Source organism: Heptranchias perlo, chromosome 34 (assembly GCF_035084215.1).
Source record: "Heptranchias perlo isolate sHepPer1 chromosome 34, sHepPer1.hap1, whole genome shotgun sequence".
Taxonomy (NCBI): Eukaryota; Metazoa; Chordata; class Chondrichthyes; order Hexanchiformes; family Hexanchidae; genus Heptranchias; species Heptranchias perlo.
The window spans coordinates 5,989,170-6,565,885 of NC_090358.1; the positions used below are offsets into that span (position 1 = coordinate 5,989,170).

General features: G+C 45.1%; 8 protein-coding genes and 1 long non-coding RNA gene across 11 annotated transcripts; 4 read left to right on the plus strand and 5 right to left on the minus strand.

The window, feature by feature from the left end:
• Positions 1-5,157: 5,157 nt before the first annotated feature.
• Positions 5,158-15,491, minus strand: LOC137301597 (calmodulin-like protein 4). The gene is made up of 5 exons (XM_067971148.1): positions 15,372-15,491; positions 15,248-15,278; positions 10,708-10,848; positions 8,682-8,870; positions 5,158-6,715 (listed from the first exon to the last, which is right to left on the minus strand). Exons 1-5 carry the CDS (start codon positions 15,372-15,374, stop codon positions 6,618-6,620), a joined length of 462 nt encoding a protein of 153 aa, XP_067827249.1. The 5' UTR covers positions 15,375-15,491; the 3' UTR covers positions 5,158-6,617.
• Positions 15,492-26,494: 11,003 nt separating this feature from the next.
• Positions 26,495-41,785, minus strand: LOC137301737 (ceroid-lipofuscinosis neuronal protein 6 homolog). The gene is made up of 7 exons (XM_067971355.1): positions 41,580-41,785; positions 36,519-36,633; positions 35,605-35,703; positions 34,643-34,831; positions 33,505-33,560; positions 31,112-31,234; positions 26,495-30,089 (listed from the first exon to the last, which is right to left on the minus strand). The coding sequence occupies exons 1-7, from the start codon at positions 41,627-41,629 to the stop codon at positions 29,819-29,821; spliced, it is 903 nt and encodes a 300-aa protein (XP_067827456.1). The 5' UTR covers positions 41,630-41,785; the 3' UTR covers positions 26,495-29,818.
• Positions 41,786-44,206: 2,421 nt separating this feature from the next.
• fem1b (fem-1 homolog b) lies at positions 44,207-64,794 on the plus strand. Its single transcript, XM_067971356.1, has 3 exons — positions 44,207-44,908; positions 57,326-58,739; positions 63,232-64,794. The coding sequence occupies exons 1-2, from the start codon at positions 44,379-44,381 to the stop codon at positions 58,695-58,697; spliced, it is 1,902 nt and encodes a 633-aa protein (XP_067827457.1). The 5' UTR covers positions 44,207-44,378; the 3' UTR covers positions 58,698-58,739; positions 63,232-64,794.
• Positions 64,795-72,108: 7,314 nt separating this feature from the next.
• Positions 72,109-176,557, minus strand: LOC137301577 (integrin alpha-11-like). Its single transcript, XM_067971131.1, has 30 exons — positions 176,446-176,557; positions 175,328-175,439; positions 155,829-155,938; positions 155,147-155,238; positions 149,598-149,712; positions 149,282-149,409; positions 146,687-146,835; positions 142,049-142,199; positions 140,753-140,918; positions 139,442-139,515; positions 130,627-130,771; positions 128,803-128,951; positions 126,663-126,803; positions 121,540-121,743; positions 114,307-114,437; positions 112,010-112,176; positions 109,310-109,452; positions 108,308-108,418; positions 106,264-106,349; positions 105,354-105,495; positions 102,337-102,435; positions 97,565-97,641; positions 94,599-94,688; positions 93,401-93,491; positions 87,051-87,164; positions 85,238-85,342; positions 83,132-83,245; positions 80,719-80,814; positions 76,625-76,738; positions 72,109-75,806 (listed from the first exon to the last, which is right to left on the minus strand). The coding sequence occupies exons 1-30, from the start codon at positions 176,555-176,557 to the stop codon at positions 75,729-75,731; spliced, it is 3,606 nt and encodes a 1,201-aa protein (XP_067827232.1). The 3' UTR covers positions 72,109-75,728.
• Positions 176,558-179,180: 2,623 nt separating this feature from the next.
• On the minus strand, positions 179,181-273,031 carry LOC137301741 (uncharacterized). The gene is made up of 3 exons (XR_010958352.1): positions 272,774-273,031; positions 254,507-254,653; positions 179,181-180,268 (listed from the first exon to the last, which is right to left on the minus strand). It is a non-coding gene; the product is annotated as an uncharacterized lncRNA (long non-coding RNA).
• Positions 252,099-380,584, plus strand: coro2ba (coronin, actin binding protein, 2Ba). 2 transcript variants are annotated; one of them, XM_067971357.1, is made up of 12 exons: positions 252,099-252,566; positions 332,062-332,262; positions 344,220-344,336; positions 352,182-352,331; positions 354,339-354,503; positions 362,561-362,677; positions 363,921-364,025; positions 365,707-365,803; positions 367,731-367,843; positions 371,490-371,580; positions 374,487-374,623; positions 375,769-380,584. In XM_067971357.1, exons 1-12 carry the CDS (start codon positions 252,552-252,554, stop codon positions 375,898-375,900), a joined length of 1,440 nt encoding a protein of 479 aa, XP_067827458.1. In that variant the 5' UTR covers positions 252,099-252,551; the 3' UTR covers positions 375,901-380,584. The 2 variants fall into 2 exon arrangements, with proteins under 2 accessions (XP_067827458.1, XP_067827459.1); XM_067971358.1 differs by lacking the exon at positions 252,099-252,566 and adding an exon at positions 265,342-265,363.
• Positions 380,585-407,941: 27,357 nt separating this feature from the next.
• anp32a (acidic (leucine-rich) nuclear phosphoprotein 32 family, member A) lies at positions 407,942-438,883 on the minus strand. 2 transcript variants are annotated; one of them, XM_067971359.1, is made up of 7 exons: positions 438,719-438,883; positions 418,011-418,160; positions 417,013-417,135; positions 415,888-416,086; positions 412,170-412,312; positions 409,772-409,841; positions 407,942-409,112 (listed from the first exon to the last, which is right to left on the minus strand). In XM_067971359.1, the coding sequence occupies exons 1-7, from the start codon at positions 438,770-438,772 to the stop codon at positions 409,054-409,056; spliced, it is 798 nt and encodes a 265-aa protein (XP_067827460.1). In that variant the 5' UTR covers positions 438,773-438,883; the 3' UTR covers positions 407,942-409,053. The 2 variants fall into 2 exon arrangements, with proteins under 2 accessions (XP_067827460.1, XP_067827461.1); XM_067971360.1 differs by lacking the exon at positions 438,719-438,883 and adding an exon at positions 437,022-437,100.
• Positions 438,884-462,062: 23,179 nt separating this feature from the next.
• LOC137301598 (uncharacterized) lies at positions 462,063-499,918 on the plus strand. The gene is made up of 4 exons (XM_067971149.1): positions 462,063-462,471; positions 477,630-477,679; positions 490,585-490,657; positions 498,531-499,918. Exons 3-4 carry the CDS (start codon positions 490,594-490,596, stop codon positions 499,661-499,663), a joined length of 1,197 nt encoding a protein of 398 aa, XP_067827250.1. The 5' UTR covers positions 462,063-462,471; positions 477,630-477,679; positions 490,585-490,593; the 3' UTR covers positions 499,664-499,918.
• Positions 499,919-522,442: 22,524 nt separating this feature from the next.
• Positions 522,443-566,131, plus strand: nox5 (NADPH oxidase, EF-hand calcium binding domain 5). Its single transcript, XM_067971150.1, has 15 exons — positions 522,443-522,562; positions 523,470-523,620; positions 525,829-526,039; positions 531,374-531,611; positions 533,591-533,744; positions 535,201-535,376; positions 537,975-538,157; positions 541,606-541,738; positions 543,511-543,653; positions 547,714-547,758; positions 548,974-549,098; positions 550,299-550,383; positions 553,983-554,082; positions 556,915-557,081; positions 562,088-566,131. Exons 1-15 carry the CDS (start codon positions 522,443-522,445, stop codon positions 562,220-562,222), a joined length of 2,166 nt encoding a protein of 721 aa, XP_067827251.1. The 3' UTR covers positions 562,223-566,131.
• The last annotated feature ends 10,585 nt before the right edge of the window (positions 566,132-576,716 follow it).

Consider the following 576,716-nt stretch of genomic DNA (forward strand, 5'->3'; position numbering starts at 1 on the left):
AACCTGCAGCCTACTAGTGGCCGAGACTTGCACTTTGACGCTGTGCTTTTTCAGCTCACTTATCATTCGTGTCACTGTTTAAAGGGGCCCCGTCTGTTCCGTAAGGTCCTTTTTTAAAATTTGGATATCGTGATAGCGACTCAGACAAGTGATGCTTTTCGCTCAAATTTATGTCTTCATATCATGTGTAGGGGGCACGGGTTCAATCTAGCGAAAGGCAAATTTAGGACTGATAACGGAAACATAGGAATAGGAGAAGGCCGTTCAGCCCCTCAAGCCTGTTCCGCCATTCAATTAGATCATTGCTGATCTGTACCTCAAATCCATTTACCTGCCTTAGCTCCATATCCTCGATACCCTCACCCAACAAATATCCATCGATCTCCAACTTTTATAAGCTCCAATTGACCAGCAGCACCCACAGCCTTTTGGGGGCGAGAGTTCCAGATTTTTATTACCCTTTGTGTGAAAGAATGATTCCTGATTTCCCTCCTAAATGGACGAATTCTGATTTTAAGGTTATGCCCCTTGTCCTGGATTCCCTCACCAAAGAAAATAGCTTCTCTGTATCTACCCTATCAAATCCCCTAATCATTTTAAAGGCCTCGATTAGATCTCCCCTCAATACACGCCACATAAGGAAGTTGTTCTTCACACAAAGAATGATCAACACATGCAGTGAACGTCTGAGTAGAGGAAAGCCCTAATATCCTCGCCCTCATTTATAAATCCCTCTATGGTCTTACCCCACCTCTGTAACGTCCTCCAGACCTAGGTTCCTCCCAATGCCCTCAGTCTTCCAACTCTGGTCCCTGTACACCCCCCTCCCTCTAAAAGGATTAAATTATGAGGACAGATTCCATAGACTTGGCTTGTATTGCCTTGAATATAGAAGATTAAGGGGTGATTTAATTGAAGTGTTTAAGATGATTAAAGGATTCGATAGGGTAGATAGAGAGAAACTATTTCCTCTGGTGGGGGAGTCCAGAACAAGGGGGCATAACCTTAAAATTAGAGCCAGGCCGTTCAGGCGAGATGTCAGGAAGCACTTCTTCACACAAAGTGAAAATCCGCCCCAAAAAGCTGTTGAGGCTGGGGGTCAATTGAAAATTTCAACATTGCGATTGATGGATTTTTGTTAGGCGAGGGTATTAAGAGTTACAGAAACCAAGGCGGGTAGATGGAGTTAAGATACAGAGCAGCCATGATTTAATTGAATGGCAGAACAGGCTCGAGGGGTCGAATGGCCTCCTTCTGTTCCTGTGTATGTTCCTCCACTCCACTATGAGTGTTAGAGCTTTCAATTGCCTCAATCCGACATTCTGGAATTCCTCTCCCTCTCCTTGCTACTTCTACGCTGCCTTTAAAAGTCTCCTCAATCTCACCTGTTTTCGACTGTGCTTTTGGTCCTCTCCTCACTCTTTCACTGGTGTTCAAGGCCCGTTTCTCCTCTATAAAGCACTTTGGGACATTTACCACTTTAAGGCTGCTGTTGGTTACTGTTTGCTTTGTGATGGTGGGGGTGGATGGACGAACTAGGATGGGACAATCTTGTGAAATTGAGAGAAAAACAATTGAACAATACGAGTGGGTTTTGATAGAGTAAATAAGGAGAACCTGTTTCCATTGGCAGGAGGGTCATTAACCAGAGGACGCAGATTTAATGTAATTGGCATAAGAACCAGAGGGCAAGATGAGGAGAATTTTTTCACTCAGTGAGTTGTTATGATCTGGAATGCTTCAAAGGGCAGTGGAAGCAGATTCAATGATGACTTTCAAAAGGGAATTGGATAAATACTTGAAAAGAAAACATTTGCAGGGCTGTGGGGAAAGAGCGGGGGAGTTGGACTAATTGGATAGTTCTTTCAAAGAGCCGGCACTGGCACGATGGGCCGAATGGCCTCCTGCGCTGTATGATTCTATGAAAAAGGTTCACTTACCCTTCCTTCAAGACAGCAGTGCCCCTTTAATATTTCTCAGCATGGCTCTGACAAGGCCTTGTGCCTCAGCACTTGCGCCAGGCAGCACGTTGGACAAAGGTGGAGTAAGTGTGGCCTGAGAAACGTCACCTTTTGAACCAAATCGCTGAATCCTGGGAAAGCCCAAAGGTTAAACCTAGAACCCTGGGAAATTTAGACAACACGCTAAAGAGAACAAAGAGCTCTTGTTTCAGCGGAGCTTTGATGAGCAGACAGTCAGGGCCTCTGGATGAATGGCTGCTTTGTCCAGATAACATCTTATCTGGTCTGAATGTTCGAGGAAAGGAGGGAGTTGAGTAGCTTTCTCCGGCCTGACTTTTAGCAAGTAAATTGGAAGTTGTCAGACGGCAGTTTCTTGACCTGTTTCTGCCCAGGGTGAGTGACATTTAACCCATGAATCCTTAGGATAAATGTCCCATCTTGGTTGGTCATTTAGATGGAAAAAGGGGGTCTCACCTTTTGTGGTCAAAAGTATAAAAGATCGGACTTCTGATTCACAAACCGAATAAGAAAACCTTTTGGGAAAGAGGAAGGTTTTGAAAGGCTGCCAGGTTGTGAAGGTTTAAAGAAAGAAAAATAAAGACTTGCATTTATATAGCGCCTTTCATGACCTCAGGATGTCCTAAAGCGTTTTACAGCCAATGAAGTACTTTTTGAAGTGTAGTCACTGTTGTAGGAAATGCGGCAGTCAATTTACGCACAGCAAGATCCCACAAACAGCAATGTGATAATGACCAGATAATCTGTTTTAAGGAGGGATAAACGTTGGCCAGGACAGCCAGGAGAATTCCCCTGCTCTTCTTTGAAATAGTGCCGTGGGATTTTTTACATCTACTGAGAGGGCAGATGGGGCCTTGGTTTAATGTCTCATCCAAAAGACAGCCCCTCCAACAGTGCAGCACTCCCTCATTACTGCACTGGATTGTCAGCCTAGATTTTGTGCTCAAGGCTCTGGAATGGGGTTTGAACCCACAATTTGCTGACTCAGAGATGAGAGTGCTAGCCACAGCTGCCACCGAGTCTGATTGAATCAAGCAATTTAAGGCTATCACAATGTGAGTAACTATTCAAGTTTCTGAGGACAGAGAGACCGAAATTAGAAATGAATCACAGCCCTGGAATAACAGCAGGCGCAACTTTAGAAATGCCAGAAGCAGACGAGAACCCAAGAGAGGGGGGCAATACGGCGATGGGTGGAGGTTAACCTGCAGATCTTCTCAGGGGTGAACACAAGTGTTCCTGAGGGACGCAGAACATCCTGATTCTAACACAGTTTGGAAGGACAAGGCTGTATGAAGCCAGCAGCTGATCAGAAATAGATCTTAAATGTACCTGGACGTTCAAAGCTGTTAAACTGTCTGTTATACAAGGAATCTGACCTAAAAAATAGCCTTTCCAGCTTTGTTTTAATCTTGGACATTGACTTTATTCTGTATGAAGTGGAGCCCAGCTGATCCTGAGTTATTGCGATGCACTAAAACTACTTGAGCCTTTAACAATTGTCAATTAATTACATCATCTAAGTACTGAGAGCAGATTATTATTTCCAGATTATTATTTCTTTTAAACTGAATTCAAATTCTCAAACTGCCACGAGTAACATGGCCACTACATTACGTACCTCTTGTACGTGACTTCATCTTTGATGATTTTGACAAGAGAAGGTTAACTCATGAACTCAATGGATTACTGTGCTGGGTTTGGTTTGTGTTCCTGAAAATATACACTGACCTGGTGAGCCAAGGTTTGAGGTATGATGTAGAGGGTAAATTTTCAGCCAGTTCTCTGATGTGGATTTGAGCTGGAGGGAATTCTTCTGATGCCCTTTGGTTAATATTCCTACAGATTTACAAAGGGCTGGAGAATTGAGAACGGCCTGTGCTTTTAAAACAATAGCAGCATTTGTGACAGTCACGGTGACAGGAGGTGATGCGATTGAGGAATTCGGGAGAAACAAATAAGAAATTCAGGAGAAACAAGAAGGAATTCAGAAGAAACCAATAAGGAATTCAGGAGAAACCTCTTTATCCAGAGAGTGGTGAGAATGTGGAGCATTGCTACCACAAGGAGTGGTTGAGGCGAATATCATAGATGTATTTAAGGGGAAGCTTGATTAAACACATGAGGGAGAAAGGAATAGAAGATTATGCTGATAGGGTTAGATGAAGAAGGGTGGGAGGAGGCTCGTGTGGAGCATAAACACCGGCATAGACCAGTTGGGCCGAATGGCCTGTTTCTGTGCTGTTAACTCAGTGTGTTGGTAATCTCTATGCTGGCGATCTGTTACCCCAGTTTTCTCCTGAAGTTGTTGGCTCACACTGGGGTACGGTTCCATGAAAGTCAGCAGGAATACAACTATTCTTCAGTCCCCTAGCCTAGGCAGCAAATATCAGGCAGGGTGCTCGATCGCAGGTGGAGATGCTCAGCACCCATGGGTCACTGGATAGTAATCAGGACTGGTTACTTCCCACTCTCGAGCCCATTGATACTGAGGCCAATCACAGTCTCCCTGGTTGACTATTTACTGTCCTGGGATCAAACCTCAGACTCTCTTGGTTATTAGGACTCAGTACCCCATTGGTGCCAGTTACCAGCTGAGCCATCAAGAGGAGCAATTCCTCCTTATAGGCAGAAAAAGCTTCATTTCTGCTCCTTCCCCAGAAGGCCTTCACGCGCCCTGGGGATATGGTTTAGTGATTGCAGCAACATCAGCCCACTGATACCTTGTCCAGATGGCCAATGCTCATGTGTGGCTGTGGGCAGACTATCCGACTATAGGGGGAATCACATCCTTTCCTGGCATTGACACCAACCCAGCAGGATAGTGACGGGCACCAGGTTTTTTTGTTTTTCCTCGCCTTCATACTGATTGAAGCTTCTTGGAGGAGATCAGCTGAGTCAACACAGATCAGAGCGGGGGCCCTGGGATCTCGCCGATCGACGTGACTCAGCTCCGAGTGACTGAAGCTGCCGGGGAGCTGGGGGAACATTTACAAATAATGTGAACAAACTGAGGGATGTTGGATATTGAGAGTATTAAAATATCTCCCCCCACCTCACCAAGTAAATGCTCCTTTTAGCAAGGGCAGGGTGTGAGATCTTTCATACCCAGTCCTTAGGAGTCCAGAACAGATTACTGCCACTGAGTTCAGTTTTAATGATGAATGCACTTCAAACAAATTGCGTTTTTTTAATGGATTTTTTTAATTTTTAAGGTATTTTGGGTACAATGACACAGGACATAGTGAGCCTGTTTATATATAAAGTTTTGAACATGGAGTGCGTTGGTGTCAATGAGGCTATTGCAGAAAGTGGAATTGAAAGGTCGAACTTTCTCAGCCAATGTTAGTTTGAAGAATCCCATCCCCCATGGGTGGAATGTTTTACGTGTGATCATTTGTGATGTGGAATATTGTAAAAGGCTGAGACTCATCAGTGGGACCCCATGTTCACCCAGTCTCTGGGATTACCTTGTGCTTTAGATTCTGGTCCCCTGATTTTCTCCCCTCCTTTTCTCAATGAGCTGACTCATCCCGCGGAACCATTCTACAGGCTCACCGTGAATCCCCAAGCTCTGAGAATCAGCGGTGAGCTCTGGGACTCCGCGGTGAGCTCTGGGACTCCGCGGTGAGCTCTGGGACTCCGCGGTGAGCTCTGGGACTCCGCGGTGAGCTCTGGGAATCCGCGGTGAGCTCTGGGAATCCGCGGTGAGTTTTGGCTACAAAGATCACTGCCACAGATTTGGGTTGACAAACCATGTCGTTTCTCAATGGACACTGACAGCTGGCAGTCCAGACCATGTGCTCACTGACAGTAAATAGTCAACAAGACACCATAAGGATGAGATGAAATAAGTTGGGAGGAGGCTCATGTGGACAATGGCATAGACCAGTTGGGCCAAATGGCCTGTTTCTGAGCTCTAAAATTCTATGTGGCGGCCGTGCCGACAGCTGCCTGGGCCCTAAGCTCTGGAATTCCCACCCTAAACCTCTCCGTCTCTCTACCTCTCTCTCCTGCTTAAGATGCTCCTTAAAACCTACCTCTTTGACCGAGCATTAGGTCACCTGCCCTAATATCTCCTTATGTGGCTCGGTGTCAAATTTTGTTTTAACAATGATCCTGTGAAGGGCCTTGGGACGTATAACTACTATAAATGCAAGTTGTTGTTGTTTAAAAAGTTAAGCATCTCTGCTTTAATAGGAGGTGACTGAGAGGGGACTCTATAGAAGTATCGAAGATAATAGATGGTACAGTAAAGCAAAATCCCGAGACCACTACTTCATGGTAAACCATGTCAGGAGGACCAACACTTGCACAGATGCCAACTGGAGTCAGGCAAATTTAGGATTAATGTCAGGACATCCTCCTTCACACAAAAAATAACCAACACTTGAAATGGAAGAGTAGCAGAGAGGGAGAGAGCCTTGAAGTTATTTAAGAGACTGATGGGGAGGAGACCATAGTTCTTTCTAGGTGGATGAGCTAAGGGGCCAAATGACCTACATCAGCTGTATTTATCTTGACATCTTGTGATGGCAACTGGTAGCAGTTGGATCAATGAGTGAATAATTTAGGTGGATTGACGTCTGGAGGCTGAGCTGAGGTGTTAGGATACCCAACGCATTGTTCTGAGGAAGCTCAGTAATCTGTTGGAGGCAGAGTGATGATCTGGATGAAGTCTTCATATTTCACAATGCCGTTCGGGGAAATATTTGCTTCTCTTAGGAGGTCGTCAACTGTAAAATTGATTTGCACAATTTAGTTCAACATTTATATTTTCTAATTCTAATCTTTGTTTCTATCACTGTGTGAAATATAATCAATTCCACTTATCAAAATGCATATCTGTTTTGGTTGATTTATTGAGACCAATGTTTTCTCCCCCCCCCAGTTTTCTCCTCCTCTCCCGAAGGCATTGACTCCTGTTGGAATGTGGTGCCAAAGGCACTGGTCAAAAAAGTACAAGCCCATGGCATCCAAGGGAAAGTGGCAAATTGGATCCGAAATTGGCTCAATGGCAGGAAGCAAAGGGTGATGGTTGACAAGTGTTTTTCCCCTGTAAGGCTGTTTCCAGTGGGATTCCGCAAGGCTCAGAACTGGGCCCCTTGCTTTTTGTGGTATATATTGATGATTTGGACTTGAAAGTGGGGGGCTTGATCAAGAAGTTTGCAGATGATACAAAAATTGGCCGTGTGCTTGATAGTGAGGAGGAAAGCTGTAGCCTGCAGGAAGATATCAATGGACTGGTCAGGTGGGCAGAAAAGTGGCAAATGGAATTCAATCCAGAGAAGTGTGAGGTAATGCATTTGGGAGGTGCAAACAAAGTAAGGAAGTACAAAATAAATGGGAGGATACTGAGAGGTGTAGAGGAACAGAGGGACCTTGGAGTGCACGTCCACAGATCCCTGAAGGTAGCAGGACAGGTGGATAAGATGGTTAAAAAGGCATATGGGATACTTTCCTTTATTAGCTGAGGCATAGAATATAAGAGCAGGGAGGTTATGCTAGAACTGTATAAAACATTGGTTAGGCCACAGCTTGAGTACTATGTACAGTTCTGGTCACCACATTACAGGAAAGATGTGATTGTACTAGAGAGGATACAGAGGAGATTTACAAGGATGTTGCCAGGGCTGGAGAATTTAAGCTGTGAGAAAAGATTGGATAGGCTGAGGTTGTTTTCTTTGGAACAAAGGAGGCCGAGGGGAAATTTAATTGAGGTATAAAATTATGACGGGACTAGATAGAGTGGATAGGGAGGACCTATTTCGCTTAGCAGAGGGGTCAGTGACCAGGGGGCATAGATTTAAAGTAATTGGTAGAAGGATTTAGAGGGGAGCTGAGGAAAAATGTTTTCACCCTGAGGGTGGTAGGGGTCTGGAACTCACTGCCTGAAAGGGTGGTAGAGACAGAAACCCTCAACTCGTTTAAAGTGTACTTGGATGTGCACCTGAAGTACCGAGACCTACAGGGCTACGGACCAAGTGCTGGAAAGCGGGATTAAGCTGGATAGCTCTTTTTCAGCCGGCACGGACACGATGGGCCAAATCGCCTCCTTCTGTGCCGTAACTTTCTATGATTCTATGGATGGTCCATTGATGTCCTCTGTTTTCTTGCTCAAGTGGCCATTGTTTCAGGAATGTAGGAGAGGGGACAGGGACGAGGTAGCAGAAGACTCCTGGCCTCCGTGGAACCAGCTACTGGTGGCATTAGGAGTGGATAGGGTGTCAGTTATGGCTCAGCGGTTAGCACTCTTGCCTCTGAGTTGGAGGTTGTGGGTTCAAGTCCCACTCCAGTGACTTGAGCACATAATCCAGACCAACACTCCCAGTGCCATCTTAAGAGAGTGCTGTGCTGTTGGAGGTGCTGTCTTTTGGATGAGATGTTAAACCAAGGCCCCGACGGCCCTCTTGGGTAGATGTAAAAGGTCCAATGACACTTTGGAAGAAGAGCAGGGGAGGTTGTCCTGGCCAATATTTATCCCTCAACCAACATCACCAAGACAGATTGTCTGGTCATTTATCTCATTGCTGTTTGTGGGATCTTGCTGTGTGCAAATTGGCTGCCACGTTTCCTACATTACAACAGTCACTACACTTCCAAAAGTACTTTGTTCGCTGTGACATCCCGAGGTCGTGAAATATGCTATAGAAATACAAGTTCCTTCAAAAAGAAGAGGCAGTTTTTGTCATTGTTCCTCACCTTCCTTGTTGGTCAGTTTCTCCCCGAGTTGGGTTAATTTGGCCCTCAGCTCAGACGCCGTTATGAAGCCTCTTTTCTGCTTGTCGGTCATCAACATGGCTTCCAGGATCTCTTTCTGTGGATCCTCCTGCTGAGTTTGCTGGTGAATGATTGCAAGGAACGTCGAGAAATCCAATTCCCCACTTCTTTCTGGTGTGTAAAAAAAGAGACGTGAGATGGAATGTGAGCAGCTGCCTCTCACCCAGCTCTGTAACTACCTCACCTTCCCTTACAGCCTCTCCATCTTATTATGCTTGAAGTTATTTTCCCCTTCTCCCTACACGCACTGTCCAGCAGGCCTTGCTTTATGGGGATGAGCAGCAGAATTCCAACTCCTACCCCTGCTGAAATTGGCCCAGTTCAGCACCAAAGAGTCCACCTGGGACCTCCTGACCAGCTGTGGCTCAGTGGGTCGCACTCTTGCCGATTGAGTCAGAAATTTGTGGGTTCATAGTCCCACTCAAGAGACTTGAGCACAAAATCATGGCTGACAGTCCCAGTGCAGTAGGTGAGGGAGTGCTGCACTGTTGGAGGTGTCGTCTTTCAGATGAGACGTTAAACCAAGGCCCCGCCTGCCCTCTCAGGTAGACGTAAATGATCCCATGGCACTATTCAAAAGAAGAGCAGGGGAGTTCTCCCTGGTGTCCTGGCCAATATTTATCCCTCAACCAACATCAATCACCAAGACAGATTACCTGGTCATTATCTCATTGCTGTTTGTGGGATCTTGCTGTGCACAAATTGGCTGCCACATTTCCTGCACTACAACACTTCAAAAGTACTTCACTGGCTGTACATCTCTAACTCATCCTCGACCCATCATTGATTTATATCATATGTTCTGTATTTTTGTTCCCTCAGTCCCATCCCCCCCTCTGAAAATAGCGGCCTTTACCAGGGTCTAGCTCCCTGGCACTGGCAGCTTTTGGCTACCTCTTCCAAGTAGCTATTCGCCATCTGTGAGCCTACGTGGCAAGTGTCAATGGACTATTCTACAATGGAGGCATCACAGCCAAACCCAAAGTCGACACAACCGCAACTTTCCAGCAGGAATCAGGAGAGGGCACCCTGGCTGATTTTTCACCTCCTTACCCCCAGGGGGTGCTGAAGGCCTTTGCAGCCTCAATTGCTGAACTGGTTGAGATCGGCTAACTCACCCCAGACCAGGAATTAAACCTGGTACTTTCTGGCCTGTATGACTCAGTACCACAGGAGGCAGTGCCTTAACCTATTGAGCCACTGGGGGAGTTTCAAACATATGCTAATTTAAAAAATGTCTAGCAAACTTGAGGTGTCCCTGAAGTCTAATATTGTGCAGAATACATACATTTTACAAAGTTCAACAGTTACTGCTTTTGGTCCTATTTTCAGATTAAGGCCATAAAACCCCCCCCCAAAAAAAGCGCGGGTTAACTTCTAGAGGAATAGAATTATAAAGTAGAGAAGTTATATCACACTTATTCTGGTCTCCATATTACAGAAAGGATATGGAGGCACCAGAGAAGGTGCAAAAAAAGATTTACAAGGATGACACCAGAACTGAGAGGTTATAAACTACCAGAAAAGACTGAACAGGCTGGGACTCTTTTCTCTGGAAAAGAGAAGGCTGAGGAGTGACCTGATAGAGGTCTTTAAAATTATGAAGGGGTTTGATAGGGTAGACGTAGAGATGTTTCCACTTGTGGGGAATCTAAAACTAAGGGCCATAAATATAAGATAGTCACTAATAAATCCAATAAGGAATTCAGGAAAAACTTCTTTACCCAGAGGGTGGTCAGAATGTGGAACTCGTTACCACATGGAGTAGTCGAGGTGAATAGCTTACATGCATTTAAGGGGATGCGAGATAAACACATGAGGGAGAAAGGAATATGAAGTAAGGGAGGAGGCTCGTGTGGAGTATAAACACCAGCATGGACCAGGTGGGCCGAATAGCCTGTTTCTGTGCTGTACATTCTATGTAATTCTATGTAAAAGTTGCAGTTACCTATTTTATGATGCAGCAGGTGTCTCTCCACCTCTCCCGGTGTGGGTCTGGTGCCCAGGCATCGCATCACTGTGATCAGGTCTCCAGCGGATATCTTGCCTTTGCGAGTCTTGTCATACAGGGAGAAGCACTCCTTGAATTCTGAGGAAAGCAGATCGGGCATGTCATGACACATAGGGTCGCGTCAGTGTAAACTGCTCTGAGATGTCTCCCTGCACATGAGGAGTGTTACGGAAATGCAAGTCATTATCGTTATGCCATTTAAAAAAAAAATTCGTTCATGGGATGTGGGCGTCACTGGCGAGGCCGGCATTTATTGCCCATCCCTAATTGTCCTTGAGAAGGTGGTGGTGAGCCGCCTTCTTGAACCGCTGCAGTCCGTGTGGTGAAGGTTCTCCCACAGTGCTGTTAGGCAGGGAGTTCCAGGATTTCCACCCAGCGACGATGAAGGAACGGCGATATATTTCCAAGTCGGGATGGTGTGTGACTTGGAGGGGAACGTGCAGGTGGTGTTGTTCCCATGTGCCTGCTGCCCTTGTCCTTCTAAGTGGTAGAGGTCGGGGGTTTGGGAGGTGCTGTCGAAGAAGCCTTGGCGAGTTGCTGCAGTGCATCCTGTGGATGGTACATACTGCAGCCACAGTGCAACGGTGGTGAAGGGAGTGTAAAATAAGGTGTATTATTCTGCTGCTAAGGTAAAGTTGTGTTTAACTTTAAAGCTACAAAATCTGATTGCTGTAAATTCTAGGGTCATTTAGAGCTTAATTGCTGCAAGTGAGGGAATTTTTGCAGATTGGCAGATGCTTGTATATTTACAATTGCAGGTCAGATGAAGCCAGCATGAAATTACAAGCTTTCTTTTCCTTTTTTAATGTACCTTTAGACACTTTGAAGCGTGATGTCTGCAGTGTGCCAGATGTAGTACGCATATACTGGGGATTGAGATTAACGGTTTCTAAGGGTGGGTTTTCATGCTGGGGTAAGTCTTTACCTGTACGGAACTTCCCCTGCCCCTCTGGTTTTCTCCCCTCTCCTCCTGAAGTGTTGACTCCAGCTGATTGCATTAGAGTTGGGGCAAGAGATGAGAATCCTCCCATTCCCCTCCCCCAGGCTGGGGACACTGGCCGTTTATACTTCCCGCACCTTTTCCCTGGCTGAAATCAGCTGACTCTACACGGACCAGGATCAAACTGGGTGCCCTCCTGGATTCACATTTTTAAAAAATGAATCCTTTTGTGTATTTGGGTGATGAGAGGGCCTTTTACGAGTGTGAAAGATTATATTCTTACTTTAACCCTAACATCCCTCCACTTCTCAATTCTCAGCTGGCAGGGTGTATCGAGTGTCCTGTATTCAATAATAAATAACCTCTGACAGCCATCAAAGAGTGTGGAACAAAGGTTAGCCTGAGACAACCTGATATGGGACTGAGCTACAAAGCTGCCTCTGTTCAGCCTTATTAAATGTCTTTGGATTTAATTGTTTCTGTTGGCGTGTCTATAAGAAATATGATAAACGTATTGTCCTCTTTTCATTGTGTGTGTTTTTCCCCCAATTCTTCTCTCCTCTTCCTGTCCTGAAGGTGCTGACTCTCGCTGGGGCTCAGTTCCAAACAGCCCCTGGGACCCTTCCCCACTGACCAATTTTCATGTGGATCAAGGCTTTGGCATTTAGTGGTAGCATTCCTGCCTGTACAGAGTTCGAACCCTCGCTCCGGAAACTCCCGGCGAGTGGAGACCGGAGCACCGGCTTGGAATTCTGGGTTGAGATCCCGCGGAATACTCTGGTCCAGTGGCTATGGGTGCAGTCGCCCGCACCCACCCATCAACACCCCCCCACCCATCAACACCCCCCCACCCATCAACACCCCCCCACCCACCACCCCTTCCCCACCCACCACCCCCTCCCCCACCTCGTGTGGATTGTGGGAGCCCACAAAACCCTCCCGTCCAATGGGCTGGTGTAAAGTTGGTTACGGCCAACGGAAGGAGCATTCACACCGCAGCCTGTTGGACTGTAAATCAGCCTGCGAATCCTTCCCCCACTTCACACTGTTCTCTAAGGGAAGAATGCAGAGAAACGCTTTAAAAAAATTGTCGTGTGAAAGGTTGGAGCTGGCTACTTGATCAGAGCTGAGCCCAGTCCTATCTCAGGCTGATATCCGGCACACATGCACAGGGGTCACTGGTTGGAGTCAGCAATGGAACCCCAGCTGATTTATTTGGGGGAGTTGGGGGGCACTGTAGGCAATATTTCCCTGGGCCTGTGCCCGGATTTATCTGGGTGCTGCGATTATTGGGAAATTAATTTAAATGGAGGAAAATCAGGTGTGTTCACTGGGGTGTGTTCTGACCCATGCCATTTCCCAATATTCACCTTGCCCTGGTGATCCTCTGATCTTCGACACAGACCCAGGGACATTTCCCCTTTTGGACACTAAATAATGCCCTGGCTGACATCAGCTAACTCACTATAGACTTGGGATCTTCCTAGAACGTGTTTTTAAAAAATTGATTCTCTTGTATATTTAATTGCACCTGCACTTTACCGTGTCAATGTTTCTGAAACTGCTTCACGGAATGAGTTATTTTTTGATGTGTTCTTGAGTGTTGTTCTATTGGGCAAACAGCAGCCATTCTGTGACCCACCAACAGCAATGAGATGAATGACCAGTTAATCTGTCTCTATTGGAGTTGGTTGAGGGAAAAATGTGGACCAGGACCTCAGGAGAACTCCCTGCTCTTCAAAAATGCAGTGGGATCTTTAATCTCCTTGGTTTAATATCTCATTCTTACCCAGTCTGGATTATGTGCTCAAGTCCTGACGTGGGGCTCGAACCCATGACCATCTGACTCAGAAGCGCTACCAACTGAGCCAAGTGGACACTGTAAGCTGACTAGTTCAATATGAAAGGCCACCTCCTGTTTTAAGCTTGCACCTGGCAGAGTGTATCGAGTGTCCTGTGTTAAACAGTAAATATATCCTGACAGCCATCAAAGTATGCGAAACAAAGCTTTTTGACATGGGACCGAGCTACAAAGGTGCCATTACTCATCCTTGTTGTCTGTTACAGTTAATATCCGTTTGAGTCCCATTCACCCATCACTCCTGTGCTCACTGACCTACATTGGTTCCAGGTCCATCAATGCCTCAAATTTGAAATTCTCATCCTTGTGTTCAAATCCCTCCATGACCTCGCCCCTCCCTATCTCTGTAACCTCCTCCAGCCCCATAACCCTCCGAGGTCTCTGATTTCCTCCAATTCTGCCCTCTTGTGCATTCCCGATTTCAATCGACCCACCATTGACGGCTGTGCCTTCAGCTGCCTCGGCCCGAAGCTCTGGACTTCCCTCCCTAAACCTCTCCGCCTCTCTACCTCTCTCTCCTCCTTTAGGACGCTCCTTAAAACCTACCTCTTTGACCGAGCTTTTGGTCACCTAACCTAAAATCTCCTTCTTTGGATTGGTGTCAATTTTTATCTGATTGCACTGCTGTGATGCTTCTTGGGACATTTTACTATGTTAAGGGCACTATATAAATGCAAGTTATTGTTATGATTGTGTGTGTGTGTGTGTCCTACATTTGATACAAAATATTACAAAAACACTATTTCTTTTTCATGTGTTTTGTTTCAATGTTCCCATGCTCCTGGGATTCAGGGTTATTAGAAATGCACTAAGGGAATAACGATGGACCAACAGTCTTCTCCTGCCTGAAACTGGTACGATGCTCCTCTGCTGATTTGCGCTGGGATACCATTCTATATAAAATAGCTTCTCTTCAGTACCTCATCAGAGTGGCCAGTTGCCGTGAGCAAGGCTGGTCACTGATTATTGGCAGATACCCAAGCATAGAGGGCATCACTCGCCAAACCCATTCGCCCAATGTCCACACACTGTAAGGCGATTGGGAGTGACTTTTACCTTGCATGGACCAAGGGGCAGTGAAGCCAATTGTGGCATCATTATCAGGCGCACAACCCCCGCACCCCCCCCCCCAGCTCAGAGCAGCTAGCTCGACCCAGTCACCCTGCTGTCTGCATGGCTCCATATCACACCATGTGCCATCTGGAGAGGTTTAGGGTTCATTTGCATTAAGCTGTGGCAGCACGCTACATTCAGAACAAACGCATTGTATATTGAACCAAATGGGTTTCGAGACCCTCTATCCGACGACTTCCATTTACACGGCACCTTTCGGATAATGAAACGTTTCCCCCAAGGCATTTCGGAGTGATGCGTAGTGAGGAGGAAGTAGGGGAGAGGTTAGGGGGTGTGGCTGAGGGCGCAGTCAAAGAGGAAAGAGTTTTGACTCGGCTTCTGAAGGGGAGGGCGGAGGAGTTTGGAAGGAGAGTTCCAGAGTTGAGGAGCTGTGGGGGCTGAAGGCTGTGCCACCGATGGGGGAGTGGAGGGAGACGGGGACCCACTCAATAGACCGGGAGTGCAGAGGGTACATGGTGGGCCGTAGGACTGGTGGGGACTCCAAAAACCTTCGAGAAATAAGTAAACAACCACACTTACCATATATTAAGGGTTATACTCACCATGGATTTGATCTTGGGTGAGAAATTTGGCCTGTAAATTGGAGGAAGAGAAAATTATTGCATAGCCTTTCCACATTAGGAATTATCTCGAAAGCAGTGGGATTATCCTGGTGTTCCTTTTTACCATGTTCTTTTTTTGCTGTCTCCCTGTTTTCGTCTTTTTCTCTTTGACGATGTGTGTGTCTCTCTCTTCGTGAGTCAGAACTGCTCGACTTACCCTCCATCTATCTGATTATAGTCTAAAGTCCACCAATCCTCGATGAATAATGCTCAGTGGATGCAATAAATACCCTGGTCGCTATGGTTACAGGAATAGGCTTTCCACAGGGTCAGATTCCAACTATCAGCTGTTAATCCATCTGGCACATGCACGCACACATGCACAGATACACACATACACACACACATATACACACATATACACACATGCACACACAAATACAAACATACACACACAAATACACATGCACACACAAATACAAACATACACACAGATACACACACAAATACACACAGATACACATAGATACACACATACACACACATGCACAGATACACACACAGATATACACATGCACGCACGCACAGGTACACACAGATACACACATGCATGCACAGACACACACAGATACACACGTACGCACAGATACATACATAGATACACACAGATACACGCATGCACAAATACACACACAAATACAGGTACACACAGATAGACACACACAGATACACACAATTATACAGATACACACATATTCACACAGATACACACACGCATGCATGCACAGATATACACAGATACACGCGAATGCACGCAGATATACAAGCACAGATATATGCACGCATGCGGACACACACTGATGCACATGCACACACATGACATGCACACATATGGCACACACAGATACACACACACACACACACACACGTGTCAATTGTTTGTGTGCTCCTACAGCTTGACAGTGAGTGAGGTCAGAGCCACTCACCTTACATCAATCTTTCTCTTTGTGATGTTTAAATCCATTTTTTCCTCCAGTTTCTCCCCTCTTCTCCTGAACTCTGACCCTCGTTGATGCAGTCCCACATTTTACAGCAGCCCTCAGTCCCTCCTCTAAACGACCACTCCTCGTCTGCGAGCCCAGAAACTGAAGCCTGGATTTTCCGCTTGAGCTGAGCTTGCTTCGGGCGGATTGTAACGCTTTGTGAACGATAGAAATACGTTATACGGTTTTTGTTGTCTTTTGCGTAATAGCAGCAGGGGGGGGGGGAGCAAGGGAGGCCCGTTAATCCCTGACAATCAGCGTTGCTGCGGGCAGCGGAAGGCCCACTTAATTTCTAAGGGGCTGGAGAGCTGAAGAAATTAATCACAGGGCAATTGGTTTCACAGGCTAGGATTAAATTAAAACAATATTTCTAACTCCTTCAGGTGGCATGAGAAAGGAAAGAAAGAACTTGCATTTATATAGCGCCTTTCACAACCTCAGGATGTCCCAAAGCGTTTTACAGTCAATCAAGTACGTTTGAAGTGTAGTCACTGTTGTAATGTAGGAAACACAGCAGCCAATTTGCGCACAGCAAGATCCCACAAACAGCAATGAGATAATGACCAGATCATCTGTTTTAATGATGTTGGTTGGGGGAATAAATATTGACCCAGGTCACCGGGAGAACTCCCCTGCTCTTCTTCGAAATAGTGCCATGGGATCTTTTACGTCCACCTGCGAGGGCAGACAGGGCCTTGGTTTAATGACTCATCTGAAAGATCGCACCTCTGACAGTGCAGCACCCCCTCTGTACTGTACTGGAGTGTCAGGCTGGATTGTGTGCTTAGGGCTCTGAAGTGGGGCTTGAACCCACAACCTTCTGCTCCCTAGAGACTTCTGGCCAAGCTGTGCTGAGGTCAGACCCTCAGACCGGGCCCTCAGACCGGACCCTGAGACCGGGCCGTGAGGCCGGACCCTGAGGCCGAACCCTGAGGCCGGATCCTGAGACCAGGCCCTGAGACCAGGTCCTGAGACCGGACCCTGTGTCCAGACCCTGAAATCGGACCCTGAGGCCTGCTGCAGCTGATCTCCTCCCCTCTCCTCCAAGTGGGTACCCAGCAGAGACTGGGGAAGCCTACCTAAAAAAAAAAATGACCCGGACCTCAGAAAGTTGACCAGGGTTGGGTGTCACGTCCTTGCAGTGGGTGGAAATCCCACCTCATCCCGGAATTCTGCATCACAACCCAACCCAACCCAACCTCATCATGATACTGACTTTCTATCAGGGATCCCTTTGTAATAACTATGAGTTGGATCTTTTTTTTTATTCGTTCACGGGATGTGGGCGTCGCTGGCAAGGCCAGCATTTATTGCCCATCCCTAATTGCCCTCGAGAAGGTGGTGGTGAGCCGCCTTCTTGAACCGCTGCAGTCCGTGTGGTGACGGTTCTCCCACAGTGCTGTTAGGAAGGGAGTTCCAGGATTTTGACCCAGCGACAATGAAGGAACGGCGATATATTTCCAAGTCGGGATGGTGTGTGACTTGGAGGGGAACGTGCAGGTGGTGTTGTTCCCATGCGCCTGCTGCCCTTGTCCTTCTAGGTGGTAGAGGTCGCGGGTTTGGGAGGTGCTGTCGAAGAAGCCTTGGCGAGTTGCTGCAGTGCATCCTGTGGATGGTGCACACTGCAGCCACAGTGCGCCGGTGGTGAAGGGAGTGAATGTTTAGTGTGGTGGATGGGGTGCCAATCAAGCGGGCTGCTTTATCTTGGATGGTGTCGAGCTTCTTGAGTGTTGTTGGAGCTGCACTCATCCAGGCAAGTGGAGAGTATTCCATCACACTCCTGACTTGTGCCTTGTAGATGGTGGAAAGGCTTTGGGGAGTCAGGAGGTGAGTCACTCGCCGCAGAATACCCAGCCTCTGATCTGCTCTCGTAGCCACAGTATTTATATGGCTGGTCCAGTTAAGTTTCTGGTCAATGGTGACCCCCAGGATGTTGATGGTGGGGGATTCGGCGATGGTAATGCCGTTGAATATCAAGGGGAGGTGGTTAGACTCTCTCTTGTTGGAGATGGTCATTGCCTGGCACTTATCTGGCGCGAATGTTACTTGCCACTTATCAGCCCAAGCCTGGATGTTGTCCAGGTCTTGCTGCATGCGGGCTCGGACTGCTTCATTATCTGAGGGGTTGCGAATGGAACTGAACACTGTGCAGTCATCAGCGAACATCCCCATTTCTGACCTTATGATGGAGGGAAGGTCATTGATGAAGCAGCTGAAGATGGTTGGGCCTCGGACACTGCCCTGAGGAACTCCTGCAGCAATGTCCTGGGGCTGAGATGATTGGCCTCCAACAACCACTACCATCTTCCTTTGTGCTAGGTATGACTCCAGCCACTGGACAGTTTTCCCCCTGATTCCCATTGACTTCAATTTTACTGGGGCTCCTTGGTGCCACACTCGGTCAAATGCTGCCTTGATGTCAAGGGCAGTCACTCTCACCTCACCTCTGGAATTCAGCTCTTTTGTCCATGTTTGGACCAAGGCTGTAATGAGGTCTGGAGCCGAGTGGTCCTGGCGGAACCCAAACTGAGCATCGGTGAGCAGGTTATTGGTGAGTAAGTGCCGCTTGATAGCACTGTCGACGACACCTTCCATCACTTTGCTGATGATTGAGAGTAGACTGATGGGGCGGTAATTGGCCGGATTGGATTTGTCCTGCTTTTTGTGGACAGGACATACTTGGGCAATTTTCCACATTGTCGGGTGGATGCCAGTGTTGTAGCTGTACTGGAACAGCTTGGCTAGAGGCGCAGCTAGTTCTGGAGCACAAGTCTTCAGCACTACAGCTGGGATGTTGTCGGGGCCCATAGCCTTTGCTGTATCCAGTGCACTCAGCCGTTTCTTGATATCACGTGGAGTGAATCGAATTGGCCGAAGACTGGCTTCCGTGATGGTGGGGATATCGGGAGGAGGCTGAGATGGATTATCCACTCGGCACTTCTGGCTGAATTACCCTTCCCTTGTCCATGGTACTGAGGCCAATTGTGGTGCCTCTCCCCCCTACCTACCGGAGGGAAGACCTCTGTTACCCATCCTATGGAGTGACATAATGGAATCTACCCCATTTGCACCCAGTTTCAAGGCTGCTAAATAAATGACCGGGCAGTTACTTAACAGTCGGAAACATGGATTTTAATTTTTGACTGATGGACTCTCCTGAGGTTGAAGGGAACTGCCCACACAATGTCCGGAAGCAGCTTTTTGCGCTGCTGCTCTCACTATGTTGTCTCCGGGGGGCTCCAGCGTGCGTCTGCGTTGCTCCAGAGGTGGACTTGCCTCATCTTTAAAATAGTAGCAGGGTCGCAGGGTGTCAGGACCACTGCCCCTAGAAGCCCTGTAGGTAAAACCCCCACTCCACCCCTCTGTAAACCTCTGCTCACCGAAGCTCTGCTGCTCGTATGTTATTCCACACCAAGTCCCGTTCACCCATCACCCCCCGGGCTCGCTGACCTACATTGGCTCCCGGTCCGGCAACGCCTCCATTTTAAAATTCTCACCCTCGTGTTCAAATCCCTCCGTGGCCTCGCCCCTCCCTATCTCGGTAATCTCCTCCAGCCCTACAACCCCCTCCGCAAACTCTACATTCGCCAGACTGCGACCCCTTGTGCACCTCTCTCCCCTTGCCTCACTATTGGAGGCCATGTCTTTAGCCAACTAGATACCCAATCTCTGGAATTCCTTCCACAAACCAACCTCTTTGAACAAGTTTTTGGTCACCCCTCCTAATCTCTCCTTATTGGGCTTGGCGTTTGCTTCCTCCCCGCCCTCTCTCCTCTGTGAAGTGCCTTGAGATGTTTTCCTACATTAAAGGCACTATATTAAGTTGTTCTTCAATCTGAAACCGGGCTGGATAAATTCCTTCAGAGACTTTCTTGCCTTTGTACAGGGACAATAACGGTTAAAGCACTTTTTGCCTTGAAACTATGCTGTGCAATATTCATCTCAAGCCTGTTAACACATGTGTGAAATTCCTTTGGTATTTGAACAATGTGGTTAAAAAGGGAAACACTTTCATCGAAAGAGCGGACGTAAGAATTTCAGTCATTAGTAACATCTCAAGACATAAATTCAAGGCACTTGAATTGAGATTTTACCAGCACACGAGTCAGATTTATTTGTAGATTTACATCTGCGATTTAGAGAGAGTAATGTTGCAGATGTTATCCCTGACCAGCCTGTAATAAATTGAAGATTAATGAAAGTAGGTCACGTTTTGTTTTAATACAAAGGATGAGGCCTGAGGCAACTCAATATTTATTTCTCTCTTTTCCATAATCTATTTAAGAGTTTATTCTATATAAAAAAACAGCTTGACCTGCCAAGTAGCTTGTCTGAGCAATGCTGTAAATACTGAGATGTCTTCACAGTTTGAATGTTTTAGAGGGTAATTAAATCGGTTGTATTTTGTGATTTAAGTTTAAGTCAAACCTCTACTTTAATCCTCGCCCCTAAGGGTTTTAATCACCGTTTTTTCACCATCTCAGGGACATCTTGTGTTTTTTCTCTTTGAAGGTTTTTTTCTCCCAGTTTCCTCCTTCCTCCCCTGAAGTGGAGATGCTGGTGATGGACTGGGGTGGACAAATGTAAGGAATCTTACAACACCAGGTTATAGTCCAACAATTTTATTTTAAAATCACAAGCTTTCGGAGATTATCAGGTGACCTGACGAAGGGGATAATCTCCGAAAGCTTGTGATTTTAAAATAAAATTGTTGGACTATAACCTGGTGTTGTAAGATTCCTTACATTTGTCCTCCCCTGACGGCAGTGACTCGTGTTGGAGTCTAGTTCCACAGGCACTGTCTGCACCTCCCCCTCCCCTCCCAATACCTCACCCAAATGGGCATTCTTCATGTGTCGGTCTAGACTATTCAATCATGACGAGGGGGCAGTGTCACAGTCAAACCCGATCCTGTCTTCCGACATACAAACACATGCAGTTTCGAGCAGGGCTCACTGGATAGTGATCAGAAGCAGGAGCTAATTTTTTTATTCCCCTTCCTTGACCTAAGGGCACTGAGGTCAAAACATATTAGCCAACTGATTCCTTGGTTAACGTTAACACAGAACCAGGGACCTGCCCATATCCATGGCTTGGTACTGTCCAAGGAAGTGCCCATCTCCAACCTCCCTTTCCTCTCCAAAGTCCTTGAACCTCCCAAATCTGTGCCCATCTTTCCCGCAACTCCACATTTCAATCTCTCCAATCAGGTTTCCGCCCCTGCCACGGAACCGAGTCAGTCCTAATCAAAGTCACAAATGACGTCCTCTTTGACCAGGGTGCACTATCCCTCCTCATCCTTCTTGACCTCTCTGCAGCCTTTGACACTGTCGATAGCACCTTCATCTTCTGACACCTCTCCTTCGTCGTCCTGCTCAATGGGACTGCCCTCGATTTGTTCCACTCTTACCTATCCAATCGTAGCCAAAAAATATTTTGCAATGGCTTCTCTTCCCGCCCCATCACCGTTATCTCCGGAGATCCCCAAGGATCTGTCCTTGGCCCCCTCCTCTCTCTTATTTGCATGCTGCCCCTTGGTGACATCACCTTGGGTCAGGCTCCACATGTACGCTGACAACATCCAGCTCTACCTCTCCACCACCTCTCTCCACCCCTCCTGTTTGTCAGATTGATTCATAGAATCATCATGGAATCATAGAAGGTTACAGCACAGAAGGAGGCCGTTCGGCCCATTGTGTCCATGCCGGTCGAAAAGAGCTATTCAGCTTAATCCCACTTTCCGGCACTTGGTCCGTAGCCCTGGAGGTTACGGCACTTCAAGTACACATGCATATACGTTTTAAATGAGTTGAGGGTTTCTGCTTTGTCTGGTTGTCTGATATCCAGTCCTGGATGAGCCACAATTTCCTCCAGCTAAACATTGAGAAGACTGAAGCCATTGTCTTCAGCTGATACCACAAACTCTGTACCCTCACCACCGATTCCATCCCCCTACCAGGCCACTGCCTCAGGTTGAACCAGTCCATCACCGGCATCTCCACATCAGGTTGAACCAGACTGCTCGTTACCTTGGCATCATATTTGACCCTGAGCTGAACTTCTGACCCCATACCCTCTCCATCACAAAGACCGCCTACTTCTCCCTCCATAGCATCATTGCCTCCACACTGCATCAGCCTATCTGTCCCTGAAATCCTCACCCATGTCTTTGCCACCTCCAAACTTGGCTATTCCAATGCTCTCCTGGCCGGCCTCCTATTCTCTACCCTCCATAAACCTCCCCTCCCTTTGCCCCACCATTGGTGGCCATGCCTTCATCCAACTCGGCCCTACACTCTGATGTGGGACTAGACTCAATGGTGCGGGTGCTACTCATTAAGCTAAGCTGACACACAGTAATTGGAACAGGTACAGAACTCTTTCATTTCAATGTCATTTGAGCCAGCAGATGTGTTGATGACATCATCAACAAGTGACAAAAAAGCAACTCCAGTAGTGTGACATCATCATTGAGGGACAAAGTGCTGTTGGCCACCTCCTCACAGTGATCGATGGCTGCTGTCAGTAACACACCCACAATGGGATGTTCTGTTCACTACAAAGGAATGACAAGAATGACTTGAAGCTGGGAAACTGGATGTCAGAGGATTGTTCTGGAGATTTAATAGAAACTGTTCTGTGAAGCCTTGTGGGAGCTTCTCGACCATCAGGCAGCCTTAAAGATTAAGAGGTAATTTTATCCCAAGTGTGGCATGAAATTGAACAAACATAAGAAGCTCTCTGAGAAACCTGAACAGGGTGGAGAACCATTCAATGTTTGTGAAACTCAAGGAATTCAGGGGTAAACATGAGAGGAAACCTGTCTGAGTATGAACCTGGGAATATTTAATTAAGAACAAACTTGCATTTCTATAGCGCCTTTCACAACCTCAGGATGTCCCAAAACGCTTTACAGCCAATGAAGTACTTTTGAAGTGTAGTCGCTGTAGGGAAACACGACAGTCAATTTGCACAGAGCCAGGTCCCACAAACAGGGCTGTGATAATGACCAGATAATCTGTTTTTAGTGATATTGGTTGAGGGATAAATGTTGGCCAGGACACCGGGGAGAACTCCCCTGCTCTTCTTCAATATAGTCCCGTGGGATCTTCCTCACCCCATGATATGGTGCAATCTTTAACAGACACACAGCAGGCCTCACACCCAATTATATGGATTTCCTGTGCCCACCTTATCAGCCTCTTTATATCGTCACAGTCCCCTCGCACAGACATCCTCAAATCTTTATTTGATCATTTTCTCTTGTTTCAAATACTATTTCCACCCCCCCCCACCCTCCAATTTTCTCCTTTCCTGCCCTGGAGTTGCTGACTCTTTCTACACATTCTTCATAGTATGGTCTTCGAGCAGGACTCTGCTTCTGCTGGTAGCCCTCAACACACAGTGAGTGACACAACAGAGGAGCGCCACATGAATGAGAAATAAAGTGACACACCAAAGAATGGAAAGATACCCTGGTCCTTTTTATTTAATTACCGGTGATTAAAATTCATCTTTAAAATCAATAACCTTTTGACAAACCACCATTGCACCAATACTTTAATGTTAAGTTTTATTTTAAGGGACAATTGTTCAACCAAGATGGCCACCATGGTTGTTCATGGGACTTTGTTTCCACACGTATAAAATTCCATTACTGCATCAGTTGCATTTTTACAGAAATTCCTTGAGTCTTTAAAACACTAAAATGTAATTGAAAGTAGAACTTGCATTTATATATTGCCTTTCATGACCTCAGGACATCCCAAAGCACTTTACAACCAATGAAGTGCTTTTGAAGTGCAGACACTGTTGTAATGGAGGAAATTGGCCCGACAAAGCTGCTCAGACTGTGCACGAGCACCTCGATCAAGGGCTCCCCTCCCCCAACCCAAGATCTCTCGACTCTCCTAACTCCCCTTTGAATCAAACAGACCTGTTAAGTGTCTCTTTAACCCTTAGTCCCCTTTCTTAACAGGTATTGAACCGGAACCTTCTTGAAGGTATTAATTGACTCAGAATTAACGACTTTTTCTTGATAGTCTGTCATACGCATCTACTATCAATCCTTTTAATTACTAATCTCGCTGGAAGCTTGAGAATTCTGTAATTGTGTCTTTGAATTTTGTGCTGTGCAAACTAATTACCTTTCATTATTCTAAAAACGTGTATCACGTCCCCTCTCAGCCTTTCCTTCAGCAACAATAAGTTCTGTCGCCCAAGTCTTTCCTCATGACTCAGTCTCCCAAGGTCTTGGTAGATTTAAACTTTGACTGTTTAAAAGTACAATTCAGTGGGATTGAGTCCGAGGGAATTTCTGAGGTCGTCTGGTTCAGCGTTTGAAGAGAAGACGAAAGAGACGTCAAGAACAAGGGAATGTGACTGGGGAATAAAAAAGCAAATTACAAAAAGATTAATAAAAAAGGGACTTTGGCCAGATTAGATGGAAGGAGGAAAGGGCAATTGGAAGTGTAGATCAGCAATGGGAAATATTTAAACAGGAGATGGAAAGAGCACAGATTAAGTGTATCCCATTAAGGAAAAAAGTGTATCAAAGTTTGGGGTTCTGAAAATGAATAGAGGAATTAGATCAAATTTGAAACCAGAAAAGGGACTATTTAGTGCTTGCAGAGTGGATAATGAAAGGCAGGAAGTTACAAAAAGGGAGATTAGAAAAGTAAAGAGGGAGTCAGAGAGAAAAAGGCAATAAAAAGGTTCCAAAAGTACAATCCACATAGTGATAGGACCACTAATTGGGAAATGGATTTTAGGATTGTAAACCTCTCAAAGATGGTGTGGAACTGTTAGTGGAGGTTATTAATCAATTAGAGATGGGAACTGAAGAAATTACTCATACTTAAGATAAGGCAAATCACAGGGTCCTCAACGAAGCCAGGGAATAGCAGAGACCTGGCTACAATTTTCCAAAATTTTGTGGAGAGGAAAATTGTGCCAGAAGACTGGAAATTGGCAAATGTGACTCCTTTCTTCAAAGAAGGAGACAGGGATAAGCCAGGATATTATAGGTCAGTTATTCTTGCGTTAGCTGCTGGTAAACTATTACAGTCTGTAATACAGGATGGAATTGCTAAGCATGAATCAGCACGGAAATTGAAAGGGCAGGTCGTGCTTGAGCAACCTTATAGAATTCATTGAAGAAATAACCGAGAGACTAGATAAAGGAAATGCAGTGGATGTGGTTTGTGGATTTTCAACAAGCATTTGATAAGGCACCGCATAAGAGGATTACAGCAAAGATAATGGCACATGAATCATGAGAAGAATTAAAGGGAGGTTAGATAAACAATTGCTTTAGACAGAAGATGGTTGGAATGTGGAATTCTCTGCCACAAACTGTTGTTGAAGAAGAGTCTGGAAGTACTTTTTGGGAACTAGTGCCCTTTTAAAAGAGGAATGTTATAGGTTATGGGGAGATAGGAGGAGTGTGGGACTAGTCTGAATGGTTCATGCAGAGAAAAACACAAGCGCAAAACTTGATGGTCAAGTGGCTGGTTTCTGTGCTGCAACATTCTGTGGTGGATCATTGGACTAATGTACTCTGAAGTGTGCCGTGCAGATCTGAAAGATTGTCGCCAAGTTTGGTGGGGCCTCAGTGTCTCTCTATGTTAGCGAGGGGAGAAACGTTAGCCAGGCCTTCCTGCTCCGGATGAAAATCACATGCGTGGATATCGAGTGAGGGACAATATGGAATGGTACTTGTTACATTTCAGGTTTCTCCCAACACATAGCTGCCATTCATAGCAAAAATAACGTTTTGATAAGGAGACAAAGGGGGTGATTTTAAACCCCAAGAACAGGTGGGTTGGGGGTGGGTGGGAGTTGAAAATAGTTGTTTTTTTGGGTCGCAACCGCAAAATTTTCGGACTTTGCGTTCCCAGTGGGAAGCCTGTACTTTTCCGCACCGATGTTAAACCGGGAAATAAAGACGGGTTGTGGTTGCGACCCAAAAAATGACTATTTTGAACTCCCACCCGTCCCCAACCCACCCCTTCTTGGGGTGTTAAATCACCCCCAAAGTCTCCTATGAGCCAAGGCCTGTAGCACTCATATGTGGTGTGATTTGGACAGCATGTTATGGGACTAATAATTGCCCCTTGACTCCAGTATATTGCAGAAGAAAACACATGGGACGCCCACTGCGTTCTTGTATCTACTCAAAGGTGGTAATACCAGAACAGTTACATTCAGGCTAAAACTAATGGTCAGATTTATTTACAAATGAGATAATTACATAGAAGCACATAAGACACAGTAAGGAATTCAAGTTACAAATAATTAGAAAAAATAAAGATTGAGTCAGTCCACAAGGAGTTAAATATCCTCTTTAGAAGGAATTTCTTAAACAGTTTAATAATCTAAACAACATTTGGATGAAACAGTCCTTTGTAGACTTCCCGATATGAGGTTTGGATGCAGATGGTGCCCAACTACATGATTTCCGATGCATCACAATTCAAGTGAACTAAAGATTACAAGAAAATCTCTCCGATCTTATACAATTTCTGGGTCTCCAAAAGACAGGTTCCATCACCCAGGAATAAAATACAATACAAAGGACTATTGAATGACATGCTAGCGAGCGATTTGACACATCATCCGTTTCTCACACGACCAACGCCCATAAGAAAGCTACATTTTGAAATTCTCCTAGAACAAAATGCTCCTTATCTGCTTGATTACCAGATCAAACAATCTGACCAGTTTTCCACAGATAACCCCACTGCGTGCTCCATTTTGAAATTTAGTAAAGGAATACAGTTTCCCTTTTGACTCATTATTTTAAAACAGTACATCATAAAATACAGAAATATTCCATATTTGATGCAGGACAAAAACTCTGCTTCCATCAGTGTTTTGTTTAGGCGGAGGGTGAGCACCAGTGGGTGAGGATTGGACTAGAATGTCTCCTCCCTATGTGCCCTGGTCTCTGCTTGGCACCTCCCCCTGACCCCATGGTTGGGATTAGCGACTAACAGCACACAGACCTGTGCTCGACATTACATTTCAATTATATTCACAGATGATTAAAACCCAAGGTACTGATTTTGTTTTGCCAACTGTCATAGAGAAAACCGGGTTTTAATTCCAAATTCTACATTCTCAAGCAATCAATTTAAAAACAGCAGCACAAAGACCTCAAGAATAAATCCTGTCAACAGAGGAAGAGGCAGAAACAAATAGTGTCACATTTTAAACAAACTCAAAAAATGTAGAAATTACCATAGGTGACAATTGCGAATGAACACTCTGGGCAGCTCTTGACTCTGTGCGTTGGTGTGAAACGGGTGATCGCGCGTTAATGGAAATAAAAATCAGTGGAGATATAAAACGGGCTGTCGACTCCCGATCGGCCAATGTGCCAGTATGATATTTCTCTGTGCTCTGCTCTAATGGATGTGTTAACCCAATTTAAAGTAAATGAGCTGCTGCATCTGTCGAAACAGCAAACGGGAAAGTGCTGTGTGAACAGGTTAAGGACTAGATTCCTGATTAACAAGGGAGTCAAAGGTTATAGTAGGTAGACGGGAAAGTAGGGTTGAGGTCGCAATCAGATCAGCCATGGTCTTATCAAATGGCACAGCAGGCTCGAGGGGCCGAATGGCCTACTCTTGCTCTTAATTCGTATGTTTGTACGGACCACTAAAATCATCAGCAGTAATTTCCAGCCTAATGTTTTTAATTTCACAAGGAAAGTTCAGTCATAGAATCATACAGGGCAGAAGGAGGCCATTCAGCCCATTGTGTCTATGTCGGCTCTTTGAAAGAGCTATCCAATTAGTCCCACTCCCCTTCTCTTTCCCCATTGCCCTGCAAATTTTTCCTTTTCAACTATTTATCCAATTCCCTTTTAAAAGTTACTACTGAATCTGCTTGCACCACCCTTTCACTCAGTGCATTCCAGATCATAACAACTCGCTGCGTAAAAAAAATGTCGTCTCATTCCTCCTCTGGATTTTTTGCCAATTATCTTAAATCTGTCTCCTCTGGTTACTGACCCTCCTCCCAATGGAAACAGTTTCTCCCCATCGACTCTCTCAAAACCCCTCATAGAAGTAAACATTCAAAGAAGAATTTTGACCAATTTGATCTCATCTTCCTGGAACACCTTTAACAACCAGCTGATCAGACTAATGGGACCTTGGTTTAATGCCTCATCTGAAGGGTTTTACTTCTGACAGTGATGATCCCCCAGTACTGCAATGGAGTATTGGACAAGGTTACAGGTGCCAGCAGCACTCCGATACCTCATCCTTTCTTCACATGTAAACCCAGTGGATGTCAGAAGGCTATTCAACCATGGGGGGACCACAGCCAAGCCCAATTCTCCATCTCCCGACATCTACACACACACTTTCCTGCAGCCATTGTTGGATAAGGATCAGGAGCAGGAATCCTGGCTGATTTTTTTCCCTCCTAGCTCCCTAATCCAGAGGCTCACTGTGCAGGTCAGGGATCGAACCTGGGCCTTTCCTGGTCTGTGTGCCTCAATCGCCCACGGGGAGATAGATTTACCTGCCAAGCCAGCTTCAGAACTGTTATCCTGCTTTTCTGTTGTGTCTTTTGCGCTCAGAGATGTCAGTGTTGGGGAGTGGAACACTTTGCATTTCAGGAACCCAGAGTCAGTACACAGAGGAAAGCTCCCTCTGCCCTGCCTCACCTCACCTCAGAACAGCACCTCCTACTACACTAATGTGACGTTTTTTCCATTTCCCAAACCAGCCATCCTACTGGCCTCGATGAGTGAGGCCATTAATGCATCAGTAGGTACTGGATTAAGGCAGCCCAAACTCAATTCACACAGAGCCCTCACAGACAGGAGAAAGAGACTACTTTCATCCTGACCGTCTGGGCTACATCCGAACCAAGGCCCTAAAGTCAAAAGGCCAGTGTTTTAAACCACTGTGCCACTCATTCTTTTCATATCCATATATAGGATTGTAGTTATACTGCATCGGAGAGTGGTATCCACTGAATGCAATGTGTACTTGGCGTAGCTTTCTCTAATTGTGGACTGACCTGAATCTGAAACCGAATCGCAGCGACTCTGCAGCCTGGGCGAGTTTCGCTGAACTAGCAAAGCTGTGCCCCCACGGGACTTATTTTTACAGTCAGGACAGCAAGTGCAGGAGGCTGCTCTCTCTCGACATTAGGAAGATCCCAGAAGAAGTTGTACCAGTGTCCTGGGGAGGAGGAAAAGAGAGATCCAGTGGATCACCTGGAGCACTTTTGAAAATGCAGCTTTGCGCCAAACTGGAGTTATACTGCAGCCAGAGCAAACTCGAAGCAGCGAGAGGCCGCCTCCTGGCAGGAGGGGACGGGGGAAGGGGGCATGCTATGGGGGGCGTCTCACATTGCTTGGCACAATTCATACTGCCGTTTTTTGCATCAATGTTTACCTGGAAACAGGTGAAGTGAGAGTAAAACTGTTACCTAAGAAAACACTTGACTACTTGGGGGGAGTTGGAGAGCCCAGTAAAGCAGCTCAGAAACAGGACCTGACAGAAAGCTACGGAGTTTTCTTGATGTGCAAGGTGTAATACGCCCAGGGTTCGGGCACGTACATGACTCCGGGGTACTTTTTCCGGAGAATTTTGTCGTTCCACAGAAAGGCAACCCAAGCAGAGATTAGGACCAGCGTGATGCAGAAGGAGTAAAGCAGGAAGAGGCCGTTACTGTCCATCACCAGCCCTTTGCGTTTCTTGTGCATTACTGTCGCCACCATGGCAAACGTGGTGAAGATATAAAGAACGAAGATCTGACCTTCAGTCACCAGATACCTAGAGAGAAACAAAGGGGTGAAAGACTAAGCATGTGGACTGTGATCTTCATTTTGCACTCTGTTCTTCAGAGGTAACCTTACTGAGAACCTCCACTAAATCCCACTCCACTGACATTGTCCGTTCCGCTACCACAGCTGAGCACAAAATCCAGGCTGACACACTCCAAGTGAAGTCCTGAGGGAGTGCTGCACTGTCGGAGGCGCCATCTTTTGGATGAGTCGTTAAACCAAGGACCCGTCTGCCCTCTCGGGTGGGGGTAAAAGATCCCAAGACACTATTTTGAAGAAGAGCAGGGGAGTTCTCCCCGGTGTCCTGGCCAATATTTATCCCTCAACCAACATCACTAAAACAGATTATCTGGTCTTTATTACATTGCTGTTTGTGGGAGCTTGCTGTGCGCAAATTGGCTGCCACTTTTCCTACATTACAAAGGTGACTACACTTCAAAAGCACTTCATTGGTTGTAAAGTGATTCTGGATGTCCTCAGGTCGTGAAAGGCGCTATATAAATGCAAGTCTTTTTACTTTTTATACCTGGGATTTTTTTTTCATACTCGGGCGCAAGGCCGACATTCATTGCCCATCCCTAGTTGCCCTGAGAAGGTGGTGGTGGGCCTTCTCCTTGAACCACTGGGTCCTGGGCTGATACAACTGAGTGGCTTGCGAGGCCACTTATGGTGTGGGACTGGAGTCACATATAGGCCAGACCTGGTAAGGACGGCAGGTTTCCTGTCGAACTGAACCAGTTGGGTTTTTATGACAATCCAACTGCTTCATGGTCACTTTTTTTACAGTTTTTTTTTTAATTTCAAAATGTTTTAAACTGAATTCAAACGGCCTCGGTGGGATTTGAACTCACGTTCTCCGGATTTTTAGTCCAGGCCTCTGGTAACATAACTGCTACACTACCGCACCTGTACCCCAGCATGGATCAATGGCATCGAGGGGGAAGGGGAAAGAACGGAAAGAAAAAAAAAAAATCACAATTATTCTTTGCTGAATACTTGCTTATCCTTTACCAGTAGTAGAGACCACTAGGCCCGAGGAGGAGCCATGCTGATAGAGGCATCCTGCTGTCCTTGCTGCTGCGAGTGAAGCAGCCCGTGAAATACAGAAAGAAAATGATGAAAAACGGAACATACCTGCAGTAGAAAATCAACACAACAATTAGTCAAACAGCTTATCCTCATACTCCAGCAACCAAGGTAACAGCGTGAGCTGCATCCTCACAAATAGACCGCGTGCACTGGCAACAGTTAATCGGACGTCATGGTACAAGAAACGGTTCTTCGGAACATCAAGTTGCTTTTTCCACAGTGTCCTGGTTCACGGGGGGGGTCAGAAATCTCTTTGCTGGGAGTGTGTTTTCACGAACGACAGGCACAAATGGCCACTCTTCACGTGCAGGGTGAACAGTGATGGCAGGATATTTAACCATGGGGGGGTGGGGGTTGGGTGGGTGTATTATGGCTGTGCCCAATCCAATCCTTACCTGATACACACACACACACACACACACACACACAGATACGCACACACACACAGATTCACACTTGCATACATTAATACATACACACTCTCACAAACATACATACACTCTCATATATATGCATATACACACACATTTTATAATATATATACACAGATGCATGCACACACATTCACATACAGCCCTCACGTACATGTAAACACATGCACTCATACAAAGATGCACGCACAGACACATATACACTCACATACGTACACATATACACAGACACACATATACACTCACGTACATACACAGACGCATATATACACCCACATTCAAGCTATACAAGCACATGTACACAGACATGCTTTCCAGCAGGAATGACCTGACAGCAATTAGGAGTGAATACCGGGTGATTTTTGTCCACTCCTTAGTCCAGGAGCTTTGAGATCAATTTTAGTGCTTCAATGAGGTCAACTAACTCAGCACAGACTGGGATCAAATGTGAGCCCTTCCTGGTCTGTATGCCTCAGTTCTACAAGGGGCGCTGCAGTTTCCCATCTTACTATCCTCTGAACTGCAGCAGTGAAAACAATCCATTACGTTATTTGGGTGAGAGACGGAGTTTATTAAAACAAAGCAACAGGTAGAGCAAAACGGCACAGTAGTTTGTCCTTTACCCCCTGCCCCAGGGAAGGGCTCGAGTCAATGACAATGATGCTCTTTTTTACTATTCTACAAGAATGCAAATGTCTGCAAGGCTGTGTCCACAATTAACAAACAAGCCTTAAATAAATTAAAACAGTGAAAGTCAGACAGATAGTAAATTTCACGTAAAGTACCACTTGCATATAGACAATATATTCAACACCGTTTTGCACTCCTAGCTCTGTGGACATTCACCTCACAGAGCATCAGAACCTCTATATTACAGGACACGTCCTTTCAGTGCTACATAACCAGATTGGCCGATCGCTGCCCTGAGAGAGAAAGAAAGAAGAAACGTTTAGAAGGTGTAGCGAGGGAAAGGGAGGTGGAGAGAGCGAGTGGAAGATAAGGAGAGAAGGGAAGAGAGAGAGTGAGTCAGGGAACGAGAATGAGCTCAGCGAAGGGTGAAGAGAAGAGGGCTGAGAGCCAGCTCTTATGTTTAAATGAATGTTCCACTTGATAGTTAGCCTAAGTTTCAGACAGTCATCAAAAGTTAATGATTCCAAGTAAATACTGCTGTATTCAGGTTCCTGAAACAATGCTACATTGGAACAAGATCAGGGTCATTTCACTGATGCCTCACCTCTAATGGGAAGATTGGAGCTACAGAGTTGTAGTCTTTCAAATACCGCTCTGCTGGGAGTATAGGATTGGTGGATTCACCCAGTAGAGTACAGAGCAAAATAATAACATACAGATCTGGTTAGTAATCTGTAGCAGAGAGCCCGGACCTAATCTCACACATACGTGGATAGGTCACGGACTGGCTCGCCTGACCAGGAGCTGCTGGGTTTTTGTTGGTTGTCTTTTATTTTCTCCAGTTGTGAGCAGCTGATTCGGGCAGTCCTGAAGGTGCTGAACGCACTCCAGTATCTCGTGAGCAACCTTCAGGCGTGAGCCTAGACACCGAGTGGCCTGAGAGAAAGCAACTGAACTCTCCTCATCCAATACGCACACTTTTCAGCACGGGGGGGTAACCGGTGGATGAACCCCAGCCAGTTTCTCCTCCCTAACCCAGGGGAGCTGAAGCCAACTGCAATACTCCTACTGCTGGCCTGGCTGAGAACGAACAGCACAGCCTGGGAATCGAACCTGGGACCTTCCCGGTCAGTGTGGCCCAACAGCACGGTGGGTGGTGCATTCACCCACTGAGCCACCGGGGCAGTCTCTGGTTGTCTTTTTACGGCGACGGATGGAAACAGCAAGAATTATTTATTGTTTTAATTGACTTACCACATCAAGTGACCCAAGGATTCATCGTAGTAATACAGCAGCTCGAACGAGTCAATCTGTGGGTTTAATAAAAAAAAAATTATAACTTTGACCCCCTGGTTGTGTGTTTATTTAAAGACATAACCAAGTCAGTCTTTATCTTTTTGTGTGAATTTTGTGATCAGTACAGGTGGTCGGGTGATGGAGAGTGGAGCGTTTTCCCATTTCCCATTCAGAAGCAGCCTGGTTAGGTGCATTGTAAAGCTCCCTCTTCTCTGCCCCAGTACCAGTCTCAGGGGGAGTGACTCTGCTGCACCATGTTTCGTTTCCCACACCAGCCATCCAGAGACCTCCCTGAGTGACATTACCATCTTGATGCCAGTTAGGGACTGTTTTGTTCTGTAGGTCCATGTCCTTTAGAACTGCGCTGAGACTACCCAAACTATATTTCATTGCAAACCTCTTACAGCCACTGCCAAAAGAGATTTTCACTTTGGGCTGGATTTGAATAACAACAATAAACGTCTTTACCCAGAGAGTGGTGAGAATGTGGAACTCGCTACCACGAGGAGTAGTTGAGGCGAATAGCATTGATACATTTAAGGGGAAGCTAGATAAACACATGAGGGAGAAAGGAACAGAAGAATTTGCTGATGGGGTTAGATGAAGTAGGGAGGGAGGAGGCTTGTGTGGAGCATAAACACCAGCACAGACCAGTTGGGCCAAATGGCCTATTTCTATGCTGTAAATTCTATGTAACTCAATGTAACTTGCATTTATACAGCGCCTTTAACATAGTAAAACATCCTAAGGCGCTTCACAGGAGCGATTATCAAACAAAATTTGACACCGAGCCACATAAGGAGATATTAGGACAGGTGAGCAAAAAGCTTGGTCAAAGAGGTAGGTTTTTAGGAGTGTCTTAAAGGAGGAGAGAGAGGTCGCGAGGCGGAGAGGTTTAGGGAGGGAATTCCAGAGCTTAGGGCCGAGGCAGCTGAAGGCACGGCCGCCAATAGTGGAGTGAAGGAAATCGGGGATGCGCAAGAGGTGAAAGGGCAGTGTTGGACCTGCTTCATCACCCAATTCCCTAGCCCAGGTTGAGCATACATAGGTTTAATCTGATTGTAAGAGTTTTTCTGGCTGATATCTCGTTGCTTACCAATGTTTCTGGTTTCAGGTTTTTCATCATTGGGTTTTCTCGCACGGACAAGTGGAGCTGGTACCCGCTTAAAATCAGACGGTGATTCACTGAATCGCCAACAAGATGAATACTGGCTCCCATGACAAATGTTATTATACAGACGTACACTGCTGAGGTAGGAAGAGTTTTGGGAGAACGTTCGATAAGCTGCAACAAAGATGTTAAAGATTGACTAAATATTGACGTACTCCTGAGAATCATCCTTGAGAGAGCTCGTTGAGCTTTCATAACCACTACTGATCTTCAGAGGCGTGTGTCTATACATTCGTGTCCATTTCTACCTCTCTTTTCTCCTACACCCTTCCCTCCTTTCCTGAAGTTCTATTAAGAATGGCCACTAGTTTCCTGGATCGTAAGTGTTGGCAAGCTATCCATCTGTGTAAGGCATCACAGACAAGCCTGATCTTGACCTCACCCAACCTCGACACTCGTGCACTTTTGCAGAAGGAGTCACTGGAAAGGCAATCAGCACTGGCGGGGCAGGAGAGGGTGGGGGGGGGGGTACCATGGCTGTTTTATCCCCCTCCGTAGTGAACACTTGGCGAAGGCAGTTACAACCAGGGCCGGACCGGCTCTATGGGAAGTCGGGCGATATCCCATGAATGGTCCCACGATGCTGCATTATCGGCGGCACCCCCCCCCCCCCGCCACCTTCTTCCGTTAGAATCCTGCCCCTTTTCGAGGAAGCCAGTCTGCCCCTGGTTATAGCATCCCCACCGTGCGCCCCTGACGAGAATAACTAACTCAGTAAGGGTCGGGAATCGAACCTGGCACCTTCCTGCTCTGTATGGTTCAGGTCCACACTGAGCAGAGCATTTCTTCACTTAGCCATCAGGGAAGCTGCGAAGGATTTTTTCGAGGGACACTGACTGGACACTCTTATTTGCCCAATCACCACCTCCAACAGTCAAAGACCTTACCTTCAGTAGGAGGAACGGTGTGATGATGTTGTAGGCCATGTGAAAATAATCACCAACACTCGGCTTGTTCAGCGGAAACCACTCCAACGGAAGGATAATCTATAAAGGAGCACAGGTCAGACCCCGTCTGTTTCTTCTTGGAAAATGACAACTCTTGTCTAAATTGTAAATCCCTCCACCACCCCCACAACCCCCCCAACCCAAGAAAAAAATGAATGTTCTCCCCTCCTCTCCTGAAGGCATTGACCCATGTTGGGTTATCAAGGGCATCTCCAGTATCCGTGCCAAAATCAACATTTTTCATGTGTAAAAGCAGGCAGAGAGTATTTGACTGGAGCAGGGAGATGTCAGGAGATATCACAGCCAAACCCAATCCCGTTCTCACCCAATATCCACACAGGTGCATTTTCCAGCAGGATTACATAGAATTTACAGCTCAGAAACAGGCCATTCGGCCCAACTGATCCATGCTGGTGTTTACGCTCCACACTAAACCTCCTCCCACCCTACCTCATCTAATCCTATCAGCATATCCTTCTATTCCTTTCTCCCTCATGTGTTTATCTAGCTTCCCCTTACATGTATCCATGCTAGTCGCCTCAACTATTCCATGTGGTAACGAGTTCCACATTCCAACCACTCTCTGGGTAAAGAAGTTCCTTCTGAATTCCCTATTGGATTTATTAGTGACGATTGTATATTTATGGCCTCTAGTTCTGGTCTTCTCCGCAAGTGGAAACATCTTTTCTACATCTACCCTTCCATTATCTTAAAGACCTCTATCAGGTCACCCCTCAGTCTTTTCTTTTCTACAGTAAAGAGCCCAGCCTGGGGTCACTGGATAGTGATTGGGAGTGGGATTCTTGGCCCCTGGTTTCCATTCAGTTAAAACAATTTGCTGATTTATGTCTCACCATCGCAATCGGACGGCCAAAATCCAGGATCCAGTTTTGCACCGTGAAATAGAACCAAAGATCCAGATGAAACTGAGGTTTTTTATCCAGGTTTTCTGGCTCGTTTGCTGCATTCCTACAAAACACAAGACAGTGCAACTTACTCTGAGCTAAACACGTCCTTTAAACAGTCTCCCGCTTGCTCTATTTAAATCCGGTTGAGAGATGCTCTCCCCAAACCTTCCATCACTCAAGTTTAACTCTGCTAAAATGTCACATGTAGAAATGTGATGTGATACATTTTGGGAGGAGGAATAACGAGAGGACATAAAACCCTAAATAGTAAAACTTTAACTGGAGTAGAGGTGTCAGCCATGGCTCAATTTGTAGCACTCTCGCCTCTGAGCCGGAAGGTTGTGAGTTTAAGACCAACTCCAGAGACTTGAGCACAAAATATAGACTGATGCTCCAGCGCCAGTACTGAGGGAGTGCTGCACTGTCGGAGGTGCCGTCTTTTGGATGAGAAGTTAAATCGAAGCCCTGACTGCCCTCTCAGGTGGATGTAAAAGATCCCTCGGGACTATTTTGAAGGAGAGCAGGGGAGTTCTCCCCGGTGTCCTGGCTAATATTTATCCCTCAACCAACACCTAAAAACAGATCATTGCTGTTTGTGGGATCTTGCTGTGCTGCCATGTTTCCTACATTACAACAGTGACTACACTTCAAAAAAGTACTTCATTGGCTGTAAAGTGCTTTGGGATGTCCTGAGGCCATGAAAGGTGTGATAGAAATGCAAGTCTTTTCTTTTCTTTCTTTTTCAGAGAGACTTAGGGGCTCAGACACACAAATCTTTAAAGGTGAGAGGCCAAGTTAATAAATCTGTTTAAAAAAAAGTGTTTGGGATCCTAGGTTTTATAACCAGAGGCATACAGTACAAAAGCAAAGAAGTAATTCTAAACTATATAAATCATTGGTTGTTAGGCCATAGTTAGAATATTGTGTCCAGGTTTGATTGCATTACTTTAGGAAGGACAGCATGGCCATGGACAGGGTGCAGAACAGATTCACTGAGATGATACCGATGATGAGAGGCTTTAGTTATGAGGAGAGACTGAGAGAAACTGGGACTCTCTACATTAGAACAAAGAAGCTTAAGAGGAGAGCTGGTAATGGTGTTCAAAATTATGAGGGATTTTGATGGGATAAATCGGGTTGATGAACATAAGAACATAAGAAATAGGAGCAAGAGTAGGCCATACAGCCCCTCGAGCCTGAGTCGGTAACTAGAGGGCACATATTTAATATAATCACAAAAAGAATAAAGGGAGTGGTTAGGGGAAATCTATTTACACAGAGGGTTGTTCGGATGTGGAATGCCCTTTAAAAAATGATGATGGAAGCAGAATCCGTAATAGCTTTCAAAGGGGAAGTGGAAGAAAATTTTAAAATTGTTTGGGAAAAGGGCAAGAGAATGGGCTGGATTATAATAAATTCAAATTCTCCCAACTCTCGAGCCTTGGGCTGCGGTGAGTTTAAGAGATGTGGAGTTTGCAAACCTTTAGATGTCAAAACAGATGACAAATCTGTCCTAGATTTCAGAAGAATCCGATGCCCATTTGTACATGAACAATGAATGGATAATCCTTTAGTCTCGCTTAGTTTTGTTAACTTTGTCCTCAAGTACCGTGGCCTCTCAGCACGCTACGCATTGTTCTATCGCGAAGTCTGAGTTAACTCTCAGGTTTTGATACCTACATAAATCACCCAGTTGCTGATCCACACAGATTAGAGGTTCCCATTTAGATCCCTTGTCTGTGCCGGGTTAGCTGATCTCAGCCAGGACAGAACGATTAGGAACTAAAACTGGCCCCTGCTGGAAGTGTACGTGTGTGTGTGCAGGTTGGGTTGGAACAGGACTGGGCTCGACTCTAGTGTCTTGTGTGGCTGTGTAGTCTGCCAACACTCAGCGGGGTCAGTGGAGGTGGTTGGGGGGGAGAGGGGGAGAGGGGGGGGTCGAGGGGGAGAGGGGGGGTCATGAACTCCCACCCCCCACCCCATCATTTTGAGGTTAGCCAACCCGGCCTCCATTTTGCTCCCAGGAACCTCTTCGGTCCCCAATTCCGGCCTGCAATTCTGTGCGGTTCCCGGCTCAGCCGTCGGACTAAGTATTTTGGCATTCTCCAATTCCCAGCTCGTTCCTCTTCCTGCCAAGTCGGCCAAATCTTGAGCTCGACACCCCCATCCCCCACCAAATTGGCCAACCCTTGCTGCACCAATGCCGACATTCACTGTCGAGACTCACACGAAGATTGGCCGCATGGACAAAGCACTGCGAAGGACAGTAGAACGGTCATGGCCTTCAGGAGAGGAGGGGAGTACATTTGGGGATAATAATTGCCGTGTACCCTTGTCACAGCTATCTATTTTTCTCAGTAATAAACATTGAGGTAGGAATCTGTCTCCTCCATTTTTCAAGTCACATGACACTATCTCATTACCACTGCTGCTTACATCATAAAGGCCAACTCATTATTATTCCTGTCCGTCTACTGACCCCGGGGCACTCACTGTAAGTAAGTTTCATTTAAGTTTTGATCTATTAATAAGCTGTACATGAGTTATAAATACTAACAGTGAGCTTTACCCATTGGTGAAAGAGTGAGAGACAACCCTGGGATTTAGGTATCATTGGTTTCTAAACTCTTCCATTCCCCAAAAGGTGGTGTCGGTGGATTCTCGGTCAGTGCTGAGTTAGCTGATCTCAGTTGGGTCAGCAATGTGGGAGATACGGATGGCCTCAGCATTCCTGAGCTTGTGAGGGGGGAAAATCAGCTAAGGTTCTCACATCTATTTGCTATTCAGTGTCTCCTCCGCACCCCCCACCATCTTGTTGGGAGCATATTGTTATCAATACACTAATTGCACTTAAGTCAATATGTTTTAATATAATGTGATACTCTTAACTCATCACCTTAAATTGATCCCACTACTGTTGACAGTCTTTCAACTACAAGCATTTCACCGCAGTGTTAAATTGCTCAAAATACTCTCTCCAGATGCAAACCAAATTTGGAAGAACAAAGCTTATCATTTTCCTACTGAGCTTTTGAACTAGAACTAGTTTTCATTTATTCATTCTCGGGATACAGGTGTTGCTGCCAAGGCTAGCGTTACTGGTCATCTCTAATTGCCCCTTGAGAAGGTGGTGATGGGCCTTCTTCTTGATCCGCTGCAGTCCGTGTGGTGAAGGTTCTCTCACAGTGCTGTTAGGTAGGGAGTTCCAGGATTTTGACTCAGTAACGATGAAGGAACGGCGATTATATGCCCAAGTCGGGATGGTGTGTGACTTGGAGGGGAACGTGCAGGTGGTGTTGTTCCCATGTGCCTGCCGCCCTTGTCTTTCTAGGCGGTAGAGGTCGTGGGTTTGGGAGGTGCTGTCGAAGAAGCATTGGCGAGTTGCTGCTGTGAATCCTGTAGATGGTACACACTGCAGCCACAGTGCGCCGGTGGTGGAGGGGGTGGGTGTTTAGGGTGGTGGATGGGCTGTTGATCAAACCCACTAACCACCCCCCCCAACACTTGCCCAGCCAGCCAACCAGGACACTCCTAGACATAAATGACTCTGCATTCAATAAATATTAGCATATTAAATACCCTGTTGTTGACAGGAACGTGCCACAGGCATATCCAACTATAATGTATATCCAGTGACAAACCAGCGGGCAGTAACCATTTTTAACCCCGTATGTACTGTGACCAAGCCAGAGGAACAAAATAATACACCACAAACCAATTGAGCTTAATTTTTGTCACAGCAGTGCCAGTGAATTTGGCAGGACAAAATCACTGGTCTGCTTAATTTTCCTTCTATTTCCCACTGTCTAGAGAGGGATTAATGTCCTTGGCCGTTACCTGAGAAGTTAAGTGGCTGTTAAACCACTTGAGGGGCACGAAACGAGCATTGGTGTAGGTGAGTGGCAATTGGCCAAGTTTCTGCTGGAAAGGCAAATCAAATTATGGAGAGCAAACTTAAGTCAGCGGAAAACTGACGTAATTTGCACTTCTACAACAGCGGCCGTCTAAACAAACAAGAATTGACTCGGGGGGTGGTGGGAACACCCCGGTTTCTAAAAGCAGAAAAAGTTAATCATAGTGAAGACAAGAAATAAAATCAGAAAATGCTGGAAATACACTGCAGGTCTGTCACCATCTGAAAGAGAAAAAAAATAGGTTCATTCTCGTTTCTTTTCTCTTGAGCTGCTGATCGACCTTGTTGTGCATGTCCAGAATTTTTTTTTTGTTTTTATTTCAGAGTTCCAGCATTTGCTGTGACGACACCCCCAGTCGAATAGCCTGTGGACGCTGACTGTCCCGGCTCGGCTCCCACATAAATACGAGTGAGGCACTGAGAGAATTGAGTAAAGCAGAAAGGAGTGGGTGAAATTGGTCTTGGGCAAAAAAAGTGCTAAAGGGGCCACATGGAATCTGCTTCTCTTCCCAACTATGGACCCATTATCGCCTGTTTCGGGCTTCTGCCACAAGACCAATTTCACCTCCCCCCCCACTTCAGGGAGTGAACAAAAATCTGACTCCCCACATCAAACAGGGTTGAGGGTGGCAAGTGCAAACATTCTCAAAGACTTTCATCAGAGAATGGACCAGAAAAGCAGAATTAAGTCACATTTCTGAGCTGGGCTGGAGTGCTGTTGCTGCCGGCGTGAACTTTGAAAACAAAATAAGTTCCCCAGAGAGATGATTCTGGTCCCGGAAGCAGAGTCTGACCCTTACACCCAGGATTAAACTCTCTAATCCCAATCGAAGAAGGCAACTGTGCCATCTGTCCACATGCAGGAGAGAGACAGAGAGAGAGGGGGGACCAGTTACATTGCTCGCTGGAACATTGCGACCGACTCTTAAAAGAAAAATAAATAAATAAAAATGCAAAGACTTGGCGGGCCTGTAGGTGGGTTGGTCTGTTTTGTTTGGACGGCTGCTGATTTCTCAGCTCCACTCCTTCCCTTAATCCCCTTTTTTTTTAAAAAAAAGAAAAGCAACACAGAAGCATTAAAACTAGAGCCAAACCTGGGGAGGAAGAAGGGAGTTTGTAGAGTAGGCTGATGCCGCTTCCGCATACTGGGCTGCCTCTATCCTCCCAGTTCCCTTCTTCTGTGTGTGGTTTTTTTTTTGCACAGGGAGCCGGCTTCCTTGTATTAACACAGGTCTCGTTTTGCTCTGCTCTGCTCTCTCTCCTGCTGCAAGATCGGATTAAAAAATCCTGACCCCCCCCCCCGAGTAACCACATCTGCAGCACATGTGACCGAGGGACTGCAACTGACATGTAACTAACCAGCAAGCGACTTCTGTGCGTTACGTTGTATCCATATAGTGATACTAGCCCACTCCTTTCCTCTTTCCGGCTGAAATGAGTTTAGGAAGGGTTTAAAATGCATTTTAAAATTTTAAAAAACCCCTGTCGCTTGCTGCAGGGTGAATGTGAGGGCGTGGTGGATAGTGCGGTTTAACATTATTTAAGTTTTCCTTTTTGTGTTTGCTGAAGTTCTTTATTATTTGTGTTCCTCTAAAAAGGGGGGCACTTTTGTCAGGTTTTTCGTTTGTTGACATTGTGGCAATCTCTTTATCCAGTAGTTTAATTAAGATAAGGTTACAACGCGAACCCTCTCTGCTGCTGCACTTGATTTGATCCAAGCGCCCGAAATCCAAGCAGTTCTGAATCTGCCCTTTGCTAAAACAAAAAGAGAAAATGCTGGAGAAGCAAGTCAGGAGAAAGTGTGGAGAAAGAAGCAGAGTTAACGTTTCAGGTCCAAGACCCTTTCGTCAGAACTGGAAGATGTTAAAAGTTTTTAAGCAAGTACAGAGCCAGGGAAAGGAGGGGAGGAAAGAGGGAAAAAGGGAAGGTCCGTGATGGGGTAGAGGGCAGGAGTGATTAAATGACCAAAGGGATGATGGTGCAAGGCAAGGAAGGTGGTAATGGGATCAGTAAAGAAACAAAAGATTGATCAGGAGTTGCTGTAAATGGCAGCAGCAGAACCATTACCAGCACTTGCTGACCGAAAAAAAAATGGGAGCAGTGGTTATGATCTGAAGTTATTGAAATCAATGTTGAGTCTGGAAGATTGTAAAGCCCTTTACGGACGTGGACTCGTGTCCCCTTGTCCTGAAGTAATTGTTCCTCATTTACTTTTTCCATAATCGTCAATTGCCTGTCCTGAGCACTATTTCGTGACTTGTGTTGGTCATCAGGTGAGAGGACTGGATTCTCAGCAATGATGCCTGTTATGGTCGAATAGCTTGGTGACTCTTATTGGCATTTCTCACACACATTGGACAATACACTGGTGGAGGAATTGGCATTTGTCAAACTACCCCACAGCAAAGAGCTCACACCTTCAGGAAACGGGAGGAGTGTCACACCTGGCATTGAGTTGCTGGTTGCATATCGTTCCTGATACTTATTTTGGTGAGGCACTGGAAAGTGATTGGTGCCTATGCAGAAGAATATTGATCAGGGAGAGAGCTAGTGGTGAGGATGGGTAGGCAAGGAGGAGCAGAAGTAGCTGGAAGATGAGAGGGGCTCAGCAAAATATAACTCAGCACGAGTGAGAACATTCGAGGAAGGAGAAAACTGGAGAAAAAATGAGTGAGAAAAATAGTTAGTTCTTCCCAGAATTGATTGGTGTCTGATTTTGCAGTAGTTTTCAGTTTGCTTGCAGAGAAAGCATCACACTCATGGTCAAGATCTGTGGAGACCGAGTGGCGGGATGTTTCTAACTCCCCTGTAGTGGATTATAGGGTGAGAAAAAAATTGCAGGGGTATGGGGAAAGAGCAGGGAAGTGGGACTAATTGAACAGCTCTTTCAAGGAGCCAGCACAGGCATGGTGGGCTGAATGGCCTCTATCTGTCCTGTGTGAGTCTATGACTTTAACATTCAGCTGTTTTGCAGGCTCCTGTGTGAACACTGCAAACGGCACAAAAAGTGTACGGTTGTCAATCCATGTGAGTGGCACCTTTTTAACTGTACTCCAGTTGCCGGGGAATAAGGTTGCCAACCCTCCAGAATTGTCCAGGAATTAAAGATTAATCTCCTGGACACTGCTGCAAACAACACAGGAGAAAAATCATAGGGGGCATTAAAAAATGGTGTGTTTTTAACATTTTCTTTGAACATTTCTGTTTATTAGTTATAAAAAGAGAGGGGAAAAAAGGGCTCTTTGGTTGGAGTTGGGAGGTCATGTGATGAAACTTCCAGGAAAACCTCAAACCACAGATTTGGCAATCCTGCAGGGAAAAGGGTGAGAATTAGAAGGGAAAAGGGTTTGTTAAAAGCGTGAAGGGGGAATGAGAATGTTTGCTAAAAGCGTGAAGGGGGAATGAGAATGTTTGTTAAAAGCGTGAAGGGGGAATGAGAATGTTTGTTAAAAGCGTGAAGGGGGAATGAGAATGTTTGTTAAAAGCGTGAAGGGGGAATGAGAATGTTTGTTAAAAGCGTGAAGGGGGAATGAGAGGGTTTGTTAAAAGCGTGAAGGGGGAATGAGAATGTTTGTTAAAAGCGTGAAGGGGGAGTGAGAGGGTTTGTTAAAAGCGTGAAGGGGGAATGAGAGGGTTTGTTACAAGTTTGAAAAAAAAGCAAAACAAATCATAAAAATGTTTGTGCCGCCCGGAACGGATTGAATGTTACACACTCACCTTCCGGTCTGTGCCGGAAGTGCCCTGGGGAAGTTTAGAAGCAGCGCCCCGACCTGTGAGGAGGGAGGAAAAGGCCCAAAGTGTTAAAATCGGGCCCACGGCGGGAGGCCGCGGGATGGCCGGCGGCCCGAGGCAGCGAGCGGAGTCGGCAAGATGAGGAGAGCGGGCGGTGGCTCATGGAGTCGCTGGCGGCCTACGTGTACAAGGCGGCGAGCGAGGGCCGGGTGCTGACGCTGGCCGCGCTGCTGCTCAACCGCTCGGAGATCGAGAGCCGCCGGCTGCTGGCGCAGGTGAGCCCGGGGCCCGGCGCTGGGCCCGGCAGCGGGCAGAAGGCCACGCCGCTGATCGCCGCCGCCCGCAACGGCCACGGCAAAGTGGTGCGGCTGCTGCTCGAACACTACCGGGTGGAGACCGAGCAGACCGGCACCGTCCGCTTCGACGGCTACGTGATCGACGGCGCCACGGCGCTGTGGTGCGCGGCCGGCGCCGGTCACCTGGAGGTGGTCCGGCTGCTCGTCGGCCACGGGGCCAACGTCAACCACACCACGGCCACCAACTCCACGCCGCTCCGCGCCGCCTGCTTCGACGGCCGCCTCGACATCGTCCGCTACCTGGTGGAGAACCGCGCCGACATCCGCATCGCCAACAAGTACGACAACACCTGCCTGATGATCGCGGCCTACAAGGGGCACGCCGAGGTGGTCAGGTAATTAAATGCCCGCTCGGGCACCCGGGGGGGGGAGCGGGCAGTGGGGTCTGGAGCGGGCACGGGGGGCTGGGGGTGGGCTGGGGGTGTTGGGGGCAGGAGTGGGCCCTGGGGTGGGGGCATGGAGGAGGGGGGGAGCAGTCCTTGGGGTGGGGGCAGGAGTGACCCTGGGGTGGGGGCATGGAGGGGAGGGGGGAGCAGTCCTTGGGGTGTGGGCATGGTGGGGGGTGTGGGCATGGTGGGGGGTGGGGGTAGGAGTGGCCCTGGGGTGGGGGCATGGTGGGGGGTGGGGGCATGGTGGGGGGTGGGGGCAGGAGTGGCCCTGGGGTGGGGGCATGGAGGGGTGGGGGCATGGTGGGGGGTGGGGGTAGGAGTGGCCCTGGGGTGTGGGCATGGTGGGGGGTGGGGGTAGGGGTAGGAGTGGCCCTGGGGTGTGGGCATGGTGGGGGTAGGAGTGGCCCTGGGGTGGGGGCATGGTGGGGGGTGGGGGCAGGAGTGGCCCTGGGGTGGGGGCATGGAGGGGAGGGGGGGAGCAGTCCTTGGGGTGTGGGCATGGTGGGGGGGGGCAGGAGTTGGCCCTGGGGTGCGGGCACGGGGGTAGGGAGCAGGCACGGGGAGAGTGGGGGCTGGTGTGGGCCTGGGGTGAGGTCAGGGAGGCAGGAGTGGCCCTGGGGTGCGGGGGAGGGGGAAGTGGCAGGCCCTGGGGTGCGGTAAGGGATGCAGGAGCAGGCCCTGGGGTGCGGGCACGGGGAGTAGGGGCAGACCCTGGGGTGCGGGCAGTGGGGTCTGGTGCGGGAGGGGTGTGGGGGCAGGAGCAGCCCTGGGGGGCGGTCATGGGGGCAGGTGTGGGCAGGGGGGCCGGAACAGCTGTAATAAATGGTGTTAAAATGACGGTGATCAGGAATTCAAGCTTCTGTGTGGTATGTACAGATACCAAGGTCATAACGAAATAAAAACTTCACGTGCGCACATTCTGTAATCCTAGTGTCAGTGAATTACACACAAAATGTACCAAGGGCACAGTGCAGTTAAAAACTGTCCAAAGTCTATATGTAGAATCTAGAGGTGGTTTTTAGCAACTTGGTTCGGTCAGTGCACTTTTCTCTCCTATATGGATGGATATCAAATATATTCAATTTTTTTAGCAACTTGTGCTACTGTAGCAAATAAATAGTGTCTTTGAAAAATGATTTAGGTAAAGAGTAACGTGCATTTTATGCTCTATATCCTTCCAAGTGTAGATTATGACTGGAGAGAGCAGTTTGAACTGTGTAACAAGTGGGTGAAATATTGGTGCTGGTGACAATGGGAGCAAGTTGAAATGAATAAATCGTGTAGTGTGATTTTTCAAATCAGGTATTGGGATCAACACATTAAACAAGCCAGGTAACACAACAATGAATACTGCACTGGTGGCTGCCATGTTTTCATCACTTTGATCCCTCCCCCTGGATTTGTTAACAGAATCCAGAGCAAACTCATTGATTTCTTCTGGGACTGAAGGGGGAGGCACTGAGCTTGACAGGGTAGATGCTGAGAGTGCAGAACTAGGGGGCATAGTCCCAGGATAAGTGGTCGGCCATTTAAGACTGAGATGAGGAGGAATTTCTTCACCGAGGGTTGTGAATTTTTGGAATTCTCTACCCTAAAGGGCTGTGGATGCTCCGTTGTTGAGTATATTCAAGATGTGGAGATGCCGGTGATGGACTGGGGTTGACAATTGTAAACAATTTTACAACACCAAGTTATAGTCCAGCAATTTTATTTTAAATTCACAAGCTTTCGGAGGCTTCCTCCTTCCTCAGGTAAAATATATTCAAGGCTGAGATGGATAGATTTTTGGACTCCATGCGAATCAAAGGATATGGGGATCTGGCGGGAAAGTGGGGATCTGGCGGAGCAGGCTTGAGGGGCCGTATGGCCTACTCCTCCTATTTCTTATGTCCTCTGTCGTAGTTCTGAGACTACCACTTAGGGCGGTCAGGCGCTGGTATGCGTTTGCACCCAGGTTGTGACTTTCCTCCTTCAGACCCTGCAGAGATACCTGTACTTTGAGGATCCCCGATAGTGGTGTGCGCTGGTGATTGTTTTTCTTTGGGACGTCCTGAGGTAGTGAAAGGCGTGGAATTTCTTTCTTTGTTTTTCTTCCGCCAGTTTATCGGCCTGAATTACGAAGGGCAACTCTTTGATGTCAGATTGCATAGAATGGCTGCATCTTTACTAGAGCCACCTTTCTTCTACAGGGACATGCTACAGGTTTGGGACTTGGTTTCTCCCAATGGGGGCTCTCTCCTGACCGGCGGGGTGGCGATCCTGGTAAAGCCCCTCTTCCGCGAACCCACCACCTCCCCCATCTGCCCGTGTTTGTTTCAAGCAACGTGAGGCTGGCAGAGAGAAGTGCCCACGCTGACAAAGTAACCAGAGTCAGAGATATACTGGAGTGTAATGGATGTCATTAGCTACCCGGATGTCCTGGCGTTTATGCCCACCTTGTGGCCAGAGTCATCCAGGAATCAAAATCAACCCTGGCCTCTGATTTAGTGAAGTGTATTGAGGAGGCCCGGGCATTTGGAGGGGTTCTGTTTGATCTCTTTCCCCCTCCCCCCCCCCCCCCCCCTCAAATCCGAACGGAGCTGCTCGTGGTCCAAGGCCCCGAAACCTCCCTTGGGCACTTCTGCTTCACAACTTGAACTGTCTCTTGGAAATTCCCTGTTGTGCCGTTCCTTCCTGCTGAGAGGGAATTGCCGTGTATAGTTTGCTGTCCAGTTCCTCGCCCTGGTCTTCACCCAGCCACACCAAAGCAGCACATTCTGCCAACCAGTGAGGACAAATGTCCGAGTGGAAATTCCTGTATTCTGGGATCCTCCCCTGGCACCACTTTTGACCTGGGATGGAGAGTGTTGCACAGAGCTGTGGCTTTCAATATTTGAGCCATTTCACTAACACCCAGACCGCGTGTTTATTTCGTGGCCAAGACGAATCGTTTTTTCACGCGGGCGTGCAATGCCTGAGGTTGCATCTCTTGTTTTGCTTCTTGAAGGGACTGACTGCACAATGTTTGGCTGCAGTTTTCTCCCACGCTCGTTTACCTTTGGTCACCTAGGATGCAGAGGTGCGAGGATCTCCTGGTCGATCTGCCTTGGCCCCAGCAAAAAATTGCCATCCAGGATCGATGGGAGGGGATGTTCTGACTGCTTACTCCTCTTCCAAGGTCCTTATACGTGCCCGAGTGGCCTCGCAGTGTCCACTGTTTTGCTCGATGCCTTCCGCAGGACATATCATGTTATATTGACAATGCAAAACACATCCTATTTTAATTTTATGCTTGCATTTTTACTTTGGATGGGTCAGTTATATTAATGGTGTTTCCCTTGAAAGAAAAAAATGTATTACTTGCATTTTAGGTATCTGTTGGTATAAATTTCAGCCTTGACGTGGTTGAGAATTAGATTTTTATGGGTAAAAATCATAGAATGATACAGCACAGAAGGAGGTCATTCAGCTCATCATGCCTGTGCCAGCTCTTTGGAAGAGCTATCCAATTAGTCCCACTCCCACACTCTTTCCCCATAGCCCTGCAAATTTTCCCCCTTCAATTATTTATCCAAATCCCTTTTTGAAAGTTACCATTGAATCTGCTACCACCACCCTTTCAGGCAGTGCATTCCAGATCATATTTCATGCATAAAAAAATTATCCCCATCTCCCCTCTGCTTCTTTTGCCAGTTATCTTAAATCTTTGTCCTCTGGCTACCGACCCTCTTGCCAGTGGAAATAATTTCTCTCCCTATTTGCTCATAATTTTGAACACCTCTATTAAACCTCCCCTTAACCTTTTCTGCTCGAAGGAGAACAATCCCAGCTTCTCTAGTCTCTTCACCATTAAAATGGTCTGCTTTTAATTCAAAAGTCAGTTAAAATTGAATCAGTGGATATTTCAATTTTTGTTTTGCAATCGCAGAAAAGGTAAATGCTGTTTTAATTAAGTTGCTTACTTCAAATTTTTTTTTATTCGTTCATGGGATGTGGGCGTCACTGGCGAGGCCAGCATTTATTGCCCATCCCTAATTGCCCTTGAGAAGGTGGTGGTGAGCTGCCTTCTTGAACCGCTGCAGTCCGTGTGGTGAAGGTTCTCTCACAGTGCTGTTAGGAAGGGAGTTCCAGGATTTTGACCCAGCGACGATGAAGGAACGGCGATATATTTCCAAGTCGGGATAGTGTGTGACTTGGAGGGGAACATGCAGGTGGTGTTGTTCCCATGTGCCTGCTGCTCTTGTCCTCCTAGGTGGTAGAGGTCGCGGGTTTGGGAGGTGCTGTCGAAGAAGCCCTGGCGAGTTGCTGCAGTGCATCCTGTGGATGATAAATGACTGCATAATTCATTTTTTTGCATGCAAAAAAACAATTTTGAATTAACGAGCTAGACCCATACTCTGGGGAGCAGATGGATTTGGAAACAGTGCACCAAGTGTGGTGAGGTTGTTGCTTGTTAGCCAAATGTTGCGTGATTAATGTATTTCACAAATTATTTTCATATATTAAATCGCATTGCTTCCAAGTCAGCACTTCTGTTTAATCCTTGGGCTGCCAGTAGTTTCAGCAAAACTTAGCTTTCACCATGACACTGAAATAAACATTAATATTGCATTAATAAAGATACTCAAACATCAGGGGTAGTCTAGCTGTAAATTAATTAGACACCTAAAGCAATTGTATATAAACAAATTAAGCACTTTACCTGTATTTAACCTGTCCCCATTGCCCCTTTTTTCTTGGCACCCTGTCTTTGTTCTTATTATTCTTTTTTGATCTAATGTTAGCAGATCTCCAGGTCACGTCAAGGATGGCAACTTATTTTATGCAGGTTGTAGTTTTATACCACGTATTCTGCCGATGTGGAGATGCCCCTCTAAGGCAGCAAAGTCTTAATTATTAAGTAAATAGAAAATTAGTTCACTTGGAGTTTAATTGTTGTTTGACCAGGAAATTTCTCCTTTTGTTAAATGTCAGTTTATTTTCTAACACAGCATCAAGTAACAGTTTTTTTTCTCTCTTTATTGATTGTTTTGTGTTTGTGAAGTCTGCAGTGCTGCCATGCTATTTTTACACACCAGCCTTGGCTCCGTGGGTCGCATTCTTGCCTCTGAATCAGAAGGTTGTGAGTTCAAGCCCCATTCCAGGACTGTAGCACACAGTCTAGGCTGACACTTCAGTGCGGGACTGAGGGAGTGCTGCGTTGTTGGAGGCGCTATTTTTTTGGATGAGACATTAAAAGGCACTATTTAAAGAAGAGAGATACAAAAGGGTCCAGAGGGGCAATTTTTTCACTCAAAGGGTGGTGTGTCTGGAAGGAGCTGCCAGAGGCAGTAGTGGAGGCGGGTACAATTTTGTCTTTTAAAAAGCATTTGGACAGTTACATGGGTAAGATGGGTATAGAGGGATATGGGCCAAGTGCAGGCAATTGGGACTAGCTTAGTGGTATAAACTGGGCGACATGGACATGTTGGGCCGAAGGGCCTGTTTCCATGTTGTAAACTTCTATGATTCGAAGAGCTGGGGGAATTATCCTGGTGTCCTGGCCAACATTTATCCCTCACCAACACCACCAAAAAAATCTAGTTCAACTGATAATTCATCTCGTCGTTTGTGGGATCTTGCTATGTGCAAGTTGGCTGCTGGGCTTGCCTACAAAATATAGTGGCTACATTTCAAAAATAATTTTGGGATGTCCTGAGGGTGTGAGAAATGCTACATAAATGCGAGTTCTTCTTTATATACTATTGGGTACAGTAGCCTAGAGATTATGGTACTGGATTGGCAACCCAGAGGTTGTGAACTCAAACCCTACCATGGTACATTATAAATCGAATTAAATAAATCTGATAATTTGTGGGCCAGCACCAGAAAAAATGACCACGTAGACTGTCTGATTGTTGCAGGAAATGGAAGCTGTCACCCCTACCAGGTCTGGCCTTCACGTGACTCCCGTCCCACTATTCTAGGAATGAACAATAAACGCTACCTTGCCAGTGCCACCCACGTCCCAAATAAACAATAATAAAGATCAGGAGGTGAACAAAATGCAGTCCACCGGCCAGCTGTCCCTCAGCCCTCCAAACCCAGGTCACCCAGTACTTTTGCACTAACATTTCTTATTGGCTGCTTTGTCCTGTTTGAATCATATGGGTCTGGAGATTCAGAAAGAGCTGTTTTTAGCTCTCTTGCCTCAATTATCGATGGCCCACGTTTATGCAGACAGAAAGTTTGGACAATTCTGATCTAGATATTCTATTCTGCCTTAAGAGAATTTAACATTTGGTAAACAGTAGAATTTTACAGTTAAAATTGTTGCGCATAGTTGTGTCCTGAGCTGAGAAAAATATCCTGCAGATATTTTAAACGGCCTAATCTGATATCCGCAGTGTGCTACTATAACATTAGAAATACTGTGATCGTTATAGGCTGTGTTGTAAAGAGCACTTGTACTCTTGGACATGTGTTTTGAATTTGTTGTTCCCTTTGTGCAACTCATCATACTGCACTAAATCATAGTTTGAATAATTTTAAAGGAATATTTTACATGGGGGAGATGGAGTACTTTGTGTAATTACTCTTCCCTGAGGTGGTGTTTAATTGACCAGTTCTCTCCCTGCCACCCCTCCCCCCCACTTTTGTTCTGTGAAGCAAAATCATTTGTTTTCTTTACAGGCTGGCAGCATCCTAGAGCCCTGCAGTGATCGATCCATCGCTGCCGTTGTAGCAATGCAGACTGGCAGTCTACCTGGTCCCAGTTAGATGAGATGGTGGCTTCCCAAGGCATGTGTATAGTAGGGAGTTTGTATGGCAGCAAGCAAAGCTGAGGGCTGAGCTCGTTGTTAACACGGTAGCCCTCCCCCGATATATACATGTTACTCCATTTGCATGCTTGGCTTTTTTCTCTCCAAATTTGTTCCCGTCCTGAACGCACTGACTCTTGCAGAGTGTATGGTTCGGGCTCCGGCAGCCCTTCTGAGTTGTTGACAGTGAAAGACTTTATCAGTGAGCCCATCCCACACTTGCAGCAGAGGTCACTTATGGCAATTGTGAATGGCAACACTGCCCGATCTCCCATCCCGTGCCCTATTGAAATGAGCTTATTTTGTAGTACTGTATTGGATTTGTTGCTTGGCTGAGATCAGTTAACGCAGCATAGATCCAGGATCAGACCTGGTTTAAGATTCGCTTACCTGCTATAAGATTTTGCAAGCACACTTTCCGAATGAATAGAACATTGAGAAATGTGAAAAGGCCCTTTTAGTTCTGCTGACTCATCCCATGTATGAGCCTGTGCCCTGAATAAGTGTTCTCATTGGGCTTATTTAACATATCAGTACCAATAAACTTGCAATGTTACCAATGCATTTTGTTATGCCTCACTCTTGCTCCCACCACTGCCAAGAGCTATTACAAACCTGTAATCATCTGTGCTTCACCCTCACTTTCTGGATGAGTGGTATTTTTCCATCGTTCAAGTGGACATATTTATAAATACAAGAATGTTACAGACCCACCGATACACTTTACTGAAACCCTGATGACATTGTTTGTGACTAGTCAGTTGTCATTGCTGTACATTCTGCAAGGTTAAAGTCCTTGTGGGGCAGTGTTGCTCAATTTTAGTTCCTCCGTTAGCTCCATTACTCTTGGCACCTGTACAAATAGCATCAGTAGTGAGCAGTGTGTGTAAGCCTGTGATAATACAGATAAGAGACAGAAAACCAAATGCTAGGATCTGAAATGGAAACTGAAACTGCTAAAAACGCACAGTAGGTGTGTCAACATCGGAAAAGGGAGGGCTTCAGGTGTAGACCCTTCAGGAGAAACGGACAGAGGAACCAAACAGATGAACAGTTCTGATGAAGGATCTGCACCCAAAACATTAACCCGTCCTTTCTTTTTTTAGACGCTGATGGACCTCCTTGTGTGTTTCCATCATTCTCTCTATCGATCTATCTATCTATCGATCTATCCTGCTTACGCGCTGTCTTGCTTACTTGCTTTCGTGCTCGCTTTCAGTGATGCCTGACGCATTTGTGATTGAAATCAGGAAGCTTGTGTGGGGTACCCCCAGTTGCAGACCCAGGTCCCATCACAGCAGAACTTAAGAGTGGTCCTCTTAAAAAGAAATAAATACTTGCGTTTTTATAGCGCCTTTTCAGGACATCCCAAAGTACTTTTTGAAGTGTAGTCACTGTTGTAATGTAGGAAATCGAGTGATCAATTGTGACAGGGATACCCAATTTAAAAAGTTGGTGATTAACAATGGTGTGCAGTAAACTTGTGTTTTGTTCTATCTCTGACTTGCTGGGGTATGGTTCTGGATGGCAACAGCCCTTCATTACTTCGCCTAGTGGCCATTCTCAATATGTAAGTAACTAGGTTTTTTCTGATCATGGAGGGTATCATCAACTACTTGCATTTATATAGCGTCTTTAACATAGTAACACATCCCAAGGCATTTCACAGGAACGTTATCAGATAAAATTTGACACTGAACCACGTCAGGGGATATTAGGATAGGTGACCAAAAGCTTGGTCAAAGAGGCAGATTTTAAGGAGCGTCTTAGAGGAGAGAGAGAGATGGATGGATGGGGTGGGGGGTTTAGGGAGGGAATTCCAGAGCTTGGGGCCTAGACAGCTGAAGATACGGCCGCCAATAGTAGGGCGAAGGAAATCGAGGATGCAAAAGAGGCCAGAATTGGAGGAATGCAGAGTTCTCAGAGAGTTGTAGCACTAGGGGATCTGAGCCCGATCGCACCCTTATCTGACATCAACACACATACTTTCCAGGAGGCGTTACCTAATAATAATAATCAATAATGGATGCTGCCAGAGCCTGACCTGCCCTCGATAAAGCCAGCTAACTCAGTGCAGAGCAGGGATCGAACCTGGGACCTCCTGGTTTGTGTGGCTCTACCAAATAAGGCAGCTTAATTACCGACCAAACCTTTTTAAAAAAAAGTGGTGTTATCGTACAGCTGAACTGTGGAAGTTGATTGTGTCTTGCAATGGACAGAAGAGTATGAGTTGAATTATTTACCACTTGTGACATGGATCAGCGGGGAATTGAGCCTTGTCTGTAGTATATTGATCGATAACAGGTTCCGAAACTGCTCAGCTAGTTTCTGCTGCTGGAGGTGAATGATTGCCCCATATAAGCACCACCCTGTCTTAGTTGTCTAGTTGGTCCTTTATTCATTTGGTAACTTTACTCTGGGGTTGTCGCTAAGTTTCAAGGATTGATGTGTGAAAGTCTAGATCATAGAATCATACAGCACAAAAGGAGGACATTCGTCCAATCGTGCCTCTGGTGGCTCTTTGAAAGAGCTATCCAATTAGTCCCACTCCCCCTGCTCTTTCCCCATTGTCCTGCAAATTTTTCCTTTTTTATAATATATCCTAATTCCCTTTTGAAAATTACTATTGAATCTGCTTCCACCACACTTTCAGGCAGTGCCTGAAATATTGGACATTTTCTTCCTCAGCTAAGTCAGTAATACTTCCAACAAATTTTCCACTGCGGAGTGAGGTTGGCAAGCTGTCCCGTCTTTTCAGGCCTTGATTATGGGTTTCCTTTTTTCTCCCCCTTCACCCCAGTTTTCTTTGCCAGATTTCCTCCTCTTTAGAAGGCACTGACTCCTCTCTGGGGTATAGCTGTTTGTCACCTACCACCACTACCGTGCTCCATTTACTATTACTCATTCGTGAGCCTTGGCGGTGAGTGTCAGCAGATTCTGTGACCTTGGAGGAGGGTGTACCACAGCTGAGCCTGATCATATCCTTCCATGCGTTTCCAGTAGGGAGTTACATAGAATTACATAGAATATACAGCACAGAAACAGGCCATTCGACCCAATGGGTTCATGGCGGTGTTTATGCTCCACAGGAGCCTCCTCCCTCCCTACTTCACCTAACACTATCAGCATATCCTTCTATTCCTTTCTCCCTCATGTGTTTATCTAGCTTCCCTTTAAATGCATCTATGCTATTTGCCTCAACTACTCCTTGTGGTAGCGAGTTCCACATTCTAACCACTCTCTGGGTAAAGAAGTTTCTCCTGAATTCCTTATTGGATTTATTAGTGACTAATATTTATGACCCCTAGTTCTAGTCTCCCCCTCAAGTGGAAACATCTTCTCTACCTTTTTCATAATCTTAAAGACCCCCAATCTGGTCACCCCTCGGTCTTTTCTTGAGTCCCAGCCTGCTCAATCATTCCTGATAGGTATAACCTGTCAGTTCTGGTATCATCCTGGTAAATCTAGGATGGATAGAGATCAGGATTGGGAATCCTTGGTGACTTTTCTTGGTCGCTATCCTGGGAATGCCACGGCTAGATGCCACCCTGGTTGAGATCAACTAACTCAGCACAGATTGGGGAATCAACCTGCTTCTTTCCTGGTCTGTGTGGTTCAGGTTCACTTTGGATAAACTTGATGAACCATCGGGAGAGTCCTGGGATTTTTGTTTGAATCCAGGTGTCTCGTGTTATTCCCAGTCCATTTGTACACTTGGGAAGACTTTCATCCACCTTCCCGTGGTCACGTAGTCAGACTAAGTGACAGTAGAAATGGAGGTGGGCAGTGAATGGATTATGATGGTTTAAACCATCATAAGATCCTTGAGACAAAAGTTTAAAACAAAACTGTGGATGCTGGAAATCTGAAATAAAAACAGAAAATGCTGGAAAACACTCGGGTCAGTCAGCATCTGGAGAGAGGAACAGTTAACGTTTCAGGTTGATGGCCATTCATCAGAACTGGAAGATATTAGAGATTTACAGTTTTTAAGCAAATACAGAGCTGGGGAAAAGGGGGGCAGAAAAGAGTAAAAGGGAGAGGTCTGTGATAGGGTGAAGGGCAGGACTGATTTAAATGACAAAGGTGACGGTGGTGTAAGGCAAAAGGAGGTGATAATGAGTCAAGTAAAGAAACAAAAGATGGGTCCAGAGAAGGTGTTAATTGGTACAGCAGAATAGCAAAGGGGGTGGGAAACCTGGAAAATCTGGTAAAGAGAAGGCTTTTGTGGCCCGGGAATGTGATGGAAGGAAGGCAGGTGGACCCCAGGGTTGTAGACCACCCCACCAGCCGTGTCCCGATAGTGGATCCCCACCCCAAGCACCAGCTCACACCACCTCCACTTCCAGTGGCTCTGGTGCATCCTTGAGGGTGTGTGTGTTTTTGTGAATCAATTAGGGCTGTGTGGATTAGTAGTAAATGTGTAATCAGTTCAACTGGCTGTTAAAATGCCATTTATGTCAGTGTTGTCCAATACATTAGCCACATGTAACCAATTGGGAATCTAATTGCATTTCTGATTAGTAAATTAAAAAATGAGTAATAGGCACGAACATTGGGTGTGTAATCTCAATACTCACATTCGTGTGCATATGAACTTTAACCCATTTTGCACGTTTATTGGTAAACTGGTAAAACGAAAACCATAGTGCAAGAGTTTTTTGATCGTTGTGTTTTACTTCCTTGGTTACAAACTGGTGGTAGATGTTTAAGTAAATATACACGTGAAGTACATTTAGCTGTATTATGTGAGTATGTGTAAGGCGTTTTCTACAACAATGAATGTGTGAGGCTAAAACAGTGTCGCTGTAGTCACACCGGCTAGTCAGCAATTTATATTGGACAACGCTGATTTATGTATTATTGGATCATTCAAATACATTTTTAATTTTTTTGAAATTAAGGCAGTTAGATTAATCCCAGATATAGTATCCATAGTAAAGAAACAATGTGACACTGGTACAAGGTCGAGGGATAGAGATGAACAGTTAGGAATTGTTCAGTGCTATTATAGTATAAATTAAAACTATATCTTAAAGATAAACCTTATACGTTTTTCCCCTTTTTTCTTTTCTCTCCTGAAGATGCTGAATCTCACTGGGGTATAGTTCCATGGATGCAGCAGCCCTCTATTACCTTGCCCCGATTGCCACTCTTCATGTTTGAGGCCAGATAGTGAGTATTGGCATGCTATTTTACCATGGAGGGCAAATGACATGCACACATACACATTCCAGCAGGGATCACAGGATAGGAATCAGAAGGGAGAATACTGGCTGATTTTTAAATTTTTTTATTATTTATATATATTTCTCCTCCTTGGCCCCTTCTCCCCCCCCACCACCCCCCCCCCCCCCCAGCCCCGGGTACTGAGGCTAGTTGTAACATCCCTATTAATGCCCCAGCTGAGATCAGCTAACCGAGCCCAGGCTAGACTTAACCCGGAACCTTTAACCGTATGATGCAGCACTAAATCAATCGGTGCGTTTATCTACTAAGCAATTGGAGTCACATTGATGATGTGTGTAGGGATTTTTGTTTGTGAAGTGCGTGGTCCTAAGGACTTTGTTGTCTGTTTGCTCAGGTACCTGTTGGAGCAGCACGCTGATCCCAATGCCAAGGCACAGTGCGGGGCCACTGCACTGCACTTCGCTGCCGAAGCTGGCCACCTGGAGATCGTGAAGGAGCTGGTGAAGTGGAGAGCGACTATGGTGGTGAACGGCCACGGGATGACTCCCCTGAAGGTGGCGGCGGAAAGCTGCAAAGCAGATGTGGTGGAGCTGCTGCTGTCTCACGTGGACTGCGACCGAAAGAGCCGGATCGAGGCGCTGGAACTGCTGGGCGCCTCGTTCGCCAACGACCGGGAGAACTACGACATCGAGAAGACCTACCACTATCTGTACTTGGCCATGCTGGAGAGGCACCGCGACCCCAGTGACCTAATGGAGAAAGCAACCCTGCCTTCCGTCGAGGCTTACAGTGGCCGGACTGAATGTAGGACCCCGCAAGAGCTCGAGGCCATCCGACAGGACAGGGACGCCCTCCACATGGAAGGGCTGATAGTCCGCGAGCGGATACTGGGGTCTGACAACATCGACGTTTCGCATCCCATCATTTACAGGGGGGCTGTGTATGCGGACAACATGGAGTTCGAACAGTGCATAAAGCTGTGGCTCCATGCCTTGCATTTGAGACAGAAAGGCAGCAGAAACACCCACAAGGATCTCCTGCGGTTTGCTCAGGTCTTCTCTCAAATGATTCACTTGAACGAGCCAGTGAAGCCCAGGGACATTGAGAGCGTCCTGAAATGTAGCGTTCTAGAAATTGAAAGGGGCCTGTCACGGATAAAAAGCTCGGCGGAAATAGACATTCACGCGGCCATGGACAATTACGAGTCGAACGTTTTTACCTTTTTGTACCTCGTGTGCATATCCTCCAAAGCCCAGTGCGGAGAGGAGGAGCGGGCGCGAATCAACAAGCAGATCTACAACCTGATCCACCTGGACCCCCGGACCCGAGAGGGCTCCACCCTGCTGCACCTGGCCGTGAACTCTGGTACGCCGGTGGACGATTTCCACACCAACGATGTGTGCAGCTTCCCCAGCGCCCAGGTGACCAAGCTGCTGCTGGACTGTGGGGCCGACGTCAACGCAGTGGACAAGGACGGCAACGGCCCGCTGCACATCATCGTGCAGTACAACCGGCCCATTAGCGACTTCCTCACGCTGCACGCCATCATCATCAGCTTGGTGGAGGCCGGAGCCCACGCCGACATGACCAACAAGCAGAAGAAGACCCCGCTGGACAAGAGTACGACCGGCGTGTCCGAGATCCTCCTCAAGACTCAGATGAAGATGAGCCTGAAGTGCCTGGCTGCCCGAGCAGTGCGTGTTCACAACATCAGTTACAAAAGCCAGATTCCTCAAACGTTGGAAGAGTTTGTAGAATTTCATTGACTACTGAGATACTCAGATGATTCTTTACCAAACTCGTACTAGGTACGTCCGTAATATGTCATTTTATAGAACTGGCTTGGTCATTGTTTAGCTGTATTTTCTTTTCCTGCGCCCCCCCCCCCCCCCCCCATAACCATGCTGATTGTATACAGTGGTTCTATCATATGGGCTGATATGATGGAAGGTGTTTACTTGAAAACTTATATTAAGTTGCAAAAATTGATCAAAAACGATTCAAATATGAGATTTTTTTTGACATGTTGGATTGAGACCTTACCCTGTGTCTTCTGAAGACTTGGTAATGAATTGTGAGTTACTAAAACCATCTGTTTTTTTCAGGGGGTGGGGGTGGTGTAAAGGGACATAGGTCAAGAGCTCCCTCTCTAGCGTTGCCTGCTGATTGAGGATTCGGACGCTGTATCACTTATTGAACCAAATCGTGAGATGTTTGGACTTATCCTTAAAATGGCTCACGTTCCTTTCCCGATATTTATTCATTGTCTTGCTTGCATTGCGATGTGGACATTCTGCTGAGAGAATCCCAGCTCGTTCAGATTCATGGGTTGTGTTAACGAAAGATGACTTTCCACTGAAGTGGTTAAATGTATGGTAATGTTGGAATAATTCTGTATGACCGAATCTGAAAAATGAAATGCAATGTTAGTGCAGTATTCTGTTCCCATATTGGCTGGACCTGCGTTAAAGTACATCCCAGCCTAAGTCGTTGAGTATATTCAAGATTGAGATCGATAGATTTTTGGTCTCTAAGGGAATCAAGGGATCTGGGGATCGGGCGGGAAAGTGGAGTTGAGGCCGAAGATCAGCCATGATCTGATTGAATGGCAGAGCAGGCTCGAGGGGCCATCTGGCCTACTCCTGCTCCTCTTTCTTGTGTTGTGTTCTTAAGTTACTGGCAGTACACTTTCTACGTTTAGACAATGGATCCATTTTTAAACAAAGAACTTAAAAATCATAGATTGATTAATTTTATTGGCAAACTTTTATTACTTGGCTCCTCTGATGACACAGCTAGTTTATCCAGTGAATAGCTGAGCCATTCGGAGCAGGACAATCTCAGATTTGACCCTTGGCCTGTGCTGGGTTGTCATTAAGATTGAACATTTTATTGATCTAGTGATCGGTGCATATGACAGTTGGGAAGGTTAAGAACAGCAGAGTGTACAATCGGTACCGTACTTATGAAATAAATGATTGCTACCCTTAGAAGCTTGTAGAAAGCTCTTTAGATGCTCTTTGTAGTAGAAAGCAAGTTCTGCGGCACCACGGTTACTTTGACCTGGCAGTAAATCAGGCACTTTTTGTTCTTTGCATAAAGCACTCCCCAGTTGCACCTTCTGTTTCTGTGCCATATGTATATTTTACTGGCTAATAGCTTTGAACCAAAGGTCCTCTGCAGGCCTAGAACTCTGAAAAACACAAGTTCTAGACTCTAGGCTATCAGAATATCCGGTTGTTTATTTTCAGGGAGAACGCCTGTGATCTAACCACAAAGGGGTTTGCTGCACATTCTTTTCACTCTGCCACTTCCAAACATTTCTCATCCTTTTACTAAAAACCTTGGTGAATAATTGGATTGGAGTTGTTGTAACACCATCTCTAATTAGCAAAACTGGTACTGTGCAATAACCTAACTCTTCAAACACCTCTTCAGCTCAGTTTACAGTAATATTAATGTTGCACAGATTGAGTACAGTTGGGCTGTGGATCCTTTAAAACGAATGGAAACTCGGCATAGCCCTGCAGCTGATTCTGGGACCTCTGTATAGCTGACCTGAGATCAGTCAACACTCCCAGACTGTTCAGCAATCAGGAATGGGAGTGTACTTGCGTATAAGTCACGCAGGGATAAGATCTCGCTGGTCTGTGATGCCCTCCATTGTTGAATACCCTGCTGACACTCAGTCTAGGCTTGCATGCGAAGTATGACTAGTCTTGGGTGAGGAGTTACTGCATGGTATCATGGAATTATACCCTACCAAGAATCAGCATGTTCAGGAGAGGAGGGGGGAATAGACCTAATATCGATCTGCATTAATCTATAAAATGCCATTCTCAATTAGAATGTACTTAATCAGCACTTAACCATTGTTTCACCCTACGGTTTTTAAAGATGAGCTTAAAAGAAAATTCTTGGGGAGTGCTATTTAAGTCTCAACTCCTGAAATTACGCATAACACAATTACAGGTGGGGAATAAAAATCACTGGGCAGATGGTAACAATTAGAGTCATTTTTACTCCATTTAAAGTTTATTTTCAAGTGTGTGTGGCATTATTACACTGGCTGGTCGTTTAATTCGTGAGGGTTTGTTGAAGACTTTGCGATTTAACTCCCGTTTGCAAATAACTTAAAATTAAATGGTACAACATATCTTTGGTTGCAGATTGCAGTGCTATTTCTAGGAAGTCTGTCAACAGTGGGGCCCAAAGTTGTGTAAATCTCCCCTTCAGTTGGTTTCAGCCGTTATTAAGCTTCTCTTGCATGTCATGCTGCATTGACAGTAATTCAGGTAGTCGAGATGAACACCGAATGTCCACTGCTGGTGATAATATGTCAGTAACAGCCTCTGGACTCTGAAGAGTCTGTTTTTATTCACCTTTTTCAGCTAGACACATCCAGGGGTTAAAAGAAATTCTGTTTTTTTTTAAATTTCAGGACGGTGGTGTTTTTTTTAAGATTGATAGAGGTGTCCATTGTCACTTTGAGACTTAAATTGCTCAGAGTTTAGATTTCAAGCTCAGTTGCAATGCCATGCTGTGAAATGGAGGACTTTACTGTTGTAAGCACAATACTGACTGTACTGATAAAAGTCTTTAACTCAAGGACTCATGTTCCTGGTGTAGACCATCAAGACCACAAAGCACTAATTCTGAAGAATAGGGTTAGTGCTCTGGCCTATCTCCTCTTGTATGTTATAATGTAACTTTATATGAAATATTTTTTATATTTTATTCCAATGAAATCACACTGAAAATACCGGGACTACTTCATGTTCTAAAGATTGAAGAAAATGTTTTAAACCCGCATTATGCAACAGGAAAGTGGTTATGTCACTAACAGCCTGATTGGACCAGCCACATAAATGCTGTGGCTACAAGAGCAGGTCAGAGGCTGGGTATTCTGCGGCGAGTAACTCACCTCCTGACTCTCCAAAGCCTTTCCACCATCTACAAGGCATAAGTCAGGAGTGTGATGAAATACTCTCCACTTGCATGGATGAGTGCAGCTCCAACAACACTCAAGAAGCTCGACACCATCCAGGACAAAGCAGCCCCCTTGATTGGCACCCCATCCACCACCCTAAACATTCACTCCCTTCACCAGCGGCGTACTGTGGCTGCAGTGTGTACCATCCACAGGATGCACTGCAGCAACTCGCCACGGCTTCTTCGACAGCACCTTCCAAACCTCTACCACCTAGAAGGACAAGGACAAGGGCAACAGGCACATGGGAACAACACCACCTGCACGTTCCCCTCCAAGTCACACACCATCCCGACTTGGAAATATATCGCCGTTGCTTCATCGTCGCTGGGTCAAAATCCTGGAACTCCCTACCTGACAGCACTGTGGGAGAACCTTCACCACACAGACTGCCACCTTCTCAAGGGCAATTGGGAATGGGCAATAAATGCTGGCCTCGCCAGTGATGCCCACATCCCATGAACGAATTAAAAAAAGTGGTTAGCACCACTCCACAATGAAATGTAGTGCATCATTAAACCTCCTATATAATAGACTTGTCTTTCCTCATATTCATGTATTTGTCACTCTTGGGTTTTGGGTCAGCTCACTCGTGAAGTATAAATTATATCCCACTGTTCGTAGCGTATCTTCTAATTCTCCCCCACCCCCCCAATCTAAAAATGAAAACTTTAGGCTATATTTTTCATTATATGCAGGATTTGGCCTTTCATTATTCTGCTGTGGATAATTAGCTTCAACAATAAAGCTTAGCTATTGGTTTAAACAATTCATGAACTATTATTTTAGAAGAATTTATAAGTGCTTATATAGTGCTTCATTAACTTCCCCAATGGCTCAGTTGGTAAAGTAAGTGCGTAACTCAGACATACGTAGCAGAAGGCCTCAGATCTGATCCCTGCTTTGTGCAGAGTTAGCTGATCTCAGTTAGATGGCAGTAGGGGCTGTGAATTTGGCCTCCTAGCCCCTGGGGTAGTTAGGGGGAAATAGCCTGAGGCTCCTGTTACCAATTGCTATCCAGTGACCCTTACTAGAAGTGCCTGTATGGATGTCAGGCGCGCACAAGATTAGGCTTGACTGAATAGCCCGCCATTGAGCACTGTCCAGGCTTTGTGAAGAATGACCACTTAGGCCAGGTGTTGGAACCATACCCTGGTCTCAGGTGATGGGGGATAAAATTGGGAGGTGTGGCTCACAAGCTAGGGAATGACGACAAAATCTTGGGGACCTAAATCTCAGGTTAGCAGAATTTCACATTTAGAATGTCTGGAATATCTCACCATTGACTTTACATTCCTGTTACTTCACAGATGTGAAAGACCCATAACTCACGAAGGGATGTAGGGGCGAAAGAGGTTGTGAAAGTCTTTCACACAGAGCGGAGCAGCAATCGGAGCACATCAACATTCAGTGTAATATATGTATTTGATGGCTGTTGGCTTGAGGTTTAAGATTAGTTGCACACATTCTGCAGTCCATACTATGATTTCTTGGCCTGTGTTGCTGGCTTTAAATCATTGCAAAATGGAGAAAATACCCCTCCAAAAATGCCAACGGAATAAAATCAGGTCACGCCTCAATTATTGAAGTTCTGTTGCTGCTTTAGTTAAATCCCATTATCCCACATCCACATACAATGACCCTATTCTGGACTATTCTGCTCATTCTTGCCTTGAGGAGGAAAGACTGAAGTTGCTCGGCAGAAACGCAGATAAGCACACTTTGTATAGGTTCATGTTTCCAATAATTGATTTTATTGTTTAGATTTATCTGTTCATAAATCTTGTTACTTTTTTTATAGAAATATATATGAAAAAAAACAAACTCTAACTGTAGGTTGAATTTCGGCAAAAAAAAACATGGGGAGAATTGAGAGATCATTGTCAATTAAACATTGAAAGAATCTTGTGCTTTAATTTTTATTACTTGAATGATCCAAGTTTCCTGTTGGCTTAAATGTGGAACAGAGAAGGTGGTTGCAGGCATGGGACTCTACACATCCTGAACTGACCTTATGGCTAAAGAAAACGGCATAAATGACTGATCGCTTGGGAAAAAAATTTGGAAAAGCATTTATGTGAATTAACGGTAGAATTAGGTTATTGAAGGGGGTAGAGGGAGAGGGGGAGATATCAAGTGTCGTCCCCATCCCCCCCCCAACATTTAAATTACTTTGAAGGATCAAAGCAAAGACCAATTTTATTGCCTTCAAAGTTAACAGTGTTGATTTTAGAAAAGATTTGAAGATGTAAAATATTCTTTCCAATTTGGACTGTAACAGGCACACTTTGTTTTGACTTTGATTTGTGTTTTTTAAGCTTTCCTGCAAATAGTGAGGCAATCTTCCACTGGCCCCTTGTCCTAAAACTTCCAAAGAGACCCTAAGTGCTGCTGTTGTAGAAAATAGCTCATTATCAGTGGCAACGGAAAGTTGCACAGAATGCTGATCTGCCAGAATTACTAGGGCACTAGAATCATAGAATCATACAGCACAAAAAGAGGCCATTTGGCCCATCGAGCCCATGCCAGCTCTTTGAAAGGGCTTTCCAATTAGTCCCACTCCCCGACTCCTTCCCCATAGCCCTGCAAAATTTTCTACTAACATATACAGATTTTGCCATATGACTTTGAGGGTCCCCCACGGGGAGCCCCTCACGGACCTACAGGGGTCTGTGGTCAACAATTTGAAAACTGCTGGTTTCGAGATAGTTTTGATCCTAATATTTGTACATAAAGGGAGAGTTAAGATTCAATTTATATATAGGAGGGGCAAAGTAGAGTGGAATTGTCCTAAGTTTGTATGAAGGACAGTCTTGATTTTAAAAACAAAATTGTACTTGATGCCTAAATTATTAAAATAATACCTCACACAAGTGACTTTTTTGTATGTTTATCGCTGTCACAATCTAGTGAGTGAAAACCGTAATACAGTGCTGGTACTAGGCATATTTATGGATTTTCTACCAAATGCTATAGGCAAAATGATCCATGTTTTATTTTGATATAATTTACGTGATATTCTTAATTAATCCCCACAAACTTCTCCAACTGTCATCGCCATGAGTAATAGACATGTAATCGCCAGTACTTGTGTAACTGGAAGTACTCTTTCTAAGTACAACCTGAGCTTGAAAGAGAATTTTCTTTTCTTCCAGTTTTCTCCTCAAGGTGTTAACTCTTGCTGTGGTTTGGTTCCATTGGTGCCGACAGACCTTACTCTATTGGCTGTCCTTCATGTGAGAGCATAGATAGCCAGTAGGCTGTATGACCATGGCAGGCCTGGCGGTTGAGCCTGATCCTGTTCTCATCCAACGTCCCTCAACAGTATTCCGGAATGGAAACTCTGGCTGTATATTCCTCCAGCCTGGAACCCTCAACTGCTTCACCGATTCAGGTCAGCTTACTCGGCACAGACTGGGAATTGAATCGGAAACCTTCCTGCCTCTATGGCTCCGTACTATCTCAGGCAATGTCTCCACCTGCTAGGACGTGATGACTCTAGTGGGCATGGTATGCACACTCACTGTTGTGTTCACTGAAATCCTGGTGACAACACTAACCTAAGACAAGGATACCAGGCTGAGGTCTGAAATTTCAGGCTTGTTGTTTGTTAACTGCTAATGACTAATATGCCAACCTCAGTGCCCTTTTCCCTATCCAGTTCTGTTCCTGGAAAAGGAAAAGAAATGGTGCTGCATTTTCAAAGGATAAAATGTTAAGCTTTTTATGTTCAGCTAGTTTCTTAAATCTTTTACCCAAAGATCTGGCTCAGAGAATAAATGCACAGTATGCTGTGGTACTGAGCAGTTTGGACTAAGAAGGAACCAGGTTAGATCTATGATGCATTAGCTGACCTCACCTGGGCTATTATCATTCAGAAATGGCGAGGCTAATTATAAGAGTGGAAAAATGGGAAGGGGTTCCCACTTGTGGCAACTGTTATATGTCACCTGCTGGGAAATATGTCACCTGCTGGGAAATGCATGTGTAGCTTTTGGATGCGGGTAGGATTGGCTCGACTCCATGGTCGAATAGTGTACAGACACTGCCCACGCTCGCATATGGAGAACAGATACTTGGGCGAAATATTGGAGGACAGTTTATGTCTAAACATAAGGAGAGTGAACGGCGAAAAAAAAAACTCAACTTTTCAATACAAAATCAGAATATCAATATTACTAATTTTGCATTTTACCCTGTTTTAAATATATTTTAAAAATTCAGTTAACCCAATTAAACTGGCAACTAAAAGGGCACAGTCACGTGCAATACAGTACTTTAGAACAAATTGCAGCCATAAATGTGGGGCAGACATCGATCAATTGTAAAATGTGTGTTGATTTAAAATAAAAACTTTAAAGACTAAATACCAATTGTATATCTAAAAGGATCAGCCTACTTAAATGTCATTAGTTGCTAACTCCCGTGGCAATGTCACATGTGGAGGGAGCTTAGAATTAAAATATACCAGAGAACGTGCTGCTGTTTTTTTTTGTTAAATTTTATTTTTCACTGGCCCATTGCTAAGGCTAAACCCTTCAAACTAAGCAGTGTGTAGAATTGTACAGAGCAAACCTGAATGAATGCATTACCACCAAACGCCTTAACAAATAAAATGAAGGGAGGGGAGAAAAACTGTTATGCCATTCTGAAATTTTACATCTTTTGTTTTGGACTGGTCCTTCTGATTTTTTTTAAGAAAAACTTTTGATGTTCGATTTGTCTTCCGGCTACTGTTGTGCTTTTGCAGGGGAGAATCCTTATATTAAAAAAAAGTGTACACTGTATATCTGACCGATTTTGCAGCTTTCTGACTTCTGTGCTAAATCAAAAAAAATTAAAACACTTGTGCCCTTCCCTCAGTGTGGTCATTACGTGTCTGTCAGAGAACTGATTCTCAAATGTTTGGCAGTGTGAGTCAGCGACACGAGGTATTAATGAAAACGCAGGATGGAGCAGAATCTATCTGACTTGTATTGAGTTAAAATGCCATGGCACTTTGCACTATTACTCCTCAGGATGTACAACCTTACGTAACTTGTGTTTTCACCCACACTGCCCAAGATGGGGATTTATTTTTCCCTATAAATTTTAAAGTGCTCTGCTACTTTTTGGAAAATTAGGTTTATTACTGGATTTTTAAACTCCCCTTTTACCTGTCATTTTCCACTGAATTACATTGCTGTACTGTCTGTTTTTGTTGGAAAGGGGGAAAATGTGTAACACTTTTGAGTTCTTGTACCTTGTAAAATGTGACTCTTTTGTTTAAATAAACATAATGTATACACTGAAAACAAAAATCAGGACTTGCTGTCATTAAAAGTCAAGATAGTGACCGTGTAGTGTGTTATGTTCTGTGGCGGCTTTGTGAACCAGAAACTCGTGTATAATATATGAACAGGAGTAGGCCATTCAGCCCCTCTATACTGTTCAGTCGTTCGATTATACCATGGCTGATCTGTATCTTAACTCCAACTACCTGCCTTGGTTCCATAATCCTTAATAATCTTATCAATCTCAGTTTTAAAATTTTCAATTGACCCCCAGCCTCAACAGCTTTTTGGGAGAGAGTTCCAGATTTCCACTACCCTTTGTGTGAAGAAGTGTTTCATAACCTGACCCCTGAATGGCTTGGCTCTAATTTTAAGGTTATGCCCCCTTGTTCTGGACTCTCCTGCCAGAGGAAGTAGTTCCTATCTGCCCTATCAACTCCCTTAATCATCTTAAACACCTTAATTAGATCAGCTCTTAATCTTCTGTACTCAAGGGATATGAATTAGAATATTATGGTAATTAGTTTATCTCAAAGTTACGTGCAGTCAGGGTAAACTATGGGAATGAATTAGAAATTGGCTGAAAGATAAGAAGTGAGGAGTTGGGCGCCACTACTATTTTTAAGTTCATATAAATGTCTAGTCTGAAATGTGAGACAAAGTGGTCAAATTTGTAGTTGATGCCAAACTGGAAGGGGCAGTGGAATCTGAGGAAGCTGCTCTGAAATTACAGCATGAGTTGGATGAAATATGTAAGTGGGCAGAACAATGGCAGATAACATTTAAAGTGCTTCACGTTGGAAGGAAAAATAGGTGACATACGTACTCTGAATGGTGTTGAAATAGCTACAGCTGGAGGAAAAGAGACCTTTCAGCTTCATCGTTAGCAGATGTAGAACTAAACATGTCTAACCAATGCAGAGCAGCAATCAGCAAAGCCACTAGAATGTTGAACTACTTAACCAAAACAGTATAGTGTAAGTTAGACTAGTGATCAAACGGGACTCTGGTCAGACTGCGCTTTGAACACTGCATCCAGCTCTGGTTGCCAAGAAACAGGGGAGACACTCAAGTGGCAGTGCAGAGAAGAGCCCAGGGGGTGATCCCCAGTGTCAAGGGGCGGAGATGTGAAGAAAGGTTGGAGAAACTTGGGCTTTTTAGCAAAGCAAGGAGTCATCTTGAGAGGCGAGCTATTGGAGATAAACAATTGTTAAAGGAATGGAAAAGTAAACAGGAGTAGAAGGGGAACACAAGTTTAAATTAGTAAAAGGTAGATTTAGAACGGATATCAGGAAACTCTTCGCGAGTGATCAATATGTGGAATAGAGGAGTGGAGATGAGAATAATTGGATGCTACGATAGGGGTGGGGCTAGGGGTCAAGCTCGGGATGAAATAAGATGGGCCGACTGATCTTCCTCGTCCATAATTGTGATTTGCAAGGCAGTGCACAGGTGTGCAGTGAGCTGTGAGACCCACAGAGGGTACTCTTACAGGAAATGCCCAGATCAGTTTATATTCTCTTTCATTTGTAAGATTGGGAGGGAAAATAGCTGCCCCAGGATTAAGAGTGAAATGATGTATACTGCAATCTATGCACTACAAGGTAATTCATTGTATGCACAGAGATTTGGGAGATGTGATAAAACGCTATATAAATGCAGGTCTTTCAGTATTGCAATACAAGTGGACATCCCATGATGTTGCTCATGGGTAGTCTGTGACCTGGAACAGGGTTTTCTGATGTTGACTTGCCTTGCCCGCAGGTTCTGGATGGACACTTGCCTCCCCCCCCCACCCCCCGGTATTGCTGCCACCACCTGAATCTTGCATGTACCTTGTTACTGACGTCCACCCTGGTATCTGGCATTGTTGGTTTCTGTTTGTGCTTTTGAAATCTGATTGGACCCTCAGAAAGCAAAGAGGCCCTACAATCCCATTCTCCATATTCCTCAATCCCCTAACTTCCCAAGTAAGTATCTATCGCCCTTTAAAATAATTGATTCTGCATCTGTGATGTTCTAGGGCTGTTCATTCCACACTCTCATAACCATTTGCACAAGGACATTTTCTCGGTTCTGATGAAAGGTCATGACCTGAAACGTTAACCCTACCTTCCCCTCTCCACAGATGCTCCCTGACCTGCTGAGTGTTTCTGTTTTTATTTCAGATTTACAGCGCCTGCAATATTTTGCTATTGTTGACATTTTTCTGGATTTGCTTTCAACCAGGTTAGTTTAGATTTTAAGATTTATGTTTATTTGTTGTGGATTCTCCTACTAGATGAAAGAATCATTCTGAATTACTGTACCAGTTTCCCTCATTATTACCTGGTCTGACTACACTTGAAAAGTACTTAATTGGCTGTAAAGCGCTTCGGGATGTCCTGAGGTCGTGAAAGGCGCTATATAAATGCACGGTCAGTGTTTTTCTTTTTTTCTTTCTCTGGAGTTGATCTAGTTGTGCATTCTTTAGACTGTGCTCAGGATATAGCTGGACTAGCGCTGTCATTAGACTTATTTAGCCATTAGAAACATTTTACTTAAGCATTTTAGTGTTGTGGTGATCTGCTCCTTATGTGATGCTCTTTATTCATTACTGCAAATTGTTCCCATCACGACCATCACCAATCACAGGCATATAATCACCAGTACTTCACCCTGGTTCAAAATACTCTGGCCAGCCAAATTTGGAAGATCAGAATCTTTAATTGTGTTTTTTTTCTCTCAGTTCAAGTGGATATAAACAAAAAAAATACCACCCACCACTACTGAAATCCTAGTGACAGCACTGCATCAGCCTCCAGTTGAACTGTTTTCTCCAGTAACTATTCTTGTACTAATCAGGACCTTGTCCTTTCACTGCAACTGGTTGACACATAATCTCTTCCGTGAGGGTGAATGGTTTTACCTTTTTCCGTGCTGTATTGAATGGTTTGATGGCTGTAGGCGGTGCTGGTTTTTTTTGTACCTGTTGAGCTGGTGATCCATTGTCGCCAGTGGATTCATTGAGAATAGTCGTTACATCGCTGTTGGATTTCAAGCTGCTTTCAGACATTCCCTTTCACTGAGGGAATTTTTAGGCTTGAAGTAATGTTGTTTGAATTTACATTTTGCAGCAAACTTTGTAAATTCCGTACTCTCAAATTGCAGTCTGTGGCCAATTATGACATCACGAGGGACCATTCGGTCAGTAAGCTTGATTTTTTTTTGACCAAAATGCTCTTTGTTAATCTGGACGCTTTAATAATATGTTGTCTTCTATTATTGGTATCCAACCCAAAGGCCCATCAGTTTTCAGCTACCCTTTCAGGTTTGATATTCTGTGGGTGTTCCTTGCTATTGTATCAGATTAACTCCTCACTTATGGACTTGCTGTTTGAGAGATGCCACTCTGTGTAAAATGGCTGCCACATTTGCCAAATAACAGCAGTCATTGCAGTTCAAAGTCATTCATTGTGCGAAGCACTTAGATGTTTCCAAGAGGCATAATAAGATGCTATATAAAAGAAAGCATTTTCCTGTGTGTCCAAACTAAAACCTTTTTCACTCTGCTATTCCATTCTCAGATGACTGACATTAAAGGTCTATTTTTTCTTAAAGGCTGCTATCAGTTTAGCTTGCCTGAACTATAGCTCATTTTCTTCACAGATTTCTTCTCAATAACACCAAACGAGGTCTTAGTTGAGGAGCAACCTCTGCAATAAAGTGGGCAGTCACTTTGTGTCGCCTTTTGTGGTTCTGCAGTTTCTTACTAGAAATTGGTCATTGACAATCTCAATCTCCATTAGTGTTGCTCAGTCTTTCCAGGATTAACTTGGTCAGATTAATTACTATCCTCCTTGGCCTATGTTCACATTCTGCTATTGGATCCTGAAATACAACTTAACTTCTATTGACTTCTCGTCTAATCTCATGTCTGGTAGTCTAAAAATGAATTAAATAGTTGATTAGGCCACAGCTGGAGTACTGTGTGCCGTTTTGGACACTTCAATATTGAAAGGGTTTTGGAGCCATGGAAAAAGTGCAACTGAGATTCACTAGGATGATATGAGGAATGAGAGGGTATAGTTACAGTGAGAGACTTATAAAACAAAAGTTCTTTCTTTTATCCTTTTGTACGTACCATGTGGAAAACTGTACAGTCACGTCTTAAAGAAAATCAAAAGTCCGTTACAAAAACACCACTCCTGATGGCACAGACTGTCGCTTAAGTCTCTGTCTTTGATGCTTTAGTATCGTAGTATGATCCAGCAAAGAAGGAGGCCATTTGGCCCATCGTGCCTGTGCTGGCTCTTTGGTAGATCAGACACTGTGGAGTGTTGCAAGGAAATGCCTGGTCTATGTGTTGGGCTGCCTACGATTACACCACTGAGACTGATGACCCTCAGTGTGAGAACCTGCCAGGAAAAATTTGCAGGGTGAGGGCAGGGGAGTTGGACTAATTGGATAACTCTTTCGAAGAGCCGGCACAAGCATGATGGGCCAAATGGCCTCCTTCCATGCTGTGTCATTCTATGATTCTATGCCCGTACAGCACAATGCAACCATATTTCCCTTCTTGTTGCCTCCCCTCTCTCCGCATTCTTCTGCCGCCCACTCCCCAAGATGCTGACTGAGGCCCCGGCAGCTTATTCCCTCCCATCGCTGTGCTCTAATGGCTGTTCCTCAGGTGTGACCCAAGACAATGAATATCGGTGGGCTACTCGCCCATGGAGGGCCTCACAGTCGAGCTTAATGTGCACTTTCTAACAGAACTCACCGGATAGTGATCAGGAGCAGGTGCTCTGGCTGATTTATCCCTCCCTCCTTAATCGAGGAGGTGCAGAGGCTAATTACAGGGTCTAAATTGCCGCTCGCTGAAATCAGCGTCCCTTTTTAATAAAGAAATGTGAAAGGAAGTACGAGTAGCCTCAGTAACAGTGTAAAACCTAGTTTTCTTTTAAGAACACAGTCCATCTTATGTCACACGACTAACATTAGGACATTCAGGTAAATAGTCTTTGCTCATATAATTACAAATTTTCAACACTTAGAAATACAAAGGCAAATACTTTCCAAATATTTACATATACAAGAGTTGTTTTACATATAATACAGCATCTGTAAATGTCCAAAGCATAGAAATTTTACACAAGTTTAATTAGGTTATGTTGGATGAGAACGTACCGTAAAATCTCTTTCTATCAGTCGTACCTTTGTGCACAGTTTTTACAAGTTCTAGATATCTGGATGTGATTTATACACTTGTGTGTTATTGTTTTTTTTTCAAACTTGAAATGCTCACCATTACAATGCAACCTATTCACTGGTTGCAACGTATATACTAGAGCTTACGGTGTTCAACATCCTCTGAGTGTGGGGTTGAAAAGGGAAATTGTGAATGCTGGAAATCTGAAATACTAACAGAAAATGCTTGAAGTACAGAGCAGGTCAGTCAACAACTGGGAGAGTAAGATGGTGGGACCTCTCGTCAAAATGTGTCTTTTGGAGGAGACATTAAATTGAGGCCCCGTCTACCCTCACAGGTTGGACGTAAAAGATCCCATGCCACTATTTCGAAGAAGAGCAGGTGAGTTCGCCTCTGTGTCCTGGCCAATCAACGTCATTAAAACAGGTTATCTGGTCATTATCTCATTGCTGTTCGTGGAACCTTGCTGTGTGCAAATTGGCTGCTACAGCTAACCTACATTATATTAGCAAATATTAGTGATCACAATTTACACAAGGCCTGTGTATGAATGGGTAGGTTATTAGCACCAGAAAATAGCAATGAATGAGGAATTTATCAATTAATCCATTCATATTTATTGTATTTCATTTATATAATCTTCCCTCTGCCTCTATCCATTTTGCCTCTTCCATTTCATTTTAATTCTGTTGAAATGCTCTTTTATTTTCTTTGTAGGGCAGAAAACTAGAAGCAGTCTTTATGCTTTAACCCCTCCCCTAAATGATATTTGTGACAACCATGTTGATAATAGGTTCTCTGCGCTGCCCCGTGCCTCCCCAGTTTTCTCCTCTCCTCTCCTGAAGGCACTGCCTCCTGCTGGGGTACGTCTGGGTTCCACACACTCTGGTACCCCATGCAAGTGGCCATTGAGCGAGTTCTGTCCGACTTGTAATCCACGCAGCGCATTCGAGCCAAACCTAATCTTGACGTTCAGACACAAAGCACTTTCCAGCGGGAGTCACTGGATAGTGGTCAGGCGTGGGAACCCTGGGTGATTTGTTCCTCATCCTCGCCCAGGGCCGCTAAACCCAATATCCTGGCCAGGCTGAGATCAGCTGAGCTGGGACCTCAGTACTACACCAGATTGTGCCTTTACCTCACTAAACCATCGAGGGACTCTACTTTTCTCTAATAAGTCTACTTTGAAAGATCGATGTAGCTGGTGGCTTCTCTGTAACAATAAGACAAATCCTCAGTGCCATTCTATTAGATGTAAATGGAAAAAAAAGATGAGGCTTTGCTAATCTGTGGGATAAGTCAGTGCTTCTACCCAACTGACATCTCTAACCCAGCGTTCCAATTTACTAGATTGATTCCTGGGATGAGAGGGTTGTCCTATGAGGAGAGATTGAGTAGAATGGGCCTGTAGTCTCTGGAGTTTAGAAGAATGAGAGGTGATCTCATTGAAACGTATAAGATTCTGATATGGCTTGACAGGGTAGATGCTGAGAGGCTGTTTCCCCTGGCTGGAGAGGGGGCATAGTCTCAGGATAAGGGGTCGGACATTTAGGACTGAGATGAGGAGAAATTTGGGGTTGTGAATCTTCGGAATTCCCAACCCCAGAGGGCTGTGGATGCTCAGTCCTTGAATACATTCAAGGCTGAGATGGATAGATTTTTGGACTCTAAGGGAATCAAGGGATATGGGGATCGGGCGGGAAAGTGGAGGTGAGGTCGGAGATCAGCCATGATCTTATTGAATGGCGGAGCAGGCTCGAGGGGCCGGATGGCCTACTCCTGCTCCTATTTCTTACGTTCTTACAATTGACATCCAACCCACAGGAGTGAGAGTTCGATTGCTGGCTTTTTGTTGTTTCTTCCCCTCTTATCCTGAAAGTGTCGACTCTTGCTCCGGTCCGATTCCGTGCGTGCTAACCACTCTCCGCTACCTCACCCAAGTGGCTATTCTTCACCTGCGAGCCTTGGTAGCGAGCGTTACATAGAATTTACAGCACAGAAACAGCCCATTCGGCCCAACTGGTCTAGGCCGGTGTTTATGCTCCACATGAGCCTCCTGCCATCCTACTTCATCTCACCCTGTCAGCATATCCTTCTATTCCTTTCTCCCTCATGTACTTATCTAGCTTCCCTTTAAATGCATCTATGCTATTCGCCTCAATTACTCCACGTGGTAGCGAGTTCCACATTCTCACCACTCTCTGGGCAAAGACGTTTCTCCTGAATTCCTTATTGGATTTATTAGTGACTATCTTATATTTATGGCCCCTAGTTTTGGACTCCCCCACAAGTAGAAACATCTTCTCTACGTCTACCCTATCAAACACCTTCATAATTTTAAAGACCTCTAGTAGATCACGTTCGCAGGGTGAGATTGACCAGGTCACTATGGACCAGGATCAAATCTGGGACCTTCATGGTCTGTGTGACTCAGTTCCATAGCAGGTGATGCATTTACCAATGGAGCTGGGTATTGGTGGCTTGACTGTTGTCCAGTCGCCTTGGGCAAGTTTTAGCTGATGGATAAATCTGCAATTCTCCCTCTTGGTATGTGGGAGTTGGTTGGAGGGGCGGAGGGGACAAAATATCCAGACTGGGCCTTCCTCTCACAATTGAATCTTCCCATCGTGATGTGGTAGAACAGCCAAGGAGGAATACATGACTTAGTTGGGCTGCGCCTCCATCACACCTGAAAGATGGTTTGTGCTGGCGAGAGGTTCAGGAGGGCAATATAATCAAAAAAAGATTACATTCTGTAAATCCTATTAAAATCGCTGCTCATTTTCTTAAAAACATTTCTATTGGGCCCCTAAACAAAGATGGCGGATAGCATACTAAAAAATAGGTCAAGGTTTTGCAAATCATTAGGAATTTCTGTTGTTTTAAAAAGAAAATCACCTGTCTGGTTTGGGCCCTATTTGCCACTTAAAGGGGCAGGCATAATTCCTGACAGTTGTAAAAGGGGCACTGGCTCATCCACTGCAGTTTTACTTACATTGTGACTGTATTATTGCAGTTTGTTTAGCACAGCCATACTGCCAATCAAAATTCAAGTTTCCAAAACGTACAGAAATGTAATCTACATTGTGCCCCTGTTATGGGTTATGCTCTGGGAATTAAACCACATTGCACCTTAGAAGACCAATTAAAGTGTGTGGTGTCAACAAAAAAACAATAGAACAAGAAGGTGCATCTGGTGACTGGGCTGATCCAGGCATACAGTAATTGCCAATTAGTGCCCACCTCGTTGAGTCCAGTATTGCTTAATGAATTCGCACTTTCTCTTGTTCACCATTTGCTTTGACAGTAGTGGCTTTAGAGATTTGAAAGTTCTATGCTTTTTTTGTTAACTTTGTCCTATCGAGCCATTCCGGGCAGCCAAGGACTCCTTCCTCTTGCGATAAGCACTTTGGAAAAAGCCAAGCTGTGAGGCAGAGAAGTGACGGAAAAGGGTTAATGTTAATGGGGACCCATGACAATCCACAGATGTAATTCTCCAATGCCAACCCCCAACCCCACCTCCCCCCGTTACAAACTGAACTGCCTTTAGTATAATGGGCCCGTTGCCAGTGCCTGAGATGCATCTGATGGCAAAGTGCCAACAGCGGCAAAGCTAAACAGCTCCCGTTTGCCATGCCTGACATCTTGGTTATATGGTATTACCAGTCTAAATGGGGCTTCTTTTTGACATCAGCTAGAACGATACAATCTCGAGTCTGCACTAACTGTGATGGGGCAAAGCCTGGCGAATGCACAGCTAGTTTTAAAGCCACGTTCAAGACTCATGAGCAGCTGCACAGCTACAGATCTTGTGCCTGTCTCGTTGTTTCTGAATCTTTCCCCACATTATGGGGACTGGGCACAGTTAGAGAAGCACTTCCATCGAATAGGAGGAACCTGCTGAGTGCCAACTGCAGCCAGTGCTTGTATTAGACTGTAGGGCAAATGCTCTCATCTCTCACTGTATAGAGGACTTATGTCAATACATACATTTTATTATTTCTAGATTCAGTAATATAATACAGTAGTATGTGACCTGAGATGGTGTATTATTACAGACCATGTAACCCACTCAATCTTCCATGGGAGACAACCAACTGCAAATAAACCTTCACGAACAGATGAAATCAGGAGATCTACAGAATATGTGTGCTTATTGGTACAATCCCCCCCCCCCCCCCCCGAAGTACTGGCAGGTAAATGCTCGAAGGTTTACAAGTTGCAATGCAACACTGGCCTTACCTTCCATAAAGCGAGAGTGAGCAGTGCAAGCAGAAGAAGCCCTCCTAACAAACTTCCAATTAGAATCCAAAGTGGGACCTCAGACTCATACTGCTTGGTCATTGGAAGCGTAATCTGTAACAAGAGGTACAAGCTTATTATGATGGGTTCTGTTGACCCTTGTCCTTGGCATCTATACACTGGCTCCCTGTTTCCATCATGCATTGACTTCAATATTCTCATCCTTGCTTTTTCACAACCCTTCACGGTCTTGCCCCACTTTATCTGGATGATCTATGCTGTATGCCCCCTCTGACTCTGGGCTACCGCTCTTTCACATCCCCTCCACTTTACCAGAGAAGGCTGAGCCTTCAGTCACTGCACCCCTCGAATTTGGAACTTTCTACAAAACCCACCCTGCCTTGCTACCTCCCTTCCTTCCTTCAAACGTCTCTTAAAAAATGATCTCTTTGACCATGTCTTTAGCCTTCCCCATCTCCAGCTTTGTGCCTTCCTTCCCCAGTAAAGGGCTCTGAGATGTTTTTGTACGAGGGGCACTAAAGGAATTCAAGTTGTTGCTGGCCAGTATCACAAAACACATTTGTTTATTAGGGAGAAGGAGGCCCAATGAGAGAGCACTTTGAGCGTCAAGGACCGGTTCCGAGTTGTGATCCAAATAGTCAGCCTGTAGTTATATAATTATAGTTGGAAGGACCTTCCTTAGCATCTGGAAGGCATCTATTTTCTTCAGTAAGAGGTTAGCAGATGTGTTGCCTTGATGCCAGTCAAAGGGAAGCCAAAACACATTCATTACCTCGCATTAAGGAGAGTTGATAGTTTTCACAGTCCAATAATCTATCACACCTGTGGGAATGTTCTGAATGAACTAGTTTATAATGTCCACAGGTATCAACTTGGCTCAGTTGCATATGAATCAGAAAATCATGGGTTCAAGTCCCACTCCAGGACTTGAGCACATGAAACTAGACTGATATTCCAACACAGTACTGAGGGACTGCTGCACAAGGAGGGTAAAACGTCCTTCATATTGAAACTTTAAACCAAAGCCGATCTGTCCACTGAGGCAGACTTTGAAGGCTGCATACAGTGACACCACTATTCCTGGCTTGAGTGGAGATGATTGGGTAATTCCCCCATCAACCGCACTGCTATAAGTGACTGGGAATGATTTTACGCACTTAATTTGCCAGAGTCTCTGTTGACACCACCGTGTCAGCCAATGAGTTGGAGGCGGGGCAGGACATACAACAGTCTATTTTACAGCAAACCAAGTCTTTTTACTCAGCAAACAGAATCCATTTAAACAGCGCACTACAGCAAACAAGTCTAGAGTCTATTTATAAGGAAACAGACCTCATGACCGCAATTACAGCAACTTCTCCCGATAAATGCAGGGTGATTTCTCCGGCAAAATGCAGTGAGAGGAGGATAGTTACAGAATACAAATTATGTGCGTAAAATCAATCCCAGTCACTGATAGCAGTGCGGTCTCCAGGCGTGATTGACGGGGGAATTACCCAATCATCTCCACTCTAGCCAGGAATAGTGGTGTCACTGTATGCAGCCAAGTTCCTATGGCATTATTTGAAAAAGTGCAGCTAGTTCTCCCGGTGTCCTGGCCAATATTCTTACCTCAACCAACATCACCAAAATAGATTAACTGGACTTTCTTCTAATTGCTGTTTTGTGGGACATTAGTGAGTGTGAAGTGGATGCCTAATTCACCAAAATATCAAGAGTATTGTAATTCATTGCACGTGAAGGACTAGGGAATGCCCTGAGAAGTGTGATTACATAGAATTACATTGAATCTATAGCACAGAAATAGAACATTCAGCCCAATTGGTCTATGCCGGTGTTTATACTCCACACGCGCCTCCTCCCACTCTAATTACCTCTTCCCACCCTGTCCCCGTATCCCTCTATTCCCTTCTCCCTCATGTGTGCATCAAGCCTCCCCTTAAATGCATCAATTTTCTTTGCTTCGACCAGTCCATGTGGCAGCGATAAGTCACCATGGGGTTCAATTTCTGTTTCTAAGCTTTTGGCCATTAATTTTAGTAGTCAGAAAATCATGGGTTCGGGGGCACAGAATTCCATGATATAGAAATGGAATTTTATAGATTTGAGTCCTTTCATTCAGTAGAAATACCAGCCGGAGAAAGCTCTCCTTGCATTTGAATCCAATGTCACGACACATAGCAACTACAGGAAAGCACGTGCACTGATGTCCCACCAACAGATCACCCCAGTTCCATACCAGTGAAACCCTTCTTCAAGCAAAGAGTGATCAACATGGATTTTCGGGTTAGGGAAATGGAGGCAAAAACCCTGAAATCCCAGTCAACAAATAAAATGAAAGAATTTGCGTTTATACAGTGCCTTTACAGCCAATGAAGCATTTTTTGAAGTGCAGTCACTGTTGCATTGTAGGAAATGCAGCAGCAGCCGATATATAAATGCAGGGTCTTTTCTTTCCTGCAATGAGGTTGATTGAGAGATGCTAGCTAATGCAGGGAAATCCGCAGCCCACTAGAGGTCAGCACAACACCACCTGAAGCAGCTTGACTGAAGTGGAGCTGGAGGCTGCCAAGGCTCCCAATAATAGTTGAACTGGGGAGTGGGTGCAATATCATTACTTTGGGAATGCTATGAATTCCTAAGACTTAATTTCCTTACTTGGGGGTTGTTCTGAAAACAAATTGAGAAAAGGTAATTGTGTACCCTAAAAGCAGGATATTAAAAAAAAAGAATGAGACATGTTATTACAGAAAGATTTCCTTTTCGATTGGAAATTAAATGCTATAGATACTGCTGAGAGAGAGAGAAGGGGCAGGTCAACAGATGTGGTTCTCATTTTATTATATTCTAACTGGGTGCAGGTGCAAGTGAGGGGGGGAAGATTGAAGATGCCGGTGACACACTTGTTCTTGGTGTAATTGTGCTCCCTGCAGTAATATCTTGGATACGGGCGTTGCAAATTGCAAGCTGCCCTAAGATATAACTCATGGTCCAACCCATCGTCTGGTTCAATCTCCCTCCCTCTCCAACGACTTCTCCACACCTGCCCATTGTGCATCTCAAACCCAACCTCATGCCCCCTCCTGATGGTATCCTCGCCCCTCCCATCTGCTCACTTCGGCCTCAAATTCCCCCCCTCCTCCCAGCTGAACATTTCTCCCTTTCCCTTTGCCAGCAGTGTGTTCTCACTCCCCTTTACAGTGAGAATGAAGGATATGGGGATCGGCAGTGGCTAATGGAGGCAGTGGAGACCGACCGTGGAGGTAAGTGAACATTGTTCCTTGGACTGAGATCAGCTAACTCTGCACAGGACGGGGAACGAAGCTCAGACTCACTGCTGTGTATGTGTGGCACACTACCAGTGAGGCAAACTACACTGAAGCTTAACAAAATGGCCTCCTCTCTATCTCTTCACAGGTAACAATTAACTTATGTTTTTAAAAAAAATGAATTGAAGATTTTAATTCTTTTAATCTTCTCATCCTTCCCTGCGATTGACAGTCATCACTCCTCACCTGAGAGGCCAGGTCACTGACCCCCCCTCCCCAAGACCTCTGTAGTGGGGTTGCCAACTCTGGTTGGCTGTATTCCTGGAGATTTCATCACATGATTGTTTCCCTCCGATTGCCCCGCCCCCACGCTCCCCTCATTGGTCGTCCAACATGTCTATCCTCACATCGTCATGCCTTCCCCGGCCAATTGGAATGCGAACAGACTCTTTGTTGACTCCGATTGGACGGCTCTGGACTGTCAGTCAAACAGCAATTTTATAACCAATAAACAAAAGGTGTCGAAAGAAAACAGATTTTATTTTTCAAATGCCCCCTATGGTTTTTCTCCTGGGTTGACTTGGTGATTAATCTTCAATTCCTGGACATTCCTGGAGGGTTGGCAACTCTGCCCTGTAGCCATGACAGCAGCCTATGGCCTTTCCCCCCACCCCCCTCCCCTGCCGCTGAGAAGCGGCCTAATGTTCGGTCAATTACACACCCTGACAACCCAGGCCGAGACCGGGGACTCGCCACTCGTTTCCACGGGGCGTGCCTGCGTACAGCGAACGCTGATTCACTTACGTGCCGGCTCCTTCCCATCTCCTTTATAAACATGGTGCTGGGTTCCCGAATGTCAAGCGTTGCCGTGGTTACGAGTAACAGTGACCTAAACTTGAGCTGAGAAAAAAAACAAGGATAACACTCAATGTGGAAAAGACGATGGCCCGATTTTCATTCCCTCCCCCCCCAAAGCCGGGCCAATTGGCAGCTCCGGTGGCAGGTGAGATGCTACAATTGGCCTCAGTGCCTCTGGGATATGAAGGGTTAAAAGCCCACCGGCGTTACCAACTTCCAATCATTCTCCAGCGACCCCTGCTGAAAAGTGCCTGGGTGCGAAGGTCAGGTTTGGGCTGTGATACTCTCACCCCCACTGTCGAACAACTTGCTGACAAGTCATTGACTGGGCTGATGTGGCCACTCTGGTTTGTGACGGAGGAGTGCTGGCATTAGGAGTATGGTAATGCAGTGGTTATGTTACTGGATTAGTCGATCCAGAGAACAGTGAATTCGAATCCAACCCTGGCAATTTGAATTCGATTTTGAAAGAAAGAATCAGTAAAAATGACCATGAAGCTGTCGGATTGTTGTAAAAACCCAACTGGTTCACTAGTGTCCTTTAGGGAAGGAAACCTGCCGTCCTTACCCGGTCTGGGCCTAGATGTGACTCTAGTCCTACATCAATGTGGTTGACTCTTTACTGCCCTCTGAAGTGACCTAGCAAGACATTCGGTTGTATTAAACGGCTATCGGTAGTTCTTCAAGAAGAAGGCCCAACATCAGAGGTGGGCAATAAATGCCGGCCTTGCCAGCAACGCCCACATCCCGAGAATGAATTAAAAAAAAACTTGTGGAATTCTGTCACAGAACGGGTCACCACTTTCAGGAGAGGATAGAAAGGTAAATCATAGAATCATACAGCACAGGAGGTGGCCATTCGGCCCTTCGTGCCTGTGCCGGCTCTTTGCAAGAGCTGTCCAATTAGTCCCACTCTCCCCTGCTCTTTCCCCATAGCCCCGCAAATTTTTCCCCTTCAAGTATTTATCCAATTCCCTTTTGAGGTGTGAGGTGAGAAAGGATTGCTCGACTTTCACACTCAGGACAGCAGCAGGTCACAAGTGAGGCTCAGTCAATGTGCTTTTTCCTTTAAATAACCCGCCATGTGTGCTTGCAGGAACTACCAGCTTGCAAGCCAACAATTCCAGATGGCCTCTTAACATAATATTTGACATTTATCCCGTGAAAAGATATCGTTCTCAAGTCTCGTCTAGGGGGAGAAAGAAAAGCTCGTATTGAATCCATTGGATAAATTCCACTTATTCCAGCCTCAGTGTCACAGACACTGAACTCAAGTGGTTTCTTTATCAGTTTTAATGATGATTTCAGGGGACTGTGGCTTTTGTTATGAAGCCTGTTTCTCTTACAGAGCAACAATAATAGATGGGTTTTCAAAGAAAATTAATGTTTTCTCGTCTTATTTGGGATGAAGCAACGCTGAAGGAATTTGGAATGTAAATTAAAGCCAGACATCGTTAGCCCCTCTGAAGTTATCCTGATATTCGATTGACCCAAGGTACTGCGTGAAACCCCAATGATTTTTTTTAAATTTAGAAATCGAGGTGAAGGTTCAGGTCCCCAGTGTCTGCCGTGGCACAGTGTGGTAGCACTCTCACCTCTGAGTCAGAATATTGTGCGTTCGAGTCCCACGCCAGAGACTTGAGCGCAAAATCCAGGCCGACGCTCCTGAGGGAGTGTTGCACTGCCGGAGGTGTCGTCTTACGGATGAAACGTTAAACCGTGGCCCCGTCTGCCCGCTCAGGTGGTCGTAAAAGAAAGACTTGCATTTATATAGCGCCTTTCACCACCTCAGGACGTCCCAAAGCGCCAGTGAACTACAGTCACTGTTGAAATGTAGGGAAACGCAGCAGCCAATTTGCGCACAGCAAGGTCCCACAAACAGCAATGTGATAATGACCAGGTAATCTGTTTTAGTGACATTGGTTGAGGGATAAATACTGGCCAGGACACCGGGGGAAACTGCCCTGCCCTTCTTCGAATTAGTGCCGTGGGATCTTTTACATCCACTTGAGAGAGCAGACAGGGCCTGAGTTTAACATCTCACCTGAAAGACGGCACCTCCGACAGTGCAGCACTCCCTCAGTACGGACGTTAGCCTGGATTTTGTACTCAAGTCCCTAGGGTGGGACTTGAGCCCACCACCTTCTGACTCAGAGGCAAGAATGCTACCCACTGAGCCACATCAGACACAGCCCAGTGGGGAGGGGATTGCCTATTAGAGAACAAGATTTTTCTAGCCCAAGAGCATGAGAAAGATGATTGAAGAGTCTCTACAGATATAGGTGCAGCATTCAAGTTTTGGGCGGAGGAGGGACATAAGAGTTTACTTCATCGCTTACGGTGAAGTTTCTATACTTACTGACATCAGCGAATCAGTCAAGAGTCTTCCAAAGATTTGAATGGTGTATTCTTCATTGGTTTTAAAATTCTTCACTTCACAAATCAGGAGAGTGCACTTAGCATTACTGGCATCCTGTCAGATAATAAACATCCAAGGTTAAAACTGGCCACGGTAACACAGAATAAATGAAACGTCAAATGCAGGAACTGGAGGTGTAGTGGCAGTGCCTTTCAGACCCAGGCTTTGAAGATCACTTATTAACAGGAAATTGAGACTGCCCTAACTGATCACAGACTTCTGGTTACTGTTTATGATTCTGGCATGAGTTCATCATAAAAATATTTACAAGGAAAGAGAAATAACATTTTTTTTTGGTGAATGATCTTGTCTCATTCCAGTTTTTTTTGTTGCTTCCTCTCTTTCCCCCCCATTCCCACTCCCCATTTTTTTCCTATCTTCTCCTGCAGGCACTGACTCATGTCTGGGCACTGTTCCATAGACACCAGGAACCCCTGGTTACCATGCCCAACAAGTCATGCTGCATTTGTTAAGGCAGATGAGTGTTGACAGGTTGTGGAGGGCATCACAACCATGCTTAACTGAAGTTCACACAAACACACACTTTCCAAAACGAGTCATATAATTATAGAATATTACAGCTCTATTCGGCCCATCGTGCCTGTGCCGGCTCTTTGAAAGAGCTATCCAATTAGTCCCAATCCCCCTCCTCTTTCCCCATTGCCCTGCAATTTTATCCCCTTCAAAGTATTTATCCAATTCCCTTTTGAAAGTTACTATTGAATCTGCTTCCACCGCCCTTTCAGGCAGTGCGTTCCAAATCATAACAACTCGCTGCGTAAAAAAAAAAATTCTGCTCATCTCCCCTCTGGTTCTTTTGCTATATAGCAATGGAGCAGGAACACCGCTTGATTTTTTCCACTCAATAGTCTGGGGTGGGAGCTGAGGCCAATTGTAGCAACATGTTTGGAGGAGTTTTAGTTCATGACGTCGGCAAAAGAATTTAGTGGCCTACTCTCGAATGAATCACAATGATTACTCAGTGAATGGATGTCCCCTCCATTGTGGGGGTTGGTTTATATTGGGACACGGTTTATATTGGGGCACTGTATGCTCACTTGCAGACAGTTGCTTGTAACCAAAGCTTTCTGTCCCACTTTTAAAATGAGATGTCCTTTTTGGATTTGCTCACTAGAGTGAAGGGCCCATATATTAGTGGATAGACATTAGCACATAGGGAGGTCAAAAGACAGTCAGGTGGAACATTAACACTGAGGGTAACAGAGCTATGGAGTAAGTTACCAGTGAATATCACTGAAGCAGACAGTATCAGTGGATTCAAGTGACAATTAAATGTATTTCTGGTGGGCGAAGGGATGGGGGGAAACAGTGATATCAGGAAGGGATGCACTTGTTGTTAAGTCCTTTTCCTGAAAATTCTTATGGTGTTGAAATTATCCCATTGGATGATATTTTATCTGGATCAACGCCTCTGTCAGTGAAGTGGAGAGAGGAATTTCAGACACATGCACTGAGCAGTCCGACACTACAACAACAACTTGCATTTATACAGCGTCTTTAACCCAGTAAAGCTTCCCAAGGCGCTTCACAGGAGCGTAATCAGACAGAATATCTTACAACCTAATTTCAGGCCCTGAGCTCTTTTCTGTTGCCGTCTTCTAGTTCTTTGTTTATAATTAATCAGCTGTTTTCATTCAGGGCTTCAGTGGGGAGGTGCTCCAACTGACCTTAGCACCCAAGGGTGGAATATTGGTCAGCGTACCTGCTCCTGATCCCTCCCGGAGTGCGGGGTGTGTGTGGACGTGAGCAATGGCCAATTGGGCGATTCCTGGAGGGCAGTGGGATCGTATCCCAGTGAGAGTCCGCGCGCTCCAGGAGAGGTGGGGAGGAGATTATAGAGCGTGGGCTAAAATAACCTGAGCGAGGAAAATAAAACACGGAAGGATTAGAAAAGAAATATCGTGCAGGCTGTTCCTCTTTATAAACAGATGAAAGCCCTTGGCTCAGATCAAAGGTTCTGACATCAAACAGCTTCTTATGTTTGTGTTCAAGTTCCGATTTCACTAAACAACAAAGCCTCCTTACCAGCTTCTCGTAGCGCCTGAGATCTTCTGCGAAAACCTGTCCTTTGGGACGGTGCCACTGCTGCATTTCTGTGTGATTGGTCACACTGCACTGGATTCCATCTTCCTGCAACGCATTGAACACAGCAGAAAGGTAAATATATAAAAGGAACGTGCCGGCTGCTGCGGTTCAAGAAGGCGGCTCACCACCACCTTCTCAAGGGGCAATTAGGGATGGGCAATAAATGCCGGCCTCACCAGCGACGCCCACATCCCATGAACGAATATTTTTTTTTTAAAATCATCACCAGCAACAACACGCGCTGAGATAGTACCTTTACTGCAAGTCACGTGCCAAAGTGATTCATGTAGGAGAGACTGGAATGGGAAGAGTTAGAAGAGGTGAGTGAAGCATATTTGAGATACCAAGAAGGTTTTTAAAGGCAGGAAGAGAAGCAGTAAGATGGAGGAGATTAGGAAGAGAATTCCAGAGAGTGGGTCAAAGATGGCTGAACTTCCTGAACCTGATCGGTTGTCAGAAACAGAAGCAGGCCCATGTTCCTCTCAGAGGAGACACCCAGAAAGGTTCTGGGCAATTCTGTGCCATTGGCTATTGCCCAATGTCAATTGGGTTGAGAATGTCCTGTCCTGTTTCACTCATGGCCATTCCAGCTCACTATTCTGGGCAAGATTTGAACCAGAGACCTGGAGGTGAAAAGGCAGGACACGCTGCACTGCCCAGCTCCTGCAATAAAACAGTTTGCAAAATATTCAAACTCACAAAGTTCTTTCAAGGGCTGAGTGAGCTTATCCAGTGAGTAGCTGAGCTACACAGGCCAGGAAGGCCCCAGGTTGGGGAATGGGGGAATGTGGGACCCTCTGGATTGCTCTTCCAAAGAGCGGGCACGGGCTCGATGGGCCAAATGGCCTCCTTCTGTGCTGTAACGAGTCTATGATTCTAGGTTGGATCCCTGGTCTGTGCGGATTTCAGCGAGGCCAGCAGCAGCGGTGCTGCCATTGGCCTCAACTCTGCTGGTTTAGGGAGTGGATTGTCAGCCGAAGTTGCTCCTCCTGATCACTATCCAGTGACTCCGCTGGGAGTGCGGGTGTGTGGGTGTCAGGGGAGAGCAGGATTGGTTGACGGTGATGCCCCCGTGGTTGAATAGCCTGCTGACACTCATCGCCAAGGTTCAAATAATGGCCACTAAGGAAAGTACCAGAGAAAGTGTTTCTCACTTCAGGAAAAAGAAGGGGCAGGCTTGGCAAGAAAAAGAGAAAAAACTTCATAAAGTGAGGTTTTTAAATTATCAGCACATAAAAATGTTGAATTTTTATGCAGGGTACTTGCAGATAAAATGTAAAACTGCTATCACATTAAAGGAGGAATAGAAGAGAATATCGCCATCTGGAACCCTCTCATTGAAAGGGAGTGTCACATAAGAACATAAGAAATAGGAGCAGGAGTCGGCCATACGGCCCCTCGAGCCTGCTCTGCCATTCGATAAGATCATGGCTTATCTTCGACCTCAAATCCACTTTCCTGCCTGATCCCCATATCCCTTGATTCCCTTAGAGTCCAAAAATCTATCAATCTCAGTCTTGAATATATTCAACAACTGAACATCCACAGTCCTCTGGGGTAGAGAATTCCAAAGATTCACAACCCTTTGTATGAAGAAGTTTCTTCCCATTTCAGTCCTAACTGTCCGACCCCTTATCCTGAGACTATGCCCCCTAATTCTAGATTCTCCAGCCAGGGGACCATCAGGACCCTCTCATTGAAAGGGGGTGTCACCACCAGGACCCCTCTTTGGGCTCAGCATCTCTGTACTCACCGGACTAGTGGAGTTGTTGGTCAGGACCAGGAGGAGGTTGTTGCCTTTGGTCATTGTCGGAATGGTCACTTTCACCTGCAGGTGGCTAACAGTGAATCGCCCCAGATTCTGAAGCTGCAATAAAACCGAGATAAGGACATGAGAACTTTTAGGAACAGGAAGTGGCCAATTGGCCCAACAAGCCCATCCATTTTTGATAGATGAACCTCTTACCCACCTTCTCACTATTCTGAAATCCCTTCTGTTGCCAAAAAAACACATCCCATTGTCTCTTGAACCCACCAATACTGTCTGCTTCAATGTGTTGGCATCTCACTCAACTGTGGGGATGTGTATGGGGGCATCACAGTGTTCAGTTCCATTCACAACCCCATAGATAATGAAGCAGTCCGAGCCCGCATGCAGCAAGACCTGGACAACATCCAGGCTTGGGCTGATAAGTAGCAAGTAACATTCGCGTCAGACAAGTGCCAGGCAATGACCATCTCCAACAGGAGAGAGTCTAACCACCTCCCCATGACATTCAACGGCATTATCATCACCGAATCTCCCACCATCAAAATCCTGGGGGTCACCATTGACCAGAAACTTAACTGGACCAGCCACATAAATACTGTGGCTACAAGAGCAGGTCAGAGGCTGGGTAATCTGTGGCGAGTGACTCACCTCCTGATTCCCCAAAGCCTTTCCACCATCTACAAATCACGAGTGTGATGGAATACTTTCCACTTGCCTGGATGAGTGCAGCTCCAACAACACTCAAGAAGCTCGACACCATCCAAGACAAAGCAGCCCGCTTGATTGGCACCCCATCCACCACCTTAAACACATTTGTTGAGTGTATTCAGGAGGAATTTCTCATTCAGTATGTGGATGGCCCGACTAGAGAGGGGGCAAAACTTGACCTCCTCTTGGGAAATAAGGAAGGGCAGGTGACAGAAGTGTTAGTGAGGGATCACTTTGGGACCAGTGATCATAATTCCATTAGTTTTAAGATAGCTATGGAGAAGGATAGGTCTGGCCCAAAAGTTAAAATTCTAAATTGGGGAAAGGCCAATTTTGATGGTATTAGACAGGAACTTTCAGAAGTTGATTGGGAGAGTCTGTTGGCAGGCAAAGGGACGTCTGGTAAGTGGGAGGCTTTCAAAAGTGTGTTAACCAGGGTTCAGGGTAAGCACATTCCTTATAAAGTGAAGGGCAAGGCTGGTAGAAGTAGGGAACCTTGGATGACTCGGGAGATTGAGGCACTAGTCAAAAAGAAGAAGGAGGCATATGACATGCATAGGCAGCTGGGATCAAGTGGATCCCTTGAAGAGTATAGAGATTGCCGGAGTAGAGTTAAGAGAGAAATCAGGAGGGCAAAAAGGGGATATGAGATTGCTTTGGCAAATCAGGCAAAGGTGAATCCAAAGAGCTTCTACAAATACATAAAGGGCAAAAGGGTAACTAGGGAGAGAGTAGGGCCTCTTAAGGATCAACAAGGTCATCTATGTGCGGAACCACAAGAGATGGGTGAGATCCTGAATGAATATTTCACATCGGTATTTACGGTTGAGAAAGGCATGGATGTTAGGGAACTTGGAGAAATAAATAGTGATGTCTTGAGGAGTGTACATATTACAGAGAGGGAGGTGCTGGAAGTCTTAACGCGCATCAAGGTAGATAAATCTCCGGGACCTGATGAAATGTATCCCAGGACGTTATGGGAGGTTAGGGAGGAAATTGCGGGTCCCCTAGCAGAGATATTTGAATCATCCACCGCTACAGGTGAGGTGCCTGAAGATTGGAGGGTAGCAAATGTTGTGCCTTTGTTTAAGAAGGGCGGCAGGGAAAAGCCTGGGAACTACAGACCAGTGAGCCTGACATCTGTAGTGGGTAAGTTGTTAGAGGGTATTCTGAGGGACAGGATCTACAGGCATTTGGAGAGGCAGGGACTAATTAGGAACAGTCAGCATGGTTTTGTGAGAGGAAAATCATGTCTCACGAATTTGATTGAGTTTTTTGAAGGGGTAACCAAGAAGATAGATGAGGGCTGTGCAGTAGACGTGGTCTACATGGACTTCAGCAAAGCATTTGACAAGGTACCGCATGGTAGGTTGTTACATAAGGTTAAATCTCATGGGATCCAAGGTGAGGTAGCCAATTGGATACAAAATTGGCTTGACGACAGAAGACAGAGGGTGGTTGTAGAGGGTTGTTTTTCAAACTGGATGCCTGTGTCCAGCGGTGTGCCTCAGGGATCGGTGCTGGGTCTGCTGTTATTTGTTATTTATATTAATGATTTGGATGAGAATTTAGGAGGCATGGTTAGTAAGTTTGCAGATGACACCAAGATTGGTGGCATTGTGGACAGTGAAGAAGGTTATCTAGGATTGCAACGGGATCTTGATAAATTGGGCCAGTGGGCCGATGAATGGCAGATGGAGTTTAATTTAGATAAATGTGAGGTGATGCATTTTGGTAGATCGAATCGGGCCAGGACCTACTCCGTTAATGGTAGGGCGTTGGGGAGAGTTATAGAACAAAGAGATCTGGGAGTACAGATTCATAGCTCCTTGAAAGTGGAGTCACAGGTGGATAGGGTGGTGAAGAAGGCATTCAGCATGCTTGGTTTCATTGGTCAGAACATTGAATGCAGGAGTTGGGATGTCTTGTTGAAGTTGTACAGGGCATTGGTGAGGCCACACTTGGAGTACTGTGTACAGTTCTGGTCACCCTATTATAGAAAGGATATTATTAAACTAGAAAGAGTGCAGAAAAGATTTACTAGGATGCTACCGGGACTTGATGGTTTGACTTACAGGGAGAGGTTAGACAGACTGGGACTTTTTTCCCTGGAGAGTAGGAGGTTAAGGGGTGATCTTATAGAAGTCTATAAAATAATGAGGGGCATAGATAAGGTCGATAGTCAAAATCTTTTCCCAAAGGTAGGGGAGTCTATAACGAGGGGGCACAGATTTAAGGTGAGAGGGGAGAGATACAAAAGGATCCAGAGGGGCAATTTTTTCACTCAAAGGGTGGTGAGTGTCTGGAACGAGCTGCCAGAGGCAGTAGTAGAGGCGGGTACAATTTTGTCTTTTAAAAAGCATTTGGACAGTTACATGGGTAAGATGGGTATCGAGGGATATGGGCCAAGTGCAGGCAATTGGGACTAGCTTAGTGGTATAAACTGGGCGACATGGACATGTTGGGCCGAAGGGCCTGTTTCCATGTTGTAACTTCTATGACTCTATGATTCTATGATTCACTCCCTCCACCACCGGCACACTGTGGCTGCAGTGTGTACCATCCACAGGATGCACTGCAGCAACTCGCCAAGGCTTCTTCGACAGCACCTCCCAAACCCCGACCTCTACTACCTAGAAGGACAAGGGCAGCAGGTGCATGGGAACAACACCACCTGCACGTTCCCCTCCAAGTCACACACCATCCCGACTTGGAAATATATCGCTGTTCCTTCATCGTCGCTGGGTCAAAATCCTGGAACTCCCTACCTAACAACACTGTGGGAGAACCTTCACCACACGGACTGCAGCGGTTCAAGAAGGAGGCTCACCACCACCTCCTCAAGGGCAATTAGGGATGGGCAATAAATGCTGGCCTTGCCAGCGACGCCCTCACCTGACATCCGCACAAGGGCATTTTCCAGCAGGGATCATTGGATAATCATCAGAAGCAGGACCTCTGGCAGAATTTTCTCCTTCCTGGTCTGGGCCACTGGCACCAATTCGACCTCTTTCAGTGGCACCAAAGCAGAGATCCAGTATCCCAGCTCAGAACGAGGATTAAACCTGGGACACCCCTGGTCTGTATAGCCCAATATGACAGCACTTTGTGCATATACGCCAGCTTGGCTCAGTTGGTAACACTCTTGCCTCTGCGTCAGAAGGTGTTTGTGGGTTCAAGCCCCCCTCCGGCATGTGATCTAGGTTACCACTGCAGTGCAGTACTGAGGGAGTGCTGAACTGCTGGAGGTGCTGCCTTTCACCTGGTGGTGTAAAAGATCCCATGGCATTATTTGAAAAAGAGCAGGGACTAAAAGCAGAATAATGGCTCATTTGCTTTTAGTGGGATCTTGCTGTGTGCGAATATCTGCTGTGTTTCCCTGTGTAACAACAGTGACACCACTTCAAAAGTAACTAATTCAATATGAAATGCTTTTGGGACATCCTGAGGATGTGAAAAGGTTCTGTGTCCTTCTTTGCTATTTACCTGAGCACACAATCTAGGTTGGCACTCCGGTGCAGTACTGAGGGAGTGCTGCAGTGTCGGAGGTGCCGTCTTTCGGATGAGACATTAAACCGAGGCCCCATCTGTCCTCTCAGGTGGAAGTAAAAGATCCCATGGCACTATTTTTGGAGCAGAGCAGGGGATGTTCTCCCCAGTGTCCTGGCCAATATTTATCCCTCAACCAACATCACTAAAAATAGATCATGTGGTCATTTATTTCATTGCTGTTTGTGGGACATTGCTGTGCGCAAATTATTTCCTACATTACATTCTATGATTCTACAACAGTGACTGCCCTTCCAAAGTCCTTCATTGGCTGAAAAACGCTTTGGGACGTCCTGAGGTCGTGAAAGGCGCTATATAAATGCAAGACCTTTCTTTCTTTTACTAAGCCAGTGAGAGAGCCCCTGTATTCAGGACTTCAGTAGTTGCAAAGTCGAATGCCATTTCTTGAACTAGGGTTGCAGAACAAAGATTATGGGACAACAGGTCTGTGCTTAGCCCAGTTCAATCTCTCCAGGTCCTTAAGTTCAGGGACAGCACCATTAAATACAATTCATGTCCCAATTGATCCAGCTGCATTCTACTTATTGTTACTTAATCTATAAAGAAATCTGATTTTAAAAGCTTCAAATTCTTAAGAAAGACAAAGTTGATCTGAAGTTTAATGTATGTTAATCAATACAAGATGGAGTCTCCTGGATCCAGAATCCATTCAGGTCCCTGTGCGTCCCTTTTCAAAGCTTCCAACAAAGCACCAGTTAGCAGTTTGCCAGAATTTCCATGCAGGTTCCTTGGGATATACTGTGGAAATTCCATTCGAGTTTTTCAGGATAGGCTGCCAGAATTCCTCGATAGGGACACTATTGGAATTTCCATGCAGGTTCTTCAGCACACACTGTTTGTGTTTCGATACGGGTTGCTCGGGATACTGTGCTAGGATTCCCATACATAGGAAACTTGACTTGAATTTCCATATAAATTTCTCGGAATGACACTGCCACGGAGATGGATTAAGACGTCTTGGAGCCCTGGACGCCAATAACTTTAGGGGCTCCTCTCCACACACACCCCCCCCACCCACACCCCCATCGATCCATTAAAGCACCAACATAAACGGATGACCCGTAGAAAGTTTACGCACTGCATGAATAATAAAGCAAATTGTGTCACAAAACGCTAGGCTGATCCAGTGACTGAATGCAGTTTTTCTGCTCTGAGGTACGTATTACCAGGGGGGCCCCCCTGCACTGCCAGAAGCATCTGAGAGTGCAGCAACCAACCCTTATAGAAGCAGAGCCATGCAGATAGTAATCTGCTCCCCTGTGCAGCTCTAACCTTGTTGCATTTTGCAACAGTTGCCCTCCTCGCACACACAGCTCCCAGACACGTTAGTAGAGATGATTACGATGGTTACATCGAAGGATAAATTCACCAATCTCGTGTTCTGGGGGAACTGCTCTTGAAGCGGGCACAGGCCGTTGAATTGTTGTTACTGTGCTGTAGCCTTATCTCTATCCTGGGCAGCTCCCTATTGGCACGAAGGTGAAATGCCCAGTTTGCCCTGTTGTCTCCAACCTCTCTCCATCGCAACCTCTCTCCATCGCAACCTCTCCAGTAATATAACCACTATGCTACCACACCCATGGTCATAATTTCTTCCTATTGATGATTCTCCCTCAAAATGGTTTGCCTGTAAAAGTCTAGAAATAAATCCCCCGATTAATCGGTACGTGGACCATTCGGTGTGGAACTGAGCCAAACCAGGTCAGGTGGTCCCAGAACCAATCCCCAATTTGTGCTGAGTTAATGGGCCTCAGTGTCCTCGGTCTAAACTGATTTTTCTCTTCCCGGTTACTAACCAGTGATTCCTGTTGGAATTTGCACATGTATGGAGGTCAGGTAAGGACAAGATCTGACTCGAATGCGATGCCCTCTACAGTCAAATAGTTTGTTGACTATCGCTGTCTGGGCTCATGCATGAGATAGAGGGGGAGGGCTTCAGGCAGCAGTGGAACTGTACCCCAGCGAGAGTCAGTGCCTTGAGGAAAGCATGGGGGGGGGCAAGTGCGGAGAAAAACGGTCAGGCAGAAAGTGGAAATAAACGGAAACGACCGTACCTTAAACGTGAAGTTAAATGGAGGATCGAGATCCCCGTTTGCCTCCAGCTCATCCACTGATTTCAAGTCGTAGCGTTCGAGACTGGAATCCCTGTCACAACAAATATCAAATCATCAAATGTGCAAGCTGAAACCCTTCTCGGAACGGAGGAAGAATTGCAATGTACCCAGAAAAGTGTGAGAATCGAGAAGCGGGGTCAATTATTCAATAATTCGAAGAGGGATGAAGTGATTGAACATCGCAGAGGCGTCACCCTCAATATCAAATACAGCTCATTGGGCCCACTCCCTCCACCAATCAAAGACAGCTTTATTGGGCCCTTGTTCTTACCTGGACTTTTCTCAGTTGACTTTTTAACATCCAGTATTTTAAGGTTTCCACTAAAACATGAAATCCAGACTGAACTGAACCCGACTTTTCGATGAACCTCAGTGTCGATAGCAGGGAGCGGAATATCACTGAAATAAACGTGCCCCCACCCCATACAGGCTGAGTGTTGAGGCCACACAGTTGTTTCAGTAATTTGCTGCAATTTTTATATAATATTTTTGATTTTATATTATTATTTATAGTTAATTAGCAAAGCATACTGCAATCAGGGAAGTAGAGTTGATAGGGGTTTCTCTGCAGTACAGGCTGAGCTGCTGAGAGGTGCAATGCTGAGGTGTGACAGCATCACCACTGGCAGGAGAATGTAATTACACCGTGACAAGTTTACATAGGCAAATTCCATTAAAAATGTGGACATGGGAATTTACAATGGAAAAAGCTGACATAAAAGTGCAACAAAAACGTCACAACAGGAAATACATTTTGGAGTACAGAAAGTGTGCATAATCGTAAGATTTTAAAAATATTATAGACTTGCCTGAGTTTAGGACCACAACTTGCATTTATATAGTGCCTTTAACGTAGAGAAAATGTCCCAAGGTACTTCACAGAAACGTAATCAGACAAAAATCGATGCCAAGCCAAAGATTAGGAGGGGTGACTAAAAGGTTGGTTTTAAGGAAGGCCTTAAAGCAGGAGAGGGAAGTGGCGATGCAGAGAGGTTTAGGGAAACAATTCCGCAGCTTATGGCCTACAATGCTGACTGTAGCTAAGCAGCGAATTGAGGGTGATCTGTTAGACAGGTAGACCTGTCCTATTAGTATTCAGAGTGAAGATAAAGTACAGTAGGTGAAACCTGCGGTGTACCTTGTGAGGAGGAGATCTGCTTCATATCGCACGGGGACGTACAGACGATAGGTGTTGTCATAAAGAGTTTCCTCTGCTTCTTCACTGTCACTGAATGAGATAAATATGTACATTTGTGTCAGGCTCAGGTAAGACTTTCTCTGCCCTCCCCAGCTCCGGCAATGTGTTTTAACCTCAAAACTCAGAAGAGCATCCCTACTCCACCTGTGTGATATTGCAGCTTCCCATAGCAACCATCCTTGTGGCCTCTTTGAGCGCGTCTGTCAAGTTAGTGGCAATTAAAAAAAAAACTTGCATTTATATAGCGCCTTTCACAACCTCAGGACGTCCCAAAGCGCTTTACAGCCAATGAAGTGTTTTTGAAGTGTAGTCTCTGTTGTAATGTAGGAAATGCAGCAGCCAATTTGCGCACAGCAAGATCCCACAAACAGCAATGTGATAATGACCAAATAATCTGTTTTTTAATGTTATTGGTTGAGGGGTAAATATTGGCCAGGACACCGGGGAGAACTCCCCTGCTCGTAGTGTTGAATTGGAAACCAGTTGCTGGGTGTAGAGCCTCTGCCTGCTTGGAACTGAGTTATTTTACACAGGACTGTTATATCTAGAAATTACCGTTAGCGGATGAATCTTTAACGCTTTTGTAAGACATTCCTGTGTCTGCTATTTTATCACAGCTGTTAACCCATTTATTTTAAACAGATTAACGCCTCTGCTAAAATAACAGACAGATGAACGTCACACGAATGTGTTAAGGACTTATCCACCAGTATCACTAACAGTAATTTCCAGTCTACACGGCTGGAAGAGAGAAGGAGCTTCCATCAAGTTATTGTTGGGAGGAAGGGGGGAGATTCCCTGAGGTGAAAGGAGACTGGTCCACATTGCCATGGCTCACTGGGCAGAGGCACATGATTGGACACAGTGCAGATCTGACTGTCTAAAGCTGCTATGTACGGACATACGAGAAATGACAGACAGGAGAAGACCTACTGGTCCATCCAGCCTGTCCCATACAGTTGTGATGCCGTGTGCATCTCAATAGAGACACTCCCCACCCACGCCATGTGACCTCCTGGGAGGGGCAAGAAAAAAACAAATAAAAATCCAGGTCAATTAGAGGGCCAATCTGGAAAATTCCTCTCCGACCCTCTTAGGCGATCAAAACTAGTCAAGGAGATCTCCCTAGATCATATATCACAGAAGAAAGACTAGGTAGCTGGGAATGCCTGACACTAATACAAAGTGCTGTAAAAAATAGAAATTTAAAAAGTGTCCATTCCAAAATTAACAAGCAATAAGATCAAACTGTTGTATTTTTCAGCAATGTCTCCTCTCACTTCAAAAGGGCAGATTCCTGAGCGACTGACTGGGGAAAAGTACCAAGTACCAAGGCCTAGGGAAAGGTTCAGCCAGGGCCCCCACTCTTGATCAGTCTCCAATGGTCCATGTTGGAAAGGGGTGGGTGTGTAGATGTTGAGTGCACAGCTTGGCTGTGATGCCCCTCACCGTACCCCACCCCCAACACCCCCCCACCCACCTTCACCCCCCAACCCATCCCCACACACACCCCCACCCCCCACCTGCCCCCCAACCCCCAACACACACACATCCCCATCTCCCCAACCCCCCAACCACCCCCCACACCCCCCCAACACCCACCCCCACCCCCCACACCCAACCCCACACCCACCCCCCCCACACATCCCCCACACCCACCCCCCTACCCCTATCTCCCCCAAACCACCCTACCCTCCCCTCACCACCCACACCCAACCCCTCCACACCCATCTCCCCCACACACCCCCAAATCCCACACCCACCCCCCCATCACCCACACCCACCCCCATCACCCACACCCACCCCCCCATCACCCACACCCCACCCATCCCCCACACCCACCCCCCACCCCTACCCCCACCCATCCCCCACCCCCCCCACACCCACCCCCCACCCCTATCTCCCCCAAACCCCCCTACCCTCCCCCCACCACCCACACCCAAGCCCCCACACCCCACCAAATCCCTCACCTACCCCGACCACCCCCACCCCCCCATCACCCACCCCCACCCCCCATCACCCACCCACACACCCCCATCACCCACCCACACCCCCCCCATCACCCACCCCCACCCCCCCCATCACCCACACCCACCCCCATCACCCACCACCCACCCCCCCAACACCCAAACCCACCCCCACCCATCCCCCACACCCACCCCCCCACCCCTATCTCCCCCAAACCCCCCTACCCTCCCCCCACCACCCACACCCAAGCCCCCACACCCCACCAAATCCCTCACCTACCCCGACCACCCCCACCCCCCCATCACCCACCCCACCCCCCCCATCACCCACCCACACCCCCCCATCACCCACCCCCACCCCCCCATCACCCACCCCCACCCCCCCCATCACCCACACCCACCCCCATCACCCACCACCCACCCCCCAACACCCACACCCACCCCCATCACCCACCACCCACCCCCCCAACACCCAAACCCACCCCCCACCCATCCCCCACACCCACCCCCCACCCCTACCCCCACCCATCCCCCACACCCACCCCCCACCCCTATCTCCCCCAAACCCCCCTACCCTCCCCCCACCACCCACACCCAAGCCCCCACACCCCACCAAATCCCTCACCTACCCCGACCACCCCCACCCCCCCATCACCCACCCCCCCCCCCCCCATCACCCACCCCCACCCCCCCATCACCCACACCCACCCCCCATCACCCATCACCCACACCCACCCATCACCCACACCCACCCACCCCCCCCCCCCCCACCATTTGCTGTCAAGGATCACAAATAGAAAATGACCACTTGTGCGGGGAACGGAAGAGCTGGAAACAGTTGAGGAGCTATCTGAGGGAGGAGGGACATCAACTGCCAAAAGAATTAAATTGCCAAACAAATCGAGGGGAATAAGTGAAGAATGAGAGTGTATCAATCACCTGCTGGCAGTCAGGGCTATCTCCACATTGTCCAGGAAGATGGAACGGCTGAACTCAAACTCCAGTCGAAAAGCCACCTGAGGAGATCAGAAACACATCAGCACCTTGCCAAAAATAGAGCCAGCCGGTAGCAGTGATTCAATGAACCGGCCCATAAGGGAACAAAGAAAGAACACTGGCACATCAATCTGGTGTGAGCAGAAACAACACAGGGAAGACAAAGGGATCCAACTTTTCCACATTCTTTTCACTGGGTCATAAATCTTCCCTCGCCACAGATTCCAAAAAGTCACTTTTTTTTTCATTTTTTGGAACGATCGGGTTGAATCATTAACTTTAAAGCCCAGAAACAGTTCATGACAGCAGCACAGCTGAAGCCTATAACGGTGTAAGAGAAAGAACAGCCTCGTGTAACTAAGGTTTCCACTGCTGGTTTGACTAGGTTCTGGCACTCATTACAGTTCCCATTGCCACGCAGTTACATTCTTAGCCTCTGATCATTTGAAATTAAATCCAGAAAAAAAAAATGACAGGGATTTGTTCTTGCAGCTGACTTTGTCATTCCTGAGTAGGCCCAAACCAATATTAATGGAAAATTCTGGTAACTGCATATGTCTGCAAGACCCCAATCATCTCATGGAGATTGACATTACATATACACCCACTGTTAAATAAACTTATATATAAATCTATATCTGTCTTTTCCTTTTTGTATAATCCAATTTTGTTCCCTCTCTCGAAGGCATTGACCTTTACTACTCTTTCAGTCCGTGTTCAAGACTTCCACCTCAGTAATATCGCCCGTCTCTGTCCCTCATTCATGCCTTCGTCACCTCCGGATTCAACTTTTCCAAAAACCCCTTCTGCCCCCCGAACTCCATTCTACACAAACTCCAACTCAACCAGAACTCTGCCACCTGCTTCATATGCCACACGGGGTGTTCCTCACCCATCTCCCTGCTTCTTGCTGATCTTCCAAGACTCCCCGTCGCTCAGCTTCACTGAATTCAAAATCTTCGTTCTTGTCTACAAACCCTCGCTCCACTCCATCTCTGCAATCCTCTCTAGCCCTATGCCTCCGCTTTTGACCTCTGCTCTTCAGTCTCTGGTCTACCATCGATGGCCGAGCATTCAGCCATTATGGCCATATGCTCTGGAACTCTCCCCAAATCTCTCTGCCTTGCTACACCTCTCGCACCGCATAGACCAGGGATTGAACCTGGGGCCTCCCTGGTCTCTATGGCATATACATTTTCCTGTAGTGCATTTACCCACTAAAGCCATCACAGAGAGGGAGGAGGGAAAGAGCTGACTTTATATTGTATTTCATGGTGTTTTGTGAAATGCTTTGAGTCGTAGAATCAGAATTTTACAACACACAAGGAAGCTTCTTATGCTGTTTCTGATTGGGCATTCCATGTCTTAACAAGTCTGTGTAAAAAGAATTCTCCTAAGAAGTTTGCAGATGATACAAAAATTGGCCGTGTGGTTGATAGTGAGGAGGAAAGCTGTAGACTGCAGGAAGATATCAATGGACTGGTCAGGTGGGCAGAAAAGTGGCAAATGGAATTCAATCCGGAGAAGTGTGAGGTAATTCATTTGGGGAGGGCAAACAAGGCAAGGGGGTACACAATAAATGGGAGGATACTGAGAGGTGTAAAGGAAGTGAGGGACCTTGGAGTGCATGTCCACAGATCCCTGAAGGTAGCAGGACAGGTAGATAAGGTGATTAAGAAGGCATATGGAATACTTTCCTTTATTAGCTGAGGCATAAAATGTAAGAGCAGGGAGGTTATGCTGGAATTGTATAAAACATTGGTTAGGCCACAGCTTGAGTACTGTGTACAGTTCTGGTCACCACATTACAGGAAGGATGTGATTGCACTAGAGAGGGTACAGAGGAGATTTACGAGGATGTTGCCAGGACTGGAGAATTTTAGCTATGAGGAAAGATTGGGTAGGCTGGGGTTGTTCTCTTTGGAACAGAGGAGGCTGAGGGGTGATTTAATTGAGGTGTACAAAATTATGAGGGACCTAGATAGAGTGGATAGGAAGGACCTATTTCCCTTAGCAGAGAGGTCAATAACCAGGGGGAATAGATTTAAAGTAACTGGTAGAAGGATTAGAGGGGAGTTGAGGAAAGATTTTTTCACCCAGAGGGTGGTGGGGGTCTGGAACTCACTGCCTGAGAGGATGGTAGAGGCAGAAACCCTCAACTCATTTAAAAAGTACCTGGATGTGCACCTGAAGTACCGTGATCTACAGGGCTACGGATCAAGTCTGGAAAGTGGGATTAGGCTGGGTGGTTTATTTTCGGTCGGCGCGGACACAACGGGCCGAATGGCCTCCTACCCTGCCATAAATTTTCTATGATTCTATGATATGGTGATGATTTTAAATTGATGCTCTCTGGTTACCAACTCACCGACCAGTGGGAATAGTTTTTACCGATTTACCTTATCAAAACTTCTCATCATTTTCATTAACTCCATCAGATCTTCTCTCAACCTTCTTCATTGTAATGAAAAGAACCCCAGTTTCTCCTCATAACTAAAACCTCATTTCACTGGTATCATCTTAGCAAATCTCTATTTGAAAAATTTATACTCGGGATACGGGTGTCACTGACAAGGCCGGCATTTATTGCCCATCCCTAGTTGCCCTGAGAAGGTGGTGGTGGGCCTCCTTCTCAAACCGCTGATAGCGGTTTGATACAACTGTGTGGCTTGCTTGGCCACTTCAGAGGGCAGTTAAGAGTCAACCACCCTTTCCATGGCCTTGACATCCCTCCTAAAGTAAGGAGCCCAAAACTGGACACAATATTCTAACTGTGGCCTACCCACTGATTTGTATAGGTTTATCAGTACCTCTTTGCGTTTGTACTCTGTGCCTCTGTTTATAAAACCCGGGATCCCATATTCTTTGATTCCAGGTGTGGATTACAACTAACGGGAGGAGGAGGCTCTGTAAACATCCCCATCCTCAATGATGGCAGAGTCCAGCACGTGAGTGCAAAAGACAAGGCTGAAGCGTTTGCAACCATCTTCAGCCAGAAGTGCCGAGTGGATGATCCATCTCGGCCTCCTCCCGATATCCCCACCATCACAGAAGCCAGTCTTCAGCCAATTCGATTCACTCCACGTGATATCAAGAAATGGCTGAGTGCACTAGATATAGCAAAGGCTATGGGCCCCAACAACATCCCGGCTGTAGTGCTGAAGACTTGTGCTCCGGAACTAGCTGCGCCTCTAGCCAAGCTGTTCCAGCACAGCGACAACACTGGCATCTACCCGACAATGTGGAAAATTGCCCAGGTATGTCCTGTCCACAAAAAGCAGGACAAATCCAATCCGGCCAATTACCGCCCCATCAGTTTACTCTCAATCATCAGCAAAGTGATGGAAGGTGTCGTCGACAGTGCTATCAAGCGGCACTTACTCACCAATAACCTGCTCACCGATGCTCAGTTTGGGTTTCGCCAGAACCACTCGGCTCCAGATCTCATTACAGCCTTGGTCCAAACATGGACAAAGAGCTGAATTCCAGAGGTGAGGTGAGAGTAACTGCCCTTGACATCAAGGCAGCATTTGACCGAGTGTGGCACCAAGGAGCCCTAGTAAAATTGAAGTCAATGGGAATCAGGGGGAAAACTCCCCAGTGGCTGGAGTCATACCTAGCACAAAGGAAGATGATAGTGGTTGTTGGAGGCCAATCATCTCAGCCCCAGAACATTGCTGCAGGAGTTCCTCAGGGCAGTGTCCTAGGCCCAACCATCTTCAGCTGCTTAATCAATGACCTTCCCTCCATCATAAGGTCAGAAATGGGGATGTTTGCTGATGATTGCACAGTGTTCAGTTCCATTCACAACCCCTCAGATAATGAAGCAGTCCCTGCCCGCTTGCAGCAAGACCTGGACAACATCCAGGCTTGGGCTGATAAGTGGCAAGTAACATTCGCACCAGACAAGTGCCAGGCAATGACCATCTCCAACAAGAGAGAATCTAATCACCTCCCCTTGACGTTCAATGGCATTACCATCGCCGAATCCCCAATCATCAACATCCTGGGGGTCACCATTGACCAGAAACCTAACTGGACCAGCCTTATAAATACTGTGGCTACAAGGGCAGGTCAGAGGCTGGGTATTCTGCGGCGAGTGACTCACCTCCTGACTCCCCAAAGCCTTTCCACCATCTACAAGGCACAAGTCAGGAGTGTGATGGAATACTCTCCACTTGCCTGGATGAGTGCAGCTCCAACAACACTCAAGAAGCTCAACACCATCTAAGATAAAGCAGCCCGTTTGATTGGCACCCCATCCACCACCCTAAACATTCACTCCCTTCACCACCGGCGCACTATGGCTGCAGTGTGTACCATCCATAGGATGCACTGCAGCAACTCGCCAAGGCTTCTTCGACAGCACTTCCCATACCCACGACCTCTACCACCTAGAAGGACAAGGGCAGCAGGCACATGGGAACAACACCACCTGCATGTTCCCCTCCAAGTCACACACCATGCCGACTTGGAAATATATCGCCGTTCCTTCATCGTCGCTGGGTCAAAATCCTGGAACTTCCTTCCTAACAGCACTGTGGGAGAACCTTCACCACACGGACTGCAGCGGTTCAAGAAGGCGGCTCACCACCACCTCCACAAGGGCAATTAGGGATGGGCAATAAATGCTGGCCTCACCAGCGACACCCACATCCCATGAACGAATATAAAAAAAAAATTATTGCCCAGCTTTTGAAATAGGCTTTTCTTACCTTGTACTGGGACCTGAACACTGGATAAGCGACTGTGCACACTTTGCTGTTGCGCCATTTTTCCAAATTGTTGCAATCAATTTTCACATCGGTATCATCCTGTAACAAGAGAGGGACAATTAGGGACCGGCAAGGAATAGAGATGGGGGGTGGGTAATTAAAAATACCGTCCGCCCAGTGTGACTGTACCATACCGTGCTAGGACCTGAATCTGTGTCTGTGATGTACAATGCACCACATGGCCAACCTTCCACACACCAGCTGTGGTGTTACAGTGAGGAGAGAAAGAGACAAAAGGGAGCCACCTACACGCATGGAGGGGGTGCCAATCAAATCACCCAGTGCCTCATGTGTAGCCAGCTGAAGAGCAGCACTGGTAATGGGTGGTGAACAGGTCATTTGTCTGCCTGATGAGAGACGACTGAACAAAAATGGGACCCGAGAGAGAAAAAAAATGAACATAGAAATCACGGCAAGGTGACTAAAATAAATTAAATTATGACAAATGTTAATTTTAGAACGTTCTTTGTTCCAAAATAACTGCACCGTCAGGTCCTTACAGACCACAATGGCCCCAGGTTCAATCCCCAGTCTGTGCTGCTCCAGAAAAAGGAATGAACACCTTCATTTGTAAAATAGCTGCAGTGCCATCATTAACTTCATTTCACTATTACTTTGCGGCCTATTGTCCAACTCCAATATGATGCGGTGATTGGGTGAGATGGGGTAGGTTGGGAGGAGGCATGGACCAGTTGGGCCGAATGGCCTGTTTCCATGCTGCAAGTGCCATGTAATTCTATGACTCCGTCCTTTAAGACCTGAAGTCGGTCCACAACTGAATGTTGGCCACAACATCCTGGTCTTTCTGCCGAGTGCACCATCCCAGTGCAAACGATGCACGCCACAACCAGAGGGTGGTGCTTATGCACACACGTTGAAAACAACTGCTGCATCGAACAGTGCAACCGTCAACCACGCCCTCCAAATCCACCACCCCTATAAAACAATTCTGAGACCAATCCACAAGGCATGGGCTTGCATTACTCAGCACTTGGCAGGGGCATTATATTAGTTAGGATTCATTCCATGTGGTTAAGTTGTTTTCCTTCTCCCCGATTTTAAATGTTCATAAAATCGACCTATTTATAGGAGAACTTTCTTGTCAGGGAAGGGGAGGGCAGAGGGTAGGTGGGGGAGGGGGGAGTGGAAGGGGAGGGGGAGGGGAGGGAGGTGAGGGGGAGGGGAGGGAGGTGAGAGGGGGACCGTAGCATCTACAGTAGGGTACAGCCAACTATGAGTTACTGATCACTTTGGGTTAACATCCAGCAATGAACAATCAATGTGACTTATCAACATAAGACGTTGGGTCTGCATGAGGAGGTCCCCCTGTTGGGTGAAAGAGTTTTAAAAAAAATGTTGTATTGAAGACCAAAGAGGAGAGCTAAATATTTTTGTGGTGTAACTGCTCCCCGACAGTAGCCCCCTCGGTTAAAAAGCAAATCATTCCTTCAAGACCGAACTGACTTAGTTCAGGAATGAGTCACTAAGCCCGTGTGAGGTCTGTAAATTGCATCTGTGTTCAGATTTTTAGCTCCACTCTTTTTCTTTTTATTGCAATTGTTCTTTGATTGCAACACGCTAGCAAACATTACATGGTGTAAGCTACATGCTACATCTTGGTAGTAAGTGAGCTTTACTGAGCGGCTGGGGTTGTGGGCGATTCCCTGTAGTGAGGGGACGATGGTGTTTACTGCTGTATCAGGGCCTGATCTCGGAGGGCTTTGCTTGTTGCCACTAGGTCTATGACAGTCACCCTGTTCAGGTATGGTGGTGGAGTGTGTTCCAGGTGCTGGATGTGGGTGCCGCTGCAGCCAAGACAACCAACCACTGGCAGTAGGCCAGGAACAGGCACCAGATTTTGAAAACTTTCTCCTCAGGGAGTTTTGTTTTAATTTTAAGTTTTTTGTTCTATTCCCCCCTCCCTTCTCCTCCCCCCACTTCTCGCTTCTCTAACTCCCCTTGGTTCGAGTACTATACCCTAATCAACAGTAGCAAGCAGATGAACTACTCGTAGGCCTCTGCCGAAGCCTCTCCTGATTTGGTTGCTAGGCGATGCACAAGATTAAGCCAAAGAGAGAGATAATACAGTACAAAAATAAATAAAAATGGAGGTTAAAAGGGCTCAGCCTATCCTTTTATATGTTTCTGTACATGAAGGGTTTTATGGGTCTTTACAGTGTTGAACATTAATTCGAGAAATTACTGATGCTCCCACTTAGGTGATCTCAACTGGATTATAGAGAGAAAGCAATCTGCCGGGGTTCCTGTCTCTGACTACTGTGTAGTGACCCACGCTGGAGAGTGCGTGGAGATTGGGTGAGGAGAGGATTGGTCATGGTTCTGATGTCCTCCATAATTGAAAGTCTGTGATTGTTAAGGTGACAGCTGTGGCTCAGCGGGTAGCACTCTTACCTCTGAGTCAAGTCCCACTCCAGAGACTTGAGCACATAATTCTAGGCTGACGCTCCACTGTAGTACTGAAGGAGTGCTGCACTATTGGCACTGCCGTCTTTCGGATGAGATGTTAAACCGAGGCACCGTCTGCCCTCTCATGGTGGATGTAAAAGATCCTGTGGCACAATTCGAAGAAGAGCAGGAGAGTTCTCCCTGGTGTGCTGGCCAATATTTATCCCTCAACCAACATCACCAAAACAGATTATGTAGTCATTATCACATGTTTGTGGGACCTTGCTGTGTGCAAATTGGCTGCCGCGTTTCCTACATTACAACAGTGACTACACTTCAAAAGTACTTCATTGGCTGTAAAGTGCTTTGGGATGTCCTGAGGTTGTGAAAGGCGCTATATAAATACAAGTCTTTCTTTCTTCCTTTCTAACTCTCGCCACCCAGACTCAGGCCACTTGAACGAGGTACCTGGAGGATGGTGGGATGGGCAGAACTGCACAACCTAGAGCGAGGGAAGGAGGGAACTGGCAAATAAAATTCAGACTGCGTACCTTCTGTGTGAGAGTTGCAAACTGCAGGTTTCTGGAGAAGGTGACATTGAGGATGGTGCTGTACGCATTTTCCCGCTTATTCTCCAGCCAGGCGTCCACAGAGATTCTTCTCCTTGTGTTTTCAACAGTGAAGGGAAATTGGCTGAAAGAAAGCGAAGACATTGGTCGTTTGGCCAACAGATCACATCGCCGATGTTTTATGATATTCTCAGGTGAACTATTTCACACTGCAATACATTTCCGCCAACACTGGCCAATGCCTGACTTGTGCTGACAGCTTTCAGAATCCCAGATGTTAATAAAGCCTCATTCTTTGCTGACCTCCTCTATAATTGGCAGCCGAGGCAACAGTTCGGATCAGCTGGTTTCTCCACCGTTCCCCCAATTTAAAAGGAACAGCAGACACTACGGTAAAGTCTTATACAGAAGTGGCGGTGGCTCTCTGGGTGAATGCACCACCTGCTACTCTCCCAGGTGCAATCCCTGGTCTGTGTCAAGTTAGCTGATCACAGCCTGGGTGATGCCAGCGGGGCTAGAGTTAGCCTCCCTGTCCCTCGGCTCGGGAGGGAACAACATCAGCCAGGGTTCCCATTCCTGAACACTATTCAGTGACTTGTGCTATGCATACATGTAGGCATCAGGTGAGCACAGGATCAGCTGTGATGCTCCCCCACAGTTGAATAGCCTACTGATGCTCATTGTCTGGCCACTTGGCTGAAGTACCAGAGCCAACTGGACCGAGCAGAAGTCAACGCCTTTAGCAGGGGAGGGGAGGGGAGGGGCGAAAACTGAACCTACAAGGGCTCCCATGAGAGCTGCCATATTGGAAACTCATGATTTGGCCCATTATCTTATTAAAAGAAGTAGAACTCCTCCATCATCTCGATTAGACCTGTAACCAACTACTCACCTGGACCCATGAACATCGGTACGAGCTCGCAGCACCAGGTCGGGCACACAATGTTCGTCTTCTCCACAGTCGCTCCAGAAGCCAAGCTGCATTGGAACCAAAAAGAAACTGTAAAGCAGATGTTTCTCGATATATCCATGATGCGCTTACCTATTAGAGTGGAGCAGCTCACTCAGAACAAGTCCGCAGTGCTCAAGTACCTCCTGGCAATCAATGTCTAAAGGGCACTGATTCACCACGGAACGGTTCCATTGATAAGGCTATTCAATCATGAAGTGCCTCACAGTGAAGCCCCATCCTGCTCTCCGCTGATGTCCAACAGGAGTCACTGAACAGCAGCTGGGAGGTGGGAACATGGGGCTTGAGTTTTCCTTATCCCGGATGCAGTGAAGTTGATCGTAATTCCCTCACTGCTACCCATGGGAATTCCATTGGTGTCCCTGGCCAACGTTCCAATGTCAAAACACAAATTAACCAGTTCAACTCAGCACTGTTGCTGGGAAGTTGCAGCGGAAAACGGCTGCCAGGTGTGCGCATTTAACAAGAGCCGCTGTACACCACGTACAATGCGGAGCACTTTGAGACATTTCAGAGGTGTTGAAGTGCTATATAAATCCATATATTACGTACCAGCTAAGATCAGCTAACTCAGCGCAAACTGGGATCAGATCTGGGATTTTCCTAGTCTGCTGGCGCTGTGCCACACCACACACTGCTTATAAATACTGAGCTATCAGGGGAGTGATTAAAGAACACATAGACTGCAGAATTCATGGCAGACATAAATCAAAATGCGGGAAGTGGGGGAAAATGCAAAGCTGGATATCTGCCTCAGTGGATGAAATCAGCCCAAAGCCAAAATCTTTCAGCCTGAAACTCTTTGGACTCGAGAACCTGAACCCCTCGATCAGCCAATAGTCGGATTTCTGGGGTATTTTGGAGACTGCTCAAGCCCGGATGGGGGGGAACCACCCGCCTCAAGGCTGAGGCGATGGCTCTGAATAGCTTCCTGCGTTAAGAGACAATCCATCTTCTCTTCTGCAAGCGAGAGACAGAGACACGCGTTGCAATTTTGTGGTGGGATAAATGTTTAGGGTTAAACCATTAATGGAGACCAAGACTGATTTCCCTTACAGTGCGCATCACGCATACTAATGAGTTTTATGCTGAGCTGTAGTCCTGTATTACCAAGTCATGGCGACCGCCCTTTTAGACTTTATCGCTCACGACCTAAAGGTTTCTCAGCTCCGTGGCCCGTCTGAAGTCTGCGAGCTGCCAAAAGCAGAGCATCCGTGTTGAATTTATTGCATGCCATGAGGTTTAATTCATTCTGAGTGTCAGAGCTCGTGCGTGCATTAATTATGCAATAAAGTTTATTAGTCATTTAAAAAAAAAATTACTCTCAGGATGTGGGTGTCGCTGGCAAGGCCAGCATTTATTACCCATCCCCACTACAAACAAGTGGCTTGTGAGGCCACTTCAGAGGCCCACGTTAGTGTGGGACTGGAGCCACATATAGGCCCAGAGCAGGGTAAGGACGGCGAGTTTCCTTCCCTAAAGGACACGAGTGAACCAGTTGGGTTTTGATGTCATTCTGTCTGACACCAGCTTTTTATTTCCAGATTTCTTTTTAAAACTGAATTCAAATTCTCAAACTACCAGGGTGGGATTGTGAACTCACGTTTGCTGGGTTATTAATCCAGGCCCAGTGGATTAGTAGTCCACTAACATAACCACTACACCACCACACCCCAGTTTTAGAGTAAGGCGTCTATGTGCAGCAGCATGTATTTGTGGCAATCTCCTCTGTTTGGTACTTTTAGAGAAATAATAACATGTTCTGCCCCACATCTGACACTGGTGGTCCATGCTACAGAGCAGCGATTTGTGCCCGTGCCAGTGTGCTGGCGAAGAGAGTGCGTTCATGCTGACAACTAAAGCATAATTACAGTTTCCTTTTAGTGACTGTGTGACTGTAAAGTGCAGGCCTCACCCCTAAAAGTACAGAAACACAAGTATCATAAGTGGCCATTATATAACCTACCGTGGTTTTGGCTGAGGTTGGCCAATCATCATCCAGAACTGGGCCATATTCTGGGTCCATGAGGCCAAAGTCCAATATAAACCCAATGGGTCTCACGTAATCCATGGTATCCTGGAGGAAAAAAATAGTTGACAGGGAGATTTGGATATGCACAAGAAACACGAGAGATAGCAAAGGATAAGAAGGGCTGAGTTTAGCAGAGGCGGAGATAGAATGAAAGAAAGAACTTAGGGTTATATAATGATTGGTCACATCCTCAGGGCATCCCAAAGCACTTCATCACCAATTCATTATTTTCAATGAGCAGACACTGTAGTTATGTCCATTTTCATGAATGAGCAGTTACTCTGTTTATGGCGGTGTTGGTTGAGGGAAGAATGTTGGCCAGGACACCGGGAGAACTCCCTGCTCCTCTTCGGATAGTGCCAGAGGGATCTTTTACACCTACCTGAACAGCGAGTCAGGGCCTCAGTTTAACGTCTCATCTGAAAGCCGGCACCTCTAGCACTCACCCTGTACTGCACCGAAGTGTCAGCCTAGATCTGAGCAGGAGGCTGTGTTGCATATAATAATGTGACAATACAATGAATACTGTTCAGTACATTCCTCCATGCAAGCCCTGTGTATTTACTGACACCGTTGGGAGCTGTATCTCCACCTTCCTACAGTTCTGAATGGTCCAGTGGTGAGGCTGGGTCAAGGGTGGTATAAATGGCTGCTTTACTCATCTCCTATCATTGAGAAACCAAGGTAAAGGGACAAGGTCCATAGTGCGGAACACCACCAAGGTTGAAAAAAGGAAACCAGAAGACCCAGGTCAGTCAGGTTGAAGTGATTAAGGAGGTGAGGAATCTCATAGTTATTAGATCTTGAGAAAGAATGGGTTGAAGTAGGAGATAGCGTAACAAGTCTTGATTTCAACACAACGAGGATACAGGGAGAAGGAAGAAGGTGTAGGACAGTTGAGGAGGAACAACTGACAGGCCAATGCCTGGTACTTACTAGAACGTGGAAATTGAATTGATCGCATGTCTCTAATTCAGGTTCCACACTGATGTTACTGTGGACGTACTTCTCAAAGTTGTCGTCAAAGAGTGCTCTGGGAGTGTATCTGCGCTCGTCGATGGAGACGTTGTACCTTATGACTGAATAAAAATCAGAATAATTTCTCCAATTTCAAACGCAACCCGTTGACCACAGGTATTGTTTTGCTCAGCTTTCCGAGCGACATGCTGGGATCTAGATATACAGGATTGGGAAATCACAGGTGTCATTTTAACCGTTAATTACCCTTAAAGTGTAAACTGCAAGGAGAGGCTAAGAAAGTCAGTTGATTGTGGAGGAGTGGGGAGCAGGTGAGGAGGGGCAACTGGGTCATTCAGTGGGTCAGCATGTATACTTTCATCTCTGTGACACGGGTTCAAATCAGTTCAGACAAAGGCAGGAAACAAACTCTCTCAGTTTACTGTAAAAACTCTATATAGAATTAGTTTAGGTGATTACAATCCAATTCCTAGAAGACGTAGACCACAAGTCAAAACAGTGCCCATTTTGCCTATTACTTGGCACTAAGTTGGCAAGTTAACTCAGAGAAGTCCACAAGAGTGATTAGTGTGGAAAATGGAAAATGTCACTCTGGTACAATAGAGAGTTCTCTTCTGAAGTTAAAGTTAAGGCACATTGATAGGGAGAAAGGGGGAAAGAGAGGAAGAAAGAAAGAACGAACAAACTTGTATTTATACAATGCTTTTCATGACCCTCAGGATATCCTAAAGTGTTTCACAGCCAATGAAGTACTTTTGATGTGTGGTCACTGTTGTAATATATGGAAATGCAGCTTTTAATTTGCGCACAAGGTCCCACAAACAGCAATGACATAAATAATCTGGTTTTTTTTAAAAGTGATGTTGGTTGAAGTATAATTGTTGGCCAGAAGACCGGGGGAAGAGAACTCTTTGAAAAAAGAGCCATAGGATCCGTTACATCCACCTGAAAGGACAGACGGGGCCTCCGTTTAACATTTCATCCAAAAGACAGCACAGTGCTCCACTGGGAGTGTCCAGCGTAGGTTATCTGCTCAAGTCTCTGTAGTGGGGATTCAAACCCACAACCTTCTGACTCAGAAGTGAGAGTGCTACCACTGAGCCACAGCTGGTACCTAGTAAGATTTAATCTGCATCTAACTGTGCTGTATGTGATCTAGGAGTGCCTGAAATGAGAAAGTGTGTCATTCTCAGCCCTAACATCTTCACATGTCTTTTGAATTTTATCAAAAAAAAAGTTAGCTACCAGCCTACTTTGTTGTACTGTGGTGAAGTGGGAACCATCACAGAAACCGACGCAACAGGAAGTTCAGTTGTCGTGTTCAAAAAGGGAAATAAACAGATTTCCGATTCAGCAAAATCAGAGGTATAAAGGTTTATTGCCAAGCCAGGAGGGAGGTGAGTCAATGAGCCCCCTGTAGAATAACCCGAAAACCAGTGTGAGCTTAGTGGGATCAATGGTCTTTCCTCTTTGAACCATTTTGTACTGTTTTGACCACCACAACAAAGCTGGGAGGTGTGGTATGCTCTGTTATTGAGAATCCCATCTGAAGGGCCAAGACTCATAGTGTGGGACACCACCAAGATTCAAGAAGAGTAGAAAAGGCGGCGAGGTTAATTAACATAAGAAATAGGAGCAGGAGTAGGCCATCCGGCCCCTCGAGCCTGCTCCGCCATTCAATAAGATCATGGCTGATCTTCTACCTCAACTTTACTTTCCTGCCCTATCCCTCGATTTCCATAGTGTCCAAAAATCTATCGATCTCAGTCTTGAATATTCTCAATGACTGAGCATCCACAGCCCTCTGGGGTAGAGAATTCCAAAGATTCACAACCCTGAGTGAAGAAATTTTTCCTCATCTCGGTCCTAAATGGCCGACCCCTTACCTTGAGACTATGAATTAGAAGATGACAAGCTTTATTCGTCTGTAAATTTCAGGCGGGAAGGAAGACTGAGGGAGGTGAGGAGAGGCACCACCTCTGGGAAAGAATTTGATAGAGTAGGAGACAGTGAGATGAATCTTGATATGAACACAGTGAGGAAAGGCAAAGAAGGAAGATTGTTCAGGATGGCATATGTGGAGTGTAAGGACAGATCAAGAAATGAGAGGAGAGTTTAGATCATTAATGGTTCGGAGAATGTGCTGGCCTATGTCTCTCCCATCTGTCCTAATTTCTCATTTTGAAGAGCTATGAAATTTAATTTGATTGAGGTTATAAGATGATGAAGGGAATAGATTGTGTTCGAGTTTCAATTAAATAGGTTAGGGAGGACCAGTGGTCACAATTTTAAGGCCAGGTCCAGGTTAGATGTCAGGAGGTCTTTCGTTTCCCAGAGAATAGTGGACCTGTGGAACAGGCTGCCGGCTCGTGCAGTGGACACCGATTCGCTGAATACCTTCAAGCAAGAGCTGGACCGGTCTCTGGCTGGGGCAGAGATCACCTCATACAAAAGGAAGGCACTGCATAGAATTATCAGCGCCACGGTGATCTCCTGGAATAGCTTCGATCGCCTAAGGAGATCGGAGAGGAATTTCCAGGATATTTTTCCTCCAAATTGGCCTGGGGTTTTTAACCTGTTTTTTTGCCATTGTTCGTATGTTAGCAGATTTTGAAATGTGCATAAATGTATTGCTCTGCGATACAGTGCCACATTTACCCAAGCTGTCGTTCTGAAGTCCAGGCGATTTGGCCGTTACTGTGAAACAGACAAACACGGACATGCAGCTACACTCTTTGCCGTTTCTCTTGCAATTCTTGTTGAAAATGTTGATTTTCGGCGGTTCGAACCTCATGCTAGCATTCACCCGGATTATACTGCGAGACCTGAAGGGAAAGGATGACATCACATGGATTACCCGGCATCTCTGGAGCAACAAAATCCTTTACATTTGAATTGTACATCCAGCAGGAGTCAGGTTAGAAGACAAATGCTGCATTGTGGATATTATTGGATTGTCAATTACTCAGCATTTTCAGAGGAACTTACAGGCAGGGCTGGAGGTGGTCAGGATATATTACCTAGGGATGCTGCAATGGGCCAAGCACGTTGGAGCTTCATTGCACTGTACCTTTGGGTGGACCACGATTTGCAATAAGGCACCTTCCCAATCTCAGTTGTGCTGTCCTGGAGGAAGCTGGGAGTGGAAACCTTCTCCAGGGGAGAGAGAGATGCTCTAAGCTGAGGGAAGTAAGGGTGGAAATTGCGGAGGTACTGGTCATAATCTTCCAAACATCCTTAGATACGGGGGTGGTGCCAGAGGACTGGAGAATTGCAAATGTTACACCCTTGTTCAAAAAAGTGGGTAAGGATAAACCCAGCGACTACAGGCCAGTCAGTTTAACCTCAGTGGTGGTGAAACTTTTAGAAACGATAATCTGGGACAGAATTAACAGTTACTTGGACAATTGTGAGTTGATTAGGGAAAGCCAGCACGGATTTGTTAAAGGCAAATCGTGTTTAACTAACTTGATAGAGTTTTTTGATGAGGTAACAGAGAGGGTCGATGAGGGCAATGCAGTTGATGTGGTGTATATGGACTTTCAAAAGGCGTTTGATAAAGTACTACATAATAGGCTTGTCATCAAGATTGAAGCCCATGGAAGAAAAGGGGAAGTAGCAGCATGGATACAGAATTGGCTAAGTAACAGGAAACAGAGTAGTGGTGAATGGCTGTTTTTCAGACTGGAGGGAGGTGTACAGTGGTGTTCCCCAGGGGTCGGTACTAGGACCACTGCTTTTCTTGATATACATTAATGACTTGTACTTAGGTGTACAGGGCACAATTTCCAAATTTGCAGATGACACAAAACTTGGAAGTGTAGTGAACAGTGAGGAGGATAGTGATAGACTTCAAGAGGATATAGACAAGCTGGTGGCATGGGCAGACACGTGGCAGATGAAATTTAACGCAGAAAAATGCAAAGTGATACATTGTGGTGGGAAGAATGAGGAGAGGCAATATAAACTAAAGGGCACAATTCTAAAAGGGGTACAGGAACAGAGATCTGGGGGTATATGTACACAATTTGTTGAAGGTGGTAGGACAGATTGAGAAAGTGGTTAAAAAAGCATAAGGGATCCTGGGCTTTATAAATGGAGGCATGGAGTACAAAAGCAAGGAAGTCATGATGAACCTTTATAAAACACTGGTTCAGTCACAACTGGAGTGTTGTGTCCAGTTCTGGGCACCGCACTTTAGGAAAGATGTAAAGGCCTTAGAGAGGGTTCAGAAGAGATTACTAGAATGATTCCAGGGATGAGGAACTTTAGTTACGTGGATAGACTGGAGAAGCTGGGGTTGTTCTCCTTGGAACAGAGAAGGTTGCGAGGAGATTTGATAGAGGTATTCAAAATCATGAAGTGTCTAGACAGAGTAGATAGAGAGAAACTGTTCCCATTGGTGGAAGGGCCAAGACCTAGAGGACATAGATTTAAGGTGATTGGCAAAAAAACCAAAAGGTGACATGAGGAAAAACTTTTTCACATAGCGAGTGGTTAGGATCTGGAATGCACTGCCTGAGGGGGTGGTGGAGGCAGATTCAATCATGGCTTTCAAAAGGGAAGTGGATAAGTACTTGAAAGGAAAAAATTTGCAGGGCCACGGGGATGGGGACTAGCTGGATTACTCTTGCAAAGAGCCGGCACGGACTTGATGGGCCGAATGGCCTCCTTCCGTGTAGTAACCTTTCTATCATTCCAAGCAGCTCAGACTGAAAATCAGCTAACTTACCACAGACTAGGAAACGAACCCCGTGAAAACTTCCTGACCCGTAATGGGATCAGTACCACACTGAGCAGGGCATTTACCCACTGAGCCAACTGCAGGAATTGCATTTAAATGAAACGAGCTAATAGGAGAGACGGTTATGACAGGATACACCACGGATGGAACTGATAATTGTGAATGAACAAATCATTGGTGAAACGTTTAGTAAATATATAGATCAACAAACCATAACTGAACAGCACTACCGAGCGCCCCCACTGCCAGGTCCACCAGCCCGTCATCATTCATATCCAACTGTCCATGCACACTGCGGCCAAAATAGAGCAGCCCAGGACTGACCTCCGAGGCACCAATCCTCTGTAAAACACAAAATACAGAAAGAGGTGGGTTCGTTATATCGGCCAGGACTAAAGCGAGTGGCCACAGGCTGGATTCATTTTTTAAATGAAGAATCCAAGTGATAGGTCAAGGGAAATATTGCAGCACACCACCAAGGATAAGAAGAGAGAAGACAAGATAAATAAAGAGTAGTGAAACCACGCTTAGGTCTTTGACCTATGGTTCCCAAAGCTTTCCACCATTGGGGGTTTCTTCACTTCATGTCTGGGTCTGTTGTAGACTTATTGATTAAGATTGATTGCCATGATTAGTTAACAACTCATTGTATTATGCGATGGTAGAAGGTGAACCAGATGGACCTCGGTGTTTTTTCGTCTAGAAATGCCTATGTTCCTATGGCTGAAGAAGGTTATTCAGATAGAGTGACCTCCAAGACCTGCTCCAATACTATTTCAACATTTGTTGTATGGTGTGGCCTGAAAGCCCCACTTCTGAGTGGCCAGGACTACGTGTAACTTTGGCAATTTGCACACCACCAGCCATTGGAGCTTGTGACATCAAGACACAGGACATGGTCTCACTGAGGTGGAGGTGGGTCTTTAACATTCTCCACAAATATACTCAGAGAATACTGGAGACTGGTGCCCATTTAGTTATCCCAAAGAGGGCGGCATTTTAGTTTTATCTACTTCCAAGTATGTTGACAAGAAGAGCACAGATGAATGAAGGGAAACTGAAGAACGTGGAGATTGAAGGTGAGGAGATGAATGGTAGGTTGTGTGAACGTTTTGAATCTGCAAGCTGGGTGACACTCCAGATAAAAAACTGTCCAAACTAATTCCAGCTGCAGTCGTTAAGTTATGTAATGGATAACCCTGCAACTTAAACCCAGGACCACCTGGGTAGAATGTTGGTGCTGTAACCTCAAAACAACTCAGGCGGCTAAACCACTGGAATTGTGATTTGCAAGCCAACAACGCCTCCTAATGAATAAACTGTAGGGCACTTGCTGCCATGTGGACGGTGCACAGCCGATGCTGTCATTTAGTTCAGCAGTAGGCTTTTTATTGTCAGCCATGCATCTGACGCATTGAAACCAATCACCGTGTTTAAGAGTCTCCAAAACCAAGCAGCTGAGGAACCTACAGTTCCAGAGTTTCTGTTTGCTCAGAGAGTGCATGCTCTCTCCTCACAAGGATACAACCCACTAACTCATCATCCAGACTGCTTAGGTACAGATTGGCAGAGCTGGGGCTCCCACGTGTGCCCAGCAATGGGTACTGCCGGAGTTTAACCAGATAAAATCATGCAGCTTACTAAACATAGAGCATTTGGCTTTCCAGCTAGGGCATTGACGAGTAGGGTTATCTAGAGGCGAGTGAGGATAGTTCCAGCCCCCAGTGACAGGTCTACCCCTCCATGCTCCATCAGTGAGTCAGGCTGTCTGATCAGTTATCAAAAGCGCCCTAGTGTACTGCAGACCTGCCTGGTTCACTTAGAAAGAAAGACTTCCATTTATTTAGCACCTTTCATGACCTCAGGACGTCCCAAAGCACTTTACAGCCAATGAAGTACCTTCGAAGTGTAGTCACTGTTGCAATGTAGGAAACAGATATCTGGTTATCATATCACCACAGTGAGTTAACTTTGTTCTGAATTTCCATCAGCTGGTGGATTCATCTGGACTTTGGGGGAAGGAGGTGAAATAGAAGAGCGATGGGTCATATCAGTCACTGGGATGGGTCACGTGTCACCGGGATGGGTCACGTGTCACCGGGATGGGTCACGTGTCACCGGGATGGGTCACATGTCACCAGGATGTCACCTACAAACACAATGACATTTTCCTCACACGATGACTTGTTTTTCTACGTGAATTATGTTATTGGGTCATGGGTTACCTCATCGTACCAAGTGCGTGCTAAATATCACAAATAAAGTCTTACTTTTTACCCCTTTAACATAGTCATGATCCACTCTCTAAAAGGATGACAATGTACTGTTAACTCTTTAATTTCCTCTGCCACAGGTGGGAACTAGTGCCCTGTACTGCGCTGAGCCAAACAGACCAGGGACGTCCCAACAATAAATCCCTGCTCTATTTTCAGTCAGTCAATCTTAATCAAAGTAGCAGCTGGAGATGCTACAATCTCTCTGGATTAGGAAGAGCAAAATCAGCCAGGGCTCTCACTCCTGATCACTGTCCGGTGGCTCCGACTGACAACTGCGGTGAGTGGACATCAGCTGAGGGCGGGATGGAGATTAAGAATTCCCAGACATGACAGAATATCCTGGCCACATTCACTGTCTAAGCTCCTATGGACAATTGAGTGAGGCGCCAGACAGCTGCAGGATCCTGAGTTCTCAATGTTAGTCACCATTAACAGGGCAGCTGGGAAGAGGGAAACTATCTGAGTCGCATTTTTGGTTCCCATGAGTCATTTGAAGGAATCCCCAGTGTCAGCACTGAGCCATGACATCCTGCTGGCAGAGTGGGGATGTGAATCGCTCGAGGGTTTTTACAAACAAGTTTCTCCTGAGGACTCTAGAATCTCTGGTGCAAATTTTCCGAGTTACCAGAGCTTTGAATGACGGGAGCGCGTGACAGGAATTCTGGCGCTGAGGTCGGCACGTCCGATTCGCGGCCTGCACGATTCAGCAGTCATTAATTTCGACAAACAGAAAATCGCACGGGCCATGAAACGGACACCCATGCCCAGTATTCCCGATATGCACTCCCGCCATGCGAAGCTCCACACTGGGAGCATTAACCCGTAAAATGTACCCCTTTTAGTTAGCAGACAGCCGAGGGGAATAGGCACAATGGATTCTGTGCCGGAATTACCCCAACATGAGTCACCAGGACAACAACAACTACTTGCATTTATATAGTGCCTTTAACATAGGAAAACGTCCCAAGGCACTTCACAGACAAAAACTGACACCGAATCAAAGAAGGAGATAGTAGGACAGGTGACCAAACGCTTGGTCAAGGATGTAGGTTTTAAGCAGCATCTTAACGGAGGAGAGAGAGGTGGAGAGGTGGAGAGGTTTAGGGAGGGAATTCCAGAGCTTAGGGCCTAGATGGCTGATGGTACGGTCGCCAATGGTGGGGCGAAGGAAGCGGGGGATGCGCAAGAGGTCAAAATTGGAGGAACGTCGTGTTCTTGGTGGTGGTGGTGGAGGGGGGTTGTAGGGCCGGAGGAGGTTACAGAGGTAGGGAGGAGCGAGGCCATAGAGGTTTTCGAACATGAGAATGAGAATTTTAAAATTGAGGCAATTGTGGACCAGGAGCCAATGAAGGTCAGCGAGCATAGGGGCGATGGGTGACTACAGAAAGTGATTTGGTGTGGCAAACCATTCATTGACAAATCCTGCAAACTACTACAGTCACTGCGTGTAGTGCAATTTGCTGTCTGGCTACAAACAATTTTGGATTGAAGGTCCCAGATGCAGTGTACATTCTGGCTTCTGAGCAGATCTGAGCACTGCCAAATCGCCTGCCCTAAACACTGGAGGGGGAGAAAGGACAAAACACTGAGGAGACTCTGTATGAACCAAAAAAATAGCAATGGAGTTCTTTTGGCCGTACATTATTCTGTCTATTTAAGCTATTTAACACATTTGTTTCCACTCAACTAAGCACATAACCTCATAATTAGTGGCAGAAATGATTAAATACCAACAGACCCAGCAATATAACTCATTCACGGTGCAATTACACCTGTCACTGGCCCATTTTGTTCATTGAAAAACTCAATGGCACAAGATCCTGGGTACTGCGAAACTATTTTTGAGATCCTTTTATTTGTTACTAAGCTTATTTTTGAACAAGAAAAGAGAAAAATAAAGAAAGACTTGTTTTAACAAAAGCGCAATTTCACGATCTCAGGTTGTTCCAAAGCACTTCACAGCCAAAGAAGTACTTTTGAAGTGCAGTCAGTGGAGTAACGTAGGAAACCCAATTCGCACACAGCAAGATCCCACAAACAGCAATGAGATAACGACCAGATAATCTGTTCTTTAGTGACGTTGGTTGAGGGACTTGGAGGCCGGAACATTCAATTGACTGAACGGAATGAGCAGGTTATTCACTTGAGCTGATGAAGCGAAGGGGTGGGGACCCGACTTTGAAGGTGAAGGCCCACCTCCCTTGCTTTCTGAGGTGGGTCCTCAGGACTCTAGGTTCCTCAGACCAGTCTCCAGTGGGCCTGTTTTCTCAGGCGAGCGTCCCAACAACTTCAATTTCTCAGATGCAACGAGTCTCATTGTAGCGACACCACTGCCGCTGACCCCAGATCCCTCCGCACCCTGATTTTCACAGCCGGGACCCTAATACCGAGGGTGAAATCACAAGCATTGTTCAGGCAGATGCAATAAATAAGGACCAAAGAAAAAGCAGTAAAGAGTCAGGTCTCAACATGTGGGTGAGTTAAAGCACAGACAGAATCAATTATTAGTTTCCAGCAAATGGGCTGCATTACTGTAAAATTTCTTCCCTCTTAATCAGCTCCAGTAAGTCACATCGCAGCAAACTGCGGCTTCACATTGGGACGGACAAACATTCCCTTTTAATGCAGTGTACACGTTGCATCTAATCGAAAGTAGTTCCTTATATTATTAGCTCTGGAATTCCCTCCCCAAATCTCTTCACCTCTCTATCTTGCTCTGCTTTAAGATGCTGCTTAAAACCTACCTCTTTGACCAAGCTTTTGGTCACCTGTCCGAATGTCTCCTTCTTTGGCTCGGTGTCAATTTCTGCCTGATTACACACCTGTGGAGTGCTTTGGGACGTTTTACGACCTGAAAGGCGCTATATAAATGCAAGTTGTTGTTGTTTTTGGTTGTTGAATTAATTACAAATACACATCGCCAGCACCTGAATGGGAAAAGACAGGGCGGGGTATAAATTTGACTTGGGCAAAAGTGCAAAGCAGGCGATAGTGTATCGGCAGCCGGTTAAAATACCCTGCGACACTGAAACAAACATTACTATTATAACCTTCCCAATTCAACACTGAGTTCAACAACTTCAGATCATAACCACTGCTCTCATTTTTTCGGACAGCAGGTGCTGGTAATGGTTCTGCTGTCGCCATTCACACCTCCTCTGGACCCATCTTTTACTTGTCCCATTACCACCCCCTCTTTCGCCATGCATCCCTTTTGTCATTTAATCACTCCTGCCCTCCACCCCATTGCAGACCTTCCCTTGTGTTCTTTCCTCACCCCCTCACCTTTCCCTGGCTCTGCACTTGTTTAAAAACTGTTAAATCACTCACTTCTGATGAAAGGTCATCGACCTGAAACGTTAACTCTGTTTCTCTCTCCCCAGATGTTGCCTGACCTGCTGAGTATTTCCAGCATTTTCTTTTTTTAAATTATTAATATTACAGTAATGCCGTTACCTAAATATCAGGATTTGCTTCGCTCCTGTAATATTAGCATCAAATGACTAAAATAAGCACTCAAAAACACAATTGGAATAAAAATTAAAAATAACACTAATTCTGCTCACCCTGTTCATCCTTTCTCCCGTTCTCTTTCTTTTCTGTTTGCTCTCTGTCCCTTTTTTCCCGATCTAATTTAACCTAATCTATCTTTTCTACATCTAATTCTTTAAAAAAAATCTTTTGCAAGCCGTTTTTTCTTCTTCCTGGCTCCCATATTTTGGAGGCGGGAACATCCTTTTAAAAAAAAACCCTCCCTGAATTTTGATTGGCTGAAAACTGGCCTTAAAGGCAGTTCCCTCCAGCCAATAAAAAGGCACGAATGTAAAGATTGACATGGTTGCATTGTGGATGTGAATGGTCAATCTTTGGAACATGAAGGAAGTGTCAGTAATATCAGTGCTGCGATGATTGAATTTGTCTCCAGCACTGTAAAGGGGTAACTCTGGGAGGCTGTGCTCCTGCACTCCTGTATAAGTAGGAACAGACTGGATGTTAGACGGTTCTTCTTTTCCCAGAGAATTTTGAGCCTCTGGGATGTGTGGCTGACTGGTCTGGTGGGTGCTGACTCTCTGCCCTCAAGAGGGAGCTGGACCAGTTCCTGACTGGGGCAGAGATCACGTCATATAGAAGGTGAGTGTCTTTATAAATAACACTTAGTCCATGTTATCATTCAATCTCCTGCAAGCAGTTAGGAAGGCGAATGGTATGTTGGCCTTCATTGCAAGAGGATTTGAGTACAGCAGCAGGGATGTCTTACTGCAGTTATACAGGGCCTTGGTGAGACCACATCTGGAGTATTGTGTACAGTTTTGGTCTCCTTATCTGAGGAAGGATGTCCTTGCCATGGAGGGAGTGCAACGAAGGTTTACGAGACTAATTCCTGGGATGGCAGGATTGACGTATAAGGAGAGATTGGGTCGACTAGGCTTATATTCACTAGAGTTTAGAAGAATGAGAGGTGATCTCATCGAAACATATAAAATTCTAACAGGACTAGACGGACTAGATGCAGGGAGAATGTTCCCGATGGCTGGGGAGTCCAGAACCAGGGGTCACAGTCTCAGGATACGGGGTTTGCCATTTAGAACCGAGATGAGGAGAAATTTCTTCACTCAGAGGGTGGTGAGCCTGTAGAATTCTCTACCACAGAAGGCAGTTGAGGCCAAGTCATCAGATGTATTCAAGAAGGAGATAGATATATTTCTTAATGCTAAAGGGATCAAGGGATATGGGGAAAAAGTGGGAACAGGGTACTGAGTTAGACGATCAGCCATGATCATTTTGAATGGCGGAGCAGGCCCGAAGGGCCGAATGGCCTACTCTTGCTCCTATTTTCTATGTTTCTATGGAGCGGTTTTGACCACCTGAGGGGGTCGGAGAGTAATTTTCCAGAGTGGTGGGAGGGGGGAGGGGTAGGGGGTGGTAAGAAGTGTTTAATCGTCATCCTCCGGCTGGTCTTTTCCTGCTCATTAATTTTGTATGTTTGTATGGCCTGAAGCCTTGTTATACAGGAATGTGACTACAGAAATGGTCCCATCACGTTACAGCCCTGTCTCCGCTCCATGCTCCCGTCTGGCAAGGCTCTTAACTGGGGGGCAGAATCACCCAAAACGGGGGTCCCTAAGCATTGGAACGGAGGAGATGGTGCTGCTCACTGTATCTCTTACCTGTTTGTAGTCCTTGAGGATGTTTTTGTCGTATCCGTGAAAGACGTAGACCGCTCCCCGATGATCATCCTCCAATGGCGCTCCAACCACCACATCGTTGAAAAAGTCATGATTGAGGTCACGGACGGCGGCAATTGCGGATCCAAAGCGAGAGTTTTGGGATTTGTCAGAAATTTCCAGAAAGCTACTGAAAATGAAAACTCTCTGTAAAACAAACCAGTAGGTTCTAAATGTTACAGTAGAAGCTTGAATTAAAATTTGCACATAAAGTTATATATTATGCATGAATCTAAAAAGATACAAGGAATATATCCCACTGTGACAGTGCATTATAGCACTGTATATACTCAAGTACAAGACTGTGAGGGATTTAGGTCAGTGTTGGGAAGTTGACTGTAAGGGGTTGTCACTTTGTTCAATATTACTGTAGCCCCCAGTCTGGGGACTGAATTGACCAGCTCCTGGCCTGGTTACATTCTTCGATCCAAGTCCTGCTGTCCTGTCCATTCTGCGTACCCCAGCATTGCTCCCTTCTCTCAGCCTTTCAGTCTCCCGCTGCCTTTGCCCTCTCATTCCTCTTTCTCAGGCTCCCTCTTTCCTGCTCCCTATTCAGGGTTTCTGTCTCCCACCACTCTTCTCTTAGGCTTCCAGTCTCCTGCTCCCAGTCTCTTGTTCCGCTCTCTCCATCTTCCCTCTCTTAGGCTCCCCCTCTCCTGTTCCCTGTCTGTGTTCAATGATGGCAGTGTGTGGAACACTTGGGGTTAATTAAAATTGATCTTCCCACTCTCTGGGACGCCCTGGTGAAGAGGGGTGGAGGGAGGTAATTATATGTCTGGGTATGTCCTGTCCCACTGGCAGGACAGACCAACCAGAGGTGGCGGTACAGTGATTTACAGTCAGGAAGGAGTGGCCCTGGGAGTCCTCAACATTGACTCCGCACCACATGAAATCTCATGGCATCAGGTCAAACATGGGCAAGGAAACCTCCTGCTGATTACCACCTACCGTCCTCCCTCAGATGATGAATCAGTCCTCCTCCATGTTGAGCATCACTTGGAGGAAGCACTGAGGGTAGCAAGGGCACAGAATGTACTCTGGGTGGGGAACTTCAATGTCCATCACCAAGAGTGGCTCGGTAGCACCACTACTGACCGAGCTGGCTGAGTCCTGAAGGACATAGCTACCAAACTGGGCCTGCGGTAGGTGGTGAGCGAACCAACATGAGGGAAAAACCTACTTGACCTCGTCCTCACCAATCTACCTATCGCAGATGCATCTGTCCATGACAGTATTGGTTGGAGTGACCACCGCACAGTCCTCGTGGAGATGAAGTCCCGTCTTCGCACTGAGGACACCATGTGGCACTAACACCGTACTAAATGGGATAGATTCAGAACAGATCTAGAAGTTCAAACTGGGCATTCACGAGGCGCTGTGGGCCATCAGCAGCAGCAGAATTGTATTCCAGCACAATCTGTAACCTCATGGCCCGACAAATTCCTCACTCTACCACTACCAACAAGCCAGGGGATCAACCCTGGCATCAATGAGGAGTGTAGAAGAGCATGCCTGGAGCAGCACCAGGCACACCTCAAAATGAGGTGCCAACCTGGCGAAGCTACATCTCAGGACTATATGCATGCTAAACAGCGGAAGCAACATGCTGTAGACAGAGCTAAGCGATTCCACAACCAACGGATCAGATCAAAGCTCTGCAGTCCTGCCACATCCAGTCGTGAATGATGGTAGACAATTAAACAACTAACGGGAGGAGGAGGCTCTGTAAACATCCCCATCCTCAATGATGGCGGAGTGCAAAAGACAAGGCTGAAGCGTTTGCAGCCATCTTCAGCCAGATGTGCCGAGTGGATGATCCATCTCGGCCTCCTCCTGATATCCCCACTATCACAGAAGCCAGTCTTCAGCCAATTCAATTCACTCCACGTGATATCAAGAAATGGCTGAGTGCACTGGATACAGCAAAGGCTATGGGCCCCGACAACATCCCAGCTGTAGTGCTGAAGACTTGTGCTCCAGAACTAGCTGCGCCTCTAGCCAAACTGTTCCAGTACAGCTACAACACTGGCATCTACCCGACAATGTGGAAAATTGCCCAGGTATGTCCTGTCCACAAAAAGCAGGACAAATCCAATCCAGCCAATTACCGCCCCATCAGTCTACTCTCAATCATCAGCAAAGCGATGGAAGGTGTCGTCGACAGTGCTATCAAGCGGCACTTACTCACCAATAACCTGCTCACTGATGCTCAGTTTGGGTTTTGCCAGGATCACTCGGCTCCAGACCTCATTACAGCCTTGGTCCAAACATGGACAAAAGAGCTGAATTCCAGAGGTGAGATGAGAGTGACCGCTCTTGACATCAAGGCAGCATTTGACCGAGTGTGGCACCAAGGAGCCAGAGTAAAATTGAAGTCAGGGGAATCAGGGGTAAAACTCGCCAGTGGCTGGAGTCATCCGTAGCACGAAGAAAGATGGTAGTGGTTGTTGGAGGCCAATCATCTCAGCCCCAGGACATTGCTGCAGGAGTTCCTCAGGGCAGCGTCCTAGGCCCAACCATCTTCAGCTGCTTCATCAATGACCTTCCCTCCATCGTAAGGTCAGAAATGGGGATGTTTGCTGATGATTGCACAGTGTTCAGTTCCATTCACAACTCCTCAGATAATGAAGCAGTCCGAGCCCGCATGCAGCAAGACCTGGACAACATCCAGGCTTGGGCTGATAAGTGGCAATTAACATTCACGCCAGACAAGTGCCAGACAATGACCATCTCCAACAAGAGAGAGTCTAACCACCTCCCCTTGACATCCAACGGCATTACCATCGCCAAATCCCCCACCATCAACAGCCTGGGGGTCACCATTGACCAGAAACTTAACTGGACCAGCCACATAACTACTGTGGTTACAAGAGCAGGTCAGAGGCTGGGTATTCTGCGGCGAGTGACTCACCTCCTGACTCCCCAAAGCCTTTCCACCATCTACAAGGTACAAGTCAGGAGTGTGATGGAATACTCTCCACTTGCCTGGATGAGTGCAGCTCCAACAACACTCAAGAAGCTCAACACCATCCAGGACAAAGCAGCCCGCTTGATTGGCACCCCATCCACCACCCTAAACATTCACTCCCTTCACCACCGGCGCACTGTGGCTGCAGTGTGTACCATCCACAGGATGCACTGCAGCAACTCGCCAAGGCTTCTTCGACAGCACCTCCCAAACCCGCGACCTCTACCACCTAGAAGGACAAGGGCAGCAGGCGCAGGGGAACAACACCACCTGCACGTTCCCCTCCAAGTCACACACCATCCCGACTTGGAAATAAATCGCCGTTCCTTCATCGTCGCTGGGTCAAAATCCTGGAACTTCCTTCCTAACAGCACTGTGGGAGAACCTTCACCACACGGACTGCAGCGGTTCAAGAAGGCGGCTCACTACCACCTTCTCAAGGGCAATTAGGGATGGGCAATAAATGCCGGCCTCGCCAGCGACGCCCACATCCCATGAACGAATAAAAAAACATTTGTAGATTCTTTTTTGACTATTGGGCTGGAGATAGATGGGAGTTTGTTTTTACCCGAGCACATGTCGTAATTCTGTCATGAATTGAAAGGGCTAATGATGGTGGTTTATAAATTAAAATCAGAACTCCAATCACTGGTGTTTTTTCTAGCCTATTGTTTTTGACTAGAATGTTCTTTCACTCTCCACCAAGCCCTTTTCTTATTGGTTTGTCCCTTTAATTCCCCTTGGCTACACTGGCTCCCCCAACTGAGAGATCACATTGGCAGGTGACCTAAATATAGGCTCCCTTTAAACTAAGGGTTCGCTGCAGGGTACATGGCCCAGCATCATACTATTATAAAGAGCCTTCGTAAAATAATGGTTAATCACGCGAGGTCTTTCTAATAACTATCTCTGCCATTCTTCTATCCAATGTCCATAGTTGTACGATCCCAAGTTATAAACATGCAATTAAAAACACGGGCCACGAAATTTCTGGGATCCTGCTCTGTTTAGACAAGTGCGGGAGAGCCCATGCCTAAAGACGCAGGCCCTGTCCCAAACTGTGGGGGGTGCGCAGTTGGGAGGGCACATCGCGCCTGCAAAGGGCACCTCAGCGGTGCCCGCCCTGAATCGCCAGCTGGAATGTTGCAGCAGCAGTGGAGAGGAGGCCCTGAAAGGGGCCATCGAAAATCTTCTTCACATCTTCTGCTCCCAATGGAACAAGTGGGCGTTCCTGGATCAGTTAACCATCCCCAAGTAAAGGTTTGAGGCCTTTGTAAGGCCCTCAGGGAAACTCACGCCAGAGTTAGGTAGAATTTCTCGGGAGCCTGGGATCTCCCCGAGATATGCCCTTTGAGAAAGATCTGCTCACAGCCCCCCTCCCCCCACCCCAAAAACAGAAATCTTTTCCACCTTCCCCAAATTAAGGAATTTCAGGGCCTTCCATTACTATTTTCTTCCTTCCTCCCTTGATATACCGTTTCACAGATGTCGGCTATCCTCCCACACCTCGATCGAATTCCCATTTTTCACATGTTATGCTCAACCTTGAGTAGAAGGCTATTTGAACATAGAAGCAAGAATAAAAGTAACATTTGTTGGCCAGTGCCCAAAACTAAAGAACTGTCAGGAAATACTCTAAATCACTCGAGTGAAGGTCATGATTTTTAAAAATATTACCAACTTTAATATCAAGAAGCCAGTCGGGCCAAACCGGTATACACATGCACTTTCGAGCAGGAGTCATTGAATAATAATCCGAATGGAAACCATGGCTGATTTCCACCCCCCCCCCACTGTCTTACTAGCCCTGGGGCACTGAGACCAACTGTTGTGTCCTAGCTCAGGACACGTGGCGGTCAAACCCGAGACCTTCTGGCCTGCGTGGCTCGGTAATACACTGAGCAGCCTCTTTATACCCACTAGGCAATTGGGGAGCTCAAAACTCATAGGCCGGGAATTTCCTGGGGATCTGCTCCCGTTCGGTTGCTGTAAATTTGCTGGAAGCGCAGTGGAAAGGTGGAGTTACGGTGACGGAGTAGAAGCAGGAGCAGTTGCCAGGAAATTCCCAGCCATAGAAATAAAGCTTTCTAACAATTACCTTGTGGAGGGAATAGATGTAGACTTTACCCTTCTCTTTGCCATCACTGAAGTACATGGGGGCACCGACCAATAAGACATCCGTCACTCCATCAATATCCACATCCACTGGAGTTATTTCACTTCCAAAGTATGATCCAATCTGAAATAAAAGTGGCAGGAAAATTATTCTTCCATGATTTGCAATATCTATTATTAAATGTTTTGCCAATGTAAGCATAGCCATTGTTCTAGGAGCCTTTGTGATACTGAAGAAGGAGGTGAGGAGAAAATTGCACCAGGCATTGGTTAGACTCCAGATGCAGCAGTGTGTCCAGTTTTGGGTACAATTATGAGAATGGACAGTGCACATGGTCAGAGCACAGGCAGGACTGAGAATGGAGAGAGGGCAGGGGTCAGAGCACAGGCAGGACTGAGAATGGAGAGAGGGCAGGGGTCAGAGTTCAGGAAGGACTGAAAATTGAGAGGAGGCAAGGGTCAGAGTTCAGGGTGGACTGAAAATGGAGAGAGGGCAGGGGTCATAGCACAGGGAGGATTGAGAAAGATGAAAGGGCAGGGGTCAGAGTACAGGGTGGACTGTGAATGGAGAGAGGGCAGGGGTCAGAGTACAGATTGGACTGAGAATGGAGAGAGGGCAGGGGTCAGAGTATAAGGTGGACTGAGAATGGAGAGAGGGCAGGGGTCAGAGTATAAGGTGGACTGAGAATGGAGAGAGGGCAAGGGTCAGAGTATAAGGTGGACTGAGAATGGAGAGAGGGCAGGGGTCAGAGTATAAGGTGGACTGAGAATGGAGAGAAGGCAGGGGTAATGAAACTGATTTAGTCAAACATCTGAGCAGACCTTCGCCTGAGCTGTGCAGAGAACTGATGGGACGCTGAATGGTTTAAAAGATTAGAAAACAGGAGAAAAATCAAATCAAGAAGATACTGAGAGCGACTGAATTAATCTCCTCAAAAAAGATTCCTATGTGAAATTTCTTTTTTGAGATCATCTATTAAAAATGGGAGAGATTTCTAAAATAGCTACATTTTTCCAGACAGCCCACAAACAGTAACTCATCTCATCCTGTGGGTTCCTGGCAAGCTTCACCAGTCAGATACAAACTCGTTTTAAAATTAATTTTAAATTTAAGGTTCTCAACCCTTTCGAACAGAACTGGGAGAAATGCCCCGGTAATCTGGGAGCTGCATCATCTGCAATAGGAGAGGTTTAGGGTTTTTACTTTGATGACCCCATAACACTTGTCCTATAACAATAGCAACTGCACACAACAGATGTAGGAGTGTAATTGGGGATAGACTTGCACGCATGTGAACCACATCTGTCCTGCACATGTGCAGCAAGGCAATGCCTAAGTAATACATGGGATAGTTACATACCCTTGTTAGCAAAGGGTTAATCAAATTGAACTGGCATTGATTTCTCTTTATATTAATTTAACTATGTCTAGTGACTTTTCAATTGGAACAGTTTGATTATCCCTTTGATATGGACGGACCCTGTCACAAGACCTCGAGTGGTTGTAGATGTGAGTGGACATGTAGACGCAACGTTGCCTTGTAAGTTACTCGTCTTTCAACTTCACAGCAACACAAGAGAAGTGTGACAATTTCATGATGGTTAGGTGTCTGGGAAGTTGAGGGCGGTTTGTATTGATACATAAACGACTGCACGCAAAGGTCACCTTACAAGGCGACACTTGTCGAAAGGTTTACGGCCGAGGGTGAGGGGAAAGTAACCGGTGCACAGGAGTGTTCGAATGTCTGTGATAGTTCTGTAACTGACTTCTTCCTAAAGATTTGATTGACAGATCGATCAGGATGTATAAGTCATTGACAGGGGACATGAAAGGAACAGTAGGTAATACTAAAACATAACAGGATTGAGGAAAATATGATACAAAGCAGGCGTTGCTGGACGAGAGAATGAAAACTCGATGAGGTCTGATCAGCCGAGTATTTCACTGTTAACGTGTGGATTCTCCAGGTTAAAAACTTGTAAGTGCTGTTGTTAAGTGTATGTTTAATTATTGTCAATAATAGTTATCATCACATGTCTACCTGTAATGCTGTGAACCCTATTATAACTAAGAACATCCATCCTCTTAACACCCTAAGCACGGATTCAGTAGCCTCACTAACCTGCTGTCCCTTCAGAGACTGCTGAATGGTGACACTTCCATTATTCTTCATTGTGAATATAATGACTTTTCCGGTGTGATTAAATCTGGGAGCACCTGACACGTACCATCTTCTACCTGATTTCGGCATCACCGAAGTAATGGTATAACCTGAAAGACAAATGCAGCGTACTAGGATCTCACAGGTACTAAAGCTTCTGTCAGCCGTGGCTCAGTGGTACAACTCTCGCCTTCTGAGTCAGGCAGATTGTGGGTTCAAAGTCCTGCCCAGGAGACCTAAGCACAAAACCCAGGCTGACTCTCCGGTGCAGTACTGAGGGAGTGCTGCACTGTCGGAGGTACCGTCTTTCGGAGGAGACATTAAACCGAGGCCACGTCTGCCCTCTCAGGTGGGCGTAAAAGATCCCATGGCACTATTTCGAAGACGGGGAGGGGAGTTCTCCCCAGTGTCCTGGCCAATATTTATCCCTCAACCAACATCACTAAAACAGATTATCTGGTGATTATGTCATTGCTGTTTGTGGGACCTTGTTATGTGCAACTTGGCTGCCACGTTTCCTATGTTGCAACAGTGACTACACTTCAAAAGTACTTCATTGGCTGTAAAGCGCTTTGGGATGTCCTGAGGTCATGAAAATGTTCCATTTAACAGGTCTTTCTGCTGATATTTAAAACTAGTTTTATTTCTTTTTTACTCTTGCCCTTTAAATCAAATGTTTTGAATTAAAAGTATGGAACTATAAAGATTTTTGAAGATGCTCCAACTGAGCCAAATCACTGAGGTTTTGGAACATTGTTTCTCTATTAGACACTTAACAACACTCTGCTAATTAACAGGGAATGTTATGATAGAAACAAAATAAATCTTGAGTGAAAGAAACCACATTTAACAATTGTGGAGCAACAAAGTCATATTTGCAACTTCTTGGTGCCTGCTCCTCGTGGGCTAAGCAGCATTGCTCAGTTACGGGCCAGCAATGTGTGTAAAGGATCCAGATTTCAGCCAAGGAACCAATTCTCCCGATCGCACACTTTGAACTAACGAGGGAAACAAATGAGATGCCACAGCGAACTACTGAAAGACAGGGAGATAAAGAGAAATGAATTCATGAAGATTACAACCTGCAGCCAACACCAGATAAAGACGGTTCTGAGGAAGGGTTCTGGATCTGAAATGCTGACTTGTGCTCACTCGACAGATACAGCCTGACCCGCTGAATGTCTCCAGTATTTTTTAGTTTTTATTCCAGATAAAGATAGGCTGGTCACAGCACAGAATTCCAATGGACAAAACCATTTCCCATCCACTTCGTACAGGATTACGATGGATGAACTCATTTCCCATTCCCTCCCTTATATGGAATTCTAATGGGCCAAACCATTTCCCATTCCCTCCCTTATATGGAATTCTAATGGGCCAAACCATTTCCCATTCCCTCCCACGAATGGAAGCTCTGAGCTCAACTTCATCATTACATAGTGCGGCAACATTATATTAAAGCATGAGTGTAACTCTGACATAAACGGCTTAATTGCAGGCGACCTCATTGCATCTCGTGTGTAAAAACCAAGGTGCCAAAGGCTTAGCTCAGAACTAACTTTACAGGGGAGACATTGCCCCTTTACAACAGGGTCTATTTCTCCTGCAGCAGGCCAATGGCATTGATGGGTAATGACTTGCTCTGCTCTGGTATCGCTGGGTATTTTAATAACACTCCTTGCATTTATAGAGCACGTTATCGTAACAAACGGCCTCAGTGTTCTTCGCAGAACAAATTGCATCGGAAATGCAGCGACTGTTATGCAGGTGAATGACTTCTCTTACCAAAATAGGCCCCATGATTCTTTAGCTCCTCTGGAAATTCCTCCTTGTAGGCATCCTTGGGAGGGATCACACGGCCATGACTGGTTTGTTTTAAGACGGCACCAGTCCAATCATAGGCACCCACAGCTCCAAGAAGTATCCCGTCCTGCAAATTAGAGATGGGAACAATTGAGATTATAAGTAAAAGAGACAATAATATATAGAGAATATCCAGAGAGTAAGATTGAAGTTTACGATCATTCTAGCATTGTGTTTCGGATTTATCCCCCACTTATTTTTGTGCTCAGGAAGATTAATCATAGTATCATAGTGGGTGCAGCACAGGAGGAGGCCATTCGGCCCATTGTGCCTGTGCCAGGCACATGCTGGGCAATGGATCACTTTCCATTGACTCTTAAACATTCCCAGGTCAGGTATGGCATTGTTAAATGTGGAGTAAAGCTCCTTCTACATTACTTCAACAATGTGCATCAACCCCAATCTCAGAAGAACACCCCCTGCTGCACCAGTGTAACAGTCTTCCGCTTCCCACACCAACTGTCCTGAGTGCGATCGCTAATTAGCGACAAAATTGGAGGCAGCTTTGTGCTGTCGTCCCACGCTCACTACAAACTGGTCTGGGGCAGCCCGAAGCTGATTTCACATAGCAAGACAAGGAGAACTGGGATTAAGAAAAAGTCATGGGCAGTAAGGTGGACCAGGATCAGGACCGGGACCAGGATTAGAACCAGGACCAAGACCGGGACCAGGATCAGGACTGGGACCAGGATCAGAACCAGGACCAGGATCAGGACTAGGACCAGGCTGTGGGCAGTGGGAATTTAGACATTTCCAGGTGTGTGGGGGGGTGCTGATACCTGTTTTGTGGACTTTTTTCTCCCTCCCCCTAGAAAAGTTTGCTTTTTGCCAGATCATTTGGTGTCATTTTAGAGTAGACGTTTATTCATAAATATTTCAGTATGTTCGTACTACTTCATATGATTTGGGTTGCATCATCGTTTTTACTCTAACTATTCAAGCTACTAACAATCATAACCATCTTCATTTCTGCCCATCACTGTGGTATTCCATCTCCCATTATAAAAAGATATAAAACAGCCTTCTGTTCTGAAGCTACCTTCTGAAGCACAGACCAGTCACCAGAGAGTAGTGACCAAGAACAACAACTTGCATTTATATAGCGTAGTAAAACGCCCCAAGGTGCTTCACAGGAGCGATTATCAAACAAAATTTGACACTGAGCCACATAAGGAGATATTAGGACAGGAAGAGGTAGGTTTTAAGGAGCGTCTTAAAGGAGGAGAGAGAGGTAGAGAAGCAGTGAGGCTTAGGGAAGGAATTCCAGAGCTTAGGGCCTAGGCAGCTGAAGGCACGGCTGCCAATAGTGGAGTAAAATCAGCGAGGCAAGAATTGGAGGAGCGCCGAGATCCTGGAGGGTTGTAGAGCTGGAGGAGGTTACAGAGATAGGGAGGGGTGAGGCCATGGAGGGATTTGAAAACAAGGATGGGAATTTTAAAATCGAGGCATTCCCAGACCGGGAGCCAATGTAGGTCAGCGAGCACAGGGACGATGGGAGAATGGGACTTGGTGTGAGTTCGGATATGGGCAGCAGAGTTTTGGATGAGCTCAAGTTTATGGAGGGTGGGAGATCGGAGGCCAGCCAGGGGAACATTGGAACAGTCGAGTCTAGAGGTAACAAAGGCATGGATGAGGGTTTCAGCAGCAGGGGCGGAGACGGGCGATATTACGGAGGTGGAAGTAGGCGGTCTTGGTGATGGAGCGGATATGTGGTCGGAAGCTCACCTCAGGGTCAAATAGGACACCAAGGTTGCGAACAGTCTGGTTCAGCCTCAGACAGTGGCCAAGGAGAGGGGCAGCATGTAGATAAGAAATAGGAGGGGGCTAAGGGTAGATCCTTGGGGGACTCCAGAGGTAACGGTACAGGACCCGGGAAGAGGAGCCATTGCAGGTTATTCTCTGGCTACGACTGGATTGGTAAGAATGGAACCAGGTGAGTGCAGTCCCACCTAGCTGGACGACAGAGAAGAGTAGAGACCAGTCACCAAAGAGTGAGAATGGCAACTAGCCCAGAAATGTCTGAATGAGACCTGGGATAGTAATGCCAACAAACTGACAAAGAACCTTTATCCAAAGTCAATTGTTGAAGCCCAAGTTTAAAAAAATGCATCCAATTTCCCTTTGAAAACCTGCAGTTGCAAATTCAGAAAGAATGATATACTTTTCTTTTGCCGAGTTTGTTCCAAGAACACTATTAAATCAATAAATTTCTGATTCTGTGCATTTTTCCAGTTCTAGGCATCTGCTCCACAGAGAGCTGCATATAATATTTCTTTTAAAATAGCGACGCATATTTTAAAAGTTGAAAGAATCTTTTAGTGTTAGTTGGATTCAAAGGACATCCTGCATGTATGAGAAAAATGCCAAAGTCACAATTCTTCCCCCTCAACCTGCATGTTGAGGATATGAGTCCTGTTAAGTATTCTGATCAAAAGATTTTTTTTTCTCCTTGGGAAAGTGAGTTGTTCCTTTTTAACAGGGTTTCACTTTCCTGGTGTTTGAGCTGAGAAAAGAGGCCAAAAATACAGCCTGGTCACCACAAACTTTCAACAACTATGTCAAATGGTATAATACACTTTTTAAGCAAGATTTACTAAAACAGAAGGTGACCATTGTGAACTGGACAGAGGCAAGTGGAAACTTGTCTTTAAAAGCTGACTGGATTCAGGTTCCTGCTTGAATCCTTCAATTGTATCTGTACTCATCCTTGATTTCTTTATTTAAAAGGAGTGCTGTGCAGGGCCGCAGGAGTCTGTATCGGAGCAGGAATCACCGCATCCTGGAACTGAGGAGGTAAAGGAGAGTGGGGAGGGGAATAAAAGGGCTTGCAAAAGGAGCCATGCTACGTGCTACGTGTCAGGTTAGGAGAGGAGGAGGGAATGCACAGCAGGTCGGTCAGCATCTGAGAGAGAGAGACTGAACACCAGGACCACAGTATAAACCGGGCGCCACAAGGAGGGCTTAGGCATCCCCTGTCGCGGACTTCCCCCACCCCCCCCGCCTCCGTTACCGAGGGCGAGACGGCTCAGGAAGCTGATCCCACCACATACCGTGTGTGGACAGTTGGCCTTCGGGTCGTGCGATTTTCCACCGCTTCCCACCAACTTCTCACCCGTTCCAACTCGCCTCTCTGCCACTCCGCGCAAAACCCTCCCCAAGTTAAAATTGGGGCCCTACTCTTTTCTTCCCCCCGCCAAAATTAGCGAAAGAAGGAAAATATAGCCCATGACGTCCTTTCGAGTAAATGTCACCCTTTTCTCGTGTATTGGCCTCTTCCCACAATTCTCCCTCCTTCCAATGGGAGATTGGATCAGTCAGTATCTCTGTGATCTGGCAACTGGAGATGGGCTTCTGTGGGCCAGGGGGCTTTTGTTTTTAAATTGAGAAACCTAAATGAAGGGTCAAGGTTGTTGGTGCAGGATAAAAGCAAGGCTAAAATAGTAGAAGAGAAGATGAGGTGACCCAAGAAATAGGGATGACGCGATCTGCCAAGTCTTTGCCATCCATTAAGATGGTGCAACACACTAACTTGCTGCCATCTTATCTATGATGTGGAGATGCTGGTGATGGACTGGGGTGGACAATTGTAAGGAGTCTTACAACACCAGGTTATAGTCCAACAGCTATAACCTGGTGTTGTAAGACTCCTTACATACAGCCATCTTATCTAGCAGGGACCATGGACAACTGCCAGCAATTGGCCAAAGAGAATTTAAAAATCAGTCTAGGATTCAATAATAAAAACAGAAAATGCTAGAAACACTCAGCAGGTCAGGCAGCATCTGTGCAGAGAGAAACAGAGTTATCGATGGCCTCGATAACCCCCACCCCCCCCCCCCCCGCTACCCCATGACATGCAGGAGAGGGTCCTGCCTGTAGTGTATTCTCCCGCCTGCCAGCCAGGCTGTCCGTTTGGACGGTGGTTGAGCGGGAAGCGGCTCTACAAGATGTTAATGAGGTCCTACCATTAAGATGGGCAGGACCTCCGCGACCCCGGCCTTGCGGGTTCTTTGACCGCTTTCGGCCTCACCACCACCCTCCCCCGGAAATATCGGGGCCGTCGTTTCAGGTCGATGACCTTTCATCAGAACTCAAAGATGTTAGAGACGAACAGCTTTTAAGTAAGTGCAGGGCCAGGGAAAATGGAGTGGTGGGGGGGGGGGGGGGCAGGGGGTGGCGAGGGCAGGAAAGGGACAAAAGGGAAAAGTCTGTGATCAGGTGGACAGCAGGAGTGATAATGGTGCAAGGCAAAAGGAGGTGATAAGGAGACAAATATAGAAACAAAAGATGGGTCCAGAGGAGATGTAAATGGTTACAGCAGAATAACAGACTGGGAGAGAAGCCTGGAAACTCTGGCAAAGAAGAGAAGGCTCATCTAAGATTCAAGTACAATGGTCTACCAGTAGAACACTAGAAAAACCATAACATCTTTTAATTGTCAGAGAGGTTTGTTTTCCAAATATCTGTCTATCTGAGTTGATGAGGATGTATTGCTTTGGGCACCATCCATCAACAATGATTAAGCCAACAGCTTGAATATGAGTCAATACTTCTCTCCAGCCAACTCCAATGACTAAAGAACTAAAAGCAGAAAATGCCAGAAATACACAGTAGGTCAAGTCAGACTGATGATGAAATTTTGAGTGTGAATCCTTTATCAGGTGTCGGATGAACGGTACACACCACCTGAAATATCATGGGCCTAGAAATTGGTTTGTGCCGGCCTGCCATAGGGAATGATCACTGTGCCAAAACGGTAGGCCCGAGGCACACTCGATATTGGGCCTTGGGCCTCATTTAAATGAGACCGGCGTGATGCGGGCACCTGCTGTGCGTTCCCAGGGAGCGAAGAGGTTTTCCAATTTGGCCCTCTGCGTCAAATGCAGCAGATATGAAGTTAAAACAAATAATGCAAACAAAAACACAATGGGACAAGCAGTTGTGAGAAGAGAAGAACAGATCCACATCAAGGTTTTGATGAACAGGGGCACGCTCAGAGCATCAGAATTGGAGTGTCAGCCGTGGCTCAGTGGGTAGCACTCTTGCCTCTGATGTCAGAAGGTTGTGTGTTCAGATCCCACCTCAGATACAAAATCTAGGGTGTCACTCCAGTGTAGTACTGAGGGAGAGCTACACTGTCGGAGGTGTTGTCTTTCGGATGAGATATTAAACCCAGGCCCCATCCACCCTCTTGGGTGGATGTAAAAGATCCCATGGCACTATTTAAAAAACAGCAGGGGAGTTCTCCCCAGTTTCCTAGGCAGATATTTAACCCTCAACCAACATCACTAAAACAGATTATCTGGTCATTATCACATTGCTGTTTGTGGGACCTTGCTGTGTGCAAATTTGCTGCTGTGTTTCCAACATTTCAAAAGCACTTAATTGGCTGTAAAGCTCCTAGGGATGTCCTGAGGTTGTGAAAGTGGTTATATAAATGCAAGTTCTTTCTTTCTTTTAATCTGTCTTCTCTCCTCCCAGATGTTGAACTATCTACTGTCTCTTTCCAGTACTTTCTGTTTTTATTTCAGATTTCCAGCTATTGCAGTTTTACGTTTTTATTTTTCCAATGATTACTGTCTGGTTGTCCGCTAGAAAGCCAGAAAGTACGATTTAATACTGAATGCCCCATTGCTTCAGTCATGGTGAGATGGTTAAATGGTCTGAAGGGTAAGTAAGTAAGAATGCAGAGAACACGTGTATATTTTGGAGAAGATGATGAATGGCAGATGGATATCGCAAGGCAGCCAAACACTGGAGTGGAGCTAAGGTTTGGAGAACGGCCCTTTAGTTATTGGACGCCAGCTCTACTTGTCTCAACGTCTTGGCCCCAATTGACCTAACACATCGTCCAAACAGTTCTCTTCGACTATAAAATTAGCATGTTGTCTTCGGAACAGGAAAACAAAACACCTATTTTTCATTCTCTTTGAAGGCTGTGGCCTTCCCTCGTGACTCAGTTTAGATTATCAATGGTCTTTAAAGAACACTGTGGGATACTGGAGTACGAAGGCTTTAAGCTGCTTCTACGCTCTGATCCAATGATGTCATTTCAAGGTCATGGGGGTTATGGTGTTTTTGTGTCTTTTTGGCACAAGTGATTTAATTTGTACTGGTAACGTGCAATGCTTGTGCAAAAAGGATATAGATGGGCATGTGGGATTGGGACAATGGCTCGTGCAGAGGATAAACAACACAGATTGGTTAGGTTGAAAGAGCTATTTCTGTATTGTAATATCTATGTAAAAAAATTCTATTAAAAAAATATCAGCCGCTTAATCTATTTCTTCGGAACTGGGATAAAAGCACATCCCTAGTGAATTTTGTACTCATGAAGGTGAGGGATGCTGTAGTGGAATGGACCACTTTCCATTTTCAAGCAGCTAGCATAATCATCAGGCCGCCCTAGGTCAGATGTAGCAAAATTAGTCGCAGAGTTAAGGCACAACAGTGTGCATTAACCCACCTCTCAGAATAGCACCCCTTACTGCACCCATGTGACATGTTTCCATTTCCTACTCTAGTCATCTTTGAGCCTCACCGAGTAAGAGTCCCAATTTAATGCTAATTAGTGCTGAATTAGTGTCACCTCTGTGTTTACAGCCAGGAGACGTTTGTTCCGCCTGGACTTTTGACTGAGCCCAGGTCACGGAGGTGAAAGGCCTGTTTCTGACCCACCGTAACACCTCATGCCTCTTCCCTCACAGCAGTTTAACAGTATCTCCTCTAACAAATGGTAGCCTACAAATTGGATCAGGCAGCAGTTGTTTTTCAGGTGAAAACGGGAGCCGAAGGGTCCAATGTGGCACGGGCTCATTCTGTGCCGAATTGGTGAGGTCAGCCTGGAGCAGTGCCTGCAGTATTGTTGTGGAGCCAGAAACAGGACTACTGCTCCTACTGGCTCCGCGTAAATGTATGTATAAAAACATTAACTTACCTTTTCGCCAGTGGCCGCCGCTGGTTTAGGCCGCCATAGACCCGGAATATGCAGGGCAAGTTCCACCCAATTTAAGCAGAATTTGGAGAGGGATCCTAATGCGAGGGAGCGCTGCACTGTCGGAGGAACCGACTTTCGGATGAGACGTTAAACCGAGGCCCCGTCTGCCCTATCAGTCGGATGTAAAAGATCCCATGGCACTATTTCGAAGAAGAGCAGGGGAATTCTCCCCAGCTTCCTGGGCCAATATTTATCCCTCAACCAACATCCCCAAACAGATTATCTGGTCATCATCACATTGCTGTTTGTGGGATCTTGCTGTGCACAAATTGGCTGCCGCGTTTCCTACATTACAATGGTGACTACACTTCAAAAGCACTTCATTTGCTGCAAAGTGCTTTGGGACGTCCTGAGGTCGTGAAAGGCGCTATATTAATGCAAGTTCTTTCTCTTCTTCTAAAACATTTGCCGGGCCCCTGATTAACATATTCAAGGCGTCTAAAACCTGTTTCAGACAGGCACCCTGGACACTTGGACGTCTCCGACTCCAGTTTGGTGGCTAACACAACATGGGAGGAGATCGGGAGTGAGAGGTCGTGCCCCGAAATTTAGCCCCCACTTAATGGTAATTTTTCACCCAAAAATAAAGTGATACGGGGACCAATTTATCCTCCAAGGTTTCACCACAAAATTTACACAAATAAAAATGAGACTATTAATGTTTCTTTGTCTGATTTACAGCGAGTGATAAGATTTATTTTCAGCTTTAGCACAATGGTGCAGATATTTCTGTGATTCGAAGATTAGGCGGTTTTGGATGTCATGAGTTGAATATTTGTGCCTTAAGTCAAGAATCAAAAAGGCCAAAATAAATATCATCAAAACAGCTTGATTTCTCAACCACTTTATCACAGAAATTCTAAAGAGTGAGTCCCACGAATATGTAGAAAAATGACGGGAATGTGTGGGTCATTCATTGGCTGTGTTGTGAGTGCAATGTGCAGAGATTAGTCTTTATCACCACAAAAGATCTAACTAGTGAATTCAACATTTTTTGCATTTTAGCCTCCCCCTCTGCTGAAGTTGCTGTTTCATGATGACTATGGCTCCCTGGGCACAGGTACCCCACAGCTAAGAGGACAATCGGCCAATGCTTATCCCATGTAGTGAGCGTCAGAGGCCTTAGTGACCATGGGGTGGAGGAGGTATTACAGCCAAGACTCACTTGTCTTCCACACATGGATTTTAAAACAAGGAAATAGTGGATAGCAATCAGAAGTGGGAACCCTGCTTTTTTGCTGTTTGCATCTCATTGTTGCATCTCACCGTATCTCATTGCTGGGACCTTACTGTGTGCAAATTGGTTACCATGTTTCCTACATTACAACAGTGACTACATTTCAAAAATACTTCATTGTCTGTAAAGTGCTTTGGGACGTCCTGAGGTTGTGAAAGGCGCTATATAAATGCAAGTTCTTTCCTTTCTTTCCCTGGCTGGTCTCTGACCTCCTTAGTCAAGGAGTGTTGACATCAATTATACCCCAATTGCAGTCCTGACTCAGACATAAGAACATAAGAAAAAGGAGCAGGAGTAGGCCGTACGGCCCCTCGAGCCTGCTCCGCCATTCAATAAGATCATGGCTGATCTTCTACAGACCATCTAACTCAACTGAACCTGGGATCTTTTGGTCTGTGAGTGCACTGACCAACAGAGGGAGGTTGGGTGAGGACAGATTAAAATGTATATAATCTAAACCAAAGAGAAAAAAAACAAAATGAGCTGACTCTAACACTTCTTACCTCCACGAAATGTGTTGAAAATCCTGCTTGTGACATTTCCAGTTGAAAAGATGTTTCATTCTGAATATTGGTTCCTAACATTAAAAAAAGATGGAAATGTTCAGTAGTCCTAAAATGTCCAGTTACTATTCTCATTCGTTAAATTTATATTTTTTGTGCTGATCAAGGTGAAGGGTGTCAGAATGGGGAAGAGAAGGTGTTTCTATTCTTACCCAACAAGGTCAGGCACTCCCAGGTCAGGTAGAGCGCGAATCAAATGCAGAGTAAAGCTCCCTCTACACTGCCCCAACAATGTACCATAACCCTAACCTCAAGAGAGTGCCCCCTACTGCAGTGGTGTGACATTGTGGGCTGCATTTTCCTGAGCTGTAGGGTGGGACTTCCATCTGCTGCCCTGACTCCAGCTCAGTTTCCTGGCTCGGGGTGGGGGTGGATCCGGTGGGATCTCTGCCAGCCAGTGGGAATGCCAGTAGCTGACGGGAATTTCCAGATTGGTGCAGCAGCAGAAGTCCCGGGAGCCAATATAGAAGGCGCAAAATGAGTCCCGAAGACCTGAGTGCCTCTCCCGCTGAAAGACTCGGCCACTTGGGTGAGGTACTGGAGGACTTTTAGCACCAACAGGTCTGACCCCAGCATAAGTCAGTACTTTCAGGAGAGGAGGAGAAAAAAAAGTTACAAAAAGGAAAGACTAGTCCCGGCAAGACTTTACTGTCATTTTACTTTGCCATTGCAAAAACTGACTAAAGTGTGACATTTATTTTTGTCAGACATGTTCATCAAATATTCCTTGGTCTTCAGCCGTGGCTCAGTGGGTAGCACTCTTACCTCTCAGTCAGAAGATTGTGGGTTCAAGTCCCCCTCCAGAGATTTGAGCACAAAATCCAGACTGACACTCCCAGTGCAGTATTGAGGGAGTGCTGCACTGTCGGTGGTGCCTTCTTTTGGGTGAGACGTTAAACCGAGGTCCCTTATGCCCTTTTAGGTGGCCGTAAAAGATCCCACAGCACTATTTCAAAGAAGAGCAGGAGCGTTCTCCCCGGTGTCCTGGTTAATATTACCCCTCAGCCAACATCACTGAAATCAGATTATCTGGTCATTGTCACATTGCTGTTTGTGGGATCTTGATGTGCGCAAATTAGCTGCCGCGTTTCCTACATTACAACAGTGACTACACTTCAAAAGCACTTCATTGGCTGTGAAGCGCTTTGGGACGTCCTGAGATTGTGAAAGGCGCTATATAAATGCAAGCTCTTTCTTTTTAAAAAAAAAGTACAACAAAATCCCACAGAAATACCAAAGCAGAGTGTTTACCTTCCAAGCTGAAGATTCGTGCTCCGAGTGCGTCCACAATATCCTTCAGGGCCGACTCGTCAGAGACGTTGAAGAAATGCTTTTCATCTGGGTGGCTTGCTATAGATTTAATCTCCTTTAAGAAGTCACTTGGATTGATACCTCTCCTGTTGTAATATCCAAGCACCTACAGCACAGAATGAAGCTTTTACTAAAATAAATACATTTTCTCTTCTCTCCCTGAAGACGCTGACCGAGGAGGAACCTCCTCCAGGTGCCCATTCTTCCCGACAGGCAGTGAGTGTCGGCTGGCTATTCAACCATGGGGAGCATCATAGCAGAACCCAATCTTGTCTTCAGCTGATAGCCACACAAGTGCGCCTTGGGATGTTTTACTACGTTAAAGGCGCTATATAAGTGCAAGCTGCTGTAACAGGAAAGCAATCAGGAGCTGGAACCCTGGATGATTTTCCGCCTCTTTAAATCAAGGGTGTTGAAGCCCTGGGAGAGACAGGCCAACTCAGTATTTATATGGACCAGCCATATAAATACCGTGGCTACGAGAGCAGGTCAGAAGCTGGGTATTCTGCGGCGAGTGACTCACCTCCTGACTCCCCAAAGCCTTTCCACCATCTACAAGGCACAAATCAGGAGTGTGATGGAATACTCTCCACTTGCTTGGATAAGTGCAACTCCAACAACACTCAAGAAGCTCGACACCATCTAAGATAAAGCAGCCCGCTTGATTGGCACCCCATCCACCACCCTAAACATTCACTCCCTTCACCACTGGCGCACAGTAGCTGCAGTGTGTACCATCCACAGGATGCACTGCAGCAACTCGCCAAGGCTTCTTCAACAGCACCTCCCAAACCCGCGACCTCTACCCACCAAGAAGGACAAGAGCAGCAGGCTCATGGGAACACCACCATCTGCAGGTTCCTCTCCAAGTCACACACCATCCCGACTTGGAAATATATCGCCGTTCCTTCATCGTCGCTGGGTCAAAATCCTGGAACTCCCTTCCTAACAGCACTGTGGGAGAACCTTCACCACACGGACTGCAGCGGTTCAAGAAGGCAGCTCACCACCACCTTCTCAAAGGCAATTAGGGATGGGCAATAAATGCCGGCCTCGCCAGCGACGCCCACATCCCATGAACTAATAAAAAAAAAAGACCAGGATTAACCCTGGAACCTTTCTTCTCTGCTTGGCTCAGTCGCACACCGCATGACACACCGATAGCCACTAACACAGTGAGGGAGCTCTGCCACGACTATGTCTAAGAATGGATTCAGCGCTGTGTAGGCTGCTTACCGCAATGGCATATCTGGTAATGTTGTCTCGCTCGCTGTCCTCAATCACTTGCTTTAGGTGCGGGCTGTCGTGGGATTCACCGTCGGTGATGACAATCATCACTTTCTTGGCTTCTTGTCTTGCTCCTCTCCTGCTGCTGAATGCCTCGGAGCTGAAGCAGATAAAGAAAAACACTCTTCAAACTCGCCATCCTTCAGCCGAGATGTTAAACCAAGGCACTGCCTGCTCACATCAGTGTTCAGGTTCCCATGGCACAATTCGAAGAGGAGTTCTCCCAATCTCCTGGGCAACATTCCTCCCTCAACCATCACCATCAGAAAAAAAAACAGATAAACCGCTCGTTCATCTTGTTTGATGTTTATAAGATCTTGCTGTGCACAAAACTGACTGCTGCGTTTGACTGTATAACAGTGACTACACTTCAAAAGTAATTAATTGGTTGTGAAGTGTTTCAGGACGTCCCACGGACACGATTGTCTGCTATATAGCAAAAGCACCAGAGGGGAGATGAGGAGAATTTTTTTTACGCATCACTCCAAATGGGGAGTCGCGAATGAGGGGAGCACGGGTGGAGATGGGGCTACAATACTGATGGGACCCATGCGCCCGTCGAGTGCAGCCCTCTGTTGGGAGTGCGGGAGCACTGAATTTAGCTTCAAAACTCATCACAATTCCCGATTGTAACCTATTTTGTCCGAACAGCTCAACATTATGGAACTCAGTCCTCTCTCCCCAGTGCATTTTGCAGGTTTTTAAAACCCAAATTTGACTGCTAATCACTATCGATTTACATCTTCCCTCTTGCAGTTTTCAAACTTTGCTCCATGGCCCTTCACTTTACTTTCACCATTAAAAAAAAATTATAAACATAATACAATAACTGTTTGGACAGCAGGACTGGATCTCACTCAATGAACACAAAATAAACTGGAGAAGACGGAAATGGCGAAAAGATGCAAGAGTATTATTCATATCCTAAGATATTACATTAACTGTCATCCAACGATAACGGAAAAATAGGAAAATGAGAATCTCCAACCAGTTATTATGGGCAATAACTATGAGATCACCAAAAATCTGCAAGATTAGCACTAGTGAAAATGCTTGCAGTGTATTTCGGGTGAGTTTGGAATCCTGTGGTCAGGACGTGTGCAGTACAGTTAACCCAAAGCATCCAGTGTCACCACTGTGGAATTGCAAAGGAAAGCACAAGATCAGGCAGGTTTATTTTCCATCAAAGTATCTGGTTCTTTCCACCGGGGAACAATCCGGCCATTCACGAGCCAATCCGGAGTCGGACAGCTTCAACCTTAAACTTGAATATCGCAGGGCTCTCCTTAAGTTGGCTTGATCTCAGCTGAGAGTGGTACTTGGAACTCTCGAATTGGCCTCAGTTCCCCTGGGTTGGTGGGGGGGAGCGGGGGCAGGGGAGGGGAAGGAATCACCTGGGGTCCGGCTCCTGATTGCTACCTAACAAGCCCTGCTGGAAAGTGAACGGTCAGGCAAGAACAGGACTGGACTCAACTGGGATACCCTCCATGAAAAGAAAAGAAGGAAAGAATTGCATTCCTACACTGCATTTCATGTCCTCGGGACGTCCCAAAGCGTTTTACAGCTAATTAAGTACTTTTGAAGTAAAAACAGAAAATGCTGGAAATACTCAGCAAGTCAGGCAGCATCTGTGGAGAGAGAAACAGAGTTAACGTTTCAGGTCGATGACCCTTCGTCAGAAGTGATGAACAGTCTTCGACCTGAAACGTTAACTCTGTTTCTTTCTCCACAGATGCTGCCTGACTTGCTGAGTATTTCCAGCATTTTCTGTTTTTATTTTATATTTCCAGCATCCGCAGTATTTTGCTTTTGATTTAAGTATTTTTGAAGTGTAGTCACTGTTGTAATGTAGGAAACGTGGCAGCCAATTCATGCACAACAAGGTCCCACAAACAGCAATGTGATAATGCCCAGGTAATCTGTTTTAGTGATGTTGTTTGAGAGATAAATATTGGCAGGACACCAGGGAGAACTCCCCTGCTCTTCTTCAAAATAGCACCATGAGATCATTTACTTCCACATGAGAGGGCAGACAGGGCATCGGTTTAATGTTTCATCTGAAAGACGGCACCTCTGGCAGTGCAGCACTCCCTCAGTACTGCACTGTCAGCCTAGATTTTGCACTCACTTCTCTGGAGTGGGACTTGAACCCAGAAGCTTCCAGCTCAGAGGTGAGAGTGCTACTCACCAAGCCACAGCTGACTCCATCAGGAGCAGCACCTTCACCTCGATTTTGAAATTCCAAAAGAAAATCATTGGGGTTTCACACAGAGTCTTGAGCCAATCAATAGGATAATTCGAGGCCTCAGTGGTGTGTGGCACAGTGGTGGAGGTGTGGGAACTGGAAAGGAGGAGCTGAACAGAAGCATGGGATTGGGGAGCAGATCGGAGGCCTGAGGGTGAAAGAATGGAGAGGGACAGAGGAAGGTCATGAACTACAATGGTAAAACCTTTCAGCAACTCCACATGTTCAAATGACCCAATGTCCAGCCAATGGATTCAGAATCTCCCCCCCCCACCACCCCAGCTCCCGAGTGTAAATGGGAATACAGGCAGACACGGTACTGCAGAACCGTCTCCAATGCAAGCAGGTCAGTTATGTAAATATGTACAAAAGTGCATTAATCTGTAAAATGCAGCAGAGTAATTAATTTATTTCACGTGAGCAAACATTATTAAGTAACTGACAGTTAGGCAGCTCATTAGGAAAATTATGCAGCCAAAATGACATGTGTTGTTGAAGCGAACTGGCACATGACTTGTTCCCTTGTATAAACATATAGCCTTGGGGCAGATTCTCAGGTTTGGTTTATGTGATTGTGGGTTGTTAATGAGGGATTAATGGAGTGAACCGCAGTACATGCGAAGGAACATAAATCAAGGAGGGTTTGGGGGATGGGGAGAAATCCAGCTGGGAGAAGGCGGCGCTGCGATGAACTGGTTCAATTTAGGGTTGCCAACCCTCCAGGATTGTCCTGGAATCTCCAGGAACTAAAGATTAATCTCCTGGACACTGCTGCGAGCAACTCAGGGGAAACATCATAGGGACAGTAAAAGTAATTGTTTTTAAAAAAAAATTTCTTTGAAAAGTTTTGTTTATTAGTTTTAAAATTATTGGAAATGATGAAAAGTGCTGTTTGACTTGGCTGGGAGGGGATTGTAAGTGGAAGGTCACATGATGAAACCTCCAGGAATACGTCCAACCAGAGTTGGCAACACTTGGTTCAATAAGACTCATTGGGCAAAAGTTTGTACTTGGATTACCTGCCCCTGAACAGGAGATTTCTTCAGGGCTTGCCTCGCAAATGGAAATGGGCTGGCACCATTTTACTGGGTGAGCTGCAGTCGTGGGGTGGTTCCAGTGTGCCAGTGTAGCTGTGGCTTCCTCCCTTACCGCGAGTGGGTTTTCCCCTGGGATACTGCCCACCTCCTGGTGCCGGGCAGAGGCCTCGGAACAGGAGGTGGGCAGAGGGCTTGGAGCAGGAAGAGACGATGGCTCAGAGGCCTGGGAAGGGAAGCAGGATAGGGGGAAATCAGGATAGGGGGGAATCAGGATAGGGGGAATCAGGTGTTAATTGTATCCAAGTGATTTATATCAATTAATGTTAATTGTATTCAGATGGTGTGTATCAATTGCGGACTCTCTTGTATCCATTTATAAGAGAGCTGATCTAGGGTGTGGTGTGTGTAATGTGGAGCTCTGTGAATAAAGGCTTGGAAGCAACTGAAGACCAGGCTCTAGTATTCTAGCCTTCACCACCAGGCTACCCAGTTTAGAACATCAAGGGCCAAGGCTGAGGAGAGGGAGCAGGGAAATGGAAAGCAGAGAGCAAGGGGCAGGAGCAGAGCAAGAGAAAAGGCATGGAAGCTGAAACCAACGGAGGAGGCCTCAAGGGGCCTGTTCCTTCCCGAGACCTAGTACTGGGGAAGCCCGGTAAGGAATTAAAAAACATGGGGGTATATTTTTGTCTTTACCGCTTGGGCGGTTATCAGGTAGAACCAATCACCCATCTGTTTAACAGAACCTGCCTGATTTTCATTCCATTGACTTGAGCGGGTTGTACAATGGGCATGAGGTCCAGTCCGCCAGATCACCATCCAGGCAGTGAAGATGAAAACCAACCCGGGATACAAAAGTCACTCCTCCCTCAGTATCTCACCTAAGTGACCATTCTGCACGTATGAGCCTGGACACTGAGGGGTAGAAATTGGACCTCATTGCGCAGGGTTTATGGGGGAGAAAACGGGCGCAACGAGGCATAATTTCGGGGACTAACCCCTGCGCCGCCCCTCCCCCCTCCCCTCACCCAGGATGCCTGAAAAACTTTTGACCCAAAATTGGGTCAGGTATTTAACAGTTCCACAATCTTCTGAACTGTGTTTAGGTCATGGGTGGAGTATTAATCTAGGCAAGTGCCTGTTGAATTCTTCACTGGGGGGTCATTTTACCCAAACTCGGGGTGCACAATCGGGCGTCTGACCCGATCCCGTCAGTTTCCCGTTGGGGGCATTAGGTTGACGTTACCCCATCTCCCATGTCTCTTACCCATCTGTTCCTGAATTCGAATGGGGTTTGAGTGCCATTACCGTGCGATCTCGATGCCGTGCGCTGTGTTTGTTTCTGTGCCTCCTCGCTGTTCAATGTTCCTTGCGGCTTCGACGACATCAGTAACCGACCTGTAGTCCTTCAGCTCAAATTCGTGAACGGCGGTCTCTCCGTATTGCACGATTGCAAGCTGCGGAACAAGTGGAACGGGTATAAGGCCCCGGGGAAAAGCATCAGACACTGCCCCCTTCCTTCCCTCTCCCTCTCTCTCTCTCTGGGCCTTCCCCATCGTGCCGGCCGCCTGAATTTCCTCTCCCGGCCAGCGGCTGCTTTTCTGCCCGTTTCGGGTGCACAGCTGACCGGTGGCATTGTAGCCGAGGCCCCGGGCGGGGAGCCAAAATCCCCCTGAGCCTGAAATCTAGGCCGCAGAGTGCGTTTTGCACTCCACCTGCTTGCCCGAAAATTAGGGGTTAAAATCGACTCCAACACATCAGTTTGATGGTGTAATTTCAAGACGTCCCCTTAACACCAGTACCAAAGTTGCAATTGGACAACTTGTTCAATCCAGACTGTACAAGTCAGTCTGCCAGATGGAATTTGTCGGCAAGCAGTGAGCTGCTTTATGTGTAGTGCTTTAAATCTTAATAAATCTATTTCTTTATCAATAAATCCTGTTTTTAATGAACCCTAAAGCATAAGACTGTTACAGTGCGGACAGAGGTGCAGCATATTTCTGAAATTTTCTATTTTGTTTTAGAAGTGATTCAAGTTAAACTTGTTTCTTTGTAAATTGGTTCATTATTAAAAAGGGGTCTTTATGGTAAAGTTCCTTCTTGAACCTAGTAATCCAAGCTAAGAACGTGAAGTTTATGATCAGTGATAATTCTTGCTGGGTGCTGCAATGAGTTGACAGACTGTCCTTGCACCTCTGGGACATGGGTTTAAATCGAGCCTGAACTGACGGGTTGGAAGTCTCCTTACTCTGCCAACTATTGTGGATTTTCTTCCCTAATTTTTGTCCCTCCTTACCTGAAGGTGCTGGCGGATACAGGGGTAAGACAGGGACTACTCCTGTATTTCCCCCAAGTGTCTATGATGTGTGATCCCAGAGCGTGGGTGTCGTTGGGCAGTTTGATTCTGATCCTATCCTCCTCATCCACACCCACATTCGCACACTTTCTAGTCGGGGGTGTGGGGTCGCTGGTCAGTGATTAAAAGGGGAAACCTTGGCTGATCTTCCAGTGGTGCTCAGGCCAACATCGGACAGCACTGTGGGAACACCTTCACCACACGGACTGCAGCGGTTCAAGAAGGCAGCCCAACACCACTTTCTCAAGGGCAACTAGGGATGGGCAATAAATGCCGGCCTTGCCAGTAACGCCCGCATCCAGAGAATGAATAAAAAGAAAAGAGCCCCAGGTGCCAGCCTGGCTGACGTCCACAAGCTCAGCATGGGTCAGAGATCGGACCAGGGACTCTCCGAGTGCGTCGGGCTCAGTACCACACTGTATAGAATCATAGAATCATAGAAGTTTACAACATGGAAACAGGCCCTTCGGCCCAACATGTCCATGTCGCCCAGTTTATACCACCAAGCTCGTCCCAATTGCTTGCACTTGGCCCATATCCCTCTATACCCATCTTACCCATGTAACTGTCCAAATGCTTTTTAAAAGACAAAATTGTACCCGCCTCTACTACTGCCTCTGGCAGCTCGTTCCAGACACTCACCTCCCTTTGAGTGAAAAAATTGCCCCTCTGGACCCTTTTGTATCTCTCCCCTCTCACCTTAAATCTATGCCCCCTCGTTATAGACTCCCCTACCTTTGGGAAAAGATTTTGACTATCTACCTTATCTATGCCCCTCATTATTTTATAGACTTCTATAAGATCACCCCTAAACCTCCTACTCTCCAGGGAAAAAAGTCTCAGTCTATCCAACCTCTCCCTATAAGTCAAACCATCAAGTCCCGGTAGCATCCTAGTAAATCTTTTCTGCACTCTTTCTAGTTTAATAATATCCTTTCTATAATAAGGTGACCAGAACTGTACACAGTATTCCAAGTGTGGCCTTACTAATGTCTTGTACAACTTCAACAAGACATCTCAACTCCTGTATTCAATGTTCTGACCAATGAAACCAAGCATGCTGAATGCCTTCTTCACCACCCTATCCACTTGTGACTCCACTTTCAAGGAGCTATGAACCTGTACTCCTAGATCTCTTTGTTCTATAACTCTCCCCAGTGCCCTACCATTAACGGAGTAGGTCCTGGCCTGATTCGATCTACCAAAATGCATCACCTCACATTTATCTAAATTAAACTCCATCTGCCATTCATCGGCCCACTGGCCCAATTTATCAAGATCCCGTTGCAATCCTAGATAACCTTCTTCACTGTCCACAATGCCACCAATCTTGGTGTCATCTGCAAACTTACTAACCATGCCTCCTAAATTCTCATCCAAATCATTAATATAAATAACAAATAACAATCTCAGTCTTTAATGCCTGCGGAGCTGCTCATTGCAAAACTCATATCTGAAGTGACAAGACCCATTTTACTGATGAGTTTAAAAACTCCACAGTGGATTAACTGCGAGCAGGAAGGACTCGTGCCCATTTTGCTGCTCACCCGTATCTGGCCGGGTCCAATGTAAAATTTCTTCAGAATGTTTATAAGGAAGTTCTGGACTTCGTACCAGGGATAAATACTGTTGGAGCCATCTAAAACAATCACAATGTCCATGTACGTCTCACAACCTGTGGAGAGAAGCAAGTCAAAAAGTCAATGCCACGTCTTGTGTGTTGGTTTTTGCTTTTGCATGCTTTTCAAACCGAGCGTCTATTATTAATTCCTCTGACCGAAAGCAGATTATGCGACACAGGCGGAAAGCTGTGTTCCTTTAACTACTTAAGCAGGCATGCGAGCTGAAGGCGAGTGCTCGTACGCTGGATGGCGGGAGCGAAGGCTCGGGCACTTTTGAAGTTGGAGCTGATCTTGCAGCAGATCCCCGTGCTGTAGTAAGAGCTTCCGCACTCGTGGGACCAGAGGGGGCCGCAGGTCTGTGGAGAAAGCAGGAAGGGAAGAAGAAAAAACAAAACCTGAATGAGCACTTGGGCTGGAATTCTGACACTAATCGCACAGTCATTTCTACTTCGTAAACTTTTACAAGACGTGTCAGTCACCATTATACAAAGCTATGCAAAGCCCTGGTTAGAACACATCTGGAGCACTGTGTACAGTTCTGGGCACTGCACCTTAGAAAGGATATATTGGCCTTGGGAGGAATGTAGTGCAGATTCATCAGAATGTTACCAGGGCTCCAAAGGTTAGACTATGAGGAGAGATTACATAAACTAGGCTTGTATTCCCTGGAATATAGAAGGTTATGGGGTGATTTGGTTGAGGTTTTTAAGATTTTGAAAGGAATTGATAGGGTAGATAGAGTGAAACTTTTTTCACTGGTGGGGGAGTCTAGGACAAGGGGACATAACCTTAAAATCAGAGCCAGGCCATTCAGGAAAGAAGTTAGGAATCACTTCTTCACACAAAGGGTGGTAGACGTGTGGAACTCTCTCCCACAAAAAGCAGTAGACACTAGCTCAATTAATTATTTTAAATTGGAGATGAGTAGATTTTTGCTAGCCAATGGTATTAAGTGATATGGAGCCAAGGCGGGTGGATGGAGTTAGGATACAGATCAGCCGTGATCTCATTGAATGGCCGAACAGGCTCGAGGGGCTGAATGACCTACTCCTGTTCCTATGTCAACCTCAACACGGATGCTATTATTAGGCGCTGAATTTGCTGTAAGGGATATTGATGCACCTGAAATAAGCCAAGTGACCCTGTTGCAAGTATTTTTTCTTGGGTTTAAGCCTTTTTTGAATTGACCTGTAGGGGTGACACTAAGTTGCCCCAATGTCACCAAACGGTAACATAAAATTGTTCCAGCAAGTGCCCTTGGGCACCACCAGTACAATAACCAAACAATGAGTTCAAAATAAACAGACATGCCCGATGGAGCAACACAACACGAATAACAATTAAATTATAACATCATTGAGTGTTTAAAATACGTTCCACATTATTTGGGTTTAAAGCCTGCGGTTTTAATGGAGGGCTTTCACTATTACTATGAATGATGGGATAGATCCACCTCTAAGGCATTTCCTTGTTTTCTCTCTCTTTTGAGAGAAAGCAAGAGAAATACTGGTACAGATGCAACAACAACAACTTGCATTTATATAGCGCCTTTAACGTAGTAAAACGTCCCAAGGCGCTTCACAGGAGCGATTATCAAACAAAAGTTCACACCAAGCCATATAAGGAGGTATTAGGACAGATGACCAAAAGTTTGGTCAAAGAGGTAGGTTTTAAGGAGGAGAGAGAGGTAGAGAGGTTTAGGGAGGGCACTCCAGAGCTTAGGGCCCAGACAGCTGAAGGCATGGCCACCAATGGTGGAGCGATGAAAATCGGGGATGCGCAAGAGGCCAGAATTGGAGGAGCGCAGAGATCTCGGAGGGTTGTAGGGCTGGAGGAGGTTACAGGGACAGGGAGGGGCGAGGGCCATGGGGGGATTTGAAAACAAGGATGAGAATTTTAAAATCGAGGCACTGCCGGACTGGGAGCCGATGTGGGTCAGCGATTGTGATCCTCAGGAGAAAGGTCTGGAGATCGCGATCTCCCTGATGAGACGACCGCTGAGTACAAGAGTTGGTCGGCCTCCTTTTAATCTGCAGGGTACCTGAGACCGAGGTCTTCCCTCTGGCTCCTACCCAGTTCATAAGAGCAGAGCCTCATTGGAGTCTTGCCCTTGTGCAAACAGGCAAAGGATAAGAATGTTGTGCAGCATTAGCAGGTCTGCTCCCGCTTCTCATTTCATCCTCTGTCTCTACGGCTAGGAAATTCCTCGGAGCCGCTCCCGATCTGCGGGCGTTACTTTGCCGGAAGCATGATTCCGCCGCACTGCCATCGGAGTAATGCTGGCAGAACGGGAGCTGCTCCGAGGAATTCCCCGACCTGTGATTTTATTCTGGAGTAATCGTCAAGGAAAATGTTTTTTTAATTGGGTAAACAAATATGTAAATCTATATTCAGAGACTGTGACCAACTATCAATGAGAGGAGCTCCGTCCACACGGAGAGAGAGGCTGCCTGAGGTCAGTGCTAAAAATGGTCATTTTTTAATATGAGCAGTGAGGAGGCATCACAGCCCAGTCCGAGCCTAATGGGCACTTTTCAGAAGCAGTAACTGGTTTGTGATCAGGAGCTGGAACACTGTTTCTTCTCTCTCTTGGCCACGCACCCCCATCACCAGCCCGGCTGAGATCAGCTAACTTAGCACAGATTTTCTTAATACATCAACAACAACTTGCATTTATATAGCACCTTTAACGTAGTGAAATGTCCCAAGGCGCTTCACAGGAAAATAATCAAGTTAAGTTTGACACCGAGTCACGTAAGGAGATATTAGGACAGGCGACCAAAAATTTGATCAAAGATTTCACCCATCACTCCCTGTGCTCGCTGACCTACATTGGCTCCCGGTCCGGGAATGCTTCGATTTTAAAATTCTCATCCTTGTTTTCAAATACTTCGTGGCCTCGCCCCTCCCAATCTCCGTAACCTCCTCCAGGTTTACAACCTTCCGAGATCTCTGCGCTCCTCCAATCCTGGCCCTTGCGCATCCCCGATTTTAATCGCTCGATCATTGGTGGCCGTGCCTTCAGCTGCCTCGGTCCTAAGCTCTGGAATTCCTTCCCTAAACCTCGCTGCCTCTCCACCTCTCTCTTCTCCTTTAAGACGCTCCTTAAAATCTACCTCTTTGACTAAGCTTTTGCTCACCTGTGCTAATATCTCCTTATGTGGCTTGGTGTCAAATTTTGTTTGGTAATACTTGGGACGTTAATGGCGCTATATAAATGCAAGTTATTGCTGTTAAGCAACTCCCGATCGTAACAACACATTGTGTAAAAAATGTCTCCTCATCTCCCCTCTGGTTCTTTTGCCAAGTATCTTAAATCTGTGTCCTCTGGTTGCTGACCCTCCTGCCACTGCAAACAGTTTCTCCCTATTTACTCTATCAAAACCCCTCATAATTTTGAGCACCTCTATTAAATCTGCCCTTAACCGCCTCTGATCAAAGGAGAACAATTCCAGCTTTACTAGTCAACTGAACTAACACACACACACACACACACACAGAGCTGAAACACCCTGGATTAATGACAGCATTAGCTGATGTTGGTTCAGCTGCGTTACTCTGTCAGGAATCAGGAACCCTCAGCGTTTAAATAAATATTTCAACAAAAAAAAAACTGCAGGAGTGGATGGAAAGAAATGGCCTGTATTGAAGTCAATCGGATTTTGGAACCGGATCCGATGGTTCAGTTGGCAAAGGCAGCACCCGGGGTGGCACTGAGGGATACAGTTCTAGTAATGTGCCAGGTTCAGCCTCTGGTCCGTGCTGAGCCAGCTGCTGTCAGACCAAGGCCACAGTTTATACTGTTACAATTGGTTTCAATCCCCTTTGGGCCAGGGAGCGGAAATTCCAGCTAGGATTTCAGTTCCCGATTGTTTATCCATCGACTCCTATCGGAAGTTACATGGATGTTGGGGATTGGGCTTGGCTGTGATGCACTCGGTGGTGGAACAGCCCTCCAACATTCCCTCTCAAGACTTACACCGGAAGCAAGGTCACTTGGGCAAGTACCAGAGGGCATCTGATGCTCGTGGAACTGTTACACTAAAAAGAGTCAGCACTTTTAAGGAGAGGGAAAGAAAATTGGAGGGAATCTTGTTGGCAAGATTGTTTTGTTAAAGGAAAAGCACCTCATGAATAAGAGAGTAATTATAAAGGAATCAATATCATTGGCCGTTGTGGAGGAGTGTTTACAACAACGTTTATTTCCTAGAAAGACACTTGCCTTTCGATAGCACTTTCACATTGTTCAAAACCTCTCACAAGCCCTTCACACACCGAGGTGGGTCTCAAAATGTTGTGGCGATGGTGTGAAACGGGTAACAGCGAGTCGGCAGCCCGTGTTACATCTCTCCCGATGACGTCAGTGGAAATAAAGATCGGGAGAGATGTAAAATGGCTGCTGATTCGCCTGCTATACAATATCGCCACAAAGTCAAGATCTACCCCAGTGACCTTTGATATGGAGGCAAAATGGCGGCTTTTTTTTTTGCACCAGCAATTCCTGCAAACATCAACAAGGTGGGCGACTGGTTAAACTTTTTTTTTCCCCCCGGTGGTGTTGGTTGAGAGTTGGATGTCGGTCGGCACATCGGGAGAACTCCCTGCCCTTTGAGCAGCACCTTGGGATTCCTAACGCCCACCCGAACAGGACGACAGGACCTTGGCTTATTGTCTCATCCGAAGGATGGCAGTTCCAGCAGTGACTCCGACTGAAAACTACGTGGACGTTGGGCGAGGACAGGATCGGGGCCCAGCTGTGAGACCCCCCATGGTCAAATACAGCCCTCGCCAAGTATTGTTGAATTGTGGCCAGTAAATCCAAATGATTCTATAACCAGCTGATTCTTACAACCCACCCCCATGCGCTGCTGCACTGTAATTGGCTGATTAATCAGTTGCTTTCCCTCTCCTGTTACCCTGTCCCATTACTTAGTTAAATTAATTCTGTGACACTGATTTAGTCCCATTTGTTTAGTCTGGAACCAGTACACTAATTGACATTTCGAACAGCTGGATGGCTAGCACAGACAGATGTGATGGATAAAGAGCACGCTCAAAGTACCATGGATTTCCTGTAACAATAAAATTAATGGATGGGAAATTGTGTAGGCCAAAATCGGCTGTGGTGACCCCTAGCCTCTAATCCCCATATGAACCACTAATGCAAAAAGCTCAATGCTAGGCGTGTTGAATCATAATTTACCCCATAACGTAATTACTATGTAACAAAAGATATTAATGAATACTGCAGTAGCAGATTTATTTTGTCCATAAAAGCGTTATTAATGGATGCTGTAGATTACCACATTCATTTTTTTTTGTGAGTGCAACTATTTACAGTGTCAGCTGGGCTCAGAGATTTTTGCCTTTGAGTCAGAAGGTTGTAGGTTCGAGTCCCACTCCAGAGACTTGAGCACAAAACCTAGGCCGACACTGAGGGAGTGCTGCACTGTTGGAGATGCCATCTCTTGGGATGAGACGTTAAACTGAGGCCCCGTCTGCCCTCTCAGGTGAATGTAAAAGATCCCACTGCACTATTTTGGAGCAGAGCAGGGGAGTTCTCCCCGGTGTCCTGGCCAATATTTATCCCTCAACCAACATCACTGGTCGTCATCACATTGCTGTTCGTGGGATCTTGCTGTGTGCAAATTGGTTGCTGCGTTTCCTACGTTACAACAGTGATTACACTTCAAAAGTAATTTGTTGGGACATCTGTGGAAGGTACGTTATTAATGCAAGTTCTTTCTTTCCTTATAACAATATTTCAAAAAAACGACAGCCATTCCTTACCACAAAGGAGTGGTCCGTGGGGTTACTGGTTAAAGTCATCCCAAGCCGCATATTGTCTTTATGCTCCGACACGAAAGGGAGGGATACTCTTCCTTGTGTGAATAAAATAGCAGTAAATTAGATAAGCCTGAAACCAGCAGTGGTTTGCTTTAAGAGGCTCTTGTCCAGGGTCTCTCTTTAATTCCAATTTTCTCCCCAATCGCTCATCCAGGGATATGGCTAGGCAGTCTCCATTACCCACCCAAGTGACCATTACCCACTGCCCTCTATAGCACTATTGACAGGCTATTCGACTGTGGATGGCCAATCCTAATCCTGTCCTCACCAAGTGCACTTTTTGGCAGGGGGTAACTGGACGGTGGACATGAGCCAGAATTTCAGCTAATTCCGCCTCCCCTCTAGTCCCAGGGCACTGAGACCGAATGTAGCACCTTAACAGCATGGACAAAGAATTGTATCTGGGACCTTTACGTGGTTTAGTACCACACAATGCGGTGCACTTACTGATGATTCCATTGGGGGATTACTTGACTTAGAGTGTTTTGTACTTTCAACTTCTACAAACTGATGGGTGGCCCAGTGAACTAAGATTGGAACCTTGCAAAGTTACCGGGTCATTCATTTTGAAGAGGGATTTTTCAACACAGTTGACTGTTTTATGATTATCAATGACATACAATACCTAGATTAAGTTTCCCACATCCGTAGCTCGTCTGGTTCTTCACCGGACATCGGTATACATCTCCGGTCTTTTTATTTCCAACACCAGCCCATGGGGCACCAACTAGAAGCCTAGCACAGAGCAGGAGATAAAAACAGATTCATCTGGATTTGTGAGAATGTTGCGTAGAATTACATAGAATGTACAGCACAGAAACAGGCCATTCGGCCCAACTGGTTTATGCCGGTGTTTATACTCCACATGAGCCTCCTCCCACCTTACTTCATCTCACCCTATCAGCATAACCTTCTATTCCCTTCTTCCTCATGTGTTTATCTGGCTTCCCCTTAAATGCTTCTATGCTATTCGCCTCAACTACTCCTTGTAGTAACAAGTTTCACAGTCTAACCACTCTCTGTGTAAAGAAGTTTCTCTTGAATCCCCTATTGGATTTATTAGGGACTATCTTTTATCTATGGCCCTAGTTTTGGTCTGCCCCACTTTGAAAACACCTCTTTGTCTACCCTATCAAACCCCTTCATAATCTTTAACGGCCTCTATCAGGTCACCCCTCAGCTTTCTCTTTTCTAGAGAAAAAAGCCCCAGCCCGTTCAATCTTTCTTGATACGTATAACCTCTTAGTAAATCTTTTTTTGCACCTTCTCCAGTGCCTCTATATCCTTTTTGTAATATGAGCCCAGAACCGTGCACAGTGCTCCAAGTGTTTTCGGTGGGGTCGACTGCTTATTTCACTGGATCAAAGTTTGTTCTCTCAAAGGCACTTGATTATTAACACGATGCTGCATTTTGATATTGTGAAGAACGTGAGCTGCTTATAGGTGAGATCCAACCTTTAACCTCAGGTAATTGGCTGCTTGGTACAGGTTAAGAATTGGCATCGTGAATACTTTGGGCACCATTTATCCTGTGGCAAAGTGATGGTGAGTTTCCTGGTGGAGACATAAACCAACCTGTTCAGCTCGCTCAAACCGCAGTGGAGGATAACTTTAAATATGTAAATGTGTGCCCAGCAGGCTTTATGTTTGGCAAAAAAGTGCCCACCAATTTTGTGAGGTGGACAGAACTGCTCATTCAAGAAGTATGACGTGATGCTGTTTAATTGTTGGGGGGTAATTCTGACTTTGTGTGATGTTGAAAACGGGCGAAATCAGATCATTCGCCCGATATACGACTCTCCCGATTGACTTCAACGGAAATTAAAATGGGGAGAGAAGTATGGCGGGCGGCTGATCCAATATCGCCCGCATCCTGCCATCGCCCAAAGTCAAAACGTCCTCCATTGTGCCAATAAAACTACGTTCAGGTAGCTTGAAACAAGATTCTAGCGGGTATGCCCTGAATTTGGCACTAATTGGCAGTCTCACTCAGAGAGTCATCTCTGGTGTGGGAATTGGAGAAAATGACCCACTGGTGTGGCAATGGATGTTCTTCTGTAGTTTATTGAGGTACGTTGTAGAGGGAGCTTTACTGTGCATCTACTTGTGCTGTGTCTGACTTTGCAGTGTTTGATGCTGACACCTGAAATAGGCAAAGGTTCCATTCCCCACCTCGAGGGGCACAAAACTCATCATAAAAAATGATTTTTAAAAAACTCAGCATATTAGTAAGCTCAACTGGAGTCTAGCCCCATCAAAACATGGAATTAAAAACTATATTAATGGAAAGAGGCCCAAAACTGGAACAAAAATTATAATAGGAGATGAATAAAAATAATGATGTAAAATGAGTTTGGGCAGCTTCAGCCCAATTCCCGATGGACATGGGGTCACAACACATTTCAGATGGAACCCTTTAGCCATACAGTCTCAGGCTGGATTTAAACCCTGGTCCCAGAAGTGAAAGGCTAAAAAACTTTCAGGCTAAAAAAGTCTGCATGTTTTTTGCATTTGACTCCATGGGCCCGATTTTAACTCCCCCCACATCCCGGGCCTGGTGGAAGGCAATTAAAATGAGGGCAGTCACTTACCCCCCACTCTGATCCCACTGCTTTCCTGCCGTGTTCCTGCTGTTAACTCGCTCTTTTGAGCGAGCGAACTGGACACTCACAGGAAGGGAGCAGGATCCTTCTTTAAATATGCAGATCGGGTCCCGATGATGTCCCTGAGCCGGGGAGGGGGAGCAGTGACGGATTCTCCATTGGGCCAGACCTGCCGGGAGGGGGAATTGCAGGCCCAGAAGAGGCCCAGGCAGGTAAGTTATTACATTTTATTTTAGGTTTCCTTGTTGGGCCAGGAGTGCTCCTCGGGGCCTCACAAGTAAGACTTGGGCCTCCCTTGCTTCAGGCTCCCTCTCGATCGCGTACAAGGCACCCCCCTCCATCCTCACCACTTACCTGACTGCCCGGGGACCATTCCCACTGGTCCCCGGCTGTGGCCTCCTATTGCCCGAATTCCTGCTCCCGCCAGCCAGGTAGTGGATCTGGCCGGGACCGGGAGAAATTAGTAGAAAATAAGACAACATTTGTTGTATTTAGTGTACCTCACCAAGCGCACCCCTCACCATGCGTCCCCTTCACCATGTGTACCCCTCACCATGCGTCCCCTTCACCATGTGTACCCCTCACCATGCGTCCCCTTCACCATGTGTACCCCTCACCGTGCGTCCCCTTCACCATGTGTACCCCTCACCGTGCGTCCCCTTCACCATGTGTACCCCTCACCGTGCGTCCCCTTCACCATGCGCACCCCTCCACCATGCGCACCCCTCACAGTGTATACTTAGCTCTGGGGCTCGCACTCCCCCTTTAAAATCAGGGCTCATACCTCTGTAATGAAGGTGTAATATAGGTCTACGAGCCTCTGATCAAACATCTTCATAAAACAGCTACAGTTTCCCTTTAAGTATTTTTCCAAGGAAAAATGTTTTTCTCTAAACCAGACTGAGGCCCATCAGCAGTGAAAAGAAATCCTAATCCAATTCTCTGTTGGGAACCTTCCTCAGCTTTAACCATAATGACTTTCCAGCACAGTCTGGATCAACAGGATTCCGAATGAGAGCAGCTCAGGGCAGCATTACGCTATGTATCTTATAAATAGTTTCTGCTTGGCATTTGAAGCTAACTTAGAAGTTGAAAGATATATTTACAAAAAAGACATTGGACTCCATCGACTCAGCTGTGTAAATACAGTGCTGCCCAAACGAAATAACTCTAAGCATTAGAATGTCAACAGAAACCCTTATTTCACTTAAATAGCTTAGCAAGAAATTTCACATACCTCACTGTGTGTACCTTGCCATGTGTACCCTTCACTGTGTGTACCCCTCACCCTCCGTGCCCCTCACTGTCCATGTGCCTTGCTGTGTGTACCTTGCCATGTGTACCCTTCACTGTGTGTACTCCTCACCATCCGTGCCCCCCACTGTCCATGCCCCTTGCTGTGTGTACCTTGCCATGTGTACCCTTCACTGTGTGTACCCCTCACCGTCTGTGCCCCCCACTGTCCATGCCCCTTGCTGTGTGTACCTTGCCAGGTGCACCCTTCACTGTGTGTACCCCTCACCGTCCGTGCCCCTCACTGTCCATGCCCCTTGCTGTGTGTACCTTGCCATGTGTACCCTTCACTGTGTGTACTCCTCACCCTCCGTGCCCCTCATGGGACTTAAACTGTATTTTCCTGCTGGTTCAACAATTCAATTTCATCCTTTATTTTCAGCAAAGTTTGACATTTTTTTTTGAATGATGTCAGTGCTGGAAATGGAACAATTTTCCATGTGTAGAATTTCATCCAACCTGAGAAATGCGTTCCAGGTGCGACAGTATGAACTTGACATGCAGATTGTAGGAATGTAGAGTCAGTGTGGCTGGCCCCAGCTCTCAAATCCCTCAATCAATTTCTCTGACAAATATCGATCTGGCTCCTTTTGGAATTTGCCAACACTGCCCGCTTCCACTGCCCTCTGTATAAAGTAATGAAACCTTCCCTCTTCCGAGGTTGATTATGTTAAATGTATTATTAGGGTTTAATTTATCTATACCCCATACAATCTTAAATACCTCAATAAGATCTCTTTTATCCTTTAGTGTATACATTCCCAGTTTCTGTAGCCTCTTCTCTCATTTGACGATGTCAGCCGTGCCTCAGTGGGTAGCACTCTCGCCTCTGAGCTCTGAAGATCATGGGTTCAAGCCCCACTCCAGAGACTTGAGCATGTAATCTAGGCTGACACTCCAGTGCAACACTGAGGGAGCGCTGCATTGTCAGAGGTGCCGTCTTTTGGATGAGATGTTAAACTGAGGCTTATGAAACAACAACAGCAGCTTGCCTGACAATGGCACTAAAAGATCCCAGGGGAAAAAATACTTACTTGCTTCAAAGAAAAGGGAATCTCCTAGATAACCCCATACTCCTTGGTTATTTTGGACAATACTGTGGATTTATGGCTGTGGTACTGGTGAGAGCTTGGCTCTTGATCCTAGCTGTGATTAGGAATAATTATTGTTGGGTGGGACATGCCTCAGCTACATGTGGTTTCCACGTTCCTGTCCAACGGAGGAGCTGCAATCTGATTATCGACAGTTATAGAGTTTCAGACAGAGAGTGGGTTTCAGCCCCAACTGAATTGTGTCCCACCGACAATCTGCTGGAAACGACACATTTGGCCTGTGCCAACCCTTTGAAAGAGCCATCCAATCAGTCCCACTCCCCCGCTCTTTCACCATAACCCAGCAAATTTTCCCTTTTCCAGTATATATGCAAGCAGTACATTCCAGATCATAACAACTCGCTGCGGGAAAAAAATTCTCCTCATCTCCCCTCTGGTTCTTTTGCCAATTATCTTAAATCTGTGTCCTCTGGTTACCGACCCTCCTGCCAATGGAAACAGTTACTCCTTATTTATTCTATCAAATCCCTGCTTATCACATCTCCCAGAAACATGACATATAGCTTCACATACTTTGAGTTATTTTGGAGTACAATGATTGTTGTTATCAGGCAAATGCAGCAGCCATTCTCTGCACAGCAAGATCTCACAAAATGAATGTTTAGGGTGGTGGATGGGGTGCCAATCAAGCGGGCTGCTTTGTCCTGGATGGTGTCGAGCTTCTTGAGTGTTGTTGGAGCTGCATTCATCCAGGCAAGTGGAGAGTATTCCATCACACTCCTGACTTGTGCCTTGTAGATGGTGGAAAGGCTTTGGGGAGTCAGAAGGTGAGTCACTCACCGCAGAATACCCAGCCTCTGACCTGATCTTGTCGCCACAGTATTTATGTGGCTGGTCCAGTTAAGTTTCTGGTCAATGGTGACCCCCAGGATGTTGATGGTGGGGTATTCAGCGATGGTAATGCTGTTGAATGTCAAGGGGAGGTGGTTAGATTCTCTCTTGTTGGAGATGGTCATTGCCTGGCACTTGTCTGGCGCGAATGTTACTTGACACTTATCAGCCCAAGCCTGAATGTTGTCCAGGTCTTGCTGCATGCGGGCAGGGACTACTTCATTATCTGAGGGGTTGCGAATGGGACTGAACACTGTGCAATCATCAGCGAACATCCCCATTTCTGATCTTATGTTGGAGGGAAGGTCATTGATGAAGCAGCTGAAGATGGTTGGGATTGGTAGAGTGAGGAATTTGCCAGGCCATGAGGTTACAGATTGTGCTGGAATACAATCCTGCTGCTGCTGATGGCCCACAGCTCCTCATGGATGCCCAGTTTTGACCTGCTGGATTTGTTCTGAATCTATCCCATTTAGCACGGTGGTAGTGCTACACAACACGTTGGATGATGTCCTCAGTGCGAAGACGGGACTTTGTCTCCATGAGGACTGTGCAGTGGTCACTCCTACCAATACCGTCATGGACAGATGCATCTGCGACAGGTAGATTTGTGAGGACGAGGTCAAGTAGATTTTTCCCTCGTGTTGGTTCGCTCACCACCTGACGGAGGCCCAGTCTGGTAGCTATGTCCTTCAGGACTCGGCCAGCTCGATCAGTCGTGGTGCTACCGAGCCACTCTTGGTGATGGACATTGAAGTTCCCCACCCAGAGTACATTCTGTGCCTTTGCTACCCTCAGTGCTTCCTCCAAGTGGTGCTCAACATGGAGGAGGACTGATTCATCAGCTGAGGGAGGGCAGAAGGTGGTAATCAGCAGGAGGTTTCCTTGCCCATGTTTGACCTGATGCCATGAGATTTCATGTGGTGCGGAGTCATTGTTGAGGACTCCCAGGGCCACTCCCTCCTGACTGTATATCACTGTACCGCCACCTCTGGTGGGTCTGTCCTGCTGGTGGGACAGGACATACTCAGGGGTGGTGATGGAAGAGTCTGGGACGTTGGCTGAAAGGTATGATTCTGTGAGTATGGCTATGTCAGGCTGTTGCTTGACTAGTCTGTGGGACAGCTATCCCAATTTTGGCACAAGTCCCCAGATGTTAGTGAGGAGGACTTTGCAGGGTCGACTTGCATGGTAATGCAACATCTGTATCAAAGTGACATTTCCATTTCTGCAGCAGTTGTTCTCGTGACCTTTGTGAGTGGGACTGCCAATGTTGATAGCAACTTGTGCCAAGTTCTGCACTCATTTGTGCTGTGAACTTGTACCCACCCACCAGAAACGGAACTGGATACCCAAACATAAGACACTTACAGCTGGCAGGAGGAGACTTTCATCCAGTCAGCCTGGGCTGGATTCCAAATCCCAGATGTGAAAGGCTAGCGTCTAACCCACTGCATCACTCAGTCCGGCTCAGTGGGGTAGCTTCAATTTCACATACAAGTCGTGTGCACTTTAAACAGGGATTGTGGTCATGTCAGCCTTCAAACGACCCTTCTCTCAGTGAGAGTGCGTGGTGTTTCAACCAGTTCCATCCATAGGACCCCGGTTCTCATGTTAAAACGGGCCTATCAACTGAACAGACAGGCACTTCGGTTTTCACCAGGCAGGCAGGGTTAAAATCCCCCCTCATTGCTCTTCCAACTACGTGCAACCTACCAGTTTAAAGTAAATGAGTTAACAGCTGTGTAAAAATAACAGGCGAAGTACAGTAATAAGTTAAGCGCTTATATTTAAACTTTGCTGCTCTGAATTTGCACTCTTATTTGTACCATCACTGACTCAGATTATGTGCAGCTTACAGATGGGAACGCTTTTGTTTTTAAAGCTCTTGTAATTGTTTTCTCAAGACATGACAATCGTCCAAGAATTTGGTAAAGAATAGCAGCAGAGCAGAGTGAAGCAAAGCGCAACCAGAATGCAACTAGTGAAGAGAACTGAAGCCACTGCTGCTTCTTGGCTTCTCTTCCATGTCTGACCTTTCCTGATCAGACACATAAATCAGGCACATAACGGAACTTGGCAGCCACGAGAGGGAGGGAAGAACCTTCTTTAGATATCCAAAATGAGAGGTCAAGTATCACTCGCTCACATGGAGCGTGTTGCGAGACAAATAGAGCCAGAGAATTGTACTTGCTCTAAATGACAGGGAGCACTTTCTCTGAGGTTGGTAGACTTAAATTGAGAAAGCTAGATGAAGGGTGTAGGGCCACAGTGTAGATCATCATCCAGAATAGGAGAGGAGACAAGGGTCATCGAGAAGCAAGTCAATGGAAATAACGAGATGTAAAATGGACTGTCGACTCGCTATCATCCATTTCACACTATCGCACAAAGTCAAGACCTGCCCCAGTGACTAGGTGACGTCAAGCTGGGATGTGAATGCCTGTAGATTGCGGGAGGGAGGGAAGACTGAAGGAGGTAAGGAATTCCACAGTTTTGAGGTTCTGGGAAAGAATGAGTTAAAATAGGACTCTTAATGTCAACACACAGTGATGATGCAGGGAGGAGGAAACGTTTTAAGATGGCATAATTTCAGCTTAGGAGGAACAAGAGAGAAAAGTTCAAAAGAGCAATGGTCCCAGTAGTATTGATGAAACAGAGACAAGAATGATTGCAACAGAGAGAGAGTCTGCTGAGAGAATTCCACATCAGTCAACAAGCTCTTTTTTATACATTGCGCAAGAGTGAGAGATTAGTGCTGGAAGAGAATAAGTGAAATGTGACAACTGAAGGACAATAATTCCAAACAAGAATCAATGACAGGCTGTTGGATCCTCTAAAACGTTTCTGTGACATTGTACGTGAAAATCCAGCCAAATGCTAATTTGGAAAAAAAGCTTTCATTTGTGGTATTATTTTGCTAATTAGTAAATGAACACTGTTTCTTAAATGTTTTAAAAGTAGTCATGCATCGTAACTTGTATAACTATAATTTGCACGATAGCAGGCCACATTATAAGATAACAAGAATCTAAATGGGTAAACAACTGGGTTAAATAGCATATAATAAAAATGACACAAATGGATTAAGTAGTGCATTCGCAGAGGAAACTAAATCCCAAAGTCTTTTAAGAACAAACAATTTTTATAACAAAGTAAAGCCACATGTTGAACGTTCCCAGCGTTGAACGTTCCCACTATTTCTGGGGTCACATTTCTTAGAGTGACACATGGTCAACGAGATCTCTAGCTGATGTGGAAGGAGGTGGTCAGCCGGGTTGGAAGCTACAGCATTCAAATTTACCTTGTTTATTCTCCTACTCTTTTTAACCTTTGCTGGTGTCCTGTATTATGGGCGTTGGCCCATCACCTTGGTTTCTCAATTAAAGAGAAACAAAAATAAAACTTGCCGTTGTTTAAAAAAAAACTAATTTGGTTTGGACTCCGCTTTAAAGTTATATCCAGTTAATCTCTTCAGCCCTCCCTAAGCTGCCTGGGTTTGAATCTCTTAACCAAGTATTCTGATGTCACCTGGGCCTCTCTTCACAAGGCCGATGTCTCCTTCTCTCCAAGATATCTCCCAATCTATGGTGCTTTGCATCACCTCAAAAGATAATGACAGATGTAGGAGGCCATTCAGCTTATAAAGACCACCCATTGCAGCATCCAATTGATTCTTAAATGATTCCATGATTTTGCCTCCACTAATCTATCTGGGAGTCCATTCTGTGTATTGATCACTCTTTGTGTGAAAAAGAGCTTTCTGTTATCAGTCCTAAATATGCCTTTTACTAGTTTGTAACTTTGTCCCATTCACATAATTTACGTTAAAGTAATTTTCAGTATTTACGTTTTCCATACCTAATTAAAGATCTTATATACTTCTATAAGATCACCTCTCAGACATCTTCTTTAGCCCTCTTGTCTTTGGGTCAGAAGGTTGTGGGGTTAAAGCCTCACTCCTGGATCTGAGCAGATTAACTAAGTTTACACTCCAGTGCAGTACTGACAAAAGTGCTGCACTGTCAGAGGTGCCGTCCTTCGTAAGAGATGTTAAACGGAGGCCTGCTCAGGTGAATGTTAAAGATCCTATGGCATTATTTGAAGGAGAGTTCTCCCTGGTGTCCTGACCAATATTCCTCCCTCAACCAACACCCATATAAACAGATTAGCTGATCACTTATCTCATTGCTGTTTGTAGGATATTGAACAAGCAAAATGGCTGCAATGTTTGCCTACATAACAATTGTCCCTGCGCTTCAAAGTAATTAATTACAGGGGTGATTCTGCAACCCTGCACTCCCTGTGGAGAAAGTTGAATTTAAAGGTAGCATGGATTGGAGATAGAGCTACAAATCTGTGGGAGGGAGAGACTGCAGAATCACTCTTTATATGTGAAGCATGTTGAGACTTTTCTGGGAGATATAAGAACTATATTACTGTTAGTCCTTCTCTTCTCTATTTTTGTTCCTCCTTGAAATAACCCATGTATTCAGCCTCATGAAAAAGGCAGAAACTGTTTACAAGAATTGATGGCCTGCTCTTTCTTTTGAAGTTGCAAGGCAATCACAGAACTCATATTGCAAACATTAATTGCATTTCCCAGAAGTGGTCGATGTGATTTTTCTCTGTTTGTCTGGACAGCAGAGGGTTGTCTACATAGCAGATTGCACTGCTATCAACCCCAGCGCACAATCCCCTCACCCAGTGCTTCATAATGACAGATAAGACATTAAACTGAGGCCCAGTCAGCCTGTTCAGGTGGATCAAAGAAGAGCAGGGAAGTTCTTCTCATGTCCTGGCCAACATCCACTCTTCAACCAACACCACTAAAAAAAAACAGATTAACCAGTCAACCCTTTTATTGCTGTTTGTGGGACCTCTGCAGTGCGCAAATTAGTTGCTGCATTTACCTACATAACAACAGCGCCTGCAGTTCAGAAGTAATTTATTGGCTATAAAGCACTTTGGGATGCCTTGAGGACATGAAAGGGACTACATAAATAAAGTTCTTTCTTTCTGTCCACTCCCATCACGCACCACGCAGGCCCACTTACAGGCTTAAACCCCAGCTAAGTGCCTACACTCCTGAGAAGTGGGCCACAGTGTTCATTGCAGTTGGAATTGAAATGATAGCTGCTTTCTGTTAGTGAAAAAATCGGTTTGCCTGGTACCAGGCTTCACATTACGTCTGTGCCACTTCTGTCCTGTAGCCCACCTCAACAGGGAATGACTAAAATTATTTGTGCTGTGGTCATTGACTTTGCAAAAAGGATCAACTCTCTGTAAGTGCCTCCCTGAATTGGTTAGAATGTGGAACTCGCTACCACAAGGAGTAGTTGAGACGAATAGCACTTACAGCAAAGCTAGATAAACACATGAGGGAGAAAGGAATAGAAGGTTATGCTGATTGGGTTAGATGAAAAGGGATGGAAGGAGGCTCGTGTGGAGCATAAACACTGGCATGGATCAGTTGGGCCGAATGGCCTGTTTCTATACTCTACATTCTATGTAATATGTATGATTTTTGCTGCAATGAAATGCAATAAAAATGCAGCCACACGTTTGATGTATGAGCTATTCCAGGGTATGTATGTACTATGTATGCAATTGGTGTGAGTTCTGCACATGTGTCTAGAGTATACTCTCAGCTGCTTCAAATCAGACAACAGAGTACAAACCAAAATCCCATAACCCCTGTTACCTACAGTACCTTTGAGATTGGAAACCAAGGAGCCCAAGGTGACAGCTGATGCAGGTACGTGACAGGTCGGAGAGAGTCCGTCTGCACCACAACTCAAACTCACAAGTGCAGAGATGTGAGAAATAGGGCGGCAGTGGGCAATGACAGCCATTTATATATAGAGAGTTTAAAAAATGGTAATGATATAAACAATTAGACTTGTTGATTAGCCAGTTGGCAAGCCTACTGCACAGCTGGTTAAATTATTCCTTCAGAAGCCTCAAACGATGCAGGGCATAACAAAAAGCAGCTAGATTCTAAAACATCCAGAAGTACCATACTACATTCTTACAATGAAAGCTGCCAGGGGACAATTGGGAGCTAATAAAACTCACTGTACAGTGTCAGTCTGCACCAGAGTTCAAAACCTACTGCTGGAGTGCTACAGAGCCACAAACACCGTATGAATCAGGTTTAATGAAGACTGAAAGCGATAGATTTTTGGACACTAACGGAATCAAGGGATATGGGGACAAGGCGGGAAAGTGGAGTTGAGGTAGATTTTATTGAATGGCGGAGCAGGCTCAAGGGGCCGTATGGCCTACTCCTGCTCCTATTTCTTATCTTCTTATGAATGACATGATTTGGGAGGGCCTGGTATCCACAGTGCTGCAGCTTTGGGCTGCCAATTAGGAGACCCAAGTTTAAATCCCAATCTTGACTCACACTTCCAGTCATGCTTCCACAATCAACCAGTCATGAAACTCTCAGCCAGGCTGCATAAAGATGGGAAGAAGAAAAGGTTCCTCAATGGAGTTCCTTCTTGTATCATTCACATGATGTTTGCTGAGCATTGACAGGTTTCGTGGGGAGGTCAATGTAGGGGAGGGCACGAACTTTGGTGGTGGGGAAGAAAGTAGATGAACTAAAAATTTAAAAGAAAACAGTGCAGAGTTCAGCATGGTTAGCCAGCACGGCATGTGATCTATCCAGTCGGCTGAAATACAGCAACGAAAGTTTCTATTTGATCCCTGAACTTATAACAATTGCCAAGTAAAAAACACGCTCCTGGTTGCAGGAAACGAGAGTTCACTCATGGGAGTGGCCTTTGACGTTAGGTCCAAGGTACAATTTCCAAACCGTAGGCAGGAGTTTGTGGGTTCAAGCCCCTCTCCAGAGACTTGAGCACCTAATCTAGGCTGACACTTCAGTGCAGGACTGAGGGAGTGCTGCATTGTTGGATGTGCCGTCTTCCAGATATTACTTCAAACCAAGGCCCTATTTGCCTACTCAGGTGGACGTAAAAGATTCAAAAGTAACCCATTGGTTTGGGAAGATGCAAGTTCTTTCTTCCTCATGTTAAGATTGCACAGAGAAATTTCAAGAACCTTTGTATCCAAAAGACACAATTATGCTTTCCAAACCAAATTAAGCAAGTGTGATTAGATGCCAGTGGGGAAAGCAAAGAGTGTGACAACAATGTGCCTTAAAAAGATGCTGCATTCAGTTGACTTAGATTTTGTCGAAGACAGGATGATTCAGGTAGTGTCAGGTTGGCTCAGTTGGCAGCACTATTGCCTCTTAGGTCACAAGGATTATGGGTTCAACCCACATTCCAGGACCTGAGCACATCATTTAAGCTGATTCCCTAATGCAGTACTGAGGGACGAGTGTGTTTAGGAAGTGCCGTTTTTCAGATAACCGAGCCCTACCTGTTCAGTTGGATCTTGGGCACGATTTCAAAAAGAGCAGAGAGATCTAACAGTGTCCTGACCAGCATTCCCCCCTCAATCAAATCCACCAAAACAGAAACTGGTCACACGTCTCATTTTTCATTGCTGTGTGCAAATTGTTTTGCCGACATAACAACAGTGACTGTATTTCAGAAAGTAATTCATTGGCTGTAAAGTGCTTTGGAACATCCTGAGACTGTGATAAGATGTTATATATACACAAATTCTTTCTTTACCCTTACTATTAGGCTCTCAGTTATAACAGTCTCTGACATTAGTCAGTTATACCACACGTTTTGTATCAATGTGAGGTGGTTTCAGTTTCATGTTGATGCAGGGTGTGGCGTAATTAGGCTGTAAAGATATTTGAGTTGAATTTAAGCAACACATCACCACCTTGAGGAGAAGACATGCCAGCTCTGCTTTGCAGTGTAACTTTCCCCCTTCTTAAAGAACAACAGTTTTGCCAAACTCTTTTTCAGGAAAAGGCAGCGTGCAATGTGGCACTGCCAGTATGACTGGGTTGGCCAGCTCTATATTCCTTACACCAGTATCTGTAGTGTAACAATGTCTTTGCACTATTACTGGTCCTTTGCTATCTTAGGCTACGTTTTATACGGTATCGTTATAGGACATTCACTAAAGTGCTTATTGTAACACACAGAGTTCTTGGCTCCCAAGGACTGTGTTATAACAAGGGTGGACTTTGAATTAATGGTTTGAGAGAACTGACCATAACATAAATCCATAAAAGGGGAGAATATTTCTACAGCGTGTTTGTTTTTGCACATCTGTAAAAGTACAAAGAAACGTAGAAATCCTGAAAAGTGAAGTCTTCCAGTTGTAATTGTCAGGGCACTGAGTCCTATTTTAACACCTGGAGAAGACATTTTCAAGGTTATTTTCTGTCCTAACACGTGACACTTTCAGTTAGTATCTTCCTGAGAAAAGTTAGGAAACACTTCTTCATGCAAAGGGTGGTAGAAGTGTGGAACTCTCTCCGACAAAAAGCAGTAGATTCTGGCTCAATTAATTATTTTAAATCTAAGACTGAGAGATTTTTGCTAGCCAAGGGTATTAAGGGAAATGGAACCAAGGCGGGTAAATGGAGTTGCGGTACAGATCAGTCATGATCTCACTGAATGGCGGAACAGGCTCGAGGGATTGAATGACCTACTCCTATTCCATGTTCCTGAAACGATAACAAGAAGCAGTATCGGTAAATATAATAATGGCAGCAAATGCTCTGTGTTGCTCCATTGCCCACCAGTGGCAGGGTTGTAGTTGGCACTATCAGGCCATTGTCCAATTTCCCTCTTTTCAAGCCAACACTCCTGCCAAGAAATGTAAAGTCACTGGCCTAATCCCAACTCGATTAGAAGACTTGAATTCATCACACAAGCATTATTTAGTTTAATCTAGGATGACGCTTCATTGCAGTACTGAGGGAGTGCTGTGTGGTCAAGGTGCTTTCGGATCAGATGTTAAACCAAAGGTTCAGGTGGACAGAAAGATACCATGACCACATTTGAAGAAGAGCAGGGAGTTCTCTTGGTGTCCGAGCCAACATTCCTCCCTCAACTAACACCATCAAAAACGTATTATTCAAGTCAATGGAAATTAAAATTCGGGAGAGATGCAAAAACGGGCTGCCGACTCGCTATCACGTGTTTTACACCATCGCACAAAGTCAAGGCCTATCCCCGGGTATGTTAAATAATTGCAAATGATGTTGTAGAACTAGTGTTGCACAGGAACTGCCCTTAATGGCATACCCATAAACACCAGCAAGGAATAAAACGGTCATGATAACCGAGGTGACATACAATGCTCTAGTCAAAAACAAACTACAGCAGAGAAAAGGTCACCATGGAAAGAAAAGTGAATAATTATGCGCTAATTATGTGGAATTTGACTTGAAGAGATGTCCTTTTAGCATTTGGTAGAATGAGAGTAAAAAAGAAATTACATAACATCTAGTGCCAGAAAATAGGTTACTAGTTCACAAAGTATTATATTGCATCAATTTTTGTACTGGGACTAATTGGTCAATCTGTTGCTACCAAGTGATTTTCTCCAACCATATGTCCCTGTCCCCAACCCTCTCTCTGATATTGGATTAATATTTCACAGCTGTGGCTCATTGGTAGCACTCTTGCCTCTGAGTCAGATGGTTGTGGGTTCAAGACTCAATCCAGAGAATTGAGGACATAATCCAGGCTGACACTTCAGTACAGTTCTGAGTGCACTATCGGAGGTGCTGTCCTTCGGATGAGATGTTAAACCGAGATCCTGTCTGCCCTCTCAAGTGGACGTAAAAGATCCCATGACACTATTCGAAGAAGAGCAGGGGAGTTCGCCCTGGTGTCCTGGCCAATACTTATCACTCAACCAACATCACTAAAACAGATGATCTGGTCATTATCACATTGCAGCTTGTGCGAGCTTGCTATGCGCAAATTGGCTGCCGTGTTTTCTCCATTACAACAGTGACTACACTTCAAAAGTCATTAATTGGCTGTGAAGTGCTTTGGGATGACCTGAGATCATGAAAGGCACTATATAAATGCAAGTCTTTCTTTGTCCCTCGCCTCCTTCACTCCACTTTTAGTCACTACATCACTGCGCCTTGGAAATCTGTCCACTTCACTTTGTTACCTTTTTCCCTTTCTTTAAAAGCCTCGTAAAAACCTCTCTCTTTGACCATGGTTTCACTTCCCCCACTCCACCCATGTTTCCTCCTTGGTGATCTCTCCATAGACATTCCTCCCTGTGGTCTAAAAATGCTGGCTGCTTGTCTATTGCTGACTGATGGGAAGCCACGATGATACGGCTTCCAAGTTGCTCATTTATGATGTGGCCCAGTGATAGTTAGTAAAAACAAATTAATGAATGTCAGTGATCATCCATGAGATATCCTTTACACTGATCCTGGGATATAAAATAACTCATGGAATAATAAGCCATTGTTTGCGGAGACTGCAGACTAAACAGGTTGGGTTTGAAACAAAAATGTTGGCAAAGTCAGCGTCTATAGTCAAAACTACTTAGAGTTACAACGTGAGTAAAGCTCAGGGTCATGATGACAAGTAACAAACACTTGTTAGGCAAAGAAATAAAGTTGGCCCAGTTGTCAATCTATTGCCTCTAGACCACAGGCCTATGGAATGAAGCTTTGTTCATGTGGGGGAGAGGTGAATCCCCAGGTTGGCTTTTGGTGCTCAACTTTGGTTTTAAGGGACAACTTCTTTCCAAAAGGTGCATTTAGCCAGAGATTAATCTTGCTGTCCTGACCAGTATTCATCCAAAATAATCTCTCTGTTATTTCCCTGGGGTCATGATCTGGACGATATATATAGTCACATTTGGCTACCATGGTTAAACATCTTCCAAAAGAGGTAGATTATTTATAAATATTTATACTTGGTCTTTCATCCAGCTTTCACTTTTTTCCTTTTCCAATTTCTTTCCCAGACTGGGAGGAATCATGCAATAATGAGAAAAAAAATGAAGGCTGACATTTGCCCCGAATTAGCCCGTTAGTGAGCAGCAAACCCGGGAAGTCCGGGGAAATGGTAGCCCTGCCGACCTTAACAGCCGGGCCTCATCTGAATAAAACTTCCCGGACTCCCATGGCCGGTGGGCGCTACTGGACTACAAAGAGTTCAAAGAGAAGGAAATTTTTTTAAAACTTAGTTTGGGCCTCTTCTGGCCAGTCGGCTCGTCCCGCCGTGGACTCCCTCCTGGCCACACCTTAATATTATCTCGCGGACCCCCCCATGGCATCATCAGGCTTCGACCTTTGCATCTTCAGTAGGCCCCCGCCTGCTTTTAGCGGGAGTCTCGTTCAGGGCCTGAATTGCCACTGTTAATATTACAGTGGCCGGGAACACGATGGTTTGGGGGTGGGATCGTGATTTTTAGGATTTTAACCCCTCGCCCAACCCTTTCCTGCCTGCCCTGGGTTGGAGGGGGGGCGGTGGTTAAAATTGAGGCCATCGCTTCTGAAGCATTATGAGATGCATGATAAGATATATATATTTTCAACCTGCATTATAAGCACTGGCCCATCAAATAGTTTTCTCAATAAAATGTTTTTAAAACCTCATTTTTTGACACTTCCACAAGGAGTGAAACATTTCATTGATATTAATTCAGGCCCAGCACAGCAACAGATGTTTTTTTAAATTTATTGGATGGCCCTAGCCAGTGATAAAAGAGTGTAGACTCAGACAGCCGACAGGGTTTAGGGATGTCACTGCTCATATTACGAGCAGAATCCTGCAAAGTACCAAAGCAGAAGCACTGGGTTCCTCATTAAAGTGCGAGCACTCGGGGAGGAATTTGGGTTTTGGGATTCCACACAGATCAACTCATCAAACTATTCAAGCAGCAGGTGTATCATTTCAAGCTAAAAAATAATATAATATGATCCCTTATATTGGCTCTACTGAATAGCGGCAATAAAATATTTCAACCAAAAGATTTAAGGTCCAAAAGACTCTTTTTTTCAGGTAATCAGTGATTACTCAACTAACCAAAATCACCTAACCTAGCTTCCTCTCTCCGTGCCTTTAAAAGCCAATGAGAAATCCATCTCTTTGACTGTGCCCCCACCCCCAAAATTCCTCTTTCTGCTTGGTGTCCACTAAGGCAAAAGAATTGAATTCTTTACATTTAAGCGCCTTGGGATGTTAAAGGCGCTATATAAATGCAAGCTGTTGTTGTTACGGGGGTTGATCTTGACTTTGTCCGATCGTGTAAAACAGGTGATAACGAATCGGCAGCCCGTTTTACATCACTCGTGATTTTTATTTCCATAGAAGTCATACTAGATGTTGATGTAAAACCATTGAAACCTACTGACTGGGGCTACTGGGTCCCACTAATGCTGAAAGTTTAACTGATAACATCAGCCTGCTTGCCCAATTCGCCACAGGATAATTTGTCATCAAAATCAGTTGTTTTTGAAGCTACTTTAAATTTTTCCTTCTCAGTCCATCTGCAACATTTTGTTCGAATGAAATTGAAGACAATGATACAATCACATGTGTACGTTAACCAGTCCATGCTAAAGCTTCGACTATTCAGAGGTATGGTGTGTCACGAAAACGTGGCTCGTGTGGAGCATAAACGCCAGCATAGACCAGTTGGGCCAAATGGCCTGTTTCTGTGCTGTCAATTCTATTTAATTCTATGCACATAATGACTTTCACTGAACTACCCATCCCATCAATCTTGATTATTGTCCCTGATCACTTTTCATTGTGGGAGTGTCAATCATTCTTTCATCAGCTTCAGACCAGGGCAATTGCTCCAAGGGGAGCCAATCTTTTCATGTCAGTCTCCTGTGGACTCTCGAGCAATGCTGGTAGCAGTTTGGCAGCTGGTTAGAGGGAGGCCCATTTAAGGTGAGATTAATCAAGTAGAAACTATAGATAGTGGGGAGAGTTCGAAAGAGCAACCTCTAATTGAAAACCCAACACTTAGCCACTAGACCATTAACTCTGGGAGTCAGCCAGGAATAAATATCACAGCTTTCACTCAGTGGATTTTGTTCCCCATGTAGTTACTCAACTCCTCTCATGAGACAAAATAAATGTGGTAGAATCCATGATAGCACAAACTGCACAATGCCTGTTGGAAGGATTAGGTTTGATGAGCCAAGTAGCCTAATCTCAATTCACATTTTGTTGGATTCTTCAGTCAAGCGTGCCTGCCAAGAAATCAGCTTCTGCATTTTGGCTAAACTTCCCTGCACTTAATCAGGAGCTGTTTATTACCTCGCACATGCCCGACACTGCCAGGAGTTAAACGATCAAAATGGCTCATTGCCGAGTCCATCTCATTTTTAATACCAAAGTTCAGCGCAAGAGTTCAGACCGGGTTTTCCTTCAAACTGTGAATGATGTTCCAGAAGTGACTTACAAAAATGAAGTGAAATTTACCTCATTTGTGCTCGTTATGAATGAGGGCTGTTAGTGTCGGGACATTTCCCATTTCAGGGCACACGGGTCAGACTTAGCGGGGGCGTCAAACGAGCGTTGGCGGATCTTCGAGGGAAAGGAAAATCGGACGAGGGGCGGATTTGCTACCGCCCGTTTTACGCCCCCTGCCAAAAGTTGAAAATTTCGCCCCAGCATGTTTAGATGCGAGGCAAAGTTCCCTCCACCCTGTCCTGACCAGGTCCTTCAACCCCCCAACCTCGGAACAAGAGTCCCTCCCCCCCATTTCTGCATTTCCCTCAACGACCATCTGCGAATGTCAATTGAGTGTTAAATCGGGGCAGTTTTGTGCTTTCGGTCCATGGATTAAGAGGTCTCTTTATGGCCAGCAGACTTTCAGCTCATCAGCTCGGGCTCGATTTGACCCCAGCTGCAGAGATGAAAGACCAGTGTCTGCCCGTTTCCTTGTCTGGCCCTTTCCTTGTCTAGCCCTTTCCTTGTCTAGCCTTTTACGCACATTGACCTCGGTGTGTTTCACAATAACTTAAAAACTTTCGCTGTCTTACAAGTAAGAAGCTGCAGCTTCTTTTTTGACCAGGAATTATTTTTGGACAGCATTTCGGAATATAACGGGCATCTCAGACTAATAACACTGCTGTTAAGTACTTCTGTCATAATTGGAGATCAAGTACAAGTGACTTGGAGCTCGCCAAGGATTCTGAAGAGCGACATTTTTTGCATTAATTCCAGTTCGCTAACTTCTCAAAGCAGCAACCACCAATTACAGCACTTCTACCCGCCCAGTTCGACACTTGGCTTCCAATCCCTGGAATTCCCTGTTTATTTTATAACACTCTACGTTCCGTGCTGTTTGTCGACTCATCGTGTCCGTGAGGCATTAACCTAGGGGTTGACCGTTCTTACCATTTCTGTCCGTTCGCTTCATGCTGCTGCACTGTGTATCCAAACTGTGCTTTTGAAGAGCCCTTGATGATTTTTGGCCACTTGGTGTCAATGTTAAATGAATCACAGGGCACTGTTGGATGTAAGAAGCACAATATTAGCGTTCACTATCTTCTGCATGATCAGTTCTTAATCACTCCCGAAAATAATTCGCAAGCATGAGAACCAGGCATGCCACTTTTCCCACGTTTAGAACTGAACAGGGTGGGGGGGCAGGATACTGACAGGGCACAAAGTATGATCAAGGCATGGCATAACGCAGGATACTGGCAGGACAGGGAGCGGGATCAAGGTTTGAATTCTGAGATTTCTTTTGCTGCAATGAAAGTTAATTGAATTTATGGCCTGAATAACTAATGCTGCCACATCTTGAAACACAGATGTCAATGGGAAAAATAGACTCTAAAAATTGGCCGGGTAGCAACCCCAACGCAAACCGAACACAATTCACTCACAGCTGTTCTCAGAGTTAAATAATTCTGAAAGATGAAACAATGGTTTTATGAGTGAACGAGCCTCATTGAAAGAGCAGGATATCTGGGACTTGGTTTCAACCTTGCAAGCTGATTCTTGTGACGCTTACAAAAGCGAGCATGGTCAGTCCTTATCATTGAGATTACAGAAGCAATCTCTAACAGTAAGGAGTCTCATAATATAAATCAGGGCCATCACCATCTCACCTTATCTACTTGTCCCTTGGTGACATCATCTCAAGACGTGGGGTCAGCTTCCATATGTTTGCTGATGACACCCCAGCTCTACCTCTCCACCACATCTCTCGACAACCACCACCCCCACCCCCCCCCCCCAACTACCTCTGTGTTGTCAGACTTCCTGTCCAATATCCAGTCTTGGATGAGCTGCCGTTTCCTCCAGTTAAAACATTAGGAAGATTGAAGCCATTGTCTTCAGGCCTTGTCACAAACTCTCTGCCCTTGCCACCGATTCCATCCCGCTCACCAGCTATTGTCTCATCAGAACATAGGAACAAACTGAACCAGACTGTTCGCAATCTCGGTGTCCTATTCAACGCTGAACTGAGTTTCCAACTATTTATACTCTCCATTACAAAGACTGACTGCTTCCACCTCCGAAATTCGCCCATCTCCGCCTCTGCCTCAGCCCATCTTCCGCTGAAACCCTCATCCATGCCTTTGTCACCTCCAGTCTTGGCCTTTCCAATGCTCTCATGGCCAGCCACCCATTCCCCACTCTCCATAAAATTTAGCTCATCCAAAACTGTGCCAGCCTTATCCCATCCTGCACCAAGTCCTGATCACCTGTCACCCCTGTCATTGGCTTCTGATCCCTCAATGCCTCAAATTTAAAGTTCTAATCTTCATATTTAATTGCCTTCATGGCCTGGCCCCTCCCTGTCTCTGTTACCTCTTCTAGCTCTACAATCCCCACCCCCCCCCCCCGGTGAACTCTCCATTCACCGACTCTGGCCTTTTGTGCATTCATCCACTCGCCTTGCCCCCACCATTGGCGGCCCTGCCTTCAGCTGTCTAAGCCTCACCCTTCCTCTCCTCCTTAAAGACCCTCATTAAAACCCACCTCTTTGACCAAGCTTTTGGTCACTCCTCCGAATAGCTCCTTCTTTGGCTCAGCATCCATTTTTGTCTGACAACATCTCTCTGAAGCACCTTGAGATGTTTTTCTATATTAAAGGCAGTATATAAATGCAAGTTGTTGTCATAATTAATATTTACTTTAATATTAATAATTAATCTATTGACGAGGTCTTTTGTTATGCCCAGGTTGATAGTACATGCTCTCAATGTATGTAGACCAGCTGGGTATACGACAGGCATCATGTCCAATCCAAGAGTGCAAGTTGTTATAATGAACTGAAAGTTAGACCTAGGTTCAATTCCAGTCCGAATTGATGAGGTGAATATGTTCCTCTCTACTTATTGGTTGTGAAATACCTCTGTTAATTGAGGATGGGCACGGATCCACAGTACAGAATCGTCCGGAGTTTAGCATTAATGGGTTGATAGTGTTAAGCAGGCAATCTCACTTAGGGGAAAAAAAAGAAAGACTTGCATTTATATAGTGCCTATCATGCCTCAGGACGTCCCAAAGGGCTTTATAGCCAATTAAGTACTTTTTTGAAGTGTAGTCACTGTTGTAATGTAGGAATCAGGGCAGCCAATTTGCATGTTGCAAGGTCTCACAAACAGCAATGTGATAATGACCAGATAATCTCTTTTTATTCGTTCATGGGATGTGAGCGTTGCTGGCAAGGCCAGCATTTATTGCCCATCCCTAATTGCCTTTGAGAAGGTGGTGGTGAGCTGCCTTCTTGAACCGCTGCAGTCTGTGTGGTGAAGGTTCTCCCACAGTGCTGTTAGGTAGGGAGCTCCTTCATCGTTGCTGTGTCAAAATCCTGGAATGGCGATATTTCCAAGTCGGGATGGTGTGTGACTTGGAGGGCAACGTGCAGGTGGTGTTGTTCCCATGTGCCTGCTGCCCTTGTCCTTCTAGGTGGTAGAGGTTGCGGGTTTAGGAGGTGCTGTCGAAGAAGCCTTGGCGAGTTGCTGTAGTGCATCCTGTGGATGGTACACACTTCAGCCACGATGCACCAGTGGTGAAGGGAGTAAATGTTTAGGGTGGTGGATGGGGTGCCATTCAAGCGGGCTGCTTTGTCCTGGATGGTGTCGAGTTTCTTGAGTGTTGTTGGAGCTGCATTCATCCAGGCAAGTGGAGAGTATTCCATCACACTCCTGACTTGTGCCTTGTAGATGGTGGAAAGGCTTTGGGGAGTCAGGAGGTGAGTCACTCGCCGCAGACTACCCAGCCTCTGACCTGTTCTTGTAGCCACAGTATTTATGTGGCTGGTCCAGTTAAGTTTCTGGTCAATGGTGACCCTTAGGATGTTGATGGTGGGGGATTCAGCAATGGTAATGCTGTTGAATGTCAAGGGGAGGTGGTTAGATTCTCTCTTGTTGGAGATGGTCATTGCCTGGCACTTGCCTGGCATGACTGTTACTTGCCACTTATCAGCCCAAGTCTGGATGTTGTCCAGGTCTTGCTGCATGCGGGCACGGACTGCTTCATTATCTGAGAGGTTGCGAATGGAACTGAACACTGTGCAATCATCAGCGAACACCCCCATTTCTAACCTTATGATGAAGAAAAGATCATTGATGAAGCAGCTGAAGATGGTTGGGCCTAGGACACTGCCCTGGGGAACTCCTGCAGCAATGTCCTGGGGCTGAGATGATTGGCCTCTAACAACCACTACCATCTTCCTTTGTGCTAGGTATGACTCCAGCCGCTGAAGAGTTTTCTCCCTGATTCCCATTGACTTCAATTTTACTCGGGCCCCTTGGCGCCACACTCGGTCAAATGCTGCCTAGATGTCTGTTTTAGTGATTTGGTTGAGGGATAAATATTGGCCAGGACTCCAGGGAGAACTCCCCTGCACTTCTTCAAATAGTGCCATGGGATCTTTTACGTCCATTTGAGAAGGCAGGCGGGGCCTCAGTTTAATATCTCATCAGAAAGATGACACCGCCAACAGTGCAGCATTCCCTCAGTACTGCACTCGGAATGTCAGCCTGGATTTTGTGCTCAAGTCCCTGGAGTGGGACCTGAACCCAACGAGCTTCTGACTCAGAGGCGAGAGTGCTACCCACCGAACCACATCAAACTGGGGACGCTTGATATCAAAACTAGATGTCACTGGTTCAAAAAGCAGTCCATTCATCATTACCCTCATCCCTCATTAAACAAACACAAAAGCGATCACTTCCAAAAATAACTGAATTTATGTTTATTACAAGCCAAACCAAGACAATTGTGAGTTTTGTAGTTTTAGAGTGCTGGGTTAATCAGGGGCAACCTCACACTCCTATTACATAGACCTAACATGCTAGTTTACTTCATTATGTAATGTATACTGTAAAATTCAGCTTTTATCCTCCCTCCAATTTTCTCCTCTGCTTGTCCCGTGTGCAAGATCTAGGTTCAAGCTGTGAGGTGGATTTGTGGGGAAAAGGGGCAACAGTTGTCGGGTCGAAGGTTTCTGGCCAACACTAACTTGGCACCAGGGTCATGACCCTTGTGATAGGTACATCTCTTTGCCAAAGCCCCTCATGCGATGACCTGGACTAAGCACACAGACTTGGACATCTAGAAGATTGAGGCAACTGGTATGTCACAAGATGTTCTGCCCAGGAACTAATCAGGTTCAAATCTCATAGTTCAAACAGTGACGAGGTGAATTTGATATGAGCATATAACTAAGTGGTAATATTGCTGACAGTCATTTCCAGCCTACTGCTTTGAGTAATGATAAAAGAATTGAAAATCACAACTAAGTTTTGGACAGATAACTGGTCGGGGCCTCCTCAAAATGTTTCTTAGCCACACTAAAACACCACAAGTAATGATTTGCAGATTGCTGAAATGGCAAGCAGACCAAGAGGAATGTCGTGTGGATGACCAGGATCCTATTCTTGTGCGTTTTATTAGGATAGCTAAGAAAGGAAGGGGAAGAAGATAACTGAAGATTTACAGGCTGCGTGCAATACTCCAGGAGCTTAATGGAATGCGAGCTTGTTGAGTTGGCAAGCAATGGCCATTTCATTAGGAAATCCTGTGCTCTAGCATCTGTCTGTCCCCTGGCGTCTTGCCTTTCTCCAATAGTTACTTCCATTAACAAGATGTCATTTCGATAAAAAAAAATAAAGATGGCTTGTGTGAAAGTGAACAGCTTTTTCTTTCGTGGTTCATGGTTTGCTCCCTGATCCGACTTGACAAGAGTTAAGGAAAAGCAATTTTCTCTTCTTTTTTTTTGGAGAGGCAGACAGATCACTACAAATGTGCTGGGTTAACTGAAGTAGTGACTTGGTGGCTGGACTCCCTCCAAGTAGACAGCACTCCGATCCAAATCTAAAGTAGAAAAACAAATCACCATTCCACACTGCAATGTGCCGCCAGACTTAGTGGATTGCACAGTGCTATCATTTTACTAAAGCTAATCACTCATTTTTCAGATTCTTCCATTCGTTCAGCTCCTCCTTTTCCTCATTCTATGAATTTATATTTTCCATTTTTGCTCGTTCCAAATTTCAATCTTACCTGTGCCCTCTTTCCCGCTTATTCTGGCGACATTTAAATGAAGCCCGGCAGTTAAAATGGACTTGGGGTCTCCTGCTTCCGCTGGCAGGCGGGAAATTAACTCGCAGGGAGGGGGCGCCCACCAAAACTCGCTCCAAGTTAAAGCCCACCCCTCGGTGTCAGCACTCCCACATCTGGTCAGGTTAGTGTGCTTAGATGAAGAGTAAAGAGTTCTCTACACTTTGCCCCAAACAATGTTCTTCAGCCCCAATCTCAGAAGTGCATCTAATGGGACTTCTCACTAAAGCCACCCCGTCCGTGGCTTCTCTGAATGAGATTGCCAATTCAATCAGTGTCAAATGTGGGCAGATGTGGGCCCAAGCCCACTAGGAACTGGAATACGGCCTAGAACACTTTTAGCCAGCCAGAGGAGGCCGTTATCCCATCAGTCTGTGCTAGATTTGAATCCAGGTCCAAGGTGTGAAAGGCCAGTGTATAATCCATTGCATCACCTACTCTCCCAAATAGGACAAACCTTGACGTTTTTAGGAATACACAGCCATGGATGTGTAGACATGTACCATCGAACCCTTCAATACCAAGGAGACTTTACAGATTGGGTGAGGAGGTTAGCAGCTTGACTCAATTTTCTGTGCAAGCGGAGCGAGAATCTCCCCTTCAGTGTCAAATAACATTCAAAGAATTTCAAATAGCAGCAAATAAAAGTTAAAAGGAGGAATTAAATCAAAGTTAGAACTCTCAAATGACATATCATAAACCTTCAATCAGACCTTCTCACTCCTGGTACCTAAATCACACTCTAACCAGGTTAGTGCTAGTTTGTTGATGCTGAACAGGAAATTGTTAGTCGTGTTGACAGTTTATTATCAATCCCTCAGCTGGGTAACAGGCAATTTCTGCTGTAAATAACGTGCCATGTCTGAACACTGGCCGGAACTGATCCTAAGTGTGTTCACCTCCCAGTCCACCCACCCACACACACACCCACACATACACACCCACACTCTCTCACACACACACCCAAACTCTCACTTCCACACACAAGCTCATGCACAAACTCACTTCACACGCACATGCACACTTTCTCTCTCACACACACGCACTAGGATTTCAGTTATATTTTGCTTTTTCAATTGTCAAAATCCGATTGGCAGCCAGCTCTGCAACTGGTCTGTCCAGTTTGAACCAGATGGGCTGGCCACAGTACAGGCCGCTCCCAGTAACTCTCCGTGACAGCTGCCAGCAGCACAACAACAGTCAACTAAAGACTTGGGTTGAATTTCCATGGGAATTCCTCGTGAACCCCGGGGAAACGCTGTTACACGTTTCTCGGGGGTTTCTGTGGATCGATATCCAAAGTTACCCTGGTCGACCCTGCAGAAATTCAACCCCTTGGTTTCTTTTCTCTTTCATTTCTATGGAGCCACTATTTCCCCCCAAAGTAGCATTACTGAGATAGGGAACTCAGTTGAGTGAGGGAAATCAAGTTATCTCCACTATGTCCTACCTCTGTAAGGAAGGGAAGTGACTAGTGTTATTGTATCTATATGATTTATATCAATTACTGTTAATTGTATTCAGTTGGTGCCTATCAATTGGGGACTCTCATATCCATTTATATGAGATTTAGGGGGTGCATCTCTGAGAATAAAGGCATGGAAGCAACTGAAGACTAGGCTCTCGTATTCTATCTTTCACCACCTGGCTATCCGACTTTTTACAACTACAATTCCTTGCTAAGATGCACCACACAAGCACATTTTGGCATGAGAGCAATTGTATCTGAGTTGGTAGAGACAGTGGCTACCTGACCCATACAGACCCTAGTTCCCAGGTTTGATCTCCTGTATGTTGTGAGTTGGATGCTTTCAACTGCAGCAGCAGTTAATGCACTATGATTGGGTTCATCACCTGGGCTAGGCAGGGGGTAAAGAAATGACCCAGAGTTCCTCCTCCTGATCACTGTCCAGTGGAAAATGTGAGTGGATGTCCAGGGAGAAAAAGATCTCTCGCGATATCCCCATTGGCAGAATATTTGGCTGACATGCACTGTCTGGGCTTACGCATGACGATTAACCACTTGGGGATGTTGCTGGAGGTTGCACCAATACCCATGAGTCAACTCCTTCAGGAGAGCAGGAACGGGTAAAGAAAGAAGGAGGGAACTTGCATTTATATAGCACCTTTCATGACCTCAGGATGTCCCCAAGCGCTTTACAGCCAATGAAATAATTTTGAAGCGTAACCACTGTTGTAATATAGGAAACGTGGCAGCTAATTTGCGCACAGCAAGACCCCACAAACAGCAATGTGATAATGACCAGATAATCTGTTTTTAGTGACGTTGGTCGAGGGATAAATATTAGCCGGGACACTGGGGAGAACTCCTCTGCTCTTCTTCAAATAGTGCAATGGCATCTTTTACATCCACCTGGGAGGACAGATGGGGCCTCGGTTTAACATCTCATCTGAAAGATGGCACCTCCGACAGTGCAGCATTCCCTCAGTACTGCACTGGACTGTCATTTCTATAATTTTAAGTGCGTACATCGATTAGGGGTTCAAGCCCCACTCTAGAGACTTGAACACATAACCTGACTCGGCAGGCGAGAGGACTCCTCACTGAGCCACGGTCGACACCAAAGAAAAGGAAAGTAGGTATGTAAGAACATTGCATCATTGGGATTAAACCACGGTGAACGAGAGCGAGAAGCCAGGGGAAATATCAAAAAAGTGCTTGCCCAGTCAGGGTGCCTGACTCGATGTAAGTTTCCTTCAAGGTGGAGTCGAGCAGTTACGCAGCTCGATTGGAAAGATTCTTATGTTGGTTAAACCGTTATCTCTGAGAGCGGGTCAGATTGAGCTATTGCTGCAGGGCAAAAGAGTGCAAAAGAGAGACAGTTTTCCGAGCCTGTCGCTGGAGAAAGGGAGCCGAATAGAACAGCTGGGAAGCGAGCTCCATGTCACCGGTCTCCCGCAATGCAAGTTAAAACCGCAGTAGCATTAAAATAGTTGAACATTATATCAGAAGCAGTATGAATTTATCTGGCCAAAATAAGGTTTGAAATAAATCGATATTAGAGTTCTATCACTAAGCTGTTCCAGCAAATAAAAGATTTTTATTTTAAAGGCAGACTGGGTTGAAATTGCTCCTCTCAATAATTTTAGTAAAACAATGAACTATTGACAGGAGGAATATTGCCTCCTGTATCTTTTGACATTTATAATGTAACTTCCCACCATAGCGGATAAAACTATGCCCCATTTGTACCACACAGGGTAAAGCGTCATTAGAGACAACTCTGTAGCACAAATAAACCAGCACCCTCACTGTAGGAAAAAACACCAAAACAATAACAACTGCATTTAGATAGCGCCTTTAATGAAGTAAAACGTCCCATGGTGCTTCACAGGAGCATAATGAGACAAAATTTGATACCAAACCACATAAAGCGATATTAGAGGGGGTTACGGAGATAGGGAGGGGGGGTGCCAAGGCCATGGAGGGATCTGAACCTGAGGATGAGAATTTTAAAATCGAGGCGTTCCCGGACCGGGAGCCAATGTAGGTCAGCGAGCACAAGGGTGATGGGTGTACGGGACTTGGTGTGAGTTAGGATACGGGCGGCAGAGTTTTGGATGAAACTCTCTCAAGCAGCCGCTGACGGTGCTAATGGATGTTGGTCTGCTATTTTGATTTGCCCAATTCGACAGACTCCCACCATTGCCAGAGTGGAAATAACATCACCAGTGAAGCTCCACAGGCCACACGAGAAAGTGGCGACTTCAATTGGGTGGTGACTGCACAAATCTAACGCAGTTGTACTGTTGATGCTGAAATTGCACCACTCTATAAAGGGGGCACATTCAGCACTAAATCTGAATCAGAACATAGTACATTCTATATGGGTAGCTGGCAAACCAAAATGGAGTCTGTTGACTGGTCTGACACATCAATGTCTTTTTGTAGTGTACAAGAAAAGGGCCGAATGTAAAACATAGAGAAGGGCTATAAAAAAAATCCATTCTCGGGATGTGGGGGTCACTGGCAAGGCCGGCATTTATTGCCCATCCCTAGTTGCCCCTTGAGAAGGTGGTGGTGGGCCTTCTTCTTGAACCGCTGCAGTCCATGAGGTGCAGGTGCTCCCACAGTGCTGTTAGGTAGGGAGATACAAGATTTTGACCCAGTGACGACTTATCTCTCATCAGTCATCCAGTCAGCCTCGTCTGTCGAGAGACATTTTTCAGATCACTTTGCTGACCAGGACATGATTCGTCTTCTTCCAGACGATTGGTTTACGATGACTGAATTCTGTTGTTATTACCTGGGATTCCTGACTCTCTCCCAGTGTTTTGGGGAAACCGCATTCTGTGATTCCACCTTTTCTCCCCCCATGAAAATCGCAAACTAGTGGCCGCCTTGCCCCCTGCCCCATCGCCCCCTTCCACTGGATTTTCACAGCCCCTAGCAGCGGCAAGTCACAGCTGATCTCGGGTCTTTTCAACAGCAGTCTATTCCCGATCTGGTTACTTTCACTTCCAGCACCCGGGGCTCTCAACTTGCCTTGTGTTAGAATTCAGGTCATCACTTGAGACACGAGAGCAGTTTGCTGTAGAAATGGCAAGTCAGATCTTCTGGATGAGATGTTAAACCGAGGCCCCGTCAGCCCTCCCAGGCGGACGTTAAAAGAGCCTATGGCACTATTTGAAGACGAGCTGGGGAGTTCTCCCTGGTGTCCTGGCCAATATTTATCCCTCAACCAACATCACTAAAACAGATTATCTGGTCATCATCACAATGCTGTTTTTGTGATCTTGCTGTGCGTAAATTGGCTGCTGCATTTCCTACATTACAATAGTGACTACACTTCAAAATACTTAATTGGCTGTAAAGTGCTTTGGGACACCCTGAGGTTGTGAAAGGCGCTATATAAATGCATGTTCTTTCCTTCTTATGATTCTAATGGTTGGGGAGCTGTTGCTGCTTTTCTCAGTGATGCTGTTTAATACCAGGACACCCCCCAATAAAATGGGGCCACTCAGCGGCCAGGCAACACCAAGTGTCGCACTTTGCTTAAAAACAGAGGCTGACTCAAGCAGGCCTCAATCCCTTCTAAGGCCGACATGATCTTTTGAACTAATTATGAATGAAGTTAATCAGAAGGAGATTTATTAGGACTTCTACAGCAAGTTCAGTGTATACCCCCAAACCACAATCCTGCTCACACCACTCACCACAGACCTTTCTCATTAAATGGGTTAGTTTTGAGTTTGCTACACAGACATTTTACAACTCGTTCCAATTCGCCCTCAGCATGTGTGACATTATTAAGTATTCATGGGCAAGAAATTCAACCAGTTTTTGAAAAAATAATGGTGTTTCTGGGCTTTGGGCCAGTCAGTACACTGGACAGGTGTTACAGGTTTGGGCAGAAGTGACTGCTTGTGTATCGAGCCACGGGCAGGTTCGATCAACCGTGCAAGGAGCGGGTTTTAAAACAGGATGAAAAACTCTTGCTGGTTTTCAGATCTGGAAATTATCGAGGGGTTGGGGGCCATTCCAAGACTGGATGTGTAATTACACCATCTGGGAAACGTGGATGTACTTGGAGGGTGGAAGTGATTGTGGGACCCATTCAGTTTTATGAGGTTCACACTTTGCAGTGCGAGACAATATCACACGGTTTTGCATATAAAGAAATACTTGCGTTTATAAAGAAATATTTGAGTTATAAATACCATATCACATCGAGCAAACATCTCAAAGTGGTTCACACAGTGAAGTATGTTTGGAACATCATGACTGCTACAAGGCTATGCAAACATGACAAGCATTTTGCCTCTCGACATTTCCCATCAATGGTACAGAATCAACAGGCATAAGTGTACCTCAGGCACAGAATGGGCCTGCCCGGGTTATACCACTGTCTCTTTGCGGGTCACTGGCCGGGGACAGACGGAGCTCTACGTGGAGGCCGCAGCTCACCACTGTCCACTAACAATGTTCAGGAAGAGCCAAAGGGACAGCCATTGGCCCAATCAGGAACTCTTGAAACTTGGCTTCACCTTATTTGTAGTTATACTGCAGTGGGTGTGAGGTTGAAGTGACTGTGAGTTTACCTCATGGAGGGGCTTCCATACAACTTGCCAAAATTCACTTTGAGTAACTGGAATTTATACCACACAGTTTACGTGAGGTGCCAAACCTCAACTGATTCACAAGGACATAAAATGACCATAAATAAATTGTTTGGAATTAAAAAGTGTCCAAACATTTCAGCCCCGATTTTAACTGCCCCCACCTGGGGGAAACCAGGCAGGGAGGGGGAGTTAAAATAAGACGAGTCACTTACCCCCACAGATCCCGTTTCCTACCTGCCCTTTCCCCAAATCAACCTGCTCTTTTGAGCAGGCGAGCAGGACAATCACAGAAAGGAAGTGCAGTCGAACTTTATATATGCAGATCGGGGCCCGATGCTGTCAAAACCTGTCAGGAGCCAGAACCTGGGCCAAAAGAGGCCCAGAAGGTAAGTTATATTTCAGGTTTCCTTGTGGGCCAGGCGTGCTCCTCTGGGTCTCACAAAGAAGCCTTGGGCCTCCCTTGGGCTGGGCTCCACAATCATGGTCAGGTCCCTCGCCCCTTCCCGATCCCTCCCGACAGCCTTTGCCCCCCTCCCGACCTTTCCACAGGTTTCTCCCCCCCCCTCCCACCCACTGACTGCAGGGGTCCACTCACGCGGGTCCCTGACTGCGGTCTACTCCCCGCCAGATGCCCCCTCCCACCCGCTGGCTGTGTAGTCATTCTGGCCAGGTATCAGGCAGGACTCCGCATTGTTTTATTTAAATGAGGCCCTGCCATTAAGATCGGCAGGGCCTCCGCATCCCCGGCCTTGCCAGGTTCATCATCCGCTACCGGGCTCCCCCACACCTTCCCCGCCTCCCCGTTCAAATATCGAGGCCTTTATTCAGGTTCCTGGAGAGCAAGATGATTCATAAAGCTTTCTGAATGGCCCTGTGTGACTACAACAAGTTCCCAGTGCACGGAATTCAGATCCCGCCAAGGCCTCACCCCACCTTATCTCTGCCACCTCCTCCAGCCCTGTGGGCTGCACCCGTGCCCTTTGGTCCTCCGACTCTGACCCCCTGTACATCCATCTCCCCTGCTCCACCATCAGTGGCAGAGCTTCCAATCATCTCAGCCCTACTGTGTTCTGATGAAATGTCATCGACCTGAAACGTTAACTCGGTTTCTCTCTCTACAGATGCTGCCTGTCCTGCTGAATATTTCCAGCATTTTCCTTTTTTATCTCAGCCCTACTCTCTGGAACTTCTTCTTTAAATACCTCCAGCCTTGCTATTTGTCTCCCTCTTCAAAAGCCAACTTTTTGGCAACTCTTAACTCGCCTAATACTTGGCATCTGTTTTTTATTCCCTTTATGTAGCATTTTGGGACACTTACTACGTTAAAGATATTGTTGTTACCATTATCTGGTGCATCGCCAGCCATACAGACCAGAAGGTCCTAGGTTCAATCCTTGGTCCATGCCGAGTTAGCTGATCTCAGCCAAAGGAGCAGTAGAGGTGCTAGAGCAGTAGAGCCTTCAGTGTCTCTGGACTAGGGAGGGAGATACAAATAAGTCAGGGTTCCCAACTCCTGATCACTATCTCGTGACTCATGTGGGGTGTCCGAGGCCTGGTATAATCAGGACAGACAACACCTTCAGCAGAGAAAGGAGAAAATTGGAATAAGAGGCGTAGAAAGTGTGGGACTTTCCTCATGGATTGGGGGACGAAGAACGGCAGGAAGCCATACCACCACAAACTGCAAACCTCAAAAACGATAGCCCCGACTGCAAACTATCTGAACTCGGACGTTAAATACCGTCCATAGAAAAAGTTTCAAACTGTGGAAATATCCTTTCAGTTTTATCATGAAATTTATGGCGCTCCTCTCGTTTCTCAATGGGCTGTTCAAACAGATGATGTCGTGGATTGAAGTGAAGCCATCATTCACGGTCCAGCCTATGACAGCACTTGGAGTGAGATAAACTCACCGACATTTAGTGTAGGAGCGAGTGAAAGCTCCCCGTAGTGGGGGGGGTTTACGTGCCTGCCTCTGTGTTCCAGCGGGTCAGAAATGCAAGCTTGCCACACTGGCACACGCAGATTGAGTCCACCATTTTGCTGTCAGCCTGCCCCCAACTGAAAGCACGAACTCTTGATGAAAGCTTGTATGCATGAACCCTGCAAACGTACATTCCCCTGTTGGGAACGTAGGAACAGGAGGAGGCCATTCAGCCCCTCGAACCTGTTCCGCTATTCAATTAGATCATGGCTGATCTGTATCTTAACTCCATCTACCTGCCTTGGTACCGTAATCCTTAATACTCTTACCTAACAAAAATCTATCAATCAGTTTTGAACTTTTCAATTGACCCCCAGCCTCAACAGCTTTTTGGGGAGAGAGTTCCAGATTTCCACTCCCCTTTGTGTGAAGAAGTGTTTCCTGACATCACTCTTGAACTGCCTAGCTCTAATTTTAAGGTTATGCCCCCTTGTTCTGGACTCCCCCACCCTATCAATTCCTTTAATCATCTTAAACACCCCAATTAGATCATCCCTTAATCTTCTATACTCGAGGGAATACAAGCCTAGTCGATGCAACCTGTCCTCGTAATTTAATCCTTTTAGCCCTGATATCATTCTGGTGAATCTGCACTGCAGCATCTACTGTTCAGCACCCAACTTTGGAAGTAAAAGAGTGAGAACATATGGAGGGAACAGTCCCCAGACAGGAAGTAAAGAACGGGGTGATATGAAAGCCCATTTTACCTCTCCCTGTGAGGAAGCCCACCGAACGTCCTGTGAGGAGATGAACACTACCTGCCCCACCTGTGGCAGAGTCTGCGGCTCCAGGATTGGACTATTCAGCCACCTCAGAACCCACCCTCCCGGACTGGAAGCAAGTCGTCCTCGACCCTGAGGGACTGCCAAAGAAGAAGGAGACGCCACAGGAGTTTGCCATCCCACTGACCAGTGCTGTTGCAGTGTGTAATCATGGGAACCCTCAACTCCCGCCCACCCCCTGCCAGCTGTACTTCGATCCTCGTAACTGAACAACCTATTGTCCCCATCACTTATAGCACCTACATTTATGGCGGGCAACTGTTTATAACCGGGCAATTAATGCTCACCATTTGTCATCAGCATAGAAATCAATTTCAAAGGTGCCGATTACAACGTATTAAAGCACACCTCATACTTTGGGCAATTCAGTAAACCCTTCACACCTTCATTGCTGATGGGGAGCATTTGAAATCCTCTAAAATATCCTGACAGTTATGCGGCAAAGTGAATTAAGCAAGGCGAAAGAAATTGTACGAAACTCATTTCGCAACAGAAGTGGTCAAAGAGCGAATGGCAGCGGTGGTTTCTGCCGACGAGCTGCCCAGGTCAATCTCAAAGTTGCCGCCGGGATTGTGAATGTGTTTGAAAAATTAACATTTAATAAAGGGGGCGATTCAATTGCATGAAAATCAACTTAAGTGTCAGCATTGTTTTGTGTAACGTTGAATGATACAGAGGATTTGGAGTGTAGGGCACCTACAGCCTGAGATGGTTTTACTGTCCGTCGCTTATAGTGAACGAATCACGTTAATACGGATACGCAGGCTATATGTGGCACGGACTGTACATGTATGGGAGCTGAAACTGGCCAAAATGGACCAATGTACAATCTACCCACAACATAAGATATTGCCAAAGTAGAAACCCATAGCAGGGCAACAGTGGACAGCACTGCGGGTAGTTCCGAGATACACGCTGAGAAGAGGCCAATTAATGCATTTTGTCTTTGGTGGCGCGCAGCTGAGTAACTCAATGCACTTCGGTCTTAGAAATTTGACACAAAGGAATTGTGCTAAATTCCTGCGCGTTTGTAGGAAGTGACCCGAGGGTTTTAAAACCAATCTGTAAATGCTTTCAGATGCAACACGTCAGCCCAGTAATTCCAAAAGCACTGGAGGAGTGTTGAGCAAGTTCGCCATCTTTCAGCAGCGGCTGGATAGAATGCAGAGTGAGATGGCGTTGACAGATCCGGGACATTCGCAACTCCCTGACCCCCTCTCTAGCCAGAGAGGGCGGAGCTCTGGGCACGAAGGCAAGGGGTAGTGCGTTCCAGATCATAGCAACTCACCCCGTAAACAAAAAATCCTCCTCATCTCACTTCTGGCTCTTTTGCCAATTACCTTAAATCTGTGTCCTCTGGTTACCAACGCTTCTGCCAGCGGAAACCGTTTCTCCTTATTTACTCTATCAAGCCCTTCATGATTTTGAACACTTCTATCAAATCTCCCCTTAGCCTTCTCTGCTCTAAGGAGAACAACCCCAGCTTCTCCAGTCTATCCACGTAACTGAAGTCCCTCTTCCCTGGCACCATTCTAGTAAATTTCCTCTGCATCCTCTCCAAGGCCTTGACATCCTTCCTAAAGTGCGGGGCCCAGATTTGGACATGATACTTTAGCTGAGGCCTAACCAGTGATTTATAAATGTTTAGCATAACTTCCTTGCTTTTGTACTCTATGCCTCTATTCATAAAGTCATGATGTGGAGATGCCGGTGATGGACTGGGGTTGACAATTGTAAACAATTTTACAACACCAAGTTATAGTCCAGCAATTTTATTTTAAATTCAATTCATAAAGCCAAGGATCTCGTATGCTTTTTTAACAGCCTTCTCAACTTATCCTGCCACCTTCAAAAACTCGTGTGCATACACCCCCAGGTTTCTATTCCTGCACCCGCTATAAACTTGTACAGTTTAGTTTATATTGTCCGTTGTACTACCACACCTGCTGACTAGAATTGGTTTTGGATGTACGTAAGTTTAAATGTAGCATTGTCCATCAAAATAAAAGCAGCAATGTGTTTGTGTATCCTCTTTTTTAGACGTACCTGTGGGGGTGCAATTCAGGGGCAGCAGACCCGAATTACTGACCTGGCTCCAGGTCACACCCCCCACCCCCAAGGATGATGCAGTTCCGTGCGTGCATGACAGCACACACACAAGTAGAACCCTACTTACAGAACATTATCATTCAGGAGATAGCTGACAGGAGCCTCAGCTTTGTCTTATCTCTGAAAATTAAGTTTAAAGAAAGTGTCCATGTAATCCAATAGACTCCTCCTTACCTCCAAGCACTTTTTAAACATGGTCCAACACCTGGCTGAGGATCTCCTACAATAACTGCATGGCTGAATGATGAAAGACCAGCCAATGGAGGTGGTCTCACATCTCCAGGTGTTAGTGCTCGCGCAAGTCAGATCGCAGACTTTACTACCAAGTTATACTGGTAGCCGTGACTCAGTGGGTAGCCCTTTTGCCTGAGTCAGAATGTGGTGGGTTCAAGTCCCATTCCAGAGACTTGGGCACAAAATCTAGGCTGACACCCCCAGTGCAGTACTGAGGGAGTGCTGCACTGTCAGAGGTGCCATCTTTCGGAAGAGCTGTTAAACCGAGGCCCCGTCTGCCCTCTCAGGTAGGTGTAAAAGATCCCATGGTGGCACTATTCGAAAAAGAGCAGAAGAGTCCTCCTGGTGTCCTGGCCAATATTTATCCCTCAACCAACACCCAAAGACAGAAGATCTGGTCATTATCACATTACTGTTTGTGGGATCTTGCTGTACGCAAATTGGCTGCCTCGTTTCCTTCATTACAACAGTGACTATACTGAAAAAAAATGTACTTCATTGGCTGTAAAGAGCTGTGGGAAGTCCTGAGGTTGTGAAAGGTGTTACATAAAGTCTTTCTTTCTTTTACTGCACATTCATGAACATCCAAAACCACTTCTAATCACCAGATGTAGTTATACAACACGCCTGTCCGCCTTAATCTACTTCTAAGGCATTAAATGCAAGTCTTCTTTTCATCTCTGGTTTCTTGACAATTCTGTTTCTTTTTTTTAAAAAAAACGTTGCCAGTTTTCTCCCTTCCCTCCCGTGTGTTTGACTCACGGTGGGTCTCGGCGTATAGGTGCCTCCCCATCCTCTGGTACCTCATCCAAGTGGCCATCTTTTCATGCATGAGCCTCGACAAGTGAGCCTCTGTAGGCTATCCGGTCGTGGGGGGGGCATCGCCCACCAGTCTGAGTCTGCACCTGGCAGTTTTCAGCAGATGTCACCGGATTGTAACCAGGAGTCCGAACTCTGGCCGATTTCCCTCGCCTAGCCCAGGGATGCTGAGTTAAGTCAGCAGCTGGGATCAGCCAGCTCAGCACAGATCAGAGACTGAACTTGGAACCTTCCTGACCTGTACCATTGAATCTAGTTTTTAAATATATATTATAAAAAGGCACAGGCCCCCTTTTGTTGTGCTGCGGAGGTCATTTCCAATCACTCAACCTCAACGCATAGTCTCTAACCTCCTGCCCCATTGCTCAAAGAACCCATTACTGTTAAATCAAAAAGAGTACAGCTTGTCTTCTATTTACAGTCCCACACACTGCTTATATAGCAACAGGAAACTAAGATAAAGAGGAGAAAACAGCGCTGAAGTTCTGTACGTTGCTCTTATGAGTTGAGATCCTTTGAAAGCCAAAAACGAATTGAGGGACTGTTTCTTTAAAAGGTCGATGCAAACCCAGCATTCTAATATTATAATCCAACCTCCTGGAAAATTCTTCCAGTAGCCACATATGCGAATGCCTTTATAGTGACAGGAAACGCACCACGTTTACTAGTGCTCCCTGAAGTGTGCCCTGTGTACGACGTGAGGCAATTAGTTGGAGTTAAAACACTTTCTCACTCCACTTCAGAGTTACTTAATAGACTAACTACTGTCAAGACATAGAGGGAGGGAGAGAGAGAGGGAGAGAGAGCGAGAGAGAGGGAGAGCGACAGAGGACAGAGAGAGAGAGGGAGAGAGACGGAGAGAGAGGGAGAGAGGCACACGCAAAGACTTCACATTAAATGACTTCAGAAAAGTTCTGCATGTTGATTTATACTTTTGCTATTTTTTCCACTTTTATGTAGAACTTGGCTGAGTTCATTACAATTTCCCTATAGGAAACTGGGTTAATCAGAACCTTGTGTCTCTCTCTGTCCGCTAGCAAGTATATTCACCACAGGTCCTTCCCTACAGCTATAAAATAACCTTTTTTTAAAAAAAAAGCACAGACTTTGCAGAAAGACTGTCCACTGCTCTCCTTCACCAATTCCCCCCCCTCCCCAACCTCTTCCCCTTTCTCACCTGGTAGCAGAGTAAAGGTCCACACAACAAAGACAACTCTGTACAGATCCATGTGTGTAGGAATGTTCACGGTCCAAATAGCAGAATCCTGTGGTGCTGCTCTGTCACCGACCTGTATTGGATGAGACTTTTTCTCTCTCTCTCAGTCACTGTCACTGTGAGAAGTAGGAGGGCTTTCTGTAGGACGGCCTCTATGATTAGGAGGTCTGGAGGCTGCGAGGAGCTTTGTAGATCAGGGAAACTCGTTTCCTCCCCCTTACCCTGGTCCCTCACATGCAGCAGGAGCTCAGTATCTGCCTGCACTTTGGAAACAGCAGCAGCCCAGTGGCTTGAATTAACAGGGAATGAATCGACCACTTATTGCTGGCCTGCTTGTGATGTCAACGAAATGGAGAGGAGGGGAAACCAGACACTGCCTGCACACTAACTCTCAGACGGCATTAGCTTCACTCTGTGCACTTTACCACAGTTTCACTCTTTCACATTACTGTTGGGAGAAAATCATTAAAGCAGAGAGGAAATAATAAACAACGACCATAAAAAGGTCGACGGTGCCACAGTATTTCGTGCCAACACATTACCTTAATTACAACTGACAAAAATGCACTGAAAAAAGTTTTAAAAGAATTCCTTTCAAAAAGGGTTCAGTAAAAATTACAATCAGCGCTCTCCTTGTCTGGATACTTAAAATACTTAAAGTAATTTCCACTTTTAATGCAGGCGGAAGACGCAGAAAGAAATTTGGTCCAATGTACGTTCAGCATTCACACGAGAACAGTACGCAGTATAATTTCTATCCCAATTCAAGCCCCAATTTTTATGTTTCTTTTAGCTATCTCCCAAATCATTCGCCGTTATCCCTTACCCGGTGCGAGACAACTGATCATTACCCAGGCTCTGGCCCTTGATTGAGGCTGGCTGAGGCCTACTTGTACCCCTCCCTCCCCCCAACAACTTCTCCCCTCCTGTGGGGAATCGCCTCAGCCTCACTTGGTGCTTCCGACAGACAGGCCGAGCCCAGACTGGCACAGGTTTGCGGAGATCCGTGGGGCGCGACTGTATTTTGTTAGTGTGCTCTGCCAATGGGATAACTTATTTTTGGTGAATTTTACATCAAGGTGAGCAGTGTCAGTGATGGGATTGTTTTTTTTGCCCCCAGTATCAGGTCAGGTATAGCACAGGTCAGGTGTGGAATAAAGCTCCCTCTCCTCTACCCCAATAATGTTTCTTAACTCCAACTTCAAAAAGAAAGAAAGATTAACACCTTCAGATTAACCTCAGGACATCCCAAAGCGCTTTACAGCAAATGAAGTACTTACGTAGTGTAGTCACGGTTGTAATGTAGGAAACGCGAAGAAAGTGTTTTAGTGATGTTGGTTGAGGGATAAATATTTTCCAGGACACCGGGAGAACTCCCCTGCCCTTCTTCAAAATAGCACCATGGGATCTTGTACATCCTGGAGGTGTCAGCCATAGTTCACAAGTAGCATTCTTGCCTCTGAGTCAGAAGGTTGTGGGTTCAAGTCCCTCTCCAGAGACTAGAGCACAAAATCTAGGTTGACACTCCCAGTGCAGTACTGAGGCAGTTCTGCACTATCAGAGGTGCCGTCTTTCAGATGAGATGTTAAACCGAGGCCCCGTCTGCCCTCTCAGGTGGATGTAAAAGAATCCGTGGCACTATTTTGAAGAAGAGCAGGGGAGTTCTCCCTGGTGTCCTGGCCAATATTTATCCCTCAACCACCATCACTAAAAACAGATTGTCTGATCATTATCACATTGCTGTTTGTGGGGTCTTGCTGTACATAAATTAGCTGCCGCGTTTCCCTCATTGCAACAGTGACTACACTTCAAAAGTACTTCATTGGCTGTAAAGTGCCTCTGGATGTCCAGAGGTCCTGAAAGGCGCATCTAAATGCAAGACCTTCTGTCTTTGAAAGCCTTCTTGAGACCTAACTTTTCGACCAGGCTTCCGCTTAACTCTCCCACCCCAGCTTGCCAGATGTTCCTTTTTTCTTCTTCCCCTGTGAAGCACTTTGAGATATTTTCAATGTTAATGATGCCCTATAGTGCAAGCTGTTGTTGTAGACCTGTGTTTGGATTGGAGACAGCAGTCTTATTGAACTCAAGGTTGCAACCACTGTTTGATTATTCTGCGAAATCCAACATGAGGGTTTGAATTAAACTGCTTGCTTCTTCTGCCCCAGTGCTGTGCAAGTTATTATAAAATAATTTTATTGCTTTGTGCTTGACAATATTTTTTGTTTGAATAAATCATCACATGAAATATAACTTGCATCTGGTGCAATTTGCTCACAGTCCAAAGGCTCATCTTTTCCCAGCTATTAACTTTATAACACAATTCATTGAGGCATCAACATTCACTGCAGTCTTTAACTCCAACCATCCCTTAACCAAACACCCCCCAGGAGGGCGGGCGGGGGGGAGGTAAAGGCAAAGCTGACTCCCAAATGGGCTGCCCCACAACTTTAGAGAGAATTCTAATTACTTCTCAGCTCCAAAGTGCCTTCACTGATTTCACTGCAATGACTGCACCTAAGAGTTTGAGAAAAAGAAAGAGGGAGCCACTTATAAAACACCTTTTCACCTATCTCAGGATAGTGCTTCACATAAAAAGTTTAAATTCACCAATCCCGTGCTCTCACACTGCGCGAAGGGAGTGCTTGTCGGAGAATTGACACCACCACGTGGAAGCCACATCTCCACCTACTGCTTCCGATCGAACACAGGCTTCCACAGGGAGTGTGGACGGGTGAATCTACTCACAATGAATGATTTTGAAGTTCAGTAACTGTTGGTATCCAGTACCTTCTTTATATTACGACTTTGCAACATGTTTTGGTTATAGCCTGGGGTCAGATACAGCAACACAAGAACTACTACAGAAACTGAGGCTAGTTCTGGGGTCTTCTGCCCCCTTTAAGCGCAGTGGGCAGGGGGTTTCTTGTGGTGAAGCAGCATTGCCCCATTTCCCTCTGTTAGCGGGATCCCTGTCGGGAGCCCACCTCACCTGCGTATGTAACCCTGATCCAGTAGGATCGGACAGGGTTGGAGGGGGGAGGGGCGGACGGAAATCCAAATTGGGAAATCCCACCCACGATGCCATCACTATGGTATGGGTGGCATTCTTGAGAGAAGGAATAGAGCACAGGGTCATCTGAAGGAGCCAGCACAGCACCTAGTAATAAACTGCACATTTAACATGACCTGTCTGCTCCCCCAATGGGTCCAGTGGCAAATGCTGCCTGCTGAACCATACCATACTGAAGCTGTGGCTCATTGGTAGCACTCATGCCTCTGACTCAGAAGGTCATGGGTTCAAGTCCCACACCAGAGACTTGAGCACAAAATCTAGGCCAACACTCCCTGTGCTGCACTGTCAGAGATGCTGCCTTTCGGATGAGACGTTAAACTGAGGTCCTGTCTGCCCACTCAGGTGGACGTAAATGATCCATGGCACTATTCGAAGAAGAGCAGGGCAGTTCTGCCTGGTGTTCTGGACAATCTTTACCCCCCAACCAACACCTAAAACAGATTATCTGCTCGTTGCCATATTGCTGCTTGTGGGATCTTGCTGTGCCCAAATTGGCTGCCGCGTTTCCTACATTACAACTTCAAAAAGATACTTAATTGGCTGTAAAGCGCTTTAGGACATCCTGAGGTCATGAAAGGCGCTATATAAATGCAAGTTCCTTCTTTCTTTTACCAAACAGGAATGTCGCAGCCTCACTCCCCAACCTGCGCTGAGTACACTCAGGACAGCAGTCGGGGTGTTAGACCTGGTCCTGGGGCGGAGGGGGGCAAATCAGTCTGGGTTACTGCTCTCAATTACTGGAAATTGCACGCGAGAGGCCGGGGGCAGGCTTGGCTGCGCTGACCCTCCCCCCATGACGGACTAGCTGCCCCACACTCAACGATCTAAGCTCACAAATGAAGAAAGGCAGCTTTGGCGAGACACTATGGGACGTTCTCATTTGGAAGAGTGCATCACTTCACACACAGTGCAATTTAAGGACACTCTTAAAAGCTTGCTGAATGAAACACTCTGCTTTATTTCCTCAACCACTTTGCCAGTGTAATAAAATCCTTGCAGCCTCCTTAGCAAATCAGGTTAACTCCCTTTTGTGAAGAAAAGCCAAAAATGCCAATCTCCATCTCTCTTCATTAATGCATTGACCTCCCATCTGAATGAAAGGCTAAAAATCTAATTCAGCGCAACATCATCCTTTACTTGTCTTTAAAAGTAGTCAGAAAAATATTTTTTTTCTTGCCCCTTGAATTGTCTGCTCTCTTCTCCTGAAGGCACTGACTCCTGCTGGGGGACAGATCTCTGGGTGGCGGCGGGCCACTGGTCTCTTGACTAAGTGGCCGTTCTTCGTGTGTGAATTTAGACATCGCGAGTCGGCAGGCTGTTTGATTGTTGAAGGCCACAATCCGAGCCCAATCCTGGTCCCCAACTCGACATCTGCACGTGCGCTTTCCAGCAGGGGTCACTGACAGGGGTCAGCAACTCGATCACACTCTGAGCTCTCGCCTCTGAGTCATAATGCCAGGCTGACACTCCAAGTGCAGTACTGAGGGAGTGCTGCAGTGTCGGAGGTGCCATCTTTCGGATGAGACGTTAAACCGAGGCCCAGTCTGCCCTCTCAGGTGGACGTAAAAGATCCCATGGCACTATTTCAAAGAAGAGCAGGGGAGTTCTCCCTGGTGACCTGGCTAATATTTATCCCTCAACCATCATCACTAAAAACAGATTATCTGGTCATTATCACACTGCTGTTTGTGAGACCTCACTGTGTGCAAATTGACTGCCACGTTTCCTACATTACAACAGTGACTACACTTCAAAATTACTTAATTGGCTGTAAAGCGCTTTGGGACATCCTGAGGTGGTGAAAGGTGCTATATAAATGCATGATCTTTCATTTTTACACTCCTCCCTAAACTAGGGGCACACAGGCCAACTATAGCGCCCCCTTGTGCTGTTGGCAGCAATAGTTTAAAACTGAAAGCAGACAATTGCGTGTATGGGCCAATTTGCATTTAATATCAAACCAGTCACTGCTCCCAGTTAAATAATTGAGCATTTGGAAATGATACAGACTTTGTCTACCATCTGTGACACTTGATGTGCAAATATTTTTATTGGCAGGGTTTTGACCGAAATAGAGTTAAATCTTTTCTGGTCAATGTGTAATCTGTTACTCGAACTGTGACAGTAATGAGACGGGGCAAATACTAAAACAATTACGCAAAAGATGAAGGGAGAAAAATACAACACACTCGTTACTAAAAAGGCATCAGCAAAAGCTAAAAAAGAACAGCTGGTCCTAATCCAAGAAGTTTATGGAATATTCTGGTACACTCAGCAGAATCCAACATATTGGGTAGGGAAAAGGAATGTTTTATTTACCATTACTGGAAGGGCAATTTGGAGGAATGTGCTAATAAAGATGCTGATAATGTTTACAGGATGTTTTCGCATTTTCATCAGGCACACTGAGGGCTTCACAGTAAAGCTCCGCTCAGGCCCAACGACTTTAGGGTTTCGCCTTCTCCATACAGAGGGTCACACGGAAGCAGCGCATATCAGGGATGTGGGGGTGAAGGGCAGGGCTCCCCAACTTGTGATCTGCACGACTTTCCAAAGGACGGAAATCCGTGTGGGCCACGCACCGGCAGCCACGGTGAATTCTCAATAAGTGCTCCCATCGCGAATAGCTCCTCGCCAGCAACACGTAACTCTTCAAATTTAACCTCCAATGTATCTGAACCCCCAACCTCAGAAGAGCAGGGGAGTTCGTCCCTGTGCTCTTGGCCAATATTTATCCCTCAACCAACATCACTAAAATCAGATCATCTGGTCATTTGTGGGATCTTGCTGTGTGCAAATCGGCTGCCGCGTTTCCTACATTATAACAGTGACTACACCTCAAAAGTACTTCATTGGTTGTAAAGCGCTTTGGGACGCCCTGAGGTTGTGAAAGGCGCTAAATAAATGCAAGTTCTTTCTTCTTTTTATTTTATCACCACTACTACACCAGTGAGATGCTTCTTTTTCCCGCTCTTACACGTGCCGGGTGCCATGGCCTCACACTGGCACTCACCAGTTTTTAAGTCGTGCCAGCATTTGCTCACAAGAGCCCTGAACTTCTCGGCCTACCTCATTGGTTTCCTGAGGAATGTTCTGTCACAAGCAGGGGGGCGGTTTCAGTTTTGGGCACCGCACCTCAGGAAAGATATATTGGCCTCAAAGTTTCACCAGAATGAAAGCAGGGCACAAAGGGTTAAATTACGAGGCCAGGTTGCATAGACTTGGTTTGTATTCCCTTGATTTGAAAAGGTTGAGGGATGACCTAATCAAGGTCTTTAAAATGCTTAAGGGATTCGATTGGGTGGATACAGAAAACTATTTTCTCCTGCGGAGGAATCCAGAACAAGGGGGCATATCTTAAAATTAAAGCTAGGCCATTCAGGAGTGAAATCAGGAAGTATGTTTTCACACAAAGGGTAGTGGAAACCTGGAATTTGGCTCCCCCAAAAGGCTGTGGATGCTGGGGGACAACTGAAAGTTTCAAGACTGTGAGATCAATATATTTTTGTTAGGTATGGGTACCAAGGGATATGGAGCAAATGGGGATGAAGTACAGATCAGCCATGATCTGATTGAATGGTGGAACAGACTCGAGGGGCTGAATGGCCTACTCCTCCTGTTCCTATGAACTCCCCTTAAACAATGGGCCCGATATTACCAGGGCGGCGGGTTTGCGGCGGGGGGTGATTGCGCCCGGTGAAATCAGTCTGCCCCGCGCGCAATCGCAGGCTGATTGGATCCACTTACCTCTTGTTCCGGGTTCCCCGCTGCTGAGCTGCGCGTCGGGCGGACTGCGCATGCACAGTAAGGTCTGTCAGCTGGAGGAGCTCTATTTAAAGGGGCAGTCCTCCACTGACTGATGATGCAAGAAATAGGAAAAATTACAGCATGGAGCAGCCCAGGGGGAAGGCTGCTCCCAGTTTAATGATGCCTCACTCCAGGTATCATTGGGTGGGGTGAGGAGGAGGGGGAGGACAGAGATCTTCCCCCCGGCGGGCAGGAGGAAGCGGCCTGCCTCTGCCACCAAGAAGGCCTGGCTCGAGGTGGCAGAGGAGGTCACCTGCACCACCAACATATCACTCACCTGCATACAGTGCAGGAGGCGCTGCAATGCCCTAAGTAGGTCAGCCAAAGTGAGAACACTTACTCATTCCCCTACACTCCATCTGCCACATCATCGCCCCCACCCCACATCTCCTTCTGCACTGCCAACACTACTCTGTCACATCACCCCTCATACCCACTCAAATCCCATCCTCATCTTACCTGCACTTACTCACCTCGCCAGTACTCATCCCGCCTCTACCACTCAACCCAATCCTCATACAATCTCATGGATGGCGCTATCTCATACTCATCCTCTCATGCATCTCTTTCACGGTCAGCCTCACTCAACCTGCCACTACCTGTGCTGCAGCCACAGGGCATGCATCACATATGTGCAGTAGGCAGCGTAAGGCAAACGTGTCGTGAGCATGAAGGGGATGCACAAGGGTGTTTGAGGGTTTGTCATGGTTTTTACTTATATTTAATTTCTGACCAACTCACATTACATATTATATTGGCACCACTACTGACACATCTTTGCGAATCTTGTCTGGTTTGTGCAATAATGCCCTTTCCTGAGGATCACAATGAAGACCCACACCTGATGCCACCCATTGTGTCACTGCAGAGTGGGTGTAGGTGTATTTGCAGGGCTCTTTTGTGCAGACGACTGAGAGACGTCGGTGATGTCCCTGGTTGCACCCTGGAAGGATGCAGAGAAGTTGTTGAGAGCAGTGGTGACTTTGACAGCGACAGGTAAGAAGATGGTGCTCGGGCCAGCCGGGAGCAGCTCGGCATGAACGAGGCTGCAGATGTCCACGACTACATGTCGAGTGACTCTGAGCCTCCGTGTGCACTGCTGCTCAGAGAGGTCCAGGAAGCTGAGCCTCGGTCTGTGGACCCTGTGGCGAGGGTAGTGCCCTCTGCGACGCATCTCTCTCTGCCGTTGCCCTCCCTCCTGCTGTGCAGGTGGATGTGTCACAGCACTGTTTTGTGGAGCTCCACGTGTCAGAGGTGGACGGCGTGGATGGCGAGGCTGGTGATGCTGTTCGCCCTCCGAGGAGGTCATGACTGCAGCTATGGCAGCCCCCATCCGGAAGATGTACATCTGAGGGGGTCCGCAAGGTAGGTAAATGTGTCTGGACACCGGGGTAAGTGTGCAAGTTGGTGAATTTTATTGTTAGGAGGAGGGTGGTGGAGGCCAAACTTTGTCCAAAGTGACAGAGTGGCCTCCTGCAATGAGTGAGGGTCTCCCCCCACCCACCTGTCAAATGGACCTTTGCAGCTGCCACAGGCTGATGGCTGCAACACGTCCATTTGAACTGGAAGTGTTTCCCCCAGTACGGGAAACAGTCGCAGTTGTTTGTAAAATCCCACCCCTCCTGAAATATCTCCTTAATCAGGTCTGTAAACGACCTGAAATACCTAAATAAATACTTTAAGTGGCACCCCGCCGCTTTAATTGCTGGCGGGAGTCCCACATGCGGGGGCTGCGTGCGCATGTCAGCGCGTCTGTGGGAAACCCGGAAGTGGGCGGGTTGGAGCCGGGCTCCCGACCCGCCCCGAGAATCCCCGATTTTCGGAGCCCCCCCCGCCAGGAACGCACCCGATTGCGGGTGCTAAAATAGAGCCCAATGTTTCTCTTTCTCTGCTAAAGATAGTGAGTTATGTTGAGTAGAGTCCCATGGGCACGAGCAAGTAACTCTCCAAAGTGGTCTTGTGGATTGTCTATTCCTGTTTCTATGTTCTCGCTCCAGTTTGTGAAAAGGCTGCAGATATATAACCTGGAATCACTGTCGAAAACAGGCTTTTTTCACACGCTAAAACTTTCAGATGAAAAGTAGAGAATTTTCTTGGGCATATAATAATAATAATAATTGCTTTTAAAAAATATATATATGCAGCTTCCCCTAACTAATGAGCTCAAATATGTAGGAAAGCACTTAAACATGGTAGGGAGTAACCAAGGGACGATTGTTGGTTATTAGACACAGTTTGAACCTGAGTTTTAGTCAAATTCCTTTCAGTGATTAAATACACTTTTCATATAATTGTTCACCAAATAATTCCACATTAGGATTCATGGCTATCAGGGGAATGTGTGAATATTGCAGGAGAAAGCAGTGAATAAAACTTAAAGTCAAATACATAACAAATGTCAGCATTTCACTCCAACTATTAGTGCTTTTTATTGAGCTGTGTCTCCTTGCCGGTGTAAACTGAAGTAAACTCTTCCCTGATTTAAACTTACTGCCCTGCTTGGCCGCTCCCCATAGGCCGCTCCAGAAGCCTCCAGAACATTCTTTTGCACAACTGTGGATAAGCGATTAGCTAGTTACCCCGGTGAGTGAGGCAAACTACACCCGAGGGAGTGAGGTAAACTACACCCGAGGGAGTGAGGTAAAATACACCCGAGGGAGTGAGGTAAACTACACCCGAGGGAGTGAGGTAAAATACACCCGAGGGAGTGAGGTAAAATACACCCGAGGGAGTGTGGTAAACTACACCCGAGGGAGTGAGGTAAAATACACCCGAGGGAGTGAGATAAAATACACCCGAGGGAGTGTGGTAAACTACACCCGAGGGAGTGAGGTAAAATACACCCGAGGGAGTGTGGTAAAATACACCCGAGGGAGTGTGGTAAAATACACCCGAGGGAGTGTGGTAAACTACACCCGAGGGAGTGAGGTAAAATACACCCGAGGGAGTGAGGTAAAATACACCCGAGGGAGTGTGGTAAAATACACCCGAGGGAGTGAGGTAAAATACACCCGAGGGAGTGTGGTAAAATACACCCGAGGGAGTGAGGTAAACTACACCCGAGGGAGTGAGGTAAAATACACCCGAGGGAGTGTGGTAAAATACACCCGAGGGAGTGTGGTAAACTACACCCGAGGGAGTGAGGTAAAATACACCCGAGGGAGTGAGGTAAAATACACCCGAGGGAGTGAGGTAAAATACACCCGAGGGAGTGTGGTAAATTACACCCGAGGGAGTGAGGTAAGCTACACCCGAGGGAGTGAGGTAAAATACACCCGAGGGAGTGTGGTAAACTACACCCGAGGGAGTGAGGCAAACTACACCCGAGGGAGTGAGGTAAACTACACCCGAGGGAGTGAGGTAAAATACACCCGAGGGAGTGAGGTAAACTACACCCGAGGGAGTGAGGCAAACTACACCCGAGGGAGTGAGGTAAACTACACCCGAGGGAGTGAGGTAAAATACACCCGAGGAAGTGATGCAAACTACACCCGAGGGAGTGAGGTAAACTACACCCGAGGGAGTGAGGTAAAATACACCCGAGGGAGTGAGGTTAAATACACTGGAGGGAGTGAAGTGAAATACATTGGAGGGAGTGAGGTAAAATATATTGGAGGGAGTGAGGTAAAATATATTGGAGGGAGTGAGGTGAAATACATTGGAGGGAGTGAGGTAAAATACATTGGAGGGAGTGAGGTAAAATACATTGGAGGGAGTGAGGTAAAATACATTGGAGGGAGTGAGGTAAAATATATTGGAGGGAGTGAGGTAAAATATATTGGAGGGAGTGAGGTGAAATACACCGGAGGGAGTGAGGTTAAATACACCGAGGGAGTGAGGTTAAATACACTGGAGGGAATGAGGTGAAATACACCGGAGGGAATGAGGTGAAATACATTGGAGGGAGTGAGGTTAAATACACCGGAGGGAGTGAGGTTAAATACACCGAGGGAGTGAGGTTAAATACACCGAGGGAGTGAGGTTAAATACATTGGAGGGAGTGAGGTGAAATACACCGGAGGGAATGAGGTTAAATACATTGGAGGGAGTGAGGTTAAATACACCAGAGGGAGTGAGGTGAAATATCTTTGACCCTTCTAGGAAAAAACATTTTTCTCTTCAAAGAGGAGGTATTGCTGGAAAATTGTAAAGTGTGAAAATGTCCTCATGGAGTGGGGATTCTGGCCCTCGGCACCTCCAGGAAGGAAATGTCGTGCCTTTTTAAAAATTTGTTCTTGGGTTGAGAGTGACATTGGCAAGACAGCATTTATTGGCCATCCCTAGTTGCCCTGAGGGCATTAAGAGTCAACTAGGTCGTAGACCAGACCGAGTGGGGGTGGCAGCTTCCCTTCCCTGAAGGACACTGGAGAACCAGGTGGGCTTTCATTTTTTTCCTGCTGTTAACCCACAGATTACCAGATTTATTGAATTCAACTTCACAAATTTCCATGCCGGGATTTGAACTCTTAACTCTTGATTGCTAGCCCAGTACCAGAATATTACTAGGCTGCCAGAATGTTAAATGGTCACATCCCTTCAGAAATTTCAAAATCTGCTGCAACAAAAAATACACTTTTTGTTATACGTTCGTTTTTCCCTACAATACACATGATGGAACATTGGGTAAATTTTCAGCATAAATTAGGACAAACGCCAGTCCTGGTGCACTCTCAGTGTAACTACTTGTTTTAACAGGTTATAGACAAAGCCATTGGGTTGCCATTTTCACAGCAAAACAAATCAAATTACGGCAGGTAATCCCAAAAACTCTGGAATCCCGTGTGATAAGAATGATTCAGTCACCGTAAAGCAGGTTGGAGGCTTTTATATAGGGCTGGATTTGAGTTGTGAGCTGTTCCTTGAATTGTCAGCTTGGTGGGGGCTATATCAGTTTTTTTTTGAGGCTGATTGTCAATTTTTGCCAGTTTTCTAGGCTGCCATTGAAGTTGGTGTTGGCATGGCTTTGCCAGGACTGTGGCACTATCTCAAGCTGCCAAAATGGAAGCAGGATGAGACTTGCATTTATATAGCGCCTTTCATGACCTCAGGACATCCCTGAGCACTTTACAGCCAATGACATACTTTTGAAGTGTAGTCACTGTCGTAATGCAGGGAAACACAGCAGCCAATTCGCGCACAGCAAGATCCCGCAAACAGCAATGAGATACATGACCAGATAATCTGTGTTAGTGATGTTGGTTGAGGGATAAATGCTAGCCAGGATACCGGAGAGAGCTCCCCTGCTCTTCTTCGAATAGTGCCATGGGATCGATCCATCTGAGAGGGCAGGAGGGGCCTTGTTTTAACGTCTAATTGAAAAACGGCACCTTCGACAGTGCAGCGCTCCCTCAATACTTCACTGGGAGTGTCAGCCAGGATTATGTGCTCAGGACTCCGGAGTGGGACTTGAACCCACAACCAGAGGCCAGAGTGCTATCACTGAGCCGAGACGGACTCCTTGGAAGACATGAAGGAAAAAGATATGAAGGTAAATAAAAAAAACGTGCTCCTTCAACCTGCTGCTCATAGTCTCGGGTTCTGCTGAACTGGAAGTCAATAACAAGTTGCTTTTTTAAACCTTCCAACATTGGCTCAACATTTCCCAGGCTAGTCTTCACACAAACTCTTCCAACCTCCAATTTACACTCTCTCATATTTCAACCGCACTAATCTGCCTTAAGCACCGAACTGGGTTTTAAAAAGGCAAAATCTCAGTGCCTGCTGTGATCCTAAAATAATGCCACGTCTTGACTTGGCATGCCCGGGGTCTTATGTGGACTGGGAAAGGTTAAAAAAAACATAAACCACAATTTTTTTTCTCTCAATTCTATTCTTTGTCGAGTCTGGAATCTAGACCAATTATATGGGTGTGTCCATCCTAAATATTTTGGCAATTCCTGACCGACCTCAGACAAGGCACAGCTCTCTAATTTGATAATTCAACTTTCCGAAACATAGAGTGCATCAAACACATGGACTGCACTGGTCTTGTTGGCTTTAGTGGCCTCTCTGAACGGCAGAGAATGTAAGCCTGACGACAACATTAGGGAGGGATGACAGAACCACTTCTCATAACGACCATCTGCAAACAATTCAGTCAGCTACTAGCACCCACACATAGTGAGGCTATCTTGATCGTGATGCCAAATTCTTGGTATCCTCATTTCCTTAAAAATGCCTTTTGAAGGATCATCATTGATGTCCGTCTCAGAAGATATCCTAGCAGTTGCCAATGGGTCGGATGTTTATAACCTTTGTTCTGCGGAACTTGCCGTCATTTTCAATATTATGTTCTTGGGTGGTTCTGGACAAGTAACCCAGAGGTCGTGAGTTCAAGTCCCACCATGGCAAGTTGTGAAACTGATTTCAATAAATTTGGTAATTTGTGGGTTGGTGTAAAAAAAAAATCACAAGAACTTTTAGATTGTTTTTAAACGCAACTGGGTCGCTACCTGTCATCCTACCTGGTCTGGCCCACACGTGACTCCAGTCCCATGCTACGTGGTTGACCCCGAATGGCCTCTGAAGTGGCCTAGCGAGCCACTCAGCTGTAAACGATCACTACACGGCCAGCTAGGAGTGAAATCGGGAAGCACTTTTTCAAACAAAGGGCGAAGAAGTTCCGCTGGTTGGTCGCCCAAAAGTTGAAATAGACCCCATGCAGCACAAGAGTGAGGATGGAGGGGAGGAGAAAGGTCTCGGAGGTTATCTCAATTAACAGGGTAATCGGGGATACAAGTAGGTTAAATGACAGGTTATCCAAGGTCATTCATGATAGTGGATGACTCTACACTTACACTAGCCTGAGCGGTGGAAAGGAAAGTGTATCATTGATGGTCAACAATAAAGCTCCAAGAATGGCGATTTGATAGAGAGGAAGCTCGAGTCAATAGAATCGATTTTGATTGATGGAACTTTGAAAACATATTATCACTAAAATATTTTCTATTACTATTGATAAAGGGATGAATGTGACAGAGGTGCATCTGCAACAGACCCTTGTCTCTGAAAACTCAGGTCAGTGCTCACCGCATTGGCCGTGGGGTTAAGACCAAGCAATGTCCATTGCACTATAGCCTTTCATATTCTTTTTATTTATTCATTCTCAGGATGTGGGCGTCGCTGGCAAGGCCAGCATTTATTGCCCATTCCTAATTGCCCTGAAAAGTTGGTGAGCGGTTTGATACAACTGAGTGACACAGCTACTTCAGAGGGAAGTTTAGAGACAACAATGTTGGTGTGGGGACTGGAGTCACATATAGACCCAGACCGGGTAAGGACGGCAGGTTTCCTCCCCCAAAGGACGTTAGTGAACCAGTCGGGTTTTGACGGTTTCATAGTCACTTTTACTGATACCAGTTACTGTTTTCATTATTTCCAAATAAGTTGGACAGCAGCAGAAATGCTCTTTAATGTGATTTTTGACCTCAAAAATTTCCCTGGCATTTCTCGGATGTGATCATGCCAATCTTCAGCATCTAGGCTTTTAGTTGGCTGGGAAAGCCGGTCTCCATCCAATAAAAACCCTGTTGCTGCCACCTCCACGTGGGGCACTGGGGGCAGGGAGGTAGGAGAAAGGAAGTGAGTGTTTAAATTTAAAATAAATAGCAAATCAGGGGTGGGATGGATAGAATAAATTGGACAGAGCAAGAACAGAGAAAAAAAGATAAAAACGCAGGCAAACCTAGGGCAGCGTTTAGTTATTTTTAAAATTTTTACATAAAATTGTGTTTTTAAGAACGTAAATAGCAGTTTATAAAGAATATATATCTATTTTATTAGGTTTCTTATCCTATTGTCAAAACATCTGAAAGCTTCACACAGTGATTTACTTTCACAGCGCAGTGGCTCTTTAATTGTTAATTTACAGTAATAGAGCTATCCCTGATGTTTGAGCCTCTTTAGCTACCATAATATTAATGTTTATTTTAGAGTCTTATAGCGAGTGCTGAAGACAAACTAAACTAGTGGGCCCAGGGAGTCAGAAGTCTCTCAGGAATGCCAGTGGCCTGAGGGTTAAGGCTGCATGTTAGTTGTATCTTTTCTGGGTGTTTTTCCATTTTGTTTTCTTTTAAAAGAAGAGAGAGATGTAATATTTATTCATCTTGGTGAGTACCTCGGTTCTTCGAGAGTTCAAAGGTTCACAGCTTGAATTAGCCTGAATGTATAATCAGATCAAAGTGGCTTAAGTTAAGGAGATTGTCTGGCTATGTAGTCATAATAAAGATTCCACAGTAGAGTGAAGCATGTAGCTGAATGAGTAAAGGCAGCGCTCACTGTAGTTCTAAGCCTCATAGATCAGAAGGTTTTGGGTTCATTTCCTACTCTGTGCTGAACAAACTATTCTTCGAGGGCAGGTCAGCAATTGGGGTGCTAAAATTGGATTCTTTTTCTGGAGAATCCTACTGGAAAGCATGGAAGATTTGGGCTTGGTTTTTGATCAGCTGCGATGTCAACAATTACAGCCTTCAAGAGGGAGCAGGACCAGTTCTTGACTGTGGGCAGAGATTGTATCATATAAAAGGTAAGTAGATTAATAGATAACGATCGCCCGAGGGGATCGGAGAGGAATTTTCCCAATTTTTTCCCCCTTATTGGCCCTGGGTTTTTCTTGCCTCTCCCAGGAGATTACATGGCTGCGGGGGGCAGAGGGAGGGGGCCGGGAGAGCAGGGGACTGGGAGTAGTTGGGGACTTGGTGTGGAATAGGATACGGGCAGCAGAGTTTTGGATGAGCTTAAATTTATGGAGGGTGGAGGATGGGAGGTCGGACAGGAGAGCATTGGAATAATCAGGACTGGAGGTGACAAAGGCAAGGATGATGGTTTCAGTGGCAGATGGACTGAGGCAAGGGTAGAGATGAAGGCGGGTACTGTTACAGAAGTGGAAGTAGATGGTCTTTGTATGGTTTTTTATATGGAAGCTCAGCTCTGGATCAAATAGGATGTTGAGATTGCGTAACGTCTGATTCAGCCTGAGACAATAATGGCCAGGGAGGAGAAGGAAATTGGTGCCAATTTTATGGAGTTTGTGGAAGGGGCTGAAGACAATGGTTGCAGTCTTCCCAATGTTTAACTGGAGAAAATTGCAGCTGGTCTATAACTGGATGTCGGATAAGCAGTTTGAAAACACAAAGGCAGTGGAGGAGTCAAGAGGTGGTGAAGAGGTACAGCTGGGTGTTGTCAGTGTACATGTGGAAGCTGACCCCATCTTGTCAAGGGGTAGCATGCAGATGATGAAGAGCAGAGGGCCAAGGACAGATCCTTGGGGGGCTCCAGAGGTAAGAGCACTGGGGTGGGAAGAGAAGTCATGGACTGGAAATGCTCTGGCTGCAATCAGATAAGCAAACGCGGGCAATCCCACAGAGCTGGGCAGCGGTGAAAAGGCGTTGGAGGGCGATGGTGTGGTCGACCGTGTCAAAGGCTGCAGACAGGTTGCGGAGTGATACTGCACCATTTGGGACTTTGGTTACAGCTGTTTCACTGCTCTGGCAGGGGTGCAAACCTGATTGGAGATTCAAACATGGAGTTGTGGGAAAGATGGGCACTGATTTGGGAGGTGACAACATGTTCAAGATCTTTGGAGACAAAAGAGAGGTTGGAAATAGGGTGGTAGTTTGCAAGGGCAGAGGACGGCTGGTGGATTTTTTGAGAGGGGAGTGATGACAGTGGCTTTGAAAGGGAGGGGGACAGTACCAGAGGAGAAGGAACTGTTTACAATATTATATGGCATGGGGGCTAGGAAGGGTAGCAATTCATTGGGAATATGGTCATGGGAACAGGAGGTGGGTTTCATGGATAAGGTGAGCTCATAACGGGAATGAGGAAAAATGGGAGAGACACTGGAGAAAGTTGCTGGTTCAGGACTAGGGCAGGGGGAACATGGGGGGAGCTTTGGCTTGGTGGGCAAGGGGAAGGGAGGAATGCAGCAGAGGCAGCTGAACGGACGGTCTCAATCTTAATGTCAAAGAAGTCCATGTGCTCCTCACACCTATTGGCGATGAGGGTGGAGGGGAAGGGGAGAGGGGTTTAAGGAGATTGGTTGGTATTGGAGAAAAGAAGCCGGAGGTTATCTTTGCTCTCCAAAACGATCCTAGAAGCGTGGGTGTTTTTGGCAGAGGGGAGCGAAGCCCGATAGCACTAAATGTGGTCCAACTATATGGATGGATAAAGCAGTCGTGCGCAAGATACATTTAAGTCCGCGTCCTTTGGAATTAAGGGAGTGAAGATGGGGGCTATACCAGAGGGATCGACCAGAATGAGAGTATAGATTTTGATGGGGACAAGAGCATCAAAGGTGGACATGGGGGGAGTGATTGAGCAGATCGATGGCTGCAGAAGTATCATGGTGAATGACCACTCTGATTAACCAGCTTGTCAAAAGCCACCATCCAGGGTCATGCGTAAAAGGATGGGCCTGTGGAACTGCACCCCAGCAAGACCCAGTACCTTGAGAAGGGGCGAAAAATGATGCTTTTCTTTTAATTACAAGGTTTTCTTTTTAAAAAGAAAAAGAAAAAGCTTGGCATCGTGCAACATGCTCCCTCTCCACCACATTCCTCAGGGATTGCTGATTGGCCTGCCCTCTTGCTTCCTGGCATCTTCTCATGAGGAACTTCTCTTTGCTTGCTCGCAACATGCCCTTTAATCTTTAATCCTTTTCAACTTTTACTTAGCCTTTCTTATTTTTAATTAAGAGCAAACCTAACCTAGGAATGCTGAGGTTTATGTTAATTGCAGTAAATATTTTTTGGGGAAAAAAAAACACGAGATTTTTCCAATCCCGTGAGCAAGAGTCACGTCAAATGGGCTAGAACAAAACACATTTGCCGAGGAGAACATTCTTTTGTCTAAGGAAGGGAGAGAACTTGGACGAAGTCGTAGTTTACTACTGTTTTTATGAAGCCTTTAAAAAAATTGATGTAATAGCTTACACTGACATTTTTAAACCAGTGTTTGTTGACTCTTAGTCAAACCTGAGGTCGGCTCGCAAAATGGGAAAGAGCACAGATGAGATTGTTAATATCTAAGAACTTCCACATGTATTTCTTACCAAAGTGGCATTGACCGCATCCAGAGACAGGAAAGAGAAATAGATAATGTCACTCTTGGATTCCTCCCAGCCAAGCAATTGTCTGGCTACCATAATTACTCCATCCCTAACATGCTGTTATTAATAACATATTCATTTTCCTCCTTGCTGTGGTGAAATCAAGTCTCATCACACTGCCTCCTACTCTTAACAAATTCTTTTCCATGCCCTCAAAACTGTGGAACTCCTCGCCTCACTCTCCCCTTTCTTCCTTCAAGCTCAAGCTCAGCTGATTACGACTTCCCAATTCACCTCGCCTTCTCTCCTGCCTGCTTCATCCTTCATGGTGTTCTATGCTATGGGCTGTGTGTACACCCAGATTCCTCATAGGAAGAACATGCATCTTACCAACATCCTCATAAATCGACCTCCTTGCACAACATTGGTAGCCCAATATGGCCAGGACACCATCTTGACATGGTAGTCATTAAGAAAAAAAGACTTGCATTTATATAGCGCCTTTCATGATCTCAGGACATCCCAACGCGCTTGATAGCCAATTAAGAACTTTTGAAGCACTGTTGTAATGTAGGAAACACAGCAGCAAATTTGCACACAGCAAGATCCCACAAACAGCAACGTGCTCATGACCAGATAATCTGTTTTAGTGATGTTGGTTGAGGGATAAATATTGGCCCCAGGACACCAGGGAGAACTCCCCTGCTCTTCTTCGAATAGTGTCGTGGGATCTTTTACGTCCACCTGTGAGGGCAGAAGGGGCCTCGGTTTAACATCTCATCCGAAAGACGGCACTTCTGACAATGCAGCACTCCCTCAGTACTGCACTGGAGTGTCAGCCTGGATTATGTGCTCAAGTCTCTGGAGCGGGACTTGAACCCACAACCTCCTGACTCAGAGGCAGGAGCCACTGAGCCACAGCTGACACCATCCATCTTACCAATATCCTCATAATTGACCTCCTTGCATAACATTGGTAGCCCAATAAGGCAGGAATAAGACATCTTTACATTAAGGGGTCGATTTTAGGATGGCCGAGTGGGTGCTTTGGGGGCGGGGTGGGGGGGGCTCGTAAAATCGGGGAATCCCGGAGCGGGTCCGAAGCCCGGCTCCAACCCGCCCACTTCCGGGTTCCCCAGTGACGCGTTCGGGTGCGCACGCAGCTCCCACATGCGGGACTCCCACCGGCAATTAAAGCCGACGGGATGACAATTTAAATACTTACTTACCTAGTTGAGGTACTTGACAGACCTCATTGAGTGGAGATTTTGGCAGGGGTACAATTTTCATGGATCCTCAGCGTGTTTCCCATGCTTTGGGAAACACTCCCTGTTGGAGCAGACGTGTTTCAGCCAACAGCCAGTGGGAGATGCAAAGGATTTTTTGACAGGTGGGGGAAATACCTCATTTATTGCAGCAGGGCACTCTGTCACTTCAGACAAAGTTTTGGCTGCAACACCTTTGTCTTTCCACTCAAAATTATTAATTTATACCCTAAACTCTGCTGTGCAAACACATTTATCTACTTTGCAGACTCCCTCAAACTCACACCGTCAGGATGGGGGGGGGCGCCATGGCTGCATTCATCACTTTATCCGAGGACGAGCAACATCACCAGCCTCGCCAGGCACGCCGTCCACCTCCGCCACGTGGAGCTCCACAACACAGTGCTGCACCACAGGCACCTGCACAAAATAGTCGTGCAACTACACATACACTCACTGTAGGGTGACCCAATGGGTGGCATCAAGTGTGGGTGTTCATGGAGAACCTCATGAAAGGGACTTATTGCACAAGCCAGTCAAGAATGGCCAAGACATGGCAGTAGTGGTGACAATATAATATTTAATGTGAATTGAACCAAAATCAAATATAAATAAAAAACATGACAAACCGTCAAATACCCTTGTACATCCCCTATATGCACACGAAACCTTTGCCTTACGCTTCCTACTACTCATACGTGATGCATCCCCTGTGGCTGCAGCAGAGGTAGTGGCAGGTTGGGTGAGGGTGACCGTGAAAGAGATGCATCAGAGGGTGAGTATGAGACAGAGCCATGAGATTGTATGAGGATTGGGTTGAGTGGTAGTGGTGGGAAGAGTACAGGGGAGGTGAGTAAGTGCAGGTATGTTGAGGATGAGATTTGAGTGGGTTTGAGGAGTGTTGTGATAGAGTAGTGTTGGCAGTGCAGAAAGAGTTGTGGGGTGGGGGCGGTGATGTGGAAGACGGAGTGTAGGAGAATGAGTGAGTGTGCTCACTTTGGCTGACCTAGTTAGGTCATTGAAGCGCTTCCTGCACTGTATCCAGGTGCGGGATATGTTGCTGGTGCTGGTGACCTCCTCTACCACCTCGAGCCAGGCCTTCTTGGTGGCAGAGACAGGCCACTTCCTCCCATCTGCCAGGTAGAAGATCTCCTCACCTCATGCAGTCGGACCTTGAGTGAGGCATCATTAAACCTGGGAGCAGCCTTTCCCCTGGGCTGCTCCATGCTATAATTTTGGCTGTTTGCTGCAGGAGCAGCATTGGAGGACTGCCCCTTTAAATAGGGCTCCTCCAGCTGACAGCCTGTGATGCGGGTGCGCAGTCCACCCACAGCGCAAGTTTCCAACAGGAAACCCGGAAGCCAAGGTAAGTGGCTTCAGTTTACTTGCGATCGCGTGGGGAACCCACTGATTTTACTGGGCGGGTTACCCATGCGCCCAGTCGACCCCCGCTGCCAACCCGCCTCCCTGGTAATATCGGGGCCTAAGAGTTTAAGCATGTGCCACATAAACTGCCTTTCCTTCACTATTTATTTTAGGATAAGAAATTCCTTTGACCAAGATGTACAGCAATATCATAAATGCATTCGGTAGCTCCAGTGAAATAGCAAATGATTCCTTAGAGAGAATTAATGCAAACTTACTCTTCCTTCCCCATCCCTTCTTCACAGAACGTCCAGTCTCACTGCATTGGTAATGAAAATGGATGCATACCTAACCACTAGATTGATAGGGGCATATTTCACACTCCCCTAATGGGACTACCAGTGAGAATGTATATATGTGTTGACCATGAGTTTACAGGAGATGAGACACACCATCCAGCAGAGCTTTACATTGACACTCAATCTATAGACCAACCAGTCAATTCTAGCAATCAAAACAGGTGTGTATGTCATTACTCTATTGCTAGGAGTCAGATGACTTCACCCTAACCCACCAAAAATCAGGACTCATACACTAGTAAGTTAAAAAGAAAAAAAAATGGGCAAGTCCTACCTGTATTGGGATTGTTCCAGACATGGACAGAAGATTCCTGCCCACCATATGCCAGGATGAGAGTTAACAACAGTGTCCCCAGTGGCCAGGAGAACGTGCAAAGTGCTTTTTGGTTTCAAAATACAAGGGAGACTGAATGTTTCAGTGGCCTGTGATTTCAAGAGATTGATGGGATGAAGGACTGCTGGCTGTAAGGGTACGATGTGAAATAATAATGACATTAAAAAAAAATCCAAATGACTCCAGTTTTCAAATAATTTAACTTGAATACTTTTTTAAAAAAATGTAAGGAGTCGTACAACACCAGGTTATAGTCCAACAGCTTTATTTGAAATCACCAGCTTTCGGAGCTTTGCTCCTTCGTCAGGTGAGTTTTTTTTTTAAAAAAGGCCAAGAACCAATAATGAATGTAATGATTGGAACATTAATGAACTTAACTGACGAACAAGTGATATTGAAGCACCTTATCCCTAAATGGGCTCAGTCCAGCTCTCCTCACACATAAGTTTCTCTAATCAGTGAGGTAGTGCATGGCATAAGAAATTCCATTTAAAAAAAAAATCACTGCATCTGTGCACAAAGACAGTAGCCTGGAATCTATCCAGAATCAATCCTAAAAACTCCAGGGATTGCTGCAGAATGCACTCAGCTGGTATCCAATTGCTGTGGAATTTTTTCCTCAACTTCTTATTTCTGTCTGGTTTGTGTCTGATCAGCTGATGGAAAGCAAGCAATGCCTAATTTAAAATGACAAAACCAACTGAAAATGTTTAAGTTGCACTAACGGTCGCCAACCTTTCAGGATTGCCCTGGAGTCCCTAGGAATGAAAGATTAATCTCCTGGACGCTGCTGCGAGCAAAAACCCGGGAGAAAAATCATAGGGCCATTTAAAAAATGGTGTTTTTTAAAAAAAAAATTATTTGAACACTTTTGTTTAGTAGTTATAAAAAATATCGAATATGGGGAAAAAAGGCTGTTCGACTGATAGTCAAGAATCAACCAAACGGGTAAAATGAACAATCTATTTACTTTCTGATTGGCCGCGGGGAGGCGGAGCATCGCTACTATAGGCGTGTCGGGCACCCAATGACAGGAGGATGGGGGGCAGGGCGGCTGGAGGCAGAAGGACATATAATGACATCTCCAGGAATATATCCAACCAGAGTTCGCAACCTCACTTGTAGTGCAATGAGCAGTCTGAACTGTAGCAGACATGGAAGACAGTCACTAACAAATCCAATAAGAAATTCAGGAGAAACTTTGTTACCCACAGAGTGGTTAGAATGTGGAACTCGCTACCACATGGAGTGGTTGAGGCAAATAGCATAGATGCATTTAAGGGGAAGCTTGATAAACACATGAGGGAGAAAGGAATAGAAGAATATGCAGATAGGGTTAGATGAAGTAGGAAGGGAGGAGGCTCATGTGGAGCATAAACACCTGCATTGGGTCGAATGGCCTGTTTCTGTGCTGTAAATTCCACGTAATTTATACGGCCTGGCTCCGATTGGAGTTCTCCCACCCTGGTGGGATGTCTATATACGCTCATTTAAAGATGTGACAAAAATATAAGGGTAGATTTTTAATGCCCAGAAGGTTTCCGGTGGGAAACCAGGTTGGAGAATTAGTTTCCTGCCCGACGGCAGGGTGAGGCCATGGCAATTTTAACTGCCGGACCTTCATTACCATGCGGCCGGAATTGGCAGGAATCGGTTGCCGGCCATGGAAAATCGTTTCTGGGTGGGTCTCATGGGAGGGAAGGTGGCGGGGGGGGGGGGAAGGTGGGGCAAGGGAGGCTTAAACTTTCCTTGTCTGGCCCAGAGGAGCGCTCCTAACCCCACTTGGCCCAAGTAAAGAAAACAAACCTTTCAGAGCCTCTTCACCTTCGTAAAAAGCTTGAAACGGTAAAAGTCACCACAAAGCTATTGGATTGTCATAAAAACCCAACTGGTTCAGTAATGTCCTTTAGAGAAGGAAACCTGCCGTCCTTACCCGTGCCTGACAAACCTGATTGAATTTTTTGAAGAGATGACTAACGTAGTGGACAGGGGAATGTCAATGGATGTTATTTATATGGACTTCCAGAAGGCATTTGATAAGGTCCCACATAAGAGACTGTTAGCTAAGATAGAAGCCCATTGAATCGAGGGAAAAGTACGGACTTGGTTAGGAAGTTGGCTGAGCGAAAGACGACAGAGAGTAGGGATAATGGGTAGGTACTCACATTGGCAGGATGTGACTAGTGGAGTCCCACAGGGATCTGTCTTGGGGCCTCAATTATTCACAATATTTATTAACGACTTAGATGAAGGCATAGAAAGTCTCATATCTAAGTTTGCCGATGACACAAAGATTGGTGGCATTGTAAGCAGTGTAGATGAAAACATAAAATTACAAAGCGATATTGATAGATTAGGTGAATGGGCAAAACTGTGGCAAATGGAATTCAATGTAGACAAATGTGAGGTCATCCACTTTGGATCAAAAAAGAATAGAACACGGTACTTTCTAAATGGTAAAAAGTTAAAAACAGTGGATGTCCAAAGGGACTTAGGGGTTCAGGTACATAGATCATTGAAGTGTCATGAACAAGTGCAGAAAATAATCAAGAAGGCTAATGGAATGCTGGCATTTATATCTAGAGGACTAGAGTACAAAGGGGCAGAAGTTATGCTGCAGCTATACAAAACCCTGGTTAGACCGCACCTGGAGTACTGTGAGCAGCTCTGGGCACCGCACCTTCAGAAGGACATATTGGCCTTGGAGGGAGTGCAGCGTAAGTTTACTAGAATGATACCCGGACTTCAAGGGTTAAGTTACAAGGAGAGATTACACAAATTGGGGTTGTATTCTCTGGAGTTTCAAAGGTTAAGGGGTGATCTGATCGAAGTTTATAAGATATTAAGGGGAACAGATAGGGTGGATAGAGAGAAACTATTTCCGCTGGTTGGGGATTTTAGGAGTAGGGGGCACAGTCTAAAAATTAGAGCCAGACCTTTCAGGAGTGAGATTAGAAAACATTTCTACACACAAAGGGTGGTAGAAGTTTGGAAATCTCTTCTGCAAATAGCAATTGATACTAGCTCAATTGCTAAATTCAAATCTGAGATAGATAGCTTTTTGGCAACCAAAGATATTAAGGGATATGGGCCAAAGGCAGGTATATGGAGTTAGATCACAGATCAGCCATGATCTTATCAAATGGTGGAGCAGGCATGAGAGGCTGAATGGCCTACTCCTGTTCCTATGTTCCTATACCCAGCTCTGGCCTATATGTGACTCCAGTCCCACACCAAGGTGGTTGACTCATAACTGCCCTCTGAAGTGGCGTAGCGATTCACTCAGTTGTGTCAAACCACGACAAAGAACATTGCATGGACTGCAGTGATTCAAAGAAGGCCGCCCACCACAACCTTCTCGGAACAACTAGGGATGGGCAATAAATGCCGGCCATGCCAGTGGTATCAGAGAATGAAATAATAAAAATTGAGAATATGGCAAACTGGATTATAGAACGACTTGCACTGTGGCATGAGATTCAAATGGGGGGTGGGGGGTGAGGGGTGAGGGGTGAATGACTTGTCCACCAACAGCATCTTTCCCTTTGCTGCCTCCCCCCTGGAAAACCAAACAACTCAAATGGAATTTTCCAAAACACATTCAATTGTTGTTTCATGTAATAAGTTTGTGGAAACTGCTGGGCAGTCTCTAGTGAAATGTTTCTGCCCTGCATTAATTCTGCTAAAAAAGACATTTTTAATAGTTTTGGCGAACTCTTGTCTGCACTGGGCCAGGGTCAATTCTTTCAAAGAATGGAAGCAGATCTAAGGTTACAGATTCTGTGAAAGTTGTATAAATCCCCGTCAGTTGGCACTTATTAAATACTTTCTTCAAAACAGCTGTTAGTTATTTAAGACACTAAATACAGATGGTTTTCTTTTTGTTTATGAAGTCCTTAATATTTATGACTTACCTTATTTATAACCCACCATACTTTCAGAATCATCTATTTATTAATATCCTTCAGAGTTGATGCAGCATCTTTGCTAAAATCTCACCAGGTCTATCTGGTAGTCGGATTGGATGAATTAATTGCTCAGGAGAGGGGTTTATCATTTACCTGCATTCTTTCTCAGACAGCACTTGTTTTGTAATAACAGTGTCAATTGATGGATCATTTACTTGGATATATTAAGGAATACAGTTGGTTTCCAATATTGTATTTGCTCCTTTAACACAGGGGACTAACTCTGGGTCAGGAAGGGATCTAGATTTAGCCCTGTAGAGAATTATTGTAGAGTTTTGGAGGGGTCATGGGATTCACCAGAATTGGCCTATTACTATTCCTGTTAGGTTTGATTTGGAGCAGTTAGATACCAGGAGAACTCCCTGCTCGATTTTAAATAATACCATGCGATCTTTAACACGCACCTGAACAGGTAGATGGGATCCTGGTTTAACATCTCTGTCTGAAGGTTAGTACATTAAACAGTGCAACACTCCCTCAGTACTGGAGCGTCAGCCTAGGTTATGAGATCAATTCCTGGTGTGAATGAAATGTACAACAGCTGCATCACACACCAATGTGTAAACCAGTGTAACATTTTGAAAAAGTACTCTTTCACTAAATTAAAGTCCAGAAGGAACTCCACTGACAATGATGGATTAAGATGTCCTGCTACATAACTAGGTAAACTGAGAGCAAGTTGCCAGTATGCATTACAGTGAGCGTTGGAATCATTTGAGGAAAATATTATGCCTTGAGTCAGGATTATACTTGCAAGCATTACATCTGGATTCAGCATGATGTGTCAGTCAATGGGAAATGATTTGGCCCATTGGAATTCCGTGCTTGGATTAGAGTCTGCACTCATGTTAAGTCAAGTGTACTTGTAAATACTTTAACAATTGGATAGATCATTTTTTAAGTTCACCTGCTAGTAAGTTCTTTCCCCTATGAATACGCATTCATTTATATTATTTGTAATGACATAAGATTAGGTTTGATAAATGGTCCACAAGGCCCTAAAGTCTGAACAAGGTGTTTGTTACAAATTCAGGACTATTGTAGGTACTTTCTATGGTTGAGTGATGCCAATCGCTCCCTTAGGTGGTTTGAGCGTTTACTTTGTATGGAAGTTGAATCCCATCGCCTTATATCTACCTGTGCAGAATCCAGGATGTAACAGTGAAATTCCCTTGTGATCTGGGCCAGATTTCTGTGTCTTACAACAACAACTTGCATTTATATAGCGCCTTTAATGGAGTAAAGCGTCCCAAGGTGCTTCATAGGAGCGTAATCAGACAAAATTCGACACCAAACCTCATAAGGAGATATTAGGACAAGTGACCAAAAGCTTGGTCAACAGGGTAGGTTTTAAGGAGAATCTTGAAGGAGGAGAGAGAGGTAGAGAGGCGGAGATATTTAGGGAGGGAATTCCAGTGTTTAGGGCCTAGACAGCTGAAGGCAAGGCCGCCAATGATGGGGCGAAGAAAATCGGGGATGCGCAAGAGGCCAGAATTGGAGAACCCAGAGATCTCGGAGGGTTGTATGGATGGAGGAAGTTACAAAGATAGGGAGGGGCCAGGCCATGGAGGTGATTTGAACACAAGGATGAGAATTTTAAATTTGAGTCATGTGTACTCCTTCAATCTCCGTGAAGGCCGACCGAGCTAACACTGGGTGAAACAATGCTTGGTTCAAATCGTAAGCTACTTTATTCTACCATAGGTAAGTCACACAGGGCAATGAAATTGTCAAGAGTTGCTCGGTACAATTGGTACAACTTCTGTCTGCATACTGTTACAAAGATAAAGAACAGCTGAGTGTCAGCCCACTCTATTGGGTTGTCTAAATCAACTTAAAAGTACAAATAAAAACAGAAAATGCTGGAAACACTCAACGGCTCAGGCAGCATCTGTGGAGAGAGAAACAGAGTTAACGTTTCAGGTCGATGACCTTTTATCAGAACTGGAGGATGTTAGAGATGAGCAGTTTTTAAGCAAGTACAGAGCCGGGGAAAAGGGGGACGGGAAAAGAACAAAAGGGAAGGTCTGTGATCGAGCGGAGGGCAGGAGTGATTAGAAGATGGTACAAGGCAATAGGAAGTGATACTGAGACAAGTAAAGAGACAAAAGATGGGTCCAGAGGAGGTGTAAAATGCACAAACTCTCTGCATCCTTTCCCACTGCCCAGGATGGCAATTCACTCCTTCTGATGCTCCACTTCCCTTAGTGTCAGCATTCTGATTTTTAAAAGCCTCTTTTCCAGCCCCCACAGAGATCACAAATGGTTTCCAACATCCAGGTACAAAGTGTCTCTCTAAATAACCAGACATGGCTAATGAATTTTCCACTGCTTGGGTCTCTGAGAGAACTTCCCATCTTGCATTGTAATTACCATTCATCTGCCTGCCTGACCACAGCTCGGCCTGGGACCGTCTTGGGAAGCCAGTTCCTTTTTAGGCAAGCTTTTACTAAAAAAAAACACATCCTAACATAGCTCATGCTCAAGCCCTTTCTGTGAAACAATGGCAAAAGAATCCTGAACTGTGACAGTGCCTTTTAAGATTTTGTGTTGTTCCACGTAGGAGGGAACAGCACAATTATACAGTGGCATCATGAGCTGGGTACAGTCAATTTTATGTGGCACGCACTGGGTAGCACAGTGGGTTGGTACACTATGCTTTCATTTGGGCTTCAATCCAACACAGACAGATTGGACATCCTCTAACAATTATAAGGTTCTAGAATTAAATTAAATTGGGGCAGTCTTTACCCAGTTCCTCTGAGGTAACTTTGGGCGATGGTGCAAAACGGACGATGTCAAATTGACCACCCACTATACTCACCTTTCACTGACATTGAAGGACATCAGGGATCCACACGATGCCAGAAATTGGAGGAAGGCAGAGTTCTCGGAGGTTTGTAGTGCTGGAGGAGGTTACGGAGATAGGGAGGGGCGAGGCCGTGGAGGGATTTGAACATGAGGATTAGAATTTTAAATTCAAAGCATTGGTGGACCGGGAGCCAATGTGGGTCAGTGAGCACAGGGGTGATGGGTGTATGGGACTTGGTGCGGGTTAGGATATGGGCAGCAGAGTTTTAGATGAGCTTAGGTTTATGGAGGGTGGAACAAAGAAATAGTACTTACTTGAACATTTCCTATTTAAACAAAAGCAAAATACAGCGGATAGTTCAGACTTCCTATTTAAACATGTACAGAGTGTTCCTGTGGTTAAATGGATGCGTGCACTGCCTAGTGTGGTACTGAACCATACAGAACCCAAAGGTCGATCCCTGGCCTGTGCCTAATTAGCTGACCTCAGAGCTGGGACAGCGGTAGGGCTGTTACATTTGGCTCGAGTTCTCTTGGGTTGAAGGAGAGGAAAATTAACCAGGGCTCTCTGCTTCTGATCACTATCCAGTGAGCTCTACTGGAGAGTGTACATAGGTGGCTGTTGGGTGAGGACAGAATCAGGTTCGATTGTGATGCCACCCACTGTCTAATAGCCAGCTGACAAGCACTGTCTAGACTTGCCCGTGAAGAATGGCTACTTGGGCAGGGTAGTGGATGGCTGCCCAAACACATGGAACCATATAGGAGCATAGGAACAGGAGTAGGCCATTCAGCCCCTCGTGCCTGCTCTGCCATTTGATAAGATCATGGCTGATCTGTGATCTAACTCCATATACCTGCCTTTGGCCCATATCCCTTAATACCTTTGGTTGCCAAAAAGCTATCTATCTCAGATTTAAATTTAGCAATTGAGCTAGTATCAATTGCCGTTTGCGGAAGAGAGTTCCAAACTTCTACATAAGTCCAGCATAAGTCTTCAAGGAAGAAATAAAAGCTACAAGGGGCCAAATCAGTCACAGATTATTAGGTGTCATTAAATTGGCAGCAACATTTATATGCTTCCTGAAACAGCACTCATTAAAGTGCTAACTCTCTGACGAGCTTAGGGGGTACGTGAAGACCATCTGAGCTTGAATGGGCGCCTCAGTTTGCTCCTCCATTAGCCACAGTACTGCTCCTAAGACAGCCAGGAATAATGGCAGTGATACTAGAGCAGATGCAGGTACGTTCTGGTATGAAGAGACATTCACTGAACAATGTGAAAGGTTCAGCCAGAACCCTAGGTTGAATAGAGGTCACTTTTATACTCTTAATCCCAGCAAAGGTCCTTGCCAGCTCAGTGTCAAAGTTGTTTTTAAACAGTCAGTCGCTACTGTAGTTGGCAGATGGGACACCAACTTTATTCTGCCAAGTGCAGCTTCCCAATAACTTAACTTGCCGCTGCTATTCTGACTCTCACAACAGTTGATTCACCAGCATCCCTGCCAACTGTTGCATAGAATCAAGTAGAATTTGCAGCTCAAAAACAGCCCATTCAGCCCAACTGGTCTATGCTTCACGCGAGCCTCCTCCCACCCTACTTCATCTCACCCTATCAGCATATCCTTCTATTTCTTTCTCCCTCATGTGTTTGTCTAGCTTCCTCTTAAATGTATCTATGCTATTCATCTCAACCACTCCTTGTGGTAGCGAGTTCCACATTCTAACCACTCTCTGGGTAGAGAAGTTTCTCCTGAATTCCTTATTGAATTTATTAGTGACTATCTTTTATTTATGGCCCCTAGTTTTTGGATTCCTCCACAAATGGAGTCTACGTCTCTGTATCTACCCTATCGATCCCCTTCATAATTTTAAAGGCCTCTATCAGGTCACCCCTCAGCCGTCTCTTTTCTAGATACAAGAGCCCCAGCCTGTTCAGTCTTTCCTGATAGTTATAACCTCTCAGTTCTGGTAACATCCTTGTAAATCATTTTTGCACCTTCTCCAGTGCCTCTATATCCTTTTTGTAATATAGTTGGAGGAGTGTTCAGCCCAACATCACCTTCCTTTGTTTAATTGAGAAACCTAGATAGCTGACCAAGACCCAACGGGGCAGAACAACAGCAAGACTGAAAAGATAGAACACGAGACAAAATAAATCAAGAAGCAGTGGGTACAAGCAGCCCAGAATCATTTCACAAAGGGTTTAAACCTAGGTCCAAGAGATGGATGGCCAGTGACTAACCCACTGCATCACCTCGTTCTCCTCATTGAATGAAAATCAAAACCTTAGCACAACTAGTCTAAGATCCAGTTCCTGGTAAGATAGAAGGATGGTGGAGAGTGTGGTAATGATGGCCTAAAAATTAATTGGTGCTGTGCCCGTTTTTCAGGCGCAAACTGGCGCCTAAGCATCCAATATGGCGGGAGACATGCGTGCGCTCAATCCGCACTGGAAGTGTGCTACCCGCCATATTGGATTGGGCTGCTCTGTAGGTCTCCATGGAAGTCTGTTGAATGCTAATTAAAATATTTAAATAGGGTCCTAGACTTGTTGTAGGACATTTCTGTGATATTGGTCTGCCCCAGCGCCTGCCCTGCCATGTGATAAACTCACTCAGCAACTCGTAGAGACAACAGGTAGCAAGCACTCTTCAGCAGCGCTATTTAAAGGTTCATCCACCACAAACGGCTTAGTTGCTGGTTTGTCCTTTTAGGCTGCTAGTTAACTTATGCTTTTTTTTTTAGCCTGTTTCGTGACTAATAAAGCATAATTCTGACTCTTGAGAAGAAGTTTTTGCTGATGCTCCACTGTTTTTAGCTGCCTTCAAAACAGTTTTGCTGCAGTCGTGGGTGGTCTGGTAGGGCTGCCTTTGGGGGACAAGGGGGTGCAGCAGAGAAGACAGGAGAGAGCAGGAGAAGAAGGAGGAGGGGGGCACTGTGCAGGAGGCTATACCCGTATTGCGTCTTCAGGGAACTCTTCTCCTTCCTGAACTTCTTGGAGGAGCAACGCCTCAGGTGCATTTGCTTCACAAAGGAGGCTGTCACCAGCAATGTCACCTGCTGAAGCCACACTTCATAGGAGCACTTGGATAAGTAAACGAGCACGCAAGACAGGCACTAAAGGCTTGCACAAGCTTCAGAAGAAGCCTGCTGTTCCTCCCGCTGTGATGTGTGAAGACGGGCTCGGTCTACTCCGGTGGCAGCCTTCTGTCTCAAGTTGTGCACGACCTTCTCCTGAAAGAAAGAGGGGAGTGTGTTAATGACAGTTTTGTGAGGTGTTTAAAGAATGTGCCTGTCATGGGAGAATAGTTGGTATGCAGTGTATAAGACGTGAGGAGAAAGAGGTGGTTTGAAGTGTGGTGCAATGATTGTAGGAGAGTGATGGGGGAGGGGGAGTATTGTGAGGCTGGAGGTGGTGGAGGTGTGAGCAGGTTTTCTTACCTTGACAACTATGGTGAGGTCATTGAATTTCTTTCAGCATTGCAGCCATGTGCTGGGAGCTAAGCTCCCGGTACTGACCTCCTCTGCAATCTCTTCTCACTGGCGGCGGAGGTGTTGCCTAGAGGGCTTTCTTTCCCCTTGGGATCCCCACCCTCAAGCACCAGCCCACTCGTTCTCCACTCCCAGTGGCTCTGGTGCAGCCATTTTCCATTACCAGTATCTGCTGTCCGAGAAAATGGGAGCTGTGGTTAAACTCTGCTGCTTTTCTTCAAAATGGCACTATGGGATCTTTTACAACCACCTGAGAGGGCAGACGGACCCTCGGCTTAATGCCTCATCTGAAAGATGGCACCTCTGATAGTACTGAAGTCTCCGGAACAAGACTTGAGCCCATAAGCTTCTGACTCAGAGGTAAGATTACTACCCACTGAGTCAGGACTGATATCTGTTCTGCTCAACTTATTTTTTATTCATGGGATGTGGGCATCACTGGCAGGGCCGGCATTTATTGCCCATCCCTAATTGCCCTTGAGAAGGTGGTGAGCTACCTTCTTGAACCACTGAGTGGCTTGCTAGGGCAATTAAGAATCAACCACATGGCTGTGGGCCTGGAGTCACATGTAGGCCAGACCAGGTTTCCTTCCCTAAAGTGAACCAGATGGGTTCTGACAACAATCTGGTAGTTTCATGGCCACCATTACTGATCTAGTTTTTTTTTAAATTTCAGACTTTTATTTAATTAATTGAATTTAAATTCCCTAGCTGCCGTAGCAGGATTTGAACTCATGACTCTGGATTACTAGTCCAGTAACATAACCGCTATGCTACCGCACCCGATGTATCTAATTAGCTAAGTTGCAACTAATTAACTAAGATAGTTTCCCGCTATGAGTAGTGCTGATCAGTTTACCATTCATTAAACATCGGAGCTTTTTCCAAATGCACCCTTTGGATTCAGACTTTGGAAGACGACTAGCAGTGTCTGAGATTGTCTCCTAAACCTCTGCTCAGAGACGAGTTACTCTGAGCACAAGAGAGAGGGAAGGCGAGAGACAGGCTTTGGGCAATTTTCCCAAATACAAGTCTAGTCTGATCTTTAGACAGTTCAGAAAGAGCCAAACCATGACACAACAAATGGATATGTACCATGGAAAATTAAATTGGTGCAATGAAGAAAAATATCAAATTGTGCTTTATTGAAACAAAATATTTGACCATGTCATTCCAGTTCGTTAATAATTTAATAATTGGACACTAAGGGAATTAAGGGGTATGGGGATCGGGCGGGAAAGTGAATTTGAGGTCGAAGATCAGCCATGATCTTGTTGAATGGCGGAGCAGGCTCGAGGGGATGTAAGGCCTATTCCTGCTCCTATTTCTTATGTTCTCATGTACAGAAGATTAAGGGGTGATCTGATTGAGCTGTTTAAAATGATTAAAGGAGTTGATAGAGAGAAATCATTTCCTCTGGTGGGGGGAGTCCAGAATAAGGGAGCATAACTTTAAAATTAGAGCTAAGTCATTCAGAGGTGATGTCAGGAAGCACTTCTTCACACAAAGGGTAGTGGAAATCTGGAACTCTCTCCCCCAAAAAGCTGCTGAGGCTGGGGGTCAATTGGAAATGTCAAAACTAAGATTGATAGATTTTTGTTAGGCAAGGGTATTAAGGGTTACGGAACCAAGGCGGATAGATGGAGTTAAGATACAGATCAGCCATGATCTAATTGAATGGCAAACAGGCCCGAGGGGCTGAATGGCCTCTTCCTGTTACTATGTTCCTATGTTTGGTACAAAGACATACAAAAGCAGGAGGGCCCTGAGGGGGTCATTCTCTGGCCATACTGGAGGGGGAGGATCTCGCTTACTCGCTTACAGTGTGTGCTCGTTAAATTTCCCCTCAGATTTGATGCCTGGCTTAAAGAAATATAGGAACAGGAGCAGGACATCCAGGCCATTCAGCCCCTCAAGTCTGTTCTGCCATTCGATTAGATCATGGTTGATCTGTGCCTCAACTTCATTTACCCGCCTTTGATTCATATCCCTTGATGTTCTCACCTAACAAAAACTATGGACCTCAGTCTTAAAAGTTTCAATTGACCCCCATCCACAGTCTTTTGGGGCAGAGTTCCAGATTTCCACTCCCCTTTGTGTGAAGAAGTACTTCCTGATTTCACTCCTGAGCAGCCTAGCTCTAAGTTTATGATTAGAACATAAGAACATAAGAAATTGGAGCAGGAGTAGGCCAATCGGCCCCTCGAGCCTGCTCCGCCATTCAATAAGATCATGGCTGATCTGATCCCAACCACAAATCTAAAGAACACAAGAAGTCGGAGCAGGACCCGGCCACATAGCCCCTGGGCCCTCTCCGCCACCCACAGGGCATTGACCGATCCGAACTCAGCTTCATGTCCAATTTCCTGCCCGCTCCCCATAACCCCTAATTCCCTTTACTTCTAGGAAACTGTCTATTTCTGTTTTAAATTTATCTAATGATGTAGCTTCCACAGCTTCCTGGGGCAGCAAATTCCACAGACCTACCACCCTCTGAGTGAAGAAGTTTCTCCTCATCTCAGTTTTGAAAGAGCAGCCCCTTATTCTAAGATTATGCCCCCTAGTTCTAGTTTCACCCATCTTTGGGAACATCCTTACTGCATCCACCCGATCAAGACCCTTCACAATCTTATATGTTTCAATAAGATCGCCTCTCATTCTTCTGAACTCCAATGAGTAGAGTCCCAATCTACTCAACCTCTCCTCATATGTCCGCCCCCTCATCCCCGGGATTAACCGAGTGAACCTTCTTTGTACTGCCTCGAGAGCAAGTATGTCTTTTCTTAAGTATGTGCCCCTTCTTCTGATTCCCCCGCCAGAGGAAATAGATTTTCTTCCTTTCATCATTTTAAAGACCTTGTTTATATCACCCCCCCAACCTTCTAAACTCAAGGGAATACAAGCCAAATTCATGCAATTGGTCCTCACAATTTAACCCGTTGTGTTGATTTGTTGATCATAGTAAGAGTGGGTGATAGAATTGACATCAGTGTCTCAGGGCTAAGACAAAAGTACTGGTCATGGTCACGGCTGACCCTGTGGACATCAGCGAGGACCGGGTGCAGATTCAGCTGTGATGCGACCTCCACGTCTCCTGGCCCCCTCCCAGAATTGGACAGACTGCTGACACAACGTGAAGAATGGCCGATGGGTGAGATGCAGGAGCTGATCTGGTACCTGTGGGACTGGCATGTTCAGGAGGGAAGGGGAGAAAAGTGGAAAACAACTAAATTCACTCAGGCGTTGAGTTCAAAAATATCTCTTGGGCATTTTTGTAATGTGTACTGTTTCTTACACTCCCAACCCATGGCCATATTCTCCACTATTGCTCTTCTTATAGTCTTTAACATCTCCAAACTATTCAAGCTGTTGGGATATATTCCATGTTTGAAAGATTATGTAAACTTTCTGGGAACACATTGCACAATAAACCTCAATTGTTCTCTGGGAGTTGCACATTCCTCTCATTATGTTTAAAGCTGGGAATAAACAACCAGTTTGTCGATCACCAGCAGGGCAAATATTAAGAAAACCAGCAGCTCGGCAGATGAGACCAGTAACGTCCGCAGGAGCTCCCACATCTAAAACTATTCACGGGTCCCCAGATTGTATTGAGTTAGCAGATCTTAGCTGGGCTGTGGTTGGCTGTTACAGTGGAGCTCGGTGCTCTGGGCTTGAGAGGAAAATCAGGCGATTTATTATTCAGTAACTCTGCCTGGAGAGACTGTGTGTGTGTGTGTGTGTGTGTGTGCAGGTGAGTGTGTGTGTGTGAGCGCAGAGGTGAGTGTGTGTGTGTGTGTGTGCGCGCAGAGGTGAGTGTGTGTGTGTGTGTGTGCAGAGGTGAGTGTGTGTGTGTGTGTGTGTGCAGATTTGTGTGTGTGCAGGTGAGTGTGTGTGTGTGTGCAGGTGAGTGTGTGTGTGTGCAGAGGTGAGTGTGTGTGTGTGTGTGCAGGTGAGTGTGTGTGTGTGCAGAGGTGAGTGTGTGTGTGTGCGCAGGTAAGTGTGTGTGTGTGCAGAGGTGAGTGTGTGTGTGTGTGCAGGTAAGTGTGTGTGTGTGCAGAGGTGAGTGTGTGTGTGTGCAGAGGTGAGTGTGTGTGTGTGTGCAGGTGTGTGTGTGTGTGTGCAGGTGAGTGTGTGTGTGTGTGTGTGTGCAGAGGTGAGTGTGTGTGTGTGTGCAGAGGTGAGTGTGTGCAGGTGAGTGTGTGTGTGCAGGTGAGTGTGTGTGTGCAGGTGAGTGTGTGTGTGTGTGCAGAGGTGAGTGTGTGTGTGTGTGTGCAGAGGTGAGAGTGTATGTGTGTGTGTGTGCAGGTGTGTGTGTGTGTGTGCAGAGGTGAGTGTGTGTGTGTGCAGAGGTGAGTGTGTGTGTGTGTGTGTGTGCAGGTGTGTGTGTGTGTGCAGGTGAGTGTGTGTGTGTGTGCAGAGGTGAGTGTGTGTGTGTGCAGAGGTGTGTGTGTGTGTGCAGAGGTGAGTGTGTGCAGGTGAGTGTGTGTGTGCAGGTGAGTGTGTGTGTGTGTGTGTGCAGAGGTGAGTGTGTGTGTGTGTGCAGAGGTGAGAGTGTGTGTGTGCAGAGGTGAGTGTGTGTGTGTGTGTGTGCAGGTGAGTGAGTGTGTGTGTGTGCAGAGGTGTGTGTGTGCAGAGGTGAGTGTGTGTGTGTGCAGGTGAGTGTGTGTGTGTGTGCAGGTGAGTGTGTGTGTGTGCAGAGGTGAGTGTGTGTGTGTGTGTGCAGAGGTGAGTGTGTGTGTGTGTGTGTGTGTGTGCAGGTGTGTGTGTGTGCAGGTGAGTATGTGTGTGTGCAGGTGAGTGTGTGTGTGTGTGCAGGTGAGTGTGTGTGTGTGTGCAGAGGTGAGTGTGTGTGTGCGCAGGTGAGTGTGTGTGTGTGCAGAGGTGAGTGTGTGTGTGCAGAGGTGAGTGTGTGTGTGTGTGTGCAGAGGTGAGTGTGTGTGTGTGTGCAGATGTGAGTGTGTGTGTGTGCAGAGGTGAGTGTGTGTGTGTGTGCAGAGGTGTGTGTGTGTGTGTGTGCAGAGGTGTGTGTGTGTGTGCAGGTGAGTGTGTGTGTGTGTGTGTGTGCAGAGGTGAGTGTGTGTGTGTGCAGAGGTGAGTGTGTGTGTGTGCAGAGGTGAGTGTGTGTGTGTGTGCAGAGGTGAGTGTGTGTGTGTGCAGAGGTGTGTGTGTGTGTGTGCAGAGGTGAGTGTGTGTGTGTGCAGAGGTGAGTGTGTGTGTGTGTGTGTGTGTGTGTGCAGGTGTGTGTGTGTGTGTGTGCAGGTGAGTGTGTGTGTGTGTGCAGAGGTGAGTGTGTGTGTGCAGAGGTGTGTGTGTGTGTGTGCAGAGGTGAGTGTGTGCAGGTGAGTGTGTGTGTGCAGGTGAGTGTGTGTGTGTGTGCAGAGGTGAGTGTGTGTGTGTGTGCAGAGGTGAGAGTGTGTGTGTGCAGAGGTGAGTGTGTGTGTGTGTGTGTGCAGGTGAGTGAGTGTGTGTGTGTGCAGAGGTGTGTGTGTGCAGAGGTGAGTGTGTGTGTGTGCAGGTGAGTGTGTGTGTGTGTGCAGGTGAGTGTGTGTGTGTGCAGAGGTGAGTGTGTGTGTGTGTGTGCAGAGGTGAGTGTGTGTGTGTGTGTGTGTGTGTGCAGGTGTGTGTGTGTGCAGAGGAGAGTGTGTGTGTGTGTGTGCAGGTGAGTATGTGTGTGTGCAGGTGAGTGTGTGTGTGTGTGCAGGTGAGTGTGTGTGTGTGTGCAGAGGTGAGTGTGTGTGTGCGCAGGTGAGTGTGTGTGTGTGCAGAGGTGAGTGTGTGTGTGCAGAGGTGAGTGTGTGTGTGTGTGCAGAGGTGAGTGTGTGTGTGTGTGCAGAGGTGTGTGTGTGTGTGTGTGCAGAGGTGTGTGTGTGTTTGCAGGTGAGTGTGTGTGTGTGTGTGTGCAGAGGTGAGTGTGTGTGTGTGCAGAGGTGAGTGTGTGTGTGTGCAGAGGTGAGTGTGTGTGTGTGTGTGTGTGTGTGCAGGTGAGTGTGTGTGTGTGCAGGTGTGTGTGTGTGCAGGTGTGTGTGTGTGCAAAGGTGAGTGTGTGTGTGTGTGCAGGTGAGTGTGTGTGTGTGCGTGTGCAGAGGTGAGTGAGTGTGTGTGTGCAGAGGTGTGTGTGTGCAGAGGTGAGTGTGTGTGTGTGCAGGTGAGTGTGTGTGCAGAGGTGAGTGTGTGTGTGTGCAGAGGTGAGTGTGTGTGTGTGCAGGTGTGTGTGTGTGCAGAGGTGAGTGTGTGTGTGTGTGCAGAGGTGAGTGTGTGCAGGTGAGTGTGTGTGTGTGTGCAGAGGTGAGTGTGTGTGTGTGCAGGTGAGTGTGTATGTGTGTGCAGAGGTGAGTGTGTGTGTGTGTGTGTGCAGGTGAGTGTGTGTGTGTGCAGAGGTGAGTGTGTGTGTGTGTGTGCAGGTGAGTGTGTGTGTGTGCAGAGGTGAGTGTGTGTGTGTGCGCAGGTAAGTGTGTGTGTGTGCAGAGGTGAGTGTGTGTGTGTGCGCAGGTAAGTGTGTGTGTGTGCAGAGGTGAGTGTGTGTGTGTGCAGAGGTGAGTGTGTGTGTGTGTGCAGGTGTGTGTGTGTGTGTGTGTGCAGGTGAGTGTGTGTGTGTGTGTGTGCAGAGGTGAGTGTGTGTGTGTGTGCAGAGGTGAGTGTGTGCAGGTGAGTGTGTGTGTGCAGGTGAGTGTGTGTGTGCAGGTGAGTGTGTGTGTGTGTGCAGAGGTGAGTGTGTGTGTGTGTGCAGAGGTGAGAGTGTATGTGTGTGTGTGTGCAGGTGTGTGTGTGTGTGTGCAGAGGTGAGTGTGTGTGTGTGCAGAGGTGAGTGTGTGTGTGTGTGTGTGTGCAGGTGTGTGTGTGTGTGCAGGTGAGTGTGTGTGTGTGTGCAGAGGTGAGTGTGTGTGTGTGCAGAGGTGTGTGTGTGTGTGCAGAGGTGAGTGTGTGCAGGTGAGTGTGTGTGTGCAGGTGAGTGTGTGTGTGTGTGTGTGCAGAGGTGAGTGTGTGTGTGTGTGCAGAGGTGAGAGTGTGTGTGTGCAGAGGTGAGTGTGTGTGTGTGTGTGTGCAGGTGAGTGAGTGTGTGTGTGTGCAGAGGTGTGTGTGTGCAGAGGTGAGTGTGTGTGTGTGCAGGTGAGTGTGTGTGTGTGTGTGCAGGTGAGTGTGTGTGTGTGCAGAGGTGAGTGTGTGTGTGTGTGTGCAGAGGTGAGTGTGTGTGTGTGTGTGTGTGTGTGCAGGTGTGTGTGTGTGCAGGTGAGTATGTGTGTGTGCAGGTGAGTGTGTGTGTGTGTGCAGGTGAGTGTGTGTGTGTGTGCAGAGGTGAGTGTGTGTGTGCGCAGGTGAGTGTGTGTGTGCAGAGGTGAGTGTGTGTGTGCAGAGGTGAGTGTGTGTGTGTGTGCAGAGGTGAGTGTGTGTGTGTGTGCAGATGTGAGTGTGTGTGTGTGCAGAGGTGAGTGTGTGTGTGTGTGCAGAGGTGTGTGTGTGTGTGTGTGTGCAGAGGTGTGTGTGTGTGTGCAGGTGAGTGTGTGTGTGTGTGTGTGCAGAGGTGAGTGTGTGTGTGTGCAGAGGTGAGTGTGTGTGTGTGTGCAGAGGTGAGTGTGTGTGTGTGCAGAGGTGTGTGTGTGTGTGCAGAGGTGAGTGTGTGTGTGTGCAGAGGTGAGTGTGTGTGTGTGTGTGTGTGTGTGTGCAGGTGTGTGTGTGTGTGTGTGCAGGTGAGTGTGTGTGTGTGTGCAGAGGTGAGTGTGTGTGTGCAGAGGTGTGTGTGTGTGTGTGCAGAGGTGAGTGTGTGCAGGTGAGTGTGTGTGTGCAGGTGAGTGTGTGTGTGTGTGCAGAGGTGAGTGTGTGTGTGTGTGCAGAGGTGAGAGTGTGTGTGTGCAGAGGTGAGTGTGTGTGTGTGTGTGTGTGCAGGTGAGTGAGTGTGTGTGTGTGCAGAGGTGTGTGTGTGCAGAGGTGAGTGTGTGTGTGTGCAGGTGAGTGTGTGTGTGTGCAGGTGAGTGTGTGTGTGTGCAGAGGTGAGTGTGTGTGTGTGTGCAGAGGTGAGTGTGTGTGTGTGTGTGTGTGTGCAGGTGTGTGTGTGTGCAGAGGAGAGTGTGTGTGTGTGTGTGCAGGTGAGTATGTGTGTGTGCAGGTGAGTGTGTGTGTGTGTGCAGGTGAGTGTGTGTGTGTGTGCAGAGGTGAGTGTGTGTGTGCGCAGGTGAGTGTGTGTGTGTGCAGAGGTGAGTGTGTGTGTGCAGAGGTGAGTGTGTGTGTGTGTGCAGAGGTGAGTGTGTGTGTGTGTGCAGATGTGAGTGTGTGTGTGTGTGCAGAGGTGTGTGTGTGTGTGTGTGCAGAGGTGTGTGTGTGTTTGCAGGTGAGTGTGTGTGTGTGTGTGTGCAGAGGTGAGTGTGTGTGTGTGCAGAGGTGAGTGTGTGTGTGTGCGCAGGTGAGTGTGTGTGTGTGCAGAGGTGAGTGTGTGTGTGTGCAGAGGTGAGTGTGTGTATGTGTGTGTGTATGTGTGTGTGCAGAGGTGAGTGTGTGTATGTGTGTGTGTATGTGTGTGTGCAGAGGTGATTGTGTGTGTGTGTGCAGAGGTGAGTGTGTGTGTGTGTGTGTATGTGTGTGTGCAGAGGTGATTGTGTGTGTGTGTGCAGAGGTGAGTGTGTGTGTGTGTGTGTGTGTGTGTGTGTGCAGGTGAGTGTGTGCGTGTGCAGGTGAGAGCATGATTGTCAGTGTGTGGACAGCATCAAACAAGATTGGACTCAGTAGTAGTGACATCCCCCAAGGTTGAATAGCCTACTGATGCTCACTGTCTAGGCGCAGACTTGAAGAATGGCCATTTGAGTGAGGCACCAGATCCTGCCACTGCCTGTGGAAACGTATCCCGGCAAATAGTAAGTACCTTCAGGAAAGAAGGGGACAAAGTTGCTCGTAAAATAACAGAATACAGCAGCAGTATTTTGTCAGTCTCTGAGGAGGATTGTTATGTTAAGTTGGACAGTGTCAGAGGGCAGCATTACAAGTACAATCACCACGCGCTAGTGTGGCATTCTGCGCTATATTAAGCCTTGGTTCCAACTTCTGTTGCTGCTCATGTTTTAACTAATTATAAACATATTCCTCATTTGAAAAATCCTACTTTCTGGTGGTTTCACTTTTCGTGTTTACAGACAAAACAGAAAACCACCAGTTGAGTTACACCCGAAATCTCGAATACAGTCGAAATCCGGGATTTGTGCGTTTCAGATATGAGACATGGAATTTCAGCGATCGCTTTTGTTCCCGACTGTAACCTTTTACTTTGAGATATAGCCTAGCACAGACAGACACAACTTTAACCCTGCGTGGTCACAAGGCAGGTGCCCATGACCGCCCCTGTGTGAAGGCCCCCCAAAAAATAGGTGGCGGTTATACAGGGAGTGGAATTGGTGCACTGCCATTTTTGGCCCACTGCCGGCGTGTTCCTGCTGGGCGGATGTCGTGAAAATCAGCCCCAAGTTGTTGGCTTCGTACTGGTGAGCCTCCCGTGGCATTGCTCATGGTGCGTCAGCCGATACAAGGGGTGTGGGGGGGCGATTTTCATGCAGAGTGTACACTGGGCGGGCAGTGGGTGGGGTGCATTCCCCCGAGTATAGGAGATTGAGGGGAGATCTGATTGGGGTGTTTAAAACACTAAAAAAGGATTCGATAGGGTAAATATGGAGAAACTATTTCCTCTGGTGGCGGAATCAAGAACAAGGGGGCCAGGAATTTCCTTGGAGCAGAGGAGGCTGAGGGGGGACATGATTGAGGTGTACAAAATTATGAGGGGCACAGATAGGATGGATGCTAAGGAGCTTTTTCCCTTCGTTGAGGGTTCTATAACAAGGGGGCATAGATTCAAGGTAAAAGGCGGGAGGTTTAGAGGGGATTTGAGAAAGAACTTTTTCACCCAGAGGGTGGTTGGAGTCTGGAACTCACTGCCTGAAAGGGTTGTGGAGGCAGGAACCCTCACAACATTCAAGAAGCATTTGGATGAGCACTTGAAATGCCATAGCATACAAGGCTACGGACCAAATGCTGGAACATGGGATTAGAGTAGACAGGGCTGATGGCCGGCGCGGACACGATGGGCCGAAGGGCCTCTATCCGTGCTGTATAACTCTATGACTCTATGACTCTATGAATGTGTTTGTGCAGGTGAGTGAGTGTGAGTGAGTTCAGGAACGAAATCAGGAAGCACTTTTTCACACATTGCCTGAAAGACGACACCTCTGACAGTGCAGCACTTTGCTGACGTGTCAACCTAGATTATTACATAGAATTTACTCTCACAGATGGTCTAGTCCAACAGGTCTAGTTCTCAAATCCCATGGTGTGGGGTTTAAACCCTCAACCTTCTGATATCAGAGGTAAGAGGCTACCCACTGAGCCCAGGCTGACATCAGCTGTATGGTAGCAATCTCACTCAGAGGCCAGAAAACTAGTTGATGTCGGAGATGGAAAAAATAAATCGCACTGATGCAATCAGAAGTGCTCTCTGAGGCGGACTTCAGGGACACATTGTTAAGACACAGTTAAGAGTTTCAGGTTGCATCTGACCTAGGAATGCCGGATAAAAGATTATAGCAGAATAGTGTTGCATTCCTGACACTCCCATCCCCTCATCGAGATTCAACAGATAAATGCAAAGTGATTACAGATATTAGTTATTGATCAATACCCTTTCTAACACTGCTGAAATTAGCCCGTTACATCTTAGAACTTTTAACATTTCACAAACTCACATCAAGTGCTCTGGTGGATTTTGAGCCAATGTGGTGAAGATACTGAACAAGTTAAGAGAGACCGAAGACAAATCGATCACCTGGATATAACACAGGGGAAGGTATACATAGGAGTGAAAAGGCCACATTCTTGGATCGAAGAAGGGTTTTCTGAGTTAGGAGATCTGGGGGGTGGGAGGGAGGGGGGAGGGGGTTTGTGACCCACCTCCACATTCAAAAGTGAGCTGGACAGTTCTTTTGGTGAGAGAAGCGATCGAGGGGTGTGGGAGACTGAGGACCGTGCTGTGCCTTTTGAATTGTGGGAACACTCTGATAGATTGCAGTGAGCATTTCCCATCTTGTGTCTTCCCGTGGCCAAGAATCAATGTCCAGCCAGGAGTCAAGCAACTAGTTGTGATAACGATTTCATTTTTAAAACAATCTCCAGGGTCACTCCAGAGTCTGCCTGCTTACATCAGCAAACCTCTCTCATGCTGGGGGAGTTTAAACACAACAATAAACTTGCATTTATTTAACGTAGTAAAACGTCCCAACACAAGGAATTATTGTTAAACTCCAGTCTGTTTCCGCTGACTCCTGAACTCATTGTAATGAGGGTGCTAGTACTGGGGAAATGGAACACTTTCCAGAGCAAAGTCCCTTCTGCTCTAAGCTAAGTGGCACATGACCAAATGATATTACCGATTAGTGGTTAAAAAAAAACCCAGATGATCTGGTCATTATCACATTGCTGTTTGGGGGACTTTGCTGGGTGCAGTTTGGCCGCCTTGTTTCCTACATTACACCACTGGCTACACTTCAAAAAATTCTTCATTGGCTGTAAAGCCCTTTGGGACGTCCTGAGGTTGTGAAAGGTGCTATATAAATGCAAGTCTTTCTTCCAGACAGAGGGGACTTTCATCCTATCAGGCTGGGCAGGAATTGAGCCCAAGTCCCAGGAGTGGAAGGACACACTGACTAGGCCGCTCTACTCTCCCCCCCGCCCCCCCTCAATGTTTGATGCAAGTCTAAAGACATTACAATGCTGCTTTTTGCATTTTAAACCACAGAGGGGGGTTAGAATTTCACCCTTTCTGAGTCAATGGGGAAAAGTTTCATCTAGTAACTTTCAAGAAAATATATTAAACAAGACAGGCCAAATCCTCTAAGGGATTAAAAGATTACATAAACTGACTCATCTGGTATAATCCGAACAACACAGGGCAGGGTCCTGTTACTGCTGGTATCCTATAATTGAAGTGCGTAAGAGAGGGACAGAAGTGAAAATAACTGGGTTTCACTGTAGTACAAGCAGATATCATCGCAGAAACATCCCATGATTCATCCCAGGACTCCCCCGATGACTCAGTGGGAATATGTCCTGTGTGGTACAGAGCAAGTCAGATTACCAGTACCTGCTAAGTCAGGTGAGCTGAGCCAGGACAGCTCAGTGGCCACTAAATGGGCCTCAGCATCTCTGGGCCGGGCTGGGCAGAATAAAGAACAGACAGGCCTCCTCGTCCTGATCAATGTCTCCTGCTGGAATGTGTGTGCATGAGACTGGGTTGAGGTTATATCAAAGTGCCCACTCAGAAGGGGGAAAATGGCAGCAAAGTGGTGGAGGTCAGAAGTCGGCAACCTAACTCCCTCTCAGCAGGAAAGAAATAAAAGAAAGATCTTGCATTTATATAGCACCTTTCACGACCTCGGGATGTCCCAAAGCGCTTTACAGCCAATAAAGTACAGTCGCTGTTGTAATGTAGGAAACGCAGCAGCCAATTTGCGCACAGCAAGGACCCACAAACAGCAGTGTGATAGTGACCAAATCATTTGTTTTTAATGATGTTGTTTGAGGAATAAATATTGGCCAGGACGCTGGGTAGAACTCCCAGGAATTATGTCATGAGATCTTTTACATCCAGCTGAGAGGGCAGACAGGGCCTTGGTTTAACATCTCATCCGAAAGACAGCACCTCTGACAGTGCAGCACTCCCTCAGTACGCCCCTCAGAGTATCAGTCTGGCTTAATCTGCTCAACTCTCTGGAGTTGTGCTATGAACCCATAACTTTCTGACTCAGAGGCAAGAGCACTACCCACTGAGCCACTGCTGACACCTACTGCTGACACACGATCTTGGTGCGCTCCCTTTTTAAGAGGGTCAACAGTGTCAGTGCAAACTTAAAAAATAAGAACTTGTATCTACTCACACCTTTAGTCATTTTAAAATGCCTTTAAATTTAAAATTAGAAGTGCAATGTAACCTCGGCTTTCTGCGTGAACTCTTTCTTTTAAAACGTTTTTAATTTCAGTTTTAGTGAAGCTTTTTTTTTTAGGCTGGACCAAACTCCGCGTGTCTGATTGCAGCAGCCACGCAGTGTCGGGCCCGCTGATGGATTCAGCATTCAGGCCCTCGTGTCCTGTACCACACATCATCACGGAAGGAGGGCCACCTGCGGAGGCAGCTTCGAGCAGCTGCAGCTTCCTGAGCCGGGGCAGCTTGTGAGACGGCCGAGGAGTCCCAGAGGAACCCCCTCATTCCAAAACCACTATTTTTTAGTCAATTTTGTGGTCATCGAGGTTAGTGCTGGGAAATAGTGGAAACACATCTCATTTAGGAACATAGGAACAGAAGGAGGCCATTCAGCCCCTCAACTCCATTTTCCTGCCTTTGCTCCAAATCCCTTAACACCCTCATCCAACAAAAATCTATCTCAGTTTTGAAATTTTCAATTGACCCCCCCAGCCTCAACAGCTTTTCGGGGGGAGAGAGTTCCAGATTTCCACTCCCCTTTGTGTGAAGAAGTGTTTCCTGACATCACCCCTGAACGGCCTAGCTCTAATTTTAAGGTTATGCCCCCTTGTTCAGGACTCTCCCCCACCAGAGGAAATGGTTTCTCTCTATCTACCCCATCAAATCCTTTAATCGTTTTAAACACCTCAGTTAGATCACCCCTCAATCTTCTATACTCGAGGGAATACAAGCCTAGTCCATGCAACCTGTCCTCATAATTTAATCCTTTTAGCCCCGGTAACATTCTGGTGAATCTGCACTGCACTCCCCTCCGAGGCCAACCTATCCCTCCTGAGGTGCAGTGCCCAGACCTCATCGGATACCCAACTCTGGTCGGATGTATTCCTGACGGTTTCATCATATGACTTCCTGCCACCTACCGCCCTGCCCAAACAAACAGCCTTTTTTTCCCCCCACCTCCAATATTTTTATAACTAATAAACAAAAGTGTTCAAAGAAAATGAAAAAAAAAACGTTTTTTTTAATGCGCCTACGATTTTTCTCCTTAGTTTGCTCGCAGCAGTGTCCAGGAGATGAATCTTTTTAATTCCTGGAGACTCCTGGAGCGTTGGCAACCCCCTAGGCACTGCCAGATTGGGATTAGGACAGACAGATGCGGAGGACAGCTCCCTTTACTCCGCTGGAAAGACGTGCTTCAGCCCCTGCTTCAGAACAGAACGATTACCTGAACCAGTGTGACATTTCACTCTGCCACATGAGCCATTTCAGTGTCAAGTTGGGGGTAGTTCCGTGATATGTGCCCATACCCATTGGGAACTGAGTTGGGACTGTGGCAGGGTGAATGGGTATTGTCTAACTATTGCTCCAGACGTACAGTCCTAGAACACCACCATCTGGTGTACAGGCTGAGCAATTACCTGCACCTATATCTGTGTAGGGAGCAAGTGCCTGAACTGACAAAGGCTCTTTTCGGTAAAATGTTCTGAGTGATATAAAGCACAGAGAAAAATCAGGTAAAATAGAGACTGTCCAAATTCAATTCAGAGTTACAGCCAGCAGACAGAGTGCGGGGGTAGGAAGCTTTGAATTGCTGTTGCCGGCCTTCTGTGCTCTCTCTCCTCTTCTTTGTAATATTTTCTTTCTCTATTTCTTGTGTTTGCAATCGACAAAAAGAAAAACCAAGAGCTGCAATTATAGGCATTTCCACCAGAGGACACTGCAGGACTAAGCATTTGGGCAGGTCGGGAACCCTCACCTCACTGGTCTGCAGTCAGTGAACTCGATTCTGTTTTTAATACATGGGTCTTTTGGGGATTTTTACCAGTGTTTTTTGGGAACCACATCCCACGAATCTGTCGGTTTTATCTGTGGAATGGGAACACCAGCGGCCCGGCTTGTAACAAACAATAGGGCTGCTGGTCCCTATAATCAGGGTCCATTGGTTTACCAGGACTGAGTCAAATTCCATTCTTATTACACGTTCTTCATCGACAAACAAAATCAGTGAAATCGCTGGAAGGAGGACCTGATGCACAGAGAAAGGAGCAGCACGCTCTGCACTTGGAGAGGGTGCAGAGGATGGTACCAGGGATGAGGGACTTCAGTTATGTGGAGAGACTAGAGAGGCTGCGATTGTTCTCCTTAGAGCAGAGAAGGTAATGGGGAGGTGTTCAAAATTCTGAAGGGGCTTTGATAGTGTAAATAAGGAGAAATTGTTTCCACTGGCAGGAGGGTCGGTGACCAGAGGACACAGATTTAAGATAATCGGCAAAAGAACCAGAGGGGAGATGAGGAGAATTTTTTTTTTTACGCAGTAAGTTGTTATGATCTGGAATTCACTGCCTGAAAGGGCGGTGGAAGCAGATTCGATAGTAACTTTCAATAGGGAATTGGATGTTTACCTGTAAAGGAAGCATTTACAGGGCTATGGGGAAAAAGCAATGGGTGGGACTAGTTGGAGAGCTTTTCCAATGGGCTGAATGGCCTCCTTCTGTGGTGTAAGATTCTATGATTTACTATCAACAATGATGAGCGACCGCCTGCCCTGATAAATGACACTCAACAGCTCTGGACACATTAGCGGCCGCGCAGGTTAATATCGTGAGAAAATCAGCCCAGGAATTACTGTCAGCCACAAACTTGTAGTGCATTTTATGCAATTGCTTTCTCCACTTTTAATGGAGGTGTTAACCTGTTTAAATTACACGAGTTAACCGCTCTGTTAAAATAGCAGGCAAAGGAACACCGTGAGAACTCTTTAAATGTCATTTCTCGACAGCAATTATTGTAGCTCCACCAGGGGGCAGTGCAATTCGGGAGGTCTTGGGCTCTGAACCCAGTCTTTGCCGAGTTAACTAATGTCAGGGGTGGCATTTGGGGTTCTAGAACTAGCTTGCACTCCGGGGGCAAGGTGGGGGGGGGCAATGAGCTAGGGCTCCCCCTCCTGATTTTTATCTATTGATCCCTGCTGGAAAGTACGTGCCTGCGAGGACAGGATTGGGCCAGGACTCGAACTTGGTAATAATTTCAATTACTGTGGATCACACAACTCTTTTCTTTTCCCACGGAGAATAAATCAGAGAATATGTCAGTGCACTAGATTGTTTAACTAACATCCAGCCATCCGTCATCCCAGTTCATCTCTGTACAAATTGAGCTGCTGTAATACAATGCAATTATAATGAAACTGTGAATAAAAGTGGTTAAAAATTAATTATTTGTTAGACATTTATAGTTTTCTCAAACCTATGGGAATTCTTGTATTTTGCAGGGAAAAGTGCCCGTATCCCAGGAAGGGAGGAGAATTGAGGAAATCAAGGGGATATAAAGAAAAAAAGTAAGACTTGCATTTATATAGCCCCTTTCACAACCTCAGGATGTCCCAAAGCGCTTTACAGCCAATTAAATACTTTTTGAAGTGTAGTCACTGTTGTAATGTAGGGAAACAGAGACGGAATGAGAGATTCAAAGAGACACAAAGGAAAAAGGAGACAGCGAAACAAAACAGAAAGAGAGAAAAGCACACAGAAATGGAGAGAGGAGCAGCATGAGGGAAATACACAGAGAGACGGATAAACAGGTGCGGAGAGTGAGAGAGAGGTGGAGAAAGAGGCAGAAACAGAATGAGATACATAAAGAGATACAGAAAGGGAGACAGAAACAGAGATACACAGAGAGATGGAGAGAGAGGAACAGATAGAGAGAGAAACATAAATCAGAGTCAGAAATGAAGAGAAAGGAGTAGCGAGTGAATGAGAAAGAGACAGATAAACAAATGCAGAGAGAGAGAGAAAGAGCGAGAGATAGGCAGATAGACAGAGGAGCAGGAGGAGTGTGAGGGAGAGAGAGAGAGATGGGCAGACAGAGGAGCAGGGGGAGTGTGAGAGCGAGAGAGAGAGAGCGTGACGGGCAGATTGACAGAAGAGCAGGGAGAGTGTGAGGGAGAGAGAGATGTGGAGACAGAGACAGATAGAGGCACACAGAAAGAAACAGCAAAAAATGAGACACACAGAGCTGCACAGAGAGGGAGAGGAAGATCTCCAAAGATATGTAGACTGCCTCAGCAACAGTCCTCTGTGCAGTGACACCAATCCTTTCTCCCTTACACTCCAGATTATGAAGCGGAACAACAGGCCAGTGTTCATTATATTCTTGTGTTTTATGTGCGATTTATGTCAAGAATACTGCTATGTAAAGTCGATTAGATTATAACCTCTCCCTTGGTCCCCAACCCCGTTTTAGTACAAAGCAACATGGAGTGATCAAACACATTCATTAAGATGTCTTATCACTGCATTTTCTGTCTGGCTAACCACAAATTCCATAGCAATGATTTCTATAGCAACTTATCCCATTGCTGTGAATATTATACAAAAAGAAATGCTGGGCTCCCAGTATTAAGGATGTGCAGTAGAATCATTTTATCCCCCCCCCCCCGCCACCAAAACACTTAATATAGCTGCTTGTCAGGTCTCAGAAATATGTCAAAGTGTTTCATGTACAATGCATTACTGTTTTACAGGCAAAAGGGGCAGCCATTTTGTGCACAGTCTAATCGGCAATGAGATGAATAACCAGTTCAATCTGGGTTTGGTGATTTGGTCGAGGGAGGGATAAATATTGGCTAGGACACCAGGAGAACTTCCTGCTCTTCTTCGATTAATGCCCAGCTCCCTGCTGGGAGCACTCAACTTGCTCTAATGTCTCATCCAAAGGGCAGTATCTCAGACAGAGCAGCACTCCCTCAGCACTGCACTGGTGTGTCAGCCTAGCAGACGCGCTGAGGTTCTGGAGTGAGATTTAGGAAGTGGGTGTAGAGCCAAGCTGACTCTGTCTGACCTGCTACAACTGCCTACGTAACAGTGAGTGTGATTCAATAGTGAAGCCATTTGGGATGCCTTACAGTTCATGATAAGGTGCTGTGTGAAATGCAACTTCTTGTTTCAAAATCAAAAGCAAAATACTGCGGATGCTGGAAATCTGAAATAAAAACAGAAAATTCCGGAGAAGCATCCGTGGAGAAAGAAACAGAGTTAACGTTTCAGGTCGATGACCTTTCGTCAGAAGTTCACGAAGGTGGCAATTTCTTGTTTTCCTTCTTTTAGTCTTGCATTCTAAACACCAGGCCTGTGTGTAACAGGAGCAGTTTGCTGGGCGAACTGGGAAGGGAGCTGACTAGGGTGGGATTGAAGCACACAGACTCCGTGCTGAGTGAGCTGATCTCGGCTGAGGTGGCAGAAGCAGCACTGAGTTTGTCCTAATCCATGGCGGGGGGAGAGGGGGAAACAACAACAACACCAACTCTAGAAAAGAGAAGGTTGACCTGATAGAGGTCTTTAAAATTATGAAGGGGTTTAACAGGGCAAATGTAGAGAAGATGTTTCCACTTGTGGGGGAGACCAGAACTAGGGGCCATAAATATATGATAGTCACTAATAAATCCAATAAAGAATTCAGGAGAAACTCCTTTACCCAGAGAGTGGGTGGTTAGAATGTAGAACTCGTTACCACAAGGTTAAAGAGGTAGGTTTTAAGGAGCATCTTAAAGGAAGAGAGGCGGAGAGGTTTAGGGAGGGAATTCCAGAGTTTGGACGTTAAACCGAGGCCCCATCTGCCCTCTCAGTTGGACGTAAAAGATCCTACGGCACTATTTTGAAGAAGAACGGGGAGTTCTCCCCAGTGTCCTGGCCAATATTTATCCCTCAACCAACATCACTAAAACATTATCACATTGCTGTTTGTGGGACCTTGCCGTGTGCAAATTGGCTGCCGTGTCTCCTACATTACAACAGTGACTACACTTCAAAAGTTTAAAGTGCTTTGGGACGTCCTGTGGTTGTGAAAGGCGCTATATAAATGCAAGTCTTTCTCTCATTCGAGCTTTGATCTGGGGGTTTCATGAACCTCCCTCTCCAATGGGTCACTGCCTTAAATCAAATTCCACCCATCCAATACTGCCTACCCTGGAATACACTAGAGCCAGAGATACAATTGTCTTTTTTTGTGTGCGTGTGTTTGTGGTAACCATAAGGAGGAGGCATTGTAATCCTGACCACCATCATTGAAGAGATTCTCATTTTATGCTACTTATTACCACCAGGGGGCAGGTGGACACACTATTGACTCAGAAAGGCCTGAATGCAGAGACCAGGTACCATAAGGTGCTGCACTTTAACTCGAGTTGCCCCACTTTCGGTATAATCCAAAACTGGATGGGGAGAGGGGGGCGAGGGAGAGGGGGATGGGGAAATCGTGGCCCATGCTCTGAGGTTTGTTTTGCTGCTGATGAAAAGTCATTGAAAACCTCAGTAATTAATGTCTCTGTTATCAGAAATTTCCAGACAGCCATCTCAAAACACTGGACTGTCCAAACGGCGACCATATCAAGGTGGGTTTGGAGGCAGGTGGCCCCTCGACCCATCTGATCTCATCCTTCCAGAAGGAGAAGATCGAGCTTGGCTGTGATGCCCCCCACAGTTAAATATCCCGTCGACACTTTCTACAACTTGCATTTCTATAGCGCTCATTGTGCCCAAAGACATCTTGGAGCACTTTAAAAGGCGGTGAATAGCATGCGGACACCCAGCTGAGGGCCGGAGCGGAGGAAGGATGAGGAAGGGGGTCAGGCGGGGCCAAAATTACCATCAAAGATGAGAGTCTTAGGGAGATTTTTTTCAAGGCAGGGAGGAACATGACAAAGTGGAGAAACTAAGGGAAGGAGTTTGTGGGGATTCTAGGCTCACGCGTGAAGATCGAAGACCCAGGCAGGGTATGCGAGGGGAGCAGGTCCCATGAAACGGTATCCCAGTAACGGTCAACACCTTCAGGAGAGGAGGGGAGTAAACTGGAGAGGGGAAAAAAGCAAGAGGATCACCTGGGTATCAATCTAAGGAATCAACTAATCCTTTATGTCTGTCAAATAAATCTAGTGCGATATTTATAATGCACTCGACTTAAAATGTGATTCTATATAAAGATGGTAATTTAGCTAAGGTTGAACCAAAGTATTGGCATAAACATTCACGAGTGGACTAAACACTAGAACTATTTGCCTCCATTATGTACACAGAACATTATAGACTCTGAACCATTTCATCACCATCAGACTGCACTGCACCCAGACACTCACAATGTATGTTTATTAGAGCCAAGATCAGTCTTCAAACCTCGGCGAGCTGAATTATGTTTGTCCTTTGCTTGTGCCCTTTAGAAATCCAGAATCGCTGTCATCAGTGGCTCGAGATTTACAATTTTCTCTTAACATGCTGCCCCTGGGTAAAATCATCCGAAAACACAACGTTGGGTTCTACACGTACGCTGACGGCAACCAGCTCTACCTCACCACCCCCTCTATCCACCCCTCCACTGCCTCTGTGTCGTCAGCCCACTGGTCCAACATCCAAAACTGGATGAGCCGAAATTTCCTCCAGTTAATCATTGGGAAGACCGAAGCCAGCATCTTTGGCCGCAACCACAAACTCCATTCCCCAGTCACCAATTCCATCCCTCTCCCTGGCCACTGTCTGAGGCTGAACCAGGCCGTTCGCAACCTCAGTATTTGACCCTGAGATGACCTTCCGGCCCCATATCCTCCCTATCACATAAACCCCCGACTTCCATCTCCAGAACATCGCCCGTCTCCACCTCTGCCTCAGCCCATCTGCTGCTCATCTGTGCCTTTGTTACCTCCAGACTCGACATTTCCAGTGCTCTCCTGGCCGCCCTCCCATTTTCCACCCTCCATAAAGTTGAGCTCATCAAAAACTCTGCTACTCGCACCAAGCCCTGTTCACCCATCACCTTTGTGCTCGCTGACCTAGATTGACTCCCGGTCCCTGAACATCACAATTTTAAAATTCTGATCCTTGTCTTCAAATCCCTCCATGGCCTCCCAATCTCTGTATCCTCCTACAACCCTCCGCGATCTCTGTGTTCCTCCATCTCTGGCCTCTTGTCCACTTCCTTCACCCCACCATTGGTGGCCGTGCCTTTAGCTGTCTCGGCCGTAAGCTCTGAAATTACCTCCCTAAACCTCTCCACCCATCGACCTCTCGCTCCTCCTATAAGACCCTCCTTAAAAAAAGAAAAAAAGACACACTTATATAACGCCTTTCATGACCTCAGGACATCCCAAAGCCCTTTACAGCCAATCAAGTATTCTTGTAATGTAGTCACCGTTGTAATGTAGGAAACACGGCAGTGTTCATCTCCCCTCTGGTTCTTTTGCCAATTATCTTAAATCTGTGTCCTCTGGTTACCGACCCTCCTGCCACTGGAAACAGTTTCTCTTATTCATTCTATCAAAACCTCTCATAATTTTGAACACCTCTATTAAATCTCCCCTTAACCTTCCCTGCTCCAAGAAGAATATTCCCAATTTTTGTAGCCTCACCTGATAGCTCAGTTGCTCAATCCAAGGCACCATTTAGTTGCCTTTCACCATACCATTTATAATGCGAGGAGTAACAAGTGCAAAGGGCAATAAATAATCTGGATAAAGGACACAAAAAAGATTCGATATACTACACGATAGTACATGAGGCCTTGACGATGGATTTTTTCCCTGTATTTGTGGGGTTTGGGGTTAAGAGTTTGAGAGGCCCAGCCAGACTCCCACAGTGTCATCAATCTGTCCGACATGTGAGCTAGAGGCAATCCTTCGTGATACCAAGTGCTGCCGATTTTTAACTTTTTCTTAAATGGTGGGATAGCAAAATATTTTTAAGGTGATTGGCAAAAAACCAGAGGCGTCATGAGGAAACATTTTTTTACACAGCGAGCTATTATGATCTGGAATGCGCTGCCTGATTGGGTGATGGAAACAGAGTCAATAGTAACTCTCAAAAGAGAATTGGATAAATACTTGAAGGGAAAAATTTGCAGGGCTATGGGGAAAGAGCGGGGGAGTGGGATTAATTGGATAGCTCTTTCAAAGAGCCGGCACAGGTACGATGGGCCAAATGGCCTCCTTCTGTGCTGTAACATACTACGATACTGTGATATTACAATCTGACAGAATACACCAATATCAACCAATCACGGGAACTGGCAGGGACATGCTTTAACAAAATACCTTGTTTCTGGGACTGAAAGGACCATTTTTATATTATCACTGAGTGAAACTACCAATTTGCACCAAATTGCTGGCAGTTTTGTGCATTGACCCAAGCTCACTAGAAACTGAGCACTGGCTGTACAAATTGAAGCAGAACTCACAAAACCGCCAGAGAGTGAAAGAATGGGAGAGGTACAGGGAAAAAGAGAAGGAGACGGAAACAGAGAGGGGGGAAAGCAACATGAAAGGAGAGAGAGGGAAACAGAGCAATAGAGAGCAAGGGAAACAGGCAAAGACATAGAGAGAGAGAGCAACAAAGAGAGAGGGAAAGACACATAGAAAGAAGGAGAGACAGATACAGAAAGAGAGAGAGAGAAAAAGAGAAGAGAGTTAACTCTGGTAAAAGGCCAGTGTTGTTAAACCATAGAATCACACAGCACAGAAAGAGGCCATTCAGCGCAGCGAGCCTGTGTCAGCTCTTTGGAAGAACGATCCGATTAGTCCCACTCCCCCTGCTCTTTCCCCATAGATCTGCAAATTTTCCCCCTTCTAGTATTTATCCTTTTGAAAGTTACTATTGAATCTGCTTCCACCGCCCTTTCAGGCAGTGAATTCCAGATCACATCTCCCCCTCTGGCTCTTTTGCCGATCACCTTAAATCTGCGTCCTCTGGTTACCGACCCTCCTGCCGCTGGAAACAGTTTCTCCTTATTTACTCCATCAAAACCCGTTGTGATTTAAATTTATTAATTTTAAATTGGCCCAGGCATCGTGCACCCAATGGTTGGTTCAACGGTAGTTACGACACTGCAAAGAAAGGGCAAATGGAGCAAGTCAAATCCGTTACTCATTTTCAAGGGTTCTTTTCATTTCTAGGCTACAGGTTCCTCAGGAAACCCCAGCAGCTGTGACTGAGGAATGCAGATGGATTGTTATTTGAACTGCGAGTCCGACAAACAGATTGACCTAGACAGTAATATTCCGCATGAATCACCTTGGAGCACCCATGAGGGAAGGAAATGGAGGAAGAAACTATTTTTGGTAATTCATTGTTTCAATAAATTAGGGGCTGAAAAGTAAATAAATATGACAGGACGGAGCTACAGGACACTTTGCACAGAACAGGAAAATCCATAGCGTTAAGAAAGACCTGTTTGTTTCTGCTCAAGCTTCTCCCCGCCTCTCCTGAAGGTGCTGATTCATGCTTCGTGGTTCCCACAGGCGCCGCCATCCCATCGAGATCACGCCCATGCAGCCATTCGTCATGCGCGAGTCTGCACCGTGAATGTCAGCGGGCTATTCAACTGCAGAGGGCATCGCGGGCAGGCCCAACCACGTCATCAACCAACATCTGCGCACATCCGCCTCTCCCAGCAGGGATAGCGATCGGGAGAGTGTGGGTGACTCCCCCTCTCATAGCCCAGGGCCCTGAGGCCCATCTCAGCAGCTTGTTCTTGTTGGGAGCGGTAATTCATCAGAGTGTGGGGATAGAACCAGAGAGTTTCCTGGTCTGTATATTTCAGTACCACCCAGGACAGCACATTTACCCACTCAGGGGAGCCCTCCTTTATATTTTATAAGTGAACTCTTTTTCTGTGCTGATCAATTGACATGGGAACAGGAGAAGGCCATTCAGCCCCTCATGCCTGCCCTGCCATTCAATCAGATCCTGGCTGATCTGTACCTCAATTCCATTTACCCGTCTTTGCTCCGTGTCCACTGAGACCCTCATCCAACAAAAATCTATCCCTCAGTCTCGAAAGCTCCAATTGGAAATATTTCAATTTTGAAAAGAAATGGCGTTATTGGTGAATTGAACATTTTTCCCACTTTTTCAGCCTAAAGCTGCAGTTATAAAATCACTTTTGCGTCTAAGCTGACGTTCCAGTGCCGTGCTGAGGGAGTCCTGCTGCTCTTAAGTGCCATTCTTCAGATGAAGTGTTAAACCAGGAGCTTGTCTGCCTGTTTCAGTGGTAGAATCCTCACGGCACAATTCAGAGAAGAGCAGGGAGTTCCCCCACCATACTCCCTCACTCCCTCACTCACTCAACTCCCCTCCCTCCCTCCCTCACTCCCTCAACACCCCTCACTCACTCACTCACTCACTCACTCACTCCCTCACTCACTCCCTCACTCACTCACTCCCTCACTCACTCCCTCACTCACTCCCTCACTCACTCACTCCCTCACTCACTCACTCACTCACTCCCTCACTCCCTCGACACCCCTCACTCCCTCACTCCCTCAACACCCCTCACTCCCTCAATACCCCTCACTCCCTCAATAACCCTCACTCCCTCAACACCCCTCACTCCCTCCCTTACTCACTCAACACCCCTCACTCCCTCACTCAACTCCCCTCACTCCCTCACTCACTCAACTCCCCTCACTCCCTCCCTTACTCACTCAACACCCCTCACTCCCTCACTCCGTCATCCAACCAACACCCCATACTCCCTCTCTCCCTCACTTTCTCAACACTCCATACTCCCTCAACACCCATCACTCTCTCACTCCCTCAACACCCCTCGCTCCCTCAACACCCCTCACTCCCTCAACACCCCACACTCCCTCACCCAACCAACACCGCACACTCTGTCAACACCCCACAATCCCTCACTCCCTCACTCACAACAACCCACACTCCCTCACACCCTCACTCAACCAACACCCCATACTCCCTCACTCAACCAACACTCCACACTCCCTCACTCCCTCAACACCACCATACACCCTCACTTCCTCACTCAACACCACTCCACGCTCCCTCAATACCACCATACTCCCTCACTCCCTCACTCAACCAACACTCCATACTCCCTCACTCACTCAACACCACCCATACTCCCTCACTCCCTCATTCAACACCACCCCATACTCCCTCACTCAACCAACACCCGCACTCCCTCACTCACTCACTCCCTCAATCAACCAACACCCGTACTCCCTCACTCCCTCACTCAACATCACCAGATAAAATTAAATGGTAATTTATCTGATTGCTTTCTGTGGGATCTTGCTGTGTGCAAAATGGCTGTCTCATTAGACTATATATAACAGTCGTTGCAGTTCTAAGTAATTCATTGCACGTGAGACATGTGAGAAGTGTTTCTGAGCAACGCAATAAGATGCGATATAAATGCCAGTTTAGGAGTTTCAAACCCGAAGTCGAGATCGCAGGCTGAAGTATAACTCCCGTTCCTTGGCGTTTGGTTGCACAAAGGGACGATCATCTGCTGAATACACTCATGGCGCGATGGCATCGTAATGGGAGGACCGTTAGAAGCACTGCCCAGCAAGAGGTAGCTGGTCAAGGATCAAGAATATAGAATCATAGAATCGTACAGCACAGCACCCGTCATGCCAGTGCTGGCTTTTTGAAAGACAGCACACGCCCTGGACCCTGATTCTCAAGAAAGCTGAAGACAGCGGGAATGGCCGCACACTTGGGCGGTATAACTGTGTTCCAGTGCCTTAAGCCTAGAAACTGCTGTTGCCAAACTAGAACACGGATGCTTAATACGTTTGTATGCTGTCCCTTTGCTCATTATCTCAATGGAGGAGTTAAACGCCTTGGGACGTTTTCCTACTTTAAAGGTGTGATATAACTGCCAGTTGTTGTTATTGTTAACCCAACAGATTAAGATTAAGAGCGAGGAATGTTATACAAATGGGTCAAACATTCTCGTACAACAGATATCTGACACTTCAGTGCAGCATCGAGGGAGTGCTGCACCGTCGGAGGTGCCGTCTTTCGGATGAGACGTTAAACCGAGGCCTCGCCTGCCCTCTCAGCTGGACGTAAAAGATCCCGTGGCTACTATTTTGAAGAAGAGCAGGGGAGTTCTCCCCGGTGTCCTGGGGCCAATATTTATCCCTCAGCCAAAGTCACCAAAACAGATTATCCGGTCATTATCTCATTGCTGTTTGTGGGATCTTGCTGTGCACAAATTGGCTGCCGCGTTTCCTACCTTACAACACTGATTACGCTTCAAAAAAAAGTACTTAACTGGCTGTAACGTGCTTTGGGACATTCTCAGATCGTGAAAGGTGCTATATAAATGCAACCCTTTCTTTATTTACCCAGAGAGCCATTGGGAGTTATGTTTTCATTAACTGTTAAATCACTTCTCACAGCAGGTGTTATGGTAACTACATGGAATTACTGTCATGAAAGCGAAGCCAGTGAATTCGAGATCCAATGAACTGGGCCATCTAGTTCATAGTATGTGGGATTTACCCCCACAGTTCTTCATCGCAACTGGAAATGTATATATTTTTTTGAAAGGCATCAAGTCGTTTGGGAATTGGTCAGATCGTTAATGCAGAGAAGTTTTTCCATTCAGAATGACTTGATTGGGCGATCTGAGAACCGAAGGCTAAAGACCCTGTGCTCTCCTGGGAAGAAACAGTCAGATATAACCCACAATTAGTCAGACAGCTGGGTCCCACAAAGTATAGTGTTGTCTGGGAGATTGAGAAATAAACTTTTTAGTCACATAAACAGTTGAAGGTCCCAGATTCTGAAATCTCTGAAAGTCAGGAATGACATTTGCAGACTCAATTCAACCTTGCGTACCCTTCACATTGAGTCTACGAGCAGCCTGGTGTAAAATATTAATCCAGTACAATTTATTCTGCTCTGATTCAGCAGGTTAAACTGCGGTGCATCCAGTTCTTACAACCCTGCCCCCCTTGCTCCCCAGCACCGCACCACAGGCACAGGCTGAAAGATAGGAATGTTGGCCCTCTGTTCTCACTAAGTATCCCCCCAACCCCCCTCCCCCCACTGCCCACCCCCCCGCCCCCCTCACCACCACCCCCCTCTCCTGGGTTCTTTGAAGCTCTCACTGGAATGGCATTGTTACAGCGAAAGGAAAAAAGCTTTTCACTGGAGATCTGGCAAGCAAGGAGCTTTCTACTTCCTGCTTGTTTGTGGTCTCTCGCTTGCTGTTACACACACACACACAAGCTCTCTCTCTCTCTCTCTCTCTCTCATTCTCCTCCCTGTGTGAAGATTTCTCTGTACCAGCCTCCTATCGAGGAGCTCATCCATTATAAATGAAAGCTGACATCACGGCCATCAATAAGCTACATTAGGCTGGGTTAATCAGATTGGAAAGAGTTCTCAGACTTCCTGTATCACTGACGCCTATCCACTGCAGCACGAGCAACAGCAGCAGCAGCACAGACAGAGCTCATCTCCGTTCCTTCAGGACCATCTCTTTACCTTCTGGAAGCTTCTCGCACTCCCCCCTCCCACCCCAGAAATAATTTCTGCATGACTGTCACAAAGGTAAGAAGACTGGAACAAACCCGTGATTTATTTATTTTTTAATCCACAGTGAGCAGAGATGCTTAGCTATTAATTGAAGACGTTTCCAATCTGCTCAGTGTTACTATGAGTGTTGCAGATGCCTGGCAGTCACACAATGCAGTAAAGGCTGGGGCAGCACACTCTCAGCTGAGGCTGCACTGACCAGCCTTCCTCGCTCAATTGCATATTATGTAAAGTATAAGAGATGCTTTGGGAGGAACCAGTAAATGGTCAGCGCCCAGTGACTGCTCACAGTGCACACAGGACCCTTGCGAAAGTGAAATCTGTTTTTGATATATTCCTTTGAAGAGCAGGCAGGTGTCAGGGAGGTGGGGGGGGGGAGCAGAGTGTCGGTGCAGGTTGGGGAGGGGGTCCTCCTACATGGATTCAAAGCTTATTTACATCTGCCAGCTCTCCTGTTCACTGTGCGTCGTCAAGGAGTAATGAAAGCCATGTGTGTGCTGGCAAAAGCCAGCTCCTGCTGTTTGCTGGACAGAGGCAAGATATTAAAATGAGCCGATTGCACTTAGTATTAAAAATCTGTGCTAGTCATTGCGATTCCCCCCCCAACCTGCTCCAAGTGTAGTTTTCCGGTGTGCTGAATCAATGGAATGTGTTGACGGATGTAAAGAACTTGCATTTATTCAGTGCCTGTTCACATCTTTAGGATGCTCTCCCGAAGCGTTTCACAGCCAATGAAGTACTTTTGAAGTTATTGTGCAGCCAAAAACGCAGCGGCCGCTTTGCCCAAAGCAGGGTCCCGCAATCAGAAATAAGAGAAAGGATCAGTTAATGTTTGTTTTTTTATGTGTGTGTGTGTGGTGAACGCTGGCCAGGACCCCTGTTCTTTGAATTGTGCCACAGGATCTTCGAGACCAACCTGAACGGGCAGACAAGGCCTTCGAGAAAGCACTGTCGGAAATATTAGCAAAATGAATTTTCAAAGACTCGGAAGGCATCCCACTGTCGCTGTTACAGTGGATGGTTAGTCAGTCATTAGGTTTATGTCTGAGTTAAATTTGCACAGAGAGGATTGTAATATAAAGAACAACAACTTGCGTTAATATAGTGCCTTTAACATAGTAAAACATCCTAAGGTGCTTCACAGGAGCGATTATCAAACAATATTTGACACCGAGCCACATAAGGAGATATTAAGACAGGCGACCAAAAGCTTGGTCAAAGAGGTAGGTTTTAAGGAGCTTCTTAAAGGAGGAGAGAGAGGTGGAGAGGCGGAGAGGTTTCAGGAGGGAATTAAACACACAATGCAGACCTTCCCGATACCCGTCTCTCCCCCGCCCACCCCACTATTTCCTTGCCACCAGACAGGCACCCAGGAATGCTGGGATTTCTTGTCTCTCTGCAGAAGGATTGGGCCACTACCTGGGCAGGGTCCAGTGCCAGTGGGAGATGGGGGGAAGTGATGCACGGCTGTGGCGATCGGAACCTTCTGGCTACCAATGGAAGGCCCTGATGGACATTAACATCCTGGGAGTGGGTGGAAGGTGTTTACTGATTTGTAAAACAATTTTCAGAGTGTCTATTGACACCACAGTGTCAGCCAATGAGATGGGGTGGGGCGGGACTTATGGCAGGACTCACAGCAAATAGTCTATTTTACAGCAAACAAACAGACTACAGCACACAGTCTACAGAGTCTATTTAAAAAGAGCCTCTACGAACTACAGCAAACAGAACTCATGACTGAAACTACAGCAACTTCTCCCGATAAAAGCAGGGTGATTTCTCCAGCAAAGTGCAGTGAGTGGAGAATAGTTACATACAAATTATGTGCATAAAATCAATCCCAGTCACTTACAGCAGTGCGGTCTCCCAGGCATGGTTGATGGGGGAATTACCCAATCATCTCAATTCTGGCCAGGAATAGAGGTGTCACTGTATGCAGCCAACACTCTTACCTGTGTTCTCTGGACCGCCCTTGGGACTCCCGCAGATAGGGTTGCCAACACTGGTTAGACATATTCCTGGAGATTTCATCACTTGACCTCCCGCCTCCAACCACCTGGTCAAATGGCCTTTTTTCCCCGTCTCCAATATTTTTATATCTAATAAACGAAAGTGTTAAAAAAAAAATTAAGAAAAGAACACACAATTTCTTTTTATGCCCCTGTGATTTTGTTCCTGGGTGTTGCTGGCAGCAGTGTCCAGGAGATTAATCTTTAAATCCTGGAATCTCCAGGGCAATCCTGGAGGGTTGGCAACCCTACCCATGGACCCTATGCTTTGGAGGGTCTTTGGGCGAACTACAGTGCTATATTTTTTGGGGACCCCTGCGCTCGGCACCAACTAGGGGAGGCCGAGGGCACCCCTTCAGACCCATTAAACTACCACATAGGCCTGAGCCTAAAGCAGTCCAGGTCTCCATCCCTATTTCCTGACCTTTGCACCCAAGGAACTGTGTGTTCCCCAGGGCTACGGTCAGCAAAATCGGCCAATTGAAAACATCCACCCATTAACATCACCAGCAGTAGTTATATTTCAGACATAATTCAATAACATATTATGATTTAACTTGATGTCCATATGAGATATGTACAAACTATACCTCACACGCAGTCCAGCAAATGTTTTATTTTCTATTCCATGCTTGTGGGATCATAGAATCATAGAAAATTTATGGCCCATCGTGCCTGTGCTGGCAGAAAATGAGCCACCCAGCCTAATCCCACTTTCCAGCACTTGGTCCGTAGCCTTGTAGGTCACGGCACTTCAAGTGCACATCCAAGTACTTTTTAAATGAGTTGAGGGTTTCTGCCTCTACCACCCTTTCAGGCAGTGAGTTCCAGACCCCCCACCACCCTCTGGGTGAAAAAAGTTTTCCTCCGCTCCCCTCTAATCCTTCTACCGATCACTTTAAATCTATGCCCCCTGGTCACTGACCCCTCTGCTAATGGAAATAGGTCCTCCCTATCCACTCTAACTAGGGCCTTTATAATTTTGAGCACCTCAATTAAATCTCCCCTCAGCCTCCTTTGTTCCAAAGAAAACAACCCCAGCCTATCCAATCTTTCCTCACAGTTAAAATTCTCCAGTCCTGGCAACATCCTCGTAAATCTCCTCTGAGCCCTCTCTAGTGCAATCACATCCTTCCAGTAATGTGGTGACCAGAACTGTACACAGTACTCAAGCTGTGGCCTAACTAGTGTTTTATACAGTTCTAGCATAACCTCCCTGCTCTTATATTCTATGCCTCGGCTAATAAAGGAAAGTATCCCGTATGCCTTCTTAACCATCTTATCTACCTGTCCTGCTACCTTCAGGGATCTGTGGACATGCACTCCAACGTCTCTCACTTCCTCTACATCTCTCAATATCCTCCCATTTATTGTGTATTCCCTTGCCTTGTTTGCCTTCCCCAAATGCATTACCTCACACTTCTCCGGATTGAATTCCATTTGCCACTTTTCTGCCCACCTGACCAGTCCATTGATATCTTCCTGCAGTCTACAGCTTTCCTCCTCACTATCAACCACATGACCAATTTTTGTATCATCTGCAAACTTCTTAATAATGCCCCTACATTTAAGTCCAAATCATTAATATATACCACAAAAAGCAAGGGACCTAGTACTGAGCCCTGTGGAACCCCACTGGAAACAGCCTTCCAGTCATAAAAACACCCGTCGACCATTACCCTTTGCTTCCTGCTACTGAACCAATTTTGGATACAACTTGCCACTCTCCCTTGGATCCCATGGGCTTGTACCTTTTTGACCAGTCTGCCATGTGGGACCTTGTCAAAAGCCTTGCTAAAATCCATGTAAACTACATCAAATGCACTACCCTCATCGACGATCCTTGTTACCTCCTCAAAAAATTCAATCAAGTTAGTCAGACACGACCTTCCCTTAACAAATCCAGGCTGACTGTCCTTGATTACTCCGTGCCTTTCTAAGTGACTTCATCCTATCCCTCAGAATTGTTTCCAATAATTTGCCCACTACCGAGGTTAGACTGACTGGCCTGTAATCATTCGGTCTATCCCTCGCTCCCTTTTTAAACAACGGTACAACGTTAGCAGTCCTCCAATCCTCCGGCACCACGTCTGTATCCAGGGAGGATTGGAAAATGATGGTCAGAGCCTCCGCTATTTCCTCCCTTGCTTCTTTTAACAACCTGGGATACATTTTATATGGGCCTGGTGATTTGTCACTTTTCAAAGATGCTAATTCCTTTAATACTTCCTCTTTCACTATGTTTATCCCATCCAATATTTCACACTCCTCCTCCTTAACTACAATGTCTGCATCGTCCCCCCTCTTTTGTGAAGACAGACGCAAAGTATTCATTAAGAACCATACCAACATCTTCCGCCTCCACACATAGGTTACCTTTTTGGTCTTTAATAGGCTTTACTCTTTCCTTAGTTAGGACATAAATATGTCTCTGAAATATGTTAAATCTGTGGCTCGTACCTTAGGCGGCAAAGATTCGATTAATTTCGCCACTTGCGAGTTTGATCGTAACTCACTCGTGACTCGTGCATTCATAAGTTACTCAGGTCAATTTCATGAGCGGGATCTTTATCACAACTTATGGCTAAAAGTACTAGGCAAGAGTATATGAAATAGAAAAGCTGCCAAAAATAAAGTCTATAAATATTTCGGATAGTTATTTGGCTACTTGCTTCACTCCAGCTACTTGTCATGTGTGATATCTTGAGGATTGAAGGCTCTTGTTTAATGCCTCATCCGTCTTTCGGATGAGATGTTAAACCGAGGCCCCATCTGCCCTCTCAGGTGGACGTAAACGATCCCCTGGCACTATTTTGAAGAAAAGCAGGAGAGTTCTCCCTGGTGTCCTGGACAATATTTATCCCTCAACCAACGTCACCAAAAAAGCAGATTATCTGGTCATTATCATATTGCCATTTGTGGGATCTTGCTGTGCGCAAACTGGCCGCCGCGTTTCCTACATTACAACTGTGACTACATTTCAAAAGCACTTCATTGGCTGTCCTGAGGTTGTGAAAGGTGTTTAAAGAAATGCAAATTCTTTCTTTCTCTTGTGTGTATCCTATTTATTATATGGTCAATCTTTGTATTTGGTGCTTTTGAGCTTCGATATGACCGAGAAGCCAAATTGTAAATTTGCTTCCTCTCAACATTATTGGACATTGCATCATGATGTGAGGACACTGTTTGCGCTCCAAGATATCGGGACTTAGGGAGATGAGAAAAGAGGCTTGAGCTTGTGAGTTCTCCACACATATTGGGCTCTTGGTGAGAGAAGGAATCAAGGGAAATGGTGACAAGATGGGCAGTTGGGGTTGATGTCAACGAAAGAGGGATAGGCTTGTTGGGCCGAATGGCTTCTTCCTGTTCCTAAAAGTTCTGCAGTTCCCAATGTTGGCTCGTCCATAATGGCCAACTGGTTCCCAGCATGGGGGGGGAGAGAAAAAAACAAAACACAAAGGAAGAGTCAACTGGGTTTGCTCCCACACATCTCTGATAGAACATTTACAGAACAACACTGGAGAAGGCCGAATACCAGGTTGTTCGCTAAACCCTGACGTGATACGTTGGTGGGGGGAGGGAGGGGAACCAGATTAAGTGAAAGTAAAAGAAAACAGATTGATTTACATTAGAAAACATGGTGGGGTGGGGGGTAGGAGGAGGAAAGAGCCTTGGCTATCATGCGTAGTTAAATTGTTCTTTCTGAATGAATTACAGCGTTGCTATAACAACCAAGGCAATTCTTATCCCCAGGAATGAAATTCCTCCTGTTGATAATTTTAGCAAAATTATGCCAACTTGTTCACTAAAATTATTGAAAGCAAGAATATTAACCTTTCCCTCTGATACTCCAGCATTGTATCATAACAGTTATTGCCTTTCCTTTGTCCACTGAACTTGTTTATATAGCAGCTTTGTTTATCCATCAGAATTTAATCTTGAAGTGCCACAAATGCTAGAGTGCTTGACTTCCAACCAGAAGGCCATGATTCTGAAAACCCCCCCTTCAACTTGAGCTCCTCCATGCTCCTCCCCTCAGGTGGAATGCTCCAGCTCTGGACAGGTAGCTAGTTGAATCTATTCCTGTAGAAGCGGGGTGAGCAGATGTAGCCATTGCTGCGATGGGGGAGGTGGAGATGAAGAGAAGCTTAAGCTGGCTTTCCTGGATTTGGGCCTACTGCCAACCAATTGTGGACAAAGTAGTCATTGATTCATGCTTGCTCCTGGCTGGAGGCCGACTGCATGGTAGAGATTGGACTAGCAGAAAGTGTGGGCGAAAATAAATTAAATTTGCCTGGAGCCATTGACTCTTTCCATACTGATTAGGGTTGCCAACCCTCCAGGATTGTTCTGGAGTCTCCAGGAATTAAGGATTAATCTCCTGGACACTGCTGTGAGCAAACCCGGGAGAAAAATCAAAGGAGCATTTGAAAAATTGTGGGTTTTTTTCACTTTCTTTTGTTTATTAGTTGTAAAAATATTGGAGATGGCGGAAAAAAGCTGTTTGATTGGGTAGGGTGGTTGCAGGCAGGAGGTCATGTGATGAAACCTCCAGGAATACGTCCAACCAGAGTTGGCAACCCTAATACTGACTCATGGTAAATATGCTGGAATGCTTTGAAAATGTTATTTTAGTTTAAATCACAACTGTTGATCAACAATTGTTCCATTTGCAAAGATTTTCTGCTGTATTTTTGCACCAGAATAACTTCAGATACCAGGGAGGGAATGACCTCAGTAAATATGACAAGGTCATTTTCTCCTCTCATCTGACAGGTCAGCTCTGATATAACATCAGATTAAAGCCGAGGGTTTGAGGTGTCACATTATTATTGTCCCCATCTTAGAGGCCTAATCGATAAGACCACGAGGTGGCTGTAAGTAGAGGCTGTAAACTGACATGTCATTTATCTGCCTTACAAACGTTAATTTGTCATTGTTTAGTGATAATTGAAAGCTCTTGTGATAGAGCACTAAGCTGTGGCATCTGAGCTGGTGATTCAGTTTAATGTTCTGATAACATCAAAGTATAAAGTCAAGCTCATGCACATTAGAGAAGTCAGCACAACCATTGCATTGACTTGGCGCTTGTAACCCAACTCAAGAAGGCGCAGTGAGATGGGGAGGGGTGCGGGCTAGGGTTCCATTCTCAGCCGTGCCATGATGGCATGATGCCAAGAACGGGCTGGGCACCTCTCCAACAAGGAAGGGGAAATCAAGGATCACTGAGAGCAGCTCAAGTGACCCCCCCGCCCCCCCCACTGGCCCAGCGGCTTTGTTCAGAGTTGTCTTGGCGGAGGCCTGGGTGCAGGTGGCAGATGGGGCCTGGCACAGAGCGATCGGAGAAGATGGAAGGAAGACAAAACCATCTTAAAAGAAGGGAGCCTCAATGAGATGAAAGTCAGCTGTGTCCACTGGCTGTAAGGGCCCTCCATGAAATGAGATTGGACAATCTCAATCCAATTCCTAGAGAGCCTGGTGCCACAGCACGAACCCAGCCCCTAATTTGGCAGTGAATTGGCAATCTCATTCTGAGAGGCTATGGGATGGCTGATCCAGTCTACACATGTTAACTCAAAAGTTGTTTTCTGCTTGAAAAAAATTCATATTATCCAGCAGTTCGAATGGACCAATTTTAATAAACCAGCATTTTATGCACAATTTAAACCTGAACTTAACAGATAATTTGAATGAAGCAACTTTGAATGAAAAGGAGGAGACTGTAAACAAAATGGAGAAATGTCACATGGGATGCTCTTCTGAATTTGAGGTGGGGAGGCACACTGCGGGGGCAGAGTGGAGTAGTTTACTCTGCTTCTACCCAGGACTGTACCTGACTTCTAGATGCCTGAAGTGGAAAGTATTCCATACCTTGATTTAAACAATTCACTAGAGAAAGAAGCCTTGCATTCAATAAAAAAAATGGATAAACAGCATCAGCAACAAAAATACATTCTCAAAACATGCTGTTCAAAACACTGTCGCTGACAGTGAAAGGGTTAATGTTCAGTGTGCAGTGCGATGATTGTTCCTTCAAGTATGAAACTGGATAAAATCTAACCCACTTACTCACAATGTGCTGCGTACCTTGTAACAATTTAAACTGCTGTACATTTAGACTATAAACCAAGTGCATTTATGCATTTAAGGGGAAGTACATAAGTACGAGAAAAGAATAGAAGGATATGCTGATAGGGTGAGATGAAGTAGGTTGGGAGGAGGCTCGTGTGGAGCATAAACACCGGCATAGACCAGTCGGGCCGAATGGCCTGTTTCTGTGCTGTAAATTCTATGAAATTCTCTTTATGTGTAAGCTGGTAATTCATTCAGATCTGGTGGTGTATAGCTGTTGTACATCTCAGTGTCAGCTCCTCTGCATGTGCACCTATACTGGGCAAACTATTTGTTCAGCAGAGCAGACGGAGCAGATGTTTGGCTGTAGCAGCCGGTATTAAACTTGTCTGATATCAGGTGCAGCTGCTACATATCATTTCTATATTTGCCCCATACAAATGGTACATGTGCCCTGTACAAATGGCTTGTGAGTGTGACTCCCAAGGCTCAGTAGGGGTGTATACTGTTTGGAGTGGTGCTGATCTATACAAGCAAGGAGGTCCCATGTTCAATCCATAAGGACCGACTTGGGTGAAACTTGAAAGGAACAAAATTGAGATACACTTATTTGCCACTGTCTCCCATCTGCCCAATTCCTAATCTTCTGATGCACTCTCCCCACCTGAACCCCAATTCCCAATCCTCTGTTACTCTCTCCCCACCTGAACCCCAATTCCCAATCCTCTGTTACTCTCTCCCCACCTGAACCCCAATTTCCAATCCTCTGTTACTCTCTCCCCACCTGAACCCTAGTTCCTGATCCTCTGTTACTCTCTCCCCACCTGAACCCCAATTCCCAATCCTCTGTTACTCTCTCCCCACCTGAACCCCAGCTCCTGATCCGCTGTTACTCTCTCCCCTCCTGAACCCTAGTTCCTGATCCTCTGTTACTCTCTCCCCACCTGAACCCCAATTCCCAATCCTCTGTTACTCTCTCCCCACCTGAACCCCAATTCCCAATCCGCTGTTACTCTCTCCCCACCTGAACCCCAATTCCCAATCCTCTGTTACTCTCTCCCCACCTGAACCCCAGTTCCTGATCCGCTGTTACTCTCTCCCCACCTGAACCCCAATTCCCAATCCTCTGTTACTCTCTCCCCACCCTGAACCCCAGTTCCTGATCCTCTGTTACTCTCTCCTCACCCTGAACCCCAGCTCCTGATCCACTGTTACTCTCTCCCCACCTGAACCCCAGTTCCTGATCCTCTGTTACTCTCTCCTCACCCTGAACCCCAGTTCCTGATCCTCTGTTACTCTCTCCTCACCCTGAACCCCAGTTCCTGATCCTCTGAACTCTCTCCCCACCCTGAACCCCAGTTCCTGATCCTCTGTTACTCTCTCCCCACCTGAACCCCAGTTCCTGATCCACTGTTACTCTCTCCCCACCTGAACCCCAGTTCCTGACCCACTGCTGCTCTCTCCCCACCTGCCGCTCCTTAGTTGCTAATGCTCCGTCTCTCTCCACCCACACACCCTACGCTCTACAAACCCACCAATTCTCAATAATCGGACTGACCATATCCGCAGCTGGTGAACTCTCCCATGACGCAGTTACAGCCTCCAGCCTGCGCTGATTGTTTTGGCCAAGTTCTGACCGGTCTGGTTGCCAGAATCCATCAGCTCATTGCCCACACCTCCTCTGCAGCCAGTTCATATTTCCTGTGCTCCTGGGAGCTGTGGTGGCTGATGTGGCAGATGCCTGCCGCATGGAAAATCAGAATCAGACGACCTAACTGGCTTTAAAGGACAAACAGAAAACCGACTGGAACATTCTGGCAATGAACCCGTCCCGAATAAGGCGCACTCGATCTTGGACTGGGGAAAGACTCCATCGCCTAAATTAGTACCGAGGGCGTGGTTATTCCTTTACCGCCCAGGTCAGTGCGTTGTCTGTACTGAGTTAGCTGATCTCGGCTAAGGCAGTGGTAGGGGTACAACAATTGGCCTCAGTACCCTGGGCTATAGGGTGGGAGGTGGAGGAATTAACCAGGGTTTCTGGTCCTGATGGCTTTCCAGTGATTCCCTGTGGAAAATGTTGGGAAAGGACAGGATCAGCCATGACCAAATAGCCGTCTCTCTGGGGCCACACGTGAAGAATGGACGAGGGCGACGTATTGGATGGCAGCCAGTGCCCACAGAACCCGTGCCCCAGAAAGTGTCAGAACCTCGGGGGGAAAGGAGGGCAAATGAAAGAAGATTGTAAAACAAGAAAAAAATTAAAACGCACTGCGTAGGTCTCTGACGTAGGACATGATGCAGCTGAGTCAATCCTAATACAACACTCACTGGATGTAGCACGCCTGGGTGATTGTTGCACTGTGTGGTTTCACCTTGTGTGTCCAAATAGGAATTTGAGTTTGAAAATGGCTGGAGAGGATCAGGAGCTCTCTCTCTGCCTGTCTCACTCTCTCTTGCTGTCTGTCTGTCTCTATCTGTCTCTCTCTCTCTTTCTCTGTCTCTCTCTCTCACTGTGACTCTCTCACTGTGTGTCTCTTTCTCTCTCTCTCTGACTCTGTCACTCTCTGTCTGTGTCTCCTTGTCTGTCTGTTTGTCTCTCTCTCTCTCTGTGTCTCTCTCTCTATCTGTCTGTCTCTGCCTTTCTGTCTCTGCCTCTCTCTCTGTCTGTCTGTCTGTCTCTCTCTGTCTCTGCCTCTCTGTCTGTCTGCCTGTCTCACTTTCTCTCTGTCTCTGCCTCTCTCTCTCCCTCTGTCCAGGTGAGATTACACACTCCTCATTCAGCAGGCTGTTTAATGACTGGAAGCAGCCGGTGTAGATAACACACCCAGCTGTCAGGGTCACCAGCGAACCTGTCAATCTGATCCTTCACTTCTTGTGAACGTACCAGGGGAATGCTTGGCTCCAGCAACATTCCTTTTCTTTTGTCGAACGCCGACCGATTCAAAGGGTTTCTCTAATGTGACTTCCCTTTTACTTGGCTTGCAAAACGAGAGCTGCTCACACTGCAGGGGTTCTGCCATAGAGACAACATTGCAACATAGGAACAGGAGTAGGCCATTCAGCCCCTCGTGCCTGCTTCGCCATTTGATAAGATCATGGCTGATCTGTGATCTAACTCCATATACCTGCCTTTGGCCCATATCCCTTAATACCTTTGGTTGCCAAAAAGCTATCTATCTCAGATTTAAATTTAGCAATTGAGCTAGTATCAATTGCCTTTTGCATCCACTAAATGAATTGCGTGTCCTTGGATGGAGCTCCCTTTAAAAGCAAAGGCTCATCATCGTTATCCCCTTTCCCCATCCCTCAAAACTTCCTTCCCTCCTCTTGTTTGGGGTTTGGGTTCTACAGAAATCATCTTTAACATCAAAATATAATTGCTTACACTGCAGCAAATATAGCATCTGTTGAAGGGCCAAGTTTCCATGCCAACAAACATGGCAACGCTTTAACAAAGGCCTCTGACTCTCGATTCCAGCTTGTCCATCCAGCCTGCTCCATGCAGAGCCTGACCTGCTGATCCCCAATATTAAGGAACCTTAAAAGGGAAGAAATTGAACATCATTGTGCCCGTTCCTTGGGCGAAAAATTGAGGGGTCAAATTTCAGGTCACCATCTTCCCCAGAAGTGAGTCCACTGCCAATTTGGAAGCCGGCGACTTCTATGTGTACAGGACGGACCGCCTGAAACAAGGGTTAGGCACCTTGCTTAAGCAAAATGGGGTCCTAATGCTGGTTGTTGGGTAGAGGGTCTCGGGTGGTCTAATCTTTGACTGTCAGAGAGCTGGGCCAGGTCAATCAACAAAACAGGATGTTCAGCATCAGGATTAGTTTTGGTTTCCCTGGAGCTTAGTTATAAGGATTTTGCCACTTGTTAAATCAATGAAGAATTCTGCCAATAAGGAAGGGAAGCTTTGTCTCATCATACCATCCTTTATGGCAGTGGTCAACTCCAAATATCTCTATTGAGGAGCCTAGGGATAAGGCAAAGGCCCACATTTCAGGACATCACTCAGGCGAATTGACTGCCGCGTTTCCTACATTACACTTCAAAAGTACTTTATTGGCACTTTGGGATGTCCTGAAGTCGTGAAAGAAGCTATATAAATACAAGTTCTTTCTTTCAGTAACTGCTCTTCCAAAGTAATCCACTGGCTGTAATGCACGTTGAAACATCCTGAGGATGTAATAAGTCATGATATAAACCTTGACTTCAGACCTCCACCTGGCTTGATTGGTCAAAGTGAAATATCTCTATGAGTTTTCAGAGAATTCCCTGTTGATTTGCAGACCCAATCTCCTCCCTCTCTCCTCCCCGCCCCAAAGTTAGGCCTCAGGAAAGACTTTCCACCTATCGTATTTCCTACAAAACCGATAAAGGGGCATGGTCTTTGTGATTGAATGTTTGACAAACAATTTTTATGCATGAGTCGTGAGGAATTAGAAGAGCTGTATGTCATTTTTCTCACCACAATGATGCGTGCTTGTGACGCAGTGCAACATGAATTATGTTATCGTGTGTGGCTGAATAAAGATTTGCCCCAATAGTTTTTCATGAAGGCAGTGCCCCTCCAGCAGTGCCAGCTGTGCAATTACAATAGAAGAATCTCTTTTAAAAATACACAACAGGATATCCTATTAAAGATTAGGGCATCCAGCCATTGTAGGCACGGGTTCAAAGTTTAAACAGTACTTGGGGATCAGATTACAGCCGGATCCACACTTGAAGGTATCGGCCATTATTTATGCTTCTATTCTGTTTCCGGACAGCTCTTTTTGTGTTGCTGGTCAATATAGAAGGTAGATGTCAGTACATTTGGAGACTGTCGCAAAGGAGGACTAGAGATGTCGGTGTTTCAGGTGCATTAAATAATTATTATTTGGAAATTGGGACAGGACACTATTCCGAGGCTGATACAAAAATTTTCATGGCGTTAGCCCAAACTAGGAGTGCGGAAAGTTTTGATGGATTGCCTCACTGGTCTGTCTGCTACTGGAAGTCCCAGGTTCAGTCACTGGTCTGGTTTACAGTGGGTCTCAGTGTTTCTGGCCTAGGGGAGGCTGGGTGGAAAATCAGCCAGGATTGCTGTTCCTTGTGGATATCTGGAGCCTTCTTCTGAAAGCTGCTTGTGTGTGCAATGAGAAAAGAATTAGACTCAGCTGTCATACCCCTTCCCTTCCTCTGGATGAATAGGAAACATAGAAAATAGAAGCAGGAGTAGGCCATTCGGCCCTTCGAGCCTGCTCCGCCATTCAATATGATCATGGCTGATCCTCTATCTCAATACTAAATTCCCGCTCTCTCCCCATACCCCTTAATGCCTTCTGTGTCTGGAAATCTATCTATCTCCTTCTTAAATATATTCAGTGACTTGGCCTCCGCAGCCTTCTGTGGTAGAGAATTCCATAGGTTCACCTGCTGACACTCACTGTCTAGGCCCACACGGATAAGATGCCAGAAGGAAGGGAATCTGCTGTCCTTACCCTGGCCTGGCCTATATGTGACTCCAGTCCCACACCGACGTGATTGCGGGACCGTTGTGGCCCTCTGAAATGGCCGAGCAAGCCACTCAGTTGTATCGCACCATTACAAAGAATTTCGGTGATTCAAGACGTAGGCCCACCACCACCATCTCAGGGCAACTAAGGATGGGCAACAAATGCCGGCCTTGCCAGCGATGCCCACATCCCGAGAAAGAATATGAAAAGGTGTGCACCTTCAGGAGGGGAGGGAAGAAAATTACAAACCTACTGCAGCCTCCAAAAGTAGAGCTGTCTTTTGTTTCAAAACATTCCTATTTGCTAGTAGAGTTAAATTCATGCTCTCTCGTTCATTAACACCTCATTTCAACCGGCAGAAGTGTGAATTAATTAAAAGAGGCGTCACCCAGAGCACCTGGGCATTCAGCTTCACTCTCGGAATCAGTGCTACAATTTTGAGCAGTGCCTTTTTAAAAAAATATATTGAAAAGAGTTAATGAGGGCAGACAACTAAGCCGCCAAGGTGGAAAAGGGTTGGGGAAGGTAAGGTTAAACCAGGGACTAGCGATTAAGTGAACCTTTTAATTGCAGGAGGGTGAAGAGATGGAGGGAACTAAGGAATTCCACAGTTTTGAAGCTCTGGGAAAGAGAAACAGGATGAGAAATGATTTCAGCAGTGAGGATATTTGGTAGGGGCAAGAGAAAGTAGGATGATGCACTTCGGGCATAGAAGGATAAAGAGAGAAAAGTTCACAGTATCAATAAAATAGAGAAAGGTTGGAATGGGAGAAGTTGTCGACTGAAGGTCAAAGAGGGATCTCCTTTAACAACAAGCTCTCTCTCATAGTATTATCAGTTTTGTCAACAATCATATTAATTAAAACTGATATGATTAGCAATTCAGATAGTCAACATACATCTGTAAAATTGTGATAGAGCAAATGGATAATACAAAATTTACAACTGCGATTTAAATCAAACATTACAGGCTGCAAATTTTACATTCAAATCATGGCTTTTTTTAGAAGGCCTCAACGTTGTCATGGTGACAGTTTTTCCAGAGCCCTCATTTGGTTGCAGATTGTTCATTAAAAATTGCTGCAGTGATGTTATCCTGTTTGTCCCTCAGTTACAGTGCAGTTGTGCATGCCAGCAGCAGAATATTGCGGCATTTAGCCTTTTGTACTGCCCAGCCTCTGAGCAGGGCCATTATTTAGATTACCCAAACATTTATTTGCATTGTGTCTCCGTGGGGCAGCAGTAGCTGCTGCCATAATCTGACGCTACAGAGCAGAGCAAACAAAATGGACAAGAATTGTTCTCCAAAGTGAAGAAGACACAGTTATAAAAGATGAAACACTTTAGAGTGGAGTGAAATTACACTGATTTGATCTGGATGACTCAGGTTCGCCTAATGGCTTCGATAGATAACATCACTCCCCGGTATGGTATGGGAGTTGTACAGACCAGGGGGGTCTCAGATTTGATGCTCAGTCTGTGCTGCATTGGGTAAAACTCAACTGGAGTGGGCGCTATGGACTTAGATGAGTGCGTCAGTGAAAGGGAACTGAATTAACGTAAGTATGGGTTGATTTTCACTGCCTTCGCCTGGCGTTAACGCGTCAGTAAAGGCCTCTGAATGGGATGGGGAGTCTTCCCGCCCCCATTAATAGCAACGACACGGCTGGTGCCATTGTGAAAGGGACCTACCGCCGGGAGTCCAAAGCGCTCGCCTGTTTCAGGCGATAGGCCCCTTTTAATATGGAAATCGGGGTCCGGTGATGTAAGTAGGACCCCGATAGCCATTTTAGGTAGGGACCCGTTGGAGTCCGCGCTGTGCCCAATCCGATCAGTTCCACGGGCAAGAGAGTCCTGTCAAAGGAAAGTGTGCATTTTTGTGGGCCCCGGAGGAGCAGGAACGTACCCCAGGACCTCCCCCTCACCCCACACACCCTCCGCAATCGCGATCCCACCCCCCCTACCTTCGCCGCACGCAACTTAACTTGCGGGCGGTAGCTCCGGCCCGATTTTCAGGCTTCAATCTGGCGAGCAGCATCGGGAGGCCTGCCGAATGTAAACATGGCTGGAGCCTCAAAATAATGGGTGGGTGGTGGGGTGGGGGGGCCTCTCGGTGTCGTCATAGGGAAACACGGCAGCCGATTTGCAAAAAAGCAAGACCCCACAAACAGCAACGAGATAAAGATGAGTGAATCTTCAGCTAATTCCAACACCCCCCCTCCCCTTACAACCCGCCCAACTTTCAGGGATGAAATTAATTTTATGCAACACCAAACATCCAAAGATTAAGATGAATATCAATTCTTTTAATGAGGTGATTATTATCAATTCCCCAGTGTGGAGACTGTTTGGATCTGTGGGTTACTTCTCTCAGTGTTCTTGCTGTGCCCGGTCTGCTCTGCGTCGCACACACTAATCAGTAGGTGGCGGATCAGATAATGTTGGACAGAAGCAGCACATTAACTTGTGAAATTCAGTACGTGTGAGACATTGGCTGCAGCATGGAACGTTTCCAGATGTGCGTGGCAGCTGTGCACAGATTCCAGCTGTCAGTGCATGAGGAATGTTATGATGCATGGGACATGATTTTAGAAAATGGGGAGGGGGTGGGAGAAGCTCGTGTTAGGAACGGGATCTTTATCAGCGATGCCATTTCACCTCTTCAGCTAAATGAGACAAAAATCAGATTGTTGTTCATCCCTTGGCAGCACCGGTAAGGCCCAAGGTGGGTTTTACTCAGTCAGTGATGGATCAGTCAGTGTAAACACATCGTGGGCTTTCCCACACACCACTGATTATTTCGGCCCGTGGGGAAGGCAAAGGCCTAAAACTTTTCAAAGAAGTACTCCCGCTGTCCTGGGCAACATTTATCCCTCAACCAACGTCGTCAAAAAACAGGTGTTCTGGTCATCGCTGTTTGTGGGATCTTGCTGTGCGTAGTGACTACACTTCAGAAAGTAAGTCATTCGCTGCAAAGAGCTGTGGGTCATCCTGAGGTGATGAAATTCTTCTTCTTTCTTTTAAAGTAACTCCCATGTTTTATGTACGTTTCACGCTCTTCCCCATCTTTTCATTTTCTCCCCACCTCTCCCAAAGGTGTGGATTACCAGCTCAGTGGGTCGCGCTCTCGCCTCTGAGCCAGAAGGCTGCGGGTTCAAGTCCCACTCCAGCGGCTTAAGCACACAATAAACTAGGCTGACGCTCCCGGGGCAGTACTGAGGGAGTGCTGCACTGTTAAGAGTGCTGTCTTTCGGATGAGACGTTAAACCGAGGCCCCGTAAAAGATCCCACGGCATTATTTGAAGAAGAGCAGGGGAGTTCTCCCTGGTGTCCTGGCCAAAGTTAACCTCTGAACCGACACCACCAAAACAGATTGACCACTCATTTATATCATATACTGTTTGTGGGATCTTGCTGTGCGCAAATTGGTTGCCACGTTTCCTACATTACAACAGTGACTACATTTCAAAAGTAATTCATTGGCTGTGAAGCACTTTGGGATATCCTAGGGATGTGAAGGGTGCTATATAAATGTAAGTGCTTCTTTCTTTCTTGCACACAGATACACACGCAGACGCAGACACACACACACAGGCTGACACACAAAACAGGCAGAGAATGGTCCCTTGGATCTCCACATCCTAAATGATGCTGTACATATGTTGTGACACTGCACCATGTGTTGGAAGGCACTGCCTTTATTCAGCCTGCGCCCACTGCAAATGTACTTCATTTACAAGATGCCCGGTGAAGCGTAGCATTTCCATTCAATGCTGAATGAGCAGGGCAACACCCTCACATGTAGGTTAATGCCACTCCTGGGGGCATTCTGTTCAATCCTATAAGTAGGTCTGTGACCCCGCAGTGATTAAAGTTCTTGAGCAAAGTTGCTGGGCCTTCAGCCTCAAGAGGTTTCACTATAGTGAGAGATGACACACAGAGGGTGAACAAAGTGAGAAAGTCTATTAATAGTGCGCGGTGACGGAGGCTCCCATCGCCCCGGGCACGGGACATTTCACACATCGTAGGGGCAATAAACGAGCCGTGGAAACGGGCACGGAATCTACACGGTGGGATTCTTCGAATCTGGGCCTGGTTTTGTGTTTGTCAGCACTGACAGCAGCTGTCAGCACAATCGACCTCTTTGGCATGACTCCAAGTTTAGCAAGCAGTAATCCGTAGTTCATTACTGAGAGGTTGTGCTGTGGTATAGGACGCATTGCAATGGCTCGGACTGAGAGGGGCGTAGGTCAGCTCCAGACTGAAGCTCAGCGACAGGCACAGGGCCGGAGGAAGCGAAGACTTGGAAATGGTTACATTTTCCGCTTTTGCCCTCCTTTGAGCGAGGTCCCTCCCGCCGGGAGAGTGGATTGGCAAATCGGCCCTGTCCAGCCGCTGACGTTCTGATCGATAATTTTAGTGCTGACGTCTCTGGCCAGAGTGGAAAGGTTACCCTCAAAGCTTGATAGGCCCGACGATTCTCGACAGAGTCAAGACCTTGCTATTAAATTGTAGCTTGTCTCCCACTGCCCCGTCTGCCTGCCTCTTTCTACTCTGATCCATTTTCTACATAGAATTACGTAGAATTTACAGCACAGAAACAGGCCACTCGGCCCAACTGGTCCATGCTGCCGTTTATGCTCTGCAAGAGCCTCCTCCCATTCCTCTTCACCTCACCCTCTCAGCATATCCTCCTATTCCTTTCTCCCTCATGTGTTTATCTAGCATCCCCTTAAATGCATCTATGCTATTCATCTCAACTACTCCTTGTGGTATCGAGTTCCACATTCTCACCATTCTCTGGGTAAAGAAGTTTCTCCTGAATTCCTTATTGGATTTATTAGTGACTATCTCATATTTATGACCCCTTTGGACTCCCCCACGAGAGGAAACATTTTCTCTACGTCTACCCTATCGAACCATTTCATAATTTTAAAGAGCTCAATCAGGTCACCCCTCAGATTTCTCTTCTCTAGAGGAATGAGCCCCGGCCTGTTTGTTTGCAGGATTGGGTGCTACAGATGTTCAAGCTTTGGGTCTGACCAAAGAGGCAGAGTCAAGCATTGCTGCAGGCCAAAGAACCCTGCTAATTGGCCATCAACATTAATGAGCAATATTGGATTGACAGCCGTGACCTAATCTAAAGCGAAGCAGTTTGTCTCTGTCCCTCCACATCCTCATTAGAAGAAGCCATTGAGAAACTAACAAGGCCAATGGTGAATTCATTATACCTCGTTTCTTTTCTCCCCCGCCTTTTGTCTCCTCTTTTTTCTGTCTGTGGTTGACTCCTTGCCTGGGCACCGTTGCACAGATGCTGGTTGCCCTCTGTTACCTTGCCCCATTGGCCAGTCTTCAAGTCGGAAGCTAGACTGGGAGGGCCATTGGGCCATTCCACCACATGGGCCTGACACCTCAGCCTGTCCCTCCCCGGATAACCACCAGTGCACAGTCGCAGAAGGGTGGGGGGGTGGTCACTGGATAAGCGATCAGGATAAGGACCCCACTCCCTAGCCCAGGGGCACCGAGCACTCCAGTACCATTCCAGCTGTATCAGGACAGAATGAGGAACATCCTAGTTTCTCTCCTGGGCTGCATGTCTTACCTTTAACCAGCTGACATTTTTCCATTTTGTACACTATTCCTCCTGTCGCCTCTTTAGGTGAGGCTGTCATTATTATTGCAGAATTAGAGGCCGTGTTGTACAGAGGGCCCATGGCCACTAGCAACTGGGTTCTTGCCTCTGAGTCAGAAGGTTGTGGGTTCGAGTCCTACTCCAGAGACTTCAGCATATAATCTAGGCTGACACACCAGTGCAGTACTGAGGGAGTGCTGCACTGTCGGAGATGCCATCTTTCAGATGAGACATTAAACCGCCCTCTCAGGTGGATGTAAAAGATCCCATGGCACTATTTCGAAGAAAAGCAGAGATGTTCTCCCCAGTGTCCTGGTCAACATTTATCCCTCAACCAACATCACTAAAAAACAGATTATCAGGTCATTATCATTTACTGTTTATTACATTACAACAGTGACTACACTTCAAAAGTACTTCAATGGCGGCAAAGTGCTTTGGGATGTCCTGAGGTTGTGAAAGACGCTATATAAATGCAAGTCTTTCTTGTTTTCTTTTTAAGACTGTCCAAACTCATTCAGCCAGCAGAATAATAAGAGATTTTAACAACTTAGCTTTGTCTAAATAGGCCTCCAGAAGGAGGAAGAATTTTATATTTAGTCCTCTCTCCCATCCCTACTTACTTTCTCCTTTTAATTATGTCAACCCAATGGGGAAATGAGGAGGTGACATTAGATAGAAATTACAGCACGGAAACAGGCCATTCGGCCCAACTGGTCCATGCCGGTGTTTATGCTCCACACGAGCCCAGGTGCATCTGAAGTCTTGTGACTTGCGATCACCACTTGCTTGGTGTTTATTCAAGTATTTTCACTTTCTCCAACTTTTCCTTCTCTTTTTCTGAAGCCAGACATTCGTGTTGGGTCACAGTCCGAAGGTGTGTCAGCATAAAGAGAAAGAGGTCTCAGGCTATTCCCCCCATAGAAGGCATCGCAGATGAGCCCACACAATACGCACTCTTACTGAGAGGAGCGGGAACCCTAGCTGATGTTTCTGCCCTTCTCTTACCATTTGTGATTGCTGATTCTTCTCTTGAATAGCTCCGTTCACACAGTAAATGCTGATGAAATTGTTCAGCTGACTGGCTGCTTTGAGTTACTGTCAGCTGGAAAACATGGAACATCCGTCAGCGAGACCTGTACCTTGAGGAAAGAGGAGAAAAATGGTGGGCAGAAAATAAATCTAAAAAAAAACACACAGAGCAAGTGTGACATTAGATAGAAATTACAGCACAGAAACAGGCCATTCGGCCCAACTGGTCCATGCCGGTGTTTATGCTCCACACGAGCCCAGGTGCATCTGAAGTCTTGTGACTTGCGATCACATCATTCAGCTGCACTCACAAACTTCTCCTGGTTCACCTTCTCAACTTCCTTCTTGGTGCTAAATGCTTGAATTGTGTTCTTCTCCCGAGAGAGTTAATGGAAGGCTCGGACCACTGCGTTAGACATGTGGTGTAGGACCACAGGACTGGAAGGAACCCTAAACAATGATTCACTTTGATTGTTAGGGATTGTCGTTGGGCGGAAGTAGGAAATGGGACTGTGCAGCTGAAGCTGAGATTGCACAGTAAGTGTCAGTTGTGTGGTCTGATCTTGTGCCTAAGGGGACGAGATAAGAAAATGCCAAAGACCTGTTTAGCTTTTTGACCCTTGGCAGGAAAATGTTGTTTGTTGCACCGCCCTTGTTTTGGAGCTCTTTGTTGTGTCTTTTCTTTGAGTTAATAATTGAAATGAAATTGGCCCTTGCCTTTCACAGACAATCAAGCAGTAATTATGTGGCGGTTACTCAACAATTAGTTATCTGCGTTCATCTTTTCTCCCAAGGACTTGAAGCTTTCTGCTGTCCCGCTCCGCATTTCCCAAACTGTTGGTGGGAATTGGAAGTGTTTCGGAATGTCTAGTTGGAGGGGTCCAAGTTCAGAAACCAGCTTCAGGTGGTATTTAAACTATTTATCATCTGTGGCAGGCTCCTCTGGTCCTCAGTTGGGCTGCTGTGTATAAAGGATATTGGGAAAGTGAATTAAGCAAGGCAAGCTTGTTTCTTTCTTTCCATGGTGAGTGAACGTTGGGGATTTCTTAAATGGGGAATGTGATATTTAAAAAAATTTTTTTTTTGTATTTCTGAGTTCCAAAAAAACGTGAGGCCTCCCTATCACTGTAACCACCTCCAGCCCTATAACCGTCCAAGAACTCTGCATTCCTCCAATTCTGGCCCATTGTGCGTCCCTGATTTCCTTCGCCTCACCATTGGTGGCCGTGCCTTCAGTTGTCCAGGCCCTAAGCTCTGGAATTTCCTCCCTAAACCTCTCCGTCTTTCTACCTCTCTCTGGGAAACAGATAGGGTGGATGGAGAGAAACTATTTCCGCTGGTTGGGGATTCTAGGAGTAGGGGGCACAGTCTAAAAATTAGAGGCAGACCTTTCAGGAGCGAGATTAGAAAACATTTCTACACACAAAGGGTGGTAGAAGTTTGGAACTCTCTTCCGCAAATGGCAATTGATACTAGCTCAATTGCTAAATTTAAATCTGAGATGGATAGCTTTTTGGCAACCAAAGATATTGAGGGATATGGGCCAAAGGCAGGTATATGGAGTTAGATCACAGATCAGCCATGATCTTATCAAATGGCGGAGCAGGCACGAGGGGCTGAATGGCCTACTCCTGTTCCTATGTTCCTATGTTCCTCCTTTAACGCTCCTTAAAACCTGCCTCTTTGACTAAGTTTTTGGTCACCTGTCCTAATATCTCCTTACGTGGCTCAGTGTCAAATTTTGTTTGATAATTGCTCCTGTGAAGATGTTTTACTACCTTAAAGGCGCTATATAAATGCAAGTTGTTGATGGGAAAACATTGGATCCTGGTATGTTTTCAGGACAGCATTAATGGACTATCCCATAGTGCATAGACCAGCTACATTTCACTCTACAAATCAACTCTACAGAAGCGATTGGGGGGCGATTTTAACCTAGCCTGCCTATCGGGAAACTGATGGATTCGGGTGCAACACTGGATTTACACCCCGTCCGACTTTACTCTCCATTGAAGTCATTGAGAGTAATATTGGGCAGGGTGTAAATCCAACGTTCCACCCGATCCCATGGGAATCCCGCCCAGTGAGGCAGGTTAACATTACTCCCCTTGTTCTCTCTCAACTGTACTGTGGGGTGATGGTGGAATCAGCTGTGAATGAGCGCCCTGTCACAGGCTCCCAGCTGCAGCAATGGGGGGAGGGTAGATAGGACTGTCACCGGAGAGGTAGGGGGAGGGGAAAGGCCAAAGGGAAGCACGAGTAGGCTGCCTTGCTGACTTAGCGAGCACTGTGACAGTCACACTGCATGTTTCCTTGTGTTGTGCATGCTGCAACGCTTTGTTTACAGGACACGGCTAACGTCACTCTCTAGTGGCGCTGCACTTCCCCTGGGAGGCATCCGGACAGGTATAAGGAAGGAAAATGGACAAAAATATCCTCTGTCGATCAAGCGACAAAGCTGCTGTGGTTTTTCTCTTGTTCCTGTGCAATATATGGAGGCAGTATAGCTACAGTAAATGTGCATTATCCCTATTCTTAAACCTGTGTTGAAGTCTAATTACAATGAAGTGTGTTATCCCCACTGAACGGAGTGTCATTATACAGAGAATGAGCTGTATTCACCAGGCTGTGCCTGGGTTGCTAGGAGGTTCAGGAGAATGTCCCCGAGTCATTCGCTGACTGATTTTTTTAATGTATAAAACTTTGTACAATCTTTGCTGCTCACTGATGTAGCCAAATGGAGAGACACTGAGCAGAGATTAGAGCCTCTCCCGGTTGGGTTTCCGCTGTGTGGTGGGTGTAGAGATTGCAACAAGGGAACAGGCCGTTCGACCCAACCAGTCTGTTGTACCAGGGAGGGCAAAACAAAGCTACTGGATGTGCAGATGCCAGAGAGCAGAATCAACACAAATGCACAGCACAAATATTAACCAGGGTATCAACAAGTCTCCATGGTCTGAAGACAGCTAATTCAAGGGGCAGTTTTCATTTGTTGCCTGCTTCTAATGAAAGACAGAGGATGAACATTCCTTTTGCTCCTCACTTTGAAAAGGAGGTCAAGCAATATCACAAAATAAAAAATAAATTGCAAGACACGGAGAAATTCACTGGAGGCCAAGAGAATAACACGTGATAGGATGCTTTCGAAGTGCAGTGACATAGAAGGTTTACTGAGCTGGAAAGCACTTGGGCTGGGTAAATAATGCAAGACTACTCTCACCGCTGGTTTTCAGAGAACATATGAAGGAACCCATTAACACTGAGGTGCATCATTGATCTAATCTACCAGTGATTCTGGAAGGAAATGGCGCTTCAGAAAGAGACAGTGCATCTGAAAATTTAATGGTTACGGTGGAAGAGCTCCAGGTCATTAAATAGACAAAAAGGCAAATGGACGCCTTTTGTCTATTTAATGACCTGGAGCTCTTCCACCTGATGCAAATGTTGTTGGGTACAAAGTCTGGTCTTCTGCTCTCTGCCCCATTGCTTTAGTGGTGGGATTAAACATTGACAAAAGTAATTGAACTGTTCTCCTTAGAGCAGAGAAGGATAAGGGGAAATTTATTACAGGGTATTCAAAATGATCAAAATATCTCTTACAAATTTGTCTCCAAATTCTTTCACTGGAGATATGCACCTCTCCACTACATCCACACCTCTGACTCCCCATGAACAAATATCTGCTACATTTATATATATAGGTTTTGAGAGTGACAATCACATTTTAAAATATAAAGAGAAAGGAAGACAGTCATTTCACACTTAAGCTGGAAATTTAATAGCTGCTGTAAGTAAAGTATATTGTTACATTGCTTACTTCTGATCCCGAGCTCGCAAGTACCTCCCATTTACAAACTTCCCTCACCAACATCAATTTAACTGTAACTGATCTTGGATTTGTGCTCATTTACAGCAATTAAGCATTGAGGCCTTAAAGGGACAGGACATCTTAAGCTCATTTCAATCTTAAAGCAGAACCATACATTGTGCATTACATGGTATAAAGCTCCTCTCAATATAAAACAGTGCAGCATTCAACATACTACGGGTAACGCCACATAAAATCCAAACTTTAAAAAAAACTTACGCTGGTCATTTGAACCACTATTATTAAAAATCTAAGGAGTCACCCATATCCAGGACTTCTCCATAACACTTGCTGTAAGATCCATTCTTTTTCACGGAAACAAGGAAGCACAGAATATTTTGATGTTATAATCACCCCGGGATTGCTAGAACTTCCTGAAGCAAACTACATCTCGTTGTTGAACGAGACTAGGACAGATTTGAAGAGGTGGAGGTCATTACTACTGTCTCTGTGGAGTAAACTTAAAGTAATTAAAATGAATGCAGTAGTCACTAGGGAAGGATTCTGCTGACCCCACGTGGAGACACATTTAATAAAATGTTGAAAGACTTATTTTGAGAGAGAGGTAGAGAGGCAGAGAGGTTTAGGGAAGGAATTCCAGAGCTTAGGGCCTAGGCAGCTGGAGGCACGGCCGTCAATGGTGGAGCGATGAAAATCAGGGATGCGCAAGAGGCCAGAATTGGAGGAGCGCAGAGATCTCAGAGGGTTGAAGGGCTGGAGGAGGTTACAGAGGTAGGGAGGGGGCGAGGCCATGGAGGGATTTGAAAACAAGGATTTGAAATCAAGGAGCCAATGTAGGTCAGTGTAATTTCAAAAGACAATGTTCACCAATGGCAAAATTTAATTGCCAAACTTATCGGTTTGTCTATTGCTTGATAGATAATAATTGAAATCTATTAAACTTACAGGGGAGCTGCATTCTCGCCAAATGCCCTTCCAATCTTGGCAGTGGTTCCCCTCAGTACACACTGGCACTCACCTTCTCCCGCTCTCTCCAGTTCAAGTTGGCATCTTCCTCCCCTCCTTCACCTCCCTCCCTAAATGCAAAAGAACAACGCAGGTTGGCTTGCTTGCTGATTTTCTTTCCCCTTCCGTTCACACACACACGCTCCTTTCTGGGGAAATGTCTTGCCTATGTTTTGTGATTCCTGCCTATGTTTAGTGACCAGGGACTGACCTCTTGTGAAACCATCTTCGAGTCCAGCTCCTTCCTTCAGGAGATGGAACAGTAAAGGGCAGCAATTGCTGATCGCGCAAAAATTATTGCAAGAGATCTTGCCCGATGCACAAATCAACATATCCTTTGATACACTTACCTAACAAAAATCTATCGATCTCAGTCTTGAAAGCTCCAATTGTCCAAGTATCCACAGCCTTTGGGGGAGAGAATTCTACAATCCTTTGTGTGGAAAAGTACTTCCTGATTTCCCTCCTAAATGGCCTAGCTGTAATTTTAAGATTATGTCCCCTCATTCTTGATTCCCCCACCGGAGAAAATAGTTTCTCCGTATCTAACCTATTGATTCCTTTTAACATTTTAAACACCTCGATCAGATCACCCCTCAATCTCCTATACTCAAGGGAATACAAGCCAAGTTTATGCAACTTGTCCTCATAATTTAACCCACCAAGCCCTGCTATCATTCTGGTAAATGATTCTGAAATGATGAAGCCCGGGTGTGGAAAAACTGTAGGGACGTTCGTTCCCTGGGCTGTCATGTGCCCACTTCCCAGTGGTTCATTCAGAGTGACAACAGCAGAGACCTAGGAGCACTCTGTCTGACTTCCCCTCAATTGTAGGGGTGCACGGTGCAGGGAAACCTAAGGGAGGAGTGGAGGATCTCTGCCTTTCAGGAGCTGACACAGTCTGGCCGATGTCAGAACTGTGCCTCCTATTGTGCCATTGCATGTGCCTCTGTTTACTGCTTGGTACGGTTCCCTCTTATTGTAACATGTCCTAGCAGCCTCCACTTGAAGCTTTCCCACATCAGGACGGATGCGATTCTGAACTCGTACCGACTCCATGGAGCTGAATGCTAATCTCTTGTGCTAATTTGTTATGGGGGAATAGGTTGGCCAAAAGATCCTGCCACATCTTTGCCCCACTTTTGAGCTGCACGCCAGCTTTTCCCTCCCTAGACTTCCTGCAATAGCTTCCGAGTGCAGCACCGAACTACAGCAGGACTTACCCTGCCTTTGTGGCATTGAGCGGTTCTGGGTTACATCTGCCAGGAGAACCGTGTTTATGTGCTGATGGAGAGGAGAAATCTGTGCTGTGATTATGATGACCTCCATCAGGATTTATTAAAAAAAAGCTTTCAAGGGATTATACAACAGTGAATACGGCGTTTTCAATATTGGTGACAGTTCTCTGCACAGCTTTGTCCCAGAGAACTCGGTTCCACCAATCAGTCACTCATCGCACATCATGAGTTTACCCTCTTCATGCAAGTGTCCCTGACACGTGACCTCCTAACAAAAGAACTGCTCATTCAATTAACCTTCTACAAGGGTCACTGCCAATTAACCCTTTGAGGACTGAATTTGCCTATTGCTCTGCAGAAAGCTACTGCCCGATTTAATTTACCGAACGTTACATGTTTATATTGATTGAACAAGTAAATGGTCAGAATAAAATGTTACAACTGTGTTATGATCATGATGAAATATATATTGCATTGAAGCTACAGATTCATTCAAATAATGAGCTCCCTTGTGGCCAAGGCGGGTAAACTCCATCTACCCACTCTGGATCCGTAACCCTTAGTACGCCCCCGAACAAAAATCGATCAATCTCAGTTCTGAGATTTTCGACTGACCCCCAGCTTCAACGGATTTTTGGGGGGGAGAGTTCCAGATTTCCACTCCCCTTGTAAGGAATCTTACAACACCAGGTTATAGTCCAACAGTTTTATTTGAAATTTATTCAAATAAAACTGTTGGACTATAACCTGGTGTTGTAAGATTCCTTACATTTGTCCACCCCAGTCCATCACCGGCATCTCCACATCATGTCCACTCCCCTTTGTGTGAAGAAGTGCTTCCTGACATCACCCCCTGAACAGCGTAGCTCTAATTTTAAGGTTATGCCCCCTTGTTCTGGACTCCCTCACCAGAGGAAATGATTTCTCTCTATCTACCCTATCATAGGAACATAGGAACAGGAGTAGGCCTTTCAGCCCCTCGAGCCTGTTCCACCATTCAGTGAGATCATGGCTGAGCTGATCAAACCCTTTAACCACCTTAAACACCTCAATTAGATCAGCCCTTAATCTTCTATACTCAAGAAAATACAAGCCTAGCCTACGCAACCTGGCCTCATAATTTAACCCTTTTAGCCCTGGTATATATTCTGGTGAATCTGTGCTGCACCCCCTTAAAGACCCTTCCTGAGGTGCAGTTTCCAGAAACGAATGCAGTGCTCCAGGTGGGGTCGAACCAGAGCTTTATAAAACACGGCCTTCAGGTAAGCAGAGCAACATATGGGGACAAAGAAAATTAATTTGTAGTGTAGATGTCACCGTCTCACAGTCAGCATTATTACCGCACTCTGTTTTGTTTATAAATTGGCACCATGCCTTACACGATGCTGTACTCTGACAGCACCACCACCCCTTTAAAGGCTGTGTGGCAATTGAAGAGCAGACGTACTTTCATCTCACCTAAATGAACTTTTTTCAAGCACTCTAGCCAGCGTGGGTTTTGAAAGGAAATCAAACCATCAGTGAATTTCTCACAGTGTTGGATGTTCTTAATTATGACACGATCTCCATGAAATATGAAAAATATTTCATGCGGGTGATATCATCTCGCGTGGCTTAAAGTATCGGAAACACCTACAGGGGCCCCATTTCCATAGAATGAGGAAAAGTGGCACCGAGACCCTGACTCATAGTCAATGGTAGGATGTGGGCTTTGGAACATCTGACTGGAAATACCACAGCGATCTGCGAAATGTGTCCCCTCCCCCAACCCTGGCCATCCTTTCTCTCCTCCACTGTTTTCAACCTGTTCTGTACAAGTTGTAATTTCAGGAACTCATTTGATGTGAAATCAATTTCTTCTTCAAGAGGGTGTAGGCGCTTCGCTCCATTTTAAAACAGTGGGCTTCCTCCCCCCTCCACCATCGCCCCCCCTCTGCCTCCCACCAGCAGTCTTCCTCCTACAATCTACATGTTTTTTAAAGTCGGAAGTTTGCCACTCACCTAATCACTACTCTTCATTCCCTCCTCATCTCCCTACCTTACAATGGTGACTACGTTTCAAAAGTACTTCATTGACTGGAAAACGCTTTGGGACATGCTGAGGTTGTGAAACGCGCTTTGTAAAAGTAAAATCTTTCTTTATCATTGGTGTTAGGATGCATTATGGTCTTTGGCCCTTCGTTTAGGTTTCTCAGTCAAGATGCACACACTTAAATCCAATAAAGATGGGCGGATATTTTAAACAGTGTACCATGGTGACACTGCCAGTGGGTTGCGACATGTAGTTGCCTGCACTGAAGCAGAGAAGATATACCGAAAGCACAGCTCTGGAGATACAGTCCGAGCTGGGATAATAAAGGAACGTTTTCTCAGAGAAAAAAAACCAAGGGGATGGGCAACAAGTCAATATTGGATATTGTATATCCGGCAGTGATCATAAGGCAGTAATTTAATCCAGGGTTCGGAGAGTGTCCCAAACCATAGTAATGATCCTTGAGTGTTTTTATAAATGAGATACAGGCACAGGGAGCAGACTTTGAGTCACTACGTGAAGTGTGGTGTTGGTTTAATATTGTCACTGCTTTAATTTTATTTTGTTTTAGGTTTGTTTCGGGGGGCAGTGGCTGTCACCGCACAGCAAGTCCTTTGATGAGTGAGGACATAATTCATATTGGAGGACAGCTGGCTGTGATATGGTGACAGCTGTGGCTCAGCTGGTCACACTCTTGCCTTTGAGTCAGGAGGTTGTGGGTTCAAGTCCCACTCCAGAGACTTGAGCACATAATCCAGGCTGATGCTCCCAGTGCAGTACTAAGGGAGTGCTGCACTGTTGGAGGTGCTGTCCTTTGGATGAGATGTTAAACTGATGCCCTCTCAGGTGGATGTAAAAGATCCCATGGCACTATTTCGAAGAAGAGCAGGGGAGTTCTCCCTGGTATCCTGGCCAACATTTATCCCTCAACCAACATCACAAAAACAGATGATCTGGTCATTATCATTTTGCTATTTGTGGGATCTTGCTGTGCCCAAAGTAGCTGCTGTGTTTCCTACATTACACCAGTGACTACACTTCAAAAGTATTTAATTGGTTGTAAAGCGCTTTACAACATCCTGAGGTCGTGAAAGGTGCAAGTTCTTTCTTTATTGATGGTAAGACTCACACATGAAGAAAGGCCACTTGGGCAGGGTACCATAGGGTAGCTTGTACCCCACCTGACCAGCAGCTCTTTATGTGTGAGCCAAGGTAAGCTGTTTAACTGAGTGGGACATTACCAGCCAAGCCCAATCCTGTCCTTACCAAAGTGCACACACACATGAACTTTAAAGAAGGCGTCACTGGGTAGCAACAAGGAAGAGGAAACCTGGCTGATTTTTCTCAAGCTCCCTTACTCAGGGGTACTAAAGTCAACTGTAGCACTCAACTTCCACCCTGGTTAAGATCAGCTAACTCAGCATAGACTAGGGATTGAAGAGGGCATGTATAGCTCATTTCCACATGGAGTGGTATATTCACCCATTGAGCCATTGGGGCAGCATTACTTGTAGGTGTAAAAAAAAACCTCTTCGCTGGCAGTAGTGTCAAGTGACGAAAACCTCACAGGACATCGGAGTACGGGTGACATCACTCCGTTGCGTGTTTGTAAATGGAAGGAGGAAAATTTCTGGAGAACAGCACAGAGTGGCGATGCCCCTGTAAGGACGACATCCGGATTGTGGTTGACAAAATTGAGGGATAGCTGAGATGGCTGGACTCTCTGATACCTCCTTTATATTACAGCACTGCCTCTGGAGGGAGGCCTGTCTCTTGGCGGCAATGTTGTGACATAAATGAGGCAGCGAATACCTGGGATTAGGGAGTGCCATCCGGCGCGATGTTTTCATTCCCTGCATCCATAGGAAGACCGATGGGGAAGGTTTGTGGCCGAATGGTAAAGGGGGGATATTGACTCTCTAGGAATTTCGTGTGGGCAGTGGTTTCAGTGATTCCACTGGTCCCCGCTTGGTCCTGCAGTATAACAGGGCAAGTTCAGCACAACAGGAAATGGCACCATTCCAGAAATGCTCACACAGGAAGCTGAAATGTAATGTAAAAAGGGAATCAAACGGCCATCCATTGAAGTGGGACATGAACCAATCTTAAAACACTTACACTTTGTCCTGTCTGACTTGTACTGCCGATTGAACGCCCTCCTTTCCCTTGAAACAATGACTTCACTGTTTCAAGGACATTGCTAGCTGACGGTGATGGGGTGTAAGAGAGCTCAGAGATAGAGAAGCACATGTCCCATTTAAAGCTCGGGAAGTGATGAAGTGCAGACCTTGGGCTGTTGGTGCATTATCTAAAAAGGATAACATTCATTGACTCAACTACAGGATATAGAATACCAGAAAAGAATGAGTTGGAATCTGAGGAATTGGGAGCATTTGGGCAGGGCTGGAGAAATGAAACAGCAAGGGCTGGTTTTGATTCTGCAGTTGTTCACGTTTATCATGCTGCAGGAAGATGGATTCCTTCTTTAATTATCAGCTGTCATCAATTTAACACTGAGTCATCATTGGACAATAGTAATGAGGAAGCCACATACTCCTTGGGAAATAAGAGTCTAAAAGGGGTACAGGAGCAAAGGGATCTCGGGGTACAGATACACAAATCATTAAAAGGCCATAAAAAAGCAGTAGGGTTCATTTCTAGAGGAATAGAATTGAAAAGCAGAGAGATTATGTTAAACTTGTATAGAACCTTGGTCAGATCACACTCAGAGTGCTGTGCACAGTTCTGGTCTCCATATTCCAAAAATGATATAGAGGCATGGAGAAGGTGCAAAACAGATTTACAAGGATACCAGAACTGAGAGGTTATAGCTATCAGGAAAGACTGAACAGGCTGGGGCTCTTTTCTCTAGAAAAGAGAAGGCTGAGAGATGACCTAATAGAGGTCTTTAAAATTATGAAAGGTTTGATAGGATAGACATAGAGAAGATGTTTCCACTTGTGGGGGAGTCCAAAACTAGGGGCCATAAATATAAGATAGTCACTAATAAATCCAATGATGAATTCAGGAGAAACTTCTTTACCCAGAGAGTGGTTAGACTGTAGAACTCGCTACCACATGGAGTAGTTGAGGTGAATAGCATAGATGCATTTAAGGGGAAGCTGGATAAACACATGAGGGAGAAAGGAATAGAAGGATATGCTGATAGGATTAGATGAAGTAGGGTGGGAGGAGACTCCTGTGGAGCATAAACACCGGCATAGACCAGTTAGGCCGAATGGCCTGTTTCGCCTCAACTACTCCATGTGGTAGCAAGTTCCACATTCTAACCACTGGCTGTGTGAAGAAGTTTCTCCTGAATTCCCTATTGGATTCATTGGTGACTATCTTAAATTTATGGCCCCTAGGTTTTCGACTCCCCCACAAATGGAAACTTTTGAGGTGCAGTCACTGTTGCAATGAGAGAGTATTTGAGCGATGGCCGTGAAGGGACAGGCCAGGTTAAGCACAACTCCATCTTAAAAGCTGAACGTCACAACTATGCTCCAGACTCCAGTCTACCCAGGAGCAATGCCAGAGGAGATCCACCAGTATTTGAAGTATTTTGATATAAAATGACAAATGGAAAGAACAATCGGAAGAGAAATCTTATGCTTTTTTGCATCCAGAGAATACCTGGGCAGGTGAGAAGTGATGGGGGGGAATGGCAGCATTTATGCTTGGCGATGTGAGTTGGCCTGTGTCTGCGCCTGTGCCTCAGGACATTTCTTTCCCACAGAAAAGTACACTAAAAATAATTTAACAATGCAAACTCCCCCATGGCTCAGTCAGTAACCAATTGCCAAGTGTGGCCGCTAGGCAAAATAGCCAGGAATGAGATCAGATAAAGTAACATTTGTGGATATGTGCGAATATTTGCTGAAAGAAAACTTGGCAGCAACACTCGCAACCGTTGCCATAGCAACTGTAACCAGATCACGGCAAAGTCATCGAGATTCATTTAAAAGGGGGAGCCTGTCTATTTTTCTTGTACAAAGAGGGAGAGGATACGAAAAAGAATCAGAGACAAACAGAGATAACAATGAAATTGCTTGAAAACCATTCAGGGGAGAGCAAGAGAGAAAATAGAGGATGACCAACTAGAGAGAGAGGAAGGCAGAAAGGATTAGAGTGTGAGACAAGCAGAGAGAGTCAGCTCGAGCAGAAGAGAGACATGCTTCCTATAGACTCTTGTTATGAGTAATGAGATGGGACATCATCTAGTTAGCACAAAATTGTTTTCCAACAACTGTACAGTGATGAAGAGGCCCCTTTAATTTCTTCAATTCCATGTGGACTTCACTCTAGCTGTCCCACTGGGCAGAACAAACATATTTAGTTACAGGCTTTTAACTACATACTGTCAGCCTACAAACCCTGAATATCTCATGGTCCAATATGCCCAATTGAACCTCTCTCAGCATCTTCCAGTGATTCAATCAAAAAAAAAATTAGAAGTTGATTTTCCCCCCTCTCTAGAACTCTTTTAAAGCAGCAGGGGATGGTATCAAGTCCTGGCCACCCACACTTCTACATTGAACACTCTTTCACTGGTGACAGTCACTGTCTTGTACTCCCTTTATATTACAGACTTGATTTCACTGGCACTGCTGAAATATAAAAGGCCGAGATTGATTCCCCCTTCAGAGGAGCAAATTACATAGAATTTACAGCACAGAAACTGCCCATTCAGCCCAACTGGTCTATGCCGGTGTTTATGCTGCACACGAGCATCCTCCCACCTTCTTCATCTAACCCTATCACATTATCCTTCTATTCCTTTCTCCCTCATGTACTTATCCAGCATGCCCTTCAATGCATCTACGAGAGCAGGTCAGAGGCTGGGTATTCTGCGGCGAGTGACTCACCTCCTGACTCACCAAAGCCTTTCCACTATCTACAAGGTACAAGTCAGGAGTGTGATCAAATACTCTCCACTTGCCTGGATGAGTGCAGCTCCAACAACACTCAAGAAGCTCGACACCATCCAGGATAAAGCAGCCCGCTTGATTGGCACCCCATCCACCACCCTAAACATTCACTCCCTTCACCACCGGCGCACTGTGGCTGCAGTGTGTACCATCCACAGGATGCACTGCAGCAACTCGCCAAGGCTTCTTCGACAGCACCTCCCAAACCCGCGACCTCTCCCACCTAGAAGGACAAGAGCAGCAGGCACATGGGAACAACACCACCTGCACGTTCCCCTCCAAGTCACACACCATCCCGACTTGGAAATATATCGTCGTTCCTTCATCATCGCTGGGTCAAAATCCTGGAACTCCCTCCCTAACAGCACTGTGGGAGAACCGTCACCACACAGACTGCAGCGGTTCAATAAGGCGGCTCACCACCACCTTCTCAAGGGCAATTAGGGATGGGCAATAAATGCCGGCCTCGCCAGCGACGCCCACATCCCATGAACGAATAAAAAAAAAATTCGCCTCAACCACTCCTTATGGTAGCAAGTTCCACATTCTAACCACTCTCTGGGTAAAGAAGTTTCTCCTGAATTCCTTATTGGATTTATTAGTGACTATCTTATATTTATGGCCTCTAGCTTTGGACTCGCCCACGAGTGGAAACATCTTCTCTACATCCACCTTATCGAATCCCTTCAGAATTTTAAAGACCTCTATTAGGTCACCCCTCAGTTTTCTCTTTTCTAGAGTTACACTACACTGTCACACATCAACTCACTAGGAGTCAATGGGATAGATCTTGACTCTGTGCGACAGTGTAAAATGGGTGATAGCGAGTCAGCAGCCCATTTTACATCACTCTCCATTTTTATTTCTATTGAAGTCACTGGTAAATATTTTACTAGTCACTGTTTTACCAAGTTAAAGCCACCATATCAATGCAAGTTGTGTAATTTAAATCATTGCAGTATGTGCTTGTGAATGAAAGGAAAAAAAAACTTAGACAGACACTTTTTTTGTGTAGACTGAGCCTCTTTAATGACTAGCAACATTGTGTGAATATCCTCAGAGAGTATCCCACGTGAGCGAATTGCGAGAAGTCATTAGGAAATGTGCTGAAAGTTTCCAGAACATAATCCTTCCACACCACCAACAGAACGCAGGCATGAGAAGGACAATAATAAAGGTTTTCAGCACAGCCCGTTTCCCCTCCCTCCCCGAAGGATAATACAGTCCCCAACACTCAAACCTTCCGCGTTTATCGTGGACAGCGCCTATATCGGGCAAATGGCGCTAACCACTTGACATCACCAAAGACATCGATTACAAAAGCTTAAACCTATTTCATGCAGGTCAGTATTAACTGAATTAAAAGCTGATTGAAGCTGCCCCAAGTCTCCACTTTCCAACTGCTTCCCGGAGTTGTTAACAGTTAATAGTGGGAACAGCTGATGGAGACTTCGGGCAGCTTCAATCAGATGGTTTTGCCATCCACCACGTATAGCGGGAAAATGGCATTAGCACGAGCAGGCCGGCTATATGCGTTGGGGATTGTCCTGACACATCCTTTCGGACTCCCATTCCTCTGGTTGTTCTGACTTTCTCCCCTCCTGTACTGAAGTCGTTGACTCTTGCCAGGGTGCAAGTTCACTGGCATTGGGCGCTCCCCAACACTTGGTCCAACCAGCCTCTTTCAGATGTGAACCTCAGCCATGAATGTCAGGGGGCTACTTAACCAGAAAGAGTGTCGCAACTAAGCCCGATTCTGTTCTCACTCGATATCCAAGGGACTCCCAGCAGGACCCTATGGATAGTGGTCAGAAGAGAAACCTCCTGGCCGATTTCCCCCTCACTTGCTCAAGAACGACGCGGCCGACTGTAGTGTCCCAGTTGGCTGGCTTAGATTAGATTAATTGGCACAGACTGGGGATTCAATCTGGGACCTTCGGGTCCCTAGGGCTCAGTACCAATGAGCAGTGAGATAAAGGACTTCACTGCCCTTGGTCTCTACACTCACAGCTCAACATCAGTCAATCATCCATATTGAGAACAGAAAATGCTGGAAATGCACTGCAAAAAGAAAGACTTGCATTTATATAGCACCTTTCACAACCTCAGGATGGTCCAAAGCATTTTACAGCCAATGAAGTACTTTTTTGAAGTGTAGTTGTTAAAAGTATATAAATTCAGGTGGTGGGCATCTCTGGGATCCATTTATATGAGAGCTTATCTAGGATATGGAGCTGGTAATATGGATCTCTGTGAATAAAGGCTTGGATGCAACTGAAGACCAGGCTCTAGTATTCCATCCTTCACCACCTGGCTATCCAGTTTAGAACAGTAGTCACTGTTTTAATGTAGGAAACGCAGCAGCCAATTTGCACACAGCAAGATCCCACAATCAGCAATGTGACAATAACCAGATAATCTATTTTTTAGTGATGTTGGTAGAGGGACAAATATTAGCCAGGACACTGGGGAGAACTCCCCTGCCGTTCTTCGAAATAGTGCCATGAGATTTTCTACAACCACTTGAGAGGGCTGATGGGATCTCAGCTTAACCGAAAGACGGCACCTCCGACAGTGCAGCACTCCTTCAGTATTGCACTGGAATGTCAGCCTAGATTTTTTGCTCAAGGCTCAAGAGTGGGGCTTGAACCCCCAACCTTGTGACTCAGAGACGAGAGTGCTACCACTGAGGTGGCTGAGATATTTCTGCAACTCATCAAGGCAAGTTGGGAAATTGAATTCAATAAAATCTGGCCATTTTTGGGCTGGCACTAGAAAAAATGACCATGAAAGATGCCAGATGGTCATTAAAAACCCAACTGGTTCACTATTGGCCTTCAGGGAAGGGAACCTGTCACTTCTACCCGGTCTGGCCTGGACGCGATTCTCAGTTGACTCTCAATGACCTCTGAAGTGACCTCCGCAGTGACCTAGCAAGCCACTCAAACATATAAAAAAACACAATTGCTCAGGGCAGCTTGGGATGGTCAATAAATGCGGCCTTGCCAAAAGCGGCCAAATCTCGAGAACAATTTTTTTTAAAACTCCCGGGTTCTGCTGTCCTATTTTCCAAAAGACACCCCAAGTAAACAACGTTTTCATTGTGAAATAACATTGTGTCTCAGTGCACAAAAATAAAGCAAGTCAAAAAATACAAAAATCGTATGGCAGATGGACGGAAATCTCGACTCTTCAGGGGTCCCCTCATGCACCCCCAGGGTACTGGTCCCCACTTTGAAAATCTGTGAACGACAGCAATCTTTTGACTGCTTTAATTAACTGTGCTGCAAGCAATCTGGAACATTCTGTAGCGTCCTCGCCTGCTCCTGAGGTACTTACGCTGCACTTTTTATGAAGGACCTGCTCTGCTTTCTTAGTTCCTCGTTCAAACGGCCTCCTCAATGTCGCCTGCTGTTGAAAAATGTGTTTATAAGAGAGCGCAGGGATGGTCTGAAGTGGGAAATAGTGCACCTTGTTTATTGGAGGAGGGCAAGCTGAGAGCTCTGCACCATGGCAATGATTGGGATTTGGCGAAACTCCTACTGCAAGGCTCTTTTAATCAGAAAGCGACTAAAATGCATTTATTCTGACATCATGTCGAGGCTATGGCACGAAGGAATGAGACTGGGTCTGGGACAAACAGATTGCTTCAATGCTGCTCTTGATGGCTTTAGTTTCAAAGATAATTTTGGGGAAATGTAATTCTTTTTTTCCCCTCCGATTTTTGTTTTTTTTCTCCATTCGTTCCAGCTCGTGGCTTCCAAAAACTTTCACACAACCTCTTCCCTCAGATGGGCAACGAGCCAGTCACAGCCCCTCGTGACTTGGCTGTCAGTGCCGCTCTCTGGGGTTTGCAAACAGGAAGCTTGCTCAGTGTAACACAACATGGATATCGCCTGAAAGGGTGGTGGAAGCAGATTCAATAGTAGCTTTCAAAGCGAATTGGATAAATACTCGAAGGGAAAAAATTTGCAGGGCTATAGGGAAAGAGCAGGGGGCGTGGGATCAATTGGGTTGCTCTTTCAAAGAGCTGGCACAGGCAAGATGGGCCGAATGGCGTCCTTCTGTCCTGTAAGATTCTATGAGAAGTACCCAGGTTTAAGTGCACAAGTGGTGAATGTTGGGTGAAGACGGGCTCACGCTCGATGGTGAAATATCCTGCCGACACACAGGCAAGACTCACGCGTACAAACTCGGCGTTTGGACGAGATGTCGGAAGACTGTCAGAGCCCGTGGAACAGTCCCCCAGCAGGACTCAATGTCTGTGGGGTGGAGGGAAGCGAAGGAGAAAACCAGAAGAAGAAAAACGCCCATGCAGTGACTGATCGTCTTAGCCTGCTTTAAATCGTGGTCCTCGCCTACCGAATGGAATACACCAATTGCCATCGCAGCAGCCTAACTTCAAACCAATCGCAACTTTTCCTTAGAGTGTTCTGTAGGTATTTTGTTGGGGAAATGAAGTTAGCATTCTGGAGGGAAAGCCAGAAAAATCTGGGAACTGAACTGAGTGTGTTGTCGAATGTCACTCATGTGGGCTGCTTTTGTTAGTGTACACTCCAGTGGCTAAAGTGCTGTCATGGAAAGATTTACAGATTGTCTTAATGTCTTAACCCAACAAATACTTGTTGGTTATGAGCCACAATATGATTTATTTTATATATATGTAAAAAAGACATGCATTTATATAGCGACTTTCACGACCTCAGGACGTCCCAAAGCGCTTTACAGCCAATGAAGTAGTTTTGAAGTGTAGTCACTGTTGTAATGTAGGAAATGTGGCAGTCAATTTGTGCACAGCAAGATCCCACAAACAGCAGGAAGTTAAATGACCGGATAATCTGTTTTTGGGTGATATTGGTTGAGGGATAAATATTGACCAGGACACCGGGGAGAACTTCCCTGCTTGTCTTACGAAATAGTGCCATGGGATCTTTTATGTCCACCTGAGAGGGCAGACCGGGCGGTGATTTAACTTCTCATCCAAAAGACGGTACCTCCGACAGTGCAGCACTCCCTCTGTCCTGCACTGGAGTATCATCCTGGATTATGTGCTCAATTCTCTGGAGTGAGGCTTGAACACACGAACCTTCTGACTCAGAGGCAAGAGTACTACCACTGAGCCACGGCTGATAATATACATATATACATAAAATATATTTTTATACATAGTTTATATATATAGTAAGCATATATGTGGGTGTGTGTGTACGTGTGTATATCATAAATAAGCAATATGATTTGCTCAATTAGATTCCAGCTTGTAACTCATTCCTGAGTAACTATTATTCTCTACATAAACTATCTGAGCCCTTAGACTAGGTTCCAGTCTGCAGTTAACTCTTGAGCATCCGTTATTTATATTTAATGCTAACTGATGAAATATTTACTGATTGGTTAATATCGAGATGAAATTTCCTTGCAATAATATTAATCTAAAATATTTTGATTCAATCAAGAATACACTTCAGATCTTTCATTAGAATCGAACGGTTTGACACTCACACCTGTCCCTATCGAGCCGCAGAGTTTCCCTTATTGACCGTGCAGCCCTGTGTGGACAGCTGGGGATCCTGTTGCTCCTGGCGGGTGTCGATGTAAACAGACTCAGCGTAGACCTGGCAATCCGAGCCCCCTAGACTTTGCACTCCAACAGTGGGAAAAGAGCAGATGGAGAATCTCCAGCTGAAATCTGAGGCCTCGGCTGGTTCATCTACAACAAGCAAAGCGTCTTTTGTCCAACAGTTTTTCTCACAGTAAAGGGCCGATTCCACAATCAGGCAGTCCCAACTAGGGTTGCCAACCCTCCAGGAATCTCCAAGAATTAAAAATTAATCTCCTGGACACTGCTGCGAGCAAAAACCCGGGAGAAAAATCACAGGGGCACTATAAAAAAAGTGTTTTTTTTCAATTTCTTGGAAGACTTTTGTTTATTAGTTAGAAAAAGATTGGAGAAGGCGAAGAAGTGCAGAATGACTGGGCAGGGCAGTTGGAGGTCATGCAATGAGATCTCCAGGAATACGTCCAACAGGAGTTGGCAACTCTAGTCCTGCTGAGGAGCCGCACTCGCAGCAAGTCGGTAAATCGAGGGAGGCGGTAGGGGAGGTACAGTCCAGGGTTTTCTGTCCATTAAATTTAGGATGCGTCCGGGGTGTACAGGTGTACAGATAGCGTATCAAAGTGGGAGGTGTAATTAGACACCAGCATTCTGGCTGGAGTCAGGCAGTGCGGCCTTCATCGCAAAAATACTTGCCAACCTATTAGTAGCACTGCGAGCATAACCCCTCAGAGTTCAGACCCTGCATGGTGCTAACACTCCCAATGAAACCGAAAGTAGCTGCATAGTGTCACTAATCACACCGTTAAGTTTAGTGGGCTGTGCGCCTGCGATCTCCCGACCCAAACTCCCTGTGAGTGGGCTTTCCAACAGCCCTTAAATCACAACAGCAACTGACGAAGGAGGAAGCCTCCGAAAGCTTGTGATTTTCAAATAAAATTGTTGGACTATAACCTGGTGTTGTAAGATTGTTTACAAAAACAAGAAGTTTGGACACTCCCCGAAGCACGGTATCCCTTATTGTAATTGGAATGTTCAAAGGTTTGCTCCCCTAATGCCCCTGTTGGTATATTTGCCACCCACGGTATTATTAAGCCATACAGTCCTGGGAGGTTGCAGGTTTGACCCCCAGTCTGAGCCGAGTTACCTGATCTCGGCTAGGTTGGCAATAGAGGTGCTGCAACTGATCCAGACCTTGGGAGGAACTAATTGATCAGAGTTTCCAATCCTGGGCACTATCCGATGACCCGTTGACTGCAGTGCTGTAACACAGTGGCTGCAAAGATGTGGAAAACCACTTTAACAGGTGAAGACCCCCACCTGAGTTCCTCAGGAAGCAGAGGCACCTGACAATGGGAGTCTTGATTTCTTTCTTGCCACAGGCTAGCTGAGCTTTCAGTGTCCCTGTACAGGGCGGCACAGTGGGGAAGGTCCACAGCTACAAACCAAAGTTGCAACTTTTATCCGGGGGTGGACTGACTCCCCCAATAGAGCACGGGACTCTCGCAGAGAAAGATGGGGGGGCGATAATACAACGCTATGGAACCATTCACTGGGACACTCGGGAAATGGCCAGCCCACCCCTGCTTTTATCCAACTGCCCATGCACAAGCTTGCTGATGCCAATGACATGGAATCAGTCCTCCAATGTAAACTAAGAGTAGGCCACTTACCATGTACCCTGCCGGGCCTCATATAAAGTTCCCATCAATCTCCGCATTCATTTGCATGCATTTCAAGCCGTAGACATTAACATATCAACGTCGTGATTTGAGACTGATCTACCAGTGAGGCAACAGTGCTGAGAACAGCCCATCCCAAAACCTCCATGCCCGCAAAATTCAACAGCACAAACCAACAATGAAAAAGAGAATTGAGTTGCCTGGTCTTTGTGGGTTGGATTGTCAAGCTTTGTGGACCAGATATAGCCCATGGGCTGTAGGTTGGACATACCTGGTGTAAGCAGTGCAGGTTCCACTGGACTGGGAGCTGCAGCGTGTTATAGAACATTATTTGAAGTCCTTCTGAATGTAAACCGGGTAATATTCCTATAAATATGTACAAGTATTTTACCTAGGACACTTTTACATTTGGTGCTACTGGAGTTCGGAATGAGAGGGAGAGATGCTAACTTAGCCTGACACTAGTGCGTAGATACACACTTTCATGGGTCTAAGATGGTTCAGGACGACAGAGTTGGTTTTAGCAACGTAAAAGCAGAGAGCCAGTGCACAGACACCATTGTCCCCGATCCGAGCTACTGAACTGGCAAACGTAAAACCATCTAATGTTACCTGACAGGTTGAGGCGACTTTGCAGGATTACTCGTCACCGATGAAAGGGAATTTCCTTCCTGAAATAGGGCTTCTCGCAAAGCATTCTCTGTTTGGGGTCATGTTTGTCATTTTCATCGAAGAAATGCCCTGATTTGCATTGTCAACTACTGAGTTTGTAACGCAAGTAAGAGCATACGAAGGTTAAAATCCTGATCATGGAAATTAAACAGGGCTAGCAGCTGTGTAAGTATACTGCGTACAGGAATGTCGATCAAGCACGCTATACATTCAGATGTGAGCTTTGTCAAATGGAATTTCTACTTTATTTAATGAATAAATAAAGCTAACTCTGGTGCCCAATTAGCTGAAATTTTTTTTTGCAATGTTACGGGGAAAGAGCAAGGGAGTGGGACTAATTGGATAGCCCTTTCAAAAAGCCGGCAGAGGCACGATGGGCCGAATGGCCTCCTTCTGTGCTGTATGATTCCATGATTCTATTCTGTAAGCAGGTGCTCTCATTCACTGACTCAGTTCTTTACGCCACAGCCATTACCTTTCTGTGGAGCATTTCCTTTTTTTATGCACTGGGCATGCAACAGAAGCTGAAAATACCTACCAGGCCTCCAGCCCCTGAGATTCACTCATGTGAATCAATTTGCCTAATGTAAAAGCCATTTGATGGAAGTCACCTAAATGACTTTTAAAAATAATAAATTATTCATTTCAGAATCGCCTTTGATGTATATTTAAAAGCTACTTCTTGTCTCTCCCAAAAAGCCCCGTGGATAAAACACTGCCTAGTTTAGGAGTAACTGTGCTCTCCGGAATATCTCTGATTCTTGATATGTCCTGAAGTAGCTGATCTCAGCTGGGAGCAACGCCAGGGGAGGCTCCAGTTGGCCTCAGTAACACAAGGTGGGGGGGGGTGGGGAGAGAGGAAAAATCAGTAGAGATTCCTGCTCCCCCCCCCCCCCCCCCTGCTTCCACCACTAGAAATCTTGTGTATGAGGATGTCGGCGAGCATGCAATTGGACTCAGCTGTGATGCCCTTGACAGTTGAATAGCCAGCCGATGTTTAGGCTCGCACGAAGGAGCACCGTTTGGGTGAAGTGATGGAGGAACGGCAGGTTCTGTGGAATCATAGTCCAATGCCTTCAGGAGAGGAGACGAGAAAAATTGGAGGACTTGTGACACAAACTGAAAGTGTCTCATCTGCCTCTTTGACCCTCGGATTCACTAAATGGGAATTAATATGCATCAAGTTACATGGAGTCTGCAGCACAGAGACAGGCCATTCGGCCCAACTGGTCTGTGCCAGCGTCTATGCTCCACATGAGCTTCCTCTCACCCCTCTTCATCTAACCCTATCAGCATAATCTTCTATTCCTTTCTCCCTCATGTGTTTATCTAGCTTCCGCTTAATTGCATCTCTGCTATTTGCCTCAACTTCTCCATGTGGTAGCAAGTTCCACATTCCAACCACTCTCTGGGTAAAGAAGTTTCTCCTGAATTCCCTTTGGATTCATTAGTGATTATCTTATATTTATGACCCCTAGCTTTGGACACCCCCACAAGTGGAAACATTTTCTCTCCGTCCACCCTATCAAACCCTTTCATTATCTTAAGGACCTCTATAAGGTCACCCCTCAGCCTTCTCTTTTCCAGAGAAAAGAACCCCAGCCTGTTCAGCCTTTCCTGATAAGGATAGCCTCTCAATTCTGGTATCATCCTTGTGAATCTTTTTTGCACCTTCTCCAATATATCCCAACACTGAGTCTGATGCGGAAGCCGTTGAGGGTTCTATAACAAGGGGACATAGATTCAAGGTAAAAGGTGGGAGGTTTAGAGGGGATTTGAGAAAGAACTTTTTCACCCAGAGGGTGGTTGGAGTCTGGAACTCACTGTCTGAAAGGATTGTGGAGGCAGGAACCCTCACAACATTCAAGAAGCATTTGGATGAGCACTTGAAATGCCATAGCATACAAGGCTACGGACCAAATGCTGGAATATGGGATTAGAGTAGACAGGGCTGATGGCCGGCGCGGACACGATGGGCCGAAGGGCCTCTATCCGTGCTGTATAACTCTATGACTCTATGACTCTATGAGATGGGAGCTCCTCAAAAGACTTTTGAGAATAATAAATGATTAATTCTAGAATCTTCTATGATGCACAAAAAAGAGGCTTTGAGTTATTTCTGCTCTGGTTCCATTTGCAGTGATAACTAACTTGTTATTTGCGTTACACAAGAGAAGTGAAAGGCCACGTTTAATCAGATTAGTCAGACTATTGCATATTTAATGTAACCCTCCAACAATGTATCATTATCCTGATTTTGATATAAATTTCAAGATTTCGCCATGCCGATGCAGATGGAAGGATCAGTCCCTGCCAAAATAATAGGCAGGGGACTGTGGTATTTTATTATTTATGGAATCACGGGGAGACTGGAACACTGGGCTGACTTTAAGTGCAGCCAAATACTTGGGAGAATTAATATAGCTGAACAGCAACAACACAAAGCTCCTTTTTGCATGGCGTTGAAGGAGACTGGGCCTGCTTTTTCTGTCAGCGCCAATGTGCGTTTGACTGTGTAGGGACGATGGAGACCCTTTATTGTCGCTGGGTCAAAATCCTGGAACTCCTTACCACATGGTGTAGCTTCACCACGCGGTTCAAGAAGGCGGCTCACCACCACCTTCTCAAGGGCAACTAGGGATGGGCAATAAATGCCGGCCTTGCCGGTGACGCCCGGATCCCGAGAATGAATTTTTAAGAAACAGTCTTCCTTTCACTAATATCGCGATCCCAAATGCATTAGTGACCTTCATTCTAGCCCAGCAGCATTAGTTTAACTCCCCCTCCCACTTTTCCAAGGCCTGCATTTTCTTGAAGCCTCGTAGATTCACCTGTACCTTACACGTCAATGGAATTATTTTTTTTTGTGTGTGAATATTGTGCTACTCAGCGCTGGGAAATGGAATACTTTCATTTTCCTAGGTGTCAGCTGTGGTTAAGTGGGTACCACTCTTGCCCCTGAGTCAGAAGGCTGTGGGTTTAAATCCCACTCGAGAGACTTAAGCATACAATCCAGGCTGCCAGTGCTGAGGTGTCGTCTTTCGGATGAGATGTTAAACTTCTGCCCTCTCAGGTAAATGTAGAGGATCCCACAGCATTATTTTGAAGAAGAGCTGGGGAGTCCTTCCCCAATGTCCTGGCCAATATTTATCCCTCACTAAAAACAGATTATCTAGTCATTTATCGAATTGCTGTTTGTGGGACCTTGCTGTCCGCAAATTGGCTACATTACAACAGTGACTACACATCAAAACGACTTCATTGTCTGTAAAGCACTTTGGGACGTCTTGAGGTCGTGAAAGGTAAACACGAATCTTTCTTTCTTTAATGAAATATCAGCTTGCATTTCCCACCTCAACTCCCCCAAAAATGAGTTTCTCCTCTCCTGCAGGCACTAACTCTTGTTGGAGGCAATCCCAAGGGCATCGCAAAGCGACACCTCCAGTAACTTGTGCAGTGGGCCATTCTGTTCGTACGGCTTTTAGATTTTTGGCCTTTGTTGGCCAATCTTTGAGAGGTTCTTTGGGCCGTTTACAAGCATCCCATTATAGGCAAGGCAGTTCTGTAAAAGGGAGCATTATATCGTGAAGGGTATATTACGATTGGATGAATAATGTCGCAGTACAGAGAGAAGAGGCTTAGTACAATGCACTGGTTAGCCGCATTATTCCAAACAGAACTGGAGTGCTTCTTACTGAGAAAATGAATAATTCATGACTGTTAAAAATAAGGTTTTTTGTCGTTCGGTACATAGAAATCTAGGGCTAGTGGGATGTTATAGGACCACGGTGGTATTTTGGATGATTCCGCAGAGCTGACTGCTGAGCAGTTAATGCCGTGTTACTGAGATTTTCTGACCTAATCTCTGGCTAGGCCTGCTTTCCTGAACGACATTTATTGCTTCAAGGACAAAAGCAAAATACTGCGGATGCTGGAAATCTGAAATTTTCAAAAAACAAAAAATGCTGGAAATACTTGGCAGGTCAGACAGCATCTGTGGAGAAAGAAACAGAGTTAACGTTTCAAATCGATGGCCTTTCGTCAGAACTGCTGTTCATCGACCTGAAACGTTAACTCTGTTTCTCTCTCCACAGATGCTGCCTGACCTGCTGAGTATTTCCAGCATTTTCTGTTTTTATTGATTACTTCAAGGGTATGTTTGCAGTGCATTCATGGACGTTTAGTGATGTATTAAATCAACTTAAATTGACTACAAACCCAGCTCCTGAGGGGTGAAAGGATGACACACAAACACTCTACTCTTAGGGCCAGTGTAACACTCCTTTTCATACCCCCCCCATGCCCGCCCCGCCGCCCACCCCCGTTACAGAGTCATACACAGGGCCGCTTCAGCAGCTTTTTCCCGTGCGCAGTTACTTGGCAGCTTGCAAAGGTGATATTCCACTAACAGCGCAAATCTCGACCTTTCCCTTCCCAATGTTGAGACCACATCGATGGCCTGTATCACCGGGAGCCAAGTTGGAGGATCTAGTGCGAGGATGAACCCTGAAATCAAAAGGGGCCGTAAGAGTTACAGAATCGACAACCGTGCTTAACCGCAGAATTCATATGATTCAAATTGAGGCCGATTCCCTTTCACAGGCTCCATCTTAAAACGTCCATATCAGAACTTGAGAAATGTCCACCCAGACCAAACATCACTAAAGGCTTTAATAGGGCTTTGGTGAGACCTCTCCTAGAATACTGTGTACAGTTTTAGTCTCCTTATCTAAGGAAGGATATACTTGCCTTAGAGGCGTGCAGCGAAAGTTCACTAGATTAGTTCCTGGGATGAGAGGGTTGTCCTATGAAGCGAGGTTGAGTAGAATGGACCTATACTCTCTGGAGGTTAGAAGAATGAGAGGTGATCTCATTGAAACATATAAGATTATGAGGGGGCTTGATAGGGTAGATGCTGCGAGGTTATTTCCCATGGCTGGAGGGTCTACAACTAGGGGGGCATAGTCGCAGGATAAGGGTCGGCCATTTAAGACTGAGATAAGGAGGAATTTCTTCACTCAGAGGGTTGCGAATCTTTGGAATTCTCTAACCCAGAGGACTGTGGATGCTGAATATATTCAAGGCTGTGATAGATGGATTTCTGGACTCGAGGGGAATCAAGGGATATGGGGATCGGGCAGGTAAGTGGAGTTGAGGTTGAAGATCAGCCATGATCAGATTGAATGGCGGAGCAGGCTCTAGGGGCCATGTGGCCTACTCCTGCTCCTATTTCTTCTGTTCTTATGTAAAGGCTCAACTCGTTCCTTACTCAACCGTGTTTTACCCACCACCAATGAAATACTTTGAGGTGTAGTCACTGTTGTAATGTAGGAAACGCAGCAGCCAATTTGTGCACAGCAAGGTCCCACAAACAGCAATGCGATGAATGACCTGTTTTACTGATACTGGTTGAGTGTTCAACGTTGGCCAGGACACTGGGGAAAACTCCCCTGCTCTTCTGCAAATAGTGCCATGGGATCGTTTACCTGATGAGGGCAGATGGGGTGTAACGCTTCATTGGAAAGATTGTTGCACTCCGACAGTGCAGCACTCCCTCAGTAGTACACTGAGGTGCTTAAGTTTCTGGAGTGGGGCTTGAACCCACAGCCTTTGGACTCAGAGGCGAGCGTGCCATCCCTGAGGCAAGGCTGATACAATCTAGGGAGAGAAAATAAATCTGCCGGGTTCCTGCCCTTGATCGTTATCCAGTGAGCCCAGCTGGAAAGTGTTAGTGTTGGGTGAGAACAGAATCAAGCTCAGCCATCTTGTACCAGGGTCCAGGTGCACTGTGTTACACAATCCCTGCCATTAGCATGTTTCCCTCACAGATACTATAATCTGCCCAAAATGTTGGCATGGGGCCATGCGATTAGATAAACTGTATTGGATTTACTGCCTCTGGCTAACAGCTCCAAGACAGATATGACTTATCTGTTGCCATACACTGTCATTTGCTGAAGCACGTTCCAGCCTCCAGGAATGCCTAAGGATATTGTTTATGGATTCAGAGTACAAGGCCAGCCCTGTCATTGACAGCTGGATACTGAAGGTTTGGAAAAGATTAATCTAGAAGATGCATTCCATCTTCCAAGTCGGCCAGTTCCCTCCTCTGTCACACAGTTCGTCAGCACTGGAATGGGACTGAGCTGGGAAAGAATCCCTCAGGTGCCTTCTGCCGGTTATGTGTTAGCGACAGTGTAAATATAGAGGGAAGATTTCCTCCAATCGCTCTTCTGAGTGAAAACACAACGGGGATGAAGTTCGTTTTGGGCGGCCGTCCATTTTACACCGATGTCAGCGGAAAAGACCATTGGGCGGAGGGTGAAACCGCGTTGCCGGTTAGCTGCCGCCCCTTTTTGCACCACTGCCCGAGGTGAATTTCTACCTGAACCACTTTTAGAACAAAAAGCAAAATGCTGTGGGGCGCTGGAGTCCGCCTACCCCTCTCTTCCACCACACTCCCGGGCCACTGGAGCCTGTTCCGCTTGGCTGGATTTTCCAGGCTTCCCTCTTCCCTTCTGCTGTAACCATTCGCACATCCTCTGGGGCTTGGGTATTTCTCCAATTTCTCTCATTGTTGCCTCCTTTTTGTCTGACGCCATTATCACTTCTGTCATTTAATCATCTTCTGTCCTTCGCCTAATCACAGACTACTCTTTTCTTTCCTCCCCGCCCCCTATTCCCCGGCTCTGTTCTTCTTTATAAACTGTTTATCGGTGACATCTCCTGGTTCTGAGGAATGGCCATTGACCTGAAACATCAACTCCATCTTCCTCTCTCCGCAGACGCTGCCTGACCTGTTGAGTGTTTCCAGCACTTTCTGTTTTTATAGCCATTTTTAGATTGTTTTAATGGCCTTGCTGGAAATAGGAGATCTCCTCCCCAACATCCTCTAACGGGCCTGCCTGGAAACATTTTAAACTTTACGTTTGGACAATTTTGTTCCGGTTTTCTCCTCTCCTGAAGCCCCAGGCTCTTGCTGGGGTGAAGTTCCATTGGTGTCGTCAGCCCTTCCAAGTGGCCATTCTTCACGTAACCCTGTCCCTCGTGCTCTTTGGTAACTACGGGAACAGATCTGGACCGTAAAACGGTTTCATTTTTGTTCAATTTACTCCCAGATGACTGTGAAGTCAACACGTTTAATGGGTCTGTTATTTCTCACATTAATATTTACAATCAGCGTTGGGAATTTATCCTGCGGGTGTTTAGAAAAAACAGCATCTGAGAAAACTGTGAATGCTGGAGATCTGAAATAAAATGATCGGCTCAAAGAGCTGAATCTCTATACTTTAGAGTAGCATGGACTTAGGGGTGATCTGATCGAGGTTTATAAAATGGTGAAGGGACTAGATTGTGTGGACCAATTGTTTCAACTGAATAAGTTAGGGAGGACCAGGGGTCAGAATCTCAAGTCACGTAAGGACAGATCTAGGTTGGATGTCAGGAGGTGATTCTTTTCCCAGAGAATAGTGGACCTGTGGAACAGGCTGCCGGCTCATGCGGTGAACGCTGATTTACTGAATTCCTTCAAGCGAGAGCTGGAACTCTTTCTGGCTGGGGCAGAGATCACCTCCATACAAGAGGTAGGTACTGCATAACGGGTAGACGGGTAGACGGGTACTGCATAACGGGTAGACGGATAGACGGGTACTGCATAATAGTTAGACGGGTAGACAGGTACTGCATAATAGTTAGACGGGAAGGTAGGGTTGATGTCACAATCAAATCAGCCATGATCTTATCAAATGGCAGAGCAGGCTCGAGGGGCTGAATGGCCTACACCTGCTCTTAATTCGTATGTTCGTAAAACCTTAATCAAAGTCAGAGTGATCTCCTGGAGTAATTTCGATCGCCTAAAGGGGTCGGAGAGGAATTTTCCAGATTTTTCCCCCAAATTGGCCTGGGTTTTTATCTGTTTTTTCACTCTCCCTGGAGATTACATGGCGCTGGGTGGGTGGGGAGTGTCTGTATAGAGATGAACACGGCAACACAACTGTGTAGGACAGGCTGGATGGTCTTTTCCAGTCCGTCATTTTCCGTATGTTTGTAAAACAGATAATAGACAGCAAGTCTGTCAGTGTCTGTGACAAGAGAAGCAGGAGGATGTAATAAACCATGACTTGAGTGACGATTCTGTGAGTGAAAGTTAATATATTTATGTAGTGATTTATCCCATCGTCAAAATGTTTCAAAAGACAATTTGCTTTTGGAGTGCAGTGACTGCCGTTATGTCGGCAAATATAGCAACCATTCCATTACCAACAATGCCCCACAAGCAGCAATGAGATGAACAACCAGTCAGTCTGTTTTTGTTGAGGGAGGAATGGTGGCTAGGATCCCAGGAGTATCCCTTCCCTTCTTCCCATTGTGTCATGGGACTTTTAAACATTCACCTGAAGCCCCAGAGGAGGCAGGTGGGACCTCAGTTTGTCTCATCTGGAGGACCTCCAATAATCCAGCCCTCTTCCTCGCCGGGATGTGGGCCTCAATTTTACGCTCAAGCCCTAGTGCAGGGCCCACATTGGCGAGCTTCCGACCGAGAGGCAGGAGTGATACAAACTGGGTGAAGCCGGCACATTTTTACGTAAGAGCTTCCGATATCTGAAAGCGAGTGAGTGGTTGGGTGAGTGCGAGAGAGAAGTAGAGGCCATTTATTCTAATGTAGTGTCAGCCGTGGCTCAGTGGGCAGCACTCTCACCTCTGAGTCAGAAGGTCGTGGGTTCAAGTCCCACTACAGAGACTTGAGCACATAATCCAGGCTGACACTTTAGTGCAGCACTGAGGGAGCGCTGCACTGTCGGAGGGGCAGTACTGAGAGAGCACTGCAGTGTCTTTTGGATGAGACGTTAAACCAAGGTTCCATCTGCCCTCTCAGGTGACGTAAAAGATCCCATAACATTATTTTGAAGAAGAACAGAGGAGTTCTCCCCAGTGTCCTGGCCAATTTTTAGCACTCAACCATAATCATTAAAAACAGATTATTTGGTCAGCCTCACATTGCTATTTGTGGGATCTTGCTGTGCGCAAATTGGCTGCCGGGTTTCCTACATTACAACAGTGACTACACTTCAAAAAGTACGTCATTGCCTGCAAAGCACTTTGGGACGTCCTGAGGTCATGAAAGGCTCTCCATAAATGCAAGTCTTGCTTTTTTTCTTTAATAGCAGCACTATTAAGTAAATGCTCCAAACGATTAAATCAATATTATCCCGGGGCTGACCATTTGTGACGCAATTATCCCAGCGAGAGGAAGGTCGGTTTTCATGTGCGCTTACAAACTCGAATGTCTTCAGTTTTTATGTGTTGAACCAGATTAAATTAATTACAAGTCAGGGCACAGCAGGCCGAGGATTTACAATACCACAGAAACCAAACTCTCTTTCACAGAGAGTCTTCCAGGAGTTTGCGAGTCCCACTGAGATGTTATTATTGTTCAGAATATTTGCCAATTAGCAATTCAAAATATTAACACTTTGAGAACTGGATTTAATTAGCAACGTTAATCTTTTTAAAAAAAATGTATTTCCAAACCAGCAGCAACAAGAATAAGTTTCATTTCTTCAACGCTCCTGCTGTACAGAGAGAGACTCAAAGGACTTTGCGGGACGATGGGCAACGCAGAGCAGGGGGGAGAAAAGGAGAAACAGAAAATAGGTTGGGTGGGTGGGGAGGGAGAAGCTCAGTGGGAAAGGAGGGAGGGAGCTGGGCCGAGGGGTTTTCGGGAGGGCGCTCCAGAGGGAAGGGGGTATAGAGGCGCAGAAGGTGCAGGGAATGAGGAGTAAACGGGAGTCGGAGGAATGGATGGGAATTTCTGAAGTAGGGTGAGGGATTTGAGGGCGAGAATCTTGAAGTCAATTCAACGTAACATAGGAAGCCAGAGGAGCTTGGCAAGGACAAGGGTGGTGGGAGTGCGGGGTTTTTGTGGGTGTGGATGTAATATAAACATTTACCTGAGGAAGGAGGAAGCCTCCGAAAGCTTGTGAATTTAAAATAAAATTGCTGGACTATAACTTGGTGTTGTAAAATTGTTTACAATAATATAAACTAGTCAGAGAAAACTCCACAATGCAGTCAATAAGCTCTTTTCCTCTGTTACTTTATCCACCCAGTTCCACTCCCGCCTCTCCTGAAGGTGCTGAATCTTTGTTGGGGCAGGGCTCCACAGAAAGGGGACATCCTCTGCTGCCTTGCCCGTGCGGCTTTCTTCATGCAGAAGGCCAGACAGTGAGTGTCGGCAAGCTGCCCAACCGTGGGTGGCATCGCAGGTGAGCCAGGTCCTGCCCCCACCCAATGTCTGATGCATGCATTTTCTGGCAGGAGGCACTATGTAATGATCAGGGTGAGGAACCCCGGCAGATTCTCCCCCCTCTCTAATCCAGGATGTGGAGATGCCGGTGATGGACTGGGGTGGACAAATGTAAGCAATCTTACAACACAAGGTTATAGTCCAACAGTTTTATTTGAAATAAAATTAAATTTCAAATAAAACTGTTGGACTATAACCTGGTGTTGTAAGATTCCTTACATTTCTCTAATCCAGGAACACTGAATCCAATTGTATCATCCCTATTGATGCATCGGCTGTGACTAGTGAACGCAACACAGACCAGGAGCCAAACCTGAGACTTCCCTCATTGCAAACTGAACTTTCAGTGGAGATCATCCAAAGAGAATTAACTGTGGAATAGAATTAGAGGGCACTTTGTTTACATTCTTTTTGTAACTTTTTTTGAGTGAGATTTTTTTGACTCCTTCTCCCTCAAAGAGTCTCTCCATGCAGAGCACCGTCTGTAGCTGAGTGGGCAAATGATCGACCAATTGCTCAGGCCTCTGTCAGTGCTGTTCTGAAAGTGACCACCAGGAAGTGTTGTTGAGTGATCTGAGAATGGGCCTCCCTCCGATTCGGTGACTCCTGGTTGGGGTGGGTTGGCGTTCATTCTGTGTTTTTGTTCTGGAATGTTCTCAGTTATTTGACTTGGACTGTGAGCCGAGAACTAAATAACACAGGTTCAAGTTCAACAAGCCTCGAGCAAGACTCGAGATCAGAAGAATTTTTTCTTTTTTGTCCCCCCACAGAATAGCAGGTATGTGGAATAGACTGCTGGCCAAACCCATTAATACTGTGTCAATTTACCAACATTTATCCCTTAACCAACATCACTAAAAGAAAACAGATGATCTGGTCATTATCACATTGCTGTTTGTGGGACCTTGCTGTGCGCAAATTGGCTGCTGCGTTTCCTACATTACAACAGTGACTGCACTTCAATAGCACTTCATTGGCTGTAAAGCGCTTTGGGGCATGCTGAGGTCATGAAAGGCCCCATATTAATGCAAGTTCTTTCTGAATTGTTGCCTTCATAAAAAGAGCTGGATAGATATCTGGTCAGGAATGACCCTGTGGGAGTAAGTGCGAAAAGGTGTGATTGAATGTCGAGTGGAACATGGAGGCAGTTCTAACCTGACCCAGCCACCCTGCAGTCAATGCAAAGTTAAATCAGGCAGGGCGTAAATCGGGCAGTCAATCCATTCCTGTTAAGTTACCACCAGGCGAGTTAGGTTAAAATTACCCCAGATAATTCCTGAACTTCCAGGACACTGGAAATGTCACATCAGGGATGACAACTGGTCAAGGATGAACAACGAGTGGTATAAGGTTCCATAGATATTCTGAGGGACAGGGAGAAAATATGCAGAGCTTTCCCTCAGAAGATAACGTGAGTAGGGGTACAGTCAGTGACAGAGGAGGTTGTATGGTCCATGGAGGAAAGACACAGCATTTATACAGCGTCTCATCACACCTCTAAAGAACATCTCAACATTTTGCTAAATTACTTTTGAAGGGCCGTTTTAGGTTCCTACAATCTGTCACCAATTTGTGCTCAGCAATATCCCACAAATGGCAATGGAATGAATGAGCAGCTAATCCGTTTGTGGTGGTATTGCTTGAGGAACGAATGTTGGCCAGGACACTGCGAGAAACTTCCTGCTCTTCTTTGAAAGGTGTCACGGGATCTTTAATGTCTACCTAAACAGGCCGACCTTGCCTCGGTTTAATGTCTCATCCAAAAGACGGTACCTCTGACAGTGCAGCACTCCCTCAGTACCGCACTGAAGTGTCAGCCTTGGTTGCAAGAACAGGCTGGATGGGCTTTTCCATTCTGCGCCGTCTTATGTTCACTGCAGTGACATTAAGGTGGGAAAGGCTGTGAGCAAAGCTTCATGGAGACGTATGTGCAATTTTGCTCTTTCGTGCCTATGCTCCACAGCACACTGCAGGTTCCAGGATGCGGCTTCTAGGCCTCCACCAGTGCTGCACTATGACAGACCCATTAGAAGATATGTGACAGCCCCCATGGGAGAGACGAGCACTTATGCTCCAGGCCTGACACAAAATGGCTGCTTGACCAAAGTAGGGGTGAAGCTATACCCCAGCACCAGTCAGCACCTTTAGGGGAGAAACTACAGTAATTAAAGAATTAGCTCAAAAAACTTACCTCAGTGAGCATTCAGCTGATTTTGCCAACCATCAGTCATTTGTAACATAAAGAATAAAGTTAAGTGAGAAATCAGGAGGGCAAAAAGGGGACATGAGATTGCTTTGGCAGATAAGGCAAAGGAGAATCCAAAGAGCTTCTACAAATACATAAAGGGCAAAAGAGTAACTAGGGAGAGAGTAGGGCCTCTTAAGGATCAACAAGGTCATCTATGTGCGGAACCACAAGAGATGGGTGAGATCCTGAATGAATATTTCACATCGGTATTTACGGTTGAGAAAGGCATGGATGTTAGGGAACTTGGGGAAATAAATAGTGATGTCTTGAGGAGTGTACATATTACAGAGAGGGAGGTGCTGGAAGTCTTAACGCGCATCAAGGTAGATAAATCACTGGGACCTGATGAAATGTATCCCAGGACGTTATGGGAGGTTAGGGAGGAAATTGCGGGTCCCCTAGCAGAGATATTTGAATCATCGACAGCTACAGGTGAGGTGCCTGAAGATTGGAGGGTAGCAAATGTTGTGCCTTTGTTTAAGAAGGGCGGCAGGGAAAAGCCTGGGAACTACAGACCGTGAGCCTGACATCTGTAGTGGGTAAGTTGTTAGAGGGTATTCTGAGGGACAGGATCTACAGGCATTTGGAGAGGCAGGGACTGATTAGGAACAGTCAGCATGGTTTTGTGAGAGGAAAATCATGTCTCACGAATTTGATTGAGTTTTTTGAAGGGGTAACCAAGAAGATAGATGAAGGCTGTGCAGTAGATGTGGTCTACATGGACTTTAGCATAGCCTTTGACAAGGTACCACATGGTAGGTTGTTACATAAGGTTAAATCTCATGGGATCCAAGGTGAGGTAGCCAATTGGATACAAAATTGGCTTGACGACAGAAGACAGAGGGTGGTTGTAGAGGGTTGTTTTTCAAACTGGAGGCCTGTGTCCAGCGGTGTGCCTCAGGGATCGGTGCTGGGTCCGCTGTTATTTGTTATTTATATTAATGATTTGGATGAGAATTTAGGAGGCATGGTTAGTAAGTTTGCAGATGACACCAAGATTGGTGGCATTGTGGACAGTGAAGAAGGTTATCTAGGATTACAACGGGACCTTGATAAATTGGGCCAGTGGGCCGATGAATGGCAGATGGAGTTTAATTTAGATAAATGTGAGGTGATGCATTTTGGTAGATCGAATCGGGCCAGGACCTACTCCGTTAATGGTAGGGCGTTGGGGAGAGTTATAGAACAAAGAGATCTAGGAGTACAGGTTCATAGCTCCTTGAAAGTGGAGTCACAGGTGGATAGGGTGGTGAAGAAGGCATTCGGCATGCTTGGTTTCATTGGTCAGAACATTGAATACAGGAGTTGGGATGTCTTGTTGAAGTTGTACAGGACATTAGTAAGGCCACACTTGGAATACTGTGTACAGTTCTGGTCACCCTATTATAGAAAGGATATTATTAAACTAGAAAGAGTGCAGAAAAGATTTACTAGGATGCTACCGGGACTTGATGGTTTGACTTATAGGGAAAGGTTGGATAGACTGGGACTTTTTTCCCTGGAGAGTAGGAGGTTTAGGGGTGATCTTATAGAAGTCTATAAAATAATGAGGGGCATAGATAAGGTAGATGGTCAAAATCTTTTCCCAAAGGTAGGGGAGTCTATAACGAGGGGACATAGATTTAAGTTGAGATGGGAGAGATACAAAAGGGTCCAGAGGGGCAATTTTTTCACTCAAAGGGTGGTGAGTGTCTGGAACGAGCTGCCAGAGGCAGTAGTAGAGGCGGGTACAATTTTGTCTTTTAAAAAGCATTTGGACAGTTACATGGGTAAGATGGGTATAGAGGGATATGGGCCAAGTGCAGGCAATTGGGACTAGCTTAGTGGTATAAACTGGGCGACATGGACATGTTGGGCCGAAGGGCCTGTTTCCATGTTGTAACTTCTATGATTCTATCTATGATTCCTGGTAACAGGTGGAACTGCTGTTGTTGTGATGTCACCGTTGGAGGCAGCAATACTCACGAGCCAATATCAATGAACTGAGCGAAGATTCACAGATCACAGGCAAAACTATAGAAGATTAAGAAAAGAAATGGAATGAGTCCAGAGACTTGGCGGTGCATTAAAGGAAAGACAAAAACCAGGAGATCACAGGGAGAAGAACACAAAATGGAGACAGAGACAGACAAAGAAACATGATTGAGACAGGGTAGGAGCACAGAGTGAGCTGTTGAGGGGCACACACGCACACAGGGTTTGAAAACCACAAACATACAGACAGGAAAACATATGCAATACACATCTGCCGGTGTCAGTGAGCTGAACCAAGGCCTATAGATAGGGCTCCGTGATGTGGAGATGCCGGTGATGGACTGGGGTGGACAAATGTAAGGAATCTTACAACACCAGGTTATAGTCCAACAGTTTTATTTGAAAATCACAAGCTTTCGGAGCTTTCCTCCTTCGTCAGGTGAGTGAGTGAAGCATAGCATATATTAGGCTGGGAGGCGATCGCAGCAATCAAAGGTGTCGTTGGTGTTCAGACAGGTTAGCCACAGGTTAGTCACCTGACGAAGGAGGTAAGCTCCGAAAGCTTGTGATTTTCAAATAAAACTGTTGGACTATAACCTGGTGTTGTAAGATTCCTTACATTTATAGATAGAGTTGCCAACCCTCCAGGACTGTCCTGGAGACTCCAGGAATTAAAGATTAATCTCCTGGACACTGCTGCGAGCAAAAAACCCAGGGAGAAAAATCATAGGGGCATTAAAAAAATTGTGTGTTTCTTTCATTTTCTTTGAACACCTTTGTTTATTAGTTATAAAAATATTGGAGGGGGGAAAAAAAAGGCTGTTTGACTGGGTGGGGAGGTTAGAAGTGGGAGGTCATGTGATGAAACCTCCAGGAATAGGTCCAACCAGAGTTTGCGACCCAACCTGTAGATCACAAGGAATGTTTGATGAGAGCTGGGAGATCTCTGGGAAAAAAGCCCATTGAAAATCAAGGGGATGGAGGCAGAAGGTCAAAGAGACAAGAAACAGACAGTGAAAGACTGAACACCCAGGAGAAACACAGAAACAGAAAGCTAGAGACATAGAAAGATCCACACCAGTGATAGACCAAAAACATGTCCGCATAAAGACAGAGAGGGACAAAGGGAATGGGCCTAGCAGGGACTGGCTTTGCTACAGCCCACTTCTAGTCCAGCTCGTTGCACTGAAAAATTCATCCCACTGAGGTGATTCTCACTCAGATTTTCCTTCTGGGAATCTTGCACAAGCGATCGGGATCCCACAATATGCCTTTCACAGATGTAGTTTGGTTCCCAGATGTTGTCTATTTCTGGCAATTTAAGTGGGTGAAAGGTAGGATTCTCTGTGACTAAGAAGCCCTCGTGGACCCCAACTACAAATCTTCCTTCTTTGCCTTACTTAAATTAAAATATTTTCTTAAAAGAGGGAAAGACAAAAAAAAAGTCCATTCTTTATTTCCTGTCCCTGTTCATTTTCTCCCTTTCTCCTCCTCTGAAGATGCTAATCCCTTGATGGGGGAGAAGGTGCCATATTAATTGTCCGCTTTCCAGGACCTCACCCAAATGAGTACCTTTGATGTGTATCAGCAGCCTATTTGACTGTGGCAGGCATCACTGCTGACTCTCATGCTGTTGTCACCTGACATCCACACACCTCCATTGAGCAGCAATCGGGAGTGGAAACGGCTGCCTGAATCTTCGCCCCCCCTCTCCCCAACCTAGCGGCACTGACACTAACTGCAGCAGCCCTCCACCATCTCACTGAGATCAGCCGATGCAGTGTGGAGGTAGATTAAACCTGGGATCTTTCTAATCTCTACAGCTCCGTCCCACATTGAACTTACCTGAGCCACCAGGGAGTAGAAAAATCTAAGACTGAAAACAATCATTCTTATGACTTTACCAGACGTGGATATAAGGTTTGCAATCGTCACTTTGAACCAGACTAATGTAGGATTCCAACATCTGTGACAGGAAATGCTGGAGGAGTGGAGATGACCTTCACAGCGCTCTCTCGTAATCCCCATTATAATATCTTTAGTTCTCGTGTGGTAGGAATGCAGCTGACTACAGGCCAATATCCTGCCTGATAATAAATAGCAGCAGTATAGTCAGAGGCAGAATGCTGCAATCGGCAAAAAGCAATGCTTCGTCGCGTCCCCCTAGCAAGCAGCTGAAGGGGGCATCGGTCACAGTCTCCTTCCAAACAGTCCTGCCAACTTTCTGTTCTGTTTTGGATATTGAGCCCATCCTGTTCATCCTTTCACTCGGTTTAAAATCTCGGTTCTCATTTACTCACTGCTGCTCTGGGAACAGGATCTCTCCATCCTGTTCCGCAGCACATGTCGTGTGATAGTTGAAACTGTACCAGTCTTACCCATAATACAACCTGGGGTGGGGGCAGTCGTGATACAGAAGAGGGAGCTCATTCAGCTCTTTCTGGGAATCCTCCCCATGTACCTAACACCTAAAACAGATTATCTGGTCATTTATTTCATTGCTCTTTGTGGGATCTTGCTGTGCGCAAGTTGGCTGCCGCGTTTCCTACATTACAACAGTGACTACACCTCAAAAGTACTTCATCGGCTGCAAGACGCTTTGGGATGCCCTGAGGTGATGAAAGGCACTATGGAAAAGCTCTTTTTTTCCTTTATTATACCAGGAGATGTAAAGCTTGTGGTGCAATACAGCCAGGAGTGAACCTTCATTATCAAACAGTAATGACTTTAGAAGGATTGTCTTATTGTGACAGGTTAGGATTCAGAGTGAATGCATTTGCTTTTGATGCCTCGCTGCATAATCTCAGACTCACTGGGTTTGACAATCACAAGCCGCACATTAAAGAATTCACAGACGGGCTTGCTGCTGGGGTGACAGACGTATGAGACAGCTGGTTGGGGATCTGAAAGGAAGGTGTTGGTGAGCAGGTTTTTAAAGAGGACTCTCCCTGCCTGGTGATGAGGCTGCTGCAAGGATAATGAAGGTAGTGCAAATGAGCCTGGTTCAGCGGATTGATTATCAGGCCTGATGGGAGAGAGAGAAAGAGAGAGAGAGAGAGAAAGAGAGAGGGACACACAGAGAAAGCGAGAGAGGAAAAAGACACAGAGAAAGAGAGAGAGACAGAGATATAGAGAATGAGCGACAGAGAAAGACAGAGACAGAGAAATATAGAAAATGAGCTATACAGACAAAGAGACAGAGAGAAATTGAATAGATAGCATGTGTCAGAACCATCTGCAGCAACAAGAATAACTAACGTTTATATAGTGCCTTGAACATAGAAAAACATCCCAAGCTGCTTCACAGAGGCGTAATCAGCCAAACATGGATGCCAAGCCAAAGAAGGAAATATTAGGAGGTTTCTTGGTCATTGAGATAGGTTTTAAGAAGGGTCTTAAAGAAGGAGAGAGAGGCAGAGAGGTTTAGGGAGGGAATTCCAGAGTGCCTGGAATTCCCTCCCTAAACAGCTGAAGGCACGGCCGCCAATAGTGGGGCGAAGGGAGGGGGATGCACAAAAAGCCAGAGTCAAAGGAACAGAGAGTTCGGGGAGGGTTGAAGGGCTGGAGAAGGTTACAGAGAAAGGGAGGGTTGAGACCATAAAGGGATTTAAAACAAGAGTGAAGTGCCTTGGGATGTTTTTTTGATGCATTTTTGATATATGTGCAAATAGGTTTACAATTAATGTGGATAATTCTGATTATTGGAGACTGGTTGTATGTTGATGCTTAATATGATCTAAAGGAGAGGAAGCAAAAGGTGACCACACTGCCACACTCTGATTGTTTTAAGCTATTGCATGTTCTGAAAAGTACCTTGGGACATTTTACTACGTTAAAGGCGCTATATAAATGAAAGTTGTTGTTGCTGATGTTGTTAAAATAATTGGAAATATTTGCATTTATATCCAGCGAATATTTCTGTAGCACTCCTCGCGTATAGAGAGACATTCCGGCCCAATGAGGAACGAGGCCATGCAGGATCTGGGGAATGAGGTGGGTCAATGGTGCAAGTGTCAGTGGGGGAACATTTAGGGAACAGCGATCACAGTATCATAAGGTTTAGATTAGTTATGGAAAAAGAGAAGGAGCAATCTAGAGTAAAAATACTTAATTGGAGGAGGGCCAATTGCAGTGGGTTGAGAACGGATCTGGTCCAGGTAAATTGGAATCAAAGATTGGCAGGTAAAACTGTAAATCCAACAATGAGCGGCCTTTAAAGAGGAGATGGTTCAGGTACAGTCTAGATTCATTCCCATGAGGGAGAAAGTTAGGGCAACCAAAGCTAGAGCTTCCTGGAGGACGAAAGAGGTAGAGAGTAGGATGAAGTACAAAAAGGGGGCATATGAAAGATGTCAGGTTGATAATTCAAGTGAGAAGCAGGTGGAATATAGAAAGTTCAGAGGAGAAGTGAAAAAGGAAATAAGAGGGGCAAAGAGAATTTGAGAATAGACTGGCGGCTAACATAAAAGGGAATTCAAAAGTCTTCTATAGGCATATAAATAGTAAATGGGTAGTAAGAGGAGGGACGGGGCTGATTAGGGACCAAAGAGGAGATCTACGCATGGAGGCAGAGGGCATGGCTGAGGTACTAAATGAGTACTTTGCATCTGTCTTTACTAAGGAAGAAGATGCTGCCAAAGTCACGATAAAGGAGGAGATAGTTGAGATACTGGATGGGCTAAAAATTGCTAAAGAGGTACTAGAAAGGCTGGCTATACTTAAAGTAGAGAAGTCACCCGGTCCGGATGGGATGCAGCCTAGGTTGCTGAGGGAAGTAAGGATGGAAATTGCAGAGGGGCTGGCCATAATCTTCCAATCCTCCTTAGATATGGGTGTGGTGCCAGAGGACTGGAGAATTGCAAATGTAACACCCTTGTTCAAAAAAGGGTGTAAGGATAAACCCGACAATTACAGGCCAGTCAGTTTAACCTCGGTGGTGGGGAAGCTTTTAGAAACGATAATCCGGGACAAAATTAACAGTCACTTGGACAAGTGTGGATTAATAAAGGAAAGTCAGCACGGATTTGTTAAAGGCAAATCGTGTTTAACTAACTTGATTAAGGTTTTTGATGAGGTAACAGAGAGGGTTGATGAGGGCAATGCGGTTGCTGTTGTATATATGGACTTTCAAAAAGCATTTGATAAAGTGCCACATAATAGGCTTGTCAGCAAAATTGAAGCCCGTGGAATAAAAGTGGTAGTGACAGCATGGATACAAAATTGGCTAAGAGACAGGAAACAGAGAGTAGTGGTGAACGGTTGTTTCTCGGACTGGAGGAAGGTAAACAGTGGTGTTCCCCGGGGGTAGGTACCAGGACCACTGCTTTTTTTCATATATATTAATGACTTGGACTTGGGTGTACAGGGCACAATTTCAAAATTTGCAGATGACACAAAACTTGGAAGTGTGTAAACAGAGAACAGGATTGTAATAGACTTCAAGAGGACATAGACAAGCTGGTGGAATGGGCGGACACGTGGCAGATGATATTTAATGAGGAGAAGTGCAAAGTGATACATTTTGGCAGGAAGAATGAGGACAGGCAATATAAACAATTCTAAAGGGGGTGCAGGAACAGAGAGTCCTGGGAGTATATGTGCACAAATCTTTGAAGGTGGCAGGACAGGTTGAGAAAGCGGTTAAAAAAGCATACAGGATCCTGGCCTTTATAAATAGAGGCATAGAGTACAAAAGCGAGGATGTCATTTTGAACTTTTATAAAACACTGGTTCGGCCACAACTGGAGTATTGTGTCCAATTCTGGGCACCGCAGTTTAGGAAGGATGTGAAGGCCTTAGAGAGGATTCAGAAAAGATTTACCAGAATGGCTCCAGGAATGTGGGACTTCAGTTACGAGGATAAACTGGAGAAGCTGGGGGCTGTTCTCTTTAAAGCAGAGAAGGTTGAGAGGAGATCTGATAGTTGTGTTCAAAATCACGAGGGGTCTAGATAGAGTAGAGAGAGAGAAACTCTTCCCATTGGCAGAAGGGTCGAGAACGAGAGGACACAGATTTAAGGTGATTGGCAAAAGAACCAAAGGTGACATGAGGTAAAACATTTTTACGCAGTGAGTAGTTATGATCTGGAATGTGCTGTCTGAAAGGGTGGTGGAGGCAGATTCAATCGTGGCTTTCAAAAAGGAATTGGATAAATACTTGAAGGGAAAAAATTTGCAGGGCTATGGGGAAAGAACGGGGGAATGGGACTAACTGGATTGCCCTTACAAAGAGCCAGCATGGGCTCGATGGGCCAAATGGCCTCCTTCTGTGCTGTAACCATTCTATGATTCTATAAGGCAAGTAGAGTCCCTGAAAGAAAACACACCCATTTATATAGGGCCAGTTCTAGAAGCAGGAACATAACTGAACAGACGTTCAGTGTGCTTAAACCACGGCTGTGACATTCAGACAACATCTGGAGTGCTCCACAGCATGCCCCTGAGGGAGCTGGCGGAATGGTAATGATTGCTACACAACAAGCCATGTCTCATGAGGAGCTGACGGAGGATGAAGAGCTAGCAAAAAGCAGAGCAGCCGCTGCAGGAAACAGCTTAAGTTTGCCAGGCTGTGATTGAGAAGCTCCTCTTATGTCTTGCCTTTGTTGGATTCTCTTTGCTAATCAGTTAAGAGGTCAGTGAGCAGCATCTTGCAGGTGCTTTTGAATCTGTGTGTTAGTTTTAATCCCCCAATGTACCCGAGGCTCCAGAAAGATGCACAGAGCAACTCCTGTGAGCTCATCGAAATATGGACCTCCCATTTAATGCAGCAGCTGAGCACTAAACGGGAATTAACCCCGAGAGATGGCACACTCTGTGATTTGACTACATCTTAAAGGGGAAGGGAAGACAGGCAAGAGGACCTTTTATTCGAAGTACCTCCCGATTCCATATAAGAAAGTATGAGCGGTGAAATTGGACATGGGGCGGGGGACGCAAAATGGACGGAATCGCATCGGAGGCCCGGTGAGATATTCGGGTCCGTTGACTTCGATAGAGCTGAATATCGAGCGAGTGCTATAACGGGGAGGGGGCAACAGCAACTCCGCCTGTTTTGCGTCCCCCGCCCCATGTCCAATCTCACCCCCATATCTTCAGAAAAAGTTGGGGAGGTGAGGAAATTAACCGATGAATTCGCTGCGTCCTGAACCGTCATTCATGTCTTTTGGGCAGTCTGAATCCAAAAACTGTATCACCATTTCTTTTGCCATTTGAATTCCTTGGTTGAGTCTGTATCACATTCACGGAACAAGAGAACAGAGCAAAGACAGTAAGAAAGAAAGGGGAGAGGGGGGGAAGCCAGCTGAGAAAAGTCGAGGAGGAAGTTTGGATGTAATGCTGGAAGAAAGATTGAATTATTGGATTGTATAAATAAATCAGGAGACACTGACTGTGCAGCTTACTGTGGGCTAGGCTGCAATCCACTGCTCTGATTTCTTTCAAGCCCTCGTTCCCAGCACTGGGGTCGGTCATGCAGAGAGTAACGTACACTGACTAATTGTCTGAGTCCATCGCTGGCCCCAGCAGTTTCATCTCAATTTCCTCTGGAAATGTTCAGTCAATGGGTTCCATTGGGTGTAAGAGATTGCAGAAATTTGAAGGAGCTTTGCTAACAATTATCTCTCGAGAGCTAAGCTGCAGAGAGCTGGTTTACACAGCTTTTGAATAGGATTCATAGCTAGGTTCCACCTGCCCTCTCGAGTGGACGTAAATGATCCCATGGCGCTACTTCGAAGGAGAGCAGGGGAGTTCTCCCCAGTGTCCTGGCTGATACTCATCCTTCAACCAAGAATTAATCCCTCACTTTGCTGTTTGTGGGATCTTGCTGTGCGCAAATTGGCTGCTGCGTTTCCTACATTACAACAGTGACTGCATTTCAAAAGTACTTCATTGGCTGTAAAGCGCTTTGGGGCATCCTGAGGTCGTGAAAGATGCTGTAGAAATGCAAGTTCCTTTTTTTTCTTGCTCTGGTCAGCCCCAATGTGCTGTTGTTTTATAATCAGCTGGACCTGTTTTGTTCCGAATTACAGATTGACTTCTTTTTCTTTCCTCTACCCTCTTCCTTCCCTCCTCTCCTGAAGGCGTCACCTCCTTGCTGGTGTCCAGTTCCTTCGATGCCACCAGCCCTCCGGTACCTCGCCCAAGGAACCATTCTTCATGTGCGAGCCTAGACAGTGAGCGTTGTCAGGCTATTCAACCACAGGAATCATCACAGATGAGCCCGGTCCTGTCCTCATCCAATGTGCACCGTTCCAGCAGGGTCCGGGGATCATGAGCAGGAACCCAGGCTGATTTATTTTGCTCCCCCACCCTACCCCAGTGGCATTGTGAGCATTTGTAGCGCCAACTAACGCAGCACAAACCGCGATCAAACCTGCGATTTTTCCGGTCTGCATGCCTTGGTTAGAAACTATGGCAGTATATGAAACATCAATGGCAAGCCTGCTCCTGTGCTCACCTGACAACTGCACACTCACACTTTGCAGGCGATGTCACTGGACAGTGATCAGGAGCAGAAGCCCTGGCTGATTTTCCTGTCCTAGCATTTTCAAACAACTTGTTGGTCAGTAGCCCATGTGACTGATGGTTGATCTTATAAAATCATAGAATCATACAGCACAGAAGGAGGCCATTCGGCCCATCATGCCTGTGCCGGCTTTTTGAAAGAGCTATCCAATTAGTCCCACTCCCCTGCTCTTTCCCCATAGCCCTGCAAATTTTTCCCTTTAAGTATTTATCCAGTTCCCTTTTGAAAGTTACTATTGAATCTGCTTCCACCGCCCTTTCATGATGTGGAGATGCCGGTGATGGACTGGGGTGGACAAATGTAAGGAGTTGTACAGCACCAGGTTATAGTCCAACAGCTTTATTTAAAAATGGTGAATGGCCTCCTTCTGTGCTGTATGATTCTATGATTTTATAAGCACTAACCTGACGAAGGAGGAAAGCTCCGAAAGCTTGTGATTCCAAATAAAGCTGTTGGACTATAACCTGGTGTTGTAAGACTCCTTACATTTGACCGCCCTTTCAGGCAGTGCATTCCAGATCATAACAACTCGCTGCGTAAAAAAATGTTTCCTTGTGTCGCCTCTAGTTCTTTTGAATCACCTTAAATCTGAGTCCTCTGGTTACCGATCCTTCTGCCACTGTGAACAGTTTCTCCTTATTTACTCTTATCAAAACGCATCGTGATTTTGAACACCTCTATTAAATCTCTCCTTAACCTACTCTGCTGTAAGGAGAACAACCCCAGCTTCTTCAGTCTCTCCACATAACTGAAGTCCCTCATCCCTGGCACCATTCTAGTAAATCTCCTCTGCACCCCCTCCAAGGCCTTGACATCCTTCCTATAGTGTGGTGGCCAGAATTGGACACAATTCTCCAGCTGGGGCCTAGCCAGTGATTTATAAAGGTTTAGCATCCACCCAAGGTGCTGGGGTGGGACGGGGGGTGGGGGAGGGAGATTGGTGGGGGCGGCGGAGGTATTTAAAGAAGAATTTGATTGGCTTACTAATTGCCCTACAGTGGAGTGATAGGAAGCCTGTAATTATCCCCTCCGGCTCTTTAGTCAATGAAATTGAAGCAGCCCGTGTATGTCTATGTATGTGTGACAGAGATAGAGAGAGAGAGAGAGAAGAGAATGAGTTGGTTGTCTGTTACTGGTGTTTAGATGAGATACACATTCCCTCAAATTACAAGGCTCGCAGTGTTTGGAGAGAACGTATCTTAGATCTCAGAGGCAGAATATGATAAGTTTGTACCATGTTGTCCTTGGCGACTGTTTTTTGCCTTTCTCAAAGGGCCATTTTTATTTTTCTCGCCCTTTCATCTTGAAAGCTTCCCTTGTGATGCGGGAACGTTTGAATTGTGATTGCTTGGATTACGTGAGGCATCAAAGGTAAGAAAATTTAAGAAAGTAAAATTGAGACGAAGAGAAATTCGGTTGATGTTGTTTGTAAAAAAAAAAGGAGACATAAATTAGAATTTAAATTAGCATCTTCTGGCATTGTTCCAGGCCTCTCGATAACGTCTCTGGTAATCAACTGACTGCACCCACCTGAAAGTAAAGAGTCAGTGCAGAGATTTTTTATAGCAGGAGATTTTCTTTCTCCCTCCTCTGCTGAGACTGTTGACTCTTGTTGGGGTTCAGTTCCACCTTCAGACCTTCAGTACCTCAACCTACCGGCCAGTGCCCATGCGTGAACAAGGGTTGCCAACTCTGGTTGCCGACATATTCCTAGTTGTGTCATCACATGACCTCCTGCCTCCAACCGCCCCACCCCCACCCTCCCGCCATTGGTCGCCCAAAATGCCCAAACGCACCACCTTCCCACGGCCAATCGGAAAGTGAACAGACTCTTCATTACCCGATTGGATGAATCTTGACTTTCTTGCGTCCAACAGCCTTTTTCTCCCATGTCTGCTATTTTTGTAGCTAATAAACAAAAGTGTTCAAAGAAAATTTTAAAAATCAACATTTTTTTAAAGCCCCTATGATTTATCTCCAGGGTTTTGCTCACAGTAGTGTCCTAGAGATTAATCTTCAACTCTTAGCGACTCCAGGGCAATCCTGGAAGGTTTGCAACCCCTAATTGTGAACCCAGACAGCGAAGCCTTAGATTTTACTCTATTGAACGGTGCCTTGGGATCTTCTAACATCTGCCTGAGAAGGAGAAGAATTAGGAGAGGTGACTGAAGGTTAAAGACTTTGAAGAGGCTTCTGATGTCGGTGAGAGAGTTAGAAAGGGAAAGGGGTTCTGGAGAGAAGGCCCAAAATGGCTGAAGGCTCCGCCATTGATGGCAGAATGGGGAGGAGGGGAACGCAAAGGAGGCCAGAGTTGGGAGCACAGAGGGTAAGGAGGTCGCAGCAATAGGGGGGGCGTGGGGGGGGGGTGCAATGGAAAGATTTGTAAATGAGAACAAGGATTTGGAATCCAATGCTTTGGAAGGTGAGCAGCCCCAAAGGAGGTTGGTGAGGACTGGGCTGGAAGGAAGAGGACTTACTGCAGGATAGTGAGCTTTGAACTCACTAATGCGAACCTGGTGAAAGGCAGAGGCAGGTTTTAATGGTTGTATTCACTTTCTCGAGGCTGAATTTGCACTTCAACTCACCAGTCTGTTCCATCAGCAGAACTATCTTTTCTATTTCACCTTGGAACTGTACAAATACATTGTACAGCAGAACACCCAATGCAGAATCCTCTGCAGCCTTGGTGTATTGTGAGCTAAGCAATCCACTAGATTTATTTTAATTGAGAAACCTCATTGTTAACTGTCAATGTTGGTCCAGTGTTGTGGCAATTTTTCATTCTCTACCAACCTGTCGTCAAGCAACAAATTAATAAGCTTCTATACCATTTGATTCATCTGTGGCCTCAAGAGTTAATTAAATAGGCAAAAATATGACAAGATGTTAGATTTGTTTTCATTGTAAAGACTGACTGGTCACCCTGCTTAAAGAGGGACCGGGGGAGTAGTAAGGTTAACACATTGATCTTTCAGCTCTGGGACGTACATTTCAATCCAGCCCAGACTGACGGGATTTACATCTCGCCGGTCTGCCTGTTGAAAGGGGTCATAAATTAAATGGGTTTGAGCAGTTGTATCCCATTTTTTTTTTAGCGGACGTGAGTTCACAGCAGTGGCTGCCTTGTCGAGAGGCACAGGGCAGGGTGGCAAATGGGAAGTGTCGGAGGGGTGTCTAATATTTCGTTCAATTGTCAATTTGAACTGTGATTGCAAAGTACGGGGGCAGTATTTCTCCCCTCGCACCGTCTGTCCCGTTACTTAACACAAACATGGCGGCTGGCATTGGAAGTGGATGCAGCACAGTGATGGGATATGCAGTCGATTCTGATCATAAAATAATTATGGAGTTCATTATGGGACCAGAAATTTAAAAAAAACTGCAAATGCCGGAAACACACAACAGGTCCATCAGAGAAGGAAAAAAAAAAGAAGTTGCATTTATATAGCGCCTTTCACAACCTCAGGATGTCCCAAAGCTTTACAGCCAATGAAGTATTTTTGAACTGTAGTCACTGTTGTAATGTAGGAAACGTGGCAGCCAATTTGTGCACAGCAAGATCCCACAAACAGCAATGAGATAAATGACCAGGTAATCTGTTTTGATGATGTTGGTCGAGGGACAAATATTGGCCAGGACACCGGCCCAGCTCTTCTTCTGTGGGATCTTTTATGTCCACCTCAGAGGGCATAGACATAGAACCAGAAAGACAAAAAAGGACAGGTTATCATTTCAGGTGGGAGTTCTGATGAAGGGTCACATGAAGCATGAATTTGTTCTACTCTTTCAGATGCTGACAGATCTGCTGTGCACGTCCAGCCTTTCCTCTAGTTATGGCCTGCTGCCACCTTAGGTGGACTTCTCCTGGTTCTGTTCGGTTTGAAGTTGGAAGAGTATAAATATATAAGAAATTGAATCCCTCTGGCCACTTTGTAAAGTTATTCTGGAGCGAGCCTTTGGCTCAGTGGTAGCGTTCCCGCCTCTGAATCAGAAGGTGCAGGGTTTGATCCCCCGCCTCAGACAGTCCCAGCAAGTGGAGACTGGAGCTCCAGACAGTCCCAGTGTGTGGAGACTGGAGCTCCAGACGGTCCCAGTGAGTGGAGACTGGAGCTCCAGACAGTCCCAGTGAGTGGAGACTGGAGCTCCAGACAGTCCCAGTGAGTGGAGGCTCTGAGTTCTGGATTGACATCCAGTGGGATACTTGTGTCCAGTGAGACCCTCCACCTCGTTGTTGGGTTGTGGGAGCCTGTAAAACCCTCCTGCCATATGGGACTAGCCACCATATGGGCTGGTAGAAAGTTGGTTACAGCTATGGAAGGGGTGTTCACATCACAGCCTGTCAGACTGTTAATCAGCCTGCATATACTTCATACTATGTGAAGATATGGGAACAACCCGTTTATTTCCAGTTCAATCACAGGCATGTTTTACGACAAGTCATCACAGACGAGATCGCAATATCACTCCACTTATTAACTCAGAGCAATTCTTACCCCCTTTGTGTTCAAACCCTGTCTGTCTTTTAAGCAGACAAGTTAAAACCAAAGTCCCCTTTGCCTGTTCAGTGTTAAGGATCCCATGGCACTATTTGGGGAAGAGCAGGATGTTCACACAGTGTCCTGGCCCACACTCCTCAATCAATACCACCAGAAAATAGGCCATTCATCTTATTGCTGTTTGTGGGCTTTTACTGTGCACAAAATGGCTGCTATATTTGCCTACATTACAAGATTGACTGCACTTCAAAGTAACTGAAGTCTGTGAAGTCTTTAGGATGTCCTGAGAGACCAGATAAGGTGCCATAAAAATGCAAGTTCTTTCTTTCTAAAATGTGTTGAGATGGCCTGTTTGGCAATAACTGACAGAACAGAACTATGTAATTCTGATGTGGAGATGCCGGTGATGGACTGGGGTTGACAATTGTAAACAATTTTACAACACCAAGTTATAGTCCAGCAATTTTATTTTAAATTCACAAGCTTTCGGAGGCTACCTCCTTCCTCAGGTGAACGATGTGACCTGATGTCACATCGTTCACCTGACGAAGGAGGAAGCCTCCGAAAGCTTGTGAATTTAAAATAAAATTGCTGGACTATGTAATTCTGGAGAGCACAATTAGTAATTGTCACTTCTAAATTACATTGAGAAGAGAAGTGGGATAAGTTATGGAGCTTGATAATTGGCGTATATTTGGGAACAGAAGTAATTAGTTCAAGATTAAGTGGCACTGTTGTTTTAATTAACACCTCTGTCACATTGCAAAGAGGACACATGTAATCACAAAGATTTCGGGAATCTACAAGAGCTGAATGCATGAGAGGTGTTTGTACTTTAAGGCAATCACTGGCTGCAGCCTGGACTCTCCTCTACTGAAGGCCAGGCCTCATTGTATGAACGGTAGGACATCTCGGATTGGCATGAGCATTGTGCATTCCCAATCGGAGCCTCCTGGGAGCTTTTAAAGTTTGGCTTCTCACCAGATTGGTGGTGGACTGCACTCTGCTCGAAGCCCGAGTGGTCTAAGAATAACTTACTGAGGCGGTCTCACACCTCTTGATTTTTTTTGCGTAGTCAGGGCTCAGATTGCAATCTTACTTAGAATCATAGAATCTTACAGCACAGATAAAGGCCATTCGGCCCATCGTGCCGGTGCCGGCTCTTTGAAAGAGCTGTCCAATTAATCTTATTCCCCCTCCTCTTTCCCCGTTGACCTGCAAATTTTTCCTTTTCAAATGTTTATCCAATTCCCTTTTGAAAGATACTATTGAATCTGCTTCCACCGCCCTTTCAGTCAGTGCATTCCAGATCATAACAACTCGCTGCGTAAAAAAATTTCTCCCTGTCTCCCCTCTGATTCTTTTGCCAATTACCTTGAATCTGTGACCTCTGGTTACTGACCCTCCTGCCATGTACTCTATCAAAACCCCTCATAATTTTGAACCCCTCTATTAAATTTCCCCTTAACCTTCTCTGCTCTAAGGAGAACAATCCCAGCTTCTCCAGTCTCTCCACATAACTGAAGTCTCTCATCCCTGGTACCATTCTAGTAAATCTCCTCTGCACCCTCTCTGAGGCCTTGTCATCCTTCCTAAAGTGAAGTGCCCAGAATTGGACACAATATTCCAGCCTAACCAGCGATTTATAAATTTCGCTGCCACGTTTGTGTAAACGGGCTGCCAAAACCGTTTCATGTCGACTCGAAAGCGGGAATGCGATAACATTGCCTGAAAACTCAGCAAGGGTTTGTAATTATACACTGGATGTGGACATCAATCCCAGGTTTGATCCCTATCGGTGCCCAGTTAGCTGATCTCAGCCAGGACAGTTGTTGATGCTCTGATATTGGCCTCAGTGGCCCCTGGACTCGGATGGCGGAAATCTGCCAGGGGTTCCCATTCCCGATGGCTGTCCAGTGACCCCTGCTGGATGTGCGTGGACATTAGTTGAGGATAAGATCCGGCTTGATTGGTTGAACAGCCTGCCGACCCTTGCTGAGTTTTCAAACAATGTCGCACTCCCGCTTTCGAGTCGACAAGAAGCGGATTTGGCAGCTCGTTTACACAAATGTGGCAGTGTAATTTAGAAATCACTTGTTGGGCCTCAGCTGGAGTATCGTGTCCTAATCTGGGCACCACACTTTAGGAAGGATGTCAAGGCCTTGGGGAGGGTGCAGAGGAGATTTACTAGAATGGTATTGGGGATGAGGGTCTTGGTTACGTGGTGAGGCTGGAGAAGCTGAGAAAAAAAAAAGGGTGAGATTTGAAGTGAAGGAGGTACACGATTTTAGGCACTTAACTTCAGTGATAAGCCTACATTCAGGAATGTTGACAAGGATAACGGGCCTCAGTGGGGGTTTTGCCTTGTTCCTGAGAAACCTGGTGAAAGGCCAAAGCTCACCGTGCAGTTCACCATCAAATCGGAAAGGAGTAGGAGAGGAGGTTTAGCAAATCGGGGATCATGGTGATTAGTGAGTCGAAGCTTGGCTTTTAAAAACCTGATGATTGCAGGAGGAAAGGAAGATTTAGAGGCGAGGAGTTTTGAAGTTTTGTAATGGCCTGACTCCAGAATCCAGACCTTTGGAACCAATAAAAAGGAAAAAGACTGGAAAAGTGAAGTCTGCACATTGGCATTTACTGTCTCCTGGAAAACACCCAGTGGCTTTTCTTTACAACTTGCACTCAAATGAAGAAAGATTGATGGTTCCATACCAGACTGTGGTAGATAATGTCTTGCATGCGTCCCTTTATCTCACTCCCATTTTGCACAGCCCGGCATAAGAAATCTTTTTGTTACAGATAACCTTGTCACTAAGGCAGATTTAACTATTTGTTTTCTCATTGTAGATTTTGAAAAAAAAACTTGGGTTTATCATATCTCAGAAACATTACGATGCATTATTTCAAAGTGCAGTCACTCTTGTTATGAAGGCAAATGCAGCAATTATTTTGCACACAGCAAGATCCCACAAATAACAATGTGATGATTGACCAGCTAATTGTTTTTTTTGATTGCATTGGTTGAGGGATGAATGCTGGGCAGGGCACCCGGAGGGCCCTCTGCTCTCCTTCAAAATATTGTCACGGGATCTTTAACACGCACCTCAACTAGAGGCAGGCGGGGTCTCACTTTAACATCTCATCTGAAGGTTGCGCCTTCAACAAAGCAGCACTCCTCAACACTGCACTGAAACGTCAGCCCACATTACGAGCTGAAGACTTGGAACTTGGCTTGAACCCACAACCTTCAGACTCAGGGAGAAGGGCTGAGGTGTGTGTTTTTTTTTTAAAGCTCTTAATGGATCCATTATTTCTCCAGCAAACGTGAACTTCAGATGGTATAAAATTACATTCCCATTAAGCTTCTGGCAACAAACGTTTCAGGAGTAACCTAAGAAGATGTGAACCTTTAGTTGTGCTGGGAATGCTGGGGGCAGATTTCCGCTGGCATTCTCCCGCTGATCCACAGTGACTTCGGTGGAGAACCACAGAAACCCTGGAAAAATGGGGCAAATGCTGGACCAGCAGGAGAATCGCCACAGACATTCCGTCCCACAATGTTTAGGATTGGCAACTCCTTAATTTGCTTTGTTGGTGATTGACTCATTCATTAATACTGATATTCTGCCATCAATAATTTGCTGAATACAATTTTTATATTTTAAAAAAATTAAATAAGTCACTGGATTTGACGACAACTGCGAAGCACTGCATCCCTTCTTAACATTTACCACCAAAAAACAGATTAATTGATCATTCATCTGTTTATGGGATCTTGTTAGATGCAAAATGGCCGCCATGTTTTCCTACATAGCAACAGTCGCTATACTTCAAATTCATTAATTGTATGTAAAACAATTTGAAATGATTCTGAGAGATGAGATTAGGTGCTATATAAATGTAAGTCTTTCTTTCATTTAAATGTTTACTAGTCTTGTTTTTCCTTAGGTTTTTTTGGAGGTGGGGGGGGGGAGTAATTTTCTGCTCATCAAGGTGAGGGACGTTAGTGCTGGAGAATGGAACAGTTTCTATTTTTGGGACACAGAGTCAGTTTAAACACTCTTAGGTCAGGTATAACATGGTAAGGTACAGAATAAAGATCTACCCCAACAAAGTGTCTCAGCCCCCCAGCCTCGGAAAAGCATCCCCTACTGCACCATTTCCCACACCAGTCATCAGACGGCCACACGTAGTAAGGTTTCCCATTAATGTCGAATTGGGGGCAGTTTGTTGTGCTGTGGGTCCCATTCTAACGAGACACTCCACCTCTCACAAACTCCACCTAATGCAGAACAGTGCAGCCTCAGTCTTCTCTCGCACAAAGCCCCAAATTGCCATCTGCCAGGCTTCACCGATCTCCACTGTGTCCTAATAAACTGATCTCAAAATCCTTGTCTCTATTTTTAATTTGCAAATCCTTCCACGTTGTTGCTCTCACCACAGACCTGGTCGAGGCGCTCCACTTAGTGCCAACATCCCAAGGCTGGGGACGGGCCCAGACAAATTCCTATCCCTATAACTGTAGCATTGTTGGGAAGTGAAACAGGTGTAGTGTAAATGTAGCCTTACGTGGAGCTTTAAACTCCAGTAGGTTTAGTTTACACTGTGGACTATTTTTTGGCACACCAGGTAAGATGTTTGCACAGACTCCTGTCCGTACTAATGTAATGTAATCCACTTAAAATGGCACACAGAGGAAATGAAAACCATAAAGGTGTAAAACCTCTCTTGTGTGTTTACAAAGTGACAATCCCAACCTAGAGCCATTAAATATTAAAAAGAGATCTGATTGCATAAGCTGGCAACGTACGAACATGGGCCTACTCATTCCTACACAGCAACGAGAGGTCAGAGGTGGGAAGACCCTAACCTTTAGAAACATGAAGTCCCCTTGATGGGCCTGATCGTCTTCTCCTGTCTGACACTTTGGTACGTTCATATGTAAAGAATGACCACCTTGATGATGTCCTATCCATTCATCTTTGTGGCACGAAGTGACAATGACCCTTTCGATGCGGACCACCGGTAGACAATCATTAATAATCCATGGTAGATTCTCGGCAACATCCCATGTAAGCTTTTTAACAATTAAAATTTGCTTCTAAGGGACAGGTGATCTTGGTAGTAATGTTATAGGACGTCCAGTTACAGGTGCTCCTTTACTCAAGTATGTGTCTCACTGAGTGGACAGACCAATGATTGGTGAGACTGGGCAAGCCCAATGCCACATAAATACCCACAAATGCCCCCTCTCCCCCATCATCACCAGGGCATTAACAAGAGCAGATGGTCTGTCCAAATTAATATTCTAAAATAAATGAATGGGTACTTAAATTACAATCATCAAATCAGGAAACAATCAATGCCATCCTTTGCCCACCATTCATGGAATGCTTCCAGTGAGCCAGTGGGCACAGTGTGCCCATACACCAGGGTCCCTCTGGCACATACTAAAGCTCAAAACACGGTTGAGCAGTCCTGTTGTACTCAGGCTGATGAGGGTGATGCCCAGTGCCAGCATAACAACCACAAGCCTAAGGAGGAGGGCACCACTAATAAATACCAGGCAGCCAGTCCAAATTAAACGTGGGCACCAGGGAATTTAAATGACAATTCAGGAGTTTAGCCCAATCTTGACTTTGGTCATTGGTGTTAAACGGGTGATGGCGAGTCGGCAGCCAGTTTTATGTCACTCCCCGATTTTTATTTCCATTGACTTCAATGCTGTTGACGAGCTGTAAGAGTCCTTTGTGAAATGATTTTGGACAGATTCAGTTCCATGGGTCCACAGCACAAAACTGCTCCAATTTGGCACTTAATTGGCAATCTCACTCAGACAGAGCACTGGATGGCTGGTGTGGGAATCGGAAAAATGGTACACTGGTGCTGAGGGGTGCTTTTATGAGACTGAAGGTTAAGGCCCATTGTTGGGGCAGTTAAAAGAGAGCTTAACTCTGCATTGTACATGACCTGGGATTACTTGCTGCTGAAATGGGAAATGAGTACATAATCTAGGCTGACACTTAACCGCAACACTGAAGGAGTGCTGCAGTGTCAGAGGAGTCTTTCAGATGAGATGTGAAACTGAGGTCCAGTTCTGTTCCGGTGGACGTAATAAATTCCTTGGCACTATTCGAAGAAGAGCAGGGACTTCTCCCAGTGTCCTGGTCAACACTCCTCCCTCAACCAACACTACCAAAAGCAGATGAGCTGGCTTTTCATCTCACTCGCTGTTTGTGGGACCTTGTGCAAATTGTCTGACACATCTCTCCACATAACAACAACAACTTGCATTTATATAGCACCTTTAATGTAATAAATTGTCCTAAGGCGCTTCACAGGAGCGATTTTCAAACAAAATTTTACACCAAGCCACATAAGGAGATGTTAAGACAGATGACCAAAAGCTTGGTCAAAGAGGTACGTTTTAAGGAGCATCTTAAAGGAGGAGAGAGAAGGGAGAGGTTTAGGGAGGGAATTCCAAAGATTAGCGCCTAGGCTGCCAATGGTGGAGCAATGAAAATCGGGAATGCGCAAGAGGCCAGAATTGGAGGAACGCAGAAATCTCAGAGGGTTGTAGGGCTGGAGGAGGTTACAGAGATAGGGAGGGGCGAGGCCATGGAGGGATTTGAAAACCAGAATGAGAATTAAAAAATTCGAGGCATTGCTGGACCGGTAGGTCGGCGAACACATAGGTGAAGGGTGAATGGGACTTGGTGCGAGTTAGGATACGGGCAACGAGCAGCAAAGCATTTAATGAGCTCAAGCTTACTGAGCGTGCAAGGTGGGAGGCCGGCCAGGAGAGCATTGGAATGGTCGAGTCTAGAGGTAAATCACATCAGGGGTCTCCATTTGTACAATACAATTCTTCCCACATCGCAGCAAAGTTAATGAAGGCTGAAGGAACAGAAATCGGAACGGCTCTTACAGAAAAAAGCCGTGGCCTTTTCAGTGTCAAAGACTGACAGTGTAAAACCTGCGGGCATGTGAATTGGGCAGGAAGATCAGAGTGCAATATGTGCAACACTCTAAAGTATACCAAACTGGAAGGATGAACTGAATACGGAGGTGGATTTAATGAAAGAGAAACCTTAACGAGGTGCAAACTAGTGAGTAAGCACAGCTGTTTCTACCCAAAATAAACAGCGCACTTAAGACGCTGTAACCGGTAACTTTGAAATTGGCATTAATGCAAATAGGTAATGGTTATCACTTTTCGGTCGATATAAGTGACTGCCCATTTTAAATATGGACGTTTTGAGTGGTGGGGACTGTATGTGGCAGGGCATCGTATACAGCCAGCTGTCCACCACTTCAGGGAGTCCAACACTTGCCCATTTCTTTTCTTGGCTTTCCTGTAATTGCAGGAAGAGTGAGCTGTTGTTTTCCCTGGATTGCCTCATGCAGGAAGTGAGTTCTTTGAGTTCATCTGGGTCCAGTGTTAGGTCAGCCCATCTGCACAATACTTCGTCCAATAAAAGGAAATACCAGGGAATTGTGACTCCTCGCCAGTGAGATGAAAAGAATGGGTTTCGCACTTTCCTGTTACTGATTTAATTTACCCCGTAAATCACGAGGAATGAAGTCATCAGCGAACAAGTAAAACTTCACATTCCACATAAACCATGACTGCTAAAAGCCCAGCCGTTTTAAAGGGGTGCTGTCTTCATGAAAATGTGTGTGGCTAACTTTTTAAAATTTGACTGCACAATATTTTTCTTCCTGCATCCCTTTAAAGGTAGTTAAACAGCATTGTGAGCAGTTACTCAGACATCTGCAATAAGGGATTATTTTATTCTGTTGCCCTTTGATCCCAGCTCCGCTACCAGACCCAGCCCCGCCCAAACTCCCTCCCCCCACCCCCCCCCCGCCGAGTCGGCAGCGCTGTGCTGTAAGTGAGGCTGCACTCGTGCCTCTCCAGTGGCATCGAGTACCACCTCAAGAGGCACAGCGTTACTACCTGTATAACTGGGTGCTGTCGGTCACCATATTACCACGCTGAGCCCTTGGTCGACACACACTGGTCAGGAATACAACTTCCGTTATCCCTCCAAAACATTTTTGTTACACTTCACTGATTACAAACAAAATACAAGAAAACATAATATTCGTTGCAAGAGCCGATTAGCAGGTGTTCCGCCATGTTCTGCGCTGTGTTAAAGTTCGAGCCATGCAGATAATAAACTTGTATCTAACTTATTGAGTTCTTGCTGGTTGTTTTGTCAGCTGTGGCTCAGTGGGTAGCACTCTTGCCTCTGGGTCAGAAGGTCCTGGGTTCATAGACACTCGCCAGAGACTTGAGCACATAATCTAGGATGACACTCCAGTATGGCACTGAGGGAGTGCTGCACTGTTGGAGGTGCTGGCTTTTGGATGAGACGTTAAATTGAGGCCCTCTCCCCCTCTCAGGTGGATCTAAAAGGTCCCATAGTACTATTCGAAGAAGAGCAGGGGAGTTCTCCCTGGTGTCCTGGCCAATATTTATCCCTCAACCAACATCACTAAAACAGATTATCTCATTACTGTTTGTGGGATCTTGCTGTGTGCAATTTTGGCTGCCTTTTTTCCTACGTTACAACAGTAACTTCAAAAGTCCTTCATTGGCTGTGAAGCACTTTGGGATGATCTGAGGTCATGAAAGGCGCTATCTAAATGCTGCACGAGTAGGGATACACTGGAGTGATTACAAGGCTGTGGAATAAATAAAACAAATTCGAATGGTTGTCTAATATTGTGGATGTCTGAGGACTATTATGAGGTAGTAATTTCAATGTAGCATTCCAACAGTATTAGAACTATAAAAGCAAAGCTTAAGCGGTTTATAATGGTGCCTCAACCTGGAGATTAGATTAATGCCTTGAAATCACTGAACTAAAATTGTAAAATTAATATGTACACACTGTCCCGATTTGATTTAGGGTCTTCTATTCCTTCCTGGTGTTGGCATTGGTTGAGTGTTTGATGACATTCACACTGGAGAGTTAATAATTGTAATGTCGTCACTGAGATATAAGGGCAGAAATCACAAGACTCCGCTGTCGGGGCAAGCTTTCGCTAAGCACGAGCGCAGTCGCAGCTAGCGGAATGACGCGGTATCGTTGCTACTGCGCCTGCACTTGCTTCTAGCGAGACTCTGTACCGGCGGAACATTCCAGCTTCTGCCCAACGTCTGTCTTCTATCAGAGGTGAAGGGTCGATGCCGATCCTGCAGGACTGAAGAGAGTAGGAGAGCAGGTTCAAGAAACTGTGCCACGGGTAGTAGACGTTAGGTTTAAGTTTTAAATGGCTGTCGGTCGTAGGAGCAGGGGAACAGTGAGCAAGGGGAAAGATTCCAATCTTGAGGCCGCGGGAAAAATGAGTCAGAGAAGGAGCTTTGAGCCGAAAGGTCAGCTTCTGTGCTGTATGATTCTATGATTTACCATAGTATCATAGTGTGGTACAGCACAGCACAGATGGAGGCCATTCGGCCCATTGTGCCTGTACCGGCTCTTTGAAAGAGCTATCCAATTAGTCCCACTCCCCTGCTCTTCCCCCATAGCCCTGTAAATTTTTCCCTTCAAGTATTTATCCAATTCCCTTTTGAAAGTTACTATTGATCTGCCTCCACCATCCTTTCAGGCAGTGCATTCCAGATCATAACAACTCGCTGCGTAAAAAAATGTTTCCTCATGTCGCCTCTGGTTCTTTTGCCAATCACCTTAAATCTGAGTCCTCTGGTTACCAACCCTTCTGCCACTGGAAACAGTTTCTCCTTATTTAGTCTATCAAAACCATTCATGATTTTGAACACCTCTATCAAATCTCCCCTTAGCCTCCTTTGTTGTAAGGAGAACAATCCCAGCTTCTCCAGTCTCTTCAAATAACTGAAGTCCCTCATCCCTGGTACCATTCTAGTAAATCTCTTCTGCACCCTCTCCAAGGCCTTGACATCCTTCCTAAAGTGTGGCGTCCACAATTGAACACAATACTCCAGCTGAGAAGTAACCAGTGTTTTATAAAGAGTAGCATAACTTCCATGCTTTTGTACTCTATGCCTCTATTAATAAAGCCAAGGATCCCTTAAAAACCTTCTCAACTTGTGCTGTCACCTTCAAAGATATGCATACGTACACCCCTATGTCTCTATGTTCCTGCACACCCTTTAAAATTGTACCATTTATATTGTCATTAGTACCATTAGTTTATATTGTTTCTCCTCATTCTTCCTACCAAAATGTATCACTTCACATTTCTCAGTGTTAAATTTCATCTGCCATGTGTCTGCCCATTTCACCAGTCTGTCTATGTTCTCCTGAAGTCTGTTACTACATTTCTGAGTTTCGTGTCATCTGCAAACTTTGAAATTATCCCCGCTATACCCAAGTCCAGGTCATTAATATGTATCAAAAAGAGCAGAGGTCCTTTTTGATTTGTTCTGTTCGGTACTTCTGGCAAAATTGTAAACGTTGTTGTAAAAGAACGTGTTTACAATTTTGTCCAAAGTAGGGAAATCTTGGTGAATGGATTCACAATGTCAATACACATGGGATCCATGGGAAATCTCTCTTCCGTTTGCCTAACAGTCTGCAGGGTGAGGGAGCATCTCCAGTGAGGCAGAGGGTTGCTAGACATCCAACGTTTCATTGACTGGTGTCTGACGGACATCAAGCCACCGGTGGGGATAGCGGCACTTTGGCTGAATTTGCTTCAGCTTGTGCTTGCTGTCTCTGAGTGTTGGCTGCCCGCTGGATCCCTGAAACGCTGTATTAACACGTTCTTTCTGCTTACTCTGCAGATGTCATGGCGCCCACAGTACCGCAGCTCCAAGTTTCGGAACGTTTACGGGAAAGCGGCCAACCGGGAGCACTGCTTCGACGGCATCTCCATCACCAAGAACGTCCATGACAACCACTTCTGTGCCGTCAACCCCAAGTTCCTCGCCATAGTAACCGAGACTGCTGGTGGAGGGTCCTTTCTAGTCATCCCGCTGGAACAAGTAAGAACCATTTCCGTGGCAACGCAAAGCCATGGCAACCTTGAGCATAGGCAGGATCAAGTTGTACAGTGTCCAGGAAGTAGGACGCGGTGCCAAACTCTTTAACAGACCTCCGAAGAAAAGAAACAATAAATAAATTAAACGGGGACTGGGATTATTTTTTTAAGCTTAAACTCTTTCTGCTTGGAAACATTCCCAATAGCGCAAATACGATTAAAGAGTGTTATAAATGTAAAGAGGAGATTTAGGCTGATGTTTCGGTTAGAGGGATTACTGGAGCAGCAGATAGCAGGCAGAATGTGGGCAAGGTGAGGGGAGAAAAGGAAAGAAAGGAAGAAAGAAAGAATGGCATTGTTGTTCGTGGGACCTTGCTGTGCGTAAATTGATTGCTGCATTTCTTACATTACAACAGGAACCACATGTCAAAAGTACTTCATTGGCTGTAAAGTGCTTTGGGGTGTCTTGTGGCTGTGAAAGCCGCTATATAAATGAAAGCAAGTCTTTCTTTTACTAAATGGGTCAATGCTGTGATTAACCTCGTCTCGCAGAATGTGGGGCCCACTTTGTCTTCTTACAGAGAAGGGGGCAATTCCAGTAGGTGCACCATGTGAGAAATGCCAGATGTCTCGGTCCAGCTGTTGGGTGATGCAATCTGGCTGGAGCCCTGCCCCGGGCTAGGCAGCAGTGACTGGGCACAGCTGTCTGCACTGTGTGACAGGTCAACCCGACAATGTGGGAACCCAGATATTGCTACATTGGATTTGGTCATTCAAATCTGAAGAATATTTGTCAGAAGTGGGAGTCTAGAACCCTGAAGGTCACACGCATAAAACGTCTGAAGTATCTGTCCTTGGAGGAGCACCCTGTATGGTTCAGCCGGTAATGGCACCATGCAGTGTGGAACTAAGACATACAGAAACAAGGGTCTCAGGTTTTACCTCTTCCCCCTGCCCACACCCCAAATTCTGGTCTATGCTGATCCAGTTGATCGACAGGCTTACCAATCCAGATGGCCATTGAGTGACTCCTGCTGGTCAGTGGGGGCAGGATTTCCTCTGGTGGACAGCAAAGATTCCATGGCACTATTCAAAGACAAGCAGATGAGTCCCGGCCAAAACCCTCAACAACACTTAAAAAAAAACACCTCCCAGAGAAAACCCGGAGGAGGAACCAAAAAGCAAAGATTTCGCAGCTAGGGGGGCAGAACATGGTCGAGAAGAGAATAAAGGAAGGCGAGGCAGGCTAAGAATCTGAATCAGAAAAGCTGGTTTCAACCAAAACACATCCTTGAATGATTCTATGAGGATTACAGGAATTCACCATGTGCCCAAGGTGGAGGCTTGTCAGGGAATAAAGCCATAATCCCCACCCTGAGACTAACCAGAAGAAGATTACACAGCACAATGTAATGCCCCTTAAATACATTTCATACACATGATTTAATTAAAACACTCCTCCCCCCCCCTCTCCCCCCCCGTCCCCACCCCACCCAGGCCTCCTTCATAATCAGCACTGTGCGAAAATAACAACCAAATACTTGGAATCTAGTGAGAGCAGTCTGTCATTGCTGGCACTGGGCCAACAGAATGAAATTATCTACACAGGTGCCCCACTTTTACTGGAAAATAAGTCAGTTCCAATGAATTCTACAGCAGTGAGGTGTAACCAACAGGCCCAGCAATCCCATGGCAACGAGCATTCTACCCAAAATTGCTAGCTGTCCATAATTAGTCATTTATTCAATTTTCATAGTGGTGTGAAAAAATAGCTTTTGTTTTCCCCCATGGTGACTGTGTTTGTGTTTGTCACACACTGAAAGTCTTCGACAGCACCTCCCAAACCCGCGACTTCCACCACCTAGAAGGACAAGGGCAGCAGGTGCATGGGAACACCACCACCTCCGAGCCACACACCATCCCGACTTGGAAATATATCGCCGTTCCTTCATCGTAGCAGGGTCAAAATCCTGGAACTCCCTTCCTAACAGCACTGTGGGAGAACCTTCACCATACGGACTGCAGCGGTTCAAGAAGCCGGCTCACCGCCACCTTCTCAAAGACATCGAGGGATGGGCAATAAATGCCGGCCTTGCCAGCGACGCCCACATCCCTAGGATGATTTTTTTTTTAAAGTAGTGCGGTGAGTTAGACACCATCCTTCCAAACAGCCCAGATCAAAGGGATTGAAGTCTCCTCTGAGGGCACGTTGTAAGGTTTCTGCGTGACGCGAGACTAGGCAGAGTCGACCCACTTCCCAGTGGTCGCGGGGCCATCGGGTTAGCGAGGTACCATGTACACTTCAAAAACTGTCACACCGGTTGCTGCTGAGGAATATTGTTGGGGTAGAGTAAAGGGAGTTCCAACTGCACTCCAACTGACCTGGGAGCGCTCGTCACCAAGTGCAAACATAACCTCACCTCGAGGAGCAGTTCCTCTTCTCTCCACCTTTGTCCTGTCTCCTCAGGTATTCTGAGATGAGCTGATTCAGCATGGAGCAGGGAATCAAACATGGGACCTTCCTGCTCTGTGGCTCAGTTCTGTACTGATTGACTGAGCGAATTAAGGCCTATTGTTTTAAGGCTCAGATTATAAACCATCAAAAAAAAGAAAGAACTTGCATTTATATAGCGCCTTTCACTACCTCAGGACGTCCCAAAGCGCTTTACAGCCAATGAAGTGCTTTTGAAGTGTAGTCACTGTTGTAATGTAGAAATGCGGCAGCCAATTTGCGCACAGCAAGATCCCACAAACTGCAATGAAATAATGACCAGTTAATCTGTTTTAGCGATGTTGGTCAAGGGATAAATATTGGCCAGGACACCAGGGAGAACTCCCCTGCTCTTCTTCAAAATAATGCCATAGGATCTTTTATGTCCACCTGAGATGGCAGATGGGGCCTCAGTTTAACATCTCATCTGAAGGCCGGCACCTCCGATAATGCAGCACTCCCTCAGTAGTGGCATCGGGAGTGTCAGTCTAGATGTTTATACTCACATCTCTGGACTGGGACTTGAACCATGATATTTTGACTCAGAGGCAAAAAAGTGCTACCCACTGAGCCACAGTCAACATGGAGAGTATGTGCAGCGCACTTTAAGAGCCATTTCAAGTCTTCCCATTGACTACGTGAACAGCCCCATAAAACACAATAGCGGAAAATTCCATGCTGACCTACATCCATTCCAGTTTGCACTGGCTCTGCGTGTTTTGCTTTTCAGACTCAGTGAGCTGGCCGACAGCCACCTGGGAACTGGGCCCATTTCATGGTGATCACTCCTGAGAAAGAAATGCAGAGAATCCGATCCCTTTAAAGGGGCACTGCCTTCAACCGTGGGGAGGGAGAAGGGCCAGAGCTGTCCCGTCTGTCTTCTTCGACACCAGGGCATTGACGTGCAACGCCATGACATTTTCCAACACGAATTGAGTCACTGATTTATTCGGTGTAATTACGCAGCAGAACCTCTAAGTTTTAACGGAGAGGACAAGAGTAGTTTTGTGAGTTTGGACTACCGGTGGGGAGCATTGCCCTTGCCCGAGATTTCCCCGTATCGGGATCAAGCAAGAGTTACCGGCAGCAGCGTAAACACACGGCCGAACCAGTGACCAACCCAACGGAGGAAAATTGGGATTGCAAACCTTCTGGTACCCTCTGCTGGCCAAGTTGTAAAATGACATACAGCTTGTTTTAAAAAATCATCTCAATCGTAGGATCATACAGCACAGAAGGAGGCCATTCAGTCCATCATGCTGTTTGAAAGAGCAATATAATTAGTTCCACTTTCCCTGCTCTTTCCCCACAGCGCTGCAATTTTTTTTTTTCCTTTTCGAGTATTTATCCAATTCCCTTTTGAAAGTTACTACTGAATCTGCTTCCACCGCCCTTTCAGGCAGTGCATTCCAGATCTTAACAACTTGCTGCGTAAAAAAAAATTCTCCTCACCTCCCCTCTGTTTTTTTTGCCAAGTCAACTATCATTTAATGATTCCAAAATGCCGTAGAAACTGACTATCCTTTCTGACTAAAATTGCTCTAAGTGTCACATTGGTGCGCGACAAGGTTAAAGTTCATACAGATGAAAATGTCAACACAAAAACTGGGCAGATGTCTGATTCAGAACAGGATTTAATGGTGGAAGGATCAGTATAAATGTAATAGGGTAGGAATTAAAATCACACTGTTCTCACATTGAAGTCTAACACACTCCTACCAAATTCTTCTCTGGATTAATTTAACTCCCACAGTCCTCTTTTTAAATATGATGCTATCAAGTCTCGGAAAAAAAGAAAGAACTTCCATTTATACAGAGTCTTCCCGATCCGAAGGACGTCCCAAAGTGATTCACGGCCAATGAAGTAGCTTGAGGGGGTAGCGATGGACATGTAGGCAAATGCAGCAGCCTATTTGAGCACAGCAAGATCCCACAAACAGCATTAATTGGGAACGCAGGGTCACAGAATCAGCCCTATCATGTTCTAGCCCTTTCCTTGACCCCCACCCCACCCCGTTCCTGGCCAGAGCCATACAGAATCCGCCCTGCAATGTCTGTTCCCCTGGTAACTGCTCCCACCGCTCTATTACTCTGTAAGAGCTCTGACTTACTTCCAATTTTACTCCCAGCCTCCTGATCTGAACGTGTCCTCTTGAAATTTGAGCCCTTTGCAAAGACCTGCATCAAATTTGTAAACCTTAGCTAATCAATAGCTCCCTCGATTGAAGCAGTGATGGGCCTCCGGAGAGTTCAGAGAGGAGGGGAGGGAGGTGGAGGGGAGCAGTGACCAGGGGTGGCCCGTGGGTTTAATATAGTCAGTAAATTGAGATAAGTAAAAAATCTCAGAACTTACCTTTTGGGTGGCGGCCTCCAGCGGTCCCTTTAAGGAACTTCTGGTTTGGCTGCAGCGTGTCTGAAATAAACGACCACAACATTGCACGGGGCAAACCAATTTCACAAAGGGGGCCTGAAACAGGCCTTAGTAGGGTCGCCAACTCTGGCTGTACATATTCCTGGAGGTTTCATCACATGACCTCCTGCCTCCAACCGCCTTATCCAGTCCCAGGGGGTTTAAACTCGATAACCCCCAAATCCGGGTGCAATTAACCCGTGCCCGGCCATTCCGATGCAGGCAGCATGAGAGATTCGTGCTGCCTCCTCATTTACCTGATGGTAGCGCAGCAGCCAGGCCCAGCTGCGATGTTCAGTGACTTCTCACTATTTGCAAAAAAATAAGATACAAGGCCCGCACAGAGTCTGAACGGAGATCAGACATCGCACACGTAAAACACAGATCTAGGTCCCGTCCCTATGTTTACAAACTGTTGAGTTATGTTAAAACATCGAATAAAGGTTGCGCACTACTAAATCCCACATCCTCCAATCAGCATGCCAGACCTCGCCAATCTGCCGATCTGAGTTTGTACCAGGCCTGTGAGAGAGTGTGCACCAAGGTTCTCTGATGATGCACTGGAGGCCTTGGTGCAAGAGGTGGACGGAAGGAGGGGCATCCTATATCTGCAGGGGGGCAAGAGGCCCTCCAGACATACGCTCAAGAGGCAGTGGGAGGCAGCGGGGGATGAAGTCAATGCCAGGCCCATAGCACCATGAACATGGATTCAGTGCAGGAAGAAATTCAATGCTTTGACACGAGTGGTCAAGGTGAGTGAGGTCAACTGTCAAGTGGCGTCTCCTACCAACTGCACCACTGGCCGCATCCACTGCTCCACACACTACATCCCCCATCACCCACCTACCAACAAACTCTTTCCATCAGTACTCGGCTCTTCCTCTCACCCTCACACATTACCACTGTTGCAAGCCGCACACCCACAACTCACAGGTCACACACACCGGCAGCTATTCAACCATGACAGGCACATCACCCAAACATCCTGCAGGACACTCACCGACACACGTCCTGCTTTCTTGTAGGAGAAGGTGGCGCATAACAGGAGGCAGCAAGTGGCAGTGGCATTTAGTCCCTCGAGTCTGATCCGCCATTCAATGAGATCATGGTTGATCTGTGACCTAACTCCATATACCCGCCTTAGCCCCATGTCCCATAATACCTTTGGTTAACAAATATCTATCAATCTCAGACTTAAAATGAACAATTGAGCTAGCATCAACTGCCATTTGCGGAACAGTGTTCCAAACTTCTACCATCCTTTGCGTGTAGAAGTGTTTCCTAATGTCACTCCTGCAAGTCCTGGCTCTAATTTTTAGGCTCTGTCCCCTAGTCCCAGTATTCAAGTATGGGAGATCTCCAAAAACAGGTACAAATGCATCAGCAGCCAGAAGCAATAATCCAGCAATTAACCTGCACGGTCCCTTTAAATAGCGCTGGTGGGGGTCCCACAGGCCGCCCTTCAGCTGTTTGTGGTTAAGACAATGCATTGGCTGGAGCGTTGAGTACCAAAATGGTATCTGTCCTTTTAAATCAGCATTGCACACTGATCTAAAGCATATTCTCCTTACTTTACATGGTACCGGTGTGCGTTATCTGCGTGTGCGCAAACGCCTTTACCAAGATGGCGTCCAGCGCACGTCGTGTGTGCGCATTCCGGATGCCATTTTGGGAATTTAGGGGGCCACGTAGTGCCTGAAAAACGGGCGTTAGACGAACAAATTTCTAGCCCAAAGTTTTTTTCCCCATTTCCAATATTTTTATAACTAGTAAACAAAAGCGTTCAAAGAAAATGAAAAAAAAAACAACACAATTTTATTTAATGCCAGAATGACTTTTCTCCCTGATTAATCCCTAATTCCTGGAGACTCCAGGACCATCCTGGAGAGTTGGCAACAGTAGGCTTTAGGCCCCCGATTTGCATAAGCAGTGCTGCTAACGTCTGCTGCAGGCAGGGCTTCTGGACGACTATAGAGCGCCCTATCCAATATGGCGTGTGACAGACATCCAGTGCAGACCAAGCATGTGCAGGCCGCTCGCCATATAGGGTCCTGGAGCACCTGTTCTTCGCCCAAAAAAACGGGCCCTCGCCATGGAATTTCTAGGCCGTCGATCCTCTGTCTGCACCATGGTGTCGAGGTATGGAGAGGACCTGGGACTCAGTGTCTCCGAGGTGGCTGATGGTGAAAGGAGTTCTGCCGGGCTGCCATGTTAGCTGTTTGTTTTGTGGGTTAGATTGATACTGTTGGATTAGAACTGTTGGGCACAGCTGCCAGAGATAATAAAACATTTGAAAATGTTGCTATTTACAGCACACTGCAGGCCCGTACTTACTGGCTGCTGGTCCTGTCGGAGTAATTGTTTGCTGCAGTTGAATTAAATGGAGCGCAGGTCGTTGGGTATCAGTGAGTGTGGTAGAGGCGGGCGGGGAGGGCAACGCTAAGAGATAGGCGCCAGCTGCATCACATAGATTCCAAGGCAAAGCCAGAGCTGGGCTCGAACGATGAATGCGGAGGTTGATAAAAGTTTATTCTTGGGAACAAGCAAGCTGTTTGTGCATTAACTACATTGGACCAACATGTCAGGGATTGACACTGAAAGATTACAGAGGCACTGCGTAGCCTTCTCATCAACCCTCACTGTTGACCCTCTCGGCACAGAGGGAAAACGTGTGCACCAATGCAATGGTCTCGTTTGTAAAGCAAAACGTCCCTGCACCCCTTGGTTTGTGACTCTCCATCCTGTGTCTCTTCCACAATCTGTACCGTCCCTAAATGCAATGGTGCACACTTTCATGCGTGTGTATGTGTTTATTTTTAAAATTCGTTCTTGGGATGCAGGCGTCGCTGGCAAGGCCAGCATTTATTGCCCATCCCTAGTTGCCCTGAGAAGGTGATGGTGGGCATTCTAGCAGTTTGATACAACTGAATGGCTTCCTTGGCCACTTCAGAGGGCAGTTAAGAATCAACCATGTTGGTGTGGGACTGGAGTCACATATAGGCCAGATCAGGGCGGCAGGTTTCCTTCCCTAAAGGACATTAGTGAACTAGTTGGGTCTTTACAGCAATCCAACAGCTACATGGTCACTCTTACCAGGTTTTTATTTCCAGATTTTTTTTAACTGAATTCAAATTCTCAAACCACCTGTACACACATCCAGGAAAACACCTACCAAATATGCTGCACTCTGTCATCTTCATTATTTGTTTGCTCTCCATGTCAGCCTTGCTGGAAGATCATGGGTTCAAGTCTTACACCAGGGACTTTGAGCTCATAATCTAGACTGACACTTCAGTGCTGTAGTGAGGGAGTGCTGCACTGTTGGAGGTGCCATCTTTTGGATGAAATGTTAAACTGAGGTCCCATCTGCCCTCTCAGATAGATGTAAAAGATCCCAAGGCATTATTTTGAAAAAGAGCAGGGGAGTTCTCCCTGGTTTCCTGGCCAATATTTATGCCTCACTCAACATCACTAAAACAGATTATCTGGCCATTTACCTCAATGCTGTTTGTGGGACCTTGCTGTGTGGAAACTGGCTGCCACATTTTCCTACATTACAACAGTGACTACACGTCAAAAGTACTGTGAAGGGTTTAGAGATGTCCTGAGGATGTGAAAGAGGCTATATAAATGCAAGTTTGTTCTTTCTTTTTTCATCAATCTTCTCCCCTTCACTCCTGAAGGCATTAACTCGATGGTGGAGTACAATCCCCGGGTGCCACGCAATCCACTTGTAGTTTGCCCAAGTCACCATTCTCCACGTGTGGATCTGGACATTGAGTGCTGGCAGGCTGTTCAACTGTGGGGTGCATCACCCCTGAGTCTGATCCCATCCACACGTAATGTGCCCCAAAATGCTTTTCCAGTTGGAGTCCCGGAAAAAGACTTTAATTGATACAGAACATCTCTCAGAAATGTCTGAAAGTGCTTCACATATTATCAATTACTTTGAAATGCAGTGACTTTTATATGGGCAAACACAGCAGCAATTCTACACACAGTAAGATTCCACAAACAGGAATGAGTTTTTAGTGATGTTGGTTGAGGGATGAATGTTGTCCAGGACACCAGGAGAACTCTTCAAGTAATGCCACAGGATCTATAATATCATTTGTGTCGACAGTCAGAGCCTCAGTTTAATATCTCACTGAAGGACGGCACCCTCAGTAATACAGTACTCTCTCGGTGCTACACTGAAGAAAGAAAAGAAAGACCTGCATTTATATAGGGCCTTTTACGGCCATAGGACGTCCCAATTAAGTACTTCTGAGGTGTAGTCAAGGGAGTGCTGCACTGTCAGAGGTGATGTCTTTCGGATGAGATGTTAAACCGAGGCCCCATCCGCCCTCTCAGGTGGATGTAGAAGATCCCATGTCACTATTTCGAAGATGAGCAGGGGAGTTCTCCCCGGTGCCCTGGCCAATATTTATCCCACAACCGACATCTCTAATACAGATTATCTGGTTATTATAATATTGCTGTTTGTGGGAGCTTGCTGTGGGCAAATTGGTTGCCGTGTATCCTGTGCTCTGCGCTCCTCCAATTCTTGCCTCTTGCGCATCCCCGATTTTAATCGCTCCACCATTGGCGGCCGTGCCTTCAGCCGTCTAGGCCCTAAGCTCTGGAATTCCCTCCCTAAACCTCTCCGCCTCTCGACCTCTCTCTCCTCCCTTAAGTCGCTCCTTAAAACCTAACCCAATCTTCTTTGACCAAGTTTTTGGTCACCTGTCCTAATATCTCCCTATGTGGCTCGGTGTCAAATTTTGTTTAATAATCGCTCCTGTGAACCGCCTTGGGATGTTTTACTATGTTAAAGGTGCTATATAAATGCAAGTTGTTGTAGTCACTGTTGTAATGTAGGAAACATGGCAACTAAATTGCACACAGCAAGGTCCCACAAACAGCAATGTGATAATAACCAGATAATCTGTTTCAATGATGTTGGTTGAGGGATAAATATTGGCCAGGTCACTGGGGAGAACTCCCTTCCTCTTCTTCCAAATAGTGCCGAGGGATCTTTTACATCCACCTGAGAGGGCAGATGGGACCTCGGTTTAACGTCTCATCCAAAAGGCGGCACCTCCGACAGTGCAGCACTCCCTCGGTATTGCATTGGGAGTGTCAACCTAGATTAGGGACTTTAAGTCTCTGGAGGTGAGACTTGAACCCACGAGCTATCATGATTCAGAGGTGAGAGTGCTACCCACTGAGCCAGGCTGACGCTTGAAGCAAATTGGGCGCAGTGGTGAAGTGGGTATGATGTCAGGCTAACAAACCAGAGGGCAGCAATTTAAATCCTAGCACAGCATGCTGTGAAACTTAATTCAATAAATCTGGTAAAAAAAATCTGAAAGCTGCAAGATTGTTGTGAGAACCCAAACTGGTTCATTAACCTGCCACCTTTACCCGTGATTCCATTCCCACATTACATGTAAAACCCTTTGAAGTTCCCCAGCAAATATTCAGGGCAACCACGGATGTGCAATAAATGTTGCCACATCCTGAGAATAAATTTTAAAAAACACAGATGGAAGTATTTCAGGAAAACGGTTCAAACAAAATTGTCGAGCACTTATTTACGAAGCTGCCCCCTCCTCTTTAAATGTTTCTTAAAGGAAAACGAGTAGCGGGAAGCAGTTTGAAAGCTCCGCCCACTTACTCCGATCTTCATCATGTCTAAAGCTCTTCAGCTACATCTAGTGTCAGAGTCTGCAACAACTCCTTACAGTGCAAAAATCTCTGCTCTGGTCTTTATAAACACATAGGTTATTGCTGTCCCTACTGCCTTTTTTAAAAAGTTATTTGCTGGGGCACAGGCATTGTATAATTACTTGTTTTCTGGCAACCATCGCACTTTTGCCTTTCCTTTCTCTGCCTGCACAGCCGGCCGTTATTCTCACGCAGCCTGAAAAGGCATTTATTTAAATACATTTTTTAAAAAAAATTTCCCTTCATTTTTCTCCCCTCCTCTCCTGAAGGCGCCGTCTCCCCACTGGGGTAATAGTTCCATGGGCACTGGGTGCCATCCAGCACCTCACCCAGGTGGCCTTTTGTCACCTAGTCAACACACTATTTGACTGCCAGGGGCATCACAATTGAATCAGTCTTGTCCTTTCCTGAAGGGATGATTTCCTCTTCTGCTGTCTATAGCGACATCATAAACAAAGACAAGACGATGTCCTCTGGTCAGTACTTCGAGCAAAATTGTAAATTACGTAGAATTTTAAGCACAGAAACAGGCCATTCGGCCCAACAGGTCTATGCCAGTGTTTATGCTCCACATGAATCTCCTTCCACCCTACTTCATCGAACCCTATCTGCATATCCTTCTATTCCTTTCTCCCTCATGTATTTATCTAGCTTCCCCCTCATTCTCTTTGCACACTTTTCAGTGCAAGTCACCGGGTAATGAACAGGGTCGGGAACCCTGACTGATTTTGCCCCTCTCTAGCCCAGGGGTGCTGGGGCCAATTGTAGTATCCCTAGTGGTGCCCCAGCTGAGACCCATTAACTCAGCACAGGCTGGGAATGGAACCTGGGTCTGCGTGAGTTTAACGTCATCACCCGCACGATGCCCTTGTCCACTGAGTCAGAAGGTCATGGGTTCAAATCCTCACTCCAGAGACTTGTGCACAAAATCCAGGCTGACACTCCCAGCGCGGTACTGAGGGAGTGCTGTGCTGTCTTTCGGATGAGACGTCAGAGTGAGGCCCCGTCTGCCCTCTCAGGTGGATTTAAAAGATCTCATGGCTCTATTTGGAAGAAGAGCAAGGGAGTTCTCCCTGTTGTCCTGGCTAATATTTATTCCTTAACCAATACCACTAAAACAGATTGTGTGATCATTATCCCATTGCTGTTTGTGGGAGCTTACTGTGCACAAATTGGCTGCTGCGTGTCCTACATTACAACAGAGACCGCACTTCAAGAGAACCTCATTGGATGTAAAGCGCTTTGGGACATCCTGAGGATGTGAAAGGCGCTATATGAATGCAAGTTCTTTCCTTCATAGATTTCACACCAATGCGCTCTGGAGTAACCATCTTCTCTCTTTCTCTCTCAGACAGGTCGGATTGATCCACTTTACCCAAAAGTCTGCGGTCACCAGGGAAACGTGCTGGACATTAAATGGAACCCATTCGTGGACAATATTGTAGCTTCCTGTTCAGAGGACACCTCTGTGAGTAACGTCATTATAAATATTGCAGTCGCTAAAAAAAGCTTTCTCACATTAATAATTCATCTCTTCAGAAACTGAATTTACACTGAGGTGTAATTACACCTTCTCTACCCTCGCGTCGTAGACTGGGATATTCCTCAGAGCTCTGCCGGAAATGCGGCAGAAACCATATTTCCACCCGTTTCTGCCACAGCAATGCCGACAGAGCGGGAGCGGCTCTGAGGAATTCCCCGGCCACATATCTCTACAAGGTCCTCTCTCGGTCGCCAAGGCTGAAAATCCAGCGTCTTTCCAGTCTGTCCCCATAACCCAGTCCTCTGACATTAGGGATCAAGCTTTGCAAACATCTGTTGAAGGGGACATGTGCCACAATGGATTCATCCATCGCCAGCGCCATAGACCCTGGCCCCAACCCCTGTTCATCACAAACACCCATTGCCCAAACCTACTCTACTGGTGAAGAGTGTTCAGCAGGTGATTTTACCGGGGTGGGGGGGAGGATTTTAAAGAGGCTACAATTCATGTTTGAGCGTGAACAGCAAGTGTTGGCAGGCTATTCAACTGTAGAGGGCATCACAGCCAAGCCTGATTCTGTGCTTAACCTGCGTCCGAATGCGCACGCAAGCGTACACCCACATTTTCCAGCAGGGGTCACTGGATAGTGATCAGGAGGTGCAGATGCCAACTGTGGCTCACCTTCTCCCACCCGAGTGAGATCAGCTAATTCAGCAAACACCGGGGATTGAATATGGGAAACTTCCTTCAGTGCAGTACGGAGGGAGTGCCGCACTGTCTTTAGGATGAGACGTTAAACCGAAGCCCCGTCTGCCCTCTCGGGTGGACGTAAAAGATCCTTTAGGACATTTAGGACTGAGATGAGGAGAAATTTCTTCACTCAGAGGGTGGTGAACCTATGGAATTCTCTACCACAGAAGGCTGTGGAGGCCAAGTCACTGAATATATTTAAGAAGGAGCTAGATAGATTTCTAGACATAAAAGGCATCAAGGGGTATGGGGAGAGTGCGGGTATATGGTATTGAGATAGAGGATCAGCCATGATCATATTGAATGGCGGAGCAGGCTCGAAGGGCCGAATGGCCGACTCCTGCTCCTATTTTCTACGTTTCTATGTTTCTATCCCACGGCACAATTCAGAGAAGAGCAGGGGAGTTCTCCCCGATGTCCTCACCAATATTTATCCGCTCAACCGACATTAGTAAAACAGATTATCTGGTCATTATCCCATTGCTGTTTGTGGGATCTTGCTGTGCGCAAATTGTCTGCCGCGTTTCCCACATTACAACAGTGACTACACTTCAAAAAGTACTTCATTGACTGTAAAGCGCTTTGGGCCACCCTGGGGTCGTGAAAGGTGCTATATAAATGCAAGTTCTTTCTTTCCTGGTCTTTATGGATAAATTGCTCACTGGCCTGGGCCTTTATCAACTGAGCAATGGAAGGGGGGGCGGGGGGTTAGGAGGATGGAGCCCAGATGCCCACAGATTTTCTTGAACTCTGCAGATGGCGGGAGCTGTGTCCAGTATCTGAGAGCTGCGAAGCTTGTGATGGTTGTGCTGCAAAGTGTCAACAGCAACTATTTAAATAATTAATAGCCGCTCGATGGTTAAATCGTCAGCCTTTGGTCTTGTGAGCGTTTACCGGGCGACTGATTCTGTTGCCAGTCAGTCAGGAGCTGAAAAATGAATTTTCGTCCCGTGATTTATATTTGTTGTTTGCAATCATCCTCCACATGGAAACCGAACATTTTTTCCCTATTTTTGTTTTGGTATTTATCATTCCGGGGTTATTTGCTCGCAGATCTCCGGGGATTTTAGTTGGAAGTCCATCAGGCCTCACTGGCTCTTAATTTCCTGAATGCTTTCAACTGGCAGTTCCCTGTTTGGCTGAAGTTAACAGATGGGGTCTAGTCATTAAGTGCCTGACAGCCTAGTTTTCAAGCCTGTCGGTGCTTGAGATAAACAGTTCCTAAACGTCTCCCCTTTTGTCTCCTCCGATAAAAGATTCAGGCTCTGCCACCTCCTCTTCTCTTATCATTTGTAAACAATTTTACAACACCAAGTTATAGTCCAGCAATTTTATTTTAAATTCACAAGCTTTCGGAGGCCTTCTCTTATCATCTCAGTGTGTGTCCTCAGCAGGGATCCTGTGGGGGAGGGGAGGCTGCCGGTAACTTATGCAATGGATCACCCTTTCTCAAAAAAAAAATTGCAGCTGTTCTCTTGTTCCAATGCTCTCCTGGCCGGCCTCCCATCTTGCACCCTTCGTAAACTTGAGCTCATCCAAAATTCTGCTGCTTGTATCCTAACTCGCACCAAGTCCCGTTCACCCATCACCCCCTGCGCTCGCTGACCTACATTGGCTCCCGATCCGGCAGCGCCTCGATTTTGTAATCCTCATCCTTGTTTTCAAAACCCTCCATGGCCTCGCCCCCTCCCAACCTCTATAACCTCCTTCCGAGATCTCTGCGGCCCTCCAATTCTGGCCTCTTGCGCATCCTCGATTTCCTTCGCTTCACCATTGGCGGCAGTGCCTTTATTTACCCAGGCCCTAAGCTCTGGAATTCCCTCCGTAAACCTCTCCGAATCTCCACCTCTCTCTCCTCCTTTAAGACGTTCCTTAAAACCTACCTCTTTGACCAAGCTTTTGGTCACCTGTCCTAATATCTCCTTATGTGGCTCGGTGTCAAATTCTGTTTGCTAATGCTCCTCTGAAGTGCGTTGGGACGTTTTACTACGTTCCCTACAACCTCTACCCTTCGAGACCTCTGCGCTCCTCCAATTCTGGCCTCTTGCGCATCCCCGATTTTTATCGCTCCCCATTGGCGGACGTGCCTTCAGCTGCCTAGGCCCTAAGCTCTGGAATTCCCTCCCTAAACCTCTCCGAATCTCCACCTCTCTCTCCTCCTTTGAGACGCTCCTTAAAACCTACCTCTTTGACCAAGCCCTTTGTCATCTGTTCTAATACTGCCTCATGTGGCTCGGTGTGAAATTTTGTTTGATAACGCTCCTGTGAAGTGCCTTGGGACGTTTTACTACTTTAAAGGCGCTATATAAATGCAAGTTGTTGTTGTTACAATGTGGCAACAGACATGGGTAGATTTCACAAATTAGCGCTCGTGCAGCACAAGTTTGCGTGTCGCGATGCAGGAGGGGAATGAGGTCGCAGCGGTCACTGCAACAGTCCGAGAAGCTCTCCTTTCCAGGCTCCAGATGGCAAACTAAAAAAAATAATAATTGTTCTTCACTTTGCCACACTGGAAGAGGAGTGTTGGAGCACCGCAATATAATGGAGGAGAGTTGGTGCCAAGGACGCAGCAGAGATAGCAACGATACTGGCTGAGGTCAAGGAGCAGAATGCCCTCTAACCTCTGGGTGTGGTGCAGAGGGATCCCAAAAGAAATTGAAGGGGAATTTTTATCCAGAAATAACGAGCGTTCTTAAAGGCACAAGGCACTGATGAAAAAGTGTTTGGCAAACATTCTATGTGGCTTGGAGAAGAACATGCTCGCCGGTATTGTACAGCACTGGAGTACACAGCGTCAGGGGAGGGGACCTAATTAGCATGGGGCTGGTAGGTGCTTATTCCACTAGGGGTGCATCTCGGGCCCAGGTAGGTAAGAAACTCTTGTTCCAGCTGCCGTCTGGAGTTTGGGGGGGGGGGCAGGGGGGTGTGGTGGGTGGAGGACCCAGTCCTCTCCCCCGGAACGATGATTTTGTGGCTTTAATGAGGTCAATGATGTGAGTAATAAAAAAACATGTTCTTGGCTTGTCTTTGTCGATCCAGACTGCTTCTCTGCCCGGACGCCCTTTTTGCACCCTTCTGAAGGCCAGTGTGCCTCATTTCACTGGATATACCGGACGCCAAACTTAGGTCCTTTTGGACCGGAGGAGGTGAGAGCTCCCAGTGCAGGAAATCCCCACTCACAGCCCTTCCCCCTTCGTGTCGGTGTCCTTGTTTGGTGGTGGGGTGGAGGAGGTGGGGAAAGGGAGGGATGGTGATTTGGAGGATCTGGCCCCAAACAAGTCGACTGATGGAAGTCTGGGACTCAGTGTATCCAGGCCCCGGTGGAGTTAGCGATCGTTCCACTGAATTCCCACCAGAGTTACCGCGAGAATCTGCTGGAACAGAGAAGTGATTTCAGAGTAACCGTGTTTTTTATGCCAATGGTGGCTGCAGGGATTTGTGTTCGAAAACACACCAAAGAAAGTTTGGCAAATATTTTGTCATGAAGGTGATGCCATTAAAAATGCATTAATCTTTACTCTCGTCCATTTCTAACAACAACAACTTGCCTTTATATAGCGCCTTTAATATATAAAAACATCCCGAGATGCTTCATAGAGTGCAATCAAGCAAAAAGTGGAAGTAGGCGGTGTTTGTGATGAGAGGATATGGGGTCGGAGGTTTAGCTCAGGGTCAATTCGGAGGCTGTGGTTGCGAATAGCCTGGTTGAACCTGAGACAGTGGTGGGGGAGAGGGATGGAGTGAGGGTGCGGAGTATGTGGGGGAGGGGCCAAAGATGATGGTTTCAATCTTCCCAGTGTTTCACTGGAGGATATTACGGCTCATCCGGGACTTGATGTCGGACAACATAGAGGCAGCGGGGGTGGGGGAGGGGATCGAGAGAGGCCGGACCGAATTCCGATCAGTGCAAGAGCTGTTCCGCATGTTAGCGGGTGTTTTATTTTCATTGCGTTGGCGCAGTCTGTGACAGTCCAGGGTCCTCGGATCAGCCGACTGAGATTTCGAACTACAAACTATCTGACAGCTTTGCAAAACTTGCTGCCCTGTTCTCCGTAGGGTCCTGTTTTGAAAGGGAGAGAGGAGTTCATCGCCATTACAGAGAGGCACAGCCCATGTTGATTTGTCTTCTGCCTCTTTTGCTGGAAGTGTCAATAATTTTAATTTGCTCTCAGCGATATTTGTAATGAATATGTTAAAATAGTGCACAGAGGAATTACAGACATACAGGGAACAAATGTTCCTGCAGCCCAGCAGTGAATTATTTCCTCCTTCCTCCCAAACCACATTGATGTTTCACGAAGATAATACATTCCATACTCTACATCTCTCAAGAGGTGAAATGTCAGCATAGACCAGTTGGGCCGAATGGCCTGTTTCTGTGCTGTAAATTCTATGTCATGTCATATTACCAGCGCTCTCAGACTATGGTCAGACAGTTCCAGTAGATCAGATCTTCCCCCACTGTTCCTCCGCTGAGCTCCTGGGTTGTTGTATTTGCATTATGTACCTGCGCACAGAATATGGTCACGATCCTAACAACTTTATGTTATATACGGAATGTTGGCTTTTATTGCTAGGGGGATAGAATATAAAAACAGGGAGGTATTGCTGCAGTTATATAAGGTATTGGTGAGACCGCACCTGGAATACTGCATACAGTTTTGGTGTCCATACTTAAGAAAAGACATACTTGCTCTCGAGGCAGTACAAAGAAGGTTCACTCGGTTAATCCCGGGGATGAGGGGGCAGACGTATGAGGAGAGGTTGAGTAGATTGGGACTCTACTCATTGGAGTTCAGAAGAATGAGAGGCGATCTTATTGAAACATATAAGATTGTGAAGGGGCTTGATCGGGTGGATGCGGTAAGGATGTTCCCAAGGATGGGTGAAACTAAAACTAGGGCGCATAATCTTAGAATAAGGGGCTGCTCTTTCAAAACTGAGATGAGGAGAAACTTCTTCGCTCAGAGGGTAGTAGGTCTGTGGAATTTGCTGCCCCAGGAAGCTGTGGAAGCTACATCATTAAATAAATTTAAAACAGAAATAGACAGTTTCCTAGAAGTAAAGGGAATTAGGGGTTACGGGGAGCGGGCAGGAAATTGGACATGAATTTAAATTTGAGGTTAGGATCAGATCAGCCATGATCTTATTGAATGGCGGAGCAGGCTCGAGCGGCCGATTGGCCTACTCCTGCTCCTATTTCTTATTTACAGGGGCTGCGTGGCCTATTTTAAAAGCTCTTTGCGATTTGGAAGCGGTTTGCCCCTTGGATTGGGCCTGGCATCAGTCCATAAGAGTGAGCAGGTGAGCTGCTGATGGGGCCACTCCCCAGACAAGCCAATTCTTTTCATGGCAAATTGAACTTGATCTGAATAGGAATCAGGTGGAGCTTCTATCAACAGCAGGAAGAGCGACATTGCCAACACTTGCAATTTTGTTAACCATTTCCTGCTTTTGTGTGTGATTCACAGACATAGGGAGGAGGAAAAAATCCTCTGTCTCCCTTGTGACCCGATGAATTTCACACATTAAAACAATACTGCAAAATCAATAAACTGGTAACAAGTTGAAATGGTGATTGTGTGATTAATGACCTGTCTTGGGCATCAACCACTAAAATCTATGATATCAGCTTAATTGAAGTCTGCCGAAGAATTCTCTGCTTGCTGCATTGATGGAAAGATGGAGATAAGTCCAATTTCTCTTCCTCCCTTCGGGCAGGGGCAGAGGTAGGACTCCGGCAAAGTCACAACAGCTTGAGATCGTCAACAAGGCCCCAGAGGCTGTGCAGAGGACAGCAGTGAGATTGGTGTTAAAAGGAAGATAATGTAGACTCCGCCTGCTTGAAAAGAGATGTCGCAGAGAGGACCTTGTAGAGGGACGTGGGCTACTTAATGGAAACCTAGAACAATCCTTTCACACTAGGGCAGCAACAACAACAACAACTTGCATTTATATAGCGACTTTAACGTAGTAAAACGTCCCACAGCACTTCATAAGAGCGATTATCAAACAAAATTTGACACCGAGCCACATAAGGAGGTATTAGGGGCAGGGGACCAAAAGCTTGGTCAAAGGGATAGGTTTTAAGGAGCGTCTTGAAGAAGAGGAGAGAGGTAGAGAGGCAAAGAGGTTCAGGGAGGGAATTCCAGAGCTTAGGACCTAGGCAGCTGAAGGCACGGCCGCCAATGGTGGAGCGATGAAATTTGGGGATGGGCAAGAGCAAAACCAGGGCAAGAGGGCACAAGGTCAGGGTTTTAAGGGCAAGTTTAGGACAGATGCCAAGAAATATTGCTTTATGCAAAGTTTGATCAACAGCCAGAATGGGTTGCGAGGAAGGATGGTTGAGGTCAGAATACTGAACTCATTTAGAAAACAGCCAGCTACTGTAATCAGGAGATGGTAGGATTGGCATTCTGGAAAGGTGAGCTAAAAGGGGGATGAAGGCCCTTCTTCATGTAGTGCCATGTGGAATGCAATGGGCCAGGCTCAAATAACAAACATTATAAGATTAAACTGTCTTAGAATTATTGTTGAAATATCTTCAGGGGTCGAGGAGAAACTTTACAGAATTCTCTTATTGTGGAAGTTATGGCCTGGTTACTCTCCCCTGGTTACTCTCCCCTGGTTATTCTCCGCTGGTTACTCTCCCCCGGTTACTCTCCCCCGGTTACTCTCCCTTGGTTACTCTACCCTGGTTATTCTCCCTTGGTTATTCTCCGCTGGTTACTTTTCCTTGGTTACTCTCTGCTGGTTACTCTCCCCCGGTTACTCTCCCTTGGTTACTCTCCCTTGGTCACTCTCCCCCGGTTACTGTCCCTTGGTTACTCTCCGCTGGTTACTCTCCGCTGGTTACTCTCCCTTGGTTATTCTCCGCTGGTTACTCTCCCTTGGTTACCCTCCGCTGGTTACTCTGCCCTGGTTACTCTCCCTTGGTCACTCTCCCCTGGGGACAGTACATATTGTGGTTGGTCTCCTGGATGGAATCAGCTTGATTGGCCAAACGGGTTTTTCTCGTTCCATATTTTAATAAAATCTTCTTACACCATGTCTGAAATGATTTTTTGTTATTGTTCCCAGGTGAGACTATGGGAGATTCCAGAAGGTGGCCTGAAGCGGAATATGACAGAAGCCGTTCTAGAACTGTACGGACACGGTCGCCGAGTTGGCCTTATCGAGTGGCATCCCACAACCAATAATATCTTATTTAGCGCAGGTTATGATTATAAGGTAAAACATTCCATGAGTTTCCATGAGCAAAGGGAGCTTTACCTTGTATGAACCCAGCGCTGTATCTGTCCTTAGACACTTCAATCACTCCACCATGGTATCTGAGTAATGAAGAAGCTTTCTGTGGTAGTGAGATATTCCACCTGAGGGGAACAAATACCTCCTGGGAAGACCAATAATTTCCGGTAGAAGTGTGTGTTCAAATGATAGATCACCTTGTGAAATTGAGATTGGGTCATGGAGGAGTCAAGAACAAATCTCTCTGGGATAAGAGGTAGTGGTTATTGGAGGCCAATCATCTCAGCCCCAGGACATTGCTGCAGGAGTTCCTCAGGGCAGTGTCCTAGGCCCAACCATCTTCAGCTGCTTCATCAATGACCTTCCCTCCATCATAAGGTCAGAAATGGCGATGTTCGCTGATGATTGCACAATGTTCAGTTCCATTCGCAACCCCTCAGATAATGAAGCAGTCCATGCCCACATGCAGCAAGACCTGGACAACATCCAGGCTTGGGCTGATAAATGGCAAGTAACATTCGTGCCAGGCAATGACCATCTCCAACAAGGGAGAGTCTAACCACCTCCCCTTGGCATTACCATCACCAAATCCCCCACCATCAACATCCTGGGGGTCACCATTGACCAGAAACTTAACTGGACCAGCCACATAAATACTGTGGCTACAAGAGCAGGTCACAGGCTGGGTAATCTGTGGCGAGTGACTCACCTCCTGACTCCCCAAAGCCTTTCCACCATCTACAAGGCACAAGTCAGGAGTGTGATGGAATACTCTCCACTTGCCTGGATGAGTGCAGCTCCAACAACACTCAAGAGGCTCGACACCATCCAGGATAAAGCAGCCCGCTTGATTGGCACCCCATCCAACACCTTAAACATTCACTCCCTTCATCACCAGTGCACAGTGGCTGCAGTGTGTACCATCCACAGGATGCACTGCAGCAACTCACCAAGGCTTCTTCGACAGCACCTCCAAAATCCACTACCCCTACCACCTAGAAGGACAAGAACAGCAGGCACATGGGAACAACACCACCTGCACGTTCCCCTCCAAGTCATACACCATCCCGACTTGGAAATATATCGCCGTTCCTTCATCGTCGCTGGGTCAAAATCCTGGATCACCCTACCTCACAGCACTATGGGAGAACCTTCACCACACGGACTGCAGCGGTTCACGAAGGCGGCTCACCACCACCTTCTCAAGGGCAATCAGGGATGGGCAATAAATGCCGGCCTCGCCAGCGACGCCCACATCCCATGAACGAATAAAAAAAAATTAGACACCGCCCTTTCAACCTGAGACCTGAGTTTGAAACCAGCCCGACTGATGGAATGAAAATCTCCTCTGGCTTCGGGCTGTATGCGTCTTATGTGTTGGGTATTTTAATTTGAGTGGGCGTAAGCCCATAGCACAAAACTTCCCCTAATTTGATACCAATTGTCCAATCTCACTCGGCAAAGCCACAGATTAGCTGGGGTGGTAAATGGAAAATGTCTCACTAGTGCAGCAGGGGGCGCTCTCCTGAGGTTGTTACTGAGGCACGATGTCAAGGTAGAGTCAAGGGCAGCTTTCCTCTCCCTCTAACCTTGGTGGACTTGGCCCGGGAATGTCTGATACACACACCAGAGTGTTTGAAATGGAAAGCCTTTCTTTTTTCAGCGCTAACGTCCCTCACCTGGGTGAGCATAATACTCACCAACTAAAAATATTGAAAAAAGGAGAGAAATCCTCCTCGTTGATTCAAAGGGGTGGTAAAAATTCTCAGAGGGAGGGGAATGAGGTACTAAAAGATAGTCAATAGCTAATTTCTAAAATATAACCAATGTCTGATATAAGGTCTGGGGAAGATCGCAGTTGTAAACAAAGAGAATAAAGGAAAATGTCAGACATGTTGCCAACTAGGCCAAGTTCAGGCACTGAAGTCGTTTGTGGATGAGACAAAGAGTGATGATGTGCATCTCAATGTAACCATTTCATTCTCTTAGATCCTAATCTGGAACCTAGACAGTGGAGAGCCTGTGAAGATGATAGACTGTCATTCAGACGTCATCCTCTGCATGTCCTTTAACACAGACGGAAGTCTTTTTGCCACCACCTGCAAGGACAAGAAGCTGAGGGTCATCGAACCACGCTCTGGCAGAGTACTGCAAGTAAATAATTAAACATTTTTGGCACAGTGTGATCCTTTGTTCTCTCCTGACAAGACATTAGTAATAGTGAATGTCAGTGAATGGGTACAGGCACATTAACGACTGAAAGCTGTGAATGGGGGCCCTAACCCTAACCCTAACCCTAACCCAACACCCTCACCAAGAAATGGGCCTTGTTCACTGGTGTTCACTCTCCACTGTTGAATATAATGTTTATTTTTAGGATGAGCCAATTGCCTGGTTAAAAGATTAATCTTTGTCCTTGCATTGTCTCCCATGGGCTGTTAATATTTTTCCTATTTTCTCCCCACCTCTCCTGAAGGAGAGATACAGTTCCATGGGGGCTAGCTGCTGACTCAGAGGCATGAGTGCTACCACTGAGCCAAGATAAAAGCTGATGTAACTCTACAATGACGGTGAATTGGGTAATTATTTGGTACCAAGGCTCTCCGGATTTCATTGTACGGAGAAGCCTGCTGACACGGGCCTCAGTCTACTACTGGGAGAAAAGACGGATACAAATTTCCTCTAAAGATGGCATTGGCAGAAAATAGCAAAAAATATTAACAGATAGTCACTTATTGAGACGCTCTCCGTTACCAAGGAGATTTCCCCAGCAACACCTGCAGGACTTTGGGCCCTTGTTTTCTCAAGGACTTTTCTGTCTGAGATTTTGTAGTGCTGCTGATTCATTGGTAAATCTACCCAATATCTATTGCTTCAGAATCTGTAGCGGTCATGCTTCAAAATCACTCTTATTCAAACTAAAAATATAAATTTTTTAATCATTTTTAAAAATCTGGAATGCACTTCCTGAAAGGGCGGTGGAAGCAGATTTAATTGTAACTTTCAAAAGGAAATTGGATAAATACTTGAAGAGGAAAAATGTGCAGGGCTATGGGGAAAGAGCGGGGCAGTGGGACTTAATTGGATAGCTCTTTCAAAGAGCACGATGGGCCGAATGGCCTCCTTCCGTGCTGTTAGATTCTAAGTGGGTGATTTTTACCTAACTCACTGGGCGGGAAACCCATGGGATCGGGTGGAATGCCAGTTTTACACCCCGCCCAATATTACCCTCCATTAATTTCAATTTATAATTGCCCCCTATGATTCTATAATTATTGGTTGACAAATGACGTTAGAGAAACTACATACCGAGAACAGTGGCAGCATGAGGGAGATCACGCTTTCAAAATGTCCTCAAGAACTTTATTTTCTAACTCCCCCACCTCCTCCAAATTTTGTCTCTGCCTCTTTTGGAAGGAGGTGATTCATACTGAGGACTGGTTCCAGCAGGGTCTGTTGGATAGTGATCAGGAGCTGGAACCCTGCTAACTCTGTCCTATCTTGAAAGACACTGAGACAACTCAGATCAGCATACACACAAATCAGAAAACTAGCAAAATCCAAGCAATAGGAAGAAAGAAAGGACGAGCTTGCATTTATATAGCGCCTTTCACGACCTCAGGACATCCTGAAGCGCTTTACAGCCAATGAAGAGCTTTTGAAGTGTAGGCACTGTTGTAAGGTAGGAAACGTGGCAGCCAATTTGCGCACAGCAAGATCCCACAAACGGCAATGAGATAATGACCAGACAATGTGTTTTAGTGATGTTGGTTGAGGGATAAATATTGGCCAGGACACGGGGGGGGGGGAGAACTCCCCAGCTCTTCTTCGAAATAGAGTCATGGGTTCAGGCAGTATGAAGAAGCCAAGGAGTTGCACTGAGAGTGGTGTGTGATTCAGGCCTGATCATCTATCACTTTTTTTTTATTATTCATTCTCAGGATGTGGGCGTTGAAGGTAAGCCCTAGTTGCCATTGAGAAGGTGGTGGTGGGCCTTCTTCTTGAACTGCTCCAGTCCACATACAGTATTAAAAACAGTATTTATTTCTAAGTAGCTTCGGGAGGGAGGATTAGAGGGGACATGAGGAAAAAATTTTTTACCCAGAGGGTGGTGGGTGTACGGAATTCACTGCCCGAATTGGTGGTAGAGGCAGGGACCCTCAACTCTTTTAAAGAGTACCTGGACCTGCACCTAAAGTGCTGTAAGCTGCAGGGCTACGGACCGGGTGCTGGAAGGTGGGATTAGAATGGGCACCTGGTTGTTCTTCGTGCCGTCGTGGACACGATGGGCCGAATGGCCCCCGTCTGTGCTGTATCTTTTCTATGGTCTATGGTTCTATAGGGATAAGGATGAATAATGTCATCAAAACAAGAGTCTTAGAACCGAATTCTAATGAAAGGCTTACACCCAAACATCGGAGTGTATATTGACACCATTGTGTCAGCCAATGTGTTGGAGGCAGGGCTGGACTTTTAGCCAAACAGTCCATTTTACAGCAAAGAAAGCAAACAGCAAAGCAAACAAAGTCTATTTACAGAGTCTATTTAAAAAGAGTCTCTACAAACTTGGGAAACAGAACTCATGACCAAAACTACAACAAAGTCTCCCGATAAAAGCAGGGTGATTTCTCCAGCAAAATGCAGTGAGTGGAGGATAATTGCATCATACAAATTACGTGCGTAAAATCAATCCCATCCACTTACAGCAGAGCGGTCTCCAGGCGTGATTGACGGGGGAATTACCCAATCATCTCCATTCTGGCCGAGAATAGTAGGGTCACTGTATGCAGCCCCCAAACATTAACCTCCCTTCTCCTCTTTCAGGCACTGATCGACCTACTGTGCATTTCAAACATCTTAAAACACAAGGCTAGAAAGTATTGTTGCTGTTAATGGCAGACAAGGAGACAAGTGCTTAATGGAGTGAAGTTTCTCAGTCTGCTCATTACTGGAGGTGCTAACCCAGTTAAAGTAAGCCGGTTAACATCTCTGTTAAACTAGCCGATGTAGGAATATTGTAGTAAAGCTTGAAGTATTTGCTCCATATTATCACCTGTGGTCATTTCTGGCCTAGTTTGATTTTTTGATCCTGTCATAATGGATTATTTTCTTATGCCAGAAATAAATATCATTAGACGTTATGATCATTAAAAAGAATTAAAGTGAATGAAAACATGGTTGACAAGAACGGTTTGCGGGTCTGATCGGCTGCCTCCAGTCCAGGATTTGCAATCTATTCTGCATTTACTGATTATTAATATCGTTCCTTACATTTCCCCTTGGATGTTGACCACTCTAATTTGGACGGTGCAGCCCCTCTCCTCTGTTACTGCTCAGTACCAAAGTGTGTCAACAAACCAAAAACAGCTTTCAAAATTATAGAACATAACCAGGTGCTAGAACCCACCACAACCAGGCCAGCAATTTGCTTCACACGTCACAGAAGCACATTCCTAAATGTGGGAATCTCAGGGTAATTTTTTAAAGTTAAGTAAAACATATCACCACTCCAAACCCAAGTCAATGTTTGAATTCCAGATTCCAATCAATAAATGCAGTGATAGGAATCTCAGGTAAAAATGTTAATTGGTTCACAGCAGCGAACATTGTCTTTATCTCAAAAGTCAGTCTTGGTTGCGATCAGTCTCGGCCAAAATAAACTTTCAAATAAGATAACATCTGGGCATGCTCCAGAAACTTCCTTTGACGAAAATATCAAAGTTTTTATCTTAGTAGACTATTTGTTATATGTAACTTCACTGGAGACAAACACTAAATATACACACCTTTAATTATGACTATCAGAAACTATCAGCTCATCTTAAACCTTTTTTTGGCTCACATTCACATGCAGCCAACTATAGGAGAGAGTGATGTCTGATCGATGGGTTCTGATAGGCTTCAGTTCCACCCTCCAACTCATCTGTTTGGTTATGACAGCTTCCTGTCACACCTTCAAACCAATCTGACTGGTTGATACTGTCAACCTCTAATCCCAGTTTAAAAAAAAGCATATTTTTCCTACATAACCCTAAGAAGCTGATAAATGGGTTGGAACTCTGACTGCCAGCTTAGTTGCTGAAGGTTAGGTAAAGATATCAAGGGATATGGAGCTAAGGTGGGTAAATGGAGTTGAGGTGCAGATCAGTCATGAATTATTTGAATGGCGGAGCAGGCTCGAGGGGCTGAACGGCCTACTCCTGTTCCTATATGGAGCAGCCAACACAGCAAAGAGCAAAGATTAAATTTGAAGCCCTTTCCTGTATGGCTCAGTATCGTGCCATGAAGTGCACTTACTCACTGAGACTTAAACCTTAATCATGACAGGTTGGAAAACAGTCAGACGAGGAAACTCCTAGTGATTTTGTAACGTGCTCCAGAGATGAAATTTCTCACCGCTTTCGGGAGAGGCGGTTGAAATGTTTCTTATGATTTATGTCAGAGTAAGAAAGAAGAGCGAACTTGCATTTATATAGCATCTTTCACGACCTCAGGACATCCCAAAGCGCTTTACAGCCAATGAATTGCTTTTTGAAGCATAGTCACTGTTGTAATGTAGGAGTAGAGTAGGTCCAGTAACCTACAATTATCAGCGGTAAGTGCCTGTCAGTTTTGCCTTTGTTATGTCTTGTTCTGCTGTCTTCCACAGCCGCTGTCTGAGTGCTGCAGCCTGCTGTATGGATTGAGCAGGCATTAAATAGTGAATGATGGATGGCTGGTGTAATATTACAAGCAGTTTCGCTCTGCCAGCTCTTGGTTCCAATCTATCTTTATTGCAGTGTTTACAGCGCAACTCGGTGCTTGTAGTATCACATGTAGACAGCAGAGTCTTACTCAACAATCTTTCTTTCTCCCAGCTGTGGCTCAGTTGGTAGCACACTCATTCCTGAGTCAGACAGTCGTGGGTTCATAGCCCCACTCCAGAGACTTGAGCACAAAATCCAGGCTGACACTTCAGTACAGTGCTGCACTATCGGATGTTAAACCAAGGCCCTGTCTGCCCTCTCAGGCTATTTTAAAGAAGAGCAGGGGAGTTCTCCCGGTATCCTGGCCGATACTTATCCCTCAACCAATATCACTAAAAAAAAACAGATTATCTGGTCATTTATCTCATTGCTGTTTGTGGGATCTTGCTGTGCGCAATTTGGTTGCCGCGTTTCCCTACATTACAACCTTGACTACACTTCACAAAAGTACTTCATTGGCTGTAATGCGCTTTGGAACGTCTTGAAGTCACGAAAGGCGCTATATAATGCAAGTACTTTCTTTCCTGAAAACAGGGTTGCCAACTCTGGTTGGACGTATTCCTGGAGGTTTCATTACATGACCTCCTGTCTTCCACTTCCAACTGCCCCACCCAATCAAGGAGCCCTTTTCTCTGCATCTCCAATATTTTTTTAACTAATAAACAAAAGTGGTCAAAGAAAATGAAAAAAACCACAACATTTATTTTAATAGCCATGATTTTTCTCCTGAGTTGCTCGCAGCAATGTCCGGGAGATTAATTTTTAATTCCAGGAGACTCCAGGGCAATCCTAGAGGGTTGGCAACTCTGCCTGAATGGCAGGTGTGATGCTATTCATGGTAAAGCAGCCTGCCAATAGTTAGGATTTTCATTTCCCCTGGTAGCACATTGCTTAATGCATTCACATAAAATTCCATTGCTATCTAACCATTTAAAACAAACATGTTGATAACTGTGTTATAACAGGACATACAGCTTTCTGGAGAAAGGCAGTTGTTATGTTTCTTAAGATTTACATCTGGAATTTTACAACTTAAAATTAAACAACTTACCACAACAAAAACCTGCATTTATATAGTGCTCTTAACGTAGAAAAACGTCCCAAGGCGCTTCACAGAAGGTGTGAGGAAAATGGAGATCAAGGCAAAGAAGGAGATATTAGGAGGGATGACCAAAAGCTTGGTCGAAGAGGTGGGTTTTAAGGAGGGTCTTAAAGGAGAAGAGGGAGATGGAGTGGTCTAGGGAGGGAATTCCAGAGCGTGGGGCCTAGGCAGCTGAAGATGGGGAGGTGGGGAGGGGGGAGGAGGAAATGCACAAAACCTGGAGTCAGAGGTATTGAGTGTTCGTTGGTGGGAGGTGGGGGGAAGTCAGGGAGGTGGTTGTAGGGCTGGAGGAGATTACAGAGATAGAGAGCAGCAAGACCGTGGAGGGATGAGAATTTTAAATTTGAGGCACTGGGGGTCTGGGTATAGGGTTGTCAACCCGCCAGGATTTTCCTGGAATCTCTAGGAATTGAAGATTAATCTCCAGGATGCTTCTGCAAGCAAACCCGGGAGAAAAATCATAGAGGCATTAAAAAAAATGGTGTGCTTGTTTCATTTTCATTTATTAGTTATTAAGATATTGGAGATGAGGTGGGGGGAGGCTGTTTGACTGGGTGGGAGGCACGAGGTCATGTGATGAAACTTCCATGAATACGTCCAACCAGAGTTCACAACCCCATCTGGGAGCCATAGATGGGGGCGATGGGTGAGCGTGATTTGATGTGGGATAGGATAGAGGCAGCAGAGTTTTGGATGAGGTGAAGCTTATGGAGGATTAAACCCCAGAACGTCTGAGATCACACATGAAGAATGGCTCTTTGAGTTACTGGAGGGCTGCCAGTGATGCTCGATAAAACCCGTATGAATCAGCGAATTAGAAAACGAGTGTAGAATACATGGCACAGTGACCCAAATGTGTCACAACCTGCTGGCAGGACAGAAGAGTCAATGTGACTGATCAAGATCACTGTAGGCAGTGAGAAATGGAGGTGGGCATATTCGCCCGCATACCTGGGTGGTCTGGTGAACCCTCTCAACCCCGATCGGTGAGGTTTTGTGAGGTCGAACCATGAATGCTGAGCCTGCAAGTCGTCCTTGATCAGTCAGAATTTTTGCAGAACAAGCAGCACAGATATATTTCAGAGAGTTAAATATTTAAACTGCCACTTGGCCTCTCCATTACCATTACATCATGAATAATGCACCATGCAAAGTGTTTTAAGTATCAGATATATCTCAGCAAGTAATTTCTCCTTGGAGACTTCAAATAGTGCTAACTTGCTAAAGACTGCAGTCTATACCAATGTAAAATCCTATCAACATTACATTTTAAAAAGTTATTTAGAGGATATACTTTAGAAATTGTGAGGCTCCATTAAAGAAAGAACTTGCATTTATTTAGCGCCTTTCACGACCTCAGGACGTCCCAAAGCGCTATACAGCTAATGAGGTACTTTAGAAGTGTAGTCACTGTTGTAATGTCTTGACTCCTGCAGAATTGGCATTTGAGGGAAGTATCAGAACTGACCTGGTGTCCCCACAGATCGAGACAACGTAATTCAGCGCCTTCAGGAGAGGGGGAGGGAATTGGAAGGGGGGGGGGGCTAGAATAAAAATCTTGGTGTAGGTCAGAGTGCCTTTCTTGAGGAATGACAAATATGTGCATGATTTCAAGGTTGCCATCATTCTGCGTGTGCAAGAATGGTAAAATATGAATAAATATTGTGTGTCGTCAGCTAAAGACACTTCATCTGTGACTTGAAGGAATGAATGCAGTATTAAAATGTAAATACCAATGAAAGGACTGCTGGAATGTCGGGGCAGCTAGAGGAACTGTAAAAGAAAAGCACGAGTGTGTAACCTAAATATTCACAGTCCACCTGTCACCTCTGTCTTCTGTCGAGTCTGTTGTCATTTTGGATGGAGTTTAAGCAAAACGCTATCACATTTTTTATTTTTGTGAATGAAAAGGGTGCAGTTTGATACAGAGTACAGCCACAGGGAGGAAGATCCATTGGTAATCATAAGATTGAAACAGTGTTAAGTTAAAGCCAGAACTTAGTGCCATCCTCATTGTGTTTGTGTTTCCTGCTGCATTGGGAACACTATAATTGGCTTCACTGAGCATAAAAAAAACAGCCAGGGGGTTCGTGCTTCTGCTAGTGACCATCCACTGGAAGATGCAAGTGCGTGAACACTGGACGAAGACAGCATGGTAGAATAGCTTGCCTGAACTAAGCACTTGGACAAGGTATTACATGACCACTGGCATCTATGACACTGTTTACCAGGCACGGTCTCTGTCTTAAGGAATGGGGTGGGGGGAGGGGAACAGCTGAAAGGGTTAATAAGTGTCCCAGCGAGCCCACTTTACCACGAGGCAATATAAAACGTAGCTGAAGCGATCGCCTCTGTCTCTGCAGGAAGCCAACTGCAAGAATCACAAAGTGAACCGGGTGGTGATCCTGGGGAATACGAAGAGGTTGCTCACCACAGGGGTCTCCAGATGGAACACCAGACAGATTGCTCTCTGGGACCAGGTCAGTGCAATAAAACCAGGCCCAACAGGATCTCTTCACCCTTTAAGATGAGGTAAGGTCTGGAAGTCCGAGCAGGGTGATGTTATATTTTCTGTGCGTTACTGTTGTTGACGGGTGGCATCAGACATTAAACGCACTGCAGTGCAGCAGCTCAGTGCCAAGGTCAAGGAGCAAAAGGATTAGGGTTGCCAACCCTGGTTGGACATATTCCTGGAGGTTTCATCACATGACCTCCTGTCACCAAGCGCCCCACCCCCACACTCTCGCCATTGGTCGCCTGACATGTCCATCCTCGCCATGCCCCACTTTCCTATGCCAATCGGAAAGTGAATAGACTCTTTATTACCTGATTGGATGATTCCTGACTGTCAGTCAAACAGCCTTTTCTCCCCATGTCCAATATTTTTATGACTAGTAAACAAAAGTATTCAAAGAAATTTTTTTTTAAAAACACAATTTTTTAAAGCCCCTATGATTTTTCTCCCGGGTTTTTGCTCACAGCAGCGTCCTGGAGATTAGTCTTTAATTCCTGAGGACTACAGGCCAATCCTGGAGAGTTGGCAACCCTAAACAGGATGCAAGTTTCACCCGTCACTGTCCCACCTGCACTGGGAGAGAACAATACACAGTGTGGAGACCAAGAACTTTCCCAACGTGTAGGAGGGAAAAAATTGTCAGGAGGGTTAATCCAGGCAGCTGTTATAGGCCCTCCAGCCACCAACTCAGGAGTCACCACTGGCACAGGTTGGCACCAGGTTGGGAAGACCATTAAGGCAGTTGGAAAGAGATACTCGTTCTCTGTATCGTCTGGTTTCATCAGTCTGTTTTTGGTTACTACATCAAAGACCTGGACATAACTTCACTAACTGACCTGAGAACAAAAATAGCATCTTAAAGTGGCAGTTTGAGAATTGCACCCAATCCTCTGACAATGTTTAATTGGCGCACGAGAGTGGCATGAGATGGTTTGCCTCTCCTACCTGGTTGGACATGATCCAGCGTCCTGGCCAACATTCCTCCCTCAACCCACCACCAAAAACAGACAAACTGGTTATTCACCACATTGCTGTTTGGGAGATTTTGCAGTGCGGAAACTGACTGTTGCATTTTCACAGGGTTACTGCACTTCAAGAATGATTCATTGTGTGGATGTTATTTGAGGTGTTTCTGAGAGATGTGGTAAGGTGCTGAATGAATACAAGGCTTTTTTTTGTTTTAACTTAGATCCTCTTTCTTTCTTCAGGAAGACTTATCGATGGCAATGATAGAAGAAGAAATTGATGGTCTCTCGGGGCTCCTCTTCCCTTTCTACGATGTTGATACTCACATGCTTTACTTAGCTGGAAAGGTACGTTATCAGTCATTTAACGACAAATTATGCCGATGTGGGGAGGGGTCCAGATGGCTGTTACTATCAGCGACTGCACATTAATGAAATGTTGCATTAAGCTTTACACTAGGTCCCTGAGACTCCACAAGGACAGAAAGCTTGGGACAGTCTTGATGTACTTGTGTGACATTCCTCTATCCGATATTTTTAACAAGAGGCAGTAACTTGTTTACAATGAATGGGTAAATGCCTCCCCTTTAACATGGGTACGGTAGTGTAGTGGTTGTGTTGCTGGACTAGTAATCCAGAGATTATTACTTCAAATCCCACCATAGCAGTTTGAGAATTTGAATTCAGTCTAAAACAACTGGGAATAAAAAAAAGCTGGTCTCAGTAAAGTGACCACAAAGCTGTCAGATTGTCGTTAAAAACCCAACTGGTTCACTAATGACCCTTAGGGAATGAAACCTGCCGTCCTTACCCGCTCTGGGCCCACATGTGATTCCAGTCCCACACTAACGTGGTTGACTCTTAACTGCCCTCTGAAGTTGCCTAGCAAACCACTCAGTTGTATCAAACTGCTACCAGTGGTTCAAGAGAAAGGCCCACCACCAACTTCTCAGGGCAACTGGGGAGGGATAATAAATGCCAGCCTTGCCAGCGTCGCCTGCATCCCGAGAATTAATTTTTAAAACTTAAAATCAGAGACACAGGAATGTCACATTAACCTGGTAAATGTTCGCTACTATCACAAAGTCATTTCTAGACTTGGTTTTTTTTAAGACTTGATTTTTTTTTAGCAGTTAGGCCCATGGGGCTCGCCCAGTGTCTTGCTGTAGTTCTGACAGAAGATCAACGGGACCCCCGGGGCCAGCTGTTTCCCCTGGGGTTTTGTCGGTGTCCGGCCGGATTTACAGCAGGAGCCTGGGAGAACCCGAACGGAATTTCAGGGCCTAATTGCCAAATGAAAGATATACAGCAGGGAATGGTATTTATGCTTCTGCATTTAGGTGGGGGCCTGAGTTTACAGACACGGGTTCATTTGTTAAAGGGATTCGATAGGGTAGATACAGAGAAACTATTTTCTCTGGTGGGGGGAATCAAGAACGAGGGGACATAATCTTAAAATTAAAGCTAGGCCGTTCAGGAGTGAAATCAGGAAGCATTTTTTCACACAAAGGGTAGTGGAAATCTGGAATTCACCCCCCCAAAAGGCTGTGGAGCCTGGGGGACAAATGAAGCTTTCAAGACTGAGATCGATAGATTTTTGTTGGGTAAGGGTATCAAGGGATATGGAGCAAAGACGGATAAATGGGGTTGAGGTGCAGATCAGCCATGATCTAACTGAATGGCGGAACAGGCCCGAGGGGCTGAATGGTTTCCTCCTGTTCCTAATGTTCCTATTTTACACATCGTTCTTCATACATTCCTCCTTGGCTGACACATTGAAAGATGATGGGGTTCATTTTTAATGGTGCCCGAGTGGCAAGTTGGCGGAATGGGTCACCTGCCCGTTCTAGAACCCGCCCGATTGTCATCCAACTGAAATCAAGGCGATGGAAATCGGGCGGGTTCTACAATGGGCAGACGATCCACTCCCATCGGGTTACTGACCAATCGGCATAGTTGAAAATTATTCCCCCCACCACCGATAAAACGAGCATTTGTCATTTCTTTCAACCCATTTTCTTTTTCACAGGGTGATGGGAATATTAGATACTACGAAATTAGCACTGAGAAGCCATTTCTCCACTATCTGATGGAATATCGCTCACCCGCACCACAGAAAGGGATGGGTAAGATCGCACATTACTACCATTGATTCGATAAGTGATTACAACGCATGTTATAGAATCATAGAATCATAGAAGATTACAACACAGAAACAGGCCCTTCGGCCCAACATGTCCATGTCGCCCAGTTTATACCACTAAGCTAGTCCCAATTGCCTGCACTTGGCCCATATCCCTCTATACCCATCTTACCCATGTAACTGTCCAAATGCTTTTTAAAAGACAAAATTGTACCCGCCTCCACTACTGCCTCTGGCAGCTCGTTCCAGACACTCACCACCCTTTGAGTGAAAAAATTGCCCCTCTGGACCCTTTTGTATCTCTCCCCTCTCACCTTAAATCTATGCCCCCTCGTTATAGACTCCCCTACCTTTGGGAAAAGGTTTTGACTATCTACCTTATCTATGCCCCTCATTATTTTATAGATTTCTATAAGATCACCCCTAAACCTCCTACTCTCTAGGGAAAAAAGTCTCAGTCTATCCAACCTCTCCATACAAGTCAAACCATCAAGTCCCGGTAGCATCCTAAGTTGTTAATAGCATGTTAATAGAAACCAGTCAAGGCTCCTCTCATGCCTCAGTTGTTAGGTACATTACCCAGTGTGAAACTGACCCGTACAGATCAGCAATCCCACCCTGAGGGTGGGCCTTGGAGGGGCTGCAGCGCAGATTAATTTGCAACTGAGGTCGCAACTGGTGCTAGAGCTTTATTTCGGGGGAATCTGGTGGTCAGGCCCAATTTTTCAGGAAAGAAAATATATCTTTGCGTAGTTTCAAGGTGCCTGTTCCTCTGGATGAATCCTTGAAGAATTTAAGGCTGAGGCCAAACCACTTGGTCCAATTAGGGACCACATAAGATGGTTGTCTTTGGTTCCCATAAAGATTGATCTTAATGAAATTTCCTGCATTAGTTACAAAATGGTGGGTGTCATGTGGTGTTCCCAGCTTCTCCTGGTGGTTCCTTGTAATTACACTGGACGAGCCAGAATACAATTGTCCCTTATCTCAACAACACTCTAAAAATATCCACAAGGCTGAACCTGGAGGGAGCGAGAGGTTGGTGCTGTTGGCACGGAGACAAGCGGTAGCGAAACTACCTGAGATGTCCCGTTACTATATCCTACCATCACAAAGATTACTTTGTACAATGGTTGGTGCTACCTGACATCAAACAGTCCAGAAATATAGTGCTTTGCAAGAGATTACATTCCTCAAGGCCAGCATTGGAGCAGAACTCCACGACGTAAAGTTGTATCCAATGACATTGTGAATCTAGCAATAATCCCCCTGCCCACTATTTACAACAACAACGCGCATTTATATAGCACCATTAACGTAGTAAAACCTCACTAGGCACCTCACAGGAACCATCATCAAACAAAATTTCACACCGGGCCACATAAAGAGATATTGGGACAAGCGATTTGGTCACAGAGGTAGGTTTTAAGGAGCGTCTTAAAGGAAGAAAGAGAGGCCGTGACGCAGAGAGGTTTAGGGAGGGAATTCCAGAGCTCTGGGCCGAGGCAGCTGAAGGCACGGCCGCCAATGGTGGAGCGAAGAAAATCGGGGATGGGCAAGAGGCCGGAATTGGAGGAGCGCAGAGATGATATCAGAATTCCATGATGTCACAGGAGGAGAGATTCTTCATAAAATGTCTGCCATCATGTGTCCCTTAACCAGCAATTGCGTAATATAAAGCAGAGAAAGACATTACCATACGTACAGATATCTCCCATCGTAACGTTTAGGGTTAACCCTGTTTCCCTCTCCACAGATGCTGCCTGACCCGCTGAGTATTTCCAGCATTTTCTGTTTTTATTCGTAGAAAGTGCACTTCCTTTAACTGACAGTTTATTTTTTAAATATATTTTCTCATTTAGTTTGCGGATAATGCGAGTTTGTTCACGGCTTCTTTGCACCTGTTACAGGTGTGATGCCAAAACACGGCCTGGACGTGTCCACCTGTGAGGTGTTCAGGTTTTACAAGTTGGTTACACTGAAAGGGGTGATCGAACCAATCTCCATGATAGTGCCAAGAAGGGTGAGTGGAATCCATGCATTCGGTACGGTTGTGGTTAACTCCAGTGCTAGGCTAAGTACATTGTTATGATCTGGAATGCAGTGCCTGAAAGGGCGGTGGAAGCTGATTCAATAGGGAACTTTCAAAAGGGAATTGGATAAACACTTGAAGGGGAGAAATTTGCGGGGCTACGGGGAAAGAGCATGATGTGGAGATGCCGGTGATGGACTGGGGTGGACAAATGTAAGGAATCTTACAACACCAGGTTATAGCCCAACGGTTTTATTTGAAAATCACAAGCTTTCGGAGATTATCTCCTTCGTCAGGTGAGTGAGTGAAAGGTTCTCAAATCGCATATCTTATATTAGGCTGGGACACGATCACACCAATCAAAGGTATCGTTGGTGTTCAGACAGGTTAGCCACGGAAAACAGTACATCCCAGTATACTGAATACACAATGGGTCAGATTACACAGACAGATAGAGACAGACACCCGAAAGGCAGAGAGAGAGAGAGAGAGAATGTCCAGTTGTAATAAAAACAGATAACTTTTTTTTCCCTGCTGGTGGGGTTACGTGGAGCAGAGGAGTGGGACGAATTGGATAGTTCTTTCAAAGAGCCGGCTCACGCACAAAGCTTTTTCTTACCGTTAACAAGGTGAAAAGAAACATTTGTTCGGAGCAGGCTCATCATTCATCTGATACCATCGTCAACGGTCACTTCTACTCTGCTGTGAATAAGGAGCTGTCCCCTGTTCCCTCACGCTTCTCTAATTTTGCTTTTTTTTGTGCGGAGAGGAGGGCGAATTTGTGTTCAGCTAACGAGGGATGTTAGTGCTGGGGAATGGTACATTTATCCAACCTTTGACACCAAGGCCACAAAATTCCTGGGACTGGAGAGGGTGGGTGGTAATGACACCTGATGGAAGGCTCGGGATGCGGGCCAGAACCCGGCACCAGCGGGATTGGACCCCGCCTTTAAATTCCGGTCGGGGGGAGTAATGGGCAGATCTCCCACCTGCGCTGAGAGGAGACCCCGGTCTTCTCCCGGAAACTTTTCCCTTTATGTCCATGAAAGGCCTCATCGGAACCCAGGCCAGTTGAGAGCTGGTGTGAGTCCCTTAGAGGCCTTCTGAAGGCCCCAACCCTTCACTGGAGATCTTGGAGTGGATTTATTTCCTTCTCTAGTTGGGGTGGCTGCAGGGGGAGTAAAAGAGTTTTAATGAAATGCTTTTCTTCAGCCCATCTGGGCCTCCGGAGGACTCTGCTCAGTCTGAGAAGGCACGGATCAGCTCGGGCTGGGGCCTTTGCTGCTGATGGGCCTTGCAGGTCCCAGCAGCCAGCCCCGGCTACGTAAACGACCCAGTTCCCAAATTTGGGATGGGGTTCCCAGCCCTGAGCGAGGGCAGGCAGGGGGTTCCACTCTGTCGCTTAACGCCAGCGGAACTGGGCCTCAGGAATTACCAGGCCCGAGTTTTACCATCACGCACACACACACTCATCGGGCTCTCAGACATAGAAGAGTAAAGCTCTGAATAAGCTGCTCCAATAAATGTGCTCCCTGTGATCAGAAAATTCATGGGGCACCCTCAGCTACCTTGTCCAAAGTGACCATTCTGCGAGCTTAATGTCCGCAAGGTTATTCGACCTTGTGTGGCTTCACGTCCAAGCCAACTAAACCTCAAGCTAACCCGGCTCCCAGCGCGCCGTGGGGCTCAGTAACTCCACCTGGGCAGTTCCCCCAAAGACATTCACAGTTTAAACAAGGAAAAATACAGATTTTTGAATGAAAAATAGAAGAAATGTGTATTTAGTTAAATCCTATTCCTTTTTAATGGTTTGATTTGTGAGTGGAGTCAAGTTTTGTTTGAATACGCTCCTGTGAAGCGCCTTGGGAGGTTTCACTACCTTAAAGGCGCTATATAAATGCAAGTTGGTGTTGTTGTTGGAGTGCGATTGGACAGGATCTTTCTAACGATGAATTTAGAGAAAATCTCTTTGAGTGAATGAGAGCCAAACACTGAAAGCCAAAGAACTGTATAACCCATCGCTGCCAGGCGGATTCACATTATCTGATCAGCCTAAAAAAAGGATTGTTCTAATCTGTTGCCATGTCAACACAGTGATTGTAACAAAAGCTGAGTTCAAGTGAGCCCAGATTGATTTCCCTCACATCAATCAGCAGAATAGTTATTTCCTGAATAGCATGTGACTCCGGCCTGTTTTTGAAAAACGCCTGAGAAGGCTCCCCGTGCATGAGGTTTTCTCCAACAGAATTAAATAAAAACTTCCCGGAGGTTGAGTCGGTAAAGGTGGCGTGTAACCAAGCCCAGGAAAGGAACAGGGATCGACCCCTGGCCTGTGCCCAGTTCTCTGATGTCGCCAAGTGGCAATAGGCCTACTATAATTGGCTTCGATGTGCCCGTGTTTGGACGAGGATTGTAAGCCAGGGTTCCCTGCTGGAAAGTACGCGTGTGGATGTCGGCTGTGATGCCCCGTATGGTCGAGCAGCAGTCCTTGTGTAGGCTTACACATGAAGATTGGCCTACAAGGTAATGCACCGAATGGCAGCCGCTGCCTGTATAACAGTCTGAAGCAGTGCCTTCAGGAGAGGAAGGTAGAAAGTTGGAGAGAAAGTCTCCATTATGATGACAGATGAGTAGGAAGTCTTTTATTTTTTGAGGGTATGTAACCTGGAATATTTTTATCTTTCACCTCTCTATGCCTTCAAGAGGACAGCTGCAGGGACCTGCTCCTAGGTCTCTTGGAGGCCTGCTCTTAGGCTTCCTAGTTCAGCCTGAGGTAGCCAACAAAAGACCCAAGAGATCAGGCCTGAGGTAACACTCCCTTCGGTATTTCCTTCCTTTGAGAGGGAGCCGTCCGTCTGTTCAGAATTACCCTGAAGGAGCTGCGATCAGGAACCCAGCAGAGTGGGGGAATCAAAGATTGGATAGGATAGACAGAGAGAAACTATTTCCTTTGGTGGGGGGAGTCCAGAACAAGGGGGCTTAATCTTAAAATTAGAGCTAGGCCATTCAGGGGGTGATGATTCTCTTATGGCAATCAAGGGGTATGGGGATCGGGCAGGACAGTGGAGTTGAGGTCGAAGATCAGCCATGATCTTATGGAGCAGGCTCGAGGGGCTATATGGCCTACTCCTGCTCCTATTTCTTATGTTTCTTATGTCAGGAAACACCTCTTCACACAAAGGGTAGTGGAAATCTGGAACTCTCTCCCCCAAAGAGCTGCAGATGCTGGGAGTCAATTGGAGCTTTCAAGACTGAGATGGTTGGATTTTTGTTGGGTGAGGGTAGCAAGGGATATGGAGCAAAGGTGGGTAAATGGAGTTGAGGTACAGATCAGCCATGATCTAATTGAATGGCGGAGCAGACTCGAGGGGCTGAATGGCCTTCTCCTGTTCCTAATGTTCCTATGTAACACGGCGTAGGACCCCACCTGTATCGGGTGAGAGCACTGGCTGTCTAATTTGAGGCCCGCTCGAAAAATCGAGTCGCAGGTGGAAAGTGAAGGGTAGATGCTTTTCAAAAAATATATATCCGCCTGCCTACCATCCCGTTCACTGAGAAAACGGGTGGTAGGCAGACGCAAATCACCAACCTCGTGTCTACTTTCTATTTACTGTGTTTGATTCCTTTTTCTTTTCAGTCTGAAACGTACCAGGAAGACATCTACCCAATGACACCTGGGACAGAACCTGCCCTCACTGCAGAAGAGTGGCTGAACGGCCTGAACAGAGGTTCTAATGTTTACCATTATTATCCGTGACGTTATGTGTCGTGCCAATTGTACCAACGAGTGTTCCCAGCGATCGCATACGAGAGGCTCTTCACCCCAATTCATGACATTCTGATGACAATTGCTGGCCGTGATGAAGGAGCAATCAAGTGGCAGTTTATCAACCTTGACCTACCAGTCACCGCCATTTTCATTAGCCCTGATTCTTAACGTTATTTGCCGATAAATCTCAAAGGCCCACGTTGGATAATTTGAAGCAGTCAGCCCCCAAAATCAGAGGAAAATAGTTTTTAATTATTAGCGGCTCTCCCGTGGCGATGCTCATGGTTACACTGGAGGATTCGCTATTTTATAACGACAAGAGCTGTATCCCGTGCATCGCACAACATATTAGTCTGCTGCTAAACTGGAGCTGTCTTTAACGTTGTGCGTCCCATTAAGCCTAATTGATGTAAATATTCATGCACTGAGGTCACTCAGAGGCTAATTGCAGTAAATATTCATGACCTGAGGTCACTCAGAGGCTAATTGCTGTAAGTAGCCATGCTGTGAGGTCAGTCAGAGGCTAATTGCTGTAAATTGCCATGCCGTGAGGTCAGTCAGAGACTAATTGCTGTAAATAGCCATGCCGTGAGGTCAGTCAGAGGCTAGTTGCTGTAAATTGCCATGCCGTGAGGTCAGTCAGAGGCTAGTTGCTGTAAATTGCCATGCCGTGAGGTCAGTCAGAGGCTAATTGCTGCTGCTGAGAGACGTTTGCCTATAGATTGGCAGCTGCATGTAAAATCCCTGACTCCTCCCCTTTTGGGGGGGGAGGAAGAATCCAGGTTCACAAGGTCAGAAGAAACCAGGAAATTATTGATTTTCTACCTTTTTTTTTAATTGTTCGGTTGTTTTATACAAAGTTTGACACCTGAAGTGTGACAGACAAGCTGGATGCAAGACTTTTATATATACAGACAAAGACATTTCAGGAAGATTCATTTATCAGGATTAGTGTCCGTCCAATTTTAAACTGGAATGGGCTACCTTTCTAAACTATAAACTAGACACCGGATTTTTTAAATAGATAGAAGTCAATAATTTTTCACTTACGTCTGACGTTTGTGATATGAGAGTTAGTCTGCAAGGGTTGTAAAGAATTTTAATGGCGAGCAAGGCAAACGTCAGATCTATAGCCCTGATCCCATCCCTGCCCTCCCTCACTTCTGCCTCTTGCCCGGTTTTTGGAGCGATAACCCTGCTCATACTGAACGGTCGTAGCACCTCACCTCACAGCACAAATTCCAAAAACACGGTGCAGGAGATTTTCCTCTTTATCATCTGGGCATCAAACCGTGCCAAGTGTAGAAAGGAAAGTCTGACAGGAAGGATGGAAAGAAAATCCGATGCTGGGTGATCCGGCCTGCCAGATTTTCCTTTCTGCGCTCCACCCAGTATGATGCTTAATGCCCAAGTGGTAAAGACAAAAACAACAACACAGAGAGAATACCAGTGCAGACCTACAAGACAACAATTTGTTCACCATAACACATTGAGGTGAACCTCTTTTTTTTAATGAAAAAAGCATAGTATTTATTCAATAGACAGATTGCGACTTAAGCTGCCATCTGTGCCTGTTTACAGTCACAGATTAGTTGTGTCTTAACTTTTTATGACTTCAACAGCAATGCTTTCTGCTTGCAAGTGACCCCTCGTTTGCACACTGACAGAAAAATAAAAGAAGCTGCATCTTTGTTGACAGAGAAAATAAAGGTTACTTGAGGGTGATTGCTCTGGCGTGTTTCCTTCCTGAAATTTACATTGAATTTACAGCACAGAAACAGGCCATTCGGCCCAAAAGGTCTATGCCAGTGTTTCTCCGCCACACGAGCCTCCTTCCACCTTCATCTCACTCTATCAGCATATTCTTCTATTCCTTTCTCCCTCATGTACTTATCTATCTTCCCCTTAAATGTAGCTATGTTATTGGCATAATTTTGCTTCCCGCTTTCCTTTTAGATACTTCCCAAGTTTCCTATCAATCCGGGAGGATTCTGAAAGCCCAGTGTTGACTCTTGCTGTGGTGCAGTTCCACAAGGTGCTAGCCGTCTTCTGGAACCTCACGCAAACGGCTACTCACGTGCGAGCCTGGACGTTAATGTTGTTGGGCTTTTCAATTATGGACAGCATCCCGAACCCGATCCTTTCCTCGTCTGACATCCACATACGTTCACTTGCACTGGATAGCCATCAGTAGCAGGAACACTAGCTGATTTATAGATCCCTCCATGGTATCACCTTATCCTTACTCTGCCACCTATTCCAGCTCTATGTTCTAGTTTGCACATTCCACACTTTTGAGTCTGGATTTCAGTACGTCTCCCATTCCTTGTGATCTACCATTGGTGGCAGGACTTTGCATCCTCCCTTCAAAGACATAAGAATCGGATCAGGGCTCTCCTCATGGGTGAGGAAGGATATTTGACCCATCCTTTATCATCCACACAGAAAAAAACCTTCCGTACTCCCATCACACCATCCGCTTGTTTCTTAAATGACTCTTAAGTTTCTTTCTACCCTACTCAGAAGTCGGTTCCAGTGTTGACTACTCTTTTAGATGAAGAACATCCTGATCTCAGTCCTTCCACCAGTTTGAACCTCTGTCCCTTGTCCAACAGTTAGGGTTTAAGCAGAAGTAATGTTCTGAACTTAAATTTTCTATTCAGTTTACAACTTAATATGAAACGTAACATTGAACTGCTTCAACAAATAGGTTGTGGGAGGAAGATTCGCCAATTAGCAATTTTCTTTTAGAGAATCCACGGGAATATCTGACACACTCCATGTTTACTAGACGTCCTCTAACTTCATTATTTTTGAGTCTGCCATTTCTCTAAGCTCTTACGCTCTGTGTGTTTTTTTTTGCAGATCCGATTCTAATGTCTTTGAAGGAAGGTTACAAATTCACGAACGTTGCTTTCAAGGCGCCTAAAAAGGACAAGAAAAGCGTCGTAGTAAATGGAATCGATCTATTAGAAAACGTGCCACCCCGGACAGAGAATGAGGTGGGTCTGCGGACAGCTGGAAAACACTTCCGTTTTTTTCCAATATTTTCCCTCTTCCGTCTTTTGGATGAGACGTTAAACCGAGGCCCACTCGGGTGGATGTAAAAGATCCCACGGCACTATTTCGAAGAAGAGCAGGGGAGTTCTCCCAGGTGTCCCGGCCAATATTTATCCCTCAATAACATCACCAAAATAGATTAACTGGCCATTTATCTCATTGCTGTTTGTGGGATCTTGCTGTGCGCAAATTGACTGCCGTGTTTCCCTACATTATAACAGTGACTACACTTCAAAATTACTTCACTGGCTGAGGTCATGAAAGGTGCTACATAAATGCAAGTTCTTTCTTTCTTTTCTTCTGAGATGTGGATTGGTACCGACTCAGAGAGATGCCAGGTTCCATCCTCAGTCGGGTATTTCAATTGGCCTCAGTGCCACCAGGCTAGGAAGAGGGAATAACATTGTCCCCTGTTGGAAACTGCACGCTTATGGGCATTGGGTGAGGCTAAGATTGGGTTCAACTGTGATGCAGAATAGAGAGCAGATACTTGCTGACTAGGCTCACACAGGAAGAATGGCATTTGGGTGAGGTACCAGAGAGCAGCCAGTACTCATGGAATACAAGCAAGGGTCAGCGCCCTGAGGAGAGGAGGGGAGGGGAGAGGTGAGAAGGGGAGATGAGAAGAGAGGAGGGGAGGGGAGTGGAATGGAGGGGAGAGGAGAGGAGGGCAGAGGAGAGGAGTGGAGAGGAGAGGAGAGAAGGGGAGGGGATGGGAGAGGACTGGAGAGGAGAGCAGAGGAGGGGGGGGGGGGAGAGGAGAGGAGAGGAGGGGGTGGGAGAGGAGAGCAGAGGAGGGGAGGGGAGTGGAGTGGAGTGGACTGGACTGGAGAGGAGAGGAGAGGAGAGGAGAGAAGAGGAGAGGTGAGGAGAGGAGAAGAGGGGAGTGGAGAGGAGAGCAGAGGAAGGGAGAGGAGAGGAGGGGAGATGAAGGGAGGGGAGAGGAAGGGAGAAGAGAGGAGTGGAGAAGGGCCGAAAGGAGTGGGGAGAGGAGAGGAGAGGGGGAGAAAAGAGATTAATAAGAAACAAATCCACCTGCTTCTTATCAATGCGACTGATTTATTTTAATTCTTTCTTTTTGGTTTAGCTCCTCCGAATGTTCTTCCGACAGCAAGACGAGATCCGGAGGCTAAAGGAAGATCTGTCACAGAAAGACGTGAAAATACGCCAACTGGAATTAGAGCTGAAAAACCTGCGGAACATCCCGAAGACCAACTGACCTCACATTCGCCCCACCCCCTTCCTCATCCCTCCGGCATATCACAGAATTATCAGCAACGGTTACGTGCAGATTGTAAGGACCCCCCCCCACTCCCCCACCTTATACTATAGGACCTTTAAAACCAGAGAATCCTCCCCCTCCCCCAAAAAAGAAAAGATAAGCTGGAAATCACCTGTCTGTTTTCTAAAACGTTCAGTTATGTGCACACCATGTCCCAGCAGGCTCTGGCAAGCTGTCGTCTTCTCATTGGCAGCTTAGAGACATATATATTTTAAAAATTCTGTGCTAGTGAGCCATTTAACATTGTTTTACATTAAATACTCCAAGGTGCCTCACAAATAGCGTCCTTGTGAGCCTTGCCCCCCTGTAGCTGCTAAGGTAAGTTTTAATATAAGAGAGCGTTGAACAAGAAAAGGCCAATCGGCCCATCCAGTCTACTCCTTGTACAGTCCATGCATCACTACCTCAATCGTGGACTCTCTCCTCCCGCAATTTTAAACATAGTTGCATCAGCTACATTCCACCATATTAACCTTCGCCGCCCGCCCCCCCCCGTTTTGGGACAATTACGGTACGCAGGCTAATGTAAGAGTATCGAATGCCGTGGCCCCTCTGACTGAGCTCAGCACTGGCTGAAAGTCACGTGTCCTTACAACAGGCAAATCGCTAATGAATACAGGCATCCCAATATTCAGGTTAGCTATTGGAGCATTAGAATGTAATATTTCTGATCCGCCTTGAGTGAGTAGCTCAGACAATGTCCCTTCACCTCTGGGACCTGATTTCAAATCCAGTTGCAACTGTTGGGATGAAAACCTCCCCTCTATTAGGCTCAGTAAGCTCCCACTGACTTTCCCAGTTGGCCCACAGCACAAAGCCGCCCATAATCGGTCACGCATTTGGCTGAAGTCACCCCAAAGGCTGTCAGGATGGCTAGTGTGTGAAGTGGGAATGCTCAATCTACTACAGTAAAGGTGGTTCTTCTGAGGTTAGGGTTGAGGCACATTGTTGGGGCACAGTAAAGGAAGGTTGGATGTGCTGTAGCTGAGCTGGGAGTTCTTGATACAAACAATGGATGACATGAATGGAAAAGCTATTCCACTCCCCAAGCACTGACATCCCTCACATGGTGAGCACAAAGACCCCACCCCACCCCATCCAATCTTCAACCTTAGTGAATGCCAATCATCGGGTTGAGACTCGCAATGAGGATCTTTCACTATGGTATTTGTTTAAAGGTTTGTTGGTAAAGCCTTGCGTTTCCTTTTAAAGAGGGCACTGCCACCTCACTTTGGGCTTCAGGGTCTAGGCTTATCGCCTGGAATGGCCAGGTACAGGCTGCTCTGCTGAAACCCCGCCTTTGGGAGTTAGGATCCTCCTGGAAAACACAGACCGGGCCCACCGTGAAGTCTGTCTCTCGAACGTTTGTTTTCTTTCGTGTATGTGCAAAAAACTTGTAGTGGCGAATGTGATGCCATTGCACAGGTCTACGTACACCAAGATAGGATAGAAACGTTGCAATGATGTGGCACTTTAAGCTTTTTTGCAACCTTTTCACAAGGATGGAGCCATTCACATTGCAGGGGGTAAGACTGCATATTTATAAACACACCTGGTAAAAAAATATGCTAATGAAGTTCGAACGATCATTGGCCATAAAAATTGAAGCAATGTTCCCTCCCCTTCCCTGTAGCAGTGAAAATATCCTCACATCCCTTCAATCGCAATATCGAGGTAAATGTAGCAAGATGCAGGGGTCAGCAGAGACCCCTCTTCACTATTCCAGTTTACTGCAATATACTATGTGTGATCTCCTCATCCTCGGTAGGCAGAAGACTATACGTTTGATCAGGCCAAGACTTAGGCTATAAAACAATAATTTATTTAGGTGAAACAGGTGAATGAACAGTACAAACTGTATATTTATGGTAATTACCAAATTTATTATTCTTCTCAAAATGCAAAATAACAAAGGCACTTCTGCGTTAACCCCTTAACATAAAATTATTCCATAAAGCCCCTTTCGTGGTAAAACTCAACCACAGAGCCTCTGATTAGCTTCAAGTTCCCAGATGGCCTCAGACTTACCGAGTCACTGGCTGGATTTCTGCCAACATGTAACCCCAATTCCTCGGGAGAAATTCAAGGGCATTAAAACCACAAGGGGTAGATCCTAACTTTGTGCGATAGTGTAAAACGGGCGATAGAAGCCAACGGAAATAAAAATCCGGAGAGATGTAAAACGGGCTGCCAAGTAACTATCAACACACCAAGTCTACCCCTCTGTCTTTCCAACTCAGAGCTGCCAAACCAGCAGATACCTTGAAAAAATCACCAGGATACCAATCACATAGGATGCTTGAATTGAACGGATGGCTAGACCCTTTAATTTATTCCAAACACTATGAACAACCTGTGATTGCAGACATTATAGTTGGCTATCAGGGACTGAGTTATACTAACAACTCTGCACTTAACAAACATTAGCATATTTAACGACTCTTTGGAGGGTTCAAGATATAAACACACACTGATGCCTTTGGCATACCAGAGCAGAATATTTATTCTATGCAGCTTGTAGAAACAGCTAACAGTCCCAAATTCAACCCTGTGTGTGCTGCCAAGCAGCAGGAAAGAATCTAATACATAATCCATCACAACGGCTTCTCACAGCGTACAGGTAGGATCTAAGTAAGCCCACCTGTGAAGCGAGTCTCAGCAGAGAGGAACGGAAGGCATTTCTAAGAGTGCATAGCTTGCGTACTTGTGCTACTGATTTCCACTCCTCAGCCCCCGTGATTTTGTTCTGTGATTTCCAGGCACTCAGAGGGGGATCAGTGAGAGACCACTTGCTTTTATATCTCATCTTATCATGTCCTCATGGAGTCCTAAAGTGTTTCACGTCCAGTGAATTACTTCTTGAAGTGAAGACACTGTTGCTTTGTAGGCAAACACAATCCCGCAGTTGCACACAGCAGGATCCCACAAAACAGCAAATGAGATGAATGACCGGTGAATGTTTTTTTTTTGGTGGTGTTGGGTGTGGAGGGAATGTTGGCCGAGGGGTGGGAATGTTGGCTGGGGAGAAGGAATGTTGGCTGTAGAGGGAATATTGGCCGATGGGAGGGAATATTGGCCAAAAACTCCTTGCTTTAAATAGTACCATGGGATCTTTCATATGTACTGGAACAGGCAGAGGGGGGGGGGCCCAACTTAATATAGGGTTGCCAACCCTTCAAGATTGACCTGGAGTCACCAGGAATTAAAGATTAATCTCCTGGGCACTGCTGCAAGTAACCCAGGAGAAAGGTTATCAGGGTATTAAAAAAACTGTTTTCTTTTCATTTTCTTTAAACACTTTTATGCATCAGTGCTAAATACATTGGAGATGGAAAAAGTGCTGTTTGACTGGGCGGGGCAGTTGGCAGGAGCCCATGTGGTGAAACCTCCAGGAATATGTCCAACTAGAGTTGGCAACCCTACTATAATGTCTCATCCAAAAGATGGCACTTGCAACATTGCAGCACTGCCCTCAGTAGTGTCATCCTGGATTCTGTGCTGAAGGCCTGGAGTGGGGTTTAAACCCTCAATCTTCTGACTTAGAGCAACAGTTGTACCAACTGAGCCAAGCTGGCAAGTGAGGTAAGTAACTTTTGGCAGGACCAGAGTTACAAGTGGAAACTGATACAGGTCAGAAAATAAAACAAATGTTTCCCACATCTGCAACAAATAAACTCCCAGCAAATGGAATAAGTCTTCTATCAGTTAACTGTTTTAGCAAAGGGTTGGGTGAATAGCTAGTTAAAGGCACGACTGATATTTATAATCAGTGTCAGTGATCAAACATTATAAAACGCTGTGCGGATCCAGTCCTCTGCAATGAGTGTGTGGGCAGTATACGTGAGGGGTCATTTTATAAAATTGCACTCCTGACACAGAGCCTCACCCATCGGGAGCACGTATCGGGAATTCAGGTGTGCATCCGAGTTCCTGGGATGAGCTCCTGACAGGTGAGGCTCTGTTCCGGGAGTGCAATTTCATAAAATTCCCCCTACGGAATAGATTCCCAGCTAAAGCAGACAATTTGGCTTTGATTCGCACCTATATAACAGAGCTGGGATGGATAACTGATCAGAAATGGTTGATTGAATGCTGTGTGGAACATGACCGTTCTTAAACTACCGGGAGAATGGAAATGTCGTTCTGAGGATCAAATGTGTATAATGGAGGATGCGTGGTTAGACAGGGATTGTGGAGTTTTGATGGACTATCTTCGGGAGCGCAGGGTATAACTTTGTCGAGCCTCTCCTTGGGAGGTTAAATGAGCTGTGGTAAAATCTATGACCAAGCAGAAGGTCTGTGGAAGGGGACGGGAGTGATGGGTCAGTTAGTCATTTGTTGCCCCGTTTATTTCTGGGATTGATTCATTGATATCTTAAAGTAGGAGTGCACAAGCATTCTGCCTCTGCACCAAGCTGTGATTTCACCCCATCCCACACTCCCAAACAGGGCCGCTATCACCACATCATCTTAATTCTTACAAAATGCTACATGACACCAGAGGGTGTCCCTTCCTGTTAATGTACGGTTAGAGGTAACCCAGTAACACTCCTGTCCCTGATCCTGTGCGCCCTCAGGCTCTGTGTGATAATTGTAAACAATTTTACAACACCAAGTTATAGTCCAGCAATTTTATTTTAAATTCACAAGCTTTCGGAGGCTTCCTCCTTCGTCAGGTGAACGATGTGAAATCGTTCACCTGACGAAGGAGGAAGCCTCCGAAAGCTTGTGAATTTAAAATAAAATTGCTGGACTATAACTTGGTGTTGTAAAATTGTTTACAATTGTCAACCCCAGTCCATCACCGGCATCTCCACATCTGTGTGATAAGATGGACAACACATTTGTTTCCTATTTCACAGGGTGCTGTTTCCATCTTCAAACAGCATCAGAGGACCTGCACATCAAACAAAAAAAGAGGCTGCCACTGTGCGATTGTGAAGTGATTTAAAACCGTCGCTACCTTCCATGCTCTCGTAAATAATAATGTTTATTAAAAAAAAATTACTCAGCAGCCTGACTTTGGGAACTCAGGTGACATTCACAAATGCCGGAAGCTCTGCTCGGTTTATATATTTTTTTGAGTCCCTTGAACGGGTCACTGCCGTGTCGTTCAGTGACAGCTATCCTGCTAGTGACTGTTCCCCAACTGCAAGACACATGAGATCCATACCTTGTCTGGCTGCCTGACCAGCTGTTGGAAACCATTCTTGGCAATAACAGTAGGTGGCAGCACACAAACGCTTCCTCAGCTGAATAATGTAACATATAATTCTCCGTATTCGGGAAAAGAAAAAAAAAAGTTTTATTAACTAATTGAATGTGGGAAGTGTTTAAAAGGGACAGTGTCACTGTGGCAAATTCTCCTGCAAGTGGCATTGCCAACCCTCCAGGATTGTCCTGGAGTCTCCAGGAATTGAAGATTAATCTCCTGGACACCGTTGCGAGCAAAAACCCAGGAGAAAACTAGGGTCATTAAAAAAAAATGCTGCGTTTTTTTTATTTTCTATGAAGTCTTTTGTTTATTGTTATAAAAATATTGGAGATGGAAAAAAAGAGCCATTTGACTGGGCAGGGAGGTTAGAGGCAGGAGATGAGGAGAAACTTCTTCACTCAGAGGGTAGTAGGTCTGTGGAATTTACTGCCCCAGGAAGCTGTGGAAGCTACATCATTAAATAAATTTAAAACGGAAATCGACAGTTTCCTAGAAGTAAAGGGAATTAGGGGTTACGGGGAGCGGGCAGGAAATTGGACATGAATTTAGATTTGAGATTAGGATCAGATCAGCCATGATCTTATTGAATGGCGGAGCAGGCTCGAGGGGCCGAATGGCCCACTCCTGCTCCTATTTCTTATGTTCTTATGTTCTATCATGTGATGAAATCGCCAGGAATACATTCAACCAGAGTTGGCAACCTTACCTGCAAGTAGGGCAAACATCTATTGCTCAGGTCCAATCCTGGACTTCCACAACGGTTGAGTGTGCAAAATATGGCGGAGATCGCACGTGTGCACAGCACGGAAGGGGTGTGCACTTCACACTTACACGAGCTTGTTCGGATTCTCCTGGGCACGGGCAGCTCCGTTTTTAAAATCCAGGATTGGAAAGCCGGATTAATTTTAAAAATATCACCAACAGAACCAGACTGTCTTGTTCTAAACCAGACATCTGCTTCTGAGTCCCATTTACCGCGGTTGTACACAGGGGAAGAGGAGATTAGCGACAAGGCTGCATTGGGCTTTCGAGCACACCTGGTGCTATGAATTCATTACCTTTTAATTTTGGTTTTAATTTTGAAAAAAACAATGAGGAGAAATATAAAAACTGGTAGGTTCAGTTGGCAGCTGCACTGGTTGGTGGGGAACCGAGCCATGCAGGTCAGGCACGGCTCCGTTTGGATCACCCATCTGATTTCAACTAGGCAGTAGTTGGGGTGCTGGCAGTAGTTGGGTTGCGGGCAGTTGTTGGGGCGTGGGCAGTTGTTGGGGTGTGGGTAGTTGTTGGGGTGTGGGTAGTTGTTGGGATGCGGGCAGTAGTTGGGTTGTGGGCATTTGTTGGGGTGTGGGTAGTTGTTGGGGTGCGGGCAGTTGTTGGGGCGCGGGTAGTTGTTGGGGTGCGGTCAGTTGTTGGGGTACGGGCAATAGCTAGGACACTGGCAGTAGTTGGGGAATGGGAAATAGTTGGGAACACAGGCAATAGTTGGGGTCTGGGCAATATTTAGGGTGGGGTAATAGTTGAGAACACGGGCAGTAGTTGGGGCACAGGCAGTATTTGATGATGGGGTAACAATTGAGACACAGGCAATAGTTGGGGTACGGGCAATATTTGGGGTAGGGACAACACTTGGGGTACGGGCAATTGTTGGAGCATGGGCAGTAGCCGGGTGTGGGCAGTGGTTGGGGTGCGGGCAGTGGTTGGGGTGTGGGCAATAGTTGGGAACTCAACCAATTGTTGGGGCATGAGCAATAGTTGGGGTATGGGCAATAGTTGGGGAATGGGCAGTAGTTGGGGTATGGGCAATAGTTGAGGCACAGGCAGTATTTGGGGTATGGGCAATAGGCTGCTGGCAGTATTCAGGTGCAGACAGTAGTTGGGACTCGGGCAGCGTTTGGGGAACGGGCAGTACTTAGGATACGGGCAGTATTTGGGGCAAGGGCAGTAGTTGGGGAATGGGCAGTAGTTGGAGCACGGGCAGTAGCTGGGGAATGGGCAGTAGTTGGAGCACGGGCAGTAGCTGGGGAATGGGCAGTAGTTGGGGAACGGGCAGTAGCTGGGGAATGGGCAGTAGTTGGAGCACGGGCAGTAGCTGGGGAATGGGCAGTAGTTGAGGCACGACTACCTCCCAGGCTAAAGAGTGGGAAAATGAGCCTGGATTTTTATTCCTGTTAACCATCCAATAATTTCTGCCAGATGTGTGCGTGTGTGCACGTGTGCATGTTAATGTGTGCATGTTACTTTCGTGTGTATGTGTGTGTGTGCGCATTGGTAGAGATTAAGAATAGGTTCAGCTGTGATGCCCACATAGTAGAATAGCCTGCCAAAACTCTGTCTACGCTCAAGCGAGAAGAACAGTCACTTGACTGGGATCTGTACCCCAATTGAACTCAGTTTCTCTGGGTTAGGAACCTTAAGCAGACACACACTTCCCAGTAGGGATCTCTGGATAGTGATCAGGAGCGGGAACATTGGATAACTTTCCCCCTTAGCCTAGAGATCATGCCCCTAATGCTGCCAGGCTCAGATCAGTTAACTTGGCACAGACCTAGAGTTGAACATGGACCATCCCTGTTCTGTATGACTCTGTAACACATCCCATAGTGCAGTTTGGAATCAGAATTTTAAAATTAGGAACCAATAATGAAATTCAATCATTTTTTAGCATAGGAACAGGAGGAGGCCATTTAGCCCCTCGAGCATGTTCCGCCATTCAATGTAATCATGGCTAACTGTGACCTAACTCCATATACCCGCCTTAGCCCTTTATACCTTTGGTTAACAAAAATCTATCAATCTCAGATTTAAAATTAACAACTGAGCTAGCATCAACTGCTGTTTGCAGATGAGAGTTCCAAACTTCTACCACCCTCTGTGTGTAGAAGTGTTTCCTAACTTCACTCCTGAAAGTCCTGGCTCTAATTTTTAGGCTATGTCCCCTAATCCTAGACTCCCCAACCAGCGGGAATAGTTTCTCTCTATCTACCCTATCAATTCAAAAAGTCTTCACAACAATACACTAATTAGACGTTTTGTAGGCCCCAACCATTGTCTTAATACCACTAATTATATCTACATAATATATAAAAATCTTATGCCTGCAAGCACTTCTTGTCAGTTTTTTGCCTTATAAATTGCTATGTCTCCATTTAGAATGGGAATTGCCTATGTAAACTTATCACAGTGCAATTGCATCCTCCCACCAGTGGAGGTGCTGTATCATGGCAGGTTTTCATAGACAGTTTCCATTATAAATGTGGACATAGGAATTCATAATGGAAATATGAAAATGAGGACAGATGGGGACTGAATTACCCTGGTCCAATTATTCCACCACCCTCTAACTCACTTCATCTGAAGACTACTACTGGTCGTGACTCTGTGTAATCGACTAACATCACTATTAAAAAAAATGAATCAGCAAACACTGTTGCACAAAGGATGTAGAATTAGATTTCTGGCTCCGTTGGAGCTGATTCTGTACTTGTCTTTAAGGCTGAGGCCAAAGTTTTGTCCCTCCGTGAGAGGTAGCCTGCAAGACCACGAGACATACTGTGAAATCGCCACACCAGCACACTATTATTACACTGTATTACACACACACTATCGTCCTCATGTTCTGTATTGAGTAACAATTAAAAGCATGTAGAGGTAATCTGCTAATGTAAAAAAGATTCACATCTAACATGCTTTTAGAGCAATTGTGGCCCTTATCTAATTGAAGGCGACACAATCTCATTGATTCATTGGCGACTTACTCTGTCATCTCATTTTGTCTGGGTTACGGGAAGTCAGGAAATTTGCGTGGGACTATATTGTCGCTGGAGGAAGATTGGGGGCAAATCTCAATATTTTAATCTCCGTGCCTAGCATCACATGCATGCTGGTAAGATTATTGTTGGGACAAACATTCGCTTGGGAACAGTGACATTTTCAAAAAAATTAAGGCCTTGCAGAAAAGTCACAGTGGTATCTCAATCCCAGAGAGATCCTGGCAAGGGAACGCAGGCAGGAAAACTTTCAGTGAGATAACAGTCACTGGGAGAATGGGTTATGTTGAGAACACCAGGATCTAGAATGGCCAGTGCAAGCAAAGGAGAGTGACTCGTGAACAAGGGAATGCTAATTGATCAGACTTAGTGGGGTGGACAAGTTAGGCCACGTTGATGCCTTCATGTATGATGGGCCAATGAGTTAGACACCCCTCCACGTGGATTGTCCTGATAGATGGTAGTTAAAATCTCTGTAATATGTATGTATATTTTATTTTTGCCTACGTATAATGTTCAACTCCACCATCATTGTGTAATGTGAATACCCATATCTTCAACTAATAAAGTCCTAGTCACTGTGATTTTACTTTTCTAAAAATCACATGAACTGCATTCAGTAACCAATAACATAAATAAAATGTTGTTTTCTCAGTTTTTAATACTCTGATTACTTAAGATCATTCAAAGAAAGACTTGCATTTCTATAACGCTGTATCACATCTCTTAGGAACATGTCACAGGGCTTTACATACGATGAAGTGCAGTGACTTATTATGTAGGCAATTGCAGTTACCATTTTGCACACAGCAAGATCCCACAAACAGTTAATTTGTTTTGTTCGCGTGGAGGGAGGAATGTTGGCCAGGTTACCAGGAGAACTTCCTGCTCTTCTAATAATGCTAAGGGATCTTTAACATTCACCTGAACAGGTAGACGGGGCTAAAACTTAAAATCTCCTTTATTGTACGGCACTTCTGACAACGCAGCACTCTCTCAGCATCGATTGTCACTTGTACAGGACTACCTGATGGGACAGATCTGCCACTGATCACTGTCTGCTGCTATGTTCTTCCATGCATGTCACTACAGGCCATCTTGCCTTGATGCCAAGCAATCAGTGTGAGTATAGAGCTATGGCTGCCTATGAAGTCTCAGAATTCTTCTGTACTGGTTGACTGTAGTCACTCTGATAGAAAACCATGACAACATTTAGGAACTAATGTGATCCTTGAGCTTGTATCCTCTCCCTTTCAACAGCCACACCATCAAGAAAATACCTGTTCCAAGGGGCCTCCCAAACTCAGGTTACGCTTGGGCAGTTAGATTCCTTTTGGTCAACAGCAAAATTAGAGCTTGCAAGCCAAAGGTATCAGATAATTGATTTTCAAACCATTATGGAGATACAGGCAACCTCTGGGGATGAACTACGCCCCAACTCCAATCAAGTTGTCGCCAGCCATAATTGCATATTGGATTTTGGACTCTCCATTGCACCAGTGGGAGCGTACATGAGAGAAACTCCTACTGCATCCAAGGCCTACATAATTGAGGTCTCCTTTGCAAATAAAACTGGTCTTGCCACAAGCCCAACAGAAATAAAAATGGGGAGAGATGTAAAACGGGCTGCCGACTCACCATCACCCCTTTTACACAATCGCAAACAGTCAAGATCTGCTCCCTTGTGTGATTTAAATGCCAATTGCACCAAGAATAATGATAGAAAACATTAACATAAAAGAAAATAACCCAGAAATGCAGAAAGAGAGTTCTATCTAACAAGATCAACTATTGCATGGAGCAAAATGCAACACAAACATGAGTCCCGTCACACAAAATTATCTGCTAGATGTTAATTTGTTAAATCTACTCCAAAGTTGATATTTAAATATATACAAAATATCATGGAAAAAAGTTACCAAACTCCAAAGTTTCAATCTTAGTTTTGGCTACTGATTAATTCTAAATCTTGAAGGGTCACAGATTTCAAATCTGATTAAGGTGGACGCACTACCTACGGTGTGAAATGTCCAACATGTTGGTGTTTTAAGGATGTTCTAGGATCATTACATCCTATCTATCCATTAGATCATTACATCCTATCTATCCATTAGATCATTACATCCTATCTATCCATTAGATCATTACATCCTATCTATCCAGTAGATCAATAATCTACGTGCCTTGCTTAAATATGTAACTGGAGACAATCGATTGAAAGCAGTTGTACAAGGAGTGTAGAATGTCATTACACTGACATCAGATTTGTACAACTGTCAGCTCGAAGGCAGCATCAACAATTGTTCAAGTGAAATAAAAACGATTGTATCTCTGTACGAGCCCTCTGCGAGTTAACAAGCCACCCACACTGAATGTATCATCATATCATCAGGGTCCTTTCAAATCCAAAGCCTTGATTAAGATGCTCAGTATTATCAAGGTATTAGATTCAGCAAGAAGTGCCTTCCTACTATTTGTAGGCTTAAAGTTGCTATATTTTTCCTCTTATGCTTTGTGGAGTATTATGGAATTCCCTACCCACTCCTGGTGCTGATTCAGACTGCCTCTCCCTTGCCGTAACACAATCTGTTCTTCTTCTTCCCTTATGGAACAGGCAAGGTGGATCAGTGGGTCTTTTCCTGTCTGTCATTTCCATCTGTTCGTATGTCTTTTCCTCTCTCTCTTTCCCTTTCACCCTCCTCCCTCACTCACCTCTATTTTCCCATTCCTCTTCACCCTTCTCCCTTTCTCTCTAACCCTCCTTTCTCTTTGTCTTCCCCCTCTCTATCCTTCACCCACTTCTTGCCTCTCTCTTCTTGCCTCTCTCTACTTCCTCTCCCTCTCCTGCTCTCTCTGTTTCACTGTTTGACTGTCCCGATCGTCAATGAATGATTCTATTAAGCAGCTGTGGAAACACTCGGCTTATTACTTGCATAAATCACAGCTATTTAATCATATATATGAGTGCTGAACATCACCACTTCATTAATCAAATGATCTAATTTGATGGTGGTTAGAAATTTCCTATTTTGTACACAGCAGTTCATTTACGTTATTTATTGCTCTAATCATTGTTCTGTCTGCTCCTCAGCAACCATTTGATCAGTTTTCCTGAAAGGTGCCCTTTATTGAAATGCCTGCTCAATACTGAGTTCCCACTGTACCACCCACCTCCGGCCTCGTTGGATTGTATTTTATTGGCAAATAATATAGGAAAGGAAGAAAGTAGAGGAGCTTGATACAGTGGGATCAGCCTTGTACTAGGCTGCTACCTGTCTGGTTTTGTGTGGGCTGTTCAGAAGTTTCTAAAACTGGACATTCAAAAGTCTGATAACTAAAATATTTGTCCATTTCTTTCTACTTACTGCCATGTCAGCTCGTAAAATTTTCAATGCATTTTCATCAGCAACAAAAAAACTCATCAGATCCATGATCCCACCTGCTGCCCGTTTCTTGATATTCTGTGCTTGTCTGGTTTTGTGTTGGACAGAAGGTGGCTATAATGATATAGCATGATCGTTTAAAGATCTTCTGTCGAATAATTTCTAACTATCAACAAAAACAATCAGGTGATAATTAGAACATAAGAAATAGCACCTCCCTCACCTGATGAATCAGTCCTCCTCCATGTTGAGCACCACGTGGAGGAAGCACTGAGGGTAGCAAGGGCACAGAATGTACTCCAGGTGGGGGACTTCAATGTCCATCACCAAGAGTGGCTCAGTAACACCACGACTGACCGAGCTGACCAAGTCCTGAAGGACATAGCTGCCAGACTGGGCCTGTAGCAGGTGGTGAGCGAACCAACACGAGGGAAAAACCTACTTGACCTCGTCCTCACCAATCTACCTGTCGCAGATGCATCTGTCCATGAGAGTATTGGGAGGAGTGACCACTGCACAATCCTCGTGGAGACGAAGTCCCGCCTTCGCACTGAGGACACCATCCAACGTGTTGTGTGGCACTACCACCATGCTAAATGGGATAGATTAAGAACAGATATAGCTGCTCAAAACTGGGCATCCATGAGGCGCTGTGGGCCATCAGCAGCAGCAGAATTGTATTCCGGCACAATCTGTAATCTCATGGCCCGGGATGTTCCTCACTCAACCATTGCCAACAAACCAGGGGATCAACCCTGGTTCAATAAGGAGTGTAGAAGAGCATGCCAGGAGCAGCACCAGGCGTACATAAAAATGATGTGCCAATCTGGTGAAGCTACAACTCAGGACTATTGGCATGCTAAACAGCGGAAGCAACATGCTATAGACAGAGCTAAGCGATTCCACAAACAACGGATCAGATCAAAGCTCTGCAGTCCTGCCACATCCAGTCGTGAATGGTGGTGGACAGTTAAACAACTAACGGGAGGAGGAGGCTCTTTAAACATCCCCATCCTCAATGATGGCAGGGTCCAGAACGCAAAAGACAAGGCTGAAGCGTTCGCAACCATCTTCAGCCAGAAATGCCGAATGGATGATCGACCTCGGCCTCCTCCCGATATCCCCACCATCACAGAAGCCAGTCTTCAGCCAATTCGATTCACTCCACATGATATCATGAAATGGCTGAGTGCACTGGATATAGCAAAGGCTATGGGCCCTGACAGCATCCGGCTGTAGTGATGAAGACTTGTGCTCCAGAACAAGCTGCGCCTCTAGCCAAACTGTTCGAGTACAGCTACAACACTGGTATCTGCCTGACAATGTGGAAAATTGCCCAGGTATGTCGTGTCCACAAAAAGCAGGACAAATCCAATCCGGCCAATTGCCGCCCCATCAGTCTACTCTCAATCATCAGCAAAGTGATGCAAGGTGTCGTTGACAGTGCTATCAAGCGGCACTTACTCACCAATAACCTGCTCGCCGATGCTCAGTTTGGGTTCCGCCAGGACCTCTCGGCTCCAGACCTCATTACAGCCTTGGTCCAAGCATGGACAAAAGAGCTAAATTCCAGAAGTGAGGTGAGAGTGACTACCCTTGACATCAAAGCAGCATTTGATCGAGCGTGGCACCAAGGAGCCCTAGTAAAATTGAAGTCAATGGGAATCAGGGGGAAAACTCTCCAGTGGCTGGAGTCATACCTAGCACAATGGAAGATGGTAGTGGTTGTTAGAGGCCAATCATCTCAGCCCCAGGACATTGCTGCAGGAGTTCCTCAGGGCTGTGTCCTAGGCCCAACCATCTTCAGCTGCTTCATCAATGACCTTCCCTCCATCATAAAGTCAGAAATGGGGATGTTCGCTGATGATTGCACAGAGTTCAGTTCCATTCGCAACTCCTCAGATAATGAAGCAGTCCGAGCCTGCATGCAGCAAGACCTGGACAACCTTCCTTAGATTATGAGACCAAGACTATGCACAGTACTCCAGGTGAGGTCTCACCATAGCCCTGTACAATTGTAGCAAGGCTTCCTTACTCTTGTTCTCCAATCACCTTGCAATAAAGGCCAACATGCCATTTGCTTTCCTAATTGATTGCTGTACCTGCATGCTTACTTTTTGTGTTTCTTGTACGAGGACACCCAAATCTCTCTGAACACCAATATTTCATAGTTTCTCACCATTTGAAAAATATTCTTTTTTTCTATTCTTCCTACCTAAGTGAATAACCTCACATTTCCCCACATTATACTCCATCTGCCACCTTCTTGCCCACTTACTTAACCTGTCCATATCACTTTGCAGACTCTTTGTGTCCTGCTCACAGTTTACTTTCCCACCTAGCTTTGTATCGTCAGCAAACTTGGATACATTACACTCGGTCACTTCATCTAAGTCATTAATATAGATTGTAAATAGCTGAGGCCCAAGCACTGATCCTTGCAGCAGCCCACTAGTTACAGCCTGCCAACCTGAAAATGACCCGTTTATCCCTGCTCTCTGTTTTTTATCTGTTAACCAATCCTCTCTCCATGCTAATATATTATCCCCAACCCCATGAGCCCTTATCTTGTGTAACAACCTTTTGTGTGGCACCTTATCGAATGCCTTTTGAAAATCCAAATATACTACATCCACTGGTTCCCCTTTATCTACCCTGCTAGTTACATCCTCAAAAAACTCTAATAAATTTGTCAAACATGATTTCCCTTTCATAAAACCACGTTGACTCTGCCTAATCATATTATGATTTTCTAAGTGCCCTGTTACCACTTCCTTAATAATGGATTCCAGCATTTTCCCGATGACTGATGTCAGGCTAACTGGCCTGTAGTTCCCTGTTTTCTCTCTCCCTCCTTTCTTGAATAGCAGGGTTACATTCCCTACCTTCCAATCCATAGGGTCCATTCTAGAATCTAAGGAATTTTGGAAGATCATAACTAATGCATCCACTATCTCTGCAGCCACTTCTTTTAGAGCCCTAGGATGTAGGCCATCAGGTCCAGGGGATTTATCGGCTTTTAGTCCCATTAATTTCTCCAGTACTTTTTCTCTACTGATATTAATTACTTTAAGTTCTTCACTCTCATTAGACCCTTGGTTCCCCACTATTTCTGGTATTTTTTTTGTGCCTTCGACTGTGAAGACACAAAAGAGGTGGCTGTAGAAGAATCTATTCTGTCAACCATGATAACTGATAATAAGGCAGGCAAAAATAAAATGCTTCAAAATTAAAACTAAATCACAATGTAATTCTAAGAGGCCACGTCAAACGCTATGGGGGAGAAAACATCTGATATAGCAATGGGTACTTTTCTAAAGCTGGAGATTGTTGGAGAAGAAGGATATTCATCCTATATTCTTCTTTACTTTGAAAATATGATGTTCTCAGTTGCGGGGAGGGTTGGTATTAACTTGTATCTGATGACACATACCAGCTCCAGTATGTACAGGTCGGATTGGCAGAGACTGAAGTCCTGATTTATAATAAGGAGGCTGCGCTTGTTGTCTGGCCAGGCTATCAGAGGGAGTGTCATTGGCAAAGATTCCTGTAGCAGCAGTCATCATATTGCACGAGTTGAAGGAATGTGAACTGGTTGCTTCGAGCACTTCTCCAGTGCAGTGAATAATCTGATGTTCTTTTTAAAACCAAAAGCCAGCTCCATTAGTCATCAGCTGATTCTCCTGAATGATTCACGTTGGGAGCCCATGGGTTACCTCTAGAGAGATGCAGTCAATCCAGCCATTTGTGTGTGTGTTATATCTAAATAGTTGTTTTTTGGTTAAAGTTAATTGCGCTAATTAATTTGCAATAATATGTTTAGTTCAGCTTGGAGAAGTTGCATGTTTTCTAACTAGAGCTGCCATCTTGTGCCAAGTTCAAACTGGATAGGGAGCAGGACAGGTGCAGGTTAGGGGTTGGAGCAGGGTAAGGGCAGAGTAGGGACAGGGTGTGGGAGGGTAAGGGCAGAGTAGGGACAGGGTGTGGGAGGGTAAGGGTAGAATAGGGACAGGGTGTTGGGGGGTAAGGGTAGAATAGGGACAGGGTGTGGGAGGGTAAGGGTAGAGTAGGGACAGGGTGTGGGGGGGTAAGGGTAGAATAGGGACAGGGTGTGGGAGGGTAAGGGTAGAATGGGGTCAGGGTGTGGGAGGGTAAGGGCAGAGTAGGGACAGGGTGTGGGAGGGTAAGGGTAGAGTAGGGACAGGGTGTGGGGGGGTAAGGGTAGAATAGGGACAGGGTGTGGGAGGGTAAGGGCAGAGTAGGGACAGGGTGTGGGAGGGTAAGGGTAGAATAGGGACAGGGTGTGGGAGGGTAAGGGTAGAGTAGGGACAGGGTGTGGCAGGGTAAGGGTAGAATAGGGACAGGGTGTGGGAGGGTAAGGGTAGAATAGGGACAGGGTGTGGCAGGGTAAGGGCAGAGTAGGGACAGGGTGTGGGAGGGTAAGGGTAGAGTTGGGACAGGGTGTGGGAGGGTAAGGGTAGAGTAGGGACAGGGTGTGGGAGGGTAAGGGTAGAGTTGGGACAGGGTGTGGGAGGGTAAGGGTAGAATAGGGACAGGGTGTGGGAGGGTAAGGGCAGAGTAGGGACAGGGTGTGGGAGGGTAAGGGTAGAATAGGGACAGGGTGTGGGAGGGTAAGGGTAGAGTAGGGACAGGGTGTGGGAGGGTAAGGGCAGAGTAGGGACAGGGTGTGGCAGGGTAAGGGCAGAGTAGGGACAGGGTGTGGGAGGGTAAGGGTAGAGTTGGGACAGGGTGTGGGAGGGTAAGGGTAGAGTTGGGACAGGGTAAGGGTGGAAAGGAGACAGGTGAGGGAGAGGATAAATGTAGGGCAGGGGTAGGATAGGAACGAGGATAGGAACAGGGTGGGTGTAGGAAAGGGACAGGATAGAAGTACAGTCGGAGCAATAGGGACAGAGTGGGGATAGGGCAGGGAAAGGGCAGAGAAGGGTAGGGGCAAGATTCAGGTAGGACAGAATAGGGGCTGGAAAGGGTTTATGTTAAGGTGCCGCTGGAGCTTGTATATAAAATATTTCACAGATTTTACAGCTATATGATTGTGGGCCAGTCTAGCTTTTTAAACGAACCATCTAGAAGTTTCTCAAATGTAAATTGCTCATCAAACATTTAATTATTAAATGAAGGGGAAGATTATGCAATTATGCTACATCTGATTTTAATTTCTATCAACTTCAGAGTGTAAAACGAGCAACCAATTGGGCGGGTTAGGTTAAAATTCTTGTTGCGGCAGACACCATATCTGCGGGTACGCAAGCTCTCTCTCTCAGTGGTCAGCCTAACAGGCCAGCAACAGAACAAGCTGTTCATGATGGGTTCTCGGAACCCAGCCTGCTTGAGAACTCTCTAATGAGACAGCAACTCCCCTTCAGTTTAACAGACTCAGAAACCAATTTTAAAAAAATACATCTTTGAAAAAGGCTACGACTGCTGATGTGTACAGATTGGTGATAAAATCTGAGCAGCTTTTTCTCAATACAAAGCCAGTAATCAGTGCAAATCTGAAGAGGGGCAGCCTCCTCACTGTTAAATAAAGTGATAAGGAGCAGAGGTGTATCCATTTCTAAAGGGTCTGCCATGTAAGACCATGCACCTGTGGTTTACACCTTCCTCCTTATTCATTTTCAGTGTCTTAAGTTTGAGGTACAGGTGTTACCCACCTGATACCACTATGTAAATAACCAAGGCATCCAAACAGTTAGCTTTGAAGATGCAAGTCTTGCTAAATTATCTTCTGAACCAATAATTATATTGTCTTGTGCAATAATACAAACAATGGTGACTAGCACTCATAGAATGCTCAAGATGGCATTTTGTAGGTTGGATTTTCAGTATCCAAACTTGATACTGTGCTGTACCTGCTCTGGGACTGTCCCATCAAATGCCCCCAGTACAGGTATAGTACGGGTTATATATAGAGTAAATCTCCCTCTACACTGTCCCATCAAACACCCCCAGGGCAGGTACAGCATGGGTTACATACAGAGTAAATCTCCCTCTACACTGTCCCATCAAACAACCCCAGGGCAGGTAAAGCACGGGTTACATACAGAATAAATCTCCCTCTACACTGAACCATCAAACACCCCGAGGGCAGGTACAGCACGGGTTACATACAGAGTAAATCTCCCTCTGCATCATCCCATCAAACATTCCCAGGGCAGGTACAGCACGGGTTACATACAGAGTAAAGCTCCCTCTGCATCATCCCATCAAACACCCCGAGGGCAGGTACAGCACGGGTTACATACAGAGTAAAGCTCCCTCTGCATCATCCCATCAAACATTCCCAGGGCAGGTACAGCACGGGTTACATACAGAGTAAAGCTCCCTCTGCATCATCCCATCAAACACCCCGAGGGCAGGTACAGCACGGGTTACATACAGAGTAAAGCTCCCTCTGCATCATCCCATCAAACACCCCCAGGCAGGTACAGCGCGAGTTACATACTGAGTAAATCTCCCTCTGCACCATCCCATCAAACACCCCCAGGTACAGCACGGGTTACATACAGAGTAAAGCTCCCCCTACACTGTCCCCCCCAGGTCAGTTACAGCAGAGGTTAGATACATAAAGACCCTATGAGAACCTTTAAAAATGTAATAGGTATAAAAAGAAATCATGAAAAACTTTTTTCCCAATTTTCTCCCCTCTTCATGCTCAAGGACAGGTCAGTTTCATTAGCCACTTGTGGTAAATTATTCCATATTCTAATAACAATGAAAACATTCTTCTAACTTCCTCCTTTATATTTCTAGCACTATTCCTAAGTTTGTATAAGCCTATAGAAAGATGAGAAAAGGCCATTAGGCCCATCAGTGCTCACCCTGTCCATTGCGATAGAACCTCATGCACCACCCTCCGTAACCACTAGGAGTGCTAGCTCCTTGAGAGACGGGAAACGAGAGAAGAACCTGTGGTCACTTTCTAAAGAAACTGGGAAAATCCTCCCTGACTCACTAAGGCAATGAAATTAAGCTCGGTGAGACCATAGTTACCATGACTCATCATTAGACGTAGTCAGACTAACCCCCTCCCTCCCAAGCCCCAATTTCCTTAGGTCTATACAGGACCGGAAATGGCCAATTCCATTCATAGAGACAGTCACAGATATCTTTTTACCTCGGATACCCTTCAAAAAGCCTGTCTGCCAAAAATTTATGTATCCATCCTTAAAATTTACGCTTCCTTATTACTGATTCACCAACCAACAGAAATAATATTTTACTATTTACTTTCTCAAACCCTTTCAAAATTGTGAACATCTCAATTCATCCTCCTTAACCTTCATTGTTCTAGTGAATGCAGCCCTAGTTTCTAATCATAACTATCCTTCCTCTTGTTCCTGGTTTCATCCTAGTGAATCTACGTTACTTTTTTTCCATGGCTCCAATGTCCTTTCTATAATGAGGGACCAAAAGTACACACCCTATAGATTAAAACAACCTCTTTTGATATGCAATTCAATCCCTTTGAGATGTATCCCATTACTTGATCGGTCTTGCTGGTAGCAGTGTTGAATTGACTGGATATCTTCTGCAAATGGTTACTAATTGCAGCAAAAATCTTAATTTTTTTCCCACCTTTGGCACCTCCATCATGATACATGTTCCAGTCTTCCTTTACCTATGTCATTACTCAACAATTTCTACATTCGATTCCATCTGTTATTTTTGTCCATCTGCTTAATTTGTTCAGATCCCTTTGGAAGCTGTCAACCTTCCTTACCCTAATCACCTGCTCACATAGCTTGGCATCATCAAAGCCGTATTATTTATGAATAAATAGCAGAAGCCCTAGAACACATTCTTGAACAGCTTCATTAGCCACTGCTTCCTCCAGATTGAGTATTGTCCATTTCTAAGTTTCTTTAATTTGTAGGGCTATGGGGAAAGAGCAGGGGAGTCGGACTAATTGGATGGCTCTTTCAGGCACGATGGGCTGAATGTGCTTCTGTGCTCTATGATTCTATGAATTTCCAAGCCAAATTTCACCCTGGCTAGTCATTAATTTCACCTTTATCTTTGTTAAACACCTCCAAAGTAAAGCCCTACCAAATGCTTTTGGAAGACCAAATATCCCTTTCTCACTAATATAGTGAATAAAGAACTTGCGTTTATATAGCAACTTTCACGTCCTCAGGACGTCCCAAATTGCTTTACAGCCAATAAGTTACTTTTGAAATGTAGGCATCATTATGTAACCAAATTGGCAGCTAATTTATGAACAACAAATTCATCGAAAGACTAGTTAATCTGTTTTTGGTGACGTTGATTGAGGGTGAAATGTTGGCCAAGGTACCAGAACTCCCTGCTCATTTGAATAGTACCATGTAACCTTTTACGGGGCCTCAATTTAACATCACCTCCGACAATGTATCACTCCCTCAGTACTCCACTGAAGTTTCAGCCTAGATTATGTACTCAAATCCTAGAGTGGGGCTTGAACCTACAACCTTCTGATTCAGAGGTGAGTACTACCAAAGGGACTCAGTAAGGTATGACCTGTTGCTTCTAAAATTATTCTGAACACTAATTTCTGAGTGCAGACAGGCGCAATCGGCGGAAACTCACAACCCCAACCACTTCGACCTGAGGGCGTGGCCAGTTTTGAGGGCGGGAACCGCTTCGGGCAAATTTACTTTTGTATCAGCGTAAAAGATCGCGGAAATTCGGGTGTAAATGGTTATGGGCGTAACTCACTTACGTTTTAAATTCCGCCATCTTTTGCGCGATTCCGACCAGATTGCGCTGATATCTGGGCGGGGAAACAAACGGAAACTCCAGGCCTTAGTATATAACTAAAGATGGACTTTGAATTTTTTTGCTGGGGTTAATAAATTATAACCAGTTTGCGCTGTGGGCTCGTGCCAAATAAGAATTGGGTTGAATATCCAAACTATTAACTGGAGACCTATAGAAGTATCAGAGTGAAGAGACTTTCCTTCCACCAGTCGCAATTCCAATGCTACTCAGATCCCAAAGTTCGAAGAGTATGGTTCTAACCCAGTGTTCCATGCAATCTCCCAATCCTATATTCTTAAATTATTATTATAATGTAACTCTTCCAACACTACAAATTGTTTGAATGTTTTTTTTTCTTGTATCTGAAACTAGCTGAGTGGGACAATCAATTTGCAAAGTTAACATTCTCAGGACTGTTATTTCTGTAAAGTCAGTCACACATCAATAAATCTATACTTTCATATAACGCTTGGCTCAAAAAAGTCCACAGAATAAGGAAGAAGTAATATTATGGTACATTTACTCCTCATCAGTGGTACATCAGTGTTAGTTTGTGGCAGCTTTCAGAAATTGGGACAGGAATCAAACTCAAGACCTTTTGGTTGGGAGCTGAAAACTGAACCAATTATTTTACCAGCCCATCACTTCAGTATAACTTTTCTTTTTATTAGTTATAAATTTTTGCTTAGATTTATTCCTACCCACAATTCATTCTCTTTCTCCACCATACATCTTTTTTCTTTCTGTCCTGTCAGGATTACTATAGATCTGAAAGGTTCACTCCATTCAGACAGTTGAGTTTCCGAGATCTTTATAGCATGCTGTGCGAATACTAGGGAGGAATATTCAGAACCTAGTTTTAATTTTTTTTCTGGATATGGGAAACATTGGCAAGGCCACATTTATTGCCCATCTCTAGTACAACTGGTTGGCTGGCTAGGCCGCTTCGGAGGATATTAAGAGTCAACCACAGTATGAACTAGAATCATGTATAAACCAGATCGAGTAAAGGGGTGACAGGTTCCCTTCCCTGAAGGAAGGGCATTAGATGGGTTTTTGTGATAATCCAGCAGCTTTCATGGCCCACAAATTTTACTTCACAACCTCCCATGATGGGATTTGAACTCATGATCTAAGACTGCTAGTCCAGTACCATAACCACTGCCCGAGCACAGCCAGTCATTTCAGTGAGCGGGGAGAGGGGGTTAGGCCTTCCAAAACCAAATTTTACATTCTCTCAATTGGCTCAGGATTACAAAGCTGAAATTTGGACCATGAGAAACACTTAAAATTTGGCTTTCACCATTCAAAGCTAAGATCAAACAACCAAATGGATCGTCCCTAGCAACACAGCACTAAATATGGAAATATGCTAGTGACTTACTTATTAAGATAGTACACTTTGAATGGCTTGGATCCTCATTGTAGTGTTTACATTGAAGTCCACCATAAATAGCACTGGATATTTGGATAATACGGATAGGTCTAACTCAAATGTTTTATGATCAGTCAAAAGGAGATATAATTCAGGAAAGCAAGATGGTTGATGCCACCTTTTCTTCTGCCTTGACATAGGATATTTTCCATGGCATCAGTGAGAATGGAACAAACTGAGACAGGAAGGTTTGAGTGACAGATAGTTCAGGGACAGGGAGAATCATTGAGAGTCAAGTGCTCAAATATTTCAGGTTCCAGGCAAATCTACTTGAGTGTCACCTTGATGTCTGTGCAAGTCAAGGAAGGAAGAAGGGAGACTGTTTATTATTTACACACTCAAACAGGGTACAGACAACCGATATTGAAGGATTAAGTCATATCTGATTAGCAGGTTTTTTTTCTATTTAAGCAAATGTAATCCCGGAGACAAGCTATTTTAAAACGTACATGTCAGGATTTGTTTTACAAGCTTGGCAGAATTAGATTACCAGTGTCAAACATCATTTTTTTGTCACTACATCGTGCACAAATGATGCAACGATGTTGTATTGACATAATTGGGTTGCGAATCCCCAAGTACTTTATACAGGTACCAGAGAGCGGAAACCTTCATTCCATCAGTCAGGCAAATTATATGATCGCATTACATATTTATAGCCGAAGAACAAATGATCCACTGATTTGTTCATAGGAGAGTCGGTGATGTTCTTTTAAGCCATTTATTTCACAGCAGTCAGTGCGGTAAATGTTTTAAATTTAACCCAAACCATATTAAACAGCCGAGTTACACACTTACACAAATTGTAAAAGAGAAAATTTCTTCAGTTCAAGAAATAAGGACTCCAAAAGAACTAGATGATATGAAGCTGCTGAAAACGTGAATTTTGCTGCTGCAGATTGCATTCAACTTTAATTATTCCGTTAATGAGGTCCTCGTTAGGTCATGTGTATGCCATATAAGGGTAAATTTTTGCCCACCGTGAGTGTATATCAGAAATCACGAGGGCTTCATGATCCCGATCACTATCCGGTGATCCCTGGTGGAGCAGAAAATGCATGTGTGTGTGTGAGAGAGAGAGAGAGAGAGAGAGAGAAAACGGACCCAAACTTGTCACAGTCGAATAGTCTGCGAACGCTGACTGACAGGCTCAAGTCTTAAGGAATGAAGAGTGCTGGAGGACCGAAGGCGCCAGCCCCAATGGGGCTTCAGTGTCGGCAGAAGAGAATGTTGGAAGAAAAAAAATAAGTAAAATCTCTGCTGCCCTTGTCGAGTTAAGGTCATCGTAAACTTCACAGCACCATTAGCATGAGGGAACAGGATCTCAACATCAAGAATAGCAAAGTGCACCAATTCGCCTTGTTTTTAATTCCTATTCCAATGAGGCTTTAGTAAAGGCCATTTCCTAAAAGGGGGAGCCACATTTCTCCAGTTTGAGTCAATGCCCTAATTACCTGAATTTGTTCAGTGTCACCATCAAAGCCTGTTCAGTTGGCGTGATGGTGGGTAACATTAGGATTACACACACACTGCTTTCGACCTCATACATTCAGGAGTGATAGACAGGCATTTATTGAATAACTACAGGCCTATGGCTACTATTTATTTTAATAAACACTACTCATGAACTAATTAACAGGTGAGTTAGCAATAATCGTATAATTTCTACAGCACAAACGGGTGCAGGAGAGGACTTCCTTCGGAGTGTTATAATCAAATTTTTAAAAAATCAGTTTATATTTGTATTAAGATGGCTGTGTCTGGGGATACATTTTCTTCTGAGCTCTGCTTAGGAAATACAGTGATTAAACGGGCAGGAAACAGCTGTAACTGTAGAATAAAATGTGCACGGAGCACGACTGGGATGCGATTGAACAAAAGGTGAACTCGGATGGCGTGGGCAGTCGCACTCATTGCAAGATGGCATCTGGCCGAAAACTTTTCAAGGCACCGGCATGTGTCTCCCCCACAGATGGGAGCAGCAGAGTGGAAAATGCATACTCACATCTTGAGAAGACTGAATAAGTGAATGAGAACAGGAAAGTCTTTATTGGATATGCTGGCTGCGCAGATGACTGAACGCAGCAAAATTAGTTTCTCACAATTTATATATAACAATATTTAACTGGCTCTGGGACCAGTAAACATTCCACATACAATTCGATCCATAATTGTGGAATTAGGAATCCATTCAATACCTGCTGTTGGATTCAAGGAACCATAAGTAATGTTGCAAATGACACTAAATTAGATGGAACAGTAAGTAGTGCAGATGGGAGCAGGAAGTTTCAAAGGGACATAAAGCAGATTAAGTGAGTGGGCAAAACTATGGCAGATGGAGTTGCATGTGGTAGAAATGTGAGATCATTCACTTTGCACCCAAGAAAGATAAATCATGTTAAAAGGGTTGTATAGGGTAGATACGGAGAAACTATTTTCTCTGTTAGGGGAATCAAGAACGAGGGGACGTAATAAAATTAGAGCAAGGCCATTTAGGAGGGAAATGAGGAAACACTTTTTCTACACAAAGGGTAGTAGAAATCAGGAATTCTCACCTAAAGTCTGCGGATGCTGGGGGACAATTGGAGCTTTCCAGACTGAGATTGCTAGATTTTTGTTAGGTAAGGATATTAAGGGATATAGAGCTATGGCAGGTAAATGATGTTGAGCTCCAGATCAGATATGATTTAATTGAATGGGGGCACAGGCTCGAGGGGCTGAATGGCCTACTCCTGGTCCTAAAAATATAAGCATCATATATTTGCATTTCTGCACAATGAATTACTTTGAAGGTAAAGGGACTGTTGTTAATCCAACAAACACAATACGCAGAACAAGTTGACATTAGTGGGTATATTTTCCTTCTTTTGCTTACGTGAGCAAAAATGTCAGTCCAACTGGAAGAAAATGTGCCTATAAGTGTTTTGTCATAGATACTTTCTAAATGTTAGATCTCCTGTGGCATTGCTCACAGCATGAGGCCTGCTGCATGTCCTGTATACAATGGTCTATTTCTTTCTTACCATGGGTCAAGGCTACCGATTTTGCCTGACTGAAGCGAGATACTGGAGCAATTGGAAGATGGGATTTGAAAGTTTACAGGGAAGCTTGTGATTTTTAATGTGAATTATTATTGATATTTTTGCTACAGGGTGACTGGAATAAATTTCTCTTTTACTCAAATGTAATAGGGTAGAATTTTTAGTGGGGAGGTAGGAGAAAGGTTTTGTGGGATATGGAAGTTGAGAGGCATTTCTTCATGCAGATTGATCAATATCTGGAATAGCTGTAGGGTAGTGAAGGCAAAAACTCCGGAGTGGTTCAAGAGACACTTAGATGGAGTGACGGGGAATCATGGGTTTCTATGGATGGATGAATAAGACGGGCCGAATGTCATCCTCGTCTGTACTTTGTGATCAGTGAATAATGAAAATAAAACATTCATGCAAATAGAAAGACTTAACCAATGAGGAAGAAGAAAGTGGACAGATATTTGTGACAAGATAAAACTTATCAAATAGCTATTTGATGAGGGGAGAGAAAGGAATAGAAGGGAATCCTGATAGGGTTAAGATGTAGCCCGCGTAAAGCATAATCGCTGGCATAGGCTGTGCTGTAGTTTCAATATAACTCGATATTTACTAAGTTGCTTCTCTCTCGCAGATGGGTACTTATGCCAAGGAAACGGTTCTACAGGTACCAATGATCTCCTAGAAACCTATCCAAAGGTGAGCCAGGACAGTGAGTATAACTGGCCTAGCCCACTGTACATGACAACACAATCAAGTCAGAGTCTGTCCCCACAGACACACACTTCCTACAGATGGTGATCAGGCACAAGAACGCTAGCTTACTTTTCACCTCCTTGACCCAGCAAGCATAACAATCAATCAGTCTGAGTTCTTCTCGTGAAGTATGGGGTACTGGAGGGGCTATGGAACTATACTCGAGCACAAATCAGCGCCTCAGTAGAGGGAGGGAAAAATAAAGTTGAGATTACCCTGACTTCACAAAATTTTGGAGATATAGGTGGTTGAAACTGTACTGCATCTCAAATGCTGCCTGTAGTGTTCAAATGTAAGGAATCTTACAACACCAGGTTATAGTCCAACAGTTTTATAAAAAAACCGTTGGACTATAACCTGGTGTTGTAAGATTCCTTACATTTGTCCACCCCGGTCCATCACCGGCATCTCCACATCATGTAGTGTTCAAAGAGTATTTTGTCTCTGATCACATCACACGATAAGATCCCTACGTGCTATAAAAATTCCTTAAAAAGAGAAAAAGATTCCGCCAAGCGTTAATGGTGCTTCGGCAGAGCGGTCAGAGTGGCTGTATTGGGACTGTGCGACAGTCCAAAGCGGAGTGGAAGATCAGAGTGCCCTCCTCTGGCCGTTACACAAAAGTCCTCCAAAAGAGAGGCTCAGATGCCTGCACCCTCTGCTGGATGAATGCAGGAACCAGCCATAAAGGAGGTCTCAAAAAGGAGGCTGGACACAGTAGGAATCAAACTCAAAATGCCTCTACTGGTGACAGCTGGACCTTTTTCAGAAGTGAGATGCCAAGCTGATTCAGCCATAGTGCAGAGCAAAGGGTGAGGTTGGTGACAAAGATCACCAAAGATGAACTTAATACACTGGGCTGTATTTAGCAGCATATCATATCACATTGTCCTTTTTTGCATGTAGCTTTCTGGAACCACTTAATATTGAAAAAACTGGATTAAGCAAATAAGATTTTATGCAGACATTTATCATGGTACCTTCTTATATAATCACACTTCTCACTTGAGATATATACAGGGAGACTGCCTGTATAGGTAGGACTGTAGCCCAGAGTCTGCACTTTCAGGAACACAAGAGTAGTCAAGAATGAGAAAAAGTTATTTCAAATTACTGTAATTCCCCAACTTCCCAGTCTAGCATCCAACTGTACTGATTGCCCCTAAAGTCTTTGTCTCAACAAGTTTCCCCAGATCATTCGCTCTTCAAGTAAATTCTTTCTAATTTAGGTTTTAAATTTAGAACCATAGAAAGGTTACAGCACAGGAGGCCATTCGGCCCATTGAGTTCACCTTGTCTTTACCAATTAATATTTTACTCAATCATCCATGATGTTGTGCACAGCAAGTCTGAGAGTATGGTCTCTCTTACAGGTCATATTCACTGTCAAAATAATGGTGAGGCCAATGGCTCTAGTCATTCGCTGTTCAGTGACTCCACTCTGTATGATTGTATATTTAGGTGTATAGTCAGTGACCTCATAAATTATGTGGATGTACACCTATATGAACAATGGCTTCTTACAAAAAGGTCACACCACTGGGCAGAAATATCAAGTCCATGCCTTTGGCTTTTGGGAGAGGCCGAAGTCTTCAAGTAAAAAATTTTAATTTGTTTCTGGGGGAAAAAAAATAAATGGTAGGTTATATTTTTTTTCCTGCAAGCACATTGAGCGATTTGTAGGGAAAAGATAATACAGTACCACAGGCAAGTCACAAATAATACTGAAACTCCTATTACAGCACCTATTGCCATCACAAAGAAATATAACAGGCAAGTGTGGATATTTTAACATCAGGCTCTCCATAGGAAATGTTTACATAGCAGTTTACAATAAAGTGCATACACAGTCAATCTCCTGAGGCCTTGCACATGGCGAGTAAGAGAATAAGGTCACTCCCTTACTTACCTGATGTCTTCATGTTGCTCTTATCTGCTGCTTCTCTTAACTCTTCATGCTTCTTTTTCTTGTTTCCCATTAGGTGAGATGTGGTACAGCAGGGAATGGTGCCATCAATGGCTGCAGGCTGCATTTGGGGTGGTGGGAAAATGTGGTCCTCCGAAGCTCCCTTCTCATCATCTTATTTATGCACTTACATTCCCCCCCCCCTTCCATACCCTTACTCCCATCACAGCCCCTTTCCTTCCTGCCTATCACTACCACTACCCTCTTCCCCTCTGAACCACCCACTAAAACACTGTATCCTCTCCCTTGCTCCACACTCACTCATCACACCTTTAACTCTTCATCCACTCTCCCCCACTCGATGCCCCCTCAAGGGCAATGCCGAGAACACATCATCTTCAACCAGTTTCTCTCCCATTCTCCCTTCCTGGTTCCCTCAGAAGTTTATTTGCTTTCAGAATTCAACTTGTTTTTTAAAAAAAATCAAATTAGAAATGATCTTTCTCTGTACTTGTCTTTCTCTATCCACCTCTCCCTCCCAGGTATTAGAAATGAGAATGTCTCACAGGTGTATTCAGTTAGTATTGACCTTGTGTGTCAGTAATACACAGGTGATAATTAGTTGACTTCAAAATTCAACTGATGTTTCTCTTGGGAATTTAACATTTAACAAAGACTCACTTTTACTATCCGGTTTAATAATTATTTAAATAAAAGTTTAGAAAACACAAAAGGGTTTTTTTTTAAAAAGGAGGGACAGAATTGAAAAGCAGAGAAGTTATGTTAAACTTGTATAGAACCTTGGTTAAAGCACACTTGGAGTACTGTGTACAGTTTTGGTCTCCACATTATAAAAAGGATATAGGGGCACTGGAGAAGGTGGAAAAAAGATTTACTAGGATGATACCAGAACTGAGAGGTTATATTTATCAGGAAAGATTGAGCAAACTGGGGCTCTTTTCTCCAGAAAAAAAGATTGAGGGGTGATCTGATAGAGGTCTTTAAGATTATGAAAGGGTTTGAGAGGTAGACGTGGAGATGATGTTTCCACTTGCGGGGGAGACCAGAACTAGGGGCCATAAATATAAGATAGTCACTAATAAATCCAATACAGAATTCAGGAGAAACTTCTTTACCCTGACAGTGGTTAGAACGTGGAACTCGCTACCACAAGGAATAGTTGAGGTGACTAGCATAGATGCATTTAAGGGGGAGCTAGATAAACACAAGAGAGAAAGAAATAGATGGATATGCTGATAGGGTTAGATGAAGTAGGGAGGGGGGAGGCTCATGTGCAGCATAAACACCAGCATGGACCTGTTGGGCAGAATGGCCTGTTTCTGTGCCGTACATTCTATGTAAAAAGCTGCAACAGGTGTGTCTTCAGAACACCACCGATTTCTCTCCCTCACTCAGCCTGATTGTTTTTTAAAATTATAAAGTACCTCAGTAAAGCTTTTGAAATTTGTCCTCTGGTTTTTAAAACCATTTGGGGGAAGAAGTGCTAGAAAGTCGAGAAAAATATCCCATCAGTAGAACCGGCTGAACGATCCTGATTTATCCTTTGTAAACCGCATACGCTCAGACCACACAATCCAAATTTAGTTCAGAGTCACAGCTCTGGACAAAAAATATCTGGCTTTTGAGAGAGGCTGAAGCCTTCAAGTAAAAATTTTAATGAACACGCAAAAGACAATTCAATAGATAAATTTAATTCATGTTATTGTGTAATTTTAAAACTTTGTTTAAAGCCTTATTTTGGACATTAGGAATTTCAATTACTGAGGAAAAAAAAATCAAAAGCATTTTGAGCAATTTATGGAAACAGTGGCCAGACTGTACAATCACAGGGTGATTGCCCTCACTATAAAATAGTAGTTATTATGTGCCACAGTGAGACACCTTTAACATTGAAAATACCCATCACACCACTGCCTACAATAATCACAGGTACTTAAAATGAGTTTTCAATGAAATTGCACACCCACGTACCAAATTTAAACAAGTCTAGACTCCAGTAGACCGTGAACCTCTCAATCATTCTTCATAGTCTGGACTATTGATTTATGATTCTAATGGAGTCTCCGGATTGTGGGGGGGGGCGTTTGGCTTGTGGAGACCCTGTGCCAAGGTTCGGTCTGGGGCCCTTATATTTTACTAGACAATACTAAATACGCCCGACTTAATCTGGCGTCAAATCCGCTCTTGTACAATCGTTAAAAGGCATGTTTACAATAGGTAAGATAAAAAACGTTGCCAAAATGATAAGCGATAGATAATAAGAGTAAATGACATCGAGCGATTGTAAAGGTCCTGAAACACCATTGTGGTTTCAGTACTAGCCGTACGACAACTCTGAAACTAGCTTTATCTGCACTGAAGTCTCGAATAATATGAATCACCAAGTGGTACTTATAGTTCGCAAGAATAAATTCTGTCTCCTCCTTCCACCTCAGCCATGACTGCGTGAGGGAGGAGTAGGTGAGAAAACGAGTGCTAAGATTGGAGCCCACTATTAGCTGCCGTGCGTCCCCTGGATTACGACTTTTATCAGGTACTGACTCGTTCTCCCACGCGCACACTCGTGTTCACTCACACTTTCACTCTCATCCCAGTCTGCCTCAAGCTCTCTCAAGGAAACGCTCCCACTCCCTGGTCTTAACTCCCTCAATGAGATCATCAGCTTCACTCACCTGGTCTTAACTCCCTCACCTGGAAGTGGGTAAAAGTTTGATGTGTAAAATGTCACTGTTGAGGATACAGCAATAATGGAACCAACCCATCAAACCTAGAACTGCTGCTCCCGTTACTGGATCACTTGCAACATTTGGTATTCATGTACCGAGGATTGTAAAGATCAATAAATATGTCGTATGAGTATTGAGCACCTTTATGTCAAAGAGGTCACCTGTATTTTAAATAAACACAGAGGGGGATAGGGTCAAAGTCTTCCGGCTGTAGGGGTTCTGGATGAAGATTTTGGGACTCAAATCTCGTTCCTCACGAACATGTGTTCACAGCAACAAAACTGCCCCATATTTGGTAATTTCACTCAGATCTCAGTATCTGATGTAGTATCATAGAATTATACAGCACAGAAGGAGACCATTTGGCCTATCGTTGTCTATGCCGGCTCTTTGAAAGAGCTATCCAATTAGCCCCACTCCCCCCTGCTCTTTCCCCACAGCCCTGCAAATTTCTCTTTTTCAAGTATTTATCCAACTCCCTTTTGAAAGCTATTATTGAATTTGCTTCAACCGCCCTTTGAGGCAGCGCATTCCAGATCATAACAACTCACTGCGTTAAAAAAAAGTTCTCCTCGTCCCCCCAGGATTTTTTTTTGCCAGTAGTGTACTCTTCCGAGCTCGAGGCACATTGTCAGAGCACAGCAGAGCAGAGCGAGCTTTATTTTGCGTTGAACACCTGCCGCTGACATTGGTTGCCCAAAATGGGGAAGTGTTCCATTCCCCACCACCAAACCGGCACAGGCACGATGGGCCGAACGGCCTCCTTCTGTGTGGTACCATTCTAGGACAAACATCACTCACCTTAAACAAAAAGGAACTAAACGTATTAGCCAAATCTCCGAGTTGTATAGCCCAACGCAAATCGTAAGAGGTAGAAATAAACGGTTTCCAAAGGCTTTAAATCACAACCCCCCCCCCCTAAAAAGACCCCAAGCCAGCCCGCAATAGTGGCCCTAACACTCAAAAGAAGTCACGAAAAATTGTATATAAAAAAAAAGGATTTATTGAAACTGTTGAATGAATGACAAAAAACAGACACAAAACTAAAAGTTTGGCTTTGCTGAGAAAAAAAACTGCGGAAATTTTTTTGTACAGATGAAATATCAACTAGGAATACAGTCACCCCGGATATGAAAGTAAAACTCTGTACATTCACTAGGCATTCCCCCCACCCCCACCCCTTCCCCCACCCACAGTCAATATTACTGACTTCACTAAGATAAGAAAATACAATTCTGCATTAGTATTATGCCCTCGAATGTATGAAAACACACCCATTCAACACTACGTGCTATAATTATTCTTCTGCATAATGATGCTTGTAAAAAAATTCATCAAAGTGTACAGCACAAGGAGGAAATAAATGCAGCTTTTCTTCTCCTCTACGGTATTCAGATTATATTTTACAGACCAAAAATTAGTACACGGGTGCCGGCAAACAGGGTTCAAACTTAATATTTTTTATTACAACTGTGTATCACACGACCAATCATCGATTAGGACTTTTATTCAAATGGGTGCCATTTTCAGAAGTCAGGCTATAAACAGGGGGTGGGGGGAGAAAGAGAGAGAGAGAGAGAGAGAGGGAAAAAATGGTGGAAAAGAGCGAGTGAGCTTTGGTCACTATTTACAGAAAACATTCCTCACACCTACAAGAGCCAGGAAGAGGGTGGGTTTTTGGGGGGGGGATTTTTTTTTTAAAAAAAACATACACCAGCCTCACTTTCCAAAACTGGCAGCCATTTTCTGCACAATACAAGCACACCCTCTCTCCATTTTGTTTTATTAAGAATATGCCATTTGGTATATGTTGCTGTGGATATGATTCGTGAAATGGTTTAAAATGGCTGCTCAATCCACCCATAACAAAAAAAAAAGACACAACATTACTTGGTTTTGGGCCTCGCCCGCCTGCAATGGCAACTCATCCAAATGCACAACACCAAAAGAAAACAAAAAACCAAACATCCCAGAGCAGCAGTAAGTAGTAATGGGAGTTTTCTTCCTACACTCATCATTCCCACAGCAACAATGGGAGGGGAGGAAACAGGTAAAAACAGTCAATCACAATAGGTTAACATCTGAAATTTATTTAATCATCTTCCTCGCCTTCATCTTCAGGTTCTCGTTTCCTCTTCTGTCCTTTGACCCCTATTTTGAAGAGGGGAAGGCGGAGGGAAAAAAAAAGACATTAGACCAGGGCCAGCAACAGCAAAGTCTACTGGACATACTAATACAACAAGGGATCTGTGTGTGGCATCGAATTACCTTCTCTTGAAGGCATAGGTTCCTTTTGATATACTGCTCCCCAGGCACCAAACACACTCAAATACGAGGATAAACAGTAACAAATGGGAATTTTGGGCATATTTTCCCTCCCTCTCCCTAGCCAAGACGTATCTAGACCAAATGAAGCACCCCCATTACCACCCTCGACTGAGACTGGGTAACTGCAGTCAATTGGAGATCAAACCCGGGATCTCCTGGTCTATGCGACTCAGTGGCAGACTGACCGTACCAACCGAGTCATCAGGGCAGCTCTTTAGGAAGTGATCGAACTGCAGAACTCTCCACAAGTAGTGCATCATATCAATTATTTGGGTTTTTAGAATTACTCAGTGGTGCCAATGCTTAATTTTGTTAACCATTCACTGACTTTGCACTAGTGTTTTAACGCACAAGATTCTCAAGATGGAGGAGGCTTGAAGAGTAAAAAAAAACTGCTCACTACTACATGGCACACACGCAAAATATCTGAATTTATCTGACCTGAAAGAAAAACACAGCGAATACATTACTCTAATTCTCACCTAATTGTTCATCCTCCTCCTCCTCCTCTTCATCTAGTTCGCCATCATTGAAGTCTTCTTCGTCATCCTCCTGCAATGTCAAAACAACCCTTGTGTTACTGGGCAGTAATAACACACTGTAAATACCATACTCAACATGACCCAGAGTTGGTAGCATTCGCCCCTCAGAGCCACAAGGCTGTGTTCAAGCCCCACTCCTGAGCTTAAGCACAACAACTTGCATTTATTACAGTGCCTTTTAATGTAATAGAACGTCCCAAGGTGCTTCACAGGAGTGATTATCAAACAAAATTTGACACCAAGCTACATAAAGGAGGTATTAGTGACAGGTGACCAAAAATCTTTGAAAGCAATTCAACATACTTGAAGTGTTTTGAGATATTTGAGAGACTTGGTGAGACACTATATAAATTAAAGTCTTTTTCTAGGGGACTAAATTTTTGAACTATCGTTCTACCTCCCAGCTTTAAAACCAAACAAGAACCATATTTACATACCACAAAGAACAATTTCCACCCTCTTGCGAGCTTCCAGTCTATTCCTAATGAGACTGGTATCGTTTCATACAATACAGCACAGCACAGTAAACAAGTAGATTAGGAAATGCTAAGCCTTTATACCAACCAGTATCTTTCGCTGCACACAATTTTACAACAATCACTGAAATGCACTGCAAAGCCTGCACGGTAAACTGTGATGGACTCAACCCATAATTGAGAATTTCTCATTTTTCTCTAGAAATGGCTTGATGGCACCCAATGCTGTAATATCAATGAAAATTCTAGTCTTAACTGCAACTTTTTAAATAAATGGATGTGCTTCGCCAGTCTGGGTAGCCCTGCTCCATCTTTTGGTAAGGAGCTGGACAGAGAACGCGAGTTCATTCCAGAGAGGATACTTAAAACCAGCTCAGGCTAGAGGCTGGTCCCAGGGGTGAAAGGCCAGCGTCTAATGCATGGCACCACCTGGCTCCCCTCTCTGCTTTATTAAAAAATGTTTATTTATACAAACAAAAAAATGCTACAGCATATCTCTCTCCTCCTCTCCAAAGTGCACATCCTCGGTGTGATACATATACACCGTCTGATAGCTTAACACTATTCTGCAGCACGGTCTCTCAAGATGCAGAATATCCAGACAGATGATTTTTGATTGACAATCTGATAAGTACATTTAAACTATACCAATGGACAAACAGATTTTTTTGGACAGCTAAGTTATATTACAGGTCACGCGACAAACTAATTATTTGGGACGTGGGGGGGGGATTTCCGAGGAATTCCAACTATATGCACTTACATAGCACCTTTAATGTAGTTAAATACCCTGAGGATATGGGAGGAGGGGGAAAAAGAGAAAAAAAAAGAGTTGAGAAAAGTTGAGGGAGGTAACAAGCTGTGGGAAGAAGCTTTTGAAAGCGAGAAACGATGTTCCACGGTGGAAGGGGTTTGAGAGAGAACGTCAGTGTGCACGGGCTCGACAGCCACCGGTGGAATGGTGGACGTAGACAGCGGCTGGATCTTCCTGGTTTGGTGCACACCATTTTTAAACAAGTATATACAAACAAATCGGGACCGAGTTTGCACATTATAGCTGAAAGTCAGTTAGCATCTACCCCAGTACAGTTGCAGCTTTCCTAGACTGACTACTTTCCACTGTCCCAGTTTTTAAGATTTTACTGCCAACCTAATTGCTCAAAGTCTACAAATGGAAACAACAAACTTGCATTCAGACAGCGCCTTTCATGACCTCAGGACGCCCCAAAGTGCTTTACAGCCAATGAAATACTTTTTGAAGTGTGGTCACAGTTGTAATGTAGGAAACATGGCAGCCAATTTGCACACAGCTAGATCCCACAAACAGCAATGTGATAATGACCAGATAATCTGTTTTAGTGATTTTGGTTGAGGGATAAATACTGGCCTGGACACCAGAGAGAACTCCTCTGCTCTTCTTCAAAATACAGCCATGGGATCTTTTACGTCCACCTGAGGGGGCCGAAGGACCTCGGTTTAACGTCTCATCCAAAAGACAGTACCTCTGACAGTGCAGCACTCCCTCGGTATTGCAATGAAGACAGACATTGACGGGCACACTGCTGAATGTAGTGGGAGTTTGATTATCTGCCATAATGGAGGGGGAACCTCTTCTCCAGATGGATAATTGAGGGCCTTCAGAGGCCTCATGACCAGACTAAATTTGCACAGCCCCATCCAAAGTTACAGCCCAACAGCAAAAGGATATAGCCCAATCCAAACTAAATAAGGAAAGCACTTCATTTATATAGCATCTTATCATGTCTTCAGGATGTCCCAAAGGGCTTTAGAACCAATGGGGCGCTCTCTCAGTGCCAGTCACTTACTTGTTGTTGTAGGGGCTCTAATTTATTGAATCATACCTCGTCCTCTACACTGACAACTTCCTCCTCCTCTTCCCCATCCTCCTCCTCGTCATCCTCATCCTCCTCTTCCTCCTCCCCTTCTTCGTCTTCGTCCTCTTCACACCGAGCCGCCTCATCACATTCTTCCTCCTCGTCAACTTCTGTACATTTCAAATAGAAAATGGTAATTACACTAATGCAACGATTTTGAAATTACACACATATATCCATAATGGAGATTATAAGAATAAAAAGGCATCCAATTACTTGTAGAATGTGGGCAATTTAGAAGACACATACATGAACTTATCTGTCACAAATGTGATGCGGAGAGAGAATTGGAATTGCACAATATATTCTTCAAACTGGGTCAAGCATCTGGCTCTCCAGACTCCACTATGCCACAATGAATTATTGATAATGACCTAACAAATGGCTAAAAAAGAGTCCACATAGAAGAAAGGCTGGTTAAAAAAAAAACTTTCCATAAATCCATTCTTTATCACTTGGAGGTAAGTACAATACTGTTTCTCTGTCTCTCTCATCCTCTGACACCCACCCCCCCCAAATCACCAATGTCACCATCATTTAACAAAAAAAGGCGCAAGACAGAAAATAAATGGAACACAGAACTGGGAAATATTCAACATGACACCGTCTCACACAGCGTTTCCCCCAATAATTGGTTTCAGTTGTGCAGCCACTTAAGAGACAAAATACTGTAGAATTGTGGTTCATGCCATACAAGTTTCACAGGGCCTGGGATATATGCAATTTCACAGGAAATTTTAATTCATGATTTACACCCCCTCCCTCCCTCCCGTGTCTGCACTTCATTTGCACCAGTGTAAAAAGCACAATATTGAAGTCCAGCTCTAGAAGTCCCTCTGTTAAGTAAACGTTAGTTGTCACAACTAGCAGGAGATTATGTGAATGGAGGTTCTGAGTTTGTGCACGTATACCAGACTGTATCCTGCAGTCCCAAAGATATATGCTCTTTGCTGCTCTTAGGCAGGGCTTACAATAAGTTGCAACCGTTCCCTTTTTTTGGGAAGCTTGACTTTCTGGGAGTGCAACATACCCAGTTCATTTTCTCAGAACAGGGTGGCCCCCGGGAACAGCCTTTAATGGAGACAGTCTGGCACGCACAGGACTCCACCCAGTCACTGATGTCATTGAAATGGCCCAGAAGCGAGAAGCCCTAACACTGCAGATCGGAGGCAAGATTCCCCCCTCCAGTATACAATGGGATTTTGGGGGGGGGGTGGGGGAAGAGTGAGAGTTTATGTACAAAGAAAAACTGCCTCCAGACTTTCCTTCCTGTTTAATTCAACAAATAGGAAGTTAAAAATTAACAGGAACTAGTGAAATGATTAATGAATAATTAAATGAATGATTGTGTTACACCGTGCTCAGCACACTGCATAGCCAGAAAATGAGTGCAGGATTTTGCCAATATTGTGGCTGGTCATTGATGGATTCAAAGACAATCCAGCAGAACAACCACAATTAAATAAAACAAATTGCTCGGAGGTTAAAATTTTCCAGGAGAAAGCAACTGCAGAAATAGTGGTCGATTGGTGGAAGATTTCAGTCTCTCCTGTGCGGTTAGAACACTGTCCCCCCCCCACAGCAGTTAACTAATTCAAAATAAACCGAGGAACCAGCAGAAGAGATTGTAAAGTTTAACACCACTGCCGCTCGCGCTGTATTCGATCAAGAACACTGGGTACTGAAAGTTACCAGTAACTAAGTGCAAGAACACGTAGCCCTCACTGCCTCCTAAACTAGTGAAAACTTACAACTCTGCTTCCACGACCACTACAAGCCAATTACGTTTATTTTACGTAAACTACGTAGGTTTGTCTGTGATATTAAGACTGCAATAGAACAGAAAGTAGTGGAAATACACAGCAGGTCCAGCAGTATCTGAAAAGTCAGGTTAAAATGGCATTTTCTCAGGACAGAACTGTGCAATTACAGCAGTTTTATTTCATATTTCCAGTTTGTTTCTTTTTATTTGTAAGTTTGATTGGTACAGCTACTCACAGGGAGAGGGGAATATCACTTTTACAAGTATTACAACTGTAATAAGATTTACAGGCCTCTTCTGTTATACTTTATAATTCGTGGTGATTAACACAAATTAAAAAAAGATTAACATTCATTCAGCACAGTCCAGCCCTTTTCTCTTTCTTTCCCCTCATCCCTTAAGATTAAGCCTGGGTTTCCCTATTAATTAGGGAACTTTAAAAGAACTGTGTACTTCTCTAAAATATGAAGGGATTTAATTTTGTCTGATGATGCACTGGTTAATACATCTATATACATTATAACAGTCACTAACCCATTTAATGACAGTTAAAATAGCACAAAGGAATTTTAGACCAGCACATTAACTGTGTACTTACTACTAGTCGAAATTAAATCCCCGAAGCGTTGAAACAAATAAAACATGACTAGAAATTACTGTCTGTCTTCGACGATGCAATCACGTTAACCCATTTAAAAGAAACGGGCCATTTAAAAGAAACGGGTTAGTGCATTCGTTAAAATAGGAGACAGAGACTCTGATACAAGTGCGTTAAACATTCGTTCAGTAATCTGATTACGACAGAAATTTCCGTGCTGAAGTATCCACGATGAACAGCTACCTTCAGACGTGCTGTGCCGGATAGAGGCCGAAAACCTTTGTGCCGCCTGCTTGAGCTTTCAGGAGATCGAGGCCGACAGGAGCAGCTCGAGAATCGGGTAAAGCGATTGTGTGGTACTCAACATTAGGCTCCATGTTTCATTGTTTGCAGTAAACAGGATGGAATACCAAAACAATGGGGTCAGAAGGGAGGCCAGCCCACTGTGATCATCTAGGACACAAGATGCTAGTGGAGAGTAAAGAGCAAACATTTGGTCCTTGATGATATAGCCTAGGATAATGGTATTTCTTGCCAAAACCCATGCGTTACTCGTATTTTTTTTTGGTGCTTTAGAAAATTGCAGCCTATGAGAGTTAAGTTGGGGTGCAACCTATATGACTATGTGGGAAGGCCTCATGTTTGGTGTACTACATATATGCAGGAGCAGCCTATACATGTGTCTTTCCGCTATCTGAAAGCCAATTAAACCTGCTTCCCTGAAGGTTTGCTCCCCCCAATCACAAGAAAAAAAACTAATACCGACAAGTCTAACCAGATAAAAGCCAACACTTCCGAAATTTGTTCCATTCACCCGTTGTTCACAAAGAGCACAAGGAGACAACCTGGTGCTGGGTGCCCAGGATGCTGTGGTAAACTGGCCCATCTTAACACAGTTTGGTGTGCGAACACTCAATGACTAGGCTCACACGTGAAGAACAGTTATAGACGATGGATGGCTTAAGGGGACAGTTACTCTGATCTCCTGGAGCTTGTCTGACTGCCTACGGGGGTCAGAGGGAACTTCCCAATCTCTCCCCCTCCTAAATTGGCTGAAGGTTTCTTTCCGCCTCTCGCAAGAGATTGCATAACTGCAGGAGGGGTGGGGGGGGGAGGATAAATCTAATAGTGGTCAGGGCAAGCACAATGATCTTTTCCTGCCCTTTCTCCTACAGCCAATGGCGCCCATGAAATCACACCACATCACAACTCAATACCTTCAGGAGTAAACGAGGGCACATTTGCTCTACAACAGATGCTATACAATTGGAAAAGGGAACAGGTCAGGAGTTTAATCTAACAGAGTTCAACGGAAAAAAATGTACCATCTTCTTCCTCCTCTTCGTCATCTAGACCCTCTACATATGCTTCAGTGTCCGAGTCTGGAGCTTCTTTGTCTTCGCGATCGTATCCATCGAGATAAGTCAGTTGTGGGAGAAACTTGAAGACATTTTCTCTGTAATCGTTTAGGTTTGTTACCTCGCAATTGAAAAGGTCTAGACTCCGCAGGCTATCCAATTTTTTCTGTCAATAAGAAAACAAAACACAGAAACCTTTGAATTTGGATCAGAAAACATCAGAAGAGAGTGTTCAAATCTTTCCACACAAAAAAAGAAAATCAGCTTGCAATCGTAGTGTTGGATTATTAGTTTGAAAAATTGTTTTAGATGCAAGATTTCTGCCTAGTTCTTGGGTGTCTCATGATCACAATCTCCAAAAAAAATCACCTACAATGAGAACTGGATATATACTTAAAAAGGAAAAAAATTATAAAAGACTATGGGACTAATTGGATAGCTCTTTGAAAAAGCCAACACAGGCTCGATGGACTGAATGGCCTCCTTCTGCACTATTTATCTCTAAGAATTATGGTTAACAAATAATGATGGGTTTTTTTTTGTTAAGATACAAGTTTCCGTCAACTTTAACTCTGGGCTATACACTGGAGTCACCAGATGCAGTGGGTTTCACGGGGTGTAGAGCCAATTCTGCAGATGGTATGGGCTCGAAGGGTTACTGAGCCTAACTCTGCCAGGGGGACTGAATTAACACACACACAGTCGATGCCTGAAGCCACGCGAGGTTAACGACCATCATTATGAATTTTTAAAATCCCAAACTCCCGCCCGTCAGTCTTGGGAGTAACTGCGTCAAATCAGTACCTTTGTGCTGTGATCAAAACTGGCAGAATTAGATACAAAAAGGGATGTATTTTTTTTTTAAAAAGGCCGTCACTCAAATTTTTATAACGGGCTTCATCTTTTAAAAAAAAAACGGCCTCAACAGTGGTCCACATCTGGTCAGGATTTATTGTAAAGAACATTCTCCATGCATCAGTATTGTAGCTTTTCTTTCAATATCTCCAACCCGCCTGGGTGTGAATGCCTAATGCCGTTGCTTCAGAGACCAACTCCAATTCAGTTAGAAACTTCAGGCGCAGGGCTACTCACCAGAGGTTCTATTGTGCCGAGATCTTTTATTTTGTTGCCGCTGAGGTTGAGATGCGTGAGGTTCGGACATTTTTCCGCCAACACTTCTAGTCCGCCTGAGATTCTGTTATCACTTAGCTCGAGCTACACATAAAACGTATTAAGTATTGCACCGTTAGCATTAATGTAAACTAGAAATCCATTTTTAAAAACAAAAATTTGGAGCAAGAACTCAGCCCGTCGAGCCCACTCCATTTAGAGTCCATATGTTTAAGTATTTAATCATGGACTCCCCTCCCGCGTCGGTAAACAGGAATCTAAGCAGGGCATCAAGTCTTTCATTGCAGAATTAATACAAAAATGTTGATCCATCAGTACTAGAGCCAAGACAAGAATGGTTCCAGACCAAAGGGAGGTAGAGGGAGATAATGCCACCCATAACAGAAAAACAATGGGATAGAACAACTTGATAGCCACCAAGGCCAATGGACACACCACCAATGGTGACCACCATCATATCATCCTAGGGACGCCAGATTCTTTAGCTCGGCGGTTAATAAATCAAGAGAGCGCTTGAAATTAAGGTTGAAGAACCAGCAGTATAAAAATGTCAAATAAACAAGTGAGTGCGCAAAGGGACCCACACGGACTGCAGAGATTCAAGGCGGCTCACCACCACCTTCTCAAGGGCAATTAGGGATGGGCAATAAATGCCAGCCTCGCCCACATCCCATGAACGAATAAAAAAAATTACCAACAAAACTACATATCAGCTGCACACAGGGATATTTATTGGAGACTGCCCAAGAACCTTCCAGTGTATGTGTGAGGCAATCAATAGGGCACATTCACAATTCAGATTCAGTCCAATGCCAATTGTCGTTGGCCCCCCCACCTCCCCAAAATACATTTCACCCCTGGAATTGGACAGCTACTTATTCTGGCATCACCCAAATTCAAACAGGCGCCATTAACAAACCGCAGGAGCTGTCGGAAGCAGCCAACGGACTATCACCTACCTTCTTTAGTTTGTTTAACTTTGGTAGGTTTGCAACTGACAATAAGCCTACGTTGATGGTGCTAAGGAATTCCAATTCTTCAAACTCATCTGAGAGGCCCTCGATTTTGCCTTCGTTTGAACGACAATTGTCGAGAACAAGTTCTTTCACCTGGGAAGACAGACACGAAATAAAATAAATAAACTTCCCGCAAGTACAGATTTTTGCCGTTTTAACGGTGCCCCTATAAAACAGCACAGGAGGCCGCACTGCAAGTCAGAAGTTTTCAAGCATTTGTGGGGACCACCTGTCCACCCACACCCACACACTTTGCTTGGCCATAGACAGACAGAGACTTGAAGCTCTTGCCGACTTCCTGTAATCCCCTTGCAAAATACTCAGAAAATGTATACAGTTGGAGACTTTGATAATGGGACAGTTGTTTACTATCGCAGTCATAAATTGTACCAGATGATTGCTTTATAGCTTAAAAATGATTTATTTAACCACAACGCAACTACATAGGAAACACAGACTTGTTAGAAGTAATATAGTAACAAAGCCAGCTTCTACCATTCAGTACTGTTAGCCACAGTTATACCCTAAATACGGCATAGCCAAGTAGAGATGGAGTATAGAAAATAACTGGTTCAGTTAGACCAATTTCTTTTCATTATTATTATTCCTTTTCTAGGAAATGCAACTCAAGTTCAAGAATAATAGCAGGGGAGGGGAAGAGACAGACAAGACGTAGCGTGTGGAGCAACTCCAGACATGTTGGCATAGTGACTGAGGAACACCAAAGCATTGTCCTTACAAGTGTTCGGCACTAAGATTGCATCCGGTGCGACTGCCCATATCCCCATCGTCATCTCAAGTTGCACCCTCAATTTATGACTGCCAGAAGACAAGAGACTAGACCAGGAATAAGGGTAGCACCAAATCTAAAAGTGAATTGCAGGAGTGGCAGTGTGGATCTTTGTCCATGAAGTTGATTTACAAAGAATGAGGATGGGCATAATTTAACATTCTTTATCATCGTTTCAAGACGACAAAAAGGGAGCCTGGAGGTGGAATTCTGAGTTGGGAGAGATCACATGGCTAAATTTCTCATTGCCTTGAGCTGTCACATCAAGACATTAAATGTTTAGAGAAAACAAGCAGGTTGATACAGGTAGCTGCCCAAGTCCTGCAGGTACTAGCCCACGAGATGGAGGAGCATGTATAGACCAAGCTGCACATGTGTTACTCCTGACCAGCCAACATTAATGCAAGGAAATGCATTCAGTACCAATTCACTAACCATTCTCTCTCATGAAAGAAACCATTGCATAGAAAGGAGTAGTTCTAGATTTATATACAGAGAAGCTTGAAGCCTTTTGAATGTTGAGGCATTATTTCCCTTCAGCAGACTTGGGAAGTGGCAAATGAAATGTCAATGATTTTGTGGGGCCAGTTGATTAAACCGATGTCGAAAACAACAGATGTGACCTTGCTCCATCTGTGTGTCAAACAGGATACAGTAGGTCTACAAATGAAGCTTGTTCCATTAATTTGAACACCAAAAATCAGTGCCAACGGGGTAGTTATATGTCCAAGTGCGAGGAATGCAAATTCACTTGAACTGATGAACCTTCTGAACTCATGTACTCAGCACAAAAATTTAAAATTTCAATAAGGGAGTTAGCTGGTAAGGGAAACGCTCAACTTTCCAGGCGTCCTTCATGAACCTGAAAGCCAGAGGGTGTTGACCAGTTGACCCACATCACAGGGCAGGCAACAGATGCTATAGGAAAGATAGAGCAGGAGGTAAGAGAGGAGGGGGAGTTGCGTTCTTGATTAGGGAGAACATCACGGCAGTAGTGAGAGGGGATATATCCGAGGGTTCGCCCACTGAGTCCATATGGGTAGAACTGAAAAATAAGAAGGGAGAGATCACTTTGATAGGATTGTACTACAGACCCCCAAATAGTCAACGGGAAATTGAGGAGCAAATATGTAAGGAGATTACAGACAGCTGCAAGAAAAATAGGGTGGTAATAGTAGGGGACTTTAACTTTCCCAACATTGACTGGGACAGCCATAGCATTAGGGGCTTGGATGGAGAGAAATTTGTTGAGTGTATTCAGGAGGAATTTCTCATTCAGTATGTGGATGGCCCGACTAGAGAGGGGGCAAAACTTGACCTCCTCTTGGGAAATAAGGAAGGGCAGGTGACAGAAGTGTTAGTGAGGGATCACTTTGGGACCAGTGATCATAATTCCATTAGTTTTAAGATAGCTATGGAGAAGGATAGGTCTGGCCCAAAAGTTAAAATTCTAAATTGGGGAAAGGCCAATTTTGATGGTATTAGACAGGAACTTTCAGAAGTTGATTGGGAGAGTCTGTTGGCAGGCAAAGGGACGTCTGGTAAGTGGGAGGCTTTCAAAAGTGTGTTAACCAGGGTTCAGGGTAAGCACATTCCTTATAAAGTGAAGGGCAAGGCTGGTAGAAGTAGGGAACCTTGGATGACTCGGGAGATTGAGGCACTAGTCAAAAATAAGAAGGAGGCATATGACATGCATAGGCAGCTGGGATCAAGTGGATCCCTTGAAGAGTATAGAGATTGCCGGAGTAGAGTTAAGAGAGAAATCAGGAGGGCGAAAAGGGGATATGAGATTGCTTTGGCAGATCAGGCAAAGGTGAATCCAAAGAGCTTCTACAAATACATAAAGGGCAAAAGGGTAACTAGGGAGAGAGTAGGGCCTCTTAAGGATCAACAAGGTCATCTATGTGCGGAACCACAAGAGATGGGTGAGATCCTGAATGAATATTTCACATCGGTATTTACGGTTGAGAAAGGCATGGATGTTAGGGAACTTGGGGAAATAAATAGTGATGTCTTGAGGAGTGTACATATTACAGAGAGGGAGGTGCTGGAAGTCTTAACGCGCATCAAGGTAGATAAATCTCCGGGACCTGATGAAATGTATCCCAGGACGTTATGGGAGGTTAGGGAGGAAATTGCGGGTCCCCTAGCAGAGATATTTGAATCATCCACCGCTACAGGTGAGGTGCCTGAAGATTGGAGGGTAGCAAATGTTGTGCCTTTGTTTAAGAAGGGCGGCAGGGAAAAGCCTGGGAACTACAGACCAGTGAGCCTGACATCTGTAGTGGGTAAGTTGTTAGAGGGTATTCTGAGGGACAGAATCTACAGGCATCTGGAGAGGCAGGGACTAATTAGGAACAGTCAGCATGGTTTTGTGAGAGGAAAATCATGTCTCACGAATTTGATTGAGTTTTTTGAAGGGGTAACCAAGAAGATAGATGAGGGCTGTGCAGTAGACGTGGTCTACATGGACTTCAGCAAAGCATTTGACAAGGTACCGCATGGTAGGTTGTTACATAAGGTTAAATCTCATGGGATCCAAGGAGAGGTAGCCAATTGGATACAAAATTGGCTTGACGACAGAAGACAGAGGGTGGTTGTCGAGGGTTGTTTTTCAAACTGGATGCCTGTGTCCAGCGGTGTGCCTCAGGGATCGGTGCTGGGTCCGCTGTTATTTGTTATTTATATTAATGATTTGGATGAGAATTTAGGAGGCATGGTTAGTAAGTTTGCAGATGACACCAAGATTGGTGGCATTGTGGACAGTGAAGAAGGTTATCTAGGATTGCAACGGGATCTTGATAAATTGGGCCAGTGGGCCGATGAATGGCAGATGGAGTTTAATTTAGATAAATGTGAGGTGATGCATTTTGGTAGATCGAATCGGGCCAGGACCTACTCCGTTAATGGTAGGGCGTTGGGGAGAGTTATCGAACAAAGAGATCTAGGAGTACAGATTCATAGCTCCTTGAAAGTGGAGTCACAGGTGGATAGTGTGGTGAAGAAGGCATTCAGCATGCTTGGTTTCATTGGTCAGAACATTGAATGCAGGAGTTGGGATGTCTTGTTGAAGTTGTACAGGGCATTGGTGAGGCCACACTTGGAGTACTGTGTACAGTTCTGGTCACCCTATTATAGAAAGGATATTATTAAACTAGAAAGAGTGCAGAAAAGATTTACTAGGATGCTACCGGGACTTGATGGTTTGACTTACAGGGAGAGGTTAGACAGACTGGGACTTTATTCCCTGGAGAGTAGGAGGTTAAGGGGTGATCTTATAGAAGTCTATAAAATAATGAGGGGCATAGATAAGGTAGATAGTCAAAATCTTTTCCCAAAGGTAGGGGAGTCTATAACGAGGGGGCACAGATTTAAGGTGAGAGGGGAGAGATACAAAAGGATCCAGAGGGGCAATTTTTTCACTCAAAGGGTGGTGAGTGTCTGGAACGAGCTGCCAGAGGCAGTAGTAGAGGCGGGTACAATTTTGTCTTTTAAAAAGCATTTGGACAGTTACATGGGGAAGATGGGTATCGAGGGATATGGGCCAAGTGCAGGCAATTGGGACTAGCTTAGTGGTATAAACTGGGCGACATGGACATGTTGGGCCGAAGGGCCTGTTTCCATGTTGTAACTTCTATGATTCTATGATTCTATGAAAGAGATGTCACACAGACTGCAAGTAACCTGGATGAGCAGCTCTGATAAAACAGCATCTGATGGCTGGAATATCAGAGCCCAACTACCACATGGAGTAGTTGAGGCAAATAGCATTGATGCATTTAAAGGGAAGCCAGATAAGCACACGAGGGAGAAAGGATGTGCTGATAGGGTTAGAGGAAGGGGGTGGGAGCACAAACACCAGCATTGGCCAGTTGGGCCGAATGGCCTGTTTCTCTGCTGTAGATTCCATGTAATTCTATGTAATGTAACTGGTTTCAAAATTGTTCGACAACAAGACCAATCCCATTTAATATTGTGGGGCCTTAATGTCACCAAGATACCATGTTTAACCTTTGAAGAGCCAGGCTGTGAAGCAGAAGCCCTAGGTTGCTGCATGATAGCTTTCAGCTCCAGATTCCAAAATCAGTCAGTAGATCCCACCTGAAGGGCCAAATCAGCATTAAAAGATCCCAAGAGCCACATCTTCCTTTATCAAAAGGAAAATAACTGCTCTCCTCTGTCCAGCTCCTAAAAATATTAGCTAGGAGGAAGAGGGAACTGTGCTAATATCTGATTTGAGAGTCCATTTGGTATGGCAGCATCCAATTCCAAACATAAGCTTCTTGGCTCCTCCAAGCTTGTTCTTTGCACTACGTACGAAACCAAATGACTCAAAAGATCCAGCAGTCTGGGATGCCAAAACCTACATCTTAGGTCCATGTTCCTTCCATGCATACGTCCTATCCATTGAGGGAGGGGTTAGTCATAAGAAAGATACGCAAGTACAGCAATTCAAGAACTTGCCACGAATTTCAATGACTAAGTCTTCCTTGACCACGTCCAACTCGTGTAGCGGCAGGCAAACGGAGCTCCCGGCTGGGACAGAGACACAGGCAGATTCCCCTCCCCCCAACAGCGAGTCTAAGATTTTTTTTAAGATGTAAACTGTAGTCCTGGCCCTCGTGCCAAAGGCACCCACAACAAATTTTTTTGTCTGAACAGTCTTATTTTCTCCAAAACCTGGACTGTTAAATTACTCCAAAAGGCAGATCATCAATAAACATAATCCTGGCACTTAGAAATGTCAGGCCAAGGATCAATAATTTAGGTTGCATAGTTAGAGAGCGGCTGATGCCTGATGTCCCTCCAAAAAGGAAAAAGGAAAAACACTGCAAAACTTTCCCTTGGGAGATTCAGCATCGAGGGTGGGAATCCACGGTACAGCAGATATCCACGGTCTACCGAAAAAGGTTTAATGGTGCAAACAGCTTCTCGTTCCACACTTTCATTATGCTCGTAACCCAACGCATTTGCCAAATTCCCTCAAGTAAAAGGTGCCTGCTGATGTCATCTGAACGTCTCGATTCCTTTCATAGGCCCAGGTGCTGTTCCTTTTTACTGGCAGTTTTCCAAACTGGGTTTAACAGTGGAAAGCCATATGGGATTCAGCCACAAGCTGTATAAAGAGGGTACTCAATAAATATGGGAATTTTGGGGAGTCAATTTAGCTCAAACAGAAGTGAACTGGCCTAAGTTCTACCATTCAGTTATTAAGGAACTATACAGACTACTGTCCAATGCGGATAAGCCCAAGACCATCCATGGATTCTCCACCAAATTCAGATCTCTCTGGGCCATTATGCAAGGCTGTCGTGTCCATCAATGGAGGCACTTGGAATTGGTCAAAAATTTCTACCACATGCTGAAGTGGGTCAAAAGCAAAGGATGGCAAGGCAGAGACTCAAAGCACTCAAGATACTCAACAAAAAGATCTTCCTTGGCTAAATATTTACACTGGCATTTACGAGCAGGCTCCTCAAACACTTTACTGTACAGTGACATCAAGCCAGGATGTTTGGAACCAAAGTTCTATCATGAATACAAACAGATGCTGGTGCCAGTAGCACCTCTAAGTCACTTTGGAGTTTCCGGACTCTTTTCTGACATTGTGGGCCATCTCACCAACTTTGTAATGAACACGCAACACTATTTAACTGGTCAATCCTTTTCCAATTGCTCCCAGTGATTCCTTACACCGTTCTCTTCATGACTTGCGAGATGAAGCTGTATCTTTTGACGAAAGTGGAGCTTGAGGTCTCTATGCAACGAGATGAATCTAATTCATTCTAGTCAACATAATGGCCCTTCCGATGGATGAAATGATCAAGGGAAAAAAAACTTTCACGACCTCAGGACGTCCCAAAGCACTTTACAGTCAATGAAGTACTTGTTTTTTGCAGCGTAGTCAGGTAGTAATGTAGGAAACGTGGCAGCCGCATTGGTGTTAGTGGGATCTTGGTGTGCGCAACGAGAGAGCCGGATAATCTGTTTTACTGATGTTGGTCGAGGGATAAATATTGGCCAGGACATCGGGGAGAATGCCCCTGCTCTTCAAAATAGTGTTGTGGGATCATATGTCCACCAGAGGGCAGACGTTTAAATGGCTCATCTGAAAGATGGCACCTCTGACAGTGCAGCACTTTGGGCAGCATTGGAGGGTCAGCCTAGATTTTGTGCTCAAGGCTCTGGAGTGGGACTTGAACCCATATCCTTTTGACTCAGGAAGTGAGAGTGCTGCCCACTGAGCCACACTGACACCCGGAACTACTTATATTAAATTTTACAAAAGCTTTGAAGTCATGTGATGCTCGACAAAAAAAAAGCGTCAGTGGCTGAGGTAAAAGATCTGGGTCAAAGATCCTGAAGTCAGGTGCCAACATCAACTGATGCAAGGGCAAGTTAGCCCTGAAAATCTAGCCAGGCCAGTTCTAGGACACAAATAAACATGAACCAGCTGAGACGCAAATATTGGTGAAGGAGCAAAACCAAACTAACTTTTGTTTTGGAAACTTTTATTTTTCTGTCAAGGATAAACAGACAAAACTACATACGTGGAAAGTATTGACCAAGAGAGAACATGTCGGCAATACAACCGCCAACCACCACCGGGAAAGCTATGAATGCAGCCCATAGAGACCTTGCGTACAGGGACTGAGGAGCACCTTCTGAAAAGCACAGTACAAGCTCTTAAAATGGAGTGTGCTTGGTATTTCTTCCTTCCATAGGGTGAAATTTATCTGCTGTTTGTACAAGGAGCAGAACGATCAAAAATTGTGCAACTTTCATTCTACCTCATTTACATTGCAACTTAATGCTTGAACCTCAAGTTTTACATATGCATAAACTAATCTAATCAAAGTCCCTGAATCAAGGTAGAAATCCTCAACGCTGATGCACCTTGTGCCTTTAAGACTATAGCTGAAATCACTGTCAAAAATTCATCTCAACTTTCTCTCCCCATTCGTACTTCAAACCCATTCTTTTCATAAAGAGTCAAGAGGTGGTTGAGACAAATATGCAAACACCACTGACAGAAAGATTCTATTTAACCCCAAGTAACTCCAACTGATTCTATTGAACAGACTCATTTCTATACAGTAATTAACACTGATATTACAGGGCAGCATGCTGAGCTGCAGCCTGGGTTAGATTTTAAAATAAAAAGGACTCTTGTTGCAGTATTTTTCCCAGTGATTCTCCCTTGCATTCTGATTCAGGCGTTACAGCTAGATGCTACTCAGGTTAATGCCCTAGATCCTTCTTGATGGGAGAGGCTTCATGTCCAGCTGTCTTGTTCACCAAACTGAAAGCCAACAGCTGCGCAGTGTTAAATTGTTTGACAATCCCTCGCCTGTCATGACCCCCTTGTCAGAATCACCCGCTATTCCTACTGGATGAACGGTAATAGAAACCAATGATGCAGAAGCACGAATAATAAAACAGCACCAAGTTGGGGACTGCTTGCTCCCTTTTAGGTTAAACAGGCAATGAAGAGATCGTTTTTTTCCCGTATCTGTTGAGAGACACCTCCTGCATCAGCTAGTTAGTGACAGATAATATCACCAGTATCTCAGCGAGGACCTAACAGTGGGTGCGGAATTTTCATACAATATCTACTTGGACTGTGAAAACGCCCAGCAGTACAGTTATAGATTTTATCTTTCCAAACTTGAGGTGGTACCTGAAGAGGATTTTGAGTCACTGGCTATACTGCTACTACAAACACTACTTTGTATTTATAGTGCCTCTAACACAAATAGTCCAAGGAGCTACACACAGGCATAAGGAATAACAGGTGCCAAGTCAGAAGAGGGAGATTGGGAGAGGTGGCCAAAGCTCAGTCAAAAGAAGTGGGCTTTAAGGAGGGTCTTAAAAGCAGAGGGAGATGGAGAGGCAGAGGGGTTGACCGAGACAGCAGAAAGCACAGGTGCCAATGATAGAGTGAAAGGACAGGGAGATGCACCAGAACTGGAGTCAGAGGAGAGTTCGGCCAGGGGCGGGGGGGGAGAGAAGAGGTAGTACAAGTCAACGAGCACAGGAGTGATGGGCAAGCAGGACATGGGGCGGAGTTTTTGGAATGAACTGAAGTTTGTGGAGAATGGGAGGCGGGTGAAGAACGCACTGGAGTAACCAATCCTATAAGTGACGAGCAGCATTAGTGAGGAGGTAGTACTAATAGTTGTCTGCTAAAAAGTAATAAATAGGCCAAGAGCATCACAAAGCAGTAAAATATATCGGTTAGGTGCGATTTTTACTTGGTCTATTACAGCCATTACACAAAGAAAGACCAGGGACAAAATTGGGCTAGATCTAAAGTTCATGTTAGCTGAAGACAGACTGGTGTAATGTGCCATTCTTATTTGCAAACTGTTATGGAACATAAATTGTTTCTACGTATTATGAAATGCACGCCCTGATAGCACACTGTACACAACCACAAACGTCTCATCTTATTCCACAACCAGCTTTGCACAGAGATCTGCCAAGTTCCTTTTGAGGGACAGTCCACCTTATACAGGCTGTAATAAAAGGCATCGACCCCACGTAGGTCTTACAAAAAACTGCACTTTTCGTCCTTCATTACGTTATTGTTTAAGCTAGCAGGCATCAAAAGGGTGTCAGTGCCCACAGAACCACATGCGAGAGTCACCATCTTCCGGAAGGGGAGAAAACTGGCAATTTACATGGGAGTTCCTATTTTGTTTTGCATACCTCAGCCAAAAGTGCTGTTAATGATTTCAAGTCGGTTCTTCACAGGCTCTGGGCTTTTTTTTAAAAAAAGATCAAAACAGGATAACTAGTTGTTTCTGGATGTTCAGTATCTTGTAGAATTTAATATCCACAAAACCGATTATTTAGCTTCAGGTCAGGTCATCGGTGGGAGTCAGGACTTTAGTGCCAGGAGAGGGAGGGAAAGAAAGAACAGTGCCTGCCCATTCCAGATTGGCTTTCTGGTTGAAAGTTTCAAGCACGCCCCTCCAATCTTTAAAGGAGCATCTTAGCAGGTTTTTTTTTGCGCTGCCAAGTTCTACCCTTTTTCTTGGAAGTATCGATCCTTACTGAGGTATATTCTGCAGGGTCCCTCAAGCTTCGAAGCCACACCACCAATCTTCACACGAGAGAGAGAGAGAGAGAGAGAGAAAAAAAGGGTATTCAACTGTGGAGGGCATCACGAACCAAGCCTACACCCACATACTGTCCCGTTAGGACGTCACTGGCAGGAGCCCCAGCTTTTATACACACCCTACTACAAGAGTGCCAAGGCCAATTGCAGCACCCTAATTCCTGCCTTGGCTATCCCAGAGATTGAACCTGGGAACTTGTGGTCGATGTCGTTTCGTGCTATATAGTATTACCCACTTCACCATTGGGGAAGCCTTCTACTGATACGTCTTGTACATTTTCTAAGCAATTTTTTGATCATCTAGGTGAGAGATGTTAGTGCAACTTTTCACAGTTTTATTACTCAGTATCAAAATCAACCCACGTTCAAGTCAGATACAGCAAAGGCATTCGAACTATGGCCTAGACCATAAGTGACAACTGAGCCCCATCAATCCAGCCCTCGAAGTCCAGCCAACGTCTGGCAACACCGATTTTAAAATTCTCATCCCTGGTGTTCAAATTCCTCCTTGGCCTTGACCATTCCTATCTCCGAAACCTTCTCCAGCCCTACAACCCTTCGAGATCTCTGCACTCCTTCAATTCTGGTCTCTTGCGCATCCCCAATTTTCATCACCCCACCATTGGCGGCCGTGCCTTCAGCTGCCTAGGCCCAAAGCTCTGGAATTCCCTCCCTAAACCTCTCCATCTCTCCTTCTTTACGACGTTCCTTAAAACCTACTTCTTTGACCAAGCTTTTGGTCACCAGTCCCAATATCTCCTTATGTGGTGCGATGTCAAATTTTGTTTGATGGTGCTCCTGTGAAGCGCCTTGGGACGTTTTACTACACTAAAAAGGCACTATATAAATGCAAGTTGTTATTTGCACTTGTTTTTCTTATTCACTCATTAGCGCTGTTGGGTTTTGTGGGCCCGGAGGTTTGGATAGGGCTGTTGGCTCACTGGTGGATAAATCCTAAGTAGAACACCACGATCTGTTAGTATTAGCAACCAGAGATACACAAATAAATAGGAGCATTGACTCAAACTTGACACACTGCCTCCGAGGCTCCATGGTACTAAAATATACAGCCCACAGAAACAAAAAGTTTGGAGACCCACAATATGCCGCGCAATAAAGCTCCTTCTATTCTGCCATAGCCCCAAAGTGAATTTTCCACCTCCCACACTCGCGGCCAGTAAGCAAGATTACCAACTCAGACTCCCCAAGTTTGTTGGCCTAAGCCCTCTAGAATGAGACTAACCAAAATCTTCAAGTAAGATCCTTACAGTCAGAGCGTTTCATGTCATCAGTGAACAACTGGATTTGAACCTCTGGCGATCAGCGCCATGCTGCTGCAATTGGAATTTACAGGACACAAGCTCGGGCAACATTGCCCTAGAATGCTTTCCAATTTGTGAGGCTGTCATTTGGGACACTTGTCTTTATTGTATGCCTTCACAATCAAGCACTCCCCATGCCAGGTGCATCTTTGACCAGATGCAGAATAAAGCTCTCTACTTTCCTCCAGAGGCATGCTGTAAACTCATACTCAAACCAGTAGAAAGAAAAAGTCTTGCATTTATATGGCACCTTTCATGACCTCAGGATGTCCCAAAGTGCTTTATAGCCAATGAAGTACTTCTGAAGTGTAGTCACCGTTGTAAGAAATGCGGCAGCCAATTTTCACACAGCAAGATCCCACAAACAGCAATGTGATAATCTGTTTTAGGTGTTGGGAGGGGGATAAATGTTGGCCAGGACACTGGTGAGAACTCCCCTGCTCTTCTTGAAATAGTGCTGTACGATTGTTTACATTCACCGGACGGGACAAACGGGGCCTCGGTTTAATGTCTCATCCGAAAGACGTGCTCTAGGAGCGTAAGCCTAGATTATGTGCTCAAGTCTCTAGCTCAAGTCTCTAGAGTGGGACTTGAACCTATAACTGAGAGAGACGCAAGAGTGCTGCTGTGACCCCATAACCAGCAAACCTTTCTACTTCCCGCACAGCCATCCTTATGGCCCAAGCTAGACAGCCAACTAATGCCACACTGTAGGCAAGCTTTCCCCCCCATATAGGCCCACGCTACAGGAATTTCCCAGATACAAGTCTTACAGACAGCACAAGGAGGGAGCCTTTCCACCAGTTAGTCAAGGTTGGATTCATAGTTGCGACAGTGGAGGTGAAGAAAAGTGCATTAAACTTCTGCACCACCCCAGCTTGTAACAGCTCGCAGCATTCCCCATGGGCACCAAATACCCATGATGAAAAAGACCACAAGCTCACATGTAAATCACACTTAACTCCAGAAAATGATTCAAGATACGTGCCTCTAGTTTGAAGCAAAACGCACAACTCTCCAAACCAAAATACTGTTCACATTCATTTCATTCAACTTATTTTTCTAATGTAACTTTTGTTTTATGAATAGCTTCCAGGTCCTTTACTGGCAGTCAGAGCTGAGGGATATGTTCTCCGAACTTTTGGAAATACTGCTTGGAATGGGTCACTCAGATGAGATTTACCACCTCCCAACATTTTGCTTCACCCTCCTTGCAGGATATGGTTCTACAGATGCCAAGCACCCTCCAGTATCTTACCCAAGGGACCGGTGTTCATCTGCGAGCCTTGAAAGCAGATGTTGGTAAGCTGTTCAAACATGGAGTCAAAGACGAGGTCAAGCCTGTCCTCAACTGATTACAGCCTCTGGTAGACAATCAGAACAGAAGCATGGCTGGCTTTTAATTCCCCCCTCCCGAACCCAGGAGGTATCTCTTATCAGCTAACTCAGCAGTCTAGGAAACTGTATGACCCATTTACTCACTGGACACACCAGTGGGGCTATCAAGGCAGCTGGGCAGTCCAGGACTTGGGTCACCCTCCAAAGTACCAAGCCACTTCTGAACAACACCTATCAGGACTCAATGGCCTAAAATATATTAGTACAGAAAACCTTGATCTCTCAGATCGATTTAGCTGCTAACACATGGTTTAGACAGAGCAGCGTACAGAGAATTCCTGCTTATAACATCCAGTTAACCATGAGTGTATTTTCATTGATTCCGAGACTGCACTAGTCAAAGCACACCAAGTACAAAGCTCCATACCAAACAACCCTTTAACAACAGCTTGCATTTATATAGTGACTTTAATGTAGTAAAACATTCCAGGAGCGTTATGAAATAAAATCTGACACCGAGCCACATACGGAGATATTGGAACAGGTAACCAAAAGCTTGGTCAAAGACATGGTTTTAGAGGTGCGTCAGAGAGAGAAAGAAAAAAAAAGAGAAAAAGGAAATTCCACTTTAGGGCTTGGATGAAAGTTTAAAATCTCTGCAGTGATACCAAAATGTAGCGTTCAATCTTTTATGTCACATTTACAAGTTACAGAATTTAATCAGTTTTCTCAGTTTGATCTGGTATGTGAATCTCTTTCATATTCAAAATGATAAAGTGACTGAAAAGTAGTCACATTTTCATAGGTTGACCAGGCTACGCTTTTGCAAGGTATGTATATTCCCCCATATCTGTAATGTAGGAAGCTGCTCACAATCGTAGCTTGGAACCACAAGTGCTTTTTCCAATAATCTCCGGAACTCCTCGTTCCGACTGTTGAACGTGGACAGTATCAAACAAGTGGTCACCGAAAACATTCTGAACAGCGTTCACGGAATAAAAAAGGTGTGGTATTTGGCAACTTAACATTTTGAAGAGAAGCTTCCACCCGAAACTTTCAGTACGAAGAAAGTGGGGTGGAAGAGAGTCTGAATCTGCAGTGTGTTTGGGGCAAATAAATCCACGTGAACACCTGCTTATCTCAAGAGCCAATACCCTGGAGACAGTCTTTTCACCAGTTCCAGAGTGCAGTAACCCACAACCAGCTGCAGAATAAAGCTTCTCCTGCAACTTGCCCCAACGACATGTTTGGGCTGTGGGGCCCATGCCCAACAGGAAATGAATCAAGACTGTCCAAACATTTCACAAAGTGCACTGATCACCAGCAGAGAGAGAGACTTTCATCCCATCAGTCTGGGCTAGATTCAAACACAGGCTCAGAAACAGCACCCTCTCCATCAAAGCCCCTGTGATGTGTTTTTTTTTGAATCACCAATTAGGTAAGAAATGGCAATTCAAGACTGATTTTGGATTAATTCTGTATTTTTGAAATCCAAGGAACCAGAACTAGGACAAAAAAAAACCCTGAAATCTATCTGCACCATCTTAACATGCAAGATAACTTTCATCTAAGAATGGAAGAAAGGATTGAACAAGAGGAGGCCATTCAGCCCTCCTTGCACAGACCACCTACACTATGATAGGTTCTAATCCATTTAATTATAGAGGTAAAATTCTCTACAATTCCTTCCTGACCAAAGACAGTAAAGTAAAACTCTGCAACATCCATTGTCGTATCTCCATTCCTTTCTCTAAGTAGCATTTCCACAGCCACAGCAACCATTGCACTCCCTGGATTTTTTGATCAGTTTCCAAGAAACATACCCAGGTCAAAATTCATCACACTCCACACAAAGTTGCAACCAATCCTGTCCCATTATGTGCGAGACACCGATAAAAGTCCAAGCTAACAGTCTGGCCACAAGTGAATGGTCCCTAACTGGAAACTCCTGCAGCGAATACACATTTGGGATATAAATCATTGAATTCATTAAAGGGCAGTTCAACTATTCTGTACGAGAATATAGCCAGTTTCTTACAAAGGGCTGCCAACTAAAAGCATACCAAGAATCCATACAATTTAACTTTTTTTTTGGGGGGGGGGGGGGGGGGGGGTGAAGGGAAGAGAAAAGAAAGAGTGTCCAAATAGTTCAGCGGGTTACTTGTCTTTCAGCTCCAAGGCCTGGTCTCAAACTCAGTGAAAACTGATAGGGTGAATGTCTGTCTGCTGGCTTCAATGTTCCTATACTTTTGGGCAGTCAATACAATTGCTAAAGAATGCAAAACTGCCCACAATTTTCAAACTTGCTTATTATACTAGCCAAGTCTAGGGTGAGAAATTGAAATGTTGCACTAATGCAGCAAGGGAAGATTAGAGGTGGTTCTACTCTTCATCCAACCACACTAGGCCCGACTTGAGAGTGCTTGACGCCGGTAACAGGTCGGAAATGGATAATGTTGCATTCCTCGATAGTGACATAAGGCTCCTTGAACACAAGGAGCAATCTGCTCATAATATTAAAAAAATTAAAGAACTATATATTCAACAATCCTGAGTGGTTTAGCATCAGAAACTTGTTGTCGATTACAATATCAGATTTCCTAACCAACAGAATGGTCTTTCCTACCCCCGCCCCCTCTCATCTCAAACAAGCATTGACCATGTGAATTCAGATGTGAAGTCCACACATACTGGAGACAGGTTCAACTTAAGGTCATCGGGCTATCACTTAAAATTATTCCCGGGAAAAAAAACATCACTTTGGTTAATCATTACAGCAATGATCATTGGTGAAGACATTTTTAAAATCCAGTCACAAACAGCTGTAATTTTTTTTTTGGGGGGGGGGGGGGGGTAAAAGAAAGATGTGTCGTCTTCCCCACCTCCAGACTGTATTTCAATCGTAATTAAAAGAAACATCTGCACTGATCCGTCTCAGCTAGCGGATGCAAGCATACAAGCTTTGAACTCAGCAAGGCCATTTGGAAGGAGATTGGGTGTTTTAACCTTAAGTTGCAACCACTAAGAATGGGGGACGAGGACAAAGATGAAGGAATATAATTTTCCCTCCATCCAAATTTTTTTGGTAGCGGTTATGTCCCTCTCTTTCAAATAGTTGAATTATCGCCCACGTTCCTCGTAACCCTTTAGATACATGGTTGTGCCTTTTGTTTAATGTTACTTCATCTCCGGGGTCGAGTTCAAATCCAGTTCCAGCTGACGGAATAAAAATCTACACTCTGCTTATGATGAAAGTGCATGGAATTGAAGGCAGCCTTTTGGCATGAGTAGGGAACTGGCTAGGCGGTAGGGATAACGAACTTGCTACAGCATGGAGTAGTTGAGGCAAATAGTATAGATGCATTTCAGTGCAAGCTAGATAAGTACACGAGGGAGAAAGGAACAGGTGGTTATGCTGATAGGGTTGGATGAAGTAGGGAAGGAGGCGGCTTGTGGGGAGTATAAACCAGTTGGGCCGAACGGCCAGTTTCTGTACTGTAAATTCTATGCAGGTGTCCTCCAACATGAAACAGCTCTGGGCAGTACTGGCCCAGCACATAAAACTGTCCCTAATTCTGCACTGAACAGAGACACCCTGCTGGCAGATGGAGTGGAATCTGGAAATGCCACACTGGTGTACAGTGAGTACTCTTTTGGAATTGGGGCAGTCAGATTGTTGAGGCATAGTCAAGTGAGTTTTACTTGCAGCCACGTGTATCATACCTGACCTGGCAGCACTCGATGCCCAAAATGGAACGTGTTCCATCCCTCAGCAAAGTAAACCTTTGGCAATCCATCTAAATATTCTGTTACATTACCCCACTTCGTGTCAATATGCATATTGCAGTCAGGTCACGTTGGTTAGTTACTCCGAACATACTGAAACTCAACATCATGACCTATTCAGCCAAAATATCCATCTACTGTCGAGCTAAATTCAAAATATATCTGAAGTGTTTGCATCGTTATCATAGTGGGTACAGGAGGCTGCCACTCGGCCCATCGTGCCTGCTCTTTGAAAGAGCAATCCAATTAGTCCCATTCCCCTGCTCTTTCCCCATAGCCCTGTAAAATTTTTTCCCCCCCGTGACTACATCATCCATTTCATTGCTCCAAGTGGGGTGGAATATGCACAGACAGACTCTTACCAAGTTCTTAATCTGGGGACCCAGTCAAGAGGAGCATATATTTCAACATCCCATTTCAAGGCCCAATATCACAAAGCCCTATTTTACAGGAGTCTAAACATCCAGATTAGAATCTTTACGCAGCGAAAGTGAATACAACACACAATAAGCTACACACAATCTGTGCAACAGGCTACATCAATGAAAATATTAAATATGAACTATCTACCAGACATTGTAATAAAACCAGAATCACTGGAGTTCAAGATGCAGCGAGGAGGTACAGTACTTGAGGGTTAAGCTTCATTGGGCCCAATGGCTTTGTCTTGCCCCCAAACACAAGTATTCTTAAAATTTGACAAAAACAGAAGTTCAAATACTAAATGTTATTGTATAAAATTCTAGCCCACATATCATGTGTTAAGAAGTCAGCCTGAAAACCATGGAATACAACAGCACATGGGTCACTGGAGGTCCAATAAGACAACAAAAAGGTACCCATCCACCATGCAAAACCAAATCTTCAACTGAAAACAAAAAGTTAAGATAATGAGGGGAGCCCGGATGGCAGAGTTGATTAATACACTGACTGCCCTCTCTCAGAACCCACGTTTGAATACAGCACAGGCTGATAGCTTGAGGACGTTCCTTGAGAGCATTAAGCCAGCAGCACAAATTCTCCATTAATTCTATTAATGTTGATCTCACTCAGAGGTTACAAACTCTATATGTTGGGGCAAAGTAAAGAGAGCTTTGCCTTGTAGCTGGTTATACTAACAGTGACAAAATAGTGTTTGATGCCAACACTGTCTGAAATAAATAAACTTTCATCTCCCCAGCAATGACACCCCTTACCTTGACAATGTTTTTTAAAAAAAAATTAGGATTAACAGCAAAAGGTTCTCAATTCAATATGATCATACTTTGGGCAGTATATTCTATCATCCATTGGACTTTGTGGGTTGAGTTATTTTCTCCAATCCAGGCACCCACTAATTCAATCTCCCTTTCAACTCCTAGATCCAAGATGAAGGATACACAGCCAAAACCTCAACTTGTCTTTTCTCTCTATAAAACGTTGACTGATCTGCTGTGTACTTCCAGCAATTTGTTTGTATCCTAAATCCAACATAAGTAATGGACTCTTCACACAGGCCAAAATCATATATAAAAGTTATTCACACAACTGTATGGAGCACTGCTATTCATGACTACACTAAATGACCCTTGACAAATCACCACCGATTCCCTTAGCCACCACAGACCACTCACATACAAGAAACAAATAGGTGCACCCAAAGTCAGACCAGCAACGGAAACAATGCATTAAGTGCAAAGTTTTTAAATACACTGATTTAGATGCAGAGCTAAGTTATGCAACTATACAGTGTCAAATTGTAGGCTGCATATCCCCTTCTTGCTTCAAGTGTTTGAAAAGGACTCAACTGGATCATGATGTAGCCCCTAAGTTACAATACAAATAGATAATTGCTCTGACCTAAAGTAAGTTTAAACTTGGAACTAAAGAAACACACTACAAACTCTGGAGGAGTTATTTCACAGGGCCTTTGTGTGATTGTGCCTCACGTGTCTCAAGTCTCATCCATTTCCCTAGACTGTAAATAACTAAAGATTCACACATTTCGCGTTAAAGCATTTTTTTTAAAAAAAAGTTTAACCAAACAAATCACCCCCCTCCCACACTAAAAAAAATACATCTGACCTAATGAAAAAAACACAAACCATCCATCATAAGGCATCACTAACGGGGCTGATTTGCAGAAACACACACCAACAAATCTGCAGTGTGGAGATTAATATTTGGGAATTGCAATTATATACATATATACATTTTTTAAAAATTAATGAAAATCCACACATACGCCTGGAACAGGAAAGGCACACGCCCGCAAATCTTATGCGTGGTTATATAATGAGCGACCCCCAGTTGATGGGGGGGGGGGGGAGGGAGGACCCGGGTGACATTGATTGCCGGCTGCTCGCGATAGAACGCCGAATGTTGCCGCTGCGAAGTTGCAGAGTTCGATGGAATCCCCGGCGGGTTCCAAATTCCAAATTCGAACCATCAAAACAAACAATCGCTACATCGCGTTCCACACAATCGGCAACACCACAAAATGGCAGCCGGGGGGGGGCAAGCAAGGAGGCAAACTTTACAAGGGTTTTTTTTTAATATAATGACTTAATACGAACATCAATATTTACCTCCCCCTCCCCCCCCCACACACACACCTCTCTTTTAAAATCAATAAGAGCTTCTGAAACCAAATTAGAGGAAAACATTTGCTCCGCTGAGGAACTGATCCCAATCCTCTCCCAACAGTAAGAATCTTCTCGAGGTGGAAAAGAGCTGATGGGCTCGATTTCCCCAATGACGTAACCTTACTGTATTTTTGTCCTTGCGATTCCCCCCTCCCCCGCCGTTACCTTTCCCTGGCTCCACCATCGCACCGACAGTGTTTACACACAATCCGTATTATTAATGTCGCTCCCTCCCGAACCCCTCCCTCCTCCACGACCAGGTAATAAAAGCCCTTGGAAAGCACGGTATTTAGATTCTTCATTTCGGTTTCCAAGCCCTTAATAAAATGGCGGCCGTCCTACTTCTGCTGGGTCGGATCTGCCAACGCGGTACAAAGTTCCAAAGTTGGCCCCAATTTCTCAAATGGGACCGATGCAGATTTTTTTTTTTAAAAAAATAATTAACACTTGCATTTCTCCGCTCCTTCCCCAAAGCACTGCACTTAATGTCCTTTTTAAACCATCACTTAAACTGCAAGCCCAACTAATAAAACCACCCTCCCCTTTTTCGGTGACTACCAACGTTACAAACAGATGAATTGAGGAAACGCACGGCTATTCGTACTCCCCCCTCCCATTGTAAACCTGCTGGATATCGTCCGCAACCAGATAATTTAGGAATCGAGGTATGAAAAATATTAAAACACTTCCAATAATCTTCCATATAATTATGGTAATACTTTTAATACACTCGGTAATTTAAATACCCCATTTTTCCCCCCCTTTAAAAAAAATAAGCATGTTCAGTAACCAGATCAAAAGTGTTTAAAATAAGTTTGGTCACAGTCGAGGCTTCTCGAGTTTATAATCTTTCGAACGGTGAAATCTGCACGTTTCAGTTTTAAAACCTACGTCTCCTGTGTATTTTAAACATATTTACAGTATCCAAAATGATCTACACCAGGCTCTCATGCGCGCGTAATGCAGATTCATGTCAAACAGCAACTATTTTCGTCCCACAAGGTCTTTCGCTTATTTTAAAGATTTTATTTCCAAAGTTAAAAGAACTAGAAGCTAAAAAAAAAACCTCCAAAATTAATTAAGAGATTAACCTCAACCACATCTTCCTCTTAACCTCGGTTTGTTGTTCATTATTAAGAGTATTTTGTTATTTAGAAAAATATCCGAGAATGGGCGCGTTCATGACTATGAAGTTGCAAATATGGCTCCCCATTCTCCCTCACTTGATCACCGGTAGGAATATCTCGTTTTATCTTTAATTACTGAAGTTTCTTTCACGCGTTTTACAAACTTCAAACATTCCGCTATTTTTTTTAAAAGGAAAAAAAGTTTGCCAAGCTTCAGCAATATTAAGTAATCAGCTTCAGATGCACTCTTGCAAAACTCTTGGTGCATTTCATCCAATCCAGTCAGCTTCACTGGGGTTACAAACCTTTGCTGGTTACACTACTTTAAATTTAAATATAAAACACAAAAAAAAAATACACACCCACACACATTATTAAAATAAAGATAAAATATTCTTCACATTTCCAACAAGATTCCTGGGAAGGCAGGTAGGGGAAATGCTCCATTTATAAACAGACAGGACCTCACATCAACTACTTTTCCCCTAAAAACTAATTTTTAAAAAAAGTATAGAAGTTTTTTTAAGAAAAAAATCTTACATCTGAAGGCGTCCTATTCCGTAGCTCTAAATGAATTCTTTTCTTCATATCCATCTTTGCCACCAAGGCTGATTTACAATATGAAGACAAACGCTGGTGACTAAAATGCTGTTTCACACAGGGAGAGATCTGGCTTGCAATACAAGCTAACGCCACTACACCGCCGAGCCAACCCAACTTGATAACTAACTCCAGGGGGGGGCGGGGATTCGGCCCGCTTGATGGACGTGCCCGTTCACCAATAAGATCCCACGGTGGCCCGTCGGCCCAAGGGCTCCGCCAATAGCGGAGAGGAGAAGTCGTCGGGGGCGGGAGCTCGAAGCTGTTAAGTTCGGTTGCAGCCAGGATTTTCAATGCATTAAATGGCCCTTCGCAGCCCAAGCAAAAGCACGGTGGCAAATGGCGTCTTTTAATGTGGGTGTAAAAAAGGGGGGAGCCCAGCGTTCTCTTATTTCACAAAAGCCCGCCATTCCAGTGAAACTGTATTTTTAATCGATGCTCCGACCAATCTTTTTCTATAATAAACTCAACACGTGTATGTGTATATATATATATATATATATATAGCAACGTGAATTACAACTTAAAAAAAGATTAAAAGTAGTACAACCAAAAATGTTTTAAGTTCCTTACTGTGGAAGTTCAGCTTTTGTAAGGTTTTTTCGCGATATACATGATTTGAATTGAGAAACATACAAAATAGCATTAAAACAAGACACCAAACAAATACAGCTACAGAAATCCCCCATTAATAAAGTCCAAAACATTTTTGTAATTTAAAAAAAGGCTAATTGGGGGGAGGAGGCGAAATACAAACTCACATCACGTGGCGTATGTTTATTTTTTTTAAGTTGTCTAAAACTAATCCTCAATTGAAAAAACAAATTAAAATCTATGGAAAAATAATATACACATTAATGCAAGTCTTCAAAATACACAGCACCCAAACAGCCTCTTACTATACACAACAAAATGGAAGGGCATTGTCATGTCATGAGAAATACAAGTCAATGTCCTTCTACTGTGGTTCTCCATTAGCATGCAAAAAATTTAATTACCTTATAGTCCAATCATTGTGAAAATAAATACTTTTAAGTGCAAATTTCAAATCATTATCATTGAAACCGCCACGTATGCATATATTTGCAACTATTGTACATATGCACACGAGCAAATCTAAGTGCATTAAATTTTAATGTGCGTCACTCGCAATTTTTAACTACAAGTTCAGGGGGGGGGGGGGGGGGGGGAATTAAACATAACTTCACGGGAAATACTCTCCGTTGAGTGACGTGCCAAACAATCAATGAGAGAGTAGGGTTTATGATTGACATGTCGAACGCCCAATTAGATTGCGGCCCGCTTGATTGACAGCGGGAAAGAGCCAATCGCCAAGAGAGAAAAGGGCGGGATAGGCACAGCAACCGTCGAACCCGGCGACAACAAATGTAACACACAAAAAGATACAGCGGGTCACGTGTGCGCGCGGGCGCCATCTTACTCAAAACATTTTTTACAATAAAATAGCGAATTTCACAACATAAAACCTTTCAATTCTTTATGCAAGTTATCAAATAAATCAAGTGGTATTACCTACTGCTCATGGGCGCTCTCTGCCGAGCTCCATTGCCGCGCTAGAGGCACAGAAATGGTGGAGAACGAGTAACTACGCAACAGTTTCTCGGTCTGCTGCAACGCGGCATGGCCGTCTTTGTAAACGTGCATTTGTTTTTTTTTTGCAAAAAAAAAAGCAGAGAGAGCAAAAAAAAAAATAATTCAATCATATTCAGTAATGGTTTGCAATAATAGCGTCTTCTTGTCAAACTTTCGCGACAGCTGGAGTTTGCAGCGAACCCCTTTTTTAGGTTTTTTTTTTGCACAATATTTTTAATTCCTTGCGCGGATCACCTCAATTTTTTTTCGGCTGCTGGGGTGTGTCACCAGGCGGCCCCTCGACCGAGTTTGCTGTTTTGCCAGCGACTGCGTGCATCGTGTGCGCAAATGATGGGGTTTAAGCTATTCTTTAAACCGTCTCTACAATGCACTGCATTCGCATTACTCCAACCCCCCCTCTAGCAACCATTGACCGCTCTCGCCTCTTACCCTCCCAGCATTGTTTAGTTATATAGACGTGCAGCATTTTCTTTCATAATTTGTATAATTTTAATCTGGGGTTTTTTTTTTAAAAAAACGAACGAATAACATTGCATGATTTGTAATGACAACTATTTTTTTTAAATCAACTTGTTGCAAAAAAAAATATGAACAAACTGTTACTTTTAACACCAGTCTATTTCAGGTTGGTTTCATTTCAAATCGCACTGATAAAAGATTCTTAAAATACGTTGACGCGCTTGCACCCATATATGGAATGAATCTGCACATGCATTAAATACTATTGAAGTTGGAGGAGATGCTGTGTTGTGCGCCATAAACCTTAAATGTCTTGGAGATGCTTGGGTGACAGAACGAGTGCGAAAAAAAAAGTGTAGTTTAGCACTGTGTACAAATAATGAATGCTTTTAGCCTTACTCTGCTGAATAAAGCAAGATGTAAAAAGATTAAGAAATGCTTCCAAGCAAGGGTAAAGGAAACCAATTTTAACAGAGCAACATTTTTTAAAATATGTTTTGGTTGTATGCCTGTTTTAATGGTACGGTCAAGAATTACTAATTTCTGTTGAAAAATATGATTTACTTTTGACGCATGTCACTCTTAACCATACATATCTTAATTTCTTTAAATGGGTTTGTAATCAGCCTCTAATTGGAAATCTCACTCAATGCTGACAGCTAGACAGCAACAAATACACATTAGAGGAGATGGGGAGAGTGCACAGTGGGATGATCAGGGTTCAGTGTTGGGGCCACTATTGTTTCTCATTTATATCAATGACCTAGACTCAAAAACCCGGTGCAAAAGGTTAAATCTCACGGGATCCAAGGTGAGGTAGCCAATTGGATACAAAAATGGATTGACGACAGAAGACAGAGGGTGGTTGTAGAGGGTTGTTTTTCAAACTGGAGGCCTGTGACCAGCGGTGTGCCTCAGGGATCGGTGCTGGGTCCGCTGTTATTTATATTAGTGATTTGGATGAGAATTTAGGAGGCATGGTTAGTAAGTTTGTAGATGACACCAAGATTGGTGGCATTGTGGACAGTGAAGAAGATTATCTAGGATTGCAACGGGATCTTGATAAATTGGGCCAGTGGGCCGATGAATGGCAGATGGAGTTTAATTTAGATAAATGTGAGGTGATGCATTTTGGTAGATCGAATCGGGCCAGGACCTACTCCGTTAATGGTAGGGCGTTGGGGAGAGTTATAGAACAAAGAGATCTAGGAGTACAGGTTCATAGCTCCTTGAAAGTGGAGTCACAGGTGGATAGGGTGGTGAAGAAGGCATTCAGCATGCTTGGTTTCATTGGTCAGAACATTGAATACAGGAGTTGGGATGTCTTGTTGAAGTTGTACAAGACATTAGTAAGGCCACACTTGGAGTACTGTGTACAGTTCTGGTCACCCTATTATAGAAAGGATATTATTAAACTAGAAAGAGTGCAGAAAAGATTTACTAGGATGCTACCGGGACTTGATGGTTTGACTTATAGGGAGAGGTTGGATAGACTGAGACTTTTTTCCCTGGAGAGTAGGAGGTTTAGGGGTGATCTTATAGAAGTCTATAAAATAATGAGGGGCATAGATAAGGTCGATAGTCAAAATCTTTTCCCAAAGGTAGGGGAGTCTATAACGAGGGGGCATAGATTTAAGGTGAGAGGGGAGAGATACAAAAGGGTCCAGAGGGGCAATTTTTTCACTCAAAGGGTGGTGAGTGTCTGGAACGAGCTGCCAGAGGCAGTAGTAGAGGCGGGTACAATTTTGTCTTTTAAAAAGCATTTGGACAGTTACATGGGTAAGATGGGTATAGAGGGATATGGGCCAAGTGCAGGCAATTGGGACTAGCTTGGTGGTATAAACTGGGCGACATGGACATGTTGGGCCGAAGGGCCTGTTTCCATGTTGTAAACTTCTATGATTCTATAAAAGTGGTCACATTTTCTGATGATGCTAAACCGGGAGGGGCAGTGGAATCAGAGGAAGCAGCTCAGAAATTAGAGTGAATTGGACAAAATAAATCTGTGGACAGTTCAATGGTGGATGACATTTAATGTGGACAGGTGCAAAGTACTGCACATAGGAAGGAAAAATAAGCAAATACTCCTTCAATGGTGTTGAAATAGCTATGGTTGAAATGTTCCACTCATAGTGGACTTGATACTTAACATGCACAACTAATGTAAAGCAGCAATTAACAAAACAAATAACATGTTAAATTACATAGCCAAAACGTTAAATATATGTCACAGAAAATTGTGATCAAAATGTAGTGTTCTGATCAGACCACACCTTTATTACTGCATTCAGTTCTGGTCACTGAGACTAAACTAAAGCTCACAATCTCAAGTTATGTAAAGGCGGAACGAGGTTGGATGTTAGGAGCTGTTTCTTTTCCCAGAGAACATTGCCGGCTCGTGCGGTGAACGCTGATTCACTGCATTCCTTCAAACGAGAGCTGGAACTGTTTCTGGCTGGGGCAGAGATCACCTCATACAAGAGGTAGGTATTGCATAGAATTACTTAGAGTCTACAGCACAGAAACAGGTCATTTGATGTTTAATGCACCACACAAGCCTCCTCCCACCCATCTTCATCCAACCCCATTAGCATATCCTTCTATTCCTTTCTTCCTCATGTGTTTATCTAGCATCCCCTTAAATGCGTCTATGCTATTCGCTTCAATACTCCTTGTGGTAGCGAATTCCACATTCTTACCACTCTTTGGGTAAAAGTTTCTCCTGAATTCCCTATTGGATTTATTGGAGACTATCTTATATTTATGTCTCCTAGTTTTGGTTCCCCCCCCCAACAAGTGGAAACATCTTCTCTATGTCTACCCTATCAAACCTCTTCATAATTTTAAAGACCTCTATCAGGTCAACCCTCAGCCTGATAAGTATATCCTCTCAGTTCTGGTATCATCCTTGTGAATCTTTTTTGCAGTACTGTACAACATTAATCAGGGTCAGAGTGGTCTCCCGGACTAGTTTGACTGCTTAAGGAGGTTAGGAGAGGAATTTTCGAAATTTTGTTTTCCTAATTGGCCTGGGTTTTTATCTGGATTTTCGCCTCTTCCCAGATGGCATCATTTGAAAACACATCAGGTTCCACATGTTCGCTGATGACCCCCAGCTCTACCTCACCACCACCTCCCTTGACCCCTCCACTGTCTCTGATTTGTTCCATAAGATGAGCAAAAGTTTCCTCCAACTAAGTATTGGGAAGACCGAAGCCATTGTCCTCGGTCCCTGACATGAACTCCGTTCCCTACCACCGACTCCATCCCTCTCCCTGGCCACTGTCTGAGGCTGAACCAGACCGTTCGCAACCTTGGCATCCTAGTTGACCCTGAAATGAGCTTCTGACCACATATCCGCTCCATCACCAAGACTGTCTACTTCCACCTCCGTAAAATCGTCCGTCAACCTAAAAATGACCTGTTTATTCCTATTCTCTGTTTTCAGTCCGCTAACTAATCCTCAATCCATGCTAATATATTACCCCCAGACAGGCGATGTTGTGGAGTTGAAAGTAGGCAGTCTTGGTGATAGAGCGGATATGTGGTCAGAAGCTCATTTCAGGGTCAAAAAGGACGCCAACGTTGTGAATGGTCTGGTTCCTATTACCAAAGATAAGGGCCCTTTTAGTAAATACACCCATCCCTATCTCTGTAACCTTCTCCAGCCCTACAACCCTCCAAGATCTCTGCACTCCTCCAATTCTTGCCTCTTGCACATCCCCGATTATAATCGCTCCACCATTGGCAGCCGTGCCTTCAGCTGCCTAGACCCTAAGCTCTGGAATTCCTAAATCTCTAAATCCCTGGAATCCCTAAATCTCTCCGCCTCCACATCTCTCTCTCCTCCTTTAAGATGCTCCTTAAAACCTACCTCTTTGACCAAGCTTTTGGTCACGTGTCCAAATATCTCCTTACATGGCTCGGTGTCAAATTTTGTTTGATAACGTTCCTGTGATGTACCTTGGGACATTTTACTACGTAAAAGGCACTATATAAATGCAAATTGTTGTTGTTGTGATTACATGGCACTGGTGGGTGGAGAGTGTATATATTGTGATGCACAAGACACTACATTTGTGTGAAACAGGCTGTATGGACCAGCATGTCTTTTCCTGTTTGTCATTTGTCATATGAGACACATTGGAGACGGTGCAGAGAAGAGCCAAGAGGCTGACCTCTAGTATCAGGGGTCCAAGTCATGAGGAAAGACTGGAAAAACTTGGGATGATGACTAAAGAATGCAATTTCCATTTTTATTACAGGAGATTATCATTATTCTAGGGATAATATTTTCTGATTCCATCCATTTTTCTGTGAAAAGCACAAATCAGTGACCTTGATAATGATATATATTTAATAAGTTCTTCTGATGGTTTAGGTGGTAAGTGTATTGCCTGATGTGGTATTGAGCCACCCAGGACAGAAGGCATCAAATCTGATTTCTAGTTTTTTGATAAGTCAGTCAGTGCAGGACATAGGGTACCACATTTAGCTCGAGCACCCTTGGGCTAGGGAAGGGAAAATCAGTTAGATGTTCCCAACTGTGGTCCAACAGTGTTGTCCTATAGAAATTGCTGACTAGTTACAGGTGTGGCTACAGCGACACCGTTTTAGCCGCATGCACTAATTTTAGTAGCAAACGCCTTACATACACTCACACAATACAGGTAAATGTACTTCATATGTGTATATTTATTTAACAAACATCTACCAATATTCTGTAACCAAGGAAGCAAAGCACTCCACAATAATCAAAAAATACTCGCACCCTCTGCTTTTTGATGTAACATTTTACCAGCAAATACACAAAATGGTGTCTAGTACTCATTTTTTATTTACTAATCAGAAATGCAATTAGCCACATCTGGATTCCCAATTATCCAAAGGTGCCTAGTGGCTAACATATTGGGCAACACTGGTATAGCACGTGCAAGATACATATTCAGACGGCCTGTGATGGAAAATGCATGTGTACAGAGTGAAGGCAGGATCAGATAAGGTATGGAATAGCCTGTTAACACTAACTATCAAATACATACAGAATGACCACGTGGATGAAGTACTGGGAGATCGCTGGTGCGACAAGTAAAATTTTGTATTTGAAATCTTGCACTGCTTATTTATTTTGTAACTAGTAAATTGCCTGTAGGCATTGCCCATGGTTGCAGGGATTTGTAGAGATAACTGTATGGGTAAGTTTAATAATTTTGTTGTGAATTATTTCTGATGTTATAAATGCTTCAAATGTTATTTATCTGGGTATAAACTGGGTTGGCTGAGAATCAAGATCGGCACCAAAACCAAACATGTTGGAATAAAATCTTTCGAGTGATCGGACTGGCTTGTTTTCTTGTGCTGCCTGGTTACTGATTTGTGGCTGTTTCCTACCTGTGTACTAAAAGGAAGTGATGATTGGTTCATTTTGGAAAGGGTGATTGCTTAATTTTGCAGTTGTTGCTGCTTGCTGATTGATAACTGTTTCCAGTTTGAAAATAGATTTTGCCCAACAGCAATGTTCACTTAACAGATAGTGGTTTGGTCTTTTATCAATATGTCACAGCTAATTATATATATTTTTTTGTCCTATGGATACGTCTGAGGTGTAATGGCAACATTTGAGATGCGACATTCCCTTTAGTGATTGATGAGCTAAGGACATGATCTATATGCAAAACTGTTATATATACTAGACAGGTCTCTTGTGATGTTGCTCATGGTAAGTCAGAGGATACACTGTTTTATAAATACACGACTTTAATACCCTGTGACGCACAATGTATTAACATGCTCCTAAGGTGGAGCTATATTCAAGTGTGATGTGCCAAGCAAGTGTTCTCCTGGGAAATTGAGGCAATGCCCCTCCCGTCTCATTGGTATTTCTGCGAGTTGCCTGTGCCTCTGTCCCCACCTTAGCCTTTGTATTTATGGGAAGTCCCATAATTAAAGAGGCTAAGTGAAAGGGGCGGTGACCCGGTGAAATGGGCCCCTGCCTCTTCTTTTTAACCTTCACGCCCAGGGAAATGTGCGTTTCACGGGGCAAAGGTCAGGAAAGTTGGCCTCTTCATTTTTAGATAGATATAGAGATAGCTAAGTAGCTCGATAGATTGATGTTTGGTCCTGATATATATCTATATTACATTTTGTACATGGAGCCACATTCCATTCTATGTAAACCACCCTTTATGGGAAATGACATGGTTGCAAATAGTGACACCACTAATCCCGGCCAGGTTAGAGATGATTGCGTAATTCCCCCGTCAATCACGCCTAGAGACCACACTGCTATAAGTGACTGGAAATGATTTTATGCACATAATTTGTATGCAACTATCCTCCTCTCACTGCATTTTGCTGGAGAAATCACCCTGCTTTTATCGGGAGAAGTTGCTGTAGTTCCAGAGTTTGTTGAGACTCTTTTTAAGTAGACTCTGTGGACTGTTTGCAATAGTACGCTGTTTAAATAGACATTGTTTGCTTTGCTGTTTGCTGTGTAAATAGATCTTGTTAGCTGTACAATAGATTGTTTGCTGTGAGTCCTGCGTTAGTCCTGCCCCGCCTCCAACACATTGGCTGGCACAATGGTGTCAATGAACACTCTGAAATTTCATTATAAAAGTACCCACATTTTTTGCAATTACCTGTGATACCTTCAGGTGGTGCTGTGATGGAAGCTTCAATGTTAAGAGATGTCAAGCCTTGCCTATCCGATACTAACCCCTGTTTTACTGAGTAACCCACAGAGTATTCATATCTATCTTTTAAATCACTCAAAATGCTTTCTGAAAAAGATGTCATCTGCCATATTTTTCTCAGTAACTGAAAACTATGTCCAAATTAAGGGCTGAATCAAAATTTAAAAAACAAAAATATATATTTCACAATAACACAATTAAATTTATCTCCTGATTTTTAAAAAATCTATTAATTCCTTCATTTTACTTTAAAGCCTCATCCTCTCCCAAAATTGGGATGTAAACTTGATCATTGTTTTTTGCCCAGAGCTGTGACATTGCTGGCTGAATTCAAATTGTGCAGTGTAAGATATAGCCTCGAACGGCTAAGCATCCCAACAAGCTTTTCCAACAGGCCAAGAAGTCCTTGATTAGATCTAGCAAGCTATCAATCTCCCACAATAGCTAGACTGAAAAGAATACGAACAACAAGATAAGGCAAGGTATAAAACAATACAAGAAGTTCCAAATATTGAGGCAGAGAAGGAAGAGTCCTGATGTCAACACTCCTCCCAGCAGAACTGGGTAATATTGTTTCTGTTGCATTAATCGCTGTAACTTGTTGAAGTACTAGGCCGTTCTTGAGCGTAAGGATTGTGCTTTGCCAGTAAGTCAGCTTGTTAACTCCGTGATTGCTGTGTCTTCTTTTAAACCTATTAATAAAATATACTCGCTACACGCCATGTTGGTTTGGTCTCCTTCAGAATCTCTTACAGCAGTCTGACATGTGCCGAGTACTCGCTTTCCCAGGATGCATCAGTACCATTTAATGGTTGAAATGCTGGAATATTTTTCTTCAGCTTCTAGCATTTTCTGCTCTCTTGGTTTTCAAACGTATTTGAAAAAAAGCCAGAGACAGTTATTTTTTCTATTCAGTTTGCTGTATATTGTGCAGTCTAAAGCTAATCTCCTTGCTGTCTGGAGCAATTTGAAGGGGAGCAGGTACCTTGTACTTTAATAAGTGAGGCTTTTGAGCATAATGGCTCTCATGATTGCTGTTAATACAAGGCATGGTGCCAGAGTTGGCTATGGCCTCCTTATACTGTTCCTTCAGTTGCTTCATTTTAAATTGCTGATGGATACCAGCCAGGATAAATGTTAAGGTGCTCCATTTAAACAGCACACAGCAAGGGTGGCTAATGAAGTAAACATTAATATGCCTAGGGTTTATTCGCAGGACACAACCTGCCCTCAGGCCTTTGTTAGTGCCCCTCATAATCAGTTACAAGAGGTGTACAACAGTGATCTGGTGTAACTGGCCTCCAGTTATCCCTTCTATCTTTGACTGCTTGTTGATTTATCTCACCTTTTCTTCTACTTTTATCAGCCATGATGGTATCTTGCGCTGTGGGCCTTGACCCTTCAGCTAGGCTAGTTTCTCAAAAAACATAAGCAAAATACGAGAATACCTGTGCTGAAAGGCTTGGTCTTTACCCTGTTACCCCTTCCCCCTGATGGTAAACTCTACACGTTATAAATAACTGTTGGTAGACAAACACTGGGGACAATCATCAGCTCCCCATTTCTTGCCTGAAAACTAGGTGACCAGCAATTGAAAATCAGAGTGGGGGCACCTCAGTCGCCCCATTGATGCCCAAGGCTGTTTACAGCCCCGCCTGAAAATTGAATTACGCAGGCTGCTTGAATATCCAAATCAGGGTCTTACACCTGATTGTAGGACCCTGATTGCAATTTTCAGGTACAATGAGTGAAGCGTGCGCCAGGCGAAGAAGAGGGTGAGGGGAACAGTGAGCAGCAGACCTTTAAGAGCTACTGCCCCACCTGATTTTTGTACCTCCCGGCCTGATTCTGTGCTTCCCAGCCTCCCTGCCTGCGCATGAAACACATATGGAAATTCAAGGGAGTGACTTCCTTTGCAAAGTTAGGCAAGGCCGGCCCTTCCCACAGTCGGGACATGCGTGCTCGCACTGCAGATGAGCATAGCCTCAATTTTGCTGATCTTGCATAGCTGGGGCTCATATCCAAGCAAGGAGTGAGAGGCTTGAGGAGAGAAGAGGGTGAGGGGAAATTAGAGGGGAAAAAAAGAAACATCTCAAATGCAGAACCATGTTTAAGTGAAATCTTTATCCTTCTCCACTTTTACCCATCTCTCTTCCTGTCTCATGTCTCTTCCAACTTCTCAACGACTGCCCTCTTTAGAAGTGTTAACACAGCCTCAATCCACCCCATGGCACTTGTGGAGATTTCTCACCAGGCGGTGAGCAGCCTAACCAGCGGTCCATAAATGGTCCACAGGAGGCCGCTCCACTAAAGACCAATCAAGCTTGTAATGTGTTTTTGGTGGACGCGAAAATGTTTCTATATTCATCCCAGTTTTCCAGTTGGTACGTAACGAGTTACCATAGCCGCTATCATGGCAACGCACCCATGATTTTCCGTTACTTGCCAGAGGCAGAAAACTTAGAAAATCTACCCTACACTTTAAAACTTTACCATTTTAACCAACTATTAAGCAGCAGAGCCAATCAAAGCAGATGTCCGCTGGATCATCCAACACAACAAAAGCTTTCCCCATATGCATGATTTAGACTTGCAAAACTAGAATAAGCACATGAAGGAGAAAGGAATAGAAGGATATGCTGATAGGGTGAGATGAAGAGGGATGGGAGGAGGCTCATGTGAGGCATAAATGCCGGCATAGACAAGTTGGGCCGAATGGCCTGTTTCTGTACTGTAGACTCTATGTAAAGAACAGGACTGAAATCCAAATCACCTGCAAGACAAAACAGAAAAATATTTGTCTTTAGAAATGTACGGGGAGAAATTCTGAACAGTGAACGTCACATACGAACTTGATGCACTTGTACTCTATTCCTGTGTGGTACTTTAAACAGGATAACGCCTGTGGAAAAATAGCATACACAGGAAAAAAGAACAAGAACATTGAGCATTTGAACATGAAGTCCACCCATCAGAATTTCTACTCAATAATGTTGACATTTATAATTTTTTTTCTACCTTAAATACTTATAACTATAAATCAGTAATTCTGATATAAATTGGTGAGTGCTAAAGTTTGAGAGTATAATTATTATATCACTGTATCATGTTGGAGGAGCACCTTTGGACTTTTGAATATTTATAGTTATTGAAAACATAACAGGTGAACAATCTGAACCACATGTTACACCAGTACATAAATGAAGGCAGGACACATACGGGTAAAAATCTGGAATTGGTTGCCACTAAGGTTAATTTAAACCAGGGCACTGTACTCATTTAAGAAATACCTAGCTGCTGTGATTCGTAGGGTGGGTATCCTGTAGCGATGAGATCAAATGGGTCAAAGGGCCTTCTTCAACTGAATCTGCATTTTCGAACCGAACAATAACACTCCTGACAGCAATAACACTCCTACAGCCAGGCTCATTTACAAAAACACTCCACTTCCCTTTAACAGTGAGCAGCAGACCTTTAAGAGCTACTGCCCCACCTGATTTTTGTACCTCCCGGCCTGATTCTGTGCTTCCCAGACACTCTGCCTGCGCATGACAAACATATGGAAATTCAAGGGAGTGACTTCCTTTGCAAAGTTAGGCAAAGCCGGCCCTTCCCACAGTCGGGACATGCGTGCTCGCACCGCAGATGAGCATAGCCTCGATTCTGCTGCTCTTGCATAGCTGGGGCTCACATCCAAACATGGAGTGAGAGGCTTGAGGAGAGAAGAGGGAGAGGGGAAATTAGAGGGGAAAAAAAGAAACATCTCAAATGCAGTACCATGTTTAAGTGAAATCTTCATCCTTCTCCACTTTTACCCATCTCTCTTCCTGTCTCATGTCTCTTCCAACTTCTCAACGACTGCCCTCTTTAGAAGTGTTAACACAGCCTCAATCCACCCCATGGCACTTCTGGAGATTTTACACGTTAAGGGAAAGAACTCCCACTTTCCCACTACTTTGTGTACGAGGATCAAAAGTTGGCAACTTCAGTCCCCAACGTGCTGCTTCAGCAGTTTTCCACCTCTGGGAACTCAGTAGTACTGACCTCAGCCTGATGCCATGGAACGAGCTGGAAGCTTTCTAAGCAAAATGCAGCTGGAACTCACAAGCGTGTGCTCACACTGAAAACAGGGAACTTTACCTCTCAGTTGCTACCAATCAAACGGAGAAGGATTCGCTATGCGAGAGAAGGCAAGCCTCATACTTAGTACTCACTTTAAGAATTTTTCACAGCTCCACCTCTGCAGAATAAGCCCACTTTCAGAGTCTCTAACAGAACAGGGAGGATGGTTAAATGTGCTGGAATTAACCTAAACACAAGCTTAGGTGGAATTACTTAATGAATACCCACAAGAATCAAGGGTAAAATTAACATTTATTTTAAACACACACATTTATAAGAACACATAATATAACGTAGTGCACTCCTGTGGTGTTGCTCACTGTGAGTAGCAGGATATGGTTTGTGAGCAATATAGTGAGAGACAGTAAATAAGTAGCTAAAGTGTTTTTTGATGGGTTTTTCTGATTTCCAGGAACCAAACAGATTTCTTTACGTTGCTGGCTCATTTAAACTGTGATGATATATATGAGACCATCAGGGCTATATTTTCTGACAAAGTGCGTATTGACACCACTGTGTCAGCCAATGAGTTGGAGGTGGAGCAGGACTTATGGCAGGACTTACAGAAAAGTCTATTTATTCAGCAAACAGAGTCTATTTAAACAGAGTCTCCTGCAGCAAATTGCAGCATTGCAGCAAACAGAACTCATAACCGAAACTACAGCAAAGTCTCCCGATAAAAGCAGGATTATTTCACCAGCAAAATGCAGTGAGTCGAGGATAGTTACATAATACAAAATTGATACTTTCTCCAGCAAAATGCAGTGAGTGGAGGATAGTTACAAAATACAAATTATGTGCGTAAAATCAATCCCAGTCAAGTACAGCAGTGCGGTTTCCAGGCTTGATGGGGGAATTACCCAACCATCTCCATTCTGGCCGGGAATAGTGGTGTCACTGTATGCAGCCATTTTCTGACTGGTTGGAGTACAAGAGTAAGGAAGTCTTACTATAATTGTACAGTGCTTTGGCGAGACATCGCCTGGAGTACCGCGTACAGTTTTGGTCTCCTTATCTAAGGAAGGATATACTTGCCTTAGAGGCGGTGCAACGGAGGTTCACTAGATTAATTCCTGGGATGAGAGGGTTGTCCTATGAGGAGAGGTTGAGTAGAATGGGCCTATACTCTCTGGAGTTTAGGAGAATGAGAGGTGATCTCACTGTAACATAAGATTCTGAGGGGGCTTGACAGGGTAGACGATGAGAGGTTTTTTCTCCTGACTGGAGAGTCTAGAACTAGAGGGCATGGTCGCACGATAAGGGGTCAGCAATTTAAGACTGAGATGAGGAGGAATTTCTTCACTCAGAGGGTTGTGAATCTTTGGAATTCTCTACTCCAGAGGACTGTGGATGCTGAGTCATTGAATATATTCCAGGCTGAGATAGATACGTTTTTGGACACTAAGGGAATCAAGGGATATGGGGATCGGGTAAGAAAGTGGAGTTGAGGTTGAAGATCAGCCATGATCTGATTGAATGGCCATATGGCCTATTCCTGCTCTTATTTCTTATGTTCTTATGGTAAAGTTCACACCCAATCGAGTGGGGAGCCTCATTTGACAAGAGCATGGGTCAGAGAATCAAGGCTATGATGTTGTAACCCAATCTCAGAATCACATTCCCTTTGTGTGCAGGCTCCCCACTGGGATGGGGAGTCATCTCTTACATTCCACTGTGTTTTATTCTAAGCGGATATTAACCCATTCATTTCAAACAGGTATTGCTAACTCATAAAATTTACCCCAGGGTGTTAATTCTCTGCGTGGTCATTTCCTATTTTTTCCTCTTTACCGATATTCCTCTTTAATATGTCCAATGTGCCATGTTGGTTTTCAACTCATTACCTGGCAATACTTGAAAGGTAGTTTGCAGTGCTGTCTACGTTTATTTTTTAATTTGTCTTCCAGTTGTGTATAGTTTACATTTGTCCATTGTGTTGCTAAGCAGTTTATTTCCATTGGCTCTTTTTGGTAAATGGCCCATTTAGCCTCCCCCACCCTCCAACCTACCCAATTCTTATCCCCTAATCTTAGTCATCCAGCAACTAAGGTGGAGAAGGCTGGGGTAGATTTTCCTCTGTTCCAACCCTGCGGTGACTCTGTCCCATTTCCCTGTGTTGGGATCAATTAAGTATTCATGGCGGACTCCCAGCGCTTTTCAGTGGGAATCCGCTTCTGTGGGGAGGGAGATCTCGTCGTGCTGCAGTATATCACTCACTGCAGCAGCTGAAATAGGCTGGGTCAAATTTGAAGGGAGCAGGTGCCCCCATGAAGGGAGCAGTAGACCCCAAAATACGCCAGGTACAAATTTAAAACTGGCTCTGTGTAAGCCCAGCCACACATCATGGACAGTCGGAAGGGTGGGGAAGAAGCACGAGTGACCAAATTGCCTACTGTTCTTCCAGCTGTTTCGGGGGTGTTGATTGAGGAATAAATGTTGGCCAGGACACCGAAGAGAACTCCCCTGCTCTTGCCGTGGGATCTTTTACATCTACCTGAGAGAGTAGATGGGGCCTCAAACAGAAAGAGAGAGAACATTTTAAAAAATATATAAAAATGAATAAAAAAAACTTCTCACTCCACTCATCTTCCAGCAGAAAAAAATGCATTAGTAAAAGAACTGAAAACTCTCCCATAGAAAAGCACTTCGCAGACCACATACCAATTTAATGCAATAGCACACAGCAGGGAGTCTGTAAAATTACGATGAGGCTTAGGTACAGGTCCCCTTTCCATTGTAGTCTAAAAGCAGGTTCCTACAGCCTGACACCTCAATTCCCAATATAATGCTGGTCACCTGCACAGACCCCACTGCAACCATACGTCTGAATTTTTTTTACTCCTCGTCTGTGCGACAAATGTACACACTTTTAAAAATAAAAATAACTTTAAAAGTACTTATGTTTTACAAAGTTTTACCTCACAAATAGTAGGTTACTAGGCTACCGGTGTGATAAAATATTTATTATACAGGGCTTGGCATTAACAGATGCCCACTCAGTGGTGTTAATGAGTACTTGCAGCACCTAAGGCATTTGCCAAAAAGCAGCATTGTTTTTAGCCTTTCACCTGCTATTCTTCACTTTTTTCTACCCAATGTCAGCATTAGGAACATCCTGGTCAGATTAGATGCAGTGTAAAGTTCCCTCTATTCAAACCAAACACTAACTTCAGAAAAGTGCCTCCAACACACATTTTTCCCTTTCCCCCCATCTGCCATCATTGTGGCCCTCATCACAAAGCTACCAATTTAATGCCAATTTATGCATCAATTCTAGAATGCTCATTTTTTCTGAGTGGATAGTAGCATCTAATTTTCACTGTTCCTCTCCTCTCTACAGCTTCGCCAGGCAATGCACTTCCAACAGAGAGCAGACGGCCAACCTGCTCTCAAATATCCACCAGTGCCACTAGGAGGAGCACAAGAGAGGAGTAGTAAAGAAAGCTATAATCACTGGCCATGCGAGACCTATAAATCCAATGAATGAATTCTATCAATTCTGTATGTTCTATAGGAGATAATAGTAATATTATTGCAATTCTGTTTTTTGGTTACCACTTTTTTTACATCTCAGCCAAATTAACGATTTTAATAGATGGAAAGTTGTGGGGATTGTGCACGATTTTCCAATGTGCCCTCCCCCTGGACAAGGCTCTGCGCTGGGAACGCACATTTATAAAATCCGCCCTCTTCTTTCTTGTGACTGCCCTAAGTTGTAAGACAAATACTGAACAATCGCTCTCTGCTAAAGGGGCTGCCAATAAAATTATTATGGTGCTTCTCACTGACAATGAGAGCCCATAGAATTTAGAGTATTAAAAAAAAGTCCATAAACAAATATATAAAATGTATACATTTTCTGTAAATAAAAAAACATTAAACTTGTAATATATTTCAAGAAAACAATGTGATAGTGAATGGTTTCTAACTAAAACTGATATTAGTATAAAAATGCTCTATTTTAATACAAGATATCTGCTAAGATCCAATCCTGCTCAATGCAGAGGGTCCATGGCACCCAGAGGTGCAGCAAGTTTTCTTAGCACATACTTTACTGAGCAATTCATTAAATTCTAATAACTATATTTAGCCTCAATGATACTGGGATCCATTTGTTATTAAAACGGGAAATCAAGGAATGGTACATACTCCTGCCTGGGCCCCGGTAGTAGGTAAATATGAAAATAACATGGTTCATTGAAACTAGGTAAAAGGAGGACCCACCTTCAACCTCCAGTCTATGCTGAGTTAACTGGACTTATTCAGGGCGGTGGCGGGTTTGCTATCACTGTCCTCAGCAGCCCTGTGCAAAGGGAAAGAAAAAATCAGCTAGAGTTGCCAGTTCCGATTGCTATGCAGTGACTCTTGGGTGTGTGCATGTCAGTTGAGGATAGGATCGGGCTCAAATCTGATGCCCTTTATGGTTGAAGAGCCTGCTGTCTCTGACCGCCTGGGCTGGTACATGAAGAAAAGCAAATTGGACAAGGTATGCATACAAGGATGGCTGGTGTCCATCCATGGAATTGTGGTCTAGCATGAATCAGGTAGAGCAGCTTTGTTATAATTTATACCTCCAGCTCCTTCAGGAGAGGAGATGATAAATTGGAAGGTGGGTGGGAGGGGGGGAATAAAATAAGGGAAAAGATTTGGTAAAATTTAGAGGTTGGTGGGCTGGTAAGGGAAATGAATCAGAAGCAGTAAGGTTTCCATACCCTCCCAAACACTCTTCCTCTCCCAACTCCATCCTAATACCCAACCTCTCTTTTTTTGCCCTTCTTTAGGTGCTAGACCTTGCATGTGGTTCTTGTGCTTAGTTTGCACATACCACCAACGGGTGTGATATTCACACTTGTCGTTTGTCACGGCGTTCAGGTCGCTTTGAACGAGAAGGGGAAAATTCAAGAGGGGTAAAAAAGTTCAATGAAATTAAAAAGGTAAAAGTAGTCAGTGAAGTTGCCAAAAATATAAAAGGTAGGAATTGGTGAGGCTGTCTTTAAGTAGAATCATAGAGCACAGGAGGCCATTTGACCCATTGTAAATGCACAGATTGAGGTAAATGTTCTTAATTTAAAGATAAATAAAATAAGGAGGTTGCAAGCAGCATGCATTGAGTAGATGCTGGAGAATAACAGGCAAACACAACCCCATCCCATCCCGAAACACGCTCTCACCTGATCGGGAAAAGATTTACTGGAATGGTTCCAGGGACTGGAGAAGCTGGGGTTGTTCTCCTTGGAACAGAGAAGGTTGAGAGGAGATTTGACAGAGGTATTCAAAATCATGAAGGGTCGAGACAGAGTAGATGGAGAGAAACTCTTCCCATTGGTGGAAGGGTCAAGAACCAGAGGACATAGATTTGAGGTGATTGGCAAAAGAACCAAAGGCGACATGAGGAAAAACCTTTTCACACAGCGCGTGGTTAGCATCTGGAACGCGCTGCCGGCGGCGGGGGGGGGGGGGGGGGGGGGGTTGGTGGAGGCAGATTCAATGGTGGCTTTCAAAAGGGAACTGGATAAATATTTGAAAGAAAAACATTTTCAGGACTACAGGGATAGAGTGGGTGGGTGGGACTAGGGGGATTGCTCTTGCATGGGAGCTGGCATGGACTCGACGGGCCGAATGGCCTCCTCCCGTGCTTGTAACCATTCTATGACCCCCCCCACCCCCCCACTCCCCCCCCCCTCCACTCCCCCTCCACCCTCTGCAGACCGCAGATGGGTTGCGGCGGTGGCCACAGGTGTGAAGTTCGGACCTGGCGCTCCCGGCGGGGGCGGCGCACAGGCGCCAGCGAGAGGTGTGGGTGCGGGTGCGGGTGACGCCCGCCCGCTCTCCGATTGTGACACTCGCACAACGTGAAAAAAAAAGCACCAAGACAACGCGTGCAAAGAACAGAGTGAAAGAGGGGGAAAGACGCCATGTGCTGCTGGAAGCCAGGCACAATATCACTTTGCTTCCTATCCCTCTATGCAGTTACACTTGCAGGTAGGTGACCTGATTCGATTTGCCTTAAGTCTTGTCTTGTTTTTTTTTTCTCTAAACCTGGATGGAGCTGATTAAACTGTGCAGATCGTGTTTACATCTAAGGGTAAATTCACCCACCCTGCTCCCGGCGGGGAGCACTGGTTGGAGCTCGGGCTGCAACCCTGTAGGGCTGGTTCTCCCACCTGCACTTCAAACCCTGTGGATTTACTCATTAAACACGGACATTATTTTACATTTTAATGATTTGTCTTGACCACAAAAGAAAAAAACCACAGGCATGTTGGTCCCATAGTGCCTGTGAATGAATGTTGAGGTGACCGGTCACCTTTAGCCATTCATCTCTTGTCATTCTTACCCCCTACCGGGGCCCCATACCCTCTGATCTCCAGTAAATCTCCTGCATTCTCCCATTGATAAACTTGCCTCCTGAGATCTCAGTTTCCTTTTGTTTTGTGCCAGATATTTTTACCACTCAACAACTGTCTATAAAGCCCAAATCCATCTGAAACTTGAATACAGCTTCCATAATGGGATGACTCTTCCAGCATTTGTCTCGCACTGTTGGCTGGCATACAAGGGAAAGCTTCTTGGTCTAATAGATGCTCCCTCTCTCATCTCAAGTCTCCAGCCTTGCTTTTTATCTCTGTTGCAGCTTTTCTTCACCAAGTTATAGTCCAACAATTTTGGACTATTGTTTGGACGATAAAATTGTTGGACTATAACTTGGTGTTGTAAAATTGTTTACAATTGTCAACCCCAGTCCATCACTGGCATCTCCACATCGCAGCTTTTCTTGACACTCTATTTTATCGATATTGATTTGGTCATTGTTCCTTTGAACCCTTGCTACCCCTAAGCTCCAAATAGGTCCCCTACGTGCTCACATTATAAAATTTCTATGTTATATCTTTTCATTCAAATTTTAGCTAGCCAACAACTATAGCAACAGCATTTATATAGTGCCTGTAAAGTAGAAAAACATCCCAAGGCGCTTCACAGAATCCTAATCAGACAAAAATCAATACCGAGCCAGGACATATTAGGAGGGGTGGCTGAAAGCTTCATCAGAGGGATGGGATTTAAGGAGGAGAGGGAGGCAGAGAGGTGTAAAGATTTAGCGAGGAAATTCCAGAGCTTAGGGCCTGGATGGCAGAAGACACGGTCGCCAATGGTGGGCCTAAGGGATTTTGGGATGCACTAGAGGCCAGAGTTGGAGGATTGCAGAGTTCTTGGAGGGTTGTAGGGCTGGAGAAGGTTATAGAGGTAGGGAGGGGCGAAGCCACGAAGGAATTTGAACACGAGGATGAGAATGTTAAAGTTGGGGGACTAAAGCCAATCTAGGCCAGTGAGGATAGGGGTGGGACTTGGTGTGGAATAGGATACAGGCAGCAGAGTTTTGGATGAGCTGAAGTTGATAGAGGGTGGAGGATGGGAGGCCATCCAGGAGAGCATTGGAATAGTCAACTCTGGAGGTGACGAGGTGCATGGATGAGGGTTTTGGCAGCAGATGGGCTGAGGCAGGAGCAGAGATGAGCGATGTTATAAAGGTGAAAGTAGGCAATCTTTGTGATGGAAAGGATATGGGTGAACTGTTATTCAATTGAGTGGTGCCAAACTAAAGGTGCTGCATTGTCTTTTTGAACCTGGCTTCATTGACTGTTATAATGTGGTGAAACGCAGCAGCCAATTTGTGCACAGCAGGGCTCCATAAACAGCAATGAGATAATGACTGGATAATTTGTTTTAGTAATGTTGGTTAATGGATAAATATTGGCCAGGACACTGGGGAGAACTCCCCTGCTCTTCTTCAAATTGTGCCACCTGAGAAGGATGACGGGGCCTCAGTTTAATATCTCATCTGAAAAACAGCACCTCCAACAGTGCAGCACTCCTTCAGTACTGTACTTAAGTATCAGCCTAGATTATGTGCTCAAGTCTTCAAGTGGGATTTGAACCCACAATCTTCTGATTTAGAGGCGAGGGTTCTACCAGTACCACATTGGACAGTAGGTTAACCTGCTAAGGCATAATGGAACTCTCTCCCCCAATGTTTGCTCTCTAGCTGCACTGAGTGTCTTCTGCTAACATTGCCAAAATTGGAAGCTGGTGTGGGAAATTACAGACACAAGTAAGCCTGCATCCAGCCAATCCTTCATGATATGCATTTAAGTGTTTCACCAGTATGCTGTCTTCATTTGAAAACTTTGGACCAAAATTTTCCAACCTCAATATTAGGCATCGATTTTATTCAAAATGCTCTCTTCTACCATACATGTACAATCTGCAAAATCATTAATTGCAGTCATTTTATCCAGTCATTTTTATCATACATTAATCTGTTGCAGGTTACAAATGTAGAACATCAAGTTTGAGTAATGATATAACATATTTTTTGTGAATTTGGGTTGAAAAGTTCAGCATTTATACTAGCAAATTTCTCATGAAACTGCCCAGGGTCCAGAGCTGGGAGCGCATTTGTGATGTTTAGTTGCCAATCTGGCCTGTCCTATTAAGTCCACTGCTCTAAATAGGCAAACCAGCAGGTAATTAATTATAGGTATTTAAAAACTGCGATCAATTAGAGGGCATTTGTTAACTGCTTGTAAATTTTAGGCTGCAGGGCAATGACCGTTGGTGTGTGTGACACACAAACACTAGATGCAAACTTTATAACATATATAATGTATATAGATTTAATATATAAAAATCATTCTGATACAAAAACATTATGGATTGTTTATTAGTGAATCCAATTAAAACCAAGAGTCATGTGCAATTTGAAGCATAAATTATAAAGAATTCCTAGTTGCTTTAATATTTCTCATTTATTCCAATGCGATGAACTACAGCTAATGTTACAGAGCTCAAAGCAAGTATGGATTAATGAAGAACTGTATTCATCTGAATTGCCACATAATGCTAAATGGTGTAAAGGGGAAGATGTCAAAGCACTTATTGGCATCTGCGAGTCCTTCCTTGTTCCTAAATTTTACTCTTTAAAACTGCTTGCCATTGACAGCTTGTAATGAGACATTTTGAACAGGAATGTAGTTCTGTTTATGCAGCTGCTAAATATCGCAGAACTACGGCAACATACTTAAATCCCTCTGTTAGCGCTGATTCTACTGCCCTTTCAAGGTCTGAACACTTGAAGAAGCACACAAGAGTTGAACTCCTATTCTTGATTAGAGAGAGGTCCTGAGCAACATTTACCCTGTTGTTAGTAAGATTCTGTTTTTTTTTTAGTAGCAAGATTATGGTCAGGAAAATGGTCACCATTAAGTATCAGGCCTTTCCTCTCCATTGATCCAATGCAGTATGTTCACGCCTATCGTGGCCTTTCTTGTCGTTCTTTATTTTATCAATACTACAATGGTCAGAGTTCTTGAATGTTCCTCTCTTGTTCTTTCTGAACTGCAAATCTGTCATCCTATACAATTTCTTTCCTCCCTTTACCCCACTGTGTTGAAATCAAGACTCATCGCACATTTTCCTACTCTAACTCATCCTTTGACCGGATCTTAACGCTGTGGGACTCCATACTTCTTTCAGTCTTCCTTCTACAATCTTCAGGCTTTATAACCCAAGCTTTACCTCACCTAAAAGCTATTATTGATTTACCTACTAATTACCTAACCTTTCGTGTACTCTTTTCAATCTTGGTGGTGTCCTGCACTATGGATCAAGAACCTTCACCTTGGGTTTTAAACAAAAAACAGCGCATATGGGGCTGGAAAAGCACAATGAAAGAGTATTTTGATTACAGTTTAAATATTCATTCAGCTGCGCATAATTCTGTGCCAGGCCAGAGAACAACTATGTTTTGGAGCACCGTGGTGCTATACACATTGCCATTGGTATTGACGACGGCACTCCCGCGTACAAAGGATAATAAATCATGGTCCTTGGTGCAGATAGTTGCTGTGACTTCGTGAACTGGGAGTGCTGTTCGGGGCCAGCTGTCTCCAGAGTGATGAAGTGCATTCCTCGCCTGTGGTATGGCTGAAGCAGAACTTTGTATTGTCAAAACGAAGGATTTTCTACATTAAAAAATTTGGTCTTAGGTTACCTCTGATTAGAGCATGAAATTAAAATTTAAAGCATGAAATGTGGGAGCAAGCCAGGGCTGTGATGGGTTCAGTAGGCAGAGATATCTGTAGCATTTATATCCTGTTTTATACAGTCAGTTTTTTTTTTGCTGGAACAAGCCCAGCATGAACTTGGCAGTATAAAAACCCTGCCTGATCACACCCTCCGAATTTAACTCTGTATTAAAGGCACATTTCTTTCAGGTTAGATTTTAGGATGAGTTCAGGGGCTTCGCAGTGTAAACTCATGCCAGCTCCACGCCAGAATTAACTGGGAAGACAACGGCATAAGCTACAGAGATGTAACTGCTTTATAACTGCGATTACGAACTTCGAAAGCAGATTGAAGCCTGGAACAAGTAGGAGTTAACTCACGTTCCACCGATGAGCTAAAAAAAAAACTGCTGCAGAAACTGATGGTGTGGTGAAATGGCAATGCAAGATTTTAGTGATTTGACAGGAAGTCAAAAAATATTGTTTCCTTACAATCATCAAACCAACCTACTTGTTTTATTTGTGCGGACAGGGTTTGGTAACAGTGGCTTCACAAAGTCTGCAAGCATCCCCCCGCTGATGTAGCACGTGTGCACGCTGCGGGTGTGACAGCAAGATTCACAGTGGCGGACTCCCCCACTGTATAAGGGCAGTCTAAACGGGGACAAATCCGCGCTGAACGTCTACCTCACAGTGGAGTAACCATTTCAGAATTAGAGCCGGCCGTACTGTAAACAAGGTAAGGGGATTATGTGGCAACTCAGATGAATACTTGTCTTTAAAATTGATATGGTGTGTCTTTCTTCAGATTGTGCTGAAATGCTGAACCCTTAGAGTACAGGGGCTCCAGGGAATTCCAGGCTTTTTAAAGTGTTCAGCCCTGATGCTGAGACAAACCCTAATAGTACAGTAAGACATTTAGGAATATGGGAATAGGAATATTCCCCTCTTGTTCTGGATTCCCTCACCAGAGGAAATAGTTTCTCAGTATCTACTCTATCAAATCCCTTTATCATTTTAAAGACCTCGATTAGGTCACCCTTCAACCGTCTAAACTCAAAGGAATATAAGGGAGTAAAATACAGTTTATGCAACCTGGCCTCAATATTTAACCCTTTAAGCCCTGGTATCAATTAGATCCTGGCTGATCTGTACCTTAAATCCATTTACCTGCCTTTGCTCCATATCCCTTGATACCCAACAAAAGTCTATCGATTTCAGTCTTGAAAATTTCAGTTGTCCCAGCATTCACAGCCTTCTGGGGGAGAGAGTTCCAGATTTCCACTACCCTTTGTGTGAAAAAGTGCTTCCTTATTTCACTGCTAAATGGCCTAGCTCTAATTTTAAGCCTGTGCCCCCTTGTCTGGATTCCCTCACCAGAGGAAATAGTTTCGCTATATCTATCCTATCGAATTCCTTTATAATTTTAAAGACCTCAATTAGATCACCCCTCAACCTTCCAAATCCCAAGGGAATACAAACCAAGTTTATGCAACCTGTCCTCATAATTTAACCCCATAAGCCTTGGTATCATTCTGGTGAAGCTGCGCTGTGCCCCCTTCGAGGCCAATATATCTTTCCTGAGGTTCGGTGCCCAAAAATGAATGCAGTAATCAAGATGGGCTCTGACTATGGAATTGTGCAACTGAAGCATAACTTCCTCACTCTTGTATTCCAACCCCCTTGAGATAAAGGCCAACATTCCATTAGCCTTTTTGATTGCTTTTTCTACCTGTGCACTAGCTTTTAGTGATTTGCTCCTCCACAGTTCCTAGTCTCTCACCATTAAGAAAATATTCTGATTTGTCTTGCTCAGATCCAAAGTGGATGACCTCACACTTTCCCACATTAAACTTCATCTGCCATTGTTTAAAGCTGGTCAATTGGCAGGAGTCATCTTATTACTGTAATGTTAAACTATACTCTATGGCTAAAATATGCTATTTTTGACAATCTATATGTGTAAAAGTTTTGTGCCTGGCAAACACCTACCACACCAACAATGTCACACAAAATATCAATATTGCCTAAATTTTCCCAGAAAACTATCAAAGACACCTTAACGCTTACTTCTGATCTAATATCCAACAGTGCTCTAACTTATTTCCAAATCCTTTGAATAACCACTCTGTTTTCCAACCACCCTTTGCTTATAAAACAGTATATCGTCCAACTCACTGTGAACAATGACATGGGAAATCTACCAGCTTTAAATAAAAATAGGTTTAAAAACTTCACTTCAACTCTTCCTGTCTTCAGTTTCTCCTGTTCTTTGATCGTCCCTGTCCCGCCGTTCTTGTACACTTAATTGCTTAACTCATATTTTCGGTATTTATTTTCGATATATTTTCCATCTGTTCTGCTCCACCTTTGTGTGCTGCATCTGGCTGTGACCGAGAGAAGACTAAGTAAGTCTCTGATTGGCTACAACCCAGCACCAAAAGCTGCTTTTTTGGCCAATCAGTAATCAGAATTCTGTTATTTTTCCCAGTTATTTCATTGAAGCAAGCAGCTCAAATAATTGTGCTAAAATCAGGCCAACATTTGGAAGCCTGAGTTGGTACAAATATCTTATGTCGAAGTTACAGGCAGCTGAGTCCCATCAAAACACATAAAGGTAGATTTTCCAAGACGTGTTAATTTTGGTCAGCACATCATAATTATCTAGAGCGCCAGGTGCAGATTTGGATGTGTGTAGGGCGTACTCTACTGGTGAGAGCGGAAAATTGTGTATAGGTAAAATTTAAACGATTGTGGACAACAAAAACTTGCTTTTTAATAGTGCCTTTAAAGCAAAAAAAATATTTTCCAAGTAGGCTTGCCAACTCTCCAGGATTGCCCTGGAGTCTCCAGGAATTAAAGACTAATCTCCAGGACACTGCTGCGAGCAAAACCCAGGAGAAAAATCACAGGGGCGTTAAAAAAAATTGTGTTTTTAAAAAATGTTTTTGATACTTTTGTTTATTAGTTACAAAAATATTGGATCTAGGAAAAATGGCTGTTTGACTGACAGTCATGAATCATCCAATTGGGTAATGAAGAGTCTATTTGGTTTCCAATTGGTGTGGGGAGGTTTTAGCCTTGCAAGGGAGGGCATATTGGATAAATAAATGGCAGGATTATGGGGGCGGGGCTGTTGAAGGCAGGAGGTCATGTGATGATACCTCCAGGAATATGTCTAACCAGAATTGGCAATCCTAGCTCCGACATGTTTCCAAGTGGGAATAGACAGGCAAATAAACAGTGAGTTACACAGAGATTAGATTAGGAGGGGTAACCAAAACCTTGGTCGAAAAGATTGGTTTTGGGAAAGTTTTAAAAGATGGACAGAGCAGTGGACAGACAGAGTGGTTTGGAGAGGGAATTTCAGCAAGCAGGGCTAAGGTAGCAGAAGGATGTCTTACCAATGGTGGGGCAAAGGGAGGGTGGGGATTCACGAAAGGCTAGGGTCAGGGGACTAAAGGGTGCCGGAAGGCTGGAGGAGGTTGCATTGATAGGGTGAGGCTGGTGAGGTTGGTGAGGTATTTGAAGACAAGGATAAGGATTTTAAATTTAATGTGTTGGGGAACAAGGAGCCAGTGTAGGTCAGCGAGGACAGAGGTGATAGGCGAGTGAGACTTTTAAAGGGAAGCACCTGAATAGGGGACAAAAATCCAAATAGACTTGGGAAAGGCTCAAAGGGCATTTCAACTTATGGGCAGTCTTTGCTGTAGGAGGAGAGGGAGGGCTAAGGAATGACAGGCAAAAATGAAATGAAAGGAAACCCAATGTGTATGAGGTTACAAGGAGAGTGTTCCTGTTTCCAACTCCATGGCACTATCCCCATTTCTCAACATTGCAGTATGTCTAGAAGGAGCTGGAGGCTGGTTTGAAGCCACAGCAGACTGGTATTATCACTTGCTACGCCTGCCAAATGCTGCATGATGCTGCAGTTAGGATTCGTTTGATGGCATCTAGACAGGTTTGGCCAAGAAATATTTCCTTTTGTTCATTCTGGTGTGCTGCCTTTCCTGCATTATCACTTAGAGCATGATATACTGCATTTGATATGTTTCTCCAAGGACCACCCAGCATTATGTTTAGCAAGTCATTCACGTATCACTTTTCCTTGGGAATGGGAGCTTTCACACACACTAATCACCTGCAAAGCAAGGTATCTGCGCTCGTGCCTGTAGTTGTGGCTGGAGGGTATCAGCTGTCAGCAAACATCATCGCTGGTGTTTCCTGACATGCCTGGAATCTGTTCATTGCTCCTTCTCTTCTTCCTGCAATTTGGGAAATTTCAAAGTACCTCGTTGGCCGTAGAGCACTTTGGGGCGTCGTGAGGTCGTGAAAGGCGCTAGATAAATGCACATTCTAGCTTTCTTTTTCATTGGCGACATAACGAAGCTGCAGGAGAAACAAAGAGGCAGAGGAGCAATTGCCACCAAGATTCCTCAAAAACGAAATGACAGCAGGAAAAAAAAATCCACAAAAAGATTTTAAAAACAGTGCTGAAAAATCACTTTAAAGTTGTTAAATAAGATTTTTTTTTACTATGGCCTTTAAATGAACTTCTGCACACAGCTGATTCCCTACCAACTCTGGAAGCCCATTATTTAGGGGTGTAATTATTGTTGAACGTCCTGCATGCATGAATGTCAGGAAATTATGAGCATGACATTAACTGACCTTATTTCAATATTTTAATGAAGTTCCCACCTGTTTCAAACAGGTGTTTCCTGCCCCCATTTTCCCTACCCTAGAAATGTACACGATGTGCTACGGAGATGAGATCTGGGGTTATAGATCTCATCCCAACTATTCTCTCCTCAGTTCTGGCAATCTAGAGATTCTGTGAATTGATGTTGAAAATAAAATAATGCTGCTGTGAAGTGGAAATTATAGAGTATTTTGTTTGCACAGGATGTCACATAGCCTAGAGGGTGTTACAAGGCAATAATAGGTTGAGATGTTCCAGCTTCTGTAGTTCTTCACTATACGGACTGGCAGAGTTTGTTTTAATTTTGTTTGTCAAACTTTTTTTTGTTGCAGCAGGTATCATGGTTGACGATGACAGGTGCTCATATTTGAACCACAAGATCTGAGCAGAATTGCTTTTATATCAAGTGATTTAAAGAGCAGTAATATTGGGATTTAGTTCACCACATGCAGGTCACAAGGAAATAATCATACCCTGTATATATTTGAAATTGGTCTGCACAAAAGATTTTGCTTTTACATTCACTGCAACTATAATTTCCATTGCATAGTAACATTATTTTACAATTAGTGTCAACGAACTTAATCCCTGGTTTGCTACTACTGATATGATAATAGTGTAAATTTTCTGTTCAGGTTTGCCCGATAAACAGGTGTAAATCATCCAAGCCTGATCAGAAAATTGGGCCAATATCTGTAATGCCAGACTTACAGCCCTTTGCATATCACGTGCATTTCTAGAGGTGAAATGCAGAATAATGCAGGCGCTAACCTGGCAAATCTACAACACAGGACTACATGCACGCCAAACAACAAAAGCATCATGTTATGGACAGAGCTAAGCAATCCCACAACCAGCAGATTAGGTCAAAGCTCTGCAGTCCTGCCACAGCCAATGGTGGTGGACAGTTAAGCAACAAATGGGAGGAGGAAGTTCTATGGACATCCCCATCCTCGATGATGGCGGAGCCCAGCACGCGAGTGCAAAAGGCAAGGATGAAGCATTTGCAACCATCTTCAGCCAGAAGTGCCGAGTGGATGAACCTTTTTGGCATTCTTCTGTGGTCCCCAACATCACAGATGCCAGTCTTCAGCCAATTCATTTCACTTTACGTGACATCAAAAAACGTCTGAGTGCACTGGACACAGCAAAGGCTATGGGCCCCAACAGTATCCCAACTGTAGTGCTGAAGATCTGTGCTCCAGAACTAGCCGTGTTCCTAGCCAAGCTGTTCCAGTACAGCTACAATACTGTCATATACCTGACAATGTGGAGAATTGCCCAGGCATGTCCTGTCCGTAAAAGGCAGGACAAACTCAACCCAGTCAATTACCGCCCCATCCTGACGTGAACATACATTGCTGTTCCTTCATTGTCGCTGCGTCAAAATCCTGGAACTCCCTACCTTGCAGCAATGTGGAAGTACCTTCACCATATGTACTGCAGCGGTTCAGGAAGAAGGCCAACCACCATCTTCTCAAGGAAATCTAGGGATGGGCAATAAATGCTGGCTTTGCCAGTGACGCTTACATCTCGAAGAATAAAAAAAAATCAAAGCCTTGTTCATGTTTGCTCTTCATGGTTTCTTGTTTCAAGTTGAACACGAGTAAGGGGCCATGAACTGAATAACAAACAATTTATCCTTGGCATCGTTAGCGGAAGGGTCTGTGATAGAGGGTACTGTAATTTTGAACTTGTTACTGGCTCTATTCTTTCACAGAAGCCAATTCATCCTGACATATTGGACGGAGGCAATCTGCGAAAAAATGTTCAATAAAGATCATTTTTGATTGATTGGGCAAAACCAGCATGAATAACTAAAAGCAATAAGTGCTTTCTAGACCCCACTTATGACATGCAGTCATATGATGTTAAGCTAACCGTTCGTGAATGGCTTCAGATATAGGCAACGATGCAGCTCTGCTGTGGTGTTATCCTTTTTTGTGTTGCAACTGGCAGCCACTTTCATTGCCACATGATTCAGTGTGATTACATACACAGTGAGCTTCTTTTATTGACTTTCTAAAACATTTATTTCAATAAGCATTCCATGCCAGGGTGGTCTCCTGGACTACTTTCCGAAGGGGGTCGAGAGGAATTTTCCAGATTTCCCCCCCCCCCCCCCCCCCCTCGTAATGGGCCTGGATTTTAATCCTTTTTTTGCCTCTCCCTGGAGATTACATGGCTCTGGGTGGGTGGGGAGTGTCTGTATTGAGATGCACACGGCATCACAACTGTATGGGACAGGCAGGATGGACCAGTAGGTTTTTTCCTGTCCGTCATTCATTGTATGTTCGTATAAACATCTGTTTGTGGATAAAATACAGCAAATATTTATTTTGTTTCTATTGAGCTGACATGGCTGTGCCCCTTTTACTGTGGAACAATAATTTTTGTCATGTACTTTTTATGCTGTTTAATGGTTCTGCAGCTCTTTTTCAAAGATCTTTGCTTCAGTAATCTACAAAATGCTCTGATCTTAGATGGCACAAATTGGAATGCAATAATTATGATTGTAGAACATCAAATAAGAGACAGTGTATTTAAAGGAAATTTTCAGGTTCAAACAGAAATAGATCTCTGCATTCAAATATAACACTGATGACAACCAGAGAACACCCCAGCACTCATCATACTGGATACATTCCCTGACCTGTGGACTTTGGCATTTGCAATCATGACCCCATTTCTACAATGTCACTTGTTATGTGGACAGCTTCAACAACACAATTTGCACCCCAACTCAAATTCTAATTAAAAGTTGTTTTTCTCCCTCTCTCTTTATCTCTTCTGTGCTCTTGAAGTTGGTGACCAAAGGCCTCCCGACTTTCAGGTCACTGCACAGATGGATTGTATCAACCCCCTGTTGCTGCATCCTTTTTTGCCTGCATCTTGATCTCTTACTATCAGGTTTTCCAGACAATAACGGCCCCAACAACTTTCCTTATGACTTCCGAATAATGTGCCATTTTTTTCACCATAATTAGTCACGTCATCTCTGATGTTGTGCCAGCTCATGGACCTTTTCATTTTCTTGTTCAGTTAATTTTCAATGCACATTTTCCCCTGTAGCACCAAATTTCAAACTCAATTTCAAGTTGCAACGTTCAAATCTGTAGCACGCAGTTGGTCACGCACAGCACTTAAATGCTTCTGCTTCTTATCACCATTTTGGACATAATACAGGTGGATGTAAACTTCTTTGTGTTCTTACATACTTCTGTTGAAATTGGTATCCTGCGTCCACCTTGCAAGTGGCTTTGGCCATGTGATGTTAGACAACTCAAGTAAATAATTTCTTGGTTGCCCCATTTCTATCATATTCAAAGGTCAGTTTTTAAGATACCCTGGGGGAATAATTCGATAGGGGCCGTTTTTGGACGCGGGTAGCGCGATGCGGTAGTACCCCGCGCCCAATGGCCCCTGCGTAGGCAGAACGCAAGTTTGGACCCTCCGGAGCATTTACTGCAATCAGCGTTCCTGTCCGGGCCTTGCACGTGGAATCAATGCAATTCGCACTTTCCACCACCAGAGGGAGCTCAATCTCTTAAAGAGAGGATGTTTCTTAGAAATCTCTTAAAGGTAGCTGGTACCTGTTATTTGCTGCAAATAACAGTCTACTGACTGCACGGACATCGCACACGTAAAACATAGATGCAGGTCCCATCCCTATGTTTACACACTGATGTTGTGCAGATGCCGGTTGATGGACTGGGGTGGACAAATGTAAGGAGTCTTACAACACCAGGTTATAGTCCAACAGCTTTATTTGAAATCACAAGCTTTCGGAGGCTTCCTTCTTCGTCAGCCACTCACCTGACGAAGGAGGAAGCCTCCGAAAGCTTGTGATTTCAAATAAAGCTGTTGGACTATAACCTGGTGTTGTAAGACTCCTTACATTTGTACACACTGTTGAGTTATGTTAAAACATTGAATAAAGGTTGCGCACTACTAAATCCCACATCCTCCAATTTGCACGTCAGACCTCACCAATTTGCCGATCTGAGTTAGTACCAGGCCTGCGAGAGTGCATGCACCAAGGTTCTCTGCTGATGCACTAGAGACCTTGGGTGCAAGAGGTGGACAGAAGGAGGGACATCCTATAAATGCAGGGTGGGGGGGCAAGAAGCCCTCCAGAAATATACTCAAAAGGCAGTGGGAGGCAGCGGGGGACGAAGTCAATGCCAGGCGCACATCATCATGAACATGGATTCAGTGCAGGAAGAAGTTCAGTGCTTTGACATGAGTGGTCAAAGTGAGTGAGGTCAACTGTCAAGTGGCGTCTCCTACCAACTGCTCCACACACTACACCCCCATCACCCACATACCAACAAACTCTTTCCATCTGTACTCAACTCTTCCAATCAGATGCTTCCTCTCACCCTTAAACATTACCACTGTTTCAAGCTGCACACCCACAACTCACAGGCTACACACACTGGCAGCTATTCAACCATGACAGGCACATCACCCAGTCACATGTCCCGCTTTTTTGAAGGAGAAGGTGGCGCATATGAAGAGGCAGCAAATGGCAGTGGCATTTAGCCCCTCGAGCCTGTTCCACCATTCAATGAGATCATGGTGGACCTGTGACCTAACTCCATATATCCGCCTTAGCCCCATATCCCATAATACTCTTGGTTCACAGAAATCTATCAATCTCAGAGTTAACATTCACAAGTGAGCTAGCATCAACTGCCGTCTGCAGAAGAGCGTTCCAAACGTCTCCCACCCTTTGCATGTAGAAGCATTTCCTAACTTCACTCCTGCACATCCTGGCTCTAAATGTTAGGCCATGTCTCCTCGTCATAGTATTGAAATCTAGGAGACCTCCAAAAACAGTTACAAATGTCTCGGCAGCCAGATGCAATAATCCAGCCACTAACCTGTAAATCCTGCATGGTCCCTTTAAATAGTGCCAGTGGGGGGCCTCCAGGCACCGAAGACACGTTCAGATGGTCGGGGTTAAGAATGTGCGTTGTGTTGAGCGTTAAGTCCCAAAATGGTGTCTATCACTTTAAATCAGCGTTGCACACTGATTGAAGCCATTTTCTCCCTACTTTACATGATTCCAGCGTTCGTTATCTGCGCCTGCGCTAACTCCTATAGCAAGATGGCGTCCGGCGCACGTCACGCAGGAAACGTGCGCGCGCATCCAAGACGCCATCATGGATGTCGGAGAGGCCGTGTAGCGCCGAAACAACGGGCGCTACACGGCCCAATTTAGCGCTCCCTCTTTCTTTGGGATTACCATTGACTTTTCTTTCTTTGCATTTATTTTCAATCCGGACTCCAAACTGGTTTATTCTTATCACAGGGTGAATTAATAGAGGCTTATATCTTCACGAGAAAGGTGCATGCAAAATCTGGAATGAAAATTTGATAGCTTTCATAAAGAACACTGCAATGCATTTTTATTGTCCAGATGTAATTTCCTCCCACATGCAAAGTGTTGAGATATAAATAATGAAAGAAACTAGGAAAAGAAAGCCTATTAAGTGCTTGTTGACTGATTGTTGATGCCAGGAATGTGTTTGTTGAATTTTGCATAGAAATATTTGTTTGTTTCTTCTGTGTAGAAGTTGGTCAAAGAGGGTGATTTCCTTGTTTAATCAAAGCTGCCATTAATTTGTGAACAGAGGTGAGGCCACAAGTCTGAAATGACACTCACCACTGATGGTCTTGAGGTAATCCCTGCTCGATTCTGTTCTCTCAGTCCCACTGGCAGTCTTCAGCTCACTCCTCACTACCACTGCACAGCTCACTTCTCCATGACAGTCCTCAGTGAATCCGCCCCATGTCAGACCAGCGCTCCCCCCCACCGCCTCAGCTCATACAACCGCTACGTCATCTCACACAGGGCCAATGTCTCACACTCACGATGTCAGCCTATATACTCCTGATGACAGACCGTGCACCTGCAATGTCAGCCCAAACAGTGAAATAAGATAGGTGACAAGTCAGTGGTAGCAACTCTTTTGTGTGAGTATGTGTGTGTGAGAGATTGGTTCATTCCAGTCATTCATATTTATGTAAAACTAACACATATCCTCCAATTATTGCCATTTCACTCCACTTAAGAGTGACTGACTTCCTAGTTGTCAGTTCATGGACGCGGTAGTCGTTCCTACTATGTGGCCTGACGTCAGGGTTGTGTGGGTTTTTGTTGGGAATTTCTTTCAGCGTTGTCGTGGCGATAGTGTGGGATGAGTTGACAGAGGGAAAGGTTGCATGAGTTTACCTGACGAAGAACACACATGTCCTGGGAATTAAACTCGGATGTACAAAAATTTCCAAACAACACCATGTTTTCTCTGTGTAAACTATAGGGCTTGAAAATGTTAACACTTATTAATCAGTTAAGAAGCTCATTAGCTGTTTGAGAAACTGACCACAAGTGCAGAAACGTCCTCCAATTAAATATTGGGAAGACCGAAGCCTTTGTCTTTGGTCCCCGTCACAAACTCTGTTCCCTAGCCATCAATTCCATCCTCCTTCCTGGCCACAGTCTCGGGCTGAACCAGACTGTTCTTAACCTTGGCGTCCTATTTGACCTTGAGCTGAGCTCCTGACCCCATATCCTCTCCATCACAAAGGCCGCCTACTTCCACCTCCGTAATATCACCCGTCTCCGCCTCTGCCTCAGCCCATCTACTGCTGAAACCCTCATCCATGCCTTTGTTACCAATAGACTCAACTATTCCAATGCTCTCCTGGCTGACTTGCCATCTTCCACCCTCTGTAAACTTTAGCTCATCCAAAACTCTGCTGCCTGTATCCTAACTCACACCAAGTCCTGTTCTCCCATCACCCCTGCATTCGCTGATCTACGTTGGCTTCTGGTCCAGCAACGCTTCAAATTTAAAATTCTCATCCATGGTCTTCAAATCCCTCGCCCCACACTATCTCTGTAATCTCCTTCAGGCGCTATATAAATGCAAGTTGTTGTTGTCTTGATTGGGCAGTTTCTGCTGGCTGATATTACCTGAATTCAGGAGGCATTTATCTGACAAGACAACACCCAGGTCCACCTGTTAGCTTGATGGACAGGTGATAGGGACACAAGCAAGTGAATTTTAACAATTAGGCCTAAAAGAGTAGATTATGGGCATAAAACGGTTAAAAAATTGGCCTATTGAAAAATATTCTTATAAATGAGCAGATTTTATAATTAATGTTCTAAGAAACAACAATAAACTGCTCACATTTATTAAGTTTACAATTCACCAATAAGCAGACAGGTCTAAAATATAAATGTGAGCACAAATTCATATATCCTGTACATACGTAAACATACAAGGTTCAGAGATATTTTCCATATATTACATTATTATCTGCCTTGGAATGCCAACAAAGGGGGAGATTTCCTTGGTTGTTTTGTGTTAGCGACGTCTTTGCTAGGAACAATGGCAGTAGGGAAACATTCCACGATAGATATGATGTTGTTGACACACTATGACCAGAGAAAATAATGCTTCATAATTGGAATCCTCTCGACAAAATAATTTTTAAGCAGTGAAAAACAGGTTAGAAAATTAAAAAGATAAATTCAGTTTTGTTCATAATACTTGTGCGATAATACTCCCTATAAAAATCTTTATTTCCACTGGTGTGACAACACGATGACATGAAGCGCAGATTTACAAATTCAGAAATGGGAAGATGAACAGTCAATTTAGATTTAATTGCTTTACACGGAGGGGTTAAATATATGGAATAGTCTGCCCAAGAAGGAAAACCACCTTGTGGCTATGAAGTGCTTTGTAAGCCGTATTGTAAAATTGTATTAGGGAAGCCATGGCAAAGCATACCTTAAGGTGTCGAGCACTAACCGAACCAGATAACCTTGTGTTAAACTGTCCTGCTGGATTACCAGACATAATATGCTTGGTTGCTCATGGAGTAGCCAGTTGTGAAGGTATTTATCATTTGTCAGTATTTGTTACACTATTAATACTACCCAAGTATGTATGACTTACAGTATCGAGACAAAGCGCAGAAGCAGTAAACAAAGCAAATAGAATGTTGGAATACATAGCCAGAATAGTAGCAGAATAAAAATAACAGATGTTGAGGCTTTATAACATACTGGTCAAGCCACTCTTGACGTACTGTGTCACCACACTTCAAAAGGGACGTGTATACAAGGGAGAGGGTGCAAAGAATCGCATCAAGGATAATCCCAAATGTGAAGTGGATGATCAATGGAAACACATTACAAAAACTTAAGCCTGAAGACTAGAAAGAAGGTGGCCTCAATGAATAAAGATAAAATAAACCCAGAATGTTATTTCAAGATGAAACCAAAAGGACATAGCAACAGGAGCAGGCCATTCAGCCCCTCGAGCCTGTTCCGGTATTCAATGAGATCATGGCTGATCTGCATCCTAATTCCATTTACCCTCCTTGGCTTCATATCCGTTAATACCATTGGCTAGCAAAAATCTATCGATCACAGATTTAAAATTATTAATTGAGCTAGTGTCTACTGCTTTTTGTGGGAGGGAGTTCCACACGTCTACCACCCTTTGTGTGAAGAAGTGATTCCTAACTTCTCTCCTGAATGGCCTGGCTCTGATTTTAAGGTTATGTCCCCTTGCCCTAGACTCCCCCACCAGCGGAAAAAGTTTCACTCTATCTACCCTATCAATTCCTTTCAAAATCCTAAAAACCTCAATCAAATCACCCCTTAACCTTCTATATTCCAGGGAATGCAAGTCTGGTTTAAGTCATCTCTCCTCATAATTTAACCCTTGGAGCCCTTTATGAACTTAAGTTCATAAACTTAAGTTAGTAAAAAATGTTTAAAATATATATATTCAAGGAGTATAATCCATCAATAAGGTAATGAGGTCAGAGACCATTAGGGGAGTTCAAGATGCCGTTGGTTAGGCTATGTGAGTTGGAAAACTAGAGGAATGAGGCTCAATGGGTTAATGGTCCTTTTTCATCCTTGACTTTTCCTTGCGTTCTTAAACAAATGTGCGCTCATATATTGCAGTATTTTTATACAGTGGAAAGGTAGAAATATAGTCCCACAGCTCCCCCAACGCCCAATGGGTAAAGGCAATGAACTAGAGAGGGACGAATTGCTCTGCTCGATGAATGTAATGATATCATAAGTGCATTCAAAAAGAACGAGTTTATGATGTTGTTACACACAGCGACCACTGCGATTCTCTTCTTTCCTATAGAAAGCTCCAGGTTTGATCCCAGGTCTGCGGGAGTTAGCGGACCTGAGATGAGGCAGTGGTGAGGAAAGAAAATTCAGTCATTGTTTCCCGATGCTTAGAACATTTGTCCAGTGAGTGAGCCATGGAGACTTGGAGTAGCCTCATGGACCTTTCAACCTCTGGTCTGTTGTACGTTCGCGAACCGCACCTGGAGTGACGGCGAGGCGCTGTGATCAGCTTCAGCATCCCTTGATTGGGGAGGAGGAAATCAGGCAGGATTCTTGCTTCTGAATACAATCAGAATGTCAGGCTATGAGGACAGTATTATGCTTGGCTGTGATGCCCTGGTGGGTGGTGCTTGGTATCAAGGCTCACACATAAATAATACATATGGGATACTGAAGGTGTGCCTGACATGCTCAAAAAACATAAGCGAGACTCGGTACTTTCAGCATGTTGGCTAAAATGGTATTTTTCTCTTAATCTTTGAAAAGTTGGTCAATCCTGAGCTAATCAGTTGGTTTTAATCTCTCTGCGATCACTCACATTACACAAAGAAGTTCAAAGCAATAAAACTTAGACTGAAGGGAATTTAAAGCCTAGATTATCTGCTGGAGTTCCACTGGGAGAAAATTCATAGGGAGCTGCTTCCCGCCCTCTGCTCACTACGGTATTTTTCACTGGAAGTGATGCCAGGTATATAATACATCTGGCCAAATATATAACGTATTTCTTGTAATTTATGCCGTAGCAACCCAAGGCATGGGATGCCTTTTTGTCCCTGGAATTAAGCATTGCTAAGGGCAGCGGAGATGGCATTTAAAGATGAAAAGGCCTGAACGCCTATTCACTCGATTGCATGGACTATTTGAAAGAAGACTCCCCACCAATTCTCGCGGCCCCACCAGGCGGGTTCCCCAGAATTTGCCCTGACCCTGGAAAATCGGCCGGGTCAGAGGTGCATTCTTGTCCCGGGTGGAACTCCCACCCACTGAACATGAGCCGGGATTCGGCAAAAGTGCAAAATCCCAGCCTACGTGTTCTTCATTGTGCACAACAACAACTTGCATTTATATAGCGCCTATAACATAGTAAAACATCCCAAGGGGCTTCACATGAGCATTATCAAACAAAATTTGACAGCAAGCCACATAAGGAGATATTAGGACGGGTGACAGTCATAGAGCTAGGTTTTCATAGGTCTTAAAGGAGGAGAGAGAGGTCTAGATGCGGAGAGATTTAGGGAGGGAATCCCAGAGCTTAGAGCCTAGGCAGCTGAAGGCACGGCCGCCATTGGTGGAGCGATTAAAATCGGGGATGCACAAGAGGCCAGAATTGGAGGAATGCAGAGTTCTCGAAGGGTTGTAGTGCTGGAGGAGGTTACAGAGAGAGGGAGGCGCGAGGCCATGGAGGGATTTGAAGACAAGAATGAAAATTTTAAAATTGAGGCATGGCCGGACCAGGAGCCAATGTAGGTCAGAGAGCACAGAGGTGACGAGTGAACGGGACTTGGTGCGAGTTAGGGTACTGGCAGCAGAGTTTTGGATGAGCTCAAGTTTATGGAGGGTGCAAGGTGGGAGGCTGGTCAGGAGAGCATTGGAATAGCTGAGTCTAGAGGCAACAAAGGCATGGTTTCAGCAGCAGATGAGCTAAGGCAGGGGTGGAGACGGGCGATGTTACGGAGGTGGAAGTAGGCGGTCTCGGTGATGGAGAGGTTATGGGGTCAGTAGCTCATCTCAGGGTCAAGTAGTATACCAAGGTTGCGAACGATCTGGTTCAGCCTCAGACAGTGGCCAGGGAGAGTGATGAGGTCATTGGCTGGGGAACGGAGTTTGTGGTGGGGACCGAAGACAGTGGCTTTGGTCTTCCCAATATTTAATTGGAGGAAATTTCTGCTCATCCAATAATGAATGTCGGACAAGCAGCGTGACAAATCAGAGGCAGCGGAAGGGTCGAGTGAGGTGGTGGTGAGGTAGAGCTGGGTGTCGTTTTGTAGTAATAATTCTGGAATTTTTCTTGTAGACCCACTTCCTAGATTCGATTCAAGAAGATCAGAGCAGACTAAAACAAAGGTAAGATCATCATATTTTTTCTGCCATTACAATCAAGTTGTACAGTAGGATTAATATATTCTTCATTAATTTTCCTCCATAATACTATTGGATAAGTCAGGTCACTGTGCCTTAAATCTTCCAGGGGGAAAAAGAAATCTTCACCCTGCACTAGGTTTTCTTTTATGCAGATGCGTTAGTCATAATTTTCCAAAGCTCTCCAGATTCAGGAATTGCACCTATTGGATTGGAAAATTGCAAATGTCGCCCCACTATTTATGAAGGGAGAGAGTGAGAAACCAGGTAACTGCAGACCCATCAGTTTAATATCAGTTGTGGGGAAGTTACTGGAATCTGTCATCAGGGACAGAGCAATAGAGGGACAAGTGTGAGCTGATCAGAGAGAGTCAGCATGGATATGAAGGCCTCTGACTAATCCAGGAGGTCACAAGCATGGTGGATAGGGGAGTGTCTATGGATGTTGTTCATATGGACTTCCAGAAGGCATTTGATAAGGTTCAGTACAAGAAATTATCAGCAAAAATAAAAAGTGCACAGAATTGGAGGTAATCTTGTGACATGGGTTGGTAATTGGTTGGCAAGTAGGCGACAGAGAGTAGGGATAAAAGGATTGGCAAATGATGTTCCCCAGGAATCTGTACTGGGACCTCAGCTTTTCACCATATATATAAATGACTTGGATGAAGGAATAGAGAGATGTATATCTAAATTTGCAGATGACATTAAGTTAGGAGGCACTGAAAGTTGTGTAGATGGGAGCAGGAAGCTACAAAGGAGCATAGACAGATGGAGTGAGTGGGCAAAATTATGGCAGATGGAGTTCAATGTGGGGAAGTATGAGGTCATCTACTTTGGATCCGAGAAAGAGAAGTCGGAATATTTTCTTAATGGCGAGAGAGCAGAAGCTGTGGAGGAGCAAAGGGATTTGGGTGTCCATGTACACAAATCACTAAAAGCTAGTGCACAGGTGCAAAAATAATCAAAAAGACTAATGGAATGTTGGCCTTTATCTCAAGGGGGTTGCAATACAAAAATGAGGAAGTGATGTTTCAGTTATAACAGAGCCTTGGTCAGACCCACCTGTGTTCAGATTTAGTCATTGACCATCAGGAAAGATATATTGACCTTGGAAGAGGTATAGCACAGATTCACCTGACTAATACCAGGCCATAAAGGGTAAAATAATAATGGTGTCAGCTGTGGCTCAGTGGTAGCACTCTTGTCTCTGTAGTCAGAAGGTTGTGGGTTCAAGCCCCACTCTAGAGACTTGAGTACATAATCTAGGCAGATACTGTCAGCGATGCTGTCTTTTGGATGAGACGTTAAACCGTCTGCCCTTTCAGGTGGGTGTAAAAGATCACTTGGCACTATTCGAAGAAAGGGAGTTCTCCCCGGTGTCCTGGCCAATATTTATCCCTCAACCAGCACCACTAAAACAGATTATCTGGTCATTATCTCATTAATGTTTGTGGGACCTTGCTGTGCGCAAGTTAGCTGCCGCGTTTCCTACATTACAACAGTGACTACACTTCAAAAGTACTTCATTGGCCGTAAAGCGCTTTGGGAGGTTCTGAGGTTGTGAAAGGCACTATATAAATGCAAGTCTTTTTTCTTTTATTTAAAATGTTTAAAGGATTTGATAGGGTAGGTACAGAGATATGATTTCCTCTGGTGGGAGAATCCAGAACAATCGGCCATAATCTTAAAAGTAGAGCTAGGCTATTTGGGAGTGAAATTGGGAAGCAGTTTTTCACACAAAGTGTAGTGGAAATCTGGAATTCTCTCTCCCAAAAGGCTGTGGCTACTGGGTCAACTGAAATTGTCAAGATTAAGATTGATAATTTTTTGTTAGGTAAGGGTATCAAGGGATATGGAGCAAAGGCAGGTAAATCAGCCATCATTTAATTGAATGGCGGAACAAGCTTGAGGGGCTGAATGGCCTACTCCTGTTCCTGTGTTCCATCTATATGACAGATCATGATCAGTAAATTGCTTGAGGAAGAATAGCTCCTGTATACACCCTACAGGGCTCAGTTTGTTTATATTATACACACCACAGCATCCCAATCCTGGACTGTAGCACTGAATAGAGAGTCCAGCCATGTGGGTGTTCTGTGGAGTGTGAAATATACAGGGAACAAACCCTGCAGGTTTGTATTGTTAGTTTTATACCACAGGAGAAAATAAATACTCAATCTTCTGCTCCAGAAGCACTGACTCTTGAGTCTTCTTCACTAGTGACTTTGTTCATAACCTGGCAAAGAAGCTTTGATTGTACTGGGCAGGTTTTATGGGACACAGAATAGACCAATTGATCAATGTAGCTATAATCTTACAACTCGGGTCGCTGAGCATAGCCTTTTGTATTTGAGAAGCTACCAGGTGACCCAATTTTTTTTGCCTCGATTCCAATATACTGGATGACCAGTAATGTTCATTAAAGTCAGTTACACTTTTCATTCAAGTGACTAAAGAGGTGAATTTCCATGGGGGTTCTCTCGCTCGCCCTTCATAACTTTGGAGGTTTCCGCGGCTCTTTTGCCAAAATTACAGGTGAACCCCTCACGGTTATTCATCCCCCCCACCACCCCTGAGATTTTCTTTTTACCTCAGTAATGAGCATACGAGATCGCTGATCTGGGTTATTTTGCTGCTGTCATGTCTGCCACCTATAAGCCTCAATCTCCCTGACATATTCCTCACATTAGCATGTTCTTTCACAAATTATAATTTTGGCTTTCATCTCCCAGCAGAACGGAACAAAAGAGAGGTAGAAACACCATAGCAGCAGCAGAATTTCCCTGGCAACCAGACAAGGCAGACATCTTGCTCTGTTGCAACTATACTGAAGCTTTTTTTTCCTCAAATAATTTCATTACTGAAGAAAAATTAACATGCTTTCTCCATTTATGTAGAATAACAGAATACATGCTGCTTTGTAGTTTACCTGCTGCTTGCATATACATGGGTTTGGGGTCTTGTATAGCTACGCAGTTAAGCTAGGTCCATAGTTGCCATTATGGGCGGCCATAATGTTGACAAAGCGACCAAAAATATTTCATGATCAGGAGTGTCAGTCTTGGCTCAGTTGGCTGCACTCATGCCTTTGAATCAGAGGAACATAGGAACAGGAGTAGGCCATCCAGCCCCTCAAGTCTGTTCCGCCATTCAGTTAGATGATTGGTTGTGATCTTCCAAAATTCCCTAGATTCTGGAACGGTCCCAGTGGACTGGAAGGTAGCAAATGTAACACCACTATTCAAGAAAGGAGGGAGAGAGAAAACAGGCCAGGTAGCCTGACATCAATACTCGGGAAAATGCTGGAATCTATTATTAAGGATGGGGCACTTAGAAAATCATACTATGATTAGGCAGAGTCAACATGGTTTTATGAAAGGGAAATCGCATTTGACGAATCTATTAGGTTTTTTTGAAGATGTAACTAGCAGGATAGATAAAGGTGAACCAGTGGATGTAGTACTTTTTGGATTTTCAAAAGGCATTCGATAAGGTGCCACATAAAAGGGTGTCACACAAGATAAGGGCTCATGGGGTTGGGGGTAATATATTAGCATGGGTAGAGGATTGGTTAACTGTCAGAAAACAGAGAATAGGAATAAACGGGCTATTTTCAGGTTGGCATGCTGTAACTAGTGGGGTGATGGAGTATAATGTGGGGAAATGTGAGGTTATTCACTTTGGTAGGAAGAATAGAAAAACAGAATATTTTTTAAATGGTGAGAAACTATTAAATGTTGGTGTTCAGAAGGATTTGGGTGTCCTTGTACACAAAACACAGAAAGTTAACATGCAGGTACAGCAAGCAATTAGGAAGACAAATGGTATGTTGGCCTTTATTGCAAGGGGGTAGGAGTACAAGAGTAAGGAAGTCTTGCTGCAATTGTACAGGGCTTTGGTGTGATCACACCTGGAGTACTGCGTACAGTTTTGGTCTCCTTACCTAAGGAAGGATATACTTTCCTTACAGGTGGTACAACGAAGGTTCACTAGATTGATTCCTGAGATGAGAGGGTTGTCCTATGAGGAGAGATTGAGTAGAATGGGCCTATACTCTCTGGAGTTCAGAAGAATGAGAGGTGATCTTTTTGAAACATATAAGATTCTGAGAGGGCTTGATATGGTGGATGCTGTGAGGCTGTTTTCCCTGGCTGGAGAGTCTAGAACTAGGGGGGCATAGTCTCAGGATAAGGGGTCAGCCACTTAGGACTGAGATGAGGAGGAACTTTGTCACTCAGAGGGTTGTTAATCTTTGGATATCTCTACCCCAGAGGGCTGTGGATGCTCAGTTGTTGAGTATATTCAAGACTGAGATCGATAGATTTTTGGACTCTAGGGGAATCAAGGAATATGGGGATTGGGCGGGAAAGTGGAATTGAGGTCGAAGATCAGCCATGATCATATTGAATGGCGGAGCAGGCTCGAGGGGCCGTATGTTCTACTCCTGCTCCTATTTCTTACGTTCTTATCATGGCTGATCTGTATCTTAACTTCATCGACCCGCCTTGGTTCCGTAACCTTTAATATCCTCGCCTAACAAAAATCTATCAGTCTTAGTTTTGAAATTTTCAATTGACCCCCAGCCTCAACAGCTTTTTAGGGGAGAGAGTTCCAGAGAATCAGAAGGTTATTCAGGCTGCACTCTGGGAATTGAACACATAATCTAAGCTGACACTTCATTGCAGTACTGAGAGAGTGCTGCGTTAACAGAGTTGTCATCCTTTGGATGAGATGTTAAACATGTCTGAATGGGTAAAAGTTAATGATCCCAGGACACTATTGGAAGAAGAATGGGGAGGTTGCTTGGTATCTTCAACCAACACCAAAAAATAAGGTTAACAATTCATTCATCTCATTGTTGTTTGTGGGATCTGTGCAAAATGATTGCTGCTGTGCCTACATAACAATATTGCACTCCAAAAAGCAATTAATTGTTTGTGATGTGTTTTGCCTATATAACAACAATGATGACACTTCAAAAATACTTCACTGGCTGTAAAGCGCTTTGGGACATTCTGAGGTCATGAAAGGTGCGACATTAATACAAGTTCTTTCTAAGAGATGTGAGGCACCTTATACACGGAAGTCTTTCTTTCATGATGTTGCTCGGACTGAATACTTGGAGCAATAGATAAGACCTATAATGGCCACCCTTGGCCTGTGGTAAATATTTCCAGAAGTGAAACTGACCATAGTGACAATCACAAGTGAGATATGGGGGGATATTTAACCCCTGAGAACAGGTGGAGTGGAGTCAGGTGGGAGATGAAAATACTAGTTTTTGCGATCATGACCGCAACCCGGCTCCAACGCGCCCACTTCTGGGTTTAATGTGGGCGCGTTTGGATGCACACGCGCAGCCGGATCGCGGAGATTGCGTCCCCAATTAGTTCCGTCGGACGTGTCTTTAACGGGGCACTTAACATCCTTAAGAGACGTTAGGTAGCGTTTTTTTCAATTGAATGTAACTAAGCTTTAAATTTAACGCCAGCTGGCGGCTTCCCCGGGGCTCGTGAATCTCGCCAGGTAGAAAGAGGCGAGACGAGCCGGTTCATCAGGTAAGTGCTTTTATTTTACTGCTTGTGAGCCAGGAGGGGCAGAAGCGTTTCCCTCAGGCCCAACAAGCTTACCTGCCGCAATTGGATCCAAGTGAGTGACCGCCCCCTCCCTCCCCGCGATGCCTCTGACCTTCCCCCGATGTCCACAGCCCTCGATGCCTCCAGCCTCCCCAATATCGGCCCCCGGCCGTCACGATGTCTGGCCCCAACCTCCCCAATGACCGATCCCTACCCCCCCACCACCAAAAAGCAATGTCAGTCTTGCCTGACATCCGCTCCCTGGCTGTTTTCCCGCCCAACAGGCAGATAACTTGTCAATCTGGCTGGCTGGCGCGCGGGAAACCCAGAAGTGAAATTTTAATCAATCAATTAGGTCGTGATCACAAATTCCGACCCGCCAACTTTACTTTGGGGAATCCCACGTGGAAGTCTACCTCTTCCCCTCTCCATGGTCTCCTCCTGAGTAGAGATATGTATCACTTCATATGGTAGCCTGTAGCATGCTCTGTCTTTGTTTAAAAAGTATTTTTGTAGCTCAGTAGAGTTAGATGAAGCTGCTTTGTTGAGTAAAAAATTACTGAAATAACATTAGAAAATGCCGGAAGTAAGCAGCCGGTCTACCACAGAGAAAAGACAGGTTAATGCTATGGGTGTCTGCCTTTCATCAAGAGCTGCTTTAACATGCCAAAACTGTAATTACAAGAAACCTACGTGCTCCATTCTTACTGTCTCGCTTTCATGGTCATGAGAAAAACAAGAGAAGAATAATCCATGATGATTGAGGCGGAACAGGCTTTTTTTTATTCGTTCATGGGATGTGGGCGTCGCTGGCGAGGATTGCATTTATTGCCCATCCCTAATTGCCCTTGAGAAGGTGGTGGTGAGCCGCCTTCTTGAACCGCTGCAGTCCGTGTGGTGAAGGTTCTCCCACAGTGCTGTTAGGAAGGGAGTTCCAGGATTTTGACCCAGCGATGATGAAGGAACGGCGATGTATTTCCAAGTCGGGATGGTGTGTGACTTGGAGGGGAACGTGCAGGTGGTGTTGTTCCCATGTGCCTGCTGCCCTTGTCTTTCTAGGTGGTAGAGGTCGTGGGTTTGGGAGGTGCTGTTGAAGAAGCTTTGGCGAGTTGCTGCAGTGCATCCTGTGGATGGTACACACTGCAGCCACAGTGCACTGGTGGTGAAGGGAGTGAATGTTTAGGGTGGTGGATGGGGTGCCAATCAAGCGGGCTGCTTTGTCCTGGATGGTGTCGAGCTTCTTGAGTGTTGTTGGCGCTGCACTCATCCAGGCAAGTGGAGAGTATTCCATCACACCCCTGACTTGTGCCTTGTAGTTGGTGGAAAGGCTTTGTGGAGTCAGGAGATGAGTCACTCGTCACAGAATACCCAGCCTCTGACCTGCTTTTGTAGCCACACTATTTATATGGCTGGTCCAATTAAGTTTCTGGTCAATGGTGACCCCCAAGATGTTGATGGTGGGGGATTCGGCGATGGTAATGCTGTTGAATGTCAAGGGGAGGTGGTTAGACTCTCTTGTGTTGGAGATGGTCATTGCCTGGCACTTGTCTGGCGCGAATGTTACTTGCCACTTATCAGCCCAAGCCTGGATGTTGTCCAGGTTTTGCTGCATGCAGGCTCGGACTGCTTCATTATCTGAGGGGTTGCGAACGGAACTGATCACTGCGCAATCATCAGCGAACATCCCCATTTCTGACCTTATGATGGAGGGAAGGTCATTGATGAAGCAGCTGAAGATGGTTGGGCCTAGGACACAGCCCTGAGGAACTCCTGCAGCAATGTCCTGGGGCTGAGATGATTGGCCTCCAACAACCACTACCATCTTCCTTTGTGCTTGGTATGACTTCAGCCACTGGAGAGATTTCCCCCTGATTTCCATTGACTTCAATTTTACTAGGGCTCATTGTTGCCACACTCGGTCAAATGCTGCCTTGATGTCAAGGGCAGTCACTCTCACCTCACCTCTGGAATTCAGCTCTTTTGTCCATGTTTGGACCAAGGCCGTAATGAAGTCTGGAGCCGAGTGGTCCTGGCGGAACCCAAACTGAACATCGGTGAGCAGGTTATTGGTGAGTAAGTGCCGCTTGATAGCACTGTCGACGACACCTTCCATCACTTTGCTGATGATTGAGAGTAGACTGATGGGGCGGTAATTGGCCGATTGGATTTGTCCTGCTTTTTGTGGACAGGTTATACCTGGGCAATTTTCCACATTGCCGGTTAGATGCCAGTGTTGTAGCTGTACTGGAACAGTTTGGCTAGAGGTGCGGCTTGTTCTGGAGCACAAGCCTTCAGCACTACAGCCGGGATATTGAATGGCCTACTCCTGTTCCTATGTTCCTAATTTGCTCCATCAACAATGCAAATTGTGCACCTCAGACTTCTCCCCTTTAGAACCTCAACCCTTAGATTTGCTGGACGAGGGAGATCTGATGGCCCAGAAACTGGATTGCGCCCGAATCGGGTCGCGAACCCAGTGCTGTGCTCGCTGCACTCGCCTCATGAGGCCAGTGACAGGACCACGGGAAATTGGTCCGCTGGCCTCCTCTGTTTATTACCGGTGAGATGCGGGCGCGAGTCGCGGCCCCAGAGGCAGCTTGCCGGTGCCTTGAGGCACCGAGGTCGGCCGGCACAGATGTCAGCTGAAATCGTAAGCAGAGTGTTCCTGGAGGAGGAGGGGAGGCAATCGGGGGAGGGGGCGAGTGTTGGCGGCTCCTGCTCTTTCCGGCTTCAGGTAAGTAAAAAAAAAAATTAAAACTTACCTTTCTGGAAACGGCTTACAGTGGTCCCTTTAAAGACTGAGAACACTGACCGCAGCATGCAAGGCACAAGGTCGCAAACAAAATTTGCAAAGAGGTCCTCAACCGGGTGTTTAGCTCTCTATTTGCATATAGAAAGGGCCTAACACCTGTTTCAAGTGCGTGCCCTGGACGCCAGTGCAGGAGCCTTTACCAATATTGCGGGAAAAAAGTCTGGAAAATTTCTCTCCCACCCCTTTTAGGGGGATCAAAACTTAATGCAAGAAATCACATTGACCCTGACTTATATTACAGGGTACCTATCTCTTGTACGAGGTGATCTCCGCCCCAGTCACAAACAGGTCCAACTCTCTTGAAGGAATACAGCAAAACAATATTCACCACATGAGCCGGCAGCCTGTTCGACAGGTCCACTATTCTCTGGGAAAGAATGAACGACCTGACATCCAACCTAGTCCTGCCTTTACATAACTTGTAAGCGTGACCTCCCCCCGTCCTCCCTAACCCATCCACTTGAAATAATTGGTTCACATAAACACAGATTAGTTCCTTCATTATTTTATAGACCTTGATTAAATCACCCCTTAGTCTACGCTTTTTTAAACTATACAGACCCCGCTCGATGAGTCTATCTGGGTAACTAAGGTGTTTTCAACTAGGAATTAATCTTGTGGCACTCTTCTGCACCCTTTCCAAATCCTCGCTATGCCGTGAGGAGACCAAAGTTGGATTCCGTATTCTATCTGAGGTCCAACCAAGGTCTTGTACAAGGACAAAGTGGTTTGCTTTGTTTTGTAGCAACACAATGGTGAGTTCTGCTTTTCAGAGAAGATGTTTAATCAAGGTCCAGCCTGCCTGCTGATGTGGACATAATGAGCCAGATTTTGCTGTCAAAATAAGGGTGAGGCTAATGGTGCTCGCTGTTATTTATGCGTAAATGGTACAGGTTAAATGCCAATATCCAGAAGTCGCTGTCTGAGAAGCGCCACTCCACCGTTAGCTTTGTGAAAACGGCATCTCGCTGTCTGCCTCACCGTTGAAATGCATTGAACAGTGTGAAGTTGCTGTATTTGCGCAGCAGATACAAACTAAACTTTCTACGGAAAGTTAAGTCTTGTCATCACAAGTATAAGTACCCTTTTAACGACGTGATAATTGTTAATTACTGCCAATCAACTTTTCTGGCACTGAAAATTAACTATTACAAATGTAGGGTCTCATTCCTTCAGGTATTAATTGTTGGAGATTTTAAAAATGTCAATTTTTAAAAAATGTTTTACTTTTCCTTTCTGTCTCTTTTTTCTCTCTCTTAATCCAATCTTTCTTTCCCTCTCTTTATTTTTCTTTCTGTACCTGATTTGACATTGAATTCACCCACTCAAATTTACACTTCCTTCTCAGTCCTTCCGCTGGTTATTTCTCAAACCTTAAATCTCATTGGTTAAGGAGATACCCTGGTATCTCTTTCTCTCTCGCTGCACTATCATCAGCTCACACTTCCAGCAACTCAGTGGGCAAAAATGTTTTGAGCTGAAGGATGCAGGGGCAAGTCTAACTAACGGCAGATGCTGTTAGATGCTCTGCCACAGCAAAATCTGGCCCAAAATAAAATCCCATGGCACTTTAAGATCTCAGGGCACTGTTGAAAGAAGAACAGGGAGTTCTCTTGATGTAATTCAAAAAGTGCACATTATCCTCCAGAATTCTGTTGTTCTCTGGTGAGAATAGGCTCCTGTACATGGAGGGGTAAGTAGTCTTCGAGTGAAATCGTAACCCTAAAAGATGTTCACCGTTTTGTGCTGCTACATGTAGTGACTAGAGCAGCTCCTTCCCTAGAGTTTCTAAGCTATTGTCAATTGTATTTTCTAATCAGCAAAGTTCAGGTATGAACTCTTAGTGCGCTCACACAACATTCCTCTGTGTACTATTTTTAGGTAGGAGTTAACACGCAGAGAAATGTAGGACTCGTTAAGCATTCATACTTGCACTTTGCCAATCAGAAAATATACCTCTTTATAATCAGTTTTTAAAAAATGCTTCCTAATTTTCCGCATCGTTCACCTGAGGAAGGAGGTAGCCTCCGAAAGCTTGTGAATTTAAAATAAAATTGCTGGACTATAACTTGGTGTTGTAAAATTGTTTACAATTCCTAATTCTCTAACATGTTAATCTTATGGATTATCGTTTGCACTTCCTGGAAGCATCACACTTATTTCCTGTCACATTTTAGCTCTCACTCTCCAGACATTGTACCTTGGCATGTTCTCTGACTCACCACAGGATATCTGCTAAGTAGTAAAATAAATGTTTTGATTGTTACAATTTGATCGTTCAATAAGTTATCTCTGGTTTTAAAGAAAGGAGAAAGGTGAAGACAGTAATTTTGTTTTCCTCGCACAAGCTAATTACATCTCTCCGCTGAAGTTGAAAACATCGGAAGATAAAATTATATCTCCAATTCAGGCCTCTTGCCCATGCCTGATTTTCATAGCTCCACCATTGGCGGACATACCTTCAGCTACCCTGGGCCATGGAATCCCCTCCCTAAACCTCTCCGCCTCTCTCATCTCCTTTAAGACGCTCCTTAAAACCTACCTCTTTGACCAAGCTTTTGGTCACTTGTCCTAATATCTCCTTAGGTGACTCGGTGTCAGATTTTGTTTGACAATCGCTCCTGTGAAGCGCCTTGAGACATTTTACTATGTTAAAGGCGCTATATAAATGCAAGTTGTTGTTGTATATGGACGCACTACAGGGAACGTTTTATAAATAAGCCTCCTAGTGTGGAGCTTTGTCTGCCAGGAGTGCATACAGGAATTTGGATGCAGGCCTCGATTCCTGAAATGTGCTCCTGGCCACAAACCTTGACACCAGGAGAGCAGTTTTGTAAAATTACCCTATTTGTATATGGTCCAAGGCAAAAATTTCTTCCATCATAAGATGACGGTGCCTGACTGAGCCTTGCTGTGTAGAATATTACAACAGTGACCTCACTTCAAAAGTACTTCATTGATTGTAAAGCGCTTTGGGATGTCCTGAGGTCATGAAAGGCACAAGTCTTTCTTTTCTTCCTTTTATTTGAAGAATGAGGAGCGTTACATGTAATGCTGAATAACTCAGCCTTTGATACAAACTTAAGTAAGGATTAAAGGGGCTAAAATATATAGAAGAATCTTCTGGTTCTATTTACATGATATGGTGTAATATTCATTACTTACCCAATGGCTCCCTCGAATAGTGAAATCTCACTGTAAGAGTATCTTATGCTGTGTAATATGATATATACCAGTCTGTTCACTGTAGAGGTAGCTTGCAATGGATTTATTAATGACTAATGCAACTTGTAAGGTATTTCTGTGAGTTGACTGCCATCCAGTGGATATGATGGTTACAGTGAGCTGATTTTATGGTCATGTTTGAATCATGGCCATCCTCACAGTAAGGAAATTAATAAAACTTCTGACGGAGGGGAATAACCCGTCATATACAACCTGTGATTTCTTAGACTGCACTGAGGTGAAATACCACTTCAATCGGCACAGGGAAAGCTGAACTTGTGATAATACTGATAGCCTGAAAATTGCTGCCCCCTCATGGACCACATTGTCACCATCATTTATTTCAGCCCAGAGCTCCTGTCAATGCGGTTATGGGAATTTAGTTTTTTTTTATAAAACACGTGCGTGGTGACTGAGGGAAGTGGATGTTACACTTCCAAGAGTCAAAATTAACTGAAGCTAGACGCACTTTTATAAAATATTGGAAAGTGACGGTTTCCTCTGACCCGCTATTTCTAATGAAAATGTAAATCCATTTTTTTGTAATGCTTATCTAATTTTGCCACAAGTAACGAATGTAGGAAATCTCCCTGCAATGTTTAGAAAGAGCTTACATCAATATAGTGTCTTAACGCTTATAGAATATCCCAAAGTGCCTCATATAGAATGAATTTACTTTGAAGTGAAGTCACTATTGCTCCTTATTTGTTCTCGTGATCTGGGTGACACCGGCAGGATTGCATTCATTGCCTATCCTTAGTTGCGCTGAGAACACTGTGGTGGGGTAGTGATTGTTTTTACAATTGAGGGGCCTTTTAGGCCACTTCAGAGGACATTAAAGGGCTGATTATCAACCCCAATGGTGGAGTAGTTCACGTGAATAGCATAGATACATTTAAGGGGAAGCTATGTGGAAGAAAGGAATAGAAGGATATGCTGATAATGTTAGGTGAAGTAGAGTGGGAGAAGGCTTGTGTGGAGCATAAACACCGGCATAGTTCAGTTGGGCCAAATGGGCTATTTCTGTGCTGTAAATTCAATGTAATATGTAATAACCTGTAGGTTAATGCCTCTGTTATATAGCCGCCAAAGGAATTTTATATGAGCACTTTAGGTGTGTGTATACTAATGTCATGTAACATCATTTTAAGGTGATTGCGATGCTGCTTTGTAACTCCCTTCTGCTCATCAATTCTGCATTTTAAAGTTGGGTCAGAATGGCTCAGGTTTTAGAAAGTGTCTTTAATTATTTTAACTTCTTTTATCTTTACCAGAATATTAATATGTCATCGACGTTGTTTGAGATGGCGTTACTACGTGCTATAAGTGAATTCAGCGATGAAAGCGGTAAGACTGTTTAAATTCTATACTCTTTACAATGAGGTCGTGTAAAAGGCAATAATAGCACGTTACCAGGCTGCATAAATGCTGGGTGTCACTGACCAAGCACTCACACTCCTGCTGGCTTACCTGAATTCTCACAACATACACTGTCTATCACTCAACAAGTTAAGGGATGTCGTCAGAGAAGAATGGATCATTTTTCTCCCTCCTTTTAGCACCCACGTGGGCTAGAGAGGGGAAACTCAGCCAATCAAACAATCCACTGCCTCCCTCCCCCGCTGGAAGGGGCTAGTGTTTGGATGTTGGGTGAGGACCCTCCTCTATACCCCAATAGCCCACCCACACAAACACTGGGAATTTTTGCTGCCTTTCGCCTGGCAATGACGGGGTGGTAACGGCCTCAAAATGGGGTCGGTCATCTTCCTGCCCCCGTTAACACCGGTGACGCGGCTGGCACCATTTTGAAAGGGGCCCACCATCAGGTGTCCAAAACGCCCGCCTGTTTCAAATGACAGGCCCCTTTTAAAATGGAAATCGGGGTCCTGTGATGTAAATACAACCCCGACCCCTCTGTGCACACTCCGATCAGTGCTACGGGCGATGGAAGAGAAGAGGCCCGCCAAAGGTAAGTGTTGAATTATTTTTGTGGGCCACAGGAGTGCTCCTCCTTGTCACACAAAAATATTCTGGGCCGCTGCCGCCCAGGGAAGCCCACTCTCCGCGATTGCAATGCACCCCCCTCCCTCACTAACATACCTTGCCCGGCCTGATCTTGTGGCCTCAATCCGGCAAGCTGCACCTGGACACCTGTTTGGCAGCCCACATTTAAATGAGGCTGGGGGCCTCAAACTTTCTTGCAGGGGGGGGGTCTCCTCTGCGTCACCAGAACGGGCGGCCGACTAGCGCGCTCCACCGGTCGGTCGCCCCAAAGTCAAGATCCACTCCATTGTCTGGCCTCACACACAAAGAATAGTGACTGGTGTAATCACTGATGCAATCTTCTAACTTTTCAAAAGAAGGGAGAGTTAAGATGTATTGTTGTGGCAGAGCACAAGGAGCTTTGCTGCAATGTACCTGGGAGTGGTTCATTCATTCCGAGGCATTCCTCACGTTGATAAGTACAAAAACATTCCCTTCTTCCAAAAGGGTAATAATAAAAGTAAGTACATAGATCTGTAGTCTAATGAGGTTATACTGCCTGATATGACTGTAAATGTTTAACGTTGCTTGTATAAAAATTCTTTACTCTGCTATTTTAATTTTTTTTAGGCATTAACCTATGTTAAAAGTAGCAGGTGAAGGAATTTCGTACAAAGACTTTAGCTGTTCACACGCTAATATTTCAAGTCATTTCAAGGCTAGTGAGACGCAAAGTGTGTATCTAGATCACACCACTGTAATTTGTCATACAGTCTAAAGCAATCTGATCAAAAATTAACAGAGAACAAACAGCAGTAGTTTTAATTACTTTGGCTTCATGATAAAGTCAGAGGATCTAAATATAAGGGTAACTGGTGCGAGGCTGTGATCCCGGTGCGGAGCTTCACTCGTCGGGAGTGTGGGCACGGAGGTCAGCGCACCTGATTTGAAGCGCTCTTGGCTTTCCATTGAAAAATTGGACACACTGACCTCTGCACCGGACTCTCTGATCTGCGCTCCACCAGGAGAAAAGCCTTTACTCCATAAAGTAATAGAATAATTTTATTGCACGAGTAAGTGCTGTGTTCTTTTCCTTCTCTTAAACCTTTTACAAAACTGCAGCACTACATCTAGGAAATACACCATATACAACATTGATTACCCAGTTTGAAAAAAATAACAGAGGCATGCGATCTCATGCTTGCTACTTTAGCAAAGTGCTTATCTGTTAATTAATGCATTTTACAACAGTAAAATTAATTTCATACGCTTTTGCTTGTTCGACATCCACTACTGGATGCGCAGAAATTTCCCCCAATTAAATATTGGGGAGACCGAAGCCATTGTCCTTGGCCCCCAGCCACCAACTCCAATCCCTAAGATTCTATCCCCCTCCCTGTCTGAGGTTGAACCAGACCGTTTGCAACTTTGGCATCTTATTCGACGCTGAGCTGAGCTTCTGACCCGTATCCTCTCCATCACAAAGACCGCCTACTTCCACCTCCGTAATATTGCCTATCTCCGCCCCTGCCTCAATCCATCTGCTGCTAAACAACTCATCCATGCTTTGTTACCTCCAGACTCAACTATTCCAATGCTCTCCTGGCCGGCCTCCCTTCTTCCACCTTTCAAAAACTTGAGCTCATCCAAAACTCAGCTACCCATATCGTAACTCGCACCAAGTCCTGTTCACCCATCATTCCTGTGCTCACCAACCTACATTGGCTCCCGGTCCAGCAATGCCTCAAATTTATAATTCTCATTCTTCCATGGCCTCACCCCTCCCTATTGTTATAAATTGGATAGCCAGGTGTTGAAGGGTAGAAGACTAGAGCCTGGTCTTCAGTTGCTTCCAAGCCTTTATTCACAGAGATCCACATTACCCACTCCACACCCTAGATAAGCTCTCATATAAATGGATACAAGAGAGTCCCCAATTGATACGCACCACCTGAATACAATTAACACTAATTAATATAAATCATACTGATACAATTAACATATTCCCTTCTCTCTTTAAATAAAAAAAACTTTATTTATGCAATACAAACAAAAATTTCAAATATCAAAAACTTCCATACTCTGTACAACCTATACTGTTCAAAGCATTCCATTGTGAGGTGACCCTTCTCCAGGACCCCTAATAATTTCTTCGTACATGCACTTCTTTTAGTAAAACAATCCGACAGTTGATGGCTTGAATCCACCCATTTAATCTTAGAGATTTCCTTTCTCTCCAGCATTTGTTTCAAGCCAGCAAGGCCAATCCGTAATCTTTTCTCACTCACATTTTTCGTAGAGTTAACATTATCCCACAATGAACGATTGTCTACATAACATTCAATGGGTATACTATCTTCAGTACTCCCATTGTACGGGATGTCACTCAAAATATTTGCCAAATAGAATCCCGTATCCACTGTGTCGACAAGAACCGGTGTTTCAGCAGCCAGAGTACTTTTAACAACCCTTTTTATTTTCGTAGCTTCCCAAGCTAAAGGCAACATTTCCCATTCTCACCCATAAGAAGCACTATGAAACCATCTGCATCAGATACCCATCAGGAAGATTAGCATGTGAAGCATCGCTAAAGATAATTAGCTTCATTTTCTTTGGGTCACCTTAGGATGGGAACTTAAGTACGCATTTATCTATATTTAATTTTCGTAATGTTTTATTTGCCCTTAAACATTCTCTGCTATGGGGTGTTTCATTGGAGTACTTAACTCCAACACATCAAAACTAGCATCCGGTCTAGTCTGAGTGCACAACCAGTTTAACTAACCAATTAAGCTCCGTAATTGCTCTGTCTCTTCTTTCGATATAACATCACCTTTCTGTGATGACCTAGTACGATTCAATGGGATTGGAGTAACACTCTCTAAATAAGACTGTTGATTTAAAGTTACACCAGACCTACTCTGCTTAATATCTAAACCAATATATTTAAAAGCCCCACAGGCCTGACTCCCATTTTTAAATTCTACTCTAACCTTATTAATGACAAATTTCTCAAATTCCGCAGTACCACCCCATGAGAAATCATCAACGTGCACCTGAAAGTTTTCCATTATGGTACCAACAAAACATTGCGGGATCTGCTTTTAGTTGAACACAACCTATTTTCAGCAAAACAGATCTCACTGAAAAATACCATACCCTGGAGGCACCATTCAGGCCATAGACACATTTGTTTAGTTTCTATAGCTTTCCTTCCACGTCTGCTGCCTCTTTAAGCGGTTTCAGAAACACTTCTCTCTGAAAAGTATTGCCCTGCAGAAATGCGGCTTTTATGTCAATTGACCCACACTCCCATGAATATGTTGCCAAAAGAGTCAAAAGGATTTTTAAGGTTACCTTTCCAGCAGTGGGAGAATCTACTCGAACATCTGTATCACCCAGTTTCTCTTCAAAACCCCCAGCTGCCAATCTCGCTTTAGCCTTATAAGTCCCACCTGCAAGGACTTTTTCAGTACAAAGCCATCTATGCAACAAAGCTAGTTGCTCCTTATCTGGTACCTCAGAATAAACTCCAAATTCTTTCCAACTATCTAACTCCCTTTCTTTTGCCTCTCTGACTCATTTATCCTCAAGTTTATTGGCCGCCATCAAAACTTTACGATCATGAGGACTTCTGCTTCTAGTTCTGTTACATGACTGTTCTGTGGTCTTTGTTTCATTGTCTGATCTAGTCAAGCTACGTCTTCTACTTCCATTTCTATGTCTGTAGGGACTACTACTGCATGATCTCCCTCTTTCATCTCTAGTTCGTGATCGTTTTCTGACGTAAGATTCACTTCCGGACTCCCTGTCACTACTTGTACTTCGCTTTCGTACTCTCCAATCTTTTACCCCATTCTGCCAGTCCATGGGCCTCACTTCATGGCCATCATCCTGAACATTTAACCAAAATTTAAACCTACCAGTAGCTTTGCCTGCACATCCCAAAATTGTTGCATCCCTCCATTCATTAGTCCCTTCTGGAACATGTGTCACCCACGTACCCACTTTGGGTAATGGTTCTGTGGATGTGATAGCTCTGTCATGTATTTCTTGATGTGGAGATGCCGGTGATGGACTGGGGTTGACAATTGTAAACAATTTTACAACACCAAGTTATAGTCCAGCAATTTTATTTTAAATTCACAAGCTTTCGGAGGCTTCCTCCTTCGTCAGGTGACGAAGGAGGAAGCCTCTGAAAGCTTGTGAATTTAAAATAAAATTGCTGGACTATAACTTGGTGTTGTAAAATTGTTTACAAATGTATTTCTTGATCACTGACATCACTACTGTCCAACCCTTGATCTACCTCGGTCTGTTCCTCAACAACCTCATCAAAATAATCATGAACGTCTGAGGCACAGGATGCCTTGTTTACTTTTATTAACTGCTCAATGTCCGAGATTTTATAATTAATTCCAATTAATCGTGAGGAATGAACCTTAACAGTTTGATTGCCATGTTGGCAAGTACTATCTTACCATCACGACCTATTAACGTACCAGGGCCTTTCCATTCCCTATGACCCTCTCTTTTATAGTATACCAAATCTCCTGAATTGAACTCTGTCTCAGATGGTCTAATACGATGCTTCAGCGCTCTACGAATTTTCTCTGATACCTCAGCCTTGATAAAAGCCTGTCTCCCTGCATGCATAGCATTTAAATGTTCAGAAAAAATGGCACTAATTGTAGTACCTTCTAGAGCAGGAGGATTATCACAAAGAACAGAAGGAAATTTGGGATTGCGCCCATAGACTAGTTGGTAAGGACAACATCCTCCAACCATCTGAAGAGAATTCTTTGCATGAACTGCCCATGCTAGGGCAGGTGACAATTTACACTCTCTTCGATCAGCCAAAATTTTATGCACCATGCTATCAATCACTGCATGATTCCTTTCACATAGGCCATTGCCAAAAGGGCTCTCAGCTGCTGTATTTATGACAATTATATTCATATTCTCACACATATCTCTGAACTCCACGTTAGCGAATGCACCTCCATTATCAGTCAAAAGCTTTGCTGGTGTCCCAAGTCCAGTCCCTTTCCATTTTTCCATAATTTTATCTCGAATAACCGTCTTCTCCTTACAATATGTTAGTGTAGAAATACTAAATCTTGTAGCCAGGTCAATAAAATGTAAGACGAAAACATTTCTGTCTTTGTCCCATACCTTTAGATCCATGACAACTACCTCGTTAAAGTCACGTGCTAACAGAATACTTACATCAGGACGTGGGGGCGTCCGTCTAAACTTCTTACAGATATCACAGTTCTCACTAATCTCTTCTGTTAGCCTCGTATACTCCTCATCAACTACACCTGCATCTTTTAGCAGGATTTTTAGTGAATCAAGATAACATTTTAACCAGTCTACAGTTGAAGTACATGCACTATCTAACACCGCACAATTAAAGGAATCCACGACTAATACATTCATCACAGGATTAAAACTCCTTGTGACCAATATAACCTGTTCACATTCATCATTATCTTCATCCTCTTCCTCAGAACTACTTTCTTCATGCGTCATTTCAAAGACCCTGTGTTTTTGTTCTGGGCAATTTGCCTCATAATGATACTTAGAGTCACATCTAAAGCATCTACTGATTTTTCCTTGGGCATTCCTGGGATTCAGTCGCCCATTATTACTGTCCCAGTATTGTCTTTTGTTGATATTTCTGGATTTGTTGTACCTGCTTTCATCACTAATCTGGCTGTCTTTAATCCTTCCGTCATATTGACGCCTGCGTCCAGTCTCTTGAAAATTTTGAAACTTGGTCTGGCGCCAGGGTTTAGTATCTGGAACATTTCGAAACCTGGTAACCATCGAATCTTCCATTCTTTGTGTCACAGCGGAAGGCTCCATTTGTTCCGTGAAGGCTGAAGGGAATGACTGTTTCCCCTGGAATTTTTTTAAGGCAGCAAACATTTGATCCAACAGAGTCTCCTTTTCCGGGAACTGGATGCCACTTAGGACCAGTTGCCTGTCCATATGAGACACCTTAGCACAATCTAGTAATTTAAACGCTAGTACCGTTCTAATTGGAACTTTGTCAACCTTTTGTACAATTTGTTAAGGTCCATGATATACTCTTCCATTGAATGACAGTCTGTTTTCCGAAATCTATCAAATGCTGACCAAGCCTCATAGGCACATAACAGGTCGTCTTTCTTGTAGATTTGATCCAGAAATTCTAGTAGAAAGGTTAAACCCTCATCATTATCCAAAAGATCCGCATCCATCCCAGAAAATACCTTACTTCTGATTTTACTTCATTCAGGAAGTGATGACGCCAAGGCCATGCCTTGTTTTCTCTTTGGTAGAGTAGTAACCCATGTCCACATATCAACCTCGTTCTTCCACCGGTCATACGGTTCAAACTCAGAGAACATCGGAGGAAATCGTACCTCGATGATTTAAACTTGCTTTCTGCCATTTTCCACCATGGTCACTAGGCTTTCAAGATTTTATGATGTCCAGAAAAAATCGTAGTTTCCAACCTTCACCTTTAGGCAACCATTCTCTTCTACCATGTTATAAATTGGATAGCCTGGTGGTGAAGGATAGAAGACTAGAACCTAATCTTCAGTTGCTTCCAAGCCTTTATTCACAGAGATCCACCTTACCCACACCACACCCTAGATAAGCTCTCATATAAATGGATACAAGAGAGTCCCCAATTGATATGCACCACCTGAATACAATTAACACTAATTGATATAAATCATATGAATACAATTGACACCTATCCCTGTAACCTCTTCCAGCCTTACAATCCTCCAAAAACTCTGCATTCCTCCAATTCTGGCCTCTTATGCATCCCCAATTTCCTTTACTGCACCATTGGTGGCCGTGCCTTCAGCTGTATAGGCCCTAAGCTCTGGAATTCCCTCCCTAAACCCCTCTGCCTCGCCACCTCGCTCTCCTCCTTTAAGATGCTCCTTAAAAGGTACTCTTTGTCACCTGGTCCTAATGTCTCCTTATGTGGCTCTGTGTCATATTTTGTCTGATAACGCTGCTGTGAAGCGCCTTGGGATGTTTTACTACATTAAAGGCGCTATATAAATGCAAGCTGTTGTTGTTATTACACAGCAAAATTCAACCCATAAATAGTCAGCAAAGTACTGGTATAAATTAAACAGTCTGGTTGTTTAAAAGATTTGTGTAAATATTTTTCTTGGAATAAATATGTAGTTATTAAAAATTACTTAAAAATTTATATTCCTGCTAGAGCTTATGTTGTATAAAGAGAGTCCACGGAATCACAGCGAAATACTAGAACTTTCTCCAGGGCTTTTTAAGGCTTTGATCAGTTTAATAAAAAGCATTCCTACAGAAGGTGTGGAGCGGTCAAACATCAGTGTGGGAACTGGTGTCATGGAGAAAGATGGAGAGGGAGTAGAAAAAAATCCAGTTGATCGGAATGTGCTTTCTAAAATCAACAGCACGTTAGAAAAGGTATACCATGAATCAAACAAGGTAAAAACAATGAATAATGAAACCTCGGTCCAACACCTTCCGGAAAAAGCTACAACAAATGAATCATCCGTCGAAGTGACCCAGCCAACGAGTGAAGAGATAATTCTAGTTGGGGTTTCGGACTCGGGTAACAGAGATGCAAACACATCACAGGATCATAACAAAAATGTTACGAAACAAGTTGTAACAGAAAGTGTATCTGAAAGCAATGCCCAAGAGAGAGAATCTGGACTCAATTCCTTGGCTGGCCAGATGGCAAAAGAGATCAATATGTATTTGCAGAATGTTGGACTAGCTAATGAGACAGTTGAAATGATAAACACAAGCTATTTGTATGAACATGGACAGAAGTTTTCAAAACTTCTTGCAAGGCTTACCAAAGTGATAGCTACAGCACCAGAAGTGCTAACAATGGACAAGAAGAAAGACCTTATGATTAGTGGATATATCTTGCACAAGATGCTTAACCTCAGCAACATCGCTCTTCAGGATCTCAATGGACAATTGTTGGGGACTGAGTTACAGGAGGCTGTCAGCGCTAAATCAGACAAATCTTCTTTGATTAAAAAAGAATCAGTGGAGAAAAAAGCCAATCAGAGAGAATTTGACCAAATTGATCACTTTGTGCAAATGTTTTATGACCTGGAAGAAAAGCTTTCCAATCTGAAGATACTTCTGGAAGCTTACGAGAAAGGGAAGAATCACGAAGTGGCCAAACATCTCCTGGATGAGTCACTCAATGTGGTCTCTCAGATGGAACTGATCCCATGGCTGAAAGGGAAAAACTCTTTCATAGACTTTGAACTGGAGGCTTTGAGAGACTTTGCTGGGTTACTGTCAGATGAAGAACTTGTACAACATGAGCCATCAGTAGGATCAACGTGAAGACATCAACATAAACAGATGACATCAAATGAAGCAGCTGGAGCTACCTGCAATTACAATTGGCTACAGCAGTATTTACTTCCAAAAGAAGACAATCAGCACTTGAAACCAATGTTAGTTTAAAAGTATTTTAAAAATTGATATTTACACGCACATATATTCACTCCCCACGTAAGTCAAGTAATTAAAAAAAGAGCATGTTTAAAACATGTTTTCTATCTAATCTGAATAATTAAACAAAAATATTCATTTCAGCTGAAGCATTAAAATTCTGATGTGGACTCAACATTTGTCTTGTGCTTTTTAAAAAAAAATTGTGCTGTAATTAAAAAGGAGAGAGGAGGTCAGATGAGCATCTGACGAATGTACAAAGTTGACTTTCTACATGTAGGATTCGCATTTGCCAACTGGCTGCTTTTTGGGGGAACATCAGGTTTTCGAGTCTCTGGTTGCGCTGTTTGCGTTGGAGGGCCCAGAGACTCGGGGCAGGCTGAAATTGTCCCATTACTCATCAGAGCTCATCTATTCTCCGTATGCACGATGCTTCACCGCAAGCGTAGGAGAAGTGAGCTGTGATGCTTTATGGGGTGACTTCAACCAGCCAGTCCCAAATCCACTGTTTTCCTGGCCTCTGGTTTGAACAAGGATGGGAAGTTGTCAGCATGTGTGGGATTGCCGCTCGCCTGGCTTTTGTATGGAAATTTCTAAAATGTTAACTGGACACAAATGGGTTAAATCATGATGTGCGATATTAATTTGCCCATCTTTATTGTAATGAAGATGGTAACCCGTTGAGGGTTGGTGGCAGGGAATTTCACACAAATGTGTTGTCACACCTGTCACTAATATAATCCAGTTCTGGCCTCTTGTGCATTCCTGATTTTCATCGCTTCACCATTGGCGGCCGTGCCTTCAGCTGCCTAGGCCCTAAGCTCTGGAATTCCCTCCATAAACCTCTCTACCTCTCTCCTTAAGATGCTCCTTAAAATCTACCTCTTTGACCAAGCATTTGGTTACCTGTCCTAATACCTCCTTATGTGGCTCGGTATTTGATAATGCTCTTGTGAAGCATCTTGGGACGTTTTACTACGCCAAAGACACTGTAGAAATGCAAATTGTGCGATTTCAAGCCACTTTTTAATCTGGAAGTCCACTTTCTCCACTTTACTTCAGTATTTTATAGTGTAGGGGCATTGATTATAGATTTTCCAACTTTCAATAAATCCTCATTAGCAGCGGAGCAAGCATCAGAACTCCATTCATGATCCAACTCATCACTACACCCCAATCTCCTCCCACACCAGTATTACCCTTTCACCCTCAATGCATTCTTAACTTCCCTCCTGCATTGCTCACTGTTTCCCTATCTTCCTTTGCTTTTCCCCATTCCCCTCTTTTGGGTTTGGACTTGCAAAATGTTAGCAACCATAGTTACGCAGTGTCCTGGCAACAGTCTAAAGTTGCACAACTTCACCTTGAAGAGGGAGAAGAAGTTTCAAACTTCAAAAAAAATTGCTCTCAGTATGTGGGAGACACTGGAAAGACCGCATGTATTGCCCATCCCTAGTTACCCTGAGAAGGCAGTAGTGGGCCTTCTTCTTGTACTGATAGTGCTCCCATGATGGTGTTAGGTAGGGAACTCCAGGATTTTGACCCAGCCACATTGAAAGTGACAGTAATATATATCCAAGTCAGGTTGGTGTGTGATTTGGAGGGATACTTGAAGATGATGGTGTTCTCGTGATGTTGTTGCTTGTCTTCTTGGTGGTAAAGAGGTTGTGGGGCTAAGAGGTGCTAGAAGTAGACGCAGTGAGTTGCTGCAATGCACAGATACATTCTGGATCCACATTGCCCCAATAAGTCCAGTGGCAGGGGTGCCAATCAAGCAAACTGCTTTGTCCTGAATGGTGTCGAGCTTCTTGTGTGTTGTTGCAGCTGTACCCATCCAGCCGAGTGGTGAGTTTTTAAAAAATTTTTTTATTCGTTCACGGGATGTGGGCGTCACTGGCAAGGCTGGCATTTATTGCCCATCCCTAATTGCCCTCGAGAAGGTGGTGGTGAGCCGCCTTCTTGAACCGCTGCAGTCCGTGTGGTGACGGTTCTCCCACAGTGCTGTTAGGAAGGGAGTTCCAGGATTTTGACCCAGCGACAATGAAGGAACGGCGATATATTTCCAAGTTGGGATGGTGTGTGACTTGGAGGGGAACGTGCAGATGGTGTTGTTCCCATGCGCCTGCTTCCCTTGTCCTTCTAGGTGGTAGAGGTCGTGGGTTTGGGAGGTGCTGTCGAAGAAGCCTTGGCGAGTTGCTGCAGTGCATCCTGTGGATGGTACACACTGCAGCCACAGTGCGCCGGTGGTGAAGGGAGTGAATGTTTAGGGTGGTGGATGGGGTGCCAATCAAGCGGGCTGCTTTATCTTGGATGGTGTCGAGCTTCTTGAGTGTTGTTGGAGCTGCACTCATCCAGGCAAGTGGAGAGTATTCCATCACACTCCTGACTTGTGCCTTGTAGATGGTGGAAAGGCTTTGGGGAGTCAGGAGGTGAGTCACTCGCCGCAGAATACCCAGCCTCTGACCTGCTCTCGTAGCCACAGTATTTATATGGCTGGTCCAGTTAAGTTTCTGGTCAATGGTGACCCCTAGGATGTTGATGGTGGGGGATTCGGCGATGGTAATGCCGTTGAATGTCAAGGGGAGGTGGTTAGACTCTCTCTTGTTGGAGATGGTCATTGCCTGGCACTTATCTGGCGCGAATGTTACTTGCCACTTATCAGCCCAAGCCTGGATGTTGTCCAGGTCTTGCTGCATGCAGGCTCGGACTGCTTCATTATCTGAGGGGTTGCGAATGGAACTGAACACTGTGCAGTCATCAGCGAACATCCCCATTTCTGACCTTATGATGGAGGGAAGGTCATTGATGAAGCAGCTGAAGATGGTTGGGCCTAGGACACTGCCCTGAGGAACTCCTGCAGCAGTGCCCTGGGGCTGAGATGATTGGTCTCCAACAACCACTACCATCTTCCTTTGTGCTAGGTATGACTCCAGCCACTGGAGAGTTTTCCCCCTGATTCCCATTGACTTCAATTTTACTAGGGCTCCTTGGTGCCACATTCGGTCAAATGCTGCCTTGATGTCAAGGGCAGTCACTCTCACCTCACCTCTGGAATTCAGCTCTTTTGTCCATGTTTGGACCAAGGCTGTAATGAGGTCTGGAGCCGAGTGGTCCTGGCGGAACCCAAACTGAGCATCGGTGAGCAGGTTATTGGTGAGTAAGTGCCGCTTGATAGCACTGTCGACGACACCTTCCATCACTTTGCTGATGATTGAGAGTAGACTGATGGGGCGGTAATTGGCCGGATTGGATTTGTCCTGCTTTTTGTGGACAGGACATACCTGGGCAATTTTCCACATTGTCGGGTGGATGCCAGTGTTGTAGCTGTACTGGAACAGCTTGGCTAGAGGCGCAGCTAGTTCTGGAGCACAAGTCTTCAGCACTACAGCTGGGATGTTGTCAGGGCCCATAGCCTTTGCTGTATCCAGTGCACTCAGCCGTTTCTTGATATCACGTGGAGTGAATCGAATTGGCCGAAGACTGGCTTCCGTGATGGTGGGGATATCGGGAGGAGGCTGAGATGGATTATCCACTCGGCACTTCTGGCTGAAGATGGTTGCAAACGCTTCAGCCTTGTCTTTTGCACTCACGTGCTGGACTCCGCCATCATTGAGAATGGGGATGTTTGCAGAGCCTCCTCCTCCCGTTAGTTGTTTAATTGTCCACCACCATTCACGACTGGATGTGGCAGGACTGCAGAGCTTTGATCTGATCCGTTGGTTGTGGAATCGCTTAGCTCTGTCTATAGCATGTTGCTTCCGCTGTTTAGCATGCGTGTAGTCCTGAGTTGTAGCTTCACCAGGTTGGTACCTCATTTTTAGGTACGCCTGGTGCTGCTCCTGGCATGCTCTTCTACACTCCTCATTGAACCAGGGTTGATCCCCTGGCTTGTTGGTAATGGTTGAGTGAGGAATATGCCGGGCCATGAGGTTACAGATTGTGCTGGAATACAATTCTGCTGCTGCTGATGGCCTACAGCGCCTCATGGATGCCCAGTTTTGAGCTGCTAGATCTGTTCTGAATCTATCCCATTTAGCACGGTGGTAGTGCCACACAACACGTTGGATGGTGTCCTCAGTGCGAAGACGGATGGGGTGCCAATCAAGCGGGCTGCTTTATCTTGGATGGTGTCGAGCTTCTTGAGTGTTGTTGGAGCTGCACTCATCCAGGCAAGTGGAGAGTATTCCATAACACTCCTGACTTGAGTCTTGTAGATGGTGGAGTGGCTTTGAGAAGTGAGGAGACGAATCATTTGTTGCAGAATATCCAACCTCTACCTACTCTGTAGCCATACTGTTGATAAGACAGGTCCAGTTAAGCCTCTGGTCAATGCTGACCCCCAGGATGTTGATGGCTTAAAGGGCAGGGGGAGATGGTTGGGCCTTTTCTTGTTGAAGATGGTCATTGACCGGCATTTATGTTATCTGCTACTTATCTGCCCAAGCCTGGATGTTGTCTGGGTCTTGCTGTAGGCTGGCATGGGCGGCTTCATTATCTGCTTGTACAGAGCAGTTTTTGCTGTAGAATAATCAGCAAATAGTCCCACTCCTGACTTTATGACAGAGGGACGGTCATTCATGCAGCAGCAAAAGATGGTTGGGCCGAGGACCTGGCCCTGAGATACTCCTGCAGTGACGTCCCAGGACTGTGACGATTTGCCTCCAACAACAATGACTGATTTCTTTGTGTCAGGCCTAACGCCAGCCGCTGGAGGGGGTTCCTCCTGACCCCCATTCACCTCGGTGTTGCTAGGGCTCCTTGGTGCTCTACTTGGTTGAATACCACCTTGATGTTGAGTCAGTTACTTTCGCCTCTCCTTTGGTATTCAGCAGTTGTATCCATGCATGGATCGAGGCTGTGAGGAGGTTTGGAGTTGAAAGTTTTCCACAAAGTTGCCAAATTTCAAAATTGAATTTCAGTGAGATTACTAAACAAGTTTCATTCTGGCCCCACTGCAATCTTTTAAATACAAAACTCCACCCTGTTCGCATATTTTTCCTCGCTCACTTTTGTCTTCCTATAGCACCAGGGTGGCTGTTTGCCAGGATTTGAATCGGACAATCTGGTCCTGGTGATGGATGACCGGTCACTTTGAAACTGAAAGCTGGTCGGTAAAATTCAGATTTTTAATCCATCTGATTAATAAATGCTCCATACATGTAGGAGCAGGAGCAGGAGCAGGTCCACCCCCTGACTGGACAAAAGTCTGGTCATCCCATCCCTGGTCAAGAGACTAGGCAAGTGACCAATTCCCGAGCTTCCAGCATTACAGTCCCAGGATGTATGCAATAGTAGCCTGGGTGACTCTCCGTCTGAGTCTCCCTCTTTACCTGTGAGGAAGTGCATTTTCCTTACTCAGCAACTCGCACAGTGGCACAGCCGAGATCAAGAACTTAGCGAGTGGGGGGAAACGTCACGGGTGCAACCTGCATCTTTATCACTTCACCCCATCCCACAAATATCTTTTGATGTTGGGTGCTAAATCACCATTTACACAAAGTCTCTCTAGTGGCTTAGTAGGTTAATGGGCTGCCTGGTGTGTTGTCAAACCACACAGACCAGGAAGGCCTCAGTTTTGACCTCTGGTTTGTACTGATTGCAGCTGGGGTAGCAGTGGGATGGGGTTCAATTGGTCACATTACCAGGGAGGTAGGGAGAGGGAAATCAGAGGGAATCCCAACTTCTGATTGCTACCCAATTAGCTGTGCTGCAAGGTGTGCTCGTATGGACATCAGGTGAAGGCAGGACCTTGCTTGTTTATGATGCCCCGCATCTACCTTTCCCCCATGACATACAGCCTGGTGACACTCAAACCCCGATTTTAACCTGAAATGGGATTCGGGCAGGCGGGGAGTGGGTTGAATGCCAAACCTCCCCCCCCACTTAACCTCGGCAGCTAGGCCCAGGCGATTTTTACTCCCGGGCCTCGTGTGTATGCCGCTGGTCAACTGCCCACAAGGAACGGCCGGGAGGCAGCAGCTAGCCGGCGGGCCTGAGTGGGAATTTCGATAGGCAGCCATGGGCTGGCACCACAGAGAGACTACACGGCACTCTGATGAGTCGCAGGGAGGGGGTTTCGGGAGGGTCTCGTGGGAGGTAAAGAACAGAGAAGAACTGCTGATCCTCCTGGCCCCACAGGGAAAGTAATAAATCCTTAAATGTCCTGTTATGGTTTCCAACCTGCTTCCCGCTCTCTTCACCTGCCGGGAAAGCTGCAGCGACTCCCCCACTCAGACTGCAGTTAAAATTGCAGTGGGGGACCAATTATGTCATCGGACCTCGATTAGCATATTTAAAGAAGGATCCCGCCAGCTTCAGACGGGTGTCCTTGACGCCTGCTCAGAAGAGCAGGTTAAGATTGAAGATGCTGGATCCAAGGAGGTTGTCAGTGGGTAAGCTACCCGGCTGATTATAACTGCCCGCCCACCGGCTTTACTGAATTTAAATTTGAGTCTAATTCATCTTTTACAGTCAGATTCATGTATGAAGTCAATCACACTGCTGAAAACAGCATCTTAGTGTCATCTGGCTCAGTTGGAGCACTCTCGCCTCTGAGTCAGAAAGGTTCATGTCCCACTCCGGAGGCTTGAGCACAAAATCCAGGCTGACCCTCCCAGTACAGTACTGCAGGAGTGCTGCACTGTCAGAGGTGTCGTCTTTTAGATGAGACGTTAAACCAAGACCCCAACTGGCCTCTCAGCTGGACATAAAAGATCCCATGGCACTATTTCGAAGAAAAGCAGGGGAGTTCTCCCTGGTCTCCTGGGGCCAATATTCATCCCTCAACCAACATCACTAAAACAGATTATCTGGTCATTATGTCATTGCTGTTTGTGGAATCTTTCTGTGCACAAGTTGGCTGCCACGATTCCTACATTACAGCAGTGACTACAATTCAAAAAATACTTAATTGGCTGTAAAGTGCTTTGGGACGTCCTGAGGTCATGAAGGACGCTATATAAATGCAACTTCTTCTTGAAACTGGAGCCACTCGAACGGTGGAATTGAGAATAGGTTGTCAGGACCACATGTTCCCTGATGAATCGTGAATCAATTCAGGAGAGGAAAGGAGAAAATTAGGGATCTTTCTTCTGATCTAGAAACAACAGAGTTACTTGAATTTGGGTTCTGGAAACATTTAATTGGTTCTTTGGTGACTCAATTTTCTTTGCAATTACATTGTGAATTTTGGAAATTAGCAGGTCTTAGGAACCGGTTAATGCCACCTTCGTTTTCAGGAGCGGAATAGTTTGAATTTGAGTTTAATTCATGTTCGACAATCAGACTGGCGTACAGAATCAATCATGCTGCTGAAAACAGCATCTGAGTGTCATCTGAAACTGGAACCGCTCGAAAGGTGTAACTGAGAATAGGTTGTCAGCACCACATGTTCCCTGATGAATCATTCGAAATCCTTTAATCCAGGGATGAACACTCGTTACCGTCACAAATCAGAGCGAGGGCATAACTTGAAAACCATCTGTACCACCAGAACCACAAACCAGACAAGGTATTCTTTACCCAAATAAATCCAATTGTACACAAAAAGGGGAAAGAAAATCAAGAGAAAGAAAGAGCTGTAAACAGAATTGTTGCAAGATGTTTTGGACGATTACCGCTGCTCTCCAGGAACCAAAGCAGACAAGACAGTGAGGAATGACAGGTATTTATCGAGTTGTTTTTACCGAAAGTAAACTAACTGTGTATTCAATTTGTAAATATCCGAACAATCTCACGCCTTGTTGTTGTATTCATGGTGTATTCTTCTTGTGTGTAAGAATTTGATTTGTGTGTTACTGGTAAGTTTGGAGTTAAACATTTCATTCTTGCCCCGCTGAATAAATGTTTTTCTTCCCCCTACCCTCCCAATTTTCTCCTCTACCCTCTTGGGAACGAGAGCTCATTTTGGGCGCCCGGTTCCACCAACGCTAAAAGCCCCTCTGGTGCCTCGCCCAAGTGGCCATTCTTCATCCGCGAAGCTAGACGGAGTGACGGGCCACGCAGGCTATTTGGCTATGGAGGGCATCGGAGCCCAAGCCCTGTTCCTGCTTTTACTTAACACCCACGGACACATACATTCCAGCATGAGTAACTAGACGGCAGTCAGGAGTGGAAAGCCAAGCCAATTTCCCCCTCCACAGCTCACCATAGCATCCCAACCCCTGCCGTTTGAGATCAACTAGCTCAGGATAGACCAAGGTTTGAGTGTCGGACCTTCCTGGTTTCAGTAACACTCTATTTGATGCAGTTATTCATTTTAATTCTCTTTCTTTTTGCACAGAATTCCAATAGACCAAACCCCTTCCCATTTCCTCCCATTGCATAGAATGCCAAAGGACCCTGACCTTCCCATTCACTCCCAAGTATAAAATACCAATTCTAATTGATGTACATGAGGGATGCTGCATTTGATTTTTTTCTACTTAATTCCTTAGAAAGTTGTAAAGAGAGATGGCCTGCATTTCTGATGTGTGTCACTTGCCATTTGTTTCTCTGCTTAAATGTTGTTAGAAGCAGTGTGGGAACAGATATTTTATATGGAAACTGCGCTTGGTGCCACATCATGAATAGCAAGTGCTGCTCGTAACTCACCGCTTGCATACATGGTACCAGCAGGGTAGGACTTCATGATGTGATAAGCCCCAATAGTTTCATGGAGCCTCTCACTTGTACTCTATATACTGGAATAGCTTTAGCTACAAGTGGCAATTTCTGGCTTTCTCTCGCTGGAGGTCTAGGGAAAGAAACTGGAAAAGCATCTGGCTGATGGAATTTGGAATTCCAGTTGATGCAGGCAGGACAATTGTTCCTTTTGCCCCTTGTATCGGGCTGTCCAAGACAACTTGGTACTCTTGCCAGGCATGTGCCCAAGATTCAGTCACATGATCAGAACTGATGGCTTTGTACCACATGCTCTGAACTGGAGAGCTATATAGATTCTGTGAGGGGTTTTGAGAGAGTGGATGGGGAGAAACTGTTTCCACTGTCAGTAACCAGAGGGCACAAATTTAAGATAATTGGCAAAAAAATCCAGGGGGGAAATTAAGAGAATTTTTTTATTATGATCTGGAATGCACTGCCTGAAAGGGTGGTGGGAGCAGATTCAATAGTAACTTTCAAAAGGGAATTGACTAAATTTGCAGGTCTATGGGGAAAGAGTAAGGGAGTGGGACTAATTGGATAGTTCTTTCAAAGAGCCAGCACAGGTACAATGGGCTGAATGGCCTCCTGTGCTGTATGATTCTATTATTCTGTCTATCTTATACACATAATTAAAAGTTTTACACCTAACACACGTTATATATGAACATATGAAAATGTCGGATAGGAAAAGACTAACTGGTCCATCTAGCCTGTTCCGTACAGTCATATGATGCCTTATGCATCACGATACAAATGTTCCCCACTCACCCGGAGCCATGTAATCTCCTGGGAGAGGTGAAAAACTAATTAAAAATACAGGCCAATTAGAGGGGAAAATTCCTCTCTGATTCCCCCCCCCCCTCCTTTAGGTGATCAAAACTAGTCCAGGAGATCACATTGACCCAGACCTATCACAGGATACCAACGTCCGGTACAAGGTGATCTCCACCCCAGCCAGAAGCGGGTCCAGCTCTCTCTTGAAGGAAAACAGGGAATCGCTGTTCACCGCACGAGCCAGCAACATGTTCCACAGGTCTACTATCCTCTGGGAAAATAAAGAACCACCTAATATCTAACCTAGTTCTCCCTTTGCATAACTTGCAAGCGTGAGCCTGGTATTCCCTAACCTATCGCTGAAATAATATAACATAAGCACAGACTAGTCCCTTCATTATGTTATAAACCTCAACTAAATCGCCCCAGTCTCTGAAGTATACAGACCCAGCTCTTTAAGCCGATCTGGGTAGCTTAGATGTTTTAAACTGGGAGTAGCTAAGGTGTTTTAAATATTGTACCAGTAGACGTGTACATCACACACTTGGGTGTCTGTAGCCTCATAAATCATCCGTCGCACTTTTACAATTGGCTTAAATAACTACCATCTTTTCAGTTAACTGCTGATTTGCTGAAATATGCTAATTGTTATTGGATAGGTAGGAAAAGCTACCATTACTAGTTAGTAACCAGCAACCAGAACAAAACCAACCAATCAAACCACTCAAAGGCCGTTTCACTTCTACCCAAAGCCAATTCCACCCCCAAATTTCTTTCCATGTTACCTATCTGGAACCAGCAACCACCACAAAATGAACGAACCGCGAGTGCCGAGCCTTGCCAGGAGCACCCAATTGGGCCAATTGGCCCCTGTATCTACAACCATCTGATGCCAACATTGTTGGACTACTGCAGCTTTGTCAATCACCAATGCACTGGCTTAAACATACCGGGGTAGAAAATTCCCAAACAGAGAGTCCCGAGGATGGGCCCGAAATTGGTCCTCGGACCTCATCTACATATTTGGGGTGAGCTGCCCGCGCCTGTCACACCTCCACAGGGAGCTCGTCCCACGAGAAAAATGAATTTTGAGCCACCGGTAGCGGCCCGCAGGTAAGTTACGGGAGGGATGATTTGAGTGGGCATTGTTGGGGGGGATGCGGTGATGGCCGGGACAGTGGAGTCAGGGGGGATCACTCCTGCTCCTCCTGCCTCCCCAGAAAGGTGTTTCTTTATTCAAAAAATTAAATTAACACTTAACTTTTGTTCCAGCTAATTTTGTTAAAGGGTCCTTAAACAGGTGTTAGGCCCCTCATTAATATATTCAAGGGGCCGAATGCTTGTTTTAGGTGCCCGGCTGGGATGCCTGAAATATGGGCCCCACGAATTTAGCAGTGGGACCAATGCCTGCGCAGATTGGGCACAGGCATTGTTAAATTGGAATGCTTTCCGCTCGTTTTATGAACCGAAGAACGGATGCAACGCTTACTAATTTCTACCCCACTCTTTCCTCTTTCAAATTACAACCTCTAATCATGGCCACACAGAGATTAAACCTTCAGTTGCAAACACACATACAACCATACCCACTAGCACATGAACATATACAAAAAAAAACACAAAAATGTCAGCAGTGCGCAGCTCAAATAACTGGACAAGTAATTCACTTTGTCAAACTGCTCTATGCTTCCACAAGTACTCTTCGAAAAGCAAAAAGTATTTTATCATAGAATCGTACAATGATATAGCACAGAAGGAGGCCATTCGGACCATCGTGCCTGGGCCGGTTCTTTGAAAGAGCTATCTAATTAGTCCCACAATCCTGCAAATTTTCCCTTTTCAAGTATTTATCCAATTCCCTTTTGAAAGTTACTATTGAATCTGCTTCCACCGCCCATTCATTTTCTAAGCAGACTCTTTGATGAGAACCAGTGGGTATGGTTGATATGTGTACTATATCATGTGGAGGCCAAATGAATTCACTCCTGACTACACTGCTTGAATTACCAGAGTAGCCTTCCTTGCTCATGTAATTAACTATGCCATTAGTCCCAAGGCATCCTTGGTTTGATTCTACTTTTTAAACTTTTTTTTATTTGATGTATTGGTTAATTTTAATATAGTACATACAGGAAATTCTATTCCTAGGTTTATAAAGGCCAATCAGAACTCCTATTAATTCGACTAAACGAGTCTCGTGTAAAAACTCCAAGAACACATATGAAGAACTCCATTGGCTCCTTGTCCCCCAACACACTGCATTCAAAAATCCTGATTGTCACCTACAAATCCTGCACGTCCTTGCCCCTCCCCTACCTCCGCAATCTCCTCCAGCTCTGTGTGCCCTCTTCTCTTCTGACTTGCATTTGCATCCCACCCGACCCCCTCCCCTCTGCTGCTTATTTGGTGGGTGTCAGGGTTTTCTGCCTCCTTGATTCCACACTCAGGAACTCTCTCTCTGAATCCTTCCCTGCTTCTCTTTGCTCCTTCAAAATCTACCTCTTCAACCTTCTCTTTGATCACTTTCCCTAACTTTTCTCCTGGTTCTGCCCTTGTGATTTCTCACCTCTGTGATGCCCTTGAAGTGTTAAATGAGCTCTATAAATGGGACTTGTTGTTTGACGTGTACAATCCCTCAATTGCCCAATTGAAAGGACAGTCTGAAGATCTCCTCCTAGACCTCTGTGTAATGCCACTCTAACTGAGAATAGGCCAAGTTCGTTTTCCCACTGATATTCCCCTTACATGATTTCACCTATCTTGGCCTCACACTCGTGGAACTCTTCTTAAACCCCTCCACCTTGCTACCTCTCTAACCTTCTTCAAAACACTCCTCGAACCCTGAGAACTCACCACGTAGGAAATCACATAAAGCAGCTTGTGTCTCGCTACCTTGTATAGTGTGATGCAATGCCTACAAGTTGAGTCAAGGGTCACTTTGATGCAGTCACTTAGGAAATGTAGTTAGTAATTTAATGATCATGAGAATAAAGCCAGATAGGTGGGTTTGATGACTTTAGTGTGATTTTTAATTTTTTTAAATTCACTACTGATTAACAAGTCAATTGGGAAAGAAATCTCATTTAATCTGTTTCTTGCTTCTGATATTAAAATCAGGAAGGCAGCAGCTGAGTAAGAACAGCAAGTTGCAACTGGAACAACACGGATCCAGTGGGAAAATCCAGGAATACAAGCGGAATCGGAGCCTTAGGTAACAAGCACCTACATGTATCTGAAAACACCCGGGAAATGCAAAGTTTCATTTAAGGAGTGACCAAATCTGCACTCTAGCTGTGTTAAGATTTTTAAAAAAAAATGTTGTCCAGTTTCTCTCCCTTTCCTGAAAGCATCCACTCTTGTGAGTCATGATTCCAATCCAGGCATCAGCTAGAGCACACTTTCCTGCTGCAATCACTGGGAAGTAATCAGGAGCAAGAATGCTGGCTGATTTTTCCCTGCCTAGCTCCGGAGCCCTGAGGTGAATTGTATTGTCCCCAACTGCTGCTCTAGCTGAGAACAAATAACATAGTGCGGATGAGGAATCGAATATGAGACCTTTTGGCACTATTTCACCTCTTTACCCTCGAGGGAGCCTCGATTCTGACGTAAAGGCTACTTAGTTACGGTTTGGAATTCCCTCCATAAACCCATCCACCTTCCTCTTCTTGTAGGCTCTCCTTAAAACCCAGCTCTTTGACCAAGCTTTTGGTCACTCCATCTAATATCTCTTTCTTTGGCTCTGCGTCCATTTTTTGATTGCACCTCTGTGAAATGTTTCTCTAAGTTAAAGACGCTGTATCAATGCAAGCTCTTGCTAATAGATGGGGAGCACGGATTGATTTCATTGGCAGTGCGTCTGCGATTTCCTGACAATCCTGGTCAGGAGGCATTGATTCCGCCGGCAGCACGTACTCAGAAAATCAACCCCCAATAGGCCAATGGAAAGGGTAGACGAATAGCAGGAAACCTACCAAAATGAATAGAAAAACAAGGGCAGGGCTGCCCAGGCTCATGGATGCCCATGAGGCTCACAGAGTGATTGCTACACAATGATTTCATATACTTATTGGATTGGATGACTCTCACTCATGGGAATGTAAGTAGCATTTCACGCTAGCCTGTGACGTGTCCTGTGTATCGGCCGTATGTTCCTACGTGTCAGGTGTTGTTTGCTGCCCTCGTGCTTTCAATCTGAGCCACTCAGCGTTCGAAGTGGATGAATTAGTGGCAGTTTCGTGCTGTAAGCCCTTGTCTGCAGAGGATAAAAATTTGGAGCAACACAACTCATTTTGACCTGGATATTAAAGACATTTAAGAGGGAAGCAGCCTCGTGCGCTACTGAGCTCAGGGCTTGAAGCCTCTAGAGTCAGAGGGGATTAGTGTCAAACAATCAAAGTGTGAGTGAGTATAATTATGAAATAACTACAGCTGAACAAACCTGACAGGTAAGAAGACAAATTTAAGATGACGTTAATTGTTTCCCTGTGTCTGAATTTTGATTGTAGCTGTCACATACATAACACAGGGTTTTGGTGATATGTTGGGATATCGCAGAGTTTAGAATTGTTTCTGACACGAGTCCTGTCACCAGGAAAGATTAGATTAGATACATGATGGAAAACAATGGAAATAAGAAATGGCAAGAAATTAGATAAGTAACAGTCAGATGTCCCGTTTCAGAGCTAGGGCACTATGTCCCGCTCCTGCTACCGTCCAGAATCCTCCGCACAAGCACATTTCCCTGGGATGTTTGCGTCCGTGGGTGAGATATTTTCATGTGTTGGCTCAGGGACAAAACTATTTTCCTCGTCTTTAACTGGGGACAAAACTGGTTTGGGACTAGGGTTGCCCATCCCCCAGGATAGACCTGTAGTCTCCAGGAATTGAAGATTAATCTCCAGGACACTCCTGCAAGCGACCCTGGAGTAAAATCACGGGGGCATTAAATAAATTGTGTGTTTTTTTTTTCATTTTCTTTGAACACTTTTGTTTATTAGTTATTAAAATGTTGCAGATAGTGGGGGAGGGGGGGAGGCTGTTTGATTGACAGTCAGGAATCATCTAATCAGGTAACAGAGTCTGTTCGCTTTCCAATTGGTGTGGGAAGGCAGGGATGGGGGAGGGTGGTGACAGGATGGACGTGTCGGTGGCCGACAGTGGGGGCAGGGGTGTTGGAGGTCATGTGGTGAAATCTCCCTGAATACGCCCAACCAGAGTTGGCAACCCTATTTGGGACACAGGACGTTTGAGGAGATTCTGCTGAGCTTTGAAGCTATCTAAATTAATTTGATTACGAACCTTTGCAGCTAGCAGAGATCAAGAAATTTGCATCAGTCAGATTCAGCCTCTGCCCATCTGCCGCTGAAACCCCCATCCGTGCCCTTGTCGCTACCAGGCTCGACTATTGCACTGCCCTTCTCACCCGCCTCCCATCCTCCACTCTTCAGCTCATCCAAGATTTTGTTGCCCATATCCTATGCCGCCACAAGTCCCACTATGATACAAAGATGAGAGGAACCGCCTGGCAGGTTGTGGGTCAGATAGAAGGAGCTCGCAGGGTCACATTTGGCCTGTGGATGACATGTTGGACACCTCTGAGGTGGAGAGTAAATGATAATATTATTCCTGGCGTCCACAAAAACACTCCAGTCCTGGCGGTGGTGCCCACCGGTCGAGGAAGGCCCCAGGCGTACTGACGGACACTGCACGCTCCCTCTCCAGAGCCGTGCCGGGCAGGGACATGGCCGCGGAAGAGAGGCAGGCAGTCAGAGCGACCCCGACCCCCCCAACCCCAAGCTTCATCCATCCTGCACCTCAAGAGGAGGAAAATAAATAAATTTATATTAACAGCGTTCCGCAATGGTTTGATAACTTTCTTTGTCACTTTTGTCTTCAATCCTTGGGTCACCCATTTAAGGTAACTGAGTCTTAGAGAGATGTTTGATTAGATGTTAAATACTGGGAAATAATTAAAGTCACACACTCACATCTAACATTGCCAGGATATACTGGGTGTACTCGCTGGTTGATGCTGTCCTTGTAATGAGTTCTCAGCACAATTGTACTGGATTCCTCTGTTAAATGGGTTAACACCTAAGTACAAAAAGTGTGCGGAGGGATTGAGCACGTGCGCAGTAAGTATCCGTACAGGAACACTGGTCGGAAATTAAACCCGATTGTTCTTGTAGATGAGAGCTACATAAAGACAGAATGAGGGAAGAACCGTTTGTTTCAAATGGCAGCGACCTATCTGTGACCTAAGAATTACGGCCATAAATTACATTTATAAAACTGTAGGATTTTCAATATAAATTACTCATGCTAGTTCAAAGGATTTACATCTGTTGTTTTAAAAAAAGTTTTTATCGCCTTCTGACAGCTCAGCCCTGAGACAATAGTTTTTGCCTGGAGAATCTGACAGTTGAAATAGAGCAGCTGGTTTACACTCAGTGATCCGACCATGCTTTGCTGGTATATACCCCTCTAGATATTTACTTTTGTGCCTCATTTACGTTAGGGAAGTGAATCCAGCCACCCACCGCTCCCACTCCTGATTGTACTCCAGTTACTCCCACTGGAAAGTGCGAGAGTCGGGTGAGGCCAGGATCGGGCTTGGCTGTGATGCCCTACACAGTCGAACAGCCTGCCAAGGCTCACTGGCTAGATTGATACATAAGGAAAGGTCACTTGACTGAGGTTTTGGAAAATACCTGTGGAGCTGTACTCCAAAAGGAGTCAGCACCTGCAGGAGAGGAGGTGCAAATATTGTCAAAGAGAAGAGGCATATTTAATCACTCACTGACACTTTAATTTCAGCCCTAATAACCGTATCAGTTCTAGTTAAACTCCGGTAATAAATTGTGCCCGCTCCTAAGTCTGCTACAATATCCCTTACAGATTCTAAGCTAGCCATATCTGGTTGGCAGGCCGAGCCTGTTTATTTAGGATCTAATTAAGCACTGTGATTAGAGGCATGAAATTGTTGTACATCCTGTTTTCTGGTTCTGACATCCCTATGGCAACGATAGCCGATTTTAATCACAGATCGCTGCCTGTGAAGTAAGATTTTTGTTCAAAGAAGAAAGAATGAATGGATGTGCACGATTATAGCTCGCTGCCCATGTGTTCCTGATAGCTGATAAATGAGGATGTAACAGTGGCATGCAAATGTGATTTTTAATTTTGTTCTATTTAAATGCCTAGAACAGATACCAGTTTAACTATTCACAGCGAACATTTTATTTTTACACAATGCAGAGACAAAGGGCGCTTTAAAGAGAATGACAGCGGACAGGCCGTAACATGAGCTTTTATGTTCCGTTCAGAATTCTGTATAAAGATACAGGAGGTAATTGGTCCCCATCTCACCCGTTTTTTTCGAGGTGCAGAATTCACATTGTGGGGGAGGCAGAGGTCCAATATCGGGTGGGATCCCCACTCCCGGATGGACTCCCCAGTACCTGCAGCTCCTGCCTAAACAGGCGTTAGGAGCCATGAATATGCTAATCATAGAACATTGGAACAGGAGGAGGCCATTCAGCCCCTCGAGCCTGCCCCACCATTCAGTTAGATCATGGCTGATCTGTACCTCGACTCCCATTTGCCCGCCTTGTTTCCGTAACCCTTAATAGCCTTGCCTAACAAAAATCTATTAATCTCAGTTTTGACATTTTCAGCTGGCCGCAGTCTCAACAGCTTTTTGGGAGAAGGGAGCTTCAAATTTAGGGGGCTAATGCCGATTGTAGGACTGTGCTGCCAAATTCGTCGGTAAATAAACACAGCGGTATTTAGAGGGGCCACTGGAGGCCACCGAAGAACAGGCGAGTTTCTTGGTTTTTACTTAGGGTGCTCCTCCTGGCTCCGCAGTCGTTCTGGGCTCCGCTGCTGACCCACGCTCACCTCTGCCCACTCCCGTTCAACTCAATCCCCCCGCCCCCCACCCCTCCAGAGCTGGCTCGGAATCCGAGCTGGCCGTTATTTGTAAAGGCTGCATCGGGACAGTCGATTGGCATCCACAGCTTGCCGGTTGTATGGTAACGAGGTCTGAGGCCCAATTTGGAGTGAGCCTCGGACCTCGGTTTTCGGGTGCACGTTCCAAACGCGCCACCCACTTCAGGCCGGTTCCCGGCGCGGAACCAATTTCTCGACCACTGTTATTTTATCTTCTCAGCTGCAGGTGTTGACTGGTGCCGGGGCAAAATTGCACAGTTGCTGCCCAGTCTCTGGGACCTCACCTAAGTGGCCATTCTTCATACCCGAGCCTAAGCGGGCTATTCTGTCTTCTCTGCTGAGCTCAAGGGGCCTGAATGGCCTCCTCCTGTTCCAATGTGCCTATAATTAGCATATTCATGGGGCCTAACGCCTGTTTAGGCAGGAGCTCTGGGTACTGGGGTGTCCTTCCGGGAGTGGGGATGGGGTTCTGGAAGATCCTACCCGATATTGGTCCCCTGCCCAACGTGAATTTTGCACCTCAAAAAAAATGGGTGCGATGTATCTGTATCTTTATTCAGAATTCTGAACGGAGCATAAAAGCTCATTTTACGACCTGTCCGCTGCCATTCCCTTTAAAGCGCCCTTTGTCCCTGCATTGTGTAAAAATAAAATGTACACTGTGAATAGTTAAACTGGTATCTGTTCTACGCATTTAAATAGAACAAAATTAAAAATCACATTTGCATGCCGCTGTTACATCCTCATTTATCAGCTATCAGGAACACATGGGCAGCGAGCTATAATCGTGCACATCCATTCATTCTTTCTGCCCTCACCTGATATTCAGCTGTGCACATTCCAAGGTGCAATCATAGAATCATACAGCACAGAAGGAGGCCATTCAGCCCATTGTGCCTGTGCCGGCTGTTTGAAAGAGCTATCCAATTAGTCCCAATCCCCTGCTCTTTCCCTATAGCCCTGTAAATATTTTCCCCTTCAAGTCTTTATTCAATTCCCTTTTGAAAGTCACTATTGAATCTGCTTCCACCGCCCCTTCAGGCAGTGCGTTCCAGATCATCGTCAAGCGATAGCAAACAGGGGCAAAGAAGCCTGGCTCATTTGAACCTCCGTAGCTAAGTGCACCTTGAGAACAGTTTATGACAAGATGCGTAAAGGACTGATTCTGTCACAAGGGATTCAGTAAAGCAGAGGGCTGCACGGCCATGAGGAATCTGAAAATGAGGAGAAAGTGTCACCCTAATATCTCATCGATCGCCAACACACATGAATTGCAGGCAACTTGAAACCTCACTACAACACACTGCTGTGCCCAAAAACAAAAATGTGCTGTACTGATTTGTGTTGTACATTTGCATAATTGCCATGCAACCTCACAAATCTTTTATAAATTAGTCCTAAGCTAGCAACTGGTCTCCAACAGTAGGTGACAGCAGCATTACAGATTATGCACATTAAAGATAATTATCATTAAATAAACTTGATGGGGAAAAGAACACGTTTTACCTCCGTTAATAGAATGAGTCCCGGAGAAGGACTTGGTTTCCTCTCGTTGGGATACATCAATGACATTGTAAACATAATAGGGAGGCTTTTTCTAATGAAATCGGTAAAGTGTTCCAAAAGAGTGAGTTTATGATTTCATTAAAAAATTACAACGGAGGACATCTCCTTCAACAAGGTGCATTTTTCATGCAATAATATTTGGTAAACCGCATTTTTTTGGAATCATAGAATCATACAGCACAGAAGGAGGCAATTCGGCCCATCGTGTCTGTGCCGGCTCTTTGAAAGAGCTATCTAATTTAGTCCCACACCCCTTCTCTTTCCCCATAGCCCTGCAAATGTCTCCTTTTTTAGTATATATCCAATTCCCTTTTGAAAGTTACTATTGAATCTGCTACCACCACATTTTCATTCCGGATCATATTAAGAGGAAGAAGAGTTGGAAGAGCCATGATGAGGCAATGCAGAAATGATATGACGGCCCCGAAATTTCTTGGGGTTTGCGATCAAAGCGGTTACACTGGATTGTGCCCACTGGTGCCCCCCATTGTTGAGATGCAGGGTCCGGGGAGGGCACTTAATTAGCATTTGCCCGGTGGGCACCTGCAACACCACTACAGGCACATCTTAAGTGCCTGCCTGCCCCAAGCTGCTGGGAAATCTGGCCTTTTAACTCCCGGCATGCTCCGACACTGACTCCCGCCTGAAACCGGCAGGAATGACGCCACCGCCGGGGAGATGGAGTCAAAACTGATGGGGGAATGGGGCCAGGCCACCACCGAGGACCTACGGAAATGGTTCCCGGCAAGGTAAGTAAGGATGGGGAGGGCGGGGGTTTGCAAGTCTGCAAACGGGGCAAGGGAGGCCCATCCCACAAGGAAACCTGGACCTCCAGTGCCCTAGATTCTTGTTGCCGTCAGTTTTCGCTGGCAGGTTGGACACTGTGTGGGCCGTAGTCAGGCCCGCGGTTAAAATGCCAAACCCGTGCTGATTGCGTCACCGGGAACATGACTTTGCCATTTAAATTAGGCCCCTGCTCGTCTGGGACGGGTGGCCTTCCTGTACCTGAATTTCAGGCAATTAAAAATGGGTGGGAACGCAGCACCCCGTCTTGCTGAAGGGGAGGGGGGGCTAAAATTGGCCTTTCAATCACATGTTTTTAAGTGAATGAATATGATCTGCCAAGTACTTTCTCACAAAGGCATTGCCTCTTCAAACCTGTTTTTATGCTGGCTCCGTTTTAAATTTGGATTCTGAGAGAGCTGTGAGTCTGTGAGCTGCCTCCTGGTATTTACACTGGTAAATCCAGCTCCCTTATCCTAGCAGCAGTCTTATAGGTCTCTGTGGATCTACAAGCCTGCCAGTGGGGTAAGAGAGCTAGTTTTAATACTGAGAATGCCAAGAGCCAGCTCACGGATTCTGGTCTCACACAATCCTAATTAAAATAACGGCATTAGATGCATGCTAAATAGTTACACGACCCTCGAGCAGGTAGAAGATCAGCCATGATCTTATTGAATGGCAGAACAGGCTCGAGGGGCTGTATGACCTACTCCTGCTCCTATTTCTTATGTTGCAAGGCAGCTTGTTACACTGAAGGCTTTAGAGTCTAAGAATATTAGAAGCATGAGAGGAGAACGTTCGAAGCATTACGGGGCTTGACGGGGTAGATGATGGGAGGCTATTTCCCCTGGCTGGAGAGTCTAGAACTAGAGGTCATAGTCTCAGGATAAGGGGTCAGCCATTTAGGACTGAGGTGAGGAGGAATTACTTCACTCAGAGGGTAGTGAATCTTTGGAATTCTCTACCCCGGAGGGCTGTGGATGCTCAGTCGTTGAGTATATTTAAGACTGAGGTTGATAGATTTTTGGACTCTAAGGGAATCAAGGGATATGGGGATCGGGCGGGAAAGTAGAGTTGAGGTCAAAGATCAGCCATGATCTTATTGAATGGCGGAGCAGGCTCGAGGGGCCTTATGGCCTATCCCAGCTCCTATTTCTTATTTTCTTATGAGATGGTCATTTGATCCATTGAGACCTTTGCTTCCACAGACCAATGTGGATGCTACCCCCCATGTATCTAAACTCCTGAGGGAAGTTTCTGCAAAGCTTCTCCTTGCCACATAGGGTTGCCAACCCTCCAGGTTTGGCCTGGAGTCTCCAGAAATTGAATATTAATCTCCAGGACACTGCTGTGAGCAACCCAGGGAGAAAAATCATGGGGGCATTTTTAAAAAAAAATTGTGGTTTTTTTTCATTTTCTTTAAACACTTTCATTGGTTCTAAAAATATTAGAGATAAGGGAAAAAAGGCTGTTTGATTGACAGTCAAGATTCATCCACTCAGGCGACGAAGAGACTGTATAGTTTCCACTCGACGTGGAAAGGCAGTGTGTTAGGAGGATGGACCTGTCGGGAGACCAATGGCGGGAGTGCGAGGGCGGGGCAGTGATGAAAACTCCAGGAATACGTCCAATCAGAGTTGGCGACCCTATTGCCACATTACCTTCCCCATCCTCCAAAATAATTGGGCAAAACTTCAGAATAACTACCCAACTTTAGAATCTACCATATTCACCTTGGACTGATTGTTTTCCAGGGCATGATATTCCCATAGTCTCCGTATCAAAAGAGTCAACCCCTTCCAAGGTTTGCTCTTCTCTGCCTATATTTACACTTATATCTTCCATTCCTATCCTAATCAGATATTTATCCATCTCCTTTTTAAAAGACTTGATCAGCACACTGGTTGAAACTTGTTAATTTTGTGTTCATGTGCGCAAGCCTGCCATTACATGGAAACATGGACATTTTAACACAGAAGGAAGCCATTCGGCCCTTCTTCCCTGCACTGAATCTAAGCCTCTCTATGGAGCTGGTTTTACACAGTCCCCTATTCCAGCTTTCTCCCCAAATCCTCTCTCCCCATACCACTCTCTGTAAGTAATTACCAGTACCTTTCTGAATGCTGTAATCAATTTAACATAGATCACCAACTGTGGCAAATCACTCACAATCCAATGACTTTTAGTAAAGAAGTATTTTTTATTCTCCATCTTTGTGTATACCGTGCTTATTTTATGATCATGGTCTTTTGTGTTCAGTTAATCTACCAATGGAAATATATTATCTTTGCACCTCACCATTTTGAAGTCTTAGATCCCCATCTCAATCTTTTCTTTAATGAAACCAAGTTCAGTTTTGTGAGTGACTCTTCATAACTTTTAAATTAGCTGAAACCGAAACAGGAAATGCTGAAAATATACAGCAGGCCCTTCAGCATTTGAAAGGAGAAGATCAATTAATGACTTTACATGAGAACCCACATGCTGAAATTCCACTTTCATCTCTGAATCCTCCCCAATACATCAATGTTCTTTTGAAGTCTTGGTGCTCAAAGCTGCATGTACTATTACAAACATGGCCTCCCCAGTGATCTGATAAAGGCAGAATAACATCTGCGACAAAATTAATCCTTTCAAATTGTTCACTATGGCTAAAGGTTCAAACACTAGGGGACACAAGTTAGGAATAAGGAACGAAATGAGGTGGAACATTTTCACCTAATGGTTCTTAGACTTGCAAAATAAGTTACCAAAGAAGGCCATCGAAGCGGATGGAATAAATGGTCAAAGACAATTCTTTTGCGTTTCTAGAGAAATGATTGAGGACTTTGGTGAGAAGAGTGGCGGTCGGGCTGACCTTTGGAAAAAGGGACTGGGTTGTTGATCCTAGTGAGGTTTTTCCTGTTCCTAAATATTGTTCTGTTTTTTAACCATCTCTTGTCTTGCAGCACAATGAGTGTAGACGATGATGCCAAATGGTTGGAATGGGTAACCAAGCAGTTTGAAAGTATTGCTGGTGAGGATAAAGAGATCGACTTGGAAGAGTTCAAGACAGCGCTCAAAGTAAAAGAGGCAAGCTTACGTTCTTAACACAAAGAGAATATTTTATGACTGTTGCTAATTCAAAACTCAGCAGTTTCAGATTTTTATAGATACAATAAAAATAAGAATATAGAGAGAGTCTTCCTCTGTGTAGCAGAATTGTAAATGTGTTTTATAAAGAACATGTTTACAATTTTTAATACAAATGACACGCAGAGAAAATCTTCTTTGCTAAGTTTATGTTCATTACTATATAATATGATAATATTATAGTATCATATTATACATAATAAAACATAATATATTATCATATTATACATAATTATATTAGCATATTATACATAATATCATATAATATTATACCAATTGTTGCAGCAGTTTTTTTTAATCTTAAATTGTGTTTTATGTTCATCGTTAAATGTACATCGAGTGTTCTGGGAACTATTCAAAAAAGAGTTGATTATTTTGTTTGTAACACTGTGATCAGAATGTGAATGTATAATGAGGTTTGTCCAATGCCACACTGTTCAATGTTCGGCCACAAACATCAGCCAATAGCAGGAAAGTTCTTCACAAATTTTCAGCCGGCGGACAGTATAAAGAAAGAATCATGGAATCATACAGCACAGATAAGGCCATTCAGCCCATCGTACATGTGCCAGCTCGTTCTGCAATGGACTGCCTGAAAGGGTGGTGGAAGCCGATTCAGTAATGACTTTCAAAAGTGAATAGGATAAATACTTGAAAAGGAAAAATTTGCAGGGCCATGGGGAAGAGCGGGGGAGTGGGTCTAATTGGATAGCTCTTTCAAAGAGCATGATGGGCTGAACGGCCTCTTTCTGTGCTGTATGATTCTATCAATATTTAGTATGTTACATCACAGGTAGCTTTCTTTCTTTTTGGAAACTAATATGCTTCTTTTGTATCCTTTCCTTAGTCTTTCTTTGCAGAAAGGTTTTTCGCTCTGTTTGACTCTGATGGGAGTGGCACCATAAGTCTGGATGAATTACTGAAGGCCCTGAATCTCCTTACTCATGGAAGTGAAACAGACAAACTACGATTCCTTTTCCAAGTCTATGATGTAGATGGTAATATCTCTATCTGGGTACATTCATTGATCGGCATCCCTTTGAGAGTAAAAGCTCATTTGATTTTTGTAGCACGTACAAAGTAATGAAAATCCCAGTAGCATACTGCAAACAAAAACTGATTTTCTTGTTTTTGCTTTATTGATAGACTTAAGTCAGGGGCCAGGATATCACTAAAGTTGAAAATAATAGAAGAAAAGATGAGGAAATGAGGAAATAGCGATTAGGTGAAGTCAGGGTTTTTAAAAGCCAACAGAATGAAGGAGGAAGACTGAGGGATGCGAAGAATTCCACAGTTTTGAAGTCCTGGGAAAGAATGAGTTAGAGTAGGAGAAGGTGCAGTTAGTCTTGATTTTGACACAGTGAGAATGCATGAAGGAGGAAGAATGTGTAAGGTGACTTACTTGAACTCCAGGAGGACAAGAGGGGAAAGAGAAATGTCCATAATAACATCAATAAAAGAGGGAGAGACACGCATAAAGGTTGTGACATATTGAGAGAAGTTGGACGCTCAATGAGCTGAAAGAAGGGTTGACTATCAGATGACGAGGTTTTTCTTGCCTACTGTCCAGGAGCATGAGAGAGGTGGTAGTGAGCCTTCAATCTCTCTCATGCTCCTGGACAGCAGGCGGATATGGGAGCAGCATTTAAATATCAGGTGGACTTAAGCTATGTAGCGACTCAAGAGTCATTGAGGGGGGATAAAAGGGGGAACGAAGTGCTTTGGGAGTGAAGCTTCTAGAAGGCAGCTTTAGTAAAGAAGGAAATGAGAACATTCCACTTGAGGTAGAAGTAGATGGTGAGGCAAAGAATTACAAAAGTTGAAAAAGGAGTAAGGGTGAAGCTATCAAAAGGAAGATGTGGTAAATGTATGAGAGACATGAAGAATCTGTGTTTTTGAAAGGAACAAGATTTTCAGTACCCCATCAAAGATTAGGGAGAAGATCAAGATCTAGTGATTGCATCATTGCATCATCCAACGCACTTTCCTTCTTCCCTAAATCCTCACCGTGCTGAAATCAAAACTCATTGTACCACCTCCTGTTCCAACTCATCCTTTCTCAGGATCTCAAAAAGTGTGGATGATATTCAGAGTTAAATTCAACTTCGACAGGGTGCGAAAGGGGGTGGGGACACCCAACGGTAAGGAAAATCAGGAGAGGTATATAGCGGGCAGCCAATTTGCTCCCCTGCCGAAGTTGAATTTTACCCCCTTTATTTCTCTCAGCCATTTCTTCGTCCCACAATTGTCAAGCTTTTTAAATCCGATGCATCGTTTAACATCACTTCCTGATCTACTTAATCTTCTTTCCTGCTGTTTGTAACCTTGGTGGTGTCCTGCATCTTGAATATTCGCCTAGGTTTTCAACGAAAGAAAGCTTCGCTCTTGCAAATTCTAATATCATCTGATGAAGAATTATGGGATTACTGCTTTGTATCTCATATCGTATATCTTCACTCTATGTATGATCTATTTCAAGTCCTCAGTGAGATTACTCCCTGTAATCATTCCCAGGCATCCACTGATGTATGTGTAAACCATCCGATCATCCCTGTAACTGATTGCCATACCCATTATTCTGTGTAAAGTTATTTGAACCCCTCAGGTACATTATTGCCTTGTGATCACTCACATTTATCCATTATTCTCTATACAACACACTGATGCCCTGCTTTCTTGGTTAATCAATTTGACTGCTCAATTGATTAGTAATCTTTTACTTACTGCCTTGTTTTTGGTCACATTTTTTACATAGAATTACATAGAGATTACAAGACAGAAACAGGCCATTGGGCCCAACCAGTCTATGTTGGTGTTTATCTTCCACGCGAGCAGTAGCCCTAATCCTATGTGCCCGGCCTGTTCCCATATCTCTTTATACCACTTCCCTTGAACCACCTATCTAACCTATTCTTAAATGTTGACATGATCTCTGCCTCACTCAGAAATTCCAGTAGTGCATTTCAAAGCTTTACAACCCTTTGTGTAAGAAAGTTTCTCCTGCTCTCTGTCCTAATTCTCTTACAGTTAAGCTTATATCTAGGTCCCCTCGTCCTAGACCCCTCAACAACGGGAAACAGTCTGTTCCTCTCTACTCTTGCTCCATCCCTTCATAATTTCAAACAGCTCTCTCCAATCACCCTGTAATCTCTGTTCTAATGAAAACAGCCCCGTGTTATTATTGCTGTAACTATATCGAATCACAGGCAGTGGCTCCATAGACCCCGATGAGTTACGCACCGTCCTCAAATCCTGTTTACGGGAAAGTGCCATTTCATTACCAGAGGAGAAGCTTGATGACCTCACGCTGGCACTCTTCGAATCCGCTGACAAAGACAGCAGTGGCACCATCACCTTCGAGGAGCTCAAGGAAGAGCTGGAGAACTTCCCAGAAGTAATGGAGAACCTGACAATAAGGTAATGCTCGAGGAATGAATTTGGCTTCAATCCGTTTCCTGGCCGGCAACCAATCCACAGCACAAATTGCTCACATTTTGGTTTTAACTGGCGATAAATTTTCAGTCTCACTTAAACGCCTAATAAGTCTGATAGATGCAAGAAATGGAATTGTATCATTGGTGCAGTGAGAGCTATGCTTCTGGGATTGATGGTTAGTTCATTGTTGGGGAAAAGAAGAGGAAGCTTTAACCTGCATCTAACCCACACGATAACTGACCTCAGACTGGTTGATCAAGTCACTGGGTACCAAAATTGGAACCTGTTCTTTCCCTAAAGCCTTTCTTTAAAAGCATAAGAGTTGCCAAGAAAAATTTACAGTTAGAAAAAGGTAATTTTTCTCCTTATTTCGTACGAAGATAATGGGGGCGATTTTCAAGTAGCGCACAAAACATTGGAATAGCTGCCCTGCCCGCCCGTTGGTGCCGGTGTGAGGCCCAAGCTATGTGAGATCTGGGCCTCATCAATATGCCACCAGCGAGGTGTGGGTTCCCTGCTGGAGCTCGCTGGTTCGGGTTGGGGGGGAGAGGGCGGCTCCCATGCTGAACTGGCTGGCAGGTGGGCGGGAGGTGATCCGGGATTGGGGGTGGAGGGGGTGTGCCTCAAAGGGGCTGGCAGTGGCACGAAGATTTTTTGGGGGCCCAGGAGGAGAACACTAAAAGAAAACTTAAAGTTTCCTGGGCCGTTTTTTGAGCACTCTCCAGCAGGCCCTTTAAGAATCACTGGTTAAGCCGTTCATCGGCTGGTAGAAATGGACGGAGCAGAACACGCTCTCCACCCATTTGTAGCTGAAAATTGCAATTGGGATCCTACAACCGGCATAGGACCCTGATTTGCATATTTAAGCAGCCGTCCGACTGTTTTAGGCAGGCAGGCTGCTCGTCCATTTACTGGCCCACCTGAAAATTGCATCAGATGGGCCTAGGGCGCCACCCGACTTTCAAATGCTGGCCGCCCGCTTTTCAGGCTAGGAGTGGGTGTCTGGCAGTCAAAGATCGACCCCAGTGACTCTTGCTGGGGGATAATTGCTGCTAGAGGCCCTGGCAGCCCTCCAATACTTTACATAAGTGGCAATTCATCATGTGCATCATGGTGGTCACACAATGAAGTCCAATTCCATCCTCACCCAACACACTCCCAGAAGGGGTCACAGGCGCAGGGACCCTGGCTACTTTTCCCTCTCCTCACCCCATAGATACTGAGGCTAATTGTAGTGACCAATTCCCAGCGGAGAACTTCTGACAACACAAACCATACCTGAGACCTTCCCGTATGTCTCTTGGCCCGTGCAATCAGCTCATTCAATCTTCAGTTTCACCAGAATCAACCACTGGCTTGATCAAGACTCTCAACCAAGCGGCATGGAAGATTAAAATTTCTATAGAAGGTCCATGCACTTCTTGGACATTTACAATAAACCCTCTAACTGCTTTCAGCAACAGGGAAGTTTAATCACGCGTAGACGAGGGCTTATATTGTAAGCAAGCGTATGATGCCTTTTGACAGTTGAAACAGTTAATTCTATTTATATGTCCGTGACACAAAGAGCCTAAGGTCTAAGTGTGTGTGAAGACCTGCTGGTTAATGTGGAGCTGCGTAGAGTTGAACTGTCAAATGGGCAATTGATACATTGACCCTTATTCCAAAGTTGTTCGGTGTTCAGCTGAAATTACGAAGCTCTAAAAGCACCCAATTAAAGACTGATATTCAAATCAGATAGTCTGTATGTGACACCTGTTACACTCATGCTTTAAAGAGTTGACATGTAGACTGTCAGTTGGTGCTTTTAAAACAACTACTTGTGTTTATATAGCATCCCAAGGCGCTTCACATCAAACAAATTTTGACACTGAGCCACATAAGGAGATATTAGGACCGGGACCTTGGTCAAAGAGGTAGGTTTTAAGGAGCATCTTAAAGGAGGAGAGAGAGGTAGAGAGGCGGAGAGGTTTAGGGAGGGAATTCCAGAGCTTAGGACCTAGACAGCTGAAGGCACTGCCACCAATGGTGGAGTGTTGAAAATCGGGGTTGCGCAAAAGGCCAGAATTGGAGGAGCGCAGAGATCTCGGAGGGTTGTAGGGCTGGAGGAGGTTACAGAGATAGGGAGGGGCGAGGCCATGGTGAAATTCGAAAACAAGGAAGAGCATCTTGAAATTGAGACATTGCCGGACTGGGAGCCAATGTAGGTCAGCGAGCACAGGGATGATGGGTGAATGGGACTTGGTGCGAGTTAGGATACGGGCAGCAGAGTTTTGGATGATCACACGAGTGCAGCCAGCTACAGATGGATAGATCTCCCACAGTCTATCTGTGCTTCAGAGGCATAAACAAGCCAACATTCCAGGGACAGATGACTCCTTGAAAATGTGTCTCTGTGATGCTGCAGCCAATGCAAGGAAACTGGTCCCTTTGACAAAAGCAAAATATTGCGGATGCTGGAAATCTGAAATAAAAATAGAAAATGCTGGAAGCACTCAACAGGTCAGGCAGCATCTGTGGAGAGAGAAACAGAGTTAACGTTTCAGATCGATGACCTTTCATCAGAACTGGAAGTAGTTAGAGATTTAACAGTTTATAAGCAAGTACAGAGCCGGGGAAAGGGGGGAGGGGGAGGAGGAACGAACAAAAGGGAAGGTCTGTGATAGGGAGGAGGACAGGCGTGATTAAAATAAAAAAGGGATGATGGTGCAGGGCAAAAGGGGGTGGGAATGGGACAAGATGTCCCTTTGATGTTAACGCAGAGAACAGGTCCCCTCTGTTGACCTCTAGGGTAGATTTTAACCTGCAATGCTGGACGGAATACTGGCGGTAGGGGATTGGACGCCCGTTATACACCCCGCCCAATCAACAACCGCCCATTACACCCCCCCCCCCGATCGACAACCGCCCGTTATACACCCACCCCGATCGACAACCGCCCGTTACACACCACGCCCAATCAATAGCCGCCCGTTACACACCCCGCCCAATCAATAGCCGCCCGTTACACACACCCCCGATCGACAACCGCCCGTTACACACCCCGCCCAATCAATAGCCGCCGGTTATACACCCCGCCCAGTCGACAACCGCCCATTACACACCCCGCCCAATCAATAGCCGCCCGTTACACACCCCGCCCAGTCGACAACTGCCCGTTACACACCCCGCCCAGTCGACAACCGCCCGTTACACACCCCGCCCAATCAACAACCGCCCGTTACACACCCCGCCCAGTCGACAACCGCCCGTTACACACCCCGCCCAATCAACAACTGCCCGTTACACACCCTGCCCAATCAACAACTGCCCGTTACACACCCCGCCCAATCAATAGCCACCCGTTACACACCCTGCCCAATCAACAACCGCCCGTTACACACCCCGCCCAATCAATAGCCGCCGGTTATACACCCTGCCCAATCAATAGCCGCCCGTTACACACCCTGCCCAATCAACAACCGCCCATTACACCCCCCCCCCCCGATCGACAACCGCCCGTTACACACCACGCCCAATCAATAGCCGCCGGTTATACACCCCGCCCAATCAATAGCCGCCCGTTACACACCCCGCCCAATCAATAGCCGCCCATTACACACCCTGCCCAATCAACAACCGCCCGTTACACACCCCGCCCAATCAATAGCCGCCCGTTACACACCCCGCCCAATCAATAGCCGCCCATTACACACCCTGCCCAATCAACAACCGCCCGTTACACACCCCGCCCAGTCGACAACCGCCCGTTACACACCCCGCCCATTCAATAGCCGCCGGTTATACACCCTGCCCAATCAACAACCGCCCGTTACACACCCTGCCCAATCAACAACCGCCCGTTACACACCCCGCCCATTCAATAGCCGCCGGTTATACACCCTGCCCAATCAACAACTGCCCGTTACACACCCCGCCCAATCAATAGCCGCCCGTTACACACCCTGCCCAATCAACAACCGCCCGTTACACACCCCGCCCAATCAATAGCCGCCGGTTATACACCCTGCCCAATCAATAGCCGCCCGTTACACACCCTGCCCAATCAACAACCGCCCATTACACACCCCCCCCGATCGACAACCGCCCGTTACACACCACGCCCAATCAATAGCCGCCGGTTATACACCCCGCCCAATCAATAGCCGCCCGTTACACACCCCGCCCAATCAATAGCCGCCCATTACACACCCTGCCCGATCGACAACCTCCCGTTACACACCCGCCAGATCGACAACCTCCCGTTACACACCCTGCCTGATCGACAACCGCCTGTTATTAGTGACTATCATATTTATGGCCCCACATTCCCACAAGTAGAAACATCTTCTCTACGTCAACCCTATCAAACCATTTCATAATCTTAAAAGACCAGGTCACCCCTCAGCCTTCTCTTTTCTAGCGAAAAGATCCCCAGCCTGTTCAATCTTTTCTGATAGGTATAACCTCTCAGTTCTGGTACGATCCTTGTAAATCTTTTTTTGCACCTTCTCCAGTATCTCTATATTGTTTTTACAATACGGAGACCAGAACTGGGCGTAGCCTTTCATTTACTGAGATCACCAATCTTTCGACACAGCTCAGTATCAGCCGGTTTTATTTTTGAGAGCAGATACAGTGTTGAGGGGAAAGCAGGGCAGTGAGGTTAGTCCTAGACTGCCCTAGCAAAGAGCCAGCAGGCACAATGGGACGAATGGGTTCCTTCTGTGCTGCTAACCTCTAACTTAAAAAGAGAGGAGATACTTAAAAAATATGCATGGAAAGAAACTGAAAGCCATATGTTCAAGTGAACTGATATGTTTGGAAGCGGAGTGGTGAATTTCGTTGCTGGACTTTGCCTTTGATTGCCAAGGGAATTCAGCATCTCCAGCAAGTGTATTGCACTGGATCTCAGTATGTCTCGTGGAGAGAATGCCTCACAGTAGGGCAGTCCCATTCTGAGCGTAGAAAAGTTGAACAGGAAAGTCCATTGTACTTCACACTATCAGCTCAAACACAGTGGCATTAATATCATGATGTGGAGATGCCGGTGATGGACTGGGGTGGACAAATGTAAGGAGTTGTACAACACCAGGTTATAGTCCAACAGCTTTATTTGAAATCACAAGCTTTCGGAGCTTTGCTCCTTCGTCAGGTCACCTGACGAAGGAGCAAAGCTCCGAAAGCTGGTGATTTCAAATAAAGCTGTTGGACTATAACCTGGTGTTGTACAACTCCTTACATTAATATCAGCCTCGGGGAAGCCTGCCATTAACACATGCCGCTCCACTGAAGGAAGACAGCAGCTAATTTGGTAACATTTTTGTCTTTCTACAGTGCTGCCAATTGGTTAAAGCCGCCGTCTACAGAGAAATACAAGAGACAGACCCCACGGTACCTGACTCCAGCCTATTGGCACAATAATAGCCGCAAACTGCTCTTCATGTGTTGCTACATCCTGGTCAACATCTTTCTTTTCACCTTTGCGGCATTGAAGTATACCAGCGTTGGTGGGTGGGTCATGTTGGCGAAAGGCTGTGGGCAGTGCCTCAACTTCAATTGTACCTTCATCGCAGTGAGTACTGACACACATTCCTATTTAAAGTAAATCTTCTTGCGGTGACTTTAAATTATGGGCGAAAGCTCTCGGGTTTCCACGCTAGTTTAGCGGGTTAATTCACCAGCCAGTGTGCTACTGAGCCATACAGGACAGAGAGGTCCTAGGTTCAGTCCTTGGACTGTGCTGAGTTAATTTCAGCCAGGAAGACAGTAGGTGTGCCAATACTGGCTGCAATGACCTAGCTATGGAGTGCAAAGTCAATCAGGATTCCTGTTCCTGAGTGCTATCTATTGACCCCTACTGGAAAATGCATGTATAAGTGCCAAGTGACGATGGGGTCAAACACGCCTGTATTCTCCCTCCCGCCCCCAGAGTTGAATAGGCTGCTGACTCTCAGGGTAATTTTGACTTTGGGCGATAGTGTAAAATGGATGATTGAAAATGGAAATGAAAGTCGGGAGAAATGTATAATGGGTGGCTGATCTGATATCCAGGACAAAGCAGCCCGCTTGATTGGCACCCCATCCACCACCCTAAACATTCACTCCCTTCACCACCGCCGCACCGTGGCTGCAGTGTGTACCATCCACAGGATGCACTGCAGCAACTCGCCAAGGCTTCTTCGACAGCACCTCCCAAACCCGTGACCTCTACCACCTAGAAGGACAAGGGCAGCAGGCACCTGGGAACAACACCACCTGCATGTTCCCCTCCAAGTCACACACCATCCTGACTTGGAAATATATCGCCGTTCCTTCATCGTCGCTGGGTCAAAATCCTGGAACTCCCTTCCTAACAGCACTGTGGGAGAACCTTCACCACACGGTGTGCAGCGGTTCAAGAAGGCGTCTCACCATCACCTTCTCAAGGGCAATTAGGGACGGGCAATAAATGCTGGCCTCGCCAGCGACGCCCACATCCCATGAATGAATAAAAAAAATCATCTGTTTTACACTATCTCGCAAAGTCAAAATTCCCCTCACTGACTTTGTTCACATATGAAGAATGACCGTTTGAGCAAGGCACTAATGGTTGCCGACCCCTGTGTAACCTCTCTCTCCTCCCAGCATCAGCAGTGTCCTTAGGGACATTCGGAGAGATTTAAAAGAGGTGTTCAAAATCATGGAGGATTTTGATAGAGTAAATAAGGAGAAACTGTTTCCAGTGGCAGAAAGGTCAGTAACCAGAGGACACAGATTTAAGGTAATTGGCAAAAGAACCGGAGGCGAGATGAGGAGAAATATTTTTACGCAGCGAGTTGTTATGATCTGGAATGCACTGTCTGAAAGGGCGGTGGAAGCAGATTCAATAGTAACTTTCAAAAGGGAATTGGTTAAATACTTGAAGGGGGAAAATTTGCAGGGCTGTGGGGAGAGGGCAGGGAGAGTGGGACTAATTGGATAACTCTTTCAAAGAGCCGGCACAGGCACGATGGGACGAATAGCCTCCTTCTGTGTTGTATCATTCTATGATTCTATGAGGAGAAAATTGAGAACTTTGGCAAACGGAGAAAGAAAATTAATATGAAAGGCAATGGCTGAGGGAATATAATCAAGGCCACAAGAGTTCCAATTCTTTGAAAACCCAGTTGAAAAGTTGCATCATCAGGGAGTGATACAAAGCAAAATTAGGCTCTTCCACACAGGAGGAATATTGACTCACACCAATCTGATGCACCTAATAGCCAGCTGGAGAGAACGATTAGCAGTAGGCCTGGGAACAGATCCCGTGGCTGCTGACATTGGATGTGGTTCATCATCCAGGGAGATGGAGAGTAAAACTGAATAAAAATAACTTAAATAATAAGCCCTAACTGAAGAGGCCAGCTGATCTTGAGTCTGATGGGAAATCACCATTCATTTCAGAAAAACAAGTTCACTTGCGCCGGACCTCGGAACAAATTTGTGTTCAGTGATCATTGTTTCTGTTATTATTTGTGTTACAGGAACTTAAGATTATTTGAGCTAAACCTTAAGTACTTTTACATCTTAAAGGTCCTTATGTTGCGCCGATGTCTGACCTGGTTAAGAACAACCTGGTTGGTGCGGGTTCTACCCATGGACCAACATGTACTCTTGCACCAGCTGGTGGGATTTGCCATATTTGGACTGACTGTCGTTCATTCAATTGCACATGTCGTGAACTTTGGTAAGTGTTTGTTCAAAAACAGTGATAGACAATATCATTTACATATTAAAGCACCTTCTTTGTAAAATAAGAATTTTTTTTCAATCAGTTTTTAAAAGTGAGCGTGAGGTTCAGGATTTCTTTGAAGAAAACACTCAAACTAACTCATTGACTTTGATTACCCAAACATGATGGTTTCATATTGTATCACCAATCGAACCTCTGTAATATCTTATTTATACATTTTGATTTTTTTAATGCTTGTCAAGGAGACAGATGCAGGGGAACTGCAGGGGAATGGACTTTTCTCCCATTTGTTCTATCCATTACCTCCATCTAGTACTCCCAATGGGTCAGGTCCAGAGTAAAGCTTCGTCAATGTCCCTTAATCACAATCTCAGATGAACCTTTACCGTACCAGCGATACATCTACATTTCCTGAACAACATGTCTCTAGCAACTTTCTGAATGAGAATGCAAAGTCACATCCTTGTCTATAACAATAACAATGTGCATTTATATCGTGCATTTAACGTAGTAAAACATCCCAAGGCACTTCACAGGAGTGTTATCAAACAAAATTTGACACCGAGCCACATAAAGAGATATCAGGACAGATGAGCAAAAGCTTGGTCAAGGAGGTAGGTTTTAAGGAGCGTCTTAAAGGATGAGAGAGAGGGAGAGAGGTTTAGGAAGGGAACTCGAGAGCTTAGGGCCTAGACAACTGAAGGCACGGCCACCAATAGTGGAGTGATGAAAATCAGGGATGGCCAAAAGGTTAGAATTGGAGGAGCGCAGAAATCTTGGAGGGTTGTAGGGCTGGAGGAGGTTATAGAGATAGAGGAGCAAGGCCACGGCCTAGCCCCACACTACCTCTCCAGGTCTATTTCCCTTCTGAAAACTCCGCTCCTCTGATTCTGGCCTTCTTTTCGTGCCCCTTCCCTTCGCCCCACCATTGGTAGCCGAGCCTTCACTCACATCGGTCCTACTCTCAAAGTCACACCCTAGACTTCTTTGTCTTTCCAACTTTAAAGATCTTCTCAAACCCATCTCTTCAGCCAAGCTTTCCACCCCTTTTCCCAACCTCTGTCTTCCTGGCTTGGTTTTCATTCCCTATCATCAGACCAGTGAAGCTCATCGGAATGATTTCCGTGGTCTTTTGCTAACGTTGCTTCTCACATGATCGGAAGACAGGACATCTCACGAAGTTATAATACTGGACCAATGTGTACGATGGAATCAGGTTACAGAAAGGAAAGGTTTTACAGTGCAATTTTACACTTGTTTTATCAATAAATAAGTGATTTAACTGAATAAATCACCTTTGTGCACATTATATCCATGCTATAATCGATTGGATAATTTTCATGCAGTGAAAGATTTTCAGAAGGTTAGTTTTGTGAAATATATCTTTGTGTCAGTCGTCTTACACACTGTTCATCTCAAACTTTTATTGAGGTTTATTTCATTTTTGCAGTGAAGTTGACACACAATGGCGGGACCTACCAGCTGTGGGAGTACCTCTTTACAACAAGGCCTGGGATTGGTTGGATTTATGGAATGACATCCATTACTGGAGTAATTTTGCAGCTTTTGATCATTTTGATGTTAATCTGTTCAAGCCCGTTTGTTCGCAGGAGTGGACATTTTGAGGTATAAGAAACTATAGTTCAGTGTTGTTTAGAATTGAATTTAATAATCAGATGCAATAATTTGGTCATCCATGCTGAACAACTGAAGCAAACCAAGTCAAGCTGAAGGACAGGATTGGTTGATTCACTATCCACAGTTCACCATTACATTAAGGCCATTATTACCATTCAGATGCCATTTCTTTTCTTTTCATTGGTTCTCAGTATGTGGCAAGGCCAGCATTGATTGTCCACCCCTAGTTGCCCTGAGAAGATGGTGGTGAGCCTTCTTCTTGAACAGCTGCAGTCCGTGTGGCGAAGGTTCTCCCACAATACTGTCAGCTGGGTAGTTTCAGGATTTTGACCCAGCGTCGATGGAGCAGGTTGATACAACTGAGTGGCTTGCTAGGCCAGTTCAGAGGGCAGTTAAGAGTCAACCATGTTGGTTTGGGTGTAGAGTCACATATAGTCCAGACCAGGGAAGGACGGCAGTTTTCCTTTGCTAAATGGCATCAGTTGGGTTTTTATGACAAACCAACAGCTTTGAGGTCATTTTTACCGATGCCAGTTTTTTATTTCCAGATTTTTTAAAACTGAATTCAAATTCTCAAACTGCCTGGTGGGATTTGAACTCACATAATAACCCCTACACGATATACTATTGAAGCCACACATTTTGTTTCTCATTTTGCTGAGGGAACACAGTTTTTTGTTTTCCAAATTATTTTCTCCCACCCGTCTCCCCAGGTCATCAATTCAGCTTCAACTTCAAGATGGCAGACAACCTGCTCCCAGGCCTGTCCCAACACTGCTCTAAGACTGTGCTTAGGAGGTGTGCAACAATAATGACTCTCTCCATCGTTCCCTATTTGGGGAAGCTCCTGGCTCCCGCTGGTTGATGATTCTCCATAACAAGGCAGCTGAGGAGATTCGAAACTGAGTAGTATGGAAAATTGCGTGCGTGAGCATCCATTCCATTGTGTCATATGTTGGAGCAAAGGACCCAGTGGCACCATGCTCTCCTATTCGAGCAGTCCCTTATTTTTCTGATATCATGTGGCTTTAACAAGCACACTCTTCCCCCTGGACATGAACAATAACAGACAATTGCCACTAAGACTGCTGATACCCCATCACTTGTTAAGAGAGTCCAGTGAGGGCTCCGGTGAGACCACATCTGGAGTACTGTGTACAGTTTTGCTCTCCTTTCCTAAGGAAGGATATACTTGCCGTAGAGGGGGTGCAACGAAGATCCACTAGATTGATTCCTGGAATGAGAGGGTTGCCCTATGAGGAGAAATTGAGTAGAATAGGCCCATATTCTATGGAGTTTAGAACAATGAGAGGTGATCTCATTGAAACATGTAAAATTCTTAGAGGGTTTGACAGGGTAGATGCTGAGAAGCTGTTTCCCTGGATGAAGAGTCTAGAACTAGGGGTCATAGTCTCAAGATAAGGGGTCGGCCATTTAGGACCGAGATGAGGAAAAATACCTTCACTCAGAGGGTTGTGAATATTTGGAATTCTCTACCCCAGAAGGCTGTGGATACTCAGTGGTTGATATTCAAGACTGAGATCGATAGATTTTTGGACACTAAGGGAATCAAGGGATATGGGGATATGGCGGGAGAGTGGAGTTGAGGTTGAAGGTCAGCCATGATCTTATCGAATGGCGGAGCAGGCTCGAGGGGCCGTATAGCCTACTCCTGCTCCTATTTCTTATGTTCTTATGTGAGGACATCTTTATTCAGCCCTCGTTTGATATTGAACTTAGTGACCAGCTAATTGGAGAACTCATCATCAAACACTGATCAAATATAGACTATACTTACTACCTGCCAGTGAATTACAAGATAATAGTTACAGCAAGTTATTTGTTGCGACAGAAAAACACCAAAAATTGTCGGGATAGTTGCAGTCTCTGTGTATCAATGGCCATCTCCTCCATGTGCCCCTAAGTCATCTCCTTTATTCTGCGTGCGAGACTTTGTCTCCCTGGTACTGTTTGGTTTACTACTCAGTCCCTGAAGCTGTATGCTGACATTAGACACTCTACATGCTGGTGTTGTACTCACTTTTCCTCTCTAAGTATCTGGTTGCAAACATAGCAAACATTCGGGCCTCTGGGAATGTTTAAGGAACGTTGCACACACAGGACAACAAATTGAGCTAAGTACAATAAGTAGAGAAAACCGTAGAATGTTCTCCGTAATAATAACCCAATTGACAACAGCTGATCCAGCATTCAACCGTACACCTGGGTATATAGTACATCAAAATTGTGTCAAGTGATTACTCTTGTCTGTTAGAGATGCTGATTGCTTGTCGCAAGTGATACAATGCTGATATGGTAAAGGTGTCAGCTTTCTGCAAGATGTTGTAGAATAATGCGAGCGCTAAACAATTTTTATAGAGTGTCTGATACCACTGAACTGCTAACACTATTAATAACACGTACACATTTATTGCAGTTGGCAGTTTTTGATCAGTATTCACAAGCCATTACTCATCCTCTGTGTGACCACTTATAGTATGAAATTGGCAGTAGGTTGCTTGATGTTGAATTGCGTCCAATTGTTTGAACCTCAAAAGTTACTAACCCCCAAACCCTTTCTTCCAGGTGTTTTATTGGACCCACTTGTGCTATATTTGGGTCTGGACTCTGTTAATCCTTCACTGTCCCAACTTCTGGAAGTGGTTTGTGGCTTCAGGGTTCTTGTTCCTTATGGAAAAAATAGTCGGGATCACAGTGTCACGAATTGGCGGCACTCAAATTGTGGAGATCAATTTGCTGCCATCTAAGGTGAGATACTCCAGTGTTGGTTCACACTTGTCAGTTAGATGAATGAATGAGTGAATAGACAGATAGATATCCCTTTCCTCAAATGGAGCATAGGACCACTGCTTCTTGATTTATCTCATCCTCTCCTAGTCAACCTGGGTAGTGTATTGTACTATGGGACCTGAACCTTCAACTTGGTTTCTCACTGATAAAGAGGATGGACGGACAAATAATGTGCAGTGCCCAGACTTGGGACCATTGGCAAAATCTTGCTTGTGCCTGTGTTTTATAGCAGCGAGCACTCAAAACCTGATTTTCACCTGTTTGCGCAGTGGGTAAATGCACTGTGATACTGAGCTGTGCAGAATTCAACCTCTGGTCCGTGTCGAATGACTTAAAGCTCGGTGACTGTGGAGGTTTTGCAATTGGCCTCACCATTCTTGGGCTTAGGCGAGGGAAAAATCAACCAGGGTTCGTACTCCTGATCACTCTCTAGTGACCATTATTGTAAAGGAACGTGCCTTTTGCAACCTCAGGGCATCCTAAAGGGCTTTACAGCTAATGAAGTGTAGTCACTGTTGTCATATAGGGAAACATGGCAGACAATTTGCACCCAGCAAGGTCCCACAAACTGCAATGAAATAATGACAAGATAATTTGTTTTTTATTGATGTCGGTTGAGGGATAAACATTGGCCAGGACACTGGGGAGAACTCCCCTTCTCTCCTTCAAATATTGCCGTGGGAGAGCAGACAGGGCCTCTGTTTAACATCTCATCTGAAAGACAGCATCTCTGACAATGCTGCACTCCCTCTGTACTGCACTGAAGTTTCAACCTAGATTTTGTGCTCTGGAGTGGGACTTGAACCCACCACCTTCTGACTCAGAGGTGAGGTTGCTACCTGATCACCCTCTAGTGACCTTTGCTGGAAAATACATGTTTCTTGATGTCTGGTGAAATTTCTGGGCCTTTTTTTTTCTTCCCTCTTTTTTTGGCAAACTATCAGGTAAGCACACGTTTGCTCAATATGAATTGCTGGAGTTTGTATGTGCTACAACTAAAGCATACTGAGCAGCCAGTGTTTATACATAAAATTACTACCCCTTCCCACGTACTTAGCAGTCACATGACCAGACCAGACGGAGTGTAGATAAACTCCTTAGAACTGTGTTCTTTTCATGGAATATATGCAATAATGCGAAGTTTTCTTTTAGGTAACAATCCAAGCCTAATTAGTGATTTCAATCTACCTATTCTAATTAGCTACCCAAATCTACCTACTCTAATTAGTAACCCCAGCCAGCCTATCATGTACTGAGAGTTCTCCCCAGTGTCCTGGCCAATATTCATCCCTCAACCAACATCACTAAAAATAGATGATCTGGTCACTATCACATTGCTGTTTGTGGGATCTTGCTGTGCGCAAATTTGCTGCGGCGTTTCCTACATTACAATATTGGCTACACTTAAAAAGACTTCATTGGCTGTAAAGCCTTTTGGGATGTCCTGAGGTCATGAAAGGCGCTATATAAATGCAAGTCTTTTCTGTTCAACTCTAGTCCGCCAACTGACCTACGATGATCAGCAAACTTAGTCTGCCCACTCTCTTCTTAACCACACTCTTAGCTAACATATCCAAATTGGCAACTCCAGAGGATCTAATCTGATTATTAACCTAAGTCACCTATCCCCAATAAGCATACCTAATCCATCTACTTGAAATATCACTCACATTTCATATACCAAAATTAGTAAATCAGTCTCATGTACCCTAATCAGTAACCAAAAGAAAGAACTTTCATTTATATAGTGCCTTTCACGACCACAGGACGTCTCAAAGCGCTTTACAGCGAATGAACTACTTTTGAAGTGTAGTCACTGTTGTAATGTGGGAAACGTGGCAGCCAATTTGCGCACAGCAAGGTCCCACAAACAGAAATGAGTTAATGACCGGATCATCTGTTTTCTTGATGTTGATTGAGGGATAAATATTGGTCAGGACACCCCTGCTCTTCTTCGAAATAATGCCGTGGGAATTTTTAATTCCACTTGAGAGGGCAGACGTCCTAACGTATCATCCAAAAGACAGACTAAGTCCATTAACTAAGGTTAGGAATCTCAGCCCACTTTTTTCTGATCAATATAGGAATTTATTGCAAACTAGGTAGAGGAGAGAATAGAAGAGGCCACACCTTAAGACATGCCCTGGAGCTAATTTTGTATAAAAAATTTAATTATAATCAAGATCAGACATAAATGACCCTACTCTGCAGTACGTGATATTTAATTAGATGTTATATTTCAAGGGATCATTTGGTATTTGATTCTTGGTTTCTTTTCCTCAAGGAATATTTTTTGATGTCATGTTCGATGGATTCTCTCTACTGAAAGTGCATCTTTTGTCACAAAATTAAATATTAATTACAATACACAGAAACAGGCTCCCCTAATAGTATCATAGAATGTTCCAGCACATAAACAGGCCATTCAAGTCTGTGCCAGTGTTTTTCTCCACATAAACCATCTAGTCTTATCCCATTCTCCTGCTCGCACCCCATGCCTTTTAATATTCCTCTTTTTCAAACAACTACCTAGTTCACTTTTGAAAGTATTTATGGACTCTATTTCAAAAAAAGGTTTCTGGCAAAGATCCACATACTAGCTCCCCCCACACACTGTGAAGATTTTTTTCTAACTTCTCTTTATATCTTTTACCATCTCACCAATCCATCACTATTTGCCTTATTATAATTCTTCATAATCTTGAAGATGTCAATCAAGTCACCCCTTAACCTTCTCAGCTCCAGTGGAAAAAAGCCCTCACTCTTCGGTTTTCTCTTCGGATCAGTTACCCCTCGTCCCAGGTAACATGTTAGCGAACCTGCCTTGCAACTTTTCCAATGCTTTTGTGTCCTTCCTATCATGGGACACTCAAAACTGTAGCCAATACTCCAACTGCTGCCAAATTAAAATCTCATACAAGCTCATGTTTCTCCAAGTGCTTAGTAATTTTATCCTGTATTATAGACTTCAGTACTGAAGTAAGATTAACTGGCCTACAGTTTTCTGGCTTATCCCCATCTACATTTTTGAAGAAGAATGTTGGATTTGCCTTTGCTTTTTACTCATGCACTCTCTCTTGCTAATAGTCTTTGGCCTCCTCTCCCTACTGACCCCTTTAAGCTGCTGCGGATACCCTAGACCTGCCCCAACAACGATTATCCTGTCCCACCCTCTGGTGAGAACACCACCAGGAGCCTGCGGAGAAGGATCCAATTTAGGCTGCCCACGGGAAATTCACTGGTGTAAAGTGGGGCAAGTGCAGAGCCCATCTCTCCACCTTATCCCAGTGTGATACCAGCACCAAGAAAAATCCCTGGTATGTGACGATTTGGAGTGTGACAAGAAGATACTAGAGGCGAGATTTATATATGAAATTGTAATGGAAATACCTTTCTTAATATTTAGGTAACCCATCTAGTTATCAAGAGATCGCCATTCTTCCACTACAAGCCAGGAGACTATGTGTACTTCAACATCCCAGCGATAGCCAAGTACGAGTGGCATCCATTTACCATCAGCAGTGCTCCAGAGCAGCAAGGTATGGTATGGGAAAGGTTGTGCCTTACTTATGTGATGACGGTAGGTCAAAGAAGTTGGGATGGACTTCTTTGGAAAAGAAAAGGCTTCAGGTGACCTAAGTGACATTTTCAAGGTTATAAAGAGAGTTGACAAAAGTTGATCATGGCAACTTGTTCATTGTGATGAAGGGTTCAAATAGCAGGGATTACAAGATAGAAAAATAAGAATTCGAGAGCAAGAAGGTATGTCAGGTGGTGGTTTTTACCCAAAGGACGATAGGCTGTGGAATAATTTGCCAGGAAAGGCCACTGAAGTAGACAGTGTATGGGTTCAAAAGGCAATTGGATGTGTTTTTGGAGAGTGAAAAGATTGAAAGGTTCCAATGAGGAGCAGATGGATTGAACTGAGTTGTGAAGAAGGACCAAGCTCATCGGGCCAAATACCTTTTCCTGTCCCTAAAAAGCCTTACACTGTGAGTATAGATTATGTCAATTACTCTCCTACCTTGTACTCAACCTGTTACAAAATAGTACTGACAAATGTATCATTCAGGAGCTGTACATTATTTGTTCGGGAAGTACACGGTTTGTGTAAAGAATGTGCACTCTTTTGTATCTAATCTGTCGTGCTGAACAAATGAAACTCCTCCATCACCGAGCTAAAAGTTGCACTGAGCTGAATTTTTTGTTGTGTACTTTACGTTAATTTCTTTTCTGAAAAATAATTTCCTTGCTAATTTTCTCTGCCATTTTTTTCTGCTTTCCCTTTATCTCACAAAGCCCTTAACTTTTTCCACCCTCCAATACCGTATCCAATGGCCCATTATTCACACATAAGCCTTAACAGTGTGTTGGCCATGCTATTCCGCTATGGGATACCTCAACATTGTGTTGCATCCTGTCCTGACCCAATGCACATTTCTAACAGGTGACACCGGGTAACATTTAGGGTGGGCTCTTGATCGATTTTCTTCTGCCTCACACATGGGTCCTGAGGCCAGTAGTACAGCCTCTACTGCCAAACCAGCGGAGGTCAATTAACTTAGGACAAAATATAAATTGAACCTGGGATCTTCTTGCTCTGTATGGCTCAGGTAATCCCTGTGGAAATGCAGGGTGATTTCTGCAATGTCACTGTCAAGTGATCTGCTAAGATCTGTCATACTGACCATCATAGTCCCGCTGGTCCTCAGGAGAATTTGTTCCTCCCTCAGTTGTGTTCCCCTCATCTCCTAAAGGTCCAGTTCTAGGGTCATTGATTGTCCTCTGGTAGACAGTGAAAGTTGGCAGACTGTTCAACCATAGGGGGATATCTTAGCCAAGCCTGGCCCTGTTCTCCCTTGATCTTCATGCACGTTCCAGCAGGGGTCACTGGAGAGCAGGAACCCTCCCTTCTCTAGCCCAGAATACTGAGTCCCAGTCATACTGCCCTTATTGCACTCAGATGAGATCAGCCAAGTCAGAGATTGAACTTTGTATCTGTTCATTTTTCGACTGAGAGGTTGAGGGAGCCACTGCTTAACGCTCTGGTTTTTATATTTTTTAATGTTTATATCTGTGTCAAAACAACTATTATAACTAAGAACATAGTGACCGGCCAACTGGATCTCTCCATTCCCTGTCTCAGCGAAGCCATGAATATGGATGGAGAGTGTGTGAGAGCTTGCCCACCTAACTCGAAACCATGTGCTTAGAGCGACATCTAGTGGCAGATTTTTTGTGACTGTTTATTCAATCACACCAGTTGCCAGAAAGATGTGTTTGTGATGCTTTCACTTATTTTGATCTGCAGACACTATTTGGCTTCACATCAGGTCCCTTGGCCAGTGGACCAACCAACTGTACGAATACTTCCGACAACCTGAGCTACCGGGCAACGAGCCAAAGCGGCTGACAAAAAACCTGAGGAACAAGAAACACCAGAAATGTGCACAGGTCTGGCCTCCTGTTTCTGTTGTTTTTCAGTGAACTTGTTCCTCGCTGTAACCCCAGTTTTATAAATGAGTTCTTATTAACAGGTTCACACTATTATCCAAAAGTAGGCAATTTTCCATCTTTTTATGATTGATGTAGCTAGTTCCCATTTTGGCTCTTACTTGGTCAACTTTGTGCTGAGATTGAAACTTTGCAACGCTATCATTACTGCTGCCATTGTGTCCATTAACACCGCGCGGGCCCAGCTGAAGCTTTCCAGGGTAACCACACCAAATCCAGTGGGTCAAAAACCTCTACCTGCCAATTATCGCAATTCTTAACCCTCCCTGGATGTGTTCAAATTGTTAGCACTACACCTGTAAGAAATGGCCTTATAACCTGCAAGAAAGGACATTGTCCAACTTTTTTGAACATCAACATGTCACTATTGAGCCAATTAATCCCCTGTCACTCTGCCTCCCGTTAAGATTCTTCACAACCTCCTTGCTCTCCCAGGCCAGATATTTGAAGTGTCAAATCTTGGAAAGTCTGAGGAAACAATCATAGAGAAAAATTCCTGAATTTGCAACTGATGCAAATCCCAGTATCATTGTTATTCAGTAGCGTTTCTGTTGAAGTTACATGGTGCATTACTTCTTCCCTTACATGTCACTTCTGCTCAAGTTTCATGAATCGATTGAGGGAGTTTGCCATCTGCAGTGCCCAATGTAACACTCCCACCAGCAAAGATTCCAAGCGCACCTTAGAATGAGTAATTGATGTTAAGTTTATACATATTACTGTCCCCCACGTGTCCCTAGGAACAGCACATTGAGGAATTGAGATGACACTGATAAATTGCTTGAGCTTCAGACACCTGGGGGTGGATCTTGACATTGTGCAGTAGTGTAAAACGAGCGATAGCGAGTCGGCAGCCCTTTTTCCATTGACTTCAATGGAAATAAAAATGGGGAGAGATGTAAATCGAGCTGCCAATTCACTGTCACCCGTTTCACACCATCGCACAAAGTTAAGATCTACCCCAATGTTTATGGCATCATCTCAGTACCCAATATGTGGCTGGTAATATGTTATTAAGAATGAGTGCTAGCCTGTATTTAACGCATTCTGCTATTCTTACAATTAACATTCATTCCTTCCCGCACTACTTAGGTATGGTTCTTTTGTTGTTATTTGCTATCTCTAGGAGCACCTTTTTAACTCGACTGCCTCTAACGATTCAGTAGCGACCAACAAGGACGACACAGTGGAGCTGACATCATATAAACCATGCAGACGCTGCCAGAGTGAATCCGTGGAAATCAACATTAAACTGGATGATACAGATGGTCCTCAGCTCAGGGAGGTATGAACCAGACCTGGGTATAAATAACTTAGAAAATCTAAGTCATAGAATCATTCATCATTCTTGAGGATGAATAAGTAATTGCAAATAAGGGGCCGAATGCCTGTTTCATGTAGGGGCACTGGACGCCTTTTTTTATGCCTGTACCAATATGACGGGCAGCGCATTTCCGGCTCATAATGAGCCCGGGCTTCATGCCCGCCACATTGGCGCCCATTTAGCGCCCGAAAAACGGGCATGAAGTCATCAAATTTCTAGCTCAAAATATTTGTGTGAGAACACTACTGTAATATTGAACATGCTGGTGTGAAGGAGCACGTTTACCATCTTTAAATAAACATTTCGAAACTTGCAAGAATGCTATAGGCTGCTGTTGTGAATGCCTCACTCTCAGCTCTGGTGGTTAAGCTCATTATTTGTGTAACTAATGGTATTTGGCATATGAGCTGATAACAGCTTTACTTTAATCAACTATCAGCACCTGAACTAATTGTTACATCCCAGGTCGCTGAGGCAGTGCAATTATTTAAGTACTTTAAGATGAAAAGGACAGAAATCCACAGATGTTGGAAATCTGAAGTCAGAAAGGAAAATGCTGGAAATGCACCTTGGTTCAAGTCAACATCTGAAAGATGAAGAGAGATTAAGGTTCAGAGTGGAATTCTTCATCAAAACTGGCATGGTCAGGCTGCAGAAACACCTCTATGGGACTGACCAAAACAAAGAGTTTGGGGGGGAGGGGGGTGGCGGAGGGGGTGCGTAGAACAGGAGAGGGTCAACCCTAACTGGCCAAGTCCTGATCACTGTGTAGTGACGCCTGAGGGAGAGTGCATATGAATGGAGGTTGGGTAACAAAGGGTCAGGTTAGCTGTGATAGCCCCTTTCTCCGTGGCCAAGTAGATTGTTTTTTGGCTCTCGGGATGTGGAAGACACTGGCAAGGCAGCACTTATTGCCCATACCTCGTTGTCCTGAGAATGTAGTGGTGAGTCTTCTCTTTGAACTCCTGCAGAGCTTGTGGTGATGGTGCTCCAACAATGGTGTAGGGTAGGGAATTCTAGGTCTTGAGCCAGCAATGATGAAGGAATGGGGATATATATCCAAGGCAGGAGGGTGTGTGACTTGGAAGGGAACTTGGAGATGATGGTAATCCCATGACGTTGCTGCTCATTGTTAGAGGTCGCAGGGCTGTTGAAGGACGCTTAGCTCCAGTAGATAGCACATACTGCAGTCACTGTGCACTCGTGGTGGAAGGGGTTAAATATTGAGTTCAGTGGCAGGGGGCCGATCAAGTGGACTACTCCTTTGTCGCAGTTGTCTCTTAGGGTTTATGATGCAGTGTGAAGTCAGCAGGGTATCAGATTTAGAAGTGTACCTTAGGGAACGGAGTGAGAGGAGAGAGGGGAATCAAACTGTAATGGGGCAGCAAGTGTTCATCTGTCCTGTGAATGGCAGTTTTATCTTTTATTTTTTTCATTATTGTTGTAGGATGCAAATGATATATGCAATTTTTTAACAAACATTAATTAAACTGGAATGCAGAAATTCCTGAAGGCTGCAGGGGAGTTGTTCACTAAATAATTTGAAGATCTCCTGTTACACTTATTAGCCCTGCAGCAAACCAACTTTATCTCCAACTGCATACTGTTCTTGCTTGGATTGCCATGAGGAACTGCATTCATGCCTGCATATTAATATGATTCTCCTTTATCTCCGCTGTGTTTCTAATTTTATTTTCTCCCCTTTCTTTTGTTCTGGTTGCATTACGTGCAATTCCTTTCTGCGCCTGTCATCCTGGACTTTTCCACAAGGTGATGCACAAGACCAGCCTTGAGTTGACTCAAAGATAAAAGACTTGCATTTCTATAGCATCTTTCACGACCTCAGGACATCCCAAAGCGCTTTGCAGCTAATGAAGTACTTTTTGAAGTGTAGTCACTGTTGTAATGTAGGAAATGCGGCAGCCAATTTGCGCACAGCAAGATCCCACAAACAGCAATGAGATAATGACAAGATAATCTGTTTTAGTGATGTTGGTTGAGGGATAAATATTGGCCGAGACACCGGGGAGAACTCCTTTGCTCTTCTTCAGTGGGATCTTTTACGTCCACCTGAGAGGGCAGACGGGGTCTTTTTCTCATTTCCTTTGAATGTTTTTGTGGATTTGTTCTAAAAATATTGGCAATGTGAAAGAGGCTGTGACTGGGCGGGTGGTGGGAGGCAGGAGGTCATGTGATGAAACCTCCAGGAATACGTCCAATCAGAGTGGGCAACCCTCCCCCCCGCACACACACCCTCCCCCACCACCAGTGGTTTAGTGACTAACTAACACCCAGTGTGATACTGTACAGCAGAGATCAGGAAGATCCCAGGTACATATGCTGAGTTGGGGGGCTACATTTGGCCTCAGCATCTCCTGACCTAGGGAGAGGAAAACACAGCCAGGCTCCCCCAATCCTGATCACTGTCAGATAAGGACAAAATCGCTCCCCGCTCCGATACCCTCTTGGCTCATGGATGAAGAATGTCCACTCGGTCGAAGTTCCGGAAGATTACCGACAGCCATGGAATCATACGTCTGCATGAGTCAGCACCTTCAGGGATGGAGGGGAGAAAATCAGGGGGTAAAATGGAAGGAAGCTAGATGAATATACAGTAATGACATCAACAGTTGCATGTTATCACCAGCCCAGTAATGATTACTCTTGTTTTTTAAGGTCTCTCCAAAACTGAGTGAGAATCATCGATACTGCAGCATTAAGGTAAAAAAAAATTTCTAACATTAAAAATAGATTTTTAAAAATGCATTTATGTAGCGCATAATCTCATCTTTGAGGAACATGGAAGTGGTTTACATGCAATAAATTGCTTTCAAGTATTGTCACTGCTGTTATGTAGGTGACCGTGGCAGTAATTTTGTACACAGCAAGGTTCAACAAGCAAGAGTGACCAGTTAATCTTTTTTTTTGGTTAATGGAATAATGTTGACCAGGAGAATTCTCTACTCTTCTTTGTATTATGCCATGGGATCTTTAACATCCACCTGAACCATCAGAAAAGACAGGCAGAGATTTGGTTTATCACTTCATCCAAAGGACAGCATTTCTGACAAAGCAGCACTCCCTCAATACTGCACTAAAGTGTCAGCACAGATTACACGGTCAAATCCGGGAGTGGGGCTGAATCCTAAACCTTTTGACCCAGAGGCAAGAGTGTTATGTGCCAAAGTGATTCTGTGATACAATGCTAGTGACTTTGTTTGTTCCTCATCTGTGAGGGTAAAGTTTTGGAAACATTTACTAATTCAAGGCTCCTTGAATAAGCTTGATCGTCGAGACAATAATCTTAGTTTGTTTGAGGTTGATTTATGTTGTGTACAAAATATTATACCCAGTTATGTTACGGTTGAATATGAAGTTACACATGAATAGTCAATGATACTGCTATGTGATCAGTAGCCTCGAGTTAATCTACATCGCATTAGCAAATCAGATGTGTGGACATTGGATGAGGAAGAATCAGGGTTGGTTGTGATGCTTCTCATAGTTGAAGAGCCTGCTGACTCATTGCCAAGGCTCACACATGAAGAATGCCAACTTGGATGAGGTACTAGGGAGCACCTGATGCCCATAGACACAAACCACAAGTAGGAAGTTAACAGCTGCCGGAGAGGAGAGGAATGTGAGAAAATTGCTGAGAAATTAACATTTTGAACAAGTACTGTAATATCTTATTAGTGTCCTCCTGCGACCTCACAAAATATCCATCGTCCAACTTCTTATCTTGTTAAAAGGTGAAGGAGTGTTGTAGAACTTTGACATGTTCTCCTAATTCCAACTTACATACATTGGAGATCTGAAAATGTCACATTGATGTCAGACTATATCTTGTTTCTCCTTAAAAGGAATAATGCAGTTTTCATATTTTTTTTCATTTAAAAGCATGTCCATTAATGAATGTTTTGTGCTCCTTGTCAGTGCTACATTGATGGCCCATATGGGACACCAACTAGGACCATCTTCACTTCGGAACACGCAGTGCTGATTGGAGCTGGCATTGGCATTACCCCATTTGCCTCAATTTTGCAAAGCATCATGTACAGGTGTGTTCATACCTCAGTAACAATATAAGGAGCAAATATGACAATGTGTTCCAATTTGGTGAGCGTCAGGGTGAGAGATACCTGTGCTGGGGAATGGAACACCTTCCATCTCAACAATCCAGTGTCAATATCAAGCACCCCCAGGTCAGCTAAAGAAATAAAGGAAGAACTTGCATTTATATAGCGCCTTTCACGACCTCAGGACGTCCCAAAGCGCTTTACAGCCAATGAAGTACTTTTGAAGTGTAGTCACTGTTGTAATGTAGGAAACGTGGCAGCCAATTTGCGCACAGCAAGATCCCACAAACAACAATATGATAATCATCAGATAATCTGTTTAGTGATGTTGGTTGAGGGATAAATATTGGCCAGGACACTGGGGAGAACTCCCCTGCTCTTTGAATAGTGACATGGGACCTTTTACGTCCACCTGAGATGGCAAACGCCTCAGCTGAAAGACCGCAGCTAAAGCACAGTTAGAAGCAGAGCCGGGCTGCCTGCATTCTCTTCCGTCAATGTGCTCAGCTTCAACCTCAGGAGAGCATCTTTTACTGCACCAGTGTGACATTTTACCATTTCCCATACCAGGCACCTTCTGGTCTCTCAGAGTAAAAATTTCCAATTTAGTGCCAAGTTGGGGGCAGTTCTGTGATGTAAATCCATGTCCGGGAACTGGATTAGTCCTGCCCAGTAGAGTATAAAGATCATGGGGGCACGATCATTCAATCTATGACTATGGAATAGTAATTGAACAGTTTGAACGTACCAGCAGCTCAGTGCATGGCTGTGTGTCATTTATCTTGAACTTTTGTGTGTTGCCCAGTAGGAGTTAAAATGTTTAAAGAAGTTTTATGGGTGAACGTCACAAGTTAGCAATCCTAATGCAAAGGTTTACCTGATGGGACCACACTTGAAAAATCAGGTATGGAGGTCAGCACAGCTAATGATTTCCATCCATTAATGGACTTGAAAATCATACAGTGACCTCCAAAGCCCAAACTCTGTATGCATTCCCGTCACATGGAGCTCTGCACTGAGAGCATTTAACCAAAAGATTCATCCCATGGAGAATTATCTTGGAGTGTTCCTTTTCTTAATTGTCATGCGTAAACAAGCGCACAAGTCATGAATGTATCTACTTATAAAACGATCACCAGACATCGTTCGATGTGTTAATTTTGTGCCTCTTAATTATCACAGGTATCGCATGAGAAAGCAGAATTGTCCTAACTGTAGCTACTCCTGGTGTGAAAACGTCAAGGATAATGAGATGAATTTGAGAAAGGTAATTGGACTCATGAGAAAGAGATTGGCAGCATCTAAGCCTTGATTTTAACTAGGGGCACGAGTGTTGTGTGTTGGGTGAAGGGAGGAGTGAGCAAGAAGCTCGCACGGCCGCACCTGCCCGAGGCCTTGGTCATTTTAAACTCCCCCCCCCCCCCCCCCACCGGGCCTCAGCACCATGTTCCAGTACAGACTCCCGCCCGAACCCGGTGGAAATGACGAGGAGGCCGGTTTACAGGAGCACGATTTCGGGCGGCAGGAGACCACCGCCAGGAACCCGAGGGAACGATCCCTGGCACTGAGGTAAGTCGTCGGGGAGGCGGTGTCGGAAGGTAATCGCTGTCGGAGGAGGAAGGGGAGGGGAGGCCCGTGGTTTTACTCACTGTGGGGCCTGGAAGAACACTCCTGCTTGGCCTCTTCCGGCCCTGCATCCATTTGGCGTCAGCTTTACTTGGCAGGGTCGGCACTGTGTGCGTGACCCGCGCGGCCCGGGGTTAAAATCACGTCGGGGCCCGAACAAAGCTATTGGACCCTGACTTTTGAATATATATGAGGCCCTCGCCTGACTCCGGCGAGCACCTCACACACCTCCCGAGACCCGGGAGTTAAAATAGCAGTCGGTTGGAATGTGGTTCGACCAGGGAGGTGAGTATTTTGCCCCCATTTTAACCCTCTGCACGCCCCATTCTCATCGAGCATTGGGGGGGGGGGGTTAAAATCAGGGTTCTAATTTTAGTTTACTTATTTCAAATGAGAAAGCTGCCTTGCACTTGCCCGGGTCTACATACTTGACCATTGTATCCATGGTCGATGGGAGGACTACTTTTCCATCTGAGATTGCCATTGGTTAAACTTTTGGAACACAGAAGGCAATAATGGTGGCACCAGCCCTGTGCAATACAGGATTTCCAAAGTTATGCTCTTACCCATTCAGTCTGCTGTGCTGCCTCTATTGGTGTGGGGTATTAGTGGGCTGCATGAAGTCACTAATTGGGTTGGCACCAGCTTCTGGGCGGGTTTGGGTACCTTGGCTCTGGTCCCTGGAAAGTAAAACTGTACACCTGTCGACGCCCTTGACCATCACTGTGATGGGAATGGATCATGCTGCATAATTAGTCAAAACCGTTCAAGATTATTTTACCTCAAGTACAAAAGCGGATTAATAATTAATTAATTAATGTCCTGAAATGTTTACTGACTTTGATATTTCCTGATAATCAACTGGTTTATGTGGAGAATAGTGGACACCAGGAAATGATTAGGGGACAGTAACGTAAGTGAAGAGTTCAGACGGTGTCAGAAACCACAAGAGGTAACGGTTTATGGTTCGTTTTTAAAATAAAAAGTCATTTTTCTTCCCAACTTCCTTGAAGTTTCAACGGTTGGTCACCTTCTGATAACTCACCAAAAGAGCTTTGCATGTGAGTGTTGGCATGGCACCATAGCTGAGCCTGGTTCTGTCGTCATCTGCCTCCCTCACCCCCACCCTCACACACACACTTTAATCTCAACTCCCTGCCTTTTTCTCCATATGCAAGTTTAAAAGCGGCAAAAGCCATCCCATTCAACTTTCTGCACAATCTTGTATTTTCGCTTTTGCTTAACCTGTTTTCCAGTTCTTATTCAAACTGTAAATCTTAAACCTCACGCCACATTATGCATCAGCAGGGCGATATTGTAATCGATTGATCATTTAACTGAAAAGCGGTGAGAGATAAAACTTTTCTTGTTCTAGCATTTTACCTGCAATCTATGCTAAAATGCACGAGGCTTAGTTTTACAGTGGCTGCGCTGTTTCAGCATGATTCTTTCATCAAGCAGATGGGTGAGTTCCTATTACAGTGTGTAGTTATTCATCCATGCTTTTAAAAATCATGCTGAAACAGCTCAGCCACTGTAAAACTAAGCCCCGTGCATTTTAATGTAATCAGATTGCTGGTAAAATTTTAGATAAGCTTGAAAAAAGGAAATTTACCCCTCAGCAAAGTGAAAGCCAAATGTTTCTCCACCTCTGAACCTGATTCATTTGTTTTGGGAATTTAAAATACGACAGTGTTTTTCGGTCATATTTATTGTCATGGATAGATTGTGTGATTGAGCTGTAAATGCAAATGGGTTTTAAAAATTATATAAAAACTAAATAACATTTTGCTCCAGAATTTCAGGGTTTCGTTTCAGCTAAACTAGATGTCCCCTGCCCACAGCTACAACTAACGGGACGTGAAACACACTCAATGTTTGCTGGCACAGGTTATTCATTTCTCTTTCAAGGAATCATTTTTCTTCTTTTTGCCATCGCTGATTGAATACCACTTTGTGCCCAGCCATTAGTTGGCACCCAAGAGCAGCGTGGAATGGTTGACTTCAATTATCCTTCCCTCCTTGGTGTCAACGAGAGAGAAAAAATCCAAACACGTTTCGCCTGTTTTTCGGGAGTAAAGCGAGAGCAAAACTTACCAAAATGAGCCGGGATCTCCCGCCTCCAATTTGCACCTGAAGCTTGGCAGTCGCCATTTTGGATTTGGGCTGAATCAAGCGTTAAGCCCCCTGAATATGGTAATCAGGGGTGTAATGCCCCTCTCAGTACCCCAATACCAAATTAGGAAAAATAGTAGCGCTACTGTTATGATCCCTCAGAGTTGGTGATACAGTGGCACAATGCATGAGATTTCCAATGTGTTATAAGAACATAAGAAATAGGAGCAGGAGTAGGCCAATCGGCCCCTCGAGCCTGCTCCGCCATTCAATAAGATCATGGCTGATCTGATCCTAACCTCAAATCTAAATTCATGTCCAATTTCCTGCCCGCTCCCCGTAACCCCTAATTCCCTTTACTTAAAGAGAGTGCTGGGATGTGAGCATGTGGCTATAATTCTTCCTGTGATAAATTCCCATTCCCAAGGAGAGTAATTGCGGGAGAAATTGGATTTTTTGTGGGGAAACGGCGCAAAATCAGCGAAGCATTGAAAACGTGCGCCCGAAGACTGAGGCCTGAGACTCGCCCCCATTTGGGCCTCGGGCTGTCTCTCCATAATTCTGGAGAGCTGTGGACGCCAATCGGACGTCCCGAAACAGCTTGCCGGTCGGACACTTCGCAAAATTGTTGGGCTCAGTCAACGAACCAACAAGTCATGGGGGGAGGAGGCGAACGAGAGAGGGCGAGCGTGAGCCAGCAGAGGCCCGCAGTATTGCCGTGGAGTCAGAAAGAGCACTCCTGCTCCTCCCTGATCCACATCAAGGTAAGTGGAAACCGGAAAATATACCTCTTCTTCGGTGGCCTCCAGTGGTCCCTTTCTGTGCTGTACATTCTATAAGAACATAGGAACATAAGAAATAGGAGCAGGAGTAGTCCGAATGGCCCCCCGAGCCTGCTCTTCCATTCAGTAAGATCATGGCTGATCTTCGACCTCAACTCCACTTTCTACCCGATCCCATATCCCTTGATTCACTTGGAGTCCAAAAATCTATCGATCTCATTCTTGGATATACTCAACGACTGAGCATCCACAGCCCTCTGGGGTAGAGAGTTCTATGTAATGGTTTATGCATTGCAAATTGGTTGTTCTTTAAGAGATTAAAGATCAGGATTTGTGGTTGCAGGTTGACTTTATATGGATCAACAGGGACCAGAAGTCATTTGAGTGGTTTGTCAGCCTCCTGACTAAACTGGAGATGGACCAGGCAGACGAGGAGCCTCAAGGTAGGTTGTTACCAACTGAAGAAGTGTCAACAGTAGATTCATCCTTTCATTCTATGCAAACGCCAAATCACAGGCCGCAACAGATTAGGGACATATCCTCCTTAGTTATTATCACACCATATGATCCTAGACCACATGTAAAATTTAAATTACTGAGAGTGTACATATTTCTACGATATACCTGAGCCACAAAGAAAGAAAGAAAGAAAGACTTGTATTTATGTAGCACCTTTCACAACCTCAGGATGCCCCAAAGCACTTCATAGCCAATTAAGTACTTTTGAAGTGTAGTCACCGTTGTAATGTAGGAAACGCGGCAGCCAATTTGCGCACAGCAAGATCCCACAAACAGCAAAGTGATAATGACCAAATAATCTGTTTTATGATGTTGGTTGAGGGATAAATATTGGCCAGGAAATCGGGGAGAACTTCCCTGCTCTTCTTCGAAATAGTGCCATGGGATCTTTTACGTCCACCTGAGAGGGCAGACGGGGCCTCAGTTTAACATCAATGCACAAGTCAGTGGTGTTCAGCAGTGTTGTCACTAGGATTTAATCGAATTGTAAATAAGGGCATGAGGAATGTTCCTATTATTCTCACTTAAACACTGAAATGCACCTGGCCGTACAATTACACATTTTATCCTTCCAGAGCTGGGTTGTGTCTGGAGAGAGTGTTTTGAACTGTATAACACTGGTAAAATACTGGTGCACCACAGATGGGAACAACTTAAGGGTGTGACACAACGTTAAAGCAATGGTTTGTTTTTTTCCAATAGTACATCAGTACTCAATAAGTCTAGACACAATATTAACACACACACATCCTGTCTGAGAGCTTGTATCGAGCTCAATGGAATAGCAATTTGGCTGTTGGTAGATATCACTTCAAGTGATTGTACCCGTGCTCTGATTGTAAACAAAGGCCTTATCCATCTTAGATACAAAAATTAAAGAAGAGGGTAGAAATTCCAATCAGAAAAATTCACAAATGAATGCTTAATGCACTCGTACCACATTCCTGTGTGCGCAATTTTTACACCAACATTAACCAGTTTAAAATAAACAGGTTAACATTTGTGTGGAAATAGCGGTTACAGAAATGTAGTACAAGCACATTAAATGTGTGCATGTAAATTTCAGCAATCGGAATTTCTACCCTAAGATCTTTAAAAAGGGATTGGGGGCTGAATAGTTTAAGAAGAATATCTTGCACATTCTCACAACAACCCAAAGCTCTTCATAGCCGATTAATTACTTTTAAAGAGTAGTCACTGTGACATAGCCAAACACAAGTAAGGTCCCACAAAGAGCAATGAGATGATGACCAGTCAATCTGCTTTGGGTGGTTGAGGGATGAATGTTGGCCAGGACATTGGACGGACTCTGCTGCTTTTTTTCGAATAATGCCGTGGGATCCTTTATATCCACCAGAACAGACTGACAGGTCGCGATTTAACACACCATCTGAAAGGCGGCACATTCTCAGCACTGCAGTCAAGTGTCAGTCTACATTACGTGCTCAAGCTCTGGAGTCCTTCTAACTTAGCAGCAAGAGCTCTACCACTGAGCCAAGCTGGCACTGACACTTCACGCATTCTTTAGTGCTTTTTTTGTTACTTGGATTTTAAACAAGTCCAGACCAATGAGACCAAGGTTATCTCTCTGCTGGATGTCCTAATTAAAACAAGTTCAGCACAGTTTTGAAACAGGTCCTAATGGGGTCATGAGCCCATATTATGAACCTGCCCAAAATTTGGCAATCTCGCTCAAAGTTTGATGTGTGGTAATGGAAATAGCACACTGCTGTTTTCCTTTGGGGTAATTACCTATGGTTAGGTTGGAGTAAAGGGAATTTTACTCTGCATCATCCTTGTGAGATTCCTGATATGGAAGTATTTGATGCAGATAATGGATGCAAAATATGGAAAGATATTCTGTTCCTTAGTAGGTGTTTGCCTTGGCTCAGTGATAGATCGTACCTCTGAGTTAGAGCATTGGGTGTTCAAACCCTGCTCCAGACACTTGAGCACATAATCTAGGTTGACACTTCAGTAAAGTACAGAGGGAGTGCTGCACTGTTGCAGATGCCATCATTTGGATGATACATTGAGCCGAGGCTCTGTCTGCCCTTTCAGGTGGATATAAAAGATCCCCTGGCAGTATTCAAAGAAGAGTAGGAAAGTTTGCCCGGTGTCCTGGCAAACATTTACCCCTCATTGAACACTAAAAAACAGATTGTGTGCTCATTTAGCTCATTGCTGTTTGTGGGGCCTCATTGTGCACAAATTGGCTGCTGTGTTTCGCTACATCACAACAGTGACCGCACTTCAAAAGTACTTTATTTACTGCAAAGTCTTTTTAGACATCCTGAGGACATATAAGGCCCGATAAATATGCAAGTTCTTTCTTTACTGACATCCCACATGTGGTTTTTCTTTCACAAAAAAGAACCAAAGGTGTTATTAAAAAGGTCTTTTAAAAAAATAAAGTGCTTTTTTATTTATTTGTGCTCAGGATGTGGATGATGCTGGCAAGGCAACAATTTATTGTTTATCCCTAGCTGCCCTGAGAGGGCATTCTAATGAGATGGTGTTGATGGATCTGTCGTACTTGATGGGACTATGATCAAAACTGACAACGGCGTGTAAGAAATGGGAAATATTCCATTACCTGACACATCCCTCACCTTGCTGAGCACAAAACCTCATCACACAAAAAAAAGAGGATAATTTGATTCTGCCCCTATGACCAATTGTTAGGCATATATATATAGACTTTCATTAACAGACACCAGAATTATTTGTTGGTAATTTTTTCCCCCGTTGTACAGGTAGATTCTTGGAGATGCACATGTACATGACCTCTGCTCTCAGTAAAAATGACATGAAGGCTTTAGGCCTACAGATGGCTCTGGACCTGCTGGCTAAGAAGGAGAAATGTGACTCCATTACAGGCCTACGAACCAGAACACAGCCAGGTCGACCAGACTGGAGCAAGGTAACTCTTTCCATCTGCAGAGGGAAGAGAAGTTAAACGAAAAGACACTGCTCTGGGATCCAGCGAGCCGTTCAGGTCCCAGGTTTGTGATGAGTTCGCTGGTCTCAGCTGGGGTAACAGATGGGGTGCTACAACTGACTTCGCTGCCCCTACACTAGGAAGGTGCCAAGGAAAGGGTAGCTGGAGGTGGGGTGAAGGAAGAGTAAATCAGGGTATCAGAGATAGGCAATTACCCGTACAAGCGCAGGAGAGCAACACCTGTCAATTCACCTCCTCCTGCACCTCTGTCCAAGACCCCAAGCACTTATTCCATGTGAAATAGCAATTTACCTTTCTCTAATCTAGTATGCTATAATCACTGCTCACACTGCATTCCCCTTGCACTGTGGAGACCAAACACAGATTAGGTGGTTACTTTGCTGCACTTCTGTCTGCCAGTGTGACCCTGAACTCTTTGATGCTGGCCACTTCAACTCCATGTCCCACTCCCACTCTCTTAGCTCTCTGTATTTGTCCTTCTGCAAATGGGGGTGCTATCAGTGTGGGATGGATCTGTTGGCATCCAGGGTGGGCTGATTCTTGGGGTGGAGACAGAACACAGTCTGCGCCCCTGGTGTTGGCCTGCTTTTCTTCTCTCTTCGCGCCCCAGTAGGCCCATCCTATTTCATTTCAGATGTGGTCTATAGGCTTTCAATCCACCTCCTCATCTCTTCCTGGAGTTGCCTCCCACTGCTTTAACATTGAGACATTCTTTGTCTCTCAAATTTCTTAAATGCTTCTTTCCATTTTCTGATGTAAAGATCATTTCAGGCGTCTAACGATATCTTGTTTTCCTGTTAAGCACCTTGCTGGCCTCTCCAATGACACTTCCTCTTGCGTTTTGTTTACCCTCCCCATCTCCATTTTACTGATTCTGTTAAGATGCTTCCGTGCAAAAGAAGGAGGGTTTGAGGTTCATATATAACTTGTTGAGTGACACTGAGCTGCAAAGCATCTTGAAGGGTGGGTCATCGTCATATTTTACTGACTTGGTCCCAGTTCTGCAATCCTTTGACTTGATGTTGGCCATGGCTCACGACTTTGGCCTGTCTACTCTACCACAGTAATTGTACCGACATCACAACCCACAAGGGTACAGGTTCAAGTCAGTTTGAGAGTCCTACTCCCATTTATGTAGTGGAACTAGTTCTGTAGGATGATGAGGATACCTAAGTTTTGAACTTATCCTGTTTATACTGCAGGGCAGATTGAGAGATCAGCAGTTACCCCTAACAGTAGTGCATCTGAAAGATTTGCACAAGTACATTTGTTCCGAAGACGTATTTAAAACATTGCCATTTTGCCGTTGAATGTTCCCCAGTGCCGGTAGATGGCCTAGTCAACAACAACAAACAACATGCATTTATATAGCGCCTTCAACGTAGTGAAACGTCCCAAGGCGCTTCACAGGAGGGTCATCAAACAAGATTCGATTCTAAGCCAGATAAGGAGATATTAGGACAGGTGACCAAAAGCTTGGTCAAAGAGGTAGGTTTTAAGGAGCGTCTTAAAGGAGGAGAGAGAGGTGGAGGGGTGGAGTGGTTGTCAGACTAACGATGCCAACACCGCAGTCCGGCAGTTTCAACAGCGACCAATTGCCTTTACCACTAACACAGCTTTGCATCCAGAGGCAGGCATCAAAATCACCTTGACAGGTGGTTTACCCAGCTCCTGCAGACATGCGCTCCATCTCATTTATGTAATAGCTCTGCCTCCAAAGATTTGTCTCAGTAGACAAAATGTGATATAATTGGGATAAACTGGCTATCTGGCTCAGCTGAAATCGCTGTGGTGGGCTGTTACTTCTTTGTTGCCTTTAAAATCTGAACATTGACATCGCGGAGTTGGGGGAGATGAGATAATTGGGGCACTGGTAAGCTTGTCTCGTCCTATTACAGGCACAGCTTGTAACCCTTAACCCTTCATTACAGAGGAGTAATATCAAGGAGCAGGAAGAAAGAAAAGGACAAGAAAAGAATACTAATTTAATTATATAAGCTGGTAATTGTTACCTGTGGGAATATAGTGTATATGCCAGCCTTTTTGTATTCAAAAAGCAAAATGTTGAATAGACACATTAAAAATAATTTATAGCACAGACACTTGACGCAGCTTCTTAAATTACATAACAACTGTAAAAAGAGCTTTTAGATTATGACAGAGTGACACATTGATTGCTCTTTTGTTGAGACTGTAAATCATTGATTTTTATTCTCTCTATCTTCCCTCAGCACTATCGATTTCAGACAGTCATTATGTGGGTGTGAAATGCATATCAAAGCCTAGACAGCAATTTAATCTAATGATACATGTTTTACAGTAACAATCACTAATGCATTGCAAAAAAAGTTGCATTAAGAGGTATTTTAATAATATGTTGTAAAACCCAGTCGTCCAACACAAACAGCAGTAACCTTGCTTTATTAACCTCCCGCAGGGGTGCTTGTGGCATTTGTCTGAGTGCTTTATTTGTAAAAATCTGCATTTGGAGGTTTCCTGCATCTTAAGTAAAACAATTGGTGGCTAAACTCACTCGCTGTGGGACTGAGGATGAACCGATTAGATTTTCAGTCCATTTGTTTTAAAGAAATCAAAAATTTTAACTTTAAACATTAAAAAAAATGAACTGAACCTTTTCCAATGCCCTGCGCAGTCAAACTAGAGTTGTAATTAAATTCAGGAGCGGGTGCAGAGTAGATCTAACACTGGCTCATTAATTCATCGGTAACTCAAATTGCCTTTTGTTGCTGCATCCTCAACTCTGAGCTTTTGTCCATGTTGATTGATACAGCTCCACAATCTGACCAGACCAAACATTGGGCCCCTTTGATGGACATAGACACAACAGTCCACGTCAGCACTTTTTTTGTCTATCCTCCATAACTCATCTCTTCCTATATCTTCTGAGCCCCGTAACCAGAGCCACTGATTGACAGTTGCTGAAAAGTCAAGTTCCATTTCTGTTTGGAATTCTTACAGCTGTTTTGGGGATTGCATTCCGTGATGCCGTCCATTTACAGTGAGGCCCGTTGGTTTATAGTCACTGAATAGGTCAAACTCCTTTTTTATTACATGGGATTCAAGGATGTTTGCCAATATTTTGGGAAATTGCATTCCAAGCATTCCTTGCCCGTTACCTCTACTCCGCTGCTGAGCTGTCATCTGTTCCTTGGCTCCTGATGGTCCCTTTGTGGTAAGCATTCATATTTAAGGAAGAAACATAGCAGTCAAATGCAGGGGCAACAGATGCTACAAGCACATGTTAATGTTTTAAGTGTATTTTTCTACCATTTTTTACGGGGCTAGATGCTAATGGAGCCCCTGTAATAAAAATGCTGCTTCCTAGCTGCTTCTACACGTCCTAAGCTGGCCTCCTCATGCCTGGGTTCGGGCTGCACATTTGGCAGCAGCTCAGGGTATGGAATGGCACAGCTCCTGAAATAGGAACTCCAAACTGATGACCTACCAGGCCATGGCTGCATGTTGGCAGTTGTTAAATGAACAGTGTGCAACTGAGTCATACAGACACGGAAAGTCGAGTTTTATCTCCACTCTGTGCTGTTAATTTACCTCAGCTATAGGGCAGTAGTTGAGGATGTTACAGTTGGCCACAATGTCTCTGAACTAAGGACCCAAAAAATCATTGGAAAATAGGCTTGTATTCCCTTGAGTATAGAAGATTAAGGGGTGATCTAATTGAGGTGTTTAAGATGATTAAAAGGATTGATAAGGAAACTATTTCCTCTGGTAGGGAAGTACACAACAAAGGAGGCATAACCTTAAAATTAAAGCTAGGTTGTGCAGGGGTGATGTCAGGAAACACTTCATCACATAGTGAAAATCTGGAACTCTCTCCCCCAAAAAGCTGTTGAGGCTGGGGGTCAGTTGAAAATTTCAAAACTGAGATTGATAGATTTTTGTTAGGCAAGGGTATTAATGGTTACCGAACCAAAGTGGGTAGATGGAGTTAAGATACAGATCAGCCTTGATCTAATTGAATGGCAGAACAGGCTCGAGGGTCTGAATGATCTACTGCTATGTTCTTATGTTCCGAATTGCTAGACGAGAAAAGACCAAGGTCCATCGAGTTCGCTTTCTACCATTCTGGTTGTCTCGTGATACAGTGATAAAGGAGTTGTTGATAAATCAGCCTGGGTTCTCCACCTGATTGCAGTCCAATGACTGCTGCTATATAACGTGTGCATGTGGACATTTGGGGAAGGATGGAACCAGACTTGGCTGTGATGCCCTGTGGTCAAATAGGTCACTATCTAGATTCATATGTAAAGACTGTCCACTTGGCTAAGGTACCGGAGGGTGAAAAAAGAAAGACTTGCATTTATTTGGCACCTTTCACAACCTTCCAAAGTGCTTTACAGTGTACTCGCTGTTGTAATGTAGGAAACGCAGTAACCAATTTGTGTACAGTAAGGTCCCACAAACAGCAATGAGATAATGACCAGATAGTTTGCTTTAAGCATTGATTGAGGGATAAATGGAGGTCAGGACACCAGGGAGAACTCCCCTGCTATTCTTCAAAAGTTTTGCCATGAGATCTTTTATGTTCACCTGAGAGGGCAGATGGGGCCTTAGTTTAACGTCTCATCTGAAAGACGGCACCTCCGACAGTGTAGCTCCCTCAGTACCACACTGAAGTATCTGCCTAGACTTTGTGCTCAAGTCTCCGGAGTGGGACTTGAACCCATGACTCAGAGGGGCGAGTGCTACCCACTGAGCCATAGCTGACACAAGGCCTTTAGTCCAACATAGTTCAGGAGACGAGCAGAGCAAACTGGGGGGAAAAACATTTTGGAAGCACAATATCACAAAGGATATGAAAAAAAAAATCCATTCACGATCAGACAGATATCTTTGTCCGTCAAGTATCCAGTAAATTCTATGGTCGTAAGTGGCATAATAACAAATCTCAGTACGTGATAATAATATTTTGTTTTTAACTGTTCCAGGTTTTTCAAAAAATTGCAGAAGAAAAGAAGGGAAAGGTCCATGTTTTCTTTTGTGGTTCCCCAGTCCTGGCTAAAATGATCAAGGCTCAGTGTGAGCATTTTAACTTCAAGTTCTACAAAGAAAACTTCCAGTGATGTGGTATGATTGAGCACCAAAGCTGGCTTTCCTCTGGTACAGTGTACAGGTTACAAAGACACAATGGGGCCTCCACTGTCCACCATAATGGAGAGGATCCACCTGGTGGATAATGGGAATCTGCTGATCATTGAGTGACCCAAATTTGGCCATTCCGATCTGGTACAGAAATACACTGGGCACAGGAATGCAGAAAAGTAGCATCACTTGTATTTAACCTTTCTTTGCCTGTGAGGTTGATTTTGTGCCTGTCAAAAGGAGATTGACAGGGAAGTGGGAGGAAGTCTCGTCCGAGTTTTTCCTTACAAATATTCTGGCCGATAATCGGGAAGGCAGATAATTGGAGTGTGGATAGTGGAGGTTCCATTCTATTGTTCCCCCCGATGTAACTAAGCCGGACAGAACCGAAGATCCCAGGTTGCATCCCTAAACTGTGCTGAGTTAGTTGACCTTAACCAGGGCAGTGGTTGGCTGCTACAGTTAGCCCCAGCACCTCTGGGCTAGAGAAGGGAATAACTGGGAAGTATTCCCATTCCTAGTCGCTATCAAGTGAGTCTACACTGGAAAGTGTGTGCATGTTGGGTTCAGCTGTGATGCCTCTCACAGGCGAATACCTTCCTGACACTAACTAGGTTCACCAATGAAGAGTGAACATTTGGATAAGGTATCAGAGATGTGCCAATACCTATGGAACTGTAAAAAAAATACCCCAGCATGAGCGAGAAGAGGAAGAGGAAAAAACGAGGTCACAGGAATTAAAAAATAATACATTAAGTTAAAATATTTACTGAGATTTTCCTTTTGAAAACCCCAGCTTATTAGCATCTGTATTGTATGTGGGTGGAATAATGTCATCAAAAATGTGCATTTTAACAGAGAAAAGCCCAGCTGTACGCAGTAAGCAATCCCAGTGAGAATCCGGGAGCTCGTAGCACAATCTGTGTGTGCACTTGTCCAATTCTTCTGATATGTGTTGGCATCTACAGAAATAATTGTCATCGCAGCCAGCACATGTCACTGGAATGTTTGTGTTGCTGCATAACATGAACTTTTAAAAGACTGATGTAACTTATTCATGTTTCCTTGAGCAGAGGTAACACCTACTAGTGGTCCTTGTAACAGGATGGTAGAAATGATCATGTATACTGGAATCTGAGTCTCCTTTAACTCTGCTTCAGTGCTGCAGAATCTTGCACTCATTCATTTCCTGCCTTTCAATCAACGATTAGTGTTATTCTGCATTGATGTCTGTGCAATAGCCAATTCTGTTTCTCAATCAGTGTCATTTCAGCTCTAATTTTAACAGTGACCACCTGCCCTGTTCTCAACTGGATAGTCTGGTTTTTGTTTGGGTGGGTCGCCTGATCCGCACGGAGCAAAAAACATTTCGATTCTTCTTCACTCCACACACTGCCAGAGTGGACCGGGAGATCTTCTGACATTGTAATGTCGGGAAGCTATTCGTCAGACGTCCAGTCTCGGATTCAACAAGAGGTGGACACCGCTCCCCCGGTAATTAACGTGGTTTCATTTTACTGAGATTCTCTTCAGTGTCGAGTGGCATATGAGGCAACCTATTTGGGAGAAAGAGCTATTGAAGATTAGAGGAGAGATAGTCTGTGACTATCCAAAATACTACTTATTGGCTTCGCTATAAGTCTTATTAGCAGTGAACCGTGACCAGCCCAATGATGACATACAGTGGTGATCTCCATTCATTGAGTTTTGTCCCTTGTGGAGCTGGTTGGCCTGACTCGAACATTATGCTGTACAACAATATCGTATAGACGACTGGATAGAAATTCTGATTGGCGATGATCTCATACAAATGCTTTGTGCACTTTTACCAAATTCCTCTCTGCCCTATTTTAAAGCAGATATTGGCTCATAATGCTAAAATAGAGCAGAAAGGAGTTTGGTGTGAACACGTTAAATGTTTGCTTGAGAACAGCGCTGAATGCAATTTCTACCCAAACGTGTTCAAACCAGATTCCACTGTCTGCTATTTTAACAGAGGCATTGTCCTGTTTATTATGAAAACAAAATTGGTGTATGCTTTACTGAAAATAATGAAAGGGTATCTGTTTCAGTGAACTAGAAATACTGTGCATCGGGAGTAACTAAACTCATCCTTTTAACCTCCTCCAGCTTCATGATCCAGTATAATTTCTATTTTTTGCCAAGGTTTTGACCATCATAAAAGATGTAGATTGATCCTCTTGTGGTATTTGTAACTCTGGACTATTACTGACAGCATGGACCAGAGATGTTACGGTTAATATTAAATGAACAAACCAGCACAAGGCATGAATTCCAACTGATCCCACACATCATGGGGCAGATGGGCAAGCTGCAAGGATCTTATTTACCTCTCAGAGAAAAAAGTGTGGATCACCAGAGAATGATGTTTAAAATTTTAGTTCTTGGTACGAAATGAATATTGCCTGTGCAAGCTTAAAATAACAGGCATGCTCGAGCGTTTGTGCAAGGAATATTCTGCTATTAAATTGTGATGTGTCATTTTATTCTAGGGTTGCCTTCCCATCAGTGATGGAGCTTCCGCAGTTGTTCCATTTGCTATGTTTTGTGTTTGATGGGAAATAAATATCTGTTCACTAAAGTAATTAAACATGGTCTTTCCCACATGCTCTAGCACAGAGTAACCTTGCTTCTGTATCCTTGTCCTTTCTTTATTTCCTGAGGTGAACTTCATTAACGGCCTTTGCTGATGCCACGCCCATTGTTCACTCTCTTATATCAGGTACTCAGGACCATAATTACTCTCTGGTCTGAAGCCATTCATAAATCTGTATAAACATTCACAAATCTGCATGTCCTACATTTCGCCCAGAGCTCCTGTTATACAGAGCGTTGCCTCCCCATCTGTTTAGTCCAACAGATGTTGAGGTGCTTAACCCAAAAGACTAGCTTCTGATACTTTTTTCTCTTTAGCAACATAATAAAATATTGTCCAACACATAAACGATCACCACTTTGATTCCCGCAGTCTGTGCTGTTCCCAACTGGGGCTGCAATTGAGTTGGCCCTGCATTGAGAGAGAAAAGAATCAGCCAGGGTTTACTCAGCGAGCGATGAGAATGTGGAACTCGTTACCACATGGATTGGTAGGGGTGATTAGCATTGATGCATTTAAGGGGAAATTAGATAAACACATGAGGGAGAAAAGAATTGAATGATATGTCGATGCAGTGAGATGAAGTAAGGTGGAAGGAGGCTTGTTTGGAGCATAAATGCCAGCATAGACCTGTTGGGCCAAATGGCCTGTTCCTGTGCAGTAAAATTTTATGTAATTCCATGTAACAAGTAACCAATGTAGTAACCTTGCTCCAAAGGTACAGTTACAAAGAATAAAGACATACTTGAAGTGTAGTGGAGAGTTTGGACCAAGAGAGGGAAGCACTGTCTTACTGATCACTTGCACACTTCCACCTATAACAAGGAGCTGCTCGTTCCATTTTATTCCATTAAATTCAACTTACTGATACTTTCCTTTTTATTTCCCCTCTCTAGCTCAAAAAAATATTGGAATGATACAGTTTGCAGCAGTTTTACTGCCCATTTAGTGTCTGTAAGAGACCCATGATTTTGATGGTGACCTTACTTTGCTGCATGCTCAGCAATTAATTGATGACAGGCATAATAAATTAACATCCATGGAGTAAATATTCAATTAAATCAATTGTTACAACCTGGAGCGAGTTGAAATAAGTTAACCAGCCATTTTGTTCAGTACTTATGTGTGCAATGTTACAATGTTACAATGTTACATTTTCACATCGTTCACCTGACGAAGGAGGAAGCCTCCGAAAGCTTGTGAATTTAAAATAAAATTGCTGGACTATAACTTGGTGTTGTAAAATTGTTTACAATGTTACATTGTTCACTTAAAAACACATGAACAAATATACATTAAATACAAATTGCACCAGCCAACTAATTTGTGGTCTGATTTGGTCATTTCTACTGGAGACCACCGTCAGAAGAGTTCCTACCATTGATTGAAGAGGAGCTGATTTGGCACAAAAACTTCCAGCTCGTGACCCTATAGTGTCGACCTAAGCGCACGCAGAACCACCGAAGCTCTTCAATGTGTAAGTTGTGTGGATCCAAACCGCATCTCGCCCTGAAGGAATGCTATCATGGGATGCCGCTTTACTGTCGACTTGGTACAATGGCTTTGGACGTGCATCAGCACGCACAAGTAGCAGTGCAACTGGAGAGTCAGATCGGCAATCCAACTTCCAACCGCACTGAAGGCAAGAGGTGTGAGGCCATCTCTAGCCATAGAATCATAGAAAGGTTACAGCACGGAAGGAGGCCATTCGGCCCATCGAGTCTGTGCAAGAGCATTCCAGCTGGTCCCACACCCCCGCCCTTAGTAGGTAGTCTTACATTGTTGGGCTTAACAGCTTTTCTCTTCATTTGTTTTCGGTGTGACGCCATGTTTAAAAAGTGGCAGACGGTCCATTGGGCCCCTGGGAACTTCATAAACCTACTGTTGACTTTTCTTATGTTAATAGAATGCAGACATCACTGCCCACACCCTCATAACATTAAACATGCGTTGCCCATTAAGCAGAGTTTTACACGTGTACAAGCATACAATGAAGTGCAACCAGTAGTATAACTCACGTCTGCCAGCTGTTTATTGCACTATCTGAGACCAGTATCTGTAGTACAATGACAGCCATGATCTTAACAAATATCATGGAACCCAATATCTCTTCAACACCAAAAGAATTAGAAAGGTTACAGTAGTTTATAGCTTGATCCTTCTTCTGCTAAAGCTGGTTCTCTTATAATCTTTGATGATGCTGAGGTTTGCATCAGTGGTTAGAGATTTGGCTTTGGCTCCACAAATGTATTCAGTGAGTAACTGAGCCATATAGACCAGGAAGGTCTTACATTCGATTCCTAGTTTGCACTGAGTTGCTGATCTCAGTTTATTTGGCACCAGCAGCCTTGCATTAGGGAGTGAAACATTAAGAGAAGATGCCAATTCCTGATGGTGATCCAGGATCCTCAGAAAGAACTTGCATTATTTAGCAACTTTCACATCCTCAGGATGTCCCAAAGCACTTTAGGGCCAATGAAGTACTTTTGATGTGTAATCACTGTTGTAGGGAAATGCAACAGCCGATCTGCATGCAGCAAGATCCCACAAACACCAATGAGATAAACGACTAGATAATCTGTTTTGGTAGTGTTGCTTGAGGGAGGAATATTGGCCAGGACACTGGGTGAATGCTCTGCTCTTCTTCGAGTAGTGCTGTGGGATCTTTTACATCCAGTTGATAGGGCTTGGTTTAACATCTCATCTGAATGATGGCACTCCCTCAGTGCAGCACTCCCTCAGTGCTACACTTTGCTGGAAGTGCACATGTACATACTGTGAGTGAGGCCCAAAGTGGGCTCAGCTGTGTTCCCCCCATAACTGAGTAGCCTGTCAACGCTGTCAAGGGTCATAAGTGAATAATGGTCTCTTGGGTGAAATACTGGGAATGACTGCACCCCAACAAGGCGTCAATACATTCAGGAGAGGAGGGTGAGCAAAATTGGGCTGTATAAATCTTTGCTCTAGCTGAACCTTTTACATCAAAAGCTCCCACTGGCCAACCATGCTGTGATTAGCAGAGGCTGACACATTAACCTGTCTTGCATCAATTACCTTGATTCCCATCGTACTTTTGGAAGTGACACTATTAGTGGTGGCATCACAATAATCACTCTGAGACTTCAATCAATGTCATTACAGCTCTACTTTTAACTGTTGTTAGCAGTGCCATTACAGGGTAAAATATGACGGTGGGAGTAAAATGAATATCAGGCCATCATTTACTCTCTGGTTTTCTATGGCATCCATCACACTGATAGTGTCACAATAATTGATCCTTCATTGTGCACGTCAGTGTACATCGATGGCTGTTAACAAATGAAAAAGATGCAGAGAAGAATGAAATAATTCCCCTGAAGTTCACCATACATTAAAGACATCATAAACACTGTTCTACTTCTGGATTTTTATGGAATTGTTTATTCTCTAAATTAATTCACAGCAGTTCCTGTAAGCAGACCTTGAGCTCAATATCCATCACATTGAAAACCAGGCAAGCAAAAACTTTAAATAGATTTCCCGCCCGTTGGCTGTCAGAGACCCGCCTGACTTGATTTTCGAGCCGGGGTGGGGGGGGCCTCGAAAGCGGTGGGCAGTGCACCCATCCTGTCCCAAACAGGCCAGAGCCTCATTTCAACATTTAAATCGGGGTGGACCAATCCCATTTTTGTCTACCGATGGGTGGAGCTCATGCCACACAGGCTCCGCCCACTGGTACCAAGTAATGAGCAGCCGAACCAGCAGGGAATTATTAACCCCCACCCCCCTCCCCACACCACCCCAAGATTAACAACTCCCTCACAGTACAATAATCCGTTTACTGGATTTAATACAGTCTCATGTAATGGTAGCATGCTCCTCCGAGTGCCAGAGTATTAAGCACAGGGCAGAGGGCTGACGCAGCTTAAAAAAGTTTTCCACAACAACAACTTGCATTTATATAGCGCCTTTAATGTAGTGAAATGTCCCAAGCTGCTTCATAGGAGCAATTATCAAAAAAGATTTTGTCACCGAGCCACAGAAGGAGATATTAGGACAGGTGACCAAAGCTTGGTCAAAGAGGTGGGTTTTAAGGAGCGTCATAAAGGAAGAGGGAGAGGTATGGAGGCGGAGGGGTTTAGGAAGGGAATTCCGGAGCTTAGGGCCTAGGCAGCTGAAGGCACGGCTGCCAATGGTGGAGCGGTGAAAACCGGGGATGTGCAAGAGGCCAGAATTGGAGGAGCGCAGAGATCTCGGAGGCTACAATTCAATAGAAACATGAGGGGAAATTTAACAATTCTCCACTGTCAATTTGGAGCCTCGCTCATGGGTTGGAGAATTGGGGCTAATGTCTTACAGGCTTCTCTCTGCCCTGCGCTCATATTGAGTGAGGTCTCACCAAATTACTCCTACAAAGCACAATAAAATTTGGCAACTACTTCGGAGTTGCTGAGTTCAAATATTACGTGTAAATATTTATGAGCAGAGTCTGTAATGAGTTAATTACCTTTTTTGAGAAAAGTCTTTGGAAAATAACACTCTCCCAACTGGCGAGTTTTACTTCTCTGATTGTAGTTAAAGGCGCTATATAAATGCAAGTTGTTGTTGTTAATCGATCCTGGGAACTCTCCAATAGTTTCTATCCTGGCAAGAGCAAGTAATGACTCATTAATGTACAAGATTACGTTTAGATGCTCCGAGACAAAGTTTAATGTTATCAGAATACAAAAATACATCACCTTAAAACATTCAATTAAATACATAATTCTACAGGTGCTAAGATATATTCCTGTATGCAAAGCTTTATAACATTTTACTGATGAACACAAACAAGAAGCCATTATTGTTTCAGAATACAGGATTAATTTGCTGTTTTCTGAGGCAGCCATTAGCAATTTCAAAACAATGGGCACAATCTTAATTAATTTTTAAACTGCCACGAGCAAATCCATTCGTTTGTGACCGACACTTTGAAGCAGTTTTGATCTTATAGAAGGTTTCAGATTATGCTAAAGTTTCAATGTCAGTGTATGACATCAACTAAAACTCTAAAACAAAACTCTGCCTTTAAATATATCATCACATATTTTCTTTGTCAATTTTCTTCCACCAAACCCCCAAAATTGCTGACTGTTGCTGAGATATGTTACTATGGGTGCCAGCATCCCTTGGGTACCTCTGCCAAATTCGTCTAGTGAGCACATTCATTGAGTATCAGCAGGCTATTTGACTATGGAAGCCTGCACAGTTGACCCCAATCCTGTCCTCATCTCAGGTTACCTCATCCGGGTCAGTCATGAGAATGCTACAATTGGCCTCAACATCCTTGGGGTGGGGAAATCAGCCAGGGATCTCATCGCTCATTGCCATCCAGTGACTTTTGTTGGGCATGAGTGCATGGCGGGTAAGGGCAGGATTGAGCTCGGCCATGGGGGCAAGCCTTTGGCTTAGTGGTAGTATTCCTGCCTCTGAGTCATGAAGGTACAGGGTTCAACCCCCCACTCCAGACAGATTGACCTCCAGTGGGATACTCGTGTCCAGTGCGTGCCCCCCTCCTCATGTGGGTCGTGGGCGCCTATAAAACCCTTCCTCTTACAGGACTAATCCCCCTACGGGCTGGTATAAAGATGGTTACGGCCATGGAAGGAGTGTTCACATCGTAGACTGTCAGATTGTTAATCAACCTCCAAATCCTTCCCCCACTTCAGACTGTTCTCCAAAGGAAGAGCGTGAAGATAAGAAAAAAAACCCATCTTAACTGTGATATTTCCCCCTGCCAACACTCGCTGTTTATACTCACACGGTAAATTGCCGACTAGGTTAAGGTGCCAGAGGTTTGGTAGTGTCCATGGAGCTGTACCAACGCCTGTGTTTGAGAAAGGTTATTAATTACTGGGGTTCTGCCTTCGTTTTTCGGTTTATTAGTTGTACCCCTTAAAAAGAGGGGGGGGCAGGTGTAAATTTGTTTCTCTGTTGATGACACTGAGGCAACCCGTGTCATCTTTATGGATCAATTAGCAAATTAAATCACGGTACTATTATCAGTGTCTACTCTGCACTCCAGTCTCTGACTCCATTTTAAAATGGTCCAGCTTCGCTCTTCATGAATTTGTCAGAATCCTTGATTGAATCACTGGCTTGTATCTCACTGTCGCGTAATCACTCCCAGACATCCAGTATTCTTTAGTTACTCTGCATTTTGTCCTGTTATAACATTCGCAATTGGAAGCTAAGAGTGAAGAAGAAAGAAAGTCTTCTCAATTAGCTCTTCTCGGCAGCATTTTGCGCAAGTACACAGTGTCACTCCGGTCTGAAGCCGCTACGGTATTTCTGCCCCCCCCCGTTTCTAGACATACGACTCCACTTTAGGGTGGGGGTGGAGAATGGGAGAACAGGCCTACACTGAGGCGGGGGGGAGGGGGGAGGGAGACAGGAAACTTGGCCCCATACAGACCAGGAGCTTCCAGGTTCCAGCCCCCATTTGCTTGATTTCAACCAAGGCAGCAGTTCGGGTGTTACAAGTGGTCCCAGCCCTTCTGAGACTGGGAGGAGGTGGGGCAGAGAAATTAGCCAGCGTTCCAAGAGTCTGCACATGAGAATTCAGGTGAGGACAGGATCAGGCTCGCCTGTAATAGTCTTCACGGTCGAATAGCATGCCGACACTCGCTGTCTACTCAACCATGAAGAATGAGCACTTGTGCCAGAGAGCAGAGGCTGCCAGCTCGATGGGACCGTACACCAGCACAGGACAATGCCTTTAGGTGAGGAAAATGGTGTCTCTACATTCATCAAACCTGCTTCATCTATAAGTCGCAACTAATGACTGACTGGAATTAACTCCCGGGCGGGAGTGCGTGTCGGAGGCGCTGCAGATTTTGAGATTTTAACCTCTGGGTACCATTTCAATGCTGCCGGTCAGGTGTTCTCCTGTTTGGGCCAGAAAGCAGCCATTGGCCTGGGGGGAGGGGGGAATGAAGATTGGGCAGCCCAGGGCCTGCGTGCTGGCACCAAAAGAAGGCTGTTGGCAGCAAGGTGGGGGGGTTGGGGGGGAAGGAGGGCGTTGCGAAGGCGGTTGTGGGGGGGAAGGGGGAAAGGGGGAGCTCAGGGCAGCAGTAGGCCTGGACCTTCCTTGTGGGGCCCAGAGGTGCACTCCTGTTCCTTCTGTCCACTCTAACGAAAGTATGTTTTAACTCTTAAAGGACCTCACTGGCTCCCCGACAGCTTCACCTGTAATGGGAGCCTGATTCACATTTATCAACCACCACCCATATCAGTGCCGTTAAAATGGGGAATTGACATGAACGGAGCGGGAAATGGAGCCGTTCCGTTTAAACTGCTCCCCTCGCTCCTTTCCTGCCGATCTAGGAGAGTTAAAATTCCCCCTCAGTGGTTAAACTTTTAGACTGGATTAATTGCCTTTGGATTGAACAAATTCCAAACAGCACAAAGCTTAGCAACATCAGAGCAATCACCCTAATCGAGCTCAGATCAATTAAGTGAATTTAGTGAGTTACGAGGAAATGTTTTTTATTCACACCTTGTCTGAAGGCAGACAGTGTTAGTACCACAGCAGTTATTGAAGATTGCTAATGGGAGGTATCTCTGACGTTTACAAGGTAACATCAAGACAACAGAGACTTTGCACACAGGAGGCCAAGGTTAGAACAGTTTCTCAATCAATTTTGAGTGAATTTTTGCATGGAGGGATTTATCTTAATTTCAGTGTATGTAGCAACAACAACAACTTGCATTTATATAGCGCCTTTAATGTAGTAAAATGTTCCAAGGCGCTTCATAGGAGCATAATCAAACACAATTTGACACCGAGCCACGTAAGGAGATATTAGGACAAGTGATCAAAAGCTTAGTCAAAGAGGTAGGTTTTAAGGAGCGTCTTAAAGGAGGAGGGAGAGAGGTCGAGAGGCAAAAGTTTAGGGAGGGAATAAAAGAGCTTAGGGCCTAGGCAGCTGAAGGCATGGCCGCCAATGGTGGAGCAAAGGAAATCGGGGATGCACTAGAGACCAGAATTGGAGGAGCGCAGAGATCTCAGAGGGTTGTAGGGCTGGTGGAGGTTACAGGGATAGGGAGGGGCGAGGCCATGGAGGGATTTGAAAACAAGGATGAGAATTTTAAAATCGAGGTGTTGCCGTACCGAGAGCCAATGTAGGTCAGCGAGCACAGGGGTGACGGATGAACGGGACTTGGTGCGAGTTAGGATACAGGCAGCAGAGTTTTGGATGAGCTCAAGTTTACGAGATGGGAGGCCAGCCAGGAGAGCAGTAACTATTCTAAGTGTTCACCATATACACAAGTCATTACATTACAGTGTAATGCTACACAACAAATTAATGCTGGGGAACGTTTTTTCCTCACTGTCAAACCACTACAGTTGGGGACACTCCACTGTGGTTGGGGCTGAGGTATATTGTTGAGGCAGAGCAGAGATACCTTCACCACCAATGGAGACATTTCCTAGGGATTCCTGCCACCCAAAATAGAGTCTTTGTGAGGTTTCAGAGGTGGATGGTAGCATGAAAGGAAGGTCAAATGTGAGGCAGGTCATGTTCAAGAAAAAAAACTGCTCGGTAATCCATCCTAAAACAAAAGCAAAATACTGCAGATGCTGGAAATCTGAAATAAAAATGCCGGAAAACACTCAGCAGGTCAGGCAGCATCTGTGGAGAGAAAATCAGAGTTAACGTTTCAGGTCGATGATCTTTCTGATGATCAGGTCATCAATCCTGCTGCTGTAACACAATGGAAGCTTTCCACCACAGCTGGCCGTACTATACCCGAGCTGGGACTGCTTGCCGCTGACCCTGATTTGAAATGAGAAAGAAAGTGTTCCATTTCTCACGCTAACATCCCTCAACTTGAGTACAAAAATTGCCAGAAATAAAGGAAGGAAATGAAAATGACTAACACACTGCTGTAAACAAATTTCAACAGTTACTATAAAACCTCAGAAATATCACTGCGGCAAACGGTAGATGGAAAGTGTAAGTTGGAATTGGTTCCTGGACACGACCCTTTCTGCATCACATCAATTCACTGGAAAGGCCTATCCTTGGCCTATAGCGGAGGACCCACCAAGAAGGCTAAATGATTATGTAATCTATATATACACCAAAAAGAAAGGAGTTCACTGCAGCATCTAATGGTAATTTGTTCCAGGCTCCCTGATTCAACCTTGTTGCTCAAAGCATCAGTCTGAAGATTCTTCACAGTTGTCAGATCTGAAGCGTGCACCGACTGCAGAATGCCAAGAGCCATCCCAAGTGCACACGTAGCTTCTAAGACTCACTACAAGCAATAAACATGTTATATAACAGGCTTTTCAAGTGCTACTTCTAGGAGCATTAGTGCAGCTCTGAGCGTGCCAGCTTTAATTTTGTTTCATCCATTAACTAACTGATGTTTGTAAATTCTGGATCTATTTCCAAAAAGAGCGGAGCCAAGCTGTGCTCTGGAGGTTGGCCCACTTTGTGTTGTGGGAGGCCATCTGTAATGCGATGGCTGGCAGTCCACTTTGTTCGTTCCCTGTGATACACCAGACAGACGCATAGAGTCTTCGTTCCTTAAAGAGGTTAGTTGGCATCGCCTAAGTTTTCTTACAAAGCCTCCTGCCACTTTCATTATCTAATCATTAACAGAATGCTGCCTGAATTGATTGTGTGTTAAAGACCTTGAGACAGTGGCTTGTCTTGGTTGATAATGATGTTTTAAAAAGGCCTAAATGTATCAATATGCAGAAAACTGGATAGTTGCCATGAATTGGAGATGATGGACAGTCAGGCGTTCAACTTAATTCTGAAGCATTTCTAACGAGGAGGTTCTGCTTCTACAGGAGCTTTTAGAGCAGAAGACGGTGCAGAAAGAAAGAATAAAGAATTTGTATTTTATATGGCGCCTTTCACCACCTCAGGATGTCCCAAAGCGCTTCATAGCCAATGAAGTACTTTTGAAGTGTAGTCACTGTTGTAACGTAGAAACCGTGACAGTCATGTTTGTGCACAGCAAGATTCCACAAACAGCATTGCGATAAATTGGTGGTGTTGGTTGAAGGAAGAATGTTGGCCGGGGAGAACTCTCCTGCTCGTCTTTGAATAGTGCTGTGGGATCTTTTATGTCCACCTGAGAGGGCAGATGCGAGCTCAATTTAACGACTCATCTGAAACACGGCGCCTCTGACAGTGCAGCACTCCCTCAGTACTGTACTTAAGTGTCAGCCTGGATTATGTGCTCAGGGCTCTGGAGTGGGAGTTGAGCCCATGACCTTCTGACTCGGAGATAAGAATGAAATCAAGCCCAATATTTGGGAGGAGATGGCAGGGTGGAGTTTGGTAATTAGAGGCTGAGCTCCTGTGTATCAAGTTGTTTTAAACTTTAAGCAAATTATTCCTTCTTTCTCATTCAATCTTAGATGATGATTCTACAATGAACTCTGTAACAAGATTAGATAAGAACTTTACACTGATGTGGTATAAAGGCTTGAAACAGATACATGCTCTACAGTCTGTAATATTGTGTAAAGAAAGATAAACCTGCAAAGTGGTCAAAAGGTGATGAATTGAGTTTGGTTATCGGAGAGAGGGGAAGCTTATTTTGTATTCAGTGTACTGTTGTTATGAGTCATACCAGTGATGCAGAGTAAAAGGTGCAGCTCAGTGCACTTTATATTAGATCTCCCTGAGTTACTACTCCTATAAAAGTCCTAGATTCCTATAAAAGCTATGCGTGCAATTTATAGACTGGCCTCTGTTTACATTAAGTGCAATACATTAAAATGTCCCACACTACACTGCACTGCATTAACTCTGCAAGTCTTGTTTCCTCAAATCTTCCGGCTGTCATAGAAATATTCCAGGAAAAGAAAAATATTTGAAAAGGCAAACACTGCGTTCCTCCAATTCTGGCCTCTTGTTCATCCCCCACTTCCTTCACCCCACTGTTGGCGGCCGTGCTTTCAGCCACCTAGGCCCTAAGCTTTGGAATTCCCTCCCTAAACCCCTCCACTTCTCTACCTCTCTCTCTCCTTTAAGACCCTCCTTAAAACCTACCTCTTTGATCAAGCTTTTGGTCACCTGTCCTAATACCTTCTTCTTTGGCTCAACGTCAAATTTTGTCTGGTTACGTTCCTGTGAAGCACCTTGGTAAGTTTTACTCCGTTAAAGGCGCTATATAAGTACAAGTTGTTGTTAAAGATAATTTGTCGAGCAATACAATGGCAAACGGGTGATTTATTTTTAATTTGATCTATTTTGAATTTGGTGTACACTGAGGCGGGAGAATGAGGTGCTGTCCCATTTCAGGCATCCAATGTCAGGCACAAGCATTCCCAGCTCAGGTGCAGCTCGGTTTGATGCAGGATAAGCTCCATCAATGTATCTCTACTCAACTTCCAAACTACAACAGCAATCCCCCTTCTGCTGTATCAGCCATCCTATTGTGCCAAATTAGGGACATTTTTTATGCCTGAGCCCATCCCCTCCCCACTAAGAGCTGCGCCGAGTCTGCTCAAGGGCTTTGGAAACAGCAAGAATGGAGATGAGTGAAGGCCACAAAGCAAAGAAGCTCAGAAAAGATTCTATTTGGATTCTATCTGGATTACTAGTCCAGTAACATAACCACTACACCACAGTTACATAAGTCAAGGAGCAATGTTTAACCCACTGCACCTCCCAGTCCTTCCCATGTGGGAGTGCGCACAGTGTCACTCAGGTCGGATTTCCCTCCCCCTCCCCACAATGGAGGCAAGTTCCTCAATTCAGCCGTGATGTTGAGGGGAATTCCTGCGTAAAAAAAATTTTCTACATCTCCCCCCACCGGTTCTTTTGTCATGTTAAAACTGCAAGCCTTGTTTTAACTGCACCTGTCTG

Coding starts and splice junctions, on each gene's coding strand:
- LOC137301597 (XM_067971148.1), bottom strand. Junction 10,849..15,247: donor CACCCAAGATCAAATCCATG/GTGAGTATAACC, acceptor TGCTTTCCTCAG/AATTCAAGGAGTGCTTCTCC. Junction 8,871..10,707: donor CCTGCTGCATCATAAAATAG/GTAACTGCAACT, acceptor TTTACACACCAG/AAAGAAGTGGGGAATTGGAT.
- LOC137301737 (XM_067971355.1), bottom strand. CDS start 41,629: ATGCGGAAGCGGCATCAGCCTACTCTACAAACTCCCTTCTTCCTCCCC. Junction 35,704..36,518: donor TTGGCCGTCCGATTGCGATG/GTGAGACATAAA, acceptor GCTCCTTTATAG/ATTATCCTTCCGTTGGAGTG. Junction 33,561..34,642: donor ACCTGAAACCAGAAACATTG/GTAAGCAACGAG, acceptor TTAAACCCACAG/ATTGACTCGTTCGAGCTGCT.
- fem1b (XM_067971356.1), top strand. CDS start 44,379: ATGGAGTCGCTGGCGGCCTACGTGTACAAGGCGGCGAGCGAGGGCCGG. Junction 44,909..57,325: donor GGGCACGCCGAGGTGGTCAG/GTAATTAAATGC, acceptor CTGTTTGCTCAG/GTACCTGTTGGAGCAGCACG.
- LOC137301577 (XM_067971131.1), bottom strand. CDS start 176,557: ATGAGAGCATTGGAAAGGCCAAGACTGGAGGTGACAAAGGCATGGATG. Junction 155,239..155,828: donor ATGTGGGAAACTTAATCTAG/GTATTGTATGTC, acceptor TATTCACACAAG/GAAGAGTATCCCTCCCTTTC. Junction 142,200..146,686: donor CACGGCATCGAGATCGCACG/GTAATGGCACTC, acceptor TATCTGCTTCAG/CTCCGAGGCATTCAGCAGCA.
- coro2ba (XM_067971357.1), top strand. Junction 352,332..354,338: donor GCGCAGGTTATGATTATAAG/GTAAAACATTCC, acceptor TCATTCTCTTAG/ATCCTAATCTGGAACCTAGA. Junction 364,026..365,706: donor TGCTTTACTTAGCTGGAAAG/GTACGTTATCAG, acceptor TCTTTTTCACAG/GGTGATGGGAATATTAGATA.
- anp32a (XM_067971359.1), bottom strand. CDS start 438,772: ATGGATATGAAGAAAAGAATTCATTTAGAGCTACGGAATAGGACGCCT. Junction 416,087..417,012: donor TCGGCACAATAGAACCTCTG/GTGAGTAGCCCT, acceptor TCTTATTGACAG/AAAAAATTGGATAGCCTGCG. Junction 412,313..415,887: donor CGAAGAGGAGGAAGAAGATG/GTACATTTTTTT, acceptor TGAAATGTACAG/AAGTTGACGAGGAGGAAGAA.
- LOC137301598 (XM_067971149.1), top strand. CDS start 490,594: ATGTCATCGACGTTGTTTGAGATGGCGTTACTACGTGCTATAAGTGAA. Junction 490,658..498,530: donor TGAATTCAGCGATGAAAGCG/GTAAGACTGTTT, acceptor TATTCCTGCTAG/AGCTTATGTTGTATAAAGAG.
- nox5 (XM_067971150.1), top strand. CDS start 522,443: ATGAGTGTAGACGATGATGCCAAATGGTTGGAATGGGTAACCAAGCAG. Junction 526,040..531,373: donor ATGGAGAACCTGACAATAAG/GTAATGCTCGAG, acceptor GTCTTTCTACAG/TGCTGCCAATTGGTTAAAGC. Junction 535,377..537,974: donor GCAGGAGTGGACATTTTGAG/GTATAAGAAACT, acceptor CCTTTCTTCCAG/GTGTTTTATTGGACCCACTT.